Below are 576,716 nucleotides of genomic sequence, written 5' to 3' on the forward strand. Positions count from 1 at the left end.
CCATAGTTAATTCTGGAAAAATAATTGTTATGTTCATTAATAAACGTTCTGACTAATTTCACTAAAAAAATTCTTCTAGTATTTTCTAATGCCACAAGCTTACTAGGAAATTACTTCTAAAAATTGATAATACAAATCATCGATGTTTTAACTACTTTAAAAAGAGAGGGGTATCTGTTTCTTTTATGTTTAATAACCTGAAAATGAGTCTATAAAAATATTTTTTAAAAATACAGTAACACTGCTCAGTTTTACTAGGTCCCTTGTTTTTGAGTTCTTTTTTTTTTTTTTTTTTTTTTTGCTTTTTCTTAGAAAGAATGTACAATGCTTTTTGCAATTATTGCTAACACAAGAGGAAAAGAAATAGTGCTCCCTTCAATTTAGTAGCAAAAGAAACATCTACCCCCATCTCTCTCAGAGCGTTTTGAGAGAGAGAGAAGGAATCAGAGGAACAGAAACATGGGTCCTTCAGGGGAAAAAAGTCACTTCATTGTGTTGGAAGCAATGGTAGGTTTACGGTCTCGTCCGCCTACACACTTAACATCAGCGTAGACAGGGCTACACTAGCCCTGCCCCTCCTTCTCCCACGTAAAGTGCACCGAAGCCTTCTTTTCTTCTACAACAGTCTTTTGGTACAAAGACTGTAGGAGAAAATTGTTGCTTTGCTCTTTGGGGGCACCTCATACCTCCTGCTCGTCTTGCTTTTGGGGTACTACAGCTTGTCTATTTCCATTTCACACCTAACAGCCTTTCCACTATATTCCCTAACTTTACTACTTCGTCTCTGACCTTTACACTTGCTTTCTTTCCAACAAGATAAGATGTATTCTGCCCATCTATCTTCTGGTAGATCGAAAAGGATCTCAGATCCCCAGCAAATAAGCCCCTTGGGAATGGAAAGGTTCCTCTCAGAGACCTGCATTATTAACGTCTCTCAAAAAAAGATATTAAATTCATAGATTATAAATAACGTCCGTTCAAAATATTAAACAGTTGAGGACTTCATTGGCAATGCAGGCAGGGGGCATGCCAGGCAAACCCAATGCTCTCTCTCAGTCCTTAAAAGCTAATAAAAAACGGTTTTGGTTACATAAGAGGTATTGAGTACATATTTCATGCCTTTTTATACCAACTGTAGCAAACAAGGTTAGGATAATATACTTAGGAATCAACATTAGTGACTTCAGAAACATGTCTCCACCATACACCCTCAGGGGGCATTTTTTTTACATGTCAGTCAGAGATCTGCTTCATCCTTCAAACAGTTTCCTAGATAAGATTATTTTAAACCCTTGAAATCTTGAAAGAAGCAAAACCGACAAGGCTTTGGAATTTTAAAAGCAACAGCTTACTGTGCGTGCCATCAGGTTGAAAGCTATGTGGTCCTGATGTTTTCAGAACAGTTTCAAAAGACAAAAATACAGTTGTCCTGATTTATCAAAAACATTTGACTGCCCTTTGTCATCAGCTACAAAATGATAGTGCTTCATAAAATAAACATTGAGTTCTAAGCTGCAGTTTAAAAAAAAAATCCAACTTGTAATTTTAAAAACCTTTGTTTAATAAATGTTCATAATTGGTACCAAACTGGTCTCTTTCATAAGATCTTAGTGTAGGAGCTGTGACTAATGCTGCTGAAGGATAAACTACAATAGGACTGTGTGTGCCTTTGTGAATACAGGGTAATAAGAACCAACAGAACCAGCATGGATCCCAGACTACATTGTATTCCAAACAGCAGAATTTTACTACCTGTACAATGATTTTTAAAGCTCAAGTTAAATATTTTTTAAAGCATTTGGTACTAATGTCATCAACACAGTTTTTGGAACTGTAAATCAGGTTGAATTTTGTGTACATTTCCTGGACCGAGCCGCCTGTCAGAAGTCACTGCCTGTGGTCAGCTTTTCATGGTTTATAATCAATTGATGTATAAATTTCAACTAACACCCATAAAGCTTAGTCATGGGGCAGCAGAAAGGAAAGCAGAGAAGCAATTCTGCATAATCAATTCTGCTGAAACAATTCTGCATAACCCATCACAGGAAGGCAGGCTTGCAGAAAATGAAAATAGAATGTTTATTTATGTTTAACTTAAGTTACTGTCAATCAAATCCAGGCAATGATTAAACTGGCCACAAGGAAAGGAGGGAGCATGCGTCACGGAGGCAGTAAGTAAGCGGCACACGTGCAGACTTGCTCTGCTCCATCGCTTTTTCCAAGAGGCCCAGGAAATGTCAGGTCACGGCTGCATCCAAGCTACAATGGTACTGATTACAGCCAGGTTAGAAAAGGCTCACTTTTGTTCAGAGCAGATTCTACATCATTGAAGAGGGGGATCAGATCTTCAGATTCCAAAGTTCCTAGATCAACATTTGTTCCCGGAAGACAGTCAAGAAAATCAGGGAAACGGGTCTGCTGAGGGTTGATGTTCATAGGTGCCTGTCCTGCATTTTCTCCTATAACAGAATGAAATGAAACCATTTTAATTCTTTTTTAGAGCTCTTGAAAGAGGGACAAATTCAAGTGTCAACATAACTCTCATCTTCATTTCCACTGTGCCTACGTTCCACCAGAAGATTTTATTGCTGCAGGTCTTAAATATTTCATCTCTGTGCAGAATTTCAGCTACCACGTTATCGAAACTGAATTGGTGATGCTCATTCCTAAGAGATGCAGAGATGCCAGGTGAACCTTTAATTGTTCCGCGTAGACATTGTCCAGAATGGGTAAGTCCAGGGAAACAGGAAAGGAGCAAGCGAGGGTGCTGTGGATCTGACCTACAATCAATGACTTCCCATGACAATGGCATGAAGAGCTGGTCTGAGTAGAGAGGCCCTGCCTGTCATAAAAACCTTATCACAGAGCTATAATCCAATGATTTAACTGTAAGCTCAAATTTACCCATATCATCCCTCTTTATGTTCAAAGAGAGTAGTGAGGAGTTTCTTTTAACCACGTTATTAAAAAGCTATCTTCATTGACGGCTCTAGGGATCATTTTCAAAGTATTTTAGAGAGCGGGTGCTGCAGTTCACCCCCCTCACTCCACACACACATACACCCCACAAATATCTACCCTTCTCACAATGCCTATGAGTCACAATGCATGGGAGCTTATTAAGGTTCTGAGAAGTCTTGTAATAAGGAAGTCTGATATATTTTGCTTAAGCCATTATGACCTAAAGCCATTTTATCATCGAATGCAATTTTGGCAGAATTTATATCCTAATAGAACTAGAGTCTGTAGAACCTAGTTGAGAGAATGCTGTTCCAGAGGAAAGTTAAGTGCCTGGGATATGACATGTGGAATACACGTTCTTCATGAACGATAGTATAGGAGAAAGCGCACGGACAACTGTGCCAGGAGACGGAGCTTTCTAGCTGTGTGACCTTAGACACACTTCACTTGTCTGAAATTGGGATTACAGCACCTTCACAAATTGGAGTTAGGTGCCATATCATATCTGCCACACATCCGTGGCTCTGGGCTTCATTCGTACATACACACTTAGGAAAATACAAAAACACATTGCTTGTTGATTGTGCTGAGAGAAAGAAAAACCTGGGAACTCAATCACAGTGAATTATATAATATCAGAGCAACTGGCTTATTCTAAGAGCCCCAACCAATTTTCTGAAGGGATAAAATATACCTCAAAGTCTGAGGTGCATTGAAAACTATGGCCAGCTTTCACCATGGAATCACTTTTAAGAAACTTATTAAATTAGCTTTTGTGTCCTACAAGTACGGTAGCCTTCCTGAAAAGCCTGCTTAGGAATTTCACTATTCTGAGCAAAACAGGAGAAAACTCATTTTAACCATATGCATTTTCCAAGGAGAAAAATTACATTTTTCTGAGTGATGAGGGAAAAATACTCCAACTTGCATTTTGGTGATAGTAAAGCTTGATGTCTTTTCTATAACTCATAAAATATTAATGACTCTTAGGACTATTTTATAGGATTTTCATTGCAAAAGGCAGTATTTTAAAAGTTAAATCGAGTTCAACATGACCTCAATGCTGTTGTGTTACTGACTTGAAAAACAACATTAGTTTAGAAAAGAAAATCCAAAATAACTTTTTTCTACCCACTAGAGTGTAACAAATGGAAATGAGGCTTAAAAAAATTATCTGCCCTGAAAAATCAGCTGATCTAAAGTGCTGGATGTCTTTTTTCTTCATCTCCAGTTAGAATTATTCATCTCTACTGATTTCCCATTTTAACTTTTTAATAAGTCAAGAATTCATTTTTTAACCAAATAAAATCTCTCTGTTTTAAAGAATTACTCTTATCCTTTCTCCTCAGGCATGGAAAGCATGAGGAGACTAGTTAAGGTTCTTCAATAAGGTTAACAATCTTAAAATCTCTCTCTTTGGAGCAACTCTGCAACCTCATAGTAATTTTTTGGGTCTCTGCAGTTTTATCCATTTAAAAAGTGGGACATATTGTACAACATGGGGAATATAGCCAATATTTTACAATAACTATAAATGGAGTATAACCTTTAAAAATTGTGAATCACTGTATTGTACACCTGTAACTTATATAATATTATATGGAAACTATACTTCAATTAAAATATAAAGGATGCATATCTGCATAGATAATAAAAATGAATGAATGAATGAGTGAAAAGTGGGACAGAAAAAAAAAAACAAGCAATTCTTAAAAGGGTGTGATTATCGCAGAATATTCTGGAAGGTGGATGACTTCCAGCCTTTGCTCCTGTTATTCCCTCTACTCTATCCTCACACCATGTCCAGCTGTTGTTTCCATGTGCATTTTGCAAAGGGAGTGCTCAGCTGGCTTGTTCCCATTTAGCATGTGGTCAGCATGTGATCAGTGGGTCTACGAGATCTTTGCCAGCCACACTTGAGCTCAGCTTTTCCTCATCTTGTTCCTGAAAAAGTAATTACATTTCTCCCCTTGAGGGGGTTTATGCCCACTCGCTATAAAGGCTTCACAGATGTGACCCTAAACCCAACAGGCTGACACTCACTACACCAGGTTAACCTGGAGCCCTAACATTTAACACGACCAACTTGTACATTACTTCATCCTTCTTAGAAGGAGAAGACAACTTTGTGCCAAGCTCTGTGACCTCATGAGCCCTCACAACTCTACAAGGTGAGCACATTATAGGTGAGAAATCTGAGGCCCCTGGGAGGTTATGTCACTTACCCAAAGTCATTACTAAGAAACAGAGAAGCAAAGATCCAACTCAGGTTGCCTGACTGCAAAGACTATGTTCTTTTCAGGACACCGCTTAATTCTACATTTTGGCTTCAGAAACATTCCCTACTTCTCCACTCAGTGTCATTTTAAAAAGCCATAGAATAGAATCCATCTTCTTTTATTTTTAAATGTCAAGCTTGGATTTAGATCTCCTGAGTCATTTCTTATTTAACTTTGCTTTTTATCTTTACTGGCTTCCCAGTGTTTAAAAGATGAAAGCAAATAATTATTAAACATAGGAAGGAGCCACTTCATCAGGCAGGTCCGAAGAGGGCAAGATAAATCTCACACTGAAAAATAAAGAGAGGGATGAAGAGAGGGAGGGAGGGAAGCAGGAAGCGAGGGAGAAGGCTGAAGTAATAAATTGAAGAATAACAAAACAAACAGTTCAAACTATTCCTGTGTGACTCCTCACAAGACAGTCCGTGCAATTCTCTCAACAAGTAGATGACGGGCTGCACGGAGAGCCCGGAACAGCTGCTCCAACCTTCTGGCCGAGTTTGACTTTTGTCTGACCGATCGTTTAGTTTTAGAGCACAAAGTGCAGTCATCGAGGAGCAGAGGGTAACAAACACGGGCTCTCTGGACAACGGCACTGGGGAAAGCAATCATTTCATCACAGAACGATTTTCTTTCAACAGTGACGATGGAGGAGAAACTTGCATGAACAGATCCAAAGAGGGGATACATCCGCTATTACTTAATTTTTTTTAAGTCCATTTTCAGGGTTTTTTTTTAATTGAAGTATAGTTGTTTTACAATGTTGTGTTGGTTTCAGGTGTGCAGCAAAATGATTCAGTTGTACATCTACAGATGTAGATATAGATATAGGTATAGATACAGATATTTATATAGATATAGATATTTATATAGATATTCTTTTTCAGATTCTTTTTCTATTATAGGTTATTTCAAGATATTGAATATAGTTCCCTGTGCTATACCGTAGGTCCTTGTTGTTAGCTGTCATTTAATTTTGGTTTCAGAATATCTTCTGGGAGTTTAGGACTTTGATAATTAAGTCTAGACCAAATTTGGAGGCATCGCTCCTAGAGAAATGGTGAAAAGGAGGTAACCGGGAAGCCAGCTGAGGCCTACCCTGAAGGCAGGGCAGACCAGGAGCTATGTTAAATTTAACTGCTGAGGGAGGACATTGTTACCAGGTTAGGATTTGGAGCTGACATTTCAGAATCCTCTGAGTTGCTTAACTTTCCAAATGCCCACTGCCAATTACTTCCCAAATGCAGTTAATGACATGAAAAAATTTGCATACTGGTGGCCTGTACATTACAACCAAAAGCTAGAAAAGCATAAATATTCCATTGTGGAAGAATGGCAAAGCAGACAGTGGTGTGTTAATGCAATTGTGAGGAAAGGGCTATATGAAGCAAGGACAAGCAAAAGGAAGGAAGGGAGGGAGGGAGGGAGAGGAAAAAAGCAGAAATTAAAATCCTGTGCCCATATATAAAACTATATTTGTATAAACTATGGGGAAGGGGCTAGAGCTTATGAATAGTGCCTGGGTTCCAGTGGCTTTTCAGCTGTCAGTTTATGTTGTTGTTGAGGTTAAGTGTCTCTGGTTGGATTTTTGAATTGAGAGGACTAGGGAACTTCCCTGGCGGTCCAGTGGTTAAGACTCCGCTTTTCCAATGCAGGGGGCACAGGCTGCATCCCTGGTCAGGGAACTAAGATCCCGCATGCTGAGCAGTGTAGCCAAAAAAAAAAAAAAAAAACGAATTGAGAAGACTAAAGAGACGATTTAAAAGCGCAAACCCACTGCATGGCCTCACAGACTTGGCTCCTACCTGTGTCCATCTCATCCACGTTGCTGAGGAAGTCCTCCGGAGTTGTTGGGACACTGTAGCACCCTAGCCCCAGGCCGCTGTCGGTGCTCTGCTCCCTCGAATGATATGGCCCCCTGCAGAGCAAAAGATGGAAGGAAATTTCAAAATTAAAAAACAGTCATGGGCTTCCCTGGTGGCGCAGTGGTTGAGAATCTGCCTGCTAATGCAGGGGACACGGGTTCGAGGCCTGGTCTGGGAAGATCCCACATGCCGCGGAGCAGCTAAGCCCGTGAGCCACAACTACTGAGCCTGCGCGTGTGGAGCCTGTGCTCCCAACAAGAGAGGCCGCGATAGTGAGAGGCCCGCGCACCGCGATGAAGAGTGGCCCCCGCTTGCCGCAACTAGGGAAAGCCCTCGCACAGAAACGAAGACCCAACACAGCCAAAAATAAATAAATAATTAATTAATTTAAAAAAAAAAAAGTCATGAAGACCCTCAACTAGTGTAGTTCTGTCAACCTGCCCGAACTTCAGATAACAAAGGCAGGTGGACTTTGCACTTCCTTTTAATTTTGAAACATATATCCCTGTGTCAATGAAATTAATAAACTGTAAGCAAAAAAAACCTGGCCATTCATAGTAAATTGACATTGATTCCCTTTTCATCTCAAAATAACAATTTGAACACCGTTCTACATACAGAGAATGATACCATTTATGTACATTTTTTTAAAACCGAAAACAATGTTGAATATTGTTTCTGGATACAGACATTAACAGGCAATAAGAAATATAAAAATATGTGTGAAGAAAAAAGAAAAAAAAAATGTGTGATGGATACACATCAATTTCCAAATAGTGGCTACCACTAGGGAGGGAAGACGGGAAAGAAATGGATTTCAGTGGTGGTGGGGAAGGGTTTAAATATTAATTGTAATACTTATTCAAAACAAAATAAGATCTATGGAAATATGCAAAATGTGGGAGTTGTGTACACGGGTAAATCTGAAGTTATTCTTCATACTCTTCTGTACGTTTGAAGTAGTTTTAAATCAATCATTTAAAAACGTCTTTCTTTCATTATTTCCGTTACTGTTTGTTTTCATCTCTCTCTCTCTATTTTTAATAACTTTCATGACTGTATTTGCTTGTTTGCCAGAAGCCTCTGCAAGGGCAGAAAAGGCACAGGGAATAGAAAACTGCCCTTTATTTGGGTTTAAAAGGCTACAATTAAGGTTGACTACTTCTACCCATGAAGATATTTCTGGTTCAATCACCTTTTCCTTCTGCTCATATATTTCATATTTTAAAACAACACCTCTTTGTTTCAATTAAAATTTTAAATTGTGAAATAATTTTAGACTCACACAGAAGATGTAAAAAGAGTACAGAGTTCCTGTGCATCCTGGACCCAGCTTCCCCAAGGACATGGTACACAGCCATAGTACAGTGAACAACACCAGGAATTGACAATGTATATTACTATTAACTAAACTATAGACCTTATTCACATTTCGCCACAAACATCACCTCTTAATTGTTTTGCTCCCTTATTTGCCATATGACATGCTTTTATCCCCTGTTGGCCACATAAAACCACAAGATTCTTCTAAATAATTACTATACAACACCATCCCATTGAAATCGTAAGTTCATCCCCACTTTCAAATTATTGACTAGGGGTTTACTCCATGCCATAGCACCAATTTTTGAATTTGAGATTTAAAAAAAAAAGGTAGATGACTTCTTCCTCCACTTTTTTTTTTCTGCCACCTCCCTCCACATCCTCCCTCTATCCTAACCCCATTCTCCAAGCTCCCCAGCTTTTCCCAACATAAACAAAGATCTGTTATACTGTAAACCACATAATAAAGAAAGCAAAAATAAGTGGCCCTAAAATGTTGACTTACCCATTGAGGAAAGGATCCGAGCTATTATTAGTGATGGATCTCATGTCTGGAGTCATGGCGGGTGGGTTGACAGCAGCCTGAACTGTGGCTAGAGTCTCGGCTTCCATAGGGAGCTGTCTGCAGAGGGCGGCTTCCTACAGAGAGATGACAGTCCGAGGGAGAGGCAAGAGTGATTCATTCATTGTCATAAGGATCGGGGCAAAGGACGCTTCGCATAAAAACTTTTCACCAAACACAAAAGCACTTTACGTTTATTCCTCATACGTCAAAATCATCAGGAAATCATTAGTGTTCTTTCTCTGAAGAAATCTTACAGGTATAAGTCACTTTCTCACATTCACAAAGTTAATGAGAAGCTCATGTAATATTTGCCCTTAAGGCACTTACATAGCAACTATCTAACCCATCCAGTTGCTTAAAATACCCAAATCATATAAGGGCTTCTCAAGACACTTTCTCAGAGACAAGGCTATTTTTACCCCAGGTGCTCAGACCAAATCTAAGTCAATCAAAGCAGCTGTACTCCTCTGGACCAGCAGGTACCTTCTGGTCTTTGCCACTTATAGGCCAGTAAAGCAGTGGGATTACAGAGTTCTGGCTCTGCATTAAGTCACATCTGGCAGTTTTATATCAATAACCAGGAGAGCAGAACAACCAGTTTAAAAGCTTGTTAGTCAATCAGTTTTTATATTTTACTAATTATTTTGTTGACTAAAATGGCTGAAGTTTGGGGAACCATGCAGATCCAATCCAAATCGCACTGACGATTAACTATTCGATAGCATATGGATTTCATCAGCAAAAATTAAAACACTAGCATTTTTTTAAGCTAGCATTACTTTGCCAAGGAGAGTCAATCCAAAAGGTTACAAATCTGACTGCAATTACTTTCTCTAGATATAACCTCTAGGGAGTCTCTCCCATTTTGACAAACATGACCAGACATCAAATTCCTTTCAAATTTGCTGCTGTTTCCAGAGAATAATACTTTTATATATTTATACATGCGCCCAAAACCAAAGTTAGGCCCTCCCCATATTTATGCCTATCGGTTTCCCACTACTCAGGCTGAATCACTGGTCTCACCATCTCTCAAACCCCAAAACCATGGCTACAATGGCAAACAGAATATTTAGACCATCTAAGTTACAGTGTCTGTGTTAGATCCCTTCCAGCCCCGACACACAATGATTTTAGAGAGTAACTGCTGTCTAGACAAGTCTAGTGAAATCATCGGCCATAAAAACTTTCGGTTACTAGTTCATCATACTGTTCTGAGGAGTTATGGTAGCATGACTCTTATAAACCATGAAGACCTGATTGATAAGAAACTGCATTGTTAACTTATACTGAAATAAATAGCCTGTCTAGACAGGGCTCTTGGTTCACCTCTGTTCATTTGGATTGCAAATAATCAAATACTTAACTAACAAATTTTATTCAGTAATCTGTAAAAAGCAAACCAAAAAATGGAGGTTTCTTTTTTTAAGGGGGATTTTAATCTCAATCTTGGAAGTACCTTCTGACTAAATCTAGAAAAACTGAATTATTTCCTATAGTTGTTTTTATGTGGCAGGCAGTGTGCATTAGAAATCTTATCTTCCAACCAAAGCTTACCTGGAGGCCTCACACACAAGAACAACAGGGATTGGACCTGGTGTGAAGAGCACAGAGGCCACCAACCTCTCAAACACACTCATACACACAAACCACAGTCTGAAAACAGCTAGTCAATGATATAATTTCTAGTCCTTTATAAACTGTAAATGCAAAGATCCTTTGGGCAATAACCTTCATTACCCAAAAAAATCAACTGTAACTAGAATATTCCAATTCTCCAAACTTTCTGAATAAATGTGGAGTTTACCCCTAAATGGATACCCATTTAAACATACAGCTTGAAGAGACTGCTGCATTTCTTTACATGTGAATTTGCAGTTGCATGTTGAATTTGCAGTTTCCAGGTGGTCTGCATTTAAATACAATAAGAATCATTTCTGGAACTTCACTGGGGAAAAAAATATAGATACGATGTATATATGAATTATTTGTCATCTCTAATGACATCATGTGAAAATAAAATGTTTAAATTATAAGAAGAATATCTAGTTTCTGATATTTTAAGCTTTCCTCTTCATTTAAATTACTCTCGGAATAGGTCAAATAGATACAATATGCATTTTAAAAGAATGCTTGTGTGTGGCTAAATATATAAATGAAATTCAAAAGAACTATTTATAATAACCAAAGCTGGAAGAACCTATACTATTATATATCAGGGAAAATGTTTCATGGTGCCATTTCACATCTGTCCCCTCTATTTAAAATGAGAGATAACTGAATTTCCATTCCTCAGCATCGATGTTTCCCTAACGACTCTGAGGACTTGACCCCCACGGCATCATAAGAGGCAATGCTCTGTTCTGCCTGCAGGGGGCTCGCACTATCATTTTCGCCTCCGAATGACTAACTTGGAAGAGAGAATACAGAAAAGGTGTTGAATATACCTGAAAACTAACTTTGCAATATAAATTAGGCCAGTCTGAGTTAGAAAGTTTTCCGAGGGGGCAACACTTTCTTCGGGATTATTCTAAGATTATTCTTAAGTCACAGCAGCCACTGTGAAGGTTATGTTGGCCCCTGGCTCTAAACCCACCTGCTCCCTATCCCACCTGGAAGGTGGCCCACAAAGCCTGCCTGACAGCCCTGTCCAGATCTCCTCCTTTGTCTCGGACAGGACCCCCCCCCCCTCACTTTTTCACTCCCTTCCCACTGCTCCTCCCACTTCTGGTATCTGCTCCTCCCACTTCCGGCATCTGCTCCAACTGTTTGTTCTGCTTGGAACACTCCCCTCAGATCTTCCTGAAGTTCACTCCCTCATTGATGTCTGTCTCAACAGATGCCATCTAGTCAGAGATTACATTCAGTGTTCTTGATGGCAACTTATATATTTACTGTCTGTCTTTCTCTTTAGAATGTAAAGAGAGGAAAGGGATCTTATTTGTCATGTTCACTTCTGTATTCCCACTGTGTATAACAACCCAGGCATACAGTGACACTTGATAAATATTCGCTCAACGAAGAAATGAAAAATATTGCTGGAATTCAAATGGAAATATTTTAAATTATAATTAATACTAAAAGGAAAAATTAACTAAGATCATTCAATTCTCATCTTCAACCACAAGTATGAGTAAAACAGTCTACTGTATAGATCCCAACTAGCCAGGCTCAAACTCCATCCTAATGAAATGATCCCACGGTGTTTTTCCTGCTCCCAACACAGAAGATGAGCAGGAGGGCAGAGTGGTCAGGAGCAGGGATTCCAGGGCCAAGTGCTTGCATTTGAACCCTAGCCATGCCGTCTCCCAGCCTGTTATCTAATTTCTTTGTTCCTCATTGGTAAAGTGAGGCTAATAATAGCATCCACCCAATAGGGCAGCTGTGGTGATAAAATGAGGTAACACATATAGGGCACTTAGAGGAGTGCTGGCACACGAGATCACTTAATAAATGTTAACTAAGTATTATTATCGTCTTATGTTCTGTATTCCAATCCCAGAAAACAAAACAAAAGCAAAAACAAAAATAAACAATCTTAAAAGTCACACTACCACATGGAACTGATCCACTTTGAGTGGTCTGACACCTTTTCCTGGTCAACTTTCACCTTGGAAGGATTACACCAAATGTGAACTTCATCATGAGTCAGCAAGGCTAAGAATATAGCTTTTTTTAAATTTTACCAAGGAGAGGTTTGTAAACCTTTTTGTATAACATAAAATTGATTTTTAATATAAGTGGAGAATGGTGAGAAGTTTCATTTCACTCAATTATATTTTATAATATAATAGTTCCATATTTAGATTATTTATTTATTTATTTATTTTTTGCCGCACTGCGTGACATGTGGAACTTCCCCAACCAGGGATGGACCCTGCACCCCCTGCAGTGGAAGTTTGGAGTCTTAACCACTGGAACACCAGGGAAATCCCCATATTTAGAATTTTTAAAGGTCTAGCCTTTTTTGAATGAAAATAGTTTCCTATTTCTGTTCATAAATTGAAGAAGAATAGCAATACAAAATCTAAGGTTTGGAAATAAAAGAACTAACCTCACTAACACGTCCCCATCCAAAGAAAGGAGGATTCTTATTTAAAAAAGAAAAAAAAAAAGAAACTAAATTTAAGTATAAAATTAAGCCCCAGACGCAGTATGATTTTGGCTGCCATGTGACCTCCGCTGCCCTTGCACGGGCAGAAATGAAAGGCAAACACCTGACTTTAGTTTGACCAAGATGAGGGAGTCAAGACTGAAGGAGAAGCGGAAGCAAAGGCTGCAGACGGGGCACTGGACTAAGTGAACTGACATGGAAACAGGGGCACAGTTGAACAGGGCTGGTCTAGGACAAGACTCAGGTCTCCAACTCAGAGCTGGCAGTGCAGCTGCCCTAACCCTGTGCTCCCTCCCCAGCTGCCCCAGTGCAGGCAGGATAACAAATGCTAAGCTGGAGGCACACCTGAGCCCCTTGGTCTGTCTCATCTCCCACCTCCACTCCAGTTCAGCAAGATCCTTTCCCAGTGTCCCTTCCACTCCCACCCACCCTATCCTCCCAAACAAGTCTTCAGTTTCCTGAAGTCCTCGGTACTTTGGGTCCCTCTTCATCAAGACACATCTCCCCACCCTTAGGGGTTCTGTTACACCACCTTTCCCAGGATGTCTTCCCTGACAACCATAACCACAGCAAACCACTACCTGCCCCTTTCCCACCCCTGAAGTCCAAAATAACGCATCCAGCTGGGGTCTGAAACTCCATGTCTCACAGTACACTCCTCACCCGGCCCCAAAGCAGCTCTTCCTGCTGACATCAAGCTTTCTCCTAATGCCGTCACCCCTTCTCCCAGCTCAAAATCTCAGTCAACTGTCTCCCTCAGTCCCCACAACAATTCATTCATTTGTTCCCGTATTTATTTTTTAAAAATACTATGGAGACTAGCAGGTGCCAGGTACTGTTCTCGGCAACAGGGATACAGCAATGAAAAATACAGACAGTGAACTGCCTCTTCAAGGATTCTAGAGGGGGAGACAGACTCCAACAGAAAATGATGCAGAAGGGCCAAGCCTCGTGGGGTCCATCTCCCCGATATCTACATGCTCCAAACCTTCTTTCCAGCTCAAGTCGTCTGCACTCCTTCTCTAGACCTACCAATCTCCACGTGCAAGGCTGTTCTACGCTTTGTCACGATCTTTACAAAGAGTGACCAGAGGAGAAAAATCAGGATAGGGAGCGCTCAGAGTGTCATGTCCTACGAAGAAGCAAGGGGACTGTTTAAGAGAGACTTGTGGCACACCATGGCTCTCAAACTATTATTGACTGCCACATGGAAGAAGGAAGATTCCTTCTACCCCAGACTGGAGACAGATCTGATGGAGGGCTTTGTAGTTAGTAGTTCGTTCAGTGATAGAACTGGCTGCTTCTCAATTCTCTGGGCTACTGGCCGCTGGAATTTTCAAGCAGTTGTTGAGGGTTAAATGTTACTGGATATGACCAGGGCTTGGCACAGGAGAAAAAGTGTCCTTGGATTCAGAATGATGAAAGCTCAAATCCCAGCTGAGCTACTCCCTAGCTATAACATTTTGGAGTACATTTTTAACCTTTCAGTTTGTTCATCTGAAGAAAAAGAAAAAAAAAAAGACATAAGATTTATCTTGCTGGGCTGCTATAAAGATTAAAAAGCATATTTATCAAGAACCTGGCACAGTGAGGCAGTTACTAGAATGAGCTACTTACTCATGGCGTTAAATGTTTTAGGAGGTGGAGATGTTAGCTAATACTTGCGTATCACTTACTACTCGTGAAGCACTGTCCTAAGTGCTTTAACATACTATATCTCATTTCATCCTCATGACAACCCAACTGTCTTCATTTTATGGATGAGGGCACTGAGGCACAGAGAGACTAAGCAACTTTCCCAGGATCTGGCCCCAGAGTCTGTTGTCATGGCCACTACACAGACAGCGGCAAAGAGAGGAAAGCCAAAGATTGAGGTCGGCAGACCTCAAATTTTCAGCCCTTTCACCTACTGGCTGTGGGACTTGCGCACGTTGTTTCATTTCTCTGAGCTTGTTTTCCCAGTTATAAAACAGAAATACCAACCCCCCTCCTTCGGGCAGTTTAGAGGATTTAATGAAGTGGCCTGTTTCACTGTCCTGAACACAGTTTCCCTCTCTGAATTGGAAAAGAGATGGAACTGGACATACTCTCTGATCCTTTTCAACGTATAAGGGTGGAGCTAGTGTCCTGGGAATTCACAAGCATATCCAGCAAAGTTATAAGTTCAGATTTTAAAGGCCAATTTCAGAAAGATCTGGAAAGCTGCCCCTGGTAACCTCACCCCCACCCTCCTCCACCACAACTTTATTTTTTCTCTACATCCAAGCTGGGGGTGGAAAGACTGTTGCAAAATAAAGGCTTGAGAATCTCTTTCAGAGTTTGTGGTCTTCCATCTAGCTCCCTAAAACGAATAATTACATGCGGGTTTAAAAGCACGCTCTCCTACGGGCTGGGGGAGGGGGTGGTGTGTCAAATAGCCGGAGGGGTGTGAAAGACAAAGGCCCATCTGTAAGCGGAAGGTGTCCCTGGAAGCAAACTTCAAACCTCCTTTCCTTCCAGCTCCCCACTGGCCTGCAGCCTGCCTGTGGAATAAATCAAGAAAGGAGGTGAGCAAGTCAACAGCAGTTGAAAGCATCCTGCAGCCCTGTCCATCCCGGGCTAAGGGAGCGCCTCCCGCCAGCCAGCCCTGGCCCTCCCTGGAATGTACTTCAAAGAGAAAGGAAAGACAATAAACTCTTCTGAGGGTGCCTGCTTGATTTAGGTGTGTGTGGCCAGGGATACTACAAAAATGGAAGATTGTATTGTTTTAATTAGAAAGGGTGGGGTGAGTAGAAACAAATGAAAGAGAAAAAAAAGACAATATTTTGAAATCCTAACATTAAAACAGTTATTCTGGTGCAGAGAAGTTGCTCTCTCTGCCGAAACCTCCCCGGACTTCAGAGGCAGAATGCTGAATTATTTACCTTCTTTATAAGGAAAAAAAAAAAAACATGCCCAATGTAAATTTCTTTTTAATTCTGTGCTAAGGGATTCTAGAAATTCACTGTCACATTTCCTGGAGCCTCCCTTTTGGAAATACCTCATCACACAAGCTCAGCTGCCAGACTCAGACTGTCGAAACTCTGACACTTCGGGGAAGACATTTGTTGAGTCCATAATTATTATCCATGGCCTGTTTGACGCTCTTTTAATTCAGGATGTATACAGCAATCTTGTGTTGCTCCATAATCTCTGTTATCCTTTAGAATCGAATTAAGGAAAACATTATATAATTTAGATAGTCTCCTCTTTACTTAAGAAAAATAGCTGAATGGATTTCGAGATGGAATATTTCTTCGTACCTCTGATCTTATCAAGATCCGAAATAAGAAGCTGCTTTGCATTTGTGCAAACCTGGTGAACCTCCATTTAAAAAAACGTGTTTGTACTACTCAGCCATAAAAAAGAACCAAATTTTGCCATTTGCAGCAGCATGGATGGACTTGGAGGGTGTTATGCTAAGTGAAATAAGACAGAGAAAGACAAATAGTGTACAATATCACTTATATGTGGAATCTAAAAAAATACAACAAACTAGTGAATATAGCAAAAGAGAGGCAGACTCACAGGCATAGAGAACAAAGTAATGGTTACCAGTACAGAGGTTGGGGGTAACACAGGGATGAGGAGTGGGAGGTACAAACTATTGGGAATAAGATAGGCTCAAGGATGGATCATACAACATGGGGAATATAGCCAATATTCTGTAATAACTGTAAATGGAAAAGAACCTTTAAAAATGAATTTAAAAATTGTAATAACCTGTAATAGAAAAGAATCTAAGAAAAAAGAATATATATATATGTATAACTGAACACTTTGCTGTATACCTGAAACTAACACAACATTGTAAATCAACTGTATTTCAATAAAATTTTTTAGAAACTGTATAAAAAATAAATATTTAAAAATAAATAAATAAATAAAAATTTTAAATGTGTTTGATTTATAATATCTTTCAAAAGGGTACCTTTTGGGCTTCCCTGGTGGTGCAGTGGTTGAGAGTCTGCCTGCCAATGCAGGGAACACGGGTTCGAGCCCTGGTCTGGGAAGATCCCACATGCCGCGGAGCAACTGGGCATGTGAGCCACAACTACTGAGCCTGCGCGTCTGGAGCCTGTGCTCCGCAGCAAGAGAGGCCGCGATAGTGAGAGGCCTGCGCACCGCGATGAAGAGTGGCCCCCGCTTGCCACAACTAGAGAAAGCCCTCGCACAGAAACGAAGACCCAAAACACAGCCAAAAAAAAAAAAAAAAAGGGATCCTTTTAAAAGAATTGGTATTTTTCAGAAAATGGATTATTTCTGGGACTTGTAGTCAAATAGAACACTGACAGCAGTTAGAATGGAAGCCCTTTGAGGGTAGGGACCAAGCCTATTCGTTCACTGCTGTGCATTTAGTGCCTAGAGCATGTTGAACAAATGAATGAATGAACGTAGACAGTCAGGTTACTCTACAGGGATCCACGCCCTGGGTGGACAACATGACCTCTGATGTTGCAATCAATCCTGAAACCTAATTCTCTGAAATGCTTTTCTAAAAGGAAATTATAGCCCCATGTGCTGAAGGCAAGACTCTAGGAAGCAGCCACTACTTAGGCTATGATATGACACTTTTTAACGTCTCTAAATAGCTATTCTTCACATGACAAAAAACAGACCTCAGAACCTTCCCTGGACCAGTGCTGCTCACAGCAGGGTGTGTCCCTCCCCGGGGCCCTCGGTCAGGAATGGCTGCGAGAGGCCGGCCAGCTGGCCAGCCAGACCCGGTAGTGGCTGTCAAGCCCAACAAAAATCTGTGAGACCTGCCAGAAGAATTCTGAGGCCTCCTGCCCAAGCCCTCTCCCCTTGTCCCTGTTGCCCTGGCAACCAGAGGCCGGGCTTAGTCAGCATTTTTGTTTGACAAGCTGCTTTCTCCTGTCCGCTGAGGCTCAATTAAGGGAAGGATGGGGGTAAAAGCAGTGCTGAGTCTGCCTGGGAATAATAACCATTTCCCAACAACGCAGAGGGAGCGAAGGCTTCTTCACTTAAGACTCCTTCCAGGCCCTGGGGGCTGACGGGAAGTCCTCGAGGTTAAGATCATCTTTGAGGCAGAAGGTCCCCCAGCTTCATATTTAAATGAATAATACAACGAAATACTCTCCTCAGAGAAAGCCAAGAGTCTGCTTTTATGTCAAGGAATTGTTCTTTCAGAGGGTAAATAGGGACTGAGAAGCCTGTTTCTCAATTTCTTACGAGTTACTCAAATTTCCCATTTCCTCCGGTAAAGTTGTAAACATGCCCTTTATGATACTGAGCAAATATTGTGTTGGTTTTTAAGCTGTAACAGCAGAATAGTTTATAGTCTTGTGGGCATGTGTGGCTCATAGTATTTTAAAATTTATGTCCAGAACCGTTGTAGAAAGGATTCTAGGCAGCTTAGAATAGATATGTCCAAACTCACAGCACAACTTCCATGGCTGATACAGAATAAATAAATGACTTCCCAATATATTAAGAAAAAGAGATAACAAACAGTAGTATTCTCCACTAGCAGTTTTGTTTTTAAAAACAAAATACACATGGATACATACAAAGACTGGAGAGAAATCACCAACATCTTCATAGCTGCTCTCTTTAGGTAAGAGTATAAGTGATGATTACGTTCTTTTTTGGTTTTGATTATTTTAAACATTTTCTACAATGAATGTGTTTTGTCTTTTCTGTGCGACACTTTTACCTTATTATTATCTTTATTTAGAGTCGAATTCACTCTGTGAAACTGTACAGTTCTAAGTTTTGACAAATACATAATACAGTTGTGAAACAGCCACTGCAAGCAAGACACAGAACTGTGCCATCCCCGCCAAACCCCCTAGTGCCTCTCCTGTGGAGGCAGCCCCTCCCCGATCCTCAACTCTACCAACCACTCATCTGTTCTCTGTCCCTATAGTTTTGCCCTTTCCAGAATGTCATATAAATGGAATCATACATTGTGAAGTCTTTTTTCTTTTCCTTTTTTTTTTGGCTGCACCGCGAGGCATGCGGGATCTTAGTCCCCCGACCAGGGATCGAACCGGAGCCCCCTGCAGTGGAAGCACAGAGGGTAACCACTGGACCGCCAGGGAAATCCCATTATGAAGTCTTTTGAGTCTGGATTCTTTCAGTTAGTAAAATGCTTTCTCTCATCTCAATCAGAGAAAACAAACAAAAAAACTACTAAATTATATTTTAAAAAGTTAAAAACTATTTTTTTACTTAAAAAAACTTCATAAACTGAATTCTAACTTTTTTTTTTAATATGAAGGTAGCAGGAAGTACATCTTCAACTGAGAATTGCTTTCTTTCTTTTCTAGGGTTGCCGTTTCTTAGATGAGCCTGAAACCACTTCACGGCTTTTTGGAAAACTTAACAAAAATAAAACTCATTATCATGGACAATGGAGAACGTCTTTCATGAGAATTCACTCTCCAGAATGTCTGTGATAGACGCTGAAAGCAGAGAAAGTTCCACTTTCCTAATAAGGCCATGTACTGCAGACCTGGCTGGGATCCCCTTGGGCTCGTGGCACCCCTGCCCTCGGAGCACCTGCCACATTCTGAGATAATTCATCAATTATCAGATACAGGCAGTTCAACTCTGTTGCTACAGCAGCCAATGCTAGATTGTAGGGATCATTTTTAACAAAACTCTCCTACTTCAAAAGATTCCTAATCAGGGGAGATACCAAACCTCACCGGCCCTTTGATCCGAGTTCTATAGCTATTCCACAACCTGTTGGCCTGTGGGAACGAGGAAAAGAAAGAAAGAAGCACCTTATGCTCATTTTCACAGAACTCCGGGCTCTGGTGCATCTGGTCCCTGCTCCAGCTACGAAAGTGAAAGATGGCAGCCACTGGGACCCCACAAAGTAGGGAATGGTTTGAATTTATCCTTCTGGCCACCAATCTGGATTAGAGTTCATCATTTTGTCTCCTTTGCTAAAATGTAAGTTATCTGAAGGCAGCCATGTCCCACTTATCTTTTTATTATTTCCCACAACATAAATGTTGGGTGAATAAGCAAATGAAGAGATAAAAGAAGGAATGAAAAAAAAAATAATTTTCCATCCTGAAATAATGGAGGTTCACTTCAGATCTGTAATCAGACTTTCCTCAACTTTATTTTGTTAATATCTCTGGCATGATTTCAGTGACAAGTTAATGTCTGAGCCCTTGGCATTGTGAGGTGTACGTCAGACTGTGGAACAAGAACCGAGGAATTGTTTTCTCCACAGCACATCAGACTACATGCCTAGAGGAACAATGGCACAGAAACAGAAAAAAGAAGAAGAGGGAGAAGGAGAAGGAGAAGAAAAAGGAAAAATAAAACAATATTTACATGGCATATAATTTATAAGGACCTTTCACATTTATCATATATTTAACAATGATAAAAATATACAGAGTACTGATGACTTCCCAAGAATTAGGAACAAATTCATTCTACTTATTAAAATTTACCAACCTCCTTTCCTATCATAGAGATGGAGCCTAGGAAGGGGCCTCTCTCCCAGAAATTCTCCCTTGATAGGAAGGTCAGGGCCTGCCTGCTGGGCAGGGACTTCAAGAAGACAGGCTGTACAGCTAGGGCCCTCCTGCAAACTAGAGGGAGGCCAGGAGAATTACAAAGTGCCCAGAAAGCCAAGGATATTCAGGAAGTTGTTGACTACGTAGAACAGGGAATGGGACAGAAGGAACAAATGGAACAGACAGTCTTCAGAGCTCATCAGGACCACCATTGCCTCCCTCCCTCTCCCTTCCTACCCGGTGCTGGAAGGCAGCTAAACAGGTGAGCCAAATATCACTTTTACTTCCAATCCATTTCCCTGCCCCACCCCGGCTTAAGTGCAAATAGTGAGGTTTAAGTGCAAAGCACCAAAAGAAAGAGGTAAAAAAAAAAAAAAAAACCCACAAAGGTGATACACATAATCCACGAATCCACACCTGGACAATCAGACATCTTGGCAAATGCCACTGTCATCAAACACTCCGACACCATTTACTGTATGGCCTTAAATAATATCTTTGACCCTGAGGGGCAGGCTGCTTCTGGATGGGGGAAAACGTCTGCCACGACTTAAAAAAGTCTCTTTAGACCTTTTTTCCTGGATCCATAATAAAGATAAAAAGACATCGGAACCGTCCATTCCGTCTTCTTCTCCTCCTCTAACCACATACACACACGTGCGTGCTCGCACGTTCAAAGCTGAACTACAGGAGCCTCTGGACAGCGTCCCTCCCCGAGGTCCTGTACAGTGGAATCGACACTGTCATGCAGCAAAATACTCCAAGTTCCACAGCCTCTAGGGATCAGCATTTAAGGCACTTGGTTGGTATTTCTGTAATATGAACCATCAATACTAACGTTCTGGTTCAAAGGCACCTACGGTTGGAATAAAGGAAACAATTTGGGGCACTTTTCTCCACCCCTTTTCAGAAATACTTTCTGTGGGAAAGGAGGAGGTGGGGTAGGAGAAAGAGAAACACAGAACGAGGCAGAAACTGAGACACAAGTCATTCTTTGTGGGGGGAAAAAAAACATTAAAACTTATAAATGCTACTATAATACTATTTCTATTTACTCTATATTATAAAATAGATAAATTATTCCAAATAGAATTATTATCCAAAGACAGAAAACCATAATACAATCATTTCCTGCTAAGAAACATGATACTGTATATCTAAAAAGAGTATAAACAAATGCTACCCTGAAATAACCGTGAAAGTTCAGACATAAATCCTCAGGGTAAAAAAAGCACAACGATGGTTATATTACAAAGTTGTATGCCTCAAATTTAGAGGATAGTTCAACAGAATAACAAAGCACAATTTATATTCATTTCCCACATTTTCAAAGGCTATGTATAAAGAATTCTTTTAATTCATCATGTTTTTTAAACTTCACACAGTGTAGATACTTTATATTTTAGAATTTATTTGATGAGAAATACATTATTTACCTATGGCAGTCAATGTATATTTTTGAAAGTATCAGATATAACTAAAAGAAAAAATAGTGTTTACCCTAATACTCCCAGCCCCCTGTAAGAAAGTATTCTGGAACAGTTAAAGCTACTCATTTCCGTCCACATGGAAAGGAAGCTACCCATGTATCTTGCTTCATGTGAGTCATAAAGCAAAGTCTGAAGAATTAAAACAATAAACTGAAGCCTTCCTCCCCAAAATGCAGCCAGCAAAATTTATGAGACCTGAAAGCATGTGCTACATTAGTTTAGCAACACAGAAGAGAATTCTGCTCTTGCATAGACCAAGCCACTGAAGCAGGGAGAAAACTGTGGGCTCCTTCAGGGATTTTCTTTCCTTTATTTTTTGAAGCGAGGCCCTGAGCCTGACTCACAGAGGACACACACTCTGTTGACTGACTGACTGAATGAGGAAATGGCACAAAGGTGCCTGATCAAAGCCCAGGGGGTTTTGCAGAGCACTCTATCAGAGTCTGTATGCAAAACATTTTCCTTTCTCATGCTCCCTCAATTTTCTTTTTCTCATGCTGCACGGTGGATCAAAGATGGTTGCAGATTCTTTGTCATTTCTTCCATGGAACATCCCCTCTGCTATCTGCTCTAATTGGGGGTTGGGGGGGTGTGCTGTGACTTCTCTGTCCAAGAGAATATGGAAGAACTGACTCTGCGGCAGTTTCCAGAGCCAGGCCCCAAGACCCTGGCAGCTTTCAATTCCTGTCTTCTCAGACTCCTGGGGAGACCCAAGCTGCTATGTAATACGTCCCACTGCTCTGAGATTGCCATGCTAGAGATGCCATGGGCAAATACTCCAGCTTTTAGTCCTAGCTATGCTCAGTCTTCCAGCAGCCCTTTCCATGGTGCCACACGCTTGAGTAAACCCACCTTGGACCCTCCAGGCCAGCCCACCCACCGGTTGACCACCGCTAAGTGACCTCAGTCAAAATCACGTACAGCACAAGAACAGTCCAGCTGAGCCCTGCCCCAATTCCCGACCACGAAATGGCGTGATATAATACAATGGCTATGGTTTTAAGCCACTGAGTTTTGCGATAATGCATTACACAGTAATAAGTAACTGGAACATATTCTTTCTCTCCTTCTAGTGATTCGCAGTGAAAGCCAAAGGCAGCCATGCTGATATAGCTAGTCCTTGTACTTGTATAAGTTTGGCTCTCAAGACAGTGCAAACAGATGTTGGAAGTCTGAAGCAGCGCTTTGGGCTTTTAATGCTGCCGGAGAAAGATGTAGTTACTCTGATGGCAAGTAGACACCTACCCACTAGCCTTGCCACCAAAGGCCACGGAGCCGCCATCAGGTCCCACCGAAGGCCATACCTGCCTCATGAGCTCCTCTTGACGCATCCTAATCCTCTCTCTCTCCATCTGGATCCTCTGAAGCCGAAGTTTCTGCTGCTGCTGCTGTTGCGTGGTCAGCGCGTTGGGCATACTCATGAGCCCTGCTGGTGGGTTCTGAGGAGGGAGACTCTGCTGGCTCAGGGAGCTGGGTGCCATCTGCTGCTGGTGCTGGTGATTCATCACTACAGGGGGGACGAACAGGCGGGTTAATGACCAGGGACCACAGCTCCTTATCAAACAGAGATCATCAGAATGCTTTGCGCTTTACACTATGGATTCCTGAGATTCCTTCCAAAGCATTTTCCTGTTAATCATTACTGTTGAAGTAATTATTACCTTAATTCAATTCATGGAGGCTCAGATACCGGCCCCTCTCCTGACTCACCTAGTCTTGGCTTTTGTGCCCTGTTAAAAGCCTGATTTCACACCTTGCCTGTGTTCTAGAGTACATTTTAAACCTTTCATAGAACATAGTGGTCGTAAATAAATTCCACAAAAGTTGACACAACATAAAAGCTAATTTCACCAGGACATCCGGGGGTGTGTATGCATGGTCTCAGATAACCTGCATGCTTATGGCAGGGCTAAGGAGGGCATGTGATCATCGATAGGTGGTGGGTAGAAAATAATGTTTAGGATGGATGAGTGAATTGACGAGTGACATGTAAAACATAGTACCTAGATCAGGGACCTACACAAAAGCAGGACGCCATTCATGCTTTGTTAAAAGAGGGTGCCCCAAAGAAATTATTTAGTGAGAAATTATTAGTGAATAATTAGAGAATCATTTAGTGAGAATTATTGTGAGAAATTATATAAAAATGCTAACAGCGTTTGTGATTGGATAAAGCCACAAGAAGTGTTTGAAACTTTTTAAGGATTTTCTATTTGTCTGCATTTACCAACATTTAAAATTTTGGCATGCAGTACTTCACTTTAGAAAAAAAAAATTGTAATCCTTTAATAAATTCTGTAATTGGTGTCTCCCCCCACCCCCACCCCCGCCAAAAAAATGCATCTTAAAAAGTGCTAGCTTTCCTCAAGACAGTTTACCAGTCAAATTTGCTTAACTTCTGCCTAGGTAATATCCTACAATAAAGAAAACCATGCTTTTCAGTCTATTTGCTCCTAGGTCAGGGCCAAAGGCAACAATGTGTAATTTTACATACTTACTTCATTTCTGAGGGAAAAAACGCTCAATTTTTGCTATATTTGGTATCACTACCTTTAAAAGATAAAATTATTGGCAGACTTTACTTAAAGTTCAAAGTAAAATATTTCAGATCTTCAGTTTGTTATGGATATTACGAGGGAACATATTTTATAACTAAACTTTCTTCGATGAATTTTAAATTAGCCTAATCAACTATGTATTAAATGAATGTGTAGAAAACACACACACACACACACACACACACACACACACACACATTGAAAAGAAAGTACGAGGGAACCCTCCTACACTGTTGGTAGGAATGTAAATTGGTATAACCACTAGGCAGAACAGTATGGAGGTTCCTTAAAAAACTAAAACTAGAACTACCATAGCATCCAGCAATCCCACTCCTGGCCATATATCTGGAGAAAACCATAACTCGAAAAGATACGTGCACGCCAATGTTCACTGCAGCACTATTTACAATAGCCAAGACAGGGAAGCAACCTAAATGTCCGTGGACAGAAGAACAGATAAAGAAGATGTGGTACATATATACAATGGAATATTACTCAGCCATAAAAAAGAATGAAATAATGCCATTTGCAGCCATATGGATGGACCTAGAGATTATCATACTAAGTGAAGTAAGTCAGACAAAGACAAATATCATATAATATCACTCATATGTGGAATCTAATTTTAAAAAATGATATAAATGAACTTATTTACAAAACAGAAACAGACTCACAAACTTAGAAAACAAACTTATGGTTACCAAAGGGGAAATGTAGGGGGGAGGGATAAATTAGGAGTTTGGGATTAACATACACACACTACTATATATAAAATAGAGAATCAACAAGGACCTACTGTATAACACAAGGAACTCTACTCAGTATTCTGTAATAACCTATATGGGAAAAGAATCTGAAAAAGAATGAATATATGTATATGTATAACTGAATCACTATGCTGTACACCTGAAACCAACACAACATTGTAAATCAACTCTACGCCAGTAAAATTTTAAAAAAGAAAAGAAAATACCAACACTGAAGATTTTCTGTAGAAGAACTGGTTTCCTTAAGGAAGAATTAATTCCATGACAGGAACTTCCTCTGGATGGGAGTAGAGGTGGGGTAAAAATAGTTTTTTTGAAATTTCCTTATAACTCACTCAAGTCTTTATCACATTCCCACTGTGTGCTGGGCACTGGGTCTGTAGTTGAATAAACAGCTCCTGCCTTCACAGGAACTCACAAGGAAGGTATGAAGAAATGAGGTGGGTTTTTATGCTTGGCTGTGGAGCGCTAGAATGTTAGGCTTTGTAAGGGTTCCTGGAAAGCATCTAGTCCGGCTTTTTATTTTGTGAAACCCAGGGAGGTGAGGGGCGTGCTCTGCTTAGAAACAGGTGGAACCAGGGCCACAGTTGAACCCCCCACACCCCGTCCACCTGCCCTTTCAACTGTCCTTGGCCGCCCTCTGCCACACCTGAAACTGAAGACCAGGAACAATCACTGAAACGGAGTCAACCCCTCTAACACACAGTTTCCCTTCAGTTGATGGCAAGGAAGCGCCACTTAAACAGCAGACCCTCGAAGCACTCAAAACAGGGCCCTGGGACAAAGGTTGCTCAGGTTACAATTAGGAAGGGCTCAAGGAAGGTTTGGACAGATGCACAGGTCTGCTCAATCCCAGGGAAGTCACTCAAGGCAAGGGAAGATACTGGAGTATTCTGCCCAAACAGTTTGGGCTTCACTTCCTGAATCAGGCCCACCACCAAGAACTCTCATTTCTTGGCACCGTCCCTGGCACACAGGGAAACTCAGTAAACGATGGGATGAGTGACTGAAACCAGCTGGGCATTCCTTATGTTCTTAGTTTGAGAACAGAAAAAAAGCACAGTTGTGATCAGTGTCAAAATAACTGAAATAAGCACTTAATTTCTACAGCTTGTTGGAACATAATCACAATCTCTATTTGAAGGCCTGGGTGGGAGGGTCAGGGATGGGACACACACTGTGTCATTGGGGAAAAGTTCTCTTAAATACCAGTTCAAGTAAGACAAAGTCCAGATATCCAGAAGGGTTTAATTCATAAGACCTCTTTCAGGCCAGGAGACGGAAGCTTAGATGGAAGAATAGTGATTTTCTCCAGGCACAGTCGTTTCTGAACCTTCTGAAAAAGTATGCTCCTATTTTTCTGATGTAACTACTATAGACAAAAAAAAAAAAAAAAAAAACCCAATTGTGTCTATAAGAGAAATGTGTAAATTGAATATTTCCAATATCAGAAATCCCCAGGTTAGGAAAAAGCTTAAAAAATGTTAAATTTTTTTGTTAGCAGTTCAGAGGTTATATTAATTTTTATAACTCAGAGTCTTTGAAAAATATTAAAACTGGCTCAGGTCTGGGACTTACTGACATGACAAATCAATTGGAACGGAACTATCTGCCGTAACTTGGGAAGACAGCATTGTCAGTCGTCTACTCACACAGGATTCCGTTACTCCACTCCACACACTGTCCAGATACTGCTTGGCAGGTTTTATTGATGTCTGCATCCTTATCTGGGGGAGTCTAAGACTTGGAGAAGATCTCTTCCAAAACCACACCCCTGTGAGCCTTTGAAACACCAGCCCTTACAGCGACCATCCATTGGGGAGGCATGGTGGACACGCTGCTTTCTTCCATTTAATTTAGATTTGACCATTCAGACTACACTCAGACTAAACATCTCCAGCTATTAACTGTAGTGACTGGAAAAGAGTAGAACTTAGCCAGTGGCTTTGTTTTCAAAATAAAGCACACCCACCAACGGAGAAGTCTATATGAGAATATTCACCATAGTATTGTCCATAACAGCAAAAGACCAAAAACAGTATCCACCAATAAGAGATCATGATCCAATCATTCAGAGGAATTCTATGTGACTATTCCGAAGAATGAAGAAGCTCTGTAGGTCCTTCTATGGAACATTCTCTAAGAAACAATGTTTAGAAGAGGGAGAAAAAAATCCAAGGAAAAGAAATGCATGTAAGAGCATGCCACTATCTGTAACTAGAAAAATGGAGGCAGTGGGGATTCATATTATATCAACACATATACAGCAAATCTCTCTAGAAAAATACACAACAGTGGGTGCCTCTGGAGAGGAAACTGGGTGTCAAGGATGGGAGGAGATCTTCCTTTTCCTCTTCTGCACTGTTTGAAGTTTTTCTGTGTGCATTTATTATTTATGTAAAACATAAAAATGTAAAAGTAAAAAACAGAAGACAAAAGCACGGCCATGTATGCATCAAATAGGCAAAATATCTTCTTGGTGGAGTGAAAGGAGGTAACCCCCAAATTATTTGAAAAACAACGAATAAGGCTTAAACTATAGGCAAGATCCTCAAAACTAAGAGCCTGCCTGGTGCAACTTCTCCTTGTGAAGGTGAGGAAACAATACCCAGAGAAACAGTGAATTTGGTCGAGATCATAAAATGGTCCAGGCCTAGAAGTCAGATGTCCTGCCTGACTCAATCCAGGTGCCCATGATTCAACCTGTCACTCTGCTTCTTGTAGTCGTTTCATTTCAGACTGCTTTTGAATCTTTTATTAGGTTGAATCTCATGAACTTCACCGATGGTTGAGGTTCTAGCTACTCAAAGACAAAGAGGCAAAAGAGGCCCAAGACAGAGATAAACAGAGAGGAGGTCCTCAGGAGAGCACGGGAAGGAAAACATCTAGACTTGCAATGAACAAAATACTCCTTGGGATAATATTCCATAACATTTTAGGGAGAGAATAGTTCAGTTTAAAAAAAAGAAAAAAAAGAAAACAAGCAGAGTATCTCAAATACAGTATCTGAGGCCAAACCAGTTAAGGGCAGACTGCCATTAAATGCCTCAAAAAGGCTAAAGACCTAGTCAAGTTCTAGACTTTTGCCAGTCCCCACAGAAAGGAATAACCCAAACAGAAGATTTCTCCATTGAAGCAGGAATGCATCAAAACTAAAGCAGAAAAAAAAAAAAAAAAAAAAACTAAAGGAGAGACTTCTTTGTTTTTCCTTCCAAGAGAGTCAGAATTTAAATTGAAATCCACATTTATCTTTTTCATTCTTTTCATCTCCTTTTCCTTTTTCTCTTTTTTTTTCTTTCTTCTTTGATAATTGGCTTTCTCTTCTGTGTTTGGCAATCAAACGTAACCAAGCTCTGCAGATATGTAACCAGAAACATTTCACTGCTATTATTCAGTATAAAAGAAAACACCAAGAAAAACAAAACTCCACAGCAGCTGAGATATGAACACTCTTTTGATTTAATGACTGTATCCTTGGTGAAGTAAACGGTCAACATGGGAATGGGGTGCGCAGAGGGGGTGACTACCCGGACTCTCTGTTTAAGGACACTGATGCACCCTCTGACCTGCTCCAGCAAACACACTTGGTCACGTCTACAAAGCCCCACAAGTAGGCTTGAGGCCAGGAAGGTCCCTGGACTCAGTTCTAAGCCTACACATCATTTGTTGTATAAGAAGCAGACATGGAAAAGGTAAAGGCTTCACTCCTGAACTTTTGCCTTTTGCAGCAGCAGGAACAGAGAGCGACAGCTCACAGACAAAGTGTTTGGGCAGCTTCCCCAAGCCAGGAGCTGCAGACGAGGAGGGAGGCCAGGGAATCAGGTTGTCCAGAGGGCCTCCTGGAATGTTTGACAAATGTCTTTCTGGCCTCGGAGAGGTTCAGTGGCTTGCTTTTCTGTGTCCTGGGCTTGCTTCCCTTGTTTTTAAAATAGGCTATGGTTACACACACACACACACACACACACAAAATGCCAAATGAAGAAAACAAAACCACAAGATTAGGCTCAACTACAAAACCTGTCACGGGCCTGCATGGGGCTGGCTCTGAGCAGATTATGGAAAGGACAACCAGCTTGCCAATGGCTAGAAGCCACACCTAAGCCCTAGAAAGACACAGAAATTACTTTACTCCCTTCAAATCCTTCTCCCTGAGGCACATGTGAGTCTGGGGAGGGCAAAGAGGAATACCTTTTGCTAGTTACTCACTGTTGTTCAAGATACAAAGTAACAGAAAAACAAAACAAAACAAAATGCAGGGAAAGCAAGGGTTATAAGAGACTGCCAGAATATCTGCTGAAATTCTCCATCAGCAAATGTTGATTTAACAGGAAAATCTCAAAGATGGTTTAATTTGTACTTCAGTTTTCACGGGTGGTAAACAGAATCTTGCTAAATGAACTTCAGTTCCACATATTCAAAGTAACCTTTTAGTTTAGTTTTGGGGTTTCTTTCTTTCTTTTTTTTTTTTTTACAAGCTTCTAGGATAAAACATCAAGCATTCCAAAGAACCCTTCTAACGTCATCCCTTGAGTGTGGGAAGAGCTTTGAAGAGGCTGACTTGTTGTAAAAACCTGGTTGCAGTTTCCTCAAAGTAGATGAATATGCAACATTCGAATACTGTACACACCTTGGGTAATACACTTGATTTGGGATGTGGGAAACTTCCTCCTCCCGTTTGGACCAGGTGTTTAATTCAGTTTGACGTTTGGGCTAATACGTTTGTATAAATTGCATCAGAAACACATCCCAGACACCTAAACACCCATGAAAGGGCAACACAAGCTCTCCTGCAGCACGGACTGTTAACTGAAAGCTTGACGGTCACTCCATTCTCTGTCCCTGCTCTACAAGTGCTGAAACGGGTCTGTCCCAGTGAGTGACCAGTTGCCCTAGTTTGACCAGCGGGTTTCCTGGGACACAGGACTTTCAGGGCTAAAATTCAGGAGAGTCCCAGGCAAACGGGATGGTTGGTCACCCTAAGCCTGTGAATGTCCGTGTCCCCAGAGCTAACTCATGGCAGCAGAACCCAAGTATCCTATTTCCACGCTAATGTGTTTCCTTACAAAGAGAACCAGTGCCCGTATGAAATAACCATTGGATATTTAGAATGACAGTCAGGCTGCCCAGATTAGCTCTCAGTGTGTCCTCCATGGCTTACAACTAGCTGGCTGTCCTTTTGTACCCATACAACTTGGTAATTGGAGAGGGAAGATGACTCCTGCACTTACTCTGTAACTTTTTAAGGAAATCAAGCACTATTTATGACATTGCATTGCATCACTGGTAAACATGCACTTGGTTAAGGCTGAAAGTCAGGACATCTTTCCTGTTGGATTCTGGGTTGGGCTATACACACAGAACAGAAGCTCTTTTAAGAAACACTGAAGTGTTTTCTTCCTGTGATTTGAACTCTCACTTTCCTGGGGGCTGGATTTGTGCCCTTTATAAATAAGACCTAGGAAGGAGCCAAGTCTCCCCCTGCCCCTTGGAACCAACCCCAATGATACGGATCTTCCTTATAAACATAGAACAAAAATAATTGAGTGCATTTCAAACCTGACTTGCTGGTGCATACAGTAGGCACTAAATACATTCTCCCTGAACTAAACTTCAGGGTTTATGGGTCAGAAATTGGTGTAAAATATCAGTTCATTTGTAAGAAGATGATCAGCATAGACTTTTTTCTAATTTAAAAGAAACATAATAAAGAAGAAAACTCAGAATAAACTGGAAATCCCTCCCCACCACACACACAGACACAGTTCTTTCTCTTGAGGATGCATTTTAATCATTACTCCCCTAATCTTATAAGTGAATATTTAATGAATACTAGACTTTTGTTGCTGCCTTCTCTTTCCTGCCAGAACATAGTTCCCTGTTCAGGACCCATTGCATTTTGCTCTGTTTTATCATTAGTGGTTTACAAACCCCACCACACTCATCACAGCTGGGGCCATGTATTTACCCTACTTTGAAGCATCACCATAGAAGTTCAGGCTGGAAGGGGCTTAGTCCATTTCGACCAGGGTTCTCAATTCTTTTTTTCAGCAGCAGGATCTTTCTCCAGAGCCTGATATATGACATGAGGCAGAGACACCCCACATGTGCAGGGGCTCATTCACAACACGCCTGGGGCCTGTGCCGGTGCCAGTGAGCGCTTAAATGGCAGCCCTTTTGACTCTCTTCTCTAAATTTTCTTGGTCTGGCTTTCACTGTGCTTTCCCTACAGGCGTTTCCCAACTCTTGTGTCAAAATATTAAACAAAGTTTTAAAATATGTTGAACAGACACAGTTCTTGGAGACTGAATACTAACTAAGCTTAGCTTCTGCTCACATGCCCCTGAAACCCTGGCATGGGGCCTTGGGACACAATTTAAAACCACTGACTTAAGCCAATTCACTCATTTTTGAAATGAAGAAACTTGGAAGGTTAAGTGACTCAGCACAAATCACAGGCATAGACTGTGACAAACCTAGGAAGCCCAGGGAATATGCTGGAATGCATGGCTGGCATCGCCTGCATTGACCACCAAGCACTGCCCTGTCCTGCAATCAAAAAATATTTACTGAGTTAAATTTGGTGACAAGGATCAAGAGGAGTTTCCTTTTCCCTATTTCATGAAAAGGTCTAAGGCAGACTAATTTAATTAACTTATTTACTTATAAAATGATGAAATCAACACGGATCACATGTTACAATGACACCCTGTGTGATCTGGTTTTACAGAAAATGGTATAGGGCTTTCTTCTTCAGTCCTTAAAAAAAAAATTTAAAAAAGACAAAGTCAGATAACTTTGAAGAGTTACATTTCATAATTCAGGAAGGTTTCAAGGAGAAGAGGTGCCGCCATCAGGCAATACTAGCCCTTCTGGCCACAGCGGCTTTGGGGAAGTAATGATGTGCAACAGATAGAAGCCAAAACATACAGGTGTAAATCGTATCTGACATATATGCAGACCCAGCCACACCAAGCTTCAAACATATTTCAGCAGCAAGAGTGTCTGGGTGCAGCTGCGGGTCTTTTCCTCTCTGTTTATGGGTCGTACATGGCTTAACTCATGTGAACTGGCCAATGTCAGGTGTCACGCAGCCCTGTCTGATGGAAAACACATGTCTACGGAGGTAGAAAAGAAAAACCCAGCCTCAGTCCAGCCTGGACTCAGTCACGATACAATGAAGGGGAAAAAAGGGCTGCAGACACGTCTCTCGCCCTTCTTGCGCCTCTCTCAGCTCCTGCCAACAATGAGTCGCTTGTTTCTCTTATTTCCCAGAAACAGTATTAGCCATCCAACAAGGTCAGCAAAAAAAAAAAAAAAAAAAAGGCAGCTTTTCACTTCAGGGTGCATTCGGTTCCAAAAATCTGTAAAGTATTAAACCAAGAAGCTGCACTATCCCAACTTCACACTGAGCCCTTTATTCCAATTCTGGGTGAGAATAACTATAAGGAAATTTCTCAGCTGGCTCAGTTGATAAGGCACAGAGTTCTGGGGTCCCTGTGCATTCAGCCACACTTTCTCGGCTTCAAACCTTAAAATCACTTCCAGTGCCCCCAAAACTGAACAGGTGGACCTTCGGTTTTCCAGATGCCCCCAGCTGGTCTGGTTTTAGACTTGTAACCCAAGCTGCATTTACTTCACAAGAAACCCTGAATTTTTAGCACCAGCAAACGATTTTCTTACTTGCTATCCTGTCTGCCCATCCAAACAGTAATCTAGTCAACAAACCAGGGTGCAAGTATTCAGGCAACTCTGCTCTCTTAGGTGTAAAGATGGAAATGCCTGTAATGTAGGTTTTTATGTTTTCCTAGCAAATGCATCATCTACAATGTATATTTTATTGGCATTTAAAGGATTTCAACATCAGTTTTCGTGGTTTTGACAGATCCAGGACAATCTAGAAAAAAAAAAAATCACATCTTTCTGGCATGTTCATTTATCTGGGTCCTTTTGCTGTAAAGAAACCATATTTCTTCTACCTAAAGCAGCACCAGAATGTGCTACTCAGATTCCATCTGATTTCTGGGATATCTCAAGATTTATCAAAAGTGGCCTGGCAGGAAGCACATCTATGAAGGCAGTGAATTTAGGCAAATAATGACCTAACTCGGAAAAAAGAGGAAATTGGGTGCTTCACTGTGCTGCTTCACAAAGTTATCTTTGTGTCTTTGAATTTAATTCCATGGCCTGGCAACAGCAGCAAAATCAAAACTTTTCTTGTTTTATTATCTTCAGACAATAGGTATACTTTTATCCCAGCAGGAAATGGAAACTCTGATTCAGGCATTTATTTTCATTAGTCAGGAGAGGGTTTATTGTAGCTTTTTATTGGTTAGCTTTCCTGAATGATTTTAAAACTACTCCAGGTGCAAAGTGTGGCAACCCAAGCTCAATAACAGAAAATGAATCCACAGCTGCAGTTCCACAAGAAGCGAGAAGTTGCCATTGTGGGCCGCTGGTTCTTAATCTGTTTTCTTTTTATTACGTGCCATTTTAGTAAACATCTTTATTATTAAAAGAGCTCATACAACAGACACTCCAAGAGATAAGTCAAAGGATTTGAACGATTTATGAAAGAGAACATGTATTTACTAATCAAACATGGAAAAATTATCAGCTTCACAAGGAATCATAGAAATGCAAATTAAAGAGCCATTCTTCAGCAATCAAATTAGCAGAAATAATACAGTAAGGTGATGGTGGGTGTTTTGCATCCAGCCATGAGTACTCAGGAAAAAAACCAAAACAAAACAAGAATTTAACCAGGGGTAGCAGGATTAAGAAATCTGCTAAAATTATTTGTCAAATTTTGGGACTTTGTGCTTATATGCATGTACCCCTAGATCTTATAGGATTTCTAGTGACCCCCAAAAGGCTAATTACCTTTGAAATGAAAGTGTATCAAAATACTAATAGTGGTAGTGTTCGGATGGTAAGCCTATGGATGATTTTTTTCTTTCCAGTGTTCCAAGTTTCATTTAAATATTCACTCACCAAATATCTGCTGAGCCCCATGCAGGTGCAAGGCCCTGTTTCTAGGTGCTAGAGATACTGATGAACAAGATAGAAAGGCCCTGGCCCTTCAGGAGATTATGGTCTAGTGGGGAGACACAATAGCAAATATACAGTATAATTCTAACGATAAGGGCTTTGAACAAACAAATGCAGAACTATTTGAGACAGGCGTTCCTTCTGTGCCTGAAGAGGTAATGTGTGATCTAAAAACATCTGGATGAAGTGCAGAAATCAGGGTGGCGGGCATACTAGGCTGAGGGAGAACAAGTGCAAAGGTCCTGAGATGGGAAGGGGCCTGACCTGTAGGCTTGGAGTACTTGAGCAAAACAGGGTTAACCCACGTGGCTGAGGGGCACAGGGGGAGAGGCAGGGACCGGGGCCTATGGGGCATCGTGGCTGTGGTAGGCACTGCGGTTAGCCTCTGTTCCAAAGTGATAGAAATCTCCTTCGGGCCACTGCTCGAACTACATGAGAAACTGCCAGAGTACTTCATACACCATGCTGAAATAAAAAACTCTGAAGAAATCAACAGATGGAGAAGTTAGGGATCTGTGTCTCTGGGCTGTTGTCTCTCAGCCCTGTGAGGTAGTTCAGAGTCATCACTGGGCAAGAAAAGAATAAGCTCTGCAGTGGAGGTAAGGAGAGGTAGAAACCAAAGCAGCTCTGCTCTTAAACACTTTCAAAAGGAGATTCCCGTCCCAAGCCAAACAAAACAAAAACCTACGCCTCTAAATTTCATTTGTCAGGGTGTGCCAAGGGGGCCCTGTTCTTAAAAACGGAAACAAAACAAAACACACACCAACAACAAAAAGCTACAACTCTGGATTTTCTAAATTGTATGCCTGAGTCCAGCTGGGTACGCGGGGGTAGCCTTGTGGTCTGCAGCCGTTCCTGGCTGGTTCTCTGAGATGATGCCACCACCTAGGGTCAAGGAAGGGTAGAGAAAACCTCTCTCTAGAACTCCGGGTGTTGACAGTTGGGAGACTTTTTGAGGACTGCTAGATAGCAGTGTCTAGATCATTTATGGGGAATTAGCAGAACTCCCCCTTCGGCCTCTATACCTGGAAAAACTTTGCTTCTCCTCCGCACCAGGCGAGCCTTTCCCTGATGGATGCTTTGACTCCTGTAACTGAACGTATCTCGTCCTCCGAGCACGAGCCCCCCAAGTCTCAGAATCAAAACTGCAGGCACCTCTAGCAACCACACGAGGCCTGCAGTATGCATTTTTCTCCCTGGCTTTATTATTTTCTCAGCCACTGTCTTCTATCCCAACTTAAGTCAATTATTTATATGTATACTTTTTTTTTTTTTTTGCCACACCACGCGGCATGTGGGATCTTAGTTCCCCAACCAGGGATCAAACCTGCACCGCCTGCATTGGAAGCACGGAGTCTTAACTGCTGGTTCACCAGGGAAGCCCCTATATGTATACTTCTGAATTAAGTGTGTTGGAAGAGGCAAGAGTAGAATCAATGGATGGAAGCATCACAGTTTCATTTCAAAACTCTATCTCTGTATATACAGCTACACCAATATAGAATTTTTTTAATTTTATATTGGAGTATAGTTGATTAACAATGTTGTATTAGTTTCGTGTGTACAGCAAAGTTAGTCAGTTATACATATACGTGTATCTATTCTTTTTCAAATTCTTTTCCCATTTAGGTTGCTACATAATATTGAGCAGAGTTCCCTGTGCTATACAGTAGGTCCTGATTGGTTATCCATTTTAAATACAGCAGTGTGTCAATCCCAAACTCCTAATCTATCCCTCCCCCTACCCTGCTCCCCTGGTAACCATAAGTTCGTTCTCTAAGTCTGGGAGTCTGTTTCTACACCAATATAGTATTATTTATGAATTAAATAGTGTTCTGTGAAGCCTAAGTAAGCATGCTAGATATGGCATTTGCTCATCATCCAGAGGAAAGAAAAGAGTTTACATGACCTGAGGCCACATCTTACAGAGTCCTGGTGGACCAGAAAGTTTTTCCTCTTATTGCACTGTCTTTATGGGACACTCTCATGAGAGGAGCCAGCTGGCCCAAGAAACTCCTCCCATATCACCCATTCTGGGACAAACTGACATCACATGCCTCCTGACAGGATGCAGGGAGAAGAATACAACATCACTTCTGTGGTACTCCTGCCCAAAACTTATAACCTAAATCTAAACCAGGAGGAAACACCAGACAAAGCCAAATTAAAATCAATCTTCAAAATAACTGGCCCATACTCTTCAAAAATGTCAAGGTCCAGAAACACGAGGGCTGAGGAATCATTCTAGGTAAAAAGAGATTAAGGAGACAGGACAATTAAATGCAATGCATGACCTTCAATAGATCCTGGACCAGAAACCAAAAAGGCCATAAAGGACATTACTGTGGGGACTTTCCTGGTGGCGCAGTGGTTAAGACTCCGTGCTCCCAATGCAGGGGGCCTGGGTTCAATCCCTGGTCTGGGAACTAGATCCCACATGCATGCCACAACTAAGGAGCCAGTGAGCCGCAACTAAGGAGCCCACCTGTCGCAACTAAGACCTGATGCAACCAAATAAATACATAAATAAATATTTAGGGGGAAAAAAAGGACATTATTGTGGCAAATGAAATTTCAAATATCGACTGTGGATTAGACAACAGTATTGTGCCAATGTTAAATTTCGTGATTTTCATACCATACAGGCATACCTCAGAGATATTGAGGGTTCAGTTCCAGACCGCTGCAAAAAAGCAAGGCATACAAATTTTTTGGTTTCACAGTGCATGTAAAAGTTATGCTTATACTATACTGTAGTCTATTAAGTTTATTATATATATATACATATATACACACACACATAGACAATATATATAATGCAATGGCATTGTCTAAAAAAAGTACATACCTTAATTAAAAGGTACTTTATTGTTAAAAAATGCTAACCCTCATCTGAGCCTTTAGTGAGTCAATCTTTTTGCATTAGTAATCAAAGTACACGGATCACAGATCACGATAACAAATATAATAATAATGAAAATGTTTGAAATATTGCAAGAATTACCAAAATGTGACACAGAGACACTGAGTGAACAAATGCTGCTGGGAAAATGGTGCTGATAGATTTGTGTGACGCAAGGTTGCCACAAACCTTCAATTTGTAAAAAATGCAGTATCTGTGAAGCACAAAAGTGAAGCCCAGTTAATATGAGGTCTTCCTGTACTGTGCTTAAGTAAGAACACATCCTTTTAGAAAATATGATCTGAAGTATTTACGGGGAAAAGGGCATAACATCTCCAACTTAGTCCTGAAGAGTTCAGAAAAAAAAATATATATATATAATACATCTTCATACGGAAAAAGAGAGATAAGCAAATGAGGCAAATCATAAACAATTAACAAAGGCAAATCTGGGCAAAGGGTATGTGGGAGTTCCTTGTACTATATTTGAAACTCTTCTGTAAGTTTTAGATTATTTCAAAATAAAAGGTGACATATTACAGCAAAGAAAAAACTTCCCCTAAACACACCCTAAACTCCCTGGAGGTTGAAAATTCTCAGCCTGGCAGAGTCCACAATACGGGCCATTGTGCTGTGATGTTATTTCTCTTCGGGGAAACTACTACTGCTCAGTGGTTTTGAGAACTGACTGGGGTTTGGAGGGAGAGAACCCTAATTGTAACAGGTGCTACACGATCCTGATACCTCACACTCACCATTCCTCCCAGCCTCGCCACCTCCATCCCCGGCCCCAACTGTTATTTGTGGACAAAAAAACTTTTGGCTGCCGTTTCAGTAAACAAAGAGTGGTGCCTGCCATCAAGCCAGCAGCCGACCTGAGGAGCACTCAGGATGGAGAAAAAAAGGATGCTGGCCCTAGATAATCAACATGTAAATCAAAGGAATAATTTCAATGAGTCCAGACTCTTGCATCTTCCCATACACAGAAAAGCACTAAAATCATTAACTTGAGATGTCTGTTTTTTGTGATTAGTAGTAATCTTTTGATGTGTGACTATTTCTTTTTTTTTGCAGCAGAAACTCCTATATATCATGGCTCCTCCCTTACCTCTTCAGAAGAGCGCCTCAGAGCTATCTGAGGGGCTGTCTCCTGGGCTATAGTCCTCAGTAAGGTCCCTGAATAAAACATAATTCTCAGCTTTTAGGTTGTGCGATTTTTTTTTCAGTCGACACATCACAAGAAAAAGAAAAAACTATGTGTGGTGATGGATGTTAATTAGATTTACTGTCGCGGGACCTCCCTGGCGGTCCAGTGGTTAAGACTCCATGCTTCCAATGCAAGGGGTGCGGGTTCAATCCCTGGTGGGGGAACTAAGATCTCACATGTCGTGTGACGTGGCCAAAAAAGAAAAAAAGGATTTATTGTCATGACTACTGCACAACATATACACATATCAAATCACTGTGCTGTACACTTGAAACTAATATAATGTTTATGTCAATTACATCTCAATTTTTTTTAAAAGAGAAAAAAAAATCTCATTTTTAAAAAAATAGAGAGCCTGGAAAGACAGGACAAAGAGGTGCCCTATGGGACTGGTCTTTCAGAAGAAACAGCTCTGGAAAACTGTACCTAACAACAAGACACTGAACTAAAGAATTACAAGTTTTCTTGGGTAGAACCTGGGCTCCAAGAGTTAGTTGACTATAAAGCTTGAGGCCCTGGGATGAAAGGCCCTCACTTCCCAGGATCAGAGGTGAAGAAACTGTTCCATGTTGGCCTTCTCGATAAAAGGAAAACTGGACAAGCGAAGAAGGGCAGAGTGGAGGCTGGAGAAGGAACTTCCATTTGCAGCTGCCCTGAGCATTCATTTTGCTAGGATGGGATGATCCAATTCCATTTGGGGAGAAATGATAGTTCCATTCTAATTAATTCAGGCATTATGGCAATTGATAAGAGTGAAAATAGAATATTTTTCTGGATATTTAAAATGTGAGCTTTGAAGCAGCTATATGAAAGTCTTGTGAGCCAGGACTAAATCAGCCACATTAATTTTTCTTTTTTTTTTACTTTATTGTTTTTTCCATCTCTGCAAATATTTAACTCTTGGCAAAACTGAAAACTCACTCTTCACTGGTGCCTGAGAAATATAATACTGGAAAGGAAAAGGACGAAAATAATATGGAATGAAATGCATGACATGTACTGGGAAGCAAACTTCAAATGAAACTTCCATTTATGGCTTAGTCAAAAACATATGGATATGCAAGCTGAAAACCAGAGCTAGTGGGAAAGCTAGGTGCCTGGCTAAAAATACACTTTTTGTGGCAACCTTAAATCATTTTTTTGTAAAAGAAAGTAGCAGCCCAAACAAATCCTCCCCAACACACACAGTGGACCTGCAGACAATTACTTACTTAGTTCGATGAAAGTAAACCAGGTCAAAACTGTGTTTTTTTTAAAGGAATTCTCATACTTTCCTAACAAATTAACATTCCAAAGAAACTGGAAAAAATGAGGAAATTAAGGAAGGCACAAAAATTTACGTACAAGAATATTTACTGCAATATCATTTATAATAATAAAAAATAGAACCAATCTATATGTCCCTCAATAAAAGAGCTGGTTAAATAAATTATGGTAGAGTCACACAATGGCATATTGTACAGTCATTAACATGATGTAATGGTGTATAGAAAGAAATATGTCTAAGTCCATTCATAACTTAAATACATGTATAAACTAAACAATGAGAATCTAGTTTGTACCTATCAGAATTATAAAGACTAAAATGTTTGATAATGAACATTATTGGCCTGAGTAGGGAGAAAGAAACACTTTAATACACTGTTGGCAGGAGTGTAAATTGGTGTAACTTTTTGGAGGGAAGTGGAACAACTTTACAACTTTAAATGCACATAACCTTTGACCCAGGAATTCCACCTCTGCAAAATTATCCTATACATAAACAGCATACGGCACAAGGATTTACATACAGGGACACACATTGTGGCATTGTTTAAAAATAGCAAACAATCAGCAAAGAACCTAAATATCCAGCCTAGGGGACCGGTTGAATAATTACGGTTCATCAGTAGAATGGAATATTATTTACTGCTAAAAAAGAATAAATACATCTATAAGTGCTAATGTAGGAAGCTCTCTAAGATATGTTAAGTTTTAAAAAGGCACATACATCCAACCACACATACGTATGTCGAGTATTTCTGGAATACAGATGGCCCTCTGTATCTGCGGGTTCCGCATCCACGGATGCAACCAACTGTGGATAGAAATTGAATCTGCAGATGAGGAACCACGGATACGGACGGCGGACTGCACTGCACCATTTGATGCAAGGGACTTGAGCATCCTCGGTTTTTGGTATAGTGGAGGTCCTGGAACCAATCCCCCGTGGTTACCGGGGGAAGAGGGAAGACTGTACTGAGGAAGCTGGTAGTAGTGGTTTCTCTGGGGAGGAGAGAAGGGCGGGGGGTCCTGGTGTGAAGGAGACTTTTACTTCTCTTGAATGCTCTTTAGAACTGTTTGAATATTCCACCATGTTTGTGTTACTTTTCCAATAAAAACAGCTAATCAAAAAATATCTATTGAAACAGAAAGATACTCATGATACATTAAGTGAAAAAAGCAGGCTACAAAAAAGAACGTGAGGATTCTCCAACCTCCTTTGTTTACATTTGTATTGAAAAAAGACAAATATGAGACAATGTTAGTGTGATTCTGAATGGTCAGATTACAGTGTTTTTTATTTTCTCATTTTTTGCTGATCAGTATTGTCTACAATGACCAAGTAGTAATTATATAACATGGGAGGAGAATAACATTCTTGAATCTTGCTGCCTCAAATATGTTTTAGAATCTTAATTTTTCCTGCATTTTTTTTTTTTTTTTAAACCAGGGAGATGGCTGATCTTCCTCTCTTCAGTGCACTTAATGAGAAAAGACCATGAAGGCTTTTGTTTTCCTGGCTTCTCTTATGGTATTATTTTGCTGACTTCATCACAGAGAATTATCCAGAGTCAAGCGTGGCAGAACAGCTGTTCCTGACCACCAGCAACTGCAAAACACCCCGGGAATAAATTTAGACTTCCAGAAAGGAAGAAGAAATCAATCTTGCAGTTGATACAGGGTGGGGGAGGTGATGATCAGGTGGGGACAACATCACCAGAAGCCCCAAAGAGGAGATCAAAGAAAAGTGTCCAAATGTCACTCAACACTTATCAATTTGGAACAAGTGGCCGAATGACAAACCATCCCAGAATCCCTCTGCCTAAAACTGTAACTGGGCAACATTCTCCACAGCAAGGAAGTTCCTGGGGACAAACTACTGGAAGTCAGCCAGCAGATAGTACTAAAACTGTCCCAATTATTTTTAAAACTCTCGAAACAGAGGCCCACAGCTTAGTGAAGAGATTAGACTCCATTAAAAATAAATAAGTAAATGAAGGTCGTGCCCACAAAGAAGGGACTAAGGAAAAGCTTGACCTGGCCTTTACCTCTTTCCTAAGAGACTCTGTGCTTCTCTGGGGTATGGGGTGCCCCTCCAGAACTTTTCAGGGCTTTAAGCTTGCAGAGGCCTGACTCTTTGGTCAGCTCTCAGCTAGCAAAGGCTTATACACTGACCCTATGAATTTAGACAATACACTTCAAAAATCTAGATGCCAAACTGCAACGTCTCCCCTAGTTTTTGAAGTTTACCTGGTATGACTGGGGTCAGAACTCACTGGAAAGTGGCTTCAGCATTCACATACCCAAAGCTCATGTGTGCAGTGACACCAAGCGCCAAAGTGACAAATGCCAATGTCACCATAAATGTCTATTTCAGGCAAAAATCACAGTTAAAAGTTGGTGAAATAAGTCAGACAGAGAAAGGTAAATATTATATGTTATCACTTATACGTGGAATCTACAAAATAACACAAATCAATGTATATAACAAAACAGAAACAGGACTCACAGATACAGAGAACAAACAGTGGGGAGAGGGAAGCAGGTGGGGGCAAGATAGGGGTAGGGGATTAAAAGGTACAAACGACTATGTATACAATATATAAGCAACAAAGACGTATTGTACAACAGAGGGAATAGAGCCAATGTTTTTAAATAACTATAAATGGAGTATAATCTTTAAAAACTGTGAATAACTATGTTGTACACCTGAAACTTAGACAGTATTATACATCAACTACACCGCAATTAACAAAAAAAGAAGTTGGTGAGCACACTCGGCGTTCTTTTCAGGTAACTCAAGTTAAAGACTGGGTCTCTGAATGCGTTTTTGCCAGTTGTTCTGACGGCAGTTTCCAATCTCTGTGCTAAGGCACAGGGTTCCGTGGCTGTTCCTGCACTTGGCTGGTGACCAGAGGTATCTGAGCACTTGAAAACAGCGCCCATTCCTAGACTCCACCCTACACGGTCTGAGACACGACTTCGCAGGGGTGGGGTTCAGGCAGTATTTCTCCCAGCAGCTGCCCATGACTGTTCTTTGGGGAGCAATCAGGCTCCTACTGGACTCTGAAGATGTATGTGTAACAGATGGCCCAAGGAATCCGACCCGTGCTAGACCTGGGCCTCCACTCGAAGAAACACGGATCTTACAGACCAGGGAATGACTTGTTTGCCACAGGTAGACACAGAAGCCTGACGGTTCATGGTTCTGTCTCTATTGCACACGGGGCCTGGAGCATTCTTCCCTATACCCCATCCTCTTCTCCCACCATAAAAAGCTCAAGGCACCAACCAAATGGTTCTCCTTTTTTTTTTTTTTCTTTTGGCTATTATAAAAATATCACCGTATTACAGAGAAAATTAAGGGGAACACCCCCAATTCAAAAGCCTTACTATAATCACTATGAACATCTAAAAATACATAATTGGTTTACTCAACACATTCATTCTACTAAGTGGTGCACCTGTGATGCGTAATGCACTTGGCCATGGGCTAGAAATACACAGGTGGAGAGCATCGTCTGGTGGGAAAAGAAAATCTAAACAAAGTCTTTTTTAAAAAACAAAATTATAATCATAGTATAAACAATTTTGCCTGCTTTATCAAATCAGACTGATATAATAAAGTTTTCCACGTGCCATATAGTCCTATAACTATTAATAGTTACAAATATATTTATTTTCATATTGCAGGCATTTAATGGGGGGGAGCATCTTTGTGTACAGTTTTCCAAAGTGTTCATCTAGCAACTACTTGGAAATTTTATCTTGGGGGATATTTTCTCAGGAAAATTTTGGCATCAAACATTTTTCATGGCTCTTAAGACTTCTCGTCAAAGAGGAGATTTGCTACCTAAATTTCTAAATTTTGTGTAATAAAATCTATAAGTCTTCATCACGCAATCTTAATGCATATGCAGATGAACGAATACTGATATAGATGAGGGATTCAAGAAAACACAAGGTTCACTTCTTTATCGACTATTACGTCCCACTTTATTGCACAAGAATTGAATCAGTTGACTTAATTATTTGTGTTTGGCCCCCATTTCACATAATCTTTAAAAGCCTTAAAAGGAAGGAACTGTAATGAATCTCCTTTAGGAAACGCCGAAGAATGGTCTTCAATAATGCCGACAGACTAAATTCTGACAATTGATGGATTCCTCCAAATCTCTCTAAGAAAATAATACTGATTTTCTATGGCATTTAGAAAACTGCTCTCTCTTTTTTTATCAAGAAAAAACAAAAAAACATTGTAACCAGAACCCCTTCCCCTCTCCCTGTGCTCACCAGTCTTCCTTCCCTTCCCTTCCGTAAAGACCCACTTCCCACCACAGCACTCTCACCAGCGCCCCATCACCGCCACCCTCCCCCATAAGCGTGGAGGTTTTTCAGTTTGTCTTTGGGTTTGTGTGTGTATGTGCTTGTGTGCGTTAGGCTAATTCATGCTGCGGAAACCGCAAAGTTCAAAAAGTAGTGAGAACATCAGAGCTGGAAAAATCACAGTAGCCAGATGTGTCTGCCATAAACTCACTACATAAATTTGATTAGAAGAAAACTACTGGAAAAAGACAAAAATAAGATAGCCTACGTACAAATCTAACTTTCAGCAAACTTTCAGGATACCTCTCTACATGCTTTCAGCAACACTAGGCTGCGGTGTCCCTTAGCTATTTTATTTGCTTTTGATAAAATGTCTTCAAGTGCCTTTGTACACTTCCTAGAGGGACAAAGGAGCCAACTTTGCAAACTGAGCAGAGACTAGATTTTCCAGCTTGTCTTGAAAAGCATACCCTGCAAAAAAAAAGCAAGCAAGCAAGCAAGCAAGCAAGAAAACCACACATGTGTTTATAATTTGAAATACAGATCAAGATAGACCTGGAGGACAGACTCTGGCCTGGTGGATGGCACATCTTCAAAGGGGGAGCGTGTGTGTGTGAGTGTGTGATATTTAAAAAATTCCTATAGCATTAAAAATACACCCTGGCTGCCCTTTACCAGCGGTTTCTGAACTGGCTGGGGCTGGCAGTCTGGTGAAGTTGTTATACAGTCTTTATTTTTCCTGTCCTGTCTGGGAGGATACTGGCACCCCAGGTCAGGGCCTCATTCCAACAAGGAGGTCCATTAATGTGTGACAGAAGGCCAGCACACCATGGTTGACGATCACTAGGATTATCACCAGAAAGGCAAAACTGCCTGTCACTTTCTCTCTGCAAAGACATTTTAAAATATGGGGAGATTTTAAGTCACTGTACGACTTCAGTCCATGGGTGCTGAGAAACAGGAAGACCTTGACACCATCGCACTTGCAGAGGGAGAAGGTTCTCCATGTGGAGCTCGAAGTGAACTGGTTCTTCACAAACTCTCTCTGCTCATGAACGAGCCCGGGCTCGAGCGTGGGCCTCTTCAGCTTCTCACAGTCGCTGCCTGGGGTTCAAGATTATTTTCGCAACGTGTAAGCAAAAGTGTCCAAAAGATCAAAGCTGCAGCAACTGAGGTTGGGTTTTCCTGAGGGAGAAGGAAGAGGATGGCTTTCTATCGCACACACCACAGGCTTTTCCTCTGGCTACACACAGGCCAGAAAAGTGAGGAAAAGCCAGGTTACCAGCCCATAATAATAGTTATAACAATATATTTCTTGGGGAGCTTTCTCTATGCCAGGTACCAAGGCATGGAATACCTAAATACCCAAAACTTTTATGGGGAAGAGACTATCATTATCACCACATTACAGATAAGGAAAATGAGACCCAGGTACTATCTAACCCAAGAGAAACTCAGTTCTGACTCCAAGTCTTCCCATTAACCACTATACAAAGAGGTCCCTGCCCTCCACACCACTCCCATTACCACCCTAACAACCTAACTGATTTCCTTAGCAGGTTCCATTTGCCCCAAGCCCATTGTTTTATATATTATAATATGGCCTGTGTAGAGTCCTTTTTTTTTTTTTCTGTTTGTTTCATTTTTTCCCCTCCTTCAATAAAATTTAGTGGTTATTAAAAGTAATTAATCAGGGGAATTCCCTGGTGGCGCAGTGGATAAGACTCTGCGCTCCCAATGCAGGGGGCCCGGGTTCGATCCCTGGTCGGGGAGCTAGATCCCACATGCGTGCCGCAACTAAGAGTTCACATGCCACAACTAAGGAGCCTGCCTGGCACAACTAAGACCTGGCACAACCAAATACATAAATAAATATTTAGAAAAAAAAAAGTAATTAATCATACCAACAACCCACTTAAAAGATATGAGATCCTACCTGGTTTGTGTCATGAAAAAAATCAACTTTCACACATACAGTAGTTTTCCCCCTTCACTGTGTTACAGAAAAGTGAGGATTTCAAGCAAGTTGTCAGCCCCCAAGTGATATGGCCTCCACCCAGTGGTAATCTCTCCTCTTCACTATCTAAAGTTCTCCAAAACCTTCCTTTCTCCTTCCATTCACTGGGTATCTCTGGGGACTCAGACGCAAAGGGGACCACTCTGCTCAAACAGAATCAAACTGGATAAAACCTGACAGACAACCTGATTTGGTAAATACAAAAACAAACATTTCAGTTAAAAATTAGACCAAGCTGGAGAGGGCTATTTGAAATAACCCCTTGAGAGTCTGTTTCGTTTTACTTCAGCATTTGAAAAGAGAGTGAGTTTAGATACACAACCAATCTGCCATCCTGCCAAGAGAGAGATGCCTTTTCACTGGATTCTGAGGCAGCCTGACAAAAGTATGCTCACAAAGTCACTCACAAAATGACTTTCACAAAGTCACTCACTCCAGGATGCCTTTGAGTGATGGATCTCTTCTCTCCCAATTAAAATATGGTTGCCTTGCAACCCACATTTCAGGAATAGATCTACTGAAAAAATAAGATATCCACTGACAAGAAGTTTCTCTGGGGGGACGGGGGGAGGACTGAAACAATTCCACCAGGGGGCGCTATCCTCACTGAAAGTAAAAAATACAGAGCTCCTAATTTAAAGCGCTTTGCACACTAACCAGCCTAAAATAAATATTTTTTTTTAGAGCTTTTAAGATGAACAATGAAATTGTCTTCAAATCTAACATTCTATAGTTAAATAAAACATAAAACTTTTCTTTCCACAAAGAACAATGATGATATAACATTTCATTACGTGCCAGGCATGGATCTATGCACTTTACTTATAATCTCATACAACCTCCTCACACTATAAATATAATCCTCATTTTACATATGGAGAAACTGAGGCACAATTAAGTGACTTAACAGAGTCACCAATAGGCAGAGCTGAGATTCAAAGTCTGACAGTCTGACTCCCAAGTCCATCACTAACACACAGAAAAACACGGAATCACAATATAAGGAGATTTATTGCTGAATGTGTTTTGCTATGTCACTGATTATATCATAGTTCCAGAAATACATAAAATTAGCTTATTACTAATTCTATCACCTGACAGTAATGTTCATTGCATTTTGACATCATTTTCACTTGTACATAAATACCTATCAGTGAAGGGGACACATCACTTAAGTTCACTTATTTGTCAGATATATGCCATTGAAAAGACCAAAATTCTAGATTTAAGAAGAAGGAGGAGGAGGAGGAGGATCTTCTCTGGTTAAAAGGTAAAAAGAAAAAAAATGCAGTTGATGTAAAACCGACATAGAAGTTTTGAATCATATTCCAAATATTGACTTTATATATATGTTTACGTATATATGCTAATGTATGACGTAGGTATAATATATGTAAACACAGATGTACACTTATTATTTCTAAAATAATGAAAATAAAATACCACATACTAAACCTCAAAAAAAAAAAAAACAGTAGAAAGATCTGCTCTTTCTATTTTTAAAGGTTGATAATAAAGAGTAGAAACTACAGGCAGAGCTATAGCTTAAAACAAAATACTCTGAGTAAATCATTTATTATTAGGACCATATTGTGACTCTCTAAATTACCCCCAGTCTTTGAAGCTTACTTTGCATTCCCAGTTATATTTCCAAACTTGGGACACATCTGTGATTCCTGAGAGGCTAGTAACGCATTTTGTAATGGGCAAATATTCAAATATTATTGGAAAAACCCCAGAATGTGTCTTGAGAAATTTACTGCCCCGATTTATTAGAAATCTGGAAAAAGGTATTTTATTCAGCCACAGGTAAACTTGTTTCAGACATTCAGATTACAATTTCTTTAGATAAACTTTACCAGCAATTGGTCTTTTAGTGCGTGGGGGGATGGGGGGAGGGCAGACTCACATGTGCCTTCAGTATTAAGTTTTTAGCATTCAAGGTCCTTCTAATTTAGTCCACTTCCTACTCGTTGTGCAATTTTGTAAAATTAAGGAAAGTACATGAAAGAGCACAAACAAGGATCTTCACTCCAATACTGGGTGCACTAACAACACACTAAACCCAAATACCCATCAGATGGAGGCTAGTTAAATAATTATAGCATATCAACATGTTGGACTACTGGGCAATTAAAAAAAAAAATGAGGCAGCTTTGTGTATACGGATATAGAAGTAGAAAAAAGCAAGGTGCAGGATGGGAGGGAGACGCAAGAGGGAGGGGATATATGTATACATATAGCTGATTCACTTTGTTATACAGCAGAAACTAACACACTATTGTAAAGCAATTATACTCCAATAAAGATGTTAATAAATAAATAAATAAAGATATTATGAGCCCAAAAAAAAAAAGGCAAGGTGCAGAACAGTGGGTATAATGTGCTAGCATTTATGTGAAGAAACATACACATAACTGGAAACACTGATTGACTCCAGGCAACATACAAGGGACTGAGGCATGGGTATCAGAGGAAGACTTACTTTTTGAACACCCCTTTGAAAAAAGTGTTTGAATTTTTTAAACCAGGTCCATGAAAGATCTTTTCCAATTATAATCGATTATAAAGTTAACATTAATAATTTAATAATCAGCTTTTAGAACTTTTAATAAAAATTAAATGGCTAAAGAAACCCTGAAACTCATCTAATGCTACCTAATTTGTGGTTTCTTTGCTACACTCACATCTGCTTTCTACTTGAGCTCTTATATACTGGGGACAAGTGACTCACAGAAAGCTTTGGTTTACCACTGCTCGTAGAAGCAGTGACACCATTTTCCTTGATCTACCCTTTAGATACGAAACACAACAGAGGTTGTTCTGAGTCGTTTGCTTTTTGTATATATTTTACATCTGCAAGCTTTAAAATGGTAGATCCAGACTTCTTGGAAGAAGGGACAATATATTTACTTGACTATACTGACTCAGGTCTCCTTGAGTCCATACTCACCATGGCTAAGCCACAGTTATAAAGGAAGGGTGTCCAGGAAACTGCTTCCATTTTTATCCTGTTCATTCCTGAAAATCCAACAGGAGATTCTTTTCATTCTCTAAAATTCTGTTCTGTGTATAAAGCAGTATCTGGGTATCTGATCTTAAATGGAAACATTACCTGAAAATGGCACTATTTTTTTAAAAACTTCAAAATTGGCCCTCTTATTTTTAGCCTTTGGAGGTGGGAGAGAATGACTAACAACAAAAGCTGATTGGTTCTGCTGCAGGAGTGCATTCATTCACATCTGACTCTCTCCAGTGGGCAGAATTGTATTTCTTTTGAAGTAAAGGCAATTAGCAGAAACTAATCTCAAGTTTAAAATCACACTTATTCAAAATGAAGTGAAATGTGAGCCGTCCTATCCTAGGGCAGGTGTGGGGAGAAGCCACCCGCAGATTATGTAAGGGTTGAATGCATTCCCCAACCTCAGTTCCAATTCCGGCTCTACTAGCCCACAGCTGGGACTTGGGAAAGTTTCTGCATCTATAAAATGGGAATACTGTCACTTCTTGTAGGGTTGTTGTGAGGACTGAATGAGATAAGGCAAGAAAACACCTAGTCTGGTGTTAACCACACATTGTTGGGGGGCGGGGCAGAGCAAAGATATTTGAGGCCAGAATTGTACACTTTGGCAGTCTTCAGGGACCAGATTCACAGAAAGGGTCTAAGTGCTCTTCTTGCCTTGGTCTGGATGAAGACAGGAGGCCTAAGTGAGTTTTCAAAGAACTTCAATAAATGCAACTGGAGGGGATGCTGGAGCTGTAGTGTAAACCCTGGTAGCAGTGTCATGAACTCTTTAGCCAAGAGGCAAAGAAAAGAAGGCAAGGACAGTGAAAGGGTAATGCAGCCAAGAGGGAGGAGAAGATACTATCTGGGTGCGTGAGTAGGCACTTAGGCAACCAGAGCTGCTTCTGAGCTCCAGAGGCCCTTGGTTGAATACTTGTTTATCCAGCTCCAATCAAAGCTTACCGAGATTCGGCTGAGACACGGCCATGGACCTCTGGGGCGCTGGTGTGGAAGTGGCAGCTGGGTGGAGGTTCATATGATTCAGGGGCTGATTCATCGCCTTCCTAGGGTCTTGCCATGTGGTGATTTTTTCTATGTGACTAAAAGAAGGAAAACAATTATCTCTTTCATTGTTAGCATTATCAATATCATCATCACCAGTAACAACACAACAGTTAAATGAGGCTGGCTCTTCTTCCCTTAGGATCTGCTTATAAGAGGTTGACACATTGTTTTCAGCCAAGGTCAGGCTTGCCCACTTACCCTCCATCCAAGCTGGGCCACGTTGGGGATTTTGCAGGGGACTCTCTGAACATCAGTCCATGACTTAGCTGACCAGCTGCCCCTACGTGCAAACACCCTCTTAAGGATTTTCTGCCTTACCAGGGATGGACAAGCCCCAGCGTTCCTCCCCACGGTCCAAGGAGCCTACGTTCTCCAACCCCCTGTGCTCACTGCCACCCAAGCACTGGGATACCACAGTGCAAACTCCTCTCCCAAAGCCGGACCCTGCGCTCCTGCCCGCCAGCCCTCTCACACTCTCGCAGCTCATATAACTGACATAATGAGGACGCCTCCACCTGTCCTCAGCCAAAGACAGGGCCCTTGAAACCAAACTCATAAACATCACATTACTGAGCTCGTACAAAGGGTAAGACACTGTGAGGTCCACATAGGTAATACATAAACCCTCAAGAAGTTTATGTTCCACCATGCAAGGTAACAACTGCGTAGCTGGAGAACAGGGTAGCAGGAAATAAGTGTAGGAAGTGCCAGATTATGGAGAAACCCAGATGCTGAGGCATAAGGGTTTCTGAGGGAGGAGACGTGATTAGACTTTTGGTCATATACAACTTCCAGGGTTTGTTATTACAACTTAATCTCAGAGAAACTAGCATGACATCAGCTTCTACTCAGAGTTTCCAATATGTCCTTAGAAAGATGGATGGGGGACTTCCCTGGTGGTCCAGCGGTTACAACTCTGTGCTTCCACCGCAGGGGGCACGGGTTCGATCCCTGGTCAGGGGACTAAGATCCCACATGCCTCGCGGCGTAACCAAAAAGAAAAAAAAAAAAAAAGATGGATGGGACATCTAGCTTTGTCTACCTCCCTACAGACCACATCTTAAGTCACTTCTGGTGACTTAAAGACCCTGTGCCACTCCATAAACTCTTTTTTGAGAGTTTATTACATTTTTCTTTTAAAGATAAGCATATTCATTTGGTGCCACAATTCTTGTTTTATGAACTGTATCACAGATCTTTCTGTATTTATCAAAGACAACGAACTTTGATAGCAGAAGTTGAATGTCAGTCCTTTGTTCCAAGCCCTGTAACTAGGTTGTCTCTCCCAAACCAAAGGGCAATGTCAACCCCACACACTATAGACCTTTCTGGATCCACGTGAAAAGGAGAGAGATTGCTCCTTTCAAACACACCTTACTTTTGAAATAACAATGGCTTCCTTTGAATCCTTAGCTAGGAAACTACTATTAGTATCATTAGGCTAAATCCTAAATCAGTGCAATCTCCTGCACTGGAGTTGTATTTATCTTTTATTTTGCTTCTGTTTCCTCACATCTGAATACTGCCACTGCTAAAATTCTTCAGATTTCTTCATCCCAGACTGGAAGTCATTGCCATGGGGAGCTCATTCATTGCCTTGAGTGAAAACTTGGATGTTTTCCCAAGAAGGCCTTCAAAATGAGTATGATTAAAAAAAAAAAAAAAAGTCAGCCTCCATAAAGGAGGCAAAATTAAGTTTAACTGTTGAGTTTCATACTATAGGAGCCATCAGTGGTCTTTAAAAAATAATCAAAAATAAACTGGGAGGAATAAAAATTAAAAAACAAGACGATTTTGTTAAGAAAAACACAGACGGGGCGGGGAGGGGTGGTGGTGGGTAGGGGGCTGAACTACAGAGATGAAAGTCAATTACCTAAGCCTAAAGGAAGAAACAACTGTCTTGGTTACACCTTCAAGTTTAATAACTGTAATTCTATTCAAAGCTTGCATAAAATCCTTTGTCAACTTTTGGTCTTGTGAAGACTCATAGCCAGCCTCAGGGGGTCTGTCACAGGCCTTCCAAGTGAGGAAACAATGGATGAGGATGTGAAAATTAAGTAAGCTCCCTTTAGCAAAGTAATTAGAGTTAAGAAACCCTTTGACTAGCTATTCCTTCAGGACTCTTACTACTAAAACATGTTTTCCCAAGGTTGGCACGTCCTACAGAAATACTTTCCACTGTGGTACCAGGAGGGGAAGTATCCTTCTCTCTTTCGTGAGCCTTTCTTAGAGCCTCTAGCACCATGGATATTGATACTGTGGTAGAAGCAGCATGAACGCAGCCCCGGTGAGACGCAGTGACATACACCGTACGGTGGAAGACATTTAAGGACGCTGCTGTGTACAGACACTCAGCTATCTGTCAGTGGTCGGAACTATACAGGAACCGGAATGAAGCATTCCCAAATGCCAGTCCCCCACTCTCCTCTCCCATCCTGAACAAGTGGGCTGGGATTCCCAAGTCTGGGGAGAGCAGAAAGGCCCGCACCCAAAGTGGTAGAGGACCCCAGCTTGCCTGAGGACTGCCACCACGGCTGGCCAGCCTCCATCCCCTGGGACAGAGGTGAGGGCTTTCTGGGGGGACACTCTGGCCCTCATCCCGATAGATCCGACCCCAAAGATGCACAACTCAGCCGCGGCTTCAAGCCCCAGAACTCCCCCAGGACCGTGGGAGTCTCCGCAGCCCACCCTTCAAACTCCACACCCAGCCAACGCTTTTAAAGGAGTTTTGTTCCCAGTGGGTTTGTTAATTAAAAGTGTCACTCACTGTATTCCCCAAGGACTTGAGTACAAGAGGGAGCCTTTCATACGTGAGCAGTTCTCATTGCTCTGAAACAACCCTGAGAAGAAAGCCACTCCAGCTCCCAGCCTCTGCACATCCGTCGACCCCACGGCAGCTTTGCTCTAAAGCTCAGTTTATGTGATGTCCAGGGCGGCTCCTGGTCTGAATGCCAACAGCAAGGGCACTGCTCACAAGAACTTAATCCACTGCTCATGATTTGATTTGAAAACTAAATTCTCTTATTGTTCAAATCACTCAGCTCCCCTCACCCCATTCCCAAACGTAGGATAAACCACACGCTGTTTCATACTGCTGTCTCATCTCTGCTCCTTCTCTCAGAGCTACTGAGTCACTTCCTTTCTTGTATTTCTCAGTGCAGCCTTACTGTTTGCCAGGACCCACAGTTTAGCTAGATTAATCCCCACTTCCCTACTACTCCCACCCCTCCCTGATGTCACTCCCTTAAAGAGTCCACTTCAAGAAAATGTCTAAGGAAAAAAAGAAAAAAAAAATCGATAAAAAGAAAGAAAGGAAGGAAGGAGAGAGGGAGGGAGGGAAGGAAGGAAGGGAGGGAGGGAGGGAGGGAGGGAGGGAGGGAGGGAAGGAGGAAGGAAAGAAAAAGTCTCTGCTATTTTAAAAGTCTAGTTTTTCTTAAAAATTTATATATTTATATATACTTACATATGTACATTCAATCTGCCTATTAGTGTGTATTCTATGATCACACATTCTATACAGTTTTCCTATGAAAATGGAACAAAAAAAGAAAATAAATACCAAGTATTTATGGTGATATATGCAAGTAATATGCTCACTGGAGCTTTTTTTTCCCCCTTATCTAAACTCTTCTGTACTTTCCAGTTTTTAACAGTGATAATGTATTGTTTTCATAGCAAGTAAAAACAGAAACACTCGTGAAGGTGCAAAAAGACAAAAAGGAAAATGATGCATGGATATGCAGGTCATAGGTACTAAAAAGTTATTGGAGATAAACTACAGATTTGGCTCCTATTTTTGAGTGGCCAAAGTAAGAAGGGAAATGGATTCAATTACATGGCTCCATGCTTTTTATAAAGAAAAAAGAATGCCAGTTTCTAAGAGAAAGAAAAACTCTTCTTGACACACACACACACACACACACACACACACAATTTTCCTGGACTTAAAAAATGTCTGCAAGGGTTTCACATGGAGGCCTGGGGTGGTGTGCAGTGGAAATAGTACCTGAAAGAAAGATAATCGGAGCGGTCTTTTCCTCTTCCTTTGGGGGCCCCTTTGACCACTACTTCCCATACTGCCTTTCTTCACAGTCTCATAAAGGACAAACCTCCAACCACATCAGGGTCTGTGGTGCCCAGGTCGGCAAAAAGCCTCAGCTCTGAGGACCTGCATTTTGCCCAGGGGCAACAAAGTTCAGCATTTCCCTGAGAAGATATTTGGCTGGAAATGGTATCTTATGGAAAACTGTGCTGTGTTAAATAATTTTTCCTCCTAGAATTAATGTGTTCTTCCATAAAGATACAAGTTGAGAAAGTCATTTTATGTATTAGGAGAATTCTATGTTGGGGGTTAGAATGTCATGGAAATCAGTGGGGAGGGGGCAGCATTACCACCCTCTCTTATCGGCCTGGCCCCTCCCATCGGCCTCCAGGGGATTGTTAATTTAGCTCCTATTTCCACCCTTCCAGCCCCCTGAATGACCTTTCACCTTGATGAGGGCAATGGCCTCCAGGCTTCTCCTCCAGTCTCTCAGGTTTTCCTCTTGCCCTCCATCCCTTCCCCACCCTCTCTATCTATAATCCCTTCTTTAACCCACCTCCAGACTCATCCCAAGGACAGCTGGGATCCAAGTCACCCCTAGGATCCTTAGTCCCCCCTGGCCATTGACAGCCTACTGGGAGACAGTATGAGGCACTATGGCCTCTGGAAAGACCACAGGCTTGGAGTCACACATACCTGAGTTTTCATGTAGCTCTGACCCTGTGTGACCTACGTGGACAAGCCATTTAACCCATCCTAGTCTCAGCACCCATATCCGTGAGATGGGTAAAAAAGCCAACAAATGCTCCGGTTCCTTCTTGCAAGGGTGAAAAAGGTCTGCTCTAGGAAACCTGTAACCGCCAAAGTCACCTGCCAATTTCAAGAACAGTTCACTGGGCTTCCCCTGCTCACTTCCTCAGCAAATAAATCCACAGAAGGCAGCTCCAGCCTCCAGCCCAAGGCTGGCAACCTTTGGTTCAAGTTTTTATTCAACAAGTGTGGATTGTGTATCTATTGTGCACGTGCACTTGGTAGGCATAAAAATGAAAAGCATTTTGTAAATATAAAATCCTGACTGGCAGCAGAACCATGAAAGGCAAAGATAAAATCTTATCTGTAAAAATAGAATCCACCGACTTCTTATAGCCCAGGAAAAGGCCTGGTGTTTTTGGACGAATTTACCCTCCAGTTCATGACCTATTATACTAACTTTATGGAAGGAAGCCACACAACAAAGACTTTCTGAAATAGAGAAGGCCTATGTAATACATTTTGTATTGCTGGAAGCATACAAAGATATAAAAATAGGAATGATTATAAGTGCTTAATTTTGAAAGAATTTAGAGTTCGCAGCAACATAATAAGCTGCTTGCTCATTTCTATGGGCAAAGATTTCATTTCCAAATATAAGTGTTTGGCCTTTTTACTCCTCCTCCTCTCTTAATATATTAGAGTTTCACATTAGGTAGTGTCAGAAATTACTCAGGGCTCCCTACACTCAACAGAGCTATTAGGGCAGGACTTAGAAGCAGTGTCTTCTTTTCTACCACCCAGGCCCAGCTAGGTGGTTAAAGAGAACCACACCAAAGAGATGGGAATTTAAAGGCAACCTGGGGTCATAAAACCAAGGCTGACTGGCTCAAAACTCAGTTCACATTCAGTGCTGCCTGGCTTCATCCCCTGGCCAATCCCAGTTTCTCTTTAACCTCTCCCTTCATTCTTTCTCGTTTGGGGGGGTGTTAATATTTCTCTTCCAATGGAACATAAGCTCTTTTGATGATAGATAGGACCCTAGGGGCAGAGCAAGGTGTCCTGCACATTGTAGGCACTTGAAAAACAATACTCCTGCAACCCCCATAATATTCACAAGACCAATCGAGGGCCAAAGTAAATGATCTTATTTTTAAAAATCAGACATTAAAATTTTTTTTGACTTTCTAGGCCAATTCACCACCCTCTTAATGTTCTAACAAAAGTATATATACACTGAAGATTATGTGCTTAAAAACTGCTAACTGAAATAGCTTTGCAGCTTGCTTGTTGTGAACCAGTTCAATTAAACTCATCAGCGTTAAAAATGAAAACTGAAACAGATTTGCATGAGGTTGATAATTTCCCAGGCAGGGCTTGCCAAGTAAACTGGAACCGCTGTCAGCAGACAACAAATACTATGCCAGTGTTTAATCCTATACCAGATGGCAAGAAGACTTGCCCAAGACTCACATTAAAGTTTTGAAAATTTTCCGCAATTAGAATTAAAATACAGACACTAAAAGCTGGTTTACTTCTTTATTGTATTTCAGGGATAAATGCTGCCTGTGTTTCAATCACATTAAACATGTAGGCAGTGTGCTCTGATTTAAATTTCAAGACCTAGGAAATGACACATCATATCTTACTCATACCTTGCGTTTCTCTGAGTGGCGCCTTTTGTTGTGCTTTGTTTTTTGCCAGTGATACTTGGCTCTTCCGACTGACACCAGAGGTGGGTCTTAACCACAAGAACAAAGACAGCTGGAATACACACTTACTAATTCTCCCAGGCCCAGAGGCACACTCTTTCTTAGTTCCTCTGCTGTCACCAAACCCAGAGAGAAGTGGGAGCTGATCACAGTGGGAGCCCCACGGCAGTGGTAGCTCAAAGCCCACGTTTAAACTGGCAACCCAATCTGATGAGTAGCCATCAGTAAATTGTTCCCCTCTGTTTAACCCTATCAGGCCAGCTGGTTAATGGGAATTTGGCTTCTGAATACATTGACAATCGGAAATAAAGTGCTGGCTCTCCACCTGGCTGAACAGATCCATAGCTAATGTTTTATTTTCTTTCTAAAGCCACCAGTCTCCCTCCCAAGTTGCCATCCTTCCTACTGTCACCCCAATTGATGATTCTTTGTCCCAAAGCAGCTTTCATAACACTACAATTGGTTACAATTCTTATTCTGTTCTGCCCAGATCCTAAACATCACCACCTCTTGCTAGTCCGATTCATAAGAACAGAAGATACAAAGAGGTAAAAGTCAGGCTGCAAATGTACCTAGCGGACACATCCATTAGCAAAACATTCATATCATTCATAGATTAAGTCCGAAAGCTATAAAAACTGACTCTCTCATGTCGTACAATAAAGGTGACTGTTCACACAACAGAAGTGTGTTGGCTGAGAAAGCTCATCCTTCTTTGAAACCACAAGTAATTTAGAATTAAAAGGTTCCGGTCAGATTTTCACTTCGGCAGCTCATCAAACATAGCTGCAGTCTGTGACACAGGACTAATAATTCATATATAAGTAGGGGATTTTTTTAGGATCCTCTAATAAAAGATGATACCAGACCAGAAGTATTATTTTGGTGCACGCTTCCGGTCTCTACCATTCACTTGCCAATTCAAAAAATTTCAGAGTTCTCTGGAATTCCGAATGAATGGCAGGGATTGTATTTTTAACTACCAGGCTCTAATCCTCGACTTCCATCCCAGCAGTGCCAAGAAGTCTCTACTTGTTGAAATTAGCAGCAGTAGGAGCCGCAGCAGCGTGAAAGGTCTGCGGGCACTTCCGCCGCGGCCAGCTGTGGGCATCTATCTACGTGAATCCTTTCCACAGAGTATCACCAGCTTTTCTGCAAGTTCGTTCCTGACCCTGCTCGGTCCGGGCAGAAGCTGAGTCAGGCAGAGCTGCTGTCAGCCCCGAAGTGCAGAGTGAGCCCACGTGAGGCTGTAATCTACGTAGTTCCTTCCTGCAGGGGTTTATTTACCAGCGTTCTGTCCCTGGGGCGGGAAAGTAGGGGACACTATGAATACACCACTTTTGGAGAAAGCCTCTTTGGGAAGCGGGTGACTCACGGACACAGCCCCAAGGTGTGACTCACTGACCTCGCTTCGGAGGTTGAGCTATTGTGTGAGGCTCTCCGTCATCCCCGCGGAGGTCTCCAACGCCACCCGACCGGGGCAAACCCGACTTGGGCTCTGCAAACTGAGCCAGCTCTTGCTTCACCTCATTTTTCCTATTCCCAAAAAAAGCAAGAAGAAAAAGGACTGCGTTTCTGTTTGCTTGTTTGCCTTTGGCCAAGCACCCGATTAAAGAACTTCGGCTGTATTGCAATTGTAGTATCAACGCTTAGCCTAGTTTTTCGCTTTTCATGTCAGGATCGATAATGATATTGAAAGATTTATAAATCACGTTGTTTCCTGTGTTGAAACCGAACAACAATGTACGAGTTTATTTTACCACGTTTTATTATCTCCAGGTATCAAGTATAAAATAGGTACTTGGTACCTCTTTTCCCACTTTTTCCTTTTTCACAAACAAAAATATGGGACGGGAATGAGGAGAAGTGAAGAAAAGATGAGTTTCCTAGTGAATGGCGAATTCTAGAATTATCAAAGGAAGTGAAAGGCACTCATCCATTCATTCAGTTCGTTCGACAAGATGCATTTACTCTGGCATTGTATCTTCCATGAGGATTCAGTTCCAAAATCAGTTTTGGCAAATGTGGAGTGTGGTGAAAATTACCACTGAAAATCCTTTAAATGGCCCATAATGTACAGTCTGCTAAGCTTTGTGTATATTATAAGGTCTTGCAATAAGTCCAACACAGATGGATCCTTCCAGAGTTAGGACATGGTACTGTTTCTACAGCCAAGCTCCAGATGAAGTGATGCTGTCCCCATATACTTATGCTGGGATTTGGTAGGCATGGAGAGTTGACTTCAAGCCACTTAAATAGGCATATGGTCCTGAATACCTGCAGTGTCCTTTCCTCCGGGATGGACGGAACAGAAGATGATCTAGCATGGGCCCTAGGAGCTGGCAATCAGGTGGGTAGTGGCAATGAAATAAAGGGTGGTGTGGAGGTTAACAGAGCACAGCCCCTATTTTTATTGTTATTACAAATGGTCCAGAGCCTGACATTCTATCTTGATAGCTGCATGTTAGATACGCTCCCCATATCAGCTGCATCTGACATCTGGGAAGCAGCTTGAATCTCGCGATCAGTATTTTAAAGAATTTTTTTTAAACCACCGAGCTACTTTAAGTGCTCAAATACTTTGAAAGTTGTTTTTCCAGGCTTTCTGTGGCCAACACGTGTTTCAACGTGTTGTTTTTCCAGTTGTTCTTAAATGGGACATTGACACACAGCTTGTTCTAATGGGGCCAAATGAACTAAATGTCACTTGCCCAAAGAAACAGGGCAAAACCTCCTAAAAACCAAAAATTCTTTTGGGTTAGTCTAGTTTCTCCTCTATTCATGTGGGGGGAGTCAATTCCTTTTTGTTGGTTTGTTGTTTTTTTTTTTAATTCTGGGAAGAGGAGGAGCCACCTGGGCTCTGGGTGTCAGTCACTTTCTGCACATGTTTGAAAGACAAGACACATGCAACTAGAGAAAAGACTGGCACGAACCCCAACCCCAGTCTGGAGAAAGACTGGAGGTGCTTTTCACAGCCCGCATCTCATTTCGCAAGAAACGGTTTGGAGGATGGAAGACAAAAGAAGGGGAGTTGAGTTAGGCTTCCCAGGCAGGGAGGGGAGAGGGACACTGGAGGCCTTGAAGATAATCACCGGGCAACACTGCTTATGTTTCCTGTAAACCCAGCCCACAATGTCTCTTTACATGTATTTCTTGGCATCTCTGGTTGAAAGCATCGCCCAAATGAGGCAGTACTGCAGTAGCTTTGAACTTTGCCTCTGCAATTAACCAGTTAAGAGACCACTGAAACTTTACTTAGCATCTCCAAGCCTCAGTTTCCTCCACTGTAAAATACGCGTAAGAACATCCTTTCATGAGGTTGTTTTGAATATTTCATTCAATAACAAAAGTAAAACACCCACCCGCGAGTGCCAGACACACATGACACTCTATAAATATTAATTCTTCTTCTTTCTCTCATGAAAATATATCCCAACTTTTTACAAAGATCTGAGGAATTCAAATGCAAAAAAATCAGCAAACACCCTAGGGTACAATGAACCCAAGAAAATGGGGGAAAATGAGAGCGCACATCCATTCACTGCAAAAACTACAGATTTATTTGATTTCACATAGAGTAGCTAGTTAATAATTGATCTAGAGACAAAAACATTCTCAAAACACAAAAGAACTAGCAAACCACCAGCCTCAGTGGCTCCTTCACTACCACCCCTCCTCCCAGCCTGCATTCTAACAAACAATAACAACTCTCAGATCCAGTGTAAGAAAAGGCCAAAGCTGAGATTCCTCTAGTGCCCTCATTAGGCACTTTTAGCGGTGATGAGCGTCCCATGTCAGCACAAGACTTTCAGCCTCATGTATAAAGTAGAAAGGATTTCAGCTTGAAGTGAAAAGCAAAAGGCTGAATACTAGAAAAAGAGTATCTAATGGCTTTCCATCCTTCCTAACAGAAATGTTCAAGAAGTTTTACACTAATTTAGTTTTTTAATCACTTACAGGGTTACAAGAGTTCACTCCCATAGCTCACCCCAAAATGTAGGGGTACGGATTAGGTACAGAAACGCAAGAAGACTTGAAGTTTCTGTGACTCAACAAAATGGAAAAACAAATTTAGCCTAAAAGTACTATAGTTTTTTTTTTTTTTTTTTTAAAGAAGAATTTTTTTTTTTTTTAATTTTATTTATGGCTGTGTTGGGTCTTCGTTTCTCTGCGAGGGCTTTCTCTAGTTGCGGCAAGCGGGGGCCACTCCTCATCGCGGTGCGCGGGCCTCTCACCATCACGGCCTCTCCCATTGCGGAGCACAGGATCCAGACGCGCAGGCTCAGTAGTTGTGGCTCACGGGCCTAGTTGCTCCGCGGCACGTGGGATCCTCCCAGACCAGGGCTCGAACCCGTGTCCCCTGCATTGGCAGGCAGATTCTCAACCACTGCGCCACCAGGGAAGCCCAGTACTATAGTTTTATACAAAGCATGTTAATGCAAACTCCAAAGAGAGTTAGCTTTGTACCCACAGGTGGATGTTAATCAAAAATATACTATGGCTTTAATCTTTTGTATTTAACAAAGAACAGAAATATGGATCTGTTTCCATTTTTTAAGACTTATTTCCCCATCCAAACCCCACTGTTCTTCACTAAAGTGGCTGGTATTAATTTTCATATTAAAAAAACATCTATTTATGTGTATGTAATTTTAATTTTGATAAGACTTTAAACTTCTAGGAAACTTGTAAGAATATACAAGGTACTGTCACCTACTGTTTCACCAACTATCATATTTTTTTCAAAGTTAGTTCTGACTGAAAAGTAGCACTAGAATAATCATCTGTTTTGATATGATCCCTTAGTAATACTTTGGCGGGTCACTTTTCTAACTTTGAAGAGAGGTGAATTTTATTATATAACCTATGCAAGATAAAGAGAGATGGGAAAAAAAAGGCTAAGGTATCTGAATAACCAAATTAAGAAACAGAGTGACACCAAACTTGTTAATATCTAAACAAAAGCAATAAAAATTTGGCAATAATGATGACCCTTAATATCCTTTCACGGAAGGAGAAAACAGACCCCACCCAAGAGGAGGAAACCAAGCAAAAGATTCCTTTATTTTTGGAGCTACTGATGGCCATGCCACAGTGTGACAGAAATCAAACATCTATATATCTGAACAGACGTGGGCTGAACAGCTTCTTCACTGCGCCTTTTTACTTAACTGGCAGGGAAATTTTTCACACTGGGAGGGAGCCGCCTTACTTGGGTTCGTTTATTAATTCAATCTCCAAATAAGTTTTCTTAGAAGTGAAGGAAACGTGTGAACAGCGTTTGAATTCTCAGCCAAATGTCCTTCCAATATTTGGAAGGAATGCTCTACTTGTACAGACATCAATTTTGAAGAAAAAACTGTAAATATATCAACACCCGCCACATCAACCCTCTGCAGAATGTGTGATTTAAACAAAAGAAAGAACACAGCTTCAGGAAAATAGCTTTAAAAATGCTCACCCAAGAACCCACAGCCTCACTAAGGGTCACTCTTGCATATTACTAAACTTAACTCGGTAACCTCTTTCTGGAGAGTAGTTTGTCAACACGTTACAAAACCCTTTAAAAAGATTTGGACCAGAGACTCCACTTCCACGAAGCTTATACCAAGGAAACAGTTAGAGAGATATGGCAGAGATGGCCAGCTGCTTCTGAATATCTGCTCTCCCTCTCTTCTGGGTGCTAAGTGTGGCCAAGAGACTAAGTTCTAGACACTAAACAGAGTGCTGTGTGAAATTCTGGGGAAGTTCTTTAAATGGAAGGGATACACAAGCTTTTCTGCTTTCCACCCTTCTTTCTTCCAGCTTGGAATGTGGACGTGATGGCCAGAGCTACAGCAGCCCTCCTAAATCATGAGGAATGAAAGCCACTCATTAAGAACAACAAAGTAGAAAAAGACAAGTACCTGTGCAGCCATCACATCAGCCCTTGACCACCTTACCTTAACATTAGAGATAAATAAATAATCTCATTTCACATCCCTGTTAATCACAAACATAATTCCAAACCAGTACAACAAGTATGCAAAATGTATGTGCAGGGATGTCCATTGCAATTTTGTTTATATCTTAAATGTGTCGAATGGTTAAATAAATTATGGTTCAGCCAGACCATGGAAGACTGAACAGACATTATAAATGACACAGATCTATATTTGTTAAACTGGAAAGATGTTCACAATATATTGCTAAGTGAACATGATCCTATTTTGGTTAATATACATACATATGAATAAGGGGAAAGCAGGTTTCATTCATATCTTTAGATTTCTTGATACTTCCTCTATTTTGTACAATAAGCATTATTTCTCAGTCAGAAAAAAGGAGAGAAAGAATGAGAAAAGGTATCCTCCCCCACTCCAAGTAAACTCACTTCCTGCTTAAAAAATAATGTTGCATTCCACTTTTGAACCTAAAACTGCTAATTACAGCCTCCGAGAATAATTCCACAGCTAGAGTGTAGGCTTGAACATCTGTGAGTCCCTCAACTGTGAGTTGGAAAAGGCACCACCATAATACTCCTCTGAGTGCTTAGCCTAAAGGTGCTGTGAACCACGGAGGGGCACAAGGAGGCCAGGGGGTGGGGGGAGCTGTAGAAGGAAGGGATGAAGAGGATCAAGGGAAATTCTATAATTAAGCAATATTTCATGGCTGCCTCTGGCAGCTGTTTGAGCGAGGTGGGGGGACCCTGAACGAGGCGTCAACAGACGGAGCAGCTCTGTCCTCGGACAGATCAAGCGGGGCCTGTCATCCCGAGCACTGTCTACACTTCACGGGACGATCTGGGGCATCTTATATCCAGCACCTGTCAGCTTTGGAGACTCCCAGCTGCGGTGCTGTTACTCCTGTCATCTGCCTAATCCAGAAGAGAGAGGCATTTACTGTCTCTCAAAAGATTAGGTTGAAACTCTCTTTGATTCTTCTTATGAAAGAGAATGCATGCCTCATGTCACTGTGTTTGTTTTCTTCTCATCCCTCCTGACTTTTTTCTTTTCTTTTCTTTTCTTTTTTTTTAAACTTTCTTTTTTTTTATATTTATTTATTTATTTATTTATTTATTTATTTATTTATTTATTTATTTATTGGCTGCATTGGGTCTCTGTTGCTGCGTGCGGGCTTTTCTCTGGTTGCAGTGAGCGGGGGCTACTCTTTGTTGCGGTGCGTGGGCTTCTCATTGCAGTGGCTTCTCTTGTTGTGGAGCACAGGCTCTAGGCGTGCGGGCTTCAGTAGTTGTGTCTCGCGGGCTCTAGAGCGCAGGCTTAGTAGTTGTGGCGCACGGGCTTAGTTGCTCCGTGGCATGTGGGATCTTCCCGGACCAGGGCTTGAACCCGTGTCCCCTGCATTGACAGGCAGATTCTTAATCACTGTGCCACCAGGGAAGTCCCTTTTTTCTTTTCTTATTAAAGGAATAAACCTGCCCTTGCAGCTGTATTTATCATTTTTTAACCCCACGTTAATTATATAGTCGCTCCAAATAACGGTTTAAATTTAGTCTGATGACCAACCACAGGGCTCTTTCTCCTCCCTCTCTGAGGCACATCCTGCCTTCAGCCCTGCTACGCAGTTCCCACTGACTTGCAGAGGAACTCCGTGTAAAGAATGAAGCAGGATAAAGATCGTAATAATGGTCAGAGGAAATGGTATGGAATATTTTCTCTACAGGATGTGTTTAGATTTTTCCTTTCCATGAGACTTTTTTTTAAAGGGTGTTGAAATTGAAGGAGACTTTAAATAAGCTTTCAAGTTCTCAGTAGTTCCAATATTGGATTGAGTATGGAAGACCCACAGCAGGTAATCAAAAACTACTCATGGAATAAATGACTAAAAAAAGGAAGGAAGGAAGGAAGGAAAGCATTTAATGAGTTTCCTTTAACAAATCATTTTGCTTCTCAGTGTCTGTATCAAACGAATCTTACGCATATCTTATATATCCTTACGTATCAGGTGCTCAAAAAACTCAGCCAGGAAAATGTGTTCTTTCCTGGTCCCTGGAAGGACATGAAATCTAGAGGATGCTGCAACATCCTCTAAAACAAATGAAATCACTGTCAGTTCATTCCTGTTTGATTCAGCAAAGTGGTCAACTGAACCACCACCGAGTGCCACCCACCATGGACCCTGGAAGTGCACCACCTCGGGCATATAGCAATAAATAAATGCTTTTTGTTGTTGTTGTTATTTGGCTGTGCCGCGCGGCTTGTGGGATCTCAGCTCCCCAACCAGGGACTGAACCTGGGCTGCAGCAGTGAAAGCGCCGAATCCTAACCACTAGACCACCAGGGAACTCCCAATAAATAAATGTTTGTCAAATGAATGAATGCGTGAACAAACGAATGAATGAAGTGGTACTAATATTCATTAATAATGACAGTCATGATAATAATGATTCATTATTAGTCATACATCATAATATTCACAATAATGATGGCAATAATAATGTCTGAGAGCAACAGTTGGCATGTATATAGCATTTTATAGCTTCAAAAATTATCTTAATTTGATCCTCACACAGCAGATTTACTAACTTCCATTTTTAAGATCCAGAAACTGAGTTGGGAAAAGTTAAATGACTTAATAAATTTCCTGAGGTTCTATGTGACCCAGCAGAGAGCCCACTCTTGCTCTCAGAGTCGCATCTGGGGCTTTTTTCCATAACATGATACTGCCTTGTGAACCCAAAGAGGCTGATGCAAATAACCTGGACCCTTAGGAAGGAAGGAAAAGAGGGTATGTACAACTGGTGCTGCTGATAGCCTGACTCAGTCCTGGAACAACAGTCCCACTACAAGCTCAGTCCTTAGCAGGAAAGGACCCCACAAGATAGATACCCCGCCCCGCCCCCCATCTTGCTTCCGTAACACACCACCATCCCTCCTCATCCCTCCTGAAGCCCTTGAGTCACGGAGTGTGTACACTTGCCTGCAAGGTTGACCTTTTAACTGGCCTGGTTTTAATCAGGCCCATCCTGTCAAGAAAAGGGACTCCCGTGACAGTAAAACAAATTAGCTCCATGTGATCCTGTAGTTGATGGTAGGGAGGAAGGAGAGGAAGAAATACAAGTACTACTTTAGAAATGTAAACCAAATACAAAGCCAGACTCCCTGCTATCACTTAAAAGGAAGAGGTAAAAGGACTCTGAAGATGGATTTGGAGACGCAAAGGTAGCAACCGAGCATGCCTCCCTTGAGCAGGGCTCCAAGCCAGAGCTGTTAAAGGTCCCGCATCCTGTAAAGTTTGTTCGTTCAGAAACTCTGACAATTACAGCTTCAGCCTGATTTGTCTTTGGTCTTCATTAATGTCGATTACTAGGGAAAATATTCAAATAGGGTTGATGCTCCATAAATGTGTTCACTCTATAATACTTGAGGTTACTGGCTTTTATAATTGACTATAATTACTTAAGTGAAATTCAACATGTAGATGAATCTTTCCTATTTACTCTTTTTATGGGGAGAAAAAGAAATATCGGAGATAATTCTAATTTTCCTAAGCTACTCCCTTTCAGCTTTTCATAATATTTTACATTTTTAACATTTACACAAAGTACATTTTTGTAAAGTGCTCTGAAATGAAAATATTAGAAGAAACAGCTCAGAACTGTGAGGATTTGCGTTCATTTTAAATGACTTTTTGAGAAAGTTTGCATACTCAGACACATACTAAATATGATTTTAATACAAAGCACAGGAATATGTACCCATGTTATCATATGTTGTCTAACGAGAGAAAAGAAACGTCTATTATTGCATGGAAATGAAATCAAGAGGAAAATGACAGAAACACGTCTTTACATGACTATCTAGATAAACTATCTGTATTTTCTTATTTTGCTCCAAAATGTTCCTTGAACAAATTTTTGTCAACATGTTCCTACAGAAAGAGGTTAAGATAAGCCAGGCAATCGAGCTTTGGTCTGGAAAATTGCCGTAATCCTGATAAAAACTATTTTGACAAAAAGATGAAAATGAAAGTGTGCCCTAAGGTGGGAGCATGACGGGGGGGGGGGGGGGGGGGGGCGGGGGGGGTGGTGGTTTGCGGGGGCGCCCGGGGGCGGTAATTAACACTAAGTCACTGTGAGGTAATTTGGGGGAAAGACACTTCTGAGTCTGCCAACAGCATCACTGCGTGGGTGGACCTCATCTGACATTTCAACCTAAAATCAACTTCTCAGGTGACAAAAGCTTTTGGGCTCAGTCACACTGGTTGTGAGGAGATGCAGTTACGGGCAGGGTAACCTCAAGTACATTCTATGGGATATTAGTCCTAGAAGATAATCCCCCAAGATTGCACCCAAAAAAGTTTGGTTATCAAATAAGTTTGGGAAACACTGAACGTTATATTTCCCCCCTAAAATTTATACAATATATATGCATTATTATAAAAGGCTCTGTGTTTAAATTAGCTTACCTAACATTTCTCTAATTTATTTTAGGTGTAATCTTTTTTTCATTTTATTAATATGCTGTAGAATACATTTTAGGAATTAGAATATACCATTTGTGGTATTTATGCCAAGCATAGCTTCAGATTAAATCCAGCAGCATTGTCTGAACACACAATATACTTCAGATATTATAGCAATATTTTTATTGCTGTAGTAATATTTTTCTTATTGGCTACCAACTGACCAAAACTAAAAAACTATAGGCAGTTCCCATGGGCAAATGTGGTGTGAGGCTATGAAGCCATGATTCCAAAGCATCCTAATGACAGAGTTTATTCAAAGCAGGGTTCATGTAGATTAAAGAGAGATAGAGAAAGGCATATATAAACATGTATGTGTGTGTGTGTGTTTTTAAAAAAGTGAACTGAACTGTTTGCACCCAGAAGCTTTTTTTTTTTTTTTTAACATCTTTATTGGAGTATAATTGCTTTACAATGGTAGCACCCAGAAGCTTTTAACCTTCTTCCTTACTTTAAAATTGGGAGCCTGTAAGTATCTGTCTATTCTTAGTGTGCTTTCAAAATGTAGCTTCCCTCGGCTGGGGTCACAGCTGCTGCAAAGCACTCTGGGTGGCTCCTCTCCATCCCCTTGAAACAACTGGTGGGAACCCAGCACTAGGCCATCAACCCAGCTGTTCAATCTCACTTTCTAACTTTAGCAAGTCACTTCAGAACTAATGTCACTAGGGCATGCCACATTGAAAACCACACCAGAGAAGGTAGATTCTTCCCCCCCGCCCCCCAGAAAAAAATCCAGGCACACAGATCAAAGTCACACTCAGGTACCTACAGCAATACTACCCAGATGCAAATATAGGACCCACCTGACCTGATTTATGTGGGTCATCTAAGAAGGCTTCAGTGGACACCTCTCTACCCAGTTCAGCCCATTAGAAAGATACCTGTTAGCAGCTGCAGAGCCCAACAGCCTAGAAGTCCATGAAAACGAACCTTGGGTCAAGATACTTGCACATACACTGTACTGTCTGTCGGCTTTCCTACTAGAATACAGGATGCATGCCTTTCCACATTGTTAATGTACCATAAAATTGTCATGAAGACCTCATAATGTAATTACTTGCATTTAATTGATTATACATGCCCCCAGCCTTGTTTTCTTTCTTTTTTTAACTGCATGCTCATTGTAATGACTTGTCCCAAAGCCAAGTGATTTCAGAATTATTTGACTGTTTATTATCCTTTGAGAGTTACTAATTAAAATACTTTCCTTCAGTGAAAAGAGTTGCTCTTTTCCTGAATTCGCTTCGGGATGCTCACCCCTGAGGAGAACTCCAGGAATGCCTTGCTAAGCTCGCCTGTAACTGACGGCCTCCATTGTTAACATATGCGCGGGCTTAAAAAACATTAAGCGACTTACACAAATGGAAACAAAATGCCCTTTGAGTTCTATTGATAACTTAACCTTTAGCGTTTTGGATTAAATCCCATTTCTCGGGAAGAAGGGGGAGCCACTGAATGAAACCATTATGTAACACATTGTTGTGGGAATTATTTTGTGTGAAAATATATACAGTATATCATCTAAAATGTCTTTGATTGACCGTGGGTTTTCATAATTCCTAACTACAATATACATATCTTTTATGGCTTCTCTAATTTGTGATCCCTGTTTTAGGGAAATAGAAGTAATTTTGAGCAGGCAAATGATCCCATGACACCGGACATAGTGGAAACCCTGGAGAATGTGGGGGTCTAGAAGGGGTAGATGGGGTACTTATTGGAGCTGGGAAGGTCCTGTTTCTTGAAAGCTGCTTAGGTGGTGTGTCCAATTTGTGAAAATTCATCAAGCAACATACTTAAGATTTGTGTACTTTTCTACAAAAATTATAGTTCATTTTTAAAGTAATTAAGAGAAGTTATTTCAATTTTTTAATTATTTCAGTATTAAAAGTAATTTCTATAAAAGAAAAAGGATGTAGTTGCCATCTAGCAGAAACATAAGCATTACTCTAAAGTGTTTACGAGGAACAGAATTAAGACTGGTCTATTTTTCTACTTTGTTTTAGAAAACGATGCACAGGGCTTCCCTGGTAGTGCAGTGGTTAAGAATCTGCCTGCCAATGCAGGGGACCCGGGTTCGAGTCCTGGTCTGGGAAGATCCCACATGCCGCGGAGCAACTAAGCCCGTGCACCACAACTACTGAGCCCACATACCACAACTACTGAACCCCGCGTGCCTAGAGCTCATGCTCCGCAATAAGAGAAGCCACCGCAATAAGCCCACGTACTGCAACGAAGAGTAGCCCCCACTTGCCACAACTAGAGAAAGCCCACGCACAGCAACGAAGACCCAACGCAGGCAAAAATAAAATAAATAAATTTTTTTAAAATGATGCACAATATTTGCTTTGACAAATCGATGTTAAAAAAAAATCTGAGACAATTGGGAAAGTCTGGATATGCACTGGATATTAGGTGATATTAAAAAAGTACTGTTTGTATCTTGATGTCATGCAATAAGAAATTCACAAAATGACCTATGTTGTATTTTTGTCAAAATGTTTGACCTAATTTAATCATAAGAAACGCACGTGGAATATTGGTCTAAAATGTTTTTTTAAAAAAAGTTAATGTTGTGAAAAAGAAACAAAATGGTAAGAGAGGGGCACATTTCTGAATCAAAACAGAGACATAAAACAAAATGCAATATGTGAACACACATACATACACACACACACACACACACACACGCGCGCGCGCGCGGCTGCTAAAGATATTTTACAACTGGGAGAATAAGGCCTGTATATTCAGTTACATTATTTAACTAAGGCTAATTTTCTTGGGTAATCATGGTATTTGTTATTGTGTAAAAAGGATGTTCTTAGGAGCTGCATGCTGAAGTATGCAGCGGTGAAATCTCATGTTGCCTGTAACTTGCTTTCAAATAGTTTCGTGAAAGAAGAAAAGAATACACACAGAGAGACGTGTTGAAATGTTAAGAATTGCTGAATCCAAACTAAGGAAGAATACGCTCTTCTTCAGTACCTCTTTGGGCTTGAAAATATTCAAAAATTTTTTAAAAAATCATTGTTAATTTTGTTAGGTCTGAAAATGGCAATTTCGTTATGAAGGAAAATGTCTTTAATTTTTAGAGATAACTATTCAAGTATTTAGGGTTAAAATACCATATCTATTATTTGCTTGAAAATATTATACTTTCATTAAAAAATATGAAACAAATATGGCAAATGTTAACCATTCTTAAATCTAGGTAAGGAATATTTATTTATTTATTTATTTATTTATTTATTTACCAATAAAATCCTTCCCAAGTTTTTTTGGTCTCAAGTTACCAAAATAAATTTCAGTAGCAGTCTTCCCCAATTAATTTTCAAAGTTCTCCATAAATCGGTAGAGCTTGGAGAGACACCATTAGTTCAGTGTACCTAGAATTCTGACTCTTTGTAGATAAAGTCAAACGACACACTTCCCTCTCAACTCCAGTTATAACAATAATTAGGAGAAGGGATGGTAAAGGTCCTAAGAGAAATACTTCAGTCTGTTCTGAAACTTAAATGTTGTCTGGCCATCTTCCAAACACAAGCCATCATATTCCTGTCCTGCTCTCTCAGACGCTGCCACTGATAACACAACTGCCTTCAGGAATTCATCTTTTTCTTCTGGGCCATTCTCCATTGGGGAATTAGCTCTGGCACTTCTAAAGCCCTTGCTGTACCCCAAGCAAGCCCTGGCACCACAGCTCTCCCGGCAAAACCCCTCTGTAACCTGCCGCCAAGTCCGTGCACCGATTAACTTAGAGAAGGAGAGCCCACTTCTCTGTGGCCCTCTGACCTCAGGGAGCAAGAAACTGTAGCTTTTAATCCACAAGGCAACAGTTCTGCTGCAGTGGGCCTTTGACGGGGCCCCGATGTGCATTTTCTCTGCTGTAAGGACAGCAGAGGGCCAAAAGCCCTCAGAGCAGCACCTAATCCCCTAGCCTTGGACTCCGGTGACCATATTGCACAACAGGCAAGGGTGTAGGCGGTGGAGTACGAAAAAACATGGTTTGAAGTCCACATCTGCCACTTACTAGCTGTGTGACCTTGGAGGAGTTACCCAGCCTCTATTTCTCGGTTTCTTTACCTGTACAATGGAGATATCGCAAATAGTAGCTAACAGGTTGGGGGGAGGGGGAGGTGGGGAATGGGTGAAGGGGGTCAAAAAGCATAACTTCCAGTTATAAGATAATTAAGTTCTGGTGATGTAATGTACAGCAGGACTATAGTTAACAATAACCGTATTGTATATCTGAAAGTTGCTGAGAGAGTAGATCTGAAAAGTTCTCATCACAAGAAAAAAATCTGTAACTGTGTGGGGTGATGGATGTTATCTAATCATTTTGAAATATATACATGTATCAAATCATTATGTTGTACACGTTAAACTTATACAGTGTTATATATCAGTTATATCTCTATGAAACTGGAAAAAAAATGTTTAGTTAAATTTTTTTTGACTGCACTGCAAAGTTTGTGGGATCTTAGTTCCCCGACCAGGGATTGAACCCCGGCCACGGCAGTGACAGTGCAGAGTTCTAACCACTGGACCGCCAGGGAATTCCACCCACCACCACCCCACAAATTTTTTTTTTTTTGCTAAGCTTTTTATTTATTAAAGTAATTAAATTTCTAATTATAAAACTTTCTCATAAGGAACATTCTAGTCCCAGATAATTTCACTTTTGAACTTATTCAAACTTTAAGGAAGACATTATCTAATGAACAATATTCTTCAGAAAAATGAGGAAGAGGAAATATTTTCCAATCAGTTTCATGAGGCAATATATCCCTCTTACATAATCATGACAAAGACATCGTAAGAAAAGAAAGCCGCAGACTGATATCATTGTGAGAATAGAAACTGCGACCTACAGGCTAAATCCAGCCACACCCATTCATTCATATATTGTCCATGGCAATAACATTTTTTAATGTTACCAAAAAAAGAGGTCTGGAGTCAGGCTGTATTCCATTTCTAGCTCCTACAATTATTACTTGTATAAACTTGGGCAAATGACTTAATCACTCTGCACCTCAGTTTCCCACCAATACCTATGACACAAAAAGACCTTAAAACAAAGCCTGGCAGGTAGAAAGCCATCAGTAAGCAATAGCTACCATTATTATTATCAGGACTAAAGGACCCACCCCATTATCTTGAAATTAAAGTTACTAGGACACCTAAAGCTCTTAGCATAGTGCCCAGCACATCATAATTGTTTATAAATGTTTGCTATATGTCTGGAGGCATAAATGGCAGGAAAGGTGTTTGGGGGGATTCACAGATTGGAGAAAGAAAAAAAGGTTTGCTATTATTATTGGACTTCACAATAGCTCTGTTAGGTAAGCAACAGCAATATTAGCATTTTGTTGATGAGGAAACAAAGGATCAAAAAGACTCAATGACCTTCCTCTGTTGCATGCTGACAAAAATGACTACTATCCAGGCCACTTCCTAAAATTCTCCATGCCTCAAGGATCCACTAGGAAGCAGACAGAAAAACTAAAACAGCATTTGAAGATGTACTCATGAACATCAGCATAAGTATTCTGAAGCTAAGTTTAAAAGATAAAATAGTAAGTGATGGGAACAATTGTAGACTGCCCTGAGAAAGATGCTTGGAATTAAAGCAACCCTGGACACAACTGTACTTTACTTTGTGCCACTGAAAGCTCCTGCTAAAATCCTTTTTCGTTTGGTTTATTTTAATCACATTTGAGATGCAGAGAGAGCTCCTTTTGAAAAATAATTTTGTTACAAACCTTTCTGGAAAGTGAGTGATTATTTTTCCTAAAGAATTAAGCTCCCGCCCCCTTTATCAAGTTATTATAGATACAGATTTTTCTGTACCTGTTTAACTAAAAATAATCAGCATCTGTATTCAAGAGAGCGCGTGCCTTCAGGGGGGTGTTGGTCCATCTTAGGTAGAGAGTGATGGTCCCTACCTGATCTATAGTGGACTAGAAAAAGCCCACTATAAGGGCAAATTCTCCCAATAGATGCCTTGCATCATCTGCTTCTCAGCAGCATGTTCGATTAGCACTAACAACGCAAAAATCACAGCACAATGCCAAAGTCAAGAATACAACCGAGAGTACCCTCTTGAAGCTATTAATACTAGCTACCACCCAGCTGTTGGTCTCCTACAGAATCTCAAGAATTTTCCTTGCATCATTATCTCATTTAATACAACAAAGAGAAATTATTATCCCCATGTTATGAATGAGGAAACTGAGGTTCAAAACCTTTAAGATATGAGACTTGCCTGAAGCTCCACAGCTCATAAATAGTGTAGGAATTTAGACCCCGGTCTGCTTGGCACCAAAGCCAAGCACTCCTGAAATTTTCTGTAATCTTGTTAGTGTCCCTTGGAAGAAAAAAGAAGATACTCAGAATCTTAAGAATCTGAATCCAAAATTAAAAGAAAATAAATATTTTAAAGAATTAAGCCCAGTCGAGTCCAAGAATTCCCCCATGGGCTCTGGGCAGAGCAAGGCATCACTTTCTAAACAAACGGAGCCTGCTAGCTGTCCCACCCCGAGCATGTCGCCCCCTGCTTGGTTCAAAGTGGCCACAACGTCTCTGGTCTTCTACTAGCTGCCCTGGGCCAGCACACAACTCAGAGATTAACTTTTACAGGTCCAATCACAGCTGGGGAAGTTGATGAGGTATTAAAAGAGAAACAGAGACAGAGAGGCACAGAGAAGGTGGGGGAGGAGAAGAAAAATAGAAAGGGGGTAAGAACTAGCACTCCCCTCTCGCTAAAGAATGTGAGTCCGTTGCTGAGCAACAAGGGGGAGAAAAGCAGTTGACAGCCATTCTAGCATCTGCAATTGGGCTTCAGTTCAAGAAAAGTTAACACTTGCTTTTAGCTACTGCCTCTGTGCTACAGAGCTGCATTTAGATAAATTTTATGTTTTCCACATTTTTACGCTTTTTTCCCAACCTCTTCCCAAACCTCTTCAAGGAGATATAAAACCTCTTTCTTCCCAAACCTCTTCAAGGAGATATAAAACTCAACTGAAAGGGGAAAACTGCTAAGAGCAGCATCATTCAGTCATTTTTTTTGAGCAAAATAAATCTAGGTGGTGTTTTTAGTCACTGTAACCTGCAGCGGTAGGTCCAACCTCTCAGTGAGGCGGTGAAAGGGGTGAAGCTTCATGACACTTTTTGCCTATACTGTCCCCGTGTTTTCTACATTCAAGAAGGTAGCTTATTCATTTGCAGCAACATGGATGGACCTAGAGATGATCATACTAAGTGAAGTCAGTCAGACAGAGAAACACAAACATCATATGATATCACTTAAATGTCTAATCTAAAAAAATGATAAAAATGAACTTATTTACAAAACAGAAACAGACTCACAGACGTAGAAAACAAACTTACGTTACCAAAAGGGAAAGGCGGGGAGGGGTCAATTAGGAGTTTGGGATTAACATATACACACTACTATATATAAAATAGGTAAACAACAGAGTCCTACTGTAGAGCACAGGGAACTGAAAATCAATATTTTGTAATAACCTATAATGGAAAAGAATCTCTCTCTATATATATATAACTGAATCACTTTACTGTACACCTGAAACTAACACAACATTGTAAATCAACTATACTTCAATTTTAAAAAAGTTGGCTAACTTGTTAGATTTTTTTCAAATTAAACAAAAATGAATAAATTTTGATGTTTCTTGCTATTTTAGTGACACTTATAAGCATCAAAGCCTGGGGTCTTAGCATTTTTATATTTAAAATTATATTTTATGTTTGAGCCCTTAGGAGAAAAACACATTTAAACAGACTTTTCTATAAGGACTAACAGTTATACTTCCAAATGCAGATCACAGTGTTATCATTTTCAAAAAAGAGCCTTGCAAAGATGTTCCAAATATAGATCACCATGCCCCATTCCCATCAAACTTTGTGTACCTGAGTAAGTAGACTGATAATTAAAATACCAGGATTCTTTAATACTCATCCAGAATCCACCCCTAGCAATGGTCTAGTCACTTATTACAGCACCATAAATCATACAGCATCTACTACAATGTGTAAGTAACTTTTCCCAACAGAACTCCTTTGTTCCTCGAGCTATTTGTGTTACATAAAGCCCACAAGTAGCCTACAGAGAAGACCAGATAGGCAGATATCTTCAAGGCAGGCTCACCCCACTAAATAAATGGTCTTATTACTAATAGTATCCAGCAACACGTATACATTCATCGCTTATTAGAAGGGCTGTGCTTCTGAAAAGCTGTGATCAAATAGATCTTTTTAAATCAGAGTCCCTTTTTCTTTCACTTGCATATGATCAGAGCTTACTCTAGGAGACAAAAATGTACACATAGTTCCATGCACACCTCAGATGTTAAGAAATGGAAAAAACCTCAGAGACCATGGAATCTAACTTCCTTGTTAATCTGTCTTCTGCTTCCCTGTGCCACATTCGTAAGTGACAGCAAGAAGCACTAGAGTCACACACATCTCCCAGACCATCTCAACCCACTTCACAGAGGAAAGAGAATGTGACTTAGGCGTGAGTATTATTTTTTTCTTGCTGCAAGCCCAGGGGACCTCCCCAGTCTTCCATTATTAGAGGGCTTTTTTCCCCACTCCGAATACTGGAACTATTAACAACTGACCAGTGGCAGCAACCAAGTTTTATCATCTGCTTATTTTTACAGAGTGAAAAAATGATTGTTTTATTTTATTTATTTATTTTTGGCTGTGTTGGGTCTTTGTTGCTGCATGTGGGCTTTCCCTAGTTGCAGCGAGTGGGGTCTACTCTTTGTTGAGCGCGCGGGCTTCTCACTGTGGTGGCTTCTCTTGTTGCGGAGCACGGGCTCTAGGCACATGGGCTTCAGTAGTTGTGGCTTGCGGCCCTCAGCAGTTGTAGCTCACAGGCTCTAGAGCGCAGGCTCGGTAGTTGCGGTGCACGGGCTTAGTTGCTCCGAGGCATGCGAAATCTCCCAAGATCAGGACTCGAACCCGTGTCCCCTGAATTGGCAGGCAGATTCTTAACCACTGCACCACCAGGGAAGTCCCAATGATTGCTTTATTATTGAGGATCACTCATTACATGTGGACTTTTAAAATTATTATTTGTGTACAAGAGCAATTTAATGATATTTACACTACAAAATTATCTTTGATTGACCAACCAATTTTTAATCATATGCCACTGATGTTCCATTCCTGCCATGTTTGAATTATGTCAGTCTATAAAGTGAGGATTCTAAAACTGCAATGACCAAGGTCTATCACAGGAACCTTGTTCAGAAATTAACATCACTCTGCAAAGTACTGATTTGTAGATTAACAGCTGGATACTGGAAGGAAGATTTGATTCATCAAAGTTAGTAGGCTGGGTAAAACAATGGGTCTAATTAGCAAATAGATTATTCTTAGGCCCTTTGCTAATTTCAAAAGGATAAGCTTATTGGTCCCCATAGCAGAAAATGCAGAACAAATAACCAGGTTAATCACTGAAGTTCAAAAAAAGTTGGCCAGTAATGGTCATCAAGGGCTCTGTGTCCAGGAAATCCCGCCAGACAGGCACTGTTTGCAAATGGCTGGGAAATATGGTCCACTGCCATCAAAAACAGATGAAAAGCAGGATTTGGTTAAAAGAGTGAGTCTTTGCCCAAGCAAAACCTTTCCAAAATAAAGAAACAGTGTATGCTGGCTGCCAACTGACCTCGGCTGAAAAGAAGGGACAGTCCCGCACTGGTGTTCATTATACTCACTCTCAATACTATTAAATGGTGTTGAGTGGAAATAAGACTCAATCAAGGGAAGACCCTGCCAACTCTGACAGTGTGGTAATATCCCCAACTAAAATACTCAGATTCTCATTAAATCACATATTTTTTAAACTTAAAAGTAAAATATACCAAGATAATATCTATATTCTAGTGTTAAGAGAAACTACAATAATACGAGGAAGGATTTAGATATGTGTTCAAAAACATCGAAATTCCAAGAATTTTCCGAATACCTCTAGGCTATCTTTAAAGAGCAACAAAGTATATATTATACAGAGTAATTAAACAGGGCAAGGGATTATTAATAATAAATCTTTTCAAAAAATAATGTCATTATTCAGAGTCAATAGCAGTACTCGAAGATTCTTCCTGTAACATAATCTCCTATGGAAATATAACTGAGTTAACAGATGTAAAGTACCTGGTACATCGTAAGCATTATGTAAGTATTAGCTGAGCTAATAAAGTCACAGAGCCAAAAGGGGAAAGAGAAGCCTGACGACTTCCTCATCCAATCCTAACACAGTGTGCCTTCCTCACCTCTCCAAGAAACTCAAGCTGATATCCAGTCCTCTGTTCCTGACACACTGTTCACCTGAATGGAAATAGTAAAACAGATGTCAAGACAAGCGCTAGCCATACCTCACGTACCTTCCTTTACCCTCGGTAGGAAGGAGGCCACTTCCCCAAGATAAGAATCAACCTGGGGGTACCCATTTGATATGTTAAATGAAGTTCAAATAAAATGTTTCCATAAGTCACGAAATTGCCTATTTAAAATTCACATTACCTGTTGGTGGGAATGTAAAATGATACAGCCACTATGGAGAACAGTATGGAGGTTCCTTAAAAAACTAAAAATAGAACCACCATACGACCCAGCAATCCCACTACTGGGCATATACCCTGAGAAAACCATAATTCAAAAAGAGTCATGTACCAAAATGTTCATTGTAGCTCTATGTACGATAGCCAGGACATGGAAGCAACCTAAGTGTCCATCATCGGATGAATGGATAAAGAAGATGTGGCACATATATACAATGGAATATTACTCAGCCATAAAAGGAAATGAAATGGAGGTATTTGTAATGAGGTGGATGGAGTTAGAGTCAGTCATACAGAGTGAAGTAAGTCAGAAAGAGAAAAACAAATACAGTATGCTAACACATATATATGGAATCTAAGGGGAAAAAAAAAGGTCATGAAGAACCTAGTGGCAAGACGGGAATAAAGACACAGACCTACTAGAGAATGGACTTGAGGATATGGGGAGGGGGAGAGGTGAGATGTGACAGGGTGAGAGAGTGGCATGGACATATATACACTACCAAATGTAAAATAGATAGCTAGGGGGAAGCAGCCTCATAGCACAGGGAGATCAGCTCGGTGCTTTGTGACCACCTAGAGGGGTGGGATAGGGAGGGTGGAAAGGAGGGAGATGCAAGAGGGAAGAGATATGGGAACATATGTATATGTATAACTGATTCACTTTGTTATAAAGCAGAAACTAACACACCATTGTAAAGCAATTATACTTCAATAAAGATGTTTAAAAAAATAAAATAAAATAAAATAAAATTCACATTACCAACTGCTTGACCAATAGAATATAGTGCCAGTTTCCAGGCTCAAGTCTTCAAAAACTCGCAACTTCCACTTTCTGTCTCTTGAAATGCTCATGTTTAGAACCCAGGCTCCATGTCATAAGGAAGCTCAAGCAGTCAATAGAGTCCCTCATGGAGAGAAACCGATGCACCCAGCTGACAGCCAAAACCAACTTGCTAGGGTGAGCTGCCTTGCAGAGGATTCCTAACCCTCAAGCCACTCTAATGGACAATTTGTGGAGCAAAGATAAGCTGTTCCTGCCACATCTGTCCAAATTGAAGATTTGGGAGCAAAATTAATGACTGATGTTTTAAGCCTCCCCTTCTCCCCACCCCAAAAAAATCACATTATCTCAGTAAAACATAGAGCTATGCTGAGGTTCTAATTAATTCCTGAACTCAAAAATATATAAATTTTAAGAGATGGGTGCATATTTTAAAACAAGCAACCAAAAAATCACCAGGCATGACTATTTCTCGCTTTCTTGAAACTGTAAGGTCAGTTCTCCCCTGAGAAATTTCCTTAGTTCATATCTAACACTTTTCCAGTTAACAACCAGCCCAAATACCCGCAAACCAATATATGCCACGATTCCTCATTCTATACTATCATTTAAACAAAGCAGTATGAACTAGGATATGAAAACAAACTTCTTGTTGATTTATTTTTAAACAGGGTCCTGTTCCTTGCATACCTTGTAAGAATCCTCTAAACTACTTGAGAAATTTGTTCATGTTTATAATACCTAGCAAACAATCCTAAAGGCCATAGAGCAAGTAATCAGCCTTGTAATCATATGGTATGCAATGACTGCCTCAATACAGAAAGAAATTCAATATAAGCAAGATATGAGAGTTGAGGTGCACTAGACTTCAGTTACATTTAGTCAAAGAGATTTACACTAGCGGTTGTGGTAGGTCTTATTTCTAACAGATTTTAAACTCCTTTTGAGCTTGGACCACATCTAATTTTCATATTCACCACTAATGACCACAAACCAGACCCCACTAGAAAAACTATCAATATGCATTTTGTAGGCACTGAACAGTGCTGGGGGGAAATGGGGAAACAATAAAGTTTTCCCACAGGAGAGAAATGTATCTATGTAGGGTTCAGAAGAAATGTTAAGAAAACTCAAGGCAAAGTTCAGTTTGAATTTTTCATTCTCGAACTCACAGTGTAAAAGGGTATTTGAAAATCTTTTATATTCTTGAATGGGAATTTGCATCTATTTTTGCTAACAGCTATTTTGGAATGAGCTGAGGATTTGGATTAAAGAAGAAGGAAAGGATGTGAATGGAGGCCACCCGAGATGAGAAGAGAAGACATTTCTGGTAGCAACGATCCTCCCTCCTTCATTTCACCCTGAGCCCTGAGCAGCCCTGAAATCCGAGCAGTCACAGTATCCTCAACGCTTGGGAACAACCTGACTCAGTCTCGCAGACGTCAAAGGTACAAAGCACAAGACCTCAGGCGCTTAAGCTCCAGTGGTGGATCATTACTGTGACCCAACTTTTAAGTGTTCGATAAACCCCTTAAATAGCTCATCTTTTCATCATTGTTTAAATTGACCATGCTGATGTTCAAATAACTTACGAGAAAAGCCTAATTTTAAAGCCAAATAATAATAATAACCAGGCTTCATCCAACTCTAGGCTTCAACTGTAGAAATCTATTTTCGAACTGCAAAGAATATTAACTTTGGGTAAGAATTTTTTTAATCTGACAAGAAGAGACTCTAAGGTAATAGTCTCGTTCCTCTTACTGTGAGAAGCCAGTGTCCCTGCCGAGCTGGTCCTCTCCGTCCCCACCCACCCTGGGCCCACAAACTGCCTTCATCACTACCGCTCTCTGGCTTCCCACCAAGTCCTCCAGAGATGATTTTCTAAGTTCAGTCGAGTAACCAGATTCTATGAAATAATAAAAGGAAAATGGAGTTCATGACTGAAATCAAGCTGGGTGGAGACATAAAGGGTCTTTTGTTAATCACTGTACAAGGGAATGCAAATGAAGTCAGGCTTCGCAAGGAATTCTGATATCTTAATGAAGATTTATGAAGAATTTTTGGCAAATACACCTCCAATGCAAGGAGAAATGGTCACATAAAAATACTGGTTTATGATTTCTTTAGCTTAAAAACAATTCAAAAGACAGTTCCTTCATAATAATCCTAATAATTGAACCACGAGGGTTTTTTTTTTCTGTTCTCTAATTATACTCCCCAACCCCATTACGCTTGTCTGTTTCTTCTTTCTTCTTTGGTTAACTCTGAAGTGGGATGGTTCATCAGCTTGCCCTAAAGCGTGAACTGCCCCACTGATGAAATCATGAGAGTGATTAGATTTCTCTACTCCACACAGAAAGTTTTGTTACACAATTTTCTTTGTTCATGTTCTTAGTAATGCAGAAAATCAACTGACATTTTCTCCTAATAATGATTGGATTATGAGAGAATGTCAATGGAAAAAGAAAATGCTGTTACGGTAAAATGCTTAACTGGTGCTATGTAAATGTCACACGAAAAAGCAGCATGTGAAGCCATACAGATCTCATAAGGAGCACATTTCCCACATCCAAGGTCAGCAATGGTATTTTGCCACAGTCATGGATTTTACGTTGCAATCAAGACACATGGAGATAATTAGAAAGACAGTGAATTCATGAAATATATTCCAAGGACGGGAAATTTTTTAACTTTATAAGCAGCAATAATAATATTACTAGCAGTAATACACTACAAATAAGTAGTTTATGCAAAGTATCTTCACATTTCATAATATGCAAAGCATTTTTGCTTTTGATTCTCCTGATATTTATTTCATTCTCTAACCCTGGAAGAGAAGTATTATCATCCCTACTTTATAGGTGAAGAAACAGAAGGCTAACTCATTTGCCTGAAGTCATGCTGCTAGAAAAATGGCTGAGACTCAGTCCCCTAGGATGAATGCCCTCATCACAGCTCACAGCGCGCAAGTCCCAGGCACCCGAGAAGGGGTCGCCACACGCTTTGCGAGAGCACCCGAGCGACCGAGTTGGCTTTGACATCTATTCATCATCCAAAGGAGGAGCTGGAAGAGAAGCCAATCTTGGGAAATCAATGCTAGCAGGGTCTGGTTTACTCCTAGGGTTCTGGCTCCTCAGCTTCTAGCTGTAATTCAGAAAATGCAGGAAGGGAAGCAAGGAGGTCAAAGAAAGAGCTCTGGGACTTCCGGGAGGGCCAGGTGCTCCCTGTGTCACAGTTGCTGCTACAAGGGCTCCCTTAATCCCTGGTGCCTCGCCCAGCCCCATTCCTCCCAGCCCACATGCTGACCAGCTGCTCAGTGCTTCTGTGCGGGGAGCGTGGGGGGCAAATGTCAGGCAAGTCCAAGGCTCCTGGCCCTCCAAGCACTACCCTTCCTCCTGACCCACCCTCACACCCTCCTCCAAGCCCCCAGATCAGACTTGAGGGCAGGCCAGGAAGCAGGTGCGAGGACAGGTGCCTGGAGAAACCAGGCACAGAGAAAGGCTCACACAGAAACTGAAGCCATAAGTTCTGCATTCTTCCCCCACCAGGCAAAGAGGGGGAAGTGTCAATGGAAGGCTTGAGTTACTGAAGTGCAATAGTCACCTTATCCCCCTGGATTTCAGGATGTCAACGTTCATGGCAAGGCTTTCAGGCCGGTGCCCCTGCAGGAAGGAATGATCACTAATTGAAGGGACAAGTAATTCAGACAAAGGGAAGAGCACTGTGAAGGTCCAGAGGCTAGCAGGAATGCAATATTTTTTTTTAAGTTTATTTGTTGTGATTGTTTATGAGATATTTCTATATATATATATATATATATATATATATATATATATATATATATATATTTTAATTTATTTTATTTATTTATTTTTGGCTGCATTGGGTCTCCATTGCTGAGCACGGGCTTTCTCTAGTTGCGGCGAACGGGGGCTACTCTTTGCTGCGGTGCGCGGGCTTCTCATTGCGGTGGCTTCTCTTGTTGCAGAGCATGGGCTCTAGGCACGTGGCCTTCAGTAGTTGTGGCGCGTGGGTTCGCAGTTGTGGCTCGCAGGTTCACATTAGGGCATCACATTTCATTAGAGAAAGCCCGTGAGCAGCAATGAAGACCCAATGCAGCCAAAAATAAATAAATAAATAAATAAAATTTTTTTAAAAAATGTCTGAGGCCAGATATAACTTTATTTTATCAGAAAAACTGTGAGGTGACCACTCTGAATAAAAGTAGCGCAGAGGTGGGATTGGTTGGAGGGGAGTGATGAAAAACAACAACTTTCACTATTGTTGGATTATTTATTACTGTCATTGTTATAAAACTATTATCATAATGGTATTTTTCTAGTTGTAAAGGACAAGAACGCCACCCTTTTACAAAAATAAAATTTGTGACATCAAGGCAAAGCTATGTGACAGCTTTAATAGGTATTGTTAAGTATTTCAGTTGCTTTTATTTTGCCTATGATTTTTTTAGTACTCGTTTATAAATGCATGTGGAATATTTTTGTAAGAAGTACTGTGTAACGCAAATATAAATCCACTATTATTGCTTAGAAGGCTGATAGTATAAATTAACTTAAATGTCCTTTGAGAACCTGACATAGTAATTTTCTAAAGGACCTATTTGACTAACCTTCTCTAAAGCTCTGAGTTGAATGAAATGCTTTCCAAATTAGCCGATATAATTAAAAAGAGTGAATTCATTCTGCGTCAGGGAAGAATCAGAGTCATCTTCAATGATTAACAACTTTAGGAGACTGGGAAAGTCAATAGAGAACTGTGTGACTATAAAATTTCCTCTAATAATTCAAAGACATTACTCAGAGATTTGCCAAAAGATAACTGAAACAAAAAATACATGTGTGAAAAACAAGTAGTGAGTAAGCAGACCTCTTCTGAAAAGTACAAATAAAACTACCCACCCATCACCTTCAACAAAAGATTCCCATTTCGAATACAAGCTTTATAAGGGCAAACAGTTTGGTCTTCAATGCCTAGACAAGTGCCTGGCACATAGCAGGTGTTGGATGTGTTGGATGAACAAATAAATAAACAAATGAGGAACCACAGTAACAATGCAAATATTGAAATCTGATATTTAAAATTTTGAATTATTCATATAATTTTTTAAACAAATATATTTTAGATGTATAATTACCATATTATTTTTATAACTATAAGAAAGACTGTTTTTCACAATGTGGAAAACAATTTCATTTGGAATACTGAAAGGTACATTTCTGTATTCTGACTACCCCACCATCACATTCACACACACAACCGCACCACCAAGCCCTGTACAGTTAGGGTATATTTGTCTCCCAATAAATATCTAAATAATTTTTAGGAAGGTAAATTGCAAGAATGATCATCAGAAAAAGAACGGACGCATAAGTGATAAAGGGTCTAAAACATGAAGAGCTACATGAAGCCTTAGAAGTCATCTAGTCTGACCCTATCATACACCAGATGGGTAAAAAGATCCAAAGCACCACTCAACTTCGTAATAATGGGGCAAGGACAAAAGCACCAGATCCTAAAGAGTCATCCAAATTCCACTAGGGATTTTCTTCGCAAATTTGTGTTAACTAATCATAATCAGATTATCTACTAAAAGGTACTGAATACCAAAGACCACCACACCCTTCCCCTCTTCAAGAAATTGTCATGCCAATTCATTAGCATAGATAGGGGACAGCAAATGATGCCCTGCAGCCAAATCCCACCCACCACCTGTTTTTCTACAGCCAGCAAGCTAGGCATGGTTTTTACATTTTTAAATATTCAATTTTAACAAACTAAAAGTATGATAATATTGGTGACACATGAAAATTCAGATTTCTGTGTCCACAAAGTTTTATTGGAACACAGCCACACTCATTTGTCTAGGTACTGTCTGTGGCAGAGCCGAATAGTTGCGTCAGACCACAGGACCCACAGAGTCTAAAATATTTATCATCTGGCCTGTTACAGAAAATGTCTGCGACCCTAGCACCAGGAGATAGTTAACGTGACTTCAGTAAATTTCACCTTCAGAAAGAGCCAGCCCTGTCCCCGCCAGCCAGCTGTAGTCACTCACATGCTATTTCCTCTTCTTTGATTATTGAAACTCCACAGCAAACTATTGTTTTTACCAGTCACTCAGAAAACAAAGATAAAAGTTTCCACAGAGGAAATAATAACCTTCCTTTTCCAAGGTCCTCATCTGCCTCACTTGCAGTGAAATGAAAAAGCAATGCTTCACTCACAAGTTGGTCTGTGTCATTTTCCCCAAGTGAATTCAGAAGACTCCAACAATTCACTTTTAAAATGAAGAGCTCAAAAACAAAAAGAAAAATAAAATAAAATAAAATAAAATGAAGAGCTCAGGCAGAAAAAACAACAACAAATAGTCAGGTTAGTGAAAATGAATTTATTTACCCTACGGGGGAAAAAAAAGAACATTTATTATCTGGAACTGAAAGCAGTTTTCTCTTCCTTTGATATGCTATTATTTTAATATCAAAATGTGCAAACTATCCTTATGTACTATCCATCTTCTAAAAATGGAAAATTATAATATCCATACTAAAATTTTTAATTTGCCGGTTTTCCAGATGAAAACAGAGTACCAAATTCATACCTGCTCAGTGTTGCAAAATGACTTTTAAGATGGCAAGAAGTTTTTTGTTTGATTTTGTTCCATATTACTTTCCTCTACCAGTGTACAAAGTACTGCCTTGTAACAAACACATCAACTCGGAAAATCCCATTCCCGGGGCCTTTGGAAAGAACTTTAAAGGTGTCTGTGTTCACTTACATCATGACCCCAGCTGTTATGTTCCTAAAGTTACAAATGGCCACTCTTCATTTTAAGAGCGCATTTAAAGAAACCTAATGTTAGTTCAACACGGGTAAACAGTCTCCGACACTGTATAAATAAAGAATTCTTTGAGTTGTAAATAGTAGTTGCTCAAAGTAGTGGAAAGCGGGCTGAGAAATACAGAAACAAGAGATGGACACAAAGTTCGCAGGGCCTCCCCCCAACCCCCTTTCCAGCAGGGCAAGGAGTGAGCACAGGACATCAGAAGCTGGGACAGCTTGGCCACCCAGAGGGGCACTGAAGTTGTCAACACCTGAAACCAGCTGCCGTTCCGTCACTGTTCACTCATTGGCTGAACATCAACTGAAGAGCCTCCTACCTATCCAAAATCCAGGGGATTCAAAGGCAAAAAAGGCCTAGACTCTGCCCTTGAGAAGCTTACTGACATGCAGGTAAGGGAGAATAGCCTAGAACCGATAAAGCTACCTGGAGGACAGTGACATATGCCAGGGGTTGGCTAAATGCAGCCTGCAGGCCCAATCCAGCTGACAGCCTGTTTTCGTAAATAAAATTTTATTGGCATATGGCTACACCCACTCATTTATTATCCACGGCTGTTCTGATGCTATAACGGCAGAGCTGAGTGAATGCAACAGAGACGACCAGGTAGCCCACAAAGTCGAAATACTTCCTATCTGATCCTTTTCAGAAAAACTTTGCCAACCCCTGAATAGGCAGAGAGCTGGCATCCAGTGAGGGTAATCAGAGGAGACTACACGAAAGAGCTGGTATTTGGTCTGAGCCTTGAAGAATACGGAGAGTTTCAAAAGAAATGGGAAAAGAATATAGTGAGGGACAGAACAGCCAAGATGAGACGAGTCTTGAGCAAGCAAAGGACCCAACCTGAACGTGGTACAGAATATGAGCCGGGCGTTGTGTCACCATGGCCAACGGTACTCACCTAGACTACACGGTTTATCCTCTAATAATGCAGTTCCATCACATTGGCTAACTCACTGGCAATGTTATTCCCCTCTCCTCTAGCTTCCTTGACTTTTATGGCAACCCTCATCAGAACCTAGTAGAAGCCAAAGTGCATTACGAAAATTCCAAAAAATGTTTGTTTGCTGAATTATTATTTTATCTAATCATAAATTTGCATGTGAGTTTAATTTCAAAAACACTTGTACACATTATTGCCTTTCTGATTATTTATTTTATTTAAGACTTCGTACCTTTTTATTTTATTTTATTTATTGGAGTATAGTTGATTTCCAATGTTGCATTAGTTTCAGGTGTACAGCAAAGTGAATCAGTTATACATATACATATATCCATTCCTTTTTAGATTCTTTTCCCATATAGGTTATTACAGAATTTTGAGTAGATTTGCATTTAATCCTCAATCATGGCAGACATTATTACTTCCATTTGGCAAATGAGGAAAACTTGGACTTACTGCATGTCCCATATGGAGTCAGGGGCCAAGAGACTGGCCTGGAACCCTGGATTCCCCATTCCATCCCATGGCTTACTTTAGGAAAACACTCCTGTTGGAAGGCTTGCCACATGGACTACATTCAAGACTAGAAATTCCAATAATCAAATACCAAATAATCAAAGAGAAATGGTTTTTGTGGACACATCCTTGCCAAACTTAAACTGTGGCCTGCATTAGCTAGAGCTTGGTGCTACTTAAAATCTAGACCAAAGACCAAGAGCTGGAGGTAAGTTCGTTCTGTGCTTCAACATCTCTGGTCAACATGCACATTTTGTTACAACGGGCACTAGGTCAAACTTCACATGGATTAACTTGAATCCATTAGAGGTGAAAACAAAACTCACCTACCAATATATATCTTGGCAGTTGGATCACTTTATTCTGCATTGGAAAACTCACAGTCCTTAAAAGAAAGGCATCATTAATAATTAATTCCCCTGTCCCTCTGTACTGGCAAGTACACAATAAACAGGATTTGAATGAGTCCCTTAGAAACCCCAGTTGCCTGCCAACTGAGTAATATCTTCTTTTCAGGGAAGGGCCATGAAAGAGATTCTAAAACCTTGGGTCGCTAAGTATTTCCCATGCCAACAGGACATGAGGCTTCACCGCTGAATTTCTCCACCAGCAGGATATTCGCATGATGAGTAAATTAGCATGGAAAACAGGAGTTGCTGTCACCATTTGTCATTCCATAGGTCAGACTTTCCATAATCACCAAATTGATATAAATGGCTTCTTTAATCATGGAAGCTGTTTCTTCTCAACCCCTTCCCCTTGTCTCTCCACTCACATCTCACCTCCACTAATCCCTCAAAACATCTCTTCCTGCACAATTTTTATTTTTTATTTTATTTATTTTTTTTAAAGATTTGTCAGACTCGCTTTATTGTGATATTTGCTATTTATTTATTTATTTATTTGGTTGTGCTGGGTCTTTGTTGCGGCAGGTGGGCTCCTTAGTTGTGGCATGCGAACTCTTAGTTGTGGCATGCATGTGGGATCTAGTTCCCTGACCAGGGATCGAACCCGGGCCCCCTGCATTGGGAGCGCAGAGTCTTATCCACTGCACCACCAGGGAAGTCCCCCTGCACAATTTTTAATTTGTGTTCCTTTAACATAAGCCCATCTAGAGGCCTGTATAACTAAGCTATTTTCATTATAGTTAACTTCAGAACAGACAATGGTTCCAAAGCAGGTCTGAAAACCATTTTGAAAAATAGAATAACTCTTCTTTCAGAGTAGAGGTGGGCAGGCTGGCAGCAGAGCACAGAGGCATTTTTATGTTTTCAGGATCAGCGGAGGGACTACACCTGCTCTCTGAGGTCCCTGTCCCAGTCATCCTGACAATGTCCTGCCTCCCAGCATCTATCATCTCCTAGCTTTTTTTCCCAATACCCACCTCTTGAAGCCAGGGCATCCTCAGAAGGTAAATCAGGACACGTAAAGGCAGAGGACAGAACACAATCAAGTATGAAACCTAAATACAGCTTAGGGGCCTGGCCTAGGAAGTATGGTCAATGGGTCTCCCAACCTGGCCTAATGAAATGATGTCATGAAGGTGAGCATCGCTCCCCAGCATCAGCACCAAGGAAAGAGAGGCAAGAGCCAGGGACCAAGTACAGGGCTGAAGATAAGCAGCAAGACTAAAGGTAAAAACCTGGTAGTTAAGAAAAGGTATCCTTTCATCAAATCTTTAACCGTGGTCATTTTTAAGTCTTTTGTCATTTACAGACAGTTCTGGGTGTACTCTGATGCTTTTGCAAAAATGTTCCTATAAAAGGGTTTCATCTTCAAGGAATTCATGGAAAAGACTCTGACAAGTACAGGTTTCTGGTAACTGCCTATACTGCTGAACTGAATGAATAAGCATTTTCAGAACTCTAATGGAAAACTGATGAATTCATAAAGGTGCTAACAAAAGATCAAGATGAAAAGGAAATTAATTACATGGGACTGAGTGAACTGATGAGGATGATTATAATTTTTGTGACTTTCTGTTTGAATAAAAAAAAAATGTTAAAAAAATAAAAATATAAAATAAAAGGATGCTGAAGAAAAGAAAAAAAAAAAAAAAAACAGACCTGTCTGAGAAACAATTAAATTGTCCTCAAATTGAAGCCAAATAATGGAGACAGATCCCTTTGGTTAAAAAAATAATTAAATTAATCAAACTTCATCCAAAAAAAAAAAAGAAAGAAAGAAAAGGTATCTGCCTTGCACTGCCATAGTCACCTCAATATAGCCAATCTCTACTCCCTGCATGCCCTCTTTTATTTTGGTAACTTACATTCTTTTATTACTTTTTTTAACAAGCAAATAATCTAGGTTCATGGTGGGAAAAAAAATGTAAAATACATATAAACAAAAATGAAACATAAAGATGCATGGGTGGAAAAAAGAAAAGAAGAAAATCCATAATTTCTCCACCCAGGGAATCTATTGCTAACATTTTGGTATTGCCTTCCAAACTTGTTCTTGCTTACATGTCTTTTGAGGGGGTCTTTTCCTGAACTGCTTTCAAACAAACAGATTTTACTTTTATTCCATCTGGAAGAAAATCAGTTCCTCTGAGAAGCTATTACTGACACACTTCTCAAAGGCATGATGATTAAGGATTTCTTTCCATCTAGTATAATATAAATGTTTGATCCTATATCTTTTTCCAAATTATTAATGCCATTTTGACCCAGGAAGTCTTTTATGAACAACATGAACACCTTTCAAAAAGTGACTCTGGAGTGACAGCTTAAGTGATGAGTACAGGGGCGTTCATCATACTACTCTACTAGTATTGGGATATGTTTGAAATCTTCCATTATAAAAAATGCTTTGCACATGCACCTCAGTATTAATTTACGTGCAAACCAACATGTGAAGTGCTCACTCAATAAAATAAACAATACTTTGTACTTTCAAAGTGCTACTCTTGAATAAAATATTTGCAAACATCTTCCGATTTAATGCAGAAACACCTAAAACTCAGCTGTGAAAATTGGGCTCAAAATATTGGTTTCTGCCATTTTTAAAAGAGTTTCTCCTTCGGCCAACTGATTTTTCAGACTGTGAAAAACTGTGTACAAAATTCCATGCCATGTGGAATTTGCTTTAAAATAATTTAGCTAGCAATTAATCATTACAAATTTTAAAACATTTTTAGCCCCAGGTTTTTTGGGTATTTTGGCCACATCACGTGGCTTGCGGGGATCTTAGTTCCCTGACCAGGGATTGAACCCATGCCCTCAGCAGTGAAAGCATGGCGTCCTAACCACTGGACCACCAGGGAATTCGCTTAAAACATTTTTAAAAGAGAGAATGGATCAATGATGAATGTTGAAGTGGGTAATGATGGGCCCGTGGGAATTTATTATACTATTCTCTCTGCTTTTTTATGTATATCTGAACATTTCCATAATATGAAGTTTAGTTTAGTTTTGTTTTTAATCAAATCCTTCATACCCAGGGTAAAGATTACTAAGCTTCACTGGAGTGGCTTCAGTATGGAGTATGCCCAGTGCTGGCCCCAGCATGTTACACTCATCTATTCCTCACGACCTGCCTGCTGGGTGGGTGTTACTGGTCCCGATTTGGTATGTGAAGAAACTGAGACCCAAAGGAACAAACAACTTGGCCAAGGACTCAAGGCGATGGAGCTGGGGGAAGGAGAAGAGCCACACCATGGAGGTGTCTGCTACACATATTGTTTGGTCCCTTTCTAAATATTATTGTACGTGAGCATGTCTGTTTCATTGTCACTTGCAGTATTTTAGTGCATCCTGTTTTTCTAGAAAAATGAATCAGCCCCTCTCTGTTTATCCAAGATAACAAAACAAAACAAAAAAGCCCCGAGAACAATATTGGTCTGATGGAGTTCATCCTGACTGTAAAAGGAAACGTCCCTGAGTCAATATCCTCAGTGAGAGACATCCCTTCATAAAACAAACCAGGAATATTCCAAAGGGGCTCAAATAAGCATAAACATCCACACCGTTCAGTGGAAGCTACTCTGTACTCACCAGCCGGAATTCTGACTGCTTTGTGGAGGCTTTTCCCGTCTCATCTCGGATTCATTCCATGGACTCTATTCCCTCAAATGGCTCCAGCTTTAAAGCTTTCATAAGGTGTCTTATTTTCCCCCTTAACTGAGAAGAACTCTTCCACTCTCTTTTCTGCCTCTCGAAACTACCCTATCCTTAAAAACCCAGCTCAGGGAGCAGTCTCCTTTGTGACCCCATGTTACCCCCCCACACACACACCGGCTGGAACTAAGTGCTTCTTTCTCTGTACTTTCCTAATAAAATGGCTGTGGTCTCCTTTAATAAATTTCCTTGCATCGCTGTGTATTATGATAAGCCATTTTCATACTTCTCTCGAAAACTCATTGCCGATTATTTAGCACAAAGGCCATTCATTCATTATTACATCCCACAGTCTCAGCACATAGTAGAAGCTCAGTGTGGAAGGAGAAGAAAGAAGGAGGGAGAAAGGAAAATGCTGCTTTATATATACAGGCCAGAGATGAGTCTAATAAGGGAGTTAGGATCTAAAGTCACCAAGTGAAGACAAAACCGATTCAGGAAAATTGCTCTTGAAAATCAAACTGAACATTAAATTTGCTGTACCATTTGTAGACATCCTCTCTCTTAATAAAACCAGCATACCCAGTTTTCCCTCCAGCTTCAGGACAGACAGCTGGGGAGATACTGGTTTTCACTTAGGTGTCATATTGTAGTCATACCCTGAGGGTCTCCTTGGAACCAGATGCACAGAAGGAAAAACAGACTCACATCTCATTTCACACTCCCTCCAGGGCATACCCTCCCAGGGCTAGAGTGGAGCATTACGCAATCCATCTTCACTTTCTCTCTGGCCCCCCCTCTCTCCGGGCTCACATGGGTGCATCCAATCACACGCAATGTAACTCCACTGTGCATCCTCAAGTTCACGGCTACTGGAGGCTTCTGGATTTCCAAGGATTAGCTTCTTTGATTATCTCTAGCTGACCTCACTCTAACAAAGGATTTATTTGGAGCCCTTTAAAATCCCATATAGCATATCAATATTACTCATGAACTCTGAAAACCTCTCCCACGAATACAAAATTAAAATGTAGAATATTATACCACTGGATAAAAGAAAATAACTGTTCAAGTACACACACACAGAGAAGCCTGGTAAGAAAGATACCACAGCGGACAGTGGGTATTCAAATGGTGAATTATGGGAGATCCCCCCCCTTTTATTTAACAAAGAACTATGGATACAACATTACTAATCATTAGAGAAATGCAAATCAAAACTACAATGAGGTATCACCTCACACCAGTCAGAATGGCCATCATCAAAAAATCTCCTTTTGGGGGCTTCCCTGGTGGCGCAGTGGTTGAGAGTCTGCCTGCTAATGCAGGGGACACGGGTTCGAGCCCTGGTCTGGGAGGATCCCACATGCCGCGGAGCAACTGGGCCCGTGAGCCACAACTACTGAGCCTGCGCGTCTGGAGCCTGTGTTCCGCAACAAGAGAGGCCACGATAGTGAGAGGCCCACGCACCGCGATGAAGAGTGGCCCCCACTTGCCGCAACTAGAGGAAGCCCTCGCACAGAAACGAAGACCCAACACAGCCAAAAAAATAAATAAATAAATAAATAATTAATTAAAGGTGCTAATACTTAAAAAAAAAAAATCTCCTTCTGAAATAATTTTTAAGAATTACTTTTTAAAGGCTACTCTCAAGTTCTTAGGGATAGACTGAAACAAGAGATGCCAAAGATAAGTCTGTGCCCTCTGCAGGCATGTTCTTTTGGACACTGAAGAATGGTATGAGGGGCTCCCTGAGCCAACAGGCTGCCTGCCCAAGTTGGCCACAAGCCGGTGCTACAATGTCAGGCAGCTAACAGATATGTCCGGGCGGCTGGGGGGTGTGGGCAGACACTGAGGCGCTAGTACCAAGCTGGGGGTGGGCGGACCAACATCTCTGATCATCCATCTGTGCCGGCCTCGGTGCCAGACGCCCCACGTGTGTTTATCTCTAATCCTCACAACGACACCCAAGGCAGGCAAGAAGCTAGACAACTTACCCAAGTTTACACAGACAGAAGATGGTAGAGCCAGGGTGGGAAGCCAGGTCAGTCAGGCTCCAGAAAGTGCTCTGAACCAATGGAATACAAAGATGTGGTCCCCACACACCGGAGCTTACAGACTGATGGAGAAAAAAGCGAGGGCTATGCAATGTCAGGTGTGAGAAATACCAGTGAAGGGTTAGGGACAGGGGGCATTTGGGAATGCAGATCGGAGAAACCTTATAAAGGGCAGAGGTGAAATTTGAACCCAGTTCTGTCTAGACCTAAAGTCTTTGGGCTCTGCACTGTAGTAGGCTGCCTATCCAAGCTTCAGGAGGCTGGGAAGGCAGAGGAAGCGCCAACTGAGAGGACGGTGACATCACAAGTGCAAACCTGTCCCCTCTCCTTCTCCCGCCTCCCCAGGTACCACCTGGGCTCCAGAAAGAGGCAACGCAGGAGCCAACGCCACCTCCAAGCCATTGACATCTGTATGATACCCAGAGACACTCAACCCAGAGATGTTTAATGTTTAGGCTGCTGGCCAAACAAGGAAATCCAAGATAAACCTGCCATTCTGTCATGACCTCATCCGGCTGCCAGACAGGCAGAAACAATGGCAAAGAGGAACAGCCCTGCTATGTTTTCATGGCACCTTTCAGGAAGAGATGAAACTCACCATCAGTTACACCCAACTGAGGCTGTACCACGTGCTGAGGCAGGGAGCAGGGACTCTCCTGAAGGCAAGCCAATGGGCTCCCGCAACTTCTCAAAAGATGAAAAATAGCACGGCCTCCCCTCAAACTCTTCACACTACCTGACAGGAGTTCCTATGAGGCAGTGTTTGTCAGCTGTATTATTGAAAGAGAAATCAGGTATACAGTTGACAATTTCTTCAATCTCCACACTCTTTTCACTGCAGCACAACAAAGGTACTTTTGTTCAAGCTTCTTACTTTAGGCTTTAATTGACTGCCAAGAGGAGGCTCACAAATATACCTTTATTGCCCAGAGATGGGATTGCCCAGCAATACTGCCCACTTGGGTTGCCAGTTAATCCTAAAAACAGGTTGAATCTGGGGATCTTATTACACCAATGGCCTGGTTCTCTCAAGATCTCAGGGAACCGGTTTCTAAATTTTGTTTTCCAAACGGTGGTCCTTTGGAAGCACCTAGAATTCCACCATTGCACCTTCCTTTAGGTGCCCGATTATGGACGTGGCTCCCCTTAACATCTACACACTTTGATTTTTAAATTTATTTTTGGTCCTGGGTTCTAGTGTACAACACTCTTAAGCACTTACCTAAGTACTTTATATAGACTGACTCTCTTAATCCTGGAAACAGCCTTGTTTAATAGGTGCTTTTGTTATCATCTCTGTTTAGAGATGAAGAAACTGAGACACAGAGAAATTATGTAATGTGGCAGAGAGAGGCAGAATTGAGAACCGGACTCCAACACTTTGACTGTAGAACCTGTATTCTCAACCCCTACCTTAGACCACCTCCTCTAAAGAGGGTTTAGGGTAACTTGGTTTCTTTCTGCTTTAGATGAGGTACTCACAAATGGAAGCAGGGCACTTGGAACATAATCAGGCTCAAGGTCATGTGTGGACATCCTAACCTCAGTGGTATGAGACCCAAGGATGTCACTGGATCTCCTTTGAACCTGTTTGGTCAGTCCTCAAATTGAAGCAACAGAATTCACCTTCCAGGACGATAGTAAGTCTGACCGCAGAACCCAGCTGGGCTGACAAGTCTGGATGAAGGACAGTATTCCGGGATCGGCTGCCTTCAAGTTCAGTTCCAAGTGCCTTAAGGAAGACCCTTTGAGGAGCTGAATCTCACACAACTGAATTTCATGTTCTCTTTCATCCCTCCTGCACACACACCCCACCCCCACTAACATCTACCTTTGTAAAAGACTTCTTTTAAACAACACAGAGTAACTTATCTACTCCAGACAGAGAATGTTTCTATAGGAGCCGAAACGAATGTCTAGATCATTTTTATCTAGATCGCATCTATCTACACCTCAAGATCCAGCTCAAATCCAATCTGTCCAATTCCATTAACAGCATTTCCACCGCTAAAAGTTACAACTAGTTCTGCCCCACATGCATCCAGGATTGAACCATATCTCCAGGCTGCGGAGACCACAGCCTTTACCCAAGAATCTCAAGCTCTTTTGACTATAGAGTATTCCAACGACTCTATTTGCTCAAAATGACGCAAGTAGAGAGAACGCAGAATTGTGGAGCATCGTAAAAGAATCCACGTCACCCTTGGTAGGAACAATTCTATACTGGGATTAAATTTGCTGAATGAACCACAGATCCCTAAAAACAAATCTGCTGCCATTCTGACTTTACGGTCCTGAAAATGTCACAGAATGACATGCTTCTCTACCTTGGCTTTCACCTCACTTGAACTGTTTTGAGGTATACTAGATATGGCATTTTAAAGGGCAAAAAACATGCACCCAACAGCGTCTAGGCCTCCCTTATGGAGAAACAATCCTTGTTTTTAAACTTTCCAAGCTTCTTAAATTTGCTTCTTCCCTGTCTACGTTTCCAGACGGGAATGCTAATCACAGGAGTCTTTGTGAAACTATATTTCTGTGATTTTTTTTTTTAACTCAAGTAATGTTATTGGAAGGAAGCAGAAAACCACAGGGCCCAAACAGAAGTGACTAATGCTGGGAGCAAGTGCTGGAAGAAAGAAGGCCCCACAGAGAAAGAGACCACTGCACCACAGTAGCCCGTTGTATGTCACTGTGGCCACGACTGTTTGGAGACTGGCAACCAGATTTTCCAGTTCTCTTGATGTGCTAACCAAAGTAACCAGGTGCAACTCCTTTCCCTGGCAATCTTTTGCTAAAAATGATAGAAAGGAAAAAAAAATAAGAAAAACTAAGGAGGAGAGGAAGAAATTCAAGTAAAACGCTCAATTCAGTAGAAGACAGAATCATACTGTACCTATCTCAATTATATGACAGATCTATTTTGTTTACTTTATTTATGTTGGGTTTTTTTTTGGTTTGTTTTTTGTTTCTGGCCACACCACGTAGCATGTGGGATCTTAGTTCCCCGACGAGGGATCAAACCTGTGCCCCCCTGCAGTGGAAGTGCAGAGTCTTAACCACTGGACTGCCAGGGAAGTCCCTTTATTTATTCATTTATTTTATTTCAGACCTATTTTTAAAGAACTACACATATTCTATCATCTGATGTTCCGCATTGCAGGTGTTCTCAAAAACTTTTACATGGAAAACAGGCCAGTGACCTAATGGTTAACTCTGAATTCCTCTGCTATCATCTCAACATGTTGTTGGCACAGTTTCAAAATCAGTATATGGTTTTTCTTTGGTGCTATAAGGATGTTTGCTCTCGGTCCCAAAATGTCTTCATCATTTCACCTTCCTTATCTTTATTCTTTCAACTCTCACTCACTCACCTTTATCTAAAAACTACTTTGATAGAAATCATGAGTCCATACGCCACACCCTTCCCCTGCAAAAATAATACCTGTATCTGTTACTACTCACTGCCTCTCACCCCCCCTTCTGACATGATTGGTAGTAACTATTTCTTCATGAATATAAAACTGTTCATCTCAAAAACAGCAAGGGGGCTTCCCTGGTGGCGCAGTGGTTGAGAGTCTGCCTGCCAATGCAGGGGACACGGGTTCGAGCCCTGGTCTGGGAAGATCCCACATGCCGCGGAGCAACTAGGCCCGTGAGCCACAACTACTGAGCCTGCGCGTCTGGAGCCTGTGCTCCGCAACAAGAGAGGCCGCGATAGTGAGAGGCCCACGCACCACGATGAAGAGTGGCCCCCGCTTGCCACAACTAGAGAAAGCCCTCGCACAGAAACGAACACCCAACACAGCCAAAAATAAATAAATAATTAATTAAATTAAATGCATTACCTCATTTTAAAAAAAAAAAAAACAGCAAGGGACTTGTTTTATGAGATGTTTCCCAGACAACAATGTTTTAGTCACAGTCAGGTTGATTAAACCACACTGTGGATGATGTTGTTCTTACTATTTTCCCAAGTACCAGTATGTTTTCTATCAAGGTTGTTATTATTTGAATAATAGATTTACTTTTCAAAAACCATGAAAATACAATCAATTGTCAATTTATTAGGGACATTAAATAATGAATGTATACCAACAATATATGAATAATACACAATAGTAATAACAATCATTTGGTATTTACTAACACATTCTATTTTCCCACAGAGTAAAAGAAAATAAAGAATTGATGTACTTGATTCAATAGCCAACCAAAATGATTCTGAGTTGATCATGATTCTTTCCCCCACCATCCTCCATGGTAATAATAGCCTTGGATCCAATAATTTCTAAGAATTAATTCTAATGAAGCAATCATGGATGTATCTTAAAAATTTACAAGAATGTTTATCACATGGCTTATTTAAAGTGTGAAAACAGGAAACAACCTAAATAATCAGCCATGGGGGCTGGATGAATAAATTAGCGTACAATCATAAAACGGAATGTTGAGCAGCCACTAAAAGTCATGCTGTGATGCCATTAGCTATGAAAGGCATCCCAAATCATTTAAGTTTGCAAAATGTGTTTTTTCTTTTTTATGAATTAAAGCCTATATCCATTGAATAACATCACTTCCATGAACTTGCATTCTGATCTTACTTGAACAGGAGAGAAATAATAATTTCTATGGGTAAATGTAGATCTGTATAAATAGAAATGATATCATTGCTTTCAGGACTAATCATTTGCTATGTGTCCATAGAGAAAAGAGGTGAAATCCTGATGAGAAGTTGCATATAATGCTAAAACTTCACAACCCTCTCTGAATGACCTCAACTCATGCTGATAGCATTTAACTCTGCATCTCCTCATTACTTTTACATAGTCTGGGCAATGCCATGCTCTCTCCCATGTATGCATGTTAGCGCTCCAGTCAGCCTACAGGGTCAAAGCTTGGGTCTTTGTCTCCCACTGTAGCGAAGGTATGTGGTTATTATCTGCCCTGCATCTCTTCCCCTCTTCTGACCACAGAACCTCCCACCCCACCACTACCACCACCATGACCACCATGACCACTTCCATTGAGCAACTGCTCTTTCTCCATTCTAACGAGGTGATTCTTGGGTGGTGACCAACTCAGTACCTTGCTTCACTGGGCTCAGGGAAGGGCAAATGAGCAGATACTGGCATACACTGAAGCTGGGGGGAGAAGGAAGCCCTCTCATCCCATTGACATGCCTTACCTGGAATATAGGAAGCCCAGATCTGCCTAAGGCCACGCTCCTGCCAACCAGAGAAGAGAAGGTGGCCAAGGGGAAGAGAGATGTCAAGGAAATACGTGGGAGTCCAAATGATACTGATGCAGTCCCTCGATGTGGAGTCAACCTTGGCCTCACTTGGTACATATCCTTGCTGGGGCTAGTGTGAGTTAGCCATCTGTCACTTTCAGCTGGAACAGTCCTGACCGGTCCACTCTCACTCACACAAGCCAAAGACAAGAATCTACATCCTGTGCTATATTCACGGCCAAAAGGTCCAATCTCTACTATCCAAGCCCTTCCAGGTAATTGGGTTACCCATCACCTTGGAGGTGTGCATCATACAAGATCCAGTTAGCTGCATCTTTCTAAAGTTCCAGTGCTTGTACTAAGAAGAAAGAACTGGTTCATTCCGTTTCTTCTACAAATTAGAAAAATAAATAATAATCACTCAACCTTCATAGGAAGTCTCTTCTCAGGAAAAGTTGGTTATTAATGAAATAGACAACTCTGCCCTTTTTTTACCCCTGCCTTCTATGACAGAGTTACTGTGACTTGGCTGGTTTGTTTGTATTTAATGAAGCAGAAATTAGGACCACATGCAAATAAGTGTTTTCTCATAAGGAAGACATGAGCTGTTCTAAGCACAGCACTAAAAGCCCTGACTCAAACCAAATGCCACTTCCTTAATCACTAATACACCTCCAAACAGCACCCTGAGTTTCCCATTTAAGTACCTACCAAGTCCCTCCCTTCCTAGATGTCTGACACCCAGTTGAACTCATAGATCAAGGTGACATGCATCAACCATTCCAAGCGATGAATGTGCTACAACCATACAGTAATGGCCACAAAATAATTGTCACTCATGAACAATGAGTTTTCCTACAGGGCCCAAGAAGAAAAACATCAGAGGTGGCTTTCTGAGTCTAACCAAGGTCCAAGGGACAGGCCTTCAATTGGGAAAATTGTCGGTGTGAAAATTTCAGTAGTAAACAATTGTAAATAAATTAATCTCACTATGTCAATCCTCTGCATTCATTATTGGAGTAATTACTGCATTGCTAATTAATAACAGAGCCTCCAAAAGGGTGCCCCCAAACCCAGTAGACAGTCAGTAATGCAACATCCAGGGGCAGACCATGTTAGATAAGCGTCCTTTATGACTTGTGACCATATTTCCCATGGGTTTTTTTCTCCCCTAAAATCCATTCAGTTGAAATCAGTCACTATACAAAATAAAGCTAATGACTTCTCTTACTTGAGCCAGAATGTTAAAAGAATGTTTGTATGCAAACATCTATATATATATATATATTTTTTGTAGTGTGTAATAAATACATAAGTAAATAAATACATACATACATACTATTGACCTGAACCAATGTGATGTTTAACATACAAATGAAAAAAATTTTTTTTTACTTTATTTAAATAATTTGCATTAAAACCCCAAAAGCACACTCAGTATTATTGGTTAGAGATGAAATTTTACTCCTCTTTTTCCAAACTCCTAGACAAGGTACTGCAGGGATTTGCCCATGAAGACTGCAAAAGGGCATCAGCTGGATAATTGCCCATGTTTGAATGTGTGCTCAGATGGGGTTATGAAATACATTGAACATAGGGGTGCATCCAAGAATAGTATCAAAAGCAAGGTGTTCTTCCCTGGTGGTGCAGTGGTTGAGAATCTGCCTGCCAATGCAGGGGACACGGGTTCGAGCCCTGGTCCGGGAAGATCCCACATGCCGCGGAGCAACTAGGCCCGTGAGCCACAACTACTGAGCCTGCGCGTCTGGAGCCTGTGCTCGGCAACAAGAGAGGCCGCGACAGTGAGAGGCCCGCGCACCGCGATGAAGAGTGGCCCCCGCTTGCCGCAACTAGAGGAAGCCCTCGCACAGAAACGAAGACCCAACACAGCCAAAAATTAATTAATTAAAAAAAAAAAAAACCAAGGTGTTGCCCAACCTTGGCATATGGTGAACAGGTAGTTGAACACCCACTCTGTCCTGAGGCCACCAAGCAGCTGATTGGCCAGTACTTTATTTATGTCCCGCCCCACTCTGTCTTAGTTCACACTAGTGTAATAGCCTGCTCACTGTGTCACTCCCCAGCATCTCTTCAAAGAAGGTCAGGTAAGCTAGAGGCTAACAATAAATGTGAAATGAGACTTGAGAAGTATCTTAGGGACTTAGGGTTGCCAGATTTAGCAAATAAAAATGGAGGATACCCAGTTAAATCTAGATTTCAGATAAACAACAAATAATTTGTTTAGTATAGTATGCTCAAGAAATATTGGGGATATACTAATACTAAAACTTGATCCATTGTTTTATCTGAAATTCAAATTTAACTGGACATCTGTATTTTACCAGGCAGCCCCACTTAGGATAAACATCTGTTGTTGACTACCCATCACCTATGCCCACTGCTTTCCTAACCACAAGCCAAATTTCCTGGGAAACACCTGCCCCCATTTTCGGCTTTGTGCGGTGTCGTAAGGAGTAAGTCAACTCTGAATATCTACTGGGCAATGAAATTCAAGGAGGAACGCAAATTTTGATAGGAAGAAACTATTCTTTATTCTCCTAAAAGTGAGGAGGCTTCAGAGAAAGGAAGGTATGCCAGCTGCCTTAAACCATGACCTTCCCTGCCCCCCTCTGAAGAGCCAGAGAAGCCAAGAAGGGGGCATAGGTGGTAACAGCTGAAGAGAGTGTGATGCGGCTACAGCTGGCATCCCCGAGTCAAACTGGTTAAAACTTGTACTAAACCAGCCAGAGACACCCATGCTGCATGGCCCATGAAACCACAGGGTTTTCTATCCATTGGGAAGACTTACAAAGCTCCCTAGGGTGGGTCTTCCCCCTTTCTTTGCATAGTGTAGCCGGTGAGGGTCTTTTTTTGTTTGTTTAAGGAAGTATTATTTTTTTTTAAATTCTGAAGGTATAAAAAACTACCATTATTAAGCCAGTTTGGGGTACTCTGAGCTGCATGCTTTGCAACAGGAAAAGCCAGACACGCAAATACTATTTCAACAAGTAGCTTCCACTGAAACTACTTAGTTCTTGGTATTGTCCATTGCTTTTTATGATGGGCTAATTCTTCCCCTGGAAGTCTCTTTTTCCATATGATAGAGCGTGTGTATCCCTGCCAACAGGAAACACAAGGTGAGCTTTTGGAGGTTTGGAAAAATGACCGTGCAGATCATCTCTTCTATTTTCCAAATACCAGTAACTTGTTGTCCAGAGTGTTGGTGAGGTCTGAAACAAAGCCATAAAGATATCCTTCTCCACCACAGTATAAGCTGTGATAATTATCTCTTGTTTTAGACATGACTGACCCTAAATAATGCATTAAAAGCCCCTATAAATTTCAAATTGGGAGAAATCACATAATAGAGGAATTTTTTTTTAAAAAAACCTTTCAAGTCAGCCAACCCATCTACTCCAGAATATTTGATTATGAAAGCAGATAACAAAAAAAGAAAAACACAAAACAAAACAGGGAATTCCCTGGCGGTCCAGTGGTTAAGACTCTGCACTTTCACTGCCGAGGGCCAGGGTTCAATCACTGGTGGGGAACCAAGATCCCACAAGGTGAGAGGCGCGACCAAAAAAAAAAGAAGAAGAAGAAGAAGAAAGCAGATGGCAATATGAAAAGCATATATATAAGAACATGGGAAAAAAGTAAAGTTATAATAATGACATTTTCTGTGGGTCTTTCTTTCCTTTTTTTAAAAAAAATTAATTATCATTATAAATTATCTTGCTTCTGCCTCTGGCTCTAGCAATGAACAGAAAGAGATTTTTAGAAGAAAATCTCCAGGCAAAAGAAAATTAGCAACTTATCACAAGTCTACAGACAAAGACAAAGATCTAAAATTTTCAGAGATCATTTACTGTCTCCACGATCCCTTCTAGCCACTTCACAGGCAGGATTCACCTCCATTTGGGGACAGGTGATCAGAATTTCTTCTTGCTCTTCCTCCAGACCAGCTCAGGCCTGCTCAGCTCACTATATTTTCCAGGCAGCCGTGACCCAGAAACACAGGGCCAAGACTTGCAGCTTCACATGAGGCCCTAGTCACGTGTCCAAGCCTTTCTGCCCTTGTTGGGCTGGCAAACAGGAGTTTACATGTAAGTCAGAGCCCTCAAGCCCCAGGACCAACAACAGGAAGCAGAGTCATGATGCTTAAGGTAATAAGCCGCGTCCTTTTCCACAGTCACAGTATGGACCACAAGGCCCTGAAGTCACCCCAGAAATAATGTCTATTCTCATACCATCCATTTGTTTCTGTACAGTTTGTATCTGGATGCAGTAAACTACATCTCCTTTACTCATTCCTTCCTTGTTTCTAAGCTGGATTTAATTCTGAAAAGAGCTACAATCTAATGATGGAAAGGTCAGACTTAATGGAAAAAAATGAGTGTCAGTCCCCCAGAAACAAATACTCTTTTGTCGAGATCGCCCACACAAAATCTGGTCATCCTCTCAGCCTGGACATGTTGGCCTGTTCACAGTGGCTGTGCACAGTTCAGACTACTGCGAAGGATGCCAGGCAAGACCTGTCCGTACTCACCTGAGGCCAGAATAGAAGAGGGGAGGGAAGATTCATGTAGCCCCACCAAGTTTACAGGGGCAGAAACTAAGTTTGCACGAGGACAATGACTTACTTTCCATTCTCTCCAAAGACCTGCTATTGTAAGAGTTGTATGTTTCTAAAACCTATTTACTTTAAACAATAAAAAATGCTTTCATTTTGGGTGTGGAGGCAGGCCTTGCCTAAAATCCAAAATTGTAGGTTTCCTTGATTCTTAATAACAATACTCGCCAGATCAGTGATATTGTTATGATCGCACCCTCCAAGTAAAGTTCGATCGAATTAACATTTCATCTCTCTTTCACCTATTTACCAAAAAAGGCATTTCAGTCTTCATGTACAGACTCCAAATATAAGAGCCAAAAGATGTTGAATAACCGTAAAAAAGCTCAGGGTATCAGCTACACTCCGAGACTAAAGCTTACAAAGGAAACACTCCATCTTCCCTGTCCTTTTCCACAAAGAGTGAAATTCACTCCCTCTGTATCTTTTTATCAAAGACAGAAAAAAGGTCGTACCCCCATAGTCATTCTTCTCAAATGGCCTGATGGAGTAGTAACCAGAGCACAAATCTAGACCCAGGAGCAAGCAACACCATTAACACATGCAAGAGGAGACATTTAATTGTCCCAATAAGACTAAGCAGGTCCACCTTGGCGACTGCAGCTGGGGTGATGGTCCTGGGCTCCATGCTTTGAATCACTGCGCCTTACTAAAATTGACAATGTTAAGCACCTATTTTTTTATAACCTTCATTTTTATTTATTTACTTATTTATTTTTATAGCCGTAATGAGGTCTCTCTGTGCTGAGTTGCCCCGGGCTCCACACCCTTTCTAGCATGACCCTGACTGTAAGGAAGCAAGCAGGGTAGTTTCCATTTTACAGAAGAGGAAACTAGGGCTTGCTGAAGTTATGCAAGCTCATTAAACGGCAGAGCTGTGATTCAAACCAGAATATCTGACTTCAGAGCTCACGAGTACTCCCTACAACTACTGCCCGCTGCTGATGACCAAGTATCCAACCCTCTGGGCACCTCCACTGCACAAACACAGAGTCCTACTCTATTAAAGCAGCAGAGGGAAACTACTTTTGGCAAGTGCAGAAACCACAACAGGAAAGGCCATTTTCCCCTCAAAAATAAGTATAATTAGCCACAAGGTGGAAACAACCCAAATGCCCATTGACAGATGAATGGATAAACAGAATGTGGTATATCTATACAATGGATTATTATTCAGCCATAAAAAAGAATGAAGTTCCAATACATGCTACAATACGGAGGAACCTTGAAAACACTAAGCCAAGTGAAAGAAACCAGTCACAAAAGAGCATATAATATATGATTCCACTTATATGAAATGTCCAGAATAGGCAAACCTATAGAGACATAAAGTAGCTTAAGGCTGGGGGGAAGAGGTTATGGCGAGGGGAGGGCGATAGCTAATAGCTACCTAGCTAGTAAGGGATTCTCTCTGTAGTGATGAAATTGTTCTACTATTGATTGTGGCGATGGTTGCACGTATCTGTGAATATGCTAAAAAACCACTGAATTGTACACTTTCAATGGGTGAAATGTACGGCATATAAATTATATCTCGATAACGCTGTTTAAGAAATTAAGTGTCATCAGTTAAGCAAATTAAAAGAGACCTCGGCTATCTCATTCAAGTCCGTTTTTAAAGGTGAGGAACCCTAGCAACGTGCCCAGTATGAGAGTCTAAACCAGTGTCCCAGTGTGCTCTGTTTGCCGGTCCCACTACTCAGTGTTCCTGGGCACTCGGCTCAGTGCCAGGCCATGGACAATGGGAGACCCTCACCACTGCCCCTAAAGAGCTCAAATGTAGCTGGGTTTTTTCAAGCCTGAAACAACAAATCCACTCAACAGCCTGTAGCACTGGGTCAAGAGGAGGGGAAGACCATAGGAGCTGAGGAGATGGACAGGAGGTGAGGCCTGAGATGGGCTTTCCTAGAGGAATGAACTGGATGAAGGCCCAGAGAAGAGAGGGGAGGGCAGTCCTGGGAAAGGAGACAGACGCTGCCGAGTAAGTATTCAGTTTGCACCATGTCTTTCAGATGAGGTTTAAACAACATTATGGTCCTGGGACTTCCCTGGCGGTCCAGGGTGAAGACTCCCCGCTCCAAATGCAGGGGGCGCGGGTTCGATCCCTAGTCGGGGAACTAAGGTCCCTCAAGCCACAAGGCGCGGTGGAAAAAAAGAAAATTATAGTCCCATTACTAGGAGAATGGGTAACTAGGCGAGAGTTCAGCCCCGACAGGACAGGATGCCAGGGAGAGTTCTGAGCGGGAAATGACAGGGTGAGAGCTGTCTTTACAGAAGTCTAGCCTGTCTGCAGCGTGCAAGGGACTGAGGTCCGAGGCCAGCGTGTTACAATCTACAAGTGAAGTATCAAGTACTAGTGTAGGGGCAACAGGAATGGAGAGGAGGGAAGGAAGGAAGAGAGATCACAGAGGAGAAAAACAACAAAATCCAACCATATCAAGACCTGTGGGAGGGAACAAAGGGACAACCAGGGCACTGACTCTGGGCCCAGACTGCCTGGGTTTAAATGCTTACCAGCCGTGTGACATTGGTCAAGTTACTTAAATGCTCTGCGCCTCCGTTTCCTGAGTAAAGTGAGGATAAAAATTGTGTTTCTGTCTGTCAAACAGTTGTTGAGAGAATTAAATACAGACAGTGCTTAAAACAATGCCTGGCACCGAGTAAGTGCTCTGTACCGTTTGTTCAATAAATACATGTAAATGCGTATTCAGATCTCCATGACCTCACTTTCTAAAGACAACAGCAGCAACAAGGAAAAGCCTCATTATCTCCCATCAAGCTTCCTTTTTCACTCTCTTTTCCCCATTCATTCACCCTTAGGTGCTAAGTTCTAGGAAGAATAAAACATGCTCCCTGCCCTTGAGGGTGGGCCTTCTGGGAAAAATCGAACAGAAAAAAAGAGCAATAACTATTCTCCACCAGGATCCAGACACAATAAATGGCTGAACCACAGGCTTGGTGAGAAGCCCAAAGAAGCAAGTGAAAAGAGCCTGGACCAGGCAGGCCTTTGCGGCTCCTGTTTAAACAACCCTGAGGGACGGCTCACCTGCTCACCCGGGGTGCCCTTTCCAGGCACTGCCTTCCAGCCAGAACAACTGAGCCTCTTCCCTGCCCTGCTTCCTAGTAGCTCATCTTCCGGGCCTGGCCACACTACCTCGCCACCATGCCTGTCCCCTCACAGCTTAAATCAAAGACTCTGAGGCCAAACCTTGAACCTACGATGCTGGCTAGAGAGCTCTGAGCAGAGCTTGTAGACCACAGAGGAGAGATAGGATCCTTGCTTCTTGACCAAAGAGCCCGGGAAGGACAGAAATCTGACCTATCCTCACCTTCACATGGTTGTGATAATGCGGTGCTGTCTCCCCACACCCGCACCCAGCCCACCCCCATCATGCATATTCACAAGACTGCTGGGGTATCATGCCCCTACTGAAAAGAAGGTTAAACTACCATACAAACACAATGTATTTTTAGTAATTGGACTTGAGTCTTCTATCTCTGGATAATTACTAAAAACTCTCCCTTCAAAATGATAAAAAAACAGAGGAACAAACAAAAACCCAAAAAACTCAAAAGAAGTAAGAATTTAATTTATACCAGGTCTTTCAGATGAGATTTAAATAACATTACAGTCCCATTATTAGGGAGAATGGGTAAATAAACTGTAGTAGTTTATGATGATGGAATATTATGATGGAATAATATATTTAGGTAGATCTCTAGCTACTGTCATGGAAAAGCATACTTTTACGTGAAAAGAAAAATGGGACATTGAGGTACAACATGTAAAAAAAAAATCTGAATCACAGCTTTGCACATGCACTTGGACAGACTGTGAACTGAGAAGGTGGCCCACCCTCTGGGTGAGGACAATTGAGAGCAAAGGAGTCAAGAGAGACTGTCTCTGGCTGGATTTCTTAAAACAAAATGCAGGGGCTTCCCTGGTGGCACAGTGGTTAGGAATCCGCCTGCCAATGCAAGGGACACGGGTTCGACCCCTGGCCTGGGCAGATCCCACATGCTGCGGAGCAACTAAGCCCATGCGCCACAACTACTGAGCCTGCGCTCTAGAGGCTGCAAGCCACAACTACTGAGCCCGTGTGCCACAGCTACCGAAGCCTGCGTGCTTAGAGCCCGTGCTCCGCAACAAGAGAAGCCACGACAATGAGAAGCCCACGCACCGCAACAAAGAGTAGCCCCGGCTCACCGCAACTAGAGAAAGCCCGCGCACAGCACCAAACACCCAACACAGCCAAAAATAATATAAATAAATAAATAAATAAATTTATTTTTAAAAAAAACAAACAAAATGCATTCATGTATAACTTGGGTAATTTTTTAAAATAAAAAATAAGTAGATACTGTTGCATTTAAATATACGACCATCTATGGGTAAACCTAATTTATAACTTTAAATTCTTCTTCCCTTTATTCTGATCAGAAGAGGGTTCAATTCCTGCTCTTTGGAGAGCTGAAAAGATGATAAAATTAAATCCTGGTTGTGTGTGACCTTAAGGGACTTGTAAGGAATAAAAGAGCCCAAGCCAAAATTTAAAATAAAGATATTAATAATAGATATATGATTTCGAAGGTGATGCTCCCAGGAGAACCATTTCTCCTGGGTTTATCTGGCTAAACTTCCTTTCAAGTTTGTTTGTGGATGCTGATGGTGCCACTGAGGATGAACTTGAGGCTGTGTTTAAATACTTGCTACTCTAACTAGCTCCTCTGACATCTCTCTGTATTCACCATTGACACAGTTGATCTGCTTCATTACAGTTTTGTTGATATCTCAAATTCCCCTTATTTACTTTGCATCCTGAAAAGTCCTTTGAAATCTAAACAGTCTACTACCTCTCCAGCTCTGTTTGGAAGGATTACAATCTTAGGATCCTTTGAAAGGGGGTTGGGAGTGGGGGCTGTATTTCCAGCATGGAGTGGAATGTGGAAATAATCTGGGAACAGATGAATATACTGGATTTATTCCCAGCAATTTTGCCTCTCCTAATTCATTATTGTTCTGCTTGAGAAAGTGATTTATTGGAATTTATAGTCAAACTAATAATTAAATACAAAGAATAAAATATATTCCAGAGTGTAGTACACTTTATGTGGACCCACTATGCTAATAAGCACAGTACCCATATCTGCACACAGTATGTGCTCAATAAATATCTATTGGCTTACTGCATAAGGAAGAAGCACCAGATGATCTAAATAATGGAGAAATTTTTAATTATTTATATTTCTTTCAGCAAATATTAACTGAATTCCTATCATGTGTGCCAGGCATTGGGCTGGGCACTGGAGAGATACAAATGGGGTAAAATTCGGTTCTCTGTCCTTAATATAAAGAATGAAAATAAAGCATAAGCACTCTCCCTTGGTGCAAAAAAATCAAGTTTACCTATAACTTCTAACACTCAAATTCAAATCCAACTCATTGTACTGTTACATCGAATCTACAAGCATCCTTTTCTGGGACTCTCCTGGAGGTCCAGTGGTTAAGACTCTGCGTTTTCACTGCAAGGGGTGCAGGTCCAGGAACTAAAATCCCACATGCCGCAGGGCGGAGCCAAATAAAAGAAAAGCATCCTTTTCTGCCTCTGACCACTCAGCAACATTTTGATCATTTCAAAAGCATGTTCAGCATTAGCCTTGATCTCAAAAAATATTCCTTCGTATCAACAGGCACTAGGCATGAAGGACAACACGACACCAGGTCCATATTCCTAGTGTTGACATATTGGGGAAAGTGAAATAAATCCATTCATTTAACAAGCCTTACGCAATATTTTAATGGACAATAGGAAAGAGCAATTGCCAAATTACCCATACAGATCAAATTACTATGGAGTCTGGAGGAGGAGGAGGAGGAGATCCTTCTAGCTGGTTGGTCCAATAAGGTGTCAGAGAGGAGATGGAGTTGGCTAGACCAAGCAGGAGATGGAGAACATTCCAGGCCAGTGAGAGAAATGATACACTAGTCTTAATCAGAAGTCCAAAGACGAGTCACTCTGTATGAAATATACAGAGGCCATGAGCACAAAATGGAGAGAAAACTGGAGTGATAATCACCCTCACAATCGTTATGGGCTGGCTACCCTCAGTCCTGCTTATTAACATACTCCCAAAAAAGTCACTCCACTGTTAGATACACACATGCCTGGAATCAAAAGGGACCGACCATCTGCAAAAAGGGATACAAGCCCCCAAATAGAGTATAATTCCCTGACATTTGTATTTTTAAAGAGTTCATATGAAGGGCAATGGCATCAGCATAATACTGGCTCTGAACTTCGGAGTTTTAACCACGTGTTCAAAATGATTCGTTTTCTCTTGTCTCCCTCACTCTCTTGGCCTATTTCTCTCCTTTCTTCCTTTATTTTTCCCTCTCCACCCTTCTCGGTGTAAGTTAAAAAAAAAAAAAAAGAAAAAAATCAATGCCACAAGTCTGTATGTTTAAATTCAGCCCACATGACATTTCCTTCGAGTTTAATTGCTTCCATACAATTTATATCCGTTAGTCACGCTACACCCCAGAGTATTAAACATGCTCTTTTACAAAGAAGCTCTTGTCCTATAATAACCCCCATAATCAAAGTGCAGGAATTCTGGGTAAGGCCCAGCCGGATGACGGGTGAAACAAACAGGTTTTTAAATTCACCCAAAGCAAGCTTCGGGCAGGAAGCAAATCAAAGCCGGCCACTCTACCATCGGGCTTGAGAGCAGAAACGCTGGCTTGAACAGAGATCTGGGCATCTCCGCACATCCAGCCAGGAAGAAATGAAGTCAGATACTTTTTTTTTTTTCTTTTTTGAAGTCAGATACTTCATCTTTGGGCTACCTTGAAGGGCCACCTGGTTATATTTTCTCTGCTTTCAAGTCAGCCCATCCCAAAAAGTCCTAGTGATGGACTCCAAAGTCCACTCTTTAAATGAATAAATCATTCTTCTTTGTTATTCTGAGAAAACTAAAGTTAGATTTTCCATCTTCCCATAAACAACTCAGGTAACATTTCTGGCCTTGTCCTATAGCAAAGGACATCTACAAACATCTCGAAGGTCTTTTATAAACCCTTATCTTTCTAAACACTTGTTACTTATCCGATTATCTTCCCCACCTCTCAACAAACCACCTCCCCAAAAGTTCACCTTTTCGATTTTATAACTGCACAAGACATTAACAGGACTCTGAATCTTTGGATCTCCCTTATTCAGCTAGCCCACTTGGCGAAAGAGTTGTGCCTATCCTTCTTAAAAGCCTTTTAAGCAACATCTGTGGTCCTCCCCACTGGATTCAGATAAATGCTTCTCCACCAGGATAAGACATTTTTTAAAAAACAATTTTTAATTCCATGCAATCTCTCCTTGTGTTCAAAATCCACTCAGGGCAAGAGCCAAACAATCTTTACAACAAGGGTGTAAAAGATCCCCACCCTTGCTTCTTCTTTTTTTATTTTTTAATAAATTTATTTATTTTATTTATTTATTTTTGGCTGCGTTGGGTCTCCGTTGCTGCGCGCGGGCTTTCTCTAGTTGCGGCGAGCGGGGGTTACTCTTCATTGCAGTGCGCGGGCTTCTCATTGCGGTGGCTTGTCTTGTTGCGGAGCACAGGCTCTAGGCGCGCAGGCTTCAGTTGTTGTGGCTCGCAGGCTCTAGAGCGCAGGCTCGGTAGTTGTGGCGCACGGGCTTAGTTGCTCCCCAACATGTGGGATCTTCCCAGACCAGGGACGGAACCTGTGTCCCCTGCATTGGCAGGTGGATTCTTTACCACTGCTTCACCAGGGAAGTCCCCCCAACCCTTGCTTCTTAAAGGACTTAGTAAAGGTTTCTATAGCTTACCCCTTTGCCTATGTTCCCTCATTGATTTTCATAGACCAGTGATGTTGTCTATGGATAAAGGTTAGAACCAATAGAGTTTGGATCAGATATGTTATTCTAGTCTTAGAAACTGGTGGATGAAAACATTTTGCTTATTGCCAATGAACTACTTTTGACCTATTCTAATAAAAAACAATTTCTATGCTATCACTAAAACACAATGTCATTGAAGGTTTATTTATCTTTTACATGCTATACAGATGCATTATTTACTGTAATAGTCTAGCTCTGGACATATTCTGAGTCATAATCACTTTATGCATCAAGTCACTGGACAAATCAAAGTAAAATCAGATTTGTAAAACATTCATTTAGAAGCTCCTATTTACACTTTGGAAAGGAAACTTTATATTTTAATGGTATTAGATATTATTTATTATGCAGTGTTCTTTTATCTTGTTCCACAATGCAACTTTTTTGTTCTACTCTTGGCAGAATCGACTGTCACTGTACAAAACAGACATTGTTTTAAAAACCCATGTGTAGTGTCAGTAAATATAATCTTTCACTTCAGCTGAAGCAACGCCACAGCATCAGTTTACACCTCCACGATCACTTGCAAGTTTATAACACTCTTTTTCAGCAGCTCTCAAAACTAGACTCCAAAGAGATATGTACCAGTCACCAAGGTGTTTACCAGGCCTCAGAAGGACCTTCTGAGAATTCTTGAAACTTAACGTGCTACTGACACTCAGCTTTAAGGTGAGTATGGACAATGCACTTAGATCGTGGGATTTTTTATTCACACACATAAGGTAAGCTGGACATTCCAGTGCATGAGCAACTGGAAAATCGAAGTCCTGTAATGGTTTTCAACCAATTAACTAGGGCTGGCCAATTATTAGGTTAAATGAAAAGCACTGTGGCAAAACTTGACTCATTTCACTATGGCTAATAATTAAAAAAGGCTGTGTTGGTCTAGCCACCTGCCAAAGTTTCAGGCAAAAGTTTCAACAATTCTGAATCTCACCTTTAAAATCATTTCTTTAATGTTGACACTCCAAATTGTTCATAATGACTCTACACTCTCCTCTGCTCCTACTGTTAAATATCTGTTAATAATCACCGACTACTCAATAGTTATTAAAATGTAAGCAACGGACAAACAGAAAGAACAATGTCTCCACTGTGTCCTGTATGGGTTACAGCCCTTGGACCTTTGCTTGAGAACTTTCCGAAGCCCCAAACACAGCCCTTGCCATCTTCATGCTTACAGAAATGCCAGATCAATAAATGCAAGTTTAACTTTTTTCAGACCATAGATAAGATAACTAAACTTTTTTAAAAGCGTATGGAAAAAACGGACCATTAATTTAAAAACACATCTGGGTACAGCTTGACCTTTAAGTAGGTGATCTTTCTCCATTCTTGTCTTTCCTTCCTACAAGTTTTTACTACAGTACATATTTATGGTTGGATTTTATGCTAAAACGCACAAATAGCCAAATATATTCTGGATGATATAGTTATGTAACAAGAATTCATATTTGCCAAAAGTCCTATATGCAAAGGTTTATATTTCACATAGTACCTAAAACTAAGACCCATAAAAGTGGTGACAATTGCACTAGAGAGTGCGTCTACAGAAAACATAAGTAATTTTATAAGCAGCGCTGAAGTTTACTGCTTCTTTTATGACTCTTAATCCCTCCTACTAAATTCACATGTTCACACAAGTCCCAAACCAGTAACAGGGCCACTAGATGCTCCCATATTAGCAAAATGCAGCAGAATAGGCTTTTAACTACAATCCCAGCTTTAACTATAAAATGTATTCAAACTCAAACCAGTTTGATAAAATCAAGTATGTTTCATTTACTTACACTGTGAGAGGGTAAACTGACCCAGGGCATTTACCTGCATTAATTTCAGAATCCCCTTTGCCAGCTATCAAAATCAGTTCCGGCAAATGGAGAAACAAAGATGGAAAGATAAACGTTTATCTGCAACTACAGTTACATAATATTCTGAACCATAAATTTTTAACTGATACTCTCCAAACATAATCTGCTATTTTTATGGCTGCAATTAAGTAGGACGCGTCTCAGCAGTGACAGTACTGTGAGCTACAAACTGTGACAAAGGTTTGACCACAGCGAGGACTGGAGATGGCAATTTTCCTCGTGGCAAGTGATTATCATATCAGTTAGAGTAATATTTTTACCCAAGTCTTATAACTTATCTCAGTTAGTTATAAAACACTGATTTCAGACCTCATTTTAACCAGATGTTTAAATAAGCAAATGTGTGGTCCTTCTAGACGGGCAGCGGATCTCTACAGGGAGAGCATCTTGCTCCTTAGCAGGACACCTCAGCGGAGGTGGGAATTTGTGGGATTCGCCTTATCTAATTCAGATGCTTATTTTCATCATTTTTCTCTCTTCAAAAGCTATCTTATCTGAATTAGTGCCCCAGGCCCTAGACCTGGCCCAACCCTGGAGAAAGAAAGTGGCCTCAGTGGAAAAACCATTCACTGGACATTTTTCAGTTCTCATCTTCCTTGACCTCTGAGAAACATGCCACAAAATTAACCCTTCCTCCTTCTTGAACTTCCCTGGATTTGGGGCACTACTTTCTGGATTTCCTCATATATATTTCTGGCTGTTTCTTCTCCATCTCATTTAGCAAGTCTCACAGAACTTCTCCTTTCTTCTCAATCTATATGTAACCTCTCTCTAAGGAATCTCATCCACACCTGGATTTGAATAAGAATAATAATAAATATATATACGGTTATAGTTATATAGATAATATATGTAGGTAGATATAGTCACCTGGAAAAAATATATATATATATATCTCTCTCTTGGAAATCTTAAAGTCACCTCAAACCAACATGTTAAAACACTTCTCAACCTCTTCTAAACCTTCCAGTAATGCTTGTTACAACTAGAAGCACCACCATTCAAGCCATTATATAGCCAGCAACCTGCAAATTTTCCATTTCACCTGTTGTCCTCACTGCCCTTATCTAATCCATCAGCAAACCCTTTCAAATTTACCTCTCTAATATCCCTGAAATGATTTCACTATCCCTCAAATGATTGATTTCACTTCTTCCCTTTTCCAGCACCACCAAAGCAACTTCCCCATAATTAAATCACTCGTGTTCTCTATCTGCAGGGATGGCATATCACCAATGAAATGATACACATTTGTTCCAAAAAAGATTGTGAAGGAGCCAATATAAAATATCTAGAATGGAGCCTAACTTAAAAGTCTTTAAATTAAAAAAAAAAAAAAAAAAAAGAGATAGTAAAAAAAAAAAATCACTCGTACGAGTACCTTCATTCCAGAGTGGCAGAATATTCAAGTCACGGCTTGTGAATCCTGAAACTGCAGTTACAATGTCTATCCCCATTTCATCCCAGTACAGCCCACATCAGCCAGCCCTGGAAACCCTGATCAGTTTTGGAGCACTAAGGGCATCAATTTTCTGAACCACAAAGCCAAATCCCAGTCTCTGAACTATAGTTACCCCAACAAGGTTTCTCACCCTGAGACCTCTCCCTCAGGCATCACATGAATTTCTCCAGAATTTAACCCATATCTATTCTCAGTCCTGAGGCTGTGTGAGGGTCAACCAGAAACAAAGACCACCTAAGCTGTGATTCCCAAGATCCCAAAACATCCAACTGATGCAAGTATAAATGAGGTCATGTGTATACATAATAAATCCCTGAAAGATACACAAGCAATTGTGAACAGTGGTTCTATCTGAGTAAAACTAGAGGGTGGAGTACTTTTTTCACTTTATATCCTTCAGCTCTGCTTAAATTTTTTGATAAGAGTCTGTTAAAAAGCTGTCTTTTTTTTTTTTTTCTTGGCCATGTGGCTTGCGGGATCCTAGCTCCCCAACCAGGGATCGAATCTGGGCCCCCAGCAATGGAAGCTCGGAGTCCGAACCACTGGACTGCCAGGGCATTCCCAAAAAGCCATCTTTAAGAAGAAATCCAAAAATAAAATCAAGTCAGTAAAAGTTATGTCTGTTCATTTTGGTTATATTTATCATTTGTTTGTGTTTTCTACTTTTTGATGGACTATCACAGGTGCTTCCTCAACCTGTGAACACCTAAGCCAAGAAAGGTTTTCCATGGACAAACTGGGAGAAAGACAAATATTCATATCTCAGTATTTGCAGAAAAGCCATCACAAAGGAATATATATTTTAATAAACAATCCAGCATATGCATTTTTCCCCAGTCATCATGTTTTGTTTGTTTTGTTTTGGCACCCCAGGTAGGACACAAACCCACAATCCCTGGCTTAGGGACCATGTTTTAATTACTGAGTCTATAGCTAGCCATGTTTACAGGTAAATTAGTCACCAAAAAGAACAGAATTTGAATTTATCTTCAGTGTTCAGAATTGAAGTGTGTCAAAGCATATTTTTAAAACAAAGAGTTAGTGTAGGGGGCCACAAAGACATAAAATATATTATGTACTGAAAAATTAATCATATACAACCTTTGTGCCATAGAATTTGTTTCCATATTGAGACTCGTTATTCAACGTCTTTGGTTGATTATTCTTAAGTTAATGAAAGGTGTGATTGATTGATTAGTTGGTTGATATCTAAAAGATAGTTATAAGGGTGGATGGAAAAATAAAATGATAGGTAGGTAAATGGATGGATGGATAGATGATAGATAGATAGATAGATAGATAGATAGATAGATAGATAGATAGATAGAATTAAGGAGAGAGGAACAGATTAGTGCTTCTCGAACTATCTGTGGTAAAGGACTAGTGTTTTTTATTTTCAATCCGTCAAGACAAGTATGTGGTCCTATTGTAGATGGCTTGTGTGTAGCTCAGGCCACATGTGACTTATCACACAAGTTTGACGCACCCAAACTACCCTGTTCCACAAGGCAATCCCATTGATCATGTGCTTAGATGTCACAGCAATGTTATTTTGCTATAAAAGTTTCTAAACACTCTCGACTTCTGTATCTAGCTCATCACAGGCCCGTAACATTAGCACACTGGTGTCAGTCTACGGACTACACTTTGAGTAGCACTGAGATACAGGATCAGCTACTTCACACTGCTATGCCACTCATTCCGATTGGTTGGGCATCCATCAAACTGGCCAGTGCATTTGCCAGCCCATGTATCACCCTTGTATAAGAAGGGTAGGTATATTGGTTAATAGGTAGAACAGTAGATGATAGAGAAATTAGAAAACAGACAAGCTAGATAGATAATAAATTAAGTAGGAGCCAGAGAGTCTCTGCTGTTTATGAAAATAATTCTCTAGATAAAGCATTAACAACGGTTGTCTCTAAATAGGGATCCAGGGAAAATCAGAAGAATCTATTTTCCACTTTCCTCCCTCCAGTAGTGGCTGAGCATATAATATTTTTATATTTAAAAACAAAATCAGAAACAATCTAAGTGTCCATCAATAGGGGATCAGTTTAAGAAATTCATTGTACATCTATACAATCGAATACTATGTAGTCCTTAAAGAAATAAAGCAGATATTTATGTACAGAAGAGGAATAAACACCAAGATATACTAAATGACAAAAGGAAGGTACAGAAGAGTGTGTACCATTTGTACTGTATTGAAAATAGTCTAGGTGGAAAAACACATTTAATTTACATATACATATGCATACTTGTACTCACATAGAGTTTCTCTGGAAAGACAAAAGAAACTGGTATGCTGGAGAGGGTACCAGAGGACTAGAGGGAGGGTAAAAGAGACTTCTCACAGTACATGCTTTGGTACTATTCAAAATTTTGTCATTTACATGTATTTATTACCTATTTGAAAATTTTTTTTAATGTGAAGTCATCTGAAAACATTAACATGTGATTCAGCATCATGAGTGAGTGTGAAAAGGCTCCCAGTGGGTTTCACTAAGAGTTTCAGAAGGATTCCCCTGAGGGGGAGGCCCCGGGGCTGCTCAGGGCCTAGGTGGGCTTCAGTGGATTAACTGTGGTTCCAGAATCTCAATTTTGTCTGTGCCCAGGTGACCAGCCTCATCCAAAACTACAAGAGTATTCTGGGAACAACCAGACCTGCAAGCTATTCATTTACAAGCAGAGATGGCAGATTCAGTGGGGATGGGCCTGAGTCGAGGGTAGCCTCGTACCCCACTAACTTGGAGAGCAAAGACCACCCACTATGGTGGAACTGCACAGGCTAAATTAAATATATGACCAATGAATGGATGGACAGAGGAATGGCTGCTTTGCTAAGAAAGCACTATCATTTCAGACCCATACGTTAGTATAAAGTGCTTAGTTCCCTAAAGAACTAGGAAGACCTCAACATAAGGGACAATGGTGGGGTCTTATGCTACATTCAGATAACTCTAGGATTGGTGGATCTCAATGAAGGGATGAGGGAGCTGGCATTTACTAGTGAAAGGTCCGTGTACCCATCCTAGCTGCGGTTCTAAAGCCTCAATGGGATGCATGGTCATCTAACAACCAATACTTATCTTCAAGCTAAGTCAGGCCAGGTTCTTCTTGGCCTCAAAAATAGACCCTTAGCATTTCTGCTTCTGCACTTCTCTTCCTATCCCCTCTTTCCTGGAAGGCCCTTTTGCTCACCTGCCCACATTCTTCCCATTTTTCAAGACTCCATTTATGCCCAACCACCTTTACAGAGACTTCTCTGAACACCCACCCTTCATCTATCTTCCTCTCCACTGCATTTAGTACGTGGAGCTAGGATTCTAAACTTTCAATCCAGGATGCGCACAGACCTGATGGAACTACATTCCTGAACACGGCAGATTCCTATGAAGAATTCCAGGGTGCAAGCTTGCAAAGATTTAAAAGAAAATATTATGGGATTCCTTCCTTATCAAGCACCTACCTATGTGCCAGGCACTGTGCTCAGGTTATACAATGACAAGCAAGAAAAACATCATTCTTGCCCTCATGGAGGTTACAGTGTAGTAAGAAAGAGAAATAAATCAACAGTAATATGGAGAATTCCCTGGCAGTTCAGTGGTTAGGACTCTGGGCTTCCACTGCAGGGGGTGTGGGTTCGATCCCTGGTCAGGGAACCAAGATCCCACATGCCGAACAGTGCGGCCAAAAAAAAACCACACAACGATAGTATTATAGCAGCAGTGCTGTGTCTGCGGAGACACAGAGGGCTGTGGGAGAACATAGCAGGAGCATCTAAGCCAGCGCGGGGGCTGTGAGTCAGGCGAAAACCCCTGCAGGGCTGGCATCTAAGGTGATGCCTAAAGGTAGTGTAGGCATTAACCGGGCAAAAAGCAGGGAAATAATATTCCAGGCACAGGTAGCTGCTTGTGCCAAGTTCCTGAGGCCAGGAGTACAGCCAATGGGAGAAACCAAAAGATGGTCAGCCCAGCTGCAAGTTTCAGACCTATAACCATAATAGAAATGACAGCCTTATTGTGACACACCTCAAAGTGCTTCCAACCCAGGAGAGCAGCTGCACACAGGTTAGAAGGAGGCCATTTAGGCTGGTTTTGTCTGTATTCCCCATGTCTCTCCAGCTAGACTGTCAGCTGCCTGAGGTCCGAAAAGCTGCCACATTTCTCCCATCCCGGCGCAGTGCACTGTGCTGGCACACAAGAAAAGTGCAATGATTTTTTGTTGTAAATGCTGAAACGGCTAAAGACCTTTAAGGTGGCACAAAGGCAAGGCCCTGGGAGAGCACAGCCCCCATCGCCATCTCAACCAGGAACAAGACAGGAGTAAGTAAACTTTCAGGGCTGCTCACTGTGCCAGGCACAGAGCAAAGCACTTCGCATATATTCCTGATTTCCTTCGCATATATTCCTGATTTCCTTCGCATATATTCCTGATTTCGCTTCATCTAACAGCAAACATCGTTTTTCCCTTTACCATCTGCTGGGTCTAGATGGAACATTAACTAAAATCTAGAAGTCCAGGAGGAAGTGTATGCAAATAAAGAATATGTTGAAGGAAATTCAGAAGATTTGCCATTAAGTCTACTTCTTATCCTGACTTTTCTGGAGAATTTTTGGTTAAGATTTTAGCAATTACTGTGTTCGTTTCTAAAGCAAATAACCCAGAACAGATTAGCAGATGCAAACTGGTATCTATAGAATGGATAAACAACAAGGTCCTACTGTATAGCACAGGGAACTATATTCAATATCCTGTGATAAACCCTAATGGAAAAGAATATGAAAAAGAATATATATATATATGTATAACTGAGTCACTTTGCTGTACAGCATTAATTAACACAACATTGCAATTCAACTATACTTCAATAAAAATTTTTTGAAAAAGAAAGAAAAGAAAAGAACCCAAAACAAGAAAAACACAAGCAGTTCCCAAAGAGGATCTCCTTAGTAACATAAGCTCCAGGCTTCAGTTACTGAGCTAAGGCTACGAGATCCCTCCCATGCCCCACACACCTACCCAAATCTACCACTCCATCTTCCCTTGCCTCTTTGCTTGCTTTCTCCTGTGGTTTTTATAACTTCCCCTTTCCCCCGATTTAGAAAGAAATATGTTTATTATGCGTCATTTGGAACATACAGAAAGGCAAAAATAGACAAGAAAAATCTCCATAATCCCACAAATGACCATCGAACACAGTTTGGTATGTAACCCTCTATCAGACAGACACACACATACTTTTTAAAATAAAATCAGGATTATGACCCTTTCACAATGTACCATAATTATTGGGTTTTTAGGTGTTATATCCCACTTGTCTGATATTTAGGGCCATTTCTTATCTCTAAGCATTGGTAACTGACTGTTAAATCAAGAAATATAAATGAAAACGTAATACATCTATACAAAGCACACTGAAAAGAAAAACTATAACTTGATTTAAACATGAAACTCTCAACTAGAGAAATAACAATGGAAGTCACAAAAACGCTTCCCAAAGTCCACAGGACATTCTTAGGTGGACAGTATGAGATAATAGTTGGAATAAAAATGTTCAAAAGTCAAATACGCTTGTGAAATATTGGCTTAAAAATAAACTAGTTTTGTAACAAGTGACTCTGGAGTCTTGAACGTGTATTGTGAAATTCCAAGAGAGGGATAGAGCCTGCAACATATCCCAAATCTATTGGTCCAGGAACCTTTTGTTCACAAAGTATCTGAGTGGACTAGGGTTCCAAGAAATACACTTTGGAAAACATTGCTCTGCTGATATTTCAATGCACTAAAACATTCAGAGTCCCCCACAGACCAGCGGAAGGGCCATCCCCTCAGACTTTCCCCTTCAATAGAAAGTTTATTACTTCAGTCCTCAGTCTTCCAAATCACCTTTTAAAAAAAAATTATTCATTTTTTGGGATGAATAATTCATTTACTTCCACCATCCTCTCCTATGGTTAGATATTTCATTGAGGGAGGACGGGAAAGGCAGAGATGATAAGTAAGGGTGTAATTCCTACATGTCTCAATTTGTCAACAAACAAAAACTGACACTGAATCAACCCTTTAAGCAATCTATTTCTAATCAATCTCTGCAATTATAAAGACAATGAGAAGTAACCTTTTTTCCTGTAAGCTACTTTACTAACATCTAACTAACCCTCTCAACAAGTCCTCAGCAACATACCCAATCCAGACATAAATTAGGTCATCCGCCCTCCATGTCACATCTGTGTGCCCTGTAAAATGATATGGATTTATTAATGGTGAAAATCTCAATGAGAAGAAAAAATAGTCATTGTACATATACTATCCATTTCTGGTTTGTTTCATCATTTCTCTCTCTCTCCAGCACTGAGAGCTCCAAATTTGATCACCCAGACTGAGTTTAGAAGCAAACTCTAATGCTCCATCCACCACTCCAAAGTTATCTGGTCACCAAGGATACCTAGTTACAGGGCCTAATTATGGGCATGTAACTGACATGAGGCAGCACAGTACAAGGGCAGAAGTACAGGTTTGAGAATCACATAATTCTAATCCCATCTCTGCCACTCGCCTGTTATGTGACCCTGGGCCATTTACTCAACCTTATTGTGCCTCAGTTTCCTCAACAGTAAAATGAGAAAATAATATGTACCTGTTCACAGGTCACTTTGAGGGTTAAAAGAATGTGTGAGAAGCACCTAGGGTTGTGAATACAGTTTCCTTACACACGTGTCAGGAGTGTGTTCCACGGGTGATTCTGGTGCTGCCTCTCCAGGAAGTACTGACTTACAGCTCCCTGCCTCCTCTGGAATAGAGCAGGTAATCAATCAATGTCATTTACCTCCCCTCTTCCTCTCGCCCCACTTCTCAATCTCACTCCCCCTCCCACACACAAAAGGGGCTCGACTAGTGGCTACAAGCCAGATTCCAAAAATCAGAAAGTAGACCCTCCTCAGAAGAGGTTAGATATCCTCTGCCCAAGATGCTGCAGCAAAAGGGCATCCGTGGTGGGCATTCCTATTTAGGTTTTTTAACAGGAAAGTTGATTCTCAATCTTTATTTACAAATTTAAAAACCAGCTTGCAATTCCAGATACAGGCTTCATTCAGCACCAAACTATAACCGAGAGTCAAAATTAGTTTATCTTGGGCTTCCCTGGTGGCGCAGTGGTTGAGAATCTGCCTGCCAATGCAGAGAACACGGGTTCGAGCCCTGGTCTGGGAAGATCCCACATGCCGCGGAGCAACTGGGCCCGTGAGCCACAATTACCGAGCCTGCGCGTCTGGAGCCTGTGCTCTGCAACAAGAGAGGTCGCGATAGTAAGAGGCCCAGGCACCGCGATGAAGAGTGGCCCCCGCTTGCCACAACTAGAGAAAGCCCTCGCACAGAAACGAAGACCCAACACAGCCATAAATAAATAAATAAATAAATAAAAATTAAAATTAAAATTAAAAAAATTAGTTTATCCTACTAGCAAGGTCTCTGCATCTGATTTTGGCCAGGTAGACAGCATATGCATGTAGGGAGGCAAGGGGAAGCAAGAACAAACTTGTACTGAAAGTCTACTATGTACCAGACACTTCAAATATGTTATCTAATCTTTAGAAATACCATGAAATAGGACTTCCCTGGTGGTGCAGTGGTTAAGAATCCTCGTGCCAATGCAGGGGACACAGATTCCATCCCTGGTCTGGGAAGATCCCACATGCCGCGGAGCAACTAAGCCCGTGCTCCACAACTACTGAGCCTTTGCTCTAGAGCCTGCGAGCCACAACTACTGAGCCCATGTGCCACAACTACTGAAGCCCACGTGCCTAGAGCCCGTGCTCCACAATGAGAGAAGCCACTGCAATGAGAAGCCCGTGCACCACAACCAAGGGTAGCCCCTGCTCACCACAACTAGAGAAAGCCCGCCCGCAGCAACAAAAGACCCAACGCAGCCAAAAATAAATAAATTTAATAAATAAATAAATAAATAATAAAAGCAATCTCTCTTTAAAAAAAAAAAAAGAATCCGCCTGCCAATTCAGGGGACACGGGTTCGATCTCTGGTCCGGGAAGATCCCACATACCTCAGAGCAACTAAGCCCGTGCGCTACAACTACTGAAGCCCATGCGCCAAGAGCCTGTGCTCCGCAACAAGAGGAGCCACCGCAATGAGAAGCCCACATACCACAACCAAGAGTAGCCCCCGCTCGACGCAACTAGAGAAAGCCCATGTGCAGCAACGAAGACCCAACACAGCCAAAAATTAATTAATTAATTAAAAAAAAAAAAACAGTTTCTCAAGTATGTACTCCAGCAAAATGAGGGCATAAACCAAAAAAGAGGAACAAACAGCACTCCTATCCATGGAAAGAAGTAAAGAGAAGCCCTAGGATGACAGCTCTGCTGTAGATCTAGAGAGCAACAAGAATGGAACAGAAAGATGAGGGAATCTGGACATAAAAGCTTAAGTAAAGGAGATCTGATAGAACCCAGGGGATTGAGAGCCTGGAAAATTTTGAGATCATAATAAAGGCAAATAGTATATAAACATATAAAAAGGTAATTAGAGGGGCTTCCCTGGTGGCGCAGTGGTTAAGAATCCGCCTGCCAATGCAGGGGACACGGGCTCGTGCCCCGGTCCGGGAAGATCCCACATGCCGTGGAGCGGCTAGGCCCGTGAGCCACAACTACTGAGCCTGCGCGTCTGGAGCCTGTGCTCCACAACGGGAGAGGCCACGACAGTGAGAGGCCCGCACACCGCGATGAAGAGTGGCCCCCGCTTGCCGCAACTGGAGAAAGCCCTTGCACAGAAACGAAGATCCAACACAGCTGAAAATAAATAAATAAATAAATAAAAATTAAAAAAAAAAAAAGGCAATTAGAAATAATAGGAAAAAATGTTTAAGAAAGTCAAGATCCAAAGATGAAGAAACTAAAAGGTAACACAAATTTTAACAACTGATGAAGAGTGAAAAGAAAGAATCCCTATGACTTTGGGGCTGGATATATCCTCCTTTGAGTGTCCCAGGAGTCCTGACACGAGACACAATGTGCAAGTCTAAGATCCAATGTTAATACACAAGGCAATAAATTATATTAAATGTTGCCTCCAGTTTTTCAACTTCAAGAATAATTTATGAATAAAGAAGTCAATTTGAGGACAAAGCACAAAACCTTTATTGGTTATGGGTTCAGAGCTTTGGAATATTAAGGTGTCACTAACAAAAAGCAAATTGTGGACCTGAAAGCCACCCAAACCTCTTTGACTTACAAAACGGGGAGTCAGAAATACTGTAAAGGGGCTTCCCTGGTGGCTCAGTGGTTAAGAATACGCCTGTCAGTGCAGGGGACATGGGTTCGAGCCCTGGTCTGGGAAGATCCCAAACGCGGCGGAGCAACTAAGCCCGTGCGCCACAACTACTGAGCCCGCGCGCCTAGAGCCCGTGCTCCGCAACAAGAGAGGCCACCACAGTAAGAAGCCTGCACACCGCAACAAAGAGTAGCTCCCCACTCGCGGCAACTAGAGAAAGCCCACAAGCAGTAACAAAGACCCAACGCAGACAAAAATAAATAAATAAATAAATTTATTTTTTAAAAAATAAAATAAAAATAAAAAATCGAAAGGTTCCCTCTGTGAGCCTTGAGAAGGTGAAGGAAACCACTGTGTTTCAACAAAAGTCCTTTTATACTATTGGGTTTGTTACCAACCGCACAGATCACTTTGACAAAAATAATTTTCTACCACACATTTCAGAAAAGGCAAAACACTAAAATTATTACTAAAAATTGGGAGTGGCAGCAAATGTTATAGTTGGAATTATATTTAAGAGTGGGGATAATTTTTCTTATAGAATATGTTATTCAAATAAAAATTTTCTACAAGAATGGAAAGTTCTACTGAATCTAGATCACTTTCTTCTTTATAATTCTCTATTTTCTGGTCTATGTACACCAAACATGTATTCCATTTATAACCAGGAATTTTTTTTAAATTTTAATGTGATCAGTGTTCAAAGTCAGTGTGCCAGTTGCTAAGAGCCCAACACCTACACACCCCAGCCTGATTTATGAGCTGTAGAGAACAGCAGGAACAATGCAGTCAGTCTTCAGAGGCCATGCGTTTTAACATTCTATCCTCCCCATTGTTAAATGCTACCCTAACGCCACAGGGAAGGTGTGAATGCTTAGAAAAGGTGCCCTGCAACAGGTACCAGAAAGTGATTACACCATACACCTAGGAACAATCTTGCCTGAGAAAATGACAAAAAGGTTTTTTAAAGCTTCTTAGATGTCCAGGCTTTGTATCCCATAAAGCTCATTGTTCAGCTGGGGAAGTGACATGAGGATAAAGGTGGGAGTGGGGAAAACGGAAAACTGCTCCCTAAGTAGATGACAACAGATTAGAGGGCCAGTCCAGGGTCCACCATTAAATAACCACAAATGGCATTCCCAAAGTCACGTCAATACCCTTCCCTGGCCTCAGTTTTCTAACCTTCCCCCCCAGAAAATGACCTTGTCAATTATAAAATACTTTGATTTCTGATTTATAAAGCCCTCAACTCCTGACAAAATCAAGAATAGGATTCTACTGCTAGCCCCATTTCACAGATGTTGGGGCAAAGTCATGGGTAGATTTTATGAAAATTAATTCAGGGTTAGTTGCCACCATTTTCCAAGCTTCTACTTAAATCCACCAAAATACATTGCTTTTTGAGGCTGTGTAACAAAGTGTGGCATATAACATTTATCTTATTCCAACTTTAAACAAAGCTCCAAAAGAAATTCAGAGAACTCTTGGCAGATTGCTTATCTCAAAAAACAAAAGTCACACTGACTTAATTTCTTAAATTCCCTTAGCTACTTGGCCAAAAAATTTCCAGGGATAGCATCAGATCAAGCCTACAGGCCTACTGCTTACACATGTTTCCAGTTGTTGTCTTTACTGACCATCCAAAGTGAGATGAAGAGGCACCCAGCTTTGGACTGAGGAGTGGCTTTCAGTTGGGGGATGAGGCAAATGGAGCATATCAACTTTCTCTAAACCCAAGGCTAACTTCCATTTTTAACCTAGTTTCACAAACATATTTTAGAGCTACTCCAATCATTCAAAGCCTGTATAAAAGGGAACTCTTTTGTTTTATTTCTGTTTATGGATCTTTTCCCCCTAGCTTTCCTCAGACATTAGGCAAGCCCAGCTCTTATTTCATATTTTTAACAACCAGCTATACCAATCATACATTATATATATTTGTGTGTGTGTGTATTTATAAACACAATTCAAAAACCATTTGGGACCAAAAATAACCTCCAAAATTATTAGAAATTATTGGGTCTTTTTCTACTTGTATGTACTACTAAGTCCATTTCTATAAAAGTCACAGTAAGATATTCAAAACTGCATTTACCTAAGTAAAGCAATACAAGATGCTACTTTGTTTTTTTTTTTTTTTTTATAAGTTACTTTTTTTTTTTTTTTAATTTATTTATTTATAGTTGTGTTGGGTCGTCGTTTCTGTGCGAGGGCTTTCTCTAGTTGTGGCAAGCGGGGGCCACTCTTCATCGCGGTGCACGGGCCTCTCACTATCGTGGCCTCTCTTGCTGCGGAGCACAGGCTCCAGATGCGCAGGCTCAGTAATTGTGGCTCACGAGCCCAGTTGCTCCGCGGCATGTGGGATCTTCCCAGACCAGGGCTCGAACCCGTGTCCCCTGCATTGGCAGGCAGACTCTCAACCACTGCGCCACCAGGGAAGCCCACAAGATGCTACTTTGGATCTTTATGTAGTATACAGACTAATGTCATCCTTTGGAACAACATCATCACACTTAGAAAAATGTCATGCTATTACATCACATACTTGAATTCCACCCACCATTTAGAAATCAAAGCACTGGACTTCCCTGGTGGCGCAGTGGTTAAGAATCCTCCTGCCAATGCAGGGGACACAGGTTCCATCCCTGGTCTGGTAAGATCCCACATGCCACGGAGCAACTAAGCCCGTGAGCCACAACTGCTGAGCCTATGTGCTACAACTACTGAAGCCCGCGCACCTAGAGCCCGTGCTCTGCAAGAAAGACAAGCCACTGCAACGAGAAGCCCGCGCACCACAACGAAGAGTAGCCCCAGCTCGCCGCAACTAGAGAAAAGCCTGTGCGCAGCAACGAAGACCCAACACAGCCAAAAATAAATAAATAAATTGAAAAAAAAAAAAAAAAGAAATCAAAAGCACTGAGTACGTGTCCACACTATCACTGAAAAACCAGAAGACCAGTTGTGGACTAAAATGACCATCAAGTCTGTTTTAGGACAAGGGCTTCTCAGCAATGCATCAACCCCAGCAAAACAATAAAGCACTCCTCCTTGCACAAGACATGAGCAGCTTTGGGATGGGAAAGGAATAATTGGCCACCAGTAGGAGTCAAAGGGCTGGCTATTATCAGCCTCATCCCTCATTGTGTATTTTTTATTAGGGTCCTCTCACAGCCATCAGAGTATCAATATTAGTGCCAAAGAAAGGCTTGATGACCTTTGTAAAATAGCGCATAACATCGTAACGTCTAAACTAAAGCTACTCAATCAAAGAAATATGGGCTTTAAAATAAATTCCAAGGCAAGTCCTTAGAGGAGGAGTTTCCCTCCATGGCAGTGAAGAGCCAGCCAGGGCAGGCAATCCTGGACCAAGTGGTCCAGCTGGCACGACTTCAATCCAGGCCACTGATAGCCTGACCCCCCATGACCTCACTAATTACATTTCAAGTTCCAGCTTGGCTTCTCCTCCAGAATATAATTATTTTAGGGTACCACAATTGAAACAACCTTCTTTATGCCTATGAATATATTTTCCTATACAGTCTAATTCCACTCAAATGTAAACTTCATTACATCAAGAAGCTGGAACAAAGGGAAGGGAAGAATGACAAAGCAGGCTCCTGATTCGATGGTATTTTAGGTTACCAAGGGCGACATAATAAAACTCCGACCCAATTTCCACACAATTGATTTGTCTAGCTTTAACTACTTCACCAGGCAGTTACTAATTACATCACAGGTGCTGAGTGGTCATCACGTCATCAGTAAGGCCTACCAGGCAGTGTTCACTTTTCTAGACTGCTTTTCCCAAGAATGGAGAGACTGGAGACCACCTACACTACCAAGAGTCCCTCTCCTCCCCAAGCCTCATATCTGCTCTAGCATTATCTTGGTGTCATATCCCAGTGGACCAGGCTCTGAGTTATCTGACTTAGAGTGGGCAGGGAAGGGAGTAAGAGTTCGGGTCCAGGAGTCTGTATCAGTACTCCAGCTTCAGGGTATGGTCACCTATGTGTTTCAGGAGAATTCTCCCAAAAGTTTTTTTTTTTTTTTCTTGTACCTCTAAGAGTTTCCATGTCCCGAATCTCTTGTGACTTCCAGGGCCCTGGAAGAACTTCACCAGACTCAGTTTCTCTGATCCCTTACAATTCCGGCACCCAGAGACTCACTCCCTACTTCCAGCCTCCCAGATCTCTGGGAAACCACCGTGGAAGGTGACACATCACCTCTCTCTCTCTCTCTCTCTCTCTCTCTCCCTTGTCTTTCTCTCTCTCTCTCACACACACACACACACACACACGCACACACTCAAGAACAAGCGTGCACGCCCTGGGTATCGTGACTCTGTGTCCCCCCTAGTTCCAGGCTGACTTACTTGAGGAAGTACCTCTGGCCAGTGGCCGTGAAGGTCATCTCCCAGCCCGGGGGCAGCGGCAGCTCGTCGGTCACGTCGTAGGACTGCTGTCGGAGGTGCGCGTGCTGCTGCGCCGGGCTGCCCGCAGCGCCCGCGCCGGTGCCCAGCTGCAGAGACGCGGGCGACGAGTGCGAGCGGACGTGCTGGGCGCCGCCGGCCAGTCGGGGCCCCGGGTGACCACCGGACGAGTCGGTGCTCGACTGGCGCGAGTGCGAGCCGGAGTCAGGCTCCTTGAAGAACGACTCGGGCAGGATCTTCTTCCGCCACGAGCTGGGCTTGGGGTTCATCACCGAGTTGAAGAGGGCTTCGAGGTCCGTGTCTAGGTCTTGAGTGACGTGGATCACTTGCTGCCCGGGTGGCGGGAGCGGAGGGGGCGCCGAGGCCGGATTCATCTTCTGCAAGGAGAAAGGAGGTCAGATTAGCCTTTTATTGAGGGTCGGAGAGGGGGGATACGGGTGGGGGGGAAGAGAATAGAGAGAAAAAGCAAAAGAGACAGATAGGTGTCTGCCTCGGGATCCCAGACACCCAGCAGTTAAGACCAGCCGGATGGGGGGAGGGGTCCCTCCTGGCCTCGAGAATTATGCAACTTTCTTGAAGCCAAGAAGTTACCAGGAAAGGGGGGATGGGGTGGCTGCTGGGAGTTAACTGCACTGGAGACGCTGCTGAACTGCTGGTGGCAAAGGACAGGTCGAAACTTTCCAGGGCAGTCAGCCCCCCAGAGTCTCAACCCGAGCCAACTCCAAGACATCTCAACTCCGGAAGCCCGAGGAGCCGGGCGCCCTGGAGTGGTGTCCGGTGAGCGGGCGCGCGCCAGCGGGCACTACCTGGGCGCGCAGCGAAGCCGAGTCTGGGCGTGCGGCGGCCGCCGTCCCGCCCGAACTCGCCGTCGGGCCTGGGTCGCTAGGGTGCGTCCCGAGCTTGCAGGGCTGGAGCCGGGGCCCGGCTGGCAAATCCTGACCCGACTCGGTGCCTGGCAGCCGAGGGGCTTCTGCTCTCACATCCCCCGAACTGGCCTCAGGCGCTCGCGCTCCGCGAGGAGGCAGAGGAGAAGCAGACAGCGCGGCCGCCGCGGCTCCCGGACTGTCCCATAAACAAAGTTTGGAGCAAACTCCCACTCCCAGGAAAGAGGCGGGGCCGAAAGTTGAGCTGTTGAATTATGCATGACCTCCAAGTCCCCAGCCTGCCTGCCCCCGCTCGTCCCTCCCCTTCCTCCTCCTCCTCCTCCTCCTCCCACCCCCGGCTCCAGAAAACCCTGGGCGTGCTGGGTACTTTGCAGGGTAAGAGGAGACGGGTGCCCTCCACCCACTCCTCCTGGTCGCGCGGACCTCTCCCGTGGAGCCCTGGATCTGCATTCCTTTGAGTTTACCACGGACTTGGGGCGGGATCAAAGGGAAAGTGGCCCGAGCCTGTTTAATCAAGGACTTGTGGACCGAAACCAAGGCTGGGGGCGGCGGAGGGCACGCGGGTGAGGGGCCCAGACCGAGTAAGGGCCGGTCCTGGGCGCCGCGCCCTCCCTTCGTGCAGGGTGCCGAGGCCGGGAGCGCCGGAGCGCTGCACTGATCCGTGATTCTGCCCGAGGGCGGGCCCGGGTGCGCCCCGGCGCGGGGAGACACCAGCGAGGCCAGCCTTTCCACGGGAGGCTACTTAGCGCTTGTGACCATATTTGGTCTGGCGAGGAGGCATCTCGGCTGTTTGGCTTTCAATTGTCTGCTCGTGCGCAGACGGTGCCCAGAAAGTGCCTCTGTCGCTAGGGATGCGGCTTCGCCAACTGGTTCATTGTAAACAACCTTCAAACCATTTATCAGTACTTGTTTTCCTCTCCAGGGTGACTCAGGTCACTAGGGGTTGAGAAGAAACCTGGTCAAAGCTTGGGCGATGGAAAGGGACAGCGATCGTGCCCCCCTCTCCCGCGACATCCGCGCGGGTAGTGGGAGGATTGGAATGTCCCTGACGCCCTCCAGAGAGCCTGGAGCCGGGATGGAACCGGAACAGGTGGCTGGGAGCAGAGAGGGTGCGCCAGTGACCCGGAAAAAACCACCCACCCTCCCACCGACTGGATCTAGGCGAGGGGTGGAGACCCCCTGCTAGATCTAGACTGGCAAGACAGCTGCGGGAAGTAGGAGGCGGCCTGGTCCTCCGGAGCAGCTCAGTTCCTTCTTTCCCTTGTCCCTTCTCCACTGGGGGGAAGGGGAGAGTGGCCGCGAGGTAAGTCAGGCTTCAGAAAGTCCCTACCCGACCCCATCTGATTCAAACATAAGTTTATGGAATAAGTCATATGAGGCGATATATGTAAAGCACTTTGAAGACATACCTGCCTGCATACCTCTTTGTTAAATAAAATAGAATTGTATCAAGTGCAAGTATTGTGCCTTCACAGTTTTATAAGGGTGGAACAAAGTCAAAATTAAAATCTGGAGTTGCTTTGAAGGAGTAAAGTTTATGGGAAAGACAAAGCCACCCCACAGTCTTGCTTTGGAAAAGGTAAGAGTATTTGGGGCACATTCCCTGAATGGCTTCTCCCTGGCTGTGCCCAAAATAGAGCAGAGGCCACCTAAGTGAGCCCGCCCCCCATTATCTGTGTTTGAGGGTGTGCTCTGATTCCAAACTCCCCACAGATGGGAAAATCAAGACTGCCTGAGAGAGAAAGACAGTCATGTGGATCACTGTCAAAGGTGAGCAGAGCATGGCTCCTTCAGGAGACTCTGGAACTATCTCCCATCAGCGAGTCCTCTGCCCATAGGACCAGCAGAGGGAAGGGGAAGCTGCTACAGGTCACCCCATGGGAAATAGCATCTTTACAAGCTATCGTCAGAAGCCACCACAGTTGCAACAATGGGGAAATTAGCTCTGGAACTAGAGGAAGTGACTGGGACCGAAAGGTTACTAATTCAGAAGCCACTTGACGATGAACAGATGGAACCTTGAGGCCAGCCCAACTCCAGGAAGGTCCTCACCCAGGAAGGAGTGTCTTGCTTTGTAAAGAGTTCCCGGCTGCTGCACAGAGGAAGATGCTGAGGGAGCCATGAGATTAATCAGTTAGGGAGAATCAGGATTGAGGTTGGGTGGGCAAGGATGCCGTCATTCCTTGCCAAACTTCAAGACATAGATAGTGGAGGACAAAGGAGATGCCTGAAATGGAAATTGCTCTGATCACATGATAGCTCAAAGGGAAAACTCCCAGTTCCCAAACAGTCTATAAGATATGATAGTGGATGGCCAAAGAGATTTGCTTCAGTGCTTCAAACAATAGTTTCAGATTAAATAACATTTACAGGTGCCTTGTGTCTATCAGGTACTGCCCATAAGAGGCAGTATGGTGTAACAGGTAAGTGTATAATGAATCTCTGGAGGAAAATACCTGAGGCAAGATACTGAAACTCTCTATTCCTGAGTTTTCTCCTTTGTAAATTAGAAACAATAACAGTACCCACCTCACAGGATTTTAGATTAAAACAAATTACAGTCGGCCCTTTGTATCCTTGGGTTCCACATCCACTGTGGATTAAAAAAAAAAAAAAAAATTCCAGAAAGTTCCATAAAGCAAAACTTGAATTTGTGGCACACTGACAACTGTTTACATAGCATTTAATTGTATTAGTTATTATAAGAAATGTGGAGCTGATTTAAAGTATATGGGAGGATGTGTGTAGGTTATATTTAAATACTATGCCGTTTTATATAAGGGACTTGAACATCCTCAGATTTTGGTTGGGGGGGGGGCGGGGTGTCCTAGAACCAACCCCCTGCTGACACTGAGGAACGACTATATACAAATTTATCTGTTCCCACTGATTTAGAACACAAGCTTTGAAATGCCTAGCTCTACTCTCTACACTGGGCAAGTAATTTAACCTCCCTTAAATCACAGATTATTCATTTACAAATTGGAGATAACAGTGTGGTAGGCTGTGACACTGCTGGCCTTCAGTGGACCACCCTTCTTTTGGTCACACCCTTATGGAGTCCCTCCCACTTAAATCTGGACTGGACCAGTGACTTGCCTTCGCCTGGAGAATGCAGCCCGGCATCTGTGCTTGTTCCCTCTTTTAACCCCAAGGGAGGTGTGGAAGTTTCTGCTTCTGTACTTTTGGGAGATCTGAGCCACTAGGGAAGAAGTGCAACTACTTTGCTGGGGAAACCACGTGCAGAGGAAGAGGCCCTGAGATAGGTGGAGACAGGGAGGACTCCAGCCTTCCAGCACCAGAGCTGAGCCCAGTCCACAGCCGGCCCAACAGCTGACTGCAAGGGCATCAGTAACCAGCATCAAGACCAATAGAACCAGAGCCCAGCCGAGCCCAGCCCAGATTGTAGAACAAATAAAATGAATATTGTTTTAAGCTACTAAATTTTGATATTTTTTTTAAAATGCAGAATGGGCATTCTAAAGATGAAATAAGAAATTACAAATAAAGTTCTTAACACAAATTCTGTTACATGCTAAAGTATTTAATAAATAATGGCTGTGATTTGGGCTGAGACCCATAAAATAGATAATAGACAAATATTTTACAGGTAAGGAGACTGGCCCAGTGAGTTTTAAAGTACAGGAATATCTCACTTTGTAGCACTTCACAGATACTGCATTTTTTTTTTACAAATTGAAAGTTTGTGGCAACCCTGCATCATGCAACACTACCAGCTCCATTTTCCCAACAGCATTTGCTCAGATCGTGTCTCCATCATAGTTTGGTAATTCTCACAATATTTCAAACTTTTTTCTTATTGTATTTGCTAATGGTGATCTGTGATTAGGGATCTTTGATGTTACTATTGCAAAAAGTTTACAACTCACTGAAGGCTCAGGTGATGGTTAGCATTTTTTAGCAATAAAGTATTTTTTAATCAAGGTATATACATTGTCTTTTTTTTAAACATAATGCGATTGCACATTTAACAAACTACAGTACAGTGTAAACGTAACTTTTATATGCACGGGGAAACCAAAAAAATTCGAGCGTCTCACTTTATTGCAATATTCGCTTTATTGCAGTGGTCTGGAACTAAACTGGCAATATCTCCGAGGTATGCCTGTATTTTGTCCAAATACGTGAAATGAATTCTTGGGGGGAAAAAAAAGCTGGGACTTAGCCCAGGGTTTGTAATCCTAGATCGAAGTGCTTTTTTCTACTCTCCCCTCCTTTGAGCCAGGAGTTGTTCCCTGGTTTTGTCATTTTTAATCAGTGAGATACTTACTGCCTACCTATCTCATAGAGAAGAAACTCCACAATTTTTATAAGATAATCAATTGAGACTACACTCCTGCCGATATGTAAATCTTTGTACTTGCAAAGACTTAGCCCCGGAAGCTGATCTCCAGCCTCCAAAGCCTCCCCTCAACACTCTTCCTACTGAAAGCTTCCCTGAGTCATCCATCTCTCCTCCCTCTCTGTCCATATCCAATCAACAGCAAGGACTGTCAATTCTTCCTTCTGATGCCCCTCAAGCCCATCCTTCCTTTCCCACTCCCACAACAGGACCTTATCTTCAAAGCCTTGCAGTGGCCTCCTAATTGGTTTCTCTCCCTCCAGTCCCTCATTTCTGGCCTCCCGTTTTCATGTCATTCCCTGGCTCACAAGCTTTGAACAACTACCCAAAAGAATAAAAGTCAGAGCTATCAATCCAGCACCCAAGGACTCCCAACAAACTGCCATCTTCACAGCTTTCTGACCTTAATTTTTACACAGATGTGTCCCTCATCCACTCCAGCTAGGCTCTGACCCAAGCACATTTGGACTAGTCCTTCACTACACCTATCTCTTTGTTTGAACCCTGCTCAAAACTGCCCTCCATACTCTATTGTCAAACCTTCAGCCATCCCTCCTTTCCCTTAAATTCAGGTTGTTCTTGTCTTTTTCACTCCCTTGACACATAATCACACGTAACACTGCTTTATATTATATTTTAACTTTTACCTCACTATCTCTTGCCTCGCCAACTGGATTGTAAATAGCTGCAGGGCTAGACACATCTTGCATTCCCTTATGGAATTGCTTCTCTGAAGGCCATAATTCCTTGTTGAGGGAACGATGATCCTCACGTGATTTTGCCCGTTCCTCTTCCAGCACCCACTGGTGTACTCTTAACAGTTTGTAAGGTACCCTCTCGCCATTCACTGTAATTTTGGCACTGCCTATGGACTCAGCTCCTGAAAAGGATTGCAAGCTCTTTGAGGACAAGTGTAAGAGGACTTCATTTTCTTTTTTCTCTTCCCCATGCCTAACAAGGTGTTCTCCACAGGAGTGTCCAGTACGCTAGCCTAGCCCAGTGGCTGTTGCCTGCCATTTTGCCTGAGGAAAGCCACAGGCTGCTTCTCTCAGCTCTGAGTCACTGACTTGGTCTGAGTGAATGATTCCAGCTCAGGTGAATGGTCAGAAACTTGGTGGGGTGAGTGAGTTGTTAAAGGACTCTAGCCCAGAAGCCCTTGGGGCAGAACCTGCCTGGACTTGCTGAACCAGTATGGAGAAAATTCCCAGAGCAGAATCACCATTAGCAACTGAAAAGGAGCAAAACAGACAAGGACTTTGAACAGATAAGGGTTTGAATAATAAAGAGTCCAGAAAATTGTTGAAGATTAGTTCAACGGGAGGCTAAGAGTTGACCAGTTCCTTGACATGGTACTTGTGTATTCATAATTTACCGCATCTCAAGTGTCTACCACAGTGTCCAGCATATGGCAAGTTTACAAATACTTACAATGATCGGTGCTGCCACCCAGTTTTGCATTTACTCTCCCCAGATGCGGGTCTCACTGTCAGGCTTCACTTTGGTGTTCCTCAAAAATGCATCACTGGTGTGATCATAAGGAAGATAATTTTGATCAAGGTGATGATGACGGTGATGATGGATAGGACTGTGGTCTGCCTAATGTTATCTGTTACTTCAGCAATGCAGTTGCACAAGAGGAAGAAGGAATTTCTGAGATTTAGTCTTTACTTGGGTAACTGTGCACGAGTTGTTTATCCTTTAGTATTTTTACTAAACATATGTATTTTTTTTTTTGGACTGGAGAAAAGAATTTTAAATGGAAAAATTAATTAATTAATTAATATATTTTTAGAAAAGAAAAATACACTTTTGGCAATGCTTAACACGGGAATTCCCTGGAGGTCCAGTGGTTAGGGCTCCATGCTTTCACTGCCAACATGTGGGTTCAGTCTCTGGTTGGGGAACTAAGATCCCGCAAGCCGCGTAGCACGCCCTCCCCACAAAAAAAAAAGGAAAGAAAAAGAAAATGCTTAACAACATAAAGCGTGGTTTGGAGGTTAACTAGAAGCTGTATTGGAAAGTTGCCAGTTGCAGCATAATCTATAGTAGGGGAAAATTAGAAGTTTCTTAAACACTTAACGTGAGATTGGTTAAGTATATGTGACGGCTCAATATATCCAGTGAATTTTGGGTAGCTATCTGAAGTAGTACTTATGAAGACAATATATCAATGAGAAAATTTTTTTTTAATAATTTTTGATGAAAAAAAATCCAGAAGCAAGTATTAATGAATACCATAATTACAACTTTGTTCAAAAACACGGAGGCGGGTGGGAAATGAATAAAAAATAAGATGCTAAAATAATACCAAAAAATAAAATGTCTATGTAAAAATAAAATACATAGATAAATGTCTCTCTTTATGTACTTAGATCTGTGTAGACCTATAAATGTGTCACATGATAGAGAAATTGAATCATCACCCTCAGAAGCCCAAACCATATTATTAATATTATTTTGGGTGTGATGAAAGAACTAATTAGCAGTGTTTGGGGGGAAATTTCAAGGTGCTCGGTATTATTCATATATTCAAGAAATATATATATATGTGTATATATATATGTGTGTTTTTTATATATGTATATAAATTTGGAAAAAAAATTTTTTTTAATTTTTTTTAAAGAAAAAATATTGGGGTGCCCACTATGTGCAAGACCAGAAGTGGTCTTTCAAGCCGAGCTTGGAAGAGTTTACCACCTGATAGGACATTCATTGGTTGATGATGTCATTCAACTCCTCCCTCTACCCAAATAAGTCCCAGATCTGGTTACACCAGCTGTTCAAGCCACCTCTCTTCCCCTGTCTTATTTGTCATGTTGACAAGAGCCAAGCATATACAAGCTCTACTGTTATCTCTCTGTCTCAGAACTGTCCAGACTCAAGTGAGGTCACTTTTCGTGCCTGGTAAAGAAAAGTCAACCGTGGTTTGGAGCCAAGGAGACGAAGAGAGGACCAGCCAAACCAAGACAGGGTGGATGGAGGGAGGGCCCAGGAGGCAAATGCTGCTCCACAAGAGAGCTAACCCTACAGGCATGAGTTCAACTCACACATGCTTAAAAACAACAAACGTTTCCTTTAAAAATATATATTTGAGGGCTTCCCTGGTGGCGCAGTGGTTAAGAATCCACCTGCTAATGCAGGGGTCGTGGGTTCGAGCCCTGGTCTGGGAAGATCCCACATGCCGCGGAGCAACTAAGCCTGTGCACCACAACTGCTGAGCCCTCGTGCCACAGCTACTGAAGCCCACGCGCCTAGAGCCCGTGCTCCACAACAAGAGAAGCCACCGCAATGAGAAGCCTGCACACCACAACGAAGAGTAGCCCCCCTCGTCGCAATCCCGCACGCAGCAACAAAGACCCAACTCAGCAAAAAGTAAATAAATAAATAAATAAAAAGATTGGCTTATAAAAATAAATAAATAAATAAGTAAAAATAAAAATATATATTTGCATATAATCTTGGATCAGAGGGTGAATTTATTCTCATGTAGTGTCTGCCATACAGTAACTCCTAATTTGACCATATGACTGTAGACATTTCCCACTAGTCAAAATAATTAAAAGTTATTAGTATTTCAGTTGTCATAATAAGAGTGAATAATATTTATATAATACTTTACAGACTACAAAACAATTTCACATGTACAGTCACACATGAATCTCACAGTAACTCTGTAAGAATTGGCAGGCAAGCCTTACTGGAACTCCTATTTTACAGATAAGAAAACAAAGGTTCAGATAAATTTGTGTCTTGCCGAAGGTCATTGAGTTGTAACAAAAGAGCCAGAACTCAGCTCTTTCCAGTTGGAACCATGGAGGGTGCGGAAGAGAAGAAAAAGAAGGTTCCTGCTGTGCCAGAAACCCTTAAGAAAAAGCGAAAGAATTTCGCAGAGCTTAAGATCAAGCGCCTGAGAAAGAAATTTGCCCAAAAGATGCTTCGAAAGGCGAGGAGGAAGCTTATCTATGAAAAAGCTAAGCACTATCACAGGGAATACAGGCAGATGTACAGAACTGAAATTCGCATGGCTGGGATGGCAAGAAAAGCTGGCAACTTCCACGTACCCGCGGAACCCAAATCGGCGTTTGTCATCAGGATCAGAGGTATCAATGGTGTGAGCCAGGTTCGAAAGGTGTTGCAGGTTCGAAAGGTGTTGCAGCTTCTCCGTCTCCGTCAGATTTTCAATGGCACCTTTGTGAAGCTCAACAAGGCTTCAATTAACATGCTGAGAATTGTGGAACCGTACATTGCCTGGAGGTACCCAGACCTGAAGTCAGTAAATGAATTGATCTACAAACGTGGTTACAGCAAAATCAAGAAGAAGCGAATTGCCCTGACAGATAACGTGTTGATTGCTCCATCTCTTGGCAAATACGGTATTATCTGCATGGAGGATCTGATTCATGAGATCATACTGTTGGAAAACGTTTGTGTTCAAAGACGCAAACAACTTCCTGTGGCCCTTCAAATTGTCTTCTCCCCGAGGTGGAATGAAGAAAATGACCACCCATTTTGTGGAAGGTGGAGACGCTGGCAACAGGGAAGACCAGATCAACAGGCTTATTAGAAGGATGAACTAAGGTATCTACCATGATTATTTCTGTAATCTGGTCAGTTAGTAAACAGTGACTGCTTTCAAATTGAAAAAAAAAAAAAAAAAGAGCCAGAACTCAAACTGTCTAGTGCCTCCAGGCTTTCAAATTATATTTCTCTTATAACTTCTTAACTGAATCAGAGTCTTAATTGCTTCTTCCTTTGTGAGCATTACAGAATTCTGTCTGTTCCTCAAAAAAAAAAAAAAAGAGAGAGAGGATATTTTTAAAGTTATTTTTCCTCCACTGACTTACAGTGTCATTTCACAAATGCCTTGTCACCTAATGGCCATTCAATGCACAGAAAATTGAAGTTTAGTTGTCTCTTCCCGCTCATTAAATAAATGAAAAGTCAAATGTGTTGGAGGGAACTTAAAATGCAATCAAGCCCTGATTAATAGAGTGCTTGTGTGTATTAAAGGACCCCTTCTGTGTTGTGAATCATCACTACTAATTAATATGGAACAGGCAGTCCCTGCTTTTTTTTTTTTTTTAAAGGATTGTAGTCCTAAAGTCGTTTTGTAAATTGGTCATTTGGAACTCAGAATGCATTTTGTTACAGAAAAAATACATCACAAATGATGACTAGGCACTATAGACTAGCCATTTAACTAGGGGCTCTAACAGCCTCAAATCCTTGGGAGCCCCCAAACCTCAGTCTGTCCTGATCCTCAGATTGAGTCTTTCTAGACCCTTCGAGGGCTGGTGTGGGGAAAGAGCTCAGAAAACAGGCAGATTTCTTCCTGCAGCAAGGAGAGGCTCCTACAGGATCGAAGTGTTTCCTGTGAGTCCAGGATTACCTTGTTGGGCAAATTCATATTTTCTATATCATACACTTGCCAGGAGTGGGAGGAAAAGTTAAGACTCCTCTTGGCTGCAGGTAAAAAGTTATGTTCACTTAAGCAAAAGTGAGCAATTACAAGGATACTGCATAGAACCTGAAAAAGTCCACATCCCTCTCTCTCTCTCTCTCTCTCTCTTTCTGTCTCCCCTACCCCACTTCTCTCTGCATATCTACTTCATTCTTCTTTCTGCACCCAGCTTTTTCTGCTCTTCAATCCACATGGCACATGGTTGTCTACACCTCACAGTTTCACATATTATACAGTTTCTCTTGAAAGAGAAATGGACTTTTGCCTCAAGTCCAAATTCCCAGGGAAAGGTGTCTGATTGGTTTAGCTTGAATCAGGTGTCCATTTGGACTGATCACCTTTAATGGTGGGGAGGAGGGAAAGCAAGGTCAAGAAAAAGTACAATGAGCATGATTCTAAAGGGAAGGCAGGGAGCTCTCAGAAAGAAGGCCCAGGCAGAGAAACTCAGAGATGGAATAGCTGCCTGTGTTCATATGCTTGGCATTTCTTAGCAGGAACAAAAATCTTTTAGCTCTTTACCTTTTAGAAACAAATCACCAACAAAATACTTAGAGGTATCACATGATGCCCTTACAGCCAAACAATTTTAGGACTACATGGGCACCAACCTAGTGGCTGCACATTGTAGTTCTACTGAATCATCATCTCCCATTTTGGAGGCAAAGATTTCAGGCAAGAGACATTTTATTGTTCATTCTGTGAATTTCCTCCCACCTGCCATTGTTTTTGTGTTTCACAGGAGAGAAAATAATCTGAAAATATTTGAAAAGGGACTTAGAACACCTTGATGAAATGACAAAAAGAAAAAAAAGAAAAAAAAAAAAACTGAAGGAGAAGATCCCTGAGAAGTAGCCACAACCTTACTAAAAAATTCTGTAACTACTGCCTATTAAACTGCCAGTCAGGGGCTTCCCTGGTGGCACAGTGGTTAAGAATCCGCCTGCAGAAGACACGGGTTCGAGCCTTGGTCCAGGAAGATCCCACATGCTGCAGAGCAACTAAGCCCGTGTGCCACAACTACTGAAGCCCACGTGCCTAGAGCCTGTGCTCCGCAACAAGGGAAGCCACCACAATGAGAAGCCTGTGTACCGCAACAAGAGAAAGCCCACGTGCAGCAATGAAGACCCAACGCAGCCAAAAATAAATAAATAAAATAAATAAATTAAATAAATAAATTTTAAAAAAACAAAAAAACAACCAATCAAGGCTCTTTCTGGTATTGATTGTACAGCCAGGAGCTCCAGGTTAGAGAGGATAATATAATTCAGCCTGGCTAGTAGACATTGTATCAATATCTGTAAAAATAAAACTGGTTATGGTTTTCAAGGGAAAAAACTCCTCGATTTTTAGTTTTCTCTCGCAATTGTTAAAAGACTTGGGACTTCCCTGGTGGTCCAGTAGCTAAGACTCCGAGTTCCCAATGCAGGGGTCCCAGGTTCAATCCCTGGTCAGGGAACTAGATCCCACATGCCACAACTAAGAGTTCGCATGCCGCAACTACAGAGTCCACGTGCTGCAACTAAAAGGCCCTCATGCCTCAATGAAGATCCTGCACGGGGCAACTAAGACCCTGCTCAGCCAAATAAATAAATATTAAAAAAAAAAAAAGACTGCCTTATTCAATTAAGTATGGCAACTTGTACCTTTCAATTAGGAATGACAAAGTTCTTTGTCTGATTCTGATTCAAATACGTCTCAGGTGAGAAATCTATCCTTCTATCTGCCCTGGAAATAGGTTATATTGAAGTGTCCAAGAGCTGATGCTTCATTACTTTACATCACAAGCTAAGGTCTTAAATTAGAAGTGATGGATCCCATTCTTAGAATAAAATTAGTCACTAATAGAGAGGGGCCCTTTTGGTGAATTCCCTGACAACTCTGGAGCAATAGTTATATTGATTCTTCCACATAAACTCCCTTAGACACTCTACTCACCAAAAAACGTCACAGGGGTTTCAAAACATTTTGTGTTAATGTTTGAACATCACAAGAAATAAGTCTCAGTCTGTTTGGTTGAAAAGACAGACACAACCTGGTGGTAAATTTCATCCTTGCTAATGAATCTTCCTTTGACTTTCTGCGCAGCTTGGCCAAATGAGTTCGGAGACCAAACTTTACAGCCTCCAAAGCAATTTGCTGGTATGGGAGAGACCCAGCCCATTTTCCCTAAAATTACCAAAAGCCTTTGTGCAGAGTCCAAGTTTTTATCTTTAGTCAGTCTTTTCTGTTTCATCACTGCCAGGGGATTTGTTTTTGTAGGAGAGGCAATAAGAACTCCACATATAGGTATTTTCCTACCCAGACTCATTTACTTGCAAGGGAACCTCTTCGGTGGCCACAAAATCTCACCAAGGAAAATCCCAACCAAGTTTATCACTGGGCCAGTTCCATTAATCCGCAGCTTGGGGCAGCAGTGTGTAGCTGGTCTGGGAACAAGAGTGCTCTTTCTTTTATTTATCACAAATCCATCTGAACTCAAAAGGGCCTCACTTAAATCAGGAATTTCTATTCTTCTGGAAATGTCATTTCATCTGAATTAGCAGTTCTGTGGTTTAAAGGAGACAAACAGGAATCCTACCACTAGAGTCCAATGGCAGGGAAAAGGGAGGCAACCATAAAAGTAATCCAGGGAAAGTTTGGAGGTGAACTTGCCCTCCTGTACATAGACAAAATAGACCTCTGTTTCCCTAGTACAAGTTCTAGAAGACACTGACGTAACCTGTAACTCCTCTGCAGAGTTAAATGACAGTAAATTGGCCAACAGAGATACCTGTATTTATAGGGTAGGTGTCTGTTTAACCTTCAGGTTTAAACTCTTCATCAAGGAAAAAAAAAAACAGAAAAACAGTTGGTTACTTGGAAAAGAACTATTTAGAAGTGTGATTTGTGGGTCAGTTCAGATCCACCAGGGAGCAGATGCCAAGATGGAATTAGATGAGCAAGAGATGTATTGCAGGAGAGGCCTCTAAAGAATGGAGGGGAGAAGGAAGAAAAGCAGGCAGGATTGCAGTGCAGATATGACACCTGTGAATGGAGGAAAGAAGGAAGGAGGATTGGGTGTGAAGAGCTTCAGACTGTAGTGCAACCCTGAGAAGGTCCTGACCCAGCTGATGGGGAACTTCAAGGCAATGCTTGACTGACAGGTGGCCCACATGGGCAGGAAGGGCCCAGCTTTAGCACCCTGCTGAGCCCAATCACTGGCGGGCTGAGGAGAGCATGGCCTTCAGCAGTGAATTTCACAGATGCAGCAGCTGGGGCTGTCAGCTCCCTGCCCTCCTCACAGGAGATTCTCTGTTGAAGGGAGCCCTAAGCAGTGAACCCGCATGGTTTTCACCCTGGTCTACACAGACTGCATCACATGGACAGACTTCTCTATCCATTTTCAGGGTACAGTTCTTCCCAAGTTCCTGTGGACCTCTCCTTTTGAGGGGAAACTTAGAAGAGGCAGTTTAGTGACACAAACCACAGCCCCCATGCTGCAGTTGGTCTTGAGGCCATAACTGGCATTTATCTTCTCTCTCCTCAACTATCCACTCTGAAGACTCCACATCCTACGCTATCACCTTTGCAGGAGTTGATGGCTCCCTTACCGGGTAGTGCAACTCAGACCTTCATTCCTAGGGGGCCCAAGCCCTTGGAATCGGACCCTTCTCAGAGTGAGGATGTTGTGTAAGTCCATCCGCAGTTATAACTGAGAAAATGAATGCACAGAGGTACTAAGTAAATCACCTGGTTGTGCACATTTCTCCCTCCCCCTTGCCCTCCCAGTGCAATATCAGCCTTAGCTCCTCCCACTGCTCAGGGTCATTGGTTCTGGCCCGGAATGCTGGCAAGTCTTCTCTCCTGTTGGTCCTGGACACAGGAGTCTAAAGTGCCTGTGTGGCATTCATAGATGATAGTTCAATCATACCATTATGTCACCTAGCACACTCCCTTTGGGGACCTGGACCTCTAACCCTACAGAGCCCAAAGTTGTGAGGATGGGAAGCACAAAATTCCCCAATGGGTCACTAGGAGTGATGTTAAACGGGCCTCCTCTTGTTTCCACCCCTTCATTCTTGTACCCGTGCATTCTTCCTATAAGTGACATAATATCAAATAAACATCTCTGGTTTGGTGTATACATTGTACTCTGTAGGATGGCACCTTATCCCTGCAGAGTCTTGCTTACAAGCTGGTGCTTTAGCTATGCCTTCTGTCTACCAGTTTAGTTAATTCTATATATTGAAGTATGTAATATAACCAGTGGATTCTATAGCTAAGGGGTAATTTCTGCACCTCCTCTGCTGCAAAGTGGGTTTCGTGATCAGATGCTATATTGTGTGGGATTTTATGCCAATGAATCAGGCATTCTGTAAGTTTCCAGATAGCAGTGCTGACTGAGGCTCTGTGGGCAGGGAAGGCAAATTCATACCCCGAATAGGTATACATTCCTGTGCAGGTTGGATGGAGGGGGCCCACTGCAGTGAATTTGCCAAGTGGCTGGTCAGACTCTTCCAGGAACAGTGCCACATTGGAGGCTCAGTCTCTGTTTTTGGTACACTGGACATTTAGAAGCAGCAGGAACTAGATCAGCTTTGGCAAGTGGGAGTCCATACTGTTGGGCCCATAGCCTCTATTCCAACACCTTTCCCTTGTCCATCGTGTCCATTCTGGGGTGGTTGAGGGCAAAGAATGGCTAATGCCAACTGGCCAAGTCCATTTTGTCTACTTGGTTTTTTAGTGCCTCTTCAATGGTTAATACTTTCGGGTGGGCATTAATATGTAACACAGAATCTTCATGCTTCATGCCCACTCTCATATATCCATCTACATGCCTCTGCTTCTGACCTTTGTCAAAATCTTCCAGTGCTTTCCCTTTCAGAGTCACTGCACAGGAAAGTATATGTATTCATATCTCAAGCAGTTACCTCTCCTTCCATACAAAGTGAATGACCTTGCAATGCTTGAAGCTCTACCCACTGGGAAGTTTAAGATCCACGGTCCATTTTTGTTTTGCACCCACATACAGAGCCAACCTATCCAAAAGCTAACCCTAGCTTTGAATTTTTCGTCCCCCTTCAACTGGTTGGGAACCTACAGAGAGTGAAGGCAGCTGGTGCATCCATAGCGGATGACATGGGTGTCTGGGACACCTGCTAATGCCGTTTGCTCACACCCTCTGGTCCTGCTCAGGCTCAATCCTGGATGTACCATTTCCATTTTATGATGGATTGCTCTTGGGTCTGTCCAACTTTATAACTTGGTAGACCAAATAGAACCCAGTTTATAATAGACAATTCTAAATGTATGCTAACATGTTACCCCATGGCCAGCTGCTCCATCTCTACCAGGGCCTGGTAACACACCAGTGAGCTATTTCTGAAAAGATGTAAAACTCTCTGCTGCAGATGGCATGGCCCAGCTCTAGAGATCTTAGCGTCTGTGTTGCGATTCTCTTACTGAGGCTTGCTATAAATTCCACACTGTATCATTTCCCACTTCCAACATTATACGCTCTACCACGGAGTACGGTCAAGTAACAGGGCTGCTTGCACCCTGTACTTGCTATAGAGCCCTTTCTTGCTCTAGGCCTCACTCAAAGATAGCGCCTTCCATGTCACCTGGGATTTGGGCTACAATAGCATTCTTAGGTATGGAATATGTTGCCCCCAGTACATGAAGAAGCCCACCAGGCATCGTGGTTCCTTCTTTAGAGTAAGAGATGCAAGATGCAGTATTTTGTATTTTACTTTGGAGACGTTGTCCCAGAATACCCTTGACTACTGAATGCTTAAAAACCTCACTGAGGTTCAGATCCCTGAATCTTCATAGGTTTGTCTCCCATCCTCAGGTGTACATGTCTCCTACCAAGGCTGTCAGCATCCTAGCCACATCGTGCTCGTTTGCCTGGTCAGCACACTGTCACTGATGTAATGGATCAGTGTGATGTTCTCTGGGACGTTTAGATGGTCCAGCTCTGTATCTGAACCACACATAACAGAGGGCAGAGAATTAACATACCCCTGGGGCAAAACTATAAATAAATGTTGTCTATTCCACATGAATGCAAACTGGTTCTGATCCTCTTTTCTTTTTTTTTTTTTAATTAATTTATTTAATTTATTTATTTTTGGCTGTGTTGGGTCTTCATTGCTGTGCGTGGGCTTTCTCTAGTTGCGGCGAGTGGGGGCTACTCTTCATTGCGGCGCACGGGCTTCTCATTGCGGTGGCTTCTCTTGTTGCGGAGCACAGGCTCTTGGCTCGAGGGCTCAGTAGTTGTGACTTGCAGGCTGTAGGGCACGGGCTAGTAGTTGTGGCGCACGGGCTTAGTTGCTTCATGGCATGTGGGATCTTCCAGGACCAGGGCTCGAACCTGTGTCCCCTGTATTGGCAGGCGGATTCTTAACCACTGCGCCACCAGTGAAGCCCTGATCCTCTTTTCCTTCTTTCTTTTTTTTTTTAATGATTTTATTCCTATATATGCACCTAACATTTTATTCTGGTTAGAGTTTATTTAATTTATTTATTTATTTACATATAAGTTTGTTTTGTTTTGTTTTTTTAACATCTTTATTGGAGTACAGTTGCTTTACAATGGTGTGTTAGTTTCTGCTGTATAACAAAGTGAATCAGCTATACATATACATATATCCCCATATCTCCTCCCTCTTGTGTCTCCCTCCCACCCTCCCTATCCCACCCCTCTAGGTGGTCACAAAGCACAGAGCTGATCTCCCTGTGCTATGTGGCTGTTTCCCACTAGCTATCTATTTTACATTTGGTAGTATGTATAAGTCCATGCCACGCTCTCACTTCGTCCCAGCTTATCCTTCCCCCTCCCCGTGTCCTCAAGTCCATTCTCTACATCTGCATCTTTATTCCTGTCCTGCGCCTAGGTTCTTCAGAACCTTTTTTTTTTTTTTAGATTCCATATATATGTGTTAGCATACAGTATTTATTTTTCTCTTTCTGACTTACTTCACTCTGTATGACAGTCTCTAGGTCCATCCGCCTCATTACAAATAACTCAATTTCATTTCTATTTATGGCTGAGTAATATTCCATTCTATATACGTGCCATATCGTCTTCACCCATTCATCTGTCGATGGACACTTAGGTTGCTTCCATGTCCTGGCTATTGTAAATAGAGCTGCAATGAACATTGTGGTACATGACTCTTTTTGAATTATGGTTTTCTCAGGGTATATGCCCAGTAGTGGGATTGCTGGGTCGTATGGTAGTTCTATTTTTAGATTTTAAGGAACCTCCATACTGTTCTCCATAGTGGCTGTATCAATTTATATTCCCACCAACAGTGCAAGAGGGTTCCCTTTTCTCCACACCCTCTCCAGCACTTGTTGTTTGTAGATTTTTTGATGATGGCCATTCTGACTGGTGTGAGGTGATACCTCATTGTAGTTTGGGTTTGCATTTCTCTAATGATTAGTGATGTTGAGCAACCTTGCATGTGTTTGTTGGCAATCTGTATATCTTCTTTGGAGAAATGTCTATTTAGGTCTTCTGCCCATTTTTGGACTGGGTTGTTTGTTTTGTTGATATTGAGCTGCATGAGCTACTTGTAAATTTTGGAGATTAATCCTTTGTCAGTTGCTTCATTTGCAAATATTTTCTCCCATTCTGAGGGTTGTCTTTTCGTCTTGTTTATGGTTTCCTTTGCTGTGCAAAAGCTTTTAAGTTTCATTAGGTCCCATTTGTTTATTTTTGTTTTTATTTCCATTTCTCTAGGAGGTGGGTCTAAAAGGATCCTGCTGTGATTTATGTCAAAGAGTGTTCTGCCTATGTTTTCCTCTAAGAGTTTTATAGTGTCTGGCCTTACATTTAGGTCTTTAATCCATTTTGAGTTTATTTTTGTGTACGGAGTTAGGGAGTGTTCTAATTTCATTCTTTAACATGTAGCTGTCCAGTTTTCCCAGCACCACTTATTGAAGAGGCTGTCTTTTTTCCATTGTATATTCTTGCCTCCTTTATCAAAAATAAGGTGACCATATGTGCATGGGTTTATCTCTGGGTTTTCTGTCCTGTTGCATTGATCTATATTGCTGTTTTTGTGCCAGTACCATACTGTCTTGATTACTGTAGCTTTGTAGTATAGTCTGAAGTCAGGGAGCCTGATTCCTCCAGCTCCGTTTTTCTTTCTCAAGATTGCTTTGGCTCTTTGGGGTCTTTTGTGTTTCTATACAGATTGTGAATTTTTTTATTCTAATTCTGTGAAAAATGCCATTGGTAGTTTGATACGGCTTGCACTGAATCTGTAGATTGTTTTGGGTAGTATAGTCATTTTCACAATGTTGATTCTTCCAATCCAAGAACATGGTATATCTCTCCATCTGTTGGTATCATCTTTAATTTCTTTCATCAGTGTCTTATAGTTTTCTGCATACAGGTCTTTTGTCACCTTAGGTAGGTTTATTCCTAGGTATTTTATTCTTTTTGTGTTAATGGTAAATGGGAGTGTTTCCTTAATTTCCCTTTCAGATTTTTCATCATTAGTGTATAGGAATGCAAGAGATTTCTGTGCATTAATTTTGTATCCTGCTACTTTACCAAACTCATTGATTAGCTCTAGTAGTTTTCTGGTAGCATCTTTAGGAGTCTCTATGTATAGTATCATGTCATTTGCAAACAGTGACAGCTTTACTTCTTCTCTTCCGATTTGGGTTCCTTTTATTTCTTTTCCTTCTCTGATTGCTGGGGCTAAAACTTCCAGAACTATGTTGAATAATAGTGGTGAGAGTGGACAACTTTGTCTTATCCCTGATATTAGAGGAAATGGTTTCAGTTTTTCACCACTGAGAACAACGTTGGCTGTGGGTTTATTATATATGGCCTTTATTATGTTGAGGTACGTTCCCTCTATGCCTACTTTCTGGAGGGTTTTTATCATAAATGGTGTTCAGTTTTGTCAAAAGCTTTTTCTGCATCTGTTGAGATGATCATATGGTTTTTCTCCATCAATTTGTTAATATAGTTTATCACATTGATTGATTTGTGTATATTGAAGAATCCTTGCATTCCTGGGATAAACCCCACTTGCTGATCCTCTTTTCTGATTGGAATGCAAAACAACTCATTTGCCAAATCAAACACCTCACACCATGTATCTGAGTCCTTATTCATTTGCTGTAGCAAGGATAATGTGGCTGGCACCGCAACTGCAAACATGGCTACAACTTGGTTGAGCACACAGTAGTCAATAGTCATTTTCTGTGATCCAGATGGTGAATTAAACAGCAGTATAATCAGGACCACCCACTCCCCTGCAACCTTTAGATCTCTAATGACAGCACTTATCTTTACCACCCTCCACTCCCACCCTTACCTTCAGGATGCAATATTGGTTTTGATTTGCTGTCTTGCTGGGAGTGGACAGTTTCTCAGGATGCCATTTCAGAGGATTGTACTTGACCTTCCCCACTGTGATAACTCTTACCCCACAGGCCAACAGCCAATGGGAAGATTAGTCCAACTGCCAAGAGGATCAATCCCAATTATACACTCAAAGACAGAGGAAATGGCCATTGGATGGGTCTGAAGACCCAGGGAATCCACTGTAAGTCGGACTGCCAGAACTCCATTTTATTTATTTATTCTAACTGTGGGAAAAGGGGCATGACAATGCTTCAGGTCTCCAAATGTCAATACCAACTCAGAACCTGTATCCAATTATCCTTGAAGTGTTTGAGTATTCTCCTTTCTCCAAGAAAATAGCCATAGATTCCCTTGGAAATGATTGAGAATCCTCACAGCATTACTTGCCATGGTGTTTGTTCCAGGGTTCCTGAAGACGTGGCTACCTCTTCAGTCAACGGATTACTGATTAATAATTGGCTCAGACCCAGGAACTGAGTGAGAGATCGTGACTTTTTATGGGGGCCAACAGTCTCAGCCTCCTGTTCCTTCATTCTTGTCTTATTCTGATTATAGATACTAAGCAGTACCCTTCAGGTTATGGACAACACCTAGAATGTGAAGAAGGCTATGAAATACCTTAAATGCTATCATTAAATGTCAAAGGTGACTTATTTAAAAGGCAATCTTACTTAATAGTCCAAAATATTTAAAGCCATGAACTTCCACTTTTACATACAACCCAAACAGAAATGTTTATGTATGTTCACTCAGAGACATGAACTAGAATATTCATTGTTCACAGAAGTGAAAACTTCAACTAGGAAACACCCAGAAATCCTTAAAGAGTGGATTGAATAAATAAACAATGAGGCACTATGCAGCAATAGAATGTAGAATATTTTAGACTGAACAACTACAACTACAAACATAACACAGATAAATCTTACATATATAATATTGAACAAAAGAAGGTAAACATTCAAGAATATATACTGTAGAATTACATTCATATAAATTATAAAAACAGGAAACGCAAATCTGTGCTGTTTGAAGTCAAGATAGTGATCACCCTTGGCAGGAGAGGAGTGACTGGAAGGGATTACAGGGAGTGGGGTGCTTCTGGGTACTGGAAGTGTTTTGCTTCTTGATCTGGGTACTGGTTCCATGGTTATGTTCAGCCTGTGAAAGTTAATCAAACTGTACACTCATGATATGTGCACTTTTTGTATGTAGTATATCATGTTTCAACAAAAAGTTCAAAATGTATATTTAAAGCCACAAGATACTGAAGGAGAACTTCAGAATACAACTTTTTGTATTTCTCAATGTAAATCAGTAGTTCCCGAACGTTGAGAAGCATCACAGTCACCCTTTCCCCAACCTATAGAACCGCTGGGGTAGAGAACAGTAATTCAAGCGTGTTAGGAGCAGGGTGAGGCTGACTAGGTGGGTTTTCACGATCCATAGCAGAATATGGTCAAAGAAGCATTCCTGGGTTTCTTAGTCTCCTACACTCTGGCCACTTCAGAGTGCTTCCTAAATTATACAGCATATGAAAGTTCTAGCCAACTGCTTGGCCTTTACTCCTGGGGACAGCATCTGACCCTAGTCTCAGTCCCTTTCCAATCCTGGTCAAAGTAGCTGGACAGTTCTAATGGACATCTGATGTTTTCATCTGTCTTGCATTTCCCCCTTCCTTCTGAAAATAGAGCACTTCTGTTCCTAAGGAGGACCCACTCCAAGGAGATTAGGTGAGACTGACCCCCACCCTAGCCCTCTAGCCTTAGGAGTAGGACTATGACTTAGGCCTGGCCAATCAGAGTTCTGCCTAGGTCTTTTTTACCTGCAATGTCTAGAGACTTAGCTTCTTTACACTGAAGCCACAAGCAAGGAAGGTACAAGTCTGGCCACTGTAGCATAAATCATGTACTCCACATGCAAGAAGCCAGTGTAGAATAAAGACAATTAGAGCCAAGTGAACATTAAGGACAGAACAAGAGATAGATCTCCAAAGATATTGTTTGAGCTCCTGGATGTAACCATTCCTGAAATTCACAACTATCAGTTATAGGACCAGTAAATTCCTATTATTGTATGAACTGATTTGAGTCCATTTCTGTTACTTGAAACTGAACTGATGACTAATACCTAGAATAAAACAAACCAAAAAAACCCCGCTTAAATGCCTCTTTATCCCCTTTCCTTAAGCTTAGAAAAAGCCATAAACTTACCTGTTTCCTCTATTTGGGGCCCACCATGGCCCTTTAGTTCCTCTGTGACACAAAAGGATTTTAATGAGGCCCTGCATATTCAAGGAAGTACTTTTTAATATAAAAAACCACAAGCATATCGCCCCACAGCCATTTTCAGCCCCTGAATTTTATCATCCTTGCACTCTACTCCTCCACTATGGAGAAATCCATGCCTAATTAATAGGAACAGAAGGAACATGACAGATGGCTATACCTCAGGTGGCCATTCTCCCCTCTGCTCTGTATGTTTTCTTTTGTCTAACATGTTTACTTTTTTTTTCACCATTCATCCTGTTTGATCTTTCAATGGTGGCTCCTTTCCTTCTGATATAGATCTTTTCTTTAGTAGTGGTCCTTCACATTTACTAGGTCCCTGACCTGGAGTAAAATGGGTCCAAGAACAAAGTCTAATGAGGCAAGGTCTTGGCCTGTGTCTAGAGGCCAGGCTTGGAAAATGGGAGGGAAGCTTTCCTCAGCAGCCAGCGGCTAGAGTATGAGAAGTGGAATATTTCCTGATAAAAATCATGGAGGGCTTAACTTCCTTATAGCCAGAGCATCTCAGTCTTACCTATTCAGTCCCACCCTCTTAGAAGTGTCTCTAGATGGAGACAGACCTTAATGGCACTAACCACACTCCTGTCACCTTGCTATCATTTTTAGAGCCTCATGGGAATGTCTGGATATTCAGGAAAATGAAGACCCACTTCTTGGCCTTCTCACCACCACTCTAAGAGTATTTAGGGTTGGGCAGCAGACCTGGGCCCAGGAACTCTGGAATCCTCATGGTTCCAGGGTTATCATTTGAAAGCATTTTTACATTAAAAGCATTTCAAAGGCCAATGATATTAAAGTAAGTGTTTCAGATATCTCTTGCTGCAAAACAAGCCACCCCAAGCTTAGTGGTGTAAAATGATCAAAGTGGTTTGTTACTCTATCTCTCATGGTCCTGGGAGTTGACTGAGCTCAGCTTGGTGGTCATCTCTCAAGGGATCTCATATAATTGGCGCCAGGTGGTGGCTGGGGTTGGAGTCATCTCAAAGGCTGCCTCACTCACATGTTTGGTACTGATTCTGGCTGTTGTCTGAGGCCGTAGCTGAGACTGTCAACTGGAACGCCTACAGGTGGCCTCTCCACGTGGCCTGGGTCTCTTCACACTACGGTAGCTCAGTCCCAAGAATAGTGTTCCAAGAACGAGAGCTAGGCAAAAGCTGTATCACCCTTTATGATCTAACCTCTGAAATCAGAGTCACTTCCACCACGTTCTGTTGGCAGAAGGGTCACAAAAGTCCACCCAGGTTCAATGGGAGTGTTACAGATGCCCTCTATTGATCAGAGAAGAGCAAGGTCGCATGGTCAAATGAGCATGTGGGATGAGAAATATTGTTACAGCCATCTTTGGAGAATATTACCTGCCACAGTAAGTTTCTTTCAATAATGCTGAATAGATGCTGGCTGAGTGGATACAAGTTGTTTTTGTTATATGAATATTAATGTCAGGACCTCCACTGAAACATTGTGTTATAGGAAAGCAAAAGTCACCATATAATGAAAATATTCCCCAACTGTACTCAAGCATCTCTTCCCTCTTAACACTGACAGTGTCTCTGATTATTGGAAGTTGTAAAGATCCCCCCATACAATGCAAAATGAAAGGGTTCAGTCTTGCAAAAAAGAAATGATTTCACTAAGTCAACAATTTTTATTTCTTTTTTTTCTTCTTGGCTGCGTCAGGTCTTCGTTGCTGGGTGTGGGCTTTCTCTAGTTGCGGCAAGCGCGGGCTACTCTTCATTGAGGTGCGCGGCCTTCTCATTGTGGTAGCTTCTCTTGTGGCAGAGCACGGGCTCTAGGTGCGTGGGCTTCAGTAGTTGTGGCACGTGGGCTCAGTAGTTGCAGCACGTGGGCTCAGTAGTTATGGCTCGTGGGCCCTAGAGCGCAGGCTCAGTAGTTGTGGTGCCTGGGCTTAGTTGCTCTGTGGCATGTGGGATCTTCCCAGACCAGGGACGGAACCTGTGTCCCCTGCATTGGCAGGTAGATTCTTAACCACTGTGCCACCAGGGAAGTCCCAAGTCACCTATTTTTAGAGAATATTTGGAATCTTGGTAACTGGTAGAGCAGCTAACAACTAGAGAAGAAAAAAAATCAGTAAAGATGATCATGTGTCAATGGAACTATTTAAAAATCCAAAGATTAAGAAAGGCATTAGGGGGACTTCCCTGGTGGCACAGTGGTTAAGAATCTGCCTGCCAATGCAGGGGACACGGGTTCGAGCCCTGGTCTGGGAAGATCCCACATGCCGCGGAGCAACAAAGCCTGCGTGCCACAACTACTGAAGCCCACGTGCCTAGAGCCCATGCTCCGCAACAAGAGAAGCCACCGCAATGAGAAGCCCGTGCACCGCAATGAAGAGTAGCCCCCGCTGCCGCAACTAGAGAAAGCCCGCGCCCAGCAATGAAGACCCAACACAGCCATAAATAAATACATACGTAAATACATAAATATTTTTTTAAAAAGAAAGGCATTAGGGAAAAGTCATTGAAACTCTTTGAGTATTTCTACGTTATGAGTGTTCTGTGTTGTTAACTTTTGTTGAAAAAATTACGTGCCCTCCAAACAAACAAACAACAACAAAACACACAATACTTGATTCAGTTTTCGTACATTTCAAGGACCAGCCCATAGTTTCTACAGTAACCTAAATTTTGTTACATATAAGATTAAATTATTTTTATAGTTTTTAGTTCTCATTTTCAGATATAGTCTAAGTCAAACTTCTTCCTATGAAATTTGCTAAGCTTATCCGCATAAGCTTTCATCCTTCCCTAGAGTTAAGCATGAGCAACATCAATTAAAATAAGTTCAGTGATAGTATTTTCACAGCTTTCTTAGAAAGCCTGTTAATCAAGTGAAATTAAATCTGAGATCTTTACAGGAGCATTAGTTTTTGCCCTAGATATTAAGACAAGGCGCATCTGTAGTTATCTGCCAGCTACTCTTCATCAAACAGGTATCGAGCACCTGCTTAGTGCAAGGCAATGTGCTAAAGATATATGGGAATCATGAAGATGAACAGACTCTGTGACGAAAGCATTAATATATGTGTTTTCATTCAAGGTTACTGTGAAGCTTACACCACCACCTCCACCATCTCCACCATCTCCACCACCATCACCATCAACACCACCTCCACATCTCCTTCACCACATTTACCACCTTTACCACAACCATCAGCAGCCACATGGATCTAACAGCATTTACCATGAAAACTGGAATTAAATAAAGAACTTCACCCTAAAGTTATTTGGAAAATAGTATCTCTTATGCATTTAATTCACTTGTACTTTTCTTGGTGCGTATCACATATTACCAAATGATACACACCAATACGCTGAAATTTTCAGGGCAGTTTTTCAGCATTTTGACATGTTGAGAGGAGATTTTACATATGAAGGAATCATAGAAATTACTTATTCCAACTCCCTCATTTTTCAGATGAGGAAAATAAACCTCAGAGAAGTGAAGTGGCTTGTCCAGGGTCACATGATTAGACAAGCACAGATCAAAATAAGAGCTCAATTCCTCCTGATTCAAATCATCCTGATTCCCTTACTGCCCAGGGTCTTCCTCCCTGCCACTCACTCCTGCTAAAGAAGGACTAAGTAAGGACTGTTAGTCCAGCCAGACAAAAAAGTTATCACACCTGTCAGGCAAATAGAAACTCTCTGAACAACAGAAGAAACTGCAAATCCCCTCCCAGGAGTCCTTTGTTAGCTCAGTTTGTGGCAGGTTATGTAAATGAGGATGCACTGCATGAGAGTGGGGTCATGAATTTCCTGGGGATTAAGCATGATAATGCGCTGTGCTCAGGAAAGAAAATGATACTTTGCACTTGTATACCTTTCACCCATCCAACAATAATAAATAAGACTTTGTACTTTCAGACAAATATTGCAAAGGACTTAACAAATGTTTAACTTATGAATCCTCAGAACAACCAAGAAAGGAAAACTTTTGAAAGGAAAGAAAGAAAGCAGCTCTCATCCTCATGATTCAACGTGAAATCTGAGGTCAGAAGAAACGAGTCCGCACCTAGCAGAGAGACACCGCTGGCAGGATTCCTGACCTGTAATGACATTCCTGTGTTGGAACACTGTCCAAGATGACCTAGACCCAGGATTTTGAAAAGGGCAGAGGTGAACCAGAAAAGCCCCTGATCCTTCTTCCAGCCCAATGAATCAAGGAAGCTTTCATGAGAGGTTTGTTTCTGAGTTTTTAAAGGTTCTTTGAAGAGACATTTTTTGACCTGTCCCCTAAAACAATTTTTTATAAACATGTAGCACTTTGCAAAATTTTTAGTTGATGCCTAAAATGTTTCTTTTATTTGAATAATTGGAAAGGTTGTGATTTCTAACATATTCTTAATATATGTATTTAAAAATAAACTATCACATTACTCTCTTTAAAAGATCCACTTGAATCTAAAATCCAAGCAATGTGATGCCCACCATCATCCATTTAAAAATATATAAACAAGTTCTGTAACAGTCAAAACTTTTACATCATTCCTCTTTCTCCTTAAGCTCATATTTTAAATTTTTTTAATTTATTTTTTTAAAAATAAATTTATTTAATTAATTTGTTTATTTTTGGCTGCGTTGGGTCTTCGTTGCTGCGTGCAGGCTTTCTCTAGTTGAGGCGAGCAGGGGCTACTCTTTGTTGCGGTGTGCGGGCTTCTCAGTGCAGTGGCTTCTCTTGTTGTGGAGCACCGGCTCTAGGCGTGTGGGCTTCAGTAGCTGTGGCGCACGGGCTTAGTTGCTCTGCAGCATGTGGGATCTTCCCGGACTGGGGCTCGAACCTGTGTCCCCAATATTGGCAGGCGGATTCTTAACCACTGCACCACCAGGGAAGTCCCTTTTTAAATGTTTTAAATTGAAGTACAGTTAATGTATAATTTTGTATATTACAGGTGTACAATATAGTGATTCACAATTTTTAAAGGTTATACTCCATTTACAGTTTTTGTAAAATATTGGCTATATTCCCCATGTTGTACAATATATCCTTGTAGCTTATTTTACACCTAATAATTTGTACCTCTTAATTCCCCACCCCAAGTTTCCCGTCCCCCCTTCCCTCTCCCCACTGGTAACCACTATATGTGTGAGTCTGCTTAAGCTCATATTTTTATCCCACTTCCCCTATCTACTTTTATCCTAATATACTATATTAGGATGCTCAACGGTCTTATAATTCATTCTGTTAATATAAATGTTTGTAAATTAAATTTGTAAAATTCCTGTAATTTTGTTGGGTTGAGCTGTAGTTACAAATAGACCCAAGAATGTCTTGGCTCAGCACAATCAAAGTTTCTTCCTTTCTCTCATGATAGCCTTGGGTGAGGTGCTCAAATAAGCAAGGTGCTGTCCTCCAAAGAGTGATTAGGGGACCCAAGTGTCCTCCATCAAATGGCTCTGCCATCCCCTAGAACAAGGGTCTAGCTTGTGGGCCCATTTTTAGATGTCCTGGGAGCTTACAGTAGATTTACTTTTTTTTTTTTAGATTTACATTTTTAAAGGACAACTAAGAAAAAAAGCAGAATATGAGACAGAGGCCTTGTGTGGCCTACAAAGCCTAAAATAGTGATTGTCTGGTCCTTTGCTGAAGTTTGCCAACCTTCTCCTAGAGCCTTATTCTTGACTATATCTAGCTTGCAGAAGGAGAAGCAAAGAGTGCAAGGAAGTGGTTTTTAGGGACAGGCCTGGAAGTGACCCACATCATTTCTACACACATTCTGTTGCCCAGAACAATTACACAGACACCCCTCGCAGCAAGGGAGACAGGGAAATGTAGGCTGGCTGTGCGTCCAAGAAGGGGAGAACATGGGGGACTTCCCTAGTGGTCCAGTGGTTAGGACTCGGTGTTCCACTGCAGGGGGCCCGGGTTCGATCTCTGGTCGGGAAACTAAGATCCTGCATGCTACAGGGCACAGCCAAAAAAAAAAAACAAAAAAAAAACAGGGAGAACAAATTTGGGGAGGCAGCTCAGCAATGCTACCATGGTCAGGCTTTAAAGTGTCAAAAAAAATTTTATCATTATAATTATTAGCAGTATAAAATTGATCAAAATAACCCACATATATGACAAATTAAGATAAACATTAAACATAAAAAGTAGAATGTTATTAAATATGCAGTTCTTAATAAGATGAATGAGACTGTTTACTTTTCAGGAGTTAGGTATGGGACATTAGGACAGGGGCAATGCTCTCCTTTACCTCTTCCCCTTGCACATACCAGTTTTTGCAAATAATTTTCACATTGACATTTGGGGCTCTGCTATCACCCTCAAGCTCTGTCTCCATGCCTCTAATTAGGCGCTGGCCATTTCCACCAAGAAACACCACTATTCTTCACATTCAACATTTATAACACTGAGAGATTCATCGTCTTCCTCTAAATCCTTCCTTTCCTCTGGCCTTCCTCATTTCTCTGGTCAGTGCCTTTATTCTCCTGATGATACAAGCTCAAAAACTGGGAGGCTGGGTGGCTGAACAACATGATGAAGAACCCCGGTTGTTCTTTCTCTTCATCCGTCTTCAGGCCAGCTGCCCTTCCGGTTATAAGGTGGCTGCCAGAGATTTAGACATCACAACCAGACATCCAATGTGCAGATAAAGCAGAGTGCATCTCCTCGTGTGTGTCTAGTGATGTAACCACAGTACATAATCTTTTATTTCTTCTTTAAAATAAAATTTTTTTTTTAGTTTCGAATCCATTTGAAAAGAAGTGGCATGCCTGATGCTCAATATGTAATGTTAAAGGGAAAGAAGAAAAATTTTATACCATTAGATACTTCCACACTTTTGTACACAATTACAGCAGCTAATAATGGTGCTATGTGCCAGACTTATGTGTTAATTTACTTAATATTTGAAACAATCCTCTGAGGAAGGGACCATTTATTATAATTCCCATTTTGCAGAACAGGAAACCAAGGCACAGGAAGTTGAGTGATTTACCCAGATCTTGCAGCTAGGAAGTGGCAGTGTCTGTAAGGAGACTGGTGTAGTGAAGAGATATGGGCTTTGGAACCAGACAAATGCAGACTGAATTTATCACCCTCCCCCAAATATGTCCTTCCTGTGCTTCTCAACGCAGATCCTGGCACCACTAACCACTCAGGTTGCAACCAGGAAGACATACTTGCCTCCTCCCTTTCCCTTGACATTTTCTAAATGTTTAGTATATATGGGGGTTACACTAAAGTGTTTACAGGAATTCTCTCTTTAATTCTGATCATGACCTTATGAGGTAGATACTATATTACCCCCATTCCGATTTTTTTTTTTTTTTTTACTACAGTACCAATGACATTTATTGTTTGCAAGAGGAGGGGATACGACAGCTCCATCTCCTGGGGCGGCTCCACGCATGCAGTCACTGCTCTCGAAAAGCTCGATCCATCTTTTACTCCATTTTGCCAGTGAGAAACCAGCTGTATTTACAGTAGCCAGGACATGGAAGCAACCTAAATGTCCATCAACAGATGAATGGATAAAGAAGATGTGACACATATATACAATGGAATATTACTCAGCCATAAAAAGAAATGAAATTGAGTTATTTGTGGTGAGGTGGATGGACCTAGAGTCTGTCACACAGAGTGAAGCAAGTCAGAAAGAGAAAAACAAATACGATACGCTAACACATATATATGGAATATAAGGAAAAAAAACAAAAAAAGGTCATGAAGAACCTAGGGGTAAGACGGGAATAAAGACACAGACCTACTAGAGAATGGACTTGAGGATATGGGGAGGGGGAAGGGTAAGCTGGGACGAAGTGAGAGAGTGGCATGGACATATATACACTACCAAATGTAAAATAGATAGCTAGTGGGAAGCAGCCGCATAGCACAGGGAGATAAGCTCAGTGCTTTGTGACCACCTAGAGGGATGGGATGGGGAGGGTGGGAGGGAGGGAGATGCAAGAGGGAAGAGAAATGGGAACATATTGTATATGTATAACTGATTCACTTTGTTATAAAGCAGAAGCTAACACACCATTGTAAGGCAATTATACTTCAATAAAGATGTTAAAAAAAAAAAAAATAGATAGCTAGTGGGAAGCAGCCGCATAGCACAGGGAGATCAGCTCGGTGCTTTGTGACCACCTAGAGGGGTGGGATAGGAAGGGTGGGAGGGAGGGAGACGCAAGAGGGAAAAGATATGGGAACATATGTATGTGTATAACTGATTCACTTTGTTATAAAGCAGAAACTAACACATCATTGTAAAGCAATTATACTCCAATAAAGATGTTAAAAAAAAAAAACCCTGACACTTAGAGAGGTTACAATGCCTTGTACAGTGTCACAAGCATTTCTGTCCAAGAGCTCTGCCCAATGTCATAAGCAGTTCAATATCCAACATCTCTGCACAGAATGTATGGATACATTCTGTTTGACTAATAAAGTAACAAGGAAGGTTAGGCTTCCTTTAACTATGGAGGCCAAAAATCAGTTTAAGGAACTTCAGTTTTGACTATTGCTTACCAGGCTGGCCATGGCATTTCTGAGATTGCAAGGGCTCTGCTGATTCTGTTTTGCTGTTAGACTGGCCACATGCCACCCAGCCCAGGCCCACTCAAGTTACCGCCAGGGTCGCCTCCCGTGACATCAGCTCTGCCGGGAGGGTATCAACTGCAGGAATCCTCACTCCGGCACATGACATTTACCATGGACCTAAATCCTCGCTCATCCTGTTACTCACCTTGTTACTTCCCCTGCCTCCATCCGCCCTAAGTCCAAATCTGCCTCCACACCTCACTCTACAGAAAGAAGGTAGAATATAAAGTCTCCCACCAAAATAGATACTGAATGTAAAAGTTTTCTCACTATAGAGATTTTAGTCACTCAGAGATTTCTCTCTTCGAGTTGCCAGAATGTGAGCTGAAATGAGTGGATTTAGGGACTTGGGTTTGGAAGCCTCTGGTGTTGTGAAGGTTTGTCACAAAGTGGGAGCCTGGATTTCAGAGCCCATCTGGGGCACACATGTTGTTTACATCTATAACCACATAAAAGGTGATGAACAACTCAAGCGAGTTTTGCCAACAAATAGAAACATTTACCCCGCAGCAGTTATAATGGCCAGAATATTAAGAACTGGTAGAAATTAATGAATACGTTTACAAAACTATTCTAGATTAGTTGATCTCATCAGCGTTCTTTGACTTGGAATTCTGGCACAGAAAATCTAATTGTTTAGAACACTTCATTACATTAAGAATATCTTTTTTTAAAAAATACTGATTAAAGTTGGCTGACTGAACAAATGCATTTACACTCCCCCATTAAAATGGAAATAAAGAGATTTTTAAAAATTAAAAAGAGGAGGAAATCACAATAGCAACAAAATGTTAGAAGCTGAAAAATAGGAGAATTGATATCTGAGTTAGCAAATTGAGAAAGCTAAATCCTGAACTAGCAAAGAGGAAAACCAAGAAGCAACTCAATTCCCAGGATCGGCCACCCCAAAGCCCCAAATGCAGCTTAGTCAACTGCCTCTCTCCAAAACAGCAGAAGACTTGAGGTTTTCCTCTTCAGGGGATAAGGGTCTCTAAGCCAGAATTCAGGGCACTAGGCATGATTAAGATTGGGAATACTATACTGAAAGCAGAGAGATTTGAAAAAACGTTTGTATAATAAAGTGTTATAATTCCCCAGCTCACATTCAACTTTCAGAACACTGGCAGCCAGGTATAATTAAGCCCTTTAGGCAGGAAAGTAGACGTTTCCTCCCTGAAAAACTTAAACAGACCAAGAAAAAAGACCTAAGGGCAATGACATTTCCCCTCATAGAAAGGGCCCAGGCAGCTCCCCCTAGGGTAGAGACTGAATTCGAGGAGCTTTGCCCGTGGCACAGAGTTTCCCATCAGCTTTAAAATATGAGTGAAGGGTAACGATTACCATACATCTGAAGAAAGCAAGCCTCTACCAAACAATATAGAGACACAACATACAAGGTGAAAAAAACCAACTAGAGAGGGAACAGACTATGCAGGGAAATAAAAGCTCCCCCTGCCCCCAAAGCTATTATTAACATCCTCAGAGAAGTAAAAAGATATTACACAAATATGATGCTATAAGAAAAAAAAAAGAATCATTAGAAAACAAAAAAGAACTCCTGGAAATTTAAAATATGATAATAGATTTTTAAAACTTAACAGAAGGTGTAAGATGATAAAGTTGAGGAACTCTCAGAAAATAAAGTCAAAAGACAAAGAAAAGGAAAATAGGAAAGAGGAGAGAAGACAATCAGAGGATCAGTCTGGAAGGTCCAATATTCTAATGAATAGGAGTTCCAAAAAGATAGAAGAGAATTAAGAATGGGGAGGAGCTCATAATAAATGAACAATTCACGAAGATTTCCAAAACCAAGGAAACACGAGCTGCCAGATCGATAGGGTCCAACAAACACCTGGTACAATGGATTAAAACCGACCAAAACCAAAGCACATCACTGAGAAATTTCAGAACCCTAGAGATAGGAGAAAATCCAACCAGCTTTTAGAGGGAAAAAGTGGGTGTCATACAAAGGACTAGGAGGAGTCCAAAGATTGGAAAACAGTATGAGATGGTAATTATTAATCCACACAAGAGACAGGATACCACTTCAGTTTCTACAAAATAAAGTGAAACAGTAGGTGGTACTCTAGGGGAATGCTTGCCGGAGAAACCCTAATTCCAAAACATACATCTGTAGGACAGGGAACGGAAGCAAGTGCTCAATGTTTTAAAGTTGAATTGAGAAATAGATTATAGCAGGGATTCCTTCTTAATCCTTGGGTATCAACAAAACTACAATCATAATAACTAACCTGGGCCACACTCCTCACTAAGCAATTCTAACACACATTAGCTTGTGTCCTCCTCGTGTCAATCCAAATAGGCAAAAATAACTAAGGGAATTTTACAGATTAGTTTATGTTCATTAAGTAATTTACCAAGGCCACACATAGTTGGTTAAGAGGAGAAGCCAGAATCCAAACTCTAAAACCCATTCTTTTAACCACTATGCCATGCAGCCTTGGGACATAATCTTTATATTCAAATACTTCAATCACAGCTTTTATAAAGCTCAATATTTCTGCCAACACTGACTGCTTAGAGACAGCAAAAATATGTATGTGAGAACTCTATATCTTTGTATTGTGAGAGATATAGTATAAGAGGGAGATTAGCTTAAAGTTATTATAAAATAAAAATCCTAGTTCATGATTTTTTGGAAAAGAATGTCTTGGTTAGCTGGCAGGATTTCTAGGAAACCTTGTAAGAAAAGGAAAGCCTCAAAGATAAGGGTCCCCAAGAGAGTAGCAATATATTCGTTTTAGCTGACCTACCACTCAGTGACTCAGTGGCATCAATGCCCAAACTAACAAGAGAGTTTTGTACAAGGCTTTTATAAGTCATCCTGGCAGCCATTTTTATGTACACAAGCCCCCCCATACTGAATTTTCCGTATTAATGTGTTTCCATTGTTCTCAGTTGGGCTGCAGTAACTTTAGCCCTTTTCCAGATGTTTCCTGACATCAGCATCCAAGATGTGCTGGCCAGCTGTCTTTAAAATTGCGGGAATTCTGTGTTGTGTGCATTAGTTATGCAAATGGAAAAGCAAGGACAAGAAGCCAATGTAGAGGATAAAAAAGAACCAGGGGAGGGATTGGATGAGGGCTTTACTGGCACATGTAGAGCAGGTAGAAAGCCAAACCAGCAAGCTGGCTTTGATCAAAACCCCAGCAGCCTTCCTCACCGCTGCCCACGCAGAGGGGTCAGTGTCCTCAGTTCCCAGGTCAGGCTGGGGTTTCTGGAACCCTCCTCACTATTTTGGTGACTAACAGGGACACACTGAGTACCCACAGATCTATCAACCCTCTAACCAGCTTCTCCTTTGTTCTACTTTGTCAACAGAAAAATATCTGCATAGACCGGAGAACAATTCCCCAAAGTGTAGTCCTCAGTTAATTAATAGATGTTTTATGAAAAAAAAAAAAAAAAAAAAAAGGTTGGGCAGACAAATGAGTTTAGAAAAACCCAGGTTAAACAAAGTCAAGCAATTCCCTTTCCCAAAGTACTCTCAGGATCTCTGAAATGTTCACGTGCATCATGAACATTGGAGGAAACCATCTTTCAGAGGACTACAGCTCACCTGAGGAAATGCAGGACGAGAGGCTTCTCTGCCCCAATCACCGTCTCAGACCTCAAACTCACCATCAACAGAAGAGCTTTGCATATCCCCAAACCTCACAAGTCCATTGCTGGACTCACAGTTGCCTCTTCACCTGCTCAGGTTCCAGCCTCCCCTTCCTGGCGTATGGCGGTACCATCACCATTCTCCTGAACAAGAATGAGGGCAGTCGTCTTCCATGTTTCCTTTGTCTTCATTTCCATCCTCCCCCATCTAATCCACCTATGTAGTAAAGGGCTACTGCTTTGTCTTCCTAGAATCTCCATGGTACAGATCACCAACCTCAGACCTGCATGCCTAACTAATGACTGGATATTTCTATTTGGGTCACGAAAGACCACTGTACCTGGGCTTGTCAACGACTGAGTTCATGTCTTCCCCACCCAATAGGCATCCTTTTCCCAACTCTCTGTCACTCTCAACGGTACAGAGTCACTATGCTCTCAACAAGGCTGGTGGGTTTTTTCTTGTTTTTTTTTTTCTTTTTTGTTTGTTTGTTTTTTAATTGTTGTAAAATATACGTAGCATAACATTTACCAGCTTAACCAGTTTTAAATGTACAGTTCAGTAGAAATAAGTCCATTCACATTGTTGTACAATCAATCTCCAGAACTCTTTTTCATGTTGCAAAGCTGAAATTCTGTAGTCATTAAACAACTCTCCATTTCACTCTCCCCCCAGCCCCTTCTATTTTCTACAATCACCATTCTACTTTCTGTCTCTCTGAGTTTGACTACTCTAAATACCCCATATAAGTAGGATCATACAATGTCTTTTGTGACTAGCTTATTTCACTTAGTATAATGTCTTCAAGGCTCATCTATTAATATGTCATAGCATGTGTCAGACTCCACTGTACGCACATACCACATTGTGTTTTTCTACTCATCTGTCGATGGACACTTTGCTTGCTTCCACATTTTGGCTACTGTGAATAATGCTACTATGAACATGGGTGTACAAATATCCTTTTGAGACTTTGCTTTCAATTCTTATAGATATATAGTCAGAAGTAGAATTGCTGGATTATATGGTAAATCTATTTTTACTAGATTTTAACCTAGGGTAGGTTACTTAACATCTGTGCTTTGGCTTCCTCATCTGTAAAGTAGGTTTAATTATAGTACTTACAGGGTCATTGTGAAGATTCGATGAATTAATACCCGCAAAACACTTAAAAACATTATCATTATCTCCTTTAAACACAGGAAGAAATTGAGGCATAAAGAAGTTAAGTAACTTGCCCAAGTTCACATATCTAGTAAAGAGCAGAGCCAGGATATAAATTCAGGTTCATAGCCAAAGTCTGTTCTCTTTATCACAGTGCCAAAGTGATTTCACTCCCCAGCTTTGATGAATTCCACCCAAGTTGATTACGTATTGATTCAATTACATGGACACAGTTGGGAGGAAGATGGGAGGAGGTGAAAGGGAGGAAGTCTTACATACCTGGAAAAAAAAAATCAGAATCTTGTTATAACAGTCAAAAGTATATGAAATTAGGGACCTCCCTGGTGGCACAGTGGTTACAAATCCGCCTGCTAATGAAGGGGACAAGGGTTCGAGCCCTGGTCTGGGAAGATCCCACATGCCTGGAGCAACTAAGCCCATGTGCCACAACTACTGAGACTGCGTTCTAGAGCCCGCGAGCCACAACTACTGAAGCCTGTGTGCCTAGAGTCCGTGCTCTGCAACAAGAGAAGCCACCACAATGAGAAGCCCGTGCACCGCAATGAAGAGTAGCCCCCGCTCGCCACAACTAGAGAAAGCCTGCACGCAGCAACGAAGACCCAATGCAGCCAAAAATAAAATAAATTAAAAAAAAAAGAATCCACCTGCCAATGCAGGGGACACGGGTTCAAGCCCTGGTCCGGGAAGATCCCACATGCCATGGAGCAACTAAGCCTGTGCACCACAACTACTGAGCCCACGTGCCACAGCTACTGAAGCCTGCGTGCCTAGAGCCCACGCTCTGCAACAAGAGGAGCCACGGCAATGAGAAGCCTGCGCACCACAATGAAGACCCAACGCAGTGATAAATAAATAAATAAATAAGTAAGTAAGTAAAATAAATACTTTAAAAAAATAGTATATGAAATCAGTAGTAAAACTGAAACAAATAATTCTATTATCAGTAGTAGCACAACATCAAAAGTGATAGAAACCAAGTAGATTCACCTCTGTTTTATTTTTGAGTTGCCAACTGTCAGCAGCTTCTTCCAGGGTGTGTGTCTGTTAGTAGGAATGAGGGTGTGAGAGTATGTGTGTGTGTTGCCCGCAAGTGGCGGTGGGACGCTATTTAATCCTGGCTCCCCTCACCTCATCGGCCATCTGACATTCACTATGAAGTTAATTCTCTCTCCCTTCTCTCCTTAGGGGCTTATAGGAAGACGACTTTTATAAGAAATAAGTGCCTAAAATGGAGAAGGATGTGTAACACCTTCGATCAATAATATTTTACAACTAAATCACGACTTTAAATTCAGTACTTATCTTTCTTTACGGCAACGCTTGCAACAGTCATAGAAACCGCTAACAAGTTTTCCAGTAATCCTGCTTATCGCGTGGAGAACTTACACAAGATAAGTGACCTGTTCAGAGAGCTTAGTATTACACTCTAGGCTGCCAGGAAGACGGGCTCATGGATAAATTTGGTGGTGTGGTCATTCTGAGTGAAAGTGGTTTGGCCCGGCCAGATGTTTCACCCAGGGCCACAAAAGGCTGTGCAGTTACACCCAAGAGAGCTGCAAGATGTGTGTGATTTGTGAGAGAGGGTCGCTGGAACTTGTTATCCTGTTTTACAGAGAAAAATCTACCTCTGCTTCTGGGCACACACAGCCTGACCACTGGTTTCCGTCTTTTGCAGACGTCTCCCCTCAACCTTCAACCCCTGGGCTTCCATCCAGATCACCCCCCCGACCCTGCTTTTGCCCATGACACCAAAGGTCTACTCTCAGCAGCATCAGTGGACTAGTCTCTCTTTCTTGAAACACTTTCTTCTCTTGGCTTCTGTGGCACCACATTTTCTACCTATCACTCGGGTTCTTCTTCTCAGCCTTCTTTGACAGCTTCCCTTCCCAGCTATCTGACCTCTTAAAGACGGAGGGCCCCAGGGCCCACAGGGATTTCTGCAGTACCTAGCTCACAGCCCTGCTGCACTGCTTGCTGTTTATGTGCCAGGTATGTCCTCATCTCTGGGAGTTTGCACTGGCTCTGCCTGGAACACTATTCTCCTGGGTGTCCACAGTGCTAATTCCCTCCCTTCTTTGAAATCTCAGCAAGGCCTTCCTGACCTCCCTATTTAAGACCATAAGCCAATTCCACCCCTCACAATCCTAATTCTCCTTTCTTCTCTTTTTTATAACATTCATCACCTTCTAGGATACTACATAATTGACTACTCTAGCATCAGTATAGAATATATCCACTAATACATTATAGGCACTCAGTATATATTTTTAAAATAAATGATTCAATCTCCATGCCAACAAATGTCACATTATATTTCCAGCTCTATTCTCTCTCCTGAGCTTCAGACCATATATTTAACTGACTGCTTGGCATCTGCATTTGGGTATTTGAAAGGAATCTCAAAATTAATACGACCAAAAATGAACTCTTGGTGTACATCTTTAACATTTCAGCAATGGCAATGCCGTTCTCCAAGTTGCTGAGGCCAGAACCCTGGGAGTCTTGGTTGATTCCTCCCTTTTCCTGCTGCTTTGTATCTAATCCATTAGCAAGTCACATTATTTCTTCTTCTACACCCTATTCCCACACATCTACTGCTCACCTTCTCAACCACTGAGACGTGGCTGATGAGGTCTGAGCCATTTGAAGATCTGAGAGAAGACCTTTTAGAGCACCAAGTATAGCAAATGTCTAGGCTTTGTGTCTAGACTTTGCGTTGAGAATGAACTTAGTCTCTTGAAAGGAACAGAACAGGAAGGGCTGAAGGGGAGAGTGGTAGGAAACCAGGTCAGAGAGGGAGGCGGTGGGGGGGGCGGGGGGAGGGACATGTTGTGAAAATCCTTCCAGACTGTGATTAGGTTTTGAATTTTATACGGGAGCTTTTTAAGGGGATCTGCTTAAGTGATCTGCTTAATGCTTGAAAGAACTGCTCTGGACCCCTGGTGGTAATGATTAGAGGTAGGAACTCATGTCAGTCCTCCAGGCAAGAGATGATAGTGGCTAGGTTTTTTTCTAGCTATGGCTTTCTTCATGTTCAGTCCTTGATTTACTATTTCCCCAACATTCTCTTGTTCCTGAATTCTCCTGAATTCACAACAATTTCTGTGTTATGATATGATCCCACTTCTTTACCATTCAAAGTGTTTTTAGTTGCTGACAGAAGTTTATATCAAGAGGAAAAGCAGGTGTGGCCTGCACAAGTAGGACTGTGTAACCCACCTTCATATTCTTGAGTCTTACGAATGAGAAATTTTTAGAAAGTAGACATTAGTTAGCCTGAGGCTAATACCAAAAGCTAATTCCTATAAGGTAGCAACAGGCTTAGGTTTCCTCACTGTTCTCACTACTCTAAACCACAACTGAAATGGCCAAATAATGTATTGATAGATATTACCCAATTTACTACTAAAGAGTTTAGGAAGTATTTGGGAACCAATCACACTCCAGGACAATACAAGTGACCTCTCACTTAATGTTCAAAATAACTCTTAAGAGGTGTGTATTATTATTATATTATTTGCTGAGGTGGAAACTGAGGCTCAGTCAAGTCACAACCTTTGCTCAAGGTCATGTTATAAATAAGTGGGGGAGGGAGGTGTCTGATGCCCAAGGCTGCATGTTTCCCTCCACCCACACTGCCTCCCAAGCAAACCTTCAGGTTTGACATTTCCTGTAGATGAGAGCGAATACCCTGGTGAGCAGGGTATGTGGGTGGAGAGGAAAGGTAATACTGGGAAAAGAGAAGGGGGTCTGAAACTTATGACTGGGGTTGGGCTGGGACTGGGGGAATTGAAGTTCAGAATCTACTTTGCCATGTACTCAGTATTAATATAAAAATATATTTCAAGTTCAAATATTTGGCTTAAAAAAAAACCTCTACCCATAAATGGTTAGAAATTCAGGACCACCTGTGCCTATTCTAAAAAATAAAAATAAAAAAATGAATTCTCTCCTGTAATGAGGTACATCTTGAATTTTAAAATCTTATCAGTTTATTTAGCTTCCCAGAGGCAGCTGTCCCTCCCATAAAATGGAGATAACAGTACCTCCAGGATGTATCTCACGTGGGAGTTGGGAGATGGATGTTAAGTACAACTTGGTGCATGTGAATAAAGCGCTCTACAAATATTAACTTCTTTCCGCATTACTTACACTTATCACAGAAACAGTCAAAATGACAATAGCAAAGAGTGGTGCGGATCCCGAGGGAACTACAATGTACTTATAATGTTTCAATGTGTTTTATTTTGGTGGAAGTGAGCTGGGGAGCCCCACCAACATTTATAACATCATCTTCCGAGGAATATTGGTCCCAACTTTGCTTACAAAGAAAACGTTGACGATGAACAACAAGGTCCTACTATAGAGCCCAGGGAACTATATTCAACATCCTGTAATAAACCATAATGGAAAAGAATATGAAAAAGCATATATATATATATGTTTAACTGAATCACTTTGCTGTGCAGCAGAAATGAACACAGCATTGTACATGAACTATACTTGAATAAAATAAATTTAAAAGAAAAGAAAATGTTGACAAAATTTTGAGCATAAAAGCTCTTTACCACTGAAGGATATTTGTGTTGCACTCAGGACTGTTCTGGTGCTCGGAAGTCTCTGACACTTTTAGCTAAATCTAATTACGCTTGTCAAAGGGACAAAGAAGACAGATAAAAAAATCCTAAGAAATTAGAAAACTAAGCATACTGTGATTGAGGGATGGCCCAAAGGAAATTAAAAATATTCTTATTTGGTATTAGGTGGAAAAAAAGGTATTTATACATATTTGTACATTTACATTTTCTCTTGGGACCATTTACTCATTGATGGTTGAGACCAGGTTTCTCACAGTAAACAAAAAAGTCACATATATTTTTAAATTTTAATTTGTAGACTTCTTAATATCCACAACATCCTAAACGTGTACAGATGGCTATCTGGATGGTTCTAAATGTGCTTTTTAGGATAAGTCCACAAGGGTTAACTGGTTTAGAAAATGAAAATTTTTCATAAAGGAAGCTCAACAGAGAAATCATAAGAAAAAAATAAAACTATGAGAACTACATTCACAAAGACCAAATATTAACTTTTCTCCTTTTAAAAAATGTGTCCCTACCAGTGAACTTATCGAGGATACAGAAACAGACTCACAGACATAGAGAACAGACTTGGGGTTTCCAAGGAGGAGGGGAGGTGGGCAAGGGATGGATTGGGAGTTTGGGATTAGCAGATGCAAACTATTATATATAGAATGAATAAACAGCAAGGTCCTACTGTATAGCACAGGGAACTATATACAATATCCTGTGATAAACCACAATGGAAAAGAATATTAAAAAAATGTACGGGGCTTCCCTGGTGGCTCAGTGGTTGAGAATCTGCCTGCTAATGCAGGGGACACGGGTTCGAGCCCTGGTCTGGGAAGATCCCACATGCCGCGGAGCAACTAGGCCCGTGAGCCACAACTACTGAGCCTGCGCGTCTGGAGCCTGTGCTCCGCAATAAGAGAGGCCGCGATAGTGAGAGGCCCGCGCACCGCGATGAAGAGTGGCCCCCGCTTGCTGCAACTAGAGAAAGCCCTCACACAGAAACGAAGACCCAACACAGCCAAAAATAAATATATTTTTTAAAAAATGTATATGTATGTACACTTTGCCGTACAGCAGAAATTAACACATTGTAAATCAACTATAGTTTAATGAAATAAATTTTAAAAATAAAATAATTTTAAAATGTGTCCCTAGCAATTATTATGGACCGTTTATTGATTACTTGTCTGGCAAATGGCCAGGTCTTGTTAACTATCTCCTAGAGGTAAGTCTACTTTGCAATTATATGGGGTTTCTTTCCCTTTGAAAGCAGTTTCACTTCTATTATCTCACTTTATAAGCTTTGAAGGCTAGAGTAATGAATAGAATTTTAGATTGTCTTTAACCTAAAAACAATGAAAAGTTAACAAGAACAACAACAAAAAAAGATTATGAACTGATTGTTTACAAAGACTATTTACAAGAACAATTCTTTTGATTGTGCTGATTGATAAAGGGTGGCAGCCTTCTGAGTAATCACTACTTTTTGTCTCTGGTGGGTGTATTGAACCATTGGGAAGACGTTAATTATCAGGAAGAGCAAAGTTGAATTGTTCCTTTAAGCTTCTTCAAGGTGCTGGAGCAAATCCAGAGGAGAAAACTGCTGTGGAGGGAAAAAGGATTTGTGTCCCAGATAAAGTGAGACTTAGATGTCTGCCCTCTGGTGCCCAAGAGGTGAAGGACAAGGGTGACAATTCCAATGTAACCGATTTGTAAATGTGAAAAACGGTGAAGGACTTTACCTCCCTGATTAGGTGTGGGGAGGGGATAGTAGTGAAGGAGAGTATTCTCAGTTTGAGGTAAAGACATAATTTGGAAGATCTCACTTAAGGTTTAGAAAAAAATTAGTAACTTGTGAGTATTCAGACATTTCCTAAGCATTTATGTTTCTCCCCAAGATTTTCTGTTACTGTTAGTAAAACAAGTAACATTATTATCCTCATTTTGGAAAGAACAGAAATTATCATATTGTCAAGATTGTATTTATACTGAAAAATAAGTGAATGGGGGAATTATACAAAATTTCCTCCCTGAAATGCATACTCAGGAGAAATAGGGCATCAACCCAAATATATCACAAAATTGCTTGCTCTTTTGCCTGATGCATCTGTATTGAAACTACTAAGTTACCAGGCCCTAGAGACTTTTTAAAAAGTCTTTGTGACTGTCAGAAAATTAAAGGGCCTTCCAAAGTAACCTCACACTCTCCCCTCCTTTTTTTTTTTTTCATAATCACATCAAACTTGGAATTTAAGATCTCAAGGAAGTGGGATTGTTCTCTCCGGAAGCAGATCAGAAAAAGGGAATTGAGGAAGAAAAGTAAGCAGATGGCAGGAAGTGAGAGATCATTACTAACCACTCACTCAGCCATAGAGTACCAGCCATCGGGTACCATGGGCCACCCACCTCTGCTCTCATCACCAGCTCAATGGCTCCCAGGGACTTTTTCTCAGGGTCTTGCTATCTCACCTGGGGCCCTTTATGTTAAAATGTTTTCTTTTTTTTTATTGTGGTAAAATAAACATAACAAAGTTTATTATCTTAACCATTTTAAGAGTACAGTTCAGTGACATTAACTATATTCACACTGTTGTGCAGCCATCACCACCAACCATCTCCTGAACTCTTTCTTCATGTTGCAAAATCAAAATTCTGTACCCACTAAACAATAATTCCCCATTCCTCCTTGCCCCCAGGCCCTGGCAACCGCCGTTCTACTTTCTGTCCCTATTATTTTTCTGTTCTCTATTTTGTTTATCTCTGCTCTAATCTTTATTATTTCCTTCCTTCTGCTAGCTTTGGGTTTAGTTTGTTCATTCTAGTTCCTTAAGTTGTAAAGTTTGGATGTTGATTTGAGATACTTTTCTTTTTTTTTAATGTAAGCATTTGTAGCTATAAATTTCCCACTTAGCATTGCTTTCAAGGTATCCCATAAGTTATGGTATGTTATGTTTTTACTTTCATTCATTTCTATGTATTTTCTAATTTCTTTTCTGATCCATTGGTTGTTTAAGGTATGTGTTGTTTAATTTCCATGAATTTGTGAATTTTTCAAATTCTTAGAGAGTTTTGGCCACTATTTCTTCAAATGTTCTCTTTGCCTCTTTCTCTCTTCTCCTCCTGCAACTTTGACAATGCATATGTTGGTCCACTGATGGTGTCCCACAGGCCCCTTCGGCTTCGTTCACTTTTCTTATACCTGTTTCTTTCTGTTCTTCATATGCTATAAATTCCATTGTCCTATCTTCAAGCTAGTTTACTGATTCTTTCTTCTGCCTGCTCAAATCTACCTTTGAATCCCTCTAGTGAATTTTTCACTTTAGTTATTGTACTTTTCTGCAGAATTTCTTTTTTCTTTTTAGGTTTTCCACCGCTTTATATTTCCATTTTGTTCATACATCGTATTCTTGAGTTTCTCTACATCTTCCCTTAGTTGTTGAGCATCTTTAAAACAGTTGTTTAAAAGCCTTTGTCTAGTAGATCCATCATCAGGTCCTTTTCACGAACAGTTTCTGCTGGTTTCTGTTTTTCCTTTCAATGGGCCATACTTTTCTGTTTCTTTCTATGCCTTGTGGTTTCGTTGTTGTTGAAAACTGGACACCTGAATCTAATAATGTGGTAACTGAAAATCAGATTCTCCCCCTTCCCCAAGATTTGCTGGGTTTTGTTTTTGTTTTTTGTTGCAGGCTGTCTCTGTGGCTGTTCTCTTTTGTTCTGTTATAGGCTGATCCTTGGGGGTCAGCCTGAGGTGTAAACTTAAGGTCTTTTCAGGTCTTTTCTGAGCCTGCACCTCCCTCTGGGGATGTGTGGTGATTTTTCTAGTTTCCCCATATATGCAGTTGCTTTTGAATGTCCTAGTCTTCAATGTCTGCCTCCCACAAGGGGGAAAAGAGAAAACTGAAGGGTGGGGTGGGAAGGTACTGGCCCTTTAAATCTCCTGGAGGTCACTACAGCCAGAGGGAAGGGGCTTGCAACATGAGGGAGGTGCAACAATGGGCGCCACCTTTTTGTCTGCACCTCTGTGATCAGAGGTAGCAATCAGCAATCAGAGCACAGATCCCCGATATTTGGAGGATAGGGTCCTTTATGCCCACCCTAGCTCCCACAAATTGTGTGCAAGCTAATCCAGGAACAAGTACATGACTGCTTGCCACAGGGCTGATGGGTGACAAATGGGTAGCTGCTACTTGCTAAAAGCTGAAAATGACCAAAATTAACCACAGTTTATCATCTAACCATTTCCCTGGAATTTGCAAGCTTCCGACTTGAGAATTCCAAAATAATTACATCAGACAGATTCTGCCGGTGTAACTGTTGTGTAGGTGAGGAGATAGGTCTCTGGCGCTTCTTACTCTGCCATCAACTCAGAATCCTCGCCTTTATTTTTAAAAACATTTTATTGTGAAAAATTTCAAACCTAATCAAAAGTGAAGAGAATGATATAATGAATTCCTATGTACCACCGTGAACTTCCAACAATTACCAACTACCTGGCTCTTGCACCTTGAATTTCCACCAAGGGTTTCTCACCCATCTCTTCCCTGTCCTTCTCCCCATGCCTGGCTTCAAACAATGTGATTACCTGCCTTCTGTGCCAGGCCCTAGGGGACTCCTCTAAACACCTGACTAAATCAACTAGCCCTCTTTTCTATCTTCTTAACTTGACTAATTTTTATACCCTCTACCCCTATGCCCCAGATGCCTTTTAAAAAAAACAAAACGGAAAAAGAGAGCAGCATTTAATCCTTCTTAATGGCTTGAAAATCTGGTGAAAATCATGGATAATTATCCCCCCAAAAAAGACACACACATCATTTTACATACAATTTCAGGAGGCTCATGGACACCTTGAAGCTCTCCAAAGATCCCAGGTTAAGAATCCCAGTTTTTGTCTACTCTAAAAGGTAGATTCCCCCTTCCTTGCCTGGCCGTTCTCACATGGTTCTCTTCCACAGATACACAGAACTGTAAGGCGGGAAGCATTCAGTTCCACCCCCTTTTTATTGTGCTACTGCGGCTACTAGACATAAAGAACTAACGTGCTGGCTGCAAATCCTGGAGTGGGAGCAACAGAACTAGAGGCTCTGCCAACATCTGTCACACTAACCTCATGCTAACTCTGAATACCTCCCTGCCCCTCTGACATGGATTCATACCAACTCCAAAAGAGGCCTAAAACCCACTCTAAAAATACCTTCTTCAGCACACCTCATTCCGTCTCCTCCCTTCTCTTTATTCATGGGACATTGGATTTTCATGAAATGCAAGGAGGAAAAATACTAACAGAAACCAGATTGGAATTGAAAAATTAATTCAAAATAACTTTTTAACAAGTATATTTTAGCTGCAAAGGTGTCTATGCTTCTTTGTCAGGGTTCAATTTATGGTCAGCTCTGCTCTTTGCTCATTTGTGGAGAATCTTTGGGGTGGACCAGTGAACTCATGCTTACCCACCTTGCGTAGAAGGTTGGGTTGATATTCCCTGTATCATTCTCCCCAGTTCTTCTTCTAGTACTGGACCTCAACTGTGGCCATACATCAGAATCGACTATAGAGGTTTTTAAATCCTGAAAAGAGGTGGGCTCATATCAGCCTGCTCCAGGTTTACTGACTCTGGGGTCAGGCTTCTGGGTGTGCAACCAGGGATGAGAATCCTGCTGCGATGCCATGTGCAAGGAACTAACATCATTACTAGTGGTGGAAGCCTGGGAGAATACTAAAGTTGTTCCACAGCTTGTAGTTCAATAACAGATATATTTTTGTCTTTTTTTTTTTTTCTTTTTTCTTTTTAAGGCAGGAAAATTTCAGAAGGAAAATTTAGAAGGAACTTGGCAAATGTAAACCACTCTGGGGTAATATTTAAAATATGCTGTTTTTCTCCACTATTTAATTCCTAATGTAGCATAAACTTCTTGGCTCATCTGGGATATAGGTTTTAGGTAATACATAATATATTTTTAATATATATATTTACCTTATTTTAATTAATTTATATTATAAAAGTAATACATATATTTTATGAACATTTTATTACCTGTATAGAAGAATAAAAGGGAAATCCCAGAGAAAATTCTGTTAACAGTTTCTTATGTAACCTTCTAAAAATTTGCTATCCACATCAAACATTTATATATGTCAATATTTATTTATCTCTGGTAGTCTCAGGACTCACAGGTCTTGGAGATTAACATAAAGACATGTTTCCTTTCCTTCCCTCCTACCCGAAGGGTAACAGGAAGTCCAGTCTTTTACCAGGTTTACCTCCCAAATAGCCCCAAGAATCCCTGGGAACATTCTCCTGTCCCATAGGACCATCATGGTAATTGCATCTGGCTCCAGGGGGTAAACCTCTGTGCAGACCTTCTTGAGATGTCAGGACTGGCCTCTCACAGCAGGTTGCTAATATTCTCCCTGGTACTGATTTCTTACGTGTGTGGTCAACCTCTTTTCTTAATCTTACACCAGACTGGTGAAACCAGACTACAACTTCTAACATGATTTTGTTGAAGTTTCAGAGATAACAGAAGGAAAATACAGCACAAAAGACCACTTATAATTCTTACTAGAGGTGGCCTATATCAGAATGTTCAGCCCCAGAGCCTGGCAGCCTCTCTCTGCCTAACTCTCAGCCAGTCATAGTAAGGCAGGGGCCAAGTCTCCTCCCTCTGGCAGGTGGCCTTTGGGCCTGTTTCTCCTAACTGGAATCCAGGCTCCCAGATTCCCTCAGGCCATGAGAGAAAGGAATAGGTCTTAACTTCAGTCAAAGCCCACCATGACTGTCCATCTCCAAATGAAAATGGGACTGTTCACTTCCTTCAGGGAATGTCTTTCCCTTTTCACTCAGGGAAGTGTGCTTTTGACCCAAAGGTAGTCAGAACTCAGGACATTTTCCACAGCTTGGATTCTTCAGTCTTGGAACAAAACCATGTGTGGCAGGAAGGGTCTCCTGTGGCCCACTATGGGTCAAACCTAGTCAAACCCAGGCCAGTTCCCTAAGGCTCAAGGTGAAGTTCTGGCCTGAGCACCTTTCCTGGAGTCCGCAGTCTTGCTCTTGATTTCTTGTGAACAATCCCTTAAATAACAGCACACATCACACTTCCCCAAGTACAAGTGAAATTTTACCAGGATAATGCAGCCTAATCCCATATTTACAAAGACACATTACTGTAAGGGAATCATTATCTGAAGAAGTACATGTCTTCTAACCACAGTGATCATTTTCATATTAGCAGCCAAAACAACTTTGCTCCTCAACTGAAAAATCTCCATCTCAGAAATGATGTCTGAGATTTGACTCAAAATTACATGGGAGCGGGACTGCGTGACACAAAGTGGGTAGGGTTTTTTTGTTTTGTTTTGTTTTTTAACAATTTCTCTTAGTCATTGCTCTGTTTTTTTTTTTTTTTAATAATTCTTTATTTTATTTATTTATTTTTTGCTGTGTTGGGTCTTCGTTTCTGTTGCGAGGGCTTTCTCTAGTTGCGGCAAGCGGGGGCCACTCTTCATCGCGGTGCGCGGGCCTCTCACTATCGCGGCCTTTCTTGTTGTGGAGCACAGGCTCCAGACGCGCAGGCTCAGTAGTTGTGGCTCATGGGTCTAGTTGCTCTGCGGCACGTGGGATCTTCCCAGACCAGGGCTCGAACCCGTGTCCCCTGCATTGGCAGGCAGATTCTCAACCACTGCGCCACCAGGGAAGCCCCTGGGTAGGGGTTTTGATGAAACAAAATTGGCCATGAATTGATTGTTATTGAAATTAAGTGATCGATACATGAGGCTCCATTGTACTATTCATCTACTTTTGTACATGCTTGAAATCTTTTATAGTTAAAAACAATAACAGCATCTCTGCAGAGGATTTGTCCATGATGTTTCTTTCTTCTTTTTTTTTTTTAATTTAATTAATTAATTTATTTATTTTTATTTTTGGCTGTGTTGGGTCTTCGTTTCTGTGCACTGGCTTTCTCTAGTTGCGGAGAGCGGGGGCTACTCCTCATTGGGGTGCGCGGGCTTCTCATTATGGTGGCTTCTCTTGTTGCGAAGCACAGGCTCTAGGCACACAGGCTTCAGTACTTGTGGTGCGGGCTCAGTAGTTGTGGCATGCGGGCTCTAGAGCATAGGCTCAGTAGTTGTGGCACACGGGCTTAGCTGCTCTGTGGTATGTGGGATCTTCCCGGGCCAGGGTTTGAACCCATGTCCCTTGCATTGGAAGGCAGATTCTTAACCACTGCGCCACCAGGGAAGCCCCTTGCCCATGATATTTCATCACCGGAAGATCTCTCTTTGTTGTTTTCCAGCGTAACAGAAATTGTAGCCCTGCAGATGAATTCAGTCTCCACCTCCTGCAAATAAGATTCTTCTCCCCTCTCCACAGACGATTCCAGAGATTTTACAGCCATTAATTACTCAATGGTCACATTCTAGCTACTGAGTTCTTCGTTATCACAAGCACTCCCTTCAAGGGAACTTCTCATAATTAGCCCTAGGTTGATGATAGCCGAAGGTCTTGTTCTCCTTTCACCATGTCTAGGGATGTGTGCCATCGCTCTAGGTATATAGACAAAGGATTCAGGCACTGTATTTCTAAATGGTAAAAGAAACTTTACCTGTGCCATTTTATTCCACTTAAAAAAAATGCATTTTACTGGTACAATGTGAATGGAAAGGAGTCTGGTGAGGGTGGCTTGAAAGAATGGCTGGCCACCAGGACAGGATAACATCTCTGGTCTTAGTAAAGTTTATGGCAGGGGCCTTATTCTGGAATGTGATCCTCAGTTTTATAAACTCAGAAACTTAAATATTAGCACACGTAGGCACAATGAGACTCTAAGGGCTGATGAATGCCAATAACTTAACTTGCAATGGGAAACATAGCTATGAGCAGACCCCAAATCCATGTTTGCTGGTTAGCACATTTTCTACTATGGGAAAATTTTTATGCAAAGCAAATTATAATCAGAAGAATGTTTGGGGAGAGCAAGTTCTAGAACAGTGAATTTTCAACTAGGGAGAGTTAACTTCCCTTAGGGGATGGGTAAAGGGAAGGGGGCTTTTAGGGAAACTTGTGTGTGTGCTGAGTTGTTGTTTTCTCCTTTTTAGCATATGTCATTAGAAATGGCATAACTAATATTGTAATTCAATAATAGATTTCAGGGGGGAAATTTAAACCCTATTGCTTTCCTAATGACAATTATAAAAGGCAAAGCTCAACAGAATCTTCTTGGCTCGTGACACTCAGCTTGGAGGGTGGCAATCCACAAATCAGACTCTCTGGAGGGTCTAAGATTTTTTGTTTTTTCAAAATGAGGAAAGAAAATATGTTCACTGAGGCACCAAGCAAAAGCCGTACATGAGGCAACTTAGGTTTGCGGGATCCACATCAAATTTTCTGTTCTCAAATTTTTTCTCACTAAAGAGTTTTGTGTTGAATACAACCTTATTTAGTTTATTATTAGTCACTAACTGTGGGACTCAATGTGGAAATGTATCTATGCTACTTATACAATAGTATGTACTTTATAGTATAGCATACAGTACAATACTATAAAGTACTACTACAGTTTTGTGACCAAATTCTGCCGCTAGGCCAAACCACCGTGTGGTTACAGCAGACTTCTGATGGTCTCAGCATTGATTTTTCTCCCCTCCTCCTTTCCAAAAGACCCTCTGTTCACCTGGGTATTGCTACGATTCCTGGGAAGAGGGCTACAGTCTTGTGCTAACACATTCCAACCCCTTGAACACAGCAATTGGTTTGTAACCTAAACCAGTCCAATCAGAGTGAATCTGAGAACTTTTTGTAAAAATAATGATACTTGGACAAAGATGGGCTCACTTTCTTTCTTTCTTTCTTTTTAAAATAAATTTATTTATTTTTGGTTGCGTTGGGTCTTCACTGCTGCACGCAGGCTTTCTCTAGTTGTGGTGAGCAGGGGCTACTCTTCTCGTTGTGGTGCACGGGCTTCTCATTGCAGTGGCTTCTCTTGTTGCAAGCATGGGCTCTAGGCGTGCGGGCTTCAGTAGTTGTGGCTCGTGGGCTCTAGAGTGCAGGCTCAGTAGTTGTGGCGCACGGGCTTACTTGCTCCCCAGCACGTGGGATCTTCCCGGACCAGGGCTCGAACCCATGTCCCCTGCATTGGCAGGCGGATTCTTAATCACTGTGCCACCAGGGAAACCCCAGGCTCACTTTCCAGGCGCCTTTAGCAGCCATCTTTGGCCCTGAGGAGGGCCTAAATTAGGAGAAAGCCCACACCAAGACAGGAAAGAGAAACAGAAAGATATGGAGTGACTGGGGACATCACTGGGCCACTGGACCAAGTTTGCCTGAAACCAACACTACCTCTGGACTTGACAGTTACTTGTACCAACGAATTCTTTTCACTGTTTCAACCATTTTTAGTTGTAGTTGAAAGCACTAGTGGGTGAATCAGGGCACTGCTGAACCTGGATTGTTTGAATTTCTTATTTTCCGATAGGCTCAAAAGTCAGTCAGTGAAGCAAGTCACAAAGACAAAAACTCCAGTAACTGTCATGTTCTTAACTTTTGCTGTACATCAGAATTATGTAGAGACCTTTTAAAAATCTCAGGCGGATTAAATGAAAATCTATGAAGGTGGGGCTCAGGAAACAGAATTTTTAAAACCCCTCCAAGGGATTTCCAAAGGGCAGTCTACACTGAGAACCACTAGTCTAAGTAAATATCTAGCTCTATCCATTTAATGGTATCTGCAGACTAAATGTCCAAAATATGTCTTTCCACTAAAGGGGGAGAAAAAGGCTGACACGTAACTTGTAAGGTTAATGCAAACCATATTTGTATGACAGAAAAGCAAAATTTATTTGGAGTCTTGTTTTACCTTTAAAATGTATGCAAATTTTGTACCCTACTCCATTTTATATTCTTTCTTCTCTTTCCCTTTCTCCCTTCAACATTTAATAGGAGCTTACCATGTCCAGTCACAGTGACAGACAACAGGAAAACAAGGAAAAACACAGTTCCTACAATCCAGGAAAAATAGGTAATTAATCTAGTAATTACAACAAAACCTGCTGACTCTATGATAAGGGCAGCTCAGGGCGCCATGTAAACAGAACAGGGGCTCCTGACCTCCTGGAGGAAATGTTTACTCTGAAACCAGAGGAATGCATATCAGTTACCTTCGTAGATGACGGAAGAGGATCCAGACAGCGGAAGTAAAGGAACTGAAAGAACAGCAGGGGCAGAGGAGAATGCGAGAGAGATGAGGCTAGAGAGAAAGGCAGGAGACAGGACTTCCTCCCCAAAGCAGTGCAAATCAACTGAAGGGTTTTAAGCAGTCAAAGGATGTAATTTCTCTTTGGAAGATAATTCTGGCTGCTGTGTAGGAAATGTATTGGAGGGGAGGGGCGCATGTGGGGAAAAGGGGAACTTAATAAGAGGGGCTCAGGGAGACCAGTTAACTGGGGGCAGATACAGTAGCCCAGGCAGGTAAGAGCAAGGAGGCCATTGGATGGAGAGAAGTGGGCTAATTTGAATGACATTTAAGAAGGTGTAATTGATAGGGCTCGGTAATTGACCAGTGTGATGAGTGAGGGGGAGAGAGAGAAGCCAAGAGTGACATATGTCTCTTGTTTAAGCAACTGTGTGGATGGCAATGTCATTTGTTGAATAAGGAACACTGGAAAAGAGCAAGTTTGTAAGAGATGAGCTGAATTTTGTTCATCTTGAGTTTGAAGTACCTGTTAGACATCTAAGCACAGACAGCTGATACATGTGTTTCAAATTCAGGAGAGCAATATGAGTTAGAGATCTACACTTGATAGCCATCAGCACATTGATGGTAATAAAGCCAAGAGAATGAACTAAATTACCTGGTATAAGTCTGTAGAGAGAAATGACTTAAGATTAAGCTCTGTGGACCACCTACAACTAAGAGGACAGTGGAGGACAGAGTCTTGCAAAGAATAACAAGAACACATTGATAGAGATATAGGAGGCAAAACAGGAGAGTGCTTGAAAAAAACAGGGTGAAAAAGGGTATATTTTCTGTTTTTTATTTTGGTTGTGCTGGGTCTTAGTTGCAGCAGGTGGGCTCCTTAGTTGTGGCATGTGAACTCTTAGCTGTGGCATGTGAACTCTTAGTTGCGGCATGCAAGTGAGATCTAGTTCCCTGACCAGGAATGGAACCTGTGTCCCTGTATTGGAAGGCAGATTCTTTTTTTTTTTCAATAAACACAGGGAACCCAAATTTTATTTATTTGTTTGTTTATTTTTGTCTGCGTTGGGTCTTAGTTGCTGCATGAGGGCTTTCTCTAGTTGCGGTGAGCGGGGGGCTACCCTTCGTTGCGGTGCACAGTCTTTTCATTGCAGTGGCTTCTCTTATTGTGGAGCATGGACCTTAGAGCTCGTGGGCTTCAGTAGTTGTGGTGCACAGGCTCAGTAGTTGTGGCTTGAGGGCTCTAGAATGCAGGCTCAGTAGTTGTGGCTACGGGCTTAGTTGCTCCACGACATGTGGGATCTTCCTGGACCAGGGCTCGAACCCGTGTCCCCTGCCTTGGCAGACGGATTCTTAACCACTGCACCACCAGGGACGTCCCGGGTATATTTTTTTAGAAAGAGGGAATCAAATGCTGTCAACCATGTCAAATGCTGATGAAAGATCTAGTAAGATGAGGACTGAAAAATGTACGTATACTGGATTTAGCAACATGGAAGGTCTTGGAAATGTTACCATGAGTGGCTTAAGAAGGGAAAGTAAAATTTTTCAGAAGTTACTGAAATGGAGAAGAGACAGAGTGTATGGTAACTGGAGAGGGATGTGAGTCAAGGGATATTAAGATGAGATAGACTTGGACTTCCCTGGTGGCACAGTGGTTAAGAATCTGCCTGCCAATGCGGGCGACACAGGTTTGATCCCTGGTCCGGGAAGATCCCACATGCTGCGAAGCAACTGAGTCCGTGTGCCACAACTACTGAAGCCCATGTGCTGAGAGCCCGTGCTTCGCAACAAGAGAAGCCACCGCAATAAGCCCAAGCACCGCAACGAAGAGTAGCCCCCGATCTCCGCAACTAGAGAAAAGCCTGCGTGCAGCAAGGAAGACCCAACGCAGCCAAAAATAAAATAAATTTAATAAATTAAAAAAAAAAGATGAGATAGACTGGAAAATGCTTTTTTTTTTTCTTTCTAATGGAAGGAAATCAGGAAGATGGATAAAGTAGAAAATACGAAAGTGTCAGGATACTGGAAGGAATGGGATCCAGACACGTGAGGGATGCCTTTTGGACTGGAATAGGAGAAACAGTATTGGTGTAGAGAACAGCGAGGATTGTAGGTTTGTTGGCCAGAAGTGGAGAGAATTCCTATCTGATCACTTCTATTTGTTCTGTGAAGGAGGAGGCAGTCATCAACAGAGAATGAGAGGGGGTGGTGGGTGGGTGAGAGGTTTAATGGGAGTGGAGAAGTTTTGAAATAGTTGTTGAAAATGGGAGACAGGTAACTAGGGAAACAGTAGGCTAGTCAGTCAGTGGTAAGGGCTTCACTGAGATTGATGACCATTAATGTAAAACCGGGATAGTCTGTGTACTTCAGCATATTTCTTCTGTGGGTCTCAGCGGCCATGAACTAGCAAGAAAAAAGATGGACATCTGCATTCATATATGGTGGGCAAGATAGGTGCAATGGAAGGTGCAAAAGAAAAGATTTAGAATATTGGCAGTGATAGGTTGTTTGAAGTGATGGGCTGTGAATCAAGCTGGTGAGGGAGGGAAATACCAATAGGCAGAGGCTGTTAAATAGAGAGGGTTAGCGTAAGAAAATTGAAGGTCTCTTTGAAGCTGAAGAACTGGGGTGTTGGAGGTAACTGACCAATGAGCTGGATCAGTTTCAGAGCATGGGATGTTTGATATTGTGATTTCAGAAATAGAACAGTTCAGGTGGAGACAAGGGCCAGAGTGTAGCAGTGGAAGCAAGTGGCTGAAAGAAACATGGAAGGCCTTAAGAAATGAGATCAAGGAAACAAGAAGCCAAGGTGTTGGATGGATCATCCACATACCCCAGTTTGGTGGGAGGACTTCAGAACACTTGGAAGCTACAGGCCCCGCATAATCTTGCCACTGCCCCCTCCTCTGATCACTCCTATCCTTACTTAACTCCAGCCACACCACCCTCCTTGCACACTCTCAGATGTGTCAAGCTCATTCTCACCTCAGGGCATTTGCATATACTTTTCCTTCTGTCTTGAATACTCTTCTTCCAAATAGTCCACATTTTTTTTTCCTCAATGTAGTTCACTTCTAAAACCGTAATAAAGCAATTTAATACTGTAAAATTATTTTCTATCACAGATGAGTGATTTCTAAGAACTTGTTCTTGACGGCTGTTGTAAATCACGATGACTTATTTTACTATGATTCACCAAAACGTCCCTAAATTCAATCTGTAAATCTATAGAATACATTTTTCCTATTCAAAACTGTGCAGTTTCTTTATTGTTACTAAACACAGTCAAACCTAAGTCACTTCCACAAAATGTGATTCATGCCAGAAAGCTTTGTGTGACGCCTTCCAGACCACAGTCCCCACAGGTCAGTGAAGAGGACAAGTCATTTCACCTTCTAATAAACAAACACTCTAGTGATTCCAGTTCCTGACATCTAGTGATCCTCACCCCTCATTTCATTCGGGTTTCTGCTCCAACATCACCTCTTCAGAACCTTCTCTGACCAGTCTACCTAAAATAGCAGCTCTCAACCCCTCGTTCTTTTTTTTTTTTTTTTTGATTGAAAAGTAATTTTACTTTTTTTCAACTTTCTGGCCGAAGGAATATGGATCAGGACATTGTAACCCTTTTGATATCACCTTAGAGGGTTAAGATGTTTTTGACATCTTTTTTTTTTCTAAACTTTGATTGGAGTGTAGTTGATTTACAATGTTGTGTTAGTTTCAGGTGTACAGCAAAGTGAATCAGCCATGCATATACACATATCCACTCCTTTTTTAGATTCTTTTCTCACATAGGCCATTACAGAGTATTGAGTAGAGTTCCCTGTGCTATACAGTAGGTTCCTATTAGTTATCTATTTTATATATAGTAGTGTGTGTATGTCAATCCCAATCTCCCAATTTATCCCTCTGACCCCTCACTCTTTTTTTTAATAGATTTTTAAAATAGAATTTTTTAAAAATTTATTTATTTTATTTTTGGCTGCATTGGGTCTTTGTTACTGCATGCGGGCTTTTTCTCTAGTTGCGGCGAGTGGGGGCTACTCTTCATTGCGGTGCACGGGTTTCTCATTGTGGTGGCTTCTGTTGTTGCGGAGCACGGGCTCTAGGCACGCGGGCTTCAGTAGTTGTGGCACGAGGGCTCAGTAGTTGTGGCTCTAGAGCGCGGGCTCAGTAGTTGTGGCACACAGGCTTAGTTGCTCTGCGGCATGTGGGATCTTCCCGGACCAGGGTTTGAACCCGTGTCCCCTGCATTGGCAGGTGGATTCTTAACCACTGCGCCACCAGGGAAGCCCTGACCCCTCACTCTTAACCCCTAATCTTTTTTTTATTTTTCTTCAGAGCATTTAGCACCTGAAATTATAGTACACATGTATTTTCTTAATTATCCATCACTTCACTAGACTGAAAGTTCAATGAGAGCAGTGATTTTCTCTTGTCCCCACTGTATTCTCAGTATCTAACAGATTCTGGAATACACTAGGTACTCAATAAGTACTCGTTGCATGGATAGATGAACAGAAAAGAGGAAGGATCAAGGAAGCACATGAAAGGCAGCTATAAATGATAAAGAGGGCATGGCTGAACAGCATAAATTCTAATGAAGTAGGGCTTTTTCTTTTTCTTTTTTTTCTTTTTTCCGCACCACACAGCCTGTGGGATCTTAGTTCCCTGACCAGGGATTGAACCCAGGCCCTGGCCAGTGAGAGTGTAGAGTCCTAACCGCTGGACCACCAGGGAATTCCCAGAAGTAGGGCTATGAAACAAGGGTGAAAGGAGAAAGTTTGAAAGACACATTCGGTAAATGACACTGGCAAACCCCTGCCCTGTCCCATTCCTGAAGATACCCAAGGCTCCAGAGAACACCAACCCCACTTGAAAAGGCAAAAGGAAAGTGAGGTCCTAAGGGGAGAAGTAGATCTAAGGTTGCAGTCACAGGGGTTCACCTTGCACAGGGGCCCATGAAAGCAGCGGCCACAGTCCACTCCATAGCTCCAGCTTATAAAAGTGCAGCTTCTGATTTTCTGCTTTTGTGCCTTTGTTCATCCTCATCTCCTGCTCAGAATGCCCACCTTGCTTGTCTATCTGCTCAAATCCTGCCCTTCTCTCAACAACTCAGAATCATTCTTCTGACCACTCCAGGCGGAAGTGTTTTTTTCCTACCCTCAAGTTCCACAGAGAATATAGTATATACCATTCACTCATCACTCTTATTTACTCATTCGTTCATTAATTTGCTTAACTATGATGTACCAGGTACTATTCCAAGCACTGCTTCATTTGACAATTACTGTTTTGTTATTATCTTTTTTGTTTTGTTTTTTTGACTGTGGCACCACGTGGCACGTGGGCTCTTAGTTCCCCAACCAGGGATTGAACCCGAGCCCCCTGCTTTGGGAGCACAGAGTCTTAACCACTGGACCACCAGGGAAGTCCCTGTTTTCATCTTATTTTCTACAAGCAAACTGTAATATACTAATAACTAAAACGATTACAGTGAAACCAGAAGATTATTGCAAGTTCTAAGGAAATAGTTTATAGACATTATAGAGGAGATAGGGAAAGCAGATAAAAGGAAAACTACAGTATTAGAAGGCAAACGGTTTTATGTTTTGAATCTTGTCTCTCTAATTAGACTGTGAGATCCTATATTGCAGTCAATCTATATCCTAAAATAATGCCTATGTTTTAGATGCATGACAATTTGCAGAGCTATTTTACAAAAATCCATTTTATGGAATAAAGTATGCAATTTTACAAAATGAATCTAATTGTTATCCTCTGTAGCATTTAGGATTATCAAGATGCCAACTGAAGCAGAGAATCAATTTATTGGAATTGTATTAGGCACCCTGCAGAATCAAGGGGCAGCTCTGAGGCCAGGTCCTTAAAGAACAAGAACAGGAGAATCTTTGTGAGGCCATGTAACAAGTCATCGAGCAACTGGCGGGGCTGCCACTAGAATGAACTTGTGCCAACCATTCTGAGTCCTCAGGCTGCAGAGTCCCAGGAGAGAGATTTATGGGCTCAGCACGAAGAGCGGAGGGCACGTGGTCTCTTGTCTGACCGTCCCATCGAACTGTATTCAATTGGAAAGAAATTGTTCTCCAAATGTAAATTGGGGCACAATTGCCAAGACAGCAAAAAACGATCAAGGGGAGAAAAGTGCCTTCCTGATGCCCCTAGTGAGAATTACCCCCTCCCTCATTTATGTATGCACAGCTCCTTATTCGTTGTATCTTCTCCTATGCCTAATCACACTCATCGATTGAATCGATGTTGTTTACATACCTTTTCCTTTCCTCCACTAGCTTACAAGCCCAGAAGGCAGTGGCTGCAGCAGCTGCATCACCCAGAAAATGCTGTCCTAGAGGCCCCCAGTGCTCTATTTCAAAATTAGTAAAAAAAATATTCTGAGGAGTGAACTTAAGCGAAAGTAAATGCCTTTTTTCTCTATTCCATTATAGACAATTTTTATAAATTTTTAATAGTTTTACCTTGCTAATGTGAAAAAAATACAAAATGAATATGGAAAGACATAAATCCTCCTTAGTTGCTTTCCTATCTTCTCTAAATCTGTAAAATGCCCACAGAACATCCCTCATTTTAGCAGGAAATCTTCTAAATTAAAATTAAAAAGGATATAATACAAATCTAATTTTCTTTGGAGCTGACTCGGCTGAGTCCCTTCAACAGTTTGGCCAACTAGCTCCCTACCTGGTATAACTTTTTTTTTTTTTTTTAAATCCACTGTCTTTAAAAAAAATACCAAAATTTATTTATTTATGGCTGCATTGGGTCTTTGTTGCTGTGTACAGGCTTTCTCTATTTCTCTAGCTGCGGTGAGCGGGGGCTACTCTTGGTTGCGGTGCATGGACTTCTCATTGCGTTGGCTTCTCTTGTTGCGGAGCTCGGGCTCCAGGCGCGCGGGCTCAGTAGTTGTGGCACACGGGCTCAATAGTTGTGGCTTGCAGTCTCTAGAGCGCAGGCTCAGTAGTTGTGGTGCACGGGCCGAGTTCCTCCGCAGCATGTGGGATCTTCCCGGACCAGGGTTCGAACCCGTGTCCCCTGCACTGGCAGGCAGATTCATAACCACTGTGCCACCAGGGAAGCCCCCTGGTATAACTTTTGAATTAGGCTAGAAATAAAATGCTCAGTTCACTGGAGAATAACTCTACTAATAACTGGCTAGGAAGAAAATGCTCTCAGACTTTTCTAACTTGTACCTGGGAAGGTAATTTTAAAAAGCCATCATTGTAGAAAATACATTACTGAATCTGTCAGAGGTTCTTTTACAAACATTATAAAATAAAATGCAACAGATTAATTCCATAGGGAGACCAGGAATAAGACTCAAATACAGGAAAAAGCAAAGGCATATGCATACAATGAAATATTATTCAGTCATAAAAAATGCATAAAGTACTGATACATGCTACATACAACATGAACCTTGAAAACACTATGCTAAGTGAAAGAAGCCAGACACAAAAAGCCATATATTGTATAATTCGACTTATATGAAGTGTCCAGAAGAGGCAAATCCACAGAAAGCAGATGAGTGGTTGCCAGGGGCTGGAGGGAGGAGGAAAGGGAGAGGGACTGCTAATGGATATGGGTTTCTTTCTAGAGTGATGAAACGTTCTGTAATCAGATACTGGTGACAGTTGCACAACTTTGTGAATATTCTAAAACCCACTGAATTGCATTTTGAAAGGGTGAATTTTATGTTATGTGAATTGTTTCTCAAAAAAATTTTTTTAAAATGGGAGGGAGGAGGCTTAAGAGATTTGGCATGAAAAGAAATCGTTCTAAGGGCCGAAGAAAGGCACGGAATTTGGTTTTTATGTCTAAGCAAAGAGTGGAACAAAAAAGCATAGGAAAGAATACCCCATAATTACACCCTTAAGGGTCTAAACATTAAAAAAAAAAAAAGCTTTTAATTACATTGCTTATATTGTGAGACAAATCATCTTCGCCTTTTTGGAAAGTATATGGTGACTCGCTCATTTATTTTTTTTAGGTACTCAAAACATCGTCTACAACCTTTTTTAGTTCTTTTAGTCTATGCATTGTTACAACAGCCTAGCTGCAAATCAAGTAATTTTATTGTGTTGCAGCACTTACACTCACCTGAGCCTTGTAAGAACTTTTTATTTATTTGGAGTAAAAGCTTATGGTTTGCAGACCATGCCAGGAAACCAAATCCTAACCATCTATACTTGTTCCAATGAAACTCAAAGACTTCCCTGGATTTTCTTTTCCTCATTCTCTGAATTTTAATCTGTGTGTTTTTAGCCTTTGAGTTAACTGAGAAGCCTTTTCGTTCTGTGAACTAAGCACATTCCTTCAAAACCACAGGCATCCACTTCTCATTGGATTTATGACAATCACAACATTGGCATGCAGGTATTAAAAAAACTCAGTTTGCTTTTCCCATCACACCTCTGGTTACCTCAGGGAACCCCTCTTCAGTGGAAAAGGGGTAAAGATAATTTCTGTCATCCAAACCATGTCCAAGTACTCCACAGTATTCTGTAGCGATCTGTCCTTTCCTCTGTACATTTCTACAGCTCTAGCCAACTCTTAGCCATATTAAGAGTTTTGCTTTCCAGAAGAAGGTGGAGTTACAAGGAAAAGTGGTTCCAAAAGACAGCTTCCCTTCCCTTCTTCAGAATAGCCCCCTTAGGATACTCCTTTCTGCAGCCTGATGAGTTTATGAATTAAACTATTTTCAAGGATGGAATGGCCTGAGAGCATTCTAAACTTTAGGACTTCACCCTTTGTTCGACACACAACATGGGTCATTCTGAGTATTTAATAAATATTTAAGGCAGCGGAGTCAGTACCTTTGTAAAAAAAAAAGAAAAGCTAGGAAAGGTTTTAAAATTTGCTTTGTTTTCCTATCAGCACCATGCCATACATAAATGGGTGGATTATAGCTCAAAGTGAAAGAGTAAAGAGTAAGAAAAATTAAGAATAAAAGAGGTAAAAGCTCTCACATGGTTTGTGAGAAAGGGCAAAAACCCTTTTCTTGGCGTTGCCTCTCTTTTTAGCTGATGGTTGGGCAGACTGTTCTGCAGAAGATATGGTAACTGCAGGAGAGGAAAATGAAAATTGCAGTCTTTGCAACTAAAAAACATCAATTTAGGTGCAAGTATAATAAAAGTGCATGGCCTCCCACTCTGATAGCCACATAATTAGCAATATTTCTAATGATAACATAATTTACACTATAATTATTAAAAAATTTATCTTATAAAAAGTTCTTTGGGTTTAAAACGGCAACAACCTGAGTAGAAGCCAAGTTTCAGAATACATTAATGCGGATATTTGTATTCCTGATGCTCCTTTTTACTTTAGGTCCATTAAGGAAATAAAATTACTTTTCCTATATTTCCCCATTACGGTAAGTAGAATCTTATGGACTCGTGGCTACCAAACATAATTAAGTCATTTGAGTTCCTGAGCAGAGAGGACTGGAGCTATACAAACATAAAACAAAGAGCCATTAGTATTCGGTGATTGAATCACTAAATATATATATTTTATTGCCATAAAGTACATCGTTTTCTCATCTCGAAATAGTACATATTATTTTGCAAAGCTGAGAAATAATGGGTTTCTTCTGCTTTTATAATTAAAACATTGCTCTTGAAGTTTGTAAAGCTCACTGAAGTAACCACATTAATGGTGAAGCTGGGCTTGCTTGTTTTGTTTTTAAGGAAAGTATTTAGGTTTGAACATAACGGTCATGGTGGTTTTAAAAATGAATATATTTAAACTAGAGGCAATGTAGTATGATACCATTTTTACCAAAATATTTTCTACCATTAATGAAAGAAAGGAAAAGGGATGACAGTAACCTATTACTATGGAAACTGTGGAAGGGTAAGCTAAAGAGAGACTTAAAGATATATTAAAAAAGTACAGAGAAGAGTGCATACATTATAGCAGGAAGATTTTATACAGCAGCTGACAGATCCTCCTGACCATGAAGGCTGTGAGAAACTACAAAGAAGTATTATGTGTTTTCTCCTGGAGATTAAAAACAACTCCATTTAGATATATTACCTATAAAAAGAGACCTGGCTTAGCTAGTATCTTGAGATTCCCATGCTTCTTTCACTGGTGTGGAGAAAAAAAGACAGAAAAAAGGGACTCTAGACCAAGCCTATAGGTAAAACCCTCAGCTTGTCTACCTGAGTCCTATGGGGACTAGGCAGTTTTGAATAGCTGAGTTTTCTGGAGAGTTATATCATTCTAAGAATTAAAATTTTCGATAAAGGTACTACTAAAAATGTATTTAAATTCCCTGATCTTTTTTCTTCTTTTAGACTTCAAAAAATTTTTTTAAATATGAGTTATTCAAACTCAGTATAGAAATCAGGTAACATTTTCTTTCTTAAATAGAGTATATGAGACAGAATTCAAGGCTACAAAATAATGAGATCCTCAGTCTACGCAAGTATTTTCTAAAGCCCAATACTATGCTAAACATTCTATATATGTGGTCTCATTTGGTCTCTATAAACCAATGAGATAGGTGTTATTACTCCTATTTTAAAGATGAAGAAAACAAGGCTTTGGGAATTTATCAAGGACCCAAAAGAAGCCACAGAGCCTAAAATTCAAACCCTTTTGTCCAGTTCCAAAGACTGACCTCTTAACCTTCTCATAGGATTATATACTAAAGGGCCACATACTGCTATAAATTTTAAGGGCTCCCACACATGCATCCCTTACACACACTTAATGATTTTTCAAACTTTTCTTGGTATCAGGTTCTCACTTTTCAGTTTTCAAAGAAGTATATTTTCTTTTTATGGTATCCCCACCACTTTTCTAGTTTGCTGCTTTATATTTACCTAAGCTTGGAAACATCAATAACAAAACAAGCTCATGGAATTTTGTGAAACACAAAGGAGACTTCCAATGGGTGAAGTATATGTAGACTTTGCAATTATACATATTGATTATTTCCTACTCACAGCTCTGATCTGAGAGACGAGATGTTACTATTCTGGCTTTGAGACATAAAAGCTATCACACTTGTCTAAACATGCATCAGCAAATCCTAAAAAATCAGCATACTCATAATCCAAAGTGTTTTAACAAACATTTAGACAGTTACAGATGGAAAGGCACATCCCAGAGTCAAGAAACCTGGTCATATAGGAGAGTAGAATAGTGACTGCATCTGCAGAAAATATGTTCATATACAAGTTACAAAAAATTCAAATGTGCCATAAAACAAACAAGGCAGAGGAATGCATAAGGGTGTGGAGTGTCCAAACAAGAAAAGGAAGAGGCTCATTAGATGGTCTGTGAAAAAAAGGTGAGTCCCAGATTCAAAAGGAAGTTAGGAGACTGCTCCCAACACTCTGGCCCAAAAAGGCAAAAAAGGCAGAACATCAGAAAGAATAACAAAGTACAGCCAAAGGAGACCAGGGGAGTTTGATACAAATAAAAAAAGACTAACATGTGCTTTGTTGTTTTGCTTGGGGTAAGAACAGTGGATACAGAGGAAGAAGAAAGGTTGCCCTAAGGAGACACAGGGATATTATTTCAATCTTGGCTGGAGTCAGCCCTGCTTATCTCCCACCAAATGCGGACAAATAAGAAGCCTCACAGAGCTATTTTCATCATATAAGCTTGGCAGGCATGTTGCTTTTAAACCTGATGACATATGCTACTATTTCATGTAATATATCAAGTTTCCTTTTGTTTGTGAGGTTGTTAATATGAAAGCTTCGTTAATCAAGTTATCACTATAATTAAAAATTATCTGATTATAGTTTGCTAATATCTGATATTATAGTTATTTTGCAACTGCAGAACATATATGTATGGGAAAAGGGTGACCCAGATGCCTGCAGGGGGATGATGGGTGGCAATATCAATTGTGCTTTTCTTCCACTGGCCTCTGTTTCCTGCTGGGCTCTCCTTTAAGAGAAAGAAGAAACATGATGTCACTCTGACCTGAAAATCTCTAACTCTTAGAAGGCAAAGTATTGCTAGAGCTTAGAGTACAGTTTAGAGTCTGACATTTCTAAAGACCTTCCTGAGTTGCTGCATGGGATGAGATTCTCAGAATAAGGTCTTGGCTAGATATTTAAGACTGAACCCGTTTCTACCCTTCCATATGACTTTCTCCTTAAGTCTGTTACTCCTTAAGCCTCCTTGTCTCAAGTTTCCCTGTGTCCCTGTACTCTATGAGGCTGACCTGACACATCAGCATCTGAATTTTTCAGGCTAACAGCTTATAGTTACCCACTAAAAAGCAAAACAAAACAAAAATCATGTTTGTAAGGAAGAAGGGATATTTGCTTGGAATGTAGTAAACATGGCCTCTCTTTGCCCTCTTTATACTTTATTCAAACAGAATTATAAAAAGTGACTATAATTTATATCCAGATAATTAAGAATTGATTACACTATGTCTGCATCCATTGTTTATAAATGTGAATGACAGTATATCTCTTAGATGCTTTGGATAATAGGGAAAAAAAGTAGTCCTTAATAAAATGCAATATATTCACATAAATTTGAGTACTATTTAAGCTTTTTAGCCATGGCAACTTAAACTTAAGCAACATGGTAAATACCTACTATATTCACAGGCAAAGAAAAATGCAAGAACTGCCTAAATATAGCATTAAAAAAATTTATATTCACTTCCAACTATTCTGTGGCTGTTAACATCATGGAGTGCTTTTAAAGGTCAAAAACAAACTGTCTAGGAATATTCTGAATAGTAATAGCATTACACTGTGAACTTTATTGTCAAACTTAGGTCAATAAGGAGGAAAATAATAAAGTTAAGTAGTCAGAAGAAGTATCAAAAAAAGTACAGTCATTTATATATACAGAGGATTTGAACAGTATAGATTCACTTCCAGTTGATTCAATCCTATTTACACATTTAAAGTACAAAATACATCTTTTTTTTTTTTAACTTTTTTCATCTTTTTTTAATTGTTCACAAACATTTCCTACATAATCCAACATACAACAGAGAAATGGTACATCTTTTTCTTTCAATTTGCATACAATGGAAAAACAAGAATATATATATATATATATATTTTACAAAGTTTAACTAATAGACACTACCAAGCTGACAGTTTAGTCTATAGGTGAGAAATTATCTAATAAAAAATAATCAGAATTTATTTAGCATCAGTCACTTCCATAACCAAGTATTATTCTGATTAATAAAACTTGCTGCCATTAGGCTTCTGGTATATACTTATACCAACTACTCCATCTGTTGTATTGCTCCCCACCTTGGTTCTTCACAATTACAAACAGAAAATCGTTGCAAAGTAGGGGCAAGCATTTGCAAAAACAAACAGAAATCCCCAGCTTATTATAAGCATGAATGTGTGGTGGAATTTCTTCCCAAGCAATGGACTTTCAAATCACTTAAGAAATCACCAGAACTGAATGTGTCAAGATATTTCGCCTAAGTCCAAGAAGAGATGCATTTATTTATATCCAACAGAGGACTGAAAATTAAACTTAGTGTTTAGTTTGGGGGCAGGTTGGGGGGAATTCAGCCATTTGAAAAATGACCGTCTTAAAAAAAAAATGACCACCAAAAATAGGTTCACTAAATTTATTTTAAAAATCATAAAATGTTTCTTACAAAAGAGCATTACATTCTGCACACTGCTCTGAATAGATGCCAGGGACATATGGACTATTGTTACTTTTCCTCCCTGTCCCACCCCCCCAAATGTTACAGTGATCACAAAGTAAAGTGTTCACAATAATTACATGGGGGGATTTTTTTTTTAAACCACCAACAATGAACAAAAATTAAAATTCACTCACTCTGCTGCTGTTTCAAAATTTCAATGTTAGTTTTTGCACACCCTCCCCCACCCCCCACCCCTGTTTGTAAGGAACTAAAACATTACATCTGGTGAACAGCAAAGATTTCACTACACCTCAAATGCAGAACACCTATGAAGCAGAGGAATGTTGGCTTTTTAAACAGAAGCAGATAAAAAAAAAAAGATGCAGGACTCCTTCAGTTCTTCACTAGTCTTAGAAAAACTTTCCAGAATACTGCTTCACACTATAAAAAAGAAAAAATATCTTGCATTAGAATCCTTCAACATCTGCATACTGCTTCACACTGTTCTGCAGCAAGTACTGTGCATTCTGTATCTGGTCCTGTGTTCCTGTAATGGTAATGATCCGGTCTTCAGACCCTTCTAAAGGCTCATCGATTTTGATCGACGTTCCTGACTCATGACGGATTTGTTTAATCCGCTGACCACCTTTGCCAATAATAGATCCAGCCAGATCTTTGGGAATAGTTACTCGTGTAGTAATAATAGGTCCACCAAGATCACCATATGAGCCACGACTCCCTGCATAGGAATAATCATATCCAGAGCCACCCTGTGGTTCATAAGCCATCTGCCACTCTGATGGGCTCCATGTATCTACTGCAGAGTCCCAGGTTTCATCAGCACTGAAACCAACCATGCCATCATAACGGTCTCCAGGTCTTCCTCTTCTGTCATAGGCCATTAGATCTCCCCCTCTAGGTGGTGGTGGCGGAGGAAGAGGAAGATTCCGAGCTCTGCTACCACCCCGGCCACCTCGTCCAGGAGGAGGTGGAGGAGGTCCTCGACGAGGGCTCATATCATCATAATCTCTCTGGATGGAGGCATGGGATGCCCAGCCCGACCAGGAGGCATTCTGTCAAAACCACCTCTTCCCCGCATGGGAAATCCCACAGGACGTCCACGGCGGTCATCAAACATCATTGTAAAACCACCATAATCATAGGTTTCATCGTAAAAATTGGGATCATAAGGCTGAGCACGTCCTTTGATGGGAGACTCTGATATAAGATCAAGGATGATCTTTATGCACTCTACAACCCTATCAGGTTTTCCTCCAATAAGAACGACTCTGTCAGTGGATTGAGGACAACATTCCTGGAAAAGCTTGATTGTTGTCTGAGCGTTCTCTCAAAGTTCTTTGATTTTAGCACCTTTGACCCCAATAATTCCTCCTGCCAGACTCTGATGAATCAACAGTCTCAACTCGCAGTCAAAGTCGCTTCCTTTATAGTGTTGGTAATTTAAGCATTCCACAGCATCAGATTCGAGCGGGAGCTGGCTGGTGGCAGTGGGTGATGGTAACTGCAGGCCCTCTTCCAAGGTAGGGATGAGTTTCTTCAGAATTTCTCCAATTGTTTCAATATCAGCACTGATACTCAATATGCACTCGGGGCCACTGCTGTCTGGGACTGAAACACTGGCATTGTAGTCTATACGGAGAGCCTTAATATTCTTGCCTCCTTTTCCAATCACTGCTCCAGCGTTCTTGCTCTGAAGCAGAATGCGTAATTCAATCATCTCATCAGTGTTTCTAGATCTTTTAAAAGCTTGCTCCTCTTCCATATCTTCAGCAGGGCGTTTACCAAATTCGCCATTGGTTTTGGTGTTGGGAAAGGTTTCCTCTGGCTGTTCAGTTTCCATTTTCTTGTATTAAAGGGACACACCAATCAGCTATTAAATATATTCTTGCAGGGCAGAACTGAAGTGTTGTGGGTGGGACCAACTGACACCCTAGTGCTGCAGTAGCCGGGCAAGGCTACCGTCCCTATGCCACCACACCGCCTCAGCCGGTCACAGCTAGACAGAGCCAAAATGCATCTTAATTGTCAAGAAGCTGACCACATTTAGCACCAGGAAAGGAAATTTACTTAGCCTTTGATCATGACCTCAGTATCTTCACACAGGAAAAGAAATGTTATGAAATCTCTATGTATTTATCACTATCAATTAAAAAATTTATTTTGAAAAGTAACTGCTGCGTATCATCAATTCACAAGTGATTCTAAGGGAAGAAAACAAGCTGGGACTACTTGATATTGCGCACAACTCTCCTACAGTGGTTTGTTTTCATCTCTTCCAAGGCTTGCTCCAATTGCTGAACCAAATGGAGCAGGGTGGCTGGGTCTGTCTGCAGAACTTGGGTGTTGTGATCTCCATTCTGATTAAGGTGTAGCTTTATAGTCACTGATGGTTTCATCTGTTGCCTGAGGCTTCTGCTTGCAAGCTTGATTTTAAATGGAATAAGAGCATAAGGACTATTTAATAATCATGCTAAACATATAATAATTACATTATACCATACATAAAAATCTAATTTCAGATGAATCACAGACTTCAAAAAGAAAAGTAAACTTTAAAACCTTTGGAAAGAGGGACTTCCCTGGTGACGCAGTGGTTAAGAATCTGTCTGCCAATGCAGGGAACACAGGTTCGAGCCCTGGTCCAGGAAGATCCCACATGCCGCGGAGCAATTAAGCCCGTGCGCCACAACTACTGAAGCCTGCGCGCCTAGAGCCCATGCTCTGCAGCAAGAGAAGCCACCGCAATGAGAAGCCCGTGCACCGCAATGAAGAGTAGCCCCCGCTCGCCACAACTAGAGAAAGCCCACGCGCAGCAACAAAGACCCAACACAGCCAAAGATAAATAAATAAAATAAATTTATAAAAAAAAAAAAAAACCTTTGGGAAAAAAAAGAAACCAGAATGTACAGTCAATCAGGATGTATAGTCAGCATGGAAGGGTTTCTTAAACATGATATAAAAAAAAAATACCATAAAGAAAAAAACTGATACATTGAACAATCATTAAAATTTCTTCAAAGGATACCTAAAAATGGTGGAAAAACAAGCCACAAACTGAGAAAAGATATTTTGTAACACATACAACCAAAAAAAAAAAACTTAGTATCAACCAAAAAAAAAAAACTTAGTATCAAGAATGTATGAAGAACTGCTCTGATTTAATACAAACCCCACAAAACCAAGAAAAAATTGTACAGAGACCTATCTAAGCACTCTGCAGAAGTAACACAAATAGATAAACATAGGAAATACGTTCAACTTTATTAGAAATCAGTAAAATGGCCAATAAAATCATAAGATACTGTTTATCAGACTTGCAAGAATTAGAAACCTGTCCATACGGAGCACTGTAAAGTGATGGTAATGAAAACTCTCATCCACTGCTGGTGAGAGTAATGACAATCACTTTGGAAAACGTATACATTACCAGCAATTCCACTCCTAGGTATTTACCTTAAACTCTTACACATATACACATATTCGTAATAGTATTTGCTTCCAAGAGTCCAAAACTAGACAAATCTCAAATATTCTTTAACAGAATGGATAAATTGAGAATATTCATACAGTGAAATGCTTACTAAATGACAGCAAAAAGAAGTGAACTATAGCAACATGAATTGTCATGAATAAATCTAAAAAGAAAACGTTCAATCAAAAAAGCAAGTTGCAGAAGAATACATGAAAATCTAAAAACTATACAGTTTAGTGAAAAAATATATGTTAAAAAAACTATAAAGAAAAGATTAACAGAAAATTCAGGATAATGGTTACCCTTAAGGGGCTGGGAGGGGGTTGTAATTTGGGGAGGGTGATTCAAAGGTACTGAACAACAGTACTACAGGATAAAGAACTGTAGCCCACAAAGTTTTTCTTTCCACAAAGTTCTTGATATGGACTTATTTTTTTAATGGGGATGAAATTCTGCCCTTCTCCCTGTAAAAATAACAGCAGCAACTTTAAAAGGATCAGCCCTAAAGGTAACATTCTCCTGCACCGGTCTCAGATGCATTCAATTTACTGATGCTATTTAACAAGTGCTGGCAATTTATGAAGTATGGGAAATGCTTCTATTAGAAACTAACCTATGATGATTCATTTATTTCCCATCAGCAATTGCACAATAATTAGCTGGTAACTATCCATTTGCTACCAGTCTCCATGAGATGAGTCAGCTACTCAAAAATGAAAGGTTCTATATCCTGTTACTAGTTTCCTAGCCATTTATCTGGTCTTCATCTGACAGGACTTCTTCTCTTCCTTCCTTCCTTGAGCTCAGTAAACCCATTAGTTCTCTGAGTAGCTTTTTTAGCCCTTAAATACACCTCACCACATGGCAATATTCATTCAATATACCCTCAACATTAAACTGTATTAGTCCTTGCAGTAACACAGCAATTCAAACTCATTTTACCGGGCAAATGAACTCTCTTGAGTCTAATTTTAGAAATTTCAATTGCCTAAGTTTCTAACTTCTAAAAATGTCTTAATAATGGAAAAACTCAAAGCAAATCAATAAAGCCAAAAAAAGAACCTCTAAGGGCTACTGGAACCCAAAAGTCAGAAGCTATCTCCACATAAGAGAGGGATACAAGATAAACTAGTGCTGAAGTTCATGAACATGACCATCCCCAAATCTCCTCCACCTGGTTATTATGAGAGGACTTAAACATAAAGGCATAACCACAGTGATCTCTTCCTCCTCGTGAGCCCCACAGGAGTTGCTGCTTCTAAGGTCTCCAAGAGCATAAACTGTGTCAAGTTCTTTGCTGTAGACACACCACTTGGCACATGATAGGTGTACAAGAAATATTTAATAAATAACACAGTTAAGAAGCTGCTGACCACCTCTCCTTATTTATATTCAGTACTGAATGCCTATTATGTGTCAGGCATTGTGTTGGAGACACAGTAGTGAACAAGACACAGCACCTACCGTCAAGAAGCCTATAATCTGTTTATACTTTCTCCTGTGTTAATATATATTCAAGCACTCAACACACTGGGATATAATTGCTAAACTCTAACTGAATTTCTATAACCTATCTGGGCCATTCAAATCAGGAAGAATCCACTATTACAGCAGTTTACAAACTTTATTCACATTAGGATTACCTGGGTGACAGGGGAGCTTTTAAAAATCCTGATGCCCAGGCCAAACTCCACACCAATAAATCAGAACCTCTAGGGTAGAACACAGACATCAGAATTTTTCAAGTTCCCTGGGTTATTCCAGTGTCCAATCAAGTTTGGGAACTAGGGAGCTATCCCACATATTCATTTGTTCATTCCCATATCCATGTGGGCCTTTACAACTTATGCTGTCTGCTCTGTCAAGAATATTACCCTGGTTTTCTCTAACCATTCGTTTTTCTGAAATTTCACCTCCTTTTCTTGAAGCTTTTCTGGATCATGCCTGGATCATGCCTGTGTACACTGAACTACCTGAGCTATAAAGCTTTTTTGAAATACTCAGCTGTGCCTTCATTTATACAATTCTATTCTTTTTTGCTCTCCAGAACCTTATTTCACAACTATCTTTAATTACCATAATTATTTTGAGAACACTAATATCCCTAACCAGATAACATCTTTTCCAGCTGAGAAAGTGTCTTACACTTCTTTTGTGTCCCAAAGCATTCAGAACAGCTCTGATTAGAGCTGATTAGTGAGTGGATGACATTCAGCAAGCATCTATTAACTAACTTACCTGTCACTGCTTGAGAAAGGGCTTCATGTGATAGTCTGAAATATCCCTTTTGGTTATTTACGTGGCTTTAAAAACAACTCAATCTCACAAAAAGAAGGCAGACGCAGAAGAATATTTACTGAATTATTCCATGTATAGAAGGTTAAAGAGCAGGAAAAAGTAATCTGTGCATTACAAGTCCGGATGCTAGTTACCTTTGAAAAGAAGGAAGTAACTGGGAAGTAACTGGTAGGAGGCAAGGAGGATGCTTCTGAGGTGCTGGTCATGGGCAAGTGCTGGTTTCATGGGTGTTTTCACCACATAATTCACTGGGCTGTATACTGACCTGTGTACTTTTTCTCATATGTGTTTTATTTAGACAGAAAGTTTTTAAAAAGCTAAGCACCACTTTAAAAATATGGATAGCCATCTGCTTTTCCAAATAACCTATTTCTTATAAACTTCACAAATTAAACCAATGTGAACACATTAAAAATATAAGAAAATGAACTATTTGGGAAATGGTCTAAAAATGAACATTAAAAAACTACAGTTTCAAACCACAGTTTGGTTAAGATGGTAAAGAATACAACAAGCCTCAGGACATAAACCTAAAATAAATCTTATATTCTATGTCAGGTTTAAAAAAAATAGTCATACCTGTACATCTAGTCGCCATTCAAGGCTGTGGTAACTGGGAAGGTCTGGTGCCAATTCACTCAGGATAGTTCTGATCTCTTTTCTGTTGTCCAGATAAAGCTGAAGCAACAATTTGTTCAATTCCTCAGAGAATCCAAGAACAAAAACAGAGTCTTGGAAATCCAGTTCAGAAATCTGAAAGTGAATCGAGTTTAACAGAACATCAAAATTTATTTTTGTCTAGGAAATGCTGAAATACTGGATATTTGCAAAAGAATATGAAATCCCTTAATTCTTTTCTGTCTAGTAAAAGAAATAACACACCTTAGTAAAAGGCAACCCTTGCCCACTATTCCAAATTCCGAGTTTCTGATACATAAAAATAAGCAACAAGAACAAAAATAAACTAGTGGGACTATTTCAAATTAAAAAGCTTCTGGGGGCTTCCCTGGTGGCGCAGTGGATAAGAATCTGCCTGCCAATGCAGGGGACACAGGTTCGATCCCTGGTCCTGGAAGATCCCACATGCTGCAGAGCAACTAAGCCCCTGCACCACAACTACTGAGCCTGTGCTCTAGAGCCCATGAGCCACAACTACTGAAGCCTGCGTGCCTAGAGCCCATGCTCCGCCAACAAGAGAAGCCACAGCAATGAGAAGCCCATGCACCACAACGAAGAGTAAGCCCCGCTCACCGCAAATAGAGAAAGCCCGTGCGCAGCAACAAAGACCCAACGCAGCCAAAAATAAATAAATAAATAAATAAGTTTATAATAAAAAATAAAAATAAAAAAAATAAAAAGCTTCTGCAGGGCAAAGGAAAGCATTAGCAAAATAAAAAGCCAACCTACTGAATGAGAGAAAATATTTGCAAATCATATATCTGATAAAGGGTTCATATCCAAAAAATATAAAGAACTCATATAACTCAATAGCCAAAAAACCAAACAATTCGATTAAAAAATGGGCAGAAGATCTGAATACACATTTTCCAAAGAACACATACAGATGGCCAACAGGTACATGAAAAGATGCTCAACATCATTAATCATCAGGGAGATGCAAATGAAAATCACAATGAGATATCACCTCACACCTGTTGGAATGGCTCTTATCAGAAAGACAAGAGATAACAAGTGTTGGCGAGGATGCGGAGAAAAGGGAACCCTCTTGCACTGCTGGTGGGAATGTAAATTGGTGCAGCCACCATGGAGAACAGCATGGAGGTTCCTCAAAAAATTAAAAATCGAACTGCCATATGATCCAGCAATTCTACTTCTGGGTATTTAGCCAAAGAAAACAAAAGCACTAACTTGAACAGATATATGTGCCACCATGTTCACTGCATCACCATTTACAATAGCTAAGATGAGGAAACAAACTCATTGTCCATCAATGGATGAATGGATAAAGAAATTGTAGAATATATACACAATGGAATATTATCCACCATAAGAAAAAACGAAAGAATAAAATCTTGCCATTTGCAACAACATGGATGGAACTCAAGGGCATTATGCTAAGTGAATTAAGTCAGACAGAGAAAGGAATACTGCATGATCTCTCTTACATGTCAAATCTTAAAAGACAAAAACAAAAAACCCACCAAGATCATAGATACAGAGAACAGATTGGTGGTTGCCAGAGGCAGGGGGTAGGAGGTGGGATGGGAGAAATGGGTGAATGGTGTCAAAAGACTTTAAAAAAAAAAAGCCTTAGTGAGAGAATGAGGGCTCCTGGTTTGGGTAAGTCCTAGTGGGATACTCAGATGCTGACTGGACACAAAGAAATCATATATTTGGCCAGGAAAGGGAGCTGGGAGAGAAGGGCATGGCGGCACAGTTTTGCTGTCCAATGGTTCAGCATTACTGGGGACCAATCCCAACACTGGCACTGACCCTCAAAAGGATAAAAGGAAGCTGCCAACAGCAGCCTTGCTTTTACTCCCTTATTGGATGATTGAAGTGAGGAGGGGATAAAAAGGTAGAGAAAAGGTAGAGAAAGCACAGTCTTTCTCTTTGCTCCTCTTCCTTTCGTTGTATTCACCTCAGCCACTTTAACACTCTACTTTCCTTGCTCTTTTCCAATTTCTGCATGCCACTCTTTCTTTTTTCAGGTTTGTTAATGTCATTAGACTTGTTTCTGTTTATAATAGCATAGGCCTGTGTATTTTATCCCTTCAACAAATATTTTCTAAGATCCTACTGTGGGATAGGTCTTGTGCTAGGAAGACAGAGCAGAACAAAACAAACAGGCTCATTGCCTTTGTGGAGGAGATTATAGTCCTTGGGGCTGGGCAGGTTAGGTCAGCTGACCAATCACGCCAGGTGGTCTGTCAGAAGACTCAGTTTGACTACACAGAAGAGCAAGAGGCTAGAGATCTATTCTCAGGAGAAGAGCATCCAGGAAAGCTCTGGATAAGGCCAGAAAGGATCGCTTAGGGCAGCAAAAATGAGTTCCCCATATCAATTAATGGAACATGGATTTATGGGTCAGGGCATTTGCTGTGGACCACCTCTAAGTGTAATATTTTAGGAAGCCCAACAAAAGGGATCTTTAAAGTAAATTTTGTATGTAGTTGTTCATAACCACTCAAATAATCTGTTAGGGTGAAAACAACTCAAGTAAGCCACACTGCATCTTTTATCACTTCCAGCATTAGGATTCACTATCAAAATGTTGAGCCTCTAGTGTAGTTTCCCAAATTTGCCTGATCTTAAGAATCACTTGGGGCTTCCCTGGTGGCGCAGTGGTTGAGAACCTGCCTGCCAATGCAGGGGACACGGGTTCAAGCCCTCGTCTGGGAAGATCCCACATGCCGCGGAGCAGATGGGCCCGTGAGCCACAATTACTGAGCCTGCGCGTCTGGAGCCTGTGCTCGGCAACAAGAGAGGCCGCGATAGTGAGAGGCCTGCGCACCGCGATGAAGAGTGGCCCCCGCTTGCCACAACTAGAGAAAGCCCTTGGACAGAAACAAAGACCCAACACAGCCATAAAAAAATAAATAAATAAAATAAATTAATTAATTTAAAAAAATTAAAAAAAAAAAAAAGAATCACTTGAAGCACCTTGGGAAAAGATTAATTCTCAAGCCCCTCCTCTGGAAAGCCTGATTCAGTAGGTTTGAGGTAGGAACCGGGAATCTGGTTAACAAGGGTCACACGTGATTCTTACAAAAAGGTAAATCTGAGACACAGTAGAATGGATAATATGTAAATTAAGCCCCATGCAGCCACCTGTAATTTTTCAAATATTTTTTCTATTCGGAGCATGAAGAAACAAATACTGGTACAAAATCCCTCAGCTAGTATTAAGGAAGGGGCAACTAACACTTAAAAAAAAAAAATGGAAAAAATTTTCTCAATTCTCCAACAAGCTATATACTGCTAATATGCAAAAAATTAAATCATTTCATTCTCCCTCCTCTTGGGATACTAACTATAGTATATGGTTTAATAACATGCAGAATTAGAGGCAATTCTAATTTATACTAACAAGAGGTATTCATGTCAGCAGATCACATTATGGTCAGACTGCTTAGGCATGGTTTCACTAAATCCATTATAAACCAGTAACAACATTACTGAAATGAGCAGATCCTTCTAGGACTGATGTAGAGTATACTGAACCTCCTTAAGGTCCTGCTAATACAAAACAGTCCACAAAAGCCCTTACCATGAGCTTTGAACTTTCAGTGAGGAGGTGTATTAATCCTTCCACACCATGTTGGACAGTGTCACTACTCACGCTGAGTTTTCCTGAAAAAAGAGTAAAAATGAGCAAATAAATTATGTGGTATTTATTCTTTTATTCAAACTCTAAAGAGTAAATGTTATCTATTATTCCATGTTTTCAAACAATGCAATTATTATAAAAAATAATTACTTGGTAATAGCCTCCTGTTCATTCTCCACTCCCAGCCAAATGCTTTCAGTATTTCCCACCATGTAACCTTTACAAAAACAGACCCGTGGAAACAATACCAGGCGCACAGTCCTTCTCTTGAGTGCGCCGCTACTTCAAGCCTGGCAGAAGGGACAATAATAGAAACCGTCCCTCGTCCATCGGGGTAAAACTACTTCAGCAAAAGTAGATGTCTGAACAACGAATAATAACCAACACTTGTATATTTATGGTTCACCCAGCTATTCCACACACTTGGATGCAGGTAAGCATCACAGTATTCTGGCAGATGGTATTCTGTCCATTAACACGTCAGGAAATCGACTTAATACAAGCTTTTAAAAACTCACAATACTTAGGGGACGGGCAGGATTTGCGCCCTGACTGAAGAGCCCTTCGGCTTTTATTTCGCCACAAAGGGAATAAGACCTTTAGAGTCCCAATAACCCCTTCCCCTCCACGGGGACAGAGAACGCACTTCTCCGCGCAGTTTTCAGCGCTGTGCCTCCCCCCTTCTTACTCGCAGCGCCTTCGTAGATCTTGGGGTTAGAGCCACGCCTCAGGAACTCCACCGCAATTCGCCCAAACTCAGCGACCACTGCAACGGAAGCCAGGAGACCCTGAGCACCGGGCGCTCCCACCGACCCCCTCCCCAGACCGCAGAGCACCACCCTCCGCCGCCGGGCCCCCTCACCCGCACTGTCCACTTGCGGCAGGAAGGCCAGGTGCTCCTTGTGCTCCTCCGACAGGTCCAGCAGCATCTTCTCTGGCTGGCCGATTTCACCCCGCAGCGCTGACCCCGTCCTCGCCACTTCCGGGCCCTGAGTCCAAGCGTAAAAAGGCTCCGGCGTCTCAGCGTCCCGAGCTTTCGGTTCCGGCTTACCGCCGTCCTACACTCAAATGCCTTCCGCGGCGCAGACCGGGATGAGAAGATTCTTCAGTTCGCCAGTCAGTTGTAGCCTGCCGGGTGTAGAATGCTATGCTCTGGGGAAGATGAAAAGAAGTTTAAAATTCGACACGCCCCCCCCCCGCCACCGTGGAGCTTACATTAATATTATCAATAGCTAACATTTATTAAGCACTATGTCAGGAACTGTTCTTACATTTAACATTTAGAGTTCACGAGAACCTTATGAGGTAAGTACCATTATGGTTCCCATTAGAGACAAGGAAACTGAGAGACAGGTCAAGCAGTTGAAAGTAACTTTTATAGAGCTATTAGTTTTTACGGAGCTGCTGTATATGTTATCTTACTTGATTTATCTCGTTTAATACGCTCAATAGCCATGACATCATTTGTACGGTGCGGGCCATCGTTTGTACAGATGAAGAATGCAAGCTCCAAAGACTATGTCATAAGCCAGTGACAGAGCAGGAAGGAGAAGGTCAGAGCCCTTGATCACCTGCTCCAAAACCCATCATTCTGCACAGCAGGCTGAAAGCTGAAGGTTGGTAACAAGTTCTGTGAGTGATTAGAAATTAGGATAAAAACAATGAGGAGGAGGAAGACGACAACCACGCTTGTCTTTATTTTTGTGTTGGGGGCAGTGTGAGAATTTGGTTCCTTTACCAACTCGCTCTTCTCACCTGTTGTGGTTCAAATATAAGAGACTACAGAATGGCTAATTGATAGTCTTCAAATCTCACTGTCTTGGTGGGAGAAAGCATGGGGGAAAAGAGAGAGAGAGACAGAGAGAGACTTCACATCTATGGTGGTTATATCTAGGGATATAGATAGAAAGCTATCTATACGCCAAGCTTTCTATACTCCGAGTCTCCTGACCAGAAGCGAAAACTGGAAAAGTTTTTCAGCTCTGCTCTCTGTGTCTACCTCATCCCTTACAATCTGACTGAAACTGAAATTGTTTCCCATACTGGGGCACAGAAAGGCAGGTCTTTAAACTTGTCAGTTAAGTCTTGAAGCAGCATTTGCAGAGAGAGCCCAATTCTTACTTAGACTATGTTGCAGATCAGCAAAAATGGCATTTTCTGAAGAAAGTTTTATACATACATTATTGAGAAAATGTCCATTATATATAGGGAATAAGGAATGCCGAAATGAATTTACAAATAGGTGTAATATTATGCCAATATAAAATAGCATTTCTTCCCTGTGATCTCAGGGACTGAACTGGGAGTGAAGGCGGGGGCGGGGCAGGGGTGAAGGTAGGAAATAAGGATTAACAGAATGGGGTGGTCAAAAAGCCAAGTTATAGCTGGAGGAACCAGCCTGGGAGTTAAAACTTCCTAGGATAATGTACAGAGTGACTTTCTGTTCCCAAATGTTATGTAGTTGTTTAGAGGTAACTACCTGAGTCAAAAGTCAAAAGTCTAGATTCCAGATCTGGCTCTGACACTCACTACCTGTAGGGCCTCCAACAAGTTATTCTTATATGTTATAAATTTAACCTCTTCATTTGTAAAATGGGTATTTTAATGATGACTGTCCTCCTGTGCCATGCAGGGCTGCTATGATGCTCAGATGAATTAATAAATTCATATTAAGAAATTGATTTTGATGATCAAATTAAACAATAAATTAGCATTAACAAATGATTTGTTAACTGAAACATTTATATTTTATAGGAGCAGATTTTGTGTGCACAGGTCATTGAGAATTCCATGAGCATGATCATCCTAAAATCCATTCATTTAATATAACAAATATCTATAGAGCAATGACTCAAAGCTCAAGCATATGCTATGCCTTGGCAACTTAGAGATGAATAAAACACTGTCCTTGCCTTCTAGGAGATGATAGTAAAGTAAAGGAGACAGTCAAGTAATTTGAATACAGTGTGATGAGTGGTAATACCCGAGGAAGGAACAAAATGACCTGGAGCAAAGAGAAGGTGACACTTAACTTTAATTTAAATAAGATTCAGGTTTAGAATAAATGTCCCATGGTATCCTGTCTATGCTAATAATAATGCTTTACAACTGTATAATATTATAGGAAAATAAGATCTTAATGTCACTTCATGCTGTCTTACTAGGGCTAAAGTGAAGAAAAGATAAATACTCTGTAGTTTTTCAGTTGATTCTGGCAAGGAACCAGGCTTCATATCAATTGTCCTCTCACATTTTCTCCTTATCATCCTCCACCTCCTTTTTTTCCCTTCATATTTCACCATATTTCTTTCTTCTTCATAGACACTCCTGCCCCAGAATCTTTGCACCAGGCATCTCCTTGGTGATGTTTTCAATGATACATAAAATAGTATCGTCTCTTGCAAGGAATCTCAGTTCAATTCAGCAGGAAGCATGGTGACACCCATCACTCACATGAATTGCCCTCTCATGAGTCTGAGGCTGCCGTCAAATGCATGAATTAGCTCCTGAATTTTTTTTTCATTATTTTAGTTAACTTTTTCAACTGGATGATAAAATGCATACAGAAAAGGATACAAGTTTTAAAAAAAATACTTCTTGTTGAATTTTCTCCAGTTGAACACATCTATTAACCCAGATCAAGAAATAGAATGGTACCAGTACCCCAGGACCTTTGCTGTGCCCTCTTCCAGTCCGTGTCCGCTCTTGCTGTCTCTACAATGAGCTAATACCTATATACATGCTGCCTTACAACATCTCTTTGGTATCACCTTTGTGTTTTCTTTTGTATTAACCTTCTATGTGCCCCAACCCCATAATATCAAACTAGAAACCTAAAGTTATTTTTTTAAATGAGATTTAGATTTTAGGTGCTTCTGACTATTGTAACAGAATCTATCTTAAAAATCTTCCTAGCAAATAGCATCCAAAATATGCCATATTTAAGAAAACAATAAGTGATTTGTAAGACCTCTACACTAAAAACTAAAAATCATTGATGAGAGAAATCATGGAAGACTTAAATGGGGACATATACTATGGATAGAGAAATGTATCGTGGGCTGTAATATTCACTATTATTAACATGTCAGTTGTGACCAATCAAAATCCCAACAGGCTTTTTTATAGAGAATGGCAGGTTTATTTTAAAAATCTACTTGGAAGTTCAAAGGACTGAGAATAGCCAAAACAAAGTAGGAAAAAGGACAAAGTTATTCATACTACCTGATTTCAAGGCCCACAATAAAACTATAGTAATTAAGACAGTGTGGTTTTAGTGTAAGGAAAAATAAATAGGCCAATGGAATGGAATAGAGAGTCTGGAAATAGATCCATACATATATTGTAAATTGATTTTTGACAAAGGTACCAAGGTATTCAATGAGGGGAAGGAACTTTCAACAACTTGTACTAGAACAATTTGATAAACTTATGGAAAAGAATTCTGACTCTCACCTCACATCACACACACAAAAATAATTAAGGATGGATTATAGACCTAACATAAGAGCTAAAACTGTGAAACTTCTAGAAGAAAACAAGAATATCTTCATGAATTTGGGGTAGGCAGAGATTTCTTAGAGAGGAAGCAGAAAGCATGAACCATAAAAGAAAAAAATGATAAACTGTACTTCATTAGAGTTAAAAACTTTCATTATCAAAAGACACCATTAATAAAATGGAAAAGAGAGCCACAGATTGGGAAAATATATTTGCAATACATGTATCTGACAAAGAACTTACAGGACTTCCCCGGTGGTGCAGTGGTTAAGAATCCGCCTGCCAACGCAGGGGACACGGGTTCGAGCCCTGGTCCAGGAAGATCCCACATGCCGTGGAGCAACTAAGCCCATGCGCCACAACTACTGAAGCCTGCACTCTAGAGCCCAACTACTGAGCCCAAGTGCAGCCAAAAATAAACCAACTTGTATCATGAGTATATTGAAATCTCTGATAAACCAATAATTAAAAGATAAACAACACAATTTTTAAAATTTATTTATTTATTTTTGGCTGCATTGGGTCTTCCTTGCTGCGCACGGCTTTCTGTAGTTGGGGTGAGTGGGGGCCACTCTTCGTTTCAGCGTGCAGGCTTCTCATTGCGGTGGCTTCTCTTGTTGCAGAGCATGGGCTCTAGGTGCGTGGGCTTCAGTAGTTGTGGCACATGGGCTCAGTAGTTGTGGCGCACGGGCTTAGTTGCTTCGCGGCATGTGGGATCTTCCTGGACCAGGGCTCAAACCCGCGTCCCCTGCATTGGCAGGCAGATTCTTAGCCACTGCACCACCAGGAAAGCACCACAATTTTTTAAACGGACAAAAAACTTGAGTTGACACTTCACAAAAGAAAATGTACAAATGGCCAATAAGCACACACAAAGCATTCAATATTATTAGTTCTTAAGGAAATGCAAATTAAAACCATGAAATGTCATTTCAAACCCACTAGAATAACTAAAAATCAAAAGTACTAATAACACCAAATTTTGGTGGGTCTGTGAAGCAACCAGAATACTTGTATATTGTTAGTGGAAGTGTAAAACTGTAATACCACTTTGGAGAACTGTTAGGTAGTTTCTTATAATGTTAAATGTACATTTAGTCTATTACCTAACAGTTCCACACCTAGGTTTTTGCCCAAAAGAAAGGAAAGCATATGTCCAGAAAAAGACCTTTACAGTAATGTTTAAAGCAGCTTTGTTCACAATATCACAAAACTGGAGGCAACCCAAAGGTACATACATTTGAATGAATTATGGTGTGCCTACACAATGGAATACTACTCAATAGTGAAAAAAGATCTACGGAAGACTTGTATGGAGGACGTACAGATATTGGAGTTATTAGACCTGGACTCTAAAATAACTTGAATAATATGTCCAAAACATTAGATGACAGATAAAGTATTTAATCAGAGAAGTAGAAACTGTCAAGAAATTAACAAATTAGAAAGCAAATATACAATATAAAGAATAAACAAAAGATTCGTTGTAGAAAACTAGTAAAATTGGCAAAATCATTACAAGACTGACTATTCATGGCAAAAATAAAATAGAGAGGGCAAAAGATACAAATATCAGGAATGAAAAAAGGGATATTACTACATAGAGAAAAAAGAAAACAATGTACTACTAATACATACAACAATGTAAATGAGTCTCAAAAGATTAAGTTGAGCAAAATAACCCAGACATAAAAGTAAACAACTATATGATTCCTTTAATTGGGAAATGTTATGCATGGAGGTAGAAATCAGAATAGCAGGAATTCCTGGTGGCGCAGTGGTTACGAATCCGCCTGCCAATACAGGGGACACGGGTTCAAGCCCTGGTCCTGGAAGATCCCACATGCTGCAAAGCAACTAAGCCCATGCACTGCAAGTACTGAGCCTGCGCTCTAGAAACGGTGAGCCACAACTACTGAGCTCACGTGCCACAACTACTGAAGCCCACGTGCCTAGAATCTGTGCTCCACAACAAGAGAAGGCACCGCGATGAGAAGCCCGTGCACCACAGCGAAGAGTAGCCCCCGCTCTCTGCAACTAGAGAAAGCCCGCGCACAGCAACGAAGACCCAATGCAGCCAGAAATAAATAAAATAAATAAATTTATTAAAAAAATAAAAAGAAATTAGAATAGCAGGTGTCTATATGGATTAAGATAGATAGGAGCCTGAAGGAACTTTCTGGGGTAATAGAAGTGTTCACATCTTGATTGCTGTTAGTTACACAAATGTATACATTTGTTAAAGCCGTTGATTTAAGATCTTTGCAATTTACTGTATGAAAGCTCTACCTCAATTTTTAAAAATTAGTAGTAAGCAGTGTTTTAGCAGAAATTCAAAAGATGTCTGAGGCCAGTATTAGACTTAGATGGTATTTATAACTCTCCTAGGGACTTGCCCTATATAGAATTTTTTTAAATTAATTTTTTACTATGTACTACATTCATGTGGTTTAAAAAACAAAAAGTATTTTAAAAAAATCTCAGGAAAGCAAAAAAAGAGAAAGTAAACATTCTTGCTCATGTCCTTGTTTCCCACCTGCCCAGTTGCCCTACCCTGTTGGCAACTACTATTCTTAGTTTCTTATGAATTCTTCCTCAGACACTTTATGCAAGAACAAATGCCCTAAATTTTCACTCTGCGTGATGGAGTCCAAGAAAACATGGTGTTAAACATTAAATAACCTGTTGATAGTCGTGTAGCGTCAGAACTGTTATTAGAAGTTCCAGCATTAGAACTGTTATTAGGAATGTTAGTATTAGAACTAGAAGTTCTATTTGACCAGGTCTTCACCCAAACTGGGGTTGTCATGACTTTTCAAAGCAAAATTTCCGGAGGATTTTCACACGCTGTCAGGCCTCCTTGGGTAGTCAGGTTAGAAATGCTCTTTTTCGCTAGGACTCTTGCTATTCCTAACTGCTGAAGCCATCGTTTCTCTTTAAAGGCACTGTAAGAAAACAGGACATAATTTATAAGGAGGTCCATTCTTGTCCCCATTTATAGCTAAAATGATGGAAATCTTTAGGTTGGTTTTGTAGCTGTGGCTAATTATCTTGTCATATGAGGAGGTAAAATAGGAAAGAGGAATCTTTCTAAAACCAGTTCCTTGTGAAACAGTGGGAATGATATTTTCCCAAGGCAATACCGGAAGCTTAGCACCCACAGCTAGAAATAGAAAGCCACTCAATGTCATAGAATTCTCTGGGTTGAAACTTTATCTTTTTTTTTTTGGCTGCGCTGCACAGCTTGTGGGATCTTAGTTCCCTGACCAGGGATTGAACCCTGGCCACGGTAGTGAAAGCCCAGAATCCTAACCACTAGGCCATCAGGGAACTCCCAAACCTTTTTCTAACTATTCCCCCAGGCATCCCTATACATACTGACCTATTCTCCCTCTCCTTCTTTCCCACCACAAATACATTTTTTCATTGATAAGATATTAGATATTTTGATAGCCTTTAACTGAAATGCAATGAAACAACGTTTTGTGATAGTTATTCTCTGGCTGTATACTAACAAAGACATAAATTTGAATATGATTGCTCCTACTTTGTAGGATGTGAATGTGATTTACTACAGAGGGGTTTTACATTTCCTTGAATGTTGGGGTCCTCTGAGATTTTATCCTTTGTCCTCGTCTCTCTCTGCACCCTCACCGGGAGGCTTTATTTACTAATTGCTTCAACTCCCATATTCATGACTCCCAAATCACAACCTTTCTGAAAAGATGCATATCTGCAATTATCAAATAAAATCATTTGATAATTGGACATCCCACAGACACTTCCAATTTCCATGTCTTTTATCTTCTTCCTAAACTTGTCCCTTTCAGTATCCTTGTTCTAACACAATAATGTTGCTCTTCTCACCATCTCCAAAGCCAGAAACAAAGCTCATTCCTCCTCTGCCCACCGCTAAGCCCAATTAGTGATGACATTTTGTAGATTATTCCTTGGAAATATCTGTCATGTTTGGCCTTTCCCCTCTTCCCTAACTACTACTGTTCCAGTCCTGGTCTTTATTGCCTCTTGTTTCTCTTATTGCAAAGTCTCCTAACCCTATTGTAGTCCTTCCACACCCTTAGTATTACTTATTTCCAGTGACTCTTCTACACATCTCCACCAGATTTGTCTTCAAAAATAAACAAAAACTGATTATGTGATTTGTTTGATAAAAAAGAACTTCTGTGATCTTCCTACCTACTTCCTCCCCCATGGAAAAATATAAGAAGCAAACTGTCCACTTGGACCCACAAAATGCCTCTCAATGTAGGTGTAATTTACCTTGCCAGTCTCATCTCCAGCCAGTTCCTCCCTATCCCCTAAAATGCCTTTTGCAAATCCACTTACTTTCCTGAAAACTAAATTTCTTTCTTACCCTTTCACAAAACAGTGTCTCAGACCATGTAGCCACCTTTACCTGGCTCCTTGTTCTGACCGCCACCCCTTTCGTGTGGAAAGTCTCATAGATTTAAAGGGCTTTCACTCAATCTATTAGGAGCAACCTTGCGTAAAAGTACCTTAGTATTTCAGACATTTGAACCAGATCCAACTCTGGCTGATTCATCTTTAATCTTCTGGATTAACTCCTTGCTTTACCTCAATGACTGTGTCTCCTTGGGCCCTCTAAATGGGGTTAACTCATCAACGCTGTCAGTATATTCAAGTCCTATGCCATAAGGAAATAACTCAGACACCTTTAGCCTTTCTCCGTATCCCACCCGAATTGATTTAAAGTCCTCTCTCTCCCTTTCTGTTGCATATCTAGCTCCTCCCTAAGCTTAGTGCTTGTCTTAATTCTCTCCCTGGCATTTGAACTATGGCTTTTCTGTGTTTATTCAAAAACTGTTTATTGAGCACTTACTATATGTTGTTAAAAAACAAAATTCAACTGAGTAAATTTGAACATATAATTTGCTTTATTCAACGATTCATGAGTCAGCCAGCATCCCATGTGGGAAACAGAAAGGAGCTCCGAAGAGCTGAATAATATGGGAGACTTTTATAGGTAGAAGGGGTCAGGGACAAGGAAAGAGCCATTACCTCATCTTTCTTTGGGGGATGGCAGGGTTTTATCAGATAGATTACCTTACTACTGCTGACCAGGAAATTCCAGATTGACTGTTTTAAGACTAGGAGAGAGGTTGACATTGCAATTAGGTTAGGTATTAAGTCTTGGTTTGCTGATGTGGGGCTTAGCACAAGGGACTCCATTTAGGGCCTATTGTCTCTTTTTTTAACAATACCAAGCACTGTTCTATGTGCTGAAGAAACAAAGAGTGAACAAAACACACAAGGTCCCTGCCTTCATGGAACTTAGATTCTAGTGGGGAGGCAAATACACAAATAGAAGGCTAATATAATACTGTGATGGCTCTGTGAATAAAAACAAGACAGGGTTGGCAGGAGGGGGTACAGGCCGGCACCTCCCAGGTCAGTTTTTTCTCTAACAGCCTCTGCCTCTTTGCTAGCCCAGACCCCCCTGAATGTGTGAAAGCGGCCTACCTTAGGCATTTTGTCCTTGAGTCATCATTTTCTGGGTTCCTGGAACTTACCCAGGAAAGCCAAATGTGGTTACATCAGTCTGGCATGCAGACAACAAGCATACTCATAAACAGGGTTGCCTTGCTACAGCATCATTTTGCTTCCATCAACTGGGCTCTCGCTTGGACTCTGTGAACACTAGGCCCTGCTGCAAATATGTCTGTAAGCTGCTGGGAAGACCTGGGATTTCCTACAGCTGCCCATATCTCTCTAAAGAGCACTATGGTCAGTGCTGCTTCAGCAGTGGCTGGGAGTCTCTGTGAGCCCAGAACCTCACCCCTGCTTTGATTATCTCCAAAGACAAGAGTCCTTGCATCCACCCTGCCCCCCATTCCTTATCATGTGCAATCTACCGCCACATCCTATCAATTTCTTTCTTATGTTTGTCTCCAACCCATCTACTTCTCTCCATGACTCCTATAGTGCAATCTCCCACCATCTCCGCCCTGGACTCCTGCAGTTGCCTCCTATCTGGACTTCCAGAATCCATTCTAGTTCTCCTACACTGAAGCCAAAGTGGTCTTAAAAAATCCAAAGCTGATCAGGTCAAACGGTTCAATGCTCTCTCCTTGTTTTTAGGGTAAAATAGCCCAGGTCTTCTTATGGAGCCCTGCCCACCTCTCCATGTTTGTCTTGTACCTCTCTTCTCTCCCTTTGCTCTAGCGTATCTTCCTATTTCATAACTTCCCCGTAAGCTCCAGCCACAAGGCCTCTGCGCAAGCTCTTTCCTCTACCTGGAGCGCTGCATTCTTCCTTCCCATCCTTCAGATCTCAGCTCAGACATTTTCTTAGGGAGGTCAAGGTCTATGTCAGACTTCCATAGAACCTGTCTCTCCAAGTTCCTCTCCTTCATAGCACTTTCCCCAGTTAGCCTGTGTGATAATGCCCATCATACCAACTAAACGGTTTGCTTCGCAAAGACCAGGACTGTATCTGTGTTTGCTCTTTACTGAATAGGGTGACCAACTGTCCTGATTTGCCCAGGCCTGAGGGATTTCTCAGGAAACAAAACTTTCAGTGCTAAAACTAGGAAAGTTACCACCATATCTCCAGCTCAATAAATGTTGGTTGAATGAGTAACCATTAGTAACCACTCACTGGGCCATCAGCCCAACCACCTAACTGAATCTCAGTGTTTCTTTTCAGCGTAGAAGTCCCAGCTTAGGGAGGAAAGAATGGTATAACTATATCCACCTCTCCCTGGCTTCTATGCATTCATTAAACACCTATTTATTGAGCCCTTACTGTATGCCAGACGCTGTGCTAAAGATATAAAAGTGAACAGAGGAAACAAGGTTCTTGCCCACCTGAATGGGTCATGGATTCAAGATCCTCAACTGGAGGGCAAGGCCTGGGCATGCAGTACTGGACAAGCTAGGCTGGGAGGCTGAACCCTCAGGTTTCAGTCAACTCTGTGACTTGTGTAAGCTGAAGGTCCAGCTCATGTCTCCCTTTGCTGTTCTTGTGGGCTCTCTCATCAAAGCAGAACTGAGGAGATGATGTGATGCAACTGGTCTCCTAAACCCAGTGCTCAGAAATGCACAAGAATGGTGCCCTGCTCAATGCCTGTGCTTTCCTAGGGCTCACATACTCATCTATGCAAAATGGCAGGCTTGCCAGTAAAGGGAGGTCAGCAGAGCCTTAGCCCCTGCTTCCATTGTACCCCAACACCTTATGAAGGGGGCGGGGTTGGGGGAGAGACAGGGAGAGGGAGAGGGTAGTTTATATCCCTGAGGAATCAAAGAGAGAAAATACCTGCCCCATATCCATTACAAGGTAAACTTGGAAAGTACAGGGCAAGCCTTTTTCTACAAGGGCCAGCAACTGAATTGTACCAAACTGTTTTGGGGCAGGGGTACTACTGGCAGTTTCTTCTCAGGGAAGGGTGACTTATAACACAGTAGCACACAAACTGACCCTAAGAGACTTTGTCAGGTCCTCTCCTTCACTCCTTCACTACAAATCCCTCTGAGCCTTGGCCCCTCCTAGCTGTAGATATGTAATTCACTCAAAAGTAGCCTCTCATACTGTATAGATGGGTATAATTTGCTACAACCTTTCAGGAAGTTAACTTAGTATGTATATGTCCTTTGAATAAGCAGTTTCACTTCAGTGAAAGTGTCCTATAGAAATACTTCCATAAATGATTAAGTATTACACATTAAAGGATATATTGCACCACTGTTATCATGGTGAAAAATGGAAACAACTTGAATGTAAATCAAGAGAGGACTGGTTAAATAACTTATTATACATGGACACAGTGGAATACTAGGCAGCCATTAAAAAGGACAAGGTAGTTCCTTCTCCCTAGCATAGAAAGATTTGACAGTTATGTCTAAGAGATATATATTTGGGAACATAAATGCAGTAAAATCCCTTTTAGGATGAAAAGGGCATGCACATATACATATCTCACATACATATATTGAGATACATGGAAAAGTTCTAGGAGGCTACAAATAGTAATAATGATGCCTTCTGGGGAGACGGATGGGATTCATGAGAAGGGAGAGGAGTGGGGCTGGAGGATGGATGGAGACTTTCATGTTTACTTTATACATTCCCATGTTGTTCGGATGCTTCCCAGAAAGCACATATTACTGTATTTTCTAATTAAAATTCTTTAAAAAAAAATATTTATTTATTTATTTGGTTGCATGGGGTCTCCGTTGTGGCAGGCGGGCTCCTTAGTTGCAGCACCTGGGCTCCTTAGTTGCGGCAGGTGGGCTACTTACTTGTGGCTCCAGGGCTCCTTAGTTGTGGCTTGCAGGCTCCTTAGTTGTGGCATGTGAACTCTTAGTTGTGGCATGCATGTGGGATCTAGTTCTCCAACCAGGGATCGAACCTGGGCCCCCTGCACTGGGAGTGCGGAGTCTCATCCACTACGCCACCAGGGAAGTCCCTTAAAATTCTTTTTTTAAGGGAAAATATTACGTTGCCCAGCTTTCTGCTCTGCACCAACACTGCCTTCAGGCCAAACAGACTTCTGCTCCGCCTCCTCATTTGTTTTCATCTCCCTTCAGACTCTCCTTTGCTCCTGCAATCCCCAACAAATAGAGCACTTATCAAAAGGAGTTTGGGGAGGAGTTACTTCTATATCAAGAGTGGGGCTCAGGGGCATGACCAGGCCAAGCAGGCTTATTCCCTGTATTCACCTTCCAAGGCTGAGGCAAACACCCTCATCAACCACAGTGGTTTAAACTGTTGGCAAGGGTCCCCTGCCCCATCCTTGGTACTTTTTATCAAAGCGAAACAAAACAGAACAACACAGAGAGCTCTACTTTTATCAGGAGCATGGGAGCCCGTCAGAGTCACCACTGGGGACTATCATCTATTCTCAGTGCACTCAGGACACTGAACCTTCTGGACCAATCCTCCATATTTGAATCTTTACTAAGCTGGACTTCCAAGTTGCAGCAACCTCACTGGAATCAGACAATAAGCAGTAAGGAAGACAGTTTTCTAGACACACCTTGGAAATATTCTTTGATCTGTATAAAGCTGACACCATCTTCTGGGGGATGAGACTCAGTCTGGCCTGAGTTACTGTCATCTCCACACCAGCCACGTGCACCAACCCAGACCCACATTAGCACTGCATCTGAGCTAACTGCAGCAATACTCTCTTTGAGTCAACCCTCACAGGTATATTTTCGTGAATCTAAAGGTGGAGTTCCAGCAAGTGCTCTCACATGACACCAGATGAGATGTCCGGGGTCCTGGTTTGGGAGGTCACCCTTCCCACACAATCAGCAACATCCGATGGATCCGCCCTGACCCAATTCCCCCAGGTTAGCACCAGGAAGGATTAGTTAGGTTCCTCCCCATCTCCTGGCTATGATACTACCTTGATGACGGTGGACCCAGCCTTCAAGATAGCGCATGTCCACTGCTCACGTTTTGGCACAAGAGCTGTACTGGTCCTTTAGTGGTAAGTGCTCAGACCACCTAGCTGCCTGGCTTGACTGGTGACCTCAGGTGGACATGGGTGCTTTCATGACTCCTATGAGGGGACAATGAGCCAGGTCAGAAAGAGCCGTGCAGGCGCACGAGGCGTGCAGGTCCCCCCATCCCTCCACAGCCCAGCAGCAGAGGGACGTGGGACAGATCCTGGGATAGATGCAGTGGAAAGGGGAGAAAAACAGATGGGAAGGCAGTAGAGAATACAAATAGAGGGAAGAGAAAAGTATTGGGAAAAGAGAAACAATATGGTTGGAAAGACTTGCTAGGAGTAACTTTGCCAGAGGAAGTGAACAATCAGACTGACCACCCCTGCTCCTGTGAGCAAACCCGTGCCCCCTGCAGTGGAAGCATGGAGTCCTAGCCACTGGACCGCCAGAGAATTCCCTGCACTAACCTCTTTCTTGAATGAAATGTTTTCCCCAGCAAGTCCCTTCTCAACCTTGAAATTGCTTCCCCTTGATAACTCCAATCCTTACGAAGTGTACCTGCAAAAACAGCACACTAGTGTAACCTCTTGGGAAAACTGTGTGGAAGTGTTTACTAAAGCTAACCCTATGACCTAGCAATTCCATTCCTAGGTGTAGAGTCAAGTGAAATGAATGCAAATGTCCACCAAACCTCACATACAAGAATAATCATACAGTGTTATTCAAAATAGCCCCAAATTAGTTACAACTCAAATGCCCGTCAATAGGAGATTGGATAGAGATGTGGAATACTACATAGAAATGGAATGCTATACAGAAATAAGAAGAATCAATACATGCAAAAACATGAATGAATCTCATAGACGATTTGTTGCACAAAAAAGCCAGACATGAAAGATACATAACATATGGTGCCCTTTATATGAAAAGTCAAGAAGGGGCAAAACTAATCTCATTGATAAAGATCAGAATAATGGTTATACCTGGGAGGGGTCATTGACTGGCAAGGAGCATGAAGGAACTTTCTGGGGGTGCTAGAAATATTTTGCAATTGATCTGAGTGGTTGTTACATGGATGTATAAAAATATAAAATGCAGGGACTTCCCTGGTGGCGCAGTGGTTAAGACTCCACGCTCCCAATGCAGGTGACCCAGGTTCGATCCCAGATCCGGGAACTAGATCTCACGTGCATGCTACAACTAAGAGTTCACGTGTCACAACTAAGGAGCCCACGTGCCCAACTACGGAGCTGGCGAGCTACAACTGCAGAGTCAGCCTGCTCAACTAAGACCTGATGCAACCAAATAAATAAAAAATAAATAAATTAAAAAAATAATATTCAAAAAGCCATACATGTGAGATTAGTGCTTTTTATGCATTTAACTCTATATATCACAACTCAGTTACCCCCCAAGAAAGCACTACACACAATAGACACTGGCAGCCTTTCACCCAAAACCACATACGTTCCCACCTTAACCACAGATACTTATGCACATTTCCATTCTGCCTAGCACTGCACTGGGCCATAATAAGCATTTTTTTGGATGTTTAAAAGTAAAGTCATTTTTAATGTGCATCTTTTGGTAAAACTGATCAGTATTTCCTTATGTTTACAGGCTGATTTTAAGATGGAGTATACAATTTTTTCAATTAATAATTTTCTGGTCTTTTTCTATAATTTTAGATTATCTTTTTATACATTCTAGTCAGAGATACCTCACAAATTACAAAGATTGAAGCTGTTAAGCAGTTTCTTCATCTTTTCTCAACCTCATCATGCTGTACGCTGAAGTTTGCGTTTTATAGCTCAAATTATTCTCACCACTAGGTGGCAACAACCTAACTGAAATAAAGTAGATCTGAAATAAAGACCAATACAGAAAGGCAACTAAAACAATCTAGCCTTATTTTTTCTTTCCTTCTCATTATATCGAGTAAGGGGAAAAACCATTCGTAAATCTATATTTTCACTGTAATACTGGCACCCAATAATACCTCATAAGTATTTATCTTGAGATCTAATCAGAGTTGCGTTTTCAGTGAAATCTGATGACCAATATATAAAATTTTATTTTATGAAATGAATGTGCCCAAAAAGTCCACTTCCAACACACTTGTTTATGTCTTTAAATGTGATAATGGATTACTTTTTAAACTTACCTTAAATATTAATATCAATTCTATCACCCTATCCAGTATAGCTCTCCCCCGGCCTGTATTTCTTGTCTATAAGTCAACTGAAGTCTTTATGATTCAGTTTGTCATTAAATTGTTCTTTTCTTTCCTTCCACTTTCATTACCATCCAGGCTTCCATGACACTTTTGATGTCTCCCAGATTTCAAGGTTCCCCCTTATCCCTTTAATTATAATTAACAATTTCTTTTACTTTAAAAAAAAAAAAGCAAGGGACTTTGTTAATTGATACAACTCCTTTCTTCCTGAAAATTTGGCGAGTAGAATACTACATGGATTGGCCAGTAAAATCAGTTCATTTTGTCCTAGAACAAGGCTAGGTCCTTGAAGCTGGGTACTGATGCACAGGAACAACCTGTGTCATACTACATGGCATGGTAGTGTAATGGCTTCATGGACCATTCCTCCCCTAGACCTGCCCTATTAAAGGTTTGTCCTTGTTTGTTTGAAGAGAAAACCTTACCTGGCCACAGCTAAGTAGTAGATGGTATTCTCCCTTGGACTCCTCCCACTGTGCTCTGAGAAAGACGCAAAGGAGGATCTGAGTAAAAAGTTGGCACTGGGCGTTGCATAGTAAAAAGATGGGTGTGAATAGCTCACTCTTGAAACTGGAGGGAGGGGGACTTGGGGGAGATATGTATTTTTTATGAGCTTTTCTTTTTTCCCAGCTGTGGCAGTAACTTCTTTCCGATTTTGTTGTTTTTGTAATTCAAAGGACGTATTTGCATCTACCAGCGGAGGAAATTTGAATGTTTGTTCTCTTGTGTCCTGCTGTGAAATTGCCAAAGGATTGACACGTTTCCTGCTTACAGTTTGCTCCCTGAGAGGCGGTAGTTTGCCCACAGTGCCTTGTGAGTCCTTGTTCTCAGCCTTATGCCAGCTCTTGGAGGTCATTTTGGGTTTGGTGAAACCATCCACCATCACAATGTCTCCAACTTTTGCTCCAAAGACCCTTGCTCCGCAAAGCTGGCTTTTATTAAAGTTGTGACTCTGAGCTCTGAGTACCCATTGTTTTATTTTAATATAAATCCTCATGGGGACTGAGATTTTCAGAAAAGAAACAGTGGACCACATTTTACTCAGTAAATATAATACGCAGTCTTTATGCTTGTGTTTGGACGCAATGGTAAGGGGAGTTTGTCCCGCTGCGTTTTTGCATTCCAGGCACAGCACGCTGCAGTTGACAAAAGCCTTCAGAATCAACAGTTGGCCCGCTTCTGCGGCTGCATGAATGGGGCATTTAGAGACATCTGCGTGAAGGGCTTCCTGGCACCAAGCTCGGTAGGGGTGCACACCGACCATCTCGTGGGGCCGCACACCCTGCTTCAGGGCCCATTCAGTGAGCTCAGTGTGCCCATAAAAGGCGGCGATGTACAGGGCAACCCTTTTCTGATACCTGAATGAATGAAACAAGCGAGAGGGGGGCTGTTTAGTAAGTCAGCAGACAGGCGAAGGTAGTTACACTAAATACCCACAAAACATTCTAGTTAAAATATTTATTTCTTCCTAACTTTTACCTTCCTAACTTTTAAAAATATTTTCAGAAACGGCCTATAGTAATACACAGGTTAAACTGCACAGGTCCTGCTTATACACATTTGTCCTATTGTGTACATATAAATAATTCAAATTGGTTTCCTTGGAGCAGTTTTTTCCTTATGAAAATCTAATGCTCAAGATAAATATCAAGCTTTATATTCACTGGGAAAGCATAGGAAGAGATTCAGTACATTTTAGAAATTTGAATGCTTTGTATGTTTGTTTGCTTTGTCTTTTCTAACAGTCATTATTCTCTGGCTTCTCAAAATCTCTACTGCTATTCTGATCGAAACCTCTAGGTTGCCCCCCACCAGCATGACCACCAGTGCCACAGTCTCCTAACTGGTCTCCCACCTCCTCTTATCCCCCTACGGGCTTTTCCTCATACAGTGCTTAGCAATCTTTTTATTCCATACGTTGGAGGTGGCCTATGCTCTCTTCCAAACCCTCTAGTAGCTTCCGGCTGCAATTGAAATTCTAACTCCTCATCTTGGCCTTCAGGGCACCTGTCACCCGGACCCTGCCCCAGCTCCTGCCTCACATCCCACCACTCCGCTTCTCTTTCACTGAACTATAGCCACGCTGGCCTTCCTGCCACCCCTATCCTTCCAATACCCCATCAGGCACAAACTGAACGATGGGTAAAGACTATTCAGAGAAATAAGAATTAGGGAGGCAAAGCTAGACAGGGTTCCATCAGGTTTTGTCCAGGATTTACTTGGGCAAGGCTCTCTGTGACCCCATGGTAGAGATGGAGGCCAGCTAGCCTGGTATCATCCAAAATCTGCATACAACTAACTCTCCTGTCTCTGACTACATGCTCACCACACCGTAATTTTCATGTGTATGTGGCATCCCATGTAATTTTCCTGTATAAGAGAGATGGTCTGCCCAGAACATGTGGGTTTCTAGGACCCTCTGACAGATTATAACTGATTAGAGTTATACATTAATATGCTGGCATTTTGGTTCACATATCAATTTCGTTTGAAATTCATTAGTGCAGATCAGCAACTCTGAATTTGATTTGGGGAGAAGAGCCCCTCCTGCGTGGACTAACTGGCCTTTGCTTTCATCCTCAACACCCATGTTGTGGGAACTAGAGCACTCTTGTTACCAAGACTAGTTGATTCTGCCTCCTAAATGATCTTTTCACAGTGTGTCCTCTTAGCCCCACCTCTGCTGTCATAAGCCTAGCTCAGGCTGCCGTTTTCTTTTGACTATTTTCCTGTCTCCCTGTCTGCCTCTATTCCCCACATTGCAGTCAGAGCCAATGTTCTAAAATGCAGATCTCATCATGGCCTTTCTCTACCTTCAATGTCTTCCCAACATTTAAACGATAAAATCCAAATTCCTTCACATTCCTACAGGGGCCTGCCTGAGCTGGCCTCTTCTTATCTTTCCAGCCTCTGGCCACTAGCTTCCTCTTACTCTGTAATCTACCATGTGGAACTAACTTCTTTCAGTTCTTTGAATCCATTCTCTTGCCCCCTGGGTCTTTGTACACGTGGTTCCATCTGTTTTGAAACATTTTTATTCTCCCTACTGTTTACCTGAGTATCAGCCCTTCAAGTCCCTTTCTCGGGGTGCTTTACCTGATCCCCTACAGCTGTCCATACTATACATTCCCATATCTTCTTGCACACTGCCCACGTCATAACAATTTTCACACTGAATGGTAACAGGGACACCTAACATTTGTATCCTCCTCACCATGTGCCAGGTGGCCCTCTAAGTTCCTTATAATACTAGCTCATTTAATCTCTAAAGTAGTTCTATGAGATAGGTACTATTATTTTCCCCATTTTGTAGAGGAGGAAACTGAGGTACAGGATGACTACTTGCTTAAGTTTACACGACTAAACACTGAGGGGGTGGGGCTTTGAACCTAGGTAGATGAGCACTGGAGTTTGTACTCCCAGACATTTTGCAATTCTGTTTCTCCAGGAATTGGTTACTTGTTTTCTGTTTCCCCTACTGGACTATAAATTTGCTAAAGGCAGGGACCATATCTTGTTTATTGCTTTCATAGTACATAGTACATACATTGTTGATTGGGTGGAGGAATAAAAGGAGCTTTTCACTCTGATCATATGCATATTGTATTTATATTCTCTGAGCTCTTAGATTTTATTTAAAGATTAAGTGGAAATAGTTAAGTACATGAGCACTAGAGTTAAATTGTGGGGATCTAAAACCCACTTGTGCCCTTGCTAGCTGTGTGACATTGGGCAGATTTCCTAAATCAGTTTCCTTATCTGTAAAATAAGATAAAATAGTATCCATCTCATATAAGTGTTATAAGTATAAAATTAGTTAATAAATATAACACAATGCTACAAAGTACTCAGTAAATATGCAGTATTAAAAGTAACAATGCAACAGCTATTTCTTTGGATTCAGAGCATGAAAAGAGAGAATTATAATTATCCCCAAATAGAAATTAATTTTAAATATTTAAATATTTTATAAAATTGCAGAAGCTGGTTTTCCAATCTGTCACTTCACAGAGCCCTTAGAGCTGCTGAGTGTGTGTGCTTCTGTAAAGTATGACTAAATCACCACAAGGGGGCACTGTTCTAAAATACCACTGAATTAAAACCTAAAGGGTAATGCAGCTTATGCACCTGGGAAGCTGCTGGCTGCAGAGATATGTTAAAATGTACACCTGCTTCTCTGAGCCTACCCTCCTCCACTGCTCCAGCAGCATGTGTTACACTTCATGTATGGCAAAAGTATGAATGTGTGTATTAGATGCGATTTGAAAAGTTACATGATAGCTTAGGAAGAGGTAGGCAATGTTTTCAGCCAATGAATTAGCAATTAGTGGTTTTTAGAATAATTGAATGTGACAGTGGCAAGGCACTTATTCTGATATCCTTTAAAAAGTGCCGATAAAAGTCTAATATCCAAACCAAACTGAAGTTGTGCATTTAGATAGTGTTTCCTGATGAAAGTCTATCTGAATTACAATACATCACCAAAGGCTGTCAGTCCCCCAATCTCTCCTCCCTGCTATCTTATTCGAGCAAATATCTCAATAAAAATGTCTCAAGGGAACTCCCTTGGAGCAGCACCCCAGCTAAAGAGTGAATTGCAGACTCAAGTTCCTATGAAAGTTTAGCAAAAATTACTTTAATTAGTTTAGCATTTGCTTTATCTCGTACTTGAGTACTGGTCCTTCATTTGATAAATAGCGTTGGACTTTAAGTTTTTGTCCGAGGAGACAGCCCATCAGAAATTCCTTCCATCCATCCCAGACGTCCAAGCGAAGTGTTGTGCCTGTGGATGAAGAGAGGTGGTGATGGTTCCAGCCCATCCCTGGGGTTTGGTGGTCCAGAAACTTCTAATGATAGCTTTCTCCCAACAGACATGAGCTGGGTGCCAAATGAAAAGTAGCCTTTGAATAAGGAGACAGGGATGCTGAGAGAGAGAGAGAGAGAGAGAGAGAGAGAGAGGGGAGGGGCAGGGATGCTATCTTGAGCTTAGGCCTATATTGACTTGGAAAAGCCTTTTAGCTTCTGTGCACTTGCATTTTCTCATCTGCACAGTGAAAGCCTACAATGCTGAACTACTTTCTGCAGCTATCTTAAAACATTTCTGTGGACATTGATTCCATGCTGATCTACACATCACCAGGTAGACAAAAGCTGTTATGTTGGAAGAGAAACTCAAGAAACTGTGGCAGGACATATGCATTTCTTGGGCCTTTAGCTTACAAGTGGGCTGTGGGTGAAGTTGAATGATCCTGTCATTCCATTCTTCACAAAACAGGAGCCATTCTGTGTTATGAACATAAAAGTGATATGTACATTGCTGCTGGAGGATTTATCACTTGCTCCTCAAAAGCCTACCCTCTCCTGGTTTTGTGACTACATTCCCTTTGTCCTTCAGGCTGGTGTTTCCCAGGAATCTTTCCTCAGGCTTCTGCTCTTCTGACTCTACACATTCCCTCAGGATAAAACTCAGTCTCCTCCCCATGTGGCCCACTCTGACCTCTGTCCCTCCAGCCTGCCTCACTCACTCTGTTCCGGCCACTCTGACCTTTCACCTGTCCTTCAGACACACCAAGGCCACGCCCATCTGAGGACCTAAACACATAATTTCTTTTGCTTCAAAGAGTCTTTATCCAGAGTTCACAGGGCAGTGTCCTTCTTACTCAGCTTTCCCTTCAAGCATTGTGTCCGCACAGAGGAACTTCTTGGCCACCAGGGCTAAAGCAATCTCTGCCACCACCCCCTCCTCCCCTCCAATACTCTTTATGCCGTGACCTTATTTTAATTTCTTCATAGCCCCTATCATCAGTACTTGAAATCATTTTACTTGTTTGGAGACTCTTGTTCACGACCCACTACAAACGACGCTCCTTCAGGACTTGCCACACTGCCTGCCGTTTGCCAAGTGCTCACTACATACTTGTTGGCTGACTGACAGGCAACCTCAGTTGCAACACAAACTCACCCACGGGCCAGTCACTCCTGAGTCCAAATTCCAGCCAGGCCTCTGCTCCAGCTCCGGATTCCCCCTGCTGGGGATACCACAATCTAAAGGATCACGCTAGGGCCCCACTGTTCTGAAGGACAACCTGTCACCTTTCATCCCCAACCTGCTTTTCCTCCTGTATTCTGTGTCTCGGTTTGTGTCACCACTATCTTCCTTGCTACCTGAGTTAGAAATCTGAGAGTTGTTCTTCATCCCTTCCTTTCTCTCATGCCCCCAACATCTGTACAATCGCTAAGGCCTGACAAGTTTATTTCCCAAATGTTGAAGAACTCTGCTTCTTCACCTCCATCTTAATGAGCGCCGCCCTCTCTCAGGCCTAGATAATCTCTCACCTAAAGCTACCTCGAGAAGCTCCCCACAGCCTCCCCCTGTCTTTATTCATGTCTCTGTTCAGATGCCATCTCTTCTTCTGGCCAGCCATCTGCAATAGCCTTTCCCCACCTCATCACATCCCTCTCTATTCCCTTATCCTGCTTTCTTTTACTTCATATTCCTTAATTTTATTTAAAATTCGATATTTTTCTGTTTACGGGATGATGCTTGCCTTCCCCACTGAAATGCAAGCTTCAAGAGGGTGGGGACCTTGCTACCCTTGCTCACAGCTCTGTGCTTGATTTCCCCAATAGTGCCTGGCTCACAGTGGGTGCGCAGTAAATACATGTTAAATGAAGTTCTGAGCCACTCTTCAAACCCGTTCTGGCCATGTGCCGCCCTCCTAACCCTTAGTAGCCCAGCAGGCTGGCCTGTACTTCTGTGTGTACCCCAGGCTGTTTCTGGATTTGGGGCATCTTCTTTTGCTGTCCCTTCTGTCTGAATTCTTCTGACTCCCCCATCCTCCTACCAATAGTTTATGATGCAGTCCTGGCATCACCTCCTCTAGGAAGCCCTCCTTGACTACACCATCCTGTCACCTCCCCAGATAGGGTAAATGACTGCTCAACTGGTTGCAAAGTATACTTTGAAAGTCTTTTTTATTGAACATATGTGTCTGCTTTGGAATTGCCAGTTGACAAACACTAAAAGAACTCTTTGAGCACAAGCATTATGTCTCATCCAGTCTGTGGGCTCTGTTTTAGTTATGCTCTTGGATCGCAAGGAGACCCTCAAGAAAATGGGGCTTATTATACTGAGACAATGACCACATCTAACATGCATTAGGAACCAAGACAGTTCTCAAGATGGACCACTGCCCATCTCTCCCATGGGCCCCAGGTTCTCTCACTCTCTCTCATGCCCTTTAGGTCTCTTTGTATGCCTTCTCCCTTTCTCTACTGACAGGCTGCCCTGCTTAACTTACAGCTTCTGTCCTATCACAACTTTGGCATGCATGCAACATGCGTTTGTCGTGACCCAACCTTATTTCTTGACACTCTTCATTTTCCAACCCTACTGATAACCAATTTTGTCTCTCTACATTTCCCAATTTGAATTCACAAGACTAATGATTAATAATAATAACAGTAATATATTGAATATGAATATGAATAGCTAATATTCATTGAATGCTTACTATATGCTCTAGATTATTCTAAGTACATGAACAATTTAATAATTTAAAATTCACAACAACCCTAAGTGATGGGTTATATTATTTTCTCCATTTGACAGCTGAGGAAACTGAGGCGCTGTAAGATGAAGTAACTTCCCCAGCTTCTACGTAACCAGTAAATAGTGGAACCAGGAGTTGGACCTGGACAATCTGGCTGCTGGGCCCATGTGCCTGTCCTCTGTGTTATACTCATCTCCAAGCAAGACTCTAATTGTCTCAGCTAGGAGAGGTGGTGTCACTGGACAGCTTATGGATTGGCTGCCTTTGAATCAATATGGTGGCCCCAGAATTTGCATGCCAAAGCTGTGATGGGACAGTGTGTGACTGGGCTTATCCACACATATCCTCAGGCTCAGACAGGTTCATCATAAATACCTGCAGGTGAGAAGGAAGGAAGGATAACATAACAGCAGTAATCTTAGAGTCACAGAATGCTGAAGATAAAAAGATCCTAAAAGACCAGCCCGCTCCATTGTCTCCTTTTATACACTAGGAAGCTGAGGCCCATGGGGAACTGCCTGAACCTACCCAGCAAGCTGGGAGTAGAATTTGGCTTGGAATTTTTGTGTCTAGAATTCTTTCTAATGCTTCGGAAGCCTCCTCTTTTCCCCTGCCTTTCTCTTGCTTTCCTTTCTGCTTCCTGGCTCTTGCCCTTCTTGCATCCACTTCACAGGCAGACACACATCCAAGTATATGTTCTTTCTGCTGATCCCTCTCTTTTTGGACGTCCTATGTTACAACCTGTAATCTTTATTTATTTATTTATTTATTTATTTATTTATTTATATTTTTATTTTTTTAGCTGAGTTGGGTCTTCGTCTCTGTGCGAGGGCTTTCTCTAGTTGCGGCAAGCGGGGGCCACTCTTCATCGCGGTGCGCGGGCCTCTCACTATCGCGGCCTCTCTTGTTGCGGAGCACAGGCTCCAGACGCGCAGGCTCAGTAGTTGTGGCTCACGGGCCTAGTCGCTCTGCGGCATGTGGGATCTTCCCAGACCAGGGCTCGAACCCGTGTCCCCCGCATTAGCAGGCAGACTCTCAACCACTGCGCCACCAGGGAAGCCCACAACCTGTAATCTTGAAATGGGGCTCTTCTTCCCTTACTCTTGACTCTGGTTTGGGATTTCTTGACCTTGGCCTCACTGTCCTTTGTGGGTTGATTCCTAGCTGCTGTGCATGTTTACCCACAGAGCCTGATCTGCATGAATGCCATCCAGGCCCTAACCTACCTTAACCCTCACAAGTCTGGTCTCAGCTAGGAGAATTCACTCTTTTTGCTGGAGAATTACGGAGTTATTCTGTAGGGACCAAGTAGCAGTTCTGCAGATACACTCTAGAAACGCCTAGATAAACGTCTTCCAACATGTGGATCATCTATGACATAATAGATTTAGCTTCTCTAAAGCTTCTTGTTGTACTTAAACTTTCTTGTAAGATATTTGATTTCTATGAATAGCACTGGAAACAAAAGACTTTAAACAGTGCTCCAAGTGCATTTGTTTCATCTCCTGACTAAAGTGACTTACTATGTTTTTAGTTTATTATGAAAATCACTCAAAGATGAGCGTTGGAAAGCTTTAGCCTGGCACTATACTCCAGCCTCCCTGGTCCTCCACAGCTGAGGCCGCATAGCCTCCAGTTGAATGACCAGAACAGTCTTAGGCCCCCGGAACAGTCTTAACTTCAGTTGTAGGGGATTTGTTAAGAGTCCAGGCCAGCTGCTCAGAAGTTTGGTGGGAAGTTGCTCTTCCTGTTCATCCTGCTCAGGTGTTGTCCTGTTCTAGTAACTTGCCTTATTCCTCCGGGAATAAGAGACCAAGCCCCCACCTTGTGCCTCAGAGCACAAGTCTCAGTATCCTACTCTACCTTTTGGGTTTCGTAACTGAGGCCCCATCTCTGTTCTCTGAGCCTGGAACTCAGAGAGTTCCTATTCCGAACCCCAGTCTCTGGGGTTAGATTTCTGTTACATGTTGACAGAGGCTCCCGTGTCAGCAACCAGCTTGTCTCATGTCCCGCCTTTTATGTCATTCATTCATTGATTCATTCACTACCTTGATGCTCTGATGCTATGGTTCACCTACCGGGTCCCTGCTGGATCTCCCTGGATCCCCCTCTGCCTTCCTCCATCTTACCAATTGCTAATGCAGACTGACCTGCCTGTTCCAGGACCCCCACCAGCAGGACCTATTTAAGGCTAACCTCCTTTTGCTAGATGTCTACGAGTGGGGTCTTCCTGGCCCATCTGCACTTCCCTAGGTGGTTGCCTAGCCTCAGGGTCTCAGCTCTCCCTAGCTCAACCTGTCTACTACTGATGAGCCCTGAAAACTAGAGAATACTATGTGATTTAAGTTCTTATCAGTTAGAGCACCTCCAACAAACCCTGTATTTTATGTGAACAGATGTTACAGGTGTTATAACTATCAATTTCAGTTTTTTGCAATGAAGCAGTCTTAATTCTCAAAGATCAAAGGTAACAATGGATGGTTTTTCTCCTAATGCTCAACTTTTGAATATCCAGAGAATTTCTAAGTGAGTTAACCAGCACCATTTATTGGATGATCCTTCCATTCCAATTGATTTGTAATGCCTCCTTTGTCACACATTAAATTCCTTCATAAGCTTAGGCATTCTGCTAGAAAATAGGAACTTATTTTAAAAATGCTATGTTGTTCCAGAAAATACAACTAAAATCTATAACTGAAATGAAAGTAAAATTAATGAGAATTAAGCGTCAAGGCCTCTTACTATATGAACTTTCTAATTCTTTATTCTTAATTTTTTAAAGTGGACTCCCCAAATTGTATATATTTACAGAACCTGGATTCACCCACTCTCTACTTACAAATCCACCTACCATGCCCAAGCTGTGCAGGAAAGCAGGTGCAAGCAACAGTGCCTATTCTAGGGAATCGTCTCCAACCTCTCCTGCTGTGGTCCCCATATCCCAAGTTTCTGGATTCCTCATGCATACTCTGGGATCAATATCTGCCTATCTGATTTGGGCTTTTTCTTTCTGAATGTGGAAACCATTTCTCTGGTTTGGGTTTCCCTTAGTGGGAATCAAAAGAAGATATTGATCTGTACTTAAAGAGCATCAATAAAAATAGGTATCAATAAAGATGCACTGGGTTGGCAGTATAAGTTGTTGGAAAGAACCCCATCCTGAGTGTATGATGACTAATTATTACCAGTATGACGTTGACCAAGTCACTTAACTTCTCTGAGCCTCAGTTTTCTCATTTATAAAAGGAATTAAAATGGCACAGTAGGTCTCTAAGGGGCCTGAGGAGTAGTGGGGGACCCTGGAGCCCGCCTAGATTTCAGGGTCTGAGCTGACAAGACCCTTTTCCTGGATAGTCTCTCAGATGTGATGTTCTCAGTCTGGCCATGAATACATGCCATGAGGCATTCACAGTGAAAAGTACCAATGGCATCATTCTGTCCTGCATAGGTTGATTCAAGAAAAGGTGTGTGTGTGTGTGTGTGTGTGTGTTTGTGTGCGCGCGCGCACACACGTGCGCACATGTGTTGTGTGTGTATTGGACCTATATGATGTGTCACTAAACCTCAAGTCACAAAATTTCAAAATCACAAACATTAGGGGATGTTTAGCTTTGATAAATTCTTGATAAGTTAATTATTAAGTATTCCATCACCAAAAAAGCCCTTTATCCCCTTATTACGTACATGCTTCTTAATCCCTACAACCTTTCCGTCTCCATCCGCTTTATTAAAACTTCTCTCTCTAAGCTCACCAATGACCTCTAAGCAAAATCAAAAGGTTTTTCTCAGACACTGTCTTTGGCCTTTTACTAGCATCCCACAAACAGTCTCTTCATCATCTGTGACAATGCAAAGTCTGTGTTTTCTTCCTGACTCTGACAGCTTTCTGTGTCTCATTTTCTGACTCCTCTTCTGTCTACTTATCCTGACTTCAGCATGTCCTGAGCACTGGCCCTTGGCCCTTGACATGTCCCTCTCTGTATCTACTGTCTAAGGAAAGCACCTCTCACAGTGCTGTACCCCCAACTCCATGGGCAGGACGCCTATAACAGTAACTGCTAACCCAACCCATCACTCAAGCCCTAGCTCCATATTTGTCATGGAGGAGAATTAGAAGAACTCAGTTGTACTTACAGCTTTGCCACTAACTAGCTGAGTAATTTTCAGGAAAAAAAAAATGTACTCTCTGAGTTTCCTTGTATCTAAAGTTTAAGACCCAAAGCATAAGCTCCTTTCCCCAATTTCACCATTGCTGTCCTAGCATCAGAGCCTTGGCATTTCCCTCTTCTTAGATGTGACCCAGCATGATGCTCTGTCTCTCTCTCATGAATTTCTCAGATTTGTCTCTTCCATTCCTAGTGGAATTAATACTGGGATTATCAAAAGCTCCAGTTAGCATATCACTCTACTTCCAGGCTCTCCTCACTCCTTTCTATATTTCATGCTGCCTGCCACGAGATTAAACTTCTATTGAAACACTCCTGTTCCAGAATGTACATGACTGTGGTTGCAAGCACATGAAACCTGTGCTCTGTTGCCTCACCTCTAAGACCCTCCTCAATATGACCTCAGCTGTGATTCCCATTGGTCTCAACGAGGCTCCTCCACTCTTTAGAACAGTCTCCTGCTTTCTGTCCTCCCTGGATTAAGCCCACATTCTTTTTTTTTTTTTTTTGATTTTTAAAAAATTTTATTAGAGTATAGTTGATTTACAATGTTGCATTAGTTTCTACTGTACAGCAAAGTGTATCAGTTATACATAAACATATATCCCTTATTTTTTAGATTCTTTTCCCATAGAGGTCATTACAGAGTATTGAGCAGAGTTCCCTGAGCTATACAGTAGGTCCTTATTAGTTATCTATTTTATATATATTAGTGTGTATATATCAGTCCCAGTCTCCAAATTTATCCCTCTCCCCACCCCCACTTCCCCCCGGTAACCATATGTTTGTTTTCTACATCTGTGACTCTATTTCTGTTTTGTAAATAAGTTCACTTGTACCATTTTTTAAGATTCCACATGTAAGTGATATCGTATGATATTTGTCTTTCTCTGTCTGACTTGCTTCACTCAGTATGACAATCTCTAGGTCCATCCATGTTGCTGCAAATGTAAGCCCATGTTCTTGAACCTGTGGCCCATGCTTTTCTCCTGGCCTAGAAGCCTGGAATGTCTTCCCTTCCTCCTCTCAGATGATGCATATTTCTCGCATCTTTGTGTGCTCAAGTCCAACATTCTCCAAAAAGCCTTCCCTGAGCCCTTCAGCCTACAAGGAGCTGGCTTATTGGATTATAACTGAGTAAATGTGCATGCTTCATTTCTACCACTTTACTATAAATGCCCAGAGTGCAGAGGCAGTTTTATATATTACTATATGAGCTAGTATGTGCAGGGACTAATTGAGCTACTTAAATCTTTGATTTTCTTTGACTGCTTCTCCAAAACCTTCTGACTTTCCACTGCCTTTGGAAAGGGGTCAAGGTTCAACTCCTGACAGCATCGGGGATGACTCATTGACTGGAAAGAGGAGAATCTAGAAGAGAGGCGGATCAAAGATTCCCTTACCCTGTAGTTTAAAAAGGTGGGCTGGCTACTTAAAGACTGCTAGGGGGACTTCCCTGGTGGTCCAGTGGTTAAGAATCTGCCTTCCAATGCAGGGGACATGGGTTCGATCCCTGGTCAGGGAACTAAGATCCCACATGCCACGGGGCAACTAAGCCCATGCACCACAACTACTGAGCCTGCGTGCCGCAAAGTACAGAGCCCATGCGCTCTGGAGCCCTCGCGTCACAACTAGAGAGAAGCCCAAAACAGAGAGAAGCCCATGCGCCGCAACAAAAGATCCCGCATGCCGCAACTAAGACTGGCCGCAGCCAAAAATAAAATAAATAAATAAAATAAATAAATAAAATAAAATAAAATGTTTACAAGGATTAAATTAAAAAAAAAAAAAGACTGCTAGGAGTGTTTTAGGCAAAGGTGTGAAGCAGGTCAAAGGCTCTTCCTCCTTTTCCTTTGAGGTCCCTCTTTCCTTGCCCCTCCTCCCATGCCCTGTGTTCTCATGGTGGCCAAAGCCATCTACCCAGGTCATGCTGGAGTCTCTGACCTTACATCTGAAAAACCTCCTTCCTAGAGGGTCATTTTAAGGGGCGTTATCCTTGACACACCCTGAGCAAGTCATTTAACCATTCAGAACCTTTTTGCTGTCTTTATATCTGTAAAAATTAGGGGTTGGGGGACTTCCCTGGTGGTCCAGTGCTTAGGACTCCACACTTCCACTGCAGGGGGCATGGGTTCCACCCTGGTGGGGGAGCTAAGATCCCGCATGGCGTGCAGCACGACCAAAAAAAAAATTAGGTGTTGGGCCAAGCCATTTCTAAATTCTCTTCGTGCTCTAAAATGTTACATCATGATCTGAGCAGCACAGGCCTGCAGAACAGTCACCTTAGTTTTCTCATTTATCCTTTGGCATTTCATTAAATAACTAGGTCATAAGTTGCTCAAAGACAAATGCCACTTGTGTGCCCTTACTTAAATCAGCCACCACCATGTTCTGCGCAGGGCTGACCCCCCAGCAAGCACACAGAGCAGATATGTGTTTACAGTAAGGTACTCTGAGGACGACTCCTAGACCATCACTTCCTCTCATCAAAAACAGGGATGGTAATTGATGTCAAAGTTTTGAGAGCCTCAGTTAAAAATAACATGAAAGAATAAGCAAACATAATAGTCAGGAAAGTAACAATAAATGCAAATTTAGCAGTTATAAAAAGCAAAACTGCTTAATTCATGGATGTCTACAGGCCCTATTATAAGTTGGGAGAAATCAAATTCCATTGCAGCAAACGTTATAGAACAATGTTACCTAAAGATGTGCTGTCAGCAAAAACTTATTCACCTCAAGCAAGAATCTCTATAAAGTTTGAACCGTTTGCCAATATGGTTAAAACAAATCTGACAGTCCTTTGAGTTTGGCTTAATAATGTATGGCTGCAGCAGACATGACTGAAGTACAGTATTTAAAGAGAGGTTGGAATCTGTCCATCAGGGATGAATGGTGCTCACTGAGGCACCTGTTCGGCCTGCACAGTATTGGCTTCATACTGTTTAATTAAAAGATTGTTTAATATAACTGACAATATTTCAAAATGAGTTCGCATAAAGCAAGGTTCAAACAATATGTGTCATATGCTACCACTTGCATTAAAAAGAGGAAAAAGAATATCTACTAGATCTTGCTTCTATATATGCTTGAAATATATTTTGAAAGAGAAAAATATAAACAGATCTGAGTCTTGGTCTTCTATCCTGAGGATATTAACAAGTCCTCTTGCTTTGAGCAGAGAGAACAAGACATGGCAGGGGTTATGTGACCATTCTTATTTCTTAGCCTACAGACCCAGACACCAAAGAGGGGTTTTGATAATTTACATCCACACTGCGCCTACAGAGGTTTTAGTTTAGAAACAACTCTTCCTTCTGTTATGAGTCTGGTATCAAAGAACCTGAGTGCTGAGTAGCAGCTGCTGTCACATATAGTGGGCGGTACCGAGGTCTGTCTGGTAGTCCCTGAGCGTGTTGCAGTCATACATCTCCAGTCCCTCTGGGGTCCGAAGACAGAAGACACTCACAGGGAATCCACATCTCAGAGCTATCAGTGTTCTCAGATCAGACACCTTTTTACCAAGAAGGGAAATGCTCTCCATTATGGGCATTGTCTCTTGGGTCACAGCATTGAACACGCAGAGAGTGGGCTTATCTTCTTCCTAAGGGAAGAGAAAAGAAGGGAACTCAGAAGTAAGCACTGTCTGGGGGTTGGGACAAGGGACAAACATCTTGGAAGGTGGCTCTGAGTGCCTCTAGCTCCCACAACATGGGTGCTAAGGATGAAAGCAAAGGCCAGTTAAGTTCCCTGACTTCTGGTCTGAGTCTCACGCTTCTGTCCTGAGGAAATTTACGAGTCCTCCTTCTTTGAGAAAAGTGAAGGAGATGTGGCAGGGCTTTGAGTCCCTTCTTACTTCTTAGTCTACGGACCCAGATACACAAGAGGAGTGGTGAGAATTTATATCCACGCTGTGCTTATGGAGGTGTTAGTTTAGAAACAACTCCTCCATCATGCTGCACTTTAATTTGGAAATACTGTGGATTCTAAACCTCAGTCAACTGAAAAAATTATTTCTATGAGGTTATCTCTGGGGAGTGGAACTGAGCTCAGGGTGGGAGGAGAGTTTTGCTTATCATTTTATGGTCTTCCTTGTCTGTATGGTTTGACTTTTTTTTTTTTTTTTAATAACCTTGTGTATTTACTTTTACTATTTAAAAAGGAAAGTACTAGATGTAAGTGAAAAAAGTTTCCTTTGTTCCTTTTATTTTGGAATCTAAATAAGAAAGCAGGTGGAACTGAGATATCTGAAAGAGTTAAGAAGGAAAGTTTGGGAAAGTATTTATTCTTCTGTTAACAGTTAAATCAATCAAACTAAAACTAAAAACACAGCAAAAGGGGAGAATGGGAAGGGAGGGAAGGTTATTAAAATGTTCACTTTTCTAACAACAACAACAAAAAAGAAACTGGCTTTACTTCCTCTTTAGTGGATTCAGGACGATCATGTTTTTCTTTAGTGCGCTGCTGGTGTGGCAGATGTGAGTGCCGGGAGCTGCCACCGAGGTCTCCGGTAAGAGTAACGTGGGACCTTGAGCAAAACTGAGAAGCAGATCCCTGGCCTCCAGGTTCCTCAAGGGGACTCCAGCCAGTCACTGCTCCCTTGTCCCGCCCGTTACCCTCCCCTTTTCTCCCATCAAATTCGTCTAGGGTTTCTGCAGGGACCCCCTCCCTGCTTCAGGTTTATAATACATTAAATTCATTCCCCACCTACCAGATAACACATTGCCAGAATGTGATCAACATGCAGATCTCTTTGAAAGAGCTTTTAAGGAGTACATAGTGTTATTGATGAAAGTTTCGGCTGCAGTGCTTTGATCTGGGGTCCATTTCAGTGTCCCAGATCACTGGGAGAGGTTCCGATGTCTTCTGCTGAGCATAAAGCCATTAGCCAGCTGAGCTGCTGGCTGAATTTAAAGTGCTTAGGACAGTTTTTCTCAACAGCTTCTCATAAATCCGCTCAATAAAAATTGAAAGGACATGAGGATTCACCCTTTCCCTTTCACCATGCTCACGTTTTCCTATGGCTCCATTAAGGCAGGTATCTGCCTGACCTAATCCATGGGGTATATATGGGCAGGAAGAAATTCCTATGAAAAGTGAATAAAAAGATAGTGAGGAAGACAGAAAAATTATATTTTATGTAATAGTTGTTCCTTATTTCTTTTATGATTACTCTGATTTCCCTAAAGTTGGCCCTTGGTATAGGTTCTAATTTATGTTTAGAATTAAATGTGTAACACGCAAACAAAGCAGCAAAGGCTCAAGTCACCCTTAACAGTTAACTAACTACTATTTGATGTTAGAAAAATAAGTTTAAAAGATGCTTCTCAGAATATGAATAAACGTTTGCCTCCTTCATTCTAATCCGTGTTATTGTGGAAACTATTGCTTGAGTTTTGTTCACTGTTGTCACCCAGTGCCTAGAATAGTACCTGGTACAGAGTAGACTGTCCATAAATATGTATCGAATAAATAATTCATAACATATCTGGAGCATAGTTCTCATTGTACTATTTTAACTCTATATAGTCACCATTTTATAAACCTTGTTTTTGTGGGAAACCCATTTTAAGTTCTAGTGCGGCACACCAGTTGGTGACACTTCTTCCTGTTGCTTATACAGAGAATGAGCAGATAGCTGTTGATTACCAGCAACTTGCTAACTCACCTTATCTATTTAAAAAAAGGCATCTATCTATGTGATACCCCTCCCCAAATGTTCTGAATGGGGGAACACTGGTAGTTATACCCAAGACAGTCAGATGCTATTGAATAAGCAATTCCATAAACAAATCACTGTTGGACAAATGTAAAATTATATTTTCTGTTTTACAAACAAACCAGGACACCATGGTAGGAGGTACATACAAAGTGTCTTACTTTTCAATAAAAAAAGATACATAGATCTGTTTCATGGGAATAATTCCACTTCTGTTTTCAAAAAATAAATGCAGGGGACTTCCCTGGTGGTCCAGTGGCTAAGACACCCCACTCCCAATGCAGGGAGCCCGGATCTGATCCCTGGTCAAACGTGGGAACTAAATCCCACATGTTGCAACTAAAAAGATCCTGCATGTCACAATGAAGATCCCGTGTGCTGCAACTAAGACCCGATGCAGCCAAATAAACTAATTAATTAAAACAAACAAAACAAAAAATAAATGCAAACTCACTGTAAATACACACATGTGCATTAAATAGGAAAAGTTAAGGAGACATAAAAGAGAAGGTAATGCAAGATTTGAACACCGCAGTATCTTTCACAAATTCTTTTTTTTTAATTTAATTTAATTTAATTTTTTTATACAGCAGGTCCTTATTAGTCATCAATTTTATACACATCAGTGTATACCTGTCAATCCCAATCGCCGAATTCATCACACCACCATCCCCACACCCCACCGCTTTCCCCCCTTGGTGTCCATACATTTGTTCTCTACATCTTTGTCTCAATTTCTGCCTTGCAAGCCGGTTCATCTGTACCATTTTTCTAGGTTTCACATATATGTGTTAATATACGATATTTGTTTTTCTCTTTCTGACTTACTTCACTCTGTATGACAGTCTCTAGATCCATCCACATCTCTACAAATGACCCAATTTCGTTCCTTTTTATGGCTGAGTAATATTCCATTGTATATATGTACCTCATCTTCCTTATCCATTCATCTGTCACTGGGCATTTAGGTTGCCTCCATGACCTGGCTATTGTAAATAGTGCTACAATGAACATTGGGGTGCATGTGTCTCTTTGAATTATGGTTTTCTCTGGGTATATGCCCAGTAGTGGGATTGCTGGATCATATGGTAATTCTATTTTTAGTTTTTTAAGGAACCTCCATACTGTTCTCCATAGTGGCTGTATCAATTTACATTCCCACCAACAGTGCAAGAGGGTTCCCTTTTCTCCACACCCTCTCCAGCATTTGTTGTTTGTAGATTTTCTGATGATGCCCATTCTAACTGGTGGGAGGTGATACCTCATTGTAGATTTGATTTGCATTTCTCTAATAATTAGTGATGTTGAGCAGCTTTTCATATGCTTCTTGGCCATCTGTATATCTTCTTTGGAGAAATGTCTATTTAGGTCTTCTGCCCATTTTTGGATTGGATTGTTTGTTTTTTAATATTGAGCTGCATGAGCTGTTTATATATATTGGAGATAAATCCTTTGTCCGTTGATTCATTTGCAAATATTTTCTCCCATTCTGAGGGTTGTCTTTTCGTCTTGTTTGTGGTTTCCTTTGCTGTGCAAAAGCTTTGAAGTTTCATTAGGTCCCATTTGTTTATTTTTGTTTTTATTTCCATTACTCTAAGAGGTGGATCAAAAAAGATTTTGCTGTGATTTGTGTCAAAGAGTGTTCTTCCTATGTTTTCCTCTAAGAGTTTTAGAGTGTCTGGTCTTACATTTAGGTCTCTAATCCATTTTGAGTTTATTTTTGTGTATGGTATTAGGGATTGTTCCAATTTCATTCTTTTACATGTAGCTGTCCAGTTTTCACAGCACCATTTATTGAAGAGACTGTCTTTTCTCCATTGTATATCCTTGCCTCCTTTGTCATAGATGAGTTGACCATAGGTGCTTATCTCTGGGCTTTCTATCTTGTTCCTTTGGTCTATGTTTCTGTTTTTGTGCCAGTACCATATTGTCTTGATTACTGTAGCTTTGTAGTATAGTCTGAAGTCAGGGAGTCTGATTCCTCGAGCTCCATTTTTTCCCCTCAAGACTGCTTTGGCTATTTGGGGTCTTTTGTGTCTCCATACAAATTTTAAGATTTTTTGTTCTACTTCTGTAAAAAACGCCATTGTTAATTTGATAGGGATTGCATTGAATCTGTAAATTGCTTTGGGTAGTATAGTCATTTTCACAATATTGATTCTTCCAATCCAGGAACATGGTATATCTATCCATCTGTTGGTATCATCTTTAATTTCTTTCATCAGTGTCTTATAGTTTTCTGCATACAGGTCTTTTGTCTCCCTTGGTAGGTTTATTCCTAGGTATTTTATTCTTTTTGTTGCAATGGTAATGGGAGTGTTTCCTTAATTTCTCTTTCAGATTTTTCATCATTAGTGTATAGGAATGCAAGAAATTTCTGTGCATTAATTTTGTATCATGCTACTTTACCAAATTCATTGATTAGCTCTAGTACTTTTCAGGTGGCATCTTTAGTATTCTCTATGTATAGTGTCATGTCATCTGCAAACAGTGACAGTTTTACTTCTTCTTTTTCAATTTGTATTCCTTTTATTTATTTTTCTTCTCTGATTGCCGTGGCTAGGACTTCCAAAACTATGTTGAATAATAGTGGTGAAAGTGGACATCCTTGTCTTGTTCCTGATCTTAGAGGAAATGATTTCAGTTTTTCACCATTGAGAATGATGTTTGCTGTGGGTTTGTCGTATATGGCCTTTATTATGTGGAGGTAGTTTCCCTCTATGCCCACTTTCTGGAGAGCTTTTATCATAAATGGGAGTTGAATTTTGTCAAAAGCTTTTTCTGCATCTATTGAGATGATTGTATGGTTTTTATTCTTCAGTTTGTTAACATGGTGTATCACATTGATTGATTTCCATATACTGCAGAATCCTTGCATCCCTGGGATAAATCCCACTTGATCATGGTGTATGACCCTTTTAATGTGTTGTTGGATTCTGTTTGCTAGTATTTTGTTGAGATTTTTGCATCTATATTCATGAGAGATATTGGTCTGTAATTTTCTTTATTTGTAGTATCTTTGGTTTTGGTATCAGGGTGATGGTGGCCTCGTAGAATGAGTTTAGGAGTGTTCCTTCCTCTGCAATTTTTTGGAAGAGTTTGAGAAGGATGGGTATTATCTCTTCTCTAAATGTTTGACAGAATTCACCTGTGAAGCCATCTGGTCATGGATTTTTGTTTGTTGGAAGATTTTTAATCACAGTTTCAGTTTCATTACTTGTGATTGGTCTGTTCATATTTTCTATTTCTTCCTGGTTCAGTCTTGGAAGCTTATACCTTTCTAAGAATTTGTCCATTTCTTCCAAGTTGTCCATTTTATTGGCATAGAGTTGCTTGTAGCAGTCTCTTAGGATGCTTTGTATTTCTGCGGTGTCTGTTGTAACTGCTCCTTTTTCATTTCTAATTTTATTGATTTGAGTCCTCTCCGTCTTTTTCTTGATGAGTCTGGCTAATGGTTTATCAATTTTGTTTATCTTCTCAAAGAACCAGTTTTATTTATCTTTGCTATTGTTTTCTTTGTTTCTATTTCATTTATTTCTGCTCTGATCTTTATGATTTCTTTCCTTCCCCTAACTTTGGGTTTTGTTTGTTCTTCTTTCTCTAGTTCCTTTAGGTGTAAGGTTAGATTGTTTATTTGAGATTTTTCTTGTTTCTTGAGGTAGGCTTGTATAGCTATAAACTTCCCGCTGAGAACTGCTTTTGCTGCATCCCATAGGTTTTGGATCGTCGTGTTTTCATTGTCATTTGTCTCCAGGTATTTTTTTATTTCCTCTTTGATCTCTTGGTTATTTAGTAACGTATTGCTTAGCTTCCATGTGCTTGTGTTTTTTACTTTTTTTCCCCTGTAATCCATTTCTAATCTCATAGCATTGTGGTCAGAAAAGATGCTTGATATGATTTCAATTTTCTTAAATTTACTGAGGCTTGATTTGTGACCCAACATGTGATCTATCCTGGAGAATGTTCCATGTGCACTTGAGAAGAAAGTGTAATCTGCTGTTTTTGGATGGAATGTCCTATAAATATCAATTAAATCTATCTGGTCTATTGTGTCATTTAAGGCTTCTGTTTCCTTATTTATTTTCATTTTGGATGATCTGTCCATTGGTGTAAGTGAGGTGTTAAAGTCCCCCACTACTATTGTGTTACTGTCGATTTCCTCTTTTAGAGCTGTTAACAGTTGCCTTATGTATTGAGGTGCTCCTATGTTGAGTGCATATATATTTATAATTGTTATATCTTCTTCTTGGATTGATCCCTTGGTCAATATGTAGTGTCCTTCCTTGTCTCTTGTAACATTCTTTAGTTTCAAGTCTATTTTATCTGATATGAATATTGCTACTCCAGCTTTCTTTTGATTTCCATTTGCATGCAATATCTTTTTCCATCCCCTCACTTTCAGTCTGTAAGTGTCCCTACGTCTGAAGTGGGTCTCTTGTAGACAGCATATAGATGGGTCTTGTTTTTGTGTCCATTCAGCAAGGCTGTGTCTTTTGGTTGGAGCATTTAATGCATTCACATTTAAGGTAATTATCGATATATATGTTACTTTGACCATTTTCTTAATTGTTTTGGGTTTGTTTTTGTAGGTCCTTTTCTTCTCTTGTGTTTCCCACTTAGAGACGTTCCTTTAGCATTTGTTGTAGAGCTGGTTTGGTGATGCTGAATTCTCTTAGCTTTTGCTTGTCTGTAAAGCTTTTGATTTCTCCATGGAATCTGAATGAGATCCTTGCTGGGTAGAGTAATCTTGGCTGTAGGTTCTTCCCTTTCATCACTTTAAGTATATCATGCCCCTCCCTTCTGGCTTGTAGAGTTTCTGCTGAGAAATCAGTTGTTAACCTTATGGGAGTTCCCTTGTATGTTATTTGTCGTTTTTCCCTTGCTGCTTTCAATAATTTTTCTTTGTCTTTAATTTTTGCCACTTTGATTACTATGTGTCTCAGCGTGTTTCTCCTTGGGTTTATCCTATATGGGACTCTCTGCCTTTCCTGGGTTTGGGTGGCTATTTCCTTTCCCATGTTAGGGAAGTTTTCGACTATAATCTCTTCAAATATTTTCCCTGGTCCTTTCTCTCTCTCTTCTCCTTCTGGGACCCCTATAATGCGAATGTTGTTGCGTTTAATGTTGTCCGAGAGGTCTCTTAGGCTGTCTTCATTTCTATTCATTCTTTTTTCTTTATTCTGTTCCGCAGCAGTGAATTCCACCATTCTGTCTTCCAGGTTACTTATCTGTTCTTCTGCCTCAGTTATTCTGCTATTGATTCCTTCTAGTGTAGTTTTCATTTCAGTTATTGTATTGTTTATCTCTGTTTGTTTGTTCTTTAATTCTTCTAGGTCTTTGTTAAGCATTTCTTGCATCTTCTTGATCTTTGCCTCCATTCTTTTTCTGAGGTCCTGGATCACCTTCACTATCATTATTCTGAATTCTTTTTCTGGAAGGTTGCCTATCTCCAGTTCATTTAGTTGTTTTTGTGGGGTTTTATCTTGTTCCTCATCTGGTACATAGCCCTCTGCCTTTTCATCTTTCTGTGAATGTGGTTTTTGTTCCACAGGCTGCAGGATTGTAGTTCTTCTTGCTTCTGCTGTCTGCCCTCTGGTGGATGAGGCTATCTAAGAGACTTGTGTAAGTTTCCTGATGGGAGGGACTGGTGGTGGGTAGAGCTGACTGTTGCTCTGTAGGCAGAGCTCAGTAAAACTTTAATCTGCTTGACTGCTGATGGGTGGGGCTGGCTTCCCTCCCTGTTGGTTGTTTGTCCTGAGGCAACCCAACACTGGAGCCTACCCGGGCTCTTTGGTGGGGCTAATGGCGGACTCTGGGAGGGCTCAGGCCAAGGAGTACTTCCCAGAACTTCTGCTGCCAGTGTCCTTGTCCCCATGGTGAGCCACAGCCACCGCCCACCTCTGCAGGAGACCCTCCAACACTAGCAGGTAGGTGTGGTTCAATCTCCCCTGGGGTCACTGCTCCTTCCCCTGGGTCCCGATGCGCACACTACTTTGTGTGTGCCCTCCAAGAGTGGAGTCTCTGTTTCCCCCAGTCCTGTCAAAGTCCTGCAATCAAATCCCACTAGCCTTCAAAGTCTGATTCTCTAGGAATTCCTCCTCCTGTTGCTGGACCCCCAGGTTGGGAAGCCTGACATGGGGCTGAGAACCTTCACTCCAGTGGGTGGACTTCTGTGGTGTAAGTGTTCTGCAGTCTGTGAGTCACCCACCCAGCCGTTATGGGATTTGATTTTACTGTGATTGTGCCCCACCTACCATCTCATTGTGGCTTCTCCTTTGTCTTTGGATGTCGGGTATCTTTTTTGGTGAGTTCCAGTGTCTTCCTGTCGATGATTGTCTAGCAGCTAGTTGTGATTCTGGTGTTCTCGCAAGAGGGAGTGAGAGCACGTCCTTCTACTCCGCCTGTTGGTTCCCCCTTTTTTTTTTTTTGTTAATATATTTTGCTATTTTGGAGTTGCAGCACCAAATAAGCAGAAACATGCCCCAAGTGTTCCAGAGTAGACCAAAAGGGGAAATAATGTTTGTTTTTGTTAAACTGCAAGTTGAGATGTCTTCATAAACATCTTAGCCTCATGAACTTCTCCTTTTTTATGATAGTCATTCTGGAGAGGTTATACTTGCAGTCTAGGACAGTGAATTGAAACAAATTTCTTCGACAAATTCTTTTTTTTTCACCCTCGGCTGTGCTTCATGGCTTGCAGGATCTTAGCTCCCCACAGTTTCCGACCAGGGCTTGAACACCGGCCCTCAGCAGTACGTGCGTGGAGTCCTAACCACTGGACTACCAGGGAATTCCCCACCAAATTCTTTATATACTATTCTTTAAGGCTTTTAAGATTAGAAAAAAATAGCCATTTTATTTAGAAACATGTTTTTATTTGTAAATTATACATTTTAAGGAGCATGTTTATACATGTTTTTGTGTTTAAGTTGTGTTTAAAATCTAAATTCACATATGCATCTCATAGATTTTGGTTTTTTTTTTAATAAATTTATTTATTTATTTGGTTGCGTTGGGTCTTTGTTGCTGTGTGCAGGCTTTCTCTAGTTGCAGCGAGTGGGGGCTACTCTTCATTGTGGTGTGTGGGCTTCTCATTGCAGTGGCTTCTCCTGTTGCGGAGCACGGGCTCTAGGTGCGCCGGCTTCAGTTGTTGTGGCATGTGAGCTCAGTAGTTGTGGCTCGCGGGCTCTAGAGCACAAGCTCAGTAGTTGTGGCTCACAGGCTCTAGAGCGCAGGCTCAGTAGTTGTGGCGCACGGGCTTCGTTGTTCTGCGGCATGTGGGATCTTCCCAGACCAGGGCTCAAGCCCGTGTCCCCTGCATTGGCAGGTGGATTCTTAACCACTGCACCACCAGGGAAGTCCCTAGATTTTGGTGTTTTAAAAGTGCCTTTTGAAAGCTAAAATGTATATGATTTTGAACCAATTTTAGACCTACTACTATAGTTCAAACTTCTCCAATTTGTCTGATAGACATCTACTCAATGGTGCCACAAATAACACAATCTTTCACCATAAAACAACTTTCCAAGGATGCCAGAAAGAATTAACTAAGTTTTAACTGCAGCCCTCCGTTGGTGGAAGTATTGTGATAGAAGGAGGCAGGGGAAGCCATAAAGAGTGTTAGGGAGGGAGTTCCCTGGTGGCTTAGTGGTTAGGATTCCGGGCTTTCACTGCTGTGGCCTGGGTTCAATCCCTGGTGAGATCCCATAAGCCGTGCAGTGTGGCGAAAAAAAAAAAAGAGCGTTAGGGAGAATGAGTCTCCCTCACAGTTTAGAAGACACAAACTGCCAGGTGGTTGCTTCTCAGCCCCCTTTGCTGTGCGACCCAGATGTGTGACCAGGGTGCTGCCCAGTCAAGCCTCCCCATCCACCTCCACTTTGAATTCAGAGCCAGGAAGGCAGAGAAGCAGCAGACACAGGGACTCTTCCCTGGCAGTGGCAGATCTGAAGCACTGCTGGCCTGGCAACAGGGCTGGCAGCTGCGTCCAGTGCCTGCTTTGAGGGCGGCTGCCCCGGGGGCCTTCCTGGACTAGTTGTGGGTCATGATTTAGAAATTATTTCTGGCTGCATAATCTCTGAGCCTGATTCTCTAATCTTCCTGTCAAGACTGTGAACTACCCAATAGCCTTTCTTATATGTTTGTTTTCCTCTTTAATTGTCCAGGTTCCTTTCTGCTGCTTGCAACCTAAGAACCCTGAAGGTGGATAGGGAAAAGCACTAAGACTGGAGCACTTGACCTCAAGGGTAGAAGGGGAGGAGAGATGCCACAGCAAGGGAGGGAACCGAAACCCCGAAATGCATCTCAATACCTATGACGTTTCTCACAACAATCATATACCTTCTTGTTTATTTTCATACTTTATCCCTCAAGCCTTCATCAACTCATTTACTCAACACATATTTATGGAGAGCCTACTGTGTGCCAGGTATTATTCTATGCACTGGGTGACAACATTGAACAAAACTCAAGCAATAGTTTCCACAATTACGTGGGTTAGAATGAAGGAGGTAAATGGCAATAGCACCTCTGCATGCCACACAGTGACCCAGGCCTTGGCAATGCCTCACGCGTGGTTTACAGGAACACTGCAACAGCATCAGCAGTGAATGGGCAGGGCTGAAACCTGTGCTAATAGAACATGGAGATACATGCCACAGAAAATATTTCTTATGGCTTCTATAGGAGTTCCTTTCCAAAGAGAGAAAAATTAAGGCAATGTTCTTTCCCCACTGTTCTTATGCCATCCCCCATTCACTTTTCCAAATGTGTCTACATTACCATCAAAGGAGAAAGTGTAATTAGCAGAGAAACTGGAAAATCTATTGACTATTTAGAATAGAACACCTCCATTTATCTAACGTCTTTCCTGCTTTTCACACGAGCAAAACCTTGTAATCCATACAAAAATATAAGTGCAATAAAGAAACCAAATAGTCTGGATTTATTTCATGACACATGGTATCTACTTACATCTTTTTAAAAAGAAAAAATTGCTTACTTGCCAAGTTTTTGGTTCATATCATGCTATTTCTAAGTTGTACCAAAATAAATTGAGACTCTAGCTTTCCTAGATTCTCAGAAAATAGAACTAATTGCATGAAGTAACATAGTTAGATAGGAAAAGTACTACTTAAGTTTGTATGCATCTAATTATGCAATAAAGCAATAATATGACTTAGAAGGTAGCCTTTGGTTACCTAAGATAGATCAAACAGTATAGAGTTGATATGACTTCATTCTTTGAAGCAAGGGATGTTTTCACAAAGTATTTTTGTTGTTACAAACCCAGTTTGGACGTTATCATACATAAACAGTGAATAGTGTGGACTTTTGAAATAGGCCTGTTTTATCATCTAATTTAACAGGAACTGAGTTAGGATGGAAACCAGTATTTATGGCTTTGCAGGTAATTCTCTTCCTTCAGATTCAAGATATTGTTTTCCTTCCCAAAACTAGTGATAAATTCTCTAAATGTGATTCTGCCAGAGAAGGTGAAGATGAAGATCAGTAAAAATTCTGTGGAACTTGAGAGTTTTTTTTTTTATATAAATTTATTTATTTATTCATTCATCTTTGGCTGTGTTGGGTCTTCGTTTTTGTGCGAGGGCTTTCTCCAGTTGCAGCGAGCGGGGACCGCTCTTCATCGCGGTGCGCGGGCCTCTCACTGTCGCGGCCTCTCCTGTTGCGGAGCACAGGCTCCAGACGTGCAGGCTCAATAGTTGTGGCTCACGGGACTAGCCGCTCCGCGGCATGTGGGATCTTCCCAGACCAGGGCTCGAACCCGTCTCCCCTGCATTGGCAGGCGGACTCCCAACCACTGCACCACCAGGGAAGCCCGAGAGTTTTTAATTAAACCCTTCATGTCGGCCAGTCCTGTGACTCATAATTATATTCTGCCTGGGCTTTCTAGAATAGTCTTTTACCTCTACATTCTGTTCTTGTCATTAGCAGTTTAGAACTCCAGGGAAAGGTTAGAGTTCAGTGCAAAGGCAGCTTGCATCACTGTGACAGATGATGCTTAATTGGCAGAAGTTATGAAATATTTTTGTAAGTAAAACTATGAACACAGGTTACTTTGGGGAGGAAAATTGGGGGCCAGAGGTAGGAGAGAGACTTTTTACTGTGTATCCTGCTGTACCACTGGAATTGAGCACCATGTGAATGTACTACCTACTCAAAAATAAATAAAAATTTTTTAAAATAATAAAATGAAGTCAGTGCTTAGTTGAGTAAAAGTATTCTATTCATACTCTTAACACATTTTGTCTACATCCCTGAATAGCTATGGTTCAATTAGATTCCTCTAGCTATTTCAAATATTAGTATTGATCTTATACCACTATCTCCAAGTAAGCAAACAACAAAAAAGTCTTGAACATCATTATTGGTGTTGGAGAATTCCAGGAAATTTTAGAGGGTTTACACTGTACAGTAACAAAAACACAGTATGTGTATACACATTTAAATACATGAGACATTTAAGAAATGACATAGAACTTAGGTCTGCTTAAAAAAGTATTATACATGGGGGCTTCCCTGGTGGTGCAGTGGTTGAGAATCCGCCTGCCAATGCAGGGCACACGGGTTCGAGCTCTGGTCTGGGAAGATCCCACATGCCGTGGAGCAACTGGGCCCGTGAGCCACAATTACTGAGCCTGCGCGTCTGGAGCCTGTGCTCCGCAGCAAGAGAGGCCGCGATAGTGAGAGGCCCGCGCACCGCGATGAAGAGTGGCCCCCACTTGCCACAACTAGAGAAAGCCCTCGCACAGAAATGAAGACCCAACACAGCCATAAATAAATAAAAATTTAAAAAAAAAAGTATTATACTACAATTTTCTGAGTATTTCTCTGAGGGAGAAAAGCAGAAGAAATTAGAATTGTTTTTATTTCCTTTTTTGATAACTAGACATTTTTCAAGAACTTAAAAATAATACCTCTAAAATCAGGAACAAGACAAGGATGCCCACACTTGCCACTCTTATTCGACATATTGGGAAGTTCCAGCCAGAGCAATTAAGCAAGAAAAAGGAAGGAAAGGCATTCAAATTGGAAAGGAAGATGTAAAGATGTCACTATTTATGGATGACATGATTTTATATAGAGAAAACCCTAAAGACTCCACCAAAAAACTATTAGAAATAATAAAGTTGCAGGGTACAAAATCAACCTTCAAAAATCTGTTGCATTTCTAGATGGTAACAATGAACTAGCAGAAAGAGAAATTAAGAAAACAATCCCATTTACAATCACAACAAAAAGAATAAAATACCTAGGAATAAATTTAACCAAGGAGGTGAAAGACCTGTACACTGAAAACTATAAGACATTGTTGAATGAAACTGAAGAAGACACAAAGAAATGGAAAGATATGCCATGCTCATTGACTGTAAGAAGCAACATTGTTAAAGTGTCCATAATAACAAAAACAATCTACAGATTCAATGCAATCCTTATCGAGATCCCAAGGACATTTTCCACAGAAATAGACCAAAAAATCCTAAAATTTATATGGAACCACAGAAGACCCTGAATAGCCAAAGCAATTTTGAGAAAAAAGAACAAAGCTGAAGGTATCACACGCTCTGATTTCAAGCTATATTACAAAGCCATAGTAATAAAAATGGCATGGTATTGGCAGAACAACAGATGTATAGATTAATGGAACAGAATTGAGAGCTCCAAAATAAACCCACACATATATGGACAATTAATTTACAACAAAGGAGCAAAGAACATACAATGGAGAAAGGATAGTCTCTTCAATAAATGTTGCTGAGAAAACTGGATAGCCACATTAAAAAAAAAGAAAGAAAGAAAAAGGAAAGACACTAGGTCAATATCTCATACCATACACAAAAATCAACTCAAAATAGATTAAAGACTTAAATGTAAGACCTGAAACCATAAAATGCAATAGAAGAGAACATAGGCAGTATGCATTTTGACATTGGTCTTAGCAATATCTTTCTAGATATGTCTCCTCAGGCAAGGGAAACAAAAGGAAAACAAATGGTACTACAACAAACTAAAAAGATTCCACAGAGCAAAACAGTAATTCAAAAAGATATATGCACCCCTATGTTCATTGCAGCATCATTTACCATAGCCAAGATATGGAAACAACATAAATGCCCATCAATGAACAAATGGATAAAGAAGATGTGGTGTGTATGTGTATGTATATATACACACACACAACATATATATATATATATATATATATATATATATATATATATATATATATATACACACACACACACACAATGGAACTACTCAGCCTTAAAAATGATTAAATCTTGCCATTTGGGACAACATGATGGACCTAGAGGAATTTATGCTAAGTGAAATAAGTTAGACGGAGAAAGACAAATACCATATGATTTCATTCATACATGGAATATAAAAAACAAGCAAACTAACACAAAAAATTGAACAAACCAAACCAAAACGTAGATATAGAGAACAGAGTAGTGGTTAGCAGAGGGGAAGGGGTGGTGGGAGGAGGACGAGATGGGTAAAGGGGATCAACTGTATGGAGACGGATGGAAACTAAATTTCTAGTGGTGAGCAGGCTGTAGAGTATAAAGAAGTAGAAATATAATACTGTACACATGAAAGATATGTAATGTAATGTTATAAACCAATGTTACCCCAATAAAAAGTAAACTTTAAAAATGTATCTAAAAAAGCATAATAAAAAGATTTAAAAAAATAGATACATGAATAAATGCTTATAAGACATTAAAACATGTATAAAATATGGCCTTTTTGTTTACATAAATGGGATCATACAATGTTTCTTTTTCTGTGACTTATCTTTACTACTTGATAATAAATATTTTAGAAAATTCCTTTAAAAAATAGACTTCCCACTTAGTCAATCAGTAAAATACATGAAAAGAAAGAGTTAGCTTTAGCTACCATAAACTTTTTTTAATGCTAACTATGAGAAAATAAGTGCCCCATTTAGCAGAGAATATGTACTTTACTAAGTTCCTTGAGGCTCGTGTTTTCATATGGGATCGAGAACTAGTACTGAATACTATTTCTATCCTAGAGAGCAGCTCTTAATACTCTTTAGGCTACCTGTCTCTTTGAGAAATTGTCAAAAGTTAAGGATCCTTCACCCAGAAAGTCTCCAGGTACATAATTTTGCATATTTTGCAGTTTTAGGGTTTTGTTCTTAAAGCCAGCCATGGACCCCAAATTAAGCACCACTGATTAAGGACGGTATAAATGGAAAATGCTGTCTCTGTTATACTACACGTAATTCATGAATGGCTGCGCTGCTGGATTTGAATGTAGGTACTGCCATTTTATTCTTATTGTTACTGAGAATTTCTTCCCTTTCCTCATTCCCCTAATCCATTGTAAGGCCGTGGAAGTGACCTAATCTTTCTCGCACATCCGTATTCCAGATCAGCCCCCTGGCCTTGATCCTATATTGGTTTATAGGTTGCTCTGCGATGACTGTTTTGGGGCAGGCAACAAGGGGGATAGAGGAGGGAAGGGAGAGAAAGAGTAAACAAAGGGAGCTCTATCCAGTCTCCATGCCTTATTTCCCCTTACAGCACAAATTGTGCCTAAGTCTAGTTATGCAAGTGGAAGAGAGGGGAAGGCAAGAAGAGAAAACCTCTTCCTACGCTGTGAAATACTTTGGTTGAATTATTCATAACTTTATCTGAAATGAGGTAGACATCTTGGACAAATGTTATTCTGATCATCCGTCATACCTTAACAAAGCATTTGAGAGTTGAACAAAAAGATATTCCAACATCAGTAAGACTCCAACTGTCCTTTAGGGCTGCTCCAGCGTACATCAGCTCCAGATACCTCCTGCTTTGTTCATCTTCAGAGAGAGGAATGTGGAAATAATCCTTAAAAATCAATAGCATATTATGAAAACAGCATATCTCTACATTACTAGACCAGCAATGTAATCTCTTATCTTTTACATTTTCCACTGAGTATTATAAAACTGGGACAGAAGGAGGAAGTATTTGACAGGGGTTCTTAATCTGAAGTCTTTAGACACCCCCAAAAGTTGATGGTTAGAACTTAGGTGGCAAAAAACTACATTTGTTTTTTATTAACTCCAAATAAAATTGGGATTTTTCTTATGTATATAGACAACAAGCTAAAGTAGCAGTAACTGACTGTTCCTGTGACTTTGTCACCAATAGAAATCACGGATATTTTCATATCCCATTATTGTTGTTGCAGATATCTCAAAATATTATTTATACTGATCTCCTTTGAAATTGTAATTGTTATGAGATACACTGCAAACACTTGTTAATGTGTTAATAAGGAAACCCACGTCACAATATCACAATATGTTTTTTAATTTTTTAAAATTGTATTTCCGTATAACTGGTTTCCTTTTTGGGGGTATGTATTTTATTTTATGCATTTAAAGACATTCTGAGGAGTCCATAGGCTTCACCAGACTGCCAAAGGGATCCATGATACATAAAGATTAAGAGCTTCTGTGTTAGAAGATATAGATTTTAGGGATCATAGTAATTTACTATATATCATGTAACTATGATTCAGTAAATGCTCCTTAGTAAATGGGAATAAATCATCTCCAAGTTAAATACCATTTGATGGTCAGTTCCTAAATATTTGTCTTAATTTTCCATTTCATAGTGAGTATTTATAAGAAATTTGTAAGAAAAGTACTGCACCCAAATTATTTTTTATTCTGGCTCTGTGATCCCAGGTTAAATGGTCAATCTATCTGAGCTTCAGTTTTCCCTGGATGCAAAATGAGGCTATAGCCCAGAAGTCCTCTCCACCTCCAAAATCCTTTGGTTCTTTATAGTTGCTTGCTTACCACACAGGCCATCTATCTGACAACTGGTATGCTCCACTTTACCTGGCCTAGAGTTAGTGCCTTGTTTTTCTCCTTTTATGAAGAACTTCAGTAATACTATCTGGCCAATACACAATCTACAAATATCATAAAGATAAGCTAAACATTTTTTCCCCTGAGAATTTTCCTGTCTAACACCTCCAGAGTTAATATCTTCTAACAAACAATTATGTAAGCAAACAATGATATTTTCAAATAGTTTTAGTTCCCTGTTTACTGAAAATGCACCCAATAGTATCTCTACCCCACGTACAGTTTAAACTTCACTGCATAGTTAAAATTAATGCACATCTTAGTGGCTCAGGGACAAAGTATGTACCTTTATCATCAGCTTGACAGCCTCCACAGTTTCATCTGCTGAAACATCCAATGGTTCAAAAGATCCCTCAAACGCTATGAAAATCCTCATTTTGTCAAAAAAAGAAAGAAGCTGTTTTCAAAGATCCTATTGGATAGCTGGGAGAATCCCAGTTCACAGTTAAGGACAAAAATGATGGCCAGAGGCAGCTGTCACTGTCTAGCCTCAAAGGCGAGTTGAGAGAACATGGAGAGAGAAGTCCCGCAGTACCACAGTATCCGGTGAAACTGACAGCAGCTACATTGGAGGAAATGTTTCTCTGCCAGTGGCATTAGTCAACAGCCACCTGTTCCTCTATTACGGAAACCAGAAAACTTGACAATGGTTGAGGTAAGTGTGAACAAGCATCAAGCATGTAATACAAAAATGCCACACATAAATTATACTTTGTAATGTGACCACCATCCACTGATCCTTGAATCCATATTCATCCAAGTACAGCTGATGGAAAGACCCTTAGAACTAGATATTTGAATTGGGATGCACTGGCACAGAGTGAAGCAAAACAGAGTTGATTTTATTGAAGGTAATCATCCTGGAAGTTCTCTGTAAATAACTCTGAGCTGAAGCATTCTGGTTTCCATAGCAACTTTGTGTACTTGTTCCCTGGCGGTATTTCTAATCCTGCCACAGGGTACAGAACAATATCCACTTGCACTAGGGAGATTAATGTGTAGGCAAATGACTCTGTGGTTTTCCCTTTCCATCTCTGCATAATGGAATCTACCCAATAACAACACAATATAGTTGGTATTTCTTTTAGTCCTTGCCCTTATGTTATTTAGAACAATTTACCATTGTTATTTCCTTCAACTTCCCTTAGTGTTGGTGGAAAATATTTCAAACCACCCTCAAAAAATGAGCAAAGATATTAATCACCATTACGCAAGCTTATATTTTACTGGAACTTAATTCTAAGACTCTCCTCTGAAATCCCCAGTATTATACACTTGTTCTAATGCTATTATGTCTGATCATTTTAAAAAATTAATTTATTTTATTTTATTTATTTTTGGCTGCATTGGGTGTTCGTTGCTGTGTGCAGGCTTTCTCTAATTGTGGCGAGCAGGGGCTACTCTTCGTTGTGGTGCGCGGGTTTCTCACCGCGGTGGCTTCTCTTGTTGCAGAGCACGGGCTCTAGGCGCGTGGGCTTCAGTAGTTGTGGATCGCGGGCTCCAGAGCGCAGGCTCAGTAGTTGTGGTGCATGGGCTTAATTGCTCTGCAGCATGTGGGATCTTCCTGGACCAGGGCTCGAACCCACGTCCGGGAAGATTGGCAGGCGGATTCTTAACCACTGCACCACTAAGGAAGCCCTGATCATTTTTTAGTGTTTGTAAATCTTGTCTTCTTCCTGAAGACAGACCTAGAACAGAATCCCTATCTTTCATTTCTTTTTATTCTTAACAGCACTTAGCATAATGTGAGTCACATGATAGGTGCTTATTATACCGGTTAACTGATTCTATTCATTCACAGTCTGAGTTCCAACTATAAGAAATTTGAGAAAATGGAAAACATAAAAAAGGCAAAGGATTTCATTGCAAAGCTAATACTTTTGGCCTCATGTTTTTCAAGTGTTGCAACACAATGATATCTTCTTATGCTGTCAGCATTTTGATAGAAAGAGTATTAACATAGGACATAGTTAGTGCTGTTTTGGTGTCTTGCTCACCCTACCTCACCCCCTCCAGCTGCCTTTACTGTTTACTGCTAAAGGCTTATAGCTACACCCCCTTTTCCAAAGAATTGCCCTCAGCTGATGGGAGCTGCCCTGCCAGGAAAGCTATGCACCTCTCCTCAATAATTGACTGCAAAGGGGCTACAAAATGCCCACTCTCTTATATTAAGGGGTGAAAATTCTGCAGAGGGTCTCTGTAGAGCAGGCCATAGCTGGACTTTACCTGAGACTACATCCTTCTTCAGCTCTTTCTTTTTCCGAATCCTGCTTAACTCTCTTCCTTACTAAGTTTTTTCTTGAGTTCTCCCTCAGTAATTGGCATACATCCCAATCCCTGTCTCAGGCTCTGCTTTTAGAGAAACCAACCTAGGGCAGAGGATCTTAAAGAAGCTCATAGGCATTAAGAAATCACAACCAAGTGCTTTATAGCTTCCTGAGCTGCATGTTTTCTTATACATGTATATTTTTATACTCTGCATTAGACTTGCCTTTTGGAGTAAATGCCCGTCTCTTGTAGGCATGGCTGGCCCCTGGTCTGGTTGGTTGCCAGGTCCTGACTTGTATGGAGCTGCTGGCTACTGGTTGGTGGGCTGGGTCCTGAGGTGGCCGGCTGCAGAGCCCCAGGGGGGTCCCAGGGCTAGTGCTATCCCACTGGTGGCTGGAACCTGGTTCTGGAGTAACTGGTTGCGAGGCCAGGGTTCCTGGATCTAGTGTCGGCATGCTGGTGGGTGGGGTCAGTTCCTGAAATGGTTGCCTGTGGGTTCTGGGGTGTCCTAAAGCTGATCTGGCTCACTGGTGAGTGGGGCTAGATCCCAGGGCAGCTGGTTGAGGGGTCCAAGCTGTCTTGGAGCTGGTGTTAACCTGCTGGTGGACAGACCTGAGGCCCAGGGGTTTCTGGGGCTAATGCCCACTGTTGTGTGATGCTGGTCCTGGGGCTGATGCTGGCCCTCTGGTAGGCGGAGTCAAGTCCTGTGGTCCCTGGCTTTAGGGACCTTGGGGTCTCGGGGTTAATGCCAGTGCACTTGTGTGTGGGTTTGGGTCCTGAGCCCTCTGATGGACAGGGTGTGTCCCAGGGTGGCTGGGTGCTCAAGGGTTCCTTAAGGCAGCCTGCCTACTGGTGGGTGGGGCTGTGTTCCCGCTAGGCTAGCCGCGTGGCCTGAGGCGTCCCAGTACTGGCGCTCACAGGCTGGTGCGTGGGGCTGGGTCCCAGTTTTGGTAAGCTAGAGGGAGGATTCCTAAATGGCACTTGCCAGCACCGGTGTCCTCCTGGCCGAACGGAGCGGCCCAGAATGGCTGCCACCAGGGGGCGCTCCAGTTGCCTGCTGCCTCTCTGGGAGACTCTACAGGATCAGCAGGTGGGTCTGACCCCACCTCCTTTCAAATTACTGCTTCTGCTCTGGGTCTTGGACTGTGTGAGATTCTGTGTGTGCCCTTTAAGAGTGGAGTCTCTATTTCCCACAGCCTTCTGGCTCTCCTGAAAGTAAGCCCCACTGGCCTTCAAAGCCAAACATTTTGGGGGCTTGTCTTCTCAGTTCAGGATCCCCGGCCTGGGGAACCTGACGTGGGACTCGAACCCCTTGCTCCCTGGGGAGAACCTCTGCAATTGTAATAATCTTCCCATTTGTCGGTCGCCCACCCAGGGGTATGGGTCTTGACTATATCGCATCTCTAGCCTTCCTACCCATCTCCTTGTGGTTCCTTCTTCGTATCTTTAGTTGTAGAAGATCTTTTCGGCTAGATTCTGGTCTTTCTCATCAATAGTTGCTCTGTAAATAGTTCTAGTTTTGGTGTGCCCTTGAGAGGAGGTGAGCTCAGGGTCTTCCTACTCTACCATCTTGGCCATCTAGCCAAAACGTTCTGACATGAGAATTAAAAGTTGAAAAGGGTAAGTAAAATTATCCCTATCATAGGAGACATAATTGTAAACCAATAAATCATGGCAATCAAATTTTTAAGACTACTACAAATAATGAAATAATTCAACTCGGTGGCTGTATTTATAAGTAATACACAGAAATTAATAGTTTTCTAGAAACAAATGACTGATATAGAATATAATGGAAGAAAATACTCCATTTATAAAAGAGAAAAAAGATAATATGTTAGGAGTAAACTTAGCAGGAAACGTAAGAAATGTATAAAATAAATGTAAAAACATAACCAAAAACATAAAAGACTTGAACAAGTGGACTGGCATACTGTAACTTTGGAAGGAAGGTTCAAAACGATTAAGTCATCAATTCTTCTTAAGTCAATATAAAAGTAACTTCCTAAGTTAGTATATAAATTTAATATATAAATTAAAAAATCCCAGCAGGATCTTTTTCCAGATTTATTGAGATATAATTGACATATACACTGTGTAAGTTTAAGGTGTACAATGTGATGATATATGTATACATTGTGAGATGGTTACCACAATAAGATTAGTTAACACATCCATCACCTCACACAGTTACCTTTTTTTTTGGAAGTGAGAACATTTAAGATCTACTTTTAGCAACTTTCAATTATACAATACAGAACTGTTAACCAACAGGATTTTTCCAAACTAGGCAAGATGTTCTAAAATTAACGTAGAAAAATAAGCAAGTATAGCTAGAAAAGCTCTGGAAGAGAAGAGTTGTGAAAAGCAATCACCTACAAGATGTTAAAATATATTATAATGCTACAATAAAATTAAAACAGTGTGATCCTGGCATATGAAGAATCAGAAAAATCAATGGAAAAATAGTATAAAAATGGACTCACAAGAATTTAGTATATGATAAAAGTGGCATCTTGCAAATTAAAAGGTACAAACTTCCAGTTTGAGTCACAAGAATGAAATGTACAGCATGGGAAATATAGTCAGTAATAGTGTAATATCTTTGTATGGTGACAGATGGTAACTAGACTCATCATGGTGATCATTTTGAAACGTATAGAAATGTTGAATCACTATGTTGTGCACCAGGAACTAATATAGTGGTTGTAGGTCAATTAATTATACTTCAGAAAATGAATAACAAACTCATAGAAAAAGAGATCAGATTTTTTTTATTGAAGTACAGTTGATTTACAATGTTGTGTTAGATTCAGGTGTACAGCAAAGTGATTCAGTTCTATATATATATGTGTGTGTGTGTATATATATACATATATATGTATATTCTTTTACAGATGCTTTTCCCTTAGAGGGTATTACTAAATATTGAGTATAGTTCCCTGTGCTATACAATAGATCCTTGTTGGTTATCTATTATATATACAGTAGTGTGTGTATGTTAATCCCAAACTCCTAATTTATCCCTCCCCCCCTACTTTTCCCCTTTGGTAACCATAAGTTTGTTTTCTATGTCTGTGGGTCCATTTCTGTTTTGTATATAAGCTCATTTGTATCATTTTTTTTTAAATCCCACATATAAGTGATATATGATATTTGTCTTTGTCTGGCTTAATTCACTTAGTATGATAATCTCCATGTTGCTGCATATAGCATTATTTCATTCTTTTTTATGGCTGAGTAATATTCCATTGTACATATATGTGTGTGTGTGTGTGTGTGTGTGTGTGTGTATATATATATATATATATATATATATATATATATATATATATATATATATACACACACACACACATACCATATCTTCTTTATCCATTCATCTGTCAGTGGACATTTAGGTTGCTTCCATGTCTTGGCTATTGTAAATAGTGCTGCAATGAACATTGGGGTGTATGTATCTTTTTTGAATTATGGTTTTCTCCAGACATATGCCCAGGAGTGGGATTGCAGGATCATATGGTAGTTCTATTTTTAGTGTTTTAAGGAACCTCCATACTGCTGTCCATAGTGGTTGTACCAATTTACATTCCCACCAACAGTGTAAAAGGGTTCCTTTTTAAAAAGAGATCAGATTTGTGGTTACCATAGGGTGGGGGAATTGGATGAAGATGGTCAAAAGTTTCAAACTTCCAGTTATAAGATAAATAAGTACTAGAGATGAAATGTACAACATGATAAATATAATGAACACTGCTGTATATTATATATGAAAGTTGTTAAGAGAGGAAATCCTAAGAGTGCTCATCACAAGGAAAAAATATTTTTTTCTTTATTTTGTATCTATATGAGATGATGGATGTTCACTGAACTTATTGTGGTGATCATTTCATGATGTATGTAAGTCAAATCATTACGCTGTACACCTTAAACTTACACAGTGCTGTATGTCAATTATATCTCAATAAAACTGGAAGGAAAAAAAGAATATAAAAAAAAGTAGCATATTGTATCAGTCGTGATGGTGTGGGGAAATAAGATAGTGTTGAATTACCCAGTAGTTACCTGAAAAAAAAAAAAAGTGGAGCTCTACCTTTTACCTAGCATCATGAGAAATTAAAAATGCATCAAAGATTTAAATGTAAAAAATAGAACTATCAAAAGTTAGTTTTATTATAAGGCAAAAAGTAAGGTGCAAAACAGAGTATGTAATACACTACTATTTGAGGAAAAAAGGGGGAAATCATATCTATAGATATGATATATGATATAGTTTGCATATACCTCAAAATCTCTGGAAATACACTCAGGAAACTAGAAAGCACCCTGGTGCCTATGGAGAGGAGACTTGAGCAGCCAGGCATCAAGGATGAGAACAGTACTTTTCACTGTATTATCGTTTTTTAAAATAGATTTAATTTAGAGAACTTTTAGGTTCACAGCAAAATTGAGCAGAAAGTACATAGAGTTCTCATGTACCCACATGTCTACTGCCACCACACAGGACAGCCTTACCCACCATCAAAATCCTGAACTGAGAAGTACGTTTGTTACACTTAATGAGCCTACACTGATACATCATTATCACCCAAAGTCCATAGTTTACATGAGGGTGCACACTTGGTGTTGTACATTGTATGGGTTTTGACAAATGTGTAATGACATGTATCCAACATTATATTATGATATGGAATAGTTTCAGTGCCCTAAAAATCCTTTGTACTCTGTCTATTCATCCTTTCCTGTCCCAACCCCTGGCAACAACTGATCTTTTCACTGCCTCCATAATTTTGCCTTTTCCAGAATGTCATATAGTTGGAATCATATAGTATGTAGCCTTTTCAGATAAGCTCTCATTTAGTAATATGCATTTAGGTTCCCCCGTGTCTTTGCATGGCTTGATAGCTTATTTCTTCTTAGTAGGGAATAATATTCCATCATCTGGATGTACTACAGTTTGTTTACCCATTCACCTACTGAAGGACATTTTGGTTGCTTCCAAGTTTTGGCACTTATGAATAACGCTGCTATAAACATCCATGTGCAGGTTTTTGTGTGGATATTAGTTTTCATTTCATTCGGGTAAATACTAAGGATTGTGATTGCTGGATGGTATGGTAAGAATATGTTTAGTTTTGTAAGAAACTGCCAATTGTCCTCTAGAGTGGCTGTACCATTTTGCATTTCTGCCAGCAATGATTTTGCTCCACATCCTAACCAGCATTTGGTGTTGTCAATGCTTGTATTATCTTTTAATTCTTTTAAAATTTTGAACCATGTGGATGCATTAACCAGTTAAAAAATTAAATTAGAAATAAAATCCAAAAATAAAAAGCCCAACTCAGTCCTTTCAAGAAGCATTCTTTATCTCCCCCCGAAAGTTGACATCTGTTCTTCCACTGCATCATATATTCTTTACCTGTAGAACCTTTTATACTGCATTCCACTTATTATGTCAGTGTCAGCCTTCCCCATTTGACTAGGAGCTTTTTGATGGAGGGACAGTGTCTTAATCACCTTTGAATACCCAGTGGCATAGCTCAGTGCCTTGCAGTGATTGAATAAACAACATAGGTTATTGTAGATTGATATCATTAAAAATTGCCTTGTAACAGTGAAATGATAAGCAGCCTTGAAAACTCTCTTAGGAATGTAGGGAAAGCTTGAAATGATAAGAATTAGACTTAAAAATACTCAGTTGAAATCTAGGAACAGCTTGCTTTAGCATCTAGAGGCCCTTTTTGTTTTTCGCTTTTTCATTTTCTAGGAATTTTAAATTAATTTAGTTAGCCTACTGGGTACCTCGTACATGCAATGGGATATGCTAGGTCTTTGGAAGATTTGATGATGAATGTGACCTTAAGGGATTTGCCATGAGTAAGGAAGATGGTAGTTGTCCAAAATACCTGGGCCAGAAACTGTACTATAAGATGAAGTGTGAAAAGCAGCACAAACAAAATAAATGATATGAAAGTGAAAAGACATTTGATCTGAAATGAAGATATACTGTTTATTAATTTTATTCATTCAGTACATATACACTGAAGCCCTACCATGTGCCAGGCACTGTTCTGTGCTGGACCATTGCAGTGAACAAGACATGAAGCTTTCAGTCTAGTGTGAATGTGTGCATGTGTTGAGGGTGGAGCAACAAATAAATAAGCTTGTTTAAAGAGAATGATCAGATAGTAGGGATAGCATGTAAAAATAAATAAGACAAAATAAATGTAGAGAAATAGGAAAGGAATTGCTTGCTAGTAATAATGGTAGGAAAGAATTAGGTTATATGCAGGGAAAACAAGTAAATAGAAAGATGACACATACCAAGGGAGAAAGAGAAAGAGAACAGTAACGTTACAAGATGAGGACTAGGGTAAAAAAGAAACAACTATGTCACAATCAGTGATGAATATATTTTAGTCCTCTGATCTCTCATATATTTCAAAGATGAAATTAGTGATTTCATTCTTATTTCTGTACTTAAAGTTATGGTAGTCTCCCTATTACAGTTTAACCCTTTAGTTTCCTTTTAAAGCTCTGAAATAATTACATATTTGAATTGACTTTAAAATATATTTTGATTTATGATATATTGATACATGTCATACATGTTATATGATATATACAAAATAACAAGAAATAGAATTTAATGTCACATGGTAAATAGTACTGTAAAGGAATGCTGAGTGATTGGTGGCCCTTTACAATAATTTTTACCTTAGGAGTATCTGCTTTGGGTTGAAAATGCTCAATGCTGATGTGTTGAGAAAAATTTACAGCATCTTTTTTTAATATACAATTATGCTTTTATGATTGTTACTTTTAAAATTTGTCACTGAGTTCCAATCTTTTCACCTAAGAAAGCATAAATGTGTATTTGAATCACCTGATAATCCTCTTAATATATGGATTCTCACTGAGTAGTTCTAAAGTGGGCCTGAGATTTTTCAGTTCTAACAGACTCCCTGGACTATACTTTAAATAGCAAGGAACTAGAAATTATATGGAGATTTTTTAAAAAGTAATTATAAAGAAAAACGTATTTTGATTCAGCGGCCTCCCAATTAAATACAAAGAAAATCAAAAGAAAATTATTATTTAAAATTTCATTAAAAATAGTCTTACAAAACAGTGATTTCAATCTTGCATTCCTTAATTTTCTTGAATATGATAAAAGATATAAATAAAACAATCTATTTTGATATGACTGATACCAATAAGCATTTTTCATTTGTAAATTAATAAAAGTAAAATGAGCTACCTTCAATTTAAAATTCATGAGTTTTTAAAGTCATGTTTATTAAAAAATAATTTTTTTATCAAAAAAAATGCAAGCTTATTTTGACCACAAAGCTTGTTTCACATTTCTCAACCCCTGAAAAGTTTAAGAACTAGTAGTCTTTGTTTTGACTATGAATAGGTATGATAATTTACTGTACTGCTACCACTTTTGAGTAGCTCTTGTTAACTGGAAAAGGCTTTCATAGAAAGCATTTGTCTGCAGTGCCAGGTTGGACCTTATGTTGCAATAGGCCAGCCTTTTGAGAATAAAAACAAGTTTGAAAAAAGGAAGTAGAGTTCTTAATTCTCAATATTCTTTCTGCCCTTATATTATTCCTGATTCTTTTAAAGTACAGTTTTAGTTTTTTTAAGAAAGTAATTTATTACTATTTTTATTTTAACTGGAAAAACCATTATGCAGGTTTGGGCAATCCTAAAACACCTAGAGATATTTAGTTAAATATAATACATCTTCATAAGTGCAGAGCTTGCAGAACAGTAAGGGATATCCTCTTGGGTCAAACAAAGAGGAAACTAAAAATCAGATCTTACAGTTTCCCATATTTGCTATTTAGCAAAGAAAAATAGGAACAGAATCAAAGACTAAAGAAGATGGACTTAACTCTAAAAGGAATGGACGATTTAGAAGTTTGGTCTGGTGATCAGCAGCATCGGTATCACCTGGGCACTTGCTGGAACTATAGAATCTCAGGCTCCATCGCAGCCTACTGAATCAGAATCTACATTCTAACAAATGCCCAGGTGTTCCTATGTATAATAGTTTAAGAAGCACTGGTCTACATGATGTCATAGTTGAGGGATACTAGGAAGACTTCTCTTGACCACCAAGTTTTTCACTCATTCATTTCAGTATCTAAAATTTCATTTTCATTTAAGGTTTTGTAGTTTTGAAAGCTACTCTATAAAACATGTATCTTTTACATGGCTAATACTCCTGTATTCATTTACTTAAAAGTTTTCTAAATGACAGTTAGCTGGAAGCAGAGCTTTGGAGATCTAAGACAGGTAAATTTTAGGTGTTGGAGAGCGAAGGGTAGGCTCAGATAAAGGGTACAATTCAGGCAGGACAACCAGGCATAGAGAGAATGTGGTGAAAGCTAGGAACAAGAGGTTGCATTACTTGCCCCAGATAATACAGGAGAGAGTCATTTGGCTCCAACTTGAGCCCTCTCTTTCGTTATACTGGCTACTCATTGTCTCAGTTCAAAGCTCAGGCTCTGGATATGGATGGACTTGCATTCAAATCCCAATTCCAGAGCCCAAGAGGTCTATTTCATTTCCCACCAGCTGCGTGAGTTTGGATGAGTTATTTAATTTCTTGGAACCATAGTTTCCTGATCTGTGAAAATAAACACAATAGTAGGACCTAAGGTTGTCATGAAGATTAATAAAATAATGTATAAAAGAGCTTAGTACAGTGTTGTTGCTGCTACTGCAATTGATATTATTAGTAGTGAGGAGAGCAGGGGGACCCAGGAAAAGTCTGGGAATATTTTGAGAGCACTGGTCTCCTGGGGATAGAGAGTCTGATATGGGAAATAACAATGTTGAAAGGAAAGATTGGAAAGGTTTGAGAGTAAAGTGTGCCTAATTAAACATTTTACTTAGCACTGAATATAAAGAGATCAATGATAAAAAGTAAAATTATGAAGTAGCAGAGAGGTAAGACAGAGAAGGAAGACTGTAAGTAAAAATGGGAAAGTCTAAAAATAACAATCAATTCTAGCAATTCTCATACAATGCCTTTTATTCCATTAACTGGTTATTATTACTATCTGACAAACCTAGTGCTTTAATTTTATCATCTGAACACATGCAAGTGTAATTCAGCAGTTTCCCCACATCTTTATTTTTGGAAATGAACAAACAAGTGGCAGAGGCATTTCATTAAATTGCCAAGATAGATAAGACTTTACCATAATCAGGTCGGAAGCCGGGAGAATTTCCAGACTACAGAGCTCGTCACCAGATGCGAAGCCTTTTTCAAGGAAGTGAAATTGTGCGATTGATGGCTGGAATAAATTCATGCATGAAACAGGAAATAACACGCAGTGAACAGAAAAGAAATCTACAATTAGGAAAACAAGCAATAGTGGGGGAAATAGCAGTTATAAAACACAGCTTATTGTCAACTTAACTGAAACAGAACAAACAGTAGGCTAATTAAAGTACTGTTTAAGTACCATTGTGTTGATTGGAAAGTTTTATATGAATATGGATCTTTTAAATTAAATTCTAACTTTAACTGCTGCCCCATTTAGTAAAATCAAACGTATCATGCTTGTCTCTTCCCTTCTGCTAGCACATGCTGTTGTTTTTTCTCCTGTATTGTGTCTAAATTGTGGAGAAAACTTTTACATTTTCATTCAAGCCCCACAGATTAGGACAGTGCCCTCTCAGATCTTCTGGGTTCTCATCTTTTCTGTTGTATTTTCCGTTCTGTAGAGTTTCCTTCTCTGCCTGAAAAATGTATTTGATCTTGCAATTTGCAAGAGAGTGGCAGGGGAGGGGAGAATTTATGAAATATGAGGTGTCAGTGGCTGACAATTAAATCTCTAATATCTGCCCTTCTTTTTGAATCTAAGGAAAATAATTAGTGTGGGAATTTAAGATACCATTGTAAGGGTTCCATATGGAAAAAACTGGGGGGCAGGAGCTAAGGATTCCTCAGAACATAATATGTAGATGGCCACCTGCTTGATTTATGCTAAATGCTAGCTCTAAATATTAGTTTAGTTGTTTAATTAAAATACTACAAAGGAGGCTGCTTGTAAGTGATCTCATATACTCCTGTGTATTTAATGCTACTTTTACAATAAAGATTCCTAAATTTATATCTCGTGTTATAACCACTCCTCTTTATATCCAGATGCCTCCTGGACATCTCCATTTAGATATCTCAATCATAACATATACAAAAATGAACTTGTGCTTTTTCCTCTCCAGATTTTTCTCTTTCTTCATCACCCAGTTTTCTCTGCGTCATAAATGATACCACCAGTCACCCAGCTGCTCAAACCAGAAATCTGGCAGTCATCGTTCTTTCTTTTTCCCTCATCCTTCACATCCATCATCAAATCCTCATTATTTGAACTCCAAAATATATCTTCATTCTGACCATTTCTTTCCATCACTACTGCCATGGCTTTGGTCCTGGCCATTATTTTCTTCTTGGATTATCGCAACAATCTCCTGACTGGCTTTCTTGTTTTCACTGTCTTTCTTCAGTCTATTTCCTACATAATTGCAGGATGGTTCTCTTAAAGTGCAAATTAGATAATGTCACTCCCAGCTTGAAATTCCTAATTGCCCATAGGATAGAACTAGAACCTTTCGGGAATTCTCTGGCGGTCCAGTGTTTAGGACTACGCGCTTTCACTGCCGTGGGCCTGGGTTCAATCCCTGGTTGGGGAGCTAGGATCCCACAAGCCATGTGGTGTGGCCACAAACAAACAAAACAACAGCAAAAGAACTGGAACCTTTACTATGCTCTACAAACCTCTACATCTGTGATTCTCAAACTTACGCATTTTTTTTTTTAAAAACTCATCCCTCATCACCGTCCCAAAGTCCCTAGCAGTCCACCTTTTTCTTTTTTTAAGAAATTTATTTATTTATTTATTTATTTTTGCTGTGCTGGGTCTTCGTCTCCGTGCGAGGGCTCCCTCCAGCTGCGGCAAGCGGGGGCCACTCCTCATCGCGGCGCGCGGGCCCCCCACCATCGCGGCCTCCCCCGTTGCGGAGCACAGGCTCCAGACGCGCAGGCTCAGCAGCCGAGGCTCACGGGCCCAGCTGCTCCGCGGCATGCAGGACCCTCCCAGACCAGGGCTCGAACCCGCGTCCCCTGCACCGACAGGCAGACTCTCAACCACTGCGCCACCAGGGAAGCCCAAACTTATGCATTTTTAAGAATCACTTGGAGTTAAAATGCAGACTCCTAGGCCTGACCCCCAGAAAATCTGATTCTCTGCCTGGGCTGAGAATAGAGATTTCTAACAAGCTCCCAGATGAGGCTGGTCTGGCTAGTCAAGGACCACACCTTGGATAGTAATGCCCAATTAAACCTCATCTCTTACCACCCTTCCCTTACCTCACTGCATTCCAGCCCCACTGGTTTCCTTATCCTCAATTATGCTAGGCTTGTTACGGTCTCAGGGCCTTTGAACATGCTGTTCAATTCATTCTGGGTGCCCTTACTAGCATTTATTCTATATTCTTTTGATGACGTCATCCTGATTTCCTTACTTCTCTCCTTTGGTGTGTGATCTGATGAAACAGTTAATTAAGGCATCAAGGTATGAACATGTGTCAGAAGATAAGCCAGTGGAAGACTCCCTCCCTGGAACTTGAGCTGTGAGCAGAGTGATGACAATGGCCAGAGTAGTGCTGCCAGGATGAGAATACTGATTCTATGGGACAATTAGAGCCTGTTGATCTTTACAAGACTGTACTACTGGCATCCTTTTAATGCTGGGAGTATCGTCATATTCTTCAAGTAAATTGCCTTTTTTAACCTAAATTGACTAGAGTTGGTTCCTGTGGCTCACAACCCAGGAAGCCTTCTTCTTTAAGCCTCAACTTATGTCAGCTTTTCAGAAAGGTTTCTTTGACAATATGTATAATATAGGTCCCTCCTTTAATTCTCAAATGATTTTTCTACATATATTAAGATAAGCTTTTAGTTTAAATATGGTGAATCATATTAATAAATTTTATAATGTTATCTTAAATTCAGCATTGCTTGGTCATAGTTTTTTTTGTTTGTTTTTTAAAGCTTTGCTAGTTTTAGTTTACCAATGTTTTATTTGGGATTTTTGCATATTCATTCAAAGTTGAGATTGGCCTATGATTTTTCTTACCTGTATTGTCTTTGTTCAGCTTTAGTATCAAGAGTATACTGCCCTCATGGAATTAGTTGAATAGTTTTCACTTTTTATTCTATGAAATGATTTGTAAAAATTTTATTATCTATTCCTTGAAGGTATGGTGAACTTATCTTTAAAACGTTCTGGAGTTGATTTTTTGAGGGAAGGGTTGTAGATTTTTTTTTAGTGCTATTTCAATTTCCCTAGCCTGCTTAGGTTTCTTATATCTTCTCGGGTGTTTAGGTAAATTAAAACTTTTTTCCTAGGAAATTGTTTATTTGGTATTTTGGGGGGGTATTTTTTTCATATTTATTATTTAAAGTTGTTCATAGTATTTTCTTAGAATTTTAAAAAATACTCTATCAATAGCTGATACCTAATATTATATTTTGGTCGTATAACATGGGCTGTATGCCATGTATTCTTTTACATTTGTTGAGATTTGCATTACAGCATAATATGCTGCTATTTTGGGAAAGATTCCATGTGTGCTTGAAAAGAATATTTACAGGGTTCTCTACGTGTTCTGTGTGTTGTCTAAATATTCTATATTCTTACTAATGTTTTGTCTGCTGGATTTATTACGTACTTAAAATGGTGTATAAAATTCTACTTTGATTGTGATTTGCCAACTTTTCTTTGTAAGCTAGTCAATTCTTGCTTTAAATATTTTGAGGCTATGTTTCTAGATGCATACTGGTTCAAGCTGGTTATAACTTCTTTGCAAATTTTTCCACTTATCATTCTTTTATAGTTCTATTTATCCTGATTAACAATGCTTTTGACTTTAGGTCTGTTTTTTTCCCCCCTTGATAGCAATACAGCGACACTAGCTTTCTTTTGGTTGTTATTCCCTTTGCATATCTTTCCCCCTCATTTTACTACCACTTTTTGGTGTCCTTTAAGTTTTTATATTATGTCTTGTTAAAAAGAATACAACGGACAATCTTTTAATTGGCAAGTTTACCCCATTTACCTCTTTTAGAGATTATTGATGATTTCCTCTATCTCATTTTGTATTTGCCATTTACAATACCTTTAATTTGCTCCTTTCCCACCCTTACTCCCCTGTTTTCTATTGAATAATTATGTTTTCTTCATTCCCCTTTTTACATCTACTTGTTTGAAAATTATATTCAACTTCTTTGCTCTCCATACTTTCTTGCATCTCACCCCTTATTCCTGGGTTCAATTTTCAACTTGTTGAAGACATTCTTTAGATGAAGAAACATCGTTCTTTCAATAAAAGTGTCTTAGGAATAAATGCTGTTTTTCCTCTGAAAATGTCTTCATTTTGCCTTCACTTTTAAATGATAGCTTAACTTGGCACAAATTCTAGGTTGACAATTGCAATTATTTTATTTTAGTATTTGAAGATATTTCATTGACTCCTAGTTTCTTTTGTGGCTATTGAGAAGTCAGCTGCCATGCCTTTGTATTTTATTTTTCTTTGTTTATTTAAGAACTTCTGATTTTCTTTGATCTTCTTTAAATTTCACTACAATGTACCTAGTTATAAATTTATTTTTTGTTTCTTTAGGGTATATTCCTGGATTGGAATTGCTATGTCATAGAAAATGTTATTTTCCAGCCTTTTCAGATAATGCCAAATTGTTTCCCAAAATGACTGTCTTGATCCACATTCCTGAGTTCTTACATCTTTATATTACATATGTCATCTGAATTTTTGCAGCTTATTTTGTAATAACTTTGTCAGCAAATAGAGTAAGACTGCTTCTCAGTGAACCAAATGAGAAAGGAAAAGTTGAAATCGTATGTCAGTCATTTTATATATAAGACCGGGAAGCAACTCATCTCAAGGGAAACAATGACCAGGTCATTTTTTAAGGCATTTAGACTTAAAGAGAACTTTTGTTTGTTTTTTTGGTCTGACCTTTCTCAATTCCTTAAACTTAGTTGAAAAATCCTTTTGATATCTTTTTTTGTGTGTTCTGAACTTTTCACTTATTTTCTTACAAGATGAATTTATTCATTAGCTTAGAATTTGGTAAAGAAATGGGAGACTTCCTAATCTTCAGCCAAAAATTCCCTGAGACAATTTTTAGAAGTTCTGTTTAGTACTTTTTCAAATGTGTGTATTCCATACATATATGGATTCCTATGGATTCTTTATGGATTCTATTCCTTCTTTTATCACAGTAATAATTTTACTTTTTTCTTTTCAAAATGAAAGTATCTTTTTATCTGAGTCTAGAATTACTTTTTTCTGATTCTAAATATAATAATGCCTAGAGTAATTTTAATGTCTCTAGTTGATCTCAGTGATTAAAGAAACTGCCTGCATTCTTTTCATTATTCAGGGAAAACTACTTCTAAACCATTTTAGACAATTAGGTAATTGGGTATCTTGTCTTTTTAGTTGTTGTTGCTGTCTTACAATATATTGGAGGTAGGAAATTCTACAATTTTATATGCTATTTGTACTTTTAGGAGGATATAAAAAATAAAAAACTGTCAGACACAAAGTCCTAATTTTCTTTTGTCTTTCCAAGGAGATAATTAGTGGCTATTAGTATCATGTGCCATATTAACCCTTCATGCTCTTGAAAACCATAATTAAGATGTCTATCAACCTTACTGTCTAATCTACTTTAAAAAAATTAGTACATTTTCCCAATCTGTCTTCTTTCAGTTTGACTTCATTCATCACAGTGGGGAGAATAAATGCTTCTGCAGGGTGTAGCACAATTCTTCTGCCTAAATGCAGTACAAATAACACATTACCTTGTTTGTAACTGAAAGAACTATACCTATTGTGATCTGAAGAGCAGAATAAAGTCAGATTAAAATGTTCTGTACTCAACATGTCTTTATTTAAGGAATGAACAAAACTTTTTTTTAACCTGTAAAATGTGGATGTTATTTTTTACTTTTTTCAATGTCATGCAAGAAATCTCTGATTTAATATAAAGCCAATTTGAGATAATTTAATGAAGAAATGCTTATAGAGATATTCTAACTATGCTTACACTAGCCTTCATAGTAATATTCCCAATTCTAACTTTTACTTATGACTTTCTTAAAGGCAGGACTGTATTAAGTATTGACTGTCTTTACAACTGATGAAAGTCTAAGGATATATAGAATATATAGTCAAAGGATACACAGAATAGGAAGGTACCTTTGATGGCCTTTACTTATTTTATTGTAATCTGATTTAAAGTTTTTTTGTATTTAAATTTTATTTGAGTAGGTAATATTCAAAAGGTTTAAAATTCTAAAGGCACAAAAAGATACACAATAGGGAGTCTTCTTCCTATTTCTCAGGTCTCCCCAGATCAATCAAGGTTACAAGTTACAGCCAAGGGTGTTCTACAGGTGTTCTAAGTGATAGCTTCCTGTCGCCCCTCCTTTGTCTAGAAGATGAGGTTGAAGGATGTGAAGCCTGTAATGGGCTCTTAAAGGCGCCTTATTTTGAAGCAGAAGCAGGGCCAGAATCTAGGTTTCCTGACATTCTAGTTCATAACTCTTTGTAATCTTTGCAGTAAGCCACATTACCTCTTTAAAATTTCTAGTTGGTAACTGGTTAATCAGTATGGATGTTCCAGTCCGGGTAATTTAAGTTTAAAAGTAGCTTGGTTTGAAATTGGAATACCTGGGGTGCGGAGGTCTTATCAGAAAGGCGGTAGGGAACGAGATTTTTTTTGGTTCATTAAAGGAGGCAAGGGTTTTAAAAGCTGACCTAGGGTTTAATCACACGGTTTGACTTTTGCTGAGTCTAGGGGATGGCGCGCGCGTGTCAGGCCCAGAGTGCTGACGTCAGCACGGCTCCCACTCAGGCGTCGGGGGACTAGTGTTCAGCGCTCGGGCTGCTCGCACCTCTAACAACGCAACTCGGACTTTAAGGCGTTGGCCTTGGCCCCATCCATCTCGATCTCCGCCTAGACACGGTGCAGAAGGGATGGGGCCTCGTCCTCACCTCTTCTGAGGGTCGGGTGAGTGCGGTGCAGGAAAGAGGCGCGACGACGCCAAAGCCAGGCCCGCCCAGGGGTAGCCCGCCAGCTGGGTCTCGGGATGCTTCGGCCCAACAGCCAGAACGGGCTAGGCCAGCTAGCTCTGGCCGCTAGGTCCGATCCCCTTCTGACCCCACGGCCTCCGGTCCTGTGGGGCACACGGCAGGCGGCAGTATTCCACAGCCAATCCCCTCAGCCATCATACCCCTTTCCCCGCCAAAAGCAGATCCTTCAGCCTCGCTCCAGAAGCCCGCCCCACCCTGCCCTGCCCTTCCCTTCCAGAGAGGACCGGTCACGAGGCCAATAACGCGACTCCGCGGACTGGGCATCTCTCCGAACTGAACCTGAGCAAGCAGCTAGACCCGGCGTGAGACTGGGAAGGAGCCTTAGCGAGCAGCTCTGTGGCCCAATGGCTTTCCTCTACCTTCGGGTGCGGGCCAATGAGGCGCGCGGGGCGGGACTTCCGCCTCGCCTCGGTGTTGTCGTCTGTGCTCCGACTCCAGGCAGTGGGGGTCGGTGCGGAGATTCAGTCATGAAGTCGCGGTAGGGACTTCTCCCGCAGCGACGCGGCTGGCGAGCCTATTTGTGTTGCGGGGTGAGGCTTCCAGGTAAGAGCCTCTCCCGCGTCGCGGCGGCCGGGCGGCGGGTTGTTCCCCGTGGGGCCTGGCCGAGAGAACACACCCCCTCTCCGGCCCTGGAGCTCCGAGGCGGCTCCGACGCTGAGCTCTTGGCTGCTCCCCTCCAGGCTGGGCGCGGAAGAAACTAGGTTTTTTTTTTTTGCAAAAGGTAAAATAAAAAGCCCTGCTCTCGGAGGGCCGAGTTCCCCTCACATTCCCACCCCATGAGTTTGTGTGTATCTGAAGTTGTTGGGTTATTCGTTTTGCTTCTTACATTCCCCTCTTGAGGTGGCTGGAACCTGGGAAGATGTTCGGCGGGCTTCTCTTGGTCCAGCACTTGCCGCAGCGTCCCCGGGCGAAGTCGCTTGACTTTAGTTGGGGGAACTCTTTAGTTTTTGGAAAAAAGAGGGCAGGCGCCTCCTTTCTTTCTAACCTTCCCCCACCCCCACCCCGGAAGCTAGATAGAAGGTGGGACGTGACTCTCTAAGGGACAGATACCGCGTCCCTGCCCCCTTAAAGCTGGAAGCTCTCCCGTATTGAGTTGACCCGCACCGATAAAAGAACTCTGTCCCAGAGAGGGAGTGGGTCGACACCGAAGCCAAGCGATCCCAGAAGCACTCATGCGTATTTGGTGGCAGCCACTGAGTGTTCTCTGCCAGCGTTTTGGTAAATTCCTCTACTTTGTCCTAATCTGGCAATAGTATATCTCCAAAACTATCGTTTCATCTTCAGTTTCAGCACCGTGGGCAGCTGCTCAGGTCCTGTGTTGCTGCCCCACACTTGTCAACTCTTGTCAGTGATGCAGCAGGAACAGTGAAAACTAATGCATTCCTTTCAACAATGATCTGTTGTTCTCCAAGGAGAACATCTGCAGTTTTTGTTACAATATAAATAGCTAAGATGGGTGTGCCGCCGAAGAGTTCTAGTTAGAGAAACATCAATTCAAGGTTTAAGGAAGGGCTTTCAAGGATTTCATCTATTTAAGGACAAATTTTAATGGGTCGAGGAGATTAGCTCCACTTCAGAGTAGCAAAACTGGACTGTGGTAGCAGTTTAAAAGAACTTTAAACAGGAGGTAAGAAGTGTCGTGCAGGGCCCGTGGGGATTTGGGAATCAATTTAGTGCATTGGCATTCACATGAGAAAGAAAGAAAGAAAAAAATATCAGAGAATATCCTATGGAGTAAGAGTAAATATTATTTCATGAAGCTTTTGTTTCAGGTTTTTAAAAAGAATATATGAGTGTGAAGAGGAAGATGTAAATGTATACCATATTATTGTGGATTATGGCAAAACACTGGATCCTGAATTTGGGAGTCAGGCTGGGTTCACCCTTCAGCTCTGCCACTTACTAATTCTGTGAGATTATCTGTAAATAAGGGAAGAATTGTAAGAATTAATTGAAATAAAATATGTCTGTTAAATAGTTAAGCCTCAAAGTAGTTGTTGTTTTTGTTGTTGATTTTTGGAAATGTTTGGCTAGGAGCCCAGTTATTTCTCTCTGTGTCAGGAATGACAACTGGTTTAATAATATATTTTTTACCTCTCCCTTTATTTGAAGCCAGCAGCTTCATGTCTCCATGTATAATAGTAAATCATGTGGACAAAAATGTTAATTAACAGGGTTTAATATTGAAGGATTTGGAGTAAGTTCTCATTTATCCTTGTTTAAAGCTCATTTCTCTCACGCATTTTGCAGGGGCCTAAACTGTTATTAGCATTCAGCACCCTTTTGATATTTTTCTGCATCCCAGAATAACGTAGATTTATCAGAAGTTTTTCAGGCACAATTTTAGCTAAGTAAGGGCAGGACTAAGGGTATGATAGATTTATCTTTTCGAACTAAATTGGATAGGAAGGCATTTTATGTTTTATAGTTTTTGCCATAAAGATGTATGAAATGAAATGGCTTGGTCAAATATCGTGGTATGCTTACTTCATGTTGGTATGACCTGAAAATGGTTGGTGTTTAAGTAAAAAGTATGATTTTGGACATTTTAAAATCTGGGAATATTTGGCAGAAGTCAAAATGAGTTCAGATCAAAATAGTATTTTGTACTGTTTGACATATTACTGCCATCTGGCATTGCACATAGTAGTTTCACATGACATAAAAAAGGGAAGAAAGTAAGCATTGTTAGTTTTCTCAAAAGAAGAAACAGAATTAATAGACATTTCTTTTTAATTAGAGCATGGTGGATAATCATTGTTTAAAAATTCATGTATTCTGCAAATATTTACTAAGCATATATAAAAAAATACGAAGTTTTTATAATCCTTTTACACAAAAGTTAATTTAGGAACAATGAGAACATATAATTGGTATTGTCAGTTTACATATCATAGTACATAGATAACAATAACAGTCATAATAACTAACATTGATTGTTTACTATAGGCCAAACAATTCTAAGCACTTAATATTGTCTTGTAATCCTCTTTTTATAGATGGGGAAATGAAGGCATCGAAAATACATAACTTTTTGAGTTCACACAGGTGGTTAGTGGAGCAACTGGAATTTGAACCTAGGCATCTTGACTATAAAGCCTGTCTTGTATCATGTTTTATTTAAAAATACAGAATACTGTGGGGTTATTTTGGATTCTTTACTTGCTAATGTGGATGACCTTGGGTAAGCTCCTTTGGCCCTTGGTTTCCTCAACTCCTTCCTCAAAAATATAGTATTAAGCCATTATATTTTTGTGGGGATAAGGATAATTTGTAAGGCCCTAGACAGAATATGTGTTCAATAAATCATATGCCTCAGCCTTTTTCCTTTCATACCGAGGATGTGGCCATTTGAAAAATTTGTTAGCAACTAGAGGAGGATGGGAGAAGATTTTAACCTCAGGACACTGCCGAAGCAAAGGTATAGAAATAGGAAAGCAGAGGACATTTGCCAAGGTAGTATGTTTAAGGAACAGGCTGGTAAAGGTAGATGGATACAGATTACGGGAATACTTAAAGGAACCAGGTTAAGAATTTTGTACATGATTCTTACTTGAGAAGAACCCCTCCTTATAGATATTAATCTGGAACTAAGTCCAGTGAAGGAGTGGAAGCCTGGAGGTAGGAATGTCGTGGAGTTTAATTACAGTTGAGGTTGGTTGAGGCAGGAAGTAATGACGGTGGGATTGTTGTAAAGGGTATAGAATTGAGAAATGTTAACATTGACATTGCGAACCGACATAAGTATGGGCCCTATTTTGGGGAGGATATTATGATGAAGAACAGATGTTGGTGGAAGGGGATTTAGGAGAAGGATTTATGATACAGTCTTTGGTTTTGGAGCAGAGAGTTTGTTGGAAATGTAAGATGGAAGCTGAGAGCTCTGTGTATTCCATAAAAAGGTAAGAGACCAATTGCTCACATGGTGAGGAAATGGTCTAAAGCAATCATCCCTCTGTGGGTCAAAGTTTCACAGGAAGGATGTGACTCCAGAAAGGCCTCAGAAATGCAGATTTCTTACTTGATAGGGTTATATCCACTATTTTTCCCTGTAACATATTCCTGGGAGGACAGGAATAAGGTAGTGGGGAGGGAAAATTTTGGAAACCTAGCAAACCTCCCATTTATTATTTCAAAAGAGAGCCAGTAAATTGGAGCCTAGGGATTCTCACATTAAGAACTTGGAAAGACGCTGAGATTTTTATACAGTACCAGACATTTAAACACACATGTTGAATGTTGAATTGTTGGAACGTCTCCAGATTTTTTATTTGTGTCATCCCCTTCGTTACCCTGAATTGATTAATAGGATAACCTTTAAAATCAGAGAGTCTGTGTGCTTGTTATGGGGCAGCAATGAAGAGGCGACCTAGATAGATTGTATTTTACTTATAGCTGAGACTGGGGGAGAAGAACCTCAGAGGATGAGAGGAGAAGGCTGCATAGTGTGGTAGGAAGAATAGAGGTTCTATGACTGAATCCTTGTGCCACCCATTCTCTGGCTTGTTTCCTCATTCTGTAAAATGATGATGATGCTAAAACCCTTTATACTTGAAAAAGGGCTCAGGTCTAAGTAGGAGAAGAGCCTGTGGTTTCCTTTCTTGGCAAATTTTCTAGAGTTTGGTGCAGTTGGGTAGGGCATGATGTTAAATTAGCAGTATAGTAATTTATCCATCTCCGAACTGTTTTTAGTTTCCTGTAATGCAAGTTCCGAGTAACTGACCAATCAAATAAAAAATTGGACATTAGGCACAAGCATTAGGACAAGGAAGGTTTACATATTCTGTCATCTGTCACACCATTGTTGGAAACGTTACTTGGATTCTACTACTTATACATTTTTCTATAGCATTCTTCACTCAACAAATATTTATTAAGTATTTTCTATGTCAGGCACTGTTCTAGGCATGCAGACTACATTAGTGAACAACAACAAAAAATCCTTGCCCTCATGGAGCTTATTTTCTAGTGAGAGAAATAAGGTTTATTTTATTTTATTTTTTAATAAATTTATTTATTTGTTTATTTTTGGCTTCATTAGGTCTTCGTTGCTGCACGCAGGGCTTTCTCTAGTTGCAGCGAGTGGGAGCTACTCTTCGTTGTGGTGCGTGGGCTTCTCACTGCGGTGGCTTCTCTTGTTGCGGAGCACGGGCTCTAGGAGCGCGGGCTTCAGTAGTTGTGGCATGTGGGCTCAGTGGTTGTGGCTCATGGGTTCTAGAGCGCAGGCTCAGTAGTTGTAGCACACGGGCTTAGTTGCTCTAAGGCATGTGGGATCTTCCCGGACCAGGGCTTGAACCCGTGTCCCCTGCATTGGCAGGCAGATTCTTAACCACTGCGCCACCAGGGAAGCCCAAGGTTTATTTTAATAGTGGAAAGTAATTAGATTTTTCTTATACTATATATTTATAAAATCACAGTTCTAAACAGATAACAATAAGAGTACTATACCAGATTGTAACTAATTTTGTAGAGCACTTTAAAGGAAGGGACTATATCATTCTGACTCATGTATGTCTCCCCATTTCCCCTTTTCCCAATGAGATGACTTAGATGTATTTAATATTCAGCAAATGTAGGTACTCATTAAATATTTATAATGGAGAGAAGAAAGTTGTGTTAAGGCAAGGGCCAGATCTTAAAGAAATCAGTTAAATGTAACAAGTATTAAGGGCTCATGTACTCACTAGATTGAGGGTAGGAAGAAAGAGAAGTGTGCTATGAATTGCAGTGGGTGGCTTGCCTGTGAGGTTGAAGTGGAAATAAGGTTATATTGTAGCTGAAAGCTGAAAGCATCACCATTAAGGGAATCTGGGTATCTGGGTGTTCCCCAGCTTGCCCAATAATTAGCTGTGTGACTTTGCATGAATAACTCGACCACCTCTCAGTTCATTTCCTCATTTGTAAAATGAGGAATTTTCCTGTTAAAAATGTCTTTTAAGACTTACAAAATGTCTATTGCAGTTTCACTTTACTAACGTAGACAAAACAGAGCTGATCATGAGCTTCCATTGAATAATAATCAGACTAAATTTATGCTTTTAGTTAACAAACTAGATGTTTAAAAAATGTCTACAAAATTAATGTTATCTATTTGATGTTATTTACTAATAAGACTATGTTGTAATTTTAAAAAATAAAGCAAAATATAACCTAATATGTAGTTTCCCCTTTTGCCATTATGAAGGAAAAATATGCCACAGTATTTTAGACCCCAGTCATGGATCTTACCAGTTGTCCATACTTTCATACTTTAATTTTACAACAGCCTTTGATTATTGTGCTAGGTGCTAAGTATACCGAATCTGAAACTGTATGGTCCCTAACTTCAAGGAGTGATGAACAAGTTAAACGTTTTGTTACACCGCGGTGGCACAGAGAAGGCACATAATGAGAGGCTGACAGAAAAGAAAGTTCAAATGGTTAGAGAAGAAAGACTAAGGAGGAATGGCAAGGGAAAAAGCTGGAGACATAGGCAGACAGTTTATGAACTTTCTGTGCTAAGTCACAATTTAGTTTTGAACTTTATTCTGAAAGTTGTTTAATCTGTTAAGGAATTTTATGCAGGGAGTAACATGATAAGGCTTTTTAAAAATAATTAATTAATTAATTTTTGGCTGCATTGGGTCTTCATTGCTGCGCGCGTGCTTTCTCTAGTTGTGGTGGGGGGGGCTATTCTTCATTGTGATGCACGGGCTTCTCATTGTAGTGGCCTCTTTTGTTGCGGACCTCGGGCTCTAGGCGCGCGCGGGCTCAGTAGTTGGTGGCACACGGGCTTAGTTGCTCTGCAGCATGTGGGATCTTCCCGAACCAGGGATCGAACCCGTGTCCCCGGCATTGGCAGGCGGACTCTTAACCACTGCAGCACCAGGGAAGTCCTGATCAGGCATTTTTATATCTACCTTTACATTCCTTTTAAGGGAACGATCCATGAGGAAGATACTTATGTTATTTCCAGTTATTTCAACTGTGTAGTCCTGCTTGAGGAAATCTGTCTTTTAACTCTGAAATAAAGTCTGAGGAACAGTGTTAATTTTGTGGTTTTAGGGTATCAGTAACCATGAAATATTTGAACATTAAAACATTTATATGATACGGAATCTAAGGGAAAAAAAAAAAAAAAAAGGCCATGAAGAACCTAGTGGCAAGACGGGAATAAAGACACAGACCTACTAGAGAATGGACTTGAGGATATGGGGAGGGGGTGGGGTGAGATGTGACAGGGTAAGAGAGTGTCATGGACATATATACACTACCAAATGTAAAATAGATAACTAGTGGGAAGCAGCCGCATAGCACAGGGAGATCAGCTCGGTGCTTTGTGACCACCTAGAGGGGTGGGATGGGGAGGGTGGGAGGGAGGGAGATGCAAGAGGGAAGAGAAATGGGAACATATTGTATATGTATAACTGATTCACTTTGTTATAAAGCAGAAGCTAACACACCATTGTAAGGCAATTATACTTCAATAAAGATGTTAAAAAAAAAAACATTTATATGTTCACAGCCACATTAATGTAAATTGAGAAGACAACTGAAAATTTAGGGTATTCTGCTTATTGAACTTTGAGAGCTTCCAGTCAGATGCAAGAATTATGATTTAGAATCATTTCTGAGGGGCTAGAAATTTGTCGAAGTTTAATTGATTGAATATGACTCTAGTTCAGGCTCATTTTCTAATGATCAAGATATCCAGTTAAACTTTTAGAGGCAATGAGGGGAAATAATCTCACCTGATGATAGGTGAATATTTCTAAATCAAGTCATAAGAGAGCAGGAGTTGTATTTCTACTTTGCTTAGATGTAAAACTACTCATTAAATATGAAGAGTAGTTCATTTGCCTAATTAATGTGCTTGTAATTTACATGTTTGACCTTCAAAAAGGAAGACCTGTGCTTGTAATTTATACATTTACATAACAGGTATTATAGATATTAATTGCTTAAAATTTTTTTGAGGTGAAATTCATACAACATAAAATTAACAATTTTAAAGTGAATAATTGGGTGGCATTTAGTAAATCACAGTGCTGTGCAACCACCACTTCTGTCTAGTTCCAAAACATTTTTATCACTCAAAACTAAAACCCCATACCCATTCACCATTCTCTGCTGCCACCAGCCCCTGGCAGCACTAATTTGCTTTCTGTTTCTGTGGATTTACTGGATATCTCACTTATTCTGGAAATCTCATATAAATGGAATCATACAATATGTGACCTTTAGCGGCTGGCTTCTTTCACTTAGCATAATGTTTTCAAGGTTCTGCAGTGTTGTTGCAAGCTACATTATTGTATGTATGAATACTTCTTCCTTTTTACAGCTAAATAATTTTATTGTATGTATACACCAGACTTTATCCATTCATCTGTTGAAGGACATTTGGGTTCTTTCCATCCTTTGGCTATTGTGAATATTGTTGCCCTGAACATTCATTTACAAGGGTTTTTCTGAGTCCCAGTTTTCATTTCTTTTGGGTATATATATAAGGAGTGGAATTGCTGGATCATATGGTAATCCTATGTTTAGCTTTTTGAGGACTTGCCAAACTGTTTTCCGCAGTGGCTGAACCATTTTACATTCCTACCGGCAATGTACGAGGGTTCCAATTTCTCTTCATTGTCACCAACACTTGTTTTCCAGTAAAAAAAAAAAAAAAAATTAATGCTGTTGCTATCCATGTGAATATGAGGTGATATCTCACTGTGGTTTTGATTTGCATTTCCCTAATAACTGATGATGTTGAACATCTTTTTATGTGGTTGTTTGGCCATTTGTATATCTTCTTTGGAGAAATGTCTATTCAGATTTTTTGCCCATGTTTAAATTAGGTTGTTTGTCTTTTTATTATTGAGTTGTAAGTGTTTTTATGTATTCTGGGTACTAGACCCTTATCAGACGTATGATTTGCAGATATTCCATTTTGTGGGTTGTTTTTTCACTTTCTTAATAATATCCATTGATGCATAAAAGTTTTAAATTTTGAAGAAGCTCAATTTATTTATTTATTTTCGTTGCTTGTGCTTTTGGTATCATATCTAAGAATCCATTGTGGAATCCAAGGTCATGGGGATTTATTCCTATGTTTTCTTCTAAGAGTTTTATCATTTTAGCTCTTATATTTAGGTCACTGAACTATTTTGAGTTAATTTTTGCATATAGTGTGAGTTTAGGGGTACAACTTCATTGTTCTGCATGTGGTATACAGTTGTTCCATTACCACTTGTTGAAGAAAGTATAATATTATTTCCTCATTGAATGATTTTGGCACCTTTATTGAAAATCAGTTGGCCATAGAAGTATAAGTTTATTTTTGGACTCTCAATTCTATTCCTTTGACCTGTATGTCTGTCCTTATGCCCATACCACATTGTTTTGATTACTGTAGCTTTATAGTAAGATTTTGAAATTGGGAAGTGTGAGTCCTCCAGCTTTGTTCTTCTTTTTTAAAATTGTGTTGACTATTCAGGGCCCCTTGCAATTCCATATGAATTTGAGGATTGACGTCACCATTTCTGCATAAAAGGCTATTGGAATTTTGATAGGGAATGTATTGAATCTGTAGATTACTTTGGGTAGTATTGCCATCTTAACAATATTTAGTTATCTTTTTGGCTGCGCTGTGTGGCTTGTGGGATCTCAGTTCCTTGACCAGGGATTGAATCCAGGCCACAGCAGTGAAAGCATGGAATCCTAACCACTAGGCCACCAGGGAACTCCCCAACAATATTTAGTCTTAAAATGCGTGAGATATCTTTCCATTTATTTAGGTCTTTGATTTCATTCAGCAATGTTTTGTAGTTTTCTTTGTACAGGTCTTTCACTTATTAAATTTGTTCCTGGGTATTTTATTCTTTCAGATACTTGTATAAATGGAATTTTCTTAATTTCATTTTTGGATTGTTCATTGCTGGTATATAGAAGCACAACTGATTTTTGTGTGTAACATTAATTACTTTTAATGTCATTTACTTTCTTTTTTACCTTTATGAGCTGGATTATATAGGTAAATAAGAAAGTGGGAAGTGGAACACTAAAGAATTTTGATCTCTATGATGTATGATTATTCTGAATATTAATAGTATGGTATGTCCTTTTAGTATGGTGTTGAATGATTATCTACTTATACTACTGCATTCCTGGTATCATATTACATACACTTGGCCATTATAATATAGATAGAATATTTCATTTTCTTTAAGCTTGAAGAAAGGTGAGAATATATAATTTACTTTAAAAGTTAATTTTTTTGCAACTTAATTCTGATGTTATGGAGAAATCTTAGGGATAAACCATATTTATCACTCAATCTGATTCAAAGATCCATGAATAATAAAAATAAGATTGGAATGAAAGTTGATTTGAATATATAAACTATCATTTATATACATTAGTTTACCTTTCTTAGTTTTCCTTATTTAGCCTTAAAATTTCATTATGAATAGATATACTAAAAATTTCAATCTAACACGTAGTTAAATAAGTGCAAATTTATACAGTAATCAGATGGTCTGAAAGGGCTGGGATTTCATGACATACACCTGTATTTGAATCCTAGCTCCATTATTTAAGAGGTAAGTGCCATTGAGCAAGTTACTTGAAGGGGCGAATACTATATCCTAAAAGTGCTTGCTATATCCTAGGCACTGTTATAAGCACTTTATGCTATTGATCTAAGCCTCAGTTTTCTATATTTATGGAAAGATAGTGGATACTGTTGTGAGGATTAAAAGAAATAATGCATATTAAGTACTTAGCCAGAAATGTAGTAAGCACTCAATAAACATTAGCTATGTTTATCATTTATAGCATATGTAACTTCTAACCTCACGCCAACAAAGATGAGAAAAGGATAATCAGTGCTTGGAATGCACATTTATTTGGAAGTATAAATGGGAATATTCTCTCTGGAAAGCAATTTGGCAATATGTATAAAGTTTTAAATTGTTTCTTTGGTGTAGAGTTTCCACATGTAGGAATCTATACTAAGGAGATAATCAGAAATGTGGAAAGAGATTTATATTTATCATAGAATTATTTGTAATTGCAATAGTTGGATTCAACTTAGTATTAAACAGTAGGGGAATAGTTAGACAAAGTCATGATTTAGCCATATAATGTGACATTAAGCAGCTATTAACAAAATGTTTATGAAGAGTTTTAATAACAAGGGAAAATGGTACATCTTTAAGTAAAACAGCATATAAATCATAATACAGTAAATATACAAATGATGTAAAATATGGCTGGAAAAAAGACTGCTACTAGTGGTTGGATCGGAGAAGCAGAATCAGTTTGAATGATATGGGTGATATGGAATAAGGGATTAGACTTTAAGAAGTTCTGGAAGCTGGTTAAGAAGTATATTACAATGCTGTTGCCGTTGTGTCTTGTATGTTGGGTGAGCTGGGCCATTATGGGTCAGCTGGTTGGCAGTGAGGAAGGAGAGCTGAAAGTGAGGTTGGGAGAGCTAGGATATGTTAGAACCTGTGAGAACGAACTACAACACATGAGGACAAACACTCATGTTATCTATGAATGTTAACATTATGGGTAATAAGTGTTTTCTTTATACCTTCTAATGAGCATTAATTTTAATATTAGAAAAAAATCAAACATTTTATTATATAACAATATAGTGAATAATGTATAAGGGTTAGAGCCTGATTACAATGGCATTAACTTAAATCAGTAAATGATGGATTTACCAGGCTTAGAACTTTGATCCATGTGTTACAGCTCTCCTTATAGTCTTTGCAATTACACTTTAAAAGCTAAGTTCAGTTTGTCAGTTTCTGAGAGAAACCAGTGATTTTTATAGCTGGTAAATTTTCAGTTATCTGCACTACTAATATTTAGACAAGCCTCAAATAATTTATTTTGAGCTTTGGAAGACGTATTGATTAATGTAAAATAATTTTTTAAATTTTGAAATGATCACAAGGTTCCAGAACAGTACAGGGACCTTTTCTTCCCCCCTTAATTATTTCAGAGTAAGTTGTTGACCTGATGTTCTGTACTCACCAAATATTTTAGTGTAAGATTCCTACAAACAAGGATATTCTCCTTGGAGAAATGGCTGATTTGCGGGCTACAGCAAAAAAAGTACAGCATGGGACTAGAAAATCTTGTGCCAGGAAACAAAGAAGTGCTCAAGAATGATGGGGCCACGTCAGAAAGACACAGAAACCCATTTGAGTGAGCCTCGACCAGCTAAATTAGAGACAGTTGGACATCAAAGTAATAATTACTGTAATATGTATAACCCATTGATTAAAACAGTAATCCATGATTCCATACTAATATAAATGAATAAATTGAAAATTTGATGAGAAATGGGATAATTCCTGTGGTAGACAGAATAATGACCCCCGAAGATGTCCACATCCTAATGCCTGGAACCTGTGAATATATTTCCTTATATTCAAAAGTAACTTTGCAGATGAAGTTAAGGTCTTTGGGGTGGGAAGATTATCCTGGGTTATTCAGATAGGCCCAACGTAATCACTAGATTTCCTAAAAGTGGAAGAAGAGGAGTTGGGAATGATGTGATGTGAGAAGGAATCAATGTACCATTGCTGGCTTTGAAGAGGGAGCAAAGGGCCTGTGAGCCAGTGAATGTGGGCAGCCCCTAGAAGCTGATAAGCATAGCAATCAATTGTCTAATTTTTTTTAAATTAATTAATTAATTTATTTATTTATTTTTGGCTGTGTTGGGTCTTCGTTTCTGTGCGAGGGCTTTCTCCAGTTGCGGCGAGCGGGGGCCACTCTTCATCGCGGTGCGCGGGCCTCTCACTATCGCGGCCTCTCTTGTTGCGGAGCACAGGCTCCGGACGTGCAGGCTCAGTAATTGTGGCTCACGGGCCCAGTTGCTCCGTGGCATGTGGGATCTTCCCAGACCAGGGCTCGAACCCGTGTCCCCTGCATTGGCAGGCAGACTCTCAACCACTGCGCCACCAGGAAAGCCCAATTATTGTCTAATTTAAAACATTTTATTTTAAAGCATACATGGATAATAGCCTAGACTAGAATAAGAAATTTGTGTGACTATTAAAAATAATTGATACTTTAAAGAGACCGTGGGTGCTCTTTCAGGTTCTGCACTAATGGCTGTGATAAACACTGATGGCCATACATTCACTTTCCTTTTTCCCCTATTGTTAAGTGAGAGAAACACTGTCTTATTTAAATACTGTTGAGAACAGAAAGATGACTGTGTAAATTATCAATTTATTTTCTTTCTGCTCCAAACTAACCCTTCAGTACCTGCTCTGCAGTAATGGACTGGACTCGAAGCATTTCTCCTTTATAAAGAGCATGATGTTAAGCTTTACTAAGTGCTGAAGGGGTCAGGATGCTGGAGGAGAAGGGGTTTTTTCCTTCCTAGTTCCCTTGAGCTGTGTCTGTCCTGTCCCCCCTCCTCCACACACTCCCCTCCCCCCTCCCCCACCTTCCAGGGACATTGGGGACATCTGGTGGTGCTCTACCTCAGCTATGTGCCCAGAGTAAACAGGCCCTCACTGATCCTGCAGTCCCAGTCTAGACCTGGTGACCACCTTGCCACGGCCCTTCTGAAGTGGACACCATGTTCCTCAGGCCTCATGCCTCCAGTGCCTGACTGGACCTCTACGTGCCTGCCCACCAACCTCGGCTTGCCTGTACCCCAGGGAGTTGTTTCCTGCAGTTCTCTTGACATGGATGCTGTGCATTCTAGGCCTTGTGCCTGCAGCAGTCTCCTGACTACCTCTGCACACCTGCTCACCAGCCTCAACAGCTGCACTCCAGAGAATTGTTTCCTGCTAGTCTGGCAACATTGGACCTGCTCTGGTTTGGACAATCCAGTGAAATTCTCTGTTATCTAGTGTGCTGCAACCATAGCTTCTCCAATGAGAAACTCCAGCCTTGAGGAGGGAACCCTTCTTCCAAGTTTATCCTTTTTGGGTACTCTCCCTCAGCCTTATTTTTCCCATCAGAGTTTAATAATTATTTATCTTCAAAAAATTCAAAACAGGTTTATTGACTTATAATTGGCATATAATAAACTGTACATATTTATTTATTTTTGGCTGCATCGGGTCTTAGTTACAGCGCGTGGGCTCTTCGTTGAGGCACGCGGGCTTCTCTCTAGTTGTGGCATACGGGTTTTCTCTCTTTGGTTGTGGCGCGCGGGCTCCAGCGCTTGTGGGCTCTGTAGTTGTGGTGCACGGGCTTAGTTGCCCCGTGGCGTGTGGGGTCTTAGTTCCCTGACCAGGGTTCGAACCCGTGTCCCCTGCATTGGAAGGCGGATTTTTTACCACTGGACCACCAGAGAAGTCCCAGATTGTACATATTTAAAGTTTATGCTTATTAGCTTTGCCATATTTATATAACTCTGAAACCATCACCATAATGAAGTTAATGAACATATCTATTGCTCCCAGAGGTTTCCTCATGCCCCTTTGGAATCCCTCTCTCTTGCCTCTTGCCACCCCTCATTATATCTTTATAGTTACTATCCTATCATAGTTTAATTATTATTTGTGTTAAACACTCTGTTTAATTTACTAGAGTTTCTCTCTCCTTATTGAACTGTTGATATAGAGTTGGTGCCTGGAGTGGTTCCAGGAAATAGACCTAAAAATTTGAGGTTTTGGTATTGCTTTGGTCATGCCTTTGGACCTGAGCACAGTGCTGAGTTCTTTACCAATAGAAAGGGCATCATAATTAATAAAGGTATCATCTCTGACAGTCAGATTGTGATATATTGCCAATTGACCCAAATGCCTGGGAGCCCACATGGCTGCTACATTTGACCTTTACAGCAATAATGATAACTATGAGGACTGTAGTGTAGGATGGAATCTTTTGAGTGTAATTGAGTGCTTAAAGAGAGAAAATGATGGCTTGGATTTAACTCATAGCTGAAGATCTGCCCTTTTTTTCACCAGTTTTTTATTGCACACTTCACTTAAGAAGAAATAATTTCATCTTCTCCAGATTGTGAATAGACTTGTGAATTATAAAACCTTGTGGCTTGCTCATTAAGAAAACATTGTTTTTTTGTTTTTTGTTTTTGTATGAGAGTAATGCATGCTTAGAGAACTTGAGTAGGTGGAACAGATTTCTGTTAAGATTTCTGTGTGTTTTCTTCTAGGTTTTTGTTTGCTATATGTTATATAAAATGAAATAGACTTTAGAAAGTTTTAATTGTTTATTCTGAAATATGCAGAAAATATAAAAAAAATACAGAGTCCACCACCCAGAGTTTACATGTACATGTTAACAAATTGCTTTGTTTCATAGTATTTATGCATCTTTTTAATGTATACGTGAAATATTTTTAATGTTAATATACAGAAAAGAGGCCAGGAACAGAGTCTTGGGGTGATACTTTAAAGAAACAGTTGTAATCATCAGTGGGAAAGGCATAACTTGATCTAGCACCCCATACTGTTCCACCATTAATATAGTAGGCTAAATGTCATGCTTAACACCCAAACTGTGTATGGGGCATTGGGCATGCTCAGCTTTTTGTTCAGAAATTATGCATAACTTAAAGAAAAAGAGATGGGGCTGGGGATAATGGGTAAGGGAATTGGTTCATTTATTCTGGTACTTACATGTAGAACTTGAGTCCCCTAAAATAGGAAAACTGGAATGATATGGGAAAAAGTTACTTTTTCCCTGCATTGTTTTTTGTTTGTTTGTTTTTGTTTTACTTGACAAGGTTGTTCTGAGGATTAGACGGAGGAACATTCACATCAGATGCTTAACAGAGTGCCTGGCTCCAAATTGATAAGTTCTGTACCAATTTATTTATAGTGGTACTGATGGTGGTACTGAGTTTTGTGTGAAGCATCATAAAAAAAATTGTGGTTCAGGAGATTGATACTTTGAAGTACACTGGGCATGATATTTTTGATAACCTAGAAAACCAGAATTTTCTGGCATGTTTCCCTAAATGACGCTTAAGATTCTAATATTATGAAAGCAATTCATTGTCAATTGTCTTTTCCTTATTTGCTGCATGGCTTCTTGCTGAGGTTGACAACCTATGGCACTGGTGACAGCAGTGGTATTTGAGAGAATTATGATGTGTATTTTTGTTAACGTTCCTATTTCTCTCCCTCTCTTTTTTTCCTTGCTCTAATTTGACCCTCTACCCCACCCCTCTTTGACTTATAAGAAGTTTATGAATAATGACTTGGTATACCATTTGCCAATCTGTGGTCGAGAGCAGTGTTTTCCAAATTTGGCTTGATCATAGTGACTAGGGGACATTTTTAAAAAGTAAAGTTATAGGCTTCCTGTCTGAATCTCCAGGGGAGGGACGTGGGAACATTTATTTTTACCGCAAGCCCCTGGGTATGTGCTATATACTTAATACCTATTGCTAGATCCCATCTCATGTCCACTGAATGAGAAGATAGAACTCTGGCGTTGAACATGAGTCTGGTTTTTAACAGTTGCTTATTTGTTGACTCGCTTAGTGTGTTGTGTGTGATCTTGGCAGGCTCCTGCTTGCTAGCTTTCATATCTCCATGTAGTCAGAAAAACAAAACAAAAAAATCTTGTTTTGAGTGACAGGCTGCTTTATTCTTATTTTTTTTTTTCCTTTTGAAAATAGTTAACTATCATAGATGGAGAAAATGCATAAAACATTTGTGTATGGTTTAAAGAACAATTATAATGCAAACTCCCATCTCATCACAGCTCAGGTCAAGATGTGGAATATTGCTGGCATCCCAGAAGCACCTTTTCTCTGGTCACACTCCCCTTCCTTACCTTTCTTACCCTCAAGGTAATCACTATCTTGATTTTTATGATGATAACTTCCTCATTTTTCTTTACATTTTTACCTCTTAATTGTGAATCTCTACATAATATCTGTTTTGCCTTTTAAAGAGCTTTATGTGTGTGGAATCGTAGTATTTGCATTCTTTGTGACTTGCTTCTTTTGTTTAGGGTTATTCTTGGGAAATTCATCTATATTGGTCATATAGCTGTCATTTGTTTTCATTGTTGTAGAGAATTACATTATATGCACATGCAAAAATACATTAATTCTACTTTAATGCATAATGTTCAATAAAGTTTAATATCAAAAAGGGTAACTCATTGCCTATGTCTGCATAAGGACAAGGGAGGCTATATTTTGGGGAAGAACAGGGCATGACCCTTGCCACTTAACAGTAGAAATATCCTTGATTCAATTATGTTTGATATATGTATTTTTAAATTGAGGTAACATTGGTTTATAACATTTAAGTTTCATGTATACATTATGTTTCGATCTCTGTATACACTACAGCGTGCTCATCACTGAAAGTTTGGTTTCCATCTGTCACCGTGTATTTGACCTCTTTACCCATTTTGCCCTCCCTCAACCCCCTTCCATTCTGGTAACCACTAATCTGTTCTCCATATCTATGTGTTTTTGTTTGGTTTGGTTTGTTCCTTTATTTATTTAGTTAGTTTTTTTATAATCCACATATGAATGAAATCATATGGTATTTGTCTTTCTCTGTCTGACTTATTTCACTTAGCATAATACCCTCAAAGTCTATGTGTGTCATGTAAATGGCAAGATTTCATCGTTTTTTTATGGCCAAGCAACATTCTGTGTGTTTACCGCATCTTTTTTATCCATCTGTTGATAGACATTTAGGTTGTTTCATAGCTTGGTTATTGTAAATAATGCTGCAGTGAACATAGAGGTGCATATATCTTTTTGAGTTAGTGTTTTCGTATTCTTTGGATAAACATCCAGAAGTGGAGTAGCTGGATCATGTGGTAGTTCTCTTAATTTTTTGAGGCCTCTCCATACTGTTTTCCATAGTGGCTGCATCAATTTACATTCCCAGTAACAGTGTTTGAGGGTTCACTTTTCTCCACATCCTCACCAACACTTAGTATTTCTTGCCTTTTTGATAATAGCCATTCTAATGGGTGTGAGTTGTTACCTCATTGTGGTTTTTTTTTTTTTTCTGAATGAAATGCTTTATGATACTTTATTCAGTATTAAGATAAAGCAAAAATATTTATGCAGGGCATTCTATTTTTATGGTTTCCAGCTACTGCATAGTCTTTTTTTTTTTTTTTTCTATTCAAACAGAAAGTCACAAAAATTATAATCATCCTCATCAGTTCACTCAGTCCCGTGTAATTAATTATTTTTTCATTTTGATCTTTTGTTAGCACTTTTATGAATTCATCAGTTTTGCATTAGAGTTCTGAAAATGCTTATTCATTCAGTTCAGCAGTATAGTCAGTTACCAGAAACCTGTGCTTGTTGGAGTCTTTCCCATGAATTCCTTGAAGATGAAAACCTTTTATAGGAGCATTTTTGCAAAAGCATCAGAGTACACCCAGAACTGTCTGTAAATGACAAAAGACTTAAAAATGACCACGGTTAAAGATTTGATGAAAGTTCATAATAATGCAATTGACAAGGAAACTTAGTTATTTCTGAGATATACATTAAAAAAAAATAACTAAAATTATGACTTATAACATTATACCAGAACATATAAGACTTTTAGGAATTGTGTGTAATGTCTGAAACATTTATATTAACATATTTCCATACAAATAACCCAAAGAAAGTTTAGTATTAGTTTTTTTTAAAATTTTTAAATTTTATTTTATTTATTTTTTTATACTGCAGGTTCTTATTAGTCATCAATTTTATACATATCAGTGTTTACATGTCAATCCCAATCGCCCAATTCATCACACCACAACCCCCACCCCCCCGCGGCTTTCCCTCCTTGGTGTCCATACGTTTGTTCTCTACATCTGTGTCTCAACTTCTGCCCTGCATACCGGTTCATCTGTACCATTTTTCAAGGCTCCACATACATGCGTTAATATATGATATTTGTTTTTCTTTTTCTGACTTACTTCACTCTGTATGACAGTCTCTAGATTCATCCACGTCTCAACAAATGACCCAATTTTGTTTCTTTTTATGGCTGAGTAATATTCCATTGTATATATGTACCACATCTTCTTTATCCATTTGTCTGTTGATGTGCATTTAGGTTGTTTCCATGACCTGGCTATTGTAAATAGTGCTGCAGTGAACATTGGGGTGCATGCGTCTTTTTGATTTATGGTTTTCTCTGTGTATATGCCCAGTAGTGGGATTGCTGGATCATAGGGTAATTCTATTTTTAGTTATTTAAGGAACCTCCATACTGTTCTCCATAGTGGCTGTATCAAGTTAAATTCCCACCAACAGTGCAAGAGAGTTCCCTTTTCTCCATCCCCTCTCCAGCATTTGTTGTTTGTAGATTTTCTGATGATGCCCATTCTAACTGGTGTGAGGTGATACCTCATTGTAGTTTTGATTTGCATTTCTCTAATTATTAGTGATGTTGAGCAGCTTTTCATGTGCTTCTTGGCCATCTGTACATCTTCTTTGGAGAAATGTCTATTTAGGTCTTCTGCCCATTTTTGGATTGGGTTGTTTGTTTCTTTTTTTTTTAAAACAACAACTTTTTTTTTTAATATTTCAGCTTACTTTTTTTTTTTTAACTTTGTGTTTATTTTATTTATTTATTTATTTATTTATTTATTTATGGCTGTGTTGGATCTTCATTTCCGTGCGAGGGCCTTCTCCAGCCGCGGCAAGCGGGGGCCACTCTTCATCGCGGTGCGCGGGCCTCCCACCATCGCGGCCTCTCTTGTTGCGGAGCACAGGCTCCAATTGCGCAGGCTCAGTAATTGTGGCTCACGGGCCCAGCCGCTCTGCGGCATGTGGGATCCTCCCAGACCAGTGCTCGAACCCGTGTCCCCTGCATTGGCAGGCAAATTCCCAACCACTGCGCCACCAGGGAAGCCCTGTTTGTTTCTTTAATATTGAGCTGCATGAGCTGTTTAAATATTTTGGAGATTAATCCTTTGTCCGTTGATTCGTTTGCAAATATTTTCTCCCATTCTGAGGGTTGTCTTTTTGTCTTGTTTATGGTTTCCTTTGCTGTGCAAAAGCTTTGAAGTCTCATTAGGTCCCATTTGTTTATTTTTGTTTTTATTTGCATTACTCTAGGAGGTGGATCAAAAAAGATCTTGCTGTGATTTATGTCAAAGAGTGTTCTTCCCATGTTTTCCTCTAAGAGTTTTATAGTGTCCAGTCTTAAATTTAGATCTCGAATCCATTTTAAGTTTATTTTTGTGTATGGTGTTAGGGAGTGTGCTGATTTCATTCTTTAACATGTAGCTGTCCAGTTTTCCCAGCACCACTTATTGAAGAGACCGTCTTTCCTCCATTGTATATCCTTGCCTCCTCTGTCATAGATTAGTTGACCATAGGTGTGTTGGTTTATCTCTGGGCTTTCTATCTTGTTCCATTGATCTATATTTCTGTTTTTGTGCCAGTACCATATTGTCTTGATTACTGCAGCTTTGTAGTATAGTCTGAAGTCAGGACATCTGATTCCTCCAGCTCCGTTTTTTTCCCTCAAGACTGCTTTGGCTATTTGGGGTCTTTTGTGTCTCCATACAAGTTCTAAGATTTTTTGTTCTAGTTCTGTAAAAATGCCATTGGTAATTTGATAGGGATTGCACTGAATCTGTAGATTGCTTTGGGTAGTATAGTCATTTTCACAATATTGATTCTTCCAATCCAAGAACATGGTATATCTCTCCATCTGTTGGTATCATCTTTAATTTCTTTCATCAATGTCTTATAGTTTTCTGCATACAGGTCTTTTGTCTCCCTAAGTAGGATTATTCCTAGGTATTCTATTCTTTTTGTTGCAATGGTAAATGAGAGTGTTTCCTTTATTTCTCTTTCAGATTTTTCATCATTAGTGTATAGGAATGCAAGAGATTTCTGTGCATTAATTTTGTATCCTGCAACTTTACCAAATTCATTGATTAGCTCTAGTAGTTTTCTGGTGGTATCTTTAGGATTCTCTATGTATAGTATGATGTCATTTGCAAACAGTGACAGTTTTACTTCTTCTTTTCCAATTTGTATTCCTTTTATATCTTTTTCTTCTCTGATTTCCGTGGCTAGGGCTTCCAAAACTATGTTGAATAATAGTGGTGAGAGTGGACATCCTTGTCTTGTTCCTGATCTTAGGGGAAATGATTTCAGTTTTTTACCATTGAGAATGATGTGTACTGTGTGTTTGTGGTATATGGCCTTTATTATGTTGAGGTAGGTTCCCTCTATGCCCACTTTCTGGAGAGTTTTTATCATAAGTGGGTGTTGAATTTTGTCAAAAGCTTTTTCTGCATCTATTGAGATGATTGTATGGTTTTTATTCTTCAATTTGTTAATATGATGTATCACATTGATTTATGTATATTGAAGAATCCTTGCATTTCTGGGATAAACCCCACTTGATCATGGTGTATGATCCTTTTAAAGTGTTGTTGGATTCTGTTTGCTAGTATTTTGTTGAGGATTTTTGCATCTATAGTCATCAGTGATACTGGTCTATAATTTTCTTTTTTTGTAGTATCTTTGTCTGGTTTTGGTATCAGGGTGATGGTGGCCTCATAGAATGAGTTTGGGAGTGTTCCTTCCTCTGTAATTTTTTGGAAGAGTTTGAGAAGGATGGGTGTCAGCTCTTCTCTAAATGTTTGATAGAATTCACCTGTGAAGCCATCTGGTCCTGGACTTTTGTTTGTTGGAAGATTTTTATTCACAGTTTCAATTTCATTACTTGTGATTGGTCTGTTCATATTTTCTATTTCTTCCTGGTTCAGTCTTGGAAGGTTATACCTTTCTAAGAATTTGACCATTTCCTTCAGGTTGTCCATTTTATTGTCATAGAATTGCTTGTAGTAGTCTCTTAGGATGCTTTGTATTTCTGCAGTATCTGTTGTAACTTCTCCTTTTTCATTTCTGATTTTATTGACTTGAGTCTTCTCCCTCTTTTTCTTGATGAGTCTGGCTAATGGTTTATCAAGTTTGTTTATCTTCTCAAAGAACCAGCTTTTAGTTTTATTGATCTTTGCCATTGTTTTCTTTGTTTTTATTTCATTTATTTCTGCTCTGATCTTTATGATTTCTTTCCTTCTGCTAACTTTGGGTTTTGTTTGTTCTTCTTTCTCTAGTTCCTTTAGGTGTAAGGTTAGATTGTTTATTTGAGACTTTTCTTGTTTCTAGAGGTAGGCTTGTGTTGCTGTAAACTTCCCTCTTAGAACTGCTTTTGCTGCATCCCATAGGTTTTGGATCGTCGTTTTCATTGTCATTTGTTTCTAGGTATATATTGATTTCCTCTTTGATTTCTTCAGTGATCTCTTGGGTATTTAGTAACCTATTGTTTAGCCTCCATGTGTTTGTGTTTTTTACTTTTTTTCCCTGTATTTCATTAGTAATCTCATAGCGTTGTGGTCAGAAAAGATGCTTGATATGATTTCAATTTTCTTAAATTTACTGAGGCTTGATTCATGACCCAAGATGTGATCTATCCTGGAGAATGTTCCGTGCACACTTGAGAAGAACGTGTAATCTGCTGTTTTTGAATGGAATATCCTATAAATATCAATTAAATCTATCTGGTCTATTGTGTCATTTAAAGCTTCTGTTTCCTTATTTATTTTCATTTTGGATTATCTGTCCATTGCTGTAAGTGAGGTGTGAAAGTCCCCCAGTATTATTGTGTTACTGTCGATTTTCTCTTTTAGAGCTGTTAGCTGTTGTCTTATGTATTGAGGTGCTCCTATGTTGGGTGCATATATATTTATGATTGTTATATCTTCTTCTTGGATTGATCCCTTGATCATTATGTAGTGTACTTCCTTGTTTCTTGTAACATTCTTTAGTTTCAAGTCTATTTTATCTGATATGAGTATTGCTACTCCAGCTTTCTTTTGGTTTCCATTTGCATGGAATATCTTTTTCCATCCCCTCACTTTAAGTCTGTATGTGTCCCTAGATGTGAAGTGGGTCTCTTGTAGATAGCATATAGATGGGTCTTGTTTTGTATCCGTTGGGTGAGCCTTTGTCTTTTGGTTGGACCATTTAATCCATTCACGTTTAAAGTAATTATCGATATGTATGTTCCTATGACCATTTTCTTAATTGTTTTGGGTTTGTTTTGTAGGTCCTTTTCTTCTCTTGTGTTTCCCACTTAGAGAAGTTCCATTAGCATTTGTTGTAGAGCTGGTTTGGTGGTGCTGAATTCTCTTAGCTTCTGCTTGTCTGTAAAGCTGATTTTTCCATCAAATCTGAATGAGATCCTTGCTGGGTAGAGTAATCTTGGTTGTAGGTTCTTCCCTTTCATCACTTTAAGTATATCGTGCCACTCCTTTCTGGCTTTTAGTGTTTCTGCTGAGAAATCAGCTGTTTACCTTATGGGAGTTCCCTTGTATGTTATTTGTCATTTTTCCCTTGCTGCTTTCAATAATTTTCCTTTGTCTTTAATTTTTGCCAGTTTGATTACTGTGTGTCTCGGTGTGTTTCTCCTTGGGTTTATCCTGTATGGGACTCGCTGTGCTTCCTCGACTTGGGTGGCTATTTCCTTTCCCATGTTAGGGAAGTTATCAACTATAATCTCTTCAAATATTTTCTCGGGTGCTTTCTCTCTCTCTTCTCCTTCTGGGACCCCTATAATGCGAATGTTGTTGCATTTAATGTTGTCCCAGAGGTCTCTTAGGCTGTCTTCATTTCTTTTCATTCTTTTTTCTTTAGTCTGTTCCGCAGCAGTGAATTCCACCATTCTGTCTTCCAGGTCACTTATCCGTTTTTCTGCCTCAGTTATTCTGCTATTGATTCCTTCTAGTGTAGTTTTCATTTCAATTATTGTATTGTTCATCTCTGTTTGTTTGTTCTTTAATTCTTCTAGGTCTTTGTTAAACATTTCTTGCGTCTTCTTGATCTTTGCCTCTATTCTTTCTCCGAGGTCCTGGATCATCTTCACTATCATTATTTTGAATTCTTTTTCTGGAAAGTTGCCTATCTCCACTTCATTTAGTTGTTTTTGTGGGGTTTTATCTTGTTCCTTCATCTGGTACATAACCCTCTGTCTTTTCATCTTGTCTATCTTTCTGTGAATGTGGTTTTTGTTCCACAGGCTGCAGGATTTTAGTTCTTCTTTCTTCTGCTGTCTGCCCTCTGGTGGATGAGGCTATCTAAGAAGCTTGTGTCAGTTTCCTGATGGGAGAGACTGGTGGTGGGTAGAGCTTACTGTTGCTCTGGTGGGCAGAGCTCCATAAAACTTTAATCCGCTTGACTGCTGATGGGTGGGACTGGCTTCCTTCCCTGTTGGTTGTTTGGCCTGAGGCAACCCAACATTGGAGCCTACCTGGGCTCTTTGGTGGGGCTAATGACAGACTCTGGGAGGGCTCACACCAAGGAGTACTTCCCAGAACTTCTGCTGCCAGTGTCCTTGTCCCCACGGTGAGCCACAGCCACTGCCCCCCTCTGCAGGCGACCCTCCAACACTAGCAGGAAGGTCTGGTTCAGTCTCCCCTGGAGTCACTGCTCCTTCCTCTGGGTCCCAATGCGCACACTACTTTGTGTGTGTTCTCCAAGAGTGGAGTCTCTATTTCCCCCAGTGCAGTCGAAGTCCTGCAATCAAATCCCACTAAGCTTCAAAATCTGATTCTCTAGAAATTCCTCCTCCCATTGCCGGACCCCCAGGTTGGGAAGCCTGACGTGGGGCTCAGAACCTTCACTCCAGTGGGTGGACTTCTGTGGTATAAGTGTTCCGCAGTCTGTGAGTCACCCACCCAGCAGTTATGGGATTTGATTTTACTGTGATTGCACCCCTCCTACCTTCTTATTGTGGCTTCTCCTTTGTCTTTGGATGTGGGGTGTCTTTTTTGGTGAGTTCCAGTGTCTTCCTGTCGATGATTGTCCAGCAGCTAGTTGTGATTCTGATATTCTCGCAAGAGGGAGTGAGAGCATGTCCTTCTACTCCGCCATCTTTGTTTGTAGTCTCCTCATTGTGGTTTTGATTTGCACTTCCCTAATAGTGATGTTGATTATCTTTTCAGTGCCTTTTGGCCATCTGTGTGTCTTCTTTGGAAAATTGACGTTTCAGATCCTGTGCTCATTTTTACATTGGGTTGTTTGGTTTTTTGCTTTTGAGTTTTATGAGTTCTTTATATATTTTGTATATTAACCCCTTATCTGACGTATGATTTGCAAATATATTTTCCCATTCACTAGGTTGTCTTTTCATTTTATAGGTGATTTCCTTTGCTGTGCAGAAGCTTTTTAGTTTGATGTAGTACCATTTGTTTTTGTTTGTTTCGTTTGCCTGAGGAGACATACTCAGAAAGATATTGCTAAGGGTGATATTAAACAGTGCAGTGCCTATGTTTTCTTCTGTTGAGTTTTATGGTTTTAGGTCTTACATTAAGTCTTTAATCTATTTTGAGATGATTTTTGTGTATGGTATGAGATAGTGGTCTAGTTTCATTTTTTTCCATATGGTCTGGTTTTCCCAACATTTATTGAAGAGACTATCCTTTCTCCATTGTGGTTCTCTGATCCTTTGTCATAAATTAATTGTCCATGTAGGTATGGAGTTGTTCTTGGGCTCTCAGCTCTGTTCCATTAATCTATGTCTGTTTTTCTGTCAGTACTATGCTGTTTGGTTACTATAGCTTTGTATTATAATTTGAAATTAGGGAGCATGATGTCTCCAGCTTTGTTCTTTTACTCAGAATTGCTTTGGCTATTTGCAGTCTTTTGTGGTTCCATATAATTTTAGGATTTTTTTGTTCTATTTCTGTGAAAAATATCCTTGGGATTTGATAGAGATTGCATTGAATCTGTAGACTGCTTTAGATAATATGAACCTTTTAACAGTGTTAATTCTTTCAGTCCATTAGCATGGAATATATTTTCATTTCTTTGTGTCTACAGTTTCATTCAACAGTGTTTTTCAGTGTACAGGTCTTTCGCTTTCTTGGTTAAATTTATTCCTAGATATTTTATTCTTTTTGTTGTGTTTGTAAATTGGATTGTTCTCTTAATTTCTCTTTCTGCTAATTTGTTTTTAGTGTATAGAAGTGCAGTAGATTTTCACATATTGATTTTGTACTCTGCAACTTTATTGTATCAGTTCATTATTTTTAATAGTTTTTTGGTGGAGTCTTTAGGGTATTTTTTTAAGATTTTTTTTTTTTTTGATGTGGACCATTGTTTAAGTCTTTATTGAATTTGTTACAATATGGCTTCTGTTTTATGGTTTGGTTTTTTGGCCCTGAGGCATGTGGGATCTTAGCTCCCCAACCAGGATCGAACCTGCACCCCCTGCACTGGAAGGTGAAATCTTAACCACTGGACTGCCAGGGAAGTCCCCTAGGGTTTTTTATATATAAAATCATGTCATCTGCAATTAATGACAGTTTTACTTCTTCCAATTTGGATGCCTTTTATTTCTTTTTCTTGCCTAATTGCTCTGGCTAGGACTTCCAGTACTATGTTGAATAAGAGTGGCAAGAGTGGGCATCCTTGTCTTATTCCACAATTTAGAGGGATAGCTTTCAGTTTTTCACTGTTGAGTGTGATGTTAGTTGTGGGTTTGTTGTATATGGCCTTTATTATGTTGAGGTACATTGCTTCTATACCCATTTTATTGAGCGTTTTTACATAAATGGGTGTTCAATCTTGTCAAATGCTTTTTCTGCATCTGTTGAAATGATCAAATCGTTTTTATCTTCATTTGTTAATGTCATGTATCACATTGATTTGTGAATGTTGAACTGTCCTTGCATCCCTGAAATAAATTCTACTTGATTATGATTATCCTTTAAAGTGTTGTTGTATTCAGTTTGCTAGTATTTTGTTGAGGATTTTGCATCTATGTTCATCAGAGATATTGGCCTATAATTTTTTTTGCCTGTGTGTTGTCCTTGTTGGTTTAGGGATCAGGGTACACACTAAACATTGGGAATAGTTTGTATGAGTCTCAGAGGTTGGAAAGAATTGATGTTTTGGAGAAACCTGTTTGCTAACCTTTTAAAATTAAAATTTTGCTTATTTCATTTGTTGGAAAAATCAAATTGTTGTGGAATCTGAAAAAAATTGGTTGACAGTAAAAGTAAAACATCTTAGATGAGGCTTTTTTTTAGTTTAGATGGCTTCATGTTAGAGAAATTAGCTGGCCAACCTTCAGTTTCCTTGCAAAGAACTATTGGGTATCTTATTTTTGCTTAAAAAGTTAAGCCCTGTTGTCGTTTTTTTTTTTTTCACTTTTCCTCATGACAGTCTCTCAACCGTTTCTTTAAAAGCATTAAAAACTATGCTTGGGCTTCCCTGGTGGCACAGTTGTTGAGAGTCTGCCTGCCAATGCAGGGGACACGGGTTCGAGCCCTGGTCTGGGAAGATCCCATGTGCCGCAGAGCAGCTGGGCCCGTGAGCCACAATTACTGAGCCTGCGCGTCTGGAGCCTGTGCTCCACAACAAGAGAGGCTGCGATAGTGAGAGGCCCACGCACCGCGATGAAGAGTGGCCCCTGCTTGCCACAATTAGGGAAAGCCCTCACACAGAAGCGAAGACCCAACACAGTCATAAATAAATAAATAAACAAATACTTAAAAGCAAAAAAAAAACAAAAAAAAAACTATGCTTTATGGAAACTTAAGTGTAGTATATATTAGTAGTTCTCAGTTGAACTCTTGGAAATCATGATGCTTTTTAAGGAGTACTATGAAGTTATTGATATATTTACTTGTATGAATTGAGAACACTGTTTTGGAGGAAATTTTATAGTACCCTATATATGTAATAAACATACATGACCATGAGCGCATTTATAAAAAAAAAACCCATCTATTACATGCAATGTGATTTGGCTATTATAAATTTTACACTAAAATAGTTAACTAGCTGTTCAGGTATTTTTTCTGTTAATGCTTTCTATAGTACATATTTTTTTGATGTGTTTTGTAGTATAAGATACATTTATGGAGAAAAATAAATTGAAATTACTACCTATTAAATCTTTTTTCAAATTAGGAAAAGATTATCATTATTTTAGCAGTGGAACATTTTGGTCAAGTTTTTGAAATCCCAGTGATACACAAGAGTAGACTGAGAACCAATGGAATATGAGCTTATTCAGAGGCTTTCTTGTGGCGATGGTTAGCTGTTTTATGAGTGTTATTTGGTACTGAACTAGCTGATGTCAGAATGTGAGTTACCTTCAGAATTAAAGATTATTTGGAAAGCAAATTCCTGAAAGTAATGTTGGTCTTAAACACTTACTAAATGCATCTGCATCTGTAAAATGAAGTTTAAAATGTAGTTTTGTGTAGATGAGTTGCATGGTATTGTCACAAACTTAAATGTGAGGTTAGGATTTACTCTGCTGCATGGGGAAGTTTTTAAATTTTGCAATTACCAGAACAGCATTAGATGAGTAACTGGCATCTGTGCCCTTAAGCCATATGGATAACCACATGTACCAGCCCCAGTTCAAAGGTTCTCAAATTCACAAGGCCAGTAGAAAATTAACAAAATCAAGAGTTGGTTCCTCAAAATTAAAAACTTGGGTATCGAAGGACACTATGCAGAGTGAAAAGACAACCCATGGAATTGGTGAAAATATATATATTTTTTTTATAATCTTGGGTTTTTTTTTTTTTTAATTAATAGCTACTCTATTTATTTATTTATTTATTTATTTATTTTTAGCTGTGTTGGGTCTTCGTTTCGTGCGAGGGCTTTCTCTAGTTGCGGCAAGCGGGGGCCACTCTTCATCGTGGTGCGGGGGCCACTCTTCATCGCGGTGCGCGGGCCTCTCACTATCACGGCCCCTCCCATTGCAGGGCACAGGCTCCAGACGCGCAGGCTCAGCAGCTGTGGCTCACGGGCCCAGTTGCTCCACGGCATGTGGGATCCTCCCAGACCAGGGCTCGAACCCGTGTCCCCTGCATTAGCAGGCAGATTCTCAACCACTGCGCCACCAGGGAAGCCCTGAAAATATTTTTTAATCATATATATCATAAGGGAAATATATGCAGAATATATAAAGAACTTTCAAAACTCAACAATAACCACCACCCGATTAAAAATGGGCAAAGGACAAGACATGGAAGCAACCTAAGTGTCATCGACAGATGAATGGATAATGAAGATGTGGTGTGTATATATATGTGTGTGTGTGTGTGTATATATATATATATATATATATATATATATATATATATATATATATATATACACACGTATACACACACACACACACACACACACACACACAAATGGAATATTACTCAGCCAGAAAAAGAATGAATTAATGCCATTTGCAGCAACATGGATGGACCTAGAGATTATCATACTAAGTGAAGTAAGTCAGAGAAAGACAAATATCATATGATATCACTTATATGTGGAATCTAAAAAAAAAATGATACAAATGAACTTATTTACAAAACAGAAATAGACTCAAAGACATAGAAAACAAACTTATGGTTACCAAAAGGGAAAGGTAGAGGGGGGAGGGATAACTTAGGAGTTTGGGATTAACATATACACACTACTATATATAAAATAGATAAACAACAAGGTCATACGGTATAGGGCTATACAGCAAACTATATTCACTATCTTGTAATAACTTATAATGGAAAATAATCTGAAAAAAGAATATACATACACACACACACACACACACACACATCCGAATCACTTTGCTGTACTAGAAACTAACACAACACTGTAAATCAACTATACTTTAATTTAAAAAATGGGCAATGGATTTGAATAATTATTTCTCCATTGAAGATATACAAAAGGCTAATAAGCATATGAAAAGAGGTCAGCATCACTAATCATTAGAGAAGTGCAAATCAAAGCCACAATGAGATACCACTTTATATCCATTACTATGGCTGTTATCAAACAGAAAATAAGAAGTGCTGTTGAGGATATGAAGAAATTGGAACCCTTGTGTATTGCTGGTGGGAATGTAAAAGGTGCAGCCGTTGTGGAAAATGGTATGTGATTCCTCAAATAAATTGAATATAGAATTACCATATAATCCAGCAATTTCACTTCTGGATATATACCCAAAAGAAGCAGGGACTCAGATATTTGTACACCCATGTTCAAAGCAGCATTGTTCACAGTAGCCAAAAGGTGGCAGCAACCAAAGCATCCATTGATGGATAAGTGGATAAACAAAATGTGGTAAGTACATATAATGGAATATTATTCAGCCTGAAAAAAGAAGGAAATTCTGACATATTCTACAATGTGGATGAATCTTAAAGACATGCTAAGTGAAATAAGCCAGACATAAATAGACATAAAGTGATTCCACTTATATCAGTCACCTGATATAGAGTAGTCAAATTCATAGAGATAGAAAGTAGAATAGTGGTTGCTTGGAGGCTAGGGGGAGGGGGAATGGGACATTAGTATTTAATGGGTACAGAGTTTCACTTTGGGAAGAGGAAAAAGTTCTGCAGATGGATGGTGGTGATGGTTGCACAACAATTTGAATGTAGTTAATGTCACTAACCTAAACTTTACACTTAAAAATGTTTAAAATGGTAAATTTTATGTTGTGTGTATTATACCATATTAAAAAAAATGAGGCTGAAGGCCTTCTAAAAAAAGGTCACTGAAGAGTTAAAACAGTTATTTCTTCACTGAATTAATAAAACTTATTATACAAATTATCAAACATCTAGAAAAGTAGAGAAATAGTATAATGAACCTCAATATAATCTTCTCCTAGATTTAATGTTGATTAGTGTTTTGGTTTATTTATTTTTTTTGGCTGGAGAATTTTAAAGTAAATTACAGATATCATGACATTTCATTCCTAAGCATTTCAGTAGGCAGCTCTAGAAATAGGGACTTTCTCATATGACCACAAAACTGTCATCATACCTAAGAAAATCAACAATTATTTTAAAAAATTTATCTAATATCTAGACTACATTCACATTGTCCCTCTTGTTCCTAAATTGTATTTTTATTGTTGGTTTGCTTGAACCTGTGTTTGACATTTGGATGTAATGTTTTTTATCTCTTTTAATGTACAACAGTCTCATGCTGTTCTCCCATTCTGTCCCCCTACACTGTTTTGTTTATTCCATTTAATTTTATAGAAATTGGTGCAATGCCCTCAAGTAACACATCCATCTTATTTTACTTATTTAATTCTATTCCATGTATTTCTTGTAAACTTGAAGTTAGAGCTAAAGGCTTGTTAGAACTGCGTTAAAATAATTTTGGCAAGAATACATCTTAGGTGATATAGACTGATGGAAAGTAGAATGAGAATTTGCGAGTTGGAAAACCCTTTAGACAGAGTCAAGTAGCTAATTTCATATAAAATGTTTGTTTATAATTAGTAGTAGAATTTTGTCAAATAGAAGGCAAAATTAGATATGATCAGAGATGGTGGCAATGGATACATCTCTAGAAACCTGCTTGGTGTCTCTCAAGGATTTTTACAGTTAACCTACATGCAGTCTTTACAGTTTTCACCAATTAGAAAGTCATTTTTACAATAAATAATGTTGCCTAGTGATACAGTTGACAGTCTATATTTATCCCAACCCAGTAGTTTAAGTGCTGGGAGAAAGTAACAAAGGATTTAAGCTTGTTAACCTTTCCTTCCAGAAAACTTCTTGGAGAAGGGAAGATTTAACAACAAAAAAAACCCTATTGTGCTTTTTTTGGAGACTGCATTAACAACCATGGACCTTTTTCAAGAAACTGCATGTATCTATACATACATAAAATTTTGCATGCAATTTTATAAGATTCATAGTTTTTCCCTAAATTTTTCTTTGTAGGTAGAGTATATTTTATTTTCTGGATAATACATGAATGAAGATTTAGTGCTGGCAACAGCAGGGTGCGTTCTTGAAACAGTGAGTTGATCAGAGCAAGAGCAAGGGCACCTGTTCGATTACTGGAAATTTAAATTGTTTAGTTTGGACAGACTCTTTTTCTTTTTTTAAACAATTTTACTTTTTTACCACACTGCGTGGCATGTGGGATCTTAGTTCCCCGACCAGTGGTCAAACCCGGGCCCTCAGCAGTGAAAGCACGGAGTCCTGACCACTGGACCACGAGAGAATTCCCTGGACAGACTCTTAAAATGTGAAAATTGTAGACCTTTTTTCATCTTCTCCAACATTTACTTCTGTTGACTAACTGCCTTCCTCCCCCCACATTCATTTTAAAGTTCTTTTTTTTTCTTGGCTTTTGTGAAATCAATCTTTCTCTCTTTTCTCTGCTTTCCCTTTCTACTTAAATTTAGATAATCAGAGTTTTCTTTAGCCCTCTTCTCTTTTTAATTTTTACTTTTACATTAAGATCACTTTAGTTATCACCTATTTGTTGATGATTCCTAAATCTCTCTTATGCCTTGGTAGAGCTCCTGACTTCTGTTTATCACTGTTTACATGTCCACTAGAATGTTTTACAAACATTAAGTGAAAAAATTCCCAAATTGCTCTCACTTCCACTAACTGTAGTTCTCCTTCTGTATTTTCTCTCATCTACTGGCATCACCACCCAAACTGTTGTCCTCCTGTATTTCACTGTTGTGTTAAGTCCTTATATGCATTTTTGTATTTATTCACCACAGTTGTCTTTTAAATCCTAAATAATCTGCTTTTACAGATGAAGCAATTTAATAATTTTGCCTCAGAATCACACTGTTAGATGTGGCAGTGCTGAGATATAAACTTAGGTGTGTCTAATACTAGATCTCATAATTCTTTTTTTTTTTTAAATTTTTAATGTATTATTTATTTATTATTTTTATTTTTGGCTGTGTTGGGTCTTCGTTTCTGTGTGAGAGCTTTCTCCAGTTGCGGCGAGTGGGGGCCACCCTTCATCGCGGTGCGCGGGCCTCTCACTATCGCAGCCTCTCTTGTTGCGGAGCAGAGGCTCCAGACGCTCAGACTCAGTAGTTGTGGCTCACGGGCCCAGCTGCTCCACGGCATGTGGGATCCTCCCAGACCAGGGCTCGAACCCGTGTCCCCTGCATTGGCAGGCGGACTCTCAACCACTGCGCCACCAGGGAAGCCCTAGATCTCATAATTCTTACCACAGTTATACTACTACCACTCACTTCTGTGACTTTAATCTAAAAAAAATTAAGGATGTACCTGTAAGGTTTAACTATAAGAGTATTTATTACAGAGTTTATAAGGAGAAGCAAATTCAATCTCCAACAATAGGGATTCCATTAAATCCATTATAGAACATTTATACGAAATATCATGTGGTCATTATACATCCTGTTTTAGACCAGTAGTTTTCATTTTGTATATCAAAGTCATATATGGGAACCCAGTATATGAGATAGATTTTTTTAAAAAATAGTGTTTGAAAGAGGTGGAAGCCCTAGCGGGTCTCATGGACTGCTGTCTGTAAGGGTTCTTGAGGGGATGTTATGGTACAGGGTTTGAAAGTTTTAATTTTTTCAAATTTGGTAATAAATTAGAAAAATATTCATAATATAGTAAGTGAAGAGAATAGTTAACAAAACAACATGTATAGTGTATCCCAATTTTGCTAAATATATATTTGAATTTACACATAACTAAAAGAATGGGAGGTTATATACATCAAAATATGGACACTGGTTATTCTTTTATTTGGTGATTATGAGTGATTTTAATTTTTCACACATTTTCTACAGTGAACAAGAATTAGTTTTATAAATAGAGACTTTAAAAAGTCCTGAATGTGTTATTTTAAAAAAGGCAATAAAAAGCATAATCAAAACCCACTGCATATTATTAAGTACACACACACACACACACACAGCAAAAGAAGTAAATACTCCAGTGGCTGCTGTGCCATGAACATTGGTTTGAAGCCCTTGAGTACCCGTGTAAGCATAGGTCCATTACTCTACCTTTTAGACATCAACCTTGGATATTGATGCTATTTTCATTTGGGCTTTAGCATGTAGACTTCAGAGGCAGATTGCCTGGGTTTGAATACTGGCTCTGCTATTATTCATTATTTGATCTTGGACAAGTTACTTAATAGGACCTAAGTTTTCCCCAACTATGAAATGATACCTTATAGGGTGTTGTTAGGATTAGATGACTTAAATTCAATAACATGCTTAGAGCAATGCCTGGTTAGTAAGTGGTCAATTATAGTTGTTGTGATTATTATCATTCCTATCCTTAAGAGTTATTTCACCTCTAAACTCTCAGTTCATCTCCCTCCCCTAGAGTTAGCTGGGAATTCCAAAACTTTACAAGGGAAGTCATAGTTCTTATTCAGGTTAAGTTTCCCAAACAGGTCAGTGGTCAGTATACTGTGTATTTATTTTTTCTAACAAAATTTAGTAGCAACTATACCTTATTTTATAAGGAATTATATGTTTTTATGGTATGATTTCTGCCTAGAAATTGTATAATGTGGTTATGATGGGGGTCCCCAAGACCACCCCCAAGTTCAGTGATTCACTAGAAGGACTTACAGGACTCAGCATATGATTGTACTCATGACAATGATTTATTACAGTGAAAAGATACAAAGCAGAGTCGGCAAAGGGAAAAGGCACATGGGGTAAAATCCAGAGAAAACCAGGTGTGAGCTTTTAAGAGTCTCTCTCAGTGGAGTCACAGGGGATATGCTTAATTTCTCAGCAGTGAGTTATGATGACACATGTGGAATGTCTAGCAGGGGAGCTCATTAGAGATTCAGTGCCCAGGGTTTATATTGGGGGCTATTCAGGTAGGCGCCCTCCACCTAGCATATACCAAAGTTTCAGACTCCCAGAAAGAAAGTAGGTATTCAACATAAACCACATTGTTTGCAGAATTTAGGCACAATGAGCTGTTCTTATCAGAGAATGATGGGAACCCTCCTGAAATCTAAGTTCTCAGATGCCATTGAAGGGCCAACCTTGCAAGCAGGCCTTTCTAAGGATAGCAGTCTCAGGCCTTCTGTGTTAACTCTTTTCTCAACAGAGCTATATTATAAAATGTATTTTACCTAAGAAACTAATACCAACAAATCTGTGCATTTTAAAAACAGCTTTATTGAGATATACACCATAAAATTTACCCATTTAAAGTAAAAAGTGTAGTGATTTTTAGTTTATTTATAGAGTTGTGCAATCATTGGCACAATCTAATTTTAGAACATTTTCATCATCCCGAAAAGAAACCCCATTTCCATGAGTAGTCATTCCCATTTCTATTTGTCCCCCCTCTCTCCCTGATTCTTACTCCCATCCCCAGGCAACCACTAATTTACTTTCTGTCTCTGGAATAAATCTATTTTTAACGTATTTTCACCTTTATTTCATCTCTGTTATTAATGGCTTTGTAAGATGGTAGTTCAGAAATTATTCAAGGGTATTTCTCTTTCAGTGTGTGTCAAAGAGTCAGTGTGAGTCTCTCTGGTAGTCTCTAAGTCCAGAGTTTTACCAACAGCAATCATCATCCAAATTGCTATTACATGAATTTGTGGTATTTAATGAAATAATTCATTATAAAGGCCCTTGTCTTTGTAAACTTCATTCTCACCATTTAAGAAGTATGTTATACAATTGGTTGAGGCTTACCAATGAGGATTTTGTTACTTATTTGGTTAACATTGAGTTCTTTCATGGTATCTTTTCTCTGTAAAATAGATAGGGATTCACGTAGAGAATTGGATGAGGTTGGGAGAGGTAGCTGCACTATTGCCATTGGGATGTAGAGAGGCAAAAAGGTGTGTATATATTGCTAGGAGGAAAAGGGCAAAAAGTATTACTTTGTAATAAATGGCCATTTTTAAAAAGTATTCTCCAATGTGGGTACAATATTCAAGAATAAATAAAAAGTAAATTTACAAATTATAAAATTCTTTGTAAAAAATTTTAAATCAAAAGTGCTTGTGCATTTTTTAATCATTATTTTGATTGAAATCTTGCTTGTCCCATAATTGAGTTGGTAGACAAGCTGTGCTATAAACTGAGAACTGTGGGAGGATCTTTATTTTGTGACTAAAACATAGAACTTAGTCACCATGAGTTGTGTAGGTACTGACTAACACTGGGTGTTTACCTAAATGTCCAAATCTGTGTAAACAATTACGCTTTCGAAGTACAAGTTTCATTTTAATCTTAATCCATGTTTGTAAGAGGTATTTTTGTAAGAGCATGTAAGAGATATTTTTGGACATCAGGAACTAATATATCAAATAACTTATTTTCAGGGACAGTGCACCAGAACTTATTGTTACTCACCTACTTGTCTTCCAGGTGATTTTACAGCGAGATGCTGCTCTCCATCGGGATGCTCATGCTGTCGGCCACACAAGTCTATACCATCTTGACTGTCCAGCTCTTTGCATTCCTAAACCTACTGCCTGTAGAAGCGGACATTTTAGCAGTAAGTAAATCTAAACAGTAAAATTTATTCATGTCTAAAAACATCCCTTAAAAGAAAAGTTTTTAAAAAGACCTAAATGATGGAGTGTTATACAATGACAAAATAATGGAATCTTACAAAGTGTTTACAAACATACAGGTGCACGTGCATAGCTGTTACTTGAAAGCAGGGGACCTTGCTCGTTATTTTATTGCTTGATGTTTAATAAGATCTCATGTACAATAAGTGTGTGATAAATGTTGCTCTTGAGAGTGTGTGCTGTCTTGAGTGCTGATGAGCACATATATTTAAATGCTCTGTGTTTTATGTAGAATCTTACTGTTTTTCTTGGTAATTGGTATATCTGTAATGACTCTGATAGTGATATTTTAAAAAATTGTACAAGATGTCCATAGAAAATTTCAACCTAAAGTTAACATTAATGAGTCAGAAGAGAAACATAATGGTCTTATCTCTTTTCTTTTCCTTTCTTAAGAGTTTTATTAATACTTTTGTTTGGTTTAGATTACATCATGGACAACGAAGACATTAACAGATCTCTTGACCCTGTCAGTTTATTTTGCACGATGTACAATCTCAGAAAATTTTATATGAATAACATTTAATCTGTACAAAATTATCTTTTCATTGGATAATTCTCATGAATTCCTTATGTAGTGATGAGCTAGTTCATGAATATGAAGTATATCAAAGTAACCTAAAATATTTCTGGTATCTCTCTTTTTATAAGATAAATGTATAAATCATTGTGATTTTCCAGGGGCTCTTTGAGAAATCCCAAAGATAATTTTAATTTTGAAAGACATCTAATGCTCATTTTGGCAGCACATAAACTAAAATTGGAATGATATAGAGAAGATGAGCATGGCCCCTGCACAAGTATGACATGGAAATTTGTAAAGTGTTCCATATTTTTTCAGCAAATGGTGCCAGGAAAATTGAATATTCACGTGCAAAAGAATGAAGTTGAGCTCTTACCTTACACCATATACAAAAGATTAACTTAAAGTAAATCAAAGACCTAAACATAAGAGCTAATACTAAAAAAACACTTAGGAGAAAACATATGGGAAAAGCTTTATGAGTTTGGATTTGGCAATGATTTCTTGGATATAACACCAAAAGCACAGGAAAAAAAGAAAAAAATAGATAAATTGGACTACATCAAAATTTAAAACGTTTGTGCATTCAAAGAACATATCAAGAGAGTGAAGAGGAAACCCATGGAATGGGAGAAAATATTTGCAAATCATATATCTAATTAGGGGGTAACATCTAGAATATATAAAGAACTCCTACTATTTTTTTTTTTTTAGCAGTTGTTTTTTTCCCCAAATTATTTATTTATTTATTTATTTATGGCTGTGTTGGGTCTTCGTTTCTGTGCGAGGGCTTTCTCCAGTTGCGGCGAGTGGGGGCCACTCTTCATCGCGGTGCGCGAGCCTCTCACTATTGTGGCCTCTCTTGTTGCGGAGCACAGGCTCCAGACGCACAGGCTCAGTAGTTGTGGCGCACGGGCTTAGTTGCTCCGCGGCATTTGGGATCTTCCCAGACCAGGGCTCAAACCCGTGTCCCCTGCATCGGCAGGCAGATTCTCAACCACTGCGCCACCAGGGAAGCCCAAGAACTCCTACTATTTAACAACAAAAAAAAATAAACAACTAGATTTAAACATGGACAAAAAAATTGAATAGACAGTTCTCCAAAGAAGATGTACAAATGGCCAGTTAGCACAAGAAAAAATGTTCAAATCACTAATCATTAGAGAAATGCACATCAAAACCACAATGAGATATCATTTCATAGCCATTAGGATGGCTGTTATCAAAAACCAGAAAATAAGTATTGACAAATGTGGAGAAACTGGAACCCTTGGCATTGTTGGTGTGAATATAAAATGGTGCAGCCACTATGGAAATTGGTATAATGGTTCCTCACAGACCTGTGGATTTGCTCTTCTTATTGGACAGGCTTCCATTTGGACGAATTCTGCTGAGGGTCACCAAAAACCTGATGAGTTTTTCCTTCCATCTTGACTGTTTTTTTTTTTTTTGACTTTTTAATCTTGAGAGCTTGGCTTCCATCCAGACTGTTCACTCTGGTTTTCTGCCATCGATCCTCTTTGAGCCTGGAGTTTTCTTTATACAGTCGACCCTTGAACAACACAGGTTTGAACTGCGTGGGTCCACTTACATGAAAATTTTTTCCAGTGATATATTGGAATTTTTATTTTTTTTTAGATTTGTGACAGTTTGAAAAAACTTGCAGACCAACTGTGTAGCCTTTCAGCCAAGTTAACAAATTATCTCTTTCATTTCACCATTTTCTCAGACATTTCCTCCATATGGTCAGTTCTGGAGCCTGGGAAGTCTGAGATCCAGGTGCCAGCAGATTTGGTTCTTGGTGGAGGCCCTCTTCCTGGCTTACAGATGGCCACCTTGCTGCTGTGTCCTCACGTGATGACAGAAGCAGGAAGCTCTAGTCTATCTTCCTCTTCTTATAAGGACATAAATCCCATCATGGTGACTCCACCCTCAGAACCTCACCTAAACCTAATTACCTCCCAAAGACCTCACTTCCTAGGATGATCACATTTCCTTAGGGCTTCAATATATGAATTTTGGGGGAACACAAGCATTCAATCCTTAACAGTAGGTACTTAAGCCAAGTCCTCTGAACTTGAGGAAAGGATGGGAGAGTTGGGGCTCGGGTATTCCTCTGTAAGTCTCCCATGATGTATGTCTGAAGCAAGGTCCTGGAGCAACACCCGATCTTGTGAGGCAGATGCAGGCAGCATAATGGCCTTATGTTTGATGGTGGACAGCAGAGTTTTTAGAGAAGAAGGTTGCTCCTCAAAACCTTTGTAGTCCTTTCTGGGCTACTGTCTTACTGTCCTCTACACTAGGAAGTGTATATATTTCCTATTTCTCATTTATGTGAAGCTAGAAAAGAAGAATTAACTGTATCTGTACGTGTGATGTGTGTGTGTGTATGCCTATACTCTAGGTACTATGCAAAGGATTTACTGGTTTTTCATTCTGGGTGCAAGCGATTTGCTTAATGACATTAGATGAGAAATAGAAGGGCCAGAATTGTTGCTGACCAAAGCTTAATGTGGTCCTCAGCCGTGCTTTTTCATACTGTAGCACTTGTGGAAGGGCCTAGAATCATTGTAGAACTTGAGAGACCCAGGCTGGTTTCTAAACCATAGCTTTTTGAAGGCATAGCAAATCTAATCCCTATGAGATTTCTCACCCTCTGTTACCCTCTTTAGTAGGAAACTGGTTGATTAGATTTTTCTAGAATAGTCTGGATCTTTTTGAGATGGAGTGGAAGTAGAACCTTTAAAGGACTCAGTCCATTGCTATTCAAATCTCTTCTCTAAATTGGTCCCCGAAGTCCTTGGAATAGTCTTAGGATGACTTTTGAAATGAGGTAGAGGATTTATAGACTGAACAGGGAATGGAGTTCTCCTTGCCTCTCTTTTCTCCTTTGTTTTCTTTCATTCTCTCTTTTTTCCTCTGTTGATTCTAACATCTGCCACTCCTTGTCTTCTTTCTTTTTCACCTGAAGTGAACTGTTATTCTATGGTTCAGCTACGTGATGGGTTAAATGATTTTCAGTGAACTGCTCTGGGAACTTGACTAGCTATGTGATATGGATCAAATTTCTTAGTCACTATAAGTACCTCCGTTTTTTAATTTGTAAACTGGATTGTTGTAGTGATGATTAAATAAGGTAAACTGCTTAGAACAGTACCTGACACATAGTAAATGTTTTATCTTTGTTATCTTCTTTATAATTAACATTCTCATCATCTTTCACTCACTCCCTTGAGCAGTGTGTGTGACTGCCTAAGTTGTATTTTTTAATGTAGATACAAAACAAAAAGATATAGAAGAACAATCAGTCCCTGCCAGCAGTGTTCCCTGTGCCTCAGGCAGGTAGGTGTGGAATGTATGTTGTCATCTAGTGAAGGAACTATCCCTGAGAGCTGCTTAAATCTGGTCTTTATGTTGACACTAAAAATAGAGGCTGACAGGAATGCAGAGATAGCTGGTGGCAAGTGGGCTGTGGAGTCATGTAACTGGGAAAAAGGGGAACTAAAAATTGAGGCAGAGGAACTAGATGTGGTAACACAATCATTCAAAGGAAGTGATTCAAGAGGTAGAAAATATTAGCTCTTTTATCTGAATAAGAACATCCCTGAAATCTGGGTTTGTAATAATAAAATTTAAGTATGTTGGATATCAGGTTGATTCTAGTTCTATTTTGGACAGGCATTAGAATGTTGCTTTTGAAAAGGTAAAGTCAGTTTCAGTCATGCTATTGGTATGCCAGATGATTTTATTTTTGGCAGTTGAATTCTCCCACTTGACTGTTAATTCCCTGACAACAGTATTTGTCCAACTGGTTGGTGAGTTTTAAGAGGATATGGAGATGCTACTGTATAGTGTGTTGCTGACTAGTCAGTAAGCCCCTTAGATCATGGGTACCTGGGAGGCAGGACTGTGTCTTACTAAACTTTATGTTTCTGGTACCTAGTAAGAGTTACACAGTAGGAATTCAATAACTATTTGAGTTGATTAATAGCTTTTCCTTGGAGATTTAGTTCTTTCATATTTTTTCTTTCTTTTTTTTTTTTTTTTTAATTTTAATTTTTTTTGGCTGCACCTCGCGGCATGCAGGATCTTAATTCCTTGACCAGGGATCGAACCTGTGCACCCTGCAGTGGAAGTGCAGAGTCTTAACCACTGGACCACCAGGGAAGTCCTTCATATTTTCTTTTAATAGCATTTATTCCTTGGAACTTTAGATTATTGGGTTTTTTAAATTAGCAGTTCATTCTCTTTTCATCTCTTATCTCATCGTTTCTCTTTTCTTTAACGCTTAAAGGAAATATGAAGTTATTAATTATATAAGTTCATATCTAGAAACGTGGAGCTTTAGAATTGTCAGGGGCATGATACTTTAGAAATAACCAGATCAGTGTTGAATATTCTGAGGTCCATAGGCTACAATGACTTGTTAGCTTTGAGCTGAGCCATGATCTTATTGAGAAGTAGTATCCGTCTTATGTAGTTTTAGAGTCAAACAATCCAATTTTTGTTTACTCCCAATCTGCCTTTTGATTCTGTTGTAGAGATTTGTTAGAGATTTCGTTGCTTGTAGGGATTTGTTAGAGATTTCGTTGCTTGGTAGGTGTTTGTGGGGGTCAGTGGGCAGAGTTAGGAGAGAAACACCCAGTGGTTGGTGGTGTGAATGGATTGGATTATATAGCAAGGTAGTTAAGAGCTCCAGCAATGGGAGTTACAGTCTGGGTTGAATTCCAGTTCTACCACTCCGTAGCTCCATGACCTTGGGCAAATTACCTAACATCTCTTAAATTTCAGTTTACTTATGAAAATGGGATTGGAGGAGAGACAGTGTAGGGCAATGGGTTAAGAGCCAGGGATCTGAGGCCAGACTGCCTGGATTAGAATCCTGGTTCTTATTTACTAGAGCAAGTTATTTTCAAGTGGAGTATTTTTATTCTGTAGTCAGTCAGTCTGTAAAATGGGGATGATGATAATAGTGGCTGACTTTATAGGATTGTCATAAGGATTAAATAAGTGAATACCTGTCAGGTGTTTAGCATGATGTCATAAATGCTCCATAATTGTTAGCTATTTGTTACTTTCTGAATTGAATTAAACCTTCTGTTAAGGCTGCTGTCAAAGAAGAGAACTGGTTAAGAAAAGACCTCTTCAAAACAAGTCAAGTTGCAACATGGTAATCATTGAGAGTGGGATTCCAGAGAGGAATAATTTTTTTTTCTGTTTCAAAAATTTTAACAGTGAGTGTGCTTTAATTTCATGAGCAGCAGCGTTCCCCCTGGCCCCCACCATACTAAAAAAGAAAGCACTTTTGTATTAAAGATGTTTTTGTTTGTCTTGTTCATGATAGAAACTTTTTTTTTTTTAATTTAAACAATGTGATTGTAAAAAGCAGTGTGAGCAAAGTTAACAATTGCTTTCCTGAGGAAAGACAAAGCAGTTTCAAAATGAGTCTCACTCAATAACAAAACTTATTCCAAGTCAGTGTTACAAGTACTATAGTTCAAGCTAGATATTTTATTTCTGAAATTCTAACCAAAAAAGTGAACTCAGTAATAAGAAATAATAAAAGTAATAGGAAGTGATAAAAGAGTACTTTAGTACAGTTGTAGATTTTCCATTTCCTAATTTTTTTATTTTTCAACTTAAACGTAATTTATTATGCTCTTATCTCTGGAATAATTTCTGAAAATGGGGAGAAAGAGAGTATAATTATCATGATAATCAAACAAATGCATTAGTACTAATTCTCGAGATATAATCCAAACCAGCAATCTACATAAGAATCTAGTTAACATTCTCAGACCTAATGTCAAATCAATAAGTGTGAAAAGTCATTCAACCCATTGAAACCAAAATGAAAAAGATAACTTTACCCCACACAATTAGAAATGTTTCTAGTAGACTCACTTAAAACCATTGCTCTATGTCCTGTGATCTATAGGCTGTCCTTCCCACCGAACAACCTCCCTTGATCCATCCTCAGGTGCAGTAAAAAGTCAGTCAAATTCAGCAACTCAGGGAAACATCGATGTGGAAAAGGAGTTAGTTACATCACCAAAAAGAGACGTAAAGCTCATAAGTTTATAAAACGCACCCATAAATTCTTTCTCTATCAATAAAGCAAGGAAAGTGGGAAGAACACTTTTTAGTTTTCTTAGTTTTTATTACCAAAACTTAAATTTTTTAAAAAAAATATTATGTACACCTTTTTTTTTAACATCTTTATTGGAGTATAATTGCTTTACAATGTTGTGTTAGTTTCTGCTGTATAACAAAGTGAATCAGCTATATGTATACATATATCCCCATATCCCCTCCCTCTTGCGGCTCCCTTCCACTCTCCCTATCCCACCCCTCTAGGAGGTTACAAAGCACCAAGCTGATTTTCCCATGCAATGCAGCTGCTTCCCACTAGTTATCTCTTTTACATTTGGTAGTGTATATATGTCAGTGCTACTGTCTCACTTCGTCCCAGCCTACCCTTTCCCCTCCCCGTGTCCTCAAGTCCATTCTCTATCTCAGGGTCTTTATTCCTCTTCTGACCCTGGGTTCTTCAGAACCAATTTTTTTTTTTTTTTTTTTTTTTAGATTCCATATATATGTGTTAACATACAGTATTTGTTTTTCTCTGACTTACTTCACTCTGTATGACAGACTCTAGGTCCATCCACCTCACTACAAATAACTCAACTTTGTTTCTTTTTATGGCTGAGTAATATTCCATTGTAGATATGTGCCACATCTTCTTTATCCATTCATCTGTCGATGGACACTTAGGTTGCTTCCATGTCCTGGCTATTGTAAATAGTGCTGCAGTGAACGTTGTGGTACATGACCCTTTTTGAATTATGGTTTTCTCCGGGTATATGCCCAGTAGTGGCATTGCTGGGTATGACCGGTGTGAGGTGATACCTCGCTGTAGTTTTGATTTGCATTTCTCTAATGATTAGTGATGTGGAGCATCCTTTCATGTGTTTGTTGGCAATCTGTATATCTTCTTTGGATGTCTCTTTAGGTCTTCTGCCCATTTTTGGATTGGGTTGTTTGTTTTTTTGATATTGAGCTACATGAACTGCTTGTATATTTTAGAGATTAATGCTTTGTCAGTTGCTTCGTTTGCAAATATTTTCTCCCATTCTGAGGGTTGTCTTTTTGTCTTGTTTATGGTTTCCTTTGATGTGTAAAAGCTTTTAAGTTTCATTAGGTCCCATTCGTTTATTTTTGGTTTTATTTCCATTTCTCTAGGAGGTGGGTCTAAAAGGATCCTGCTGTGATTTATGTCAAAGAGTGTTCTGCCTATGTTTTCCTCTAAGAGTTTTATAGTGTTTGGCCTTACATTTTGGTCTTTAATCCATTTTGAGTTTATTTTTGTGTATGGTATTAGGGAGTGTTCTAATTTCATTCTTTTACATGTAGCTGTCCAGTTTTCCCAGCACCACTTATTGAAGAGGCTGTCTTTCCTCCATTGTATATTCTTGCCTCCTTTCTCAAAGATAAGGTGACCATGTGTGTGTGGTTTTATCTCTGGGCTTTCTATCCTGTTCCATTGATCTATATTATCTGTTTTTGTGCCAGTACCATACTGTCTTGATTACTGTAGCTTTGTAGTATAGTCTGAAGTCTGGGAGCCTGATTCCTCCAGCTCCGTTTTTCTTTCTCAAGATTGCTTTGGCTATTTGGGGTCTTTTATGTTTCCGTACAGATTGTGAAATTTTTTGTTCTAGTTCTGTGAAAAATGCCATTGGTAGTTTGATAGGGCTTGCACTGAATCTGTAGATTGCTTTGGGTAGTATAGTCATTTTCACAATGTTGATTCTTCCAATCCAAGAACATGGTATATCTCTCCATCTGTTTGTATCATCTTTAATTTCTTTCATCAGCGTCTTATAGTTTTCTGCATACAGGTCTTTTGTCTCCTTAGGTAGGTTTATTCCTAGGTATTTAATTCTTCTTGTTGCAGTGGTAAATGAGAGTGTTTCCTTAATTTCTTTTTCAGATTTTGCATCATTAGTGTATAGGAATGCAAGAGATTTCTGTGCATTAATTTTGTATCCTGCTACTTTACCAAATTCATTGAGTAACTCTAGTAGTTTTCTGGTAGCATCTTTAGGATTCTCTATGTATAGTATCATGTCATCTGCAAACAGTGACAGTTTTACTTCTTCTTTTTTGATTTGGATTCCTTTTATTTCTTTTTCTTCTCTGATTGCTGTGGCTAAAACTTCCAGAACTATGTTGAATAATAGTGGTGAGAGTGGGCAACCTTGTCTTGCTCCTGATCTTAGTGGAAATGGTTTCAGTTTTTCACCACTGAGAACGATGTTTGCTGTGGGTTTGTCATATATGGCCTTTATTATGTTGAGGTAAGTTTCCTCTGTGCCTACTTTCTGGAGGGTTTTTATTATAAATGGGTGCTGAATTTTGTCAAAAGCTTTTTCTGCATCTATTGAGATGATCATATGGTTTTTATTCTTCAACTTGTTAATACCGTGTATCACATTGATTGATTTGCATATATTGAAGAATCCTTGCATTTCTGGGATAAACCCCACTTGATCATGGTGTATGATCCTTTTAAAGTGTTGTTGGATTCTGCTTGCTAGTATTTTGTTGAGGATTTTTGCATCTATGTTCATCAGTGATACCTGTAGTTTTTTTTTTTAATTAATTAATTAATTTATATTTTATTTTTGGCTGCAGTGGGTCTCTGTTACTGCGCATGGGCTTCCTCTAGTTGCGGCGAGCAGGGTTACTCTTTGTTGTGGTGCACAGGCTTCTCACTGCAGTGGCTTCTCTTGTTGTGAAGCACGGGCTCTAGGTGCACGGGCTTCAGTAGTTGTGGTGCACAGGCTTAGTTGCTCCACGGCATGTGGGATCCTCGGACCAAGGCTTGAACCCATGTCCCCTGCATTGGCAGGCGGATTCTTAACCACTGTACCACCAGGGAAGTCCCTTTTTGTGACATCTTTGTCTGGTTTTGGTATCAGGGTGATGGTGGCCTCGTAGAATGAGTTTGGGAGTGTTCCTCCCTCTGCTATATTTTGGAAGAGCTTGACAAGGATAGGTGTTACCTCTTCTGTAAATGTTTGATAGAATTTGCTTGTGAAGCCATCTGGTCCTGGGCTTTTGTTTGTTGGAAGATTTTTAATCACAGTTTCTATTTCAGTGCTTGTGATTGGTCTGTTTATATTTTTATTTCTTCCTGGTTCAATCTCGGAAGGTTTTGTTTTTCTAAGAATTTGTCCATTTCTTGCAGGTTGTCCATTTGATTGGCATATAGTGGCTTGTAGTAATCTCTCATGATCTTTTGTATTTCTGCAGTGTCAGTTGTTACTTCTCCTTTTTCATTTGTAATTCTATTGATTTGAGTCTTTTCCCTGTTTTTCTTGATGAATCTGGCTAATGGTTTATCAATTTTGTTTATCTTCTCGAAGAACCAGCTTTTAGTTTTATTGATATTTGCTATTGTTTCTTTCATTTCTTTTTCATTTATTTCTGATCTGATCTTTATGATTTCTTTCCTTCTGCTAACTTTGGGTTTTTTTTGTTATTCTTTCTCTAATTGCTTTAGGTGTAAGGTTAGGTTGTTTTTTTGAGATTTTTCTTGTTTCTTGAGGTAGGATTGTGTTGCTATAAACATCCCTCTTAGAACTGCTTTTGCTGCATCCCATAGGTTTTGTGTAGTCGTGTTTTCATTATCATTTGTTTCTAGGTTTTTTAAAATTTCCTCTTTGCTTTCTTCTGTGATCTCTTGGTTATTTAGTAGTATATTGTTTAGCTTCCATGTGTTTGTATTTTTTACAGTTTTTTTTCCTGTAATTGATACCTAGTCTTATAACATTGTGGTCGGAAAAGATACTTAATATGATTTCAATTATCTTAAATTTACCAAGGCTTGATATGTGACCCAGGATATGATCTATCCTGGAGAATGTTCCATGAGCACTTGAGAAGAAAGTGTATTCTGTTGTTTTGGGATGGTATGTTCTGTAAATATCAATTAACTCCATCTTGTTTAATGTGTCATTTAAAGCTTGTGTTTCCTTATTGATTTACATTTTGGATGATCTGTCCATTGGTGAAAGTGGGGTGTTAAAGTCCCCTACTATTATTGTGTTACTGTCGATTTCCCCTTTTATGGCTGTTAGCATTTGCCTTATGTATTGAGATACTCCTATGTTGGGTGCATAAATATTTCCAATTGTTATATCTTCTTCTTGTATTGATCCCTTGATCATTATGTAGTGTCCTTCTTTGTCTCTTGTAATAGTCTTTATTTTAAAGTCTATTTTGTCTGATAGTAATAGTCTTTATTTTAAAGTCTATTTTGTCTGATATGAGAATTACTACTCCAGCTTTCTTTTGATTTCCATTTGCATGGAATATCTTTTTCCATCCACTCACTTTCAGTCTCTGTGTATCCCTAGGTCTGAAGTGGATCTCTTGTAGACAGCATATATACGGGTCTTGTTTTTATATCCATTCAGCCAGTTTGTGTCTTTTGGTTGGAGCATTTAATGCATTCACATTTAAGGTAATTATTGATATGTATGTTCCTATTACCATTTTCTTAATTGTTTTGGGTTTGTTATTGTAGGCCTTTTCCTTCTCTTGTGTTTCCTGCCTAGAGAAATTTCTTTAGCATTTGTTGTAGAGCTGGTTTGGTGGTGCTTAATTCTCTTAGCTTTTGCTTGCCTGTAAAGGTTTTAATTTCTCCATCAAATCTGGATGAGATCCTTGCTGGGTAGAGTAATCTTGGTTGTAGGTTTTTCCTTTTCATCACTTTAAATATGTCCTGCCACTCCCTTCTGGCTTGCAGAGTTTCTGCTGAAAGATCAGCTGTTAACCATATGGGGATTCCCTTATATGTTTTTTCCTGCTTTTCCCTTGCTGCTTTTAATATTTTTTCTTTGTATTTAATTTTTGATACTTTGATCAATATGTGTCTTGGCGTGTTTCTTCTTGGATTTATCCTGTATGGGACTCTCTGCACTTCCTGGACTTGATTATTTCGTTTCCCATATTAGGGAAGTTTTCAACTATAATCTCTTCAAATATTTTCTCAGTCCCTTTCTTCTTCTCTTCTTCTTCTGGGATCCCTATAATTCGAATGTTGGTGTGTTTAGTGTTGTCCCAGAGGTCTCTGAGACTGTCCTTAATTCTTTTCATTCTTTTTTCTTTATTCTGCTCTGCAGTAGTTATTTCCACTATTTTATCTTCCAGGTCACTTATCCATTCTTCTGCCTCAGTTATTCTGCTGTTGATTCCTTCTAGAGAATTTTAAATTTCATTTGTTGTGTTGTTCATCATTGTTTGTTTGCTCTTTATTTCTTCTAGGTCCTTGTTAAACGTTTCTTGCATTTTCTCCATTCTATTTCCAAGATTTTGGATCATATTTACTATCATTACTCTGAATTCTTTTTCAGGTAGACTGCCTACTTCCTCTTCATTTGTTTGGTCTGGTTGGTTTTTACCTTGCTCCTTCATGTGCTGTGTATTTCTCTGTCTTCTCATTTTGCTTAACTTACTATGTTTGGGGTCTCCTTTTCCTTTTCACAGGCTGCAGGTTCCCAGTTCTCGTTGTTTTCGGTGTCTGCCCCCATTGGGTAAGGCTGGTTCAGTGGGTTGTGTAGGCTTCCTGGTGGAGGGGACTGGTGCCTGTGTTCTGGTGGATGAGGCTGGATCTTGTCTTTCTGGTGGGCAGGACCGCATCTGGTGGTGTGTTTTGGGGTGTCTGTGAACTTATTATGATGTTAGGCAGCCTTTCTGCTAATGGGTGTTGTTGTGTTCCTGTCTTGCTAGTTGTTTGGCATGGGGTGTCCAGCATTGGAGCTTGCTGGCCGTTGTGTAGAGCTGGGTCTTAGCATTGAGACAGAAATCTCTGGGAGAGCTCTCACCGATTGATGTTACATGGGGCTGGGAGGTCTCTGGCGGTCCAAAGTTCTGAACTTGGCTCTCCTACCTCAGAGGCTCAGGCCTGACACCTGGCCAGAGCACCAAGACCCTGTCAGCCACACGGCTTTCCACAGCCAAACTGACTGCTTGTGTGCAATCTGGGTTTGTCACCTGGAGAAGTTTCCGCAAAGACCATACGAATTCTTTATCAGCTTCCAAAGTCCGGAACTCCACACCCCAGAGGACCCCCTTCGGATGTGCTGCCTCTCCCCTTCCACCTGCAGGTCCTCTCCATTTCCAAATTTTAAAAGTACATTTTTAAAAAAGTATTGCCTGTACACATCTGTATTTTTTTTTTTTTTGGTTTGTCTGTGTTGATCTAGATCTATTCACTTACTTTACAGTGGTGTCTTTGGCCTTGGAGGAGTTAAATGACTTTGTCAAATTCAAAGCTGATCATAATTTAATTGAATCAATTAAAGAAAGATGTTTTAATTAAGAGATTAAATGATACATTGTGATAATGAATATGAAAGCACTTTTTGACTCCAAAGCATTTTGTAAACCATAGAGCACTCTGCAAATATGAATTATTTTTAAAGTAGGAAATTACTCTGAAGCATTGCTGGCCTCCAGGTATACTGCCAGGCTGATTATCCCAGAGGTAAAAGAATGGATAGTTTCAGCAATCAAATTCAGATGCTTGAATCACACGATTTATTGAATTAATTACAAACATACAGTGATAAGCATAGGTAAAAGATGGGTATGTTAATACACTCAGGTTAGGATGCGGGTGGGAGGCAAGAGCCACACTACCTGAATCCTGTGTTCTCTGTTTTTAGTTTGTCTAGTCTCTATGCTGTATCAGTTTTGCCTGGTGACAGTGTGGTTACCAGGACCTGAATTGAGGATGAGCAAGGGGACTTGACAGATGAAAGGTGTCTGGATCCAGTGTTTGTCTGCTCTGGTGGAGAGACTTGAGGTTTTTACATCTGAACACAGCTGTAGTTGGCTGTTAACCTACAGGGCTGTTTATCCGGGTATCTCAGGCAGATGGCACATGAGGCTAGAATGAGGATCACCAGTGGGTGTTTGATTTAAGGACCACATAGCTATCAATCTGGATGTGTGACCTAATCCATGCTTTGTGAATATTTAAGGTTTGCTTCATCCTTCCATCTTTTGCTGTCTATACATAACATTCTTGCTTTGTTCCATCCTTTTAATCTATATTCAAAACAAATGAGTTCTAGTTTTTCTGTCTTTGGCCTATAGTTTACTGACAAGTATCTTAACTTCTGATATATCATACAAATTTCACCTGTGTTTCAAAAGTTACTTGTTTACTATCCTTGCTTCGTTCATCTATCTTCCTTGTTTCTCTTGTTTTCTTTAAAGCACATTGAATATAGCATCTTAAATAATACAGCAAGCTCACTTCACAATTATTATTATTATCTTCTAAAAGCACAGCACAGGTAGAGGACTGATAAATATTGTAGCATAGGAACCTGTATCTATAAGGAAGGGGAAAGTTGTTAAAGAGCTTGAATACCTTCAGCTCTCTCTATATATGTATTTCATTGAGTTTAGTCCTTTCATTGTTCAGCCCTGGATAAAAGTGTTCAGATTACTTAAAAAATGGCAGTATCTTAAAAGTATGATTTGATACTCCTTCTTTCTCTGGGGGAAAGGCATCTTTCAAAGCTATTGTCAGAAATCCTGTAAATCTCTTCTATTATATCAGACCCTTATAGAGAAAATAAAATGGAACTCTTGCTGGAAAATAATCTGTCTAGAAAATTTCTTGTTAGGGAATTGTCTATGGGGAAAAACTCAGAAAAACAGTAGGTGGTTTAATGTTATACAGTTATTGCTTCTGTTTAATAATAATTACATGAAATCAGAATCCAATTTAAGCAGTTGTTTATGTAGTAAATTGTGTACATTCCTTTCTATTTTAGTGGATGTGCATTTACAAAGTTGATTTTATTGTGATAAGCTGTGATAGTAAATCAAAATCGTGGAAGTGACAACTTAAATAATTTGACAGACTTTTTGTTTTTAATGTTATGTGTACATTGGTTGTAACCTGATTGTTTTTAATTTTGTATTTAGTATAATTTTGAAAACGCGTCTCAGACATTTGATGACCTTCCAGCAAGATTTGGTTATAGACTTCCAGCTGAAGGTTTAAAGGTAAGAAAATAGTAATATATAATTAAAGGTACAGGATATTTAATAAAGAGATCTTTATTTCTCTTTATTTGTTTAAAGAATGAAAATATTTCTGTTACTTATCATAAAACTTATACATGTTCATTTGTAAAGATTATTCAAAAGGTATGAAGAAGAAAGTAAAAATCACCTATGATTGTATTATTCTGAACTAGCTGCTGTTAACATTTGGTATATATTTTAGACCTGTTTTCTAGACTATGTGCCATGTGTGTGTTTGTAGATATACATGTGCATATATAGGTACAAATATATTTGCATATATATGTACATATATAATGAATCTATATTTAATGCTAATAGAAATATGCCACTTAGTTACCTGCCTTTTTTACTTTATTGTAAATCTAGAACATCTTTTTTTTTTTTTTTTTTTAATTTTTTATTTATTTTTGGCTGCATTGGGTCTTTGCCGCTGCGCGAGGGCTTTTTCTAGTTGCGGCTCTTCGTTGCGGTGTGCGGGCTTCTCATTGCAGTGGCCTCTCTCGCCGCAGAGCACAGGCCCCAGGCACGCGGGCTTCAGTAGTTGTGACACGTGGTCTCAGTAGTTGTGGCTCGCGGGCTCTAGAGCACAGGCCCAACAGCTGTGGCTCACGGGCTCAGCTGCTCCGCGGCATGCGGGATCCTCCCGGACCAGGGCTCAAACCCGTGTCCCCTGCATTGGCAGGCGGATTCTCAACCACTGCGCCACCAGGGAAGCCCCTAAATCTAGAACATCTTTTCATGCTAATAGACAAGGATCTGCGTTTTTATTTGATGTGGCTGCATGGTTTTGCCATATCATGAAATACTGTGTATTTTTGAACATTGTTTTGTTTAACTTTTTTTACAGTGGATATTTAGCTTGTCCAGTTTTTGCTAATACACTTTGCCCATTTTTAAATTAAGATGTCCATTCTTATTGATTTGTAAGAATACTTTATATATTAAAAGTGCCAATCTATTGTTTGCCATATATGCCTCAGATCGTTTTTCTCAGGTTGTCCTTCATCTTTTAATTTTAAAGTGTCAGAAGTTTTGTTTATGTAGTTAAATATTGTTATCTTTCCCTTCTACCTCTGGAGTCATGCTTAGAAGTTCCTTCCCTATTCCAAGATAATATAAGATTTTTATGTTATGTAAGTTAGAATACATGAAATTGTATATATATGTACCACAGAAAGTTTTCAGTTTGTTCTTTCTTTCTTTCTTTCTTTCTTTATTTTTTAACTGACAAAGCAAAAGACTTTATTGGGAAGGGGAGCCCGGGTAGAGAGCAGCAGGGTAAGGGAACCCAGGAGAACTGCTCTGCCACTTGGCTCGAGGTCTCAGGTTTTATGGTAACGGGGTTAGTTTTTGGGTTGTCTCTGGCCAATTATCTTGCTTGGCCCATATTTGGTCTGACTCAGGGTCCTTCATGGTGGCACATGTATCTCTCAGCCAAGATGGATTCCTGTTCTAACTTTCTTAAAATTCCTTATTTAAGTACCATAAAACTGTTATTCTCAGGATAGCAGGTATCTCCAAGAGGGACGTATCAGTTTTTAATTTTTTAAACATTTTAAATTATTAAAAAAATTCCCAACGTTGTATAACTATTTGTCATTGTAAATTTTAAAAAAATATTTATTTATTTATTTATTTATTTATGGCTGTGTCGGGTCTTAGTTGCTGCAGCACGTGGGCTCTTTCGTTGCAGTGCGTGGGCTTCTCTCTAGTTGTGGCATGTGGGCTTAGTTGCCCCATGGCATGTGGGATCTTAGTTCCCTGATCAGGGATCGAACCCATGTCCCCTGCATTGGAAGGCGGATTCCTAACCACTGGACCACCAGGGAAATCCCCTGTAAAAATATTTAAACAGAAAAGAAGTATACAGAGGAAAAAGGAAAAAACCTTCCTGTACCCCTTCCTCATCTATACATATTAATGCCACTTCCTCTTCAGAGTTCAGCATCAGGGTGTTAATGTGCTCTTAGATCCTTTTCTAAATATGTAGTGCTTTTTAGTTCATAAATTTATGAACTTGTAAAGGTCATAAATGGTTATCATTTGTGAATAAGAAAGTTTTCTTAATTTTTACAAGGAAACCCATTCTAGCTAATTTATCTAGAAAGGGATTTATGAAGGGATAAAGATGTTCAGAGTGTCATAACCTGGAGAAGCATTTTCCAAACTGTTTCAGGAACAAAACCCAGAAGCACCTTGTAGAACTGGCCTGATGAAAGATTGATGGCAGCCACTGACCCCCAGAGAAAAACACATCACCTTGTCTCTGATCAGGAAGCCTCTGTGGTCTTAAGACAATCTGCCTCTGTTGCTACCCAAGCTAATCAAAGAGATACCCTTTGCCAAACTGTTTTCCTCAGATCTAACACCTGGATTTTTCTAATTGACAGACTCTAGACCACATAGTTACTAGCCATATTCTCCCTTCCTTCCTTCCTTCCTTCCTTCCTTCCTTCCTTCCTTCCTTCCTTCCTTCCTTCCTTCCTTCCTTCCTTCCTTCCTTCCTCCCTCCCTCCCTCCCTTCCTTCCTTTCTTTCCTTCACCCATTTTTTTTTAATATCTTTATTGGAGTATAATTTCTTTACAATGTTGTGTTAGTTTCTGTTCTACAACAGAGTGAATCAGCTATATGTATACATATATCCCCATATCCCCTCCTTCTTCAGCCTCCCTCCCACCCTCCCTATCCCACCCCTCTAGGAGGTCACAAAGCACGGAGCTGATCTCCCTGTGCAATGCAGCCGCTTCCCACTAGCCATCCATTTTACATTTGGTAGTGTATATATGTCAGTACTACTCTCTCACTTCGTCCCAGCTTCCCCTTACCCTGCTGTGTCCTCAAGTCTTTTCTCTACATCTGCATCTTTATTTCTGCCCCACCACTAGGTTCATCAGTACCGTTTTTTTTTTTTTTTTTTTATTCCATATATGTGTGTTAGCGTCTGGTATTTGTTTTTCTCTTTCTGACTTACTTCACTCTGTATGATAGACTCTAGGTCCATCCACCTCATTACAAGTAACTCAATTTCGTTCCTTTTTATGGCTGAGTAATATTCCATTGTGTATATGTGCCACATTTTCATCCATTCTTCTGTCCATGGACATTTAGGTTGGTTCCATGTCCTGGCTATTGTAAATACTGCTGTAGTGAACATTGTGGTACATGACTCTTTTTGAATTATGGTTTTCTCAGGGTATATGCCAGTAGTAGGGTTGCTGGGTCATATGGTAGTTCTATTTTTAGTTTTTTTTTTTTTTTAAGGAACCTCCATACTGTTCTCCATAGTTAGCCATATGCTTTAGTGAAATACCTGGCTATGAGGGAGGGTGGGCAATACATAGTAGTTGTTGTTGTTATTTTTGTTGTTTTAGTCTGCTTTGGGGAGGTGGGGTTCCTAGCATGGGGAAAGATGCGGGCGCTGTGAATGGAAGGTATCCACTACAGTGTTACTTTGTATCTGACACCCCCCCGCTCCCCACATTAGCATTGTGTCTTAGGGAGTTTTCCACAGCTGTGGAAAGAATGTTCCTGTTGAGCACTGCATGGTATTCTGTAATATGCATGACCATAGTTTATTAGTCATTTTCTATTAACAGATATTTCGGTTTCTTATCCAAAGTCCAGTTATTTCTCTAGGATAGAGGTTTAGAAGTGTTAATTGATGATTCCATGGGTATGTATATCTAAAATTTTCTTAGATACACTAAATTACTTTTCCAGAAAGCTGTACTAATGTGTATGAGAATACCCATTTCCCTACACCCTTGCCAACACTGGATATTATCAGTCTTTTTAACTTTTGCCAATCTGATGGGCAAAAAGGATTATCTTCTTTTAATTTGCATTTCTCTGATTACCAGTGATTTTGAGCTGGCATCCTTTCTTCCATTCTGCGTAAGGAGTCAGACAGTCCCTTTTCACTGAAGAACCTTTCTGCTTAGTAAGCTTGTTTTAAAGAGTTCCATAAACTCCTTATAACCATATTCTTATTGTTGCTCCTCTGTGTTATTGTAAATTTAGTTTACATTTAAAAGGAATTTTGACAACTGTATTTATTCACTGCCTGAGAAAAAATAGTGTTAAATGTCTGCCTGCTTTTGTACTGTGACAATATAGGGCGAGCCCAGGAGGTAAAATACAGTGATAGTAAAGAGAGTATTCTAATAAACTGTTGGATCATTATGGGTAGCTTTTATATTTTTTGTGACTGGCTTGCCATTGCCCAGAATCAGAATTCACAAATGCTAGCCTACTTCTTATTGTTTACAAGGAGGACTTGATGATAAAGTGGGGATGGCTTACTGTAGTGTAATGTCTATAAAACTAATTAAATGACTGTGTTAAAAATATAACCAAGTTAATTTAAAAATATTGTATGGTTATTAAGAGATATAGCTGAGAAATATTTTAACTTTTAAACTTTGGCCAGAGTGTTTAGTTGGGATAGTTTTTGTAGGCTTATGTTCTGTATTCTGTAGATTTTATAGTATCACTGGATTCCACCATTTATCAGAGATCAGATATATATAGTATAACACATATCAGTTGAAATTCTGTGTTTACATTCCATTTACATATGCCCCAATATTAAGCTAATAGTAACCAAAGAAAATTTTAGCTATTTGAGCTTTAATGGAAAAATGTGAATCTTGCAAGGATTAAAATACGGCATGTTAGTGTTGTAGAAGTTTTAAAAGAAAGATTTGATATTTTTACCTGAGGGAAGCTCTTTGTTTTCAGTTATACATTTTAATTGGCTGTTTTGGCAGGTACCTTTTCCAGAAAACCTTCTTTTTCTTTTTTTTTTTTTTTTTTTTTGAGAATGGCTCAGATCAAAAGGGAAGATCTATGGCATCAGTATGTTCCTTTAAATCTAAATACCTTATGAGAGACCTGGCAATGAAATGTCGTATGGTGGTATGGTGTGGTCATTGTCCAGAGTTAGATACTCACAAGGAGTTCATTACTGAGAGTCCACTTCAGAAGGTCTTTAACCTCTAGGTTTGGTGTTGTAACCCCATTCCCTCTCCTCCTTCACTAAAGGAAAAACCTACATGTAAGTGTTACTCTTTTGCCACACCCTTGTCAAGACTTGGTATTGTCAAAATTAAATGTTTGCCAACTTGATGGATATGAAGTGGTATCTTACTGCTTTTACTTGGGATTTCCTGAATTATTAGTGAGATGAAGCATCTTTTTATAGTATTATTGGTCAATCAGGTTTCTTTTAGTGTAAATTGTCTTTTTTTTTTAAACTCATTTTTGTATTGGTTTGTTAATTTTTAAAGTACTGATTTGTAGGAAACCAGACACTAATCCTTTATTTATATTGCCTTATATTTTCTTCTTTGGGCCTTTTAACTTTTTTTTTTTTTAATAACAGCTCACATTTTTTTTTAATTGGTTAATGTATTTTTTAAAAAATAAATTTATTTATTTATTTATTTATTTTTGGCTGCGTTGGGTCTTCGTTGCTGTGCATGGGCTTTAGTTGTGGCGAGCAGGGCTACTCTTCGTTACGGTGCACAGGCTTCTCATTGCAGTGGCTTCTCTTGTTGCAGAGCACGGGCTCTAGGCGCATGGGCTTCAGTAGTTGCGGCACGTGGGCTTCAGTACTTGCGGCACATGGGCTTCAGTAGTTGTGGCTCACGGGCTCTAGAGCACAGGCTCAGTAGTTGTGGTGCACAGGCTTCATTGCTCCATGGCATGTGGGATCTTCCCGGACCAGGGATCGAACCCGTGTCCCCTTCATTGGCTAGGCGGATTCTTAAGCAGTATGCCACCAGGGAAGCCCTGTGCCTTTTAACTTTAAATTGCCTTTTAAAATTATGCCTAAGTTTAAATTTTAATGTGGACATCTTTTTGATGTTTTGCATTTTCTGTATCTTAAGTAATCCTTCCCTACCCTGAGGTCTTGAAATACTTTCCTCTGTTTAGTCCAAAATTTGTAAATTTTTCCCATGCCCCCAACTCCATGCTTAGGAGGTCTTTAATGTACCCAGAATTATTTTATTGTATAGTGTAAAATAGGCCTCTATTTTTATCTTTTTGAAATGAATAACCAACTACTAAAGCATCATTATTGCATAGTCAAGATTTTACTGTGTAGATTTGTAATGCTAGCAAGGTTTCTTGCTAGACTCTGTTTATTATCAATATCATGGAATAATTCAGTTATACATTGAAGGCCAGTCTCAGGAAGATCAAGCTTTTCTAGGTTTCTTGTTTCTGTACTTTTAAGAAGTGCCTTGATAGGTAGAGGGAATAATAATGATTATTAAAAATTCAAACCAACGTTTATCTCTGATAAGTAAGCCTAGTATCAGATTTCCTGAGTATTCCTATCAATGGTAAATCTTGTTTTCAGCAAAATACCTTTTGGGCTAGATTTACCATGATCATTGTATACAGTGTTTTTGTAATCTGTTACTCAGCCTAAGTTCTTCATGTGGCTGAGAAGGCATAGAGGATAAAGGTCATGACATGCAGATTTGTCCTTGACTATCATTCCTAATATATAGAACAAAGGCACAAATAAAAGTTTCCTTATATGATAAATGATTTATTTTTCCTCATCATTATTCTTAAATTAATACCCTATATCATCACCAGTTAATTTTTCACAAACTATATTATTCTTTGAAAGTTAATTTACTAGTTAGTTTTAGGATTATTTTATAAGAAATGATTTTGTTTAATGTAAAGGCTTGAGATTAGAAGAGAGATTTTTTTTTTGCTATGAAGGAAAATGCAAATATTGCAAGGAAAAGTGGTTGTTTGGATGCCTTATTTGTGAGACTTCCTTTGCGTTCTTTGTAGGGAAGATGTTCAATACCAGCTACTGTATTTTCCCTCCCAGAACGCTTGACAGTTTTGTGATAGGAAGAAGTCTCGGTTAAGGGTGAATGTGCTTGGCTTCCTCACTCCTAGGAACTATTAACTATTGCAGTGTCACCTTCTATTTGTAGACTAAAACAGAGGTCAGAGTCTCCTTTTCAAAGGAAAAATAGGAAATAGCACCATCAAAATAAGGAGTAAAACCACCGGGCTGTACATAAAATGAGAATTCTAAAATATAAAGACATTTTCAAATGTACAAACTTAGATCATATTCAAAGAATGCTTCCTCAGTGACTTTTGAACTTATAAAATAAACCTTTTCCTGTTAATTTCAAAAGTGATGATTGCTCATTCATTTATTATGAGAGATGTAGAAAATAATGAAGAATTATTTCATTATGACAGTTTATCACTTAGAAGTGGGGAGGCAGGGAGAGAGCATAAAGTGGAGGGCCTGAAAAGCATGCATGGGAAAATCTACACGTATCCCACCCATCTTATGTGGAATTCCCAAAATCCAACCTTGGTTCTTTTCCTTTGTTCCACAGTTTGGTCCCTAGTCTCTTCCACCCTCCTTGGACCTACCCGCTTTGTTCTGTTTACTGTCCTACCACCTTGGAAGTCAGCGGAGGCTTAGGTATCTGATACCATAAATCAACACAGCTCCCCTGCATACATCCCTGTTTCATTACTGGGCATTTTTGTTGTTTGTTCACTTCGTAGTTTTCATTAGATTTTCTTGCTGGCTTTCTCAATCTGATATGGTAAAAAGGTAATTTTTTAATTCTTTTGCCCATGAAAAAATATTTTTCTGATTATAAAAGTAATATATGGTCACTATAAAAATTAAGATGATATAGGACATGTATAAAGAAGAATATGAAAATCATAAATAATTCCACAACCAAGAGATCGTAGTCCAACTATGTGAGTTTTCATAGATACATTTATGCCTTTATTTTATGCATTTATATATGTTATTTTGCAACTTTTTAAAATTTGGCAATATCATGACATATCCAATATCATGGATATCTTTTTGTGTAAAAATATATGTATTCATATCATCAGTAGAAATTCTGCAATTTATTGTAACACTTGAATTATACCATAATGTAACCAATTCCCTGTGTCATTGGACATTTAGATTGCTTTTAACTTTTAAAAATTATGAAATATTGCAAACATAGAATAGAGTAAGGGAATAATAGAACATCCAATATACCTACTATTGATACTTAGATGTTAATATTTTACCATTTTTTAAAGAGGAAATAAAATGCTACCAATTCCATTGGAACATTATTTTTATTCTTCCAATTCCATTCCCTTATCTTCCCCCTTATAGATAATCATTACCCTGAAATTTATGTATATATTTTCCATTTAATGTTATAAAACATGTTACCTTATATAAGCATCTATAAACACTTTTGTGCCTGCTTTTAAACTTTGTTTGGTCAGGCTTTTAAACTTGCTTTTTTCATCTAACACTATATTTGAAATTTATGTTATTATATAGTCTTAATTCATTTTAAAGAATAGTACTCCATTTTATGAATATGCCACAATTTATTTTTTTATTCTTTTGTTGGTAGATATGTAAGATGTCAGTTTTTTGCTATATAGTGTTGCAGTGAACGTCCTTAAAAATGTCTCCTTGTGTACAGTATAACTAAATGCCATTTCACACTCATCAGGTTAGTGAAAAAAAGTCTTTCAGTGGCTAGCAAGGAAATGGGAAACCTGTGTATGGCTGGTATATGAGTTTCTGACCAGTTTGGAGATTCTGATAGTATATTCCGTCTTCTGTAAGTGAGAGTTTGCCGTGATGAAATAATTTATTTTTCCCACATTTAGTATATTTCTTATTTCATTTAATAAATAAGTCAGTGATCATCACCTTTGAAATTAACAGAAAAACTAATACCAGTACCAACACTTATTATTTTGTATTGTTCTCCCTACTTTTATCTGTTTACCTGCACTACCCCTTCGTGCTATTTGCCATTCTCTTTGAATACCGAATATTGAAATAATTTCTGTAGTTAGGATCTGACCATTTCCATCAGTAATTTTAAGTCCTGACCCCCCCTAATCAAATTGATAACCAGATTATATTCAACTTTAGTTAACTATCAATAGATTGTGCTCAACTATGACTGAGTTATGATGATAACATTGCAAACAGCAGATGATATAGTGAGTAATGAATGATCGAAGGTCTTTGTTTCTTTTTTTAGAAAACAGTGTGTTTTTGGCTTCATTACAAAAGAATTCCTTTTACTCAGGTTTCACTTTTGTTTGCAAAACTGAAGGAGAATTTCTTTGCTGTCTCTTAAGTTTTCACAGATTTACTTTCTGTATTTGTTTCTGAACTTTTTTGTTATCAAAGATTTTGTTAAGAATTCTGTAACTGATTAACACGTTTAAAGCTTTTATGTTCTTAGAGGATCTGCCATGCACTACAGAATACAAAATACTAATAAATATTCCTTACTGGCGTGTACTGATTATATGGCAGTTTAGAAGGCCATCTTACAGGACATGTAATTACAGTGTAAGCTCAATCCACTTAAAATTCCTCTTGTTTCTAAAGATACTATCTTGTTGGATGTAGCAAGTCCTACAAGTATACCAGTGTTTTGATCTTCTAAATTTCGACTCTGTTGGTTCAGACTGAAGTGAGAATTCTTGATTGGTTTTTTTTTTCTTAAGAATGATAATGGTGTGCCTTGGGTATGCTGGTGGAGCGGTATGTAACATATTAACTAAAAGGTATTGTCCACCAGAGGGCGCATTTTGTTTTCTAAAATGTCAAGGTGATATCCACTGAGTGAAGCAATATCTGTATATGCTGAACGAGAAGCATGTACCAGATGGACTTTTCTTCATAGAGCTTGACTATTGTAAAATCAAAATCCTGACAAACAACTACTTCTATGTTAAGTAAAACTCAAGGCTACAGTCTTTAAATTTTTGTCAATTATGTTGTAATTTTTAAGATTTAAATTTGACAATAGAAAAACCAAAGGATTGTCAACCAGATCTCTTATGATTTCTCTTTATTTAAATCTTTCAACATCAATTTGAGTGAAAAAGGAATTGTTGATCTTAGTTCCTAGCTTTATCCTAGACACCATGATTTATTGCTCCTCATCTCCTTTTTTTCTTTTTAACGATAAGATCACTAGCAAATTATTTATGTCTACAGATTAGTTTGAAGTAGTAAACTTTGGGAGAAGATATTTGTTAATTTACATTAAATGTGAAATTCTATTTGCAATCAAGTTAATGTTATTTTGATGATATAAGGAAAGATATAGTAGATGTTCAGCAAGATAAATTATATTTAGATAGGATGGCCAATACTCTAAAACCAAGAGGTGATCAATTAAGCGTTTGGAATATATTTCTACTTACCCAGTGTGATCTAGGAAACAAAAAAGAAAAAAGAGGAATGCATCTCCATCAGATAAAAATGTCTTGTTATCTGCAAAAACAGTAGTTATCCCTGGTGACAGTGGACTGGAGCCTGTGCAAAGGGACTGTCCACTTCAAGAGCATTCATGAGACATGTGTTTCTAGATGACCTTGTATTAGGTGATATATATATTCAACAGATATTACTTTTTTGGGTAAGAATTTAACAAACAACATTAATAGTAAAAACAGGAGTATTTAAGGTACAATCATAAGTCATGCTAAAAACCGTCTGATTCAGTGACCAGCCTCACGTCCTCATGTTTTGTTAAGTAACGATTTTATTGAGATATAGTTCACATACCATAAATTCATCCATTTAGTTTGTTTCAGTGGCTTTTGATGGTGTCCTTTGAAGTACAAAAGTTTTAAATTTTGATTAAATTCAGTTTGTCTGTTGTTTCTCTTACTGTTTATGCTTTTGGTAGTATCATGTCCAAAAAACCAGTGCCTCATCCAAAGTCATGAAGATTTATGCATGTTTTCTTCCAGGACTTTTATTGTCTTAGTTCTCAGATTTAGATCTTTAATTCATTTTGATTTAATTTTTATATATAGTATTGGGTAGGGACCCAATGTAATTCTTTTGCATGTGCATATCCAGTTGCCTCGCCACCACTTGTTTAAAAAACTATTTTTTTCCATTGAATTATCATGACACCCTGGTAAAAAACAAGTCAGTTGATCATAAATATGAAGGTTTATTTCTGGAATCTGTATTCTATTCTACTCCATTCATCTATATGTCTGTCTATATGCCAGCACCATTACTATTTTGATTACATGGCTATATACTAGTAAGTTTGAAACTGGAAAGTGTGGATCCTCCAATTTGTTCTCCTTTTCAAGATTATTTTGGCCTTTCTGGGTACCCTGAATTTCCATTTGAACTTTAGGATCACCTTGTCAATTTCTGCAAAAAAAAAAATCCAGCTGGGATTTTGATACAGATTGCATCGAAATTCTACATTTATGGAGTATTGTCATCCTAACAATATTGTCTTCTGATCTGTGAACATGAACCCTTTCCATTTATTTGGATCTTCTTTAATATCTTTTAACAAGGTTTGTAGCTTTTAGTATACAGGTCTTACATTTCTTTTATTAAATTTATTACTATATATTTTATTATTTTTACTATTATAAATGATATTGTGTTCCTGGTTTGCTTTTCAGATGGCTCATTGTAAGTATATAGAAATACAAATAAATAGATTTTTTATATTGATCTTGTATTCTGCAACCTTGCTGAACTTGATTATTAGTTCTAATTATTCTTAAGTGGATTTCTTAGGATTTTCTATGTGCAAGATCATACCATCTGCAAGTAGAGATAATTTTACTTCTTCCTTTCCAATTTGGATGCCTTTTCTTTTTTTCCCCCTCACTGCCCTGAAAAGAACTGCCAGTACATTTTTGTTTTTTATTTTTAAAATTTATTTTGTATTTTTACTTTTTTTAATTGAGGTATATAGTTGATTTACAATGTTATGTTAGTTTCTGGTGTACAGCAAAGTGATTCAGTTACACATAGATACATACATATGTATGTGTGTATTCTTTTCTAGATTCTTTTCCATTATAGGTTATTACAAGATATTGAATATAGTTCCCTGTGCTATACAGTAGGACCTTGTTGTTTATCTATTTTGTAGAAAGTAGTGTGTATCTGTTAATTCCAAACTCCTAATTTATCCCTCCCCCTCTTTCCCCTTTGGTAACCATGTTTGTTTTCTATGTCTATGAGTCTGTTTCTGTTTTTATTTTGTAAGTTTCATTTGTACCCTTCTTTTTAGATTCCACATATAAGTGATATCGTATGATATTTGTCTTTCTCTGTCTAACTTCACTTACTATGACAATCTCTAGGTCCATCCATTTGCTGCAAGTGGCATTATTTTGTTCTTTTTTATGGCTGAGTAATATTCCATTGTATATTATATATGTACCACATCTTCTTTATCCATTGCTCTGTTGATGGACATTTAGGTTGCTTCCATGTCTTGGCTATTGTAAATAGTGCTGCAATGAACATTGGGGTGCATGCATAAGTCTTTTCAAATTATGGTTTTCTCCGGGTATATGCTCAGGAGTGGGATTACTGGGTCATGTGGTAGTTCTATTTTTAGTTTTTTAAGGGACCTCCATACTGTTTTTCAGTTTACATACTGACTGTACCAATTTACATTCCCACCAACAGTGTAGGAGGGTTCCCTCTTTTCCACACCCTCTCCAGCATTTATTATTTGTAGACTTTTTGATGATGGCCATTCTGACCGGTATGAGATGATACCTCATTGTAGTTTTCATTTGCATTTCTCTAATAACTAGCGATGTTGAACATCTTTTCATGTGCCTTTTGGCCAGCTGTATGTGTTCTTTGGAGAAATGTCTGTTTAGGATAGGTCTTCTGCCCATTTTTTGATTGGGTTGTTGGTTTTTGATATTGAGCTGTATGAGCTGTTTGTGTATTTTGGAGATTAATCCTTTGTCAGTTGCATCATTTGCAAATATTTTCTCCCATTCTGTAGGTTGTTTTTGTGTTTTGTTTATGGTTTCCTTTGCTGTGCAAAAGCTTTTAAGTTTGATTAGGTCCCATTAGTTAAGAGGATTTCTAATTTGAGCCTTCTTTATGTGATTCACCTTATAAAAATTGAGTGATTACCAACCATATCAAATATTGTGGAAGTATGTGCACTCAGAATCATTGCAGTTTTGTGAGAGTATTTTTTCTCAGTCCTGTCTGAACAATTTTACCAATATGAGTAGATATAAGAGTTATATTCAGTATTTATAAATTGAAAAGTTGATAAATATAAAACCAGGAAGGGGAATGTTACACTAGGATGTACTCGAGAGTAACAAGTACTTTAGTTACATCGAAATGGTTCGATGCTACCATTTCCCTTCTTGGCACCTGGTATTTTCCTCTTTAAATAGTTTGAGCTTTTTTTCTTTTCCAAGTGTATTTGTTTAGCACAAATATCATAATGGAAATAATAACTTTAAGGAATAATCTGTAGTCCCACTAATCTCACCAAAATCATTTTCTTTTTGTGTTTATATTAAATTTGAAAGACAGTGTTTTGAAGAAAAGGACCATCATTTGAGTCAGCTCTAGGTTTGACTCAGATTAACAGTGGAATGTTAATTGGGCATGTTATCTTCTTTGATGCTTAAGTGTCTTCTCTGAAATGGGAATGATAATGCCTTTGTGATCTGTGATCCTCAGTTGTAACTATAAAGCTATCTGTGTATTCTGGGACTTCAGTTTAGTAATGATAGTTAACAACAGCAACAAATAACTTGGAACACCAGTTGTCTATAAACCACCTTGTGGACTTTTATACCATCTCATGAAAGATGCTGGGATTATAGGAGAAAATAGGGAGGTATAAGAAAAAGAAGAAAAAAATATAAACAGAATGCTAATGATTTTAATAAGCACATAAGTTCTGTCATAGAAGTGGTGATAATATTAGCACAATGCCAAAATTATTAGAGTGCTGGGCTGAGACTAGGGAAGCTTTGAACTTAGTTTTGGTTTAATTCATATCTTTGTGAAGATGAGCAGTGTACTAAAATGGGAAGAAGCTGGACTTTTGGGTCAGAGTTGCTGGACTTCAAATTCTGGTTCTATCACTGGGCAAGTTATTCAGCTTCTTTAGGTCTACCTATTTGTCTGTAATAGTACATATCCAGTAGACTAGTGTGAGGAAAGTGGCTATTTATTATTTCCTTCCTTCTCTTATTTTGGGTTTAATTTGCTCTTATTTTTTCCAGTTTCTTTAGATGAACATTGAGGTCATTAATTTGAAACCTTTCCTCTTTTCTAATATAGGTATTTAGATCTATACATTTTTCTCTAAATATTATTTTAGCTGTGTCCCACAAATTTTGGTGAGTAGTAACTTTATTTTCATTTGCTTCAAATGCTTAGGGCTAATGTGGCTTACTTCTGAGGCAGGAGTCTTCTGAGGACTCTATTTCATGCTAAGTGTAAAACTGTTCCCAGCCCTGTGTGAACTCCAGGGATTGTTCTGTTTGCTCCTTTCTCACGGTTCTTTCTTAGTGTTGGTAGTTCCCTCACATACGTATGCAGATTATTACTCAGCCAGCGACTTGAGTGGACGCCTCTACGTATCTCTGGAGCTCTCTTTGCAGTTCGCTCCTCCCCAGTGTTGTGTCCCACAGACTCTAGCTGCGTTGCCCTCCCCAAGTAATGAATTGTCTCCTCAACTTATTGAGACTACCAGACTCTGTTGGGTTCCCCTGCCCTGTTCTGAGGCCTGGAAGCTCTCCAGGCAGTGAGCTGAGGTTTTTATAGGGCTCGTCTCATTTGTTTCCTTTTCTCAGGAATCACTGTTTTGTGCTATTTGTTGTCCAGTGTTTGAAAGCTGATGTTTCGTATCTTTTTTTTTTTTTTTTGGTTCTCTAGTTAATTAAAGCAAGAGGTTAAAACTAGCCCTTGTTATTCCATCATGGCTGGGAAGTGGAAGTTCAGCTTAGCATCCAGTAGGTAATTGATAAAGGTTAATTATCAAATCCATTAAAACAAATCACTCAAAAATTCTCATTTGAGGAAATTATTCAGATGAGTGATTTTAGAACTACGTATCAACATTGTGTAAATATGCTTTCTTTTCTTTGTTCACTTTTAATCTCCGTGCAATTAATAAACAAGTCCCAAGTCTGGGACTTTATTTAATTAAAACTTTGACAGTTTTAGAATATTAAAATGAGTTAAATTTTGCTTCTAATGCCTGTGAGCTTTTTCAGAAATAATGTTTTAAAAATAGTTGGTCTCGGGACTTCCCTGGTGGTGCAGTGGTTAAGAATCTGCCTGCCAATGCAGGGGACACGGGTTCGAGCCCTGGTCTGGGAAGATCCCACATGCCGCGGAGCAACTAAGCCCGTGCACCACAACTACTGAGCCCGCGCTCTAGAGCCCGCGAACCACAACTACTGTAGCCCGCGAGCCACAACTATTGTAGCCCGCATGCCACAACTACTGTAGCCCGCATGCCTAGAGAAAAGCCACCGCAATGAGAAGCCCATGCATAGCAACGAAGTGTAGCCCCCGCTCACCGCAACTAGAGAAAGCCCGCGCGGAGCAACGAAGACCCAAGGCAGCCAAAAAAAAAAAAAAAAAAAAAAAAAAAAGTTGGTCTAAACTACTACATTGCGGACTTAGCACTTTTAAGTATTCTTTTAACATTTTTAGTTATTATATTTTTATGACATCTTTTAATCAGATTTTACTAAATCTAAAATCTAAGTCACTGATAAAATATATAACCAGAAAAGGTTATTGTGGAGAATTCTAGCAGAGTGTACAAAGTGAGATGTAACTTTGAGATGAAGGATATTTAGTTACTGCTCTGAATAATGCTATAGATGTGATATCTAATTTGTGAGGAGGATTTTAAAAACGTTTCCTTTTAATCCAGTTAAAGCCTTAACTTTTAATTAGTATATAACTTTCAGTGATGTACAGAAAGACATGCAAGGTTTGGCTATCAAATTGGCAGATGTCCTGAAGCTTGGAATGGTTAATATACTAATGTTTTGTCCTCGAGTCTTTTTGTTTTTTATTTTAATTAATTAATTAATTAATTTTTGGCTGTGTCGGGTCTTCGTTGCTGGGAGCGGGCTTTCTCTAGTTGCGGCGAGTGGAGGCTACTCTTTGTTGTGGTACACAGGCTTCTCATTGCGGTGGCTTCTTTTGTTGCGGAGCATGGGTTCTGTGGTGCGCGGGCTCTAGTTCTGGCGCACGGGCTTAGTTGCTCCACGGCATGTGGGATCTTCCCGGACCAGGGCTCGAATCCGTGTCCCCTGCATTGGCAGGCGGATTCTTAACCACTGAGCCACCAGGGAAGTCCCTTGTCCTCGAGTCTTAAAAGATAAGTACTGGAAAGAGGAGAAATATAGCTTAGTAGCAACATGTCAAAAATTTGTTGAAATGACTGTAATGTGTTCACTAGAAACCTAATTTAGTTTTTTTTTGGTTTTTTAAAAAATTAATTAATTTATTTATTTTTGGCTGTGTTGGGTCTTCGTTTTCTATGCGAGGGCTTCCTCTAGTTGCGGCGAACGGGGGCCACTCTTCATCGCGGTGCGCGGGCCTCTCACTGTCGCGGCGCACAGGCTCCAGACGCGCAGGCTCAGTAGTTGTGGCTCACGGGCCCAGTTGCTCCGCGTCATGTGGGATCTTCCCAGACCAGGGCTCGAACCCGTGTCCCCTGCATTGACAGGCAGATTCTCAACCACTGCGCCACCAGGGAAGCCCCTAATTTAGTTTTACAGTGCATCAATAGACATATAATATCTAGAACAGTTAAAGTGTGATAGTTCCTCTGTGTTGTTATATTGGTCAGATCACTTACAGTCGTATATTTAGTTTTTGGCACCATAGTGAAGTATAGTAAAGTTTAAGAACCAAGTCAAACATCACCTTTTCTGTTACTGCCTCACACAGAATAATTTTCTCTGTTCTGTGCATTTGTATTTCATGTTGTTTTTACTTTGTTTTCTCTTTTCTTAATTGGATCTGTTAGTTCTTTCCAGATATTAATTACTTGAGTGGGGACTCAGTTCTTATCTATCCATCCTAGTACTTAAACAGATCCCACATGAAATGAGACAAGTGTATTCAGAGCAGAATGTTAAAGGAGCTTAAAATAATGAGTAATGAATGGTAAGGATGTTTTATTGCATAAGAGGAGAGTAATCTCCAACTATTTGTGAAAAAAGAATTAAATGTGGCCTGTATGTGAAAGTTACTGGTGGATTTTAGAAGAATGATCTAACGAAGCATTAGAGAAAAGGGCAGTGGCTATTTTTTAACATCCTAGAAAGTTGTTGATATAAACAAATTAATCTGTCACACATTAGGAGAATGTTAGCTGATAAAGTCTGATTGATCAGTGTAACTCTTTTTGGTCTATGTTTGAATGTAAAAATTTTGACAGGTTCCATTGACAACTTATCATTTGAAACATTTGTACCAAATTTTGGAATCAACCTTAACTGCCTTTTAGACTAACATTTTGGTTTGTTCATTTTTGTAAATGTCCATTTCTCTTCTTGTTGCCCATTTTGTTCTTCACCTGTGTTTTTTTTTGTCTGGCAGAGGCAGTGTAGCATAGTGGTTGAGAATGTAGGGTCTGGAGTTAGACTTCCTGGGATTACATGCCTGCTATGTATAACTTTAGGCAAGTTACCTAACTCTTTTGAGATTTAGTTTCCTCCTCTTTAAAATAGGGATGATAACAATAGTAGTTACCTCATAGGATTATTGCAAAGATTAACTGAATTAGAGCATCTAAAGGGCATAGTGCCTGACACACAGTGCTAAGTGCTATGGCTCAACAAGTGTTAACTGCTTGCTGTTGCTGCAGTTATTAATTATTAATAACTTCAGGTATCCACTAACAAAACAACTTACCACTTTTCTCTCCCTGCCTTTACTTTTATATTCTTACAAAGGGAAAAAGGCACTGCTGCCTTGCTTTCAGCATTTTTGTTGACATTATCACTGCATATACTCTTCTTAAGTTTATTCATTGTATAGTTTGCCATTCAGTTCAAACTGAAGGGACGAAAGTCTAAGGCTTTTCAGCCTGAAACAGTCTTTTAAATAAAGCCAACTTTATTGAGTGATCTATCTCTTTATGACTTCATTAACTAGTGTAATTTTTCAACAAGAGTAATTTTTTCATAACGTTTACCCTGCAGTTTCGCAGTTCTAAATACTTTGGAAGCATTAAAGCAAAATTATATTCAGTATGATTTTTAAGTTTAGATTATTTGAATATTCCAGTTAAAAAGTGGTAACCCAGACCACTTTGGAAAACTGCTTGGTGGTATTTACTAAAGCTTGATACTCTATGATCCAGCTTGATATCCTATGGGTCTCCTTCTGTGTACATAAACATCGTGCATATGTTCATGAAAAGACTTGTACTGGAAAGTTTATAACAGCACTATTTGTAATAGTGCCTACTAGAAATTACCCAAATGCTCACCAACAGTAGAATAAATTTTGGTATATTCATACAATGTAATACTATAGAAAAATGAAAATGAGAGATCTGCCAAATATATCTCCACAGTATGGTTGCTGAATAGTAGGAATGATTCTCACAAATACAGTATTGAGAGAAAGAAGTCTAAAAGAGAATTTGCTGTATGTCTGGTTCTGTTTATGTCAGTTATAAAATTAGGCAAAATCTAATTTAAGCTGTTAGAAGTCCATGTAGTGACATTGCTGATAGGGTGGGGGAGTAGTGACTGGCAGGGAGGATGAAGGGAACTCCTGCAGTGCTGTTAATATTCTGTTTCCTGATACAGGTGTGTTCAGTTTGGGAAAACTCATCAAGCTGAAAAATTATATTTTGTGTACTTTGCTTCATGTATAGTCATAAAAGTTTTAAAAAAATCCCCAAATATATATACCACAAACCTACTGCATTATACATTCGGTGATATTGAGGTGCCAGTCTGCATACGCTATTTTTGTCCAGCATCCTTGTTTGGTTTTTTTTTTAGTAAGTTTGATTTGAAAATAATTGAATACAGTTGTGGAAATCTAATAGTCACAGATGAATTCTTAATTTAGATGAGCTGGTTTTTTTTCTTAATTTCCCAGTACCCCTATTTATCTGTTATGTTTATTTTATTTATTATTTTTTTAAACACTTTAATATTTTTTTATTTATTTGGCTACTCCGGGTCTTAGTTGCAGCAAGCGGGAACTTTAGTTGCAGCATGTGGGACCTAGTTCCCTGACCAGGGGTCGAACCCAGGCCCCCCTGCATTGGGAGCACAGAGCCTGAGCCACTGGACCGCCAGGGAAGTCCCCAGCATCCTTGTTTAATCATCAGAGAATTATAACAACAAAGGGCAGAAAGATGGGCATCCTTTCTGAGTCTCCTGGACATTGGTAGTTTTCTTGGGCTTCCTGCATATTGGCATAAATCGCCCCTGTCAGTAAATAGGGGTGAGGAGGCTCCTTGATCGCAGAGCAAGCATCCTTTTAATAAAAAGGATTAATAAAAATCCTTTTAAATCCTTTTTAATAAAAAGGATTGGCCCTGGAGGGTGGCATGAGGCATGTGGACCTGGCTTAAGGCAGCACCTTCTTGGTCACTCTTATTTAAGGGACCAGAGAGTTCTGCCAAATGAATTGGCAAAAACCCATTACACTACCCTGTAGACTTTGTGGATGAAACAAAGTAAATTTGCAGTTTTAAGTGACTTACATCTGGGGGAAGGCTAGGAATTAGTAGGCTGTTTTATCAAGTTATTCTTTTTAGCATAGTCCACAGGAAAGGTAATATTTAAGAATTTAAGACCTGTTTTTGGGAATTCCCTGGCGGTCCAGTGGTTAGGACTCTGCGCTTTCAACTGCCAAGGGTGCGGGTTTGATCCCTGCTCGGGGAACTGAGATCCTATAAGCTGTGCAGCGTGGCCGGGAAAAAAAAAAAAAAAAACCTGTTTTTTTTAGGCTTCAATTTCCATTAATGCAAATTGGTTTTTTTTTTTAACTTTTAGCTTATGTGTATTTAATTTTCATGAATTTTCTTATGTCTAAAAATAATACATGCTTGTCATAACAGATTCATCAATACAGAAATGATTAAAAAACAAAAAGCTTTTTCTAGTTCCACTTGTAGACCCTTTTTTGTGTCTATACATACCATAAATTTATTGATTCTAAGATGCATTTTATTCCATATTTTAACATATCTGAAATTGGGATGTGTCTTTCCCTAGCTATCCGCTAGGTGGCAGTCACGATGGAGCTGTCATCTCCTGGACGTGGGAAATTTGGTCATAGCTATTCGTATTGTCTTCATTTCAGTTGAGTTATATACCTTGTTGGTACTACATGGCTTGAGTTTAATTGCTGTTATAAGTGTCTTGAAAAGAACTGCACTATGTGACTTGGCTTTAAGGCAAAAAGTTAGTTTGTGTGCAGAAAGGCACAGAAAAGGCAGCAGGGAGTAAATCTAATATGAGTGAAGCAAATATTCAGTATTGGAAGGATAACCATAGTTCTATTTCCTTGCAAAGTAAAAACCAAGCACTTTATGGAATCAAGAATGGGAGCTATTCTTTGAGTAAGTGAAGGTATGCTGCATTTTATTCCTGAAACATGTGCAAAAGCATTCCCTATCACAAGCCAAGCAGTGCAACTTGCCAAAATTGCCAAATCCTGTGGAATAGACGGTTGGTGTGACCAATTCATGTGCCATACAGGACTATTGTTGGGCACTGGGTCATAACTTTAATTGCTCACTCCTCCTTATAAATGAATTTAATGATTTTGATCATCTTTTTATGTGTTTATTCAGTGTTTTACACCTATTGAGATAGTCATTTGGTTTTTCTGTTTTAAACTATTAATACATTTTCAGATGTCAAACTATCCTATATTTCTGGGAAAGCAGCTTGCTATTTCATTTTAAATTAGTAGTTATCTTGTGGATGTCTTTTCAATTTAGTATGTAAGGATTTATCTTATTATTTTTAGTGATTCTATTATTTTTCTATTGTATGAATATACTATAATTTTTTAAATAGCTGTCTTATTGATGTGCATGATTTCCAGTTTTTGCTATTAAAAATGATGTAGCAGGGGACATCTTTCTACATATACCTTTATATACCCAGGCTAGTGTTTCTATATAATAAATTCCTAGAAATGCTGTGCATTTTCATTATTTGAGGAAAGAAATTTAAAAGTTAATTTTTAAGAAGTGTTTGCTTGGTTTAGAAATGTCATTCATTGTTGGAAAATATACCAGCATGCTAACAGTGGTTGTCTCTGGGGTGATGGGCTTATGTGTGATTTTTTTTTTTTAACTTTAATAGTAAAAATGGAACTTACTTAAAAAAAAAAAGCAAAATGCTTAGGAAGCCAAATACTGCTTTAGAAGTTCTGGGATTGTGAGCAATTGGAGGGTAGGAACTGTTGTAGTTGCCAGATAATTCATCTAGCATAATGCAAAACACATGGAACAGGTTCAAAAGGTGTTTATAGAAGTAAGTTGAATTCATTTTTTTGAGTTTAACAGAGAGAAAACTTATTGCTCATTCTTTTTTTAGGGCTTTTTGATTAACTCAAAACCAGAGAATGCCTGTGAACCCATAGTGCCTCCGCCACTAAGAGACAATTCATCTGGCACTTTCATCGTGTTAATTAGAAGACTTGATTGTAATTTTGATGAAAAGGTAATGTTTCTTTTTTCATTTTTCTGTTACTGTTTGTTTTGTTAGCTAGTTTAAATACTCCCTTGTTTCAGAAGGCCTTTAAGAAAGTTTACACAATTCATTCAGATTAAAAAAAAATAAACAGTAAGGACAAAAAGAAAATGAGGAGATGGTGAAGGCAAGAAAGGCAGCAGTGAGTTTACTTAATTCTTATTCATTTGCTATAAAATTTACTCTAAGCTTTTAGCTGCCAGTACAAAGAGGAAGACACCATCAGTTTTATGATTCGCAGTTTTAGTAAGACTGAAAATAAATAAATTGACTAGGACATGAATAATTACTATTGATTCTAAGAATTTTCACGTGGTGGTTGGGCATCTTGAACTGTGGTTTAATAGTGGTCTTGCTTGATCTAACCTAGGAATGGAAATGTTAATCTATAGTTTCATGCCTTCACCCTTCCAGTATAACTACTACATCTGTATCTGTATCTTTGTTGATATTGGGATTTCTCTCTTGTTATAAGCTGACTCTGTCACTTGTATAAAGTTTGTCTCCATGGAGTGGGTTAAGCTGGCATTTCAGATAGTAGAACAAAGTTTGCCATAGAACTTCCCTCACTATCATGAGTGCTGCTCTAAAGGTATGGGGTTTTTTTTTTGTTGTTACTTTTAGTACTGTCTTTACAATTCTGTTTTCGGATTGGCCTTGTTAAGAGAGCCAGATTGAGGCCTGTTACTTTTACCTGACTATCTCAAACCTGACTGTCTCTCATGTATCTTAGAGAACAGATGTGGGATATTATTTCATGTACCTTCCATGCTTGATCTTAGATGATTTGTCTGTTAAGTAGGAAAGGCTGCCCTGACTCCTGCTGTGCCTGAAGTTTTGTCTCTGCTCCTTTCATTTCATGAAAGAAATGACACCTCCATAATAAACTTATTAAATGAATAAAGTAATAACTGTGAACGGGTTTGAAAATGTAGAGCACTTTGTAAATAATAAGTATTGTTACTATTGTATATTAATTCCAAATTTAAACTCTCAATTGCCTTTAAATGGGAAAATAGAGCTTGAAGTCAAATGTATTAGATTTCCTTCTCTTCAGGGTTGTTATGTCTTTTGAATTTAAACCATTTTAAGATTTGATCCAGAGCTAAACTATGATAATTACAGGTTGTTCCAACAAAAATGAAATATTATTGTAATATTTCATTAATTTCATGCCACTGAGAAACTAAAAGTAAGCTAATTCTGCTGATTTCAAGGTTTATTGCATCATTAGGGTATGTAATTTTTGTCTCAGTCCAGTCTTCGGTAACTAGAAACTAGAATATATCTCTTTTTTTTTGTAATAACTTTCTTCTTTTAGGTGGGGAAGGGAGGTGGTTCACTGTAAAATTTAGGGAAATACTGTCATTGAATATTTATTTTTGCGGGTGAAAACCCGACCCAGGAATGAAGAGGAGGGTTTGTTTGTCCTCTTATCCCTTTAGTGGATCCTCATCGTGAGTCTGAGTACTTCTAATGGAATTTCCTGATTTAGCTATTACTCCAGCTCATCTCTTTCCACTTCCTGCCTTGAATTTTATGCTGTAGCCGTAGCACCTACTGAAATCTCTCAACTTGCTGTGTCTTTGTGCCTTTACACACATTATTTTCTCTGTCCAAGACCTCTGTCCAAGATGACCTTTATCACCTATATTTCTGACTGTTTCATCATTTAAGTGCTAGCTGAGAAAGTTACCTCTTCTGGAAGACTTAACTTTTCTTTCTACCCTCTCTCTGGCAGAATGAATGATTCCAGTTCAATGTGCCACCCTCCACTTTGTAAATACCTCCTTTATATCTCTTTATCACAGTATTATTTTTTATTATATATATTTCACTTATATGCAAGCTTATCGTGTTTAGAGTTCATGTTTGAATTATATTTAAATATCTAATTTGTATCATAGTGCATAGTAGGAGAGCAATAAAGGTTTGTTAAATCAAACTATGTAGTGTAGTAAGCCTTCTACTTACATGTATATTGCATTCTTTAAAAGTATGTACATGTAAAAAATATGTAAAAATGTTTAGATTGAGGATTCTCATCTTAGAAGGGAAAATGTTAAAATTTTTCTTATTATAACTCACCATGTAGACGTAGTCTTAATGGATAAAGTTCTATTCTGTACATATTCTTTAACTTTGTTATTTTTCCTTCACAAATATACAACACGGTCTGTTATAGCCATTTAAGGCTAAAGATTTCGTACTCATGTTGTTCCTAATGATTTCTGTCTTTGTCTCAGTTATATTACGTTTACGAGACATTAATTTACAAGGGAGACATATTGGTTTTAATCAAGGTCTGGAAACAGGCTGCATACATTTGAATCCCATCTTTATCATTTATTAGCAGTGTGATCTTAGGCAAGTTGTTCTATCTCTGTGTGCCTCAATTTCTTTATCCGTAAAATAGAATTTTAAATGTTCCCTACATCAGAGGATTGTTATGAGGATCAAATGAAATAATCACTGTTAAATGCTTATCAAACAATGCCTTGCACACAGTAAGTAGGCAGTAGGTATTAGCCATTAATGTTTTATTGATTTTTTTCATTACTGGTGTAAAATAGAATAAGGGTAAAGATGGCAAAGATGCTGACTGTATTAGGCTGAGAAGTCCCATAATCTACTGTCTGCAAGCTGGAGAATCAGGAAAGCCAGTGGTATAATTCAGTTAGAGTCTGAAGGCCTGAGAACCGGGGTATCTGATGGTGTTAAGTCCTGGAGTCCTGAGGCCCAAGAACCAAGAGCTCTGATGTCCAAGGGCGCGGGAGAAGGTGGATGTCAAGAAGAGAGAGAGGGAATTTGCCCTCCCTTCACGTTTTGTTCTGTTTGGAACCTCAAGGAATTTGATGATGCCCACTTACGTTGGTGAGGGTGGATCTTCTTTACTCAGTCTACTGAATGAAATGCCAGTCCCTTCCAAAAACCCCCTCACAGACCACCCCCAAATAATATTTTACCAGCTATCTGGACATCTCTTAGCCCAGTCAAATTGAGACATAAATTTAGTTCTAACCTTTCAGAAACTAAATCATTGGCTGATAAGTCACCCTGTGATATAGTAACTCATGTCAGTTGAGGTGTAAAATTTTTAATTTAGCTTATAAAGGACAGTTTAATCATGCCAGTGTGTAATGTATAAAAAATAAGTTTCATAAATATACAAGGATAAGAATTATGGATCACCTATCAAGGTAGGGTGAATGGATAAGGATAAATTCATCATGATTACTGGAGAAACATCTGGAGTCTCATCCCAAAGAAGATTTCCTTTCTAAGGGTGGTCATTGGTGGATTGGCTCTTAGCTTTATTAGCTATACTCTTCAGATCAGAAATCTATGACTGTATTTTTTGGGCTTCTAAATTGATGATTAAGTTTTGTATTAAGTATGTTACAGAACCTAATTGTTTACAATTTATGTATGGTACTTCTCTTCTGAATTGCAAATAAATAGCTCTTTGCAGATAATCAATAGTGATTCATTCATGTATTTAGCCACAATTTTATGTGAATACACTGACTTAAGAAAACAGCTCATTTTCTTATTCCTGATGTAGCATCCTGGGACTCAGTACTGAGAAAAGCTTAATTCAGCACCATACTGTGTGCTACAGTTGAGAGTAGTTGCAAGGTTGTTTTTTTGTCATGCCTGCTATCCAAAGTGATACCCAGATTATCTCAGACAAATGAGAATTGGCTCTATTTTACAGAGCTTTCCTTGGAGAAGGGAACTCTTTCCGTTGTAGATAGCAGAAGAGAAAAGAAGTAAGAAATAAAATTGTATCAAGAGGGCTTCCCTGGTGGCGCAGTGGTTGAGAATCTGCCTGCTAATGCAGGGGACACGGGTTTGCGCCCTGGTCTGGGAAGATCCCATATGCCGCGGAGCGACTAGGCCCGTGAGCCACAACTGCTGAGCCTGCGCGTCTGGAGCCTGTGCTCCGCAACAAGAGAGGCCGCGATGGTGAGAGGCCCGCGCATCGCGATGAAGAGTGGCCCCCGCTTGCCACAACTGGAGAAAGCCCTCGCACAGAAACGAAGACCCAACACAGCCAAAAATAAATAAATAAATTAATTAATTAAAAAAAAAAACAAAAAACAGATGGTGCTTTAAAAAAAAAAAATTGTATCAAGATATTTCAAATGATTAATGGTGATGGACATTTCAGGGTTTACTTTTCATAATTCTTTTGATTTTTTTGAAGACGAATATTATGCTGTAGTTAAAGAAACCTAGACTTCTCTTATTCTTTCTTAGAAGTAAATGATGAAGTGAAAGTAGTGTGTTACAATAAAGGAAATGGCGGATTTTCTATATACAAACTATCCCAAGTGGTTTGTGACTCAAGGTAGCCAATAATACAGCTGAAATGCAATTAACAGTTTTTGGAGCATAGGAAATTGAATCATTTGTAACATTTTAAGATAGAGTACTGTTTAATTTTTTTATCTTTTGTCAGGAGAAGCACGTTTGAGCCTTTTAATCTGTCTTGCCTTGGAGAGATACAGCAAAACTCATACTCAGAGTCAGTATTTGGATATGTGGAATGTCCAGAAGGCCAGTAAGAACTGTTGATTACATGCCAGCTGCTTAATCTGAAAACAGTTACTTTTACTCACACTGACAAAAGCTGTATCTTCTGAAAAATACAGCTCTTTAGAGCAGGGGTTCCCAACCCCTGGGCCGTGGACAGGGTCCGAGGCCTGTTAGGAACTGGGCCGCACAGCAAGAGGTGATCAGAGGGCGAGGGAGTGAAGCTTCATCTGCCGCTCGCTCCCCATCGCTCGCATTACCACCTGAATCATCGCTGGCATTACCTCCTGAGCCCCCTCCACCCCTCCTTTCCCCAGCCATGGAAAAATTGTCTTCCACGAAACTGGTCCCTGGTGCCAAAAAGGTTGGGGACCTCTGGCTTTAGAGGAAAAGCAAAACAATGTCATCTTGTTTATCTTTGTACAGTTGTTCTTCACTGTGACAAAATATAATTGTTTGGAAATGTTAGTTTTTGGTGAGTATTTGAAATTAAGAAAACATTGCTGGCTCTTTGGTAAATAAGTCAAGGCTTCATTAAATCTTTTAGTTAGAAAAATGACTTCGTAGCATTCTGAGGCAGAGAGTTCTCAGAAGACTTGAATTGGCATCCCAGTGGGAAATAAAATTTTTAAAAATTTTGTAAAAATACCTGGTTATTTCAAGAACATTAAAATAATCACTTAAAATAGAACTTTTCTAAACTATACAGAGTTCTGTGTTTATAGCGAAATAAACATTAGTTATCAGAAATCTGTCATTGCAGTCCTAGATATTTCTACCTTATGGTTTTAATGCTAAGTCAACAACTTCTTCAAATAGTCAATTTACCTTATTTTAACTGAACTCAAGGGAAGCTTGGTAAACAGAAATGGTGCAATGCATGTACTTCTTTTGAGTTTTATTACCACTTTATGCTCTAGTGATTTTTTTTTGAAGGGCATGATAGTTTATTTTTAAAAATTGTACCACACTGATCGTAATGACCAGCATACACATTATGATAGTTTTTCTCTTGGGTATTAATACTGCAGTATTTTTGTATACTGAAATGTTTCAATAGGACCAAGAACGTTAGAGATATAAAATGAACACTAATAATGCTGGTGTCCTACACCACAGAATTAATTTAAACCCCTTATGAATCAGTGGCATTATAATGTTATATAGTTATGAAGAATGAAAGTTCTCTTCTAAATAGGCAACATGAACTTATACTTCCTTTTTCTTTAATCTTTAGTTTTTATAATTTAAGCTACGTCCACCCTGGCCAAAGCACAATCATACAAGACACCTCAGGTAATTTCCATGCTACCATTGCACAAGTTTAGTGATTTTTGCTTAAACAAACAAAAAAAAATCAAACCACTGTCAAAAAAGGAGGCAAATAAAACTGATTTTCCAATCATTTGAAAAGCATAGTGCATATTTGTCCAACACAGACTCAAACTTAAATTAAATGCTATCATTATAATCTCCAAACTTCTGCAATAAAATTAACATTTATATATATATATATGTATATGGGTTTTATTTATAGAACTGTATTTTGCAATCAACAAGTGAAAGTTATTTTTTAAAGAGTGATATATTTGGTTACAGTTCCACATGTTGGTAGTAGAGACAAAGCCACATGATGTTAAATCTGGCTCTAAGTTACCTAAGGTATAAAATTTTGATCAAAATTATGATACTTTGATCTTAAAAATTCAACCCATGTGAGATTACTTTTTAGAGTAAATGTGCTGTTGAGTAATCATTTCAATAATCTCTTTGTATAACTATCTGCAAATTGACCCTTTTCTTTAATCAATGTGACTCACTAACATTTCAAACTGACCTCTTTACTTCTATGTTACCATTTTCTAGTGATTATTTTTGAAAAATATAGCTGCAGGAGGCTGAAAGGACTTAGATATTGTTCCCTCTGCATTTTTGGGTGGGGGGGCTTAGATGGAGTTACATTTGGATTAAAGATGATAAGGAATATGTTGGTACTCATTTTCTGTTGGAATGTGACTTTTACAAAACTTAGCTGGGGTACAAACCCCTACTTGACCTGACTTCTGTCTCTGTCTAAAGTCACATCTGTACTTTGCCTGCCCCCTTACCTTAATCGTCAAGACTTTACAAATCCCCATATGTGCTGAGCAGTCTCTCCCCATCTGTCTTGGTTTCTACCATGTCCTTCATCTGGAATATCTTCCCTCTGCTTGTCTGTCTGGGAAATCTGACTTTGTTTTAGGTCTAAGATGAAGTTTCATCTCCTATCTGAAACCTTCCCTGATTTTCTTCAAGGCAGAATAGATCACTTCTTCTTTTATATATTACTTATTTAATCCCATGTCAGTCTCTGTGAGGGAAAAGATAGTGTTTTAGATTCTACAACTCAAATGCTTAATACATTGTATGGCCCTTGGTAGATGATTAATAAATATTTGCTGAATGAACTAATTTAGAAAATCCTAAGGGCTTACAATTAAATTTAACTGGATTAGGGAATAAACAGTATTATTGGAACCTTTTATTGGCTTCACGTTCATTTCACTTAATGCTCTTGGAAGTATTTCTTTTTTTTAATTAATTAATTTATTTTTGGCTGCGTTGGGTCTTTGTTGTTGCACACTGGCTTTCTCTAGTTGCGGTGGGCGGGGGCTACTCTTCATTGCGGTGCGCGGGCTTCTCTTGTTGCGGAGCATGGGCTCTAGGTGCGCCGGCTTCAGTAGTTGTGGCACGCGGGCTCAATAGTTGTGGCTCACGGGCTCTAGAGCGCAGGCTCAGTAGTTGTGGCACACAGGCTTAGTTGCTCCGTGGCATGTGGGATCTTCCCCGACCAGGGCTCGAACCCGTGTCCCCTGCATTGGCAGGCGGATTCTTAAGCACCGCGCCACCAGGGAAGTCCCTGGAAGTATTTCTAAATATAGATATTCATTTATCCCACAAACATTTTTCTCTAGGTCCCAATTTTTATGAGAATTAAAAAGTTAACATAAACATTTTTTGGATTATTTGTGTGACTTTATTATCATAATAACAAGGAATAAAATCTTTGGAGTGAAATTTTATCATCCTACAAAATAGGCATCCAGCTTTTCTTTCTAGGCTTATCTTTCATTATTCTGTCTCAGGCCTCCAGGCTGATACATTACATGGTATTCTCAGAATTGCACTTTTACTTCAGTGATATTAAGCAAGTAGATGTGAGCTTGAGTAGAAATTAAACTCTCAAATATCTCAAAGTCATCTAATATCATTGTTTAAATTTTCTTACTCTTCTCTATATTTCTACAAAGTAACTTATAGCATTTGTTACTAATCTACTTCAGAATCCTGTATCAAAGTTTTCACTAATTAAATGACACTCGGTGGATGGAAACATTTCTACCCGTATATGCTTCAAACAGCTTTCTGCTACTAGTTCTTTAATTTATTCATTTATTCCTTTCTTCCACCCTTTGATAAAAATATCTGTGTTTTAATAATTAGATTCCTTTATATACAGATTTATTCAGTATTAAAACAACAAAGCAAATTCTCTTCTTTTACTAAGAAAGTAACATTCAATGAATAATAAAGATGAAAAATAGTAAATTACATGTACTTTACCCTAACCTAATGAAAGAATGTAATGCCAGTAACTTTATTTACATAGCTCTTCAACACACATTCTTTTTTTTTTTTGAAGTATAATTGATTTACAATATTATATTAGTTTCAGGTGTACAACATAGTGATTCAAAATTTTTAAGGATTATACTTCATTTAATGTTATTATAAAACATTGGCTTTGTTTCCCTGTGCTGTACAATATATCTTTGTTGCTTACCTATTTTAATCCTATACCCCTATCTTGCCCCTTCCCTCTCCCCAGTGGTAACCACTAGTTTGTTCTCTATATTTGTGAATCTGTGTCTGTTTTGTTATATACATTTGTTTTATTTTCTTAGATTCCATGCATAAGTGATAACATAGAGTATTTGTCTTTCTCTGTCTGACTTATTTCACTAAGCTTTATACTTTCTTGGTCCATCCATGTTGTTGCAAATGGCAGAATTTCATCCTTTTTTATGGCTGAATAATATTCAGTTATATACCGCATCTTCTTTAACCATTCATCTATTGACGGATGTTTAGGTTGCTTCTATACCTTGGCTATTATAAATAATGCTGCTATGAACATCGGGATGCATGTATGTTTTCAAATTAGTGTTTTAGTTTTCTTTGGGTATATTCCCAGGAGTGGAATTGCTGGATCATATGGTAGTTCTGTTTTTAGTTTTTTGAGGAACCTCAATAGTATTTTCCATAGTGGCTGCACCAATTTACATTCCCACCAACAGTGCAGGAAGGTTCCCTTTTCTCCACATCCTTGTCAACATTTGTTATTTGTAGGCTTTTTGATGATAGCCATTCTGACAGGTGTTCGATGATATCTCATTGTGGTTTTCATTTGCATTTCCCTGATAATTAGCAATGTTGAGCATCTTTTCATGTACCTGTTAGCCATCTGTATGTCTTCTTTGAAAAATGTCTATTCATGTCTTCTGCCCACTTTAAATTGGGTTGTTTGTTTTTGATATTGAGTTGTATGAGCTGTTCATGTTTTGGATATTAACCCCTTATCAGTCATATCATTTGCAAATATTTTCTCTCAGTGAGTTGTCGTTTTGTTTTATCAGTGATTTCCTTTGCTGTACAAAAGCCTTAAGTTTAATTCAGTCCCATTTTTTTATTTTTGCTTTTATTTCTTTTGCCTTAGGAGACAGAGCCAAAAAAGATTGATCTGATTTATGTCAAAGAGTGTTCTGCTTGTGTGCTCTTCTAGGAGTTCTATGGTTTCAGTTCTTAAATTTAGGTCTCAAATACGTTTTGAGTTTATTTTAGTATATGGTATGAGGGAATGTTCTAATCTCATTGTTTTACATGTAGCTGTCCAGTTTTCCCAGCACCATTTATTTATGAGACTGTCCTTTCTCCATTGTATATTCTTACCTCCTTTGTCATAGATTCCACACACATTGTTTTGCTTCAAAATCAATTTATTCATATTACTCAGATACACATTAAATGAAGAATGTCTAGTTAAGGAAGAAAGATGGGATCTAAAGAGGGAAAGATGGCTTATGTCATTGAACTCCTATTAATGAGAGTGAAAACGTCATTAGGGTCTAATACTGTCTTCCATAGAGTAGTTCTTCTCAACATGGCCTGTAGTGATCCTAAAATAACGTGCAGGAAAGAATTATGTTGGATTTAATCTTGGCAGGATTGCTTGCCACAGTTCTGGATCTTATTTCAACAATTGATTATTCCCTACTGTACTGTAATGTTTCCAGGAATTTTTATCCTATAGATAGAATTAACAGTTTTTATATTCACACTCTGAATTCTCTACTATTCCATTCTCATCTGCCTTGCTTTGATCATTTGAGAAAGAGATTTTACTTCTTAATTTCTTCTTAGTTCTTCAGATGAAAGAAGATCATAGCTAGGTTTTGAAAATTATCTCTATTCTCTAAGTCCTCCATTAATTTCTTTACGTCATCTCTTTCCCTTATAGGGAAAACAACTTTTTTTCTGTGTTAGATATCCAAGTTGGGAAAAAGGGTAGTTTGTGCCCAGGCTGATGGTTGAGTTACGGTTGCTTTCTGTTGCCAGTTCTGAAAGAAAAGAAAATTAGTTTTCCGGAGAATTTTTTTCAGTTGGCATTTGGAAAGATTTAGAAGCAGAGCTATACTACATTTTTTGCAGAGGATCCATAGAGGTTGGACAGTAAAGTGAACCTCCAGTTTTCAGATTGCTGGAAGTGCAGAAACCCACTGTATAGCCCAGATGGACAGAAGAGGCCAGGCTCCAAAACCATCAGTATCTGTGTTACGCTTTTTTGTTTTGGCTTTTTACCTTCTGTGTTTTAAAACATAGCATTCACAGAAAAAGTATTCATGATGTATGTATGTACAATTTAAATAGTAAAATAAATATCTGAGTACTCTTCAGCTTAAGAGAGACCTGTTACTAATGTTAGTTAATGTTGTTAATTACTTTAACCAGACTTCATTGAAGACTTTGTTAGGTAAATCTTTTAGATTTTATTTCATTTACAGATTGTGTTAAACTAGTATTAATATCTTATTTTCATGAAGGAGCTTCCTATTTGGAATATTTTTACAATAATTTCAAATGTTTTAATGAAGTGATGTTAAGTGTACCACAAAGTGATCGCTAACTAAAGCTGCTCATTTTCTGTCTTGTGTTTGAAAACCTTGTGATAGGAAAGATTCTTTGCTGAGGCCAGGGCAAACCCCAGCCAGCAGTACTATGCATTTCCTATTTCTTTACTATAGATTCTTTCTTTTTGCCCTGTAATATTTTCGTTCTCTCGCTTGATTCTAGCCTAAAAAAACACCATGGGTATATCTTTTCTCACTTCAGCTTCTTGGGAGTAGGACTTATGTTTTATGCAGTTTTGTGTGCTGAGCTTACAGTATAGTGCTTAGAACATCAAAATGAGTAGGCAGTGAAGGGAGGAGTATGGTCAGAGATCTGTCACTGGGTGGCGCTGACCATCACATTCTCATTGCCCCATCAGTTGTTTTTCAAGTGCAGTATGAATCCTTGTCATTACTTGGAAATTCCTAGTAGGCTGATAACAAGTTTAGATGTATCCTTTTGTTGCACAACAGTTTCTTCCAAAAAGCTTTATTAATAGTGGTGGGTGGGTTAAAATGGAGCTTCTGCTGTGTTAGGATGAGAAATAATTAAGATTTGATTGGAATATGAATCCTATCAGTATCCAAAAATATGAACTTAGGTTGGATCCTTCATTTTAATTTGTACTTTAATATAGTCAATACATAGGTAACTAGAGAATATTTTATGGATACCTCTGTTTAAATTGCAATTCTCAAAAGTAAAATTCTAGACAGCTTTTAACTGATATAGTTTATTTTAACTGGTATAGTTCATTATATAAAAGTAAAAGTTTTTTTTTTTTTTTAAAGAAAAACATCTTTAAATCAATAGCAAGCATTCGAAATAGCTACACATAAAGGTTTATTTGGGTTTTCTTAATGTCACTAAGAAAAAAGGATCATTTTTGGTTTTAATCTTTAGTACTAACCATGTGCTAGATATAATATTAAAACTTCATTAGAAACAGCCACATTCAAAGACCTGTAATAAAGTTTCATGAAACAGTACTTACCTGTATTAGCTGTGATACTCTGGTAATGAAATTTCCTTTTATTAAAAAAATTCACCCAGGTCCACTAAATTGTTTTATTACCTACAGTTTTCAATACCCTCGATATTTAAAAATTGCTTTCCCATGTACTAAGATTGACTTTAAAATGCTGCCACTGGGACATAACATAAAATCTTTAATTAATTTTTAAAGTTCCAAGGATTCTGGCTTCTGTTTTCTGTTCTACTTGAAACAGGTAAGTATGGCTTTGCATACGAACACAGATTTTACCAGCCCAACCACCAGAATTTTCTAATGAAATAAATACAACTTATCTTTAAGCCTAAATAATAAATAAACATGTACATTTGTAATATGCCATTTATCAAAAGGTCAACGCTCTCAGAACATAACCTAAAATAAGAGATGGAAACATGCCTTTGTACCACCATAATAAATGTCACAAAATTTCAGCTTTGAAACCATATACTTTTCCCGATGATTTTTCTTGGAACTTTTTATGTACTTAATTTTTTTTTTTAAGCATAGAATTCTTATCAGGTTTACTTCTTTGTTTCTCTATTATAGAAAAGAATATAAGGGTGGAGCAAGGTTAGAATGACTACTGGTAGTCTAAGCACAGAGAGAGAGGAAGTGACATTGACACTTAACATGAAGGAGAAAAACCCACTAGGGTCCAGTAAAGCATGTTCATGATAATCCCCAAGTCACTGGAAAAAGTCAAATCACATTTGGTGTCTTTTAATTGAGACAGCTAGGAAAATGGAAAATGTTTTAGAAAAATTTTTATCCACAATGACTGAAGTAAAATTTTTGGCATGTTTTTAAGGGGGAACTAAGCAATAAATATAAGGAAATTTCATTTTTGTGGCATATATCTTTCTGGGTAAGACTGGGTAATAGTTATCTTAGTTGTAATTTAGTTTGATTAAACAAGTATTTACATGAGAGAGATTCTTCTAGGCTTGAGATATATACCAGTAAACAAGGTAGTTCCTTAAGAAACATAAAGTCTGGCATTCAAAATGCTCTAAATGTTATTTTTCAGATCTCTTTTTTCACAATGATGTCAGGCTTAGTTTTCTCATAATTAATGTTTTTACTAAGATGCATGAAAAAATTATCTTTGGTTAATTTTTAAGGTAATACTTTAAAATATAAATATCATAAATTTAGATTTCTAGTATTGTGATTTCCATTAAGGCAGCAGGATTTTGGTTTTATTATCTTTTTGAGAACAAGGATAGATTAGTGTACATTTATGTCATTAATGAACTATGGACATCTTGACAGTGCAATCAGTTTTTTCTTCTTACAATGCCTCTTTTATTAGTGTTTTACCAATTCATCCAGTCTGGAAATAAGATGAATTATTGTGTCATTCCCAGGGTTCCTTTTAGAACATGTCTTATTGAAGCCTCTTCCATTAGCAGTCCGCTATCTTCTGGCATACTGGCTATTTATAATAACAAGCCAGCAGTCCCATATTTCTTGAAAACTCTTGGTTAGGTGCTACCTGGTCTACGTAATTTAATTGCAGCTAATTTGTTGATTAGATGTAAACTAGTACATTTACCACAATTTGAGCTAATGGCTCCCTAATCAGTTTCCTTAAAAAGGCAGATTTGTAGTTCAATTCAGAAGGCCTTTTCATGCAATTTTCAGTGTTGATGGCTGTTTTAGAATTTAGGTTTGTTAACTGTGCCCACTTTTTATTTATGTATCTTTGAGTTCTTTGCCTCCATCTGACAACATGTTTGAGGTTGCATTTTATGAATGTGAAACCTTGCACATGCATACTGAATGATTTAGGTCTTATTTCTGCCTCATGTGTTTTTGAAAATACCAGCTGCTGCTTAGTTAAAAATGTAATTTAATTTGACTGACACATGATTTTTATAGTTCATAACATGGATATATTTTCCTTGTTTGTCTTCATAAGCCTGTTGAGCCATATGTTAATGTGTTTCTTTGATTTAATTTCATTATTTTAAAAATCAATAACAACAACAAAAACCTTGGGGAAGCCTTCTTGTTAAAATTTTGAAAACATGTTTCTATTTTTTGTAATTCACATTTGTGCTTACAGAATTCCTTCCTATTTTAGTCATTTTCTATATAAGGAATTTTATTATTTTATTAGAGAACAGCCTTTGATATTGATATAATTTTATATTGTATTTATGGAACCAATTGCATTTTGGATGTGTGAAAGAAACTGTTCTCCTCAGTTGCTCAATGCAGTTTTAAGAATCTAATGCCTAGATTTAGTTACACACATAGCAGATTGTTGTAAATCCATTAATTTACATTCTTAACAATTTGCAGTTCAGAAAGCCTCTTGTAAAATTGATGATTATTTTGTCCCTTCTTACCGGAAAAATTCACACATAGACAACTGAAGAAGATTTAAGGACCCCATGAAGGCTTGTTTTGTAAATGGGATGGTACATATAATGCATAAGTATGTTGTAGGAAGGGAGACCCCTTCCAGGGACCAAGAGTGGGCTCTTGTCTAACACTTGGAAATGAATTGTCTGAAGAGACACGTGCTGACAAAGCAAGAGACTTTTTCGCGGGGGGAGCGCCTGGGTGGAGAGCAGCAGGGTCAGGGGACCCAGGAGAACTGCTCTGCCACATGGCTCACCGTCTCGGGTTTTATGGTTAATGGGGTTAGTTTCTGGGTTGTCTCCGGCCAGTCATTCTGACTCAGGGTCCTTCCTGGTGGCACACGCATCACTCAGCCAAGGTGGATTCCATCAAGAAGGATTCTGGGAGGTTGGTAGGACATGTGGACTGGCGTCTCTTCTCTCCTTCTGACCCTTCCCGAATTCTTCCGGTTGGTGGTAGCTTGTTAGTTCCACGTTCCTTACCAGGATCTCCTGTTGTGATATAACTCACGCAAGTGGCTATTACCTTGCCTGGCCAGGGCGGGCGGTTTCTGTCAGTGCTTCCCCTAACAACTATAAGGCACTATATAAGATAACAAATTGGTATAAATACTAAGCAGGAAGCAGTTGTATGGGTGCTTGGGACAGCATGTGGAACAGGGCATGGAACAGGACAGGCAGGCTTCTTGGAGGTAATGGAATTTAAAGGGCTGATTAGGCGTTCAGAAGACAAAGCCTATTCCAAGCAGAGATGATAGCATGAGCAGATAGGCTAGAAAGCACCCGATCTGTTTGGATATTCATGAGTATCCAGATCTCTGAGGATAGTGATTGTTTCTGATTCACCTTTGAGTTCTGCATGGTGCCCAGCACACTGTACCTTACTTGTTATGTAAATTCAGCAAACATTTACTGAATTGAACTATGTTTCTTTACATACACTTTATCATGGCTCCTGAGACCACCTTCTGTGTATCTTAACATGTTGTATCTTTGCTCACAGATATATAGTTTTCAGGGAAACAAGTTAAATCATGTAATTTCAATGACTTTGTGTATTAGTTGGCTTTAAAAAGAAATGTAAAACTTAAGTTTTATATTAGGAGAGAACAACTTTTGATATAAATTCTACATTTCTTAAATTGTGTCTCTGGAAACAGTTGTTTTCTGGATTTGTGAAAGGAACATTTCTCCTTAGTTACTTGGTTAGCTTTTTTGGGGAACAGTTAAATGGTCATTAAAGCATCAGATAAACTAATAGCAACCCCAACCAAGTATACTTTTGTTTCAGTAAAAGCTAAGTGAAGTCTGTTCTGCTATGATAATATAATGAATAAATAATAGGTTAATATATAAGTAATAAATAAGAAATAAAGTTTAGAAGCTATTATATTCTTCTTGAGAGATTTTTTTTTTCCCTACCCTTGGAAAGCAGTAAAATCTACGGAGAAGAGGCTGTGGAGGCTGGCATTTTCTTAAATTTTAGTTGTATAACAAACAAAATCCACCTAAAAATAAAACATGCACACATAGGCAAAAAATAGTAAACTTACTTTTTTGATTATTGACTTTTCTTTGCATGACTGCAAAACATTCCTTGTAACAATTTTGTTGGCTGGTTGGTTTTCTTGCCGTTATTCCCAACATTAGAGCAGTAGGTCCTATGTTGGTGAACTATTTATGCTATTTTAATTCATTAAAAAAAAAAACTGCCTTATTTTCTCTCTTGTGTTTGTAATGTTATAATATGAGCTATTAATTTAAGCACATATTTTATACATTTTCTCATTCTAGTAATATGTAATGAGTGCCTGTTCTGTCAGGATATTATTTCGTAGGTTCTGTAGAGACTATAAAGATGAATAAAATATTAATTCTTTGAGGCACTGCAGATTCAGGGGTTTTTTGATGATAGGATAAAAATATCCTGATTAATGCACATTATTGTCTCTTTCAGAATTCCAGCTTTCATTTGTGAGGTAGTTGTAGAGAAGTCAGTGGTAATGTAGAAGAGAATTTTACTCTTACCTGATTGGGGTTGAATATATGAACCTCATTTTTCTTACTTAGCATTCAAATCCAGTCTACTGAACACTTGGGCATTCCTTTTACTCTCAGGAACCCGACTTTTTGGGCTTTCCCTTACTCTTTGGAGCTTGACTCAGGTCTTATCTTTATTGAATTATGGTAGAATTTTGAATCATTATTATGCTGATAACTAAAACAGTGTTTCAAGAGTTTCTTACCATATTAAGTATCCAGAATTATATCCAGAGTATTCAAAAGTATTTCAAGTATTCAAAACTATTTTATATATATATGTTTGCATACCCAATTTTCATTTTATTTAACCAGTATGCAAATAATGATCTGATCCTTCATTTTTACCAAACAGTCCAAAGGAGTTAGGTCTGGGTTTATTTTTATTTAAAACAGATTGTTATTTTAAAAGTGAGGTGTGGTAACATGTGTGGATACTTTTCAGATCTTTCATGTACGAAAATTCTTCCACACATCTAGCCATATTCTTATGGTTCAAAGCTTACAATATTTTGGAGACTAGTTTTAGGAAAGATTATATAGCTAGTAGAACCAAAGTAAGCAACTTCAGGCTGGAGTTATTTTTAATTTTTTCAAAGCTTTAGAAAGGATTTTTAAAGAAAATCGTTGATGATCAAGCTGATAATGAGAATAGCTTTTATTTGATTCATTTCTAGGTATCAGGCATGGTATTAAGCATTTAAAAAATTATTTTACATATGTGAAAAATATTGTTGCCATTCTCATTTTAAAGTTGGGGAAACTGAGGATTAAGGAAGAAAAAGAATTTGCCCAAGTTTAATGCACTCGTAAGTAGCAGAGGTAGATTTGACTTCTCAAGGGCTCATGACACAAGAGCTTGATCACAAGCCTCTACCTCTTTAGAGCCAGACAGGTTTATTGCTTTGGATCCTTTTGGTTTGGTAGCTTGTATCTCTGTCCTTTATTTGCCTCTCATTTCATTTAGTACCATGAGTGAAATCAAGAAGATATCTAAAGAAGTCCTTGATAATCAATTATAAAACACATTATGTTTCAAGAACACACTTGAGATCTGTTCTTGTATATATACATAATCTAGTTCTAGTTGTATGTTATGGGCTCATTGATTTATGTTTGCTGAAGTTGAGGGGCCTTATGACAAAGCACTTTCTTCCTCCTATCATGACTGTTTTCTGACTTGCAGGTTTTAAATGCACAGAGGGCAGGATACAAAGCAGCCATAGTTCACAATGTTGATTCTGATGACCTCATTAGCATGGGATCCAACGACAGTAAGTACAGGTATCACTTTTCTTCTCTCCTGTTTGACCAATCATTCGAAACTAAAACTTACCAGAATTTCTTTTCTTTCATTTTCTGTTTAAAAAGCAAAATTTCTTCTCCATCAGAAAGATAATTTCCAATTTTTAATCCTCTTGGGATAATTTTGTTCACAATATAAGTGGAATTGACTTGTTCTTTTCTGAACAGTTTGTCGTTGTTGCTGTTGTTTTTTTAACCTATGTGTTTCATTTTATAGGATGTATTGATATTATGGTAAAAAACCAAAGGAAAGCCAAAGCTTTAAATAGAGATAAGCATATTGAGTTAAGGATGCCATAGGAGAATTTTTGTGATTCATTTAGAGATTCACAACATTAAATTTTAGGATATGCAGAAATACTAAGTAGCTGCTGTATTCTTGTGGAATTTCAAAGCCACATACTTGTGCTCTCTTATGCCAGTTGGTTATTATTAGCCCCCTCACGTATATTGGCATGCCTATAGCTTTCCATTCAAAATGGGAATGTCTTTCCTTATTCTTTACTAGAGAAAATGAACCAATTTTAATGAAATAACTGGCTTTAATCAGACTGATTTTTAAGCTGTATCCTTTCACTTAATTTAGTGAGAGTGTTAAAGGTGTCTTTTTTATGTTAATGAGACTACTTTTGGACTCCACCAAAGGATGGGGCTGGTTGCTAGGAGAACTAGCCAGGTGATTAGAAGGTTGGAACTTTCAGTCACACCCCCTGACCTCAGGGGCCAGTGGTTTTAATCAGTCATGCCTATGTAATGAAGCCTCTGTAAAAACCTGAAAGGACAGGTTTAGAGAGCTTTTGGGTTGGTGGAAGCGTGGAGATGCTGGGAAAGTTGCACTCCTGGAGAGACCATGGAACCTCTGCACCCCTTCCCATATACCTTGCCCTATACATCTCTTTCATCTGGTTGTTCCTGAATTATATCCTTTTATAACAAACTGGTAGTCTAGTATATAAAATGTTTCTTTGAGTTCTGTGAGCTGCTCTCGCAAATTAATTGAACCCATGGAGTAAGGGTTGTTGGAACCTCCAGTCCGTAGCTGGTGGGTGGGTCAGAAGCACAGGTAACAGCTTGGACTTGTGGCTGGTGTCTGAAGTGGGGGATGGGGATTCTTGTGAGACCGAACACTAACCCTGTGGAATCTGATGCTGTATCTCCAGGTAGACAATGTCAGAATTGAGTTGAGTTGTTTGATGGTGTGGGAAGATCCCCACACACATTGGCAGTTGGGTTCAGAACCCAGAATACACTAAATAAATACACTGCCAACATTCAGGATTAAATATTTTGTTTTTGTTTTTCTTTTAGTATATAACAATAATACCTCTTGTTATTAAGTTGGATTGAGTCATATATGCAAGAAAGAGTTTTCAGCAAAGAGCAGACCTAAAGCTATGGACTGATATACTCCATTGGAATGTATTTAGGACTTTAAATAACTGCATCCTCAGTAGGAAATATTTTGGATTCCTTGACCAAAAAAATCTTTTTATAACATGAGACAGTATTTTTTGTTGTTGGTGAGTTGAACTCTTTTCCTTCTTACCCCTAATATAATCTGGGGCAAAATTACAATATATAAAAAGTAAAACTTAGCAATAAGTTCATTAATTAATTTCTTTATATTTTAAATTATTATTTTAATCTTCTAGCTGATTAAATCATAACTGTAGAATGCATGAAGTACCCTTAAGAGGTTCTAGCATTTCACAAAAGGTTTGATAACCACTGTTTAGGAATTAGAGGAATTGATGAAGGGATTTTACTTATCAAATAAACTAGTACTGTTTTACTACAGATTTGACACAGTTGTCTTCTCTTCCTTTAATCACCTCCCATTAAAAAAAATATATTATCCTACACAGTACCTCCCAGGCTAGTCACTTTTGTGACCTGTATACATTACTGGCAAAACGGAAAGTGTACACACTCTAAAAATAGGCCTGAATTCAAATGTGTGCTTCTACTTGTTTTGAATGTATAATTTTGAGCAAGTTACCTACTCTTTGTGTGTTTTGCTGAAGGCCTGGGCCTAGGTTTTAGCAACCCTCAAGACCTTCTCAAGGGTTCTGGGTTGAATAAAATGATTAGTATTTGTAAACTATTTACTCTTTTGACATGCTTTTAATAAAAAATTTGCAATATGAAAGTGTCAGTTCCCCTTAACACCTGTTTTGTCTTTGTACTAAAACCTTTTTGTGATTATCATATCAGTTCCTAAGGAAAGTGTGCTAAATATTAGAAGTAGCACATAACCATATAATCCTGTTGTTGCTATGGAAATGTTCCGACTGAGTTATTATATTTCAGAGATTGTTCAGAATTTTGGTTCTTGACTTCATTGCTTGGATTACTTTCCATGACATTTTGCTCTGTCCTTGAGTGTGTATGTGTTTGAACATTTCATATATCCAACACGTTGTAAAGATCTTTACCATTTTCATCTTTGCTGTTACTTGGTAGAGGAAAAGGAAGCACAGATTTATTAAAAGAAGCATGTATCTATCGCTCTTTTTAGGCTTAGATCATAGCCACATGTGTTCTCCTAAGAGCAGAGGTTCTAATATCTGGACCCAAAAGGAAGTTTTAAAGGCCTCTTGCCAACATTTCACACAGGAATGTATCTGTTTCTTATTTCATCTAGGACATAGAATGATAGATTAGCTCAGTGAGTCAATCACATTTGTCATCTTCAGGAGGCAGCAGAATGTGGTGGGGAAGAATACGAACTTCAAGACCAGGAAATGTGGGTTTATTCCAAGTTAGTTGATATATGAACTGACCTGTGCTGCTGGAAAAGTTACTAACCTTTCCAGGCCCTTTATTTTCGTCTGTAAAAGTGTGAATAATTTTAATTTTTATTTGACCTGACAGGGTTTTGAAGATCATATGAAAGAAGGTATATGAGAAAACCCATGCCATAGCAGAGTGGAAAGAGCCTACATTAGGAGTCTGAGCCTCAAGTTTGGGTCTAGGCTGTGCAAATTTCTAGCTGTATAAATAGGGCAAGTTACCAGTATGGGTTTGTTTCTTCTCCTTTTTTCCTTGCTTTCTGCCTTCAACAAATATTTTTTGTCAGCCTACTCTGCATCAAGCACTCTCTTAGGCATCATGACTACAGCAGGAAATGATACAGTTTTAAGGCTTTGCTCATACTTTTCATTGAGGTAGCAGAATGCAGTAGTTAAAGAGTATGGTTTCTGAGTATTGCCTTACAAGGTTTGAATCCCAGCTCCACCACTTACCAGCTATGTGACCTTGGGAACATTACCTAACATCTCTATGCCTCACTTTTCTGATATGTTAAATGGGGATGATAATAGTACTCAATTCACTGGTTTGTTGCTTATGACATATAAAACATCTAGAAGACTGCCTGGTTCTTAGTAATCATTTAATGGTTATTTAGCTGCTATTATTATTGCTGCAGTTATTATTATTGTTATTATTGCATTCTAGGGTGGGAGAGAGGAAATGAACACATAATCAAAGAGGTATGGTATATGTCAAGTAGTGGTAAGTGCTATGAAGAAAAACATGCCAGGTTAAAGGGATACGTAGTGACAGGGATGAGAGGAGGATGGCTATTTTAGATAGGGTGATCAGAGAAGGTTGCTATGAGGCTTTGACATTTGAGCATAGGTCTAAAGTGAGAGGCTGAGCCATGCAGATTTCTGGAGGAGGATGTTCCGAGGAAAGGGAACATCAGGCAAATGCAGATGCTCAAAGATAAAGCATACTTAGTGTTTTCAAGGTGTGGCAGAAAATCACAGTGGCTGGAGTAGAGTGAACAAGGGAGAGAGAGAGTTGCAGGGGATGAAGTTGGAGAGGGAGCCAGGGGCTAGATCATGTTGGGTGTTGTAGGACTTTGGAATTTGTTTTACATGGGTTTTAAGCAGAGGTGTGAGGTGATCTGACAGGTTTTAAAGGATCACTTTGGTTGTTCTTTGGAGAATAGACTGAAGGTGAGAGATGGGCAAGAGTGCCAACTGAGAGGCCAGTTAGAACATCGGTGCAGCAGCCAGGCAAGAGGTGATGGCAGTTTGGAGTATTAGCGGTGACTGTGATGGGAAGTGATAGAATTGTGGATCTGTTTTGAGGTTGATAGGGTTTGATATAAGGAATAAAAGAAGGGGAGGAGACGAGGAGAACTCCAAGATGTTTAACTTGAGAAACTAGGTGAATAGTTAGTTACAGAGATGAGAAAGAGTAGAAGTAGAACTGATTAAGGGAAAAGAGATATTGAGGATTCCGTTTGAGAAACATTAAGGCTGAAACATCTGCTAGGCAGTCAAATGGAGAAACTGAACCGGCAGTTGGACGTATGCGTCTGGAGAGGTTAGGGCTGACTGCTTAAATTATAATCTGTCTGTGATACGATAATACTGCTTGGCACGATACTTCACAGAGTTGTTTTGTGGATCAGATTAAGATTTCGTGTTTTTAAAGTATTTTGTGAACTAAAACATTTGGTTTTGTTTTCAGTAGATAAATGATGTTGCAAAGTCTCCAGGATGGCTGTTCATATTTGTGTACGTCATTTCCCCCTTCTTAATCTTCTGACTAAAGTGAGGAGCTTTTACCATGTCATTAGATATCATAACTCAGGGAAGTTATGTTGCTCCCAATAATTCTAAGCCAGTAGTTACAAGCCAAAAATTCCTCCTCAAGTTTATCAGAGTATCTTCATGAAAGAGTAAAGCATTTTACAAAGGGTATACAATTCCAAGTTATAATTATCAAATAAATTAAAATTTAAACTGTTATGTGAAAGAGAAAGATCTCTTAGCATGACAGAAAATATCTCCCTAAAATATATATGGTTATATAACAGTACCTCTGTAGCTATTAAAAATTATGAGGTAGATATTTATTGACATGACAGGATATCTGAGGTATACCATTAAGTGGAAAAAGCCTATACTTTTTCCCATTATTATATGATCCCATTAATACAAAAATTTAAATATTTATTGATCTTAGTAATATAAAGATAGTGATTAAGTGTTCCTCTGCTAACCATTTTGGTTTCTTCCCTCTTAGGGTTTATATGATATGGGCATGTGTGTATGTGTGTGTGTGAGAGAGAGACAGAAAGAGAGAGAACGTACGGAATGAATGATTTTATTTGCATATATCCAAACAATCTGAAAACGAAAAGAAAAATGTACTCTACTAAGGATACCAAGATTTTAAAACTTTAAAACTTGTCTTTATAAGAATTAAAGAAAAATACATCAGTGGTTGCCGAGGTTGTGGTGAGGGTTGACTGTAAAGGGGCATGAGGGAATTTGGAGGGATGATAAAACATTTTTTATCTTGATTGTGGTGGTGCTCACATAATTGTATGCATTTGTCGAAACTTAAAGAACTGTTTATACTGCTTCAAATGAAAGCCTTGTCTTTGGGTGGGAAGGATTATGGCTGTGTTCTGTTCTTCTTTACTTGTATCCACCCCCCTCTTTTAAATAAATAATAAATATACATTTTTAAAAGAAATGTAGAACAAAGTTGTTGTGAAAAATGTAACAAAAGAAAACAAATGGACTGCCTCTAAAGCCAAATCTGTTAAAATAACTCGCAGTTAAAAATATGGCTGCTTTTTCTATAGGAAGAGTAAGATGATTTTTTTTATTTCTCATCTTGAGTACTGGGTAATTTTTGCAAAGTTCTTTTTTTGTTGGCATTTGATTTTGGTTTTTTAACATAGATATAAAAGTAAACTTTCGTAAGACACGAATCAAAACACAGTGCTTTATCATGAACTCCAGGCTTAGGAGGAAGTAGAAATTTACCCAGCTTCCCTATCCTGTGCCCTTTCTGAACTGTCAGCCCTTCACTCTGTAAAGCCTTAGATGTGTGGTGTCATTTTTCAGACTGTTGTAAAGTGGTCTTTTCCTACATTCTTTGGCTTACACCTCTCGTGGGAATGGGTATGTAAAAAAAAGCTTTTTTCACTTTTTCATTTAGGAATTAAGTTATGAATGGAAAAAACACTTTACATTTCTTCCTCTTCTTCCTTTTCTAATAGTTAATTATGTTTGTAGAGGAATAAATCAAATAAATCAAATGGAAATAATCAAAATAAGAATTATATTTCAATCTCAGGACTATTGAGGTAGTGCGGTAATGTTATATGCAAAATGTTAGCTTTTGTTATTGTAAATGTAATAATGTTTCTCAGCCATTTTGATGGTGGTATAAATATGCAATATGGAAAATCAAATAATAGACAATTCAAGTTGATTGTAATTATTTCCAGTTGTATTTGCTGTTATTATGAAGAAGGTTAAGTTGATTTTACACTAAGCATGGCCTTTGAAGAATAATTTTATTATTGTTTTATACAGTTGAGGTACTAAAGAAAATTGACATTCCATCTGTCTTTATTGGCGAATCATCAGCTAATTCCCTGAAAGATGAATTCACATATGAAAAAGGGTAAGTAATGGATGTAAGAAATAATCATGTAACTTAAAATTATTCTCTTTATTAGGGTAGAATTATATAAGATTAGTTGTAATCAAAGTTCTGTTTTAGAATGTACTCTATCGGGCTAAATGATATCTTCTTAAGTCATGATTTTAAGACTTACTGTATTGTACTGTTTGTTCTGTGTATGATTGCATATTGCAAATACATTTATGCTAGAGAGATTAAGCCACCCATGTTGCTAAAAAGATAAAAAAGACTTTCCCTTTTATAGTTTAATCAAACCATTGGTATTTAGAAGCAATGTGATTTACTTTTTTTTTTTTTTCCGGCTGTGTTGGGTCTTAGCTGCAGCACGTGGGACCTTTCATTGGGGCGTGTGGGCTCTGTAGTTGCGGCACGTGGCCTTATTTGCCCCGCAGCATGTGGGATCTTAGTTCCCGACCAGGGATCGAACCTGCGTCTGTCCCCTGCATTGGAAGGCAGATTGTTAACCACTGGACCACCAGGGAAGTCCCTGATTTACATTTATATGATACTTTTCATTAAGACATGTTTGTATTTTATTAAAAAGAAATGTTATTTTATAAACAAAGAATCCAAAACACTGTGTTAAGTGACTAACTTTTACAAACACAGAAAGTTTGTTTTCAAGTGTAAAAAGTTTGATTTGGAATTAGAAACTTCTTATGGAATTTCTCCCCAAAATCTCATTACCATGGTAACAAATAGACTGAAACTAACTTAAGGCACAGCTGTCTTATCTTATATAGAAATAGTGCAATTAAATTAACACTTCAGAGCTTCTTCCATGAAACAGCTCCCCAAAACATAGTGGACAGGAACAGCCTTTTGACTAAGAGGAACAATAACAACAGTATTAATAATAAAAGCAGTAGTATTTATTTAGGAATTAGCAAGTGCCAGGCACTCATGAAACAAGGCCTTTACATTTATAATTCTCAAACAGCCCTCTAGAGGTTATTATTATCTCTTACTATCTACATTTGCCAAAAGAGGAAACTGGCACAATGAAATGCAATTCTAATTATTTAGGGGGGAAAAAAATCCAGGAATATTTGAGTTTGGATATGAATAATAAAAAGAGAGGGAAGGATTTTTTGTTTATTATTTTTGTCATTTTCCCTATACAGTTTTGATATTTAAAATACTGTTCACATATTCTGTGCTCAGAACATTTTTATTAAGTTAGGGAATATAATCTTGGATGTTGAATTAAAAATAGTTAGGCAAGATGCTATTTTGTCAGCCATATTTAAGTAGTTAATGGAGGGTGGAGAACTACTACTTGCTTTTACCTCAGTATTATTGCTTCATTTAGAAAAAGTCTGTATATTTTAATATGTATTTTAAAGAGTCTTTTTTTGTTTTTAATGGTAAAGTCATATCTTTTTACATTAAAAAAGTAATACATACCTGCTGGTAAAATGTGGAAAAATTCAGAAATATAAAGCATTTAAACAAAAGTCCCTATGATGCTGTTTTCTAACAACAGCTACTGTTTTTTAAAAAGCTTTTAATTTTTTTCCACATGTTTGAATGCTGACATTAATTAGGGATAATGTGCTCGTAAAATAGTACCATACAATACTTAGTATTTTGTAACATACTTTATTTATTTAATATTTAGACCCTTCCCATGTTAATGCAAGGCCACAAAATGCCTTATGCCAACTCTTGGGGACAGATGTAACATGGAATTGTAACATTTTCAGATTTTTAAAAGTTACGTAACATCCAAATAGGATTTGAGGCAGCATCCCATAACCACATTACATATATATCTGCAATAAATGTATGAGCATCTTATCATGTCAGTTAGGTTCAGGTTGACTAGCAAATGAATTGCAAACATTACTTTTTAAAGCTTTTTAGGTTTCAGAATTGTGCTTAAGGGATTGTGGACCTGTACATACTGATTTGCCTCATCCATCTGCTGGCTGGCTGGCTGGTCGGTCTGCCTGCCTGCCTACCTACCTACCCATTAATTTATTCTACTGTTTAAAAGTAGGGAGGTGAGTATAATGAATCTGATCCTTCAGTTTCAGAATTATCAACTCATGGCCAATTTTGTTTGGACTGTCCGCTCTGAAGCGCCACCCGCCACTTTTCTTCCCCACACCATGATTATTTTAAAGCAAGTACTATATAGCCTATCATCTCAACTGTAAATATCTTAGAATATATCACTAGAAGATAGGTTATATATAAAAAATATAATGATATTATCATTATTTTACCTTTTTTTTTTTTAAAGTAAACATTAATTCAATATCAACCCATATTTCAGTCTTTAGATTTGTTTCTGAGCAAATCAGGGCATGTGATCACCCTATTTTTAATCCATACACTTGCTATGCCTCTTTTTTTTTTTCCTAGTCATTTATTTATTGAAGCAACAGGGTCATTTGTCCTGTACAGTTTTTACCACAGTCCAGACTTTCCTGACTGCATCCTTGGTGTATTGCCTAGAGTGTTCCTTTGTTTCTTATTTTCCCTGTAAATTGCTCATTAGACCTAGAGGTTTGTTCAAATTCAAGTGTGCTTGGAGGGCCAGGAGGATAGGTGAGGCAAGAGTAATTTATGTGTGTTATTATGTATTTCCATCAGGAGACATAATATTTGGTTCTCTCTTTGCGAGGGCAGCAGCAATCATTAATGATCATTGTCTAGATCCATTAGTTCTTTAGGATTTGCAAGTAATCTAATTTTATAATTTCTTCTTCATTTATTAGCTGAAATACTTCTGTAAAGAGGACTCACCCCTTATCAATTATTTGATTACCTTGATGTACAGTCTGTTTAGGAAAGATAGGATAAACATTTGATTCTTTCCCTTTATTTACTGTTTTTAAAATGATTTGGTTTTCTAGCATCTGCCAAAGATAATTGAATATATATGTTTAAAGTATTTTTTTGAATTTTTGAATTTTATTTATTTTTTTATACAGCAGGTTCTTATTAGTTATCCATTTTATACATATTAGTGTATATATGTCAATCCCAATCTCCCAATTCATGATGGGGGTTGGATAACAAAACAGACAAGGCAAGACCTCCTGTGTCAACAGAGGAGTTGGGAAATTAGAGATTACTGTTACTGTTAGATTATTATTGAAGTTAGAGTTTAGGCCTAACACCTGGTTTGAAAGTAGCCTGGGAACTCATGCAAAGGAGAATGAGACACTATTTCCTAGGTTGCTTAAGACTCTGCTTCAATGATGGAGTCTTAGCTGCAGAGCACATGGAAAGTACTATATTGAGGGGTGGACATGGAGGTAGTATGGGAAGATTCTTACTAAAAGCTGTTTAAATATCTCCTCCTTCAAATACAGATTGATCTGGGGTTAGGACAGGGATGAGTCTGCAGCCTCAGTTGTGGGAACCTGGGCAGAGGGAATAGAAATAAAGCTGGGGGACTGATATTCTGTTGTAGTTGTCCACCCTATATCATCGCCATCACCACCTTCCCCATTAGCAATTTGGTTAAGAAAACGCAGTAAACTATAAGCTATCTCGTTTATATAGCCTGCTATATCTCAAACTATTTTAGTTTACTGTCAAGATATATTGTGAAGATCTTTAAAGGGTCTACAGTTGATAGACGGCTCTAAGTATCTTAAAAGCTCAGTGTCCATATCTCTATCTATATATAGTTTAATCTGGCTTCTAAACCCTAACAGTTAATTTATAGCAGTTTGGTGGAAGTAGTTAGGGAGGTTGCAGAGGATCAGCATCTCATTGAAAGGCTCTTCTACCTAAAAGTGGCACCATTTGTTACTGTATCTCAGCCGTGGCCCTGGGGCAGTTTCAGAGGGTTTGTACCAAGAACAGGGACATTGTTTACAGAGCTGGCCTCATGCTGGAAGAGATGGTATCAAATAGAGGAGCCCAGGCTTGCTTTTCTCTTTTTTATACTGATGATGTATCAGTCACTTCAGTATTTTATATTAAGTTACAAAAATGCATATAAATCTTTTGTCATTCTGCTGGAAAGTGAAGTAAAAAGCTACTTTTAGCAATCTTAGCAGTTTTTGGAAAATATTTAAATTATTGGGGGAAATTCCTGGTATTATCTTTTTTGTTCTTCTTTTTGTTAAAGATTGATAGAGCTCTTTGGATGTGAATAAAATTGTTAATAGCATGAAGACTTAAAAATCGCTTGGGAATAGAAATAATTTGTTTTCATGTTATTTTTCTTGAGTACTAGGGCATCCTAAGCATTTCTACATGGGGGAAGGAGTCACCCTGTTTTCATTTCCTTTTACGTTGAGAATTTTTGTTTTGCATTTAACCCTTGTGTTATGAAGTACCTGGAGTCACTACTTAAAAAACCAGCCAGCAGTGGGTAACAAAGTAGTGTTGCTGGCACCATACTAGTTGAGTAGCACAGGAATATTATGGAGAAATCAGTCATCTCACTGACCATTATACAGACCCTTCCCTAGACTGAGGGTATTTTCTATTGCAGGATTTTGCTGCCATGTAAAATTTGCTCACGCAACACAGGTAGTGTGCTTATTCTGTTCCGTTTCATTTCATGAGTCCCAGTGAATTTTTATAATAGCAGTATTGTATGGTTAATAACCATATAACGTATTAACCATGGTTAGTAACAGAGGAGAATAAATCCTGTGGTACTCTCTACCCCCCTGTCCCCACGCGCAACATACACTTTTTTGTAGCGTTTTTTTTTTTCATTCAAGCTGTGGAGAAGGTTGAGAAGAGAGAAGCTACAACTCCTGTGAATTCTGTTGCCGGTTCTTTCATTCCATATCTCACAGATGAATGTGGAGTACAGGGGTTATATCTGTTGTACTTGGTACAACAAGCTCATGTGAAGCATAAAGGGAACGGGGAGTATATTTTCATCAACAGTGGCTCCAGAGATTTTTTTCATGGGAGGAATTTATGAACAGTGATTTGCTTGGGGAGGGGGTTCTTGTTGACATGCTGCCCGAGGCACTGCCATTTTTTAAATGCTGATTTTGCATGTAAAATATGCTAACTTTTACCCAGGTTACTAAATTCAGTAAATGGGTGTTTCCAGGATGGACACAGTAAGTATTGATTGGCTGATTTCCTCTACCCAGTCTAAAAGTTTCTTTTAATTATATAGGCAAATTATTTTGGCCGGTATGTAAAATTGACTTAACATTGGAAAAAGCATCCCTTAAATTATTAGAAATCATATGTTAGAAAATGAGATGCGTCTAGTGGATTGAATTGTAATGTCTAAATGCCTTTTAAAAATATTTTTGTTTTCAATTAATATCATAATTTGGCAACTTTTAATACTTCCCAACTATTAATTTTTCTTTTCTTCCAGGGGCCACATTATCTTAGTTCCAGAATTTAGTCTTCCTCTGGAATACTACTTAATCCCCTTCCTTATCATAGTGGGCATCTGTCTCATCTTGATAGTCATTTTCATGGTAGGTAAAATAATTTTAAATACTTTTTAAAAAATAGTATGAATGGCTGTAAAACACACTGTATTGAGTGAGAGAAGCCTTACATAAAAGAGTACGTATTGTATGAGTCCATTTATATGACCGGTTCTGGAAAAGGCAAAGATAATCTGGGTAGAAAAAAAATCAAAACAGTGTTTGCTTCTGGGGGGCTAGAGAGGGATGGGGAATTTACTCAGAAGGGGATAAGGGAATTTCCTGGGGAGTGAGAGTCACGTTCTGCATCTTGAGAGACGTTTGGGCTGCGCAATGTCTGAATCACCAAATTCATACTTAAATTTTGTGCATTTCATTGTATGTAAATTTTACATAAAGAGAAAAAAGGAACTAATAAAAAAATGCTAAACTCTAAGTAATGAGTTTATATGCTGAAGTATTTGAGGAGAATTATACTGATATCTGCAGCTTACTTTGAAATGCATTGTAAAAAATAAAGAGAAAAAGATGTATTGATGGGTAGATAGTGGGATTCTCTTAGGGTTTATAGAAGAGGTTTCTAGAGGCTACATGGTGTGTGATATCAAAACAAATTGAATGCAGAAGCAGATATGAGAATCCCTCTGTATTCTATTAAGATAGATATTAAAAGAGATTTACAAAGATATAAAACAATCCCATTATTGTTTCTAACCTTTTTATTTTTCATAAAGAGTATTTATATTAACATCCAGTGAGTTTATTATTGTATTGAATTCATAGATTAAAGATTAAACACTGTCTTTGAAATATTCAGTCTTCCTATGATGTTGTGGTCTTTCTTTTAATTTATTTTGGTCTTTCATATACATCAGTTTAATAATTTTTTTCTGTAAACATTTTGCATGTATTTTGTTAGAGCTTTTTGGAATTTCATTTTCTAATTGGTTATTACTAGGGTATAAGAACATTGTTGATTTTTTTAAATAAACTTTTAATTTTGGAATAATGTTAAGATTTACAGAAAAATTGCAAAGAAGAGAGTTCCTCTACATTCCTTACCTAGTTGCCCCCATTGTTAACATTTTACTTTACCATGATACATTTGTCAAAACTAAGAAACTGACAGTGGTAACATTACTATTACTAAATTCCAGACTGGATAGATTTTATGTTTTTCCATTAATGTTTTCTTTCTGTTCCAGGACCCAGTCCAGGTTACCACATTGTTTTAAATTATCATGTATTCCCAGTCTCCTCTGATCTCTGAACAGTTTCTTAATCTATCCTTGTTTTTCATGACCTTGACAGCCTTGAAGAGTCTTGGCCAGGTATCCTGTAGAACGTCCCTTAATATGATATTTTTCTTATGATTAGACTGGGTTGGTTATAGGTTTTTAAAAAGAGTATCAGCAAAGTCAAGTGCCCTTCTCATCCTAACATGCCAGGGGGGTACATGATATTTGCATGACATCACCGATGATGATAACCTTCATCCCTTGGTTTAGGTAATGTTTGCCAGGTTTTTCCACTATAAAGTTAATATTTTTTCTCTTTCTCTGTTCTATTCTTCCTTTGGAAGTGAGGCACTAAGTATAGCCTGTCCTAAAAGTGGGGAGGGGCAGGAATTAAACTCCACTTCCTGGAAGTAGGGAAGTATCTACATTTATTATTTAGAATTTTTTGTAAGGAAGATTTGTCTCTTCTTGGCATTTATTTGTTCAATCATTTATTTATATTAGTTTGTACTCTGTATATTTATTTTATACTTTGGGTAATAATCCAATACTACATTATTTTTGCTGTTTAAATTGTTTGAGCTTTGACGATTGGGAGCTCTGCAGGCTGGGTCTTGGGTCCCTTTGATTCGACCCATCCTTTTGTCTTGTAAGTACTTCTTTAGTGTTTGGTACTATAAGAAACTCCAGGCTCATTGTTTATTTTTCTGCCCCAGCCCTGGAATCAGATATTTCTCCAAGGAGCTCTGCTTTTTTTAATTGAAGAGTAGTATTTAGAGACCAACATTTGGACACTGGACATTATTGATTTTTATATATTAATCTTATCTCTGCAAACTTACTGAATTCTCCTATTCTGGTAATTTGAATTTGTTGATTCTCCTGGGTTTTCAGTGTAGAAGCAAGGATGGAAAGTTAGAACAACAAACAACAAACAAAAAGTACCCTTGGCAAATTAGAAGTAAATACCCTTAAACCAATAAAGATTAATGACTAAAAACTTAAAATGAACATCATTAAATAGTGAATTATTAGAAGCCTTCCCATGAAAGTCAGGAACAAAAAACAAAGGATGCCTGTTGTACCTCCTGTTTAACGTTGTGCTATATTTTCTGGTAAAACAAGAAAAAATGTTATAAGAATTAGAAATAAACTAAATTTTTATTTGCCTTTTTTCTTTTAAAATAATGAATGGGTGCTGCATTATATGTCTTTTTTCTATCTGTTGTAATAATCATTGTTTTTTCTTTTACTCTATTGTTACGTTGGATTACATGAATTTGTTTTGTAAATTCTAAAAATCCTTGTATTTTGGGTATAAACTCTCTTTGATTATGATATATAAATTTTGTCTTTGCATTTTGGGTTATTCAAATTTCGCTAATATGATCTGCCAGTTTTACACTTGGACATAGGTGCAAAAATCCTAAATAAAATATTAGCAATCTGAATGTCCAGGTAAGGGGAAAATTTTAGTTTTATGGGGCTAGAATAATCTTGACATCAAAACTAGACAATCCCTTGAGCACTGTTGGTAGGAATGTTAAATGGAGCAGTCACTATAGAAAACAGTACAGCAACTCTTCAAAAAAGTTAAACATAAATTTATCATATGATCTGACAATTCCACTTCTGGATATATACCCAAAAGAACTGAAAGCAGGGAGTCAGATATTTGTACGCTTATGTTCATAACAGCATTATTTTCAATAAGCCAAAGGTAGAAGCAACCCAATTGTCCATTGATGGATGAGTAGATAAACAAAATGTGGCATATACATGCAATGGAATATTATTCAGGCTTAAAAAGGAAGGGAATTCTGACAGATGCTACAACATGGATGAATCTTGAAGACATTATGCTAAGTGAAATAAACCAGTCACAAAAGGACAAATACTGTATGAGTCTATTTATATGTGGTACCTAGAGTAGTCAGATTGAGACAGAAAGTAGAATGGTGGTTGCCAGGGGCTGTGGAGAGGGGAGAATGGGGAATTACTGTTTAATGCATACAGAGTTTCAGTTTTGGGACATGGAAAGAGTTTGGTGGATGGATGGTGGTGATGGTAGCACAACGACGTGAATGTACTTACTGCCACATACCTGTGTACTTAAAAATGGTTAAATAGTAAATTTTATGTTATGTATATTTTACCACAGTTTAAAATAATTAGACAAGATAAAGCTAGCCCCACAAAAAAACTAAAGCTTTCTTTTATTTTCTACTATCGAAAATAGTTTTTTTAAAATAAAATCGGGATTATCGTTTACTTGAATTTTTGGTGAAGGTTGCCTGTAAAATCATCTAGATCTGCTGATCTTTTTCATAATTACTTGGACGTATAAATGCTTGTCTACTTCATCATACTAAATTATATTTCTAAGAAATTGTCTATTTTGTCTGTTTTCAAGTATTGTATAAAGTGATTTATAATATTTATATACTCAAATAACAAAGAGAATTCCTACTATATGTGGGATGAGTTCTATTTATTCATATCCATCCATGCCTTGCACAATGTGGTCAGAAGTTTATCTTGAGGAACCAAAATGGCGGACTAAAACGACGTGTTCTCCCTCTTGCGAGAACACCAGAATCACAACTAGGTGCTGGACAATCATCGACAGGAAGACACTGGAACTCACCAAAAAAGATACCCCACATCCAAAGACAAGGAGAAGCCACAATAAGACGGTAGGAGGGGCGCAATCACAGTAAAGTAACTGCCACCCGTAACTGCTGGGTGGGTGACTCACAGACTGCAGAACACTTATACCACAGAAGTCCACCCACTGGAGTGAAGGTTCTGAGCCCCACGTCAGGCTTCCCAACCTGGGGGTCCGGCAACGGGAGGAGGAATTCCTAGAGAATCAGACTTTGAAGCCTAGTAGGATTTGATTGCAGGACTTCGACAGGACTGGGGGAAACAGAAAATCCACTCTTGGAGGGCACATACAAAGTAGTGTGCGCATCGGGACCCAGGGGAAGGAGCAGTGACCCCAGGGGAGACTGATCCAGACCTACCTGCTAGTGTTGGAGGGTCTCCTGCAGAGGTGGGTGGTGGCTGTGGCTCACCGTGGGGACAAGGACACTGGCAGCAGAAGTTCTGGGAAGTACTCCTTGGCATGAGCCCTCCCAGAGTCTGTCATTAGCCCCACTAAAGAGCCCAGGTAGGCTCCAGTGTTTGGTTGCCTCAGGCCAAACAACCAACAGGGAGGGAAGCCAGCCCCACCCATCAGCAGTCAAGCAGATTAAAGTTTTACTGAGCTCTGCCCACCAGAGCAAACCTCAGCTCTATGTACCACCAGTCCCTCCCATCAGGAAACTTACACAAGCCTCTCTCTTAGATAGCCTCATCCACCAGAGGGCAGACAGCAGAAGCAGGAAGAAATACAGTCCTGCAGTCTGTGGAACAAAAACCACATTCACAGAAAGATAGACAAGATGAAAAGGAAGAGGGCTATGTACCAGATGAAGGAACAAGATAAAACCCCAGAAAAACAACTAAATGAAGTGGAGATAGGCAACCTTCCAGAAAAAGAATTCAGAATAATGATAGTGAAGATGATCCAGGACCTCGGAAAAAGAATGGAGGCAAAGATTGAGAAGATGCAAGAAATGTTCGACAAAGACCTAGAAGAATTAAAGAACAAACAAACAGAGATGAACAATACAATAACTGAAATGAAAACTACACTAGAAGGAATCAATAGCATAATAACTGAGGCAGAAGAACAGATAAGTAACCTGGAAGACAGAATGGTGGAATTCACTGCTGCGGAACAGACTAAAGAAAAAAGAATGAAAAGAAATGAAGACAGCCTAAGAGACCTCTGGGACAACATTAAACGCAACAACATTCTTAATATAGTGGTCCCAGAAGGAGAAGAGAGAGAGAAAGGACCAGAGAAAATATCTGGAGAGATTATAGTCTGAAACTTCCCTAACATGGGAAAGGAAATAGCCACCCAAGTCCAGGGAGCGCAGCGAGTCCCATACAGGATAAACCCAAGGAGAAACACACCGAGACACACAGTAATCAAATTGGCAAAAAGTAAAGGCAAAGAAAAATTATTGAAAGCAGCAAGGGAAAAACGACAAATAACATACAAGGGAACTCCCATAAGGTTAACAGCTGATTTCTCAGCAGAAACTCTACAAGCCAGAAGGGAGTGGTATGATATACTTAAAGTGATGAAAGGGAAGAACCTACAACCAAGATTACTCTACCTGGCAAGGGTCTCATTCAGATTCGATGGAGAATTCAAAAGCATTACAGACAAGCAAAAGCTAAGAGAATTCAGCACCACCAAACCAGCTCTACAACAAATGCTAAAGGAACTTCTGTAAGTGGGAAACACAAGAGAAGAAAAGGACCTACAAAAACAAACCAAAAATAATTAAGAAAATGGTCATAGGAACATACATATCGATAATTACCTTAAACGTGAAGGGATTAAATGCTCCAACCAAAAGACACAGGCTTGCTGACTGGATACAAAAACAAGACCCATGTGTATGCTGTCTATAAGAGACCCACTTCAGACCTAGGGACACATACAGACTGAAAGTGAGGGGATGGAAAAAGATATTCCATGCAAATGGAAATCAAAAGAAAGCTGGAGTAGCAGTACTCATATCAGATAAAATAGACTTTAAAGAATATTACAAGAGACAAGGAAGGACACTACATAATGATCAAGGGATCAATCCAAGAAGAAGATATAACAATTATAAATATATATGCACCCAACATAGGAAGGATCTCAATACATAAGGCAACTGCTAGCAGCTCTAAAAGAGGAAATCGACAGTAACACAGTAATAGTGGGGGACTTTAACACCTCACTTACACCAGCGGACAGATCATCCAAAATGAAAATAAATAAGGAAACAGAAGCTTTAAATGACACAATAGACCAGATAGATTTAATTGATATTTATAGGACATTCCATCCAAAAACAGCAGATTACTCATTCTTCTCAAGTGCGCACGGAACATTCTCCAGGATAGATCACATGTTGGGTCACAAATCAAGCCTCAGTAAATTTAAGAAAATTGAAATCATATCAAGCATCTTTTCTGACCACAACGCTATGAGATTAGAAATGAATTACAGGGAAAAAAATGTAAAAAACACAAGGACATGGAGGCTAAACAATATGTTACTAAATAACCAAGAGATCACTGAGGAAATCAAATAGGAAATGAAAAAATACCTAGGGACAAATGACAATGAAAACATGACAGTCCAAAACCTATGGGATGCAGCAAAAGCAGTTCTAAGAGGGAACTGTACAGCTATACAAGCCTACCTCAGGAAACAAGAAAAGTCTCAAACAATCTAACCTTACACCTAAAGGAACTAGAGAAAGAAGAACAAACAAAACCCAAAGTTAGCAGAAGGAAAGAAATCATAAAGATCAGAACAGAAATAAATGAAATAGAAACAAAGAAAACAATAGCAAAGATCAATAAAACTAAAAGCTGGTTCTTTGAGACGATAAAATTAATAAACCATTAGCCAGACGCCTCAAGAACAAGAGGGAGAGGACTTAAATCAATAAAATTAGAGATGAAAAAGAAGTTACAACAGACACGGCAGAAATACAGAGCATCCTAAGAGACTACTACAAGCAATTCTATGCCAGTAAAATGGACAACCTGGAAGAAATGGACAAATTCTTAGAAAGGTATAACCTTCCAAGACTGAACCAGGAAGAAATAGAAAATATGAACAGACCAATCACAAGTAATGAAATTGAAACTGTGATTAAAAATCTTCCAACAAACAAAAGTCCAGGACCAGAGGGCTTCACAGGTGAATTCTATCAAACATTTAGAGAAGAGATAATACCCATCCTTCTCAAACTCTTCCAAAAAATTGCAGAGGAAGGAACACTCCCAAACTCATTCTATGAGTCCACCATCACCCTGATACCAAAACCAGACAAAGGTACTACAAAAAAAGAAAATTATAGACCAATATCACTGATGAATATAGATGCAAAAATCCCCAACAAAATACTAGCTATCAGAATCCAACAACACATTAAAAGGATCATACACCATGATCAAGTGGGATTTATCCCAGGGATGCAAGGATTCTTCAGTATACGCAAATCAATCAATGTGATACACCAAATTAACATATTGAAGAATAAAAACCATATGATCTTCTCAATCGATGCAGAAAAAGCTTTTGACAAAATTCAACACCTATTTATGATAAAAGCTCTCCAGAAAGTGGGTATAGAGGGAACCTACCTCAACATAATGAAGGCCTTATATGACAAACCCACAGCAAACATCATTCTCAGTGGTGAAAAACTGAAAGCATTTCCTGTAAGATCAGGAACAAGACAAGGATGTCCACTCTCACCACTATTATTCAACATAGTTTTGGAAGTCCTAGCCACGGCAATCAGAGAAGAAAAAGAAATAAAAGGAATACAAATTGGAAAAGAAGAAGTAAAACTGTCACTCTTTGCAGATGACATGATACTATACATAGAGAATCCTAAAGATGCCACCAGAAAACTATTAGAGCTAATCAATGAATTTGGTAAAGTTGCAGGCTACAAAAGTAATGCACAGAAATCTCTTGCATTCCTATACACTAATGATGAAAAATCTGAAACAGAAATTAAGGAAACACTCCTATTTACCATTGCAACAAAAAGAATAAAATACCTAGGGATAAACCTACCTAGGGAGACAAAAGACCTGTTTGCAGAAAACTATAAGGCACTGATGAAAGAAATTAAAGATGATACCAACAGATGGATAGATATACCATGTTCTTAGATTGGAAGAATCAATATTGTGAAAGTGACTATACTACCCAAAGCAATCTACAGATTCAATGCAATCCCTATCAAATTACCAATGGCATTTTTTACGGAACTAGAACAAAAAATCTTAAAATTTGTATGGAGACACAAAAGACCCCGAATAGCCAAAGCAGTCTTGAGGGAAAAAAACAGAGCTGGAGGAATCAGACTCCCTGACTTCAGACTATACTACAAAGCTGCAGTAATCAAGACAATATGGTACTGGCACAAAAACAGAAACACAGATCAATGGAACAAGATAGAAAGCCCAGAGATAAACCTACGCACCTATGGTCAACTAATCTGTGACAGAGGAGACAAGGGTATACAATGGAGAAAAGACAGTCTCTTCAGTAAGTGGTGCTGGGAAAACTGGACAGCTACATGTAAAAGCATGAAATTAGAACACTCCCTAACACCATACACAAAAATAAACTCAAAATGGATTCGAGACCTAAATGTAAGACCAGACGCTCTAAAACTCTTAGAGGAAAACATAGGAAGAACACTCTTTGACATAAATCACAGCAAGATCTTTTTTGATACACCTCCTAGCTTAATGGAAATAAAAACAAAGATAAACAAATGGGACCTAATGAAACTTCAAAGCTTTTGCACAGCAAAGGAAACCATAAACAATACGAAAAGACAACCCTCAGAGTGGGAGAAAATATTTGCAAACGAATCAACGGACAAAGGATTAATCTCCAAAATATACAAACAGCTCATGCAGCTCACTATTAAAGAAGCAAACAACCCAATCCAACAATGGGCAGAAGAGCTAAGTAGACATTTCTCCAAAGAAGACATACAGATGGCCAAGAAGCACATGAAAAGCTGCTCAACATCACTAATTATTAGAGAAATGCAAATCAAAACTACAATGAGGTATCACCTCACACCAGTTAGAGTGGGCATCATCAGAAAATCTACAAACAAGAAATGCTGGAGAGCGTGTGGAGAAAAGGGAACCCTCTTGCACTGTTGGTGGGAATGTAAATTGATACAGCCACTATGGAGAACAGTATGGAGGTTTCTTAAAAAACTGAAAATAGAATTACCATATGATCCAGCAGTCCCACTACTGGGCATATACCCAGAGAAAACCATAATTCAAAAAGACACATGCACCCCAATGGTCATTGCAGCACTATTTACAATAGCCGGGTCATGGAAGCAACCTAAATGCCCAGTGACAGATGAATGGATAAGGAAGATGAGGTACATATATACAATGGAATATTACTCAGCCATAAAAAGTAACGAAATTGAGTCATTTGTAGAGATGTGGGTGGATCTAGAGACTGTCATACAGAGTGAAGTAAGTCAGAAAGAGAAAAACAAATATCGTATATTAACGCATGTATGTGGAACCTAGAGAAATGGTACAGATGAACCGGTTTGCAGGGCAGAGGTTGAGCCACAGATGTAGAGAACAAATGTATGGACACCAAGGGGGGAAAGCCACTGGGGGGTGGGGATGGTGGTGTGATGAATTGGACAATTGGGATTGACATGTATACACTGATGTGTATAAAATTGATGACTAATAAACTGCTGTATAAAAATAAAATAAAATAAAATTCAAAAATTCAAAAAAAAAGTTTGTCTTTCAGAGGAGTGGACTTTGAGATTTTCTTTTTTTTCTTTCATTCAACAAATATTTATTCTGCACCTCTGAACCTGGGCACTGCTCTAGGGTGTGAAGTTTCCTCAGTGAACAGAATAGGTAAAAATCCCTGATGTCAAGTATTTTACATTCCAGTGGGACTTATGTATTTACTCTCCTTTTTAATTTATCTCATGAATTTCTGCTCTTGGCAGTATTATTTTCTTTCGTCTACTCGTTTTGGATATGTTGCTTTTCTTTTTCTAGCTTGATCAGCTAAATACTTATTCATTTTTCTTTATAGTATATGCCTTTAGGTTATAAATTTCTCTTAACAATCACTTTAGCTGTATGTAACTCATTACTTTTGATAAGGAATATTTTTATTTTAATTTGGTTTAAATTGAGAAAAATTTTTTCACTGTTATGTGGGATATTTCTTTACCACTTTTGATGTATCCATCCATGTGAATGGGAAACTCAGTTACTAATACTCCTAGCCCTTCCCTACTCTTCTACTCATTTGGTCTTAGGAGAGATGAAGTACCTTATCTGTGTGGTACATTTGGGAAGAATAAATTAGGGCATGCTTGGCTCAGCTTCATCTTTCTCTTGAGGTGAACCTGTCTTCAGCTCCTCCAGGACTGGTTCTGCAGTTCTAGGGGAGGGTGAGGGAAAGGCCTACTCCATTCCTGATTGTCTTTGTCTATATCTGGGTGGGTAAGGCAGTCTAATTCAGTGGTTAAGGAGAAAGTTCTATTTCTTTCTTCACCGAGTTAGGTGCTCCACCTGCTTCCATCTGCCAGTTCATGATCTTATATTCAAGTTATTTAGAATTCAGGTGGTGAAGAGACATGGTAATTGTGGTTAAATTTTGTAAACATTCCCCACCATATGTGTGAAAAGAATTGTGGGGTCCAAAGTTTTATATATGTCCGTTAGTTTGAGCTTGGGTATTTGTCTTGTCCAGTCTTTTTTTCTTTCTTTCTTTCTTTCTTTTTTATTATTTTAAAGACAGTTTTATTGAGATATAATTCACATAATATAAAATTGACCCATTTAAATCATATAGTTCAGTGGTTTTTAGTATATTCACAGAACTGTTCAGTCATTGCAATTGTCCGTGGTTTTTTGCACTCCTCTGTTCTCTAAAGCAGTGCTATGCAATAGAACGATGTTATGAGCCACGTTTATTGTAATTTAAGATTTTCTGGTAGCCAAATTAAAAAAGGTAAAAGGAAATATTTCGGTGAGATTAACTTAAATACTGTATTTATTTAACTTAATAAATCTAAAATGTATTTCAACGTTCAGTTAATATAAATAATTTAAAAATATGTTTTACATTCTTTTTGTACTAATCTTTGCAAACTGGTGTGTATTTTATACTTTTACAGCAAATCTCAATTGAGACCAGCCGCATTTCAAGTGCTCAGTAGCTACATGTATATAATGGCTACCATATTGGGCATCATAGGTCTGTGGTCTTTACTTTTTTTTTTTTTGGTCTGCTTGATCTAGAAATTACTGAGCTTGTGAATTTGTATATTTCTCCCGTAATTTTGTCATTTTTTAGGTGAAGTGTCCTTTTTATCATTGTGATAACTATTTCCTAATGATGATTTTTGTCTTATATCCTGTTTTACTTTATATGCCAACTTTTACTTAGTATTGTCATGATATAATTTTAGCTATCCCTGTATTTTTTACCTTTACTTTTGTCTTAATGTGTCATTAAGTTTTAATCTTGTGTCTTGTGAATGGTTGGAATTTTTTCTTTATCCAATATGATATACTCTTTAAAAAAAAAACTGGTGAATTTACCCCATTTGCATTTTTGTGATTTGGACTAATTTCTATTGTTTACTTTTTATTCTGTTTTTTTTTCCTACTATACAGATTTGGATTAGTCAACTTTTTTCCTCTTTCTCTCTCCCTTTCTCCCTTTTTCCTACTAGTTTGAAAGCTTATATTGTTTTTTTTAGTGGTTACTATTAAAATTTTAAAACAAACATCTACTGATTAATATATTAATAAACTGCACATTTAAATTTTACAGTTTGGTAAGTTTTGACATACATATGTATACCTGAGAAACCACCAGCACAATTGAGATAATAAAATATCAGATCAGCTTGAAAAGTTTCCTCATACTCTGTGATAATCACTCCCTTTCACCTCTTCCAAATTTTTCCTTCATGTCTCCCCTCACACCATTCCTGGGCAACCACAGGTCTGGTTTTGGTCACTGTAGATTAGTGTGCATTTTCTACCACTTTATATACAGGGATTCATAAATTACATACTCTTTTGTGTCTGCCTTCTTTCTCTCAGAATAATTATTTTGAGATTCATATATGTTATTGAATATATTGATATTCATTACTTTTTATTGCCAAGTTGTATTCCATTGTATGACTATACCACAGTTTTGTTTATCCATGTACCTGCTGATGAACATTTGGGTTGTGTCTCGTTTTTGGCTATTACAAATAAAGCTGACATAGATTTTTTTGTACATTTGTATACAAGTTTTTATATGGATATACACTTTCATTTCTATTGGCTAAATATAAGTAGGAGTGGGATGATTAGGTCATTTGGTAAATATGTGTTTAAATTTATAAGAAACCACCAAACTATTTTCCAAAGTGGTTGTACCATTTTACAATCCTTTCAGTAGTGTATCAGAGTGCCAGTTCTTCTACTTCCCTGCCAACACTTGGTATAGTCAGTCTTTTTTCATTTTAATCATTTTAATAGGTATATAGTGGTATTTGTGATTTGAATTTTCATTTTTCTCTTGACTAATTATGTTGAACATCTCTTCAAGTGCTTATTTGCCATCTGTATATCTTCAGTAGCAAAGTGTATATTCAGATATTCTGCCCATTTTTTTCTCTTGGGTTGCTTGTTTTCTTATTATTGAATTTTGAATTCTTTATGTATTCTGGATAGAAATCCCTTATGAGATGTGCAATTTGCAGATATTTTCTGCCAGTCTGTGAACTGTCTTTTATCTTTAAACAGTATCTTTTGGGGACAGAAGTCCTTAACATTGATGTAGTCAAATTTGTCAAAATTTTCTTTTATGGACTTTGTTTTTGGCATTTGGTTCTGGTCCCATGGACTTCCTTTTTATTCTTGCAAGCATAGCAATTTATATTTTTAAATATTTTGTATATTTTATCTGATATTTCTGAATATTTATAGTATATGTGTTCTGTATTAGTTCTGTCCATTTTGCTGCTAGCACCACTGAAAGTGCAGTTTAATGCATGTTATGTTTGAAAATTTTATTAGTTTGTAACTTACAGAAATTCCAAACCCCCCTCCCCCATTTTTGATCCAGTGGAGTCTTTGTAACCTGGAATCTACCATTTATATTTTTGCAAACAAATAGTTACATGTTATTTATAATGTTTTTGTCAGAGTAAATTAAAGATAATTTAGGTCATTGAATAAAAATTCAAAGGATAATTTATGGGCTAACTAATCACTAATGATAACTAATCATGGATATTTTAATTAATAGTCTCATGACTAGGGTTTAAATAAATTGAATTGATTTGTAGCAGCTATCTAGAAACATAAAAGACATTTGTTATTTTAATGGTCATTTTCTATTTGCATGTTTAATATCTGACTCCCTTTTTTTTCTGTTTTATTTTTAGATCACAAAATTTGTCCAGGATAGACATAGAGCTAGAAGAAACAGACTTCGTAAAGATCAACTTAAGAAACTCCCTATACATAAATTCAAAAAAGGTAAGTGAATATTTTTATTTTCTAAATAAAAACCCTTAGTTTATTTAATAATACATGGTGATTATACTCTAATGCAACCTTCTGAGTCCTTGCCATACCCTATGCCTAATACTCAGTTAATAATGAATGAGTGGATGTGGAAGATGGTCTTTTGCTGTGGTTTATCCTGGTGAAGGCAAGAAGGGGGTACATGGTCTTCAGAGAATTTAAAAACAATAATGAAACTGACCAAAATGCTTTTTATTATCCCCATGTGCCAGAAGTTCTAAACATCAGTAGGTAAAATACTTCCCTCCACCTGGGTGGTCTGCTCCCACTGGTCTGCCTCCCACTCTCTCTCCCACCCTACACCACCACTGTATTAACATTGCAGTAACTAAACACATAGTTTATAGTGTTGTGTTAACTAAACACAGTAGATAGCTATTATGTGTCAATATATTGTAAATGTATCATGTCATTTAATTTTCATATTTCTATGAAATGGGTACTGTAATGGGCATTATAGATGAGGAGATAGAGGGTCAGAAAGGCAAAAAATTTAATGTCTCACAGCCAGCACTAAGAGAGCTGGGGAGGGGCATGGGTCTAATACTCTAGCCAATGTAGTTTCTCCTGCTTATGCTTGGTGAGCTTTTAGTGTAGGTCCATGCTTATTAAATCTTTTTGGCCAGTAGTCCCCAGAATTTTCAATTTCTGTACCAGTAAAAATGTTCTGTTTTTTAATTCAGCAAAGAAAATGCATAGAGAGTAGAAAGGAGAAATAGAGAAGGCATTAAAACTTAATTCTGTCAACTATACTTCAATAAAAAAAAATTAGTTCTGCAAATTTTTTATTTTTCCAGGTAACAAAATGTTTAAAAAACCTACCATTTATAATAACCATAGTTTATGAAAAATATAAAATGTAACAACAAATAAATAGGAAAATCACATGTTAAAAAATAAATAACGACATTCATAAAAATGCAATGTGCTATCATCATACAGTGTGGATTAAGTAAAAGATTCATAAACCAATTTGAGGACTGGCTTTAGGAATCACTTTTTTAGACTCCATTTTGTGTGTTTATTTTTATGTTTCCTAAAACCAGGGGGAAAAAAAGAGTAAAAAAAATGATGTTGATGTTGTCCTAGGCTAAAAATGGGCATGCATAGTTGGCTTTTCTTCTGAGTAAGATAAGTAGCCATTGTAGGATTTTGAGCAGAGAAAAGATCTAAATTAAAAGTTGAGTGGGCCTTTCTTGCTGCTATGTTAAGAATAAGATGCAGAGGGTCGGGGTGTAAGCAGAGACCAGATGGGGGCCGTCACAGTAATCCAAGTAAAAGACGCATGTGGCTTGGATTGGAATGGCAACAGTAGAGGGGGTGAAGAAATCTTAGATTCTAGATACATTTGTAAGGTGGAATGTACTGGATTTATTGATACACTAGTTATGGGGAGAGGAAACAAGGATGACTCCAGATTTTTTGGTCTCAGTGACTGGAAGGATGGCATTGCCTTAAATAGAAATAAAGATGGTGGAGCAGGTTTGGGGAGGAAATTTGGGAAATCAGTGTTGGACATGTGGAATTTCACATGTTCACTAGACATTTAAATGAGTCTGGAGTTTAAGAGAGGGGTCTGAACTGGAAGTATTGATATAAAAAGATGTATTTAAATCATAAGACTGGATGAGATTACCAAGAGAATGAGTATGGATGGACAGAATACTAAAGACATATTGGGGCATCCCAACATTGAGTAAGGAAGAAGAGGAGTCAGCAGTGGAGACTGAGAAGGGGTGACTAAGTTATACAGAGGAAAATCAGAAGGAGTGGTTTACCAGAAACCAAGTGATGCAAATCTCTAAAGAGCAAGGAGCGATAGATAACCTGTGTCAAATGTTCCTGATAGATAAGTAAGATGAGAACTAATTGACCATTAGAAGTTATTATCATGATGTACAGTTTTGACAGAGTGGTCCGTCCAAAAACCTGATTGTGGTGGGTTTGAGAATGGAAGGAGAGGAACAGTAACTATAGACAACTTTTTCAAGAAACTTAACTACAAAGGGGAGCAAAGAAATAGTGTAGTAGCTGGTAGGGGAAGTTTCGTTAAGAAATAATAGTGTATTGCTGAAGGAAATTGATGACGTAGGTGATAGATGGGAGAATTGCTATAATAATGTCTTTGTGAAGGCAAGAAGGCATGGGATCTGGTGTACAAATAGGTAGATTGACCTTAGATAGGAGCATGGAGAGTTGAGCTTAGGGAAAGTAGAATATGTGGGTGCAAAATTCTGGTAGTGTTTATGGTGGTCAGGCTGTGGAAATATTCTTTACCTCCATTGTTCTCAGTGAAGTAGGAAACACAATCATCAACTGAAAGATGAGGATGGGGGAGGAGATTTTGGAGGTTTAAGAACAGAAAGGTATAAAATGTTATTCTGGGAAAGTAGATGGGCAGATGGGCTAGGGAAATATAAAACATTGCCTGGGAGCCTGAACCTCCCTTTCAGGTTCATAGTTATGAACCAATCAGCATAACTGTGTGTTTTTCTCTAGCCATGTTCATCTGTATGGAGTGGTGTTTATCCTTACCATACCTTCACATCTTTTAAAAAATGTGAAGTATAACATGTATACAGAAAAGTATATCAGACATTTTTCTGGAACCATCCAGTTCAAGAAACAGAACATTACTAGCATTGCAGAAACTACTGTGGCCCCTTCTAGATTGTAATCCTTTCCTCCTCACTGGAAGTAATCACTATGCTGGCTTATGACAGTCATTTCATTGCCTTTATCTTAAGTTTTGTCACCTATGTATGGATTCCAAAACAATATGATTTAATTTTTCCTAGTTTTGAATTGCGTTTTTGGTCTTAACCTCTTTTATTAACAATTTTTTTGGTGAAATTAACCCACTTTATTACATGTATATGTAGTTAATTCACTTTTATTTCTTTGTATAAATATTTATCCATTTTACTATTAATAGACATTTGGGTTTTTTATTTATTTTTTATTGAAGTATAGTTGATATTCAGTGTTCTGTTTTGTTTCCCCAGTTTGGGGCCATTACAGACCATACTTTTAAGAACATTCTTGTACATATATCCTGGTGTGTATGAGCATGAATTTCTTTAGAGTATATACCTAGAAGTAGATTAGCTGGCTTAGGATATACATATCTTCAATTTTATTGGATAATACCAAGTTTTTTTCAAAGTGATGATGGTACCAGTTTATATTCCCCTCAGTAGTGTATAGGAGTTCCTGTTGTCCCACATATGTACCAATATTTTGTACTGACAGCCCTTTAAATATTAGCCAATCCAATGGATTTATAAAGATAGCTCTTAGTGGTTTTAATTTACATTTCCCTCCTCGTCAGTGAGGTTAAGTGCCTGTTTATATTTTTATTTACTAGTTAGATTTTCACTTCCGTGAAGCACCTTTCATGTCATTTTCCATTGGGTTATCCTCCACTTCTTTTTTTTTTTAATTTAATTAATTAAATTATTTATTTATTTATTTATGGCTGTGTTGGGTCTTCATTTCTGTGCGAGGGCTTTCTCTAGTTGTGGCAAGTGGGGGCCACTCTTCATCGTGGTGCGCAGGCCTCTCACTATCGCGGCCTCTCTTGTTGCGGAGCACAGGCTCCAGACACGCAGGCTCAGCAATTGTGGCTCACGGGCCTAGTTGCTCCGTGGCATGTGGGATCCTCCCAGACCAGGGCTTGAACTCGTGTTCCCTGCATTGGCAGGCAGACTCTCAACCACTGCGCCACCAGGGAAGCCCTCCACTGCTTTTTACATGTAGGAGGAATTCTTCAGATGTTCTCACAACCCCACCCTGGAGTTGTGGTGTGTGGTGAATCAGTTCTTCACTGATACTTTGTGTCTTAACTGTCTTCTAGTTTGTCGCTTATGTTTTCACAGGACTAAAGTTCTTTTTAAATATATTTATTTATTTATTTATTTATTTATTTTTGGCTGTGTTGGGTCTTTGTTGCTGTATGCAGGCTTTCTCTAGTTGTGGCGAGCGGGGGCTACTCTTCATGCTGTGCGTGGGCTTCTCGTTGCGGTGGCTTCTCTTGTTGCAGAGCACGGGCTCTAGGTGCGCGGGCTTCCGTAGTTGTGGCACGTGGGCTCAGTAGTTGTGGCTCGCGGGCTCTAGAGCGCAGGCTCAGTAGTTATGGCACACAGGCTTAGTTGCTCTGCGGCATGTGGGATCTTCCCAGACCAGGGATCGAACCCGTGCCCCTGCATTGGCAGGCAGATTCTTAACCACTGCACGAGCAGGGAAGTCCCCTTATGTTCTTTTATGGTAGTGTTTTTGCATGTTTTAAAAGAACTTCTTCCATACTCTAAGGTCATATAGATATTATGTTATCTTCTGAAAGCTTTATAGTTTTGCCTTTCATGTTTGGGTGTTTAGTCTACCTAAATTGATTATGTAAAATGGGGGCCCAATTTAAGTTATTTCCAATTCGATATTTTGTATAAGGATATCCAGTTGTCCCAGAGCTAAGTATGAAAAATACACTGTTAACAGTGTTGGTCACCTCTGACACAATCAAGTGTCCGTGTGTGTGTTTGTTTCTGGACTTCTTTTGGTCTTATTGTTTGTCCTTATACCAATACCACACTATCTCAGTTACTATAGGTTTATGGTAAGTCTTGATATCTGATCGAGTTAGTCCTCCCACCTTGCTCTTCTTCAACAATTTTTAGTTATTTTTGACACTTTGAATTTCCATGTAAATTTAAAATCAGCTTGTCAAGGCCACCCTACCTCTAAACATATACATACAACTATTGTATTTGTTGTAGTAAAATAGATGTAACATAAAAGTTACTATTGTAACCATCTTTAAGTGTAAAGTTCAGTGACATTAACTGTATTCACATCGTTGTGCAGTCATCACCACCATCCATCTCCAGAACTTTTCCATCCTCCCAAACTGAAACTCTGCACCCAGTAAACAATAACTCTCCATTTTCCCCTCCCACCAGCCCATGGCAACTATCATTCTGCTTTCTATCACTGTGAATTTGTGTTTTATAGGTACGTCATATAAGTAAAATAATAAGTGATTGGCTTATTTCACTTAGCATAGTGTCCTCAAGATTTATCCATGTTGTAGTGTGCGTCAAAATTTCTTTCCTTAAGGCTGAGTAATATTCATAATATTCTGTGTATATACCACATACTGTTTATCCATTCATATGTTGCTAGATACCTGGGTGCTATTGTGAATAATGCTGCTATAAACATAGAGGTACAAATATCTGTCTGAGTCTCTGCTTTCAGTTCTTTTGGGTATATATCCAGAAGTGGAATTGCTGGATTAAATGGTAATTCTCTGTTTAATTTTTTGAGGAACACCATACCATTTTCCATAGTGGCTGCATCATTTTACATTCCCACCAGCACTGCACAAGAGTTCCAGTTTTTCTACATCCTTGCCAACGCTGTCATTTTCCGGGTTTTTTTTGATAATAGTCATCCCCTAATGGATGTGACATGGTATCTCATTATGGTTTTGCTTTGAATCTCCCTAATGATTAGTGATGTTAAGCATGTTTTCATGTGCTTATTGGCCATTTGTCTATCTTTGTAGAAATGTCTGTTCAAGTCCTTGGTTGTATTCGTCTTTAACCTTTTGGGAAATAATTTCAAACTTAGAAAAACTTTGCTTCAAAGTTTAAAAACTTTTGTTCTGAGAAAGAGTCTGTTAAGAGGACAAAAAAACTTTGCATGAATTGTCCAAAAACACCCATATACCCTTTACCCAGATTTACCTATTACTTACTATATTAGCTTCCATAGGGTTGCTATAACAAAGTACCACAAACTAGGTGGCTTAAAACAATAGAAATTTATTTTCTCATAGTTCTGGAAGCTAGAATTCCAAACTCAAGGTGTTGGCAGGGTTGTTTTGTTCCTAATCTAGGGAAGGAGTCTTCCTTGCCTCTTCCTTGTTTCTGGTGGTTGCTGGCAGTCCTTGGCTTTCCTTGACTTGTGGCAGCATAACTCCAATCTCTACCTCCATCTTCACGTGGCTTTTTTCCCTGTGTGTGTTGTGTGTGTCTAAATTTCAATTTCTTATAAGAACACCCAAATCCATTGTAACCTCATCTTAACTTGATTACATCTGGAAAGAACCTATATCCAAATAAGGTACATTCACAGGTTACAAGTGGACATGAGTTTTTGGAGGCAACCTATTGCTTTATCATTTTTGCTCTCCTTCTTTACATATGTATGTATGTATATAAAATTTTTCATCTGAATAATTTGAGAGTAAGTTATATGCATCATGATCCTTTATGTCTGAATATTTTCATGTGTATTTCTTAAGAATAAGGAGATTCTTTTGTGGTACTGCATTTAAGTCACCAACTTCAAGAAATTTGTTGATGGACTATTTTAATCTAATTCATTCCTTTTTCTAGTTTTGTCATTTGTTCCAATAGGTTCCTTTATAATAATTTTTCTTCCAGTATAGTATCCAATCTAGTATCACTTATTGCATGTAGTTATCGTATTTCTTTGGGTTTCTTTAATCTGGACTTGTTATTCAGCCTTTGTCTTTTGTGACATTGACATTTAGAATAACACAGTGCCCCTGCCTTTTGTTAAAAAACATTTTTGTTTTTTAATAGATTTTATTTTTAGAGCAGTTTTAGGTTTACAGAACTATTGAGCAGAAAGTATAGAGAGCTCTTATATGCTCCTCCCCTCTTAAAATACTCCTAATATTATCATCTTTCATTTGTGTGGTATATTTGTTACAAATGATGAATAAATATTGAAATATTATTAACTAAAGTACATAGTTTGCATGAGAGTTCACTCTGTGCATTTTGACAAATGTGTAATGTCATGTGTCTACCATATCATACAGAATAGTTTCACTGCTCTAAAAACCCCCTGTGCTCCATCTAGTCGTCCCTTTTTCTTTCCTTCCCACAAACCACTGGCAGCCGCTGATCTTTCACTGTCTCTATAGTTTTACCTGTTGCGGACTGTCATATAGTTGGAATAGCAAATATGCATTTAAGGTTCCTCCATGACTTTTTGTAGCTTAATAGGTTATTTCTTTTTGTTGCTGAATAATACTCCATTGTATGTCTATACCAAAGTATGTTTATCCATATTGTCTATTGAAGAACATCTTAGTTGGTTCCAAGTTTTGGCTGTTAAGAATCAAGCTGCAATAAACTTTTGTGTGCATGTTTTTGTGTGGACATCAGTTTTCAACACATTTGGGTCAACAACAAGGAGCATGGTAGCTGGATCATGAGGTAAGACACTGTGTGGCTTTGTAAGAAAACGCTCAACTGTCTTCCGAAGCAGCTGCACCATTTTGCTTTCCCACCAGAAATAACTGAGAGTTCTGTTGCTGCACACCCTCTCCAGCGTTGGGTGTGGTCAGTGTTCTGTATTGTAGCCATTCTAGTAGGTGTGTAGTGGTATCTCATACATATGATGTTGTGCAGCTTTTTATATGCTTATTTGCATTTGCCATCTGTGTATCTTCTTTGATGAGACCTTTTACTCATGTTTTAATTGGGTTGTACTCTTGACTGAATGTTTGTATTCCTCCAAGATTCATATGTTAGAGCCATAATCCCCAATGTGATGATATTTGGAGGTAGGGCCTTTGGGAAGTGATGAGGTCATGAGGATGAGGCCCTCATGCATGGGATTAAGTGCCTTCATACTTGAAGAAACACAAGAGAGATGATCTCTCTCTCATGTGAGGATACAGCAAGAAGGCAGACATCTGCAAATCAGGAAGAGAGCGATCACCAGGAACCAAATTGGCCAACCCCTTAGTCTTGGACTTCCTAGCCTTCAGAACTGTGGGGAGTAAATGTTTGTTGTTTGAACCACCCAGTCTATGGTGTCTGTTATGGCAGCCCAAGTGGACTAAGACAGGTTGTTTTCTTATTTGGGTTTTAAGAATTCTTTGTATATTTTGGATACCAAGCCTTTATCCGATATGTATTTTGCAAACATTTTTTCCCAGTGTGTGGCTTGTCTTTTCATTCTCTAACAATGTCTTTCTCAAAGAAGAAGCTTTTAAATTTAATGAAGTCCCTCCTATCGGCTTTTTTCTTTCATGGTTCATTCTTCTGGTGTTGTACCTAAAAACTCACTGTCAAATTCAAGGTCACCTAGATTTTCTATGTTATCTTCTAGAAGTTTTAGAGTTTTGCCTTTTCCATTTAGGTCTATGATCCATTTTGAGTTAATTTTTGGGAATGGTGTAACATCTATGTCCAGATTCTTTTTTTTAATATTTCTTTTTATTCTGGTAAAGTATGTATATAACATAAAATTTGTCATTTTAACCATCTTAAGGGTACAATTCAGTGGTATTAATTACATTCACAATGTTTTTGCAGATATCACCACTATCTGTTTCTAAAACTTTTTCATCATTCTGGAAACTCTGTACCTCTCAAACAATTACTTCCTATTCCCACCTCCCACCAGTCTCTGATAACCTCTAGTGTACTTTCTGTCACTACAAATTTGCCTATTCTAGATATTTCTTGTAAGTGGAATCATACAATATTTGTCCTTTTGTGTCTAGTTTATATCATTTAGCATAATGTTTTCAAGGATTACCCATGTTGTAGCATGTATCAGAACTTCATTGCTTTTTATGACTGAATAATATTCCATTGTATGAATTTACCACATTTTGTATATCCATTTATCTGCTGATGGACACTTGAGTTACTTCCACCTTTTGGCCATTGTGAATAACACTGAAAATTGGTGTAAAAGTATATTTGAGTTCCTGCATTCAGTTTTTGAGTAAGTACCTAAGAGAGGTATTGCTGGATCATATGGCAATTTTGTGTTTAACTTTTTGAGAAACTGCCATACTGTTCCACAGTGTATTCTTAATTATGACACCAAGAGCATGAACAAAAAAAGAACAGAGAATTTAGACTTCATCATAATTAAAAGGTTTTGTGCTTCAAAGAACATTGACAACGATGTGGAAGAATAAGAACCCTTGTGCATTGTTGCTGGGAATGTGAAACAGTGCAGTGGCTGTGAACAGTGGAAAACAGTGTGGAGGTTCCTTAAAAAACTAAAAATAGGGGCTTCCCTGGTGGCGCAGTGATTGAGAATCTGCCTGCCAATGCAGGGGACATGGGTTCCAGCCCTGGTCTGGGAAGATCCCACATGCCGCGGAGCGACTAGGCCCGTGAGCCACAACTACTGAGCCTGCGCGTCTGGAGCCTGTGCTCCGCAACAAGAGAGGCCGCGACAGTGAGAGGCCTGTGCACCGCGATGAAGAGTGGCCCCCGCTTGCCACAACTAGAGAAAGCCCTCGCACAGAAACGAGGACCCAACACAGCCCTAAATAAATAAATAAATAAATAAATAAATAAATAAATAAATAAATAAATAAATAAAAATTTTAAAAACCCACAAAAACTAAAAATAGAACTACCGTATGAGCCAGCAATCCCACTACTGGGCACATACCCTGAGAAAACCATAATTCAAAAAGAGTCATGTACCACAGTGTTCATTGCAGCACTATTTACAGTAGCCAGGACATGGAAGCAACCTAAGTGTCCATTGACAGATGAATGGATAAAGAAGATGTGGCACATATATACAGTGGAATATTACTCAGCCATAAAAAGAAACGTAATTGAATTATTTGTAGTGAGGTGGATGGACCTAGAGTCTGTCATACAGAGTGAAGTAAGTCAGAAAGAGAAAACAAATACCATATGCTAACACATATACATGGAATCTAAAAACAAAACAAAAAACATGGTACTGATGAACCTAGTTGCAGGGCAGGAATAAAGAGATAGACATAGAAAATGGACCTGACACGGGGTGGGAGGGGAAAGCTGGGGCAAAGAGAGAGTATCATCGACATATATACACTACCGAATGTAAAATAGTTGGCTGGTGGGAAGCAGCAGCATAGCACAGGGAGATCAGCTCGGTGCTGTGTGATGACCTAGAGGGGTGGGATAGGGAGGATGGGAGGGAGGCTCAAGAGCGAGGTGATATGGGGACATGTGTATGCATATGGCTGATTCGCTTTGTTGTGCAACAGAAACTAACCCAGTATTGTGAAGCAATTATACTCCAATAAAGATCTGTTAAAAAAAAAAATAAAATAGATAACTAATAAGAACCTGCTGTATAAAAAAAAATCAAATCAAATAAAAAAAAAATACATTGCCAATTCCAAGCTCATGAAGATTTACCCCTATGTTTTCTTTTAAGAATTTTATGGTTTTAGCCCATACTAGGTCTTTGATCAGTTTTGAGTTAATTTTTATATATAGTGTGAGGTAGGGCTCCAACTTTATTCTTTTGCATGTGGAAATACAATTGTCCGAGCACCATTTGTTGAAATGACTATTCTTTCTTCATTGAATGGTCTTTTACCCTTGTCAGAAATATTGGCCATAGATGAATGGGTTTATTTCTAGACTCTCAAGTCTATTCCATTGATCTCTATGTCTGTCCTTATGCCAGTACCACACTGTTTTGATTACTCTGGATTTGCACTACATTTTGAAATTGGGAAGTGTGAGTTTTCCAACTTTGTTCTTTATTTTCCAAGATTGTTTTGGCTATTTAGGATCCCTTGCGAATTCCATCTGAATTTGAGGTTTGAGTTTTCCATTTCTGCAAAAAAGGCTGTAGGAATTTTGACAGGGATTGTGTTGAACTTGTAGATTGCTTAGGGTAGGATTGAAACTTTAACAATATTACATCTTGCAATCCATGAAAATGGGATGTCTTTCTATTTATTTAGGTCTTCTTTAGTGTCTTCCATCAATGTCTTACAGTTTTCAGTATACAAGTCTTATCACCTCCTTTGTTATTAGATTTTTTTTCCTACGTATTTTATTCTTTTAGATGCTATTGCAAATGGAATTAATTTCTTAATTTTCTTTTTGCATTGTATATTGCTGGTGTATAGAAACCCAACTGATATGTTGATTTTGTAACCTGCAACTTAGCTGAATTTATTAGCTCTAGTAGGTTTCTTGTGGATTCATTGGGATTTTCTATACATAGGATCATGTCATCTGCGAATATACATAGTTTTACTTTTTCCTTTCCAATTTTGGATTCCTTTTATTTCCTTTCATTGTGAATTGCACTGGGTAGAACCTCCAGTACAGTGTTGAATAGCAGTGGTGAAATCATGCACCCTTATCTTGTTCCAGATCTTAGGAGGAAAGCTTTCAGTTTTTCACTGTTGAGTATGATGTTAGTCGTATGATTTTCAAAAATGCCATTTATCCAATGAAAAAATGGGCAGAAGACCTAAATAGACATTTCTCCAAAGAAGGTATAACAGATGGCCAAGAGGCACATGAAAAGATGCTCAACATCGCTGATTATTAGAGAAATGCAAATCAAAACCACAATGAGGTATCACCTCACACCAGTCAGAATGGCTATCATCAAAAAGTCTACAAATAATAAATGCTGGCAGGGGAGAAAAAGGAACCCTCCTACACTGTTGGTGGGAAGGTAAATTGGTACAACCACTATGGAAAACAGTATGGAGATTCCTTAAAAAACTAAAAATAGAGCTATCATATGATCCAGCAATCCCACTCCTGGGCATATATCTAGAAAAGACGAAGACTCTAATTCAAAAAGGTACATGTACCTCAGTGTTCATAGCAGCACTAGTTACAATAACCAAGATATGGAAGTAACTTAAGTGTCCTTCAGCAGATGAATGGATAAAGAAGATGTGGTGTATGTATACAATGGAATATTACTCAGCCATGAAAATAAAATGAACTATTGCCATTTGCAGCAACATGTATGGACCTAGAGAATATCATACTAAGTGAAGTAAGGCAGAGAAAGACAAATACCATATGATATCACTTATATGTGGAACCTAAAAAATAATACAAATGAATCTATATACAAAACAGAGTCACAGACATAAAAAGCATACTTATGGTTACCAAAGGGAGAGGAGGGAGGGAATTAGGAGTATGGGATTATCGGATACAAACTACTGTACATAAAATAGATAAGCAACAAGGATTTACTGTATAACATAGGGAACTATATTCAGTATCAGAAAAATGAAAAAAATGCCATTTATCACAATGATAAAGTTCTCTCTTTTTTTTTTAAAGGTGAATTTTTAAAATTTTGTTTATTTATTTTTTTTGGCTGTGTTGGGTCCCTGTTGCTGCGTGCAGGCTTTTTCTAGTTGCAGCGAGCGGAGGCTACTCTTCGTTGCAGTGCACGGACTTCTCATTGCCGTGGCTTCTCTTGTTGCAGAGCATGGGCTCTAGGTGCACGGGCTTTAGTAGTTGTGGCATGCGGGATTCAGTAGTTGTGGCTCATGGGCTCTAGAGCTCAGGCTCAGTAGTTGTGGCGCACGGGCTTAGTTGTTCCACAGCATGTGGGATCTTCCCAGACCAGGGATCGAACCTGTGTCCCCTGCATTGGCAGGTGGATTCTGAACCACTGCACCACCAGGGAAGTCCCTGATAAAGTTCTCTTTTATCTAGATGAATTTTTTGGTATGCCTCGTTCTGGCACCATTTTTAAAAAGATTATCCTTTCTCTCTTTCTCTGTTGTCAAAGAGCAGTTGACTATATTTATGTGGCTCTATTTCTGGGCTTTTTATTCTGCCCCATTTATCTGTATGTTTTTCACCAATTCCATATTGTGATTGTGGTAGCCTTATGGTTAAGTCTTCAAGTGAGGATAGGGTCTACTCAGGAGCTCCCCCAGTGTCTGCATGTAAGACTGCAGCCTCTCTGGAGCTGTAGTAAATTGTGATACTGGAGCTTCTATCTAGTGTGTGTCTGTGGTACTGCAGATCCTAGTGCATAGTTTATCATCTTTGTTCTCAGAGATCCCCAGTCTGGCACCCCATTCTTGTCAGTACTTGGATACATCAAGATAGAAACCGCTCCCTTGGGCAGCCCTTCTAAAATTCTGACATTGGGCATACATTCTATACCTTTCCCTTCCCAGGTAGAACACAGGAGTTGGGGGTTTCCTCCCAGGGGAGAGAGGTTCTGGTGCAAGAGAGTGGACAGTGTAATGAATTTTCTTAGCGGGCTTTGATGTTGTTGGCTTCACCCTTGCCTTTGTTGCAGGAACCTTTTAACTGTTTTCTGGATTTCTCAGAGAGGCATTTGGTCTGTTTGTTAATGTTAAGTCTCCATGGTGGCAGGCAGACCCAGGGCAGGCTTCCTGTTCTGCCATCTTGCTGACATCACTCCTCTCCTTCACTTTTGAAGGATAATTTTGCAGCGTACAGGATTCTAGGTTGGTGGGGTTTTTTTCCCCTCAATACATTAAATATTTTACTTCACTCTCTTCTTGCTTGCCTGGTTTCTGAGGAGAGTCAGGTGTAATCCTTATCTTTGTTCCTGTAAAGGTAAGGTATTTTTTTCCCTCTGGCTTCTTTCAAGATAATTTTTTTTTTAATCTTTGATTTTCTACAGTTTAAATATGATATGCTTAGGTTTTGTGTTTTTTGGCATTTTCCTGCTTGGTGCTCTCTCATCTTCCTGGACTTGAGGTTTTTTGTCCTACGTTAACAGGGGGAAATTCTGAATCATTTCTTCAAATATTGCTTCTGTTCCTTTCTCTCTTTCTTCTCCTTCTGGTATTCCCATTACACACATGCTACAACTTTCTTTTTTAGTTGTTCTACAGTTCTTGGGTATATTGGGTTTTGTTTTGTTCCAGTCTTTTGCTTTTCAGTTTTGGAGGTTTCTATTGACATATCTTCAAGCTCAGTGATTCTTTACTCAGCTGTGTCCAGTCTACTAATGAGCCCATCAAAGGCATGTTTCATTTCTGTTTATGTTTTTGATCTGTAGCATTTCTTTTTAATTCTTTCTTAGATTTTCTATCTCTCTGTTTATATTACCTACATCTGTTCTTGCATATTGTCTGCTTTATTCATTCAAGTCCTTATCGTATTAATCAGAGTTGTTTTAAATTTATGATCTGATAATCCTGACATCCCTGCCGAATCTGAGGTTGGTTCTGATGCTTGCTCTTTCTCTTCAAACTGTGTTTTTTGCCTTTTAGTATCCCTTGTAATTTTTTGTTGGAAAAGTGGGACATGATATTCTGAGTGAAAGGAATTCCATTAAGTAGGCCATTGGTGGTGTGGTGGTGAGATGTGGGGGACAGGAAGCATTCTATAATCCTATGAGTAGGTCTCAATCTTTTTGTGAGCCTGTCGGCTTTGGGCTGTGAACTTCACAAGTGCCTCTTGGTTTTTTCCCAGCCTTTAGTGTGACCTGATGGCTGGAGAGGTTGGAGTTGGGTTTTTCCCTTCCTCCACGTTGGTTAGACTCTGATAAAAACCCTAATAGGTTAGGACAGTTGATCCTTGAGGGCAGGCTTGTTAAGAACAGAATGCCCTGGCATAATTTAAAGTGGCTGCTTTTCCCCTCCCCTTCCAGAAGCCCAAGGGGATTTTTCTCCACCATTCACTGTGAGAACCTGGTAGAGCGCCACAAGATAAAACTCACAAAAAATGCTCAGGCTCCGCTGGAGTTTTAAACTCTGACTTGTACACACTGAGCCTCTAGCAGTTCATCAATTACAGTTCAGTTTTTCCTACCCTGGTACTGGTTCCTGTGGAAGTTTCTGCTCAGGGGTTTCTGCTCTGATAAGTTGTGATTCTCTGTATCTACCTGTCTGTATCTCCATTGTGGGGGGCAGCAGTTTGCCCTGTGAGTTCATTTCTCTGATGGATCTAAGAAGAATTATTGATTTTTCAGTTTGCTCAGTTTTTTACTTGTTATGGCAGAATCATGACTTCTGCTTCTTACGTGCGTGCGAGACCAGAAAACTTCCCCTAGAGTTTTAAACTCTCAAACTCATCTACACTGAGCCTCCAGCAATTTATCAGTTACAGTTTATGATTTTCTACCTGGTGCTGTTTTCCACAGTCTTTTGCTCCTGGGCTTCTGCTCTAGTAGGTTGTGATTCTCTATATCTGCTAATCTGTCTGTCCAATTCAGGGGGAGGCAGTTTTCTCTGTGACCTTAGTCCTTCAATAGATCTAAAAAGAGTTGTTGATTTTCAGTTTTTTTTAGCTTTTTCCTTGTTGTGAGCTTTTTCCAAGATCCTTAGGTGCGACACCAGAAACTGGAAGTCTCCCCTTTGCCCTTCTAGTTCTACTACTACTTCTGCTTCATACCACCTTGGTTGTAGGTGTTTTTCTAGATCATTTATTTACCTAGGAGTGAAACAGCTGAGTCATAGAGTATGTATATCATCAAATTTACTGCATAGTGCCAAGTTAATCTCCAAAGTGTTTTTACCAATTTGCCATCCTACAAGAGGTAAATGAGAATTCCTGTTACTTTACACATTTCCAGGTCAGTCCAGTATTCTTAGAAAGGTTTAGGCCTGATGAGATCTACCTGTCTTTCATGAGGTCTTCCTTTAGTTTAGTGCCAACAAAATTATTTGTTAATATTATTTTTGATATATAAAGCTGCTTTTAAGAAATACTTTTAAGTATTAAAGTATTAATACTTTTTAAGTATTTTAAGAAATACTGCCCTTAAGTAACTTATACCTTAACTTGTATGGTAAATTCCAGATTTAAATATCTATTCATGCATTCAATAAATATATACTGGGCACTTGCTGTGCTCTGGACACACTGTTCTACCTAAACATTGGGGATGCAGTAGTGAGTATAAGTCAAAAAGGAACTGTCATTCCAAGTTTTAACAAAAGATCTCACACTGGTTTCTTTAACTATTGAATTAATAGTTTAGAAAACATTTTGACTTAATGCATCTTTTTGTGAATTCCTAATACATAAATGAGTTGGGTCGCACATTTTTAAATTATTTGTTATTAGTCTACATCTTGAAGATATTTTTCTTTGCATAGGTTGTATTATTTTTTAACTTTTAAGAAAGATTCATACCTAGCACGGCACTTACTTAGTAGGAATTCAGATATTTGCTACTTGCTCCAAATTATAATTAAGTCACAAACCATTTAAATTCAGTTATCCTAGTCCTAAAAATATTAAACTTTCCAGCAGCTGGTAGAGTTCCAAACCTTTGCTAATATGCCCTCTTTTGTATCCACTGACAGTAGTTTTCAATTTGCACAAAAGATTTGACAGTGTAAAACTTTGTTCTCAGCATACCTATGATCATTTCATTGTAAGCCAAATTATGAGAAATTTAGAACCAATCACTGGATGAATTTTTAGAAGTGGCAGACTAAACACATTTTGGTAGTCGTTATTGTCTGTGAAAAAGTCAAACTGTTTTGTCATAATTATGAAAAGTATAAAATCAAGATGGTTTCCACATGAACATAGCATTGGAGACCATTTAAATTTTTTTAAAAAGTTAATCCTTTGCCAAAAGCCTTAACCTTGAATTTTTTTTCTTAGTCCAGATGCTTGGCGCTACACAGTTTGAAAGTATGAAAAGCCTGTCAAGTTCATCACTGTCAAAGGATAATGATAGTGTTGAAAACTGATGTTCTCTATGCCTTTCAAGTGTAAAGACTGAAATAATCCAGTTTATCCAAAAGAAATCCCACCCACTTTTTCTTACTTGTGGGAAGTTATCTCACCAAGAACTCTCAATCCAGGCTGCAACATAACGATTGTACAGGTTGTACATTGCACAACTCTGGGAGATTTTCATTCGTTCTTCGTTATCAGAGATTTCTATATTTGTGATAACAATTATTTGGGGGGCAAAGAGCAATAAAGTACCTTGAGGAAGTGTTGCTTTTTTTCTGATTTGCTTCAGGGTGTCATTGAGCCAGTAGAATTTTTGCTGTGAACATAGGATGATTGATGTAGTGCTGTAGCCATCTTAACAATCTGCTATGCAATCACCCAAATCCCAAATGCAGACACATTTACAGGACAAATGATCCATTTCTTTAACAAATAAGGTGTACAAAGAGGGCAGGGCAGTTTTAGATTAAAAGAGACTGAAAGTCATCAGCCAGATGCAATGTTTGGACCCTGTTTGGATCCTAGTTTGAATAAATTATCTGCAAAAGGACAGTTTTAAGACAACTGAGGACATTTGAATATGCCTTGGGTATTGGATGATATTAAGAAATTACTGTTCATTTTGTTAGGTGTGTAATAGTATTGTGATTACAAATTCTAAAAATCCTTATCTTTTAGAGATATATACTAAAGCATGTGTTGGTAAAATGATATGTCTCAGAATTTGCTTTAAATATTGATACTTCAGGGAAAAAAGTAGAGGAAGTTATCAGATCTAACAAAAACAACAGAATATTGAAAACTGTTGAAACTCAGTGATGGTACATGAGGTGGTATAATGGTATATGTCATTATACTTTTGTGTATGTTTGAAACTTTTCTAATTTAAAAAAAGTAAAGAAAGAAAGAAACTACTTACTCTCACTGGATCTTATGTCCAAAGGGAAATCCAGTAGAAGTCAGTGAGGAATGTTAATTATTTTACCTCTTCTCCCGGTAGAAGTCATTCCATTTTAGGAATTATAGACAGCTCTAAAACTCCACTAGAATCACAAGTCATTTCCTTTCCTATAGCTGGTTCCTAGGCTTCCTTCTACCACAGGTAAACTTTAGCAATTCGTATCAAAGCTATACTAGTTGGAGGGGTGGGTTTATGTAAGTAATGTAAGTAGTTCTTATGAACCCCATAACAGTGAGGAAGTTAGCAGTTAACTTTTAGAGGATCAGCAAAATGATACAGTGCAAAGAATACAGGATATGGAACCAAAAGACCTGGTTCTATTAGTGATTAAATGTGTGACTTGAGCACTTAAACTACCTCTCTGATAATACCTGCTGAAAGTACCTCACTAAGATATGAGAAGAAAGTAATGCAAAATCATGTCTTTTCAAATACAAATTATTATGGACCCAAACTAAGCAAGTTTAGTCTCATGCTAGCCATAAAATCTATGCAATTTCACCGGCCAGCTTAGATGTTCAGGATGCCTTAACTTCTGAAGAAAAAGAAATCTGAAGTTGTTATATAAGTGTCTCCTTTGTGTCCTACTGGATTATTTCTTACAGTTACTCTGAATTATACTTTTTCTAACTGTAAAATTACATTTTTTTAATACTCCATGTTATGGGAAATGTTTTCACATATATTGCCTCATTTGGCTTCTTTATCCATGACCTGTTGTATGATTTTTTATTTAAAGATGTTTTCTCCCAAATGGTATTATATTAGCAAATTTTCATAGGCTGATCATCCTCTAAGACTTATTTTACTAAGTTAGAAATGTTTATTAAACGGTTTCGTGGTGGCTACGCTCTGAAAGAAGCAGTAAAGAATTATTTTATAAAGTTGGGTTACAGTCTCTGCCCTCAAAAGAAAAGGTATGTTGTGGTTCAGATAGTCTCAACTTTTTTGTGGTTCAGATAGTCTCAGCTTTTTTCTGCTTTCTGCCTCCCTGGAACTGACACGTGCAACTCACTGCCCTCAGTAACCCCTCTTCTGCGCCGTGTTTCCAACCCCGGATGCCTGTGGGTGGGGTAGGCACTCAGGAGCGCTGCTGCAGTCAGTCACCAGTCTTCTCAGTCCTCTTCTTCTGTGAAGTAGGAATCTCCTTTGCTGCCGTTTACCCTTTGGGTCACTGCTTGCTTAAAATGATAGCACACTTTTGAGAGCTTTCTGTGTGTCAGGCACAGATCTGTGGGTTTTATCTCAGGTTATTATCTCCTTAGCCCTTGCCTTTTCCTAGTGAGCTATTTCCTGGCGGCTTGCATACTCGCCTATCTCCCGCCTAGACCTTTCTCCTAAGCTCCAGTTCCACATATCCAGTTAACTAATAGACATCTCTGCCTGGATACACAGTCTTCAAATTCAGTATGTCCAGAACTGCTTTTCCTTTCGCATTTCGTCAACATGTATTTGACCAGCCATTGTGCTTGGCGTTAGAGATAGCAGCTTAGTGTCCCTAATTATATACAGTAAGAGAACTTCTGTGGTTTATTCTGAGCCTTATTTATATGTAAGAGTAAAGTCAGACTTACACTTTAGCACGGTCTAGGGACCTCATGGTCTGGCCCCTGCTTCCACCCCCAGCCTCACCCTCTGTTCGCTTCCTTGCGTCTTACATTCTAGCCTGAGGAGCTGCCTCCTGTTCCCCCACCCACATACTTCTGTGTAGCTTTTTTGGAGTTTTAATTCCTTTCCCTGCTTTGTTAACCTTGAAGTCCCAGTTCTTCCTCTAAGCTCTGCCTTAGTATAGTTCATGGTATTTGCCAAGTAAATGTCAATATGTACCTGTTGTTGTAATGGACATTTTATAAAACTTACAAAGAAATGTGACCCTCATTCTCAAGGAATTTCCAGTCCAGTGGAGATAGGGCAAATGTAATTTATATATATTTCCATAGAGAGTATGACTTTCCACCACAAAACAGGTATACCCCTCTTTTTGAAAGTTTGCTTAATGCCACTTTGCTTTTTTGAAAGACCTGTGTTAGTACCTGTTTTTGCTAACTGAAAGAAATCCAAAGAGGATTTTCGCTTTTATAAAAAAAGGGTGAAAAGCAAAACTAGTGTTCAGCCTCTGTTTTGCAACGAGCTGTTGTAGAAGGCAGCACGCACTCCGAGCACTGAGAGTGGCACCCCAGCTCCTTCCCCGGGAACTACACTCAGCGTCTCAGCATCAAGCCAGTGTGAACTGTCGCTGTGAGCATCTGCGCTTTATCTCAGCTTACGTGCATCCGTTAGCAAAATGTGTCCTAAGGTAACTGCTTCTTTGTGCCATTTTGGCTTATGAAAGTTTTCATAAAACTCTACTTTCAGGTAGCAGGGGAAACCTGTACTGTATTTCTTGTATTACAATAAAGTGTGTGGTCCAGAAAGAGTACTCCATCTTTGCAGAGATATTACATTCTGACACACTGTAGTCTAAATAAACTGCACATATTATTCAGACTATAATCAGTCTTTGGTAATAGTTACATTATTTCAGGATAAAATATAGTCACAAAACACTAACCATCTCTTTAACATTTAGAATTAGCTTACCAATTCTTAGTTAAAAAAAAAAATCCGCAGCTTGTATACAGTTAATTTGCTCCCAGTCCCTCTCCTGCTCCTTTTACATGTTGTATCTTAATGTCAAGCAAAACACTTAAAAGTTTTTAAACTTTCGTTAAATGAAAATAGCCATCACTTAAGATTACATGCATTATCTTTGATTCACCCTTTCTCTTTTATTACCAGTGTCTAGTCTCCAAATGCAGTGAGTTGTTCTTTCAAAATGATTATTGGATCTAATCATTTCTTTCCATTCTTGTGGTCACTTTATCATGCAAGCCAACATCAGTGTATTACTTGATTTTTGGGAGTGCTAAACATTAGGTCAGTTTAACCATCTCTAGGCTCACCTCTACATCACAGGCCCGGGTCCCTTCAGCACCTGATGAAGAATTTCTAAGATGTTGTTTTCATACATCAGTTATTCCAAGATCAGAGTCTGCATCTTGGTATTCAAAGCTTTTCATAATTTGGCTCCACCAAACTCATCCTCCCTTACTTTCTACTGCTCTGTATTTCTAGCTTTGTGTAACTTTGATTTTGCCATGTTTATTTCCCCTTTGCAAAAGTCTTTCAACCGTTTACTTTCCCAATAGTGTCTTTTCCTCCTTAGTTTTTCTAAATTCAGTTTAAGACTTGATCCTAGTTCTTCTCTAAGCACTCTGCTCCAATACCTCCTGGTACAGTGAACTCTTCTCTTCTTGGATATCTTCTGATTATCAGTAGACACAGTATCGAATATTGCCACTGTGCAAACATTATATTCCTTATAGTACTTTGTTGTATATGGTCTTCTGTTGTCCTGAGAGTTGGCCAGAATATTCAGCATTGAAGTAGGAAGACTGAGGCCAGTTTAACTCAATCAGTCAGGATCTATATAGACTTTATCTACATTATTAGCTTTTTGTACTTAGATCTGCCTGATTAGGTCCTCTGATTAGCAGTTGGAGGCAGAAGTCAGGATTTCCTGGGAATAACTTATGTAGTTATTCATACAATACTTCAACAAATATTTACTGAGTACTTTTACTATGTGCTAGGCACTGTTCTAGGTGGTAGGGAAACAGCAGTGAATAAAACGGAAAAAGACCTCGTGCCTTTGTGGAGCTTTGGGGGGGCAGACAGACAAGGAAAGCAGTAATGTCACACAGCAGTAAGTGCAACGAGGAAAACAAATGATGAGTGACGGGGGAGGGGCAGGATGCTGTTTTAGATAAGACCGGGAAGAAGACCTCTCTGAGAAGGACACTCTGAACAGAGATCCAAATGAAGTGAGAGACTAAACAGTGGGGGGAAGGGGGAGGGGAGAACACTGCAGGCAGAGAAGGGAACCGCAAGTACAGAGGCCTGAAGGCAACAGTGTGTTTGATTTATTCAGGGAACAGTAAAAAGAGCACGTAACTAGAATATATGTAGTGGTCTAGAGGGAGAGTGGTTAGAGATGAGATCAGAGAGACACATGGGGAGCTAGATCGTGCCATGGTAAAACTTGCATGGGTTTTGAGCAGAAGAATGACATGCTAAGATTACTGTGGAAACGGATCCCTCATGCTGGTGAATGGGGAGCAGACTAGGGGTTGACAGTGAAGCAGGGAGAGTCCATGGGGCAGGTTCCATGTGAGAGGTGGATGCTTGTTAACTCTCCATCAGGAAATGAACAGATGCTTTGCGGCATTTGTTATTCCGCTTATATTTATTGGGAACCTACTCTGTACCGGGCACAGTATTAAATACTGGGGACATAATGGTGAGTAAAAGACATCGTCCATCTCCTCATACACTAAGAATCTATAACCAGAGTTCAGTCCAACCAGTGGTAGTTGATATTTGTTCTTTGTTGAACTATTTCAAGGGAAAATGTTCTGAGTTTACTCTTAAAAAGCAAATCAGAAAAGGGAATATCCTCAGTTCCTCTAAAGGAATACTTTTTTATAATGGCCACAAAGCAGTAAAATGAGGGTCCAAGTTGGGTAGAAGTTACTGTTATGGCTGTGGCTCCTGTGAGATCACTGTATTCCTGAGTTACTTGAAGATGAACTATTTTATTATTTCATGCCCAAGGTCTGCACTGTAGTCTTGAGATGGACTGAAGGGGATTGAGAGAGTTGATCTTTAGGTTGGTTTGTATCATGGCACTCTTGACCTTTATCATTTGCCTGTAGCTGTGATTTCTATAGAGAACTGTACCTTCAGTCTCCTAACTAACTTCTCACTGAAGAAGTCAGTGTAATTTATACTAAATGAATTAATCGGTATTAGATTGGATTGGAATGGACATTGCACCCAACTAAAAAAATTGATAATCTTATAAGCATATAACACACCTATTATTTAGTATAAAAGCAAACCATGCACCTTGCATAAATGATCTCATTTAGTTCTCAGAGCAGCACAATTAGAAAAGTATTGTCATGACCATTTTATAGAAAAAGAAAATGAGACTCAGAAATGTCAAGTAGGGACTTCCCTGGTGGTCCATGGGTTAAGACTCTGTGCTTCCAATGCAGGGGGTGTGGGTTCGATCACTGGTTTGGGAACTGAGATCCCATGCGTGGGGCACGACCAAAAAAAAAAAAAAAAAAAGTCAAGTAAATTACCTGAGGGTGCATAGCTAGGTAAGTAGCAGGGCTCTTGACTCCAAACATTGGGCTTGTAAATACTACCCAACCCTGTCTTTCCTCTTCAGTCACTACCATTTCAAAATGAAATCAGTTGCCTCCTAGATTTAATCCTTACCATTCCCCTTCTCTAATCCTCCTCTCCCCACCGCCACCTGCACTTACCCTCTCCTCCTCAATTCACTATGTCAAAGAGAAAGAACATTTTTGAGAAAAAACTAATTTCCTAAAGGTTCAGGTCTACCAGCAGTAGAGTCTGACAGACCTGGGCTGGAATTCTAGATCATCCATTTTATTGGCTGTGTGACCTAGTACAAGTTACTTAACCTCTCCATACATCCCTTCACGTGTAAATGTGACTAAAAACTTACTTCATAAGGTGGGTGGGGAGATTGAAACAATATGTGAAATATGCTTATAATAGTGCCTGGCACATAGCAACAGCTCGACAAATGGTAGCAATTATTATACAAAACAAAACCACCCCTTAAGTAACAATCAAAAATTAAATATTAGTGCCATCAATATTTAGTCCATAAACATTTCTTTATGACGAAAAAATAGAAGATTGCCAAAATCATGAAGCAGCTTAAAAGTATGTAACTTTATAAATATTACTCTTGAAATTTCTTCCCAGTAACCATAAATTTGAGCCACTTGTATTTTTGTTTTAGAGTACTTTGGTTATCGTGAGACTTGATATCTAAAGTAAAAAGAAAGAGGTATATTTGTTATGCATTTTAGTGTACTCTAATGGTTTTGACAAAGTATGCATAGATGCTAGAAAGAAAAAAGAAATCCCAATTAATTATTGCAGTTTTTCATAGTTGTAGACACAACTATGATTGAAAACATGAAGGGAAGTGTAGAATATTTCTGTGGGTACTCATCACTCCCAGTAAGTCATAGCACCAAACCGTGAAGTCCTAAAAGAATTCTTACAGGTTTAGAATATAGTGGAAATGTTAATGTTTATGTTAGGGGAATCTGTAACATTTTGGAAATATTTACCAACAAACCAAAAAGAATTTGGCATTTGGAAGTCTTTCATAGGCATAGTCTGTAATCAGACCCACAGAAATCAGCAACTTGAGGCCCTGGCACAAGTGAAATATCTGTAAAGGTTAGCTGGCGCTCTTACTCATTTACCGTACTGTGGGAACATGATCATCTTAAATCTTCCCGTCTTAGTGATCTTCATCTTTGCAACTTGTTCAGAAATGTTTGTGCTGATTAACATTTAAATGTTTTAAATACTGATTTAGCCATTTCTAGCACATATAAAATAGTAATAGCCTTTTAGTTATTTTCTTGCTTTTGAAGCCACCAACTTCCTTATAAATTTCTTCATTACTCGTTATGGTCCTCAAAAATAGCTCTTCAGTTGAAATTGTGGTTTCCTGAGTTTCCTGTACCAGCTAACGCATTTCTCCAAGTCTATAACCGTAAGGACTGGTTACCGCACACCATGTTTCATAGCAGATGAAAAATCCTTATGTTTTCACTTAATAGTCCCCCAACTAAGTATTTAAGGTAGTCTCTGTGGGAGCTGTCTCCCTACCCCATTAGTATGTGAAGGAGCCAGATCCCTGAGATGTAAATGATAAAAAAGTGGGTTTTATATTTGAAGTTTTAAGTTACCAGCTTTTTTCTTTTATAGCTTAATCATTGAGGTTTTCCAAGATAATATGTGTAGGAGGAGAAAGATTTTTATTTCAGAGACTGAAAAAAAGGAATACAACATTTTACAGCAGATTACAGAAAAATGGGGCAATATTTAATTTTTATAATTTTTTATTTCTTAAATCTATCTATGAAGACATGCCTAATTTTTATTACTGCATTTAACTGCCTTTAACCTTAAAAGTAAATATTAGTTCCTTTGCTCGGGGCTTAAAAATAATCAGGAATAATTCTCAAGCAAATCTGGCTTACAAAATATTTTATCCTGTTGTCTTTTGTTCAGATTTCTTGGGAACTGGTATGGAGGAGGGGAAAACAAAAGATAAGATTTATTTTAATTTGCTAGAAAGAGCTGCCATTGTTTTCTTTACTGGCAAAGCGGGGAATGAGTGGCAAGGCATTGTCTCTACAAGAACAGTTATTTGTGATTTGAAGCTCATGAATCCAATACTGTATCTTCCCTGGGCACATTATTTAAAATGTATATTAAGTCCTTTTCTCTCATGAAAATGGTATGTGTTTAGCCCTGAATGTTCATTCTCTTTTACTTTGAGGAAACCTATTCTGGTTGACTTAAGGCAGACTAGTTTGTTATAAAATGGAACAATTAAGCTTTACATCAATATGTATACACGATTACTAGATTATTTCAAACTAGCTTATTTTTTTAATTGAGGTATATTTGATTTACAATATTATATAATTTTCAGGTGTACAATACAGTGACTCACACCTTTTAAAGGTTATACTCCATTTAAGTTACTATAAAATATTGGCTATATTCCCTGTGCTGTACAATATATCCTTGTAGCTTATTTATTTTATACCTAGTAGTGTGTACCTCTTAATCCTCTACCCCTATCTTCCCCTCTCTCCTTCCCTCTCCCCACTGGTAACCACTAGTTTGTTCTCTATATCCATGAGTCTGTTTCCTTTTTGTTATATTTATTAGTTTGTTTTAATTTTTTAGATTCTACATATAAGTGATATCACACAGTATTTGCCTTTCTCTGACTTAGTTCACTAAGTATAATATCCTCCAAGTCCATCCGTGTTGTTGCAAATGGCAAAATTTCATTCTTTATGACTGAGTAGTATTCCATTGTATATATGTACTGCATCTTCTTAATCCATTCATCTCTTGATGAACAGTTAGGTTGCTTCCATATCCTGGCTATTGTAAATAATGCTGCTATGAGCATTGGGGTGCATATATCTTCTTGAGTTAATGTTTTTGTTTTCTTTGGATATATACCCAGGACTGGAACTGCTAGATCATTTGGTAGTTCTATTTTTAGTTTTTTGAGAAACTTTCGTACTGTTTTTCACAGTGGCTGCACCAACTTACATTCCCACCAACAGTGTAGAAGGGTTTTTTTCTCCACATCCTTGCCAACATTTGTTATTTGTGTACTTTTTGATGATAGCCACGCCGACAGGTGTGAAGTGATAGCTAATTGTGGTTTTCATTTGCATTTCTCTGATGATTAGCGATATTGAGCATCTTTTCACGTGCCTGTTGGTGGTCATCTGTATGTCTTCTTTGGAAAAACGTCTATTCAGGTCTTCTGCCCATTTTTTTTTTAATCGTGTTGTTTATTTTTTTTGATGCTGAGTTATATGAGCTGTCTATATATTTTGGATATCGACCCCTTATCACTCATAACATTTGCACATATTTTCTCCCATTCAGTAGTTGTCTTTTCATTTTGTTCATCTTTGAAGTCTAGTTCCTTTTTTAAGTCCTCTTTAGAAATAGTGATTTCTCTTTCTATACCAATTTTTCTGTGCACATTTTTTGTCATAACATGGCTAAATGCAGGTGCACACCTGACTTTCGTATTAGTTTGTTCAAGACTGAAAGAAGGCCAGCGTGGCTGAAGCGTGAGTGGGGGGGGGGGGAAGATGCTGTGAGATGAGACAGGTGATCTGTATAGCAGATCATATTCAGCTGTATGAAGGCCATGACAAGGAGCTCAGAGTTTACTCTACGTGAGATGGGGGACCGTTTAAGTAGGACTGATGTGATGTGATTGAAGTTTTAAAAAAATCACCCTGGCTGCTATGGAGAAAAACCATATGGGGCAGGAATAGAAGGGTAGGAACAGAAGAGGCTCTTAACAGTAATCCAGGCTACTGGACCAGCGTAATTGAGGAAACAAGAGAAAAGGGGACAGATTGAGGATGTTTTACAGATAAAAGTTTACAGGACTCGGTGACGCTGAATGTAAGCTCTAAGTGAAAGAAGCATCAAGGACATGCCCAGGCCTGATAATCAGTTCATGCTACTGCAGTGGCTGCCTTAAGTCTTGTGTGCTTCCTATTCTGATGGGTCAGTGCCTTTGCTCTGTATCTGATGACCCCAGGTTTGGGGGGAAAACTAGGGAGGAGCAGGTTTACAGGGGAATATCAGAGTTCTGCCCACTTACATATTATAACATTCCTAGATTGATGAGACTTAAGTGTCTGGATGAAAATTTTCTGAAACAGTATTCAAATAACAATAATATGAATAACATTCCAGATAGAAGCATTCCATATTGTTGCACATAACAGACATGAATCTCACCCTTCCTGCAGCTTCTGAACATCTGTCCACTAGTGAATTAGCTAAGTCTTTGTTTGAGAAAGCCTGGAAGGGGTTTTTATATCAGGTTATCTCAAGCTAATCACTATTGGCATTTTATATGGGAAAATTCTTTGTTTGAGGGGCTGTCTAGAGCATTATAAGATATTTAATAGCATCCCTGGCTTACTAGATGCCAGCAGTACCAACTCCCAGTTGTGAAAACCAAAAATGTCTCCAGATATCACCAAATGTCCCTGGGGGGCAAAATCCTCCCCATTTGAGAACCACTGGTTTATAATAAGCAACAGAACTTTCTAGCACGGTGCTGATCGTAACAAAACTAACATCTATTAGCACTTGTTATAGCCGCTTTATCTTATGCTACCAGAACCACTGGACAAATTGGTTAATTTAAAAAATCTGCTAAATTTGAAAATTATTTTTAAAGATATATAAATGCCTTAAATTTGTTTTTAACTTAAATATAAAACCACTTTACAATTGTTTGATGTTAGGCCACTGTCCTGAATATGAATCTATTGACTGGATTTCCAAGTTGTCATGTTACATGATGCACTTTCTACCATTCTGAGTTTTGTGTATTTTAAAATGGGACAAAAATTTGATTCTGCTTTCATTCTTTTTATTGATACATAAGTTTGTCTGATCTTTTAGATTTCTCACCCATACCTCATTTAATCACATTTTGGCTGGAGAGGGGTTGGGGGAACTAGCTTTATTAAGTGTCTGTCAACCTTTCAGATAAAAGCGAAAGTCTTTTACACTCACAGTTCAAGGGCTGCTGAATACTTAATTACCCTAAGTGCAGCCAACAGGTTCACTGACCATTGCCACTAGATCTTTGCCACTAACAAGCACGTGAGGTATTAGAGAGCAGCCTCCTAGCCACAGCCTTCATAAGCCAGTATGCCTACAGAGCCAGTTTGATCAGGTGGAGACTGGCTAAGAGGTACTGTATGTGCCAAACACTATGTAAAGTACTCTACTCGATCCTCTTTTAATCCACAACATTCCTAAAACATAGATATGTTAATATTTTTGTTTTGCCTTTGAGAATACTGAAACATAAAGATGGTGTCTTGCACAAGGTTACATAGCTAATAAATAAAATGATCAGGCATTCTAACATATGCTTTACCGTTTCATCACAAGTCCAAGGCCATGGGCGTTAATTCTCTACAGAGCACTAGGCTCCAGTCTGGTCCGTGATCACACATCACACCTTTAAATCTTCAAAGTACGTGCTGTGGCTAGAAAACTTGGGAGGTCAATATAAATCTATCACTTGAAACAATTCAAAGGATTGATAGTAAAGCATCAATTCCATATGTGTAGGCTAACCCAAATACTACTTGTATTCATTTCCTATTGCTGTGGTGACTGATTACCACAAACTTAGCAGCTTAAAACAACACAAGTTTATCTTACAGTTCTGTAGGTTAGAAGTCCGACAGGTCTCACTGAGCTAAAATCAAACATTCTTTTCTGGAGGCTCTAGGGGAAAGAATCCATTTCTTTGCCTTTTCCAGCTTCTAGAGGCCACCATGTTCCTTGGCTTGTGACTCCCCGCTTCTGTCTTCAAAGCCAGTAACACTGTATCTTCCTGACACCTTCCACATCTCCGACTCTGAACTTTTCTGCCTCCTCCTCACAGTTTTAAGGACCTTGTGGTTACACTGGGCCCACTTGGATAATGCAGGATAACCTCCCTTACCTTAATAAAATGAGGCTTAGAGCTGTGGCACAGCTTTGGACCAGTTTGGTCCTGATCAGTTACTTTAACGGAATCTGTTTTGAATGGGCATTTTCACAAAGTCTGAGACTGAAAGTTTGATTTGTGTGAGAAATCAACATGATTGAATTGCTTAATATATTAAAACTGTCCTCAAAGCCCAGGTAAATGGATCAACTGTGTAATTACAGATGATTATAGATATGTGGGAGTCCTTTAGTATTTTAATAGTTTGAGATGGGTATAATCAGTCTCACCAAATCCCACACAGGAGGTTCTAAGAGAACCCTGCATTTGTTATAGAATGTATTTGATAGGTGATACTACAGTAACCAAATTCAAGATACTGAACAAAAATTAGTAATCTTCATTAAAGCTTTCTATTTAGGACTTCTCCTGAATGTGCTATTTTAAATGACTATAGATGTTAAAGGGATTGTTTCAATTAGAACTATTATTCTTTTCTTTTTTAAAAAATTATTTATTTTATTTTCGGCTGCGTTGGGTCTTCGTTGCCGTGCATGGGCTTTCTCTAGGTGCGGCGAGCAGCTGTGCAGGCTTCTCCTAGCGGTGGCTTCTCTTGTTGCAGAGCACGGGCTCTAAGCGCACAGGCTTCAGTAGTTGTGGCACGTGGGCTCAGTAGTTGTGGCTCGCAGGATCTAGAGCGCAGGCTCAGTAGTTGTGGCGCATGGGCTTAGTTGCTCCGCGGCATGTGGGATCTTCTTGGACCAGGGCTGGAACCTGTGTCCCCTGCATTGGCAGGCACATTCTTAACCACTGCACCACCAGGGAAGTCCCTATGCTTCTCTTTTTTTGCGTTATATTTATTCATCCAGCCTATTTATCCAGACAATGGCTTTATTTCTGACAAGCCTCCCAATGTGGTTGCCCTGAGTGTGGGATAGGCAATGGCTTTAACTGTCTTTTGTTTATAAAGGTGATCAGCTCAACAATAAGGAATTTAAAAGGCAGTGATATTAATAACAAACACCATTTAGTGAATACCTCTGTGCTTGGCCCTTTATCTCATTTTATCCTCACAATTCTGCGAGGTAGATGGAATCTTTCTACCAATAAAAGAACTGTATGTTAGAGGCTAAGTAACTTGCCAAGCACCACAAAACTAATAAATGTTGGAAGAGATTTGAAGCTCAGTATATCTCATTCTAAACGTTTTTATTCACTAATATATTTTTAAAAATTTGAGTATGTTCTAACATATTTCCATTTTTACTTAAACGACTCAGAGACCTTAAGATATCTAAACAGTGAAACTTTGTCATCTTTGGCATAAAATATTTCAAAACTAGCATTTGAGTAGTTATGTAAAACAGTAATGAATTATTACATTAAAATCTTTTGCAAAGGTAATCAAGGTAAACAAATTTGACATCCATTTTTAATTTCTTATTGTAGGTAAAAGGTTAATTATTTAATTTAAAACTTCAGGTTCCTGAACTTCAACTTGAAGCAGCTCCCTGATCTGAGAGAAAACAAAGAGGTATCATTTAAAAGATAAACCAGAAGGCATTTAAAATAACTGAGGAAGAACTTGAAAAGTTTAAAAAGTTAAGAATACTCCTCTACATGTTTTAATTAGTTTTACTATTTTCTGTCATAGGAGATGAGTATGATGTATGTGCCATTTGTTTGGATGAATATGAAGATGGAGACAAGCTCAGAATCCTTCCGTGTTCCCATGGTATGAATAATTACATACTGCTTTGAATTTCTGTAGAGAGTAATTTATACTTAGTTTCAGTATTAGAGAGACAGAAGATAGTTATTAGCACACCATAAGCCAGGCCCTGTACTAATCAGTGATCTCATTAAGGGATGGAGCTGTGTTTATAAAAATTTACAAGCTTGTCTTCTCTTGTTCCTATATGATACATATAGATCAGAACATGAATAAACATTAAAAATAATGTTCTCAACTACAGTATACTACCTAAAAGATGTATATTTTGCTTCAACAGCTTATCATTGCAAGTGTGTAGATCCTTGGCTAACTAAAACCAAAAAAACCTGTCCAGTCTGCAAACAGAAAGTTGTTCCTTCTCAAGGCGATTCAGACTCTGACACAGATAGTAGTCAAGAAGAAAATGAAGTGTCAGAACATACCCCTTTACTCAGACCTTTGGCTTCTGTCAGCACCCAGTCATTTGGGGCTTTGTCGGAATCCCGCTCACATCAGAACATGACAGAATCTTCAGACTATGAGGAAGAGGACAATGAAGATACCGACAGCAGTGATGCAGAAAACGAAATTAATGAACATAGTGTTGTGGTCCAACTGCAGCCTGATGGTGAACAGGATTACAACATAGCAAACACTGTTTGACCTTCAGAGGGTACTGGGTTATTTCCCTTTAAAATGTTTATTTAGGCATATAGTTTTTTTGCTCCCTTCAGAGATTTCTGTAGAAATAACTTATTTTTTAGTATTCTACAGGTTAATCAGATTACTGAAACAGGTTTTTTTGATCTGGTATTTATCTGCAGGAGTGTACTTCATTTCACTAATAACTAATATAGACTGGTGCTGTAACTCAAGCATCAGATCAACTCTTCTTTTGGAATGAAATATAGCCAAAACATTTTTAAAAAAATTCCTCGGTATAGCTTACAATTAAAAGCTAGATCACAGTATGCAAATGTTTCATGTTTTTACACACAAGGTCAGTGCTGTGGCCACCTAGCATGAGCTAAGCCAACTCCCATCTCCATAAAGTTACCTAGAGTTGTTGAGCTGGAATATGCTTGTTCTGGTATTTCTGCCATCATTAGTGAGAGGCGACAAGGTAAGTTCGCATTTTTCTTCCTATCAGCACCACAGAGACTCAAAGCTGTCTTTTTCCTTTCTATTGCCCAGTAGTCTTATCCAGATAGATAGGAACAGTCTGTACTAGGGCAGATTGCAAAAGGTTTTTTTTTTTTTTTTAAGGTTTTTAATACTATATACAGTGTTATGTATGAACTTGACTTATTGGCTAATGTCTCTGGACTTTACTTACTGAATTTCAGTATCCTTAAGGATTTTGTGTTGTTGTGATCAAAGGAAAAAGAAAGTGCTGTATAAAAATACCAGACTTCAGTAATTGTTAATACTCAGATCATATACCTCTTAATAAAGAGCATCTTATGCTAATTAGCCCTGCTAAACTATGTACAGGGGAAATTGTTCAAGTATTGGATTTGCAAATATTGCTTATGTTTAACAGAACTAATGATGTATTTAAACAATGTATTATGAAAAGCTAAATTATACATTATTGTAACTATGTAGAAAATACAGACTTATGTATAATCAAAATGTTAAGAATTTTTATATGGCCTTGTATGAAGGGAGTTTGAATGTTAATAAACACGTTTTCCACTTTAAAAACTGGCAAATATTTGTTCTGCTATAGTATTACCTACATTAACCGTATTTATATGCACAGCACTTTTTAACGGTATAATGATTAAGGTAATTTAGGTTAGATAAATGCACATCACCTTAGAATTTTCTACAAAGGAACTGCTCACAAGCAATTAGGTAATCCCCCCAAAAGTTAAAACTGCAGCCAAAATCATTCCAACAATAGTGTGTATTATGGTACCTTCTTGCAATTATGATACATCCCTTACAGTAGACTGCTGTATAGCCTCGAAAAGGTAAACATCTAGATGTATCTGTATTGACATGGGAAATTGATTGATGATTGTGAACAAAAGCATATTAGAGAATAGTTAAGTATACTAGTTATATTAGCCTTTTGTTGTAAAAAGAAAAATTTTAATACATTTTTTAAAAATGTAACACTATTTGGGGAAATTTCACTTTTTTGAACTTTTTTTTTTTTTAATTCTTATAAGCAACAACAAAAAATGAGTTATTTCCACTTAGGAAAATCAAAAGTTGAATTCTTCATCATACTCCCACACCCACCCTGCCCCACAGAAATAACATGCCTGAGAAACAGAGTATTAGTTTATTATGGTAGTTAAGCCAAAGCTATGGAATTTGACACACTTGTATGATCCTAACTTTTCTAAACCTGTTTGGTCATTTGTGTTAATTTCATTTATCCTAAAGTAAAGTAGGGTGTGAGGACAAAACACTGAGCTCAGTGCCCAGCACATAAATATAAAATAAGTAATAGTTTTTATAATTATTGAAGTAAATAATAAAAACATCATACTATTTTTTTTTTAAGAGGGAAAAAGTTAAAAGTCAGTGTAACGTGTATCAGATGTTCTATTCCCTCAGTCTTTAATCCACAGTTCAAATCAAGGACTTGGTTCCTTCAAATTTAAGTTACGAGTTTTTTGGAGGCAAAAATAAATTTTTTTTTTTGAAACTCCAAACTCTTAGTTGTTAAAAATATATATACTTAACAGCACTGTCTAGGACTGTTACTAGTTCTCTTAATAGTCATTTGAAATCTCTTATAATTTCTCTATGGTATAACTATACAGTTTTTTTAATAAGACGTTGAATAAAATTAAAATCCCACTTCTATTAAAAAATATATTCCTAATTTAAAATTTTTCTGATTTTAGAAGTATAGTCACCTGGAAACTTACCTGAGAGAAAAATTTATATTTTGCCTTCAGAAATACATATGTAAAATACATTATATACTGCATATATTTATCCTAGTATATAAAATTCATTGGTGAGCATTTTCTTACGTAATTCTTCAATGACTGTTTTATCTTTTGGACATAGTCATTTATTCGACCCATAACTCTGCAAGTTAAATTTTGTAGTTTTCCAAGTTTAGTTATTCTAAGTAATGCTGTGGTAGCGACATTCTGCTATACGAATTTATATAGCCCCACTGCCTTAGGTTAAATTCCTAGAACTAAGTACACAAAGCAAAGACACATGTATATATTTTCGTAAGTGTCCTTCAAGTGAGATTGTGGGAAGGGGGCCAATGACGAGTTTCATTCATTAATGATACAGTTGCCCTCTGCCATTCTCTACTCCCCTACCCACACCTCCAGCATATACACAGTCCCCTCACCTACTTACTATAGGTTCATTCAGTAAGGGTTTCACAAGTCTGGTTACTGCTTTCTAATTAGTTACCCTAACAGTTCTTTACAACTAAAGTATAAATATATATATATTACCATAAAATCATGAATCATCACAACCCAACCACCAGATTTTCATTTGACCCACCTCCTGTTCCTAATAAGGACCTTAACAGGTCAAGAAGTTTTACTGTTGTTTTACAATTCTAAGGTATGCCCAGCTATCAAAGTAGCCCCAAATCCATATCCTCCATATCTTTACATCCCTGTATGGACAATCAAATTCAGAATTGACAACGTCAAAGAAAAAAAATTTAATTATGCACAGTATATTTTAAGTAAGGTAACTCCCATTCCCTAAACCCACCCTTTCTCAAAGGGGTAGCATACAGTTCACTTAAAATGAATCAAGACCGACCTACTGTTTCTAAAGGGACTTCTGGAATCTTCATCTCCAGGGTAGAAATCCAGAGCCCAGAATCTGCATTATAACCAGCTCCCCAGTTTTGCTTAGACCCACCAACTTTTGAACTTGGAGCTTCCGCTTGACAGTTCGTGATAATCATTTATCTGAATAGTATTAAACATATTTACTAAACTTCAGTACATCTCAGGGACCTTATGACATCTGGGATTAAACTATTACCTAGTCATAGTTAACATGTCACTCACTCCAAAGCCAGAAACTGCAAGACATCCCAATTATCTTTTATGCTTTTTAAGGAACGTCTTCCCTTATGTGAGAGTCCCAGCTGGCTGACTTCAGCCTGCCAACATAGCCTCCAAATTGAAAGAAGTCATATGACAGTTCAACACAGAAGAATCCACAATGCAGAAACCCTTCTTGGTATTGGGCCCCTTACTGCTCATTAGATTTCACATCAAGAGACCAGCAACAAGACAAAAATATTTAATTTCTAGTGGATAAGTCAATTTTTGCCTCATAAGCCTGAAAATGAGCCTGAAATGACTACAAGCCATTTTTAATAGAGCAAAGCCTATTGAAAATAAATTCCCAGGCACTCATTTTATGATAAATACTAAAGGAAATGGAGTAGGCCATCAGCTGAATTTTTTTTTTTATTTTATGCTTGTAGCAGAGTATATTCCCATTGTATCAAAAATCAACTGTAACAGTAAGCTAACAATTTATATAAACAACAGGAGTCTAGAATATTTGGTTGGAATAAATTTATTTCATCTGTCTGTAAACAAGGTGTTTAATAGTTATGGCATTTTTTTAAATGCATATTAAATCAGATGAGTTAGACTGTATCCCAGATGTAACAAAGTGCAGGGAAAGAAATGGACAAATCAGCAACAAGATTTGTTTTTAAATCTGTACATTATCCACAAGGCCCAAACAATAGAAGCAAATACTAGAATGTCCCTAAAGTAGTGCCATTCGAAAGAAACCTTTAAGAGGTCGGTTAAAATCCATCTCACAATAGCAACAGTTCATTTTAACAATTGTATGGCACAGAATACATATGAAAAAAATTCATCACAAGACAGCCAAGTCCACAATAATGCAACTTCATATAAAAACTCAAGCTGCAAATAAAAATTGGTCCTATGAAGAACAAACTGGACACACTCCAGATGGTTATGTTGGGATACCAAATGTCCATAATGGCAGCCTTTTACAATTTTACTAAAGAGTAGAGCTGGTGTGCAAAGAAAAAGAGGAACAAAAATGTGAGCTACTGCAATGATGGAATGTCCCTGGGGATTCAATCAGTATGGTTACTATAAGGTCATGGGAGGAAGTGCCTTTGCTCTTGTTTTGCAGTTGCACTTGTCATATGTCCTGTAGACACTATGAAAAAAGATTTGTCTTTACTCAAGTGCAACAGCAATACTAAAAGCAAACTACTGCAGCTCTCAATAGCTCATCTACAAAAGGAATATTAATTGGTTAAATAAACCAGGCACTGCATAAAAGAAGATGGAAGCAAATCAAATACCTATGTGCGAAGGGAGGGGGTGGGAAAAGAGGAGTGAAGGAAAGACGCATGCACTTTTTCCTCCCAACCATGCGCTACAAAAGGAAGACTAAATGAGCTAGGTAAATGCTCAAAGTGCTGAAAGACACTGATCAAATTAGAGATTGTACAACCGGCACCTTGCTTAATATTAACTTATTTTAGTAATCAATATCCCATTAATTGCTAAGACAAAGTGATGCCCAACTTGGCATGCCCCCTCCCCCCAAATTTCAAGGTATCATGCAAATCATTACTGTGCTGCAATTATGTTGCCAGATAAGGTTGGTTACATACAGTGGTTAACATACAAATGATCCATTGGGCAAACAGGAATCGTGACATTAGAAAATAGGTAAAGAAAAATTAGCTACCATCTATAGTCTGGTAGCACTGTGACCGTAATCGGGGTGGTGATGAAGACAGTTGCTAGGTAGATGGGGAGAGGCTGCTTACACATCAGACCTCCTCAGGTATAAAGCGAGTTCATATGCTTTCTTGTTAAGTGTGCCTCCGTGGACACCTTCCTTTCCCATGACTATAACCAATGCTGGAGTACACAAGGAAACAAAACAAAAGTGAACAGAATTATTTAAGGGGGGTGAGGGCAGAAAGAAAGACACCTTTCCCCACCAACAGAGGGATACAAAGGAGACACAAGTTCATACCCCATCACCCTGCATTGCTAATAAAATTTCCAGAATTAAGACTCAAGCTTACAGCTAGGAAAGTTTAAGAGCAATTTTTCCCTAATACTTAACAGTCTGCCTAGCAGCTAGAACCCAGAGTCTCTCAAGTATTTTGCCATTGAGTATGCCTTCTTATTCAATCCGCCTCCATGGACCCCTTCTTTTCCCATTACAAAGACCAAGACTGAAAGAGAAAGAAGAAAAGTGTTTCAAAAGAAGTGTTAATCAAGAGAGTCCCATAAGTTTTAGCAGACAGAACCCCATTAGTAAGTTAACATTAAGTTAGTTTTCCATGAACAACGAAGCACTGAAGTCAGCCAGGTCTCCAAAAAGGAGAACTTTCAAACTAGTAATGTGCTGAAAACATTTTGACTGTTAACTGTATCTTAGAAGTCCAATCAGTGCAGCTGCAATGCTCTATAAAAATATCTTTACACGAGCTAGGGAAAAAGAAGTGTGATCATTTATCTTTTTTAATTTTTATTTTATATTGGAGTATAGATGACTTACAGTGTTGTTTTAGTTTCAGGTGTACAGCAAATGATTCAGTTATACATATACCTACACCTATTCTTTTGCAGATTCTTTTCCCTTTTAGGTTATTATACTGAGTAGAGTTCCCTGTGCTATACAGTAAGTCCTTGTTGATTATTTATTTTCTATATAGTAGTGTATATCTCTCAATCCCAAACTCCTAATTTATCCCTGCCCCCGCCACCTTTCCCCTTTGGTAACCATAAGTTTGTTTTCTAAGTCTGTGAGTCTGCTTGTTTTGTAAATAAGTCCTTTATATATTTTTTAGATTCCACATATAAGTGATATCATATATTTTTCTTTCTCTTACTCCATTTAGTATGATAATCTTTAGGTCCATCCATGTTGCTGCAAATGGCATTATTTCATTCCTTTTAATGGACATTTATCTTTTATAGAGAGCAAAAAACTTCTGATTAGTCTGACAAATACATATTAAACTGGTCCCCAAAAAATAAACTTAAAAAAAAAATTAGGTAATTATTTACTTATAAAATTCTCCCCAAATTTAACTGCTTGATTAAGTACCAACTATTAAGTCTTACCAGTGGGGCTAACTGTATCTATTATTTCCAGAGGAAAACCAAGACCGAATTTTAAACAGCATTTTCAGTGCCATTCAGAAAAGGACAAATTAAAAGTACCAAAGGCCTGTGCTTACTATATCCTCTCTGTGTTAGCTTTGTTTTTAATTGAGTCTAAAATCCTAAAATAGATTTACTATTTCCAACAACAGGTTCTTCTATGATGCAGTTCAAAGGTCTATTGTGAAAATATTAACATATGTACATATGTCAGATGTTATATTCACTGCCACTAGATGTCAGTAGTGCTGTATGGTATGAAAACATTCTCATTTTTACGTCACATGGTTGACGCTTCTTTTTAATATATTTATCTGAGCTCAGGTAATGTTTTAGAGATTTGTCTACTATTTCACAGTCATCTAATTTTCCTATAGAGAAATACTCATAAGCATCAACTCACATCAGAACAAGAGTAACCTTTAGGACAGTCACAGGGAGTTGGTAGGACCACTGCAGTAAATTACGGCTCAGAGTAGCTTCAAGTTTCTTCCCATGGTAGATGTGGTCTCAAAATTAGATGTGCCAAGTCTGCTATATGAGGCTACACAAGCCCTCTTTATTTACAAAACATTTACACAGGTTAACACATTTAAATGTATCTGTAAATCAACTAGATGTCATAATAAACCTCAGTTTTAAAAGTTTCTTTCAAAAAAGTAGTGAGATTTATTTAGTACAGTAAGAATTTCTGCAGTGTTGACAATAGTCAGAAAACACCAGAATTTCTGGACCAGTATATAAATGAAACAATTTCCTACTTTTCGAATAAATCAGACACACTTAGTCTTTGAAAATATTTTAGTAAGTGGAAAACTTACTTCAAAACCCTCATTCTAATTATTTCTCTCTTCCCTAGCAATGTTTCTAATAGAAATATGAGCCAATATTAACTCTTCCTTTTTTATGCTGAATAGTGAATGACTAAAATGTAAGCAAGAAAGAAAAGGAAGAGATCCAAAGGTCAAAGACCCAAAGGGACTAAAGTAACCAATTTGAATGATTTAACAATCTGAATAAACTAACAGTTGAAGAGACAAATTGATTTTTTTTAACTTTTTATTTTATATTGGAGTAGTATAGTTGATTAACAATGTTGTGTTAGTTTCAGGTGTACAGTAAAGTGATTCAGCTATCCATATATTAGAGGCAAATTTAGATGTTCAGTTTACTAAAGTTGAAACTGAAAAGATGATATGAATATTCTATTTGAGAATAAAGTCAGGATCTCAGAGGTTAGGCTGTGTATGCAGCTGCTGTAGAGGAAGTAAATCTTCAGCAGTGCCTCCTTCAGTGCTGGGCAGTTCACAAAAACCACCTTAAGACCCTTTACGGACTCTTTTAACACTTTATTCAAAATGTTAAAGAGATTGCTTAATCTCTTGTAACGTGGCATGCAACTTTCAACCAAAAGGGTGCCTTGCTTACCTCTCCCAGCTCTGCCGACGGCAACGTTGTATGTTGGCTCCCCACCTTGACTCTTTGTCCGGATGTCCATTGTGCAGTCACCATCCACGTATAGGCTATCTCTGATCACTGAGCACTTCTTTGCGCCAAGAGTCAAACCATTGGTAAAGAAACCTTCCCGGTCTTTTCCTACGATCATATCTATTTCTACTGGCTGTCCCCCCGCCACCCACCCCCGCAGCCCCCAACCAAAAAAAAAAAAGAAAAGAAAAAGAGAGAAAAGAAAAAAGTTATAGTTAATTCCTTGCCTTGGTATAACAGCAAAGACTGCCAAGTTTGTACTACCACTACAAGACATCCACGTTTCAACAATGTAAAATCAAGTTTCAGTCTTTTCTAAAAAATTACTTAATCCGACATGGTGACATGTTTTATATCAGTCAGTTAATTAGATTTCACAGTTAAGAGTGTAGTCTGGTAACCAAGACCAGTCTACGCAAAGAATCTCTAGTTGCTAGTTGACACTAGATAAACTGCAAACTTAAGAGTTATTTATAAACTGTTTCAAGTCAGGTGGTACCTGAAGTACTTACATAATGGTAAAGATTCACCTAAAAACTTTCAACAAAAGCTTATCTATCATAATCAGTCACGTTACAGTCATGTGGCATCAAATTTAAAGTTGTTTGAAAGTCTCCTGAAATAACGCCCATGCTTGGCAGACCTGTTCACTTCTACTCACTTCAAACAGCTTGAAATATCCCCCATAGTATTAGTATGAACTTCAAGCCCTAGACTTCAGCGCATCCCCAAATTCATATTTCCCTCCTCTCTATTATTCTAGCCGCTTACTCCTTTTTCTCTGCAACTTCCCTTCCCCTACCACCTCAGTAATCAGTTTTCTTTCTGGGCAAACGCAAAGAGGATTCTGTCCGCAGCACTGCAGTAGGCAACGGTAAAAGAACAGAGAAAATGGAGGGAGACTGGGAAAGAAACTGAGGTAGCGACCAGAACCGGAAAGGAGAAAACGTGCATTCTAACATTCCATGAATAAGAAGGAAGGCGTCGCCCCCATCAGAACTGCAGAGTCATAGCAGGCCCCAGCCATTTCCAAGCACACTCCTGCAATCTTCCCGGCCAGACAGCGGGAACTCACACACAAAGACAAGAGGACCGCAGAAAAAAAGTTGATCACCAGATGCCAATTCTCTGTAAGAACTGTAGTCCACTGCGGTAACAGGAAACCTGAAAGTACTTGTATCAAGGACTGAGTTCTACACCGCTAGATCTTAAACCATGTTAAGCAGTACAAGAATAATTAGTAGCACCCATAATAGGAGGCCTGGATTTGGGCGTCTGATAGGAAGGGGGCGTGAAGCTTAAGAAATTAAGAGAATGGTCCTGTATTTGATATAATCGTCACAATTTTAGAAAGAGCCTTGTGCAGAAAGAGGCAAAACAATAAAGCAGCACTGGAGGCTTAGTGACAATTATCCCCCAGACATGCGGCAACCGAGCCAAACCACCAAGTCACAGAAAAATCAGGCAGCGTGAAGCATAAATCTGCATTAGTGCCTTTACTACCACCACTAAAGAGGGAGGGACTTGGAGAACTGAAGTGTCCCCTTGGTCTTCAAAGATTACTGAAAGCCCCTTCAAGCACCCCCTTTTTTAGAGCTATGTTGCGTAACTGGGGATAACGGTGTATCGATGAATCTCCATAGGAGGAAGAGAGAAATCAATGGCAGTTCGCCATCTTGGAGAATTAAAAAAAAAAAAAATCCTATGGAGCCTGAGCTGTAGTCGAGATTCACGAATCCACCTACGTTGTCGGTGTACATTTCTCGCAAGCCTCGGAGGCCTGGACACCGGCAAACCTCCGGCAAGTGGCCGCGAGGATCCCGGGGGCCGGGCAGCCGCCGCCTCTCACAGCCCGCGGCGCGGGCGGCGCGCTGTCCCCGGAGCGAGGGGCGGCCCGGCCGCCGGAGGACCCCCGCCCGGGCCCAGCGCGCCCCGGCCCGGCCCCTCCGGTCCCCGCTTCCACCCCGGGATGTACAAAGCGAGCCTCGGGGCTTCCAGGGGACCCAGGAGGACCGAACAAGGGGAAAAGGCCCCCCACCTCCGAACCGGCGCGTGCCCCCTCCCCCAGCCTCACCCGGACAGGCACTGGGAACGCCGGGGAGCCGGGCCGCCGCCCCCGCCAGTCAGCGCAGCCCCGCCGAGGGGGCGTCCCCGGGCCTCCGGCTCTCCGCCCGCCCGGCAGCCGCATCCTCGGCGCCGGCCGCCCCGCACACCTGCCGGCGCGGCCCTCCCGGTGGCCCGGCTCCGCGCGGCGGCGCCCCCACGGCCGGCCCCGCTCGGGTCCGCGTCCCCAGGCCACCGCCGGTCCTCACCGTAATGCTCTGGAAGACGCCCCCAGCTGTGGCTGCCCAGACGTATTTGGCGTCGCAGTAGCCGACAATGGCGGCCTCCTGGCAGCAGCCATCGCACATCAGGTTATCCACGTAGCTCTGCCAACCGGCCATCTTCGAGCCCTTCGCACTGCAGCGGGGACGGCGAGAAGCAGCAGGCGCAGCGGCGGCGGCGGTCGCGGGCGGCGGCGGCGGCGGCGCGGGGGGAGGCGGGGCGGGGGCGGGGAGGAGGCGGCTCTGCGCAGGCACCGACCGCCCCCTTCCCCGAGGAGCTGCGGAGGGAGGACGTGGGGACGGCGGTGAGGGATGAGCTGCGGAGCGCGCCCAGACTGGCCGCCCTTCCGCCCGCAACCGCGGGACTGACTAACCAGCAGCGGGAGGCTGCGGAGCTGCTCTGCCAGCGACTGCAGCGGCGACTGCTCCTTACCGCGCTTCCCTCAGCTCTCCGCCGTTTCGCGGGACGTGCGCGAGTGCGTGCGTGCGATCCTTCCGCGGCGCGCCGGGTCGGAGGGTCCCGGCGAGGGAGGGGGAGACTGAGCGGTACGAACGCGGAGGGATACCGGCCGGGGCAATCACGGCCGCCACGTGCGGGAAGCGAGACCCGGGAGCGGCGGGGTCGTTGGGGGTGGCTGAGTTTCGGACCCGGGGCCTGCAGAGAGGGTGTCTCCTTCGTCGCACTCAGCACCCCAGGGACGGCCTTGTGGGAAGCGTCGGAGTCCCTGCGTCCGGGTTGTGAAACGCGTGTGTTCTGCGTCCGGTGGCTCGGAATGCGGAATCTTGCGCCTAGGTGTCGGATTGCAGAGTTGCCCTGGTGACGGGGATGCGGAGCGTTTACTCCTCTTTGTGGTGGGGGCGGGCTGGTAGCAGGGTCGCCCACTCTCATCTTAAGCGTCCCCAGTGGGACCCTCTGCCCTGGATCCCTCTGCCTCTTGGCCATAAAGGCTACCGAGCGGGCGCACTCTGGCAACCTGAAATCAGAGCTGGCGTTCGTGGCTTTCAGGAACATTTCTGAGCTTTGCCGATCTTTCGTTATTGTTTCATTTGGGTACCACGGGCCTCTCATTGTGTGGATTCATTGACAGGAAGAACCCCTCTTCCCCTTCCTTAAGGTTGCTTACGTGTGGCTAAATTGCTCGTAAATTGCGAACAAAACAGATAGCAACCTATGTAAAACTATTGGTTGCTAACTGGGAAAGTTACTGGTGGGTCGAAGAAGTCGCTGAATGTATAAAGAATTTGAAAATCTAGGGGTTCACTGTATGATCATGGTAATATTTCTGCTCTCGAAGGGTAAAATAATTTCAGGACCCAGATCTCAGAATGGCTTGTATTTACAAGGTAAACCATAGGCAGAGTCCCTGTGAATCTTGAGTGTTCTTTAGTAACCTCTGGGCGTTATGACTAGACTGGGAATTAGGAGACGTCCAAGACTTTCAAGTGAACAAAACGATCTGTCAATCAAGGGAAGAGAGCGTCTCAAAACGTTGAAAAGTTGATTTTCAGGTTTAAAGTTACTGTGTAAGGTCACAATTTGTGACAGGAGGATTACACAGAAGTAGCTCAGGAAAGAAGACAAAAACGTTGCTAAGCAATCTAATTGGTTCTGAAGTTTTCTGTTTTTTCTGCAGTTTGCTTTGAAATGTACAACTCCTGCAGGCAAGGGAGGAAAAGCACAGTAAGAGAAACTCCAAGTCCGGCTCCTATCAGATTGAGACAATGTATGCTCTCATGTTCTGATGAGACAGAAAACCTGTGTGGTATAAAATGTGACAAAACTTGTTTCATTTTTGCAAGTGTGCCTCCCACCTGGTTTAGTCACACTTACTGGTTCTTGTTTACTACTCTGCTTTTTTGTGGTAGTTGTTGATGGTTTTAATCCTTCATTCTTACCAGTTTATCAACTTAAAAGTTAATGATACAATGTGCTGATAGCACGAAGTGTCATTGTAGGAATTCATCAAGCTGTACACTTCTTGATTTGTGCTGTTTGTACACGTTATAATTCAATAAACAGTAAAAAAAATAATGATAGTTTGAAATTGACTTATTAATCTACTCTGAAGTTTTTAAGATCAATTTTTACACTATTATCTTCAATAGCAAAGAGATGCAAATAATGCATTCCATTCTTATTCTTTTATTGTTGTCTTCAAACAGCAAAAGGATTACATTAACTGAATATTCTGGATATTCAAATCTCAAAAGATTCTAAAGCACGTTGATTGGGTAAAACATAAGAATTTAGAATTCCTGTCACTATTTTTAAAATATCTTTCAAAATATAACAATATTTTTAAATTACTGTTATACTTTTCCAACATCGTGTTATTTCTTTCCCAGAATTGCACAGTAAAATTTAATCAACTATGAAAAAAAATCTGTATAATAGACTAACTAGGTTTTACCGTTTAGATTTTGAGATGATACATTCAAAGAGAGTCTATTTACTGGCTCTTTTCAGTACTGTAATAAAAAAAAAAAAAAATCCTGTGCCTGTTTTCTTTAGAACCAGACTCAGAGCATGCTGCCTTATTTTCTATTTGTCTACAGTGATCTGTTCCTATTTCCTGTAACTATTGCTTACCACAAAGTGTTTCAAAAGGCATATGTAGAAGTAGAACACTGAGTTTTAGGAACTGGAAAGTTAAGTCTAAGAGAGTATCAATATGAGAAAAAATACCAATTTGTATCTTTCTCTCCTTTTTTTCAGAGTAACTGATCCCCTACAGTGATAATAGTGATGTCTGGGCAGAAGCAGAGAAAAATCAAAGCTCTGTTGTTGATACAGATATCCAGATGTAGCTAATAACAATCAGTGGTAGCATATTTAAATGTGGAATGCATTATTATGCATTCTTTCCAAAATCTTTTATTCTTATTTAGGAAAACAGTAACTGTGGTAAATTAGATTCTTTAATGTATCAGTCAAGGATTACCTGAGCAATTTAAGTCCATGTGTAAATCATTTGACATTCTAGCAAAATACAAAGAAACAAGAAATTGTAATTAAGATGTAGTCAACTTTATAAACATTGGGGTAAGAACTAAAACTATATAATTAGCCCCAAAATAGTAAAACCCTAATTAACTAAGCCCACCTCAAGTCCTCAATTAACTAAAATTTTGACTTCCACACTTCATTTTTTTTTTTTTAAAAAAAGGTGTTTTAATCATAAAAGCAATTGTCACAACAATCAAGAAAGTTTAGAAAATGGAGCAAAATCACACTTAATGCCACAAGCAATAAACATGTTATCTTTTAAATGTATTTACTCATTGTTTTGTGATTTTCACAGTAAAGAACAAGGAGTACCTACAATTCTGGATTTGTCAATTTTACCCTGAAACTATGAATTTTTGATTTTTATAGCTTAAGGTTATTTAAGTTAAACAAGTTAAAATTGTCATATTTTTCTTTCTGATAAATTTAACTTTTAAGTAGTGGCCCTCTGTATCACTAGTACTGTTTTTTGTTGTTGTTGTTTGTGTGTGTGTGTGTCTTAAAATCTATTTTGTCAAATATTAAGGTAATTATCCCAGCTCTCTTTTTATTGATATCTATCTGATATATCTTTCCCATCTCCCTCCCCTTCCCCCTCCCTTTCTCCTCCTCCTCCTTCCCCTCCCCTCCTCCTTCCCCTCCCCTCCTCCTTCCCCTCCCCTCCTCCTCCTCCTTCCCCCCTCCTCCCTTCTCTTCCATCTCTCTCTGTCTCTCTCTCACTCTCACTTTCCCTGTCCTTAAATTTTACATGTCTCTTAACTTAGCTGGATTTTGGCTTTCTAATATGCAGTTTATCCTTTAATTTTTTTTTTTTTTTTTTTTTACTGTACAAAAAACAGTTTTATTAATTACCCCAACTGCATCTCTGTTCATGCTCTAGGTCACACTTGTTTCTCAGATTCGACCCAGGCTCACAGGCAAGTTACCAGATTAGCAAATAGGAGAACTGTTCTGCCAAACAGCGACTGTCAGCTTAAGGCATTACTAACATTGCAGAAGGAAGCAAGGTTACTAGGGAAGGGTGGACAACCCAGGATAATAATTTCTGGGACAGGAAACCCTCTGAAAGGGCCAGTCCATGCTGCTGCTGGGAGATGACACTCTTGCTATGGGGAACAGGTCGCTCCTTTAAACCCATCCACAACATCACAGACAAAACGCTGTCTATTCCTCGAGCTTGCAAGTTAGTTCTATAAAAAGCACTCTGGCCCAGAAGCCCCGACACGTCCACGGGCCTCTCAGAGCGCTCACTTTGTCCTCCCTGGCTGGAGCAGAGGAGGATGGAGATATATGGAAGGTTGGTCAGGTTCAGTTTTTTAAAATGAAGTCACTACTAGAAATACGGAGCAAGGGGCAGAGACCCCTGCTGCAGTCACATGCTGAGTCATCGTCCTCCCAGAGAGGGGCCCCTACAGGTTCCTTCCGTCCATGGAAGTGCTCAGAGCAGGGCAGGCCAGGGTGGCCACGGAGCTGTGCCTGCCTCACCGCATGCCGAAGCACTGCTCCGGGCCAGCCCATGGGGCCGCCTCGCTCTTGCTGCCCTCCAGGTCCCCTTCTGGCCCACTCCCTTCCATGTCGTCCACGTCTTCCTCCTGAGTGGCATCCGTGGGACTCTTCTCCATCTTCTGCATCCCCTCTAGAGACTTCTGGTCATTGGAGTCCAAACTAGGGGACAACAAAACAAAGGAAAGGCCTGAATCTCTGCCTTGCTTCTTCCTGGCTAATGCGTCATCTCCCTGGCGCAGCAGTGAAATGACCACCCAGTCACAGAGAAACTGCTAATGCCTGGCCTCTCCAAACAACTCCAGTTCCATAGGCAGGATGGAGGGAGTCCACCACTTAGTGCTGTACTATACTGGTCCATTGCTTCCTGATACTCACTGACAGCTACAAGGAGATCTAGGATCCGAGGCAGGACACAGTCACTCTGATTAGCTAGCGTGTTCCGCAGCAAAGCAATTCCATCTTCATATTTCTGTTCTCTGGTAAGTAGCTCTGCTTTTTTCACCACAGCCTTAATGTAGTTCGGCCTTTGGGTCAGGGCTTTATCTAATAAAGTTTTGCTTTCTCCTGTGTCACTGGGTCTTCGAGACAAATGGTGGCTAAAAGGGTAAGGGTCTGTGCGTTTGCTCCTAGAGTTTTGTAAACATAGTTAGCCATTGCCGTTGCTTCATGAATACTGTTGGAGGCTAAGTAACATTCGATGAGACCTTCATAACAATTTAAGCGACAAGGTGCAAGATGTATAGCCTCCCGAAAGTGGATTATCGCTTCTTGGACTCTGCCCATGTTTCTAAGTGCTGCTCCCTTAAGTAGCAAAGCTTGAACACTATTACTGTTCAGCTGGATGGCCTTGGCTCCTAAATAGAGGGCTCGGGAGTAGCGTTTATCCTTTAATTTTTTATTCATGTGGAACTTGTATGTTCAATTTCTATTCTTTTAGTGTTGCCCTGGAAATTTTACCATGCATATTTAATAGAACAAAGCTTTAAATTAAATAATATCTTAAACCCTCCAACCAGACAATCCAAGAACCTTAGAACACTTTAAGTCTGGTCATGCCTCTCCAGACTTTTTACACAGGTATTTATATACATGTATTTATATGTTTCCTATTTTATTTACTTACCATTCCTTCTCATATCTCAGACCATTACTTTATGATCCTTTTCTTCTTCCTAAAGTAAATATTTAGAAGTTCTTTTAGTGGAGGTCTCTTGATGGTAAACTCTCTTTTTGTTCATCTGACAATGTCCTTGTATCACTTTCATTCTTAAAAAAAAAAAAAAATAGGTTGGATCTACAATGCAAGACCGACACCTTGAAGATGGTATTATTTCATTCATTCTGGTGTTCATCATTGCTGCTGTACTTTATGATCTGTTCTTGTTCTCTACTTTTGGAATCTTTTTGTCTTTGCTGTTCCACAGTTCCACTATGATGTATCTATACCTGGGTTTCTTTTCTTCTACTTGGAAAAATAGATTTATATCTATGATCACTCCTGGAAAATTCTCAGTCATCACCTCCTCAATTATTCCTTTTCCTCAGTTCTCTCTACTCTGTTCCTTTAGGGTTCAAATAAATGTTTCCTTTTCCTCTTCTGTTCTCCATATCTCTTAGCTTGTTTTATATTTTCCATCTTCTTACCTCTCTGTGCTGCATTTTGGGAAATTTCTTCAGCCACATGTTCCAGTTCATTCTTTTGACTATGTTTAATCTGTTGGTAAACCCCTACATTGAGTTTTATTAATTCCTAAAAAATCTATTTTTTATTTTTAGAAATTCCATTTTATTGTTACATAGATCTTTTTCATTGTTCCTGATAGTCTCATTATTTGCCCAACTTTGTGGTTCCATACTATATTTCTTTAAACATTTCTTACCTAGTTATTCTATACTCTGTATATGACAATCCCAATATCTAAATAAGTTGTGTTTTTTTTCTCTCATGCATGGTGTCTTGCCTCCTTGTGTACTTGGTGATCTTAGATTATGAATTTATATTTCCTTGATCTTAAGTAAGTGGGAATTCAAATGGCTTAAATTGAGGACACTTCCTTTCAAAGATGATTTTCATCTGTTGCTGCTGCTGCATGTCTAGGAGTGCCAGCAACCTGGGGCCACTTTAAACCTCTCTGTGGTGTCCCCTAAAGCAGGTGTTCCCTAAATCAGCGGTCCCCAACCTTTTTGGCATTAGGGACGGGTTCCGTGGAAGACAATTTTTCCACAGACGGGGGTGGGGGGGTGTTCAGGCGGTAATGTGAGAGATGGGGAGCGGCAGATGAAGCTTTGCTCACTCACCCTCCTCTCACCTCCTGCTGTGCGGCCCAGTTCCTAACGGGCTGTGGACCGGTACCCGTCTGTGGCCCAGGTGTTGGGGACCCCTGCCCTAAATGCAGGAGTATCAGATTTACCTCCTCACACAGAACTGCTATTGGCATTTGCACTCAGACCAACTCCATCTCTCCAGCATGCATAAAGAACCCTGCTCTAATATCTGCTCAAGACTTATTTCTCTTTATTTGGTAGGAAGAAGGGTCTTTGAAGATTCTTCTAATTTCTGAGAGCCAAACAAAACATCAAAAACTGTTTTTGATTCAGATCTAGTTTTGTAGCAGGATGATTCCTTCACTGTATCTAGTCCACTGTGATGAGAAGCAAAAGTCGTACCCACAATTTTGCATCTTCTGTGTTTCATTCAATAACTATAAATTGAACATAGGTTTCTGGGTTGGGTACTGGTTGGTGCTATTTACTGAGACAAGGAATTTGGAAAGATGAACAACACTAAGGAGGGAGATATTAAGCTTAGTTGACTTTTCTGTACTTGTGAGATGTCTAGTGAAAATGTTGCTTGGCAGTTAGATATAGAACTCTGTAGTTCAGAAGAGAGGTCTGGACTCAAGATAACATTTCAAAAATGAGTAAAGGAAGAGACATTCACCATGAAAACAGAATGAGTGGCCAGAGAAGTCAGGTGGGAAATCAGGAGCCAGTAAATCATAAATGCACAAGGAAGAGAGTTTCTCTAAATGGTAGGAATGGACAAGAGTAGCAAATAATGCTGAGAAGTCAAATAAGAGGAGGATTGAAAGGTGCTCAAATATCATATGAGACCACTTATATATGGAATCTAAAAAAAAAAAAAAAAATACAAATGGGCTTATTTACAAGACAAATAGACACAGACATAGAAAATAAACTTATGGTTACCAAAGAGGAAAGGGGGGAAGGATAAATTGGGAATTTGGGATTAACAGATACATACCATTATATATAAAATAGATAAACAAGGTCCTACTGTATAGCACAGGGAACTATATTCAATATCGTGTAATAACCTATAATGGAAAAGAATCTAGAAACGAATAGATATATATATGTCTAACAGAATCATTTTGCTGTACACCTGAAACTATCACAACATGATAAATCAATTATACTTCAATGTTTTTAATGTAAAAAATAAAAGAAATATCGGGTTGGCCAAAATGTTCATTTGGTTAGTGAATAACGTCAAAAATTCTTCGTGAAAATGAAAAATGTCTTATTTTTACTTAAAACCGAACAAACTTTTTGGCCAACCCAAATACATTGTACTGTAATGATTCTCAACTTCATAAATAACATCCCAAAATCCATGGATGAAATAAATGCCTTAAAGACTTAAAAAAAAAAAAAAGTGCAGTTGGATAGAATTGGCCTTAGACAAAAGATGGGACAACTTCATTTTAAGAGCAGTATATATAATCGTCGCTTTTTCACCTTTTTACTGCAGTATAAGATATATACAGAAAAGAGTACCAATCATAAATATATACCATGATGAATTTCACAAAGTGAACTCACCTGGTTAACCAACACCCAGATCAAGAAACAGGATGATATCAGGATCCCAAGAGTTCTTATCTTGCCCATGTTAAGTCAACTACTCTTCTCAGGGTTTTAACTACTTTTCTGACTTCTTAGAACTCATAGGATAATTTTGCCTATTTTTGAACTTTATATAAATTGCTCCTCACACAGTAGTTCCTTTTTTGTGATGCTTTCTGGCTTCTTTCCCTCAAATATTTGTGAGAGTCATACATATTTTTGCATGTAATTGTAGTTTGCTCATTCTCGTTGCTGTATAGAATTCCATTATGTGACTAAAGCAGAGTTTATTCCTTCCACTGGTGGTGCATATTTGGTGAGTTCCTAGGTTTTTGCCATTATGAATATAAACACTTCAGTGCATGTGTTTTGGTAAGCAGAGGTGAGCACATTCCTAGGAACGGGATTGCTCATAGGTTTAGGGTCAGTAGATAACTATGAAACAAGCTTCTGAAGAGATTTTACCCAGGTGCTGGCAATGTATGAAAGTTTCAGTTACTCCACATTTTCACCAACATTTGGTATTATCTCTTTTTAATTTTAAACATTTTGCTGGGAATGTAATGGCAATTTATTGTGGCTTTAATTTGTATATCTCCAATGGTAAATCTTTATCGGTGAGCATCTTTTTCATGTTTGTTAGTCATTTGGACACTTTTTTGTGACAGTGCAGCAGTTCATCAAGTGGGTGTATCTTAAGTTGTTCTTTCTTTTTGAAAAATCAAGTAAGTGGAGAAATAATAAAAGAAAATTTAGTTGTGATTTGTGTGGCGGTAAGCTTTCAAAGGCATAGAAATATAAACATATTTTTAGAAAAATGTCTAACAGCAAAATTTAAAGTATGGCACTTAACTCAGTTAATCAAATGGGCTAGACATTACCAGTTGCAACTGTTTTTCCTTGCTAACAGAATCATAAATGCACTTGGAGGGGGGCGTGTAACAATTGAATTTAAAATACTTCCAAAAGCTAGGGTGAGCATCTAGTCCTCCGGTGGCCAAAAGTTACTTCATGGCAAGCTACTTTCCCCCTGATATATCAAAAAAGAAAAGACGGCCAGTGTAAGCTTTCTGCCTTTAACCTGTCCTCCTCCCCCTTGTCCAGACTGTGATGATGCAGCGTTGAGATAGGGCAGCCATTTGTAACTATGCTGAGGATGGTAGAGCAGGAAGGGAGAAGGGACCTGCTTTCTCAAGTGCTTCACCAGCTTTGCACAGCCTACCCCAGACTCTTGTTACGTAAACCCCTTAGTTGGTTAAGCTAATACAATCAGCCTCTGTTAAGTGCAACCAAACCCTGTACTAACCAGAACATCCATTTTCCTACCCCACCTCAGGTCCCTAAGGTTTTTATCCAGTGTTGCTTTTCCATAATGAGTTAAGCACTTGAGGAAATGCTTTATAGTTATTGCATCCCTATTGTAACAACAACTGAACTGACCATATCATGGAAAATTTCTCTTCCAATTTTGTTGCAGTAATACATTAAATAGTGCCCTAGAGGCTTCAAGGATTTCATGTCCCTTCCTAAATGTCACACCAGCTGATAGAGAATTCCCTATGAGTTTTGACTCATTTTCTCTGATTTACCACATGCACAAAGAGGATTCTTGAATCATAGGTGAAACATTTCTTTCCAAGAAAGTTGTGCTTGAAGTTGAGGGGTTTGTTGTAGAATTCCCAGGGGAAGGAAGAGGACACAGCCTGTAAAAGCACTGGCCATCTCATTATCTGATATATGAGAGAAATGCAGCCACTCTAGCACAACACTCCCCAAAGAGATAACACATCTAATTTTTCTTGATCTCAGTCCCAGAAGGCAAGCAATGAAATTTAATTAAATTAAATAGTCTTGCAAAAAAGTTTTAAAAGGAAGCTTTAAATTTTTGTTGTTGTTTTTCTCTAATAAATTTCAGATTTCACTTCTAGGGGAAATGTTTCTGGGTCTCCAAACATACCGAAGAGTAGAGGACTAAAAGTGTAAACTGAACAATGATGCATTGCATTTAAAAGTAACTTTTAAAGTGAATATTAAAATATGGAGGGGATAAATTAGGAGTTTGGGATTAACAAATATATACTACTGTATATAAAATAAACAACAAGGAGCTACTGTACAGCACAGGGAACTATTATTCAATATCTTGTAACAACCTATAATGGAGCAGAATCTGAAAAATAATATATACATATGTGAATATATATATATGAATCTGAAAGAATATATATATAAGTGTGTGTGTGTGTGTGTGTGTGTGTGTGTGTAACTGAATCACTTTGCTGTACACCTGAAACTAATACAATATTATAAATCAACTATACGTCAATAAAATTTTTTTGAATTTTTGAATTTTATTTAATTAATTTTTTTATACAGCAGGTTCTTATTAGTCATCCATTTTATACACATCAGTGTATACAGGTCAATCGCAATCTCCCAATTCATCACACCACCACCACCACCACCACCCCCCCGCCGCTTTCCCCCCTTGGTGTCCACAGGTTTGTTCTCTACATCTGTGTCTCAGTTTCTGTCCTGCAAACTGGTTCATCTGTACGATTCCACATATATGCGTTAATGTACGATATTTGTTTTTCTCTTTCTGACTTACTTCACTCTGTATGACAGTCTCAAGATTCATCTACGTCTCTACAAATGACCCAATTTCGTTCCTTTTTATGGCTGAGTAATATTCCATTGTATATATGTACCACATCTTCTTTAGCCATCCGTCTGTCGATGGGCATTTAGGTTGCTTCCATGACCTGGCTATTGTAAGTAGTGCTGCAATGAACATTGGGGTGCATGTGTCTTTTCGAATTATGGTTTTCTCTGGGTATATGCCCAGTAGTGGGATTGCTGGGTCATGTGGTAATTCTATTTTTTGTTTTTTAAGGAACCTCCATACTGTTCTCCATAGTGGCTGTATCAATTTACATTCCCACCAACAGTGCAAGAGGGTTCCCTTTTCTCCACACCCTCTCCAGCATTGGCTGTTTGTAGATTTTCTGATTATGCCCATTCTAACTGGTGTGAGGTGATACCTCATTGTAGTTTTGATTTGCATTTCTCTAATAATTAGTGATGTTGAGCAGCTTTTCATGTGCTTCTTGGCTATCTATATGTCCTCTTTGGAGAAATGTCTATTTAGATCTTCTGCCCATTTTAGGATTGGGTTGTTTGCTTTTTTAATACTGAGCTGCAAGAGCTGTTTATATATTTTGGAGATTAATCCTTTGTCCATTGATTCGTTTGCAAATATTTTTTCCCATTCTGAGGGTTGTCTTTTCGTATTGTTTATGGTTTCCTATGCTGTGCAAAAGCTTTTAAGTTTCATTAGGTCCCATTTATTTATTTTTGGTTTTATTTCCATTACTCTAGGAGATGGATCAAAAAAGATCTTGCTGTGATTTATGTCAAAGAGTGTTATTCCTATGTTTTCCTCTAAGAGTTTTATGGTGTCCGGTCTTACATTTAGGTCTCAAATCCATTTTGAGTTTATTTTTGTGTATGGTGTTAGTGAGAGTTCTAATTTCATTCTTTTACATGTAGCTGTCCAGTTTTCCCAGCACCACTTATTGAAGAGACTGTCTTTTCTCCATTATATATCCTTGCCTCCTTTGTCATAGATTAGTTGACCATAGGTGCATGGGTTTATCTCTGGACTTTCTATTCTATTCCATTGATCTGTATTTCTGTTTTTGTGCCAGTACCATATTGCCCTAATTACTGTAGCTTTGTAGTATAGTCTGAAGTCAGGGAGTCTGATTCCTCCAGCTCCGTTTTTTTCTCTCAAGACTGCTTTGGCTATTCGAGGTCTTTTGTGTCTCCATACAAATTTTAAGATTTTTTTGTTCTAGTTCTGTAAAACATGCAATTGGTAATTTGATAGGGATTGCATTGAATCTGTAGATTGCTTTGGGTAGTATAGTCATTTTCACAATATTGATTCTTCCAATCCAAGAACATGGTATATCTATCCATCTGTTGGTATCATCTTTAATTTCTTTCAACAGTGTCTTATAGTTTTCTGCATACAGGTCTTTTTTCTCCTAGGTAGGTTTATTCCTAGGTATTTTATTCTTTTTGTTGCAATGGTAAATGGAGTGTTTTCTTAATTTCTGTTTCAGATTTTTCACCATTAGTGTATAGGAATGCAAGATATTTCTGTGCATTAATTTTGTATCCTGCAACTTTACCAAATTCATTGATTAGCTCTAGTAGTTTTCTGGTGGCATCTTTAGGATTCTCTATGTATAGTATGATGTCATCTGCAATCAGTGACAGTTTTACTTCTTCTTTTCCAATTTGTATTCCTTTTATTTCTTTTTCTTCTCTGATTGCCGTGGCTAGGACTTTCAAAGCTATGTTGAATAATAGTGGTGAGAGTGGACATCCTTGTCTTGTTCCTGATCTTAGAGGAAATACTTTCAGTTTTTCACCATTGAGAATGCCGTTTGCTGTGGATTTGTCATATATGGCCTTTATTATGTTGAGGTAGGTTCCCTCTATGCCCACTTTCTGGAGAGTTTTTATTATAAATGGGTGTTGAATTTTGTCAAAAGCTTTTTCTGCATCTATTGAGATGATCATATGGTTTTTATTCTTCAATTTGTTAATATGGTGTATCACATTGATTGATTTGTGTATATTGAAGAATCCTTGCATCCCTGGGATAAATCCCACTTGATCATGGTGTATGATCCTTTTAATGTGTTGTTGGATTCTGTTAGCTAGTATTTTGTTGAGGATTTTTGCATCTATATTCATCAGTAATATTTGGTCTGTAATTTTCTTTTTTTGTAGTATCTTTGTCTGGTTTTGGTATCAGGGTGATGGTGGCCTCATAGAATGAGTTTGGGAGTGTTTCTTCCTCTGCAATTTTTTGGAAGAGTTTGAGAAGGAAGAATGTTAGCTCTTCTCTAAATGTTTGATAGAATTCACCTGTGAAGCCATCTGGTCCTGGACTTTTGTTTGTTGGAAGATTTTTAATCACAGTTTCAATTTCATTACTTGTGACTTGTCTTTCATTACTTATTTCTTCCTGGTTCAGTCTTGGAAGGTTATACCTTTCTAAGAATTTGTCCATTTCTTCCAGGTTGTCCATTTTATTGGCATAGAGTTGCTTGTAGTAGTCTTTTAGGATGCTTTGTATTTCTGCGGTGTCTGTTGTAACTTCTCCTTTTTCATTTCTAATTTAATTGATTTGAGTCCTCTCCCTCTTTTTCTTGATGAGTCTGGCTAACGGTTTATCAATTTTGTTTATCTTCTCAAAGAACCAGTTTTTAGTTTTATTGATCTTTGCTATTGTTTTCTTTGTTTCTATTTCATTTATTTCTGCTCTGATCTTTATGATTTCTTTCCTTCTGCTAACTTTGGGTTTTGTTTGTTCTTTTTTCTTTAGTTCCTTTAGGTGTAAGGTTAGATTGTTTGAGATTTTTCTTGTGTCTTGAGGTAGGCTTGTATTGCTATAAACTTCCCTCTTAGAACTGCTTTTGCTGCATCCCATAGGTTTTGGGTCGTCGTGTTTTCATTGTCATTTGTCTCTAGGTATTTTTTGATTTCCTCTTTGATTTCTTCAGTGATCTCTTGGTTATTTAGTAACGTATTGTTTAGCCTCCATGTGTTTGTGTTTTTTACGTTTTTTTCCCTGTAATTCATTTCTAAGCTCATAGCGTTGTGGTCAGAAAAGATGCTTGATATGATTTCAATTTTCTTAAATTTACTGAGGCTTGATTTGTGACCAAAGATGTGATCTATCCTGGAGAATGTTCCATGCACACTTGAGAAGAAAGTGTAATCTGCTGTTTTGGGATGGAATGTCCTATAAATATCAATTAAATCTCTCTGGTCTATTGTGTCAATTAAAGCTTCTGTTTCCTTATAAATTTTCTGGTTGGATGATCTGTCCCTTGGTGTAAGTGAGGTGTTAAAGTCCCCCACTATTATTGTGTTACTGTCTATTTCCTCTTTTATAGCTGTTAGCAGTTGCCTTATGGATTGAGGTGCTCCTATGTTGGGTGCTTATATATTTATAATTGTTATATCTTCTTCTTGGATTGATCCCTTGATCATTATGTAGTGTCCTTCCTTGTCTCTTGTAACATTCTTTATTTTAAAGTCTATTTTATCTGATATGAGTATTGCTACTCCAGCTTTCTTTTGATTTCCATTGGCATGGAATATATTTTTTCATCCCCTCAATTTCAGTCTGACTGTGTCCCTAGGTCTGAAGTGGGTCTCTTGTAGACAGCATATATATGGGTCTTGTTTTTGTGTCCATTCAGCGAGCCTGTGTCTTTTGGTTGGAGCATTTAATCCATTTACATTTAAGGTAATTATCTATATATATGTTCCTATTACCATTTTCTTAATTGTTTTGGGTTTGTTCTTGTAGGTCCTTTTCTTCTCTTGTGTTTCCCACTTAGAGAAGTTCCTTTAGCATTTGTTGTAGAGCTGGTTTGGTGGTGCTGAATTCTCTTAGCTTTTGCTTGTCTGTAAAGCTTTTGATTTCTCCATTGAATCTGAATGAGACCCTTGCCGGGTAGAGTAATCTTGGTTGTAGGTTCTTCCCTTTCATCACTTTAAGTATATCATGCCACTCCCTCTGGCTTGTAGAGTTTCTGCTGAGAAATCAGTTGTTAACCTTATAGGAGTTCCCTTGTATGTTATTTGTCATTTTTCCCTTGCTGCTTTCAATAATTTTTCTTTGTCTTTAATTTTTGCCTATTTGATTACTATGTGTCTCGGTGTGTTTTTCCTTGGGTTTATCCTGTATGGGACTCTCTGCACTTCCTGGACTTGCATGGCTATTTCCTTTCCCATGTTAGGGAAGTTTTCGACTATAATCTCTTCAAATATTTTCTCGGGTCCTTTCTCTCTCTCTTCTCTTTCTGGTACCCCTATCATGCGAATGTTGGTGTTTTTAATGTTGTTCCAGAAGTCCACAGATAAATATATGTGTTTTTAAAATATCTTTTCATATTTGAAGAGCATTATCATCACCACCACCACCTGCAGCACCCTCATCTTTATGGAGAAACATATAGTAGGTAGCTAATTATGGGCATAACAAGACTCTCAAAGACCATGTTGATGCCCTACATTGCCTTACCATTTCAGGCTTCTCCAGACTCATGGATGGATGTACATTGACCAAAGAAACCAACAGCAGAACAAAAACATAAAGAAACATACGAATGGGGAGTAGGATAATTATACCAACTCTAGGTGAAAAGGAAGTGTTTTCAGTGGTGAATAAGTAAACACGACTAGATTCAGGACTGTTAAAGACTGGAGTTCCAAATAATATCTAGGGTAGTTAAAGTGAAACACTCCCAACACTTTTCCTTTATGTTGTAGAGATTAAACCCATCTGAGGAATACTTCTGTGGCTCTGTTTTTAAGAACTCTGTAACACAATGTATTTAATTTGAGCAATTCATTTGCTATCAATTCTTCTTAGTGGATAGCAGATATTCCTTACAGTGTTAGTATTTTTCAAGTCATGTATCATGTATTGAGCTCTTGCCATAGCTGTATATATTGGTATGTGCTAATTATAATATATATATTAAAAAAAGGGTCCCTGTCCTCTGATTTAAAGTCTAGGCAGAGAAGTAATATATACAAAGAAGTTAAGCAATATGGTCTGGGTAGAGGATATGTAAGAGACAAATAAGGATAGGATTGTATACCATTAGATCACAAAATCAGACCGTAAGTACTCTAGAAGGGCAGAGATAGAGAAAATTAATGGAGGATGGAGTTATAGAAAAGTAATAAAAGGGTGTTTCATAGAAAGTGTTCAATTGTTAAACCTTAAAGAATGGGTAGGAGTGAGGTTTGATTTTCAAAATAATGGAAAGCACAGAAGGTACAGGTTTCCCCTCCTACTAGAAAAAGCAGCCCACAGAGTAAGAGAAGGTATTTGCAAAGCATATATTAAGCAAAGTATTTACTCAGTGTATATATATATATATATATATATATATATATATATATATATATATAGCAAAACCAATAAGAAAAACAGTGACATCTGTAAGAAAGGTTGACAAAGCTTTGAAGTGCACTTTACAAAAGGGGTTCTCAAGGCCAATAACCACAGGAAAAGGTGCTCAACTGCTTTGGTCACCAGGAAAAGGCAAATTAAAACTATAATGCACCGTCTTACACCCATTTGGATGGCTACTATTTAAAAAACAAAACAAAACAAATGTTAGCAAGGTTGTAGAGAAATTGGAACCCTTGTGCACTGTTGGTGGGAATGTAAAATGTGTAGCCACTATGGAAAATAGTATGGCAGTTCCTCAAAAAATTAAAAATAGAATTATCATGTGATCCAGGAATTCCAATTCTGGATATGTACTCAAAAGAACTGAAAGGAACTCAAACAGATATTTTGTGCACCTGTGTTCACAGTAGTATTATTCTCAGTAACCAAAAGGTGGAAGCCATCCAGCTGTCCATCAATGATTGAATGGATAAACAATATGTGGTATATACATATAATGGGATATTATTCAGCCTTGAAAAGGAAGGAAATTCTGACACATCCTACAACACCAATGAACTTTGAGGATATTATGCTAAGTAAAATAAGCCAGTTATAAAAGGATGAATAATGTATGATTCCATTTACATGAGGTACCTAGAGTAGTCAAATTCATAGAGACAGTAAACAGGATAGTGGTTGACCAGGGCCATGGGGGAGGGAAAATGGGAAGCTATTATTTAATCAGTACAGAGTTTTGGTTTTGCAAGATGAAAAGAATTCTGTGGAAGGATGGTGATGATGGTAGTGCAACACTGTGAATGCACTTAATACCACTGAACTGTAAAATTAAAAATGGTTAAGATGGCAAATTTTATGTTATGTGTATTTTACCACAATTTTTTTAAAACTAAAAAAAACCAAAAAACAAAAAGCAAAAAAACACCACAATGCCACTACAAACCTATCAGAGTGGCAAAAATAAAAAAGATAGAAACTATCAAGCATTACCAACCAAAACTATACATATACTGCTATTAGGGGTGTAAGATAGTACAATCATTTCAGAATGCTATTTGCAGTGTCTTCTAAAACTGAACATATACAAACCTTAAGACCTCACAATTCTACTCCTAGGTATATATCCAAGTGAAAATGCTTATACACCTTTTCCTAAAGACTACAAGAATGTTCACAGCACAATTCACAATAGTCACACACTAGAAACTACCCAAATGCCTGTAACAGTAGAATGGATGAGTGAATTATGTTATACTTGCACAATGGAATATTGTACAGCAATGACAATGAACAAAACTACAACTATTTTCAACAATATAGGTAAACCTTACAAACACACAGGTAAGCAAAAGAAGCCAGAAAAAGTGTATCCTTTGGGGGTGGATTATTTGAAGATTGCCCTGGGGTGCTGTTATAGTCCTATTTCTTGATCTGGATGCTGATTGTATAAGTGTGTTAACTCTGAAAATTCATCAAGCTATATACCTATGATAGATGTACTTTTCTGTATTTTTGTCATACAACAACAACAACAAAGTTTTTTAAAACCCAGCAGTTGTGTGTGTGTGTATGGGGGGCAGTGAGAGAGAGAGAATTGATAAATTGATTATAAGATTTATATGGAAATGCAAAGAATCAAAATAGTCTTGAAGAAGAACAAAACTGGAGAATGTTTACTATTGGCCATCAAGACTACAATATGTGTGATATTGGTACAAGGTATATAAATGTCAATAGGACAGAATAGAGACTACAGAAATAGACCCATGTATTCAATTTTTCAACATAGATGTCAAGGTAATTAAGCTAATGCGTGGGGGAAGAGAGTGTCTTTTCAACAAATATTGCTGGAATAATTGATTATCTATATGCAAAAAAAAAAAGAACCTCTACCCTTAATCTTACTCTCTGAAAAAATTAATTTGAAATGGATCCTAAACCAAAGTGTAAGAGCTAAAAGTATAAAATTTCTAGGAGAAAATCTATGTGACCTTGAATTAGGCAAATAATTCTTAGAACACAAAGAGCATGAACTATAAAAGAAAAAATTGATACATTGGACTTTATTATAACGTTTTCAATTTCTGCTCTTTATAAATGGAAATCTCATACACTGATGATAAAATACTATAACCACTTTGGAAAACAACTTGACAATTTATTAAAAATTTAAACATATACCTACCTCATGACCCAGCAATTCTCCTAGGTATTTAAGCAAGAGAATTAAATTAAAAATACGTATCTACACAAAGACTTGCATAAGAATTCAAGTTTGGGAATTCCCTGGTGGGTGGTCCAGTAGTTAGGACTTGGCGTTTTCACTGCTGGGGCCCGGGTTCAGCTTTATTTGTAATAGCCAAAAATTAAAAACAAAACCAAAAAACTAACAAAACCCCCAAATGCCCATCAGCAGGTGTATGGATTAGCAAATTGTGGTATAGCCATATAATGGAATACTATTCAGCAATAAAAGGGAACACATTTTTGGTACATTCAACAATGAATCTCAAATCATTATGCGAAATGGTAGAAACCAGACCAAAAAAAAAAAAAAAAAAACAGTACATACTAATGGAGTTGACTTAAATAGCTTAGAAAAACAATGGTTTAATTGGATACTGTAAGGCAAACAAAGAAAACAATATACAAACACTATGCTTTAGCTGGTAAATTTTTTTCTCATAGGGGTACAGTTAGCAATTTTGAAACTATTTCTACATGTTGTATTAGTTTTCTAGGGCTGTTGTTGCAAATTACAACAGACTTGGTGGCTTAAAATGATAGAAATTTATTCTCTCACTACTCTGGAGGCCAAAAGTCCAAAATCAAGGTGTTGTCAAGGCCAAAGTCTCTGAAATCTCTCCAGGAGAATCCTTCCTAGCCTCTTTCGGGTGACTCCGCATGTTCCTTAGCTTATGGATTCATCACTCTAAACTCTGTCTTCTCATGGCTTTCTCCTCTTTTCTCTATGTGTCTCTCCTCCATGTGTCTCTTTTAAGCACATTTGTCATTGGATTTAAGACCCACTCCAATAACCCAGGATAAGGGTCTTGAGGTCCTTAATTATATCTGCAAAGACCCGTTTTCCAAATAAGGTTACATTCACAGCTTCCAGTTGTTAGAACAGGAACATGTCTTTTGAGGGCACCAATCAACCCAATACTCATGTATATAAAAATTGAACAAGAAAATATATCGTAAATAAAGAGAGCCAGGTTTCTCACTGTCAGAGAAAAAAATAAGCAAGGGGGAGCGGCTAGAATGAACTCTGTGGTGCTAGATTAGAGATGCAGGTATCAGCATGACCTTATATTTATATCAATATGTATGCAGAGATAACAGAAATACATACATATATTTCCTATCTCTGTCCACTGAGAGAGGCCAGAAACAATGACTCTCAAGTAGCAACAAGCACACTGAGTACCCAAATCTTGGTGTCTAAATACCATTCTCCAGCAAACAGAACCAGTGCTCCTTGAAGAAATGGTTATTTCTAGGGTTAGGGCAGGGAAAATACAATATGAGCCTGGAGCATCTTACAGTGCCAGAAAGTAAGGAAGTATTCAGAAAAGACAGAAGTATGGAGACAAAGGAGATTAGTGACTGCCTAGTGCTGAGAGTGGTGGGGAATGACGCAAATGGACATGAGGTTTCTATGAGGGGTGATGGAAATACTCAAAAATTAAATTCTCTTGACGGTTGCACAATTCTGTAAATATACTAAAAATTATATTGATATCATGTACCCCCCGGGATGATGTGATGAGCATGAAATCTCCTAAAACTGAACATGCACATAACCTTAAAAACAGGTAAATTTTATGGCATATAAGTTATATCTCAATAAAGCTGCTTAAGAAGAGAGAAAGAAGAAAGTGCTCAAAAAAAAAAAAAAAAAGAAAGAAAAAGAAAAAGGATGGGGTATGTCAAAGGCACACAGGAACCAACTGAAAGAGTACCCAATGGCCAAAGTTGGAACAATTTGAGCAAAAAATTAAATAATGATAGTATTGTATTATAACTCCCCAAATAAAATATTCATGCCTCCATACTGAAATACATAAATACATCATACACACATACATACATACATACGGAAGAGGGGACAAATCTTCCTTAGGGAAGAATTGCAGGTACTAAATGTAGAAGAAATGAGGGAAATAGAAAATTACCATTAAAACACACCAAAATGTTTAATTACCATTAAAACCACAATAATAACTACTACAAACAAAATCCACTGATGAATGCTAAAATTAGTGGATGAAACTCTTAAGAGAAACAAGGTATTTTCATAGCCTCAAAGTATCTCCCCCCAAACATTTACTAATTAATTCCTGGGGTTTTAACATCAGTCTACAAAGTCTTTCACACTCCTTCTTCCAAGAGGTGAAGCTTAATTCCCTCCCTTCCTTGAATATGGTCTGGACTTAGTGACTTGCTTTTACTGAAGAGAGTATGGAAAGGGAAAAAAATAACAACTTCACAGTGAAGAAAACTGGCAGACATGCCCTTAAAAACTGGTCGAAGTTAGTATCACTAGCAGTAAGTCATGTCATTGGGGACTTCCCTGGTGGTCCAGTGGTTAAGACTCTGTGCTCCCAATGCAGGGGGCCCCGGGTTGGATCCCTGGTCCGGGAACTAGATCCCGCACGCTGCAACTAAAGATCCTGCACACCACAGCTGCCAAATAAATAAATAATTTTTTAAAAAATAGTAAGTCATGTCGATACCATGTGCTCCCTGATATGATATGATGTATATGAAACATTTAAAGCTGAGCCCATATCCTAGGACTGATCCATTCTATCCATTGGTTTACATCCGACAAAGCATGTTCTGATTTTGCACCAGAAGACCTTTAAAAGAGTGTCATTTTTATAACAGACCAAATGCCCATCAATAGAAGAATAGAGGGGCCTCCCTGGTGGTGCAGTGGTTAAGAATCCTGCCAATTCAGGGGACACGGGTTCGAGCCCTGGTCCGGGAAGATCCCACATGCCACGGAGCAACTAAGCCCGTGCACCACAACTACTGAGCCTGCGCTCTAGAGCCCGCGAGCCACAACTACTGAGACCACGTGCCACACTGAGCTCACATGCCACAACTACTGAAGCCCCTGGGCCTAGAGCCCGTGCTCCGCAGCAAGACAAGCCACTGCAATGAGAAGCCCGCACACTGCAACAAAGAGTAGCCCCTGCTCGCTGCAACTAGAGAAACGACGAAGACCCAACGCAGCCAAAAATAAATAAATTAAAAAAATAAATTTTTAAAAAAATAGAAGAATAGAAAAATAGTGTTATACTCAAACAATGGGATGCTATAGAGTAATGATAATAAGTGAAATTTTGCTACACACAATACTAGCGATAGAAGTTCACAACGTAATGTTTAGTAAAAGAAGCTAGGCACAAAAGAATATGTACTATGTGACTTCAATTATGTAAAGTTTAAAAATTAGACAAAATTAATCTATGGTGTTAGAAGTCAGAGTAGCAGCTAAACTTGTGGGAGGGGGTTTGTAATCAAGAGGGGGGGAATGAGGAAAACTTCTGGGCTGCTGGAAACTTCTGTCTCCCTGCTCCACGTAGTGGTTATTTATAACAGGTTATTCAGTTTGCGATAATTCATCAGTCTGCACACTTGTGATAAATAACACTTTTGGTATGTGCATTTTACTTTAATGACTTTTTAACATTAAACAACAGCTTTGAGGCAGAGCTGCTGGCTGCGGGGGAGGGCAGGGGCTGGCATCTGTGATGGAGCCCGGCTGGGACCTTAGCAAGGAGGCTGAGAGGCAGCAGGAGGGGCATTTAAAAAAACAAACAAACAAACCAAAAAAAAGTGACAATTAGATAAAATCCCTGCCATACCACTTGCTGGACATTACCTAATCTCATTGGGCTGAAGTTTCCTGATCTATATGATAAAGATAAACGATACTTGTTCAAAAGATTAATTTGAGGACTATTAAATGAGATACTGTATATAATATATACAGAGTAAGAGCACAGGGTCTGACACAAGTAAATAGATAATGTAAGGCTGTTATCAATGTTGCTGTCATTATCCTCTTCATTACCATGGGCAAGGGGAGCCTTCCTCCCAGTTCCCAGCCATGCTTTGTTTCATGAACCCCCAGAGCAGCTCAGCTTGGGTCTGGTCTCACAAAGTGCCTCTTGACTCCCTGTATTTGCTTTTAATCCCTCCAGAGGGTTCGAAAATCAGCCAAGGGAGAAGAGATGTCATCCTGTCTGCTCATCACAAAAGATCTATTCATCCGCTCATCACAAACAATCTCATGCGTGTGTGGCGGGGACTGCCCTTCTCCCTGGAGTGAGGATGGGAAGAAGCCCTGGGTTGGTTGGAGCCTTTGAAGAAGGCACCTTCCAAGTTTAACTAATTTAACTAATTGGAAGATACTTTTCATGTGACTCAAGCTCAGGCACTGGTCATGATGTGATGATTCAAGTGTAAAGATATAATTAAGGTTAAATGAAACATGTGGAGTCTATGAAGGGGTATGAGCATCTAATTAATGAGTTAACGGAAAGTGTAGAATAATTAGATGGAAAGGAGGCCTAATAGTTAATCAGCACCAGGGGTCAGTCACAATAGCCAGATAAAAAGAGGCCTTGGTGGTATATTCCAAGGTGATCAATTTCCCAAATATCCTGCAAGGGTTTGCTGAGCAGAGAGACTCAATTTCCAGGGAGTGAAATCCCAGTGGTTCCACTAATGGTAATAAAAACACCAATAAAGACACATACGTTGTATATAAACTTAATAGACCAGATCAACCTATATAGGGCAATTCATTCTATAATCTTGGCCAAGTCTTAAAATACATTATTTTCAGAGGCAAACATCAAGTTCTGGTGACAAACTTAAATCTAGAAAAAGGAGTGGACTTACTTTTACAGGAAAAAGATGCTCAGCTTTGTAACTATTGGGTTGGCTTTGAATCACCTAGGGGGAAAAAACAATTCTGTGCCCCAACCAAGAAAAGATAAAAAATCCAGAACAGAAAAAAAAAAAAAAAAAAAAAAAAAAAAATCCAGAACTTCAGTGAGTTTTGGGGTCTGGTGAGAATTGTAACCTACAGGGTATCAAACTGATATTACTGGAACATTAGGAAGATGTCAAAATAAATTCATCCATAATCCTAGGGAGATATGAAACAACCTTAATGAAGAGATAAATTCAACATATGGTATTTGATATTTAAATAGTTTTAAGTTAAATATTGTAGTAAGTTTTGCTATCACATGTGTGTATTTTGTCTGCTATTTAAGGTGTTGGATTTGCAATTTCAGTTTAAATTAAGGTAATTTAATCAAATTTTACATCGTTGCTTAAATGCTCAATCTGTGGAGAATTAAGTAAAGTTCAAAGTTCAGAGTGTTCCTCTGTGTGCAAAATGCTCTCAGATACTAAAGACTAATCCACGTGCCCAGCATAATCAACCTCTGGCGAGAGAAGGACCATGACTCACAAGGCACCCTGGGCACTGAAACGTTTCTGTTTTCATCAGCTCAGGCCGCAAAACAAGTACCACAGACTGGGGGCGCTTAAACAGCAGAAATTTGCTTCCTTACAGTTCTGGAGGTGAGAAATCCGAGATCAAGGTGTCAGCAGTGTTGATTTCTTGTGAGGGCCTCTCTCCTTGGCTTGTAGATGGCACCGTTCTCCCTCTGCCTTCATGTGGTTTTCCCTCTATGCCTACCTGCATCCTAATCTTCTTGTAAATTTGCCATATTGGATGGGGGTTCACCCATATGCACTCATTTCACCTTAATTACCTCTTAAAGGCCACATCTCCAAATAGTCTCATTCTGAGGTACTTTAACAAATGAGTTTTGGAAGGACAAAATTCAGCCCATAATTTCTAAAACTCAAGAGTCTGGGGCTCATTCACTGCAGGCAGAAGGACCCAGGCTTGGAAAGTTGCTGAGGTGGCAACTTTGGGGGAGGGAGAGAAGGAATTGAATGATCAGAGGAGTTGGAATCGGGCAGGATGGGGTGTTTGGAGGGAGAAAGCATTGAGTCCTAAAGGTTGTGGCATAGAGATCCCTCACTGCACATAGGTCTCCAGGGTGCTTTATTTTTTTTTTATTTTATTATTTTTTAAAAATTAATTTATTTTAATTTATTTATGTTTGGCTGTGTTGGGTCTTCGTTGCTGCACGCGGGCTTTCTCTAGTTGCAGCGAGCGGGGGCTACTCTTTGTTGCGGTGCGCTGGCTTCTCATTGTGGTGGCTTCTCTTGCTGTGGAGCACGGGATCTAGGTGCACGGCCTTCAGTAGTTGTGGCTCGCGGGCTCTAGAGCGCAGGCTCAGTAGTTGTGGCGCACGGGATTAGTTGCTCCGCGGCATGTGGGATCTTCCCAGACCAGGGCTCGAACCCGTGTCCCCTGCATTGGCAGGAGGATTCTTAACCACTGTGCCACCAGGGAAGCTCCCACCAAAGTGCTTTAAAACATCTCAATGCCCAGGTCATACCTCAGAACCATTAAATCAGAATGTCTGGGGGTGAGACTTGGACACCAATAACTTGTAAAGCTTCCCAGGTGATTCCCATTGTGAAACCCAGGTTGAAAGCCTAAAAGTTTGATCACTGGAGCTCTTGAGAGCTCCAGTACTTGCACAAGGCACGTTAGTTATACCCTCTAAGGGTGTAACTTTCAGACTGATGGCCCCCAGCCCCACTCAAAGTTAATGGCAGATCCCTTGGTCATCTTCACTCTGGGCCGGGGGATTCTATGAAAGGGCCACTGCTTAGAATGATCCCTCCTAACAAACACTAAGGCCAATACTCGGATCTCCCTTGACTCTTCCCAGGCACTTTGCCCCTGATGTTGAGCCCCCAGTGTGTTTCCATAGCTGTTTCCAGCCCCCGACCCTCACCCTCTATTTCCAAGAAGAAAGAAGGAAGTGAGAAAGCTATTTTTTGATATTTGCAGATATACATATTCGCAAATATGTTGGGAATGTTTGAACTATGTTAGCAGGGTGAATACTGCTACCCAATCCTTCAGGAATACTACATCATGGAAATATTGTACTTAGAACAACACAATATCACCACGGGCCTCCCTGACCTGTGCAAATATTAGTCTTTAACTGAAATGACCAAAAACAGATGTTTCATATCTAGAATGTTTTCTCACAGAGAGTTTCAATAGAAATATTTTAGCTCTCCAGATACATCCAAATAAAATATTTGGTTTTGAAACTTTCTATTTTAAAAGTCAGTGATTTGTGACTTCATTACAAGAGATGAGGCGTGAATCAGGGCCCTGTTTTCATCTTTCATTTCTCATCTTCAGGCTGCGCAAGGGTGAACTGTGAAAAGTGATAAAATTCTGAACTCTAGTGATTTAGAGATGAGTTTTCAAAAACATACATCCCTGAGGTAATGAAACTGAGAAATGCCAGTGACATTTACTATAAAACCTGCTTGGTGACTCCTTTCACATAGATTTGCATTATAAAACCACAAGTGGCTTTTGATTAGAAAAGTTTGTCCCCGGGACATAATAAAATCAGGTATGTAGCCAAATTGTAAAGTCGTATCATCAGAGAAAAATGTATCACTCTAAAGAGACATAATATTACCCCAATCTCAATATTATTAATATGGTATACTTAAGCTCCAGGGAAAAACTGGAAAGTGAAAATATTTTACAACAATGCTTCAGAATCAACTGGAGATCTTATAAATTCCGATTCTGGTAGAGCCTAAGATTCTGCATTTCTAGAAAGCTCTCCGGGAATGTCACTGCTGCCAGTCAGTAGACCAAGGTCTTTGAAAGCTTGATTTCCACCTCCATTAATTATACCCACTCCAAAGGTAACAGTTTCTAAAGCTTTAATTCTTCACTAACATTTTCATCAGCTTTGAACAGTTTTGACAGTTACAACTTTATATCTCTTAGCATTATCTACCCCCTCCCCAAGTTTTATTTTTTAACTTCTTAGGGGGTCTCTTTGTGAACAAATTTTCCCTTACCACCCATTTTATACTTGATTATATAGTCTATAAACTATTTATAAAGGTCATCAACTCATTATTAATTAGCAAACCAAGACTTCTCCCCAGTGCCTGGTAAGACGTGTACTAGTGAGATAATTGCTAATGTTTAGCAACGATCACCCGTAGGACCTCCAGTAACAGTAATGGCAACTACTGTTGATTGATACTCAATTTGTCAGGCACAGTGGTCTAAGTGATTTATTTAACTCATCTTAATTAATTGTTATAAGAACCCAACAAGGAGGTATTTATTTTATTTAGCAAACAGTTATGCAATGCTTTCTATGTGCCGGACACTATCCTAAGTGCTCTACAAATATTCACTCAATCACTCCTCAGAAACTGTATAAGGTTGGTGCCATTATTATACTCATTTTACAAATGAGAAAACTAAGGCCTAGAGAAGTTAAGTAACTTGCCCAAAGTGACTCAGTGAGAAGAAGGTGGTTTGGTTAGAACCTAACAGTCTGGCTCGTGATCAACCTCCTAAGGAGAAGAGGAAGCAGGTGAGAAAATGAAAACTTAGCTAACTTGTCTCCCAGCCAGTAAGCGGAGGAGACAGGGGTCAAATGCAAGGTCTGTTGCACTCCTGTGCCCCTTTGTCTCTGACCACTCCACATTGCCTCTCTAATTTATTAGCAAACAGTGCCGCTGTGGAACACTTGATTCTCATTGAATGAATATAATCTCAGATCCTTTGTTTTGTATCTTTAACTGATCATTTTTGTCTTCATTAAAGACAATTAGAATTTCAAACTATGATTTTATATGTTTAAGAAGTGGTTTTGGGCTTCCCTGGTGGCGCAGTGGTTGAGAATCCGCCTGCCAAGGCAGGGGACACGGGTTCGAGCCCTGGTCTGGGAGGATCCCACATGCCGTGGAGCAACTAGGCCCGTGAGCCACAACTACTGAGCCTGCACGTCTGGAGCCTGTGCCCCACAACAAGAGAGGCCGCGACAGTGAGAGGCCCGCGCACCGCGATGAGGAGTGGCCCCCGCTCGCCGCAACTAGAGAAAGCCCTCGCACAGAAACAAAGACCCAACACAGCCAAAAATAAATAAATAAATTAATTAATTAATTAAAAAAAAAAAAAGAAGTGGTTTTAAATATTAGATCATGTCTAATATTTAAATATGATGTATTAATCCATATAGTTATAGAAGGAACAGGAAGTTATGTAACAAAATGATCAAGTGGCAGGAGCTGAAACAAGATTATCTCATGAAATCCCCAAATTCCATACATTCAGTGGGTTGTGACTCTTAGAGGAACAGTTTAATTGAACTACCAAATACTTTAAGCCTGTTTAGTTAAAACCAGGACTATTTCTAATTTCATGATATACAAATTAGAAACATCTATTCAGTGATAAACTGGGTGTTAACCTATCTCTTGTAGAGAGCATATTGTTGGGTCTTGCTTTTTAAAAATCCAGACTAATAGTTCTGTGCCTTTAATTGGAGTGTATTAATCCAGCTAAGATTAATGTACTTATTGATATAGTTGGATATAGGTCTACATTTTGCTAGCTGTTTTCTGTTTGTCCCATCCTCTGTTCCTCCTTTTCCACCTTTATGTGAGTTAATCAAGTCTACTTGAGTATTCCATTTAGATTCCTCCATTTTTAAGATATACCTCTGTAATTTTTTATTGGTTGCTCTGGGGATTACTGCATCTTAACTTTTCAGTCTACTTAGAGTTAATACTGTACCACTTCATTTAAAATATAAGAATTTGCAACAGTATGATTCCATTTATGCCACCCCATTCTTTGTGCTATTATTGTCATATATTTTACATTTATATAGATTATAAACCTTACAATACAATGTTATAAATTTTTGCCTTAAAAATTAATTGTCTTTTAAATAAAGGGAAGAAAAAGTAGTATTTTATATTTATCCAAATATTTACTCTTTCCCATGTTCCTCATTCCTTCTTATAGATCCAAATTTCTGTTTGGTGTGGCTTCACTTCAGCCAGAAAAACTTCCTTTAATATTTCTTGTAGTACAAGTCTGTTAGTAACAACTTTTGTTTATCTAAAAATGTCTGCGCTGACAGTTTTTATTTTCTTTCAGCACTTTAAAGATACTGTTTCATTGTCTTCTGGTCTCTGTCTCTCTCTCTCTCTCTCTTTTTATCAGAAGTGAGCTGTCATTTGTGTTGATTTCTTCCTGTATGTAATATGTCTTTTTTCTCTAGCTGATTTCAAGATTTTCTCTTTATCTTTAGTTTTCATTTGATTATGATGTTACTAGATGTGGTTTTCCTTGTATCTCTCTCCTGGGAGTTTGCTGAGACTCTTGGATCTCTAAACTGATGTTTTTCATCATTATTTCTTTAAATATATTTTTCTGCCTCATTTCTATCTCCTCTTTTTCTGACACTCCAATTACACATATATTAGACCCCTTGATATTTCCCATAGGTCACTGAGGCTTTTTAATTTTTTTTCAAAGTCTTCCTCTCTATTCTTCAGATTTGATGATTTCTATTAGCCCTTCTTCTCCTACTTCCAATATGCTCTTAAGTAATTTTTTCATTTCTGACATTTCATTTTCAGATCTAGAATTTCTATTTGGTTCTTTACTGGTATTTCCCAGATAGTCAATCATTGTGACATTTTGTCCTTTAAACCCTAGAACATATTTATAATAGCTGCAGCAAAGTCCTTGTCTGGTAATGCCAACATTTAATCCCAGGGTGGATTTCTACTGATGGTTTTTCTTCTTAGCTTTAGATCACATTTTCCTGTTGCTTTGCATCCGTGCCTATCAATTTATTGTCTCTTAATTCCAAATTCACTCTTTGTACCTGCTCTGTGAAAATGGACTGACTCTTTAAGCACTTCTTTATATAGTTAGTATGATGTTAAGCTTTATTAGTGGAGGAGGCTAGAGGCACATTGCAGGCTAAAGAGCACTTCTCTTCCTGGTTCTGCTATGCTGCATTGTTTTCACTTGCTCCTGCTGCAGAGGCCATCAGTATTGTGTGTGTGTGTGTGTGTGTGTGTGTGTGTGTGTGAATATCCAGTGATGCACTGCCTCAAGTGTGTGCCTAGAGCACATAGTCCTTTGGTGACCTGGCAGTCCTATCCCAGGCCTGGTAACCACCATGCTGCAGCCTTCCTGATGTGGACAATAGCACACTTCAGCCCTTGTACTGGGAAAGGCACCCCAATTCCCTTTGTGCTGCCGCCCACTAGTGTCAGTTTGCCCGCATCCCCAAGAATTGGTTCCTGTTGTCTTCCTGATGCAGACACCACCATGATTCAGACCTTGTGCTGGCGGTGGTGCTCTGACTGCCTTGGCTTGCCTGCACCTGAGTTGTTTCCCAAGATCCTCTAAACATGGACACCGCACACAGCCTTCCTCACTCTGCCAGCAAGCAGTCTTCTAACACTCTGACACCCTCTGTGTTCCCATCTGCCAGTATCAGCTTGCCTGTGTACTGGAAGGCTGCTTTCTGCTGCCTGCTGATGTGGACAAGCTCTGGACTGAGCCACCAGTGAAATTCTCTGTCATCTCTTGTCTTGAAACCACTGCTTCTCCAAGGAGGTCTGAACCCCAGTCTTAGGTAGGAAAACCCCTTCCAAGTTTGTTCTTCCTTGAGTACTCTCCTTCAGCCCCAGAGTACCCTTTTTAGTTCTCCTTACATCTTCATAATTACTCTTCTATCATAATTTAATAATTCTTTATATTAAACTTTTTTTGTCGCAATTACTGTGTGGTTTCTATCCCCTGATTAGACCCAGACTGAAACAACCTATCTAGTAACTGTTAAATTGTATATTGGACCTTATTACTGACATGATATAGAGACTCTGGATTGTGTTGTTTTCCTCTGATAGTATTGATTTTTGTTCTAGTCACCAGTTTAATTTTTTTTTTCTTTAAACTTTGGGTTTGTTTTATTTATTTATTTATTTATTTATTTATTTATTTATTTATTTATTTATTTATGGCTGTGTTGGGTCTTCGTTTCTGTGCGAGGGCTTTCTCTAGTTGCGGCAAACGGGGGCCGCTCTTCATCACGGTGCGCGGGCCTCTCACTATCGCGGCCTCTCTTGCTGCGGAGCACAGGCTCCAGACGCGCAGGCTCAGTAGTTGTGGTTTACTGGCCTAGTTGCTCCGCGGCATGTGGGATCTTCCCAGACCAGGGCTCGAACCCGTGTCCCCTGCATTGGCAGGCAGATTCTCAACCACTGCGCCACCAGGGAAGCCCCACCAGTTTAATTACTGACTCATCACCTTGAATTTCTATACCCTTGGTTTTATACTTGGTGAGCGCATTTCTATTTCGGCTTTGCCTTTATTCCTCAGCAAATCCCCCAGTACTGAGACATAATCATTTTTCATAAAGTTTGGTAATTCTGGAATTTCAATGGAAAGGTTAAGGTATTTACCAAGTTCTTCTAATTTTGCAGGACTCACATTTTAAATCCAGCCTCCCTATGCTGAGCAGCAAGAGAAATACCTGCTTAGCTCCATGGCCTTCTGGCTGTTGCTTTCCACTGGGCTCCGTGAAGTCGCTCCCATACATGCATAGTTCAGAAATCAGCCAAGGATTTGAGGGAAGTTTTTACACAGAGTTTAGCATTCCCCCTCTGTGTCTCTCTCCTTCCTGAGATTTCCTTCCTTACTTTCCAGATGTTTTAGCAGCTTTGAGCTCCGTTCTTTGACAGTTCAAGCCAACAAAATTGCAGTTTTCCTTTGGAATTCTAGCCACTCTCAGAGTTTAGGCTGCGGTGTGCTTTCACGGCAAATCCGTATAAATGTGGCTCTCTCCTTAATCTCTTCAGTCTCTGCCAGAGTTTGGTTGCTCTTTGGTGCCTTATGATAAGCAGTATTTTATATTTTGTCTAAAGTTTACTGTTATATGCAGGAAGATTAGTCTGATACAAGCTTTCTGCCATTACCAGGACCAGAACTCTAAATTGCATTTTATTAAGACATTATCCAAATAAGTAATTGATAGAGGTGTTAGCAGTATTAATACTGGAAAGGAGTTTACTAAACAAAAATCAGAGAAACCATATCTCTGAGTCAATTTTTGATATTAAAGTAGCAAGTTAATTTTTGATTAAGTTATTTTTTAAAGAAAATGTCTAATTTTGATTATGTTATACAACACTAAATTCTGGATATTGAGTTTGCCCTTGAAGTACCTTACTGAACAATTAACAGATTGTGTGAAATACGTTAAGCATCAAATGTTTTAAAAATAAGATATCAACAAGGAAAAAAAGGTTGTTGCAATTTGACAAAAGCAGTCTTCTTTCTAAAACTGGGCAGATTATGACATGTGATACTACATTTTGATGAGCATAGTGTATGAAAATGTTATGGTTTGGCCCAGGTTTTTAAGTACAAATGTTACATATTTATGACTACATTTCCCTGTCTGTATACCATAGTACTATCAACAATGAGGTTGATCTAGGGAATCAGTTAATGAGGATATAAAAACAAACACTTTTATTTTATTTTTATTTTTTATAACTTTAAAGGTTACTTTCCATTTACAGTTATTACAAAATATTAGCTCTATTCCCCATGATGTACAATACATCCTTAAGCCTATCTTACACCCAGTAGTTTGTACCTCCCGCTCACCTACCTCTGTATTGCCCCTCCCCACTCTCCAGTGGTAACCACTAGTTTGTTCTATATATCTGTGAGTCCTCTTCTTTTTTGTTAAAAAACAAATACTTTTAATAGGAAATAGAAATTTTGGAAATGTGTAAGTATCTTTGTTAAATTTCAATTTGTTTCTTATCCAGTTGTTTGTAGAAACCAGAATGACTATATGACAAAACGCAGGGTTGCATTTTTACCCTCTTCTTTCTACCCTTTTTATTGTGGTATTTTGTAGTTGAGAATTTTTTAAACCTATAAGTGTTCAAATGTATACTGTATTTTAATTAAACAGGGCGCTACCAACAATGATGGTAGAAATTCTTTGTTTCAACGGCTCTCTGCAATTCGACTGTTCTCCTAATGTAAGATTGTCTGGTTCCTTGGATTCTTAATATGTTTGAAGCTCCCCATCCGCATTGTGTCTATAGGTGACAGCTAACATTCTGTGATTCTTAAAAGGGGTACAAAGGTCTTCTCTAAATGATACAACCCTGGGATTCATAACCTTTCATCCTTTCTTGTCCTTCACAGTCATCTAACTGCACATTCTGCATGCGCAGAAAGCTCAGGATCACATACTCTTATTTATCCAGTTCCAGAGAATTTTATTCAGTATAGGTAATTCCAAGATTAGAGACTCACGTTACTCAATTATTTTTGACATTAATTTGCCTTTTCCATCTTGGCCAGGTTTATGGCCTCTTTACCCTGACACAAGTTTCAAATGTGGCTGGTTGTTCTTATTTTCACCAGGCTTTGGTCCCGTTTCAGGCTATCTCCTGTAGGACCTGTTTTGAGCCTGGCTCTGAGACACAATATCTGCACCAAATTTGAATAAACTGATTGTCACTATGTGCCATTTTATTGACGAAATTGTACCAGTTCTAAAAAGCCAGGTAAGGCAAGCCCCTTTTTGTGGAATTCTGACCTCCTGAGAGAGGTGCAAGCTGGTCCTCAGCAATCCAGATTTGAACTGTGTCTCCTAGATAGTCTAACCCAGTGACTTGTGTGTGAATTAGGAATATAAATACTTAATTCTAGTTTTCCTCTTTCTGGCTCATCTAATAAAAAGTAAGGAATTTGAGTTAATAATTCCAACATTAGCTAATCTCTTGTGGGTGGGGTGGAATGAGGAATCTCCACTCACAAAGCACACAGGAAGCTGAGCTGGGGTGTTAAGGCTGCAGGCAGCAAAAGAGAAGCAGGCCCTGCAAATGGAAGTGTGCACTGGAAAGGAGAGGCTACAGGAAAAAATGGTGAAGGAAGCGGCTTCTCCAGTCTGCGCACAGTCCTGTCTCAGACCATTGATGAGATGCAGAGATGACCAAGAGGGCTGGCCAATCTCAGAAAATTATGTGGAACGCTGGAAAATAAATGCACTAGAGGTACGCAAAGTTTGGGTTGGCTATTACCTTCAGACGTTTGAAATATGCTTAAACTACCATTTTGTCCTTGGTTAAGGTTGACTCCACATGGCAGGATATTTGAGCAGGGCTGTGACTTTAGTGTCTACCAATGGCCATGTGCAGATTTTTAACATTATTTTTATTTTTACTCAGAGGAGATATAATATACGTACATTTTGTGAGTCCAGTTCAACTATCTCCTTCTCATGGAATTAAAATACTGTAAACACATTTGGCATATGTACTCTTTATGATATTCTCTACATTCCTGCACATACTGCAAAGAGTTGTAGACACAAAGCTATGTATGCTGTGTATTTTATGGGATATATGATTTATTTTCAAGAGTGTATTAGATTAATAAATAAATAAGACCTAATTAAACTTAAAAGCTTTTGCACAGCAAAGGAAACCATAAACAGAGCAAAAAGACAACCTATAGAATGGGAGAAAATATTTGCAAATGATGTGACTGAGAAGGGCTTAATTTCCAAAATATACAAACAGCTCACACAGCTCAATACCAAAAAGCAAACAACCCAATCAAAAAATGGGCAGAAGACCTGAATAGACATTTTTCCAAAGAAGACAGGCAGATGGCCAACAGGCACATAAAAAGATGCTCAACATCACTAATTATTAGAGAAATGCAAATCAAAACCACAATGAGGTACCACCTCACACCAGTCAGCATGGCCATCATCAAGATGTCTACAAATAATAAATGCTAAAGAGAGTGTGGAGAAAAGGGAACTTTCCCACATTGTTAGTTGGAATGTAATTTGGTGCAGCCATTATGGAGAACAGTATGGTGGTTCATTAAACAACTAAAAATAGAGCTACATATGATCCAGCAATCTCACTCCTTGGCATATACCCAGAAAAGATGAAAACTCTAATTTGGAAAGATACCTGCACCCTAGTGTTCATAGCAGCACTATTTACAATAGCCAAGACATGGAAGCAACCTAAATGTCTATTGACTGATGAATGGATAAAGAAGATGTGGTACATATATACAATGGAATATTACTCAGCCATAAAAAAGAATGAAATAATGCCATTTACAGCAGCAAGGATGGACCTAGAGATTATCATACGAAGTGAAGTAAGTCAGAGAAAGACAAATATCATACGATATCACTCATATGTGGAATCTAAGACAAAAATGATACAAATGAACTCATATACAAAACAGAAATAGACCCACAGACATAGAAAATAAACTTATGGTTACCGAAGGGGTGGGGGAAGGGATAAGTTAGTAATTTGGGATTAACATATACACACTAGTGTATATAAAATACATAAACAACAAGGACCTACTGTATAGCACAAGGAACCATATTCAGTATCTTGTAATAACCTATAATGGTAAAGAATCTGAAAAAGAATATATATATATATAAATGTAGAATTGAATCACTTTGCTGTATACCTGAAACATTGTAAATCAACTATACTTCAATTTAAAAAAGATAAAAGAGTATATTAGATTATAGGTGGTTTTTAAAATTACATATTGATTTTAGAATCTTTGTTCTAGGTAAGATAAGATTCTACTCTTTAAGAAGATTCTTGATTAGCAAGTAAAATGTGTTCTGTTTGTATTTTGTTTATCTTCATACATGAATTTATTATATTTGTTTATTAAAATAGTTATAAAAATAAATCCTGAGGCAATGTCCTAACTATTAGTCTTTTCTAATTTATTTTTATTATGAGGGGACAAAAGGGGACCACCTTTCTTTCTTAGTTGTCTTGAGGTGTTGGGAACCTGGGAGAACCCAGCACAGTGGTGTGCTCATCTGAGCTGAGCAAGGCTGCCAAGCACATTTGACAGAGAAAACACACACTTGGGGAGGCTTATCTCAAAAGTATTTTCTTGCCTTCAGTTCTATGTATTTCTGACCTTGGTTTTCTCAAAAAAAAAAAAAAAAAAAAGAAAGAAATAGAAAGAAAGAGAGGAAGGAAGGGAGGGAGGAAAGGAGGAAGGAAGGAAGAAAGAAAATGAAAAAAACAAAAAGAAATATAGGATAGGAATTGTGTTGGATAGTGAAGGTGAATGAAATTTCTGTTAGGTTCTCCAAAGGAACTGAGAGGAGTTAGTTCAGAAGGCACTAGCTGATTAGACAGAATAAGCATGAGTATCACAGAGAAGTAATGAGAAACATTCATGCAAACTTTGAAAAAGTTGCATGAATGTTCAGAAAGAATCTTTCATTCTTTTTTTTTTTAAATTAAATAATTAATTTATTTATTTTTGGCTGCCTTGGGTCTTTGTTGCTGTGCGCGGGCTTTCTCTAGTTGTGGCGAGCGGGGGCTACTCTTCCTTGCGGTGCGCGGGCTTCTCATTGCGGTGGCTTGTCTTGCTGCAGAGCACGGGCTCTAGAGCGCAGGCTCAGTAGTTGTGGCTCACGGGCTTAGTTGCTCCGCAGCATGTGGGATCTTCCTGGACCAGGGCTCGAACCCGTGTCCCCTGCATTGGCAGGCGGATTCTCAAGCACTGCACCACCAGGGAAGCCCAGAATCTTTCATTCTTGAGAAAAATTGCCAGGCAGTAATTATACCATCTTTCTCATCCAGCTTGATGAATGACATTATCTCAAATCACACAGCCTGTGAAACTGATGACCCTGGAGAACCTAGAAATGCACTGCCAGGCACTGTGTCTGGGTCAAGCCCCCTACTACCAACTGGCAATTATGCTGAGGTGTTTGAAATAACGCTTACATGAACATTTACCTATAAGCCTGGCAGAAATATATGTTTTGGAAAATATATTTAAGAAGATAGGAGCAAAATATATCTAAATCTAAATATATCTGTTCCTACTCTTTGGAAGAAATGGGAGCCTTTCATAAAGATCTGCTTTATCCACATTGCTTAGGTGTAGATACTCCCACTGCCATGAAGTGAAGGCCTGATTGTTGAAAGATGTATCTGGAGTCATGAGTCATGGGAACAGTCTGCTGACTTCCAATTTAGAGATTAGATCATATCTGGCATTCTTGGAAAGATGTTTGGAAGCTCCAGTTCCTGTAAAGGAATGTAGGCCTTCCACCTCACTGGGCAGCCGTCTCCACTGCAGACACACACACACACACACCCCTTGTCCTGTGCCTCTCTTTCCCTTTAGAATGAGAACTAAAAGAATGTGAACTATGCAGGAAAATGATATTCAAACTATTCAGAGAAAACTAATGTGAACAATATATAGAATCCTTAGCGAAGGACAAACAAAGTTACATTCCAGGAATGTGCTTGGGAAGGTACCGTAAACTGAAAACATTGCCCTCTCTTGCTTCTGTGGCCCCAAGAAGATGAAACAAAACAACAATGAAATGGTGTGAATCATTAAGGAAGACATGAGAAAAGAAAAGAAACACTATCCTGCCAGTTTATCGAACCTGGGAATATCATATGTTGCTCTGGTTATTGCAGTTAAAGAAAGAAAACAAAACAGTAGCAGGCTTGAAGAAGAGCAGAGGACATTCCCATATGCAGAGATCAGAGACACCCCCCTGCCCCCAAAAATGGTTTCGAGGCAGATGGGAGTCAAATACATATAACAGGAGAGGCTATGGCTGTATCAACGCACACTCAACAAGAGCAAGTTTACCAGACCCAGAGCTCCCTTGTGAAGCCGGAGAAGGTGCAAATTAGAACAAATAAAAGGAAGCCTTACTTTACACTAAGCAGTAAAGTTTTATGCAAGTCTTTGCTCAGAAATAGGGCACTCAACAACATGGATGGACCTAGAGATTATCATACGAAGTGAAGTAAATCAGACAGAGAAAGACAAATATCATATGATATCGCTCATACGTGGAATCTAGAACAAAAATGATACAAATGAACTCATATACAAAACAGAAATAGACCCACAGACATAGAAAACAAACTTATGGTTACCGAAGGGGTGGGGGGAGAGATAAATTAGGAATTTGGGATTAACATACACACACTACTATATATAAAATAGATAATCTACAAGGACCTACTGTATAGCACAGGGAACTGTACTCAATATTTTGTAATAACCTATAAGGAAATAACATATAAGGAAAAAGAATCGGAATAAAAATATATATGTATAACTGAATCACTTTGTTGTACACCTGAATCTAACACAACATTGTAAATCAACTATACTTCAATTAAAAAAAAAAAAAAAAAGAAATGGAGTACTAGTGGCAAACATCCATGATGCCAGGAGAGGCTCGGGAGTGACAATGACACCAGAGGTAAAGGTATGAACTTTGGTACTAGAAGGTCTTGGGTTTGGATCCCAGTTAGGAGATTTGCTAAGACTTTAGATAAGTTAGTTGGTCTCCCTGAGCTTCACATTTCTCACCTGTAGAATGGAGGCCATGACATTGTCCATCTCACTGGATTGTTGTGAGGATTAAATGAGATAACGGATAAAAACACCCAGCGCAGGGCCAGGCACACAGTAAGAGGTCAACAGAGGTTAATTAGTAATATTAAACATGACTAAGAGTTCCTATACTGTGATTACTAGAGGGAATGTGGTAGCTGTGATCCTATGTAGGAATTCTTATGCTCTAATTCAGGGACATACAAACATTTTCTATAAAGAGCCCCAGAGTAAACATTTAAGTTTTGTGGGACAAATGGTCTCTGCCGGAAATACTCAACTCTGCCCTCTAGCATGAAAGCAGCCATAGGCGATCTGTAAATGAATTCACATGGTTGTGTTCCAATAAATCTGTATTTATGGACACTGGAATTTGAATTTCACATAATTTTCACGTCACGAAATATTCTTCTTTTGTCTTTTTTTCAACCATTTAAAAATATGAAAACCATTCCTATCTCCTGGGCTTTATAAAAACAGGTGGTGGGCTGGATTTGGCCGACAGGTTGTAGTTTGCCTACTGCTGCTCTAAGATAACGAGGGGGGTTCAGAATAAGCCACCCCAGAATGTGCCACTTTGGCATGTGGATTATTTTAAGCTGAAGACATTCAAGACCCAGCAGACTCACGAAAAGCTTTATACCCTCCCCACCTCCCCCTTAACTGCCTAAAAGAAATTAGAAAGGAAGCCTGTACCAGGAAGAGAGCTACTACAAGAGAGAACTTCATCATCTGAGAGACTTCTCTCTGTGTGGCAGGGCCACCTTTGTTTACCGAACACCCACTTTTCGCATCCTCTTGTGAATTCCCCTCCTCCCCTTTGAAGCCCCAGGCTCCTATCTCATTCCTTATCTCAGGCTGGTATACAAGGCTCAATTGCTTGGGTGGCTTTGGGTCTCATATCTTTGTGATGCCCCCCTAGGTATGTAATTAAATTTGTTTTTCTCTTGTTCATCTGTCTTTTAATTACGGGGAGTCTTGGCCAAGAACCTAGAAGGGTAGAGGGAAAATTACTTTTCCTCTCCAACAATAATAATTCAGTTCGCTTGGCAATATTAAGAGCATTTCTCAATCTCTAGTTTTGTAACACTCCATTCTCGTTCGAGGACACACACAGTCTATTGCTAAATGTGCTGCCTGGCATCTCTGTGTTAGGGGAAAGTGAACTAAAAATATCTTTCGAAAAAAATAGGAAAATTTCAGAATTCCATCTGAGATTCTGGTCATCTGCAGACCCCTACCTAGAATAAGGTAGGGGAAAGTGAATTAGAATCGTACTGACTAAGAAAATTGTAATACATTGTCTCTAGGTGATAAGTTCTGAAAATGACCAATGTGAAATATTGTAGGAGAAATTGCCAATCTTATGTCTTTCTATTTGTGACTCGGTGGATCATAAGTATGGAGATTCAGTTCATCGACAGCTGAAAAATATTATGACAGCGAAGCCCAAGCTTCTGAAGGTAGCTTTGTAAACATCTTTTAAAATAGTCTTTCTCATGACTAATGCTAGGACATCTGCAGGGATGTTTGTAGTGAAGGACAAAATTTATTCTTGATATTTCTGTTAGTGTGCTTAAATAAATGTTTCTTTAAAATTGGAAACTGTAATCCTCTGTTACTACAGTGTTGTGGTGACTTGTGTGTGGGAAATGATGCTTCCCTCCACATACTCTCTCCCACCCTTCAGAGTGAATTGGAGATTCTGAAATCATCACGGCTGAGAGCAGGAAGCTCAGGGCAGGCTGGACAGACGGAAGGAGACACAGTGAAGGATTTTCTGCAAACCTCCATCCTGAATATCATGTTCGTGCCCTTCATCTTCCCATCCATCTACAGGTACTCAGTGGACCTCTTACCAGGCTTGACATCCATTAAGCCCAAAACAGGCACGGTACCCAGGACCCACAATATTTTTAAGGGTCCATAAAAATGTTTTAATTTCTCCTAAAATCTAAAGAGAAAATTAATTTTTAGGTTGAAGAAAATGTTTTAGTATATTATACTAACACGTTTGTCCTTTATAGCAATCCAACAGTAAAATACAATTTAAAATGTTTTTTATGGAGGAAGAGGCCCATGAAGATAAAAGTACCTAGGGCTCTCGAAAGTCATAGTGGGGCCCTCCTCTTTAGGTTCTCAACTCTCTGTCATGAGCTGCAAAGGAAAAGGAGAAAAACATAGGTTCTAAACTCTTAGCCCTTCCCAGCCTTATTCCTTTGGTTTTAGCCACTCTGTGGCCAACCCAGCAAAAAGAGGGAGAAGCTGTCCTAGACTTTGGCCCTGAGGTCCAGCAATCCACTGAGTTAAATATCCCCCAAAACTGAGCTTCAAGGGCACCGTCACCAAGAGCGTCTAATGATGGAGTTAGCGTGCCAAGTAGATGGCATGGGCTCAGTACAGAAAACTCTCTGCGGAGCAGCACCTCGGAATCCTAGGGAAATGGTGGAACCCATGCTGAACCACTCCAAGCTGTGGAGCCAACCTTTGGGGGAATGTCTGCCCCCAGGGCTGGTTGCACTGATAAACAGTCCAGCTTGCCCATGGCCACTGCCCGAGATTGAGAGGGTCCACTCCCTCGTTGGCTTACAGCCTGCATGCAATTTTATTGTTTTGTTTTGTTTTGATCTGAGCCTCCATGAACACAGTTTCTGAAATGCAGATCCATTCCAGAAGAGAAAGGAAGTCAGAGGTAGCTATCAGGGATGGGCGGTACGAGTAGTGTACACAGTGCAGAGGGTGCCTGTACCCAGCTGCCCAGCGAGCTGCTCATCCCACTCTGCGGCGTTACCCAGCAACCCCACCCGGCAAGTGTCTGCCATAGTGATGGCAGACTCGGACAGCAGGGTTTCCTGAAGTCACAGGACTGTACTATGACCTCGTCCTAGACCAGACCTAGTCCCCTCCTCTAGGGTATAGAGACCCCAGAGGCCCAGTATCTGACCCAGCAAGGCTGGACTAGTATCCTCTTTAAGCAACAGAAGCAGCCATGCCACAGCTTGTAGAAGTATCTTCATGAGTGTGTGTATGTGTGTGTGGTGTTTTTTTTCTTTTTTTTGGACTGGAGTGTGGAATTTCCATCCTCAGAGTCATCATGAATGGGTCAGTTCTCCTCCTCTTAGCCAGATGGAGGAACAGACACTCCATGAGGGTTCTGCAACAGGGGGCATCTCCAAGAAAGCTGGCAGTGGTGGCCCAAGGGCTGGTTAGGGAACAGGTTCCTGCAAGGAGTCACAGTAAAGAATAAAAGAGGGTTCACTGTCATCCCACCATGGTGGGTTGCTGCATTTCCCAACGTGCTGATGAAGGTTACCACCCGAATCTCTAACCTCTGTATGTACGTTATTATGAAGAAAGTCAGCAACCTTTTTATAGTCCACTTTATGGGAATGGAGATGGTTTGTAATTTCTTCTACGAGGTAGTCTATGCATTTATAGCCAGGAGTACTGTTCTGCAATCTTGTTTAAATAATCCCAGAATCATTCAACAGTGTGTTTTGGGGCCTCCTCTTCCATGTACTGGCTAGAGTTTGGAGGACTTGAGACTGGACTTTTTTGCTGATGGTTTCTGGGAATGATGATGCTGGGGTCACGTGCCAGCCCCCACCCAGCAGATCTAAGGGGTCAACTGGAACTGCAGTTACACAGTCAGTCCCCGCACAGCCAGGACCCACCTGAGGCAGGTCTACCACTGCCCAGAAAATGCCATTCAGGAGAACCGAGGAGGGGGGTAGAGCGAGCCTTAGAATAAGCTCAACAGCCATCTGGTCTAGACAGGACACGAAACCACACTCTCTACATTATAGGCAATAGGCATCACCCACCCTTCCTCAACCAGGAGCTTTCATAAAGGCAGTAACCTCCACAATGGAGACCATAACACAAGAGGCTGGTAACTTGACATCCAATATAAACATTATACAGCATTCAGGGAACACCAACTGATGAGCACAGCTGGCACTATTTCTGGTTAAGCTCACTGTCTAGATTGAACGTAACAATCACCTCCCTTTCTGTTTACTTGAAGCAGACACCCTACAGGCCTGCTGTGGTTGTCTCTACCGTCTTTTCAATGTGTTTTCCCTACACTGCCATATTAGTTTTTTAATCTGTACAGATACTAGTAGCATTAGGTTCCTGCAGTGGTTCGAGTGATAAAGGTTTAGAAACTACTAGTAGGGATTATTTGCTATTAAAAACGTGAGGAATTGTGGGCAGGATGGGAGAAGAGAATCTTGAGTTATAAAGATGATAGGCCTCTGGTGGAGAGAAATGTGGGCTTACAGGGCCAACACTGTGGATTCAAACCCTAGAAGCCTCTGTTTTTCTGTGTGGCAGAATTGCTTCAGCTATGGAAAGATTTTTCACCGAAGTGTGGTTTCTAGATATGAAACTGAGCAGCACACTGTGGGACCCTCCTAAGTACAAAAGCCTTTCCATGTCCCCCGTTTCTTGTTTGTAGAGAAAAGGTTTCAGCCTCCTCGACATTCCCTGAGTTCCAAAGGGCAGATCCAAACAGTTACTAATTAGAGGAGTGAGGGAATGCAGAAACAAAGGAAAGGCAGTCAGGAAACAACAGTGCAGTGATGGGGCAGGGTCCTGGTTCTCCTCAAGGGATATACATAACAGTCTGATACACATCTCTGAGTTCTTCTACAGGAACCAAGGCCCCCATCCAGGTGGAGAATGAGCACAAGTAGTGGACCCCAGACTGGTTGGAACCAAAAGGCCGATGACTGAGATTCCTGGAACACCACCCCATTACCTCACCACCAACCAATCTGAGGAAGGTCACACACCCTCAGTCCTCCCCCCATATTTTGCCTGTAAAAACTGTTCCTCGAAAACCATCAAGGAGTTCAGGGGTTTTGAGCACGAGCTACCCTCGACTCCTTGTCTGGTGCCTTACAACACACGCTGCACTTTCCTTCACCACAGCTGGTGTTGGTAGGTTGGCTTTACTGTGCACAAGTGGGTGGGCCCAAGTTGGGTTTGGTAACATACAGAGTTCGTAGCTGCGGACCAAAGGGAACAGGAAATGGCACACCTGTGCTTTCAGACACGAGGGGTGGCTGCAGCATCCACTCAGCACAGTGTGATGGAGAGATTTGGAGAAGCAGAGCTGAAGCTAGTTCAGAGTGCCTTGTGACCAACAGATATTAAACAACCTTACACTTGGCCACAAACCAAAGGGCCGTCTGAAATCTCACTTTAATAAACTAATTAAAAAGGAAGAAGAGGATAGAGTGACCATAGAGTTCCTCAGAGAATACCAGGGAGGCACCAAGGTGCACCTGAGGAGCCAGAAGTGGTGACAAGCTGGTCGTGGAGGAGGGATGAGCAGGTTTCCATGTCCCGTCCAGGATGCTCTCTGAGTGTCTGCAGGGCTTTGCTCACACACAGTGTCCCCTAATTTGCTCCTGATATGACTGGGTTGGTCCTAGACAGGATTGCTGAGGGCCTTGGGCAAAATCCTCCCATGTCCAGGAGATCTCAGCTAATTAGAAACTGACTTGAATCTTGGTGGGTGGAGATAACTGCCATGTAGGTTTCCTGTTTGTCAAAGAGAGACATCTGAAAAGAACGGTACCCTGAGGAGAAACAAAACTCAGCAAACACCCCACCTCCCAATCTTAGAAGAAGAAGTAGACCTGGTTTGGGGGCTGGGGTGTGTGTGTATTAGATTAAATTTAGATGTTGACATTTTCCCCTTCCATCTAGTTTCAAATTTCCCAACTCCTGGATTTTCTAGAAGGTATTTTACAAACTGTAGTTCTTGGCCTATTCGTGGATTGTGAAATCAATTTAGTGGGGCATGACCAATATTTTTGTTTTGTTTAAAATTTTTATTATGGAAGATATCAAATATATGAAATATTAGAGAGAACAGTATAATGAACCACCATGCACGACGTGCCTCTCACCGAGTTTCAACAATTATCAGCTTGTGGTCAATCTTGTTTCATCTACAACCCAGCCCTCTGTCTCAACTACTTTGAAGCAAGTTCCAGACCTCATGTCATGTTAGCTGTAAATACTTTGTATCCCTAAAAGATGATGCTTATTCCCATTTTAAAATGACATACATGGACTAGAAAATAGAGTGGGAAGGTTAAGTAATGTTTTATTAAGCTTTCATTTCAGCTGTGTGTGTGTCTGTGTGCATATGTGTGCACTTGGCTGCAACGTAAAATGTATTTCCTACAATGAGTCCCAAAAAAGCTCAAAAGTCATTGCTCTAGAAGAAACTCTGAAGGACCCAGTCCTCACAGGCAGCCTCAGCACCCTCTCCCACCCCACCTCACCGATGGCAGAGGAGAATTTCGCTCAGTCCAACAGGAGACAAGGGTTGGGGGAGTTTGCTGGGCGCGTTATGAGTTTGGAAGGTGACCTGGATGCGAGATGTCCTCTTCTGAGAGGAGAGCAAACCTTTCGCTAGGGAGGATTGTGACGGGGCAGAAGAGAAAGTGTAGTGCAATAAATGTTTGCAGCCTCCTCCATCCTTTCCAGGGAGGCCTTGGAGCCTGGCTTTCTGTTGCTGCTGAGAAGAAAAGATGAATTGAAGGAGGCCTAGGAAAGCTAAATGTGTCTCCTTACTGAAGAGCTGAGCAGAAGTGGGGAGGGGAGAGGGAACCAGCCAACCCTGGAGGAGTTTGCGGGGAAAGTTTGCAAAGAGAGAGGGTGGAAAGGAGCCAGGGGAGATTTCTAAGTGGCTGCTGTGGAGATGGGCACGGATGGCTGAGGAGGGATTTTAGGATAAGTTGCTGTGAGTCATGCAATGTAGTTTGATTTAGGCCCTACTTTTAAAACTTCAGTAGAGTTTAAAATCCTTTTTTCAGTGCTTTTTGGATGTTGAGCTAGTGCTTCCATTGAAAGGAAAGGAGACTCAGGTGGTGTGGGTCAGTGTGAAATGCTTCCAGTCTCCTCCACTCCCTACTTTACAGATCTGATTCTCATTCTTTCAAGCTACAGCTCGGGCAGCCTTGCTTCTAGAAAGCCCCTTCTTGGTGCTCTCAGAGCTCCCATGCCTTTCTTGCTATCACACTTCCATGCCCCATGGTACTGAATGATGGTTACAGGCTGGTCTCCTACTAGCCTGTGAGCAATTGAGGGCCAGGACTCTGTCTGATTCATCTCAGCCTTCCCTGGGGCTGCTGGCACATAACACAGCCTTTATTGTCTCTCTGTCTTCAAAGAAACGAGGATCCTACTGGGGGTCTCCGGAAACAAAAGGGAACAATACAATTGGGTATAAAATTAAGCATTAAATTTGTGATATGGATTATCCTGCGTGCTTTATGAGTTCAGAACAGAAAAGATGGTGTGACGATAACAACAACAACAATAATAGTAAACGCTTTTTAGTGCTTTCGATGTACCGGTCCCTGTTCTAAGTACTTTACATATATTAACCCATATAATCTGCACAAGAGCCTGATGAATTGGATACTATTATTGTTCCCATTTTGCAGATGAGGAAGACAAAGCACAGAGAGGCGAAGTGGCTCGCTTGCTCACGGTTCCACTGCAGGTGCGAGGTGGAGCTGAGCAATCTGATTCTAGACTCTGAGCTCTTTACCCCAGCCACATACTGAGTGACGGGCAGATGTCTTATGGAGGAGGAGGAGGACTCAAGGTGCTGAGAGAAGAAAGGAGGTCATTCTGGGGCGTGTGCAAAAATGCGGGAGGGAAGGATGTGGGTGTGTTCGCTGCCCTGTGAAGAAGGAGTCTTAGGAGGGGTGCTGGGAAATCGGGTTGGATGGGAGGTGTGGAGCCTGGTGAGGGGGTTGAGAGAGGATGTTGCCGGAGTTACGGGGCCACTGAAGTCTTTGGGTGGAGAAGTGCCGTGATGAAGGCCACTTCCCAGGAAGATTTAGTGTGCGGGCTACAGGTTGGTAGGACTTGTGTGGGAAGGGGCTAGAATCAGGGTGTCCCTGGAAGGCTGCTGAGGTTTTGAGACAGAGACCTGAGGACCAGCACGAGGCAAAGCTGTTCCTCTCTGCCACGTGGGTGGCGGGAATGGCGACCACAGAGCGGATGTGAGAGAGATTTGAGAGGGTGGTCAACTGGACAGGGATTCCCCCCCCACCAGCCGCCGAGGGGCATGAAGTTCTGAGTGAGAGGAAGCAGAGGCAACCTCAGGGTTCCAGGACCCTGTGGGAGAACAGGGGAACCCCTGGAAGAGGCACATTCATGAAGACTCTGGATTGGCAAAAAGATGAGCCAGGTCTAGGCAAGATGGAGATGAGTGACCTGAAAGCATGAAAACCCTTCCCAGAGCCTTCCCTGCCAGCCTCCTTCCCTGAGAACTTCTCTCAGATCCCCCAGGAGCCAGGCATTTCCTGCCCTCAGGGATCTTCTGCATGGTCTTCTGCTCTCGTCCCTGCCCCCCTGATTTCTGACTTTCTCCTTTTTCTCCTTTGGTCTTCGCTAAACTGCTACCTTCTCAGGAAGATGGTTCCCATTCCGCACCCCTGAAACTAGGTTAGTCCATTCATCATTTGCTCCCATAGTAGCTGGCACTCTTCTTCATAATTCTCATCACACTAGTGATTGTTTCATTCATTTAGTCAACAAACATTTATTCAGCACCTACTGTAGGCCAAGCACTGTTCTGGGAGCTGAGGAGGTGGCAGTGAACAAGACAAAACACCTACACTCACAGGGCTTACTTTCTAGGTGCAGGGCGATGGAAAAAATAGGTTAAAAAATACATAACCGTGAACAATGTCAGAAGGTAAGCCGTGCTATGCAAACAATTAAAATACAGTGCCGTCATACTAGGTTGGGTAGTCTGAGAAGGAGACATTGAAGCAGAAGGCTGACTAGCAAGTCAGCCAAGCCAAGACTAGGGGCAACAGCTGGTGCAAAGGCCCTGAGGGAGGGTGAGCTCGGCCTGTCCCAAGGAGGGAAATAAGACCTTGTGGCTAGAATGTGGTGGATGAGGTTGAGAGTCACATGAAATGAAGTCTGAGAGGCCAGATCACGGAAATAAGGACACAGAGTTTAGAAACAAGGATACAAAGACACAAGCTTTCTAAGCACAATGGAAGGCCTTAAACAGAGGAATCACGTGATATGATTTATATTTCTTTTTTTTTTTTTTTTTTGAAGATAGTTCTTTTTATTTATTTATTTATTTATTTATTTATTTATTTATTTATTTATTTATTTATTTATGGCTGTGTTGGGTCTTCATTTTTTCTGTGCGAGGGCTTTCTCTAGTTGCGGCAAGTGGGGGCCGCTCTTCATCGCGGTGCGCGGGCCTCTCACTATCACGGCCTCTCTTGTTGCGGAGCACAGGCTCCAGACGCGCAGGCTCAGTAATTGTGGCTCACGGGCCCAGTTGCTCCGCGGCATGTGGGATCCTCCCAGACCAGGGCTCGAACCCGTGTCCCCTGCATTGGCAGGCAGACTCTCAACCACTGCGCCACCAGGGAAGCCCCATGATTTATATTTCTAACAGATACTCTGGATGCTGTAAGGAAAGTGCGTTGCGGAGGGATGAGGGTGGAAATAAGGAGGCTTGAAATTTCAGCGGTCTGCTGAGAGAGGATGGTGGCCTGAACCAAGATGGAGAGGCTGAAGGTGAAGGGGAGTGAGTGGGTTCAGGGTATGTTTTGGAGGTAGAGTCACTAGGGGTTCCTGCTGGATTGGAGGTGGGAGTGAGACAAAGAGAGGAATCAAGGACCACTAATCTATCTTAGGGATGGAATTGTGAGGAAGCCATTTACTGGGACAGAGAAGAATGTGAGAGAGGGGAGGGAGCAGGTGAAGCACCTAGAGTTCTGTGGGCATCATGTTAAGTTTGAGAAGCTTATTAAGATACCTCAGGTGATGTCCAAGTGGAGGGACCAAGCAGGTGGTGTATCTACTGGATATATACCAGTCTGTAGTTCTGGGCAGGGATTGAGGCTAGAGATACAGATTCCTGGGCCATCAGCCGAAAGATGGTATGTCAAGCCAAGGACTTGGTTGAGATCATCTGTAGCTTGTTTGCTTTCTGACGGAAGTGATGGAGAAGTCACTGTGAAGGAGATGGAATCCAGGGCTGAAGTGGTTGTGGTGATCTCCGGGGACACTTCATTCCGAGAAACAAGAGAGAAGGTGGGTGGAGAGTTCCACAGAGATGCTGGTATGTTAGGAGTCTACATCCTAGGTCCCTAAGTGAAGGAGTCCCTCCCTGATTATTTCTATTATCTCAATGAAAAATGAGAAAAGTTAACCAGCTGAGCACGAGAGCAGAGGAGGAGGTATTAGAAGTTTGAAATGATTGATCAATTATTGTTCAACATCTTTCCTTCTGAAGGACTGTCAGCCACATGGAAGTAAGAATTGGATCTGTCTTATTCGTTGCTTATTCCTGGTACCTTGCAAGTTGTTGCACATGAAGTAAGTGTTCAATGAACAATTGCTAGATGAAAGAATCAGCAACTGAATGAAAGTTAGACGTCTCTTCTGGTTATTTATTACTGCATAACAAACCACCTTGAATCTCTGTGGCTTAAAGCAGCCATTTATTAACATCTCTCACAATTCTGTGGTCCTGATTAGCTCTACTGGCTAGTGTTCCCTTGGGATTGATTCCTCATAGGGTTGCAGTCAGATGACAGCTAAGGCCGGAGTTATCTTATGGCTTCTTAATTCATGTTTGCCTGGTGCTTGGGCTGCAGTGTCTGGGCCACTGGGGACTCGTGGGGCATCACCCTCTCCATATGGCTTCTCCTCGCGGCTGGTGGGGTCTTCCTCACAACATGGCGGTCTCGGGGTAGTCGGATTCTTTCATGGTGGCTGGCTTCCCCCAGGGCTGGCTTCTCCTAGAATCAGTGTTCTAAGAGGCCCAAGTGGAAGCTGCAAGGCTACTTAAAACCTAGTCTTCGAAGTCTCAACGCATCACATCCATTATATTCTGTTATCAAAGCAGTCACAGGCCCCCCAGGTTCACCAGGGGTGAAGGAACAGACTGTACCTCTCAAAGGGGGAAAGAACTGATGCAGTTTTCTTGGAGACAACGTGCAACATCCTCTATGTGAACGTGTCCTGTAGACCTGAAAGTTAGGTGAAAGGATAGAACTGGAGACAGAAAGTAGAAATCATAGACAGAGATAAGGAGTTGAATTCGTGAGATGAATTAGGTCCCTTAAGGGAGAAATTGTAAGAAGGTTGAAACTTGGAGGATATCCCTGCTCACCCCTCTCCCCGAATCAAAGGTAAAGAAGAGAGAAGAGGAATGAGGGCGAGAGAGAGGTAAAGAGGAAGGGGGAAGGATAGAGGGAAAGGGGGTGCAGAGGGAGAGTGGGAGGCAGGAAGGGAGGAAGGGGAGAGAGAGAGAGGATTTGGTATCTAACTGTAACTGAGCAGGACCCTACGGGGCCTTCCTGGGACAGACCCCTCCCTCATATCCTCTGCTTTAGCTCCTCTCTGAAGTACCTAGGTAATAGTATCTCATGCATATTTCCTGAGTTTTTCAGATGCTAAAACCCCCACCAAATGGAAGAGATTAACTACTTGATGATCCTGAGCACATGGCCCCCTGACCTACTGGCACCTAAGGGTGGATAATGTTAACCGCCCTGTTACCTCAACATCAACCAATCAGAGAACCGTGCACAAGCTGATTACATACCCTGAGACCCCCTCCCTCCACCTCGCACCCCTGGCCTTTAAAACTGCTTTGCTGAAACCCTTCAGGCAGTTCGGGGTTTTCTTGGGCCCAAGCCACTCATTCTCGTTGCCAGGCCCTGCAATAAATCTTTCTCTGCCCCAGACTTCGACGTTTAGGTTTGTCTGGCCTCACTGGGTGTCGGGCACATGAACTTGTGTTTGGTAACATAACTGTAGCTTGTGGCATAAGTAAGAACCCACTTGCCTGAAGGGTAAAATCAAATTTGCAGATCTGTCTATTTTTAGAGACTACTACGTCAACCCGATAAAATTAACGGTGGTTGCTGCTTTAGCCCTACAGGGAGCAGAACTTTAAAACGTTCCACTTGGGTTTTAGCTTCTAGTTACACCCAAGGTTGTTCCAGTTTGGTTTAGGTTCAGGGCAGTGACGGTGCAGGTTGTTTCACTGATTCTTGTTGTAAATGTCATCATTCACATACCCCACGGCAGTGCTTGATTAAGTTGCACAAAACCTTCCAAAAGGAGTGATTTTGGTTCAGTCCTGGGTTTGTAAAAAAGAAAATAGTTATGCCAGATTTAACATTGGGTTTGGGCTGGGGTCATTTATCCAGCTCTTTCAATAATTTTCTTTTTTCTTTGCCAATTAAACCAATTCCTGAGTATACTTTGTATCTGAGTCTCAGTTTTCATTAAGAAATGAGATTTTTATCTTTGCAGAGTTGGAAAAAAAATTATAAAGCAGCAGGTCCTGTCAAAAGGAAAGGTGAATTCAATGTCAAATGATGGAACTGCAAAATGACAGATCCAGAGGCTCTAATGAGGAGGAACTGAAAGGACAGAGAACAATAGGGAGTAGAAAATGATGGAAAGGAGAGGAGGTCAAATCGTCTCCGTTGATCTGATGTTTTCTCATAGAAACCTTTCCAGGATGTGGCAGTACTGTATCCATGCCTCCAAGGAAAGTGTTTTACTTATCACTTTATTTATCGTAGAATCATACACCATGTGATTTTCGAAAGAATGATAGCCAAATTAAAGTGTAGCTACGGTCCTTTTATATTAGCCGGTGTCTGTAAATGCTCACGTTCTTACACAGACTCTTCATGCTTTCTACTCCTGGCTCAGAGTTAAGACTGGGATCAATGGCTTGCATTCAGCCTTGAGTTTATGAACTGTTTATGAAAAGCAATTACTCCTAGTTTAAGTTAAATTTCTCATATTGGGATGGCCTCAACATGGGAAATTTAATGCTGATGCTTAATGTTGTTGCTGGAAGGTACTTCCAAGCTTATCCATCCCTACCCTTCATTTAACAGATGAGAACACACAGGCACCTGAATCTGAGAGATGAACTTATTTATTTTATTTAAAAGACAGTGCATTTTGTAGATAAAATTGTATAGGTACTTTCAAAAAGATCATTAGTAGTCAATGTGTTAATCGCCCCCTACACCATCCAAATAATCTCATCCTTGTCATCAATATTTTGAACTGAGCCACATCAAAACGTGAGATGTCTTTTGAACTTCCTTTCCAATATCTTTGAAGTCCAGTATCTTTAACTCTGAATAGAAAATATCTATGTAGTGATACTGTATTAGTCAAGGCAACCTCACTGCTGTAACAAATAAAACTCCTAATCAGTGGCTTAATGACAAAATTTTGGGAAGTTATTTAGCTTGTGTTTCAATTTCCTCATCTGTAAAATGGGAATAATATTAACGCGTGCCTTATAATATTGTTTTGTGTATTAAGTGAGCTGATATTTGTAAAACCCTTTGAACAGTGCCTCGCAGATAGTAACCTGTGTAAGTGGTTGTTGAGTGGATGAACGAATAAATGTATAAGCAAATGAAGGAATAAAAATGCTCACTCTTTCCCATTGTCCAGAGTGGGTGCTCCTGGTCTGTCGGTTTTCCCTGGGCCCGTTCAGGGTCCCAGCCTCCTTCCTTCTCAGGGCTCCGCTCTCCTTGAGATCCTCAGGGTCCTCTCCATCCCCCCAGTAGCAACTAGCCTGAGGTCCCTGATGTGCCCTTCCCTTCCTGACATCAAATTTGGAAATGATTTTAAATTGTCCAAGAGGGGAAAGATGCCGATTCAGCCGCCACTACAGAAAAGAGACCTTACCTGAGAGATGTAGATAATGACTCCACCTCATTGGGCTCTTTTGAGAATTCCATAAAATAGCACATATAAGGTACCTGGCACACAGTACAAACACATGGCAGCCACTATTAATTTGTCATGGCTTGTTTACATTTGTCTTCTGTGTTTTAGCTTTTCTTCTGTTCCTATTTCCCCTCCTTCTTCTAGTCTTTACAAATAGGTATCTGTATTTAACATTTTTGTTGATATTTAATGACATTTCCCATAGTGTTAGATCTTTATTTCTCAATGTCCCTCACCTCATCCATGCCTTCCCGATTGTTTTGGCCTCTGCAAGAAACCTTCTGGATGAGGATGGGCAAAGACCAAAGGCATCCTCTTCATGAACAGAGGTACGGATGCAGGTCATCTTTCAGGCTGAATTCTCCTTCATTCCTGTAAGCCAGCAGTCGGATTCCAGGTAAAGGATGAGAAGCCGTGACGGGGAGTGAACGAGGGTGCGGAAGTGTGAGACTTTATGTTCTTACTTCATATAACTTTTCCAAAGTAATTTATCTTTAGAAATATTTTCTTTCAATAATAAAAGTATTTCATAAAAAATTCCAAAGAAAACTTCATACTCCTATATTTACAATTTCTTAGTTGTTTAATTGTTTCCATTATGTGCGGATTTTTAGATTCAGCCTCAGATAGAACATCCTTCCTTTTTTTTCCAGGTGCTTGGGGAAGTCACACATTGGCCAGGCTTCACATGTCATCTACATTGCATGTCACCTTTTGTACCACCTAGTGCTTTCTTCTCAAAAGCAGTTTTAACACATTCACATTATAAAGCACAGAGAAGTAAGACCACTTTCTTTGAAATCTTGCAATGCTCTTAAGATGACTAGAGACACTTGGCCTTAGTGCTGCTGGGATGATTAAAGAAGTCGATAGCCAACAACTTCCCAGTTTTCTAAATGACAGGGCAGCTAATGTGGCTGTTATTTCCCCTAAAGACGCAGTGAGATATTAAAAATACTCTTGTTCGGGTCCTACCCCAGATTGATTACAGCAGGCTCTCTGGAGGTGAGACCCAAGCACAGGCGTGTTTTTACTCAAGCTTCCAATTCTGATGTACCTCCAGGGTTGAGAACCACTGTGGTAGACATTCATAATCCTTCCTGAATCCACAGAGGAGGTACTCGATTATTCTATTTTTCTAGTAGTACAGAGTTTACTACCCATAACTGTATAAACATGAAGGCATATGAAGGTGAGAGGCCCAAAGACAACAGGAGCTGGACACTATGTCCACTCTGTAGGTCAGAAGCCTCCAAAGTGTACGTGCGGTGGCCATGATTCACTTCTCTGCAGCCCAAGATTGCCTAAGGGGGGATGCAGTTGGCCTGTGGGGAATGAGGTTGTGCAATGCTGCTGGTGTTACCCTCTCGCTGAGGGTCCTACGGTGAGGTGCTCTGTAGGGATGGGTGCACCATCACCATCCTAGGTGCCCTAGTTGACATCCAAATTGACTACGTTTTCCAATTGTTGGTGAACCCTCTTCCATTTTCTTTCACCCTCTCACTAAACTCTGGTTTAACCGGGTCATTGTGATAAGCAAGGTTTACCAATTGTGTCCCCACCAAAATTAGATCCTCTGTATTATTGCATATAAGTTCTGAAAATAAAGGATAGGTATTGGAGGGAGGTAGCATGAGGAGTAAGACATGTCATCTGCTCATACAGGTGAATGTTTACAGTAACATTTTCTAAGCACCTGCGTTTTTCAAGTCCAGGTATTGTGCTCAGGACTAAGGCCAACAGCAGCTGCTAGAAATTCTAAATTTCAGGCTTCCCTCATCCCTGGACTTATAGAATCCTCAGTTGACTTGGATGCACACTTAAGTTTGAGAAACACAGGACGAGGACTCAAAGATGGCTGTCTGTAAGGAGCTCCTGGCTTCTGGCAAAGAATACTTTTTTAAAAATGGTAAAAACATGATCTAATTTGAAAAGATACATGCACCCCAATGTTTATAGCAGCACTGTTTACAACAGCCAAGACATGGAAGCAACCAACACATGTTAAGTCTCCATCAATAGACGAATGAATAAAGAAACTGTGACATTATACACACTGACACACACACACACACACATACATATACATACAATGGAGTACTACTCAGCCATAAAAAAGAAAAAATGTTGCCATTTGAAAAAACACGGATGGACTTGGAGGGTATTTTGCTATGTGAAATAAGTGTGACAGAGAAAGACAAATGCTGTATGCTATCACATATATGTGGAATCTAAAAGATAAAACAAACTAGTGAATAAAATAAAAAATGGTGGATTAGAGACCTAAATATAAGACTGGACACTATAAAACTCTTAGAGGAAAACATAGGAAGAACACTCTTTGACATAAATCACAGCAAGATCTTTTTTGATCCACCTCCTAGAGTAATGGAAATAAAGACAAAAATAAACAAGTGGGACCTAATGAAACTTCAAAGCTTTTGCACAGCAAAGGAAACCATAAACAAGACGAAAAGACAACCCTCAGAATGGGAGAAAATATTTGCAAATGAATCAACGGACAAAGGATTAATCTCCAAAATATATAAACAGCTCATTCAGCTCAATATCAAAGAAACAAACACCCCAATCCAAAAATGGGCAGAAGACCTAAATAGACATTTCTCCAAAGAAGACATAGACACGGCCACGAAGCACATGAAAAGCTGCTCAACATCACTAATTATTAGAGAAATGCAAATCAAAACTACAATGAGGTATCACCTCACTCCTGTTAGAATGGGCATCATCAGAAAATCTACAAACAACAAATGCTGGAGAGGGTGTGGAGAAAAGGGAACCCTCTTTCACTGTTGGTGGGAATGTAAATTGATACAGCCACTCTGGAGAACAATATGGAGGTTCCTTAAAAAACTAAAAATAGAATTACCATATGACCCAGCAATCCCACTACTGGGCATATACCCAGAGAAAACCGTAATTCAAAAAGACACATGCACCCGAATGTTCATTGCAGCACTATTTACAATAGCCAGGTCATGGAAGCAACCTAAATGCCCATCAACAGACGAATGGATAAAGAAGAAGTGGTACATATATACAATGGAATATTACTCAGCCATAAAAAGGAACGAAATTGAGTCATTTGTTGAGACGTGGATGGATCTAGAGACTGTCATACAGAGTGAAGTAAGTCAGAAAGAGAAAAACAAATATCATATATTAATGCATGTATGTGGAACCTAGAAAAATGCTACAGATGAGCCAGTTTGCAGGGCAGAAGTTGAGACACAGATGTAGAGAATGGACATATGGACACCAAGGGGGGAAAACTGCGGTGAGGTGGGGATGGTGGTGTGCTGAATTGGGCGATTGGGATTGACATGTATACACTGATATGTATAAAATTGATGCCTAATAAGAACCTGCAGTATAAAAAAACAAAAAACAAAACAAAACAAAAAAATGGATTGCCACATATAGAGAAAAAACTAGTGGTTACCAATGGGGAGAGAGAAGGGGGTTGGGGCAATATAGGGGTAGGGGGAAAAAAGTGTTATTATGGGATTATATGAAATCATGTATACGAAACTTTTGAAAATTGTAAAGAACTATGGAATTTAAAAAATCTTTCATTCACTTTGAAAAATAGTAAAAACATGATCTTGGAAAAATATAATGAGCATGTGTCAAAGATTTAAGACATTAACCATGAGATTGACAAAATGGCAAAACTGGTTCAAAAGAGGATAAGAAAAACTGCTAAATTTAGTCAATGGGAAAAAGAAAATGCTGGAATAAGATTGCAAAGTCCAATACAAAACCTGTTAATGTCCTACAGCAACCTAAAAACCTTAACCTTTGAGTTTATTTATTTACTATTACATATTTATACTGAAGTATAGTTGATTTACAATATTATTAGTTTCAGGTGTACAGCATAGTGATTTAGTATTTTTATAGATTATATTCCATTTAAAGTTATTATAAAATAATTGCTATATTTCCTTTTTTGTACAATATAACCTTGTTGCCTATCTATTTAGACACAGTAGTTTGTATCTCTTAATCCCATACCACTGTGGGTTTATTTTTTGATTGGAAAGAAATAGTTTGCCTCTTAACTGAGATACAAATCATTTGCAATTTATCAGTCTTCTACAAATTAACATCTAACTTTCCTGAACCTGGTCTCTAATCAATAGAAAGTAATAGGGACTTCCCTGGTGGTGCAGTGGTTAAGAATCCGCCTGCAAATGCAGGGGACACGAGTTTGAGCCCTGGTCCAGGAAGATCCCACATGCCGCAGAGCAGCTAAGCCTCTGTGCCACAACTACTGAGCCTGAGCTCTAGAGCCCGTGAGCCACAACTACTGAGCCCGCGTGCCTAGAGCCCATGCTCCGCTCTAGGAGCCACCGCAATGAGAAGCCCACACACCACAATGAAGAGTAGCCCCCACTCGCCGCAACTAGACAAAGCCCGCGCACAGCAATGAAGACCCAACACAGCCAAAAATAGATAAATAAATTTAAAAAAAAAAGAAAAGAAAGTAATAAGTCAAAAAAAGTTACTTTCCCCTTAGGCCTGCATATCAGATAATGCTTGAGTGTTACTTGAAAGGCTAGATGGTTATCTTAAGTTTGGGATAATTTCTTAAAAATTCAGAGAGGAGATGGATTAAGAAATCAATAATTGCAATAAAATATCATAGGTAGGGTGGTGGAATCAAGATGGCTGTGTGGGAAGACACGGAGTTCATATCTCCCCATGACTAGGGCAACTGCAGGACGCTGGTGGGGGACCTCAATGTCCAAGGTGTCAGGAGGAACCCCCAAGCAAACTGGTAGGATGTGGGGGGACTGAGGGGGGGAGGAAAAGTGGAGGCCTGACAGGACTGGCGCCTCTGAGGGGTGGCTGAGAGGGGGGAGGGGTTCCCACGCCTGGAGGGACCCTTGGGGGCTCAGATCAGCGGGGAGCACGCCCAGTGTATCCCCTGCCCATTCAGCTGGAGAAGTCTGCCCGGCTCTCGGGCCAGGTCCTACACCCTCAGAGGCCCTCTCTGGGCCATGTGCATCCTGGGAGCATAGGAGGGAGGCTGGGGGGAGAAGGCGTACAGGAAAGGTAGGCAGGAGGGACCCTCCAGGACAGGAGGAGTGGGAGAGGAGTGGAGGGCATTGGTCCCACCCACTTGAGCCCAGGAAACATACTGAGCTCTCAGGTGGGGTCCCCTGCCCTCTGAGACCAGAGGCGGGAGGCACACCTGGGCCCCTTCTATTCTGTTGAGCCTAAGCCCCACCACCCACACCCCCAGGGCCTTTTCCAGCCCTGTGGGTCCTAAGCATAGGCCCCACCCACCACCCAAACCTCACCCTTGCTTAGGCCCCTCCTTACACAGCCAAGGCCTTTTCCACCTTTTTTTTTTCTCCTCCTCTTTTTTACTATTGTGGTTCTGTTTACCTTCCAGTTGTTGTTTCATCTATATTTTTATTTTTATATTCTTTCTAACATGTCTGTTAGTTTCCTAGTCTAATTTTATTTTTTGCTTTGCTATTGTTCTCCCACCCTTTTTATTTATTTTTTTCCTCTCTGCATGGCTTGCGGGATCTTGGTTCACAAGCCGGGGGTCAGGCTGAAGCTCCTGTGGTGGTAGCTCTGAGTCTGAACTACTGGACTAACAGAGAACCTCAGGCCCCAGGGAATACTCATCGGAGTGAGGTCTCCTGGAGGTCCACATCTCAGAACCAAGACCCAGTTCTACCCAACAGCCTACAAACTCCAGTGTTGGAAGCCTCAGGTCAAACAACCAGTAAGACAGGAACAAAATCCCACTCATAAAAAAAAGGAAAGAAAAAATGAGATGGCAAAAAAAATATGTCGCAGATGAAGGAGTAAGGTAAAAACCTACAAGACCAAATAAATGAAGAGGAAATAGGTAATCTATCTGAAAAAGAATTCAGAGTAATGATAGTAAAGATGATCCAGAATCTTGGAAATAGAATGGAGGCATGGACTGAGAAAATACAAGAAATGTTTATGAAAGATATAGAAGAACTAAAGAACAAACAAACAGAGATGAACAACACAATAACTGAAATGAAAAATACACTAGAAGGAATCAATAACAGAATAATTGAGGCAGAAGAACGAATAAGTGAGCTGGAAGACAGAATGGTGGAAATAACTGCCAAGGAGCAGAATAAAGAAAAAAGAATGACAAGAATTGAAGACAATCTCAGAGACCTCTGGGACAACACTAAATGCACCAACATTTGAATTATAGGGGTCCCAGAAGAAGAAGAGAAAAAGAAAGGGTCTGAAAAAATATTTGAAGAGATTATAGTGGAAATTTTCCCTAACATGGGAAAGGAAAGAGTCACCCAAGTCCAGGAAGCACAGAGAGTCCCATCCAGGATAAACCCCAGGAGAAACACATCAAGACACATATTAATCAGACTAACAAAAATTAAATTCAAAGAAAAAATGTTAAAAGCAGCAAGGGAAAAACAAAAAATAACATACAAAGGAAACCCCATAAGATTATCATCTGACTTTTCAGCAGAAACTCTGCAGGCCAGAAGGCAGTGGCAGAATATACTTAAAGTGATGAAAGAGAAAAACCTACAACCAAGAGTACTCTGCCCAGAAAGTATCTCATTCAGATTCAATGGAGAAATTAAAAGCTTTTCATACAAGCAAAAGCTAAGAGAATTCAGCACCAGCAAACCAGCTTTACAACAAACGCTAAAGAAACTTCTCTAGGCGGGAAACACAAGAGAAGAAAAAGACCCACAAAAACAAACCCAAAACAGTTAAGAAAATGGTAATAGGAACATACATATTGATAATAACCTTGAATGTAAATGGATTAAATGTTCCAACCAAAAGACACAGACTGGCTGAATGGATACAAAAACAAGACCCATATATATGCTGTCTACAAGAGACCCACTTCAGAACTAGGGACACATACAGGCTGAAAGTGAAGGGATGGAAAAAGATATTCCATGCAAATGGAAATCAAAAGAAAGCTGGAGTAGCAATACTCGTATCAGATAAATTAGACTTTAAAATAAAGACTGTTACAAGAGATAAGGAAGGACACTAAGCGATCAATCCAGGAGAAGATATAACAATTATAAATGTTTATGCACCCAACATAGGAGCACCTCAATACATAAGGCAAATGCCAACAACTGTGAAAGGGGAAATCGCCAGTAACACAATAATAGTAGGGGACTTTAACACCCCACTTACACCAATGGACAGATCATCCAAACAGAAAATAAATAAGGAAACACAAGCTTTAAATGACACAATAGACCAGTTAGATTTAATTGATATTTATAGAACATTCCACCCAAAAGTGGCAGAACACACTTTCTTCTGAAAGGCTCACGGAACATTCTCCAGGATAGATCACATCTTGGGTCACAAATCAAGCCTTGGAGAATTGAAGAAACCTGAAATCATATCAAACACCTTTTCTGACCACAATGCTATGAGATTGGAAATCAATTACAGGAAAAAAAACTGTAAAAAACACAAATATATGGAGGCTTAGCAGTGTGCTATTAAATAACCAAGAGATCACTGAAGAAGTCAAAGAAGAAATTAAAAAATACATAGAAATAAATGACAATGAAAACATGACAACCCAAAACCTACGAGATGCAGCATAAGCAGTTCTAAGAGGGAAGTTTATAGCAGTACAAACCTACCTCAAGAAACAAGAAACATCTCAAATAAACAATCTAACCGTACACCTAAAGCAACTAGAGAAAGAAGAACAAAGAAAACCCAAAGTCAGTAGAAGGAAGGAAATCATAAAGATCAGATCAGAAAAAAATGAAATAGAAACAAAGAAAACAATAGCAAAGATCAATAAAACTAAAAGCTGGTTCTTCGAGAAGATAAACAAAATTAATAAACCCATAGCCAGACTCATCAAGAAAAAAAGGGAGAGGATGCAAATCAATAAAATTAGAAACGAAAAAGGAGAAATCACAACTGACACCACAGAAATACAAAGGATTATAAGAGATTACTACAAACAACTATATGCCAATAAAATGGACAACCACGAAGAAGTGGACAAATTCTTGGAAAGGTACAATTTTCCAAGACTGAACCAGGAAGAATTAGAAAATATAAACAGACCTATCACAAGCAATGAAATTGAAACTGTAATTAAAAATCTTCCAACAAACAAAAGTCCAGGACCAGATGGCTTCACAGGCGAATTCTATCAAACATTTAGAGAAGAGCTAACACTGATCCTTCTCAAACTCTTCCAAGAAATTGCAGAGGGAGGAACACTCCCAAATACATTCTACAAAGCCACCATCACCCTGATACCAAAACCAGAAAAAGGTATCACAAAAAAAGAAAATAATAGACCAATATCACTGATGAACATAGATTCAAAAATCCTGAACAAAATACTAGCAAACAGAATCTAACAATGTATTGAAAAGTTCATACACCATGATCAAGTGAGATATTTCCCAGGGATGCAAGGATTCTTCAATATACACAAATTAATCAATGTGATACACCACATTAACAAATTAAGGAATAAAAACCATATGATCATCTCAATACATGCAGAAAAAGCTTTTGACAAAATTCAACACCCGTTTATGATAAAAACTCTCCAGAAAGTGGGCATAGAGGGAACCTACCTCAACATAATAAAGGTCATATATGACAAACCCATAGCAAACATCATACTCAATGGTGAAAAACTGAAAGCATTTCCTCTAAGATCAGGAACAAGACAGGCATGTCCACTCTCACCACTCTTATTCACATAGTTTTGGAAATCCTACCCATGGCAATCAGAGAAGAAAAAGAAATAAAAGGAATACAAATTGGAAAAGAAGAAGTAAAACTGTCACTTTTTGCAGATGACATGATACTATACATAGAAAATCCTGAAGACGCCACCAGAAAACTACTAGAACTAATCAATGAATTTGGTAAGGTTGCAGGATACAAAATTAATGCACAGAAATCTCTAGCATTCCTATACACTAACAATGAAAAATCAGAAAGAGAAATTAAGGAAACAATCCCATTTACCATTGCAACAAAAAGAATAAAATACGTAGGAATAAACCTGCCTGAGGAGGCGAAAGACTTGTACACAGAAAACTGTAAAACACTGATGAAAGAAGTCAAAGATGACATAAACAGATGGAGAAATATACCATGTTCTTGGATTGGAAGAATCAATATTGTGAAAATGACTATACCACCCAAAGCAATCTACAGATTCAATGCAATCCCTATCAAATTATCAATGGCATTCTTCACAGAACTAGAACAAAAAATTTTACAATTCGTATGGAAACACAAAAGACCCCAAATAGCCAAAGCAATCTTAAGAAAGAAAAACAGAGTTGGAGGAATCAGGCTCCCAGACTTCAAACTATACTACAAAGCTATAGTAATCAAGACAGTATGATACTGGAACAGAAACAGAAATATAGATCAACAGTACCGGATAGAATGCCCAGAGATAAACCCATGCACATATGGTCACCTAATTTACGACAAAGGAGGCAAGAACATACAATGGAGAAGAGACAGCCTCTTCAATAAGTGGTGCTGGGAAAACTGGATAGCTGCATGTAAAAAAATGAAATTAGAATGCTACCTAACACCATACACAAAAATAAACTCCAAATGGATTAAAGATCTAAAGGTAAGACCAGACACTCTAAAACTCTTAGAGGAATACATATGAAAAACACTCTTTGACATAAACCACAGCAATATCTTTTCTGACCCACCTCCTAGAGTAATGGAAATAAAAACAAAAATAAGCAAATGGGACTTAAAAGCTTTTGTACAGCAAAGGAAACCATAAACAAGATGAAAAACAACCCTCAGAATGGGAGAAATATTTGCAAATGAAACAACAGACAAAGGATTAATCTCCAAAATATATAAACAGCTCATGGAGCTCAATATCAAAAAACCAAACAATCTAATTAAAAAATGGGCAGAAGACCTAAATAGACATTTCACCAAGGAATGGTGATGGCCATACAGATGGCCAAGAGGCACATGAAAAGATGCTCAACATCACTAATGATTAGAGAAATGCAAATCCAAACTATAATGAGGTATCACCTCACATCAGTCAGAATGGCCATTATCAAAAAATCTAGAAACAATAAATGCTGGAAAGGGTGTGGTGAAAAGGGAACCCCTCTGTATTGTTGGTGGGAATATAAATTGATACAACCACTATGGAGAACAGTATGGAGGTTCCTTAAAAAACTAAAAATAGAACTACCATATGATCCAGCAATCCCACTACTGAGCATATACCCTGAGTAAACCAAAATTCAAAAAGAGACATGTACCACAATGTTCATTGCAGCACTATTTACAATAGCCAGGACATGGAAGCAACGTAAATGTCCATCGACAGATGAATGGATAAAGAAGATGTTGCACATATATACAATGGAATATTATTCTGCCATAAAATGATAGAAAATTGAGTTATTTGTAGTGAGGTGGATGGACCTAGAGTCTGTCATACAGAGTGAAGTAAGTCAGAAAGAGAAAAACAAATACCGTATGCTAACGCATATATATGGAATCTTAAAAAAAAAAAAAAAAGTACTGATGAACCTAGTGGCAGGGCAGGAATAAAGACACAGACGTAGAGAATGGACTTGAGGATATGGGGAGGGGGAAGGGTAAGCTGGGACGAAGTGAGAGAGTGGCATGGACATATATACACTACCAAATGTAAAATAGATAGCTAGTGGGAAGCAGCCACATAGCACAGGGAGATCAGCTCGGTGCTTTGTGACCACCTAGAGGGGTGGGATAGGGAGGGTGGGAGGGAGGCTCAAGAGGGAGGGGATATGGGGATATATGTATGCATATGTCTGATTCACTTTGTTGGGCGACAGAGGCTAGCACAGTATTGTGAAGCATTTATACTCCAATAAAGATATATTTTAAAAAATCCCTTTGGGGAAAAGAAAATATCATCGGTAATGATAAAAACAACTAACATGTGTGGGGTGCTAGTCACCGGTCTCTGTTTTTTCATGCATTAGCTCTTTTAGTCACTGTCCTAACCCTATGAGGCAGGAGCTATTACTGTCCTCATTTTATAGAGGAGGAAACTGAGCTAGTCTGTCTCCAGAGCCTGTGTGCTTATCTGCCTCCCATGAAAAAACAGCTGAGGGTACAGTAGGATACGTGTGCGTTTGTAAATTTGAGAGAAGTAGGGACGCAGGATGATGGTGGACTTAGATACACTCCCAGGTTTCATTTCTAATCTAAATTTTGAATCAGGCAATGAGATATAACAACTGTCTGTTGTGAGGGCTGCCTGGAAACCCTAGGATGATTTGGGTAGAATGCTTGATACATTTTGCCAATCAGAGTCGCTGCTCCTGGTAATCAGACTGCATGTGTCAGCTCATTAAACCATCACGCCCAATCCTAAAGCTGAAGCAGTTATGTTGGTGTGGGGAGGGAGACCTGGATGTGTATTATAGTTCAGTGGGATGGATATGTCAGTGTTCTTTGTTAAAAAAAAAAAAAAAAAAGAATTTCATTAGAATCTGGCATTATCTGAGAGTCTGAGTGCTTATTTAGAGGGCTCTTTGGCTTGATTTGGTATCTAGAACCCACTTTAGCCAAAGGCCAACGAGTAGCCAAGCTGAGCTGTTCTTTTCCAATTAAAGAAGTCTACAGGGGCTTCCCTGGTGGCACAGTGGTTGGGAACCCGCCTGCCAATGCAGGGGACACGGGTTCGAGCCCTGGTCCGGGAAGATCCCACATGCCACAGAGCAGCTAGGGCCGTGCACCACAGCTGCTGAGCCTGTGCTCTGGAGCCTGCGAGCCACAACTACTGAGCCTGCGTGTCATAACTACTGAAGCCCATGCACCTAGAGCCTGTGCTCTGCAACAAGAGAAGCCACTGCAATAAGAAGCCCACGCACCGCAACAAGGAGTGGCCCCCACTCGCCGCAGCTAGAGAGAGCCCGCAGGCAGCAACGAAGACCCAACACAGCCAAAAATAAATAAATAGTAAATAAATTTAAAAAAAAGAAGTCTACAATCTAACCCTCCCAAAATACAGTAGTAAACAGTGGAAGGAATGCTCCAGCTCATAACACCCAGAGTAGGTGTCCGTACCCTGTCCCACTGTTCTGCCTGTTTGGGGCTGGCACGCGTTTGAAGTTGGAGTTGTGACTTGATGAGCCAAATTGTCCTCCCCAGCCGCCTTTTGTTTTGTCACAATTAGCTGCACGTGCAGAACTGTTTTCATCTGTAATTGCTCCCACGAGGGGGTAATTGCACCCCAAAGTGGTTGGCTGCACCAATGGTAGGAGCAATTAGTAACAAAAATGCAAATAATTGCAGGCATCCGAATTGCAGTTTTATAAAAGGGACACCCAGTAGAAGCTTAGCTGAAGATTTGGCTGCTCTGTTTTTTCCCAGTGGAAGTGTATTTGTTATTTGAAACCAATATTATAATCTCTGAACCTACCTTGACTTTCCACACTTCTAGGGGCCTCTTGGAAATGGTGTACATTACAGAACCAACGAAAACCCAGACCGATCCCAAATGGCAGATCATTTAGGACCTAGAAAATGAAGTAACTTAAAGTCAAAATTATCTTTGGGGGAAAAGAAGTACAAACGATCGAACAAATGCATTTTTATCATAACTGTGCATCTCATTTCCCCACACCAAACATAGGGGAAAACAGGGTTACAGAATTAGTAATAGAGTTATTTTTTATTGACTGAGCCTCTAATCACAGAATTCCAGGAACTCTAGATACACATGCTTCCCATCCCCGACTCCCCACTAAATTATTCCCAAATAATGCAGGATCATGGCAACCTCAGTGAGACATGATCATAGCCTCTCTCCATGGCTTTGCTAGCCTTCTCCATCCAGGTAGCACTGGGCTATGCCGGGTGGCCTTGGCTTTCTACTGCTCTGGATGGCAATGGGGGCTCCCAGGTTGTCCCCTTTGAAGTGGGGAAAATACACTGTTGTCCATTTGCGTTACGGTCTGTAACACGGGCCACAAGGGAGTGCATCTTTCTGCTCTCCAGAAATTTTAGTGAAACACCTCTGTTGCGCTGCACCCCGCAGGCCCACAACTGTTTTAGTTGCCCAGACTTGGGACCAGAGAAAGAGCCCAGAGACAGTGAGAGACACTTCAAGGGTTTATTGGACAGGGGGATCTTACACAAAGGGTCCTGGAGCGACACCATACCGGTGTGCAGCAGAAGGTAGGCAGGACGTGGCAGAAGCCTTCACTACTCAGGGGAGAAGGAGGCTGCCCTTTATAGGGGGAATCGACGGCAGGTGGGCACAGAAGTTACCGGGGCCAATTAAACCTTATAATTAAGAGGATTGGATAGTCATGTGAGTGAAGCAGGGACTGATCAAGCAGGGGATGTACAGAGAGCAAGAGGGCAGCCATCTTGAGTGGCCCAACAATACAGCCTCTCCTTTATTTTAGTACTTCAACTTCCCCAGCTCTAGCCAGAGACTGGGGAGAGGGGGTATAGGGGAAAGCTAAGCGTGGAGGGCATCAGGAAGACCGATCCGGAGGGCAATGTGAGCCCTGAGCCCTCCACTGTACTCAAAATCACCCCCCACTCAACATTAGTGCACACACCAATTCTTCTTCCTTTAGGAGTTTCCTCCTGTTAGCTTCTTGGACCCACAGGCAAAAGGACCTACAAATGGGCTTCTCTTATTTAACCACAGGGTTCCAGAGGTCCCTGGACAGGCCTGAATTTTCCTGGAAACACAGCCTAAGCTGCCTTGGGACCCCAGCTACAATGGTATTGGTTGACAGAGAAACATTGCCCTAAGGAAGACAGGAAGGGAAGGCAATATTTTATGACAAAGTGTTTTACAGCAAGGAAATAGCAAGCTCCTATTGATTACGGGCCCATAGGGGCCAATGTCACCAACAGAATGAAGAAAATAAACTCTGGTGATTTGTGTATTGTTTAACATTCCTGTATTAACAAAGTCTTTCCCCTGGGGAATAAATTTTCTACATGAATCAATGCCAATACAACCAGAAGCATGTGGAAGAAACAGAGGAATATATAATGCATTTCCTTCTGCTAGAAAAACCACACTTTTGTCTTGCTTGTAGGGTCAAGGTAGAACTTGCAACACTTTGGGGTGGTAAGTGGGAGGGTGAGGGGTGAGCTCCTTTGTGGACAAGAAACAATTTGGAGGAAATGCTGGGCCACCTGTGGGCAGAATGTATTTAAAAAACAAAGGTTGGCCCAGCAGTGGCGATCTCGTGGCTGCTGCTCTAGGCGTGAATTCTTAGTCAGTTTAATAATAGCCTCCTCTGCCCAGTGCTGGGAAAGAAATGTCGTGTTCCATTTACTCCTGCTGTTTGTAGCTTCTGGGATGCTACTCCGTCATCCTGCCAATATAATTCTCCCCTCTTTCCTAGCTGTAGGCAGCCCTTGTCCAAAAGATTTACTTTGCAGATAAAAGAGGAGGCATTAAGTGGTCAAAAATGACTAAGGTGAGGGCTTATAAAGTGTTTTTTGCTAGGATGGAGAGAGGAAGTTAAAAAAAAAAAAAAAAGAATTGTGCAAGGATATTTAAGAGGGCTGCTCAGATATGGCAACATGAGATGAAATGTGGTCCGGCCAACTATTTGGTTTGGGTAAACAGAGAAGGTAAGATCATTCTGAGTCCTAGAAAATCCCCTTGTGGAAAGTGACTGCCTCTGTGTCCCAGGCCTAAAAGAAACCTTATGACTGTTTGTGGAAGGAATTCTCTGTGCACAGGCTGCTGTCAGATTCTGTTTTCCTACCTTGGTGATCTGGTGTGTGATCAGCAGAAGGGTTTAACATCGGTGGCTCTGTGTGACAATGGCTTGCCTATGCAAAAATGGACAACTGCTGGACTTTGGTGTGTTACAAGGAAGGGCCTCCTTCCCTGTTTGCCTATGCTAGAATTAATTTAAGCTGGGAATAAAGGCTTGAATGACTTGCTTAGGCTTTAAATCCACATATTATTTGGAGATGGTACATTAGTGGAAAAAATCACATTAAAATGTAAATGATTGATACGTTCTTCTAAATCAGAAGGAGGCAATGAAAATGGGGAATAGCAAAACAGACATGTAATCTGTTGAGAGCTCTGGGTAGACTGATACAGGGTGGTTGGCGTGTGAGACGCTAGTTTTTGAATAGCATGAATAGGAGGGATTTCTGGGTTAGCATCAGGAGGGAGAGCAGAGCATTTCAGGATGTCATGGATGTTGGTTGATTTCACCTGATTGGTATTCTTTCTCCTTTCCTTTTGGGGCACTATGCCTCTCACATTCCATGTGGTCCTGGAAGGGCTAAGTTCTCCCATGATCTTCCCCACCTCCCTATGATACTATCTGACCAATCAGAAGTATTAATCCGGGCTTCCCTGGTGGTGCAGTGGTTGAGAATCTGCCTGCCGATGCAGGGGACACGGGTTCGAGCCCTGGTCTGGGAAGATCCCACATGCTGCGGAGCAACTGGGCCCGTGAGCCACAACTACTGAGCCTGCGCGTCTGGAGCCTGTGCTCCACAGCGAGAGAGGCCACGATAGTGAGAGGCCTGCGCACCGCGATGAAGAGTGGCCCGGCTTGCCGCAACTAGAGAAAGCCCTCGCACAGAAACGAAGACCCAACACAGCCAAAAATAAATAAATAAATAAATAAATAATAAAATAAAAGTTAAAAAAAAAAAAGAAGTATTAATCCTTCAGGGCACTAGCCTTCCTTGTGACATGACTCATAGACACTGGGAGAGAGAAGGTATCTATTTTATTCTAGGATTTCTAGTTGTAGGGATTGTGTAAGGCTGGAGTTGCTGCAGGCAATTTCCCCAGCAGTGTGGGAAAAACTGCTGGTGGAACAAAGCTATCACACAGAGGAAAGCAGAACCAAGATCACCTCTTGAAGAGAGAAACACACACAGATCTGATGGCATCACTAAAGGTGCTGGATCCAGCCATGCCTGAAGGGAGAACACTCAAAGTCACAAGAGCCTCAACAGAACCCCTTTGGCTTGAGAAAGTTTTAATTGGATTTTTGTCATTTAAAACCAAATACACAGGGAATTGGAGAGTAGGAGGGACCAATGGATTTTAATGAGTAGATATAAACTCTATGTTTAGACTCTACATTTTTCAAAGGACCTACAAAGAAAAGACAGAATCTTTTGTGTTTCTTTGAATATGACTTTGCTCTGGGGTGAAAACATGTAGGTTTTGGTTTTACCTGGGAAAGTTATTTAATCATTTTGTTTCCTCTTTTGTGATATAAGAATAGTAGTAATGCTTGCCTCGTGTAGGTTAATCTGTACAGAACTCTAAGAATGGTGCCTGGCACATAGAGTAAGAGCTCAGTACATTTATACTTGCACTTTCATACTGTCCTTGCATCTCCCTTTTCTCTTCCTTGTCCTCCCTCTCCCACCCCAAGTCTCCATCAAATGTGGAGGAACCAGTCTGGTAAAGGCAGAATTGGAGCTGGGAAGTAACTGAGCTGGTGAAGGCAGAAGCCTCTATAGTGAATGGGGATACAAGAGAGTCTGGCAAGAACACACATTCATTTAACAAGTTAAGTCCATCACACATGCACTAAACACAAATGAATAATTTTATTAATACTAGCCATTAATGTCTTCCAGGCCAGTGAAAATTCAACGCCTGCATATATTTTCTGGTATAAGATTTTAAAGACAAATTTCAAAGCTGTAGGGAATTCACTCAACAGAATTGCCCGTGTTAATAACTTGGAACAGTGAACTGAATGATCCTAACATGATACACAATATTAGGTAGCTCAAAAAAATTATAGGTATTTAGGTTGGTGATACAGTTTTTAACCCAGAGTTAAAGGTTCTTGATTACAGAATATTTGAGATTTAAAGTAAAACAAATTATTTTCCACTAGCTTCTTTATTATTTTTATACAAAAATAACACTATGGTCAAAGGCAGAAGCAATCAACCATAAAGCTAATGCAATTAAACCTCAGGACCGTTTCATGCATGGCTCCTTCCAAGGCCCTGGAAGTGTATAAACAACATGTTCTCATGTTCATGTATTTTTGTAAGATTTGCAAAAGTAAAATATTTTTGCATTCTTTTTAAAAAAGAGAAACCCCAGTATTATGTAAGCTACAGGCCTCATAAAACCTGGACCCACCATCTGTCAAAGGTCTATTGCAATAGGTTTTTTAGTGTATTATTAAGAAAAATAATCGACCATACTTGGAAATAAGACTAAGAGAGTACACACAGCCTTTCAATATCACACTGAGGTGTTACTAAACAAACACACCAGTGAGTATTTAATTATCTAGGGGAATGTGTCTTAATTTGACCCCTTTTAACCCAATGCTTAAAGGTTCCAGACTTTGTGAAATTCCATGTTAACTTGTAGATTAAAAAAAATTTTTTTTTGTCTAGTAGAGATGCAAATAATTTCTGTCTGGTAGAAAAGATAACCTCAAAGATTATGATTTTATAACAAGTTTTGAATCTAATCTAGCAATCTCTTATTTTTTCGTTGCCTCAATTCCTCCAATGCTCTTTGCACCAGCTTTACTGTCTTATTAGTTTCCTCATTAATGAATAAAATCTTTGACATGTGTTCATCCTATATTTGTACAACAGTCACATTTATAACTTTTTGGAAATTGTACTGTGACAGCATATTAAACCCTCCAAAGGAAATCATTCTGTTTATAGTTTACTGTGACATGCACAGGATACATCACATACATGGTTGCCTTATGTAGGGGTCAAACTTCCAACCTGGCATGAGCTCTCACCACAAAACCTGAGAATCTCTTTCATTTTATGGCACAGAGCCCCAGCTTGAAGGCAGGCCTGTAACCTTTCCCAGCTTCCTCAGTTTCATCATCTTTAAAATGAGGATTGCTGTTAAGATTACATAAGATGAGGTCTCTAAGGTCTGCACAGAACCTCACATAGTAACCCTCAATAAATGTTGGTATCTTTCTTGCCTTAGACAACATCCTTCTAGTTACCAAGGAAGTCCTAGATCTCCCCCAGAACCCAGGGTAGAAGTTAAAAAGATTAGACCCACAATTGCGCTTCCCTGGCAAGTAAACAGTCTTAGCAAAAAGCAACCAGACCAGAGAGTCCTTCTCCTTCTCTGATTGTGGGTTAAATGGCTCTGTCAACCTCAAGACTCAGTCAGAAGCAGAAAATGACTTCTCTCCTAAGGGGTCCCCTCCTGCACCTACCGGTTCTCAGACAGTGTCTTAGTCAGCTTGCGTTGCCATAACGAAATACAATAAACTGGGTGGCTCAAACAGCAGAAAGTATCAATAATTTTCTCACAGTTCTGGAGGCCAGAAGGCTGAGATCAAGGTGCCAGAATGATCAGGTTCTGGTGGGGTCTCCTTCCTGGCTTTCAGATGGCCAGCTTCTTAGCACACAGCTTTTCCTTGGTGTGTGCATGTGAACTTCTTATAAGGCCACAAATCTTACTGGATTAGGACCCCACCCTTATGACCTCATTTAACCTTATTGCCCTTAATTACCTCCTAAAATCTTTATCTCCAAATATAGTCACATTGGGAATTAGGGCTTCAACATATAAGTTTTGAGGGGATACAATTCAGTCCATAGCAGACAGGTTGAAACCTCATCCAACTTTTTACCGATTAGTTGGACCCATTTCTATCAAATATTGTCCATCTTTCCATCTTCTCAGTTTTCAGTTTTGGAGGCAAAAGGAGATCTCTCTCCAGTTTGGTTCTTTAATTCTTTCAGAGAGCCCCCCACTCTGCTGCCAGAACCTAACAGCACAGTAAAATGGTTCATATTCTTGGCCAGACTCCACGGGATGAAGAATGTACAGGCAGAGGGGGCATGAAGCTGAATAGCTGGGATGGCCAGAGTGAGATATTGTTGTAGTCACAATTATAGATTCTGGTAGAGGGACTCCCTGTCCAAAACACTGGGATCACAGACCATGGTTTGCTCCATTCTGCCTTTATAATTCTCCTCAACCTTCCCCCTCATGAGTTAGTACTTTTAATTGTTTAGACTTCATTACTATTTCTGGTTCTCTAAAGGAAATGTTTTAGCTTCCTCTATCTATAGAGACATCCACACATCGCTTTCCTCCTTCATTTATTCACTCTTTTAAAACCCAACTGCCAGGGAAGTCATTGAAAAGTTTCCAGCAGGGAGGCAAGAGGGTTAGTTTCATTTAAAAAGAACACTTGGATATGGTACATATATACAATGGAATACTACTCATCCACAAAAAATAATGAAATAATGCCATTTGCAGCAACATGGATGGACCTAGAGATTATCATACTAAGTGAAGTAAGTCACACAGAGAAAGACAAATACCATATGATATCACTTATATGTGGAATCTAAAATATGACACAAATGAACTTATCTACAGAACGGAAACGGACTCAGAGATATAGAGAACACACTTGTGGTTGCCAAGGGTGAGGGGGGTGGGGGAGGAATGGATTGGGAGTTTGGGATTAGCAGATGCAAACTATTATATATAGAATGCATAAACAACGAGGTTCTACTGTATAGCACAGGGAACTATATTGGAAAAGAATATGAAAAAGAATATATATATGTATAACTGAATCTGCTGTACAGCAGAAATTAACACAGCATGGTAAATCAACTATACTTCAATAACATAAATTAAAAAAAAAAAAAAAAAAGAACACTCAGGGCTCTAAGGAATTCCACTTTAAGTCAAGATGGAGGAACCAGGACCAGATTTATCCTCCTGTCTTAAACAACTAGAAAACCAAACAAAATATATAAAACCACAGTTTTCAGATATATGACAGGCTGTGCAGGATTGTAATATTTGACAGGTGGGGAACAAATGAGGTGAGCCTGTGATAGCCCCAGCTCACTTCCTACAGGTTCTTTCTAAGCTGCAGCACAGGAAAGAGGAGCCCAACACAGCCTGGCAATCTCACTAAGCTGAGGAGATATAGAAGAGAGTTTGGGAGGAAGTCAAGGCAGCTAGAATGTTTTTTTCAGGATATAATACCAGAAAGGAAGGAAAGAGAGAGATGGTGGTAGAGATAGAGATAGAGGTAGAAGAGAAGAGGAAGAAGAAGGAGAAGAAGGAGGAGGAGGAGAAGGGGAGGGGGAAGGGGAGGAGGGGAATAGAATGGAGATCTATAGAGGAATATCCTCAAGTGTTTGGCTGAGTATATATCTGTACATGTATCAGAGGCAGGGAAAGAGCCACTGAAAATGAGTGACAGAAAAATCACTAGAGCTGGAATAGTGTATATTCCAACAAGCTAGAGTAGAAAGACTTTGTAATACAAGGGGTATTGAGTATAATCCTCAGAAGGGGTTTATCTTAGTAGTAGAGCTAAATTAGCCCTTTACTAAAGACTGCTCTGAACTCACTTTAACGGAGCTGAGAAGCAAGCCTCAAAAGGGTCCAAATGATTCCAAGTACCTTATATGTGCACCAGAATAAAATCCAACACTATTTAAAGGAATATAACAAACTCTAGCATGTAAACTTCACAGTGTCTGGCATCCAATTGAGACAAGGAACATTATTAGGCATAAACAGGGACATTACATAATACTAAAAGGGTTAATTAACCAAGAAGCTATACCAATCCTAAATATGTATGCACTTAATACAGAACTTCAAAATACATGAAGTAAAATTGATAGAACTGAAACGAGATACAGACAGATTCACAGTTACAGTTGGAATCTTCAACATTTCTCTCTCAGTAATCAACAGAACAAGTAGATAGGAAATCAGAAAGAATATAGAGGCACAAAAATCTGTTTATAAATATTCATAATAGCATCATTCATGATGCCCAAAAGTGGAAACAACCAAAATCCATCAACTAAAAAATGGGTAAGCAAAATGTAATAGAGTGATAAAGTCACCACGAATACTGAATGGGCTAATACTGAACAATTACATCTGGAGGAAGTACAGAGTTAGGTTCCTGTGAGCCTCTGGCCATAGCAATTTTGTTAACTGATCAATATATAATCTTTTAAAATATTTGTCTTCCTTTAAGGACAATTTATTTATTTAAAGACACTTGATTCATTAACACTGAACTCAGGACCAATAGCACTATGACTTATGTCTGAATGAAGCTTACCTAACACATGCATTTTCTCTGTAAGGCACATTGCAGGCTTCCTGTGCTTAGGTACACTAGATTGGACTTCAGCACTATGTTGGGGGCCATTTTAAACAGTAAAATCATCAACAAAAAAGCAAAAAAAAAAAAAAAAAAAAAAGCAAGAAACTTGGCACTAAGTAGACTATGAAAAGGACACTTCTTTTTAGTATGAGAGCTGAAGCATAGGGTGACTCCAAATTTTTGTTACTCTGTCATGTTTGCACATGACCACGAAGGCACTGTGAGTATTGATTTTGGGGTTACAAATAAATTTTAGTGAGTAGGTGAATTAGCAAATGTGGATCTGTGAATAATGAGGATTAACTGTATATCACACAATGGAATATTATTTGCCATAAAAAGGAATGAAGTTCTGGTACCTGCTACAACATGAATGAACCTTGAAAACATGCTAAGTGAAAGAAGCTAAACACAAAAGGCCACATATTGTATGATCCCACTTATATGAAATGTCCAGAATTGGCAAAGTGACAGAGGCAGAAAGTAGATTAGTGGTTGCCAGTACGGCAAATGTGGAATGACTCTGCTAGAGATATGGGATTTCTTTTGGTGTGATTAAAATGTTCTAGAATTAGATAGTGATGATTGTTGTACAACTTTGTGAATATACTAATAACTACTGAATTGTATACATTAAAAGGGTGAATTTTATGGTATTAAATTGTATTTCAGTTAAAAAAATTAAATAAAGTTTTAAACTAAAAAGAATATAGAAGGCCTAAAAACACTATCAATATATTTTACCTAATTGGTAATTTTAGGACATTTGATATAACAGCAGAATACACATGCTTGTCAAGTATACATGAAACATTCACTAATATAGACAATATTCTTGACCATAGTACAAACCTCAACAAATTAAAAAGTATTAAAATCATACAAATTATGGTCTCTGTCCATAACTGAATTAAACTAAAACTTAGTAACAGGAAGCTATCTGGAAAATCCTTAAATATTTGAAAATTAATGTGTTGTTTTTTTTTTTTTTGGAGTTCAAGTACATTTATTCAATTGACACCAATGGGGAGTGTGCGGCGAGACAGGTTATCTTTTCTTCCACACAAACCATCAGACGGTTTCACAGAGTTTCCCCAAGTGGAGAAGTCTAAATCAATGCACACCCAGTGGACAGAGAAAGCAGATAACAGCCCGCTGTACAGATATTTACAGATAATTACAGGACCCACAGGATGTGCCCTGGCCCATCCCCGCCTCTCCAGTTTGGTTCTTTAGTTCTTTCAGAGAGCCCCCCACTCTGCTGCCAGAACCTAACAGCACAGTAAAATGGTTTATATTCTTGGCCAGATTCCACAGGATGAAGAATGTATAGGCAGAGGGGGCATGAAACTGAATAGCTGGGATGGCCAGAGTGAGATATTGTTGTAAACAATATCCCTGACCCGGACCCTCCTCTCCCACCCCAACCTCATTGCCTTTAGCTACAATAAATATCCCAGGGCCTGGGACATAACAGACCACTGAGAGGGCTGTTGGCCCTGGATGGCTGGACCCAGCCGGCCATGACAAAGGGGTAAAGTTCCTTCAAAAGCACCCCAACACAAAAGAGGGACGATTTTCCTCAATGGAGTGGGATTCCGGCATTGCGCAGGGATTGTGGAGACCCCTCGCTTCACCTCTCCATTCACCTTTGCCTGTGTAGACACTGATGTAGGCTTCTGCTAAAAAGCAGTGCTAAAAAGCACAGTGCTAAAAAACCCACCAGTCAAAGAGGAAATCACAAGGTAAATTACAAAATAGTTTTAATGGAATGAAAATGAAACATAGCATATCAGCTAACAGTGCTTCAAGGGAAAATTATAGAATTAGAGACATATTAGGAAAGAAGAAATGTCTCTAAGCTTTCAGCTTAAGACACTAGAAAAAGAAGAGTAAATTAAACCCAAAGCAAGCAGAAAGAAGAAAATATTTATGAGAATAGTAGAAATCAATGAGATTTAAAATGGAAAAACAATAGAGAAAATAATTGAAACAAAAAACCAGTTCTCTGAAAAAAAAAAATCAATATTGACAAACCTCCAGCAAGACTGACAAAAAGAGATGAAACAAATCACCAATATCAAGAATGAAACGGGAGATATCACTACAGACCTTGCAGACATCAAAAAGACAACAAGGGGGCTTCCCTGGTGGCTCAGTGGTTAAGAATCTGCCTGCCAATGCAGGGGACACGGGTTCGAGCCCTGGTCTGGGAAGATCCCACATGCCACAGAGCAACTAAGCCCGTGAGCCACAACTACTGAGCCTGCGCGTCTGGAGCCTGTGCTCTGCAACGGGAGAGGCCACGATGGTGAGAGGCCCGCGCACCGCGATGAAGAGTGGCCCCCGCTTGCCACAACTGGAGAAAGCCCTCGCACAGAAACGAAGACCCAACACAGCCAAAAATAAGTATAAATAAATAAATAAATTTATAAAAAAAAAAGTACTGGATCTTACGGCCTTCTCATTTAGGAAAAAAAAAAAAAAGACAATAAGGGAATACTATGAAGAATTCTACATGCATAAATTTGACAACTTCGATGAAATGGACCAACTCCTTGAAAAGTACAAAACTACCACAGCTCAGCCAATATGAAATAATTTGAATAGTCCTATAACTATTAAAGAAATTGAATTCATGGTTATAAACCACGGTTTAAAGATAACTTAATGACAAGTCACAGATTGGCGTGACAGACCCAGCAACCTAGGTACACAGGTCCCTGTTCCTTTTCTGTCCCACTTTGGTCTTGCTTGGATGCTATGCTGAGCAGCTCAGGCTAATTCCAAGGTAGGCTCATGTTAGCATTACTGTTTCAGTTTGCCAGCCTCCTGGGGGGGAATTTGGTGGAATTTGGCTCTCCACTATTTTCTGAGGCTACAATGGCCTCAGTGATCACTTGTTTACTCTTTTGGTTGTTGAGTCCTTGCCCAGTGGCCATTTCCTGTCTTCACATGATTCCACCTTGGTAGGAATGTTCCATGCAATATTTGGGACTTACACTATTTATCTGCATTTTAAAGTTAACTGGGCGTCCTGTATTTTTACTTGTTAAATGTGGCCACACTTACCTCAGGCCACTTCCCCTAGGATTCCACCTCCTGTCTGTCCCAGGTAACCCCTGAGAATATGTTTTCCATGAATCTTATCACTTAGGGTTTACAGTGACAATATGTTTACACATCCAGGAACAAAAACAGGCTCCTGTCCAACAACCTGGAAGAGGAATATTGTCCTTTCACGGTTCAGGCTATTCAGAAAAATGCAGGTCTCTTTTCTCTAAACAGCTGTCTCCTCCACACAGGTAATCAAAAACTGCCACAGAAGGAATACTTCTCTTTGCATGTTTAGGGAGAAATAAAAATTAAATTCTTGCCTTAGACTAGTAGGAATAAGTTAAAGATGTGACCAATCCAATCAAAGATTGATTTGCTTCCTTTTCAATAACTCCTTTCACACAGCTTGTTAGAAAGATCTTATATGATCTGACTTTTTGCTAAGTGTGTCTGAGTCAGCTTGAAGGCAATTTCATACCAGGAAAAACATACTGAATTGTGGCATCTGGTGCAAGGGCTGGGAATTCTTTATGTCTGATTAGTGTTCTAAAATGTCTTATTCATGAATAAGCCAATATTTTAAACTTCAAGCACAGTCAGCTTCATTACTTGAAATCTGTGATCTTATATTTGCCATGTATTTGAGCACTTTTAAACTCTTAATGATGAAAATGAGACTGTTAGTTAAGCTAAATGACATGACTAGGGTTATATACATTGATTATTATAGCATGCTTGAGTCAGAAACTCTTGCTTCTACAATTGGTGATGAGATATCTACCTCTGCATCTCTATCTATCTATCTGTCTATCTATCTATCTATCTATCTATCTATCTATCTATCTATCTATCTATCTATCATCTATCTACTCTTCTGGTTCTCCATTTCTCCCAACATCCTACAAACCCTAAATTAAAAACAGAAATAAAAAATGCTGTGACTTAAATATTTAAAAACTGGATAGAAGTGTTTATCCATGGTTTAATTTTTCCCAAAAGCTATAATCCCTAGACTAAAACCACATGGGTGAATCATGCCTGTATGTGTAAATACACTTCTTGCGTATTACATACATATATGTATATATCATGTTGGGCTACATATAGTAGGCCTTTATCACATACTCCTAAATGAGTACACATGACTGGATGGAAAGACCAATGTATCTCACATTCCATTTCCCTTTGCCTGTTGCCGTCAATGAGACACAGACCTCAGCTTAAAACTCCTATAGCAGAGAAAGGCTTTTGGCTCTCAAAGTGCAAGTGCTCAATCATAAAAAAAACCTAGAGAGTGAGTCTTCCCTTCAACTCATCATTTCCCCAAAGATCCACAGTTTAGGGAGCCAGCAAAAAGAAGAGAATTGGAGTGGAGGTGAGGGGAGGTTAACTAAACTCTAGTGAGCCTTGACAGGGGGTTACCAAGGGCTGCTCCCTCCTCCAGGCTGAGGCCCGGGGCAAAAGGTGAAGAAAAGTGTGGAAAAAAACCAGATGAGATCATAGGCACTGAAAGTGGTGAGCGTCTATACTCGCTTGCCCCTCCAACCCCCTCAAAGGGTGGGGAGGCAGCCAGACACAGGGTCACCTGGAACACCTGCATGTGCCGGAGTGCTGGGTACATGGCCCCAGGCAGCCTCACAGAGCTATGCCCTGACCTCTGACAGAGCCAAACCCTGGGAGCCTTGCAGCCTCCCTGCATGGGCAACGGGATAGCAGACAGGAATGAGGATTTTATTCATTGGAGGAACATCCATCATTGGACAGACAATGACCCAGACCAGACGGCCCCTCCTACCCAATGCCTGGGCCCAGCGACCTAGGAGGGAGAGGGAAACTTCCCTCGACTGAGGTTGTTTCCACATAAGATATACTAAGTATGGTTATAAAGAGACTAAACAAAGTTATATATTTTATGCCACTAAGTTTGTGGCCTGAAATACAGTTTCATTATAGATAGATAGATAGATAGATAGAGAGATATCAAATATAATCTTTCATATACTTACATTATATGCATTCTCTATTTTAGGTTTCTAGTTTGCAATTTTGCTGAGGAAACAGACAATTAGGAGAGTGGGCTCTTCTATTTATGATGGAGACTTGGGAGACTAAACAGGAAATTATCACAGTAGTTACAATAAGGAAAACAAAAAAGAAGGCGTGTGTGTGTGTGTGTGTGTGTGTGTATGTGTGTGTGTGTGTGGTGTAGATAGATAGACAGAAATATTGAGCTACCACCTCTCTGCCTAGAGCAGTTATTTTAATGAAGAGGAAAAGCCAGATTGCCTCTAAAGCTTTTGTATAAACCTGAACAACACATCAGGTTTCTTCAATCCACTTTGCCAGCCTCAGCCATGCATTTAATCTTGTGGCCTCTTGTGCTCTCCCAGAGGACAGGCAGCATTCCGACTGTAACTCCAGTGCTGGATCGCACTTTCTGAAACAATCAGATGGTGGGAGACGCATGGGCTTAGTTTGACCCAGCAAGGCTTTTTCTCCATTAAGGACAAAGCATGAATAAATCAAACACACTTTCTGAAAGTTTTGAGACAAAGCACAGATCTTAGGCTTCCATTCAGGAAGAAGGAAATGATACATTTATTTATTAAATTATGAGAGAAAAAAGAAGAATGTTTCTGGTTTCTCTTCATGAATCACTTAAACTAAAAAAGAGGTAGATTTGTGAAGAGCAACGTAGGTAGATTATGAGAGAGGCAAAATGGTGGAGTGGCTGAAAGCATGGACCCTGGAGTCAGATGCCATGGATTCAAATCCCAGCTCTGCCTCAGTTTGGCCTCTGCACCTCATTGTTCCTCCTTGTAAAGTAGGGTTTATAACGGTACTTACCTCATGGGATTGTTGTGAGTATTAAATGAGTTCTCTGTCAAGAACCTAGATTAGTAAACGTTATGTGTGTTGCTTGTTATTGTTATTTATTTTAAAAGGTTAACAGGCCAAGATCACCAGCTTACTTTCCACCACATAGGCAGAATTGGAGGGAACAACCTGGAAATCAATATAACAGATTCAGGTTAGGCATAAGGAAGAACTTGGAAAGTTTTTGTTGTTGTTTTTTAAGTTCTGGAGTAGTTCACCAAAGAAGTTACAAGGACTTGAAAAATGCCTCTTAAGCAGGGTAGTTAGTTGCTAATTTGATCAGGATACTTTTGGTGTAAATTTGTTATCCTAGAGGCATCTCAGATGAGTGCCAACCATCTTGATCTGGATGGCTTGGAATTTTATTTAGTTGTCTCTTCTGACTTTAAATTAGCAATGTCACTGGTGATGATGGTGAATGGTTTGTCATTTCCTAAAGGTAAATTTGTCCTGGTGGTGGACCAACTGCATATTCAATCCCCAGAGAAGAGACTGCTACTAGAATATTGTTAAGGTTTTCTTCATATTCCAGATGATGAAGATTTACAAAGAGCATTTCAACACTCATGTGACCATTCAGGATGATTTTCCATGTGAGTTAATGCTATTGAACAAAACAGAAACTGTCTTAAAGTTTTCCTAAACTCAGTTGTGTGTCTTAATACATGCTCCCCAGTTGTTTGAAAACATGTCAAGAAGACACAGTACAGAACAATTGAAATAAAAAATTGAAAACTAGGTTCCTGGTACTGTCTGTAAGCTGCTAGTGGTTTGCCAAAAACAAAACCAGGAACCAAAAACCATCTGTGGTCAGTTAGTCTTTTGGCCACAACTAATTCAAAGGATTCTTTGAGATCAGGGGAGTAAAGCGTTCCACATCTTGAGGCCTGGTTGGTTTTACGGGGTAACCCTTTCCTAAAGATCAAAATAATAACAAACAAACAAAACCAGGCAGTTTGCAAGAGTTATAACTGACCCCAGTGTTGTCATCATAGCAAGAGTAACACAGCATTCAATCTATATACTGTGCAAATCATACAGTTGAAAGGACCTTAACAATATCAAGGTCCACCACTTCCCCCCAATTTACAGATGGCAAAACTGAGGCTCCAAGAGCTCAAGCTCTTTATCGAAGGCGTAACAGCTTGCTGGTGGCAGAGCTGAGCTAGGAATTCAAAAGTCCTGCCTAGCTCTCCAACTTCATCTCACACCATTCTCCTTCTCCCTCATTACACTCTAAGAAAAGTTGTCTCCATTCTCTCCAACCAGGCCAGGCTTGATCCCACTTCAAGCCTCGGTACTTGACATTTCCTCTGTCTTCCCCTCCACACACATTCCTGTGGCTCCTCCTTCTGTGAACTGTCACCTCAATTATGATCTTTATTCCCTAATTAGTCCCTGATAACCCACCAATTGCTGTCTATTTATTGTATCACCCTGTTTAATATCTGAAATTATCTTCTTTATTAATTATTTATTTTTCTGTTGTCTCCCTGCCGTTCTCAGGTAACCTCCAGGAGAGCTGGGTCCTTACCTGTCTTGTTCCTTACTGTATTTCCTGCTTCTAGAATGGTGTCTGGTACAGCGTAGGTACCCAATGAACACTGTTGACTGCAAAAAGGAAGAAAAAAGCTTTTTAAGAGTCCCTCTGTTTATCTGGATCTTCTGATTACATTATGCTGCAACTTTTATTTAACACAGCATAAATAATAGCTACTATTTATATTTTCAAATGTTATATTTTCAAGTGTTACATTTTCAAATGTTCTGTTAGGCCTTTTTCAAATCTTATTTCGTTTAATCTTTGCAACAATCCTAGGTGTTGGTGTAATATCCTTGTTTTTCTGATGCAGAAGCTGAGGCTCAGAGAATTTAAGCGTCTCAAACAAGTGGCAAAGCAGCGTTCAAACCCATGCTTGTCCGACTGGAAAGTAATCAAACCTAAAGTAAGCATACTTGTAACATGCTTTATTTATTATATCTGTTCCCAAGTGTTCAATACCAGGGCCATATCAGTAAATGCCATTACAGAACACTTACCACAGTGAAAGCTCAGAACGAGTTTTACTTTCATATTAATAATGAAGCAGTCAGTCGAAAGTACAGAGATGTTTATAATTGCATTGATCTTTGAATGGTCAAGTAAGCTTTGGCATTCTCATTTGTTTAGGTTTTGATTTGTTTGCTGTGTCTGCCAGGACTGATGAGAGGAAAGGAGAAATCGTTGCTGTGAGGAGAGAGCTGCAGACTCAGGCCTGATAGGCCAGGAGGTGGTGATGTCAAGTTTTGGGTTCGGCCCTGCAACTGTGCAGGAGGCCTCGACCTGTAGGCAATGGGCTCGGGGCTGATTCATTCAGGCTATGATTCAGGATCTTAAGAAGAATTGAAAACAGGACCCATGACCCTAGTCTTGTTCTCTGTTCCGACTGCTAACTGCTGACTGCCATCAGCTCCCCACGCTGTGAATATGGAGAGCTGTGTAAATGCTGACTGACAAACAGGCTGAGAGATAATTGGACATCATTTCTGGCTGGCAGACTTTTTTGACTCTTTTCAAGGCTAGTAAAACTTTTCTGCCTTGATTCTTCCATCCTGGCCATTCTTAGAGAAGGGAGGTGGGGCTCAGAGGAGGGTCAAACAGTTGTTCACTTCAGGTTCAAGGATGTTTACAGTGAACCCAGAGAGCACCAGGGGGAGAAGGTTCAGGAGCGGCGGCAGTGGTCGAGTCAGCTGCCTCTGATCCTGGCCATGGTCACGGGCATCAGGCACATTCATGACCACCCCTGGCGGGCAGGCAGCATCTTCCACAGACTCTCTCCCTCACGCCCACTCTCTTTCCTCGCCCACCTCAAGCCCTCAGTCCTTATGTTACCACCATCCCTTCCTGCTAGCCTGTCTCCTGAATTACATTGTGTTAAGAGTCTCTTCCCCAGCCTAGAGTTCTACTGCAAGAGCCGCTTCCCGGACTGGAGTTTCAGAAAGGGTAGTGTCCACTGTGTTTTTTTAAAAATTTTTTATTCTTGTACAATTTTTAAAGGTTACTTTCCATTTACAGTTATTACAAAAGATTGGCTATACTCCCCATGTTTTTCCATCCATCCTTGAGTCTATCTTACACCCAATAGTTTCTACCTCCCACTCCCCCGCCCCTATGTTCCCCCCACCACTGATAACCACAAGTTTGTTCTCTAGATCTGTGAGTCTGCTTCTTTTTTGTTATATTTACTAGTTTGTTGTATTTTTTAGATTCCACATATAAACGATACCACACAGTATCTGTCTTTCTCTATCGGACTTATTTCACATAGCATAATGCCCTCCAAGTCCATCCATGTTGCTGAAAATGGCAAAATTTCATTCTTTTTTATGGCTGAGTATTATTTCACCATATATATATATATATACCACATCTTCTTTATCCATTCACCTATTGATGGACACTTAGGTTGTTTCCACATCTTGGCAATTGTAAATAATGCTGCTATGAACACTGGGGTGCATGTACAGTTGAATCAGTGTCTTCGGTTTTTTGGGATATATAACAGGAGTGGAATTTCTGGGTCTATTTTTAGTTTTTTGAGAAAATTCCATACTGTTTTCCACAGTGGCTGCACCAGTTTACACTCCCATTAACAGTGTACAAGGGTTCCCTTTCCTTTTCTTTCTTTTTTTTAAATAAGAGGCTGCTTGCAATATTTTATCTCTTTTTTCCTTATTTTATTTTATTTATTTTTGGTCTCGCTGCACGGCTTGTGGGATCTTAGTTTCCTGACCAGGGTTTGAACCCGCGCCCTCAGCAGTGAAAGCATGAAGTCCTACCCACTGGACCACCAGGGAATTCCCCCCTTTTCTCACTATATTTGTTTTTATCCACATATCCCCTTCGGAAAATCCCTGCATAGATGCTCACCTATAATAACACGGGTGTGTACAGAGGTTACCCAAGGACTCAATGCAAAGGAAGGAAAATTATTTTTTAGGCCCTTCTAAAGTCTCGAACATCTTCTGTGCAAAGTAGAACCATGGGGAGCAGATCACGAGCCAGCCTTATGCTCTGTAGCGCTGGGCACCACAGCGCAATGGGATGCAGTGAAAAACATAAAGCCGGATTTTCAAATATGTTAATGATCAGAGGAAAGAATACTACTTGTACATTAAACATTAAAAGGGAGGGGCGAAATATTTTTCTCCAGCAATTTTGGGATGGGAATATAGGAGAAGACAGGAGAGTGTGAAATTTTAATGAAATATTCTGGCTTTTAGGAGGAAAAGCAAATGAAGAGGGCTGGAAGGAAAGCAGGATATACTGAACGGAGCTAGAGGTCAATCTAAGAGAAGTGATTTTAGGATTAGAATAGACAGGAAGCTGGTTTAGGGAATTCATGGGCCAGAATCCTGGGGTACCGCTGTGCCTGGGGAGGCTGCATATGCTTCCAAGTCAAGGAGTGGGGCTTCCCTGGTGACGCAGTGGTTAAGAATCTGCCTGCCAATGAACACGGGTTCAAGCCCTGGTCCGGGAAGATCCCACATGCCGCAGAGCAACTAAGCCTGTGCACCAAAACTACTGAGCCTGTGCTCTAGAGCCTGCGAACCACAACTACTGAGCCCACGTGCCACAACTACTGAAGCCTGAGAGCCTAGAGCCCGTGCTCCGCAACAAGAGAAGCCACCGCAATGAGAAGCCCGCGCACCACAATGAAGAGTAGCCCCTGCTCACCTCAACTAGAGAAAGCCCACGGGCAGCAACGAAGACCCAACACAGCCAAACAAATAAATAAATAAAATAAATTTAAAAAAAAGTCAAGGAGTGGACATGGGGCTCCAGTAGGGAAGGACTCATGCGTGCCGACTGAGATTTTCCAGTGACAGAGCTGGGGAGGACGGGCAGATTTTCAGGCAGGTACACAGAGCACCTGCACCTTGATTGACAGATCAGTCATGCCGCTCACAGAAGTAGCACAAACATGGGAGCTGTTCCCAGCGTTGGCTGAGCTGTTACTAAGGGTCAGAGGAAGCCTTAGCTGTGGGCTTGTCAGGCTGAGCTCTGATGTGGCCTATGCATGAAGTGGGGTGAGATGGTGCCCGGACTAGGGCACACCACACAGGGATGGGCAGTGGGCCCCAAGGGGACATGAAGAGACTCATGAATCCAGATGTCTACAAAGAAGGAAGGGAGTTCACATGAGCCTCTGGGGAACTTGAACAGGAAAACAGGTCTTTGCCCTACTTTCAGGGGTTTATTCTCATCCTATCCTTGTTAGAGCTCATCTCTGCATGGGCTGCCTAGAGAGAAATGCAAAGAGGTGACTTGCTGGAGAAGCCCTCAGTGGAGAAGCAGATACCATGTTCATTACCAGTGTTTCCCTTCATTAAGGGCTGGAGTTGGAAGCGAGGCAGGTAACTGGAAGGGACCAAAGGGGGATGGTCTGGAACAGACTGGGATGGTTTATGTTTATGCTAAGTTATTAGAGTAACTGAGGCTGTGCACCCATCTCTCACCTTGGCTGTATCCATGGGGTGGAGGGTATGGGACCAGGTGGGCTGCAGCTCGTGTCATGTGGAGCCCATGTGGTGAGAAGGCAAGAGTGATGACTTTAGTGGCATTGTCTGAGCAGCTGGATCAAACCTGACCTGCAACACCAATTACTACTGGATTTCAGATACATGAAAAATACATTTATTATTATTATTGTTATTATTGCCAAACTGAATGGGATTTTCTGCTTTTATTTTTTGACATAGTTTTAATTGACGCATTAGGGAAGGGTGAAGGGAGCAAGGCCTACAGGAGGAGTTATGATGGGCTACACAGGCCTCTCATTTCAGGAACTGGGTCTTCTAGAAAATAAATCCTACTGGCTTCTCTAGGGATGGTGGTTTTGAATATTACTTAAGAGCAGTCCCCTGGGGTGAGGGCTTCCCTCTGGAAGCAGCAGCTCATACCAAAAACCGAACACAAGCTATGCAAGGCCAGTAACGATGTCCAGAAGGTGAAGGGTAAGAATGCCATTACTTTATGTTTGATTTGTTTTTTGAGCTTCCCTAAAAGAGATGGGAGGTGGGTCAGAATTTCTTGTACTCTGCTGAAGGTTTTGTTGAATTCATCTGCGAGGTTGGAGAAAACTCACAAAATTGGCCCTTCCAGATTGTTCTCTAGCTTCTAAGAAAGTAAGACAGCTGGCTGAGCGTGGGTGGTGCCAGGAGAAGGCACAGAAGTGTTCCTGGTAGAAGGCCCCCCAGTGTGATCTTTCGGAAGAAATGTGCTCCTGGGACCAGGATTCACCCTGCAGCCTCAGCCTCTCAGTCCCCGGGGGCACTGAGGCTGCTCTTCCAAAGAACTCTTTGGTTAGGGTTCAAAAAAGCACTCACTCATCCCAGGGAAAAGTCACCTGCAAAGGAAAACTGCACAGGTAGGCAGTCTCCTTCAGTGGCCTGACGTTACCAAGAGAGGGAAGATCCCCAGTATTTCTATTCCTCTTTCATGGCTTGTATTTTCTCCAATGTTAAAATGCAAATGCTGCCAGGGTAAAGATATTTTACCTGGGAAAGGAATGTCTGTGTGACCTGCCCTGATTTGAAGCCACACCCCCTTCTAGGACTGACCTTGGGAAGATCCTAAGGGAGTTCATTTTTTCTTGGGCAGAGATTGCTCCCTGGAAATAAATGGAAGTAGTCTGGGCAGCTGCAAAATGCTGAAGAGTGTTCAGCAGGCCCTAATCCTGGAGGTCCTTTACAAAGGACTTCATTACACTGTTAACCTCTACAAAAATGGAAAGAACTATTTTCGTTTTTCTAAGAATGGTAGGTAGGGGTCACATCATAAAAGCCTGGAGATGTCATGCTAGGGAATTCAGACTGGATACTGCAGAGAACTGTTCCAGAAGGGGTGTGACTGGCTCAAATATACCTTAAGAGAGTCCCTTCAGGCATCAGGGTGAATGGGAGGGAGGTGGGAGGATTTTACAATAGTCTAGGAGAGAGCAAAGGGGGACCTGGTGGTAAGCTGTGACTGCAGGGGATGGAAAGGAGAGGGCGAGTTCAAAAGAGAGGAGCCAAGGTTGACTCATATTGCTATTTAAACTGGAGGTTGAAGTAAACATATTGAAAATCAGCAAAGTTGACTGGAGGGTAAAATGCTAAAACCGAACAAGTCTTTCCTTGCGAGGAGTGGGAAAAGATTGGGGATCCTGGTGAAATGAAGGATTAAGCTAAGCAGGACGGCTGGGGGGCTGGGGATTGTAGTTAGGACTGAAGTCCCCACTCACTCTTTGATACGGACAACTGCGGTTTGCTCAGCACTGTGAAAGGGGCCGTGCAGATGTAGCTTCCAGACTCCCCCTCCATCTCCAAACATACCGGCCCCCTGGGCGCCTTCTGTTTGGAAATTCTGGAGCCGCCTTAGCACTAAGCATTCTGTAAACTGCTGCACGGTTTTTGCAACAAGCGTGGTACTCTTCAAAATGAAGATTAGTGACCCTGGCTTCTTGCTTACCTATACATTGAATGTGTATAGTCTGCTTTATAATCATTACCAGGGAGTAATATCTAGATGGGTCACTTCTCGAGGCAAAGAACAGAAAAGTGTCTTTTACAACGTAGAGTGTCAACTACAGAGGAACATCGTAAAGAAGCACTCACAGCTTAGTTGTGACAGAGTGTTTCCAAAATAGCAGCCGAGACAACCATCTTAACTATGGAAATCCCTGTGGAAAGGCGAGTGTTCTTTCTGCCCTCTCGAAGCCTGCCAGGACTTGAGAGGCTGTGTCATAGGTCAGTGCCACCCACCGCCCAGGGGCTGAGGGCTGCTGGTAATTGTTGCAACTTCACCCATTGTCTCCCAGGCGTATCAGGCCTTGGCAGGACGTGGTGGGCGCCACTCTCTGCTTTCTTTGAACCCTCTCTCTTTCCGCTCCGGCCAGATCATTAGCTGCCAGCGGGCTGCGGCCTCTTCTCCTGCTGCAGCCACCTGACACCGCTTTGGGCTTTGTTCCCGCCCTACTGGAACTTGGTGGCAAAATCAGATCCAAGTCAGCGTTATCATGGGGACCGCAGAAGCAGCCTGTTTGCGGGGTTTAGATGTTCCTCTGCGTTTGGCTTTTCTTTCTCTGCTGCCATCCTAGCGATCTCCCTGACCTCTCTCTCGGGCTCTGACTCTAACGTATCCATTGGAGGCCTACCATAAACTGGACTCTGTTTGGGGCCTCTCAAATGGGGCCCACACGTAGGGACCAGGCAAATCAGCTGGAGAGAGAGGAATATGCACTTAACCCCCTCTTAAGGCACACAATTCTCTGTCCCCTAGTCTCACTGAGAGGCCTTCTCCTCTTGCCTGTGTGGACATAAGTGCCAATTCAGAGGTACGATTCAGGAAAATAAAATATTGCTTCTTGTGGGGATTATAGAGAGCCTTCTGTTCACATTTTTGGGAAAAGTGTAGACCAGTGTAGGTAATGTACACATGACCTGGGTGTATAGGGTATAGGAAAGCCTCATATACTGGGACAGAATACCTTTCATTATAGTTGGTCTGATTCATTTTTATGTCATACAAATGTTAGCTGAGATTTTGTTTTTAATTTTCAAATTTTGGGGTAGCTAGATCCTAGGATTATAAATGGAACCTTCAGGAAACTAGATAAATGCAGGTGAGTGATGGAACAGATGTCTAATTTCAACGTAAACCTGAACAATATGGTCCCAACAAAGCCTATTGATTTTTAGTTTCTCGTCCCTCTCCTGCAGCACAGGAGAGAAACCAGCAGAAAAGATGAACAAAATTCCCAAGGGAGTTTTTAGTTCTTTTGTTTTTCTTCATCCACTCATCTCTCCACCTTGAAGAAATTATATTTAAGACCCTGGTGAAATTCGGCCGCAAAACATTCCTTTCAGACCTTTTGTCCTGTAAGAGAGAAAAAAAGCCGTTCCGAAGAGCTGATCTCACTTTTTTGTTGGAGGCTCCTGAGCTCTGTCTGTCCAAAGAACATTCTGCTAATTAGTCAGACAGCCGGTGAGTTAGGGCTGCTTGGTTTTTAAGGGAATAGGAATCATACAAAGTGTAAGCAACTCTGACAGTTGGGATTTCTGCTTTCAGTTCTTTTGAAAGCAGAAATCCCAACTGAGTTCCTCTCTGATGTGATCAAAAAAGTCCAGCCCTTCTGTGGTTCTGAGCAGCACTGAGGATTTGAACACAGGCCTGTGTGTGGGATGGAAGAGGAAACTTGCTAGGAGACAGGTCTGGGCTAAACTGCAGGGCTGAGGAGTGGAAGAACGGGGCTTACCCTTTTAGACACTGAAGAGTGAATCAGAATTTCTTGGCTCATTTACTCCCATCATTTGGGCTGGGTTGGCTTATTGCCCTTGGTCATCTTTAACTTTTTCCTCTGTTCTCGTGTGACTTGTCATATACCAGTGAATCACAGCATAGGGCTTTAGAATCAGACAGACGTGAGTTCCAATCCTAAGTCTCCCTGCCTACTTTGGGTGAGATTCCTAATCTCTATAAGCCTCAGTTTTTTCATCTGTTAAATGGGGATAATAACAGCATACAGGGTTACTGTGAAGATTAACCACAATAAATGAGTAGCTGGCCTATTGCCTAATCCATTGTAGGTGCTCAAGAGATTATTTCCCTTCCTGGTCCTGGCTTTACAATTTAATAGCTGGGAGACCTTTAGCAAGTCATTTAAATGTTTCTGGCATCAGTCTTCCTTATCTTTAAATTGGGTAGAAGGAGAACACAACAATAATGCCTGCTCACTGGGATGTTCTGAGGTGTCCGGACACATGTACCTGTGGTCATGGGAGATGGCCACCACTGTGAGACCTGACCACTGGCTCAGAGGTTGACTTCACAGCCATTGCCCTTATGGGATGGAAGAGTGTCTGGCTTATGTTTGAAAGGGGTCAGAGGGTGTGTCTCCCCAGAGGTGGGACAAGTCTGAGGGCATACTCCTTGCAGGTGGACATCCTAAAGGCAAATAGTAAATTGCTTTTCCTTTGGAAAGCATGATGGTTAATTTTTATGTGTCAACTTGGTTGAACCACAGGATGCCCAGACATTATTCTAAGATGTCTGTCAGGTTGTTTCTAGATGAGATTAACATTTGAATGGGTGGGTAGAGTGAGTAAAGCAGAGCGCCCCGCCCAATCGTGATGGGCTGCGTTCCATCCATGGAAGGTCTGAACAGAAATAAAAGGCCAAGGGCTTCCCTGGTGGCGCAGTGGTTGAGAGTCTGCCTGCCATTGCAGGGGACGCCGGTTCGAGCCCTGGTCTGGGAAGATCCCACATGCCGCGGAGAAACTGGGCCCGTGAGCCACAACTACTGAGCCTGCGCGTCTGGAGCCTGTGCTCCGCAACAAGAGAGGCCGCGACAGTGAGAGGCCCGCGCACCGCGATGAAGAGTGGCCCCCGCTCGCCACAACTAGAGAAAGCCCTCGCACAGAAACGAAAACCCAACACAGCCAAAAATAAATAAATAAATTTATTAAAAAAAAAAAAAAAGAAATAAAAGGCCAAACCTCAAGGGAGTAAGAGGGAATTCCTCCTGCCTGAGCGTCTCTGAGCTGGGACATTGGTCTTTTCCTGCCTTTGGACTTGAGCTGAGACATCAGCTCTTTCCGAGTCTTGATTCCTACCGGCCTTCAGGCTGGAACTTACTCTACCTGCTCTCCTGGGTTTCCAGCTTGCCGATCTTGGGGCTTCTCAGCCTCCATAACCACGTGAGCCAATTCTTTATAATAAGTCTATCACCCTTCTCTCTCTCTCTCTCTCTCTCTTTCTCTCGCCTACTGGTTCTGTTCCTCTGGAGAACGCTGACTAATACAGAAAGTCTCTCATTTGTCACTCCTTCCTCTCTCACTGCTTCTGTCTTAATCCAGAGGCTTCTCATCCCAGGATATGAACGGTAGCAAAACTGATCTTTCTGCTTTCAGCCCTCAGATGAGTCTTTCTAAAATTCCAATTACCTCTTGTCTTTTTGCTACTCAAAAACTCAATGGCCCCATCACCTAGATAAACTGAAGACCCCACGGTCTGATATACAAGACCCTCTTATCTGGCCCACTTTATCTTACTTCTCACCATTCCCCTCACAAACTCTTCACTCATCCACTAAGTTCTCACCACTATTTTCCAAAGACGATGTGCATATTCTCAACTCCTAGCCTTGGTCCATGCCCTTCCTCCTGCCCAGCACACCTTTCCCTTCAGCCCATCCTAAACACACCCTCATTTTTGCCATGAGGTTGTTACAGCCATTGCATCTCATTGGTCTGGGAAACAAGTGTCTGAATTTCTGAGCTCAAGAATGGTTACAATAAGTGAAGCTGGGAGGGGAAGCAGGTTTGATGGGGAAATGATTGGGTAAACCTTGGAGATGTCAAATCTGTGGCAACGGCATTTTGCGGGTGTTCTTTCAAAATCACTTTGGATTTCAGTGAGAGAAATGTTGTTCAGGGGAAATGTTTCTTAAAACTGACAATCTTCTTTTACTCTAATTTTAAAAGTAGAAATAGTTTGATTGGTTTTTTTCTAGTTAGAAAAGAATAAAGAATAAAAGGATAAAGTTTAAAAAGACTAGAAAAAAAGAGGAACTTTCCTGGCAGTCCAGTGGTTAAGACCCCAAGCTTCTACTGCAGGGGGCGCGGGTTCGATCCCTGGTCTGGGAACTAAGATTCCACATGTTGCACAGGCGCGGCCAAAAAAAAAAAAAAAAATTAAAAGAGCATTTAAAATGTTTTAAAAAGAAATGATGTCACACATACTCTTTTCAGACATTTTTATACATTATATTCAACAATATATTGTGAATGTCTTCCACAGCAATGAACATAGGTCTAAATAATAATTTTTAATGACCATGTGAGGGTAAACTAAAATGTATGTAATCAATCCTATACTGATGAATATTTAGCTTATTTCAATTTTTCAGTTTTGTAAACAACCTCATCATGTACCTCTAATTATTCTCTTAAAAGAAATTCCTCAATGTGGGACATAATAGTTTGTATAGTTGAGTTTGGAAAATTGTATTGATTTTTAGAGACAAAATTTGCAGGTGTTCATTGTGAGAACAGAAGAAAATAGAGAGATTAGCAAAACAAAGATAAAATAACTCACAATTCCGTCCCCTAGCGATAAACTATAGCTAGGTTTCCATAGCACTCCATCTTGGAGATGACGGAGCACTTACTATATTATTCTGATCATTTCCTTCTATTTTCTTGTTTGCCCAAGTGGTTGAAATTTTATCTGGATAGTCATTGATGTCTACACATTATTACTGTTTTTCTTTTGCGCTTATACGTTAGGTGTCTCAGCAAAATCAAGATTAATTCTGACATGATACATTACAAATGTATCAAGAGGGAAAGTTATACCTCTACTGCTGTGTCTTATCAACTATATATTTAAATTTTCTTTTTTTTTTAGCTTCTGGCTCCTGCCTTGGAAATTGGATATGGTGCCACAATGCTGTGTCACTTTCCTCCAGATACACAGAGTTCAGCATGCTCGGATCATGTGTTAGAAACTTCCCACTCATCCACATCATCAGCTTTTTGAGGAAACGGTACTTCTCTCTGGGTTATTCCATCTTTTTATTCTTCTTCTCCTATGCCTCTCCGTCACCCAGGACAGTGCCTGGTGAGAACCCTGAGTTCAAGGAGCCTCTGTCCCTCTTCTTTAGATTTCACTCTGCATAGCACTGTATCTGCCTTATAGTAGCTGCTTAAATAATCAAGTTTTGAAGCAAATTATCCACCGGATTAGTAAGAGTAGGATGATGAGAGAGATAGGAACAGATGACTTTCCTGGCCATTAGGCATTTTTGCCTTCCTGGGACCTTCCTCCACTTTAAAAAAAAGACTTAAAACTATATTTTACAATTGCATTGATATAAAAATTAATTTAATCCAGGCTGGATTTATTATTACATATTCATTATTATTTTATTACTTTTCCCTCTGATTTTAAAAGAAATAAAATCTTTCTGTAGGAACTGTGCCTGACGGATAAGGTGCCCATCTGAGTTTTGAAAGTTAAGGGCAAAGAAATGTGATGCTAGAGGGAAATCCCCCTTCTGGAATTGGCCAGGTTTTTACTTTCGTGCTATTCATTGAGAGTTTGCTATAGTCCGAGGAGCCCGCTTATGTGAATTACTCTTATGTAATCATCACACCAGCCCTCTGTGTTAATTACTACAATTATTTCTCATTTTACAGAAAAAGTAACCCAGGCATAGTGGGACAGAATTAAAGCCAAACTCATACGGTTAACAGATGGCGGGACTGGGATTTCATTCACTGCACAAATATTTCTGGAGCATCTGCTGTGTACCAGGCACTGTCCTGGACGCTAGGAAACAGCAATGAGCAAACCAAAGTCCCTGCCCTTGTGAAGCTTCATACTCAGCCTGATTCCAAAGCCTGTGCACTTAACTCCTATGCCCCAAGTCAAGTTTGTAGGCTTCTCCTATTCCGTGGGCTGAGGTTTTACAAGTGGTGAGAAGCTCTATGTTTTGTGAATGGACGGTCAAGACCCTGGCCAGAATTTCACCTACCTCTCTGCCCCTGCATATGAAATTAAGGCACAGCTACTCATTCCCGTGGACTCAAAGGCTCTTCCGTTGGGTATCCCTCTTCCATTCACCCTGCCCTGCCTCGGCAAAGACCGGCATGCCTCCTGTCCCCATCGTTGCCATCTTAGTCTTCCACGATTGTCTAACTCACGGGTGCTGCCAGAGATGCCCATCTGGTCTGGTCCTCACCCCTGTTTAAGAACCTCCATGGCTCCCAATTGCCCTCAGGATAAAGCCCATATTCTCCAACCTGGCCTGTCAGGCCTGTTCTCATGTGGCTCTGGCTTGCCTCCATCCTCACCTCATTTACCTTCTCTTTTCTCTCCCTTGCTCACCACTTTCCATTCCTAGTGAATTAACTAACTGTCATTCTTCATTAGTCAACAAACATTAATTGAGCACCTACTATAGGCCCTGCTCTGTGTAACATGCCGGAGTATAAAGAAGACGACCCAGTCCCTGATCTTTAGATGCCTACCGCTTGAGACAGAAGAGCAAAAGGAACACTGTGCATTCTGTGAGTAGGACGAAAATACAGAAAAGCATGCAGTACTATGGGAGCCCAGGACACGGCAATGATACCTAACCCCACAGGGAGGAGAGCTCGTCCCTGAGGGCAGGTGGGTAAAGCCAGAGGCTTCCCTTGGGCTGAGGAGGGTGAGCCTAGAGAACAAATGGGGGGAGGTGGAGTGGTGAAGGCAGAGGGTGCTCCACTCCGGGGGCCGAGGCAGCGGGTCCAGTCTGGCTGGGGCAGGTGACAAGTAGGCAGGGACCAGATCCTCGAGGAGGGGCCGGGGTCCCTGCCCAGGGCTTTGCATTTATCCTGAAGGCTGTGAGGAGGGTTGTTAGCAGGGATATGGGAATGATGCCAAAGCTGCTATCGTAATGGAGGTGGTGGAGATGGAGAGAAGTGGGCAGGTTGGAGAGATGGTGAGGAAGCAGAAAGTCCAGGACTTGGTGTCCAAGTGGATGCCAGCATGAAGGAAAAAGAGTGCAGTGACCACTCCCTGGCTTCTGGAACACTGTGCTCTCACTTCCCTCCATGTCTTTGCACTGGTTGCTTGCTGCTTCTGATTGGACCTTTTCTCCCTTTTCACCCAAATAATTCTGCTCACCATTGCCACTCAACTCAGGCATCACCTCTTTCTGGAAACCCTCCATAGCTGTCAGGATGTAGCTGGAAGGAGAGGGCACGTTATCACTGAGCACTTAGGGAGAAGTAGTAAAGCGACTAGTTATAAAGGTGTGAGGAGGGTTTAAGGAAACCAAAAATTGATGGTGCAGTACCCCACGGCTAGTAGTACTGTTACCATCCCAGAGGCTAGAAAGGACCAGGGAAGAGATGGTTTCTAGAACCCCAAGGAAAGAGTTGTGTGGCAAGGCCTACCTGTCAGGAGCTGCATCTTTCAGGGACAGATACAGCCCGTCTGCAATGATCCTGAGAGGAGAAATCCCAGAGAGAATTGGCACCCCAGACCTTCCTCCTTTCCGCTCATCTTTTGCTTTGGCTCTTCATTGGCCGAATCCAAACGGACACAGCAGGCGTGGGGGCCTATTGATGCCGCCCCTACGAGCCAGCCCCAGGGCACAGAGCAGGGTGGAGAGTGGGCCTGGAAGGCACCCTGACCAGCCCCAGCCCCAGTCTCTAGCAGCAGCCTCTCCCGTTAGGTCCCACAACACCCTGTGAGTCTCACCATCACAGCATTGCTCAGGCTCCCACATCCCCACACACACTAGACTGTGAGCTCCTTGGGGGGCGTCGGCCACGGCTTATGCATCTTGGTATCTTCCATGCCTAGCACGTGCTAAGGGCTCCACTGATATTGAGTGAATAAGGAGCCACGTGATCCAATGCCAATTTCATACAGAGAGTAATTTCTCAATCTATTATCAGCTGATGCCTCAGGGTGGCTAATGGCAAGAAAGAACAAGTTTCAGCATTATGAGTTTGAAGTTACTCTCCCCAGAGGACATGTACTTCCTTGCTTTATTCTTTTCTTGGTGGATCAGTGTGTCATCAGTCAACAAACCTGCTGCAGTTTCCCCTGTGGGGCGGGGGGAGGTGCAGAATTTCCCCCCGAAATTAACACGCGTCTGCGATTGGTTTCCTTTTGTCACAAAGCTAATGCAAAGCGACCGAAAGCAATGATGCATTATTTCGTGCAAGTGGTATAGGACGGATCAAACAGAAAGGTGTGTTGGGAAATTGAAAGTACCAGGTAAAGGCAGCAGCACAGAGCTCACAGCTGTTTTGCAACTCGTCGTGTTCACACAAGCTGGATGACCGAGTTGCAGTCTGTCCGGTTTGCCCCCGCTTCTCTATTTTCACAACCATCCCAGGTCACCTCCTCTTTCGATCTGTCCTACACTGAGGAAATGGGGAAATCTATTTCGGCAGCAATTTTCATCCCATCATATTATTCTCTAGCTTAATGTTTAAACCCTTTGGACAAGCATCTCCCACTCCACCCTTAGTGATGGAATATGTCCTCTTGTAATTGGGTCTCAGTCATGTACCTACAGCTCCGCTCGCTGTCTGTTGTTAAAGGCAAACTCTCTTTCTTCACTTTGTTGCAAATTCTTGCCCCATCCCATACCTAGTACGCACTCGAGGGGGATTTCTGATTAAAGCCCACTTAGAGGGCTTCCCTGGTGGCGCAGTGGTTGAGTATCTGCCTGCCAATGCAGGGGACACGGGTTCGAGCCCTGGTCTGGGAAGATCCCACATGCCGTGGAGCAACTAAGCCCGTGCGCCACAACTACTGAGCCTGCGCGTCTGGAGCCTGTGCTCCGCAACAAGAGAGGCCGCGATAGTGAGAGGCCCGCGCACCGCGATGAAGAGTGGCCCCCCCTTGCCGCAACTAGAGAAAGCCCTCGCACAGAAACGAAGACCCAACACAGCCATAAATAAATAAATACATAAATAAAAATAAATAATTAAAAAAAAACCCCACTTAGATATACCTACTCCCTGTGAGTCACAGTAGTAGCTCCCCACCTTGCTAAAAGCTGATGGCAGCCGTGTGTAATGACTTGGCTTCGTCCCCATTCAGCCACTAATCCTGTAGACGGATGATTTTGTTCCTACCTCCACCAAGCTTGTGAAGAGTCAGAAATGTTGCCAGCTTGCTACCTGATTCCTCTCTGCCTCCAAACACAATACAAAACAAGCTCCCGTTTCCATGCTGCACATAAATAGAGATTGTTCTCCAACTTCAGAAATGTCCTTGGCACAGAACGTACGAGCCTACCCGTCACAGGAATTCTCTCTCTCTCCGTCTTACAGGGCCATGGCTGAGAACTTGGTAATTGTGTTCAGGAAGCCTAAGACGCACCGACCCTTTCCCTCTCCTGATGGCCCTGTGTGATGGAGGGATTAAACATTCCCTATTCAGTCCCCAGAACCTGGAGCCAAACCCACGGGAATTCATGGGTGCACTCTATGTCTCCTACTCAGAGACGCTACTGCCAGGCAGGGCTGCCACATTGCACAAGGTAAATGGTGCTCCCTGGGGCCGTGAAATGTGGTAGGCCTGATACCAAGCCCTGTCTTGCACCCAGCAAGGCCACTGGCTGTGCTGCATGTCTTTGCTCCTTCAGAGGCCCTCTCTGATCTTCCCACCTTGCTCTGTGAAAGCAGAGCAGGGTGGGCAGATCAGAGAGGGCCTCTGAAGGAAACAGACCCGTATGCATGGCTTCAACACCTTTGCCCTCCAACTTCCCACTGGCAGGAGATTGGGCGGCGGGGAGTGCCAGCAAACCTGCTTTGCTGCCAGGTTGCTGTGGGTTTGCAACTAAGGGCGGCAGCTCCTGTCAGGCAGCCCAGCCCTCTCCATTCAGTTACCTTCCTTCTCAGAGTTCTGGCGAGCACTCTGATTACCCCGTTGTCACAAGCCCCAGGGGACTGCGTTATCCCTTGTCACCCTCATCTTTCTAAATGGCTCCTCTATGAAACTCTCTTAATGGTGACTCAGTTCGAGCATGCCATCATTGATTTCTCGCTGGAATCCTGACCGACGCAGCGGTAAATAAGGCAGAGCTAACGCTAGCATGGAGAAGAGACAGGCAACAAACACATCTGCAAATGTAAGTTATATGATTTGAGATAGCGATAAAGCTAAAAAAGTAAAATAGGGTAATGGGATGGAGTCATCACCTGACTCTGCGCCACTCCCTGCACTTAACAGCCTGATTCAGCAGAGCACCTCCTTCCTTCCGTCTTTTTTTTTTTTTTTTTTTTTAGATCATGTATTCATATTGCTACTTTCACGTCAATTCCCTGGTTTTAAAATGAATAAATTATTTTCTTCAAAAAACAAAAAGGAGGACAACCTGACCGACATCTAGGGGAGAAAGGCTGTATCCTAGAGTGGCCTGGAAAGGCCTTTCTGAAGAGGGGACATCTGATGAACACCATAATGATGAGAATGAGGCAGCTGCGCCAACATATGGAGAAAGAACATTCCAGAACAGCAGATGCAAAGGGCCCCAGATGGGAAAGTGTTTGAATAGCATGGAACCTAGCGGACCAGAGGAGAGTAGTAGGAGAAGGGGTCAGGGGGAGAGGGCACAAGGGAGTTTGGGTTTTATCCTACGGCCACTGAGAAGTCATAGAATTTGGGACAGGGAGTTGTAATGGCCACCGTCCTAACAGAAATCAGATTAAACCATGAAAGGGTTTAGCTGAAGAGAACGTGATGAAAGGACTATTCACATAGGTGTGGTCAGGGCTAGGGAACTAATAAAGGGGTGAAGCTTGTGGGAACTGGCATTAGAGAGAAGCTGTTAGCAGCCCTACACCTGGAGGGGGCAAGGAAGGGGAGCCGTCACTGGCATGGCATCTGGGAAGAGAAGGAGCCGTGAAAGAGGGGCCGCTGATGGGAGCTGCATCAGCTGGTGACTTCCCCAGGCTGTTAGGAAGGTTTGGAGGGTGGAGATGAAGTCGGATTAGGGCACCTCCTGAGCCCTGGGGGCTGAGTCCTGGGGAGGGGAGGGTGGGTGACACAGGAGGTCTGGACTTCAAGGACCACTGGGCACCCAGCCGCCTGCCCCTGTGACGTGAAGTAGAGAGGCTGGGAAGAAGGAATTTCATCTTCCGATGATTACCCTTAGTCCCAGAATGTCTCAGCAAATCCTAACAGTTTACTTAAACATGAACACCTTCAGGGCTGGGTCAGGGAACTGGGAGTTTCGGGGGAAGCCAAGAACAAGACGTGGGGACTGAGGTAAGAGGGGATGCCAGCCCACGGAAGGGCCTTCCCACTGAGGAGTTATGGAGGTGAACGCACGAGAGCCGTCTGGTACCTGGAGCCAAACCACAGCTTCAGGGATGGTTTGTTCAGCCAGCTTCCCAGGCTCGACAAACTTTCCAAAGTCCTTTTACTGCGGTGTTCCCATCACCCGATGAAAGCCCAACAGGTGCTGGTTTGGGCTGAACAAAGGGCTCACTGCCTTGCACCTGCTCACACCAAGGGGCACTTGTCAACTGGCTGGTCCAGGCTGGCAAAGACAGATGGCTTCCAACCCTCTACTCCTTAGTGCAGAGAAGCACAGAGTTCTTAGTGAGACTCAATTCCAGGGAAAGAAAACACTTTGAGGGTTTTCTTGGAGAAAGTAAGTATCTATAGCCTTTCCCCCCCCCCCTTTTTGGTTTCTGTCTTGTAGTAAGATACATCTGAAAAAAACAAACAACAGGGCATTGCTTTCTTAAGAAGCCTCAGCCGCCCCCCACTGACATTAATCTCATCCAGTGGTTTCCAAATGTTTTTAGCAGCACCACTCTTTCTACAAACAAAATCTGCCACGGAATCCTAATGTGTAACACAGGCGACATCCCAGTGGCCATTTCCTAGGCACCCCCGTAGCCCTGATTCTAGACAGCTGAGCAGGATCTTCCTGAATGTGTGCGTATGTGTAAGTGAGGCTTACTGAGGTATAATTTGCATACAGTGAAATTCACCCTTTCTAGGTATACAGTTAGATGAGTTTTGACACAGTCTTGTAATAACACCACAGTCCAGACCCAGAACAGCTCCATCACTCCCCAAATTCCCTCCTGCTCCTTAGTAGTCAGTCCCTTCCCCCTACCTCCATTCCCAGAAACCACTGATCTGATTTCTGTCCCTGAAGTTCTGCTTCTTCCAGAACATCATGTAAATGGAGTCATGCTGTATGTAACCTTTAGTGTCTGGCTTCTCCCATTCAGCCTAATGCTTTTGAGAGTCATCCATGGTTTTGCACACATCAGTAATTTGTTCCTTTTTATTGCTGAGTAGAAGTCTCTTGGTTCTTGTGTGGTTTTCAAAGTTGCCCTTCAGCTTCTGATTCTTTTCTGCATAGCACATGAAGCCTTCCATTCAGATAATTTTCCTTCTTCCTTAAAATACTGAGATTGAAACCCTGGTAATGCCACTGAAGGAGCACATGTGGAGGGAGGCTGTTTGACCCCAGGAGTGTCATCAGTGTGCCACACTGCTACGTCGGAGCTGTCACCCCCTGAGCTGGCTCCCCTCACCTCAAAGTACCTCCGACTCGTCCCAGGACTAGAATTCCTTGGAATTTTTTAATCAAAGCAAGGGAATACTGCTTGCTTTTTCTTTTAAATTATAATTAGCAGACACATTCTTAAGCTGGGGGAAGAATACAAGGGAATGTCCGTGTTCAGAAAGAAACCCTGGCTGCTAAAGGTCTCCGAAGGACAATGATATGTGGTCCAAACACAAATCCGTACAAAAACTACAACCCAAAACTTCAGCTTTGGCCAATGCTCATTTGACCGCACGGTTGCAAGAATCTTTTGGATTCTCGATCCTGCCATCTGACAAATAGATTTTGTTCCTCTCTCAAAGGCCATGCTACTTGCCAACCACCTCACTAAGTTGGAACCTGTGTGCAGAGAATGAGGTGAGGGAGGAGGCGGAGTAGGGGGATCCACAGAGCCAGATCTCGGGGACTCGGGCGCTCTGCTCTGGAGTTTGGACCTTACGCTACAGCCAATAGGAACGAGCAAAGGACGGTCAGTGTGTATTCTGGAGATCTCTCTATTGTCCAAGGTAGGGAAACCTGTTAGGGGATCCTGCCATGGTTCAGGAGAGAGATAATGCGTCAGTAAGATGATGGAGAGGAGAGAATCCATCTCAGGGGCACGTGGGATGCAGAGTTAATAGTCTGGAAGAAGGTGAGAGAAAGGAAGGTGCAAACAATTTCTTCTGGCTATACCCCAATAACATGGCGATGTATGTGCTGTGGTGTCCATTTCACAGATGACAAAACTGAGCTTAATGAGGTTAAATTAACTCACACGAGTTTACTAGTTAACAGGCTGGAAATCATACCATGGTAGTGAGGCACCACGCTCGGCGATTACTCAGGCATGTAAGATTAGTGAGAAACACATTTAAGGGATTATTGGAAACTACCTTTAAAAAACCAAAAAACTTGCTTTGGGAAGAGAGTATCCCTGAGTCCTCGGAGAGCAGTATTTGGGCAGTTACCGCCAGTGACCTAAATGGAATGAGCAGATTTTAAGAGGGTTTGCCCTGGTCTCATCTTCCTCACTTATCCTCTTTTACTTTGTCCTTCCTCTTGCAGCTGGGAAAGAGAGATTTGTATAATAACGTGTTAGCATTTGAGAGCATTTCAGCAAAGCCGGCTGCCAGCTGCCTCTTCTGACAGAGGCACATCCCCCAACATCATTTTATTCCTTTTGGGTAAGTGGCCTCCTCCCCATTTCCCAACTGCTTTGGAGATAAAAGAAGGCAGTGAGGGACTTATCCTTTTTCCCATAATATTGTGGCTGTAATTTAAAGCTGCCATAACTCATGTGAAGAACTGTGACCATAATACCATGGAAAAAGCCATCATTCAAACCCCGAGGGAAGAAATGCGGAGTCCTGTTTCTTCCAGCTGTAAATTGCCTCAAAACCTGCAGACAGCTGTGGGCATAGCCAGACAATGGAAACTAAGGTTTGGAAAGTTACCCATGATGAATTGTTTTTTCTTTCTCCCCTTTTCCACATCTTCACTAGAGTCAAAATAGTTTTCTGTGTTGGAAGGTGACCAGGAATAGATCATCGATCTGTACTCAGCTAGTACCTGACTCTCCAAATTTGGGGGATGTCCCCAAAGATTCTTAGAACTGGATTAAATTTGCAGATAATAGAGCCTGGTCAAGTTGGGTTAGATCAGTTAGACTAGTTCTGTGAGGATACCAGCCATGAGTCTTCTGGGGAGTGTGGTGTCTATTTTTCTTTTGTTTCTGGGCTGGGATGTTCAGACCTGTAATTTCTCCCACTCTGTTTTGGTCCATGCTTCCCAGCTGTGGGTGAGCATAACAGCCTATGCTATGGTTAAAACTCACCGCCCTAATTATTCTCCAGTGAGCTCATGTAGGAGAGCATGAATCCCCTAAAATCTGCTCCCCATATGTCCCATCACACTTAGCTCTGTCCAGTATGCATACTTATACATAGGTATGAACACCTTCTACACATCAAGAACATTCTAGGTACTTTGCACTCACTATATTATCTCATTTAATCCTCACCACAACTCTGCAAGTTAGAGATTATCATTCCCAATTTATAGTTGAGGAAATTAAGTCATCAAGTGACTCAGTGACTAAGGAGAAGAAAATTTCTAACCCAGGTCAATGGAACTCATCAAGCCAGTGCACTTACCTCTCCTGGTTCACGATTCTTTTAGGAGATAAGATGCATATGACCTCTGTTAGAAAAAGGAGGACAAATTTCTCATAAATGCTACTGAATGTATAAACTTCTAAATCAAATATTACCTAAATATTTCTGAGATATTATTTACTTTTGGAAGTTAATAATTTCCTATTCTTGTGCTTCTGCTTTAAGACTTGTGAGTTCAGGTTTTCTGGGGTTAGATGGCTTGAATTCAATCCCAGCTCTGTCACTTCTCACCAGTGTGACTTTGGGTAATGAAGTCAATAACCTCTCTGTGCCTTTGTTTTCTCATCTTAGAATGAAGATTCTAAGTAGTATCCACTTTATAGGGTATTCTAATTTTTAAAGAGGATAAATTAATGTAAAGTGTCCAACACAGGTATGGCAAGTGGGTTGTGTGGTTGACTTACACTGGTGGCCTCAAGTGAACCACGCCTCCCAATACTAAGCCTGTGTGTAATGCCCTCCCACCCTGACTCTGGACTTGTCTGGATAACTTGCTTTGTCCAATGGGTTACTAGCAAGTGGTATGGAAGCAGAGTCTTAATTAGTGCTTGCACATAGGGGTTCGTCCCCTTGAGACATTTGCTCTTGGAGCCCTGAGCCACCACATAAAGAAGTTAGGCCATCCTGTTGGAGAGACCCCCTGGAGAGAAAGATAAATGCCCACTGAAACCCTAGCTGTTCTGTTCCAGCCATCCCGGCCAAGGCTCCAGATAGCCATCTTGGACATTCCAGCCCCAAAAGACACCATGTGGAGCAGAATGACCCCCAACTGAGCCCCATCAACCCATAGAATCCTAAGAAATAATAAAATATTCTTTTAAGCCACTACATTTTGTAGTGGTTTTTAACACAATGATAGGTAACTGAGAGAAAGTGCATTCAATAAATGTCAGCTATTTTTTAAAGTTGTCATCATTATCCATTGACTTTATTTACTCCAAAATAATAAACATTAAGACATGAAAAGCTGTGTTCCTTAATATCTCATTCACTCAACAAAAATGTGTTTTGTTCCTCCTATGGGGGGGGGTCAACAATGACTTGTCTCCCACCTTTAAAAAAATGGCATTTCCCCCCTCAAGTATTCCTTCATAGGAATTTTGAACTCTTAGATTTGCAAAACAGACAAATTTAAATTTCTCATCTTGTTGAAATTATTATTTATCGACTGACTACAATATTTATCCATTTATAAAACCTTTTAAAAATGCATGAGGCAATGAGTGTAGAACCCGACCTTATTTTTCATATGTTCCCTGACTCTTCTTGATAGGAAGTTGAAAAATACTCAGCACCACATCAAAAGCAGGCGCTCAAGGATAAAAGGGCCTTTGAAAGGTCAGCCAGTCTGCTCCAGTCTAGGTAGGCTTTCATCTCAGCTGCCCAGAGAGCTGCCAAGGCTCCTGTTTTTAAAGATCTGCAAGCAACATTCCCTGGGTAGCAGCCGCAAAGCCCTTCATGCATTGGTGTTTCCAGGGGAAACCGTGGGGCGGGGCTAACTTTGCGTCCCTCTCAGCCTCCTACTTTGTGGGCTGCTGTAATTTAGAGTCATGTTTGTAGCCCTGAAGTGCCATTTGGTTGAAAATCGTCCACTCCTCGCTGGTCTTACACACGGCTTCTACTGGGCACACAAACAAGATGAGTTATAACAAAATTGTGCGGTAGAGAGAGCTTGCCTTTCCTCCCACAGTTCTCTTGTGGCCGGGACCTGTGGGCCTTCACCTCCTTAAAGACTGTTCTGACTTCAATTGTTTATAGGACATACGAGTTTTAGCCTTGCATCATTTCTCCCTCTACGTTTGCGTCTTAAGATATATATATCTCCCAATTATAGCATATAATAGAATATTTCTCCTCGTACCCTGTTAATCTAATTTTGAAATCAGAGAGCTAGGAAGTGGAGTCTAAGCCAACTCCCACACTTATCTGCTGTAGTCATTTTAAGATATGAACGGGAGTGGCAATGGGGTCACAGAGGGACGGCGAAAAGCATTTGGCCTGGAGACAAACATTCACAAAGGATCTCAAATTTAGATTTTTGACATTATTTCCAGATGAGGCTTACTATATAGTCAAGGACACAGATGCTTCTCGTTCACCTCTAATCTGTGTCCCATGATGTGCCCATACCACCTCTCAGGTGCTGCGAATTAATTAAAGAAAAACAAACTTGTAATTACCTGAGAATAGCACAGTTACATACCATTGTGTTTTTTGAGTTAAAATCATAACTTGTTAATGTAAACATTAATATGTGCCACAATTTTGTGATCCTGTTTTGACAATACTTTAAAGTAACAATAACGAAGCACTTGTGGAGTCTTTATATGCTAGGCACTTTGCAGGTGACATCACGACAAGCTGGTGAAGTGGGAACTATTCCCGTTCCATTTATCCCATTTACAACTGAGGAAACTGAGGCCTGATAAGAAGTAGGCCCAGGGCCCACGTAACCGAGCAGGACCCTACGAGGCCTTCTCAGAATAGATCCCCACCCATGTCCTCTGCCTGCCTTTTGTCTGTAGAAGAACTTTAGTCAGAGGATAAATTTAATCAGAGAAGTGAGAAAATGCAGAAAGAAAGGAAAACAGTCAAGCAAGACAAAATAATAATACTTTAGCCATTAAACAAAGTCATGGACCTTTAGTTCTTCCTCAAGGACTATAGAGAATATTCTGAGCCATGTCCCTTGAGCTGTTTCGCAGATACTGAAACCCCCCAGGTGGGAGAAGGTAGCTGTACGCTGCCCACAAGCACGTAGACCCCAGACGGGCTGGAACCAGAAGGTTGATGATGCCGACTTCCAATTACCTCCCCACCAACCGGTCAGGAGAATGTCCACGAGCTGATCACGCCCTGCTCCTTGAACACTATAAGACTCCTCACTACCCCCTTCAGGGTGGACACACAGTTTTGAGGGCATGAGCCTGCTGTGGCCTCCTTTGCCTGGCGAAGCAAAAAAAGCTACTCTTTTCTACTTCACCCCAAACTCTGGCTCCGTGTTTCTATTCAGCACTGGGGAACAGGGGCCGAGTTTCGGCAACACCCACAGGTGACTGAGCACAGAGTTGGGGTTTGAGCCCAGGCAGTCTGGCTCCACAGCTAACATGTTCAGCCCCCAGATCTGCTGTGATTTTCATGTCTGAAAGTCTCCACACGTGGGGAGGACCCCTTGTATCTCCGAGAGCAGCTGGACAAAGAAGCTGGGGAGGACAGGCGTGGGAACGATGCCGGGAAGGGTGGGCCCAGGTGAGCTGTGTGATTGCTGACACACAAACTGCAGTGCCTGCTAGAGCCAAGGAGATGAGGCTGCCTTCTGGAATCCGCCGGGAGTCGGCCTGTCCTCCCAGCAGCTTCCCAGCCTCGGCCCTGCACTGTGGTCCTGCCCCCTCCACTTTCTCCCTCTCCTCCCGGCTTTGTCTCCATCTCTTCGCCCCAAGACTCCTGCACCTGGGGGGGTCCGGAATCCTTTCTCTCAGCTGTTCCTCTCTCTGCCCAGCCTGCGCTCCGCCCTCAGCTCCTGTCTCTGGCCTCAGGGGCTTCTGAGTGGCGGCCATGCTGTCACCCCTAGTCAGCCACGGAAAATTCAGGGCCCAGAATTTCTACTACCTCAAGCTCTGAGTTGACCCTTCTAGGCCCAAAGTCCAGGGAGTGGAGAAGTGTGGAGTGGAGAAGAACCTGTGAGTAAGAGGAAGGTGGATGGCCCAGGAAGTCCTGTTGTAACAGGTGTGTGGGGAAACGTGTGTTTATATCATGGGCGGGGTCCCGGAAGCCTGTTGACACTGCAGTTTGTACTTCCGTGTGCATGTGCAGTCACGAGGAGATGGTCACTCACCACATTGCCGGTGAGCCTGCACCCAGACAGGCCTGGTCACGGCCGTTTGAATCACGAAGCCCCACGGGCACAGAGGATGTGAGCTTTGTAATGGCCCACAGAATGTTCAAGGCCTGAAAAGAAAATTGATTACAGAAAAATAAAACCATAAACTAAAAATAAATGTCTAATGAAATGCTTACAAACCATAAGAGCATATCACCTAGTCAACCACAAGTCAACTCACATGTAACTAATATTTAATGCGGACTGTGGGTGGATTTCCATCTGATTTAATAGGTTTGCAAAGATCTTCAACCAGCACTGAGGCAAAGGGTCTTGCTCCCTCTGTGGCAGCTGGCAGTGGGGACCGGATTAAAAGTGCCAGAGGATTTGCATAGAGAGGAGGGCTCACGGGTGGGCACCACAGACCCTTAAAGGGGGGCAGAGTGAGACAAAGGGGGCCCTATCAAAGATGCCCCTACGTTCCCCAAAGTGAGCCCTTCCCTCTGGCTCCTTAAATCTTAAGTAAAATTCCAAAAGTTACAGTTTTGGTGCAATTGGATTTCTTGCAGAAGTCAGCAAGGGGAGTGGGTGGGGGATTGAGGAGGGAGGTTTGCCTCTCTCTCAGCGTCTCTAAAACTGAACCCGCCTCCATCTACAGTTGACAGTACCTAGGTTAGGGACACCCACCCTCCACGCAGCGGAAAATTCGCATATAATCAGCCCTCTGTATACGAGGTTCTTCCACATCCGTGATTCTGCATCCACGGATTCAACTAACTGCAGATCATGTAGTACTGTAGTATTTACTACTGAAAATAATCCACATATAAGTGAACCTGCACAGTTCAAACCCATGTTGTCCAAGGATCCACTGTACTTTTATCCTGGTGCCCAATACCTTGTAGTTCCAGGGCCACTCTCTGTCCCCCGAACAATTGCAAGAGCCCCCTAATGGGTCTCCTGCTTCTCTGCCATCTTCTTTCCACAAAACAGAAACAGTGGTCTTTAAAGACCATAAAGCAGATGCCTTCAGACCCCGACTAAGAATGTACGCTCGTCTCCCTTTGCCTTTCACAAAGCCTGTCGTGACCTGGCCCCAGCTGGCCACTCATCTTCATCACCAGCCCCTCTCCTGAGTTCAGCGAACCTCAGCTACACAGCCTCCCTGCATCTGCCTCAACACGTCCAGCTCGGCCCGACCTCAGAGCCTTGGCCCTGGTGGTTGTCTTTGCCCGCAATTCCTCCCCAAGACCGGCAGGCCACCCAGCTAGCCATTTGGGTCCCAGTCAGAGGTCACCCTTCAGGAGGGACTTCCCTGACCCCCCAGGAGAAATCCACTGCATCACAGAGCCTCACACCGCCCTGTCTCATTTTCTTCATCAAACTTTTCACTCCCTGAAATTATCTTTTCTTGCACATTATTCTTTTATTCTTGTTTACTTCTTTGCCTGCCTCTCACCTACTAGGATGTAAATTCCTCTGGGACAGGGGCTTGCCTATGGCTGTGATGCGATTGCCTGCAATAATGTCTGGGATGTAGTAGGTGGTCAGTAAATGCTTGTTGAAAGAATGAGTAGAAAAGTGAATAAATGGGCCTGAATTGATGTGGCCCACAAGAGTGTGGAAATCATGGGAATTCTCTGAGGTCCTCCAATCAGGGGTAAACTAATTTTAACTAACCCTCCAAGGGGTCTTCAAGTAACATCTGGTTTATGTATGTATTTAATTATACCTTACCTCATTGCAAAAGAATTTGTGGGCATTTTCAAAGATACCTAGAGTGCAGTAAAATTGTTTAAAAGGAAATAGTGAATATGGAGAGGAAATTAGCATTGAAAAAATAAGATTAAATGATGGCAAGATTAGCAATTAGAATACATATCACAAAGTTCTTTCTTCCTTGACAGAAGTAGACTGTAAATTTGAACTTCTTATTAGCTAGTGACAGCTTATCTACACTAACGTTCTTAAAAGTGAGAAAAAGGGTAAAACTTTACTTATTGAATTTTCACCTGTTAGCCATGAGTCATAACAACTATGGTAACATTGAAAGTGTTTCCAATTAATTTTACTAACCTTAGTTGTAGAGCTAACTATGATTTGTTATCAATATTTACTGAACATCTGTACTCAAAGGCTCATGCATTCCAATAAACTCATGTGCCTTCCTCATGTGCTGCCCTAATAACCTGGCAGGGTTCTAACTACTCAAAACGTTTATGGGGAGCAGACCCTGCAGGAAGGTTTGTTGACAAGCCCCCTACGCGATGCAGGTCTGATGTGGCTTACTTCTAACCAGTAGAAAATTCTTACTTGAGTTTAATTTGTAGTCTCCTTAATAATACTGAGTTTCATTTTCTTCATCTGCCTTCTTGCCCCACTTTTCCAGAATAAAACCCCTCTATTGGTTTAATTTTTTTCTAACATTTATAAATTTTCCAAAATTTTTCTCATCTCTGTTTCTCTGGAAGCTTCCTGTGTTCTCCCTCTCCCTCTCCCCCCTTTCTCTGCTATATGCACACATTATTGAAAGGCAGTATAGCACGGTGTTGAAAGCACGGACCATGGACTATTGGCCAGGTTGCTTAATCTTTTTTGCTTCAGTTGTCTGTTTGCGAAACTGGGGATGATAAATTCACCTACCTCCCAGGGTGGGTGTGAGGATTAAATGTGTTTGTACACGTAAAGTGCTTGGAAGCCTGGCACATGGCGAGCACAATGCGAACTTTATGATTACATGCTATTCCCCTTTAAAGTGCCCCTCCTTTCCTGTGTCTGTCAGCAGAAACTGTATTCACTCCTGTTGTCTTCTATCTCTATGTCTCTGAACATTACTGGAATGCCTTTCCCCTCTTCTCTGCTTGGAGAACTCCTATTCATCCTTCAAAACTAATCTTATATGTTTCCTTCTGCAGAAAATCTTTCGTTTTTTGTTTTTTTAAAATAAATTTATTATTTATTATTTATTTTTGGCTGTGTTGGCTCTTCGTTTCTGTGCGAGGGCTTTCTCTAGTTGCGGCGAGCGGGGGCCACTCTTCATCGCGGTGAGCGGGCCTCTCACTGTCGCAGCTTCTCTTGTTGCGGAGCACAGGCTCCAGACGCGTAGGCTCAGTAGTTGTGGCTCACGGGCCTAGTTGCTCCGCGGCATGTGGGATCTTCCCAGACCAGGGCTCGAACCCATGTCCCCTGCATTGTCAGGCAGATTCTCAACCACTGCGCCACCAGGGAAGCCTCCAGAAAATCTTTCTTAATTGACACACCCAACCCCTCCCCTAGCAGCCTGTGTGCACCTCTCTATCACAGCATTTAGAATACTGTGAGGTATTATCTGTTTGCTTGTCTGTCTCTACAAAGGACTATTGAGACAAAGGCTGGAATTTAACCCTTTGTGTCTTCAATGTCTAGTACATTGCTTGCTACAAAGCGGTTGCCCAGTTCTAGGTTGTTTGAACTAAAATGAGTACAGAACTGATCCCATGGGAAAAAATCAGTCAACAAAATGACAGCATCACATTTCTTATATGTTCCATACCTAAGCATTCCAGTATCATGCTTGCTTTTCTGGCTGGGACTAAAAGAAACTATGTATTCTTTTTTTTTTTTAAACTATGTATTCTTAATCTTTATCATTTAAATAAATTAAGATTTAACTCATCATAATAGGAGACAAAGTCCTATTTCCCTTGCAAAACACATTTCAGGAAAGTGGCATAAGCGTTGGACCCTTTACTGGGCCCTGGATTCAAACCTTACTTCTGCCCCTCCTAGCTGCGAAATTTAGGGCAAAGTAGTTCACTTTCCTGGATTTTGGTGTTTGTATCTGTAAAATGGACATTGTGATGCTTGTCTCCCCCTCACACTTCTTGTGAAGATCAGTCGTGACGGTAGATGTGAATGTGCTTTTAGAACAGCATATCATCCCTCTGCAGATGTTAAATAGTATGTTATTTGGGGAGAAATCTTGGTGTCTAGATTTAGGCACCTATCTAACTAAGGGGTGGGAAACTCTTCTGGTTGAAAGGTTAACTGGAGATAATATTCCTTTTGAATCAAGGTTCAGCTGTGAAGCAATTTGCACATTTATATTTTCAGTCACACCATTTCATTAGCTGTTAAGAGATGTTCTAAAAAGACACTGCTGTGAGAGGCAGGGTGTTTGTTAGTGCAACCCAAACCCTTAGTAGTTCTTCAGGGCATGCTGAGTATTCCTAAGGCAGAGGATGACTATATAAAGGAAGGTGGGGACAGGGCCGAACAGTCAGGGCAAAGGCCAGTTTGCACACTCCAAACACAGCGCTGTGAGAATTATGACTATTTTTACATGGCAACTGAACCATGAAAACTTATGCATAGCGATTTGTTGGCTAGAAGATGTCTACATGCCAGTCCTTTAATTTTTCTTTGCTGCTTTCTAATTTTACTGTGATGATAACAAACGAAACCACAGCACTTCCATCAGAAACCAGAGCATGTCCATGAATAACTAACAGACTGCATACAGTTTTCCCAGTGAATTTGCAAAGCCAAACGTGGGTTGGCTTTTGTATATAAATTGCCAGTGCCCCTTTTCCATTCTGGCGGGAGCTTTCTGAAGGGAACATTACAGCTGTGATGAATAACAGTCCCTCTAAAGAAGCTGGCGTGAGGCACACATCTCATCCCGCTGAGTGGAACACCATGCCTGTCGCCAAATGTGCCGGGTCTCCCACCATTAAATAAATATATACATATGTCACTTGGCTTTGTTTCCAAGTCCTGGGTTCTATAGAAACCAAGCACTTTATTACTATTAATAATACTACAGTTACAATAGATGCAAAACCAAAGAATGGTGCTTTGTCCTTAGATGGTGCCTTTGATTACGTTTCTCATTGTTCATTACTTAATTGTTACTTACGACATCCTTTAACTCTTCGTTTACCACTACAATAAATGACGATATTCTTTCTAATATAAATTAGCTCTAATCAGCCAATATTCTAATGAGTCTATAAACATAACATTTACCTCACAGGATAATAACAGTTAACATTGATTATGTGACAGATATTTTTCTAATCATCATTATCCCCATTTTACAGATAAAGAAACTGAGGCTTAGGAAGGTTAAATGACTTCTTTAACATGGCATAGGTAGAATTTGAACCAAGACCACTATGTTCTAATGCTTCTCTATGTAAGTAAAGCATAAAAGTGCTGTTCAAATTTTTTCCCAAGCAGTGGCAGAATCATAACCGTTCCTGTGTAGAGAGGAGTTTTTTTCCAGAGACAACACTTATCAGTGATCTCGCAATAATTATTGTCATGACGCTTTTTTTTGAAATGCTATTTAAAAAATTAACTCAGGGTATTAGTTAGAATCAAACAAGAGAGTATGGAGGCAAATACCCAGTTTTCTGTTTCTTTTAAAAATTGTATTAGATGTAAATTTTTATTTTAAGATAACATCACTTAGCTTTTGGATGTTTCCTATAAGCTTTAAGCTATCTTTCTGACTTCTCTCTCTCCACCCCCTCACTAAACTGAAGAAGCCTATGGAAACTGCAATTCGATAGCCCAGCTCCCAACCTCACATCCACCCCATCTCCTCACCCCCAGCTACAGTGTACCTATTGCCTATGGAACCAAATCCAAAATCCTCATGTCAAAGCCCTCATCAGTGTGGCTTCATCTTACTTATCCAGTCTTATTTCCCACAACTGGTCGACATTTATCCTTACTCTCAGTCTAATCTCAATCAGAGCGACTTTTCTGTCCTTGAGACACACTGCTTATTCCTGATTCCACACCTTTGATTATACAGTCCCTGCACTATGGAACGCTCACCGCTAACATGTAAAGAAGCTTTAAGACCCATTTCTTCCTTGAAGGCAACCATTCTAGCCCATGTTGCTTTCCCCTTGTCTTCTTCCTTTTTCCCAGGTTTGATTTTTTTTTTTTTTTTTTAATGTGTGCAATAGCTCCTCTCTTCTCCTGGAGGCTGTGAATTCTAATTGTTTCAACATTTTCTTCTGCTCTCTTCATCGTCTCTCATTGATCTACATTCCTTTAGCCTGTATATTTGTTTTGGGGTCACTTTCCTTCATATTGGATGATTTGTTCAATGTTGGTTATCCTTGGCCTCTGTTTATCTTTTAGAGGGAAGAATTAAGACGTGTGAAAGTTCTGTGTGTATGAGCAGTGTGTGTCACCTAGTGGGCTTCTCTGTAGAAGAAAAATGGCAAATTTTAATAAAAACAATGTCCTGAAATGATTTCCAAGGAAAAAGTAACCCATTCAATACTAAAGATTCATGAATAATGAAAATTTTGCTCATGAAAAAAATAACTGGGTAGATGCAGAAGGAAATTATTTAATTCTAGAGCTTAGTTTAACTGTATATTGCAGAGACAAGGTTGAAGTAATAGATCCTCAGTAAAGCAGCTCCACAGTTTATAAAAAGTATAACAGCTCTCTTAGTTCTGAACAGATAAACAAAGTTCCCTTTAAAGCAACTGTTAAGAAAATTAATCTGACAATATTTAAAAACTTATTGATGCCTGATGGAAATTTTTGAAAAACATAACTTAGAGACAGTTCCATTAATATAGTGTACACTGCCTCACAGTTTCCTTTTTTTCTTTTTTTTAACCATCTTACAAAAATATTCATTTAAAATCACCTTGGCTCCTTAAGAGTTCTGTGGATTACAGCTTTTTTTTCTTTTCACCTCATTGTTTCATTTTACCTGTAATTAAAACTGCAGTAAACCAGGAAGAAGTGAATGAGAAAAATATTTCTCTAGGCTGTTTTTCCTGTCTTGTTAGCAGAAAGTCTTCAAAATAGAATATTCTTAAAAGTTTTTCAGGAGATATTGAATTCACTGAGATACTCAAGGGAAATGAAACTTGTAAATGCCATCAAAGCCTCATTAATTCACTTTCACGTATTTGCCATTAAATCATTTTGTCATAATAGCCTCATTAATTCATCATTCTTGTTTTTTCCCTCTTTACCTATTCTTTTTTATTTTTATAAATTTATGTATGTATGTATTTATTTATTTATTTTTGGCTGCATTGGGTCTTTGTTGCTGTGCGTGGGCTTTCTCTAATTGAGGCAAGTGGGGGCCACTCTTTGTTGCGGCGTGCAGGCCTCTCACTGCGGTGGCTTCTCTCGTTGCGGAGCACGGGCTCTAGGCACGCGGGCTTCAGTAGTTGTGGCTCGCGGGCTCCAGAGCTCAGGCTCATTAGTTGTGGTGCACGGGCTCAGCCGCTCCGCAGCATGTGGGATCTTCCCAGACCAGGGCTCGAACCCGTGTCCCCTGCGTTGGCAGGCAGATTCCTAACCACTGCGCCACCAGGGAAGCCCCTTCCTATTCTTTTATCATTACTTATTGGTGACCCCAATAGGTAAAAGTACCTTCGGTCTTTGTTGATTGCTAGCTCTCCTGTCTGGTTTATTTGGGGGAAGGAAGCAGAATGTTACAAATGGTGACCGCCTGGCTTCACACAGGTGCTTGGAGGACGGCTCACTGATTAATGAAAGTCTCAGTTTGAAGAAATTACTCGGCTGGTTTTTTACAGCTTGACTCTCTGCCCAATGAGGTAATGGCAGAAAGTTTTCACTTGCCTTAAAGATGATTCCTTGTACATTATATCAAAAAGAAGCTGAGGGTTGCAATTTAACTTGTAAGATATAATTTGAAATATTAAAACGGAGAAAGTGCAGCCAGCAGACAAATTGAAGTGGCAGGGGAATTCAGTACAGCTGAGGACAAAGTCATCCCGGTTCACACAGTGCTCTGAGCTGCACCTTAGTTAAACTCACTGCGGGAGGGTTTTTCTTTCTTTTTTTTCTTTTTTGGCTGCACTGTGTCTTTGTTGCTGTGCACAGGCTTTCTCTAGTTGTGGCGAGCGGGGGCTACTCTTCATTCCGGTGCGCAGGCTTCTCACTGCAGTGGCTTCTCTTGTTGCGGAGCACGAGCTCTAGCAGCATGGGCTTCAGTAGTTGTAGCACGCGGGCTCAGAAGTTGCGGCACGTGGGCTCAGTAGTTGTGGCATGCGGGCTCAGCAGTTGTGGCTTGCGGGCTCTAGAGCGCAGGCTCAGTAGTTGTGGTGCACGGGCTTAGTTGCTCCGCAGCATGTGGGATCGTCCCCGACCAGAGCTCGAACCCGTGTCCCCTGCATCGGCAGGTGGATTCTTAACCACTGCGCCACCAGGGAAGCCCACTGGGGGAGGTTTTAAACATACATCCAAAGCTGGCTCCTTTCTAGACCTAGTGAAATGAGCCTGAGAATCTGCGTATCTTTAAAGTTTCCCAGGTGATTCTAGTGCATTGTGAGGGTTGAGGACTACTGAAATAATAGGACAAGATGCATTACACAGTGAGTAGAAATAATTAAACTCGCTCTGTCCTCTCAACTCTGGGTCAGACACACCATGCGAGAAGGTGTAAAGACATAGAAGACATGGCTCTCCGGAGTTTTCTATCCTAGCTGAGAGACAAGCACAGGTGAAGGTAACTGAGTGCAGCATAAGGCAAAGTATAGTTAGGTGGATGCTATGCCTATAGGGATTCTGGAAATCCCTGTGGGTGTGGATAGTAAAGAGGCTTCACACAGGGGATGCGTTGAGTTGGAGCTTTGTGGTGAGCAAGGGGAGGGTGTTCATTGCAGGTGAGACAGAGAGCAAGGGAAGGAGTGTGCTTGGGGTATGAAAATAGCGAGCAGACCGCACCAGGGCTGTGGTTGCGGGTTGCCCTGCTCTGCCCTCATCACCACCCTCCACCGACGCTTTTCATCAGTCTTCACTGTAACCCCTCAGTGAAATATCATTACAGGTGAAGAAACTGCACCTCAGAGATTTTAGGAAGCTGCTCAGTGTCTAGTCCCCTCTCCCGCCAGAGCATTCAGGCTGGGCATCCAGGTGACCTGGTCTTGAGGAACCGAGGAGGAAGGAGGGAACCCCTGTTAATCTGCAGCTGTGACACCGGTGGGGAGAGTTTGCAGGGTCAAGGTGGAGAAGCAGGAGCAAACTGACCTTTGATGCAAGAGCACCTGAGGCCCTTGTCAGGAAGCCAGGTCAAGGTGAAGAGGCTCACGAGCCAAGGTCACCAGAACCAGAGCAGGTCAGGAGTGACCCAGTGCAGCACTGGAGACAGGCAGCCCTATCTACTGCGAGGCATTTGCATGCTCCTAGAGGCAGGCTTGTGTGTGAAGCAGGAAGTTCTGACATGGTCTTCTGGATGCAACAGATATTCTGTCACCTAAAATAAATTAGCATTCAAGGTTTTTTTAATATGGTTATATAAAAATGTTATATAGTATTATTTTAAGCAACATGCACTTCAACCTGCCTCACCCCGTACCTGATCCCCAGAGCTATAAGGAGACATTTTGTCACCTGGGACAAACAGATGGGCATTATTAACAGTGCACACCATCTGGCGGCTTTCCACTTTAAACCATTACTCTTGCTAAATAGATGTTAAGCTTTCAAAATCATTATTTACAATTTTTGTGCCCTCTAAGTCTCAGTGCCTTAGGTCCAAGCCTTTTCCCAAGCTTGACCCCTGGACCACCCCTCCTCCAGCCAGTAGGGGTGTGACTTGGGCATGGGGTAAGGGTATGCTGTGTACATATATGGGAATGAAGACAGCTAAGGGTTTAATGTTCTGCTTCTTAGGGTCATGAGAGAATGTAAAAGTATTAATGTTTATGGCATCCAGGAGGCCATGTCCAAAGAGTACAGACCCTTTGAGTGACGTGATGAGTCCCCTTTAGGGACCTAGGAGGGACAGGAGACTCATGGAATCAAAACAACCAAGTAGCATAGATGTGATTTGAATTTAGCGCATGTGATTCCCAAGCTGAAAGTTTCTTGCAACCGTATTATACCCTGGCTACTCAGATACCATGTGCATTGCAAAGAGACGTCAGCTGCAGTCCTTGTCCTTGCCCAGTATAGCTTTCACCTTAGCTATACTGACAGGGCTGGGATGTCTAAGAATATAAATAATGATTCCTTGCTGGCATCTGATTAAAGCCAAACAAGATGAGAGAACATTAGGTACTGAGGTAGACCAATTCTTCTGTGGTTCTCTTTGGAACCTACTGATCTAGATTATTCAAGATTGAATTTTCATTTCTATGATTTATTTCTTAATATTTGTATTTTTTGAACAGCTATTATAGGCACATGGCAAAATATTTAAATGATAGAAAAAGATACACAGTAACTAATAAGTTTCCCATTTTTCTGAGTCAGGAAACAAAATTTACCTTCAGAAGACTCAAATTCAGAGACGTTAATAAAGGGGCCACTCACAGAGCTGTGGGTAGGGTTAAGGGGATTAAAAAAGGGACGTGAAGACTAGCAACAGCCAAAGAAGGAAATGTTGTTAGTGGAGCCCAGTGAGAGCTGGGACTAGTTGTGTTCCAGACAATGCACCAAAGCGGGGAGAGAGCATGGAAGAAATCGCTCTGTCTCTCCCTCTTCCCACCCTCAGATCTCCTGCTGGTGCCTCCCATTGGCCAAATCTAAGAGGAAGTCAACCAACCATCAAGGGGAACTGGATGATGGCGGCTGTGGAGGGCAGGCTCTCTGAAAGGAACAGAGGAGAGAAAGGGAAATGAGCTGAGGTGTTCTTGGGGTTGGGGACAGGCCCAGAGAACAATCAACATAGCACCCCTGACCCTCAGTGCCCTACCCCCCGCCCCCTGGCAACAATTGTTCGTGGTATTTTATAACCATCCAGAAATAGTCTATGTATAGGCCAGCTCATTTTCTACATAAATAGTAGTGAACCCTTCCCCTGCTTCCCCTTGCCTTTTAGTCTTAGATTGGGCCCCTTCTAGCATCCATGGAACTATCTTGTTCTTGGAGACCAGAAGTTCTAGAAGTGTGGTCTCCAGACAGGCAGCAACACCATCACCTGGGAACTTGTTAGAAATGCAAATAAGTTACAAACTCTGGGAATGAGGCCCAGCAATACGTGTCTTAACAAGCTCTCTGGATCATTCTGATACACGCTACAGTTGGGGAACCGGCGTTCTAGACTTTCTGAATGAGGCTGGCCTCACCCGATCAAGGCTGCTGGCTGCCCCCAGGTCAATGTACTTGAGAAATCAGTGAAGAGAGAACCACATTATCAGCCTCTCAAGGCCATGTCTTTCCACTGTACCTACCAGTAAGAAAAACAAAAAGCATTAAGTATTGATTCAGTACCTGATATCAACTCTCAGGACAAACCAGAACTCCAAAACAGCATGGAAAGAAGAGACTCACTCTCTTCCTCCTGACACATTCATTCCCTTTTCTCTCTGTCTTTTTGTATGTTTAGTTCTTTGGATGCAGGTAGTGTTTTAATATGTTTGGTTGAGTATGTGGTGCAATACAAGCTAAATATAATCATGGAGACGCACAGTCGCCACATGCTTAGGGTTGGCATGCGCTTGGAATCCACAATGAGACTCACTACCTGTCCTACTCCCTCAGGGCACTGACTCTGGCAGGAGGGCCCTGCCAGGCATTGCTCAGCTGTTGTTTAATGTGGCTCAAACGCTTACAGCATATAAGGCAATGGCCCACACAGAAGATGGACACCTTGTCCTCTGGAAGCTTGCAAACCAGCCTGAGGCTTGGGAGGCACTTATTAGCATTGTGATCCTAAGACCCTCAGTGTGCCTTGGCTCCCTATCTGTAGCATGGCAGTGATAGAAGCCTCTGGCTTGCACAACTCCCGGGAGCACCATTCAGGCAGAGTACGATGTGAGTAGCACCCGCTGGAGGGTGAGGGATGAATGGATGAATAAATAAGAACCCCTTCTGGTGCCTGCTACTGGGCTGAGAAGTTCCGCTGTGTGGCAAAGAGCTGTAGTGGAAAGTGCACTTTGAGTCAGGCAGTCTGGGGTTAAGTCTGGGCTTCCTTTCTTTCTTAAAATGTTGTGACTCAGGCAAGCTCATTCAACTAGAAGTATCCCTTTGACGTATCACCTAGAGGCAGTGGCTGGCACATAATTACAGCATGCAATAAATATTTGTTGAAAAAAATGAATGTATATTCATGACTCAGTTTCTTACTCTGTATAATGGGGACAATAATACAACTTATCTCATAGGGATAAATTAAGATTAGTTGAGATTTAAATATGTTAACAAAAGTTTTAAAATGTTAGACACACTGGAAGGAATTCAACATGTGCAGTTATAGTAACCATGTACCAGGGAATAATTTAAATACATCACAAAGATTGTGAACCTGGGGTACCATGTCCTGAGTCAGACTCCAGAAATTGAACTGTTCTAGATTATTCATGATTAAATTTTCATTTCTATAAGGAACTGGAGAAGCAAGGAAGAGAGAGAGAAACATTTATAATAGTGGGTGTATGATCCTGGCTGTATATTAGATTCACATGGGGAGCTTCTAAAAATTGACAATTAAGTCAAATCCTGGGTCATGGGTCTTGAGCATGGGTATTTTTAAAAACTGCTCCCTGTGATTCCAAAGTGTAACCAAGAGGGAGAACTCTGACTTATGGACACCTATTACATGCCAAGTATTGTGTTCGACGTTAGACAAATACCATCTCCTTCAGTCCTCACAACAACTCTACATATTAGTTATTTTATCCCTATTTCACAGGTGAGGAAATCAAGGATCAGAGGCTAAAGAAACATCCCCAAGGTCACAAACCAGTGTGATGGATCCTAGCATGGAAACCTAACCTGGGACCATCTGACTTCGAGGCCAGTGCCCTTTTCACTGCTTTGCACTACATCTGGAAGGATCCTGTAAGAAGGACATCAGAAGAGGGCATTGGGCCAAGAAGAAGGAGACAAGGGAAGGCCCCAGGGACCAACTGAAGTTTGGTCACTGGGACAAGGCATAGCAGTATTACCAGAACAGAAAGGTGAAGTCCAGAATGCCCCACCTTACCTCCAACTGGTCCCACATTGGGCTGAGCCTGGGCTTGCAGTGGGCTCACTGGCCCCCGTGGTGTACACAGAGCCCAGCAGCGTTGGACGGTGTATGCATGTGCTTCCTCGCATGGCAAAGGGTCATTTATAACGGAAAATATGGGAGTTGTTTTCCTTTCCAAGTAAGTGATATTTCTTGGTAAAATGCTAAGAAAATTCCTGAAAGTGTCAGAAATGGAGTTTCTAAGTGTATTTCTAGTTAAGAAAGATTGGTTTTATGGCAGTAATTGACAGCTTCCCATGTGAACCAAATCCAAAATGCTTACAAAATGTCAGACTGTGCATCCAAGACAAACTAGCCCTCTTGAACATCTGTAATTGTGACATGGATGCAATTCTCTTTGGGTCTAGAAATTAAATTTTCATTGTGAATACCACCATCCCATAACTAACTATAAAATGTGAAACCCAAAGCTTGGATGGACACAAACCCAATGTTTCTGTTCTTCTATGAAAGAATTATATGTTTCCCCTTTAAAACTATCTCCCAAAGCAATTGGGCAGGAGTGGGGGGAATAGCACATATTTTGGTTATAAATTCAGTTTGTTTGTTTCTCCTGGGCCCAAGCCATACATTTGAGTTGGTCATCCAGGGCATATTTCAACAATTGGATAGTCAAATAAGAGACCTTTGGGAATAAAATCTCTGCACAGTTAACTTCGTAATCATATAAGCAGTTTGGACTACCCATACTTTTTACAAATTACCATTAAATTATTGGGAAGTGATCTAATCTTTCTGAGAGTTTCCTCATCTGTAAATGAAGGGGTATGGGGGTAGGACTTGATGATATCCAGAGACCTTTCAAGTCTAGAAATTCCATGCTTCTCTGAAACTCTACTGATTGAATTGACTCTTTAGGTCAGAATTTAAAATTATGTTTCTTTTTTTTTCAGAAAAATAAGTTATTTTTATTTATTAAAAGACTGGTTCAATAGAACTATTTCCCCCAATTTCTTTGGCTTTTTATATGACAGTGATTTTGTAATGTAACTTTCTATATGGAGAACATAAAGATGATTTAGTCTCCACTCTAGCATGGGTGATAGAAATTTTTTTTTTTTTTAAAGAAGCAGGTAGCAGCAAAAATTTTTTAGATTATACCAAGAGCAGTAAATGATTAAGAGAAAGACATAAATTTCAGATAAAAGTAGAAATGGATTCTTGGACAGCTTGAACATGAAATTAATAAAAAGTAAAATATCTGACCACGTTGAAAAAGATTTAAATTTCTTGCCAGTTTCACACAAAATACTGACATCAACTAAGATAACAAAAACTAATAATATGCCACTACAACCTGGGCATCAGCAACAAACTAGTTAATAGGGGTCATTAATTTAAAGAGTATTTAAGACTAGTCACTACCCAAGAAAACTTGAAATGTTCTGAAATTTTATAGCTTATATGTGAAAGAAACTTGTTAGAAACAACAGAGACTTGAGACCCAGCCAGGCATGCGTACAAACCATAGGATGTTCTGCCACTTCCCGTGTGAACCATCACTTTGAGCCCCAGGTTCCTCCTCAATAAAATGGAAATAAGTGATAGTTATATCAGAGAGTTACTGTGAGGATTAAAGGAGAGACTATAAATATAAATAGTACAGTAGTGTTAGTAGGTGTCATTATCGTTATTATGATTAATGAGATGGTCTGACTTCCTCAGCCACCTAGATTCTCCCTCTACTGTGCACTACTTTGACTTTGAAGATAAGCAATTATGTTGAGAAAGTGAGACCAGAATTAGGATGTACCACAGGTTTCTTATATAGGTGATGGCATGGGGAAGTGATAGCTCGGAAAATGTTGAGGACGACTGAGGAAGAAAAACTAATTTAGAATAACATAGCGATGTTGAATGCATGCTTCTTGCTGAGGTTTCGGAGGCTGATAACACCCCTTCCTTCCTGTTCCAAATTTGGAACCAACGGAGAGGTAGACACAGAGTCACATAGATGGAGATCAAAGTGAGACTTTGCTACTCATAAAGCTGGCTTGGAGGATAGAGATTAAGCACATAGCACATGGATCCTGACATGGCACCTAATTTAACGCTCTGCACAGCTCCCTCAGAAGGGCTGCACCGCCGCGGGCCATCCCCACAAGGACTCGCTTTTCTAAGCTCACTTGTGGAGTTGCAGAGTCAGCCTCTTCTCCTGTAGCGGGAGCGCTGGGCTGAGTTCCTTCTCCCAAATGTACCGTTCAGGTAAGTCTGGCAGCCCAGGGAGGAGAGCGTGAGGGACAAAAAGAAGCTCCTGGAAGGGAAACTCAAACGTCTTTCCCCCTCCTCTCTCCTCCTGGGAGATGGAGTGGTTAATCCTTTCCTTCTATGGAAACCTAAGGGGAGGCGGGGAGGAAGTGGGCCCCCCAGCTAACATTTCTTATCTTGGATCTGCATGCTTTATGCTTGCCTGGAACTGTTGGAATGCTTTATCAAATGAAGGTGAAAGAGAATTTTATTCTCTGCTTTTTATTCCTTTCAATTGATCTTAGATATGAGAATTCTGTAGGTAAAGACTATACACACAGAAAGATATATAGATAGATGACAGATAGGTAGATATAGATGTATAGATACTTGACTACTATAGTGGATGTATTTTTTTTAACATACTTTTTTTTCTCCCAAATTTTTATTTTAAATAATTTATAGGATCTCAATATTGAAGAATATTACTTTGAAATGCTGACCTAAAATAAATAGATGGCCAGTTATTTTTCTGGCAAAAATGGGTTTATTTGGGATCAGCAGAGAATTGTAATTTGGGGTCTGTAACCATGGTGAGTCACATGCAAGTCCCAGCACACTGAAGAAAGAAGAACTCTTATCAAGGGGAAAGGAAGTTGGGAGGGCTGGAGTAAATAAAGAGTCCATGGTTTTTCACTGGTTGAGTTATTGCCAAGAAAGAAGACGAGTCTTTTTCCTGTTGGGCTCTACTATCATGGCAGGATGTGAGAGTTCTCTCTTCCGGTCTCGCAATTCAATTTTGTTTTGTTTTGTTTTGTTTTTATTAGTTATCTATTTTATACATGTTAATGTATATATGTCAATCCCAATCTCCCAATTCATCCCCCCCCACCCCCGCTTTCCCCCCTTGGTGTCCATTCGTTTCTTCTCTACATCTGTGTCTCTATTTCTGCCCTGCAAACCAGTTCATCTGTACCATTTTTGTAGATTCCACATATATGCATTAATATATGATATTTGTTTTTCTCTTTCTGACTTACTTCACTCTGTATGAGAGTCTCTAGATCCATCCACATCTATACAAATGACCCAATTTCATTCCTTTTTATGGCTGAGTAATATTCCACTGTATATATATACCACACCTTCTTTATCCATTCGTCATCAGAAAATCTACAAACAACAAATGCTGGAGAGGGTGTGGAGAAAAGAGAACCCTCTTGCACTATTGGTGGGATTGTAAATTGATACAGCCACTATGGAGAAACAGTATGGAGGTTCCTTAAGAAAACTAAAAATAGAATTACCATATGACCCAGCAATCTCAGTACTGGGCATATACCCAGAGAAAACCATAATTCAAAAAGACACATGCACCCCAATGTTCACTGCAGCACTATTTACAATAGCCAGGTCATGGAAGCAACCTAAATGCCCATCGACAGACGTATAGTGGATGTATTGGTTATCTATTGTTGCATAACAAATTACTCTGAACACAGTGACTTAAAACAACAGTAGATATTATCTCACATAGTTTCTGCAGGTCAAGAATTTGGGAGTGGCTTAGGTCGGTGGTTCTGGCTCAGGATCTCTCATGAGACTGTAGTTAAAATGCTGTCTGGGGCTGCAGGGCTGTAGTTTTTTGAAGCTTGACTAGAGCTGGAAATCCACTTCTGAGATGACTCACTCATGTGGCTGTAGGGAGGAGGCCTCAGTTCCTTGCCACGTGGATCTCTCCTTAGGGCTGCTTGAGTGACCTCATGACATGGCAGCTGGCTTACTCCAGGATGAGTGATCTAGAAGAAAGCAAAGCAGAAGCTGCAATGTCTTTTATGACCTACCTTTGGAAGCTGCACTTTGCGTTTCTGCAATGTCTTATTAGTTAAACAGCCCTTTTCAAGTGCGAGGGGACACACAGGTGCATGAAGACTGGGAGATAATTAGGGGCTAATTAGGGCCATCTTGGAGGCTGACTACCAAAGTGGTTGACTCGCCAAAGACTGAATTTTGTTTTCTTCACTTCTGGAGAGAAAATGGTCAGTGAATCCCATTGGTGGTCTTTGAGATGTACCAAAGCTACCTCTTGCTCTCACCCCCAGATAAAGTATTATATTATTAATCAGCCTTTTGTGAATTTAGGCTGAAAAAAGAAGATGTCAGGAAGGTTGGGACAACCTTTAGCACACAAATGTGGCAGTGCAGGCTATTTGTGGGGGGGAATGCCACATGACTCTCAGACTTTTCCTGAGCACTTACTTTGGGCTAGGTATTATGGCTTATGTACAGGATCACACTGCCTCCTTGCCTGTGAGGTGGGACCTATTTTTCTGTTTTACAGATGCAACAACTCAGGCTCAGAAAAGTGAAGTAACTTGCCTGTAAATGGTGGAGCTGGGATGTGATCTCGGATCTGTTAAACTTTAGATCAGTGCTTCCCAAACTAAGACACATACAAATCACCCGGCAGGCAGTGGGGTCGGCGGGGGGGGGGGGGGGGGGGGCGTGTCCAGTTAAAGTGCAGAGTCGGTTTCAGTAGGCTTTGACCAGGGCTGGGGTTCTGCCTATCTGACAAGCCCCCAGGTGATGCTGATGCTGCCGAGGCAGGGACCTCTGTCTGGTAAGGAGGCTGCAGACGTGTCTCTGAACGACTACACCAAGGGTGAGGACTTCCAAGCAGCACAGCACCTGGCACAACTAGTTGTCAAACAAAAGGCAAAACTTCTCTGCAGAGGGGAGCTGAAACCCACTACACTCAGTCCACTATGGAAGCACCTTGCAACTGGGAAATCAGCAGGTGGGCTTATCCCACTCACCTGAGGGAAGGATGAGGGTTGGTCTGAGGGGCTCCCCTGGGAGGCGAGGATTTCCAACCATGCCCTTTCTGAGGCCTCTTCCTTTTTCTGGGGCCACATGCTCCCAGTTAGCCATTACCTGGAGGTCCCTGAAGGCCATCTGCCCTGGAGAGTGCATTTGGCACGAGGCAGGAAGCTGTGTTTCCCAACCTCACCACACTGGGCTTTCTCAGTGAAACTCCCAAGCTGAGGAAGGGAGCTGGGGTGACGAGCTCTATGTGAGTGTGTGTGGGAGTGGGAGTGGGAGTGGGGCGGTAGGGGGGACTGAAGTGGCACCCTCAGCTGGGCTGGGGAGCTCTAGCTCTCCCCTCTTTGTTTGTCCCCTACAACTGTGGCAAGAAGACCAATCCTCTAAGAATGTGTAGTATTTCCCGGAGAGACAGGATAATGAGTATTTTTCTTAGCTCATCCAGGAAGTTAACATACCATACATTCTTAATTGCATTTAGGAGCATTTATTCAATTGTAACTAGTGTAACTAGTAATTCAGAAAGCGCCCAGTAATACTAATGTTATAGCACACTTGGAGTGCTTCCCTCTGAAAGCTCCAAGCATTTCCTCAGTTAGGCTTTGAGGATGATGCTGGCGCTTGGCTCCAGAAGCAAATCTGAATTCTTGTGGACTCTGTGTCCAGCGTTCACTACCCTTTGGTTTTCTAAGGCGAGGACCCGGTGGTTCACTTTCTTTCATCTTCAGATCATTTCAGTCGTCCTCCAACGTGATTCCTATAAGCCCTGGTAGGAACTTCAGAATCAAGAGGGAGTCACTCTCCATTTCATGGCAAACCTCCCTTCCCTCCAAAGCCCAGAGCCAGGGAGACTCCTGTTTGGCATTTAGACTGGTCAGACAAACCCTGTCTGGACTTTGCCGCTTTATCAGCCATATAACCGTGGGGAAATGACACGACTTTCTACACTTTAGATGGCTCATCTGTAAAATGCAGGAATGATAGTACCAGTTCGCAGGGGTTGTTGTGAGAATGAAGCGACACGTTAGCCCAGGCCTGATCCATGCCACATGTTCAGTACTTGTCAGTAATGATTATTCAGTGACTTGAGGCTCTCAGTTTTTAAAAAATGATTTACAAACTTATGGTTACCGAAGGGGAAATTGGGGGGAGGGATAAATTAGGAGTTTGGGATCAACATATACACACTACTATATATAAAATAGACAACCAACAAGGACCTACTGTATGGCACAGGGAACTATACTCAATATTTTGTAATAACCTATAAGGGAAAAGAATCTGAAAAGGAATAGAAATATATGTAATATATGTATATATTCATATATATATATATAGGTTGGCCCAGAAATTTGTTTGGGTTTTTCCCATAAGAGCTTACAGAAACCCGAACGAACTTTTTGGCCAACCCAATATATAACTGAATCACTCTGTTGTACACCTGAAACTAACACAACATTGTAAATCAACTATACTTCAATTAAAAAAAAGAAAGAAAAAATAGTAATGCAAAATAGTTCTTGCTTATAGACATGTAAATTATATCCAATAGAAGATTAACTGGTTTCTGTTACCCACTGTAGAAACCATCAGTTTTGCCTTCATTGGCATGTTCATTTCGATATTCCTGATCTATAAACGTGTTCCTCCTTTGAACTGGTGGTAATACCTTACCAATTCTCTCTTTAATAACAAGCTAAATAAAATCTTAAAACTGGGTTCACTTAAAAAAGAAAAGATCAAACCTTTGGAAATAAAGCAAGAGAACGGATGACTGTGTGCTTTTCAATGTCATGTTGGACAAGTGTCCAATAGGCCTGCCTAAGGATTATGTGACACAGTAGAGAAGGAACTTAGCACCACAGTGGACTATTGATTAGGGCCTCGTTTCCTAAAATTTTGATGTTAAAAATAAGTTGCATATAATTTTTGTCTAAAAGAAAAGCAAATAATTTTTGTCCAGTGGAATGGAGATCCACAGAGGCTATAGTTGTACTGCTTTGGTTTTTTTGTCTAATTTAGCAATTTGATTTCAGCATCATGTCTCTTACTGACCATGTATACATCGATCTCAATGTATCCTTTTTTGAACCAGCTTTACCATCCTTTTGGTTCCCTCATTACTTAGTTAAATGAATCTATGACACATATACACTGTATCATAGAGTAGGAGAGTCATGTTTTACCTTTTTGAAAATTATACTTTGACGTCAGTTAATTCATCTTTCTGCTTTAGTTGCCAGAGCTGGGTTCTTTTGACTGCAACCACAATAATATTAACTAAAAGAGCTATATTTGTATTATCATAGTTATACTGTCTCTTTTATTCCAACTTCCTTATCAAGTTCTTGGCTACCAGGTGCCTCAACTTACTCTGAAATATTCTCAAGGAAACAATTCCTGAATTTACTCGAATAGTAAATTCTAACCTTCCTTTTAAGACAGCTGGTGTTTTATTTTCACTCTGTTTAATTCAGGAAATAGTTACTAAAAAAAAAATACTGACTGCAATTGCTTTTAAGAGGTGGGACTTTGGACAATTTTTTTTTCCTGTTTCTTACTTTACTATTGTCCATATTTTCTGGATCAATGATGTGCTGCACTCATAATGGAAAGGAAAAAAACCTTTTTTTAAAAAAATAGATCTTTAATAGATCTTTATTGGAGTATAATTGCTTCACAATACTGTGTTAGTTTCTGTTGTACATCAAAGTGAATCAGCCATATGCATACATATATCCCCATATCTCTGCCCTCTTGAGCCTCCCTCCCACCCTCCCTATCCCACCCCTCTAGGTCATCGCAAAGCACCGAGCTGATCTCCCTGTGCTATGCTGCTGCTTCCCACTAGCTGTCTATTTTATATTCGGTAGTGTATATATGTTGATGCTACTCTCACTTTGCCCCAGCTTCCCCCTCCCACCCCGTGTCCTCAAGTCTGTTCTCTATGTCTACATTTTTATTCCTTCCCTGCCACTAGATTCATCAATAACTTTTTTTTTTGATTCCACATATATGCGTTAGCATACGGCATTTGTTTTTCTCTTTCTGACTTACTTCACTCTGTATGACAGTCTCTAGGTCCATCCACCTCACTACAAATAACTCAATTTTGTTTCTTTTTATGGCTGAGTAATATTCCATTGTATATGTGTGCCACATCTTCTTTATCCATTCATCTGTCGGTGGACACTTAGGTTGCTTCCATATCCTTGCTATTGTAAATAGAGGGGCAATGAACATTGTGGTACATGTCTCTTTTTGAACTATGGTTTTCTGTGGGTATATGCCCAGTAGTGGGATTGCTGGGTCATATGGTAGTTGTATTTTTAGTTTTTTAAGGAACCTCCGTGCTGTTTTTCATAGTGGTTGTATCAATTTACATTCCTACCAACAGTGCAGAGGGGTTTCCTTTTCACCACACCCTCTGCAACATTTATTGTTTCTAGATTTTTTGATAATGCCCATTCTGACTGGCGTGAGGTGATACCTCATTGTAGTTTTGATTTGCATTTCTCTAATAATTAGTGATGTTGAGCATCTTTTCATGTGCCTCTTGGCCATCTGTATGTCTTCCTTGGTGAAATGGCTATTTAGGTGGTCCACCCATTTTCTTTTTTTTTTTTTTTAAATTGTTAAGTTGTAAGAGTTCTTTATATATTCAGGATACATGGCCCTTATCAGACATATGATTTGCAAAAGCTTTACGTCATTCTATGAGTTATCTTTTTTTTTTTTTTTTTTTAGCTGCACTACATCTTCTGCCCATTTTCTAATTAGATTGTTTGTTTTTTTGATATTGAGCTGTTTGTATATTTTGGACATTAATCCTTCATCTATTGTTTCATTTGCAAATATTTCCTCCCATTCTGAGGTTGTCTTTTCATCTTGTTTATGGTTTCCCTTGCGTACAAAAGCTTTTAAGTCCCATTTATTTATTTTTGTTTTTATTTCCATTACTCTGGGAGGTGGGTCAAAAAAGATCTTGCTGTGTTTTATGTCAAAGAGTGTTTTTCCTGTGTTTTCCTCTAAGAGTTTTATAGTGTCTGGTCTTACATTTATGTCTTTAATCCATTTGGAGTTTATTTTTGTGTATGGTGTTATGTAGTGTTCTAATTTCATTCTTTTACATGTAGCTGTCCAGTTTTCCCAGCACCACTTATTGAAGAGGCTGTCTTTTCTCCATTGTATGTTCTTGCCTCCTTTGTCGCAAATTAGGTGACCATATGTGCATGGGTGTATCTCTGGACATTCTATCCTGTACGACTGATCTATATTTCTGTTTCTGTGCCAGCACCATACTGTCTTGATTACTGTAGCTTTGTGGTATAGTTTGCAGTCCATCCTTCTCAAACTCTTCCAAATAATTGCAGAGGGAGAAACATTCCCAAATTCACTCTATGAAGCCACCATCACCCTGATACCAAAACCAGAAAAAGATATCACAAAAAAAGAAAATTATAGACCAATATCACTGATGAACATAGATGCAAAAATCCTGAAGGAAATACTAGCAAACAGAATCCAACAACACAATAATAAGATCATACACCACGGTCAAGTGGGATTCATCCCAGAGATGCAAGGATTCTTCAATATACGCAAATCAATCAATGTGATATACCGCATTAACAAATTAAGGAATAAAAACCATACAATCATCTCAATAGATGCAGGAAAGGCTTTTGACAAAATTCAACACCTATTTATGACAAAAACGCTCCAGAAAGTGGGCATAGAGGGAACCTACCTCAACATAATAAAGGTCATATATGACAAACCCACAGCAAACATCATACTCAATGGTGAAAAACTGAAAGCATTTCCTCTAAGATCAGGAACAAGATAAGGATGTCCACACTCTCCATTCTTATTCAACGTAGTTTTGGAAGTCCTAGCCACAGCAATCAGAGAAGAAAAAAAAATAAAAGGAATACAAATTGGAAAAGAAGAAGTAAAACTGTCACTGTTTGCGGATGACATGATACTATACATAGAAAATCCTAAAGATGCCACCAGAAAACTACTAGAACTAATCAGTGAATTTGGTAAGATTGCAGAATAGAAAATTAACGCAAAGAAATCTCTTGCATTCCTATACACTAATGATGAAAAATCTGAAAGAGAAATTAAGGAAACAATCCCACTTACCATTGCAACAAAAAGAATAAAATACCTAGGAATAAACCTGCTTAAGGAGGCAAAAGACCTGTACTCAGAAAACTATAAAACACTGATGAGAGAAATCAAAGATTCCATAAACAGATGGAGAAATATACCATGTCCTTGGATTGGAAGAATCAATATTGTGAAAATGACTGTACTACCCAAAGCAATCTACAGATTTAATGCAATTCCTATCAAACTACCAATGGCATTCTTCACAGAATTAGAACAAAAAGTTTTACAATTCGTATGGAAACACAAAAGACCCCAAATAGCCAAAGCAATCTTGAGAAAGAAAAACAGAGCTGGAGGAATCAGGCTCCCAGACTTCAAACTAAATCTTAACTTTTAAAAACATGCGTATCTACTATATTCCTAGCAGTGGGTAGAACTCAGCAGGGAACCCAATGTTCAACAATTCATTGCTCCTGTCTTTGACAGTACAAAGGTATAAACGTAGCTATGAAACAGGACAGAATACAAGTGCAGATTGAGAAAGAACACATTGTACCTATGGAGGAGAGTCTGGGGAGGGGGTGGTACAGAAAGAACCATGTTGGAGAACTTGCATTTGATAACCCCATTAATAGCTAATAGCTAGTATTTAATGTGCATTTGTTACATGCCAAGCACCCTCACAAATCCTTCACATGCATCTCATTTAACTCTCTTCATTTTTTTTATTGTGTTAAAAAAATAAGATTTTCCATCTTAACCATTTTTAAGTGTACAGTTCAGCAATGTATTTTCATTGTTGTGAAACAGATATCCAGAAATTTTTCATCTTGCAAATCTGAAACTATACCCAATTATATAACAACTCCTTTTTTCCCACTTGCCCCAGGTAGTAATAACCAGCATTTTACTTTGTTTCTATTAATTTCACTATTTTAAGATAATTATATAAGTGGAATTATGCAGTATTTGTATTTTTGTGACTGGCTTGCTTCACTTAGCATAATGTCCTCAAGCTTCATCCATTTTGCAGCATATGACAGGATTTTCTTCCTTTTTAAGGTTTAATAATATGCCATTATATGTACATAGTACATTTTGTTTATGTATTTATCTGTTGATGGACCTTTGGTTTGCTTCCACCTCTTGGTTATTATGAATAGTGCTTCTATGAACACGAGTGTGAAAATATCTCTTCAAGACCCCATTTTCAGTTCTTTTTGATGTATAACCAGACGTAGGTTTGCTAGATCATATGGTAGTTTTATTTTTAATTTTTTGAAGCCTCTAAACTGTTTTCCATAGTGGTTGCACCATTTTACAATCCTACCAACAGTGCACAAGGGTTCCAATTTGTCCACATGAAGATCAAAACTTCTTTTCTCTTTTTCTTTCTTTCTTTCTCTTTCTTTCTTTCTTTCTCTTTCTTTCTTTCTTTCTTTCTTTCTTTCTTTCTTTCTTTCTTTCTTTCTTTCTTTCTTTCTTTCTTTCTTTCTTTCTTTCTTTCTTTCTTTCTTTCTTTCTTTCTTTCTTTCTTTCTTTCTTTCTTTCTTTCTCTCTCTCTCTCCCCCCTCTCTCTCTCTTTCTTTCCTTTCTTCCTTTCTTCCTTTCTTTCTTCCTTCCTTCCTTCCTTCCTTTCCTTCCTTCCTTCCTTCCTTCCTTCTTTCTCTCTCTCTCTCCCTCCCTCCCTCCCTCCCTCCCTCCCTCCCTCTCTCTCTCTCTCTCTCTCTCTCTTTCTTTCTTTCTTTCTTTCTTTCTTTCTTTCCATACCCATCCTAATGGGTGTGAGGTGATATCTCATTGTGTCTTTGATTTGTGTTTCTCTGATGATTAGTCATGTTATGCATCATTCCATATGCTTGCTGACCATTTACATTTCATCTTTAGAGAAACAACTATTCAAGTTCTTTGCACATTTAAAATCAGGTTATCTGATGTTTTGTTGCTGAGCTGTAGGAGGTCTTTATATACTCTGGATATTAACTCCTTATCAGATATATGACTTGCACATATTTTCTTCCATTCTGCTGGTTGCTGTTTCACTCTGTTGATTGTGTCTTTTGATACATAAAAATTTTAAAATTTGAAGTAGTCCCATTTGTCTATTTTTGCTTTTGTTACCTGTGCTTTTTGTGTCATATTCAAGAAATCACTGCCAATCCAATGTCATGAAAATTTCCCCCTTTGGTTTTTCCTCAGTTTTATAGTTTTAGGTCTTATATTAGGTCTTACATTTTGAGTTAATTTTTGTGCATAGTGTAAGATAAGGATCCAACTTCATTGTTTTACATGTAGTTATCCAGTTTTTCCAACACCATTTGCTGAAGAGGCTGTCCTTTCCCCATTGGGAAGAGGACACCTCTTGGCACTATTGTCAAAGGTCATTTGACCATTTATGCAAAGGTTTATATCTTGGCTCTCTGTTCTATTCCATTAGTCTATTTGTCTGTCTTTATGCCAGTACAAAACTGTTTGATTACTGTAGCTCCGTAATATATTTTGAAATCAGGAAGTGTGAGTCCTTCAACTTTGTTCTTCTTCCTCACAATTGTTTTGACTATCCAGGATCCCTTGAGATTACATATGAATTTTAGGATGAATGTATCTATTTCTGCAAAATACACTGTTAGAATTTTGACAAGGATTGTGTTGAATCTGTAGATTGCTTTGGGTGGTGTGGTCATCTTAAAATATTAAGTTTTCCAATCAGTGAACATGAGATGTCTTTCCATTTGTTTGTGTCTTCTTTAATTTTTTCAGAAATATTTTGTAGTTTTCAGTGTACAAGTCTTTCATCTCCTTGGTTAGGTTTATTCTGAAGTATTTTATTCTTCCTGATGCTATTATAAGCAGAATTGTTTCTTTACTTCCTCTTTACATTGTTCATTGTTAGTGTACAGACACAACTGATTTTTGTGTCTTGATTTCGTGTCCTTCAACTTTGACAAATTTGCTTATTAGTTCTAACAGGGGTTTTTTTTGTGTGGAATTTTTAGGGCTTTGTACATATAAGATCATGTCATCTGTGAAGAGATTCTTTTTTTCTTCCTTTTCAACTTAGATGTGTTTTATTTCTTTTCCTTGCCTTAGTGCTCTGGCTTTAATGCTCTTCAGTTTGTGGATTAAAACATTAAGGTGTTAGGAAATGTCTTACTACTGCAAACATTTAAGACCTTCATTTCCCAAGATTCTTGTTTTTCATGTTTTATGCACACACTTAATCCCGATGGAATCAGCAGGAAAGCTGTCTTTTACCCAGGGGTCAGAGTCCTTCCTGGTCCTAAGTCCTCTTTGGTGGAGGACTTAGGTCAAGAAAATAGTAAGGCTCTGCAGAGAACCAAGTTTGTTCATGCTGAAAAGCAAATTATTTCTACCATTTTCTGAGGCCTTATGTCCTTACCTCCTCTAAAAATAGCTGCTCTTCTAAAATAATCTCTAAAATTGCACTCTCCCATATTTCTGCACATATACCCCCTCGTCAGTTATGATACTTTAAAAATTGTCTTAAATATTTCATAATTGTTATAATGCCCAGCCAATGTTAAGAATTTTTTATGGAGTCCAATACAGTCATTTCAACCATATATATGATACATGATGTTATACAGCACTGTATGCTGTCATTATTTTTCAGATGAGGAAATTGAGGCCCAGGAAATTTTTATATCTTAGCCAAAGTCATAGAGCTTGTGAGTAATGGTGCCAGATTTAGAACCCAGGCAGCCCAAGCCCTGAGTGCCTGCTTATCGCAAATGGCCCAATATCTAGCCTAAGCCTTACTTTTGTGTTTTAAGTGATCCTAAAAATGAATTCTCAGAGAACATATCATCAGGATGTGGACGTGGATGTTTAAGTTGCTGGAATTTCCTTCTATCTGGTGGTTCTTCAGAGAGGCATGTTCAGATGTCTGGGAGTCAATTGGTTTTTGAAACAAGAACAAACCCCTTGATATCCATATGGAGATTTGCAATCCTGCCTACACTTTAAATTAACCTTATTGACGGATTTCCTGCCAAGCTTAGTTTCATTTATTATGCATGTTCCTTTTAGTAGGTGGAAGAAAAATTACATGAGAATTATCCTCTAAATAAAGCAATATATAAACCAGGCTCATACATTTTCTAACGTTTATTTTTATTTGCCAAGTTTTTCTGTATTTTTTTGGGGATAAGTGTTTATTTAATAAAAAGAAAAGTGATATCTTGAAATAAGGATATCTTAGTAGTAAACAACCAGGAGTGGATCTTTTTTCTCTTTCATTCATCATTGTCAGCTGAAGACATTCTCAACCTGCAGCTAGGGGTGAAATTTATGGCATCAAGATGGGTGAGCCACTTCACTGTTTCTTCTTGAGCTTAAAGAAATTTCAGCCTGATATTCCACACTTCCTGGATTCTAAAATGTGACACCAGATACATGTATTACAAGAGTTGGGCCTAAGACTTACTGCAGGGCTGCAAGTCAGAATCAGAATTCCCTGGAGGTGATGTGGGGAAAGCACTCATGGGGTGTTCCCATTTTGGGATGAAAAAATATGAATCAAGGAAGGGGGAATAAGGGAAAGTGCCTTTATTTAATATTTTTTGATATTACCTAAGATAGCCAGACAATGCAGTTTGTTGGGAATACTCTTGGCTTTTGATGATCTGGGGAAAAATATTGAAAAAAGAAACTTGGGTCATTGGTACCCATAAATGGCTACTTTATAACTGTTCTATCTCTCCAAACCAAGCTGGAGTGTGGGGGAAGGAGAGTGGTTCCCAAAACAATTCACAGCTTACTGGTTTCTCTAAATAGCTTGGAGCTCTAGAACTTTCTGTCTGACTGGGAAAAATAATGACCCAGTTGATCAATTACATATGTGGGCTTGTTCAGAGAATTTCTGATGGAATCTGTGATTGCAATCCTTTCAGACCCCATGCTCCCTTTTATAACAAATATTTGAATGCCCTTTTTATTATCCTGAAATGAAATTTATATATTACACATTAAAAAATAAAACACTTCATTATAAAAGGAGAACTAAGGAAAGAAATTTTCAATAAGAGATGTTTCTCAATTCGCAAATACTCAGACAAGGCAACTGTTAAAAGATAATTTAAAAAACCAAACAAACAGATAAAATCATGACCCTCACCCAGATAAAAAATGTATTTATGGTAATTAACTCATAAAGAGGAACCAGGCAAACGTTATAACCCATTCAAGAGAGAAAGAATGGATATATTTATAAACTGGGAATATTGAAATGATGTATAAATGGAGGAAAAACTAGTTTTGTCAGCAGTGGGGAAGAGAGGTTAATTGAACCTCTACCAGACAGGACAGAACACAGATGTCTACAGACAAAAATTATCTTGCATTGTTATCACTTATCTACATTTTACAGAGTTGTAGAATTGTTCCCATGGAATCAGAATCAGACAACTCAGAGCGGTGTGCTGTAGATAACACACAGTTTTTCATCGAAGTACAAATTTTTGCCTACACTATCCTTAATGAAGTAATCAGACATTCACCACTATAGGTAAAAACACCCTGAATAAGGCATCTACACAGGCAGACTGACTCAGTTGGTTGAATTGTCTCCCCAGATACATTGAACAGTGATGCTTTCAGACAGTTTCTGAAATGGAGACCAATTCTTGGTAAACCTCTGAACAAAGAAAGTACACTCTTCCCTCAATTTACACAGTACCTGAACTCCTAGAAAAGGAGGTGCTTATTAAAACCATTTGAGAACACTTCGTATTTGTGTGTATAATGGAGTTGGGTTCTAGGTTAAGATAGTTATGTTTTTCACCTATACGAATATCTGGCAGAACACTCCAAAGCTGTGGGAGATATAGCAAATCCTTTACTGTGGGGCATTTTCCTGTACATTGCAGGGCATCTACTACCCTCGCCTTGTCCTCTGAAGGCAAGTGGTACCCTCCAATCATGTGACAACCAAAACAAAAAGTCTCACAAGTTACCAACACACTCCCTAAGGGTGGAGTTGCCCTGTTGGAGAAGCACTGTCGTAGCTGAAATATGCCCGGCGACCCATCGCTTCATCCCCACCTCCAGCAACACCATTTGCTCAGCCGGGCAGCTATGGAGAAAAGCAGAAGGCCTGCTTGAACAGGGTTAGGCCAGAGGTAACTTTTAACTTAAAGAATTGACTCGTCTCCTCCGAATCCCTCTCTTCTAAGTTTAACTAACCAAGTTGAGAGACCAAGGGGGTCCATCACTGAAAGTAAATACCCATCCCGGGTCTATTTAAGCTGGAGTTTGCTTCTGCCTTTCTGAAGAATTCTTGCCCCAAGACCTGTGGTAGGGGGCGGGGTGGTGGCAGGCACCGATAGAAAATGGCACCGTCAAATGACCAAAGACCTGGCGACAGAGGAAGGGACGTGGTCCAGGAAGTGGGGGGACTGTGTGTACTTGCCATGGCTCAGGGAGTCGTCACCACTCAGCCCAATGTTGCCAGATTTTCTGATTTTACTTGCAAAAGAAACAGGAAATCTGCACTTTTTGTATGCAATTTTTCAGTTCTTAAACATTGGCTCATGTATATGTATAGATAAATAGATGATAGATAGATGATAGATAGATAGATAGATAGATACATAGATAGATAGATAGATAATGTACTTAACAAATGTATACACATATAGAAACACAGATAACTCCATTCATACATACGGCTCCTTAGAATTAGACTCATAAATAATAGTGACTTAGGTACTGACTAGGACCCTCCTTTGAATCAGAATGAAAACTATGAGCCGGGTATTTTACTCCCATTGCAGAGATGAGGGAAAGTGGGCTTTGAGAAGGTAAGTGATTTGCCTAGAGTCACACAATAAGTAGCTGGGCTGTTCTGCTCCTGATACCAGGTTGCTGCCCAGTTTATGAAGAGACCACAAGATGAATGAACATTGTTCTGACCAAAACAAGCCACAGGAATAATTTCTGTTGAAAACTGCATTTATGCACTTATTTAAGTGAAATCAACATTTCTTAAAGCTTCTTGACCTATGTCACTATCAGAAGCGTGGGGAGATTTCTAGAGAAGGCAGAGTATCTGAGTTTGATAGTATTTGCAAGTGACCTGGGTGAGCCATTTGCTGTGTTAGCCTGCCATCCATCAAAGCTGGTGATGAGAGTGACTGAATCCCTAGGGGTTGCTTGTGAAACATGTTAAAAGCTTTAATTGAAAGGATCTCCAACACAGGCCCCAAGTAACTTTCTCATTGTGAATTCCTGTCTTGCCCCCAGATACCCTGAGGCCCTGCCAAATACCAGGGCCAGGTTATTCTCATGTACTTAAGGCATAAACCCCTGGCAGGACCTTTGATGATGCTCAGCTTGGAGTCCTGTGCAACCCCAACCGGGAGGGACGCACTTGGAGCAATGTCATCTGTCAGGGTCTAACCTCTTTTCTGTGAATGTCTGCAAATTAAACCAGCCTTATGGAAAATGGGGATGTTTCGTATTTAAAATGTCTTAATTGGAATGTACATATGATGAAAAAGATAAGCTTGGCTTCCTAAAAAAAATTTGCTGTAACAAAGCAGCAGGGATTCCATCAGAAGCTTTTCATGGGCTTCCCTGGTGGCGCAGTGGTTGAGAGTTTGCCTGCCAGTGCAGGGGACACGGGTTCGAACCCTGGTCTGGGAAGATCCCACATGCCGCGGAGCAACTGGGCCCGTGAGCCACAACTACTGAGCCTGCGCGTCTGGAGCCTGTGCTCCGCAACAAGAGAGGCCGCAATGGTGAGAGGCCCGCGCACCGCGATGAAGAGTGGCCCCCACTTGCCGCAACTAGAGAAAGCCCTCGCACAGAAACGAAGACCCAACACAGCCAAACATAAATAAATAAATAATTCTTTAGAAGCTTTTCATGAGCTTCAGGAAAATCCTTTACCAGCTTCCTTTCCCTTGTTTGTGATTCATTCATTCATTCATTGCCCTGACTCAGCCTAGGGTATGATCCCAGGCTTACATTCTATTCAAATCAGTAAACATTTCTTCTTCCAGTTCTAACTCTGGGAAGGTGTCCATAACCTTCCCCAGACTGCCTAGGGGCAGCATGGAGCAAAAGTGGTTAAGAATTCCTGAGTGAAATCTCTCATTCATAAGCTTTTCAAACAAACAAATAAAAATTCTGCCCCTATAAAAATGTTTTTATTACATCCTTAATGCATGCTCATCAAAGACAAAGTAATGAGAGAAAAGATAAACAGAAACAAAAGTCTTGGTGATCTCACTTAAAAACGTGTGTGTTATTCAGGGTAAGTCATCAGAACTAATGAAATGTTCTCTGAATCTAAGGAAAAGTTAGGCAAGAGCTGGCCCCCAAATTCGCTGCATTCTTTTATTCTTGCAAAGTCTTACACAAGATGATCATTCAGTTGCCTAATCTCCCTGTGGATAAAATTTCTTTGTTGATAGATAAGACTGGTAAAACAGTTATCATCTGTATTTAGAATAATATATAATAGTTTAACAATTACCCACCAATATATACTCTGAGCTGACAATCCAAAGCAATTTAGGACCATTCTCTAAATGTATATTGCAAATCACGTCCCATTATGTGGAGCCCTTATGCTTATGAAGAGAGGCAGAGAATACAAATGTGGGAATGAGATGCAGGGAAGCACAAATTGTGTAAATGAAATCTGGACTGTTTCTGGGAACATAATTTCATGAATAAAGATGATCTAGCATCTCTGAACTATGTATTTTAAGATTAATATTTCTCAATAGTACTTGTCAAAGTGAGTGGCAGTAGAATCCATAATAAGTACTTTATTGAATTATATTTAGTTTAAATATAAATGTAAAAAGGCACCATGAATTCTCATGTCAAATTATGTCACCCAGAAGTTAATTAGTTGTACCATGATTCAAAAAAAGAATTCTTTTTAATTTGGTGAAATACAGGTTTGTATTTCTAACAATTCAATCATTTTTTAATTAATAAAATTTATTTTTTAGAGCAGTTTTAGGTTCACAGCAAAATTGAGCGTAAGGTACAGCGAGTTTCCATATACTCCGTATCCCCACATATGCACAACCTCCCCACGATCAACATCCCAAACCACCGTGGTACATTTGTTGCAATCAGTGAACCTACACGAAAACATCATTTGACCTAATGTCCATAGTTTGCATTAGGGTTCACTCACGGTGCTGTACGTTCTATGGGTTTTGACAAATTTATAATGACATGTATCTAATTCCGCCATTGTAGTATCATACAGAATAGTTTTACTGCCCTAAAAGTCCTCTGTGCTCTTCCTATTCATCTCTCCCTCCCTCACAACCCCTGGAAACCAGTGATTTTTTTTTTTTTTTTTTTTTACTGTCTTCATAGTTTTACCTTTTCCAGAAAATCATATAGTTCAAATCATACAGTATAAAGGTTTTTCAGATCAGCTTCTTTCACTTAGCAATATTCGTGTTTCCTCTGTGTCGTTTTAATGACTTGATAGCTTATTTTATTTTAGCCTGAATAATATTCCATCATCTGGACGTACCACAGTTCTGTATCCATTCACCTACTGAAAGACATCTTGGCTGCTTCTAAGTTTGGGCAGTTACGAATAAAACTGCTATAAATATCTGTGCACAGGTTTTTGTGTGGACATAAGTTCTCAATTCATCTGGGTAAACACCAAGTCCCTTACATACCAGGCTGGAAGCTGGAAGTCCTCAAAGGCATTATTTTTTAAATTTCTAGAAAACTAAAACACTATGGTCAAAAGTTCTGTTGGTTATATTGTTCAGCCTCCTCATCTCAAATTGAAATCAGAACAGATAAGCCCACTTTGGGTGACATTTTTTCTTTCCTTTTCTGAGCTTCTTTTCAGCATTCACTGAGTATTATTTATCAGGCAAGGCAAGAAAATAAACTTTTTCTTCTGGTTTCTTGAATCAAGAATCTACTTAGCTATTTTAACAGATCATTTTTCAAGTAAAAAATGGAAAGGAATCAGGAAGTTGTATTTCTACATTTCCATTTATCATGTCCTTTTATGTCTATTTCAAATCCAAGTCCATCAACCCAGAATGTGAAATCACATCGAAAAAGCTCTATCAAAGTTATTCTCTGTTCCTACTCTCTATCTGAAAAATAAACTTAGAAGATAAAAATCTAATCTGCTGAGACTCAAATGATAGGCTTTGTACCAATGGGTGATAGAGGGGGTACCAATGAGTGATAAGTACACTGATGATGGCAGTCAATATACTCATCACCCTCACTGTAACTATTTGTTGCCTGTCTTTCCTGTGAGACTGTCAGTTCCCCAAGGGCAGGGACAAGGCTTGACTGATTACTCTCTGGCACATGGTCAGTATTTCACTATATATTGGTTGAATGTATCATTGGTTCATCAGACATATTAAATATTAATTAACCTCATTTGTTTAACAGTGATTAAGCACCTACTAGGTACAAGGCTGCATATTGGGTATTTGGGGTGTATGAAGATGAGTGTAGTTCATTCCCTGTCTTCCAAGAGCTTACAACTGTCAATCATTGTAGCAGGCTGTCTTTGTCAAGTCCATATCCCCTCAGGCTCCCCCTCCTCCCACTCTGGATAGTTCCACCAGGAATTACGGCTTCCAGCATCATTCCACATGAAGGCATTCTTTAGCCTTGGAGTAGCTCAGCACTTTAGAGGCAGGCTGGAATTATCAGAGAAATAACATCTCCAGAACAACTCACATCAAATGAGGGTGGCAGTTCCTTGCCCTTCAGTAGAACACTTATGAGCACATGCCACTCAGACTCTCAGGGGGTCCCCAGTGGAGCTGAGCCCAGGTGCTCACAGTAGTAACCTGCTCATTAAGATACCCTTTATTAGCTTTTCTCCTTTCTTGGTCTCACTTCCTACTCTGTCACAGTGCTTCCTGGGATCTCTTCCCAAATAAATTATTCTCCCCAAATCCATTACTCTGGGTCTGATTTTAGAAGAAGCATGGACACTGGAGTGTGATAAGTACGAGAGGTATGAACAGAGAGCTATGGGAATGCAGAGGAGGAGGGGATTAATTCTAGCTGGAGAAGACTTGGCATCATTTGAATGCAGTCTAGGTGGGGGCAATGAGTGCACCTGTGGGAAGAGATGCTTCAAGCAGAGCAAACGAGGGCACGATGGTGCTGAAGAACACAAAGCGCTCAAGGAATTGTAGGCAATTGGGTCCAGAGGGAATGTGGATAGAAGAGTATCTCAGACTTTCCCGGAAAGTACTCCAGAGCCCCACACATTCCAGCAAGGAGGCAGTTCTCTCTGGCCCCTTTCATCCTAAACTTCAGCTCCAGTTCCTTACCCTTCTTACACTGGTACTTTGAAATGGCCAGACATTCTTATTCTCATAGGAATCCGAATATAGAAACAGACATAGCCGCACATTATCTATAAAAGCAGCCATATGGTAACCACTGACCAACCCACTGTCTTTTTCAAGCATGACACTTTCTTTCTGCCTGTAGATTTGAATTCGTGTTTTCTGAGTTCCCATGACATGCTGAGCATTAATATTTTGCTCTTTCTGAGAGCTCACAGTCTAAACATAGTGTCCATGCCTCAACCCAGACAGGGAAATTTTCCTCCCTTCTGTTAGAGGATAATCTTAAATTTTAAAACAAACAAACAAAAAAAGGCAGTGTGTCATGGAGTCAAAGAACATGACCCTGACATGTACACACTGCTCTGTTTAAGATGGATACAACAAGGACCTAATTAATGTGTAGCACAGGGAGCTCTGCTCAATGTTACATGGCATCCTGATGGGAGGGGAGTTTGGGGGAGAATGGATACACGTATATGTATGGCTGAGTCGCTTTGCTGTGCACTTGAAACTATCACAACATCTTTAATTGGCTATACTCCAATATAAAATAAAAAGTTTTAAAAAAACCCCAAAAACAAAGAACATGACCCAAGCTAACTTTACTTAGAAATCCACTCTATTACTTCCTAAGCAAGTACAATGCATATAGATGGTCCTGCTCATTCTCTTGCCCTGGGTCCTAGAATGGTTTTCCTCTAATGAAATGTTCTGACAAGTCATTCAATCTCCAGTGCCGACTCAATTATAGCCTCTTACCATGATCAACAACTGCTAAATTGATTATAAACCCAGAATGAGAGCTGAAAACCAAAAAATAGAGGTGTGGCCGGAGGACGGGAGCAGAATAATTTGGTCATTTTCCCAGCAGAGGAAAGCCAGTTTAGGAAAGCCAAAATGAGTACTTCTGGAACAGGTATACAATATTGGAAAATAACAGAGAAATTAAAGAAGTTATTAAAGCTCGCAAGAGAATTTGGGGAGAGAACACTACTCATTTCAGCTCAGCAGGAGCCAGTTTGCATTATTATGTTTTGCTCTATACTTAGCTTTGAAGAAAGCCACAAATTACAATGGTTAAATAGAGCTTTAGAAAATGGAAAATAGCAACATTGCAAGGACAGAACAGTACTGGGGTAGAATACCCTCCATACCATTCCCAAACTGGGCTGGATCTAGAGAATTCCTGAAATTCCTCCTTCCCTCAAGAAGTTTAGCCATGTGTCCTTTATGAATCCCCATTATTATAATATTGCTTGTGTAATAAATACAACTTTGTTTTGTTTTTAAACCAAAGGATCAAACAAAGGTTGGGAGAGAAAGGAAGCTGCTGGAGTACTTCAACCAGGTTGAGTACTTGGGGAAGACACTAACTTAATACATACCTGGATTGAGAAGGGAATGACGATGATCACATTTTTGAGCTCTTTGTACATTTGAGACACTGCTCTATATCATATTACATGTGTTAGCTAATGTATCCTCATAACAACCTTATGAAATTGATACGGTACCTAATCCATTTTATAGATGAGGAGACTGGAGCACAGAAAGGCTAACTAACTTGCTCAAGGACATAGAGCTGGTAAGTGGCAGAACCAGGATTCAGTCTGACCCCAAAGCTTGTGTTCTTGTTGACCACACTCAGAGACCATGTTAGGAACTGAATGTTTGCGTCCCCCCTATATTCATATGTGGAAGTCCTAACTCCCCTATGTGATGGTATTTGAAGGTAGGATTTTTATGAGGTATAGATGAGGTCATGAGGGTGGAGCCCCGTGCTGAAATTACTGCCCTTATCAAAAGAGAAAGAGACACCAGACCTTCCTCTCTCCAACATGTGAGGACACAGTGAGGGGCGGAACAGTGAGAAAATAAATTTTCTTTTTTAATTCTTTTTTCTTGAGTTGTGGGGGCTGCATTCAGCGGCTTGCGGGATCTTTGTTCCCCGACCAGGGATCGAACCCGCACACTTGCAGTGAAAGCACAGAGTCCTAACCACTGAGCCACCAGGGAATTCCTTAAATTTCTGTTGTTTAAGTCAGCCAGTCTCTGGTATTGTGTTACAGCAGCCCAAGAAGAGTAAGACCGCAAAGCTATCACAACCAAGCTGTTACCCACAGAGTCAAGGAATTGTAGGCAGGAGAGTTTCAGCTGAGACCCAGGGATTTATTTCAGGGGCTTCGCTGTGAGTACCTTGCTTCCTGCAGGATAGGTCACAGAGAATCGCTTGGCCCAAGGGTGATGTAAGGTTGATCCAAGACCAGGAGTTAGACTTTTGTGGGAAACTGTGTAAAGCTCGGTACCTTCCCCGCTATCAGTGGTCACTTCATTCCTGGGTGAAGCTGCTGTTATGAGCAAAATATTCAGTGATTTGGATCTGGACAAGGCTGTTGAAGAAAAAGGGGCGAGTCAGTGGAACTAAGAAAAAACCTTCCTCCTCTCGTTCCTCGGAAGATGGTATGAATCAAGATTTGTGTGAAATACGAAGAGGTTACTATTTGAGGTGCCCTAGCATGTCCCCCTCAGCCTTTCATAGAATCCCAGTCCCAGGTGGTTTAGCTCTAACTCACTTTGTTACAAAATTTTTGCCACTAAGAATAGCAAAAAATTTTGCTCCTATAATATCCTTATGCATATATTCGCTATGTATGGGGAATTTTACTTCTATGGAACAGATTCTGAGAAGTGGGGTTTGTAAGAGGAAGACTATTTTTAATTTGAAAGATATTTTCAGGTTTGCTTTTAAATAGGCTCTAACAAATCACTTTCCACTGGTACTGTAGGGCGTATTTGTCTTTCTTTCTTAAACATCCTTCCTAAGTTAATGGCTTTCTCTCCAGGGAGAAGTCAGATACTGTAGTTTGAATGCAGACATGTGACCTAGGCTCTGCCAATCAGACACCACAAAGACTTCACGTTAGTGAGACAAAGATACAGGTCCTCAGAGAATCCAATCGATATTTCCAGCTTCTAGACGTAGCACTGGCAGTCATGCCTCATTCTGGAAGCTTTGCTGCTCCATGACAGAGATATCCTGTCAACCCCTCAGTAGCGGGAATTGGTTGATCTTCTCTTAAATGCACACGCAGCTGTCAATCCCATTGCCTCTACTCCAGTTGAGGCCACCATGATCTCTTGCTGGGACAGCAGCAGCAAACTTCCACCTAGTCTCCCACTCCCTAGCAAGATTAGAAACCATTTTCCACCCTGCGGCCTGAATGATCTTCCTAAAACTCAAATGTAATCATGTCATCCCCTTGTTTTTTTTTTTTTTTTAACATCTTTATTGGAGTATAATTGCTTTACAATGGTGTGTTAGTTTCTGCTTTATAACAAAGTGAATCAGTTATACATATACATATGTTCCCATATCTCTTCCCTCGTGCATCTCCCTCCCTCCCACCCTCCCTATCCCACCCCTCTAGGTGGTCACAAAGCACAGAGCTGATCTCCCTGTGCTATGCGGTTGCTTCCCACTAGCTATCTATTTTACGTTTCATCCCCTTGCTTTTAAAACCTTTCATTTTCTCCCCTCTGCCCCAGGCTGAAGTTTCTATTCCTTAGCCTGGCCCACAGAATCCTCCAAGAGCTGACCAGGGATTCCCTCCCCAGGCATGCCTCTTTCTTCCCATCGAATTCTATACTCTAGTCATACTGAACATTTCTCAGGTTCTTGATGGTCCCATGCATTTTCTCACTTCTGGGCTTTTGCAAACACTGTACCCTCTACTTTCTTTCCTTCTCTTTTGCCTATCTAACTTTTTCTTCTCCAGTTGTCAGCTTACATGTCACATCTCTGATTGCCCAGGACTAGATTATGTGTCCCTTCTCTAGATTACTAGAGCACCTCATAGTTCTTATCTTATCTCTGTTTTCCACTAAGTTATATAAAGGTAGGGACAGTGGCCATTATGTTCCCTTCTGCCTATTCAGTGTCTAATACAGTGCCTGGCACATAGTGGGTAATAAATTCAAATTTGTTGGATTAATACATAAATAAACAGATGAGACAGATACTATTATCATCATTTAGTCATAGGGTAACTGAGGTTTACAGAGTCTATTTTCATAAAGTTAGGCTAGTTAACAGTGGACCTGGGACCAGAACACATATCTTCTGATGCTTAATGTATTTTCAACTATCCCTCGTTGCCCCCTTTAAATGCAATTTATCACTCTTTTAAGCTTAATAAACATCATTATGATACACAAAATCCCTGTAAGGCAGGTATCTCAACCTTAGCACTATTGGCATTTGGGGCCAGATAATTCTTTGTCATGCGGCTGTCCTACACATTGGAAGATGTTTAGCAGTGTCCCTGGCCTCCAATCACTAGATGCTAGTAGTATCCCCCTCCTGATTGTCTCCAGACATTGCCAAATGTCCCGTGGGGGCCAAAATAGCCTTCAGATAAAAAACAGTGTTCTAAGGATACCATGCACAATCTGTTAAATCTCTACAGCTTTGGGTTGAGAATATAAGTCGCAGCACAGACATACCCCACCGGTGGAAAGATGGAAGTCAAGTGCAGATTCATGTCCAAACATTGATCTTGCATCTTTTAAGCCACAGGTCACTGAGCCTCAGTTTTCTCTTGTGCAAAACTGAGATCATAACACTCAAAACTGCAGGGAGGATTAGAGAGAAGGTACATAAAGAACTCAATAAGTTACATTAATTTAACTAAACCACTGCTTTCTTTGGGCCAATAGCTAGTGGGTCAATTCACCCAAACATGCATAAAGAAAACATAACTAAAGAGAGGAGCTAGAAATTCAGGGTGAACTGGGATGGGTTTGATGGCAGAAGGTTTTTGCATTCTGGGAGGCCAAGAAAAACCCCAAGTTTCAGGAATGAAAACAAGTATGACATTTGAACAAGCTTATGGGCCTGCTGCCTGTTATTTATTCTCTCATAATTTCATGGTTTTATAGAGAAAACAAGTGAAAAAAAATCATACTTAATGATATGTTACCATTTTTTAATATGATTACACACCCCAAATTGGATTGGTGGTGGACTTGGGGAGGCTGCAAGTTTCAAGATCTATCAGAAAGGGAATCAGGTGCTTAGCAGCTGCTCACATTCTCCCTCTCCTTTATGAATTTTAACGCATTTTTATTTAGTATTTGACATACTGTGTTTGTTTACAAGATTCCTTCCATTTTGAATAGCAAGTCTAGAAAAAATATTTTTCTTCTAAGCATCTACCGTTTTTTGCTGACTTCCTACTTTGGCACAACTATGCTGCTCCGGAAAATGCTTTTTAGGGAATTCTACATGGTGTCACTGCCTGCGGGTTCAAAGGATTAAACTAAAGGGATGTAGCATTCCTACTGGGAACAGTAGAACTCAATCCTCTAACTCCACAGAATTTCCGCCCCCTCCCTCTCTCCCTCCCTCCTCCTCTCCCTTCTCCTACCTGGGACTCCAGAATTGCTTACTCCCCTCTATTCCTAGTGAGATGCTCCAAAATGCAATCTTCTGCAACAGAGCTAGATCCTCTTACTTAGGTCTAAGGATGTCTACCTCCTGAACCCTAAACTTGAAGATATAAGGAAATAATATCTACCAAAAGTCATGCATTAAAATGTCCACTATTAATACTGGCCCAAACCTGGAAACATCCTGAGTGTCCATCGCAGTGGAATGGACGGACTGCAGTTAATCCACACAGTAGAACACTACAGAGTGATGAGCATGAACAGAGTGCAACTTCATGCATAGACACCGATGAATCTACCATTAACTAAGGAGGGGAGGCACAAAAGAGTACATGTGGTGCTCTTCAGCGATGTTAAAAAGCAGCAAGACTAATCTCTGCCGTTAGAAGTCAGCCTAGTGAAAGTCAGGAAGGTGGTAACCCTGTGTCAGGGGTAGTGACAGGGAGGGTTTCTGGGGGCTGGTTACAAGAGTGTGTTCACTTTGTGGACAACAGTCTCTTAAGAACAGTTTCTCTATTGTTTTGAATTTTTGAATTTTATTTTATTTATTTTTTTATACATCAGGTTCTTAGTAGTTATTTTATACATATTAGTGTATACATGTCAATCCCAATCTCCCAATTCATCCCACCACACCACTCCCCACCACTTTCCCCCCTTGGTGTCCGTGCATTTGTTCTCTACATCTGTGTCTCTATTTCTGCCCTGCAAACCGGTTCATCTGTACCATTTTTCTAGGTTCCACATATATGCATTAATATACGATATTTGTTTTTCTCTTTCTGACTTACTTTACTCTGTATGACAGTCTCTAGATCCATCCACGTCTCTACAAATGACCCAATTTCGTTCCTTTTTATGGCTGAGTAATGTTCCATTGTATATATGTACCACACCTTCTTTATCCATTCGTCATCAGAAAATCTACAAACAACAAATGCTGGAGAGGGTGTGGAGAAAAGGGAACCCTCTTGCACTATTGGTGGGAAAGTAAATTGATACAGCCACTATGGAGAAACAGTATGGAGGTTCCTTAAAAAACTAAAAATAGAATTACCATATGACCCAGCAATCTCAGTACTGGGCATATACCCAGAGAAGAACACAATTCAAGAAGACACATGCACCCCAATGTTCATTGCAGCACTATTTACAATAGCCAGGTCATGGAAGCAATCTAAGTGCCCATCGACAGACGAATGGATAAAGAAGATGTGGTACATATATACAAAGAACAGTTTCTTTAAAAACTAAAAATAGAGCTACCATATGATCCAGCAATCCCACTCCTGGGCATATATCTGGAAAAGATGAAAACTCTAATTTGAAAAGATACATGCACCCCTATGTTCATAGCAGCACTACTTACAATAGCCAAGACATGGAAGCTACCTAAATGTCCATCGATGGATGAATGGATAAAGAAGATGTGGTACATATATACAATGGAATATTACTCAGCCATAAAAAGAATGAAATAATGCCATTTACAGCAACATGGATGGACCTAGAAATTATCATACTCAGTGAAGTAAGTTAGACAGAGAAAGACAAATATCATGTGATATCACTTATATGTGGAATCTTAAAAAATTATACAAATGAACTTATTTACAAAACAGAAACAGATTTTGAAAACAAATTTATGGTTACCAAAGGGGAAGTGTGGTGGGGGATAAATTAGGAGTTTGGGATTAACAGATACACACTACTATATATAAAATAGATAAACAACAAGAACCTACTGTATAGCACAGGGAACTGTACTCAGTATGTTGTAGTAACCTATAATGGAAAAGAATACATACATACATATGTATGTATGTATGTGTAACTGAATCACTTTGCTGTATACTTGGAATTAACACAACATTGTAAATTAACTATATGTCAATGAAAAAAAAAACAGGCTGTTCACTTTGTGAAAATTCACCAAGCTCTTCACTGACGACTTGTGCATTTTTCCGGATGTAGATTATATGTAAACATTCACTAAAAAAATCAAGCAAAAAATAAAACGTTTAAAAAAAAAACCCAAAAATTTCCAACATTTTCATTTCTTTGAAAATCCTCTTTCTTTCACTTTAGGCCTCTCTCTCATAAAAGGATATAGTCTCATAGCAAAATTATTTTAAGCTCTAATAACACTTTTCAGAGACTAGAAGAAGAGCTGAAAGATCTGAGTTCTAGTTTCCACTTAATTTTCCTATTGATTTCTGTGAACTGTGCATTAAGCACAGAATGTTACTGCCGCAAGATACCACAGGGATCATCCAGTAAGTCTCCTCCAACACCTTCCTTCTCCATAATAGGGAAACCGAGGTCTAGAAAAATGAAGTGACTTACTCAGGGACATGTGTTCTTTAGTAATAAAATGGCATGGAAAAAAATTTCAAAATGAAAGTGGCAATGACAGTTTGTGGCCCAAAATCTTCCCTGATTTCTCCTTCTATTTAAGAATGAAAATATTACCGATAGGGAGAAGCAACTGGGTCATTATATAAATACAGAACTTTATTTAATTTGCTCAATTTAGATAAGAGCTAATGCTCTCGTTTGGTTATTGTGAAACAAGATTCCCTTTTAATTGGCACTTACAAGATAGTTTCTCTTTGAGACTAAAAAAAAAAAGATGAAATAGGAGAGTGTAGGTTATGCTCCCATAACAAACAGCCCCCAAATCTCGGTAGTTTGAAACAGCTCAGGTTTATAATTATGCCACGTGTCTATCAAATGTCAGCAGGAGCTTTGTTTCACCTTTTCATGGTCCTCTGTCTGGAACTCAGGCTGAAAAGTAAGCCAGTCTCTGGATTGAGGCTGGTTGTGATGGCAGTGGGGAGAGAGAATGTATAAAGGCACACACTGGCTTTTAAACCTTCTGTCTGGAAGTGACACACACAACTCCCACATCTATCTCTGCATCAGAGCAAGTCTCCTGACCACTCCCAACCTCCCATTGCAGGGAAGTACAGTCCTATTGTGAGTCGGGAAGGAGGGAGAGCTGGAATATTTGGGAACAGCTCTAATAACTACCACAAGAAGCAACTGAAATTGTCCCCTATGGGAGTCCCACATTTCCTCGTGACTTTTACTGTAATCACTGAGACCTATGCTATTTAAATATATGATGGAGTGAAGATAGATAAACTCTGCAGAAAGTAGAACATAGACATAAAAGGCAGCATTGGCAGGTGTAAAAAAAACTCTTTCAACTGTCATTGAAATGATTTTTATGAAAGACACAAAGTGGTTTCATCTGCCTTTCTGCAAATAATTTAGCGGCTGAATGATCAATACTCCTCTAAAGTGCCCAGGAACCATTTTGACCAGAGGCAACTAAATAAATGAATTGCCCTCCAGGGCTATAACATTAAACTTAAATGAAGGCAGCTTACATGGATGCAAACAAAGGTGTCCCCTGTGGTCATTGTAAGCATTAAACATCAACTAGGGGAGAGTGCTTTTAAGTAGAAAGGAAAAAAATTCATTTTGGGGGGGCTCTGATCTCTAATGTTAAATTTTTTAAAAAAAGAAAGAAAGAATTTGACAGGTAATAGTTTGTTTTGCATGACTTTCTCCTGTTTTTTTCTCTGCCCACAAACCTAACCATAAAGTCATCAGTACTGATAAGTTACTCACTCCTCAGCCTCTCTAAGCTGTCACTTTCCATGCTGAGTTTCAAGGGGTATTGTCTTTGGTGAGTAGCAAATAAATATTGTATTAAAAAACATCTAGTTAAGACATGCATTTAAATGCACACTGGTCAAAAAGTAAAACTGGAATATAAGTAACAGTTTATTAAACACACACACACACACACACACACACACACACACACCACAATTTGTCTAGTTAGCAGGTGCCAATGCATGGTTTTTCTCCGGAATTAAATATCCTGTTTATGTGCTCTCACACTTCAAATGATGCCGAGGTCAAATACTTTCTTTACAACTTGAAAAAAATGTTAATACATATAATACATCCTTCTGGTACCTCTGTAGTAGGAATACTCTTGATGCTCTATAGTCATATTATTTGTTAGTTTCAATGTCCAAGTATTTGTGTGTATCATGGTATAAGACCATACATGGACTTAATGGTTGCATCAGGGAATACAAATGATCTAGGTTATAAATGATCTTCCAATTTTTTAATTCTTAAAGAAAATTTTTAGGTGAAATTTTTTTTCAGTGTGGAATATGAGAGTGAAAAAGTGATATTCAGATAAGATTCTGGAATATTAAATAACATTTCAATGTTAACGGCTTCTAATAAAGATATAAATTTTGAGGCCCACACCAAGGGTATAGGCTCTTGGAACAGAGGTCCAGGAAGGGCAGACAGTCAGGTGCAGATGGTAATTTACTGAGAACAGGCCAAGGTGGGCCAGCGGATGGTGTGAAGAAAAGTGGTGGTCAGGAGGGCTAGGAGAGGAAACAAAATGTGAGACAGGGTCTTGCCTGCTGGGTCAGAGGCAGTGCAGATAAATGAGAGCACGCCAGGGGACAAATTTCTCTGACACTCTCTGAAGGACTTCTATCTTCCCAACCTAAGGTCTCCTATCTTTCCAACCTAAGGTCTCCTTGCTTGTTACGATCCCCAATAGAAGTTTAGTCCTTCTGGGACTGAATGTCAGCCTCATTCTTCTAAGAACTCTCTAGCTGGGGACAAAGGTTTTGCCTACTAGCCTGACTTAGGCCTCCAAGGGTGGTCTCCATATTCACATTTGTTACCTGAGTGCCCGAGCTTGGCACATATAGGTGCTTAAATATTTGTTGAATAAATGAATTTTGAATAAAAAAAACATGAGCAGGATGGAAAGTGGAGCAAACGGTGGTGGGCACATTCTCTTCATCTGATGGTCCCTCTTCAATAAATCATTCATTCCTGGTCTAGCACCAGGGCCCTTATGAGAACATCCCTAGCAAACAAGGCACCTTTCAGAGTTTCAGAAGGTTCATTCAATCCTTTGCCTGGGTTTCTTCCTTTGCTGGCATTTCAACTTTAGTTCTGCTGAAATAACTTTCTAGGTCCAACATGGAGACACTCCTGCCTGGGGTGCCACGTCAGCAAATGGAATCTCAGATAACTTTC

The 576,716-nt window shown here is 39.9% G+C and overlaps 5 protein-coding genes, 3 long non-coding RNA genes and 3 pseudogenes across 22 annotated transcripts; 5 read left to right on the plus strand and 6 right to left on the minus strand.

Moving 5' to 3' along the window:
• Positions 1–263: 263 nt before the first annotated feature.
• WWTR1 (WW domain containing transcription regulator 1) lies at positions 264–128,988 on the minus strand. Its single transcript, XM_082459683.1, has 7 exons — positions 128,700–128,988; positions 127,837–128,270; positions 50,176–50,312; positions 23,425–23,627; positions 8,934–9,067; positions 7,046–7,158; positions 264–2,459 (listed from the first exon to the last, which is right to left on the minus strand). Exons 2-7 carry the CDS (start codon positions 128,265–128,267, stop codon positions 2,275–2,277), a joined length of 1,203 nt encoding a protein of 400 aa, XP_082315809.1. The 5' UTR covers positions 128,268–128,270; positions 128,700–128,988; the 3' UTR covers positions 264–2,274.
• Positions 128,989–136,905: 7,917 nt separating this feature from the next.
• Positions 136,906–138,625, plus strand: LOC309659703 (large ribosomal subunit protein uL30 pseudogene; annotated as a pseudogene). The gene has a single exon. The product of its transcript is annotated as a large ribosomal subunit protein uL30 pseudogene (transcript).
• Positions 138,626–193,037: 54,412 nt separating this feature from the next.
• Positions 193,038–195,046, minus strand: LOC309659674 (heterogeneous nuclear ribonucleoprotein K pseudogene; annotated as a pseudogene). Its single transcript has one exon. The product of its transcript is annotated as a heterogeneous nuclear ribonucleoprotein K pseudogene (transcript).
• COMMD2 (COMM domain containing 2) lies at positions 194,314–204,146 on the minus strand. Of its 2 annotated transcripts, XM_082459694.1 has the most exons (5): positions 204,020–204,146; positions 203,846–203,923; positions 203,098–203,180; positions 199,446–199,619; positions 194,314–195,519 (listed from the first exon to the last, which is right to left on the minus strand). In XM_082459694.1, exons 1-5 carry the CDS (start codon positions 204,084–204,086, stop codon positions 195,322–195,324), a joined length of 600 nt encoding a protein of 199 aa, XP_082315820.1. In that variant the 5' UTR covers positions 204,087–204,146; the 3' UTR covers positions 194,314–195,321. The 2 variants fall into 2 exon arrangements, with proteins under 2 accessions (XP_082315820.1, XP_082315821.1); XM_082459695.1 differs by lacking the exon at positions 203,846–203,923 and having other exon boundaries at positions 195,229–195,519; positions 204,020–204,145.
• A 393-nt stretch (positions 204,147–204,539) lies between these two features.
• Positions 204,540–421,573, plus strand: RNF13 (ring finger protein 13). 6 transcript variants are annotated; one of them, XM_082459618.1, is made up of 10 exons: positions 204,540–204,773; positions 306,291–306,420; positions 321,036–321,116; positions 342,577–342,702; positions 360,089–360,176; positions 366,558–366,648; positions 371,990–372,095; positions 385,405–385,498; positions 415,813–415,893; positions 416,171–421,573. In XM_082459618.1, exons 2-10 carry the CDS (start codon positions 306,307–306,309, stop codon positions 416,533–416,535), a joined length of 1,146 nt encoding a protein of 381 aa, XP_082315744.1. In that variant the 5' UTR covers positions 204,540–204,773; positions 306,291–306,306; the 3' UTR covers positions 416,536–421,573. The 6 variants fall into 6 exon arrangements, with proteins under 6 accessions (XP_082315744.1, XP_082315746.1, XP_082315743.1 ...); XM_082459617.1 differs by lacking the exon at positions 204,540–204,773 and adding an exon at positions 270,536–270,696; XM_082459619.1 differs by lacking the exon at positions 204,540–204,773 and adding an exon at positions 319,760–319,899 and having other exon boundaries at positions 306,289–306,420.
• On the minus strand, positions 204,789–253,198 carry ANKUB1 (ankyrin repeat and ubiquitin domain containing 1). Of its 5 annotated transcripts, XR_014262908.1 has the most exons (7): positions 251,966–253,198; positions 250,502–250,645; positions 234,434–234,650; positions 223,996–224,110; positions 219,753–220,685; positions 217,559–217,649; positions 217,122–217,204 (listed from the first exon to the last, which is right to left on the minus strand). XR_014262908.1 is itself a non-coding variant. In XM_082459581.1 (6 exons), the coding sequence occupies exons 1-6, from the start codon at positions 252,053–252,055 to the stop codon at positions 210,473–210,475; spliced, it is 1,629 nt and encodes a 542-aa protein (XP_082315707.1). In that variant the 5' UTR covers positions 252,056–253,198; the 3' UTR covers positions 204,789–210,472. The 5 variants fall into 5 exon arrangements, 4 of the variants coding, with proteins under 4 accessions (XP_082315707.1, XP_082315704.1, XP_082315706.1 ...); XM_082459581.1 differs by lacking the exons at positions 217,122–217,204; positions 217,559–217,649 and adding an exon at positions 204,789–210,602; XM_082459578.1 differs by lacking the exon at positions 217,559–217,649 and having other exon boundaries at positions 212,551–217,204.
• PFN2 (profilin 2) lies at positions 420,397–427,027 on the minus strand. 2 transcript variants are annotated; one of them, XM_082459701.1, is made up of 3 exons: positions 426,815–427,027; positions 424,443–424,635; positions 420,397–422,080 (listed from the first exon to the last, which is right to left on the minus strand). In XM_082459701.1, exons 1-3 carry the CDS (start codon positions 426,944–426,946, stop codon positions 421,983–421,985), a joined length of 423 nt encoding a protein of 140 aa, XP_082315827.1. In that variant the 5' UTR covers positions 426,947–427,027; the 3' UTR covers positions 420,397–421,982. The 2 variants fall into 2 exon arrangements, with proteins under 2 accessions (XP_082315827.1, XP_082315826.1); XM_082459700.1 differs by having other exon boundaries at positions 420,397–421,757; positions 426,815–427,007.
• A 4,477-nt stretch (positions 427,028–431,504) lies between these two features.
• On the minus strand, positions 431,505–432,511 carry LOC309659705 (anaphase-promoting complex subunit 7 pseudogene; annotated as a pseudogene). Its single transcript has one exon. The product of its transcript is annotated as an anaphase-promoting complex subunit 7 pseudogene (transcript).
• A 58,571-nt stretch (positions 432,512–491,082) lies between these two features.
• Positions 491,083–502,141, plus strand: LOC309659750. Its single transcript, XR_014262940.1, has 2 exons — positions 491,083–493,400; positions 493,835–502,141. It is a non-coding gene; the product is annotated as an uncharacterized lncRNA (long non-coding RNA).
• Positions 502,142–513,410: 11,269 nt separating this feature from the next.
• LOC309659749 lies at positions 513,411–522,158 on the plus strand. The gene is made up of 2 exons (XR_014262939.1): positions 513,411–513,989; positions 515,881–522,158. It is a non-coding gene; the product is annotated as an uncharacterized lncRNA (long non-coding RNA).
• Positions 522,159–542,898: 20,740 nt separating this feature from the next.
• LOC309659743 lies at positions 542,899–544,856 on the plus strand. Its single transcript, XR_014262933.1, has 2 exons — positions 542,899–543,479; positions 544,357–544,856. It is a non-coding gene; the product is annotated as an uncharacterized lncRNA (long non-coding RNA).
• Positions 544,857–576,716: the final 31,860 nt, after the last annotated feature.

The sequence above is a fragment of the Balaenoptera physalus genome (genome assembly GCF_965194825.1).
Source record: "Balaenoptera physalus genome assembly, chromosome: 4".
NCBI lineage: Eukaryota > Metazoa > Chordata > Mammalia > Artiodactyla > Balaenopteridae > Balaenoptera > Balaenoptera physalus.

Coding starts and splice junctions, on each gene's coding strand:
- RNF13 (XM_082459618.1), top strand. CDS start 306,307: ATGCTGCTCTCCATCGGGATGCTCATGCTGTCGGCCACACAAGTCTAT. Junction 306,421..321,035: donor TAGAAGCGGACATTTTAGCA/GTAAGTAAATCT, acceptor TTTTGTATTTAG/TATAATTTTGAAAACGCGTC. Junction 385,499..415,812: donor TATACATAAATTCAAAAAAG/GTAAGTGAATAT, acceptor TTTCTGTCATAG/GAGATGAGTATGATGTATGT.
- ANKUB1 (XM_082459581.1), bottom strand. CDS start 252,055: ATGAGGATTTTCATAGCGTTTGAGGGATCTTTTGAACCATTGGATGTT. Junction 220,686..223,995: donor AATGAAGGACCAGTACTCAA/GTACGAGATAAA, acceptor TCATTCATTCAG/GTATCAGAAAAGGGTTGCCC. Junction 210,603..219,752: donor TACTACTTAGCTGTGGCCAG/GTAAGGTTTTCT, acceptor GTTTTCTTACAG/TGCCTTTAAAGAGAAACGAT.
- WWTR1 (XM_082459683.1), bottom strand. CDS start 128,267: ATGAATCCGGCCTCGGCGCCCCCTCCGCTCCCGCCACCCGGGCAGCAA. Junction 50,313..127,836: donor GGCCAGAGGTACTTCCTCAA/GTAAGTCAGCCT, acceptor TCCTTCTTTTAG/TCACATAGAAAAAATCACCA. Junction 7,159..8,933: donor TCGGATCCTTTCCTCAATGG/GTAAGTCAACAT, acceptor TTTGCTCTGCAG/GGGGCCATATCATTCGAGGG.
- PFN2 (XM_082459701.1), bottom strand. CDS start 426,946: ATGGCCGGTTGGCAGAGCTACGTGGATAACCTGATGTGCGATGGCTGC. Junction 424,636..426,814: donor GCGTCTTCCAGAGCATTACG/GTGAGGACCGGC, acceptor GCGGGGGGACAG/CCAGTAGAAATAGATATGAT. Junction 422,081..424,442: donor CGTCGGCAGAGCTGGGAGAG/GTAAGCAAGGCA, acceptor TTTCTCTTTCAG/TCTTGGTCTTTGTAATGGGA.
- COMMD2 (XM_082459694.1), bottom strand. CDS start 204,086: ATGCTGCTGGACCTGTCGGAGGAGCACAAGGAGCACCTGGCCTTCCTG. Junction 203,181..203,845: donor GATCTACGAAGGCGCTGCGA/GTAAGAAGGGGG, acceptor CTCTTTTTTCAG/GAAAACTCAGCGTGAGTAGT. Junction 195,520..199,445: donor AATGGCGACTAGATGTACAG/GTATGACTATTT, acceptor TTTAAAATCAAG/CTTGCAAGCAGAAGCCTCAG.